Genomic DNA, 561,831 nt, shown 5'->3' with positions numbered 1-561,831 from the left:
GTTACATAAATAAAATCTTTAATAAAGAATATTAGATACAATAAATAAAATAATATAAAATACTTATTATACTTAATTTAATTTTATTTCAAAAAGGGGATTAAAACATCTAGATTAAATCTTAATAGGTTTAATAATAAAAGCTCTATACCTAAAGCCTAAGGTCTTAATAGGCTTATATTAATAAGGTTTATCTACATAATTAATAATACCTTTAACAATAGCTCTAATTATGATTAATAGAGTATATCTTAGCTAATTAAAGAGGTTAATATCTAATCTCTTCTTATAATAACTCTCCCCTCTATGTTTAACCTTTTAATTATGCTTATAATTCTTAACTACTTGAAGATATAGAAATTACTTCTATTATCCCTATGAGAAAAGGTTTAATTAATAACTAATTATTATAATTAATAAGTATAATTAATTAATTAATTAATTAATAATTAGCTAATTTATAAATAATATAAAAAAAGATTATAATAAGTACTTTTTATAGAGACCTCTAATTAAATAATTATAAGAATATAACTAATACTTATTAATAGTCTTCTTATATAATTAAGATAATATTAGTAAAGAAATTTATAAGCTTACTAAAGGTATAAAAAATACTTATAATAAGCTATAAGAGATAATCTTATAACGTGCATGATAAGCGAGCCAGTCAGACAAGCGAACCGGTTAAAAATCCCTTAACCTCTCCTCTTCTCCTTTGATTAGATGCTCCTTAACCAAGCAATATGCCATAATTAAATAACGAGGCAAATATCCTTCTTGCGCTTTAAGCCTATCAGAATGACCCAAAATTAAGCCTCTGATGGGCCGCAAAGATCTATTAAGTCCGTTATAGTACCCTCTTTGACCGAGAGAATGGCGTCCCTGCGCGATGCGATACTATACCTAACTCGCGGAAACTATCCGATCTAGAGGAATAGATTATAGTTCAATTTATTCTTAACCTAGATTCGCAAGGGTTTCCCCTGAGACTACGTGGTATTAAAGAAATAGCTAATTAACTACTTGCCGACCGCGACGCATTACCTGTTGGTAAGCGCTGGGCTTCTAACTTCGTCAAATGATACCTAGACCTTAAGATGCGTTTTTCTTGTAAATATAACTATGAGAGGGCTAAATGCGAAGATCTAACTCTTATTCATAGTTAGTTTACCCTCGTAGCGAATATAATCGCGAAATATAGTATTACCTTAGCTAATATCTATAACTTTAATAAGATTAGCTTTATAATAGGTATAATTATAAATAGAATAGTCATTATAGGCGCAGAAAGGCATAGAAACCTGAAATCAGTCTAGCCTAGAAATCAGGCATAGGCTATAGTTATCTAGGCTATTAATGCCGAAGGGTAGGCGATCTAGCCGTTTATTATAGTTGCGGGCTAATATCACCTCGCTAGCTAGTACCGGGAAAGTAACCTCCCGGGTAATTAGGCTATCGCTATAACTTAAAATAGCTAGACTAATAATAAGATAGGTCTCAAGTGACTAAAGCACTTTAATTAGCATATAAGCATCTAATTAAATAATCGCTATTGTCTTTTAATTCTTAATAGCTATAAAAGCCACTACTTAGTCGACTTTAAGATATATTATAAGGAAAATAAGATTATTACGCTTTATATACCGCCTTATTTATCTCATCTACTTTAGCCTCTTAACATTAGGTGCTTTAGGCTACTTAAAAAAGCCTATAGTTAAGAAATTAAGCATTTAATTAGATGCTCTATAACTTATGTTTCTAAGACTAAGTTCTTTCTAGCCTTTTATATTACCCACTAAGCTACTATAATAGAAAGTAATATTAAGGGGGGTTTTAGAGGGGCTAGGCTTATTCCTCTAGGCCTAGAAAGTATTATATTAAAGCTCGATATATAGCTATAGACTCTAATACCGGTTTAAGAGGAGGCTAGCCTCTTTGACCCTTAGGTCTCAAAGACCCCAAAGACTATTCTCGAGGCTAGCTCCTAGTCTAAATACCTAGAAAGATAAATCAAAAGGCACCAAAGTAGCTCCCTAGCATCTATTCTTAAGGCTTTTAAGTTATTTTCTAAAGGAAAAAAGGCAATAATATATTAAATAGCATTACTAAAATCTAAAAACTAGATCCTTTAATAGTTAAATAAGGTCCTTAGTAAGTGGCGCTAAGTAAAAAGAAGGCAGCTATAAAACGGAGGGAAGATAACTATAGATAAGGGAAGGGAAGCAATTAATTAGATGGGTATTAATCCGCAGGTAGCGGCCGAATTATCGAGAAGTTGTGGTTAAGGAAGGTTAGCGCGACCGAGGGAAAGGCGCTATAGAGTATGCGGCAAGACTAGACATAATGTAAGGACCTATCACGTAGTGATTAAGATATCTAGAGAAGAGTATAATAATTAATTTTAATTAATTAAATAATTTATTATATTTTTATAGCGATTTATATCTTAAGGGTTAAGAAAAGTAATTAGTTCGCTTGTCTAACTGGCTCGCTTATTATGCACGTTATAGAGCTATTTAAAGTATTAATTTAATTATATTACTTAGCGATCTAATATTAATTAAGCTTATAATCTTTAATTATAATTTTCTTAAGTAAAAAGAATTAATACCTTTATAAGATTTTATAATAAAAAGTACTTTTTATATTTTTAATAAATAAAAAAAACTTATTATATAATAAAAAATAAAATTTTTATAAAGTAATTATAAAATCTTAATTAAATTATATATATATATACTAATAATTAAGTAAGCTTAAGAGTAAATATCTCTCTTAAAAAGTTATAATATATTAAATAAATGAGGATAATAAATAAGCAAGTATAAGAAAAATCCCTTACTATATATCCTTTTTATTTAATTAATTAATTTATAAGTATTAAATATATTAGGCCTTAGTAATAAGGCTAGAATACTTCTAGTACTTTAAGCTATTTAAAATAACTTAAAATTAAGTCTCTAATAAGCTATTACTATTTATAAGGTCTATTATTAAACCCTATATCGCCAATAATAAGGCGTTAAATCCTAATTCATTCCCCCTAGGCTATATAATATTAAAGAAATAGCTAATTAATTACTTATTAATTATAATATATTACTAATTAATATATATTAAGCTTATTATTTTATTAAATAATACTTAGACCTTAAGATAACGTACTTGATAAGTAAGTGCAACAGATAAGCAAGTGAAACAGCATACTGTGCACTAAGAATTAACCTACCCTAGATAACCTAACTTTCTATATAAAATAGTAAGAAACTTATAAAAAGTATTCTTATAATACTAAATTTATAAATAATTTAAAAAGGATTTTTAGATATTTTTTAAAAAAATCTCTTTATAGAGAAATAGCTAAGTATATAGTGCGAATGTAATCTTTTTATGCTACCTTATAAGGAATTTAATTAGATTTTTTTAAAGATTAATATTTAATAATATATTATATAATAAGCATAATATTAAGTTTGTGTCTATTTCAAGCTATATTTTAATTTTTTAGGGTTTTTTTAATTTCGTCTTTTAAGGTAGAAATACCTCTGTTGCACTTGCTTGTCTGTTTCACTTACTTATCAAGTCCGTTATATTTCTTTTATAAATATAATTATTAGAGATTTAAATATAAAGATCTAATTATTATCTATAATTAGTTTTAGCTTATAATAAATATAATTATAAGATATAATATCTAATTAGATAATATCTATAACTTTAATAAAATTAATTTTCTTATAGATATAACTATAAGTATAATAATTATTTTAAGTATAAAAAGGTATTTAAAGCTAAAATTAATTAAGCCTAATAATTAAGAATAAATTATAATTATTTAAGTAATTAATATAAAAGGCTAAGTAATTTAATTATTTATTAATAATATAAGCTAATATTATTTTATTAATTAGTATAAAAAAATAACCTCTTAGGTAATTAAGCTATTATAATAACTTAAAATAGCTAGATTAATAATAATAAGATTAATCTTAAGTAGCTTAAATATTTTAAGTAATATATAATTAATTAATTAATTAATTAATTTTTATTATTTCTAAATCTTTAATAGTTATAAAAATTATACATTTATTAATTTTAAGAGATATTATAAAGAAAACAAGATTATTTAGCTTCATATATTATTTTAATTTTTTATTTTTTTTAACCCTTTAATATTAGCTATTTTAATATATTAAAATAAGCATATAATTAAGAAATAAAATAATTAATTAAATACTTTATAACTTATATTTTAAAACTTAAACTCTTTTTAGCCTTTTATATTATATATAAGGCTAATATAATAAAAAGAAATATTAAAGGGGCCTTTAAAGAAATTAATTTTATTTCTTTTAATTTAGAAATTATAGTCTTAAAGCTTAATATATAGCTATAGACTTTAATACTTATTAATAAGGGGGCTAAATCCTTTATTCCTTAGGTCTTAAAGACCCTAAAGATTATAATTAAGGCTAAATCTTAATTTAAATACCTTAAAAGATATATTAAAAGGTATTAAAATAACTCTCTAGAGTTAATCCTTAAAGCTTTATATTCCTTTATAAAAGAATAAAGGCTATTATATATAAGGTTACCTTATTAATTACTAAGGTTTAAGATTTTTAAGAGATAAATAAAATATTAAGCTAATACTAAAGTATAAAAAAGACTAAATTATAATAAAAAAGGGTAATAATAATAATAAAAGGTAAATAAATAATTAATTAAATAAATATTAATATATAAATAATAATAAAATTATTAAAAAGTAATAATTAAGAAAGGTTAATTAAATTAAATATTTAATATTATAATATTTATAGGGTTGTGATTTAGTCACTTTAGTCTTAGTCAGGCCCTTGACTAATCCACTTTAGTTTAGTCAGGCCCTTGACTAATTCACTTTAGTCTAGTCAGGCCCTTGATTAATTCACCTAACTTTAGTCTTAGTTAGACTAAGACTAAGACTAAGACTTTTTAGTCAGACTAAAAAGTCAAGCTTTAGTCACCTAATAAGATAGGGTAAAATCTAATTTTAATTCTAATTAGCTTAGCTTATTAAGAAAAATTACGTAATAATTACTTATAACTAGGTAATTAATGCCTTTATATAATAATAATTTTTTTTATTTTAATATCTTTTTCCTTAATATTAAATTTAATTATAAAGATATAAAAATCTATTTAGAGGAATTAAGGCCTTTATTATATTTTAATACTTGAAATCACTTATTTTAATTATAAGTAGCTTATAAAAAATCATTACGTAATAAAAGAGTCTATATTATAAGCTTATAAATAGCCTCTATCCTTTAAGAGAGTACTTATACTTATGGCTATTTTTATTAGTAAGCTATGATTTATTTAAAATGCCTATATCTCAAAGTGCCTAATTACGCCCTTTTAAGATCATAAGATTTAAAATAAATAATCATTAAGTAATAAAATAGGTATATATATAAAAAGACTACTATAAGAATAAGGATTATATAGAGAATAATTATAAGTCTTTGAGTATAGGGTAGTAAATTTATTACTAAAGAAAAACCTAAATATAGCTATCTTCGTCATTAGAAAGCTCATCTTTAATCTCAATAGCCTCTTTATCCCTGATTTCAGCCATTTCCTTGCCTTTTGGCTCCTTCCAAGCCTCTTCACTTTCACTTTTATTATCCATTAGCCCAATTAGGCTATCTCCATCCCAAATTTCCCAGCTTTCTAATAAAATAAGCTGCCTAATTAGGTTAGAGGAAATTCTATTCCTATTTCTGGTAATAATATTCCTAGAAATAGAGAAAATCCTCTCTATAGAAGTAGAAGTCGCCGGAATAGCTAAATAACGCCTAGCTAATATACTTAAAATAAGAAACCTATTAGAATTCGATTTCCACCAAATTAATAGGTTTTCCTATTAATAAGAATTAGTATAAATATATAAATAAGGGAAAAAGGTAAAAAAGGAATAAATAAGGGTTAGGGTTAGGCTTACTTCTCTTTTTACCCTATTTTCGTTTAAATAGGTATCGTATTCCTCAAATTCATCGATATCATCAGCATATAACTCATCGTCTAAGTCAACTTCCTCTAAAAGGCCACTATTAGGGCTTCGATAAGTAAATTCGCTATTTAACTCATCGATCGAGGGATTAGGCTCTAAATAGCCTTTTTCTACCTTAACCCTATAATTAAATTAGGGTTAGTATATTGAATTAATTAAATATAAGGGGAAAAAATGTACCTTTCGTATTCCCTTTTAAATAAGTCTTTTATATTATTATCTATATTAGGATAATAATATGAATTACCTAAAGGCTTAAAATCGGCTATTTTAAACCTAGGGTCTAATAGGGTTGCAAGGATATAAGCCCTATATATATATAATTAGTATATTTCTAATTTAAAAGGGAAAAAAGGAATAAATACTTACTTATAAGTAAAAAGAGAGGTATAATCTAATTTTCTAGGGAAATATTTTCCTAGTTTTTCTAGACCTTTAGAAATAGCCTAAAAATAGCTATAATAATATTCCTATAAATTAATTAGTAAATAATTAATAAAAAGGTATTAAAAAAAGGTTTATTTTTACTTACTTCTCCTTCTATCTTAGACCTTTCTAAAAAGTCCTCTTTAAGCTTTTTAAGGTCTTTATATAGGCTATATATATATAATAGCCCTCGGGGCATAGATATATAAACCTAACCTTAAAGCTTAATAGAGGCTTTTAAAAAGACCTTAAAAATAGATTCTAGGTCTTTTACAGCAGCCTAATCTAACTTATTAAAAGCAATAGCTCTTAATTCATCGGTAGAATCTACTTTAATAATATAATTAATAACCTCTTTAAAAATAAGGGTTATATAAATCATATTATAAGTAGAATTCCACCTAGTTGCATTATCTATAATTATCTTAATATAAATTATAAATAAAATAGGGTTAATATTACCTAATGGAATAGATTGCATATTAAAGTTAAAAGGTAACTTATTCTTCTCTTTTTCCCATTTAATACCTTCGAGAAATACCTTTTTTATATTACTATTATATTTAATAATAGTAATAATTCGCCGTAATTAAGAAATAAGGCCTATAAAATAATTAATAATAGACTAATAAAAAGAACCCTAATATAGCTTACTATTAAACCCTAGCGTAATAAATTTATTATCTTCGAAATCTCCTCTTATAGATAAATTATCTATATAAGAGGATAAAGAGGAAAAATCGGTATTAAGGTATTCCTTTAAAATATCTTATATAATAATATTAAGGATATAACTAATATAACAAATATTATAGTTAAATTCCTTTTTATAGCTATTTTAGGAAATAGCTTTAAAGGTATTTAAGAAATAATTATTATTCGCTATATTATCCCGGGTTATACTAAGAGAGAATTATAAGCATTAGCTATTTATTAAATATTAAGTAGATTTTTCTATTATTAGATAACGTACATGATAAGCGAGTGCACTAGACAAGCGAGTGCACTAAAAATCCCTTATCTAACATCATCACTATTTGATCAATTAATTCCTCATAACTAGATATGTCTCAATTAAATAAAGCAGCTAGATTACTTCTTGCACTTTAGGCCCTTTAAAATAACCTAGATTTAAAACTATGATAAACTGCAAGGCTCTACTAGGTTAACTACTATGCCTTACGTCGTCGGCACAATAGCATATAATCTTAACGCGATATTATCCCGAAATCACGCAAACTATTAGATCTAGAGGAATAGATTATTATTTAGTTTATTCTTAACCTAGATTCGCGAGGATTTCCCCCTCGGCTATATAGTGTGAAAGAAATAGCTGATTAATTGCTTGCCGACCGCGATGCGTCACTAGTTGGCGTGCGCTAGGCTTTAAACTTTATTAAGTGATACCTGGACCTTAAGATGCGTTTTTTTCGTAAATATAACTATTAGAGAGCTAAGTGCAAAGATCTAATTATTATTTGTAATTGGTTTTAGCTTATGGCGAATATAATCGTGAAGTATGGTATCTAATTAGATGATATCTATAACGTTAATGAGACTGGCTTTCTTATGGGTATGATTGCAAGCGGAATGGTCGTCATAGGCATAGAAAGGCGTGAAAAGCTAAAAGTAGTACAGCCTAGAAACCGGGAATAGATTATAGTCATTTAGGTGATTAATGCGGAAGGCTGGCTAATCCCGCCGTTTATCATCGGTGCGGGCTAATATTATCTCGCTAACTAGTACTGAGAAAGCAACCTCCCGGGCGATTAAGCTATTATAATGACCTAAAATAGCTAGACTAATAATAAGACTAGCCTCGAGTAGCTTAAGCATTTTAACCAGTGCATAACTAATTGATTAATTAGTGTCTATCGTCCCTTAATCCTTGATAGCCATGAAAGTTATTACTCTATCGAATTTAAGAGATATTATAAGGAGAATAAGATTATTAGGCTTTATATGCTACCTTATTCCTCTTATCTACTTTAGCCCCTTAACGTCAGGTGCTTTAGTGTGCTTAAGAGTACTTATGGTCGAGAAATAGAGCATCTAATTAGATGCTTTATAACCTATATTTTAAAGACTAAGTTCTTTCTGGCCTTCTATGCTATATTTTAAGCCACTATGACGGAATGAAATATTAAGGGGGCTTTTAGAGGAGCTAGGCTTATTTCTCTTAATGCGGAAAATGTGATCTTAAAGCTTAATATGTAGCTATATACGCTAACGCCGGTTAAGGAGGCAGCTAAACTATTAACCCCTTGGGCCTCAAGGACCCCAAAGACCGTGCTTGAGGCTGGATCTTAGTCTGAATACCTCGAAAGACGAATTAGAAGGCATTAGAGTAGCTCCCTAGAGTTAATTTTAGAAGCTCTATAGTCTTTTGCAAAGGGGATAAAGGTAGTTATGCATCGGGTTGCCTTATTGACCGCTGAGAATAAAGACCTTCGAGAGGTAAATAAGATACTAAGCCGGCGCCGGAGGGCAAAAAGAACCCGATTATAGAAAAGAGGGGTAATAATAGTAGAGGAAGGAAGGCAAGTAATTGATTAGATGGATATTGATGCGTAGGTAGTGGCCGAATCGTCGCGGAGTGGTGGTTAAGGGAGGTCGGCGCGACCGGGAGTTCGGCATTGTGGTGTCTGCGGCAAGCCCGGTTATAATGCAAGGACCTATTAGGTAGTAATTGAGATATCTGGGGAAGAGTATAGTGAGTAGTTTTAATTAATCTAATGGTTTATGGTGTTTTTATAGTGATTTCTATCTTTAAGGTAGAGATTTTTACTGCACTTACTTGTCTAGTATACTTGCTTATTATATATGTTAAATAGTTTTATATTTAAATAATAATAGTTACTCTTAGTAGATATTAAAAAAACTATGCTTACCTAAAAATATTATATAAAGTAATAGCTGGAAAATCCTTTAAGGCTTCTTTAAATTAGTTATAGATATATAACCCCGTATAAGCCTCTTTTAGCTTATTAAAGCCTATTTATTATTAGTAATTATATAAAGCTATATTAGGGTTATTTTACTTACTAATAACCTTATATTCATATATAAAATCAAAGAAAATATAGGCTAAAATAATGCCTAGGAAGGAATTCTGCCTATTAGAAGACTAAATATTAAAAATAAGGGAAAAAGTCCCTAGGCTTTGAATATTATCTTCTAATTGCGAATTAAGCCGGAATAAAGCAATTTTAAAGGTATCCTCTAAAAAGCTTTTAAAATTCCACCTATTAATAATAGGTGAATTACTATAGATTATTAATTAGCTTATTAAATAAAATTAGAAAAAAGGAAAAAATACTTATTATAATAGTATAATAACTCTTAGAATGATTTATTATTAATAACCTAAAAAGAGAGGTTATTTTTAAGCACGAAGTGTAAAACCTTCTCTAGGCAGGTTTACTGAGAAAAAATAGGCTTTAACCGTTTTTCTCTAATAGTTAGATTAAAAAAATCTTGCCTTGAAATAGGGCTACTTTCTAGCTCGTTTTCTATTATAAATAAAATTAGTATATAAAAAGGTATAGGGTAAATTTAATAACTTACTTTTTTTTGAGTTTTTTTGCTTTTATAGCTATAAGCAATAATAGGGTGCTTTTGCTTATAATGCTATGTAAAATTAGAGGTTTAAAAGCTAGCTATTTTTATAGTCTTTTTTTTTATATACCTAAAATAACGAAATTAATAAATAACCCTAATTATAATAAAAAAAAAAGACCCTTATATAGTATATTTAATAATTATTTCCCTTGGTTTACTTTTATCTATAGGTAAAAGTAACTAAGTGAAAAGACTATATTTAATAATATAAATTTTAGCCTTTTCAGGGGAAGGAAGATGAAAATAAGGGTTATTTTCTTTATCTCGTGGATGAAGGTAAAAAGAGGTTAAAAAATTGGATTGAATCGCATTAGAATTTGATAATTGAGACTAACTTTAGTCTTTAGACCCGAGATAGCTCGAAGATGCTATTGAAAAAGTAGGTTATTTAATATATTAGATAATATAGTATTGTAATAATAATAATAATAATAATAATAATAATAATAATAATAATAATAATAATAATAATAATAATAATAATAATAATAATAATAATAATAATAATAATAATAATAATAATAATAATAATAATAATAATAATAATAATAATAATAATAATAATAATAATAATAATAATAATAATAATAATAATAATAATAATAATAATAATAATAATAATAATAATAATAATAAAAAGAATCAAAATATAAGTCTTTAAAGTCTTTTTATATTAAAAAAATAAATTCTAAATTAAAAGAAGTAAATTAGAAATTAATAGTTAATTAGAAATTAAAAAATACATATTAGAAATTATAAGGAACCTTTTTAGCTAATTAGCTATAGAATTACTATAGAAATCAGTATAATAACCCTCCGTGATTATATAATTATATATTAAAATCAGTAACATATATAATAAGCGAGTGAAATAGACAAGCGAGTAAAATAAAAATCCCTTAACCTACATTATCTCTATTTAATCAATTGATTCCTAACCACCTAGTATGTCATAGTCAAATAAAGAAGCTAATATCCTTCTTGCTCTTCAAGCCCTTTAAAATAACCTAAAATTATCTCTCCGATGCGCCGCAAAGATCTATAAAGTTGGTCCTATGATGCTATGGCGCTGGCAGTAGGGCATTCTTTCTCTACGCGATACTATACCAAAGTCACGGAAACTATCTGATCTAGAGGAATAGATTAGTATTTAGTTTATTCTCGACCTAGATTCGCGAGGATTTCCCCCGTGACTGCGTGGTATTGAAGAAATGGCTAATTGATTGCTTGCCGACCGCGATGCGCTACCCATCGGTAAGCGCTGGGCTTCTAACTTCTTTAAGCGATACTAAGAGCTTAAGACGTGTTTTTTTTATAAATATAACTATTAGAGAGCCAAATGCGAAGATCTAGCTATTATTCGCGATTAGTTTAGGCTTATAGAGAATATAATCGCGAAGTATGGCATCTAATTAGAAGATATTTATAACTTTAATGAGATTAGCTTTATAATAGGCCTGATTTAGAGCGGGATAGTTGTTATAGGCGTAGAAAGGCGTGGAAGACCGAAATTAGTATAGCCTAGAGACCGGGAATGGGTTATAGTTATTTAGGCGATCAATGCGGAAGGCCGGGCTATCTAGCCGTTTATCATAGTTACGGGCTAATATCACCTCGCTAATTAATACTAAGAAAGCAACCTCCCGGGCGATTAGGCTATTGCGACGTCTTAAAATAGCTGGACTAATAACGAGATAGGTCTTAAGTGGCTAAAGCACTTTAATTAGCATATAACTAACCGATTAACTAGTCCCTATTATCTTTTAATCCTTGATGGCTACGAAAGTTACTACTTGGCCGACTTTGAGATATATTGCGAGGAGAATAATATTATTACGCTTTATATGCCGCCTTATTTATCTTATCTACTCTAGCCCCTTAATATTAGTTACTTTGGGCTACTTAAGAAGGCTTATAGTCGAGAAATAAAGTATTTAATTAGATACTCTATAACCTATATTTTAAAGACTAAATTCTTCCTAGCCTTCTACGCTGCATTTTAAGCTATTATAATAAAGAAAAATATTAAGGTAGCCTTTAAAGGGGCTAGGCTTGTTTCTTTTGACCTAGAAAGTGTGGTCTTAAAGCTTAATATATAGCTATGGACTCTAATGCCTACCGAGGAGGAGGCTAGCCCCTTTAACCCTTAGGTCTTAAAGACCCTAAAGACTATCCTTAAGGCCTAATCTTAGTTTAAATACCTTAAAAGAAGAATTAGAAGGCATAAAAGTAGCTCTCCTAAATTAATTCTAGAAGTATTAAAGTCTCTTTCTAAGGGAATAAAGGCGGTTATATATGAGATAGCATTAATAAGGGCTAAGATCTAAGACCTTTAATAGGTAAATAAGATATTAAGCTAGCGGCAGAGGGCAAAAAGGACCTACCTATAAAAAAGAGGGAAGATAACTCTAGATAAAGGAAGGCAAGTAATTAATTAGATGGATATTAGTATGTAGGTAGTGGCTAAATTATTGAGAAGTAGTGGTTAAGGAAGGTCGGCGCGACTAGGGGTTTAGCGCTATAGTATATACGGTAAGCCTAGTTATAATATAAGAATATATTAAGTAGTAATTAAGATATCTAGGGAAGAATATAGTAAGTAGTTTTAATTAATTAAATAGTTTATTATATTTTTATTATGATTTATATCTTATATCTTAGAGGTTAAGATTTTTAATCTATATACTTGTTTAATCTATATGCTTATTAAGTATGTTACTTAAAAGTTAGTTCTAGGACTAATATTATTTATACTCGGTCTAGGGTAAGACTAAGCTATCTTAGGTTTAGTCCCTAGGCTAAAGGGAGCGAGACTTGGTCCCCTCGGTCTAACTACTTAGTTATTATAATTCTACTAGGCTTCCCCGCCTAGCCTATGTCATAGCTGTGATACTACCTATTGGCACTAAACCCTAGCGATGGCGGGGGCTTATTTATATACGTTATAATATCTGGGGTTAGGTAAGGCATTTCTAGTAGAAACTCCTTAATATAATCTTCGTCTAATACCTCCCAGTGCTTATAGAATACCTCTATAATAGCCTCCCGTATCTTTAAGATAGCAGATAGGGTTATAGCGTATACTTCCCGTGCCGTATCTAATAGATACTTAGATCTCTATTGGGATTAAGCTATTGCCTTGAACTTTTCTACTGATAGATCTCCGAGGCGAGATATGTTATATATGTGCGTAAGTATAAATACCTTAGAATAGAAAATCAGGTGGGAACCGTCGGGGGTAGCTATCTCTTTAGCCGGTAGATTATTAGCATATAGGGCACCCACTTTAGCATTACAGTCAAAAAACACCCCGAACAGGTCCCGGTTAGGGTTAAAAGTGATGCGTCTTTGGGCTATCTATACTACGAGCTCCCAAATATTTTAAAACCCTACTAGTAAACTTGCTATTTTTCTACGCCCGACCTACCTAAACCTGGGTTTAGGTGTCCGTGCGCCCCCTCCCCTCCCTAAAGGCGGCTAATAGGCGGATAGGTACCCGTCCCTCTAAAATTAGACGGGCCCGTCCTTATTATTATATTCGGCATTGGCTCCTCCGTTATTAGACCTTCTATTTCCTCGTATTTAATGTATATAACTTGACTTATACCTAGTTTATATATCTATAAATTTAACTAGAAATATCTAAAACTTATGAGGCTTTAGGCGCCTTAAATTAGGAGCTTATTAAAATTATACTTTTATAGATTTAATATAAAGATAATTACTTACTTTATTCGCCGATAATTACCTCCCACCTAAGGGCGAATATGAATTATAGGATGCCTTATTCTAAGTGATTAATGATTAGGTAGCGATAAGGGGCTATATATTTATAACTAGAAGGTTAATTAAAAAGAAAATTAGTAGGTAAATAATTACGTATATGTGTGATCGTCGCTGTAATTATCTTATTATTTTAAGAGAGCGTAGGCGGAAAATAATAACTTAAATAATTAGTTGCGAATTCTTAGTATTAGGGAAAAAGTCTTAAGATAAGAGTCGCTGGGTTCTATAGCATTGTTCTAATAACCGGTTCTCATAGTATAACTATGAATTAAGTTAAGCTATGATTGCCTACCTAATACTTTAAATACTCTTTAAAGAAAACCTATCCTAATTGGCAAGCCTTATAAATACTAGTATTACTCTAAAAGAAATTAGAATATATATATATTAAAATATAGATATAATTGCAATATAGTAAGATATGTATAATTATATCGCAGATACTAGACGAGAAGTTTGCTAAGGATAAAATAGTATTAATATATTTACTAATTAATTATTTAAAGAAGGATACTAGAGCTAGTTCTAAACTAGTCCGGATAGTTAAGTTAAAGCTATTATATTTACTTACCCTGATTCCGTAGCCTACCTTTAATCCTACCTAGATATCTTTATATTAGAGTATACTTATAAAGTAAATAAATATAGAATATCGCTCTTTGATTTAATCGGGGTTAACTCCTATTAATGATCTTTTTATATTATATTTGCTTTCCTAAGTGGCGAATACGAATAGGATTATTATTAGGCTTTAGATTAGTTTAGATTACTATGTGAAAATCATAAGATTAGGTATCCTTTAGTCGTCTTAATAGATCGCTATATAGCCTATATAAATGCTAACGCTATATACTTTCTGGCATCTAATCCGCTTCTATGCCTTTAGTATGCTAATAAAGTAATTCTTTATTCTTATTAACCCCGGTTTATACGCTAATTCTAAGGGGGTAACTAGGGAATTAAAGCCTAGAAAGAGTTTTATAGCTACTAGCATTTAATTATTAAGTCATTAAACATAGAGATATTCTATAAATATATATTAAAGCTTAAGTAGAAGTATCTTCCTAACTATAGTGAAGAAGTAAGATATATTAAGATAAATTAGCTTAATTAATATAAAGAGAAGTTAGTAAAAGCTTAGGTTAATTAATATCTTTACTTTAATAATATTATTACTTTATAGGTTAAAGGCATCTATTAGCTACTTAAGAATTATCTACAAGTATTAATACTAGATCTATTTAAAGCTTAGAGGTTAATTAAATATATATTACTTAATTAACTTGCCGAGTTAAAGTCTAATTAAGCTAAATAATATATTTAGACGCCTATTAAACCCTCTAGGGTCTTGTATAGTGCTATAAGGGGTTGGGTATCTTATGAAGCTTTACGGAAGGTCAACTAATAGCAGAAGCTACTATTTAGTAAAGACCTTTTCCCCTCGCTGACCTATATAGGGTCTTTTATATAGTCTTAGGGCTTGCCTTGCGTTTATAAATTAGAGTATTTATTGGCTTAGGACTAGACTCTATAGCTCAAAGACTTCTACCCGTATTAATACCTATATCATAAAGATTCTCTATAACTACTCCTAGAACCTCGTCGGCGCATCGATCTAGTTATAGCTAGTTTATCTTTATTACTATTAAGCATTCGAAGAGAACTTAGTAATTTTAAAGTTATCGAAAACGTTAGAGCTATGAGAATGCCTCCTTTATATAGTAAATATTATATACTAGGTTATATAAGAACTTTAAAAGATTATCTATTAAGATATTTAGAACTAAGAGTATTACTAATTACTTTTTTGAAGCTATTAATAGCTTAACTATAATATTTACGGTAGATATTAGACCTCGTATTAAAGTAGCTACCTCTCCCTTTAATAATAATATTCAAGCGGATATAATAGTAGTCGGTTATTACCCCGGAAGAGTTTAAGTATAATGCGGCTTTGGAGCACTTACTATAATTAGCTATCGAATCGGAGCTAGCTATTTAAGAAGCTACTACTATCGAACTATCTGCGGAACTATTCTTTTAGCTACCTATAGAGCCTCTATCTCTATTATATATAATCTTTCCCTATAGGTAACTACCGCCTCTATTTTTTCAAAATATAGTTTTATCTCTGCCTCTTAGGTATAATAACCTATAGGTAATTCACTAAAGATATATTGCGTCTAGAGATACTTAGTATAAAGCCTAAGGGCGTAAGAAGTTTATAGGGAATTAATAATACTAAAAGGCAATAGGACTGCTCTTAAGATATTCTAAAGAAAGCTTTAAGTAGTATCTTAATTATAAGTAGATAGGGAAATACTATATTACCTCGATAGGCTTAAGAGAGTAGATTAAAGAAGAGATAATAGCTTACCTAGACTAGGATAAGGCAGAGATAGATCGTATTAAAGCCTAGGTAGCCTATGAGACGGAAAATAGGCGATTAATTACTAATAGAAGAGGCATAGGTAAGCTTTAGGATATAGCATAAGAAGATATTAATAAATAAGACGCCTTATATTCGGCCAGGGAGTAAGAAAAAAGTTATATTATAGTTCGGCTATAGTACTTCTTAAACCTATTAGGTATAATAAAATTTAATTCTACTAGGGGAAAAGTATAACTATATTTTAATAATTACTAAAGGGTATTACCTAAGAAGTTATATATAATGCGATGGAAGGTCTAATAATAGAGGAGCCGATGCCGAATATAGTAATAGGGACGGGCCCGTCTAATTTTAGAGGGATAGGTACCTGTCTGCCTATTAGCCGCCGGAAGAGGGCGCGGAAATGGATCCTTCGGAACTGACGTTCCTCGGGCATAAACCAATCCCTGATCTACCTCCTAGCCTGATACCTCTCCACCATCCTCGTCTGTAACAAACCACCCAACTCCAACAGGCTGCCTGCCCTTGTAATCTCCAGCACATTCACCTCCACAACAAGCCTCTTAGTAATCCAGTTCCTTAACTCAATACTGACCAAGCTGTCAATACCCAGATCCGCCATCGGCGTAAGCACATCAAAATCATCCTCAGACCTCAGCATGAAGCCAAACAGCGTCCGGCCCACATTCTGCGCAATGAAGCGCGTCGCCTCCTCTCCGCGCAGCACAGCCATGTTCACAGACGCAGCCTGCAAGAACCTCGTCAGCTCCTCGTCCGCCGGGTCCGCGCCCGCCGCCCCCGTCGTCGCCGCCGCCGACCAGCCCGCATCAGCCTCGAGGTTGCGGTAGACCAGCATGCGGGGGTCCTTGCGGAAGACGACGCGGTTGTTCGGCGCCAGGATCGGCAGCGTCGTGCGCAGGCCGAAGCCGACCTGCGAGTGCTGGACGAAGTGCGCAGGATCCGTCTGCGGCGTGGGGCCGGGGCGCATGAACATAAGCTCGGCGCAGTCGAGGAAGTCGCTCTCCTGGGAGACGTGGGATGCCGCAGCCTGGAGCTTCTCGAGCGCCTCCGGGTTGTCGGCGACCCAGCCGACGTCGCCCATGACGCCGATGTTGACGGTGGAGGCGGGCAGGCCGAGCGAGTGGCGGTAGCCGACGAAGGCGTCGATGAAGGCGTTGGAGGCGGAGTAGTTGGACTGGCCCCACTGTCCGAACATGCAGCCGAAGGAGCTGAAGAGGAAGAAGAATTCTAGCTTCTCGGAGAGGAGCGCCTTGTGCAGGTTCCATGCGCCCTCGACCTTGGGGCGGAAAGGCGCGTTCCACTCGTCGAAAGACATGTCCAGGAAGCTGTTATCCTGCAGGACCAAGGGCGCATGGAGCGCACCGGCGATCGGTCTGCCCGCGGCCTTGACGGCCCGCACGACGTCGTCGTAGTTGACGACGTCGCCTGACACTCTGGTGCTTGTGCAGTCCAGGGACTCCATCTCCTTGAAGAAGGCATCGTGTTCGGGCTTCTCAGCGGAGCGGGAGAGGAAGACAAAGTGGCGAGCGCCGCGCTCGGCAAGCCGGGTGCTGATGGATTTGCCGAGACCACCCAGACCTCCTGTGAGGAGGTAGGCGGCATCAGAGCGCGCGCGGAAGGGCTTGTGTGTGGCCTCGGATGACAGCTCGGTGTCGGCGCTGGCGGGCATGGAGATGACCATCTTGCCGATCTGCTGCGCCTTCTGCATCAGCCGGAAGGGGTCAGAGATCTGAGCTGCGTCAAAGATCTTCATGGGCAGAATGGGCTTGATACGGCCCTCCTTGGCTTGCTTCATCATGCGGTCCATGAGCCTGTGATATTGTGTTAGCAGCCTGACATGTTAAGACTAGGAATATCTCTCTTCTAACTCACCTAGCAATGGTATCTGGTCGCTGGTTCCTCATGGCACCCAAGTCAAAGCCGATGAAGGACCTGTTAGTCTCAAACGGCTCCATGGCAAGCTTGGCCTGCCCGATAAAGTCACGACGACCGATCTCGACAAAGGCGCCACCTTCAGCAACACACTTCCACGAAGCATGCAGCAGCTCACCCGACAGCGAGTTGAGAACCACATCGACACCGCGATTGTCCGTCATGGCCATCAGACCAGGCAAGAAGCTCGTGTCACGCGAGTTGAAGATGTGATCACGCGGAATGCCGCAGTGCTCCATGAGGTACTGCACCTTCTCGTCGCTGCCGACCGTGCAGTAGACCTCGCAGCCCACCATATTACACAGCTGAATCGCAGCGAGACCGACACCGCCAGCGGCCGCATGAATCAGGACCGTCATGCCCTTGGCTAGCTGAGCTGCGTCTAGCAAGCAGTACGACGCCGTGGCGTAGACGAGAGGCATGGTGGCGCCCTCTTCAAACGACATGTCGTCTGGCAATGTCGCACAGAGCTGCTCCAAGACATTGAGCGATGTGGAGAACGTGCCGCTCTCGCAGACGGCAACGCGGTCTCCGATGCGGTGCTTGGTGACGTCGCGGCCAACTGCTGTGACGACACCACTGCAGTCGTAGCCCATGCCGCGGGCGATCTTGACTGGCTCGGCGATGATGCCGATGGCGACCAGGACGTCCTTGAAGTTGAGGCCAACGGCGCGGACCTCGACACGCACCTCATCGGGAGCAAGCTCCTCGACGGGCAGGCGTTTCCAGTACAAAGCGTCGAGCAGACCTGGCCGCCAAGTGTCGAGCTTGAGGTATGTCTTTTGCTCCGGAGCAGAAACGGCTGTCTCAGTGCCGCTGCTGGGCGCGGGCTTCTTGAGCTCGGCGTCCATGTCGAGATAATGGTAGCGTCCCGCAAGAGTGGTTCCTGCTGAGTGTACCCACTCGGCCTCGCAAGTCGTGTCGATATCCGACTCCATGGCGTTCCTATCGCGGCGGCGGAACTCGCCCATCACACGCGCCACAGTCGGTGCATCGATCTTGAGGGAGCTGTCCTCCGTCTGACCACCCATCTCGAGAGTGGCAAAGTCCATACCGAGCTCGAGACGCAGGACTCTGGCCACGCCAATGACGGGCGCGTAGCGAGGGTCGGTGCAGCCGGCCTGGCTGGCACCCGTGACCCAGAGGAGGCCACATCGGCGCCCCTTGGCATGAGCGAGGAAAGCCTGGAAGCCGTGAAGGTCTGACTCGCTCAGGTCATGGAAGAAGGGCTTGTCGACGTCAAGCAGGGCGACAACGTCCTCGTCCATCCCAAGATCAAGAACCGCTTGTCCGAAAGGATGAACGACGACGGGATAGCCGGCACCCTGTAGCTGCTCGGACACGGCACGTACCTTCGGCTCAGACGACTCGCTGACCTGGCCAGGGGTAAGCAGCGTTACTCTCGGTCGCTTCGCATCCATCTCTTTGGGCGTCGTGACGATGTTGAGGCACAGACGACCATCGAAGAAGACAGTCTCAGCGCCGCAGAACCCAGCACTCGTGAGCTCCTTGTCCCACCGCTGTTCGTCCATGTACGGCTCATCTGGGCGGCCATCCTCGGCGCCGAGCCACCATCCCGGCAAGACGCCCATGATCATGTTGGGCCACTTGCTGACGGGAGACAGCTCTTGCAGGAAGAGCCGCCCACGAGGATGGCAAAGCTTGCGGACGTTCTTCAGCGTGTCGAGGATACGCTCTGTGGCGTGGAGGACGTTCGTGGCAATGATAAGATCATAGCTCTCCAGGTCGTTCTCGAAACCCTGCCCGGCCGGGTCCTGCGAGATGTCCAGCACGCGGTACTCGAGGCCCGGGAACTCCCGGAAACGCTCTTGCGCGGGTGGGAAAAATCCCGGCGAGATGTCGGTGTAGGTGTAGGAGAGATACATGCGCTCGCCATAGGCAGACTGCAGAAGTGGCAGAACCTTGGCCGTGGTGCCGCCCGTGCCGGCGCCGATCTCGAGCACTCGCAGGTTGGGCTTCTTGTGCGCGACAAGGTCAAAGAAGCTGCCCATCTCTGTGAGCTGCATGCCGTCGTAAACGTCGTGCAGCAGCTTGTTGTCCATCAGGATGTCGAGACCGTCGGTGGTGCCGTTCATGAGGCCCTCGATGTCCTTGACAATTCGACCAATCGCTTCAGCAGCCGCGCGTGTTTGACAGTCCATGAGCTGGACATATGTCTTGTCCATCACCTTGTTGCGGTAAGCGCTGTCGTTGCGAAGGATGTCCTTCTCTGAAGCATCGAACAGGGCCTCGAGTTGCGTCTCCGCGGCGAAGTTTGCCGTCCATTTCTGGAAGAGCGCCATGAAATCCTGAGCGGGTTTCATGTTTCGCGTACGCTCGGCCACCTCGATGGAGGTCAGCGCAAGGTACTGGTCAAGCAAGTGGAAGTCTTGGTCGGGCGGCAGATCGGGAGAGAACAGCATGTCGACATTGGCGAAGTTGATGTCAGGCTTCCATTCGAGGTGGACGGCGCCGTGGCGGAATCTGGCGCCGAGATTGCTTGAAGCATCGGCCTCAGTGGTGTTGTCCACCACGGTCAAGCGGAAGCCCTTGGCTTGAATGGCAATCTGTCCGTCACAGACGGCTGTCAGGTCACCGGTGTAGGCATTCCTCCTGCGCTCGGTAGCCTTCACGCGAATGGACATGTCTTTGATGGCAGACGGTCGGCAGTAGAGCTCGTCAATGTAAGTGGGCACAGCCATGGAGCCGAGATTCCTCGTCAGGCCGCCGCACAAGGCAAGCACGAGAGCCTGGGCCATGCAGTTCAGGGCGCCGGGATGAATCGGATAGTACGACTCGGCATCACGAACGTCGTTGGTGATGTTTGCCACAATCTCTGACGTCGACGGATCGGCCGTGATGTTGGCGAGGCTTTGGAAGCGCGGACCGTAGTCCAAACCCGAAGCGCGGAACTTGCGGTACCATCCCTTTTCAGAGACGGCCCTCTGCAGCGGTGACACGTCTGGCGCCGCGCCTGGCTGGAAGTCGGAGCCACCACGAACCTGACCGAAGATGTGCTTGATCCATGACCCGGCACCACCATCCGCGGCTTTCCGGAAGCTGGAGATGGTGAAGTTGTACCACGGGCTGTCAAGCGAATTTGTGAGTGCCACCCTTTCAAGCTGCGTCACGACCTCAATCTTAGAGTCGTGCTCCAATGCCAAAGCCACCTTGATATGGACGCGTTGGACCGAAAAGTCGTCCGCGCCCGTCAGCTGGCGAATCGCCTCGCCTGCCATGGCGATGTAGCCGACACCCGGAAGGACAACGTCGCCAAAGACCTCGTGGTCCCTGATCCATGGCACGCTCTCTAGGCGCAGGATGTTGCGCCAGGCCGGGCTGTGGTCGGTGCTCTCGATGATGCGGGAGCCGAGCAGCTCATGGTGGCGGAACTTCCGAGACCGGTAGTCCTTTGAGAGACGGCTCTCAGCCCAGAGTGACTCCTCGTAGTGCCACGGGTACAGGGGAAGGTCCGTGAGGAAGTCACCCTTGTCAACGATGGCGGAAAGATCGAGCGGCACGTGGAGGCTCCACAACTCGCCCATGGCCTGGAGGTAAGCCCTGCTACCGTCTTCGCCACGCTTCATGACGTTGACGTAGTCGGCCTGCGCACTCGCGGCTTGGAGAATCTGCCGGATAGGACCGGCAAGTGTCGAGTGCGGGCCGACTTCGACGAACGTCTTGGGCGACTTGGATGACGAGAGGACGCTGTTGACAGCCGTAGAGAAGCGGACGCGAGAAACAAGGTTGTCAATCCAGTACTGGGGTCCAAGATCCTCAGCGTTGCTGATGACTTCGCCCGTGACACTGGAGTGGAAAGGGACTGAGGGCGGCTGGGGCTCGATGCCCTGAGCCTTGAGAGAAGCCAGGTAGTGCGGCGCGCCGATGCGCATGTGGTGAGAATGATAGGCGCGATCGACCTTCAGCTCGCGGACAAGGACGCTCGGGTGTGCCTCGTTGATCCGGCTCATGACAATGTCGAGTGCGCTCTTGTCACCGGTGAGCGTGGTGCTGTCAGGGCTGTTCTCACAGCCGACCACGACACCCTTGGTGAGGTATGGCATTACCTGCTCTGACCCCAGGCCAATAGCAGCCATGCCGCCTTGGGTACCTTCAGCCACAAGTGCCTTCTCCACCCACGGCATCGCCTTGCCACGGTAGTAGGCAGCGAGGATGGCCTCGCGGGCGGTCAACGCGCCGCTGGCATACGCGCCGGCGATCTCACCGCTTGAATGGCCGACGACAGCGTCCGGCGTGAGGCCACTCTGGCGCAGCAGGTCCACCAGGGCGATCTGCAGTGCCGTGGTGCACGGCTGCGCGAACTCTGCCTGGGACAGACGGCTGGTCTTCTTGCCACGCACAAGTTCCTCCATCAGCGACCAAGTCGGCCCGTCATCTCCGAGCGCGGATAGGTATCCGTCCAGCTCTTTGATGCTCTCCCCGAAGCTCGGGTAGAGTTGGACGAGTTCCTTGCCCATCTGAGCCCACTGGGCACCCTGGCCGCTGAAAACAAAGACAAGCTTCGGCGGCTCACGAGGGGCGGAAGTCCGGGTTGAGAACTTGGCGCTCCAGTCGTCCACGCCATCGGCAACGGAAAAGGCGCGATGGTCGAAGGCATCGCGCTTCATGGCGAGTGAGTAGGCCACGTTGGTGAGTCGGTTCGGGTGAGCGACGTGGTATGCCTGCTGGTTCTCAATGATCTTCTTGAGTGCGTCCGCATGCTTTGCTGAGAACAGGAGCAGAGCGGGCTTCCAAGAGACTGTGGTCTTCTCGGCTGCGGATTCCTGGGCCATACCGGCGCCGAAAGAGTCCGCCGAGGCAAGAACAGCATGGGCATTGGATCCACCGACACCAAAGCTATTGATGCCAACGACTTCGTCGCGGTCTTTGGGCCACGGGGTAGACTCGAGCGGCACTGTGAGCTTGCGTGACTTGAATGGGACTATCGAATAAATTAGTCAATGTTCAATTTAGCAGGAGTGCTAGATCATCCAAGACGTACTGCTGGGATTCGGGGTCTTGAAGTTGAGATTGGCTGGGATGATCTTGTGCTCGAGGGCCAGCGTCATTTTGATGAGACTGGACATCGCTGAGGCACCCCCGCCGTGTCCAAGATTGGTTTTCACCTGCAATGAATCATCAGTACTCTGGAAACTCAGGTTGATGAGGAAAACGGTCCCAGAAACTCACCGATCCAATGTAGATCCCATGATCGCCAAAGACATTCGTGATGGCCTGAACCTCAATAGGATCGCCGACAGGTGTGCCAGTTCCGTGGCACTCCACCATGGCCGTCCTAGAAAAGTCGGTGATACCAGCCAGCTCGTGGGAGCGGCGCATCAGGGCCTCATGAGCGGCGGCCACGGGCGCCGACATCGTTGCAGCCCGTCCACCGGAGTTGAAGCATGTAGACCGGATCACGGACCGGACGGGTCGCCGTCGCGGATGGCATCGCTCAGCTTCTTGATATAGACAGCCGAGACTGCCTCGCCACGGGCATAGCCGTCGGCGTCGGCGTCAAACGTGTGGCAGTAGCCGCTCGGCGAGGCAACGCCCAGCTCCTGCATGGTGGCTGTCATGCGCGGGGAAAGGATGAGATTGCAGCCTCCAACAATAGCGCCTTCGCACTCTCCGGCGATGATAGCAGTGCATGCGTCGTGGAGCGCGATCATGGAGCTGGAACACGCGCTGCGGATGACGGTACTGTAAAGAATGTCAGCCAGTTTGGCAACCAACGATCCAGAGCCCTGAATCAGAATGTTGTCTGGCTTAACATCACGATGTGTGATGCGATTGGCGTGTATGTAGGTCAATGCACTACTGACATGGGTCAAGACGATAGGAATAGACTTTTGGTCAAGCTCCTTTGGTGATAGGCTCTGGGGAATGTACTCCATGATGAGCCATGGGGGATTCTTGTCATCTTCAGCCATGACCAGCTCAACAGCCTTGACAATGTGTGGCTGGGGACAACAGGATCAGACTTGAGTGACTCAACCTGGGCAGGTTGCTCACATGGTCTAGTTTGACAACATTGTCAAACTCCCTCCTCAAGTCCTCCCAGCGGCTTCTCACCTTGCCGAAATCATCACTGGCCTTAAAGTACGGTTCCTTGGCACCAAAGACTGAACCCGATTTCCGTTCTTTGACACGCATCACAGAAGCAGTCATACCTCTGGCTTCGACGCCTCCCTCATTCACATACACGGTGTTGTTTTTCCCATAACGGATGTTTGAGGTGACGGTCTCAGGCTGGCTGTTTAGTGGAGGAAAATACCTTGGTACAGCAGCAACGACTTCCTTGCTCCAGTTCAGTGCCTTTTTATTGTATCTTCTTTCTTCAGCAGCCGTCAGCTGTGGGCGCCATGCTCGGAAGCTAACAGCCCCAAGATCAAAGGTGACCATGCGGGATATTTCTATCGACTTTCCTCGCACAAGAGAGACTTGACGACCGTCATATACGAGGCGGATAGTGCTCGTGGCGGATAAGACGGTGAGCCTGGGTAGGCGAGTTTTTGGGTCCGTGTCAATGCGAAAATGCCGTCTACTGATGCCCGTCTGGTTGTCCTTGGCAAGCTGGACGTCACAGACGTCAGAGTCTGGGGATGAGCCCATCACCCAGCCTTCCGGGGAGAAGAGATGCTCTCCAAATGTCAGGTAGAGTATGTCGCCAATACATTCTTCTTTGGGCTTCTCTCCTTTCCAGCGCGTGCCATTTTTGGGGGGGATGAAGTGGTATCTCTTGTTTTCTCAGAGGGAGATAATGTCGTCGACGCCAGTAAAGTACCCAAGAAACAAGACGACGTTTGCGAGATCGGGAGTCTGGGTTCCGTCCATGGCGACAGCAGGATTTCAATGGTGCAAGACGGGAGGAAATCGTCCATCTAAATATGACGCCAGTTGAAAGCTTCAGCTCGAGTTCGCCCAAGTTCACAAAAAGACGAGCGGGGATATGGCCAATTAGAAGTGATGCTGACGCGCCGCTTTCTGTCATGACGGTTTAGCGCCGGGTCTCCTACTGCTCCGCAACTTGCGTTTCGACACACCGGCCTGCGTTGTGACTCTGCTCCTAGACCTCGTTCGAGCCGATACTGGATCATTCGGTAAAGATTGTGTGGTGTCGAGCTTGATCGGGCGGGGTGCTGGTGCTCTCTTGTTCAATCGGCGTTTCTTTCGTTCCGCTTCGTCCTTCCATCGTTCCATCAATTGGTATTCTTGTAGCTTGGACAGAGGTTCAAGCAACTCTTCTTCAGTCTTCCAGTAGTCTTGTGAGTCAATGGAGAGTTGAAGACGGGTTATCTCTTGGGTAGACGAGCCGAGATTTCGTAGGATGTCGTGGTAAAAGCCAATCATGTCCTGCCAACCCTCTGCTGTTGTGGGAGTGGCAGCACCTCGTGTGGACTGTTCGAGAGCCGTGCTGCAAAGCTTTTCAATCACTGCATCCTTGTAGTGTCTAGCTTCACGCTCCCAGTAGTCAGGCTCGTCGACGCGCGATCGATATCGTTCAAGTTGCTGGGGACGGAAATGCTTGTGTAATTGCTCGCAGGAATACTCATGGTTCTCCTCAAGCTCGTCGTCCCCGAATTTGGGTTCGGGAGTCGCTTCGTCTCGTTCTTTGACCACTTCTTCGAGGCCCTGGGTAAGATATATAGCAAAGTGTTGGTTGGGAAGTTCCTGGTGAAGGGGGGATTTTTCGGCCGAGGTGGGTGACGAGTTCATCGCGACGGTATTCCAGATACCCCTGGCGGTAACTCTCTAGTACCATAAGCCCTTCATCGAGGTCTGAATCGATTTCGTCGCGTTGTGGTGCTCTCAGGGTCCGCAATGTGTCGATGTAGGAGCAAGACGTGCACGCTGCTGGTGACGCGAGACGTTCTCGGCGCTACATTGTTGTTATTTTATCGCAGCTTGGTGCCACATTTCAGCAGCGCACAGCCACTGACACCGGCCACGGCTATTGTCAGGTCCTGCGGTCTCCGGCGGTGCAAAGGAGAAGCTAATAACGAGGCTCATAGTAAAGTCTATTTTTGACGGCGATAGTAGTGTCGTTGGGCCTTTCGCAAGGGTCTACAGCAATTACGGGTGGCATCTTCCTTCGTCAACCAGAAGCGCAATAAGCTCTTAACGCGCCCTCATTGATTCTGCCAGTGCCCCAGGTAGTGATCTAGCAGTGGGTGGGTATGCCACGCTCACCGACGACACCACTCGTAAGCGCAACGCATGCCATCGTTTCAGCGCAACCAGGGCCGTTGATTCAATGCAAATAACCCAGGTCGCTTGATGCTAATTCAAAGGATTCTAGGTCTTCCATTTAGCGCTGTGGACTGTGGACTTCCTCCACCGCTGGTGGTGCACGTATAACTTGCGATCCCTGTCGCAAATTTCAGTCTCGTTCTTCGTTTCCGGTGTAACAAATACCTTCATAGTACAAGCACTGCCGTAATTACACTTCTAGCCTCTAAAGATGTCGCATCAAGACCTATTGTCTCTACTTGATATAAAGGAGAAACGCTCTGGCCTGCTCAGAGGAGCCGAGTCTTCCTTTCTGTCATCAATCATCATGTTCATGACTTCGACTCCAATATGGAAGTGTCACAGTGGGTAGAAACCTCTTACAGATACCACTCAACCCATATTTCAGAAGTATTAAAGTGGTTTCCTGCTGATGAGAAAACAATGGAGGGCTTGTAGAAGAACCGCGATCTCATCCTCAGCCTTGCGCCTTTGGAGACTATCTGGAAACTTCACAGACTTGACCTTGAGTATAAGGAATTTAAGTCACTCTTTCACACAGAAAATGGAGGGAGAGCATCACAGTTCACTAGGTTGGAACTACACATGTAATGGAAGAGGTGCCTGTCTCTCAGCCCAGCCTGTCTTTCGCAAAAGTAGTAGGTCACTTTAAATAGCCCTAGAAAACTTAGCCATATCAGCGGGAGTCAACACCAAGGCCCGAGTGGAGATGTATGGCCATGAACAAGGCCTTCTTGCCGCGCAGCAAACACATATGTCTCATGGAAACGGCCTCGTGGCAAAGGCCTAGCTCTACCTAACCCCGAAGCAGCCATTGTATCTTGGAAACCAGTCTTCAGCGTATGCGAGGTTAGTCACCCAGAAATCAAATGACTCTAGGTCCTCAGGACGTCTGTGTTGTTAATCACGGCGTTTAGAGCTGTGCTAACCTGAACGAATTCTATCTTTGCCTCTAGTCTTGACGGAAAGAAGAAGGTGAAGGGATCTTCGCCAGGGAGCGAGGAGAAGCTTGAGGCTTTCGAAAAATGGTGAGGCGTTTCGGGCCAAGCCTAGTAGATTGGCCGGCTTCAAGTAGTCAAACAGGCTGAGCGAGGACAGTGGCAGGCATGGCACTGTCTGCGATAAGCGAGGCGCCTCTAGCCTCTACAGACTTGAGTCCTGCTCTGCTTGGATTAAGTAGTGGACCAAAAGTTCCTAGAAGTTCTCGATGAATCTCCTTTATCGGGCCGGAAAGATGAGGTTGCCCTCCGACAACCGTCCGATGTGGCGACTGTAAACCGCGAAGCTTTCCTCAGTGTTGGCAGTGACTGTAAACATGACCCTGCTTGTTACACTACGAAAAAGCATATTTATTTGGAGCTAGTATTGAACGTGTTCACGGGGACGGGTCATGTTGAGCGGTTGCTTACTATTACTAGGCGCTGCTTACCTTGGCGATGTCTATCAAAATGACTGTGAGAACCACAGGCCATGGCTGCGGCAGACTGCAGGTGAGAAGATTGGGATTAAGACACAAACTTATACAAAGTTAGACTTGCGTCACTTGGCCATGATACCACTTGGCTTTCAATGACGAGTCCACAGGAGAATACCAGACACAGCAACCGCAGATCCAGGTATTAATGCATGACATAATTCTAGCCTAATACCTTTGGTGGATAATACATATGCAGCCAGATCGAGTCCAAAGTTGCTTACACCGATCAGGGTCTACTACATATTTGAGGGCCAGTCGATGAACTCGTCGAGTGCTAGCTAACAAGGAAAATTTCATCCAGTATACTGGCAGTTGTTTGAACCGACAGCTGACTCCAGGTCCAAAGGCTCCAAAGTTTGATAGTTGTCACGTCCATCACGGCCTCACTCCTGCGGTTGCATGTGTGTTCACACATCAGTACATCCAACATAACTAATACAGATGACCAGCTAAGAGCATTACAACATTTAGAATCCTATTCTTCCCTCAGCTCATCAAAGGAACTGCACTACCAGGCTTACCCCTGTTCCGAAGCCGTCAACCAGAAGACTCTTTTCACAAACATCACGATCCTTGACACAAAGTTTGTGCAGCGAGGCATCTCGTCATTGCATCTGATGCCCTTTGACTGGTACAGGTCATTGACCATAAAGGACGCTTTCCCATGGTCAGCTTCGTCGAGAGCCTTGCCCACATCCAACCGCAAGATCATGTGGAAAAGCTCAGCAGATACGGCACCAAGCTCTCGTTCAACCTCGACTTCCTCAACTTCAACGCGTGCGGCATCTTTAAGGCACAGATCGGTCTCATCAATATAATCACACCGGGGGTTCCCCTGATTGCTTCCAATAGCGACTGTTTTTGGACGCTCTTGATTGATGAGTCGATACGTGTTCCCACCCAGCGTGTCTCATGCCCACCAGCTTGTCCAGTGAGGTGTAGATAATGGATTGGACTTTATGAGGATCCTCAGAGAGTTGAATAGCCCGACGGTCGGGATGATGTCCGCCGCCGTCGAGGTCTCCCACTTCAACGGGATCCCAGCCACTTTCCGGCCACTTTCCATGGCAGTTCACCCATCCTATACAAGCAAGCCGTCCATTTAAAGCTGGAAGGCTCCCTAACCATGCATAGAGACTCGATACCTACACAAGTTGATCAGCTAAATGAAATCATAGGCAATCCAGCATCCTGCATCCAATCCCTCACCGTCTGGTAGGAAGTGGCAGTAAGCCGAGTCGCACACGAGTACTTGCAAGGCACGGCCAGACTAACCGAGGTACTCGGTGCTTACTGCTAAGCGGCTTTACGCTGTCGGTATCCGTTATTGTGAGCACGATTCTGTCGGCGTTGTTCCGGACTTGTTCAATAGGTCATAGGAAAAGAAAGCCCAAGACGAGTTGACCGATATGACTAAAGCCCACCGGATCCATACCATAGCTCTGAGAGCCGCCTTTAGACTACCAGGCAAGTTTCAGAACCTAAGTAACCGCGGTGGCATGGTCCCCAGGAAGCGCCCCAACCTAATGCTTCTCAACACTGAGACTTTGGTTGACCTTCTGGCTAGGTTATCCAATCGAGATAGCGAGTTATGAGAGGTTAAAAGAGATAAAATGCAGGGCCGTACAACTATTCAGGCAAGTCAAAATCTAGGAACATGGAGCGCATCAATGCAAGTCAATTTTGACTTCTTACAAAATGAGCAACTAGCTGACGACCTCGGAACTGCTTACCTGCTAGCTTTGCTCTATGTTTCAGTTGAAAATGCCATTATCATCGCACTCTATAAATCTCGAGAAGAAACTGCAACACTATGACAAATTTAGATTGTATTTCCTATATGTATCTATCTAGGAAAAGAGACGATTGTTGACGAACCCGTCAGGGAGAGAAGCACGACGAGGCTTACACCATGAAATAAAAGCTCGGCTCAAACGAACTACTCCGAATGAACATTTCAGTAGGGCAATTATGTCGGCATTGATCTAACATCATGGATGTGGAGAAACATGTGTTCTATCCCATTACTGAAGTATCATGCGCCGGACACGAGATGTAACATAAACAATAAACAAGTATTTTGACACCGAAGGCAGTGTTTCATACCATTACAGCTTTCTTTTGCCTCTTTTCGCGGTCTTCGTTCCAGTCGTCCTTGATGGTCGCCCGTGTCAACCGGTATTTCCCTTGCTTGCATCTCGTTTCCCCCTTCATTGAACTAAGTGTCCTCCTCCTAAGTCTGTTCATCTCGTTTTGGAGCTCACACGCCAATCCCGTGAGGTAATGGGCTTTCTAGACATAACGGCCTATCTAAGGGTAAGAGGGCGACCAATTTAGTCCTCATGCGCCTGAACAGATGCGAGGTAAGGCGAGGTGAAGTGAGTGAAATAGTGCAACATAACAGATAAGTATGCACCGGACTATAGGGAGTAGTATTAACCTTTTCTTCCATTACCTCCTGCAGTGGCCCTAAATCGGCATTCTAGTGCTAAGATATCTTGGGCTCCTAACGATGTGATAGGCCTAGATCGGCCACCTATCGAGCATAAGACGATCTTCGGGCTTAATTAACCTATTAAGGGCCAGGCTATAACGTACATGATAAGCGAGTGCACCAGACAAGCGAGTGCACCAAAAATCCCTCATCTAACATTATCACTATTTGATCAATTAATTCCTCACAACTAGATATGTCTCAATTAAATAAAGAAGCTAGATTACTTCTTGCACTTCAGGCCCTTCAAAATAACCCAGATTTAAAACTACGACAAACTGCAAGGCTCTACCAGGTTAACTACTATGCCTTACGTCGTCGGCACAATAGCATACAATCTCAACGCGATACTATCCCGAAATCACGCAAACTATCAGATCTAGAGGAATAGATTATTATTTAGTTTATTCTTAACCTAGATTCGCGAGGATTTCCCCCTCGGCTACGTGGTATAAAAGAAATAGCTAATTAATTACTTGCCGACCACGACGCATCACTAGTTAGCGTGCACTAGGCTTCAAACTTCATCAAGCGACACCTAGACCTTAAGACGCATTTTTTTCGCAAATATAACTACCAGAGAGCTAAGTGCAAAGATCCAACTATTATCCGCGATTGGTTTCGGCTTATAGCGAACATAATCGCGAAGTACGGCATCTAATTAGATAATATCTATAATATTGACGAGACTGGCTTTCTTATGGGCATAATTATAAGCGGAATAATTATCATAGGCATAAAAAGGCATAAAAAGCCAAAAGCAGTATAGCCTAGAAACCAGGAATGGATTACAGTCATTCAGGCGATTAATGCGGAAGGCTAGCCAATCCCGCCGTTTATCATCGGTATAGGCTAATATTATCTCGCCAACTAGTACCGAGAAAGCAACCTCCCGGGCGATTGGGCTATTACAAGGACCCAAAATAGCTAGACCAATAACGAGACCGGTCTCGAGTGGCTTAAGCACTTTAACCAGTGCATAACCAATCAACCAATTAGTATCTATCGTCTCTTAATCCTCGATGGCCACGAAAGTTACCACTCTATCGAATTCAAGAGATATTATAAGGAGAATAAGATCATTAGGCTTTATATGCCACCTTATTCCTCTTATCTACTTTAGCCCCTTAACGTCAGGTGCTTTAGCGTGCTTAAGAGTACTTATAGTTAAGAAATAAAGCGTCTAATCAGATGCTCTATAACCTACGTTTCAAAGACTAAGTTCTTTCCGGCCTTCTACGCCGCATTTTAAGCCACTATGATAGAACGAAATATTAAGGGGGCTTTTAGAGGAGCTAGGCTTATTCCTCTTAATGCAGAAAATATGATCTTAAAGCTTGATATGTAGCTACATACGCCAACGCCGGTTGAGGAGGCAGCTGAACCGTCGACCCCTTGGGCCTCAAGGACCCCAAAGACCGTGCTTAAGGCTAGATCTCAGTCTGAATACCTCGAAAGACGAATTAGAAGGCATCAGAGTAGCTCCCCAGAGTCAATTTTAGAAGCTCTACAGTCTTTTGCAAAGGGGACAAAGGCAGTTATGCATCGGGTTGCCTTATTGACCGCTAAGAACAAAGACCTTCAAGAGGCAAATGAGATACTAAGCCGGCGCCGGAGGGCAAAAAGAACCCGATTATAGAAAATAGGGGTAATGATAGTAGAGGAAGGAAGGCAAGTAATTAATTAAATGGATGTTGATGCGTAGGTAGTGGCGGAATTATCGAGAAGTGGTGGTTAAGGAAGATCAGCGCGACCGGGGGTTTGGCATTATGGTATCTGCGGTAAGCCCGGTCATAATGCAAGAATATATTAGGTAGTAATTGAGATATCTAGGGAAGAGTATAGCGAGTAGTTTTAATTGATTAAATAGTTTATTATATTTTTATTGCGATTTCTAACTAGAAGGTTAAGAAAAGTGGCTAACTCGCTTGCCTAGCTAACTCGCTATATATATATGTTAATATATTATCTCCTTATTTATTTATTAATAATAAAGATATAAGATAATAAATAAAGCTTAAAGAAAAGATATAAAGAAAATAATTAATAGAAATAATCTTTTACTTAGCGGTTAGCTATATATAGACTTGCTTATTTTTCTTATATAATATTCTTATTCTAGGGTAGCTATCACATTATACTTAATTAAATTAAATATAAGCTAAGACTTTTAATATATCCCGCGCTAAATCGCTTTAAATTAAATATAAGCTAAGACTTAAATATAGGCTATCCTCTTATCTAACCTATTTTTCTTATTTTCTTTAAAATTCTATAATTAATTTTATAAAATAGCTAGCTAACCTAGGAAATATCCTATCATTATTAAATAATTTACTTTAAATACTGAGCCTAGAATAGTATTATATTTTTAGAAAAGTATACCCCGAATATAGCCATTAGTTCCCTAACTCTAAGACCTATATTAACACATAAGATAAGTGATAGGATGGTGGTTATCGGCAGTTCTGTTTTCGTGAGATTCTAGTTCCACTGATCCCTGTCGGGACTCGGATGTCCGAATAAGGTTCGGATTTCCGAGACCAATCTCCACGCGTACTGTAACATTGTAAGGTAGACACTCTGCCTAATCTCTTAGCGCCCTGTAGTGCAACCTGAGTTTCCTCTTATCACTGCAGCTTGTCAGCTTATCCGATCCCGTCTCGACCTGGAGGCGGCGAGGTACTTCTATGTTAGACTGATCCAGGTTTCATTTTTTTCTTCTGACTCGCCAAAGTTCTCTGATACGCAACTTTCTTGTTCTCCATCTCGCTCACAATCTGGCACCCATCTCGTCAAAATGGGGTTCACCGATCTGCTATCGGATGCCGGTCTCACTGGTATGTACTCCAACTGTGTGTGGTTGGCTTGCGAGTCCCGTCATCCAGCCTTACTCGAATGCAGTTCTCAACAACTGGTTGAGCACTCGCTCTTACATCACCAGGTGAGTTTGTTACAGCTTGGTCTCTTCGAGGTGCCCCTATCGGCACATTTCCGTCTCCCAGGATTGAGCGTGCACTCCGTGCTTCTCCTCGGACTTCAGACACACACGCTCAGCATGTTACCCAATTGGTGGACATTTCTTGTCAGCCTTGAGACCTGCAGATGATGCCCCCAATTTTTTTTTGGAGATTATTATCTTCACTCTGCTTCAGTTACTAGGCTTGACGTCATTGCTCTCTGAAACAATCCCTCAGTCGAAGCCATACCAACTTACTCGCCACATCGACAGCTATTCGCCCTCTCAGGCCGATGTCGCCGTCTTCAAGGCCTTGAGCGCCTCCCCTGAGGCCGCCAAGTATCCTCACGCAGCGCGCTGGTACAAGCACATCGCTAGCTACGATGCCGACTTCGCCACCCTTCCTGGTGACGCGGGTAAGTCGTACACGGTCTACGGTCCCGACGTCAGCGTCGCCACTTTGAATCCTGCCAAGGCTGCGGCTGCCGCGGAGGACGACGACGATGTCGACCTGTTCGGCAGCGATGATGACGAGGAGGAGGATGCCGAGGCCGCCCGCGTCCGCGAGGAGCGCCTAGCTGAGTACCGCAAGAAGAAGGAGTCCAAACCCAAGCCTGCCGCCAAGTCGGTGGTCATATTGGACGTCAAACCCTGGGGTACGTTGTAACCCGACATACATTCTCCAGGTTGACCTTTCTCCCACTGATTACCGCGTCGCAGATGATGAGACCGACATGGCTGCTCTCGAGTTCGCCGTGCGCGGCATCGAGAAGGACGGTCTGGTATGGGGCTCTTCCAAGTTGATGCCCGTTGGCTTCGACATCAAGAAGCTGCAGATCAGCCTCGTGATCGAGGATGAGAAGATCAGCCTGTCCGAACTTGAAGAGGAGATCCAGGAATTCGATGACTATGTCCAGTCCACGGATGTTGTCACCATGCAGAAGCTGTAACTCTGCTGCTGATGAGCCTTTCGAGGCTGTTATGATAGAAATGCGAATAAGCCTTACGCATCCCATAATAAGCCTTTGACTTCACATCGCATGAATTAAAAATGGTGATCAGCATGAAATTACACAGATGTCGATTGCATGTTTTTCCCGCAAAGCCATCAAACACTCGATATCTTATCGTACATAACTCGTCCCTTGCCGCAACTTCGCATCTCGGTAGTTAGTTCTCCCGCTCCTCCGTCGAGGATTTTGTTAGGTGAGGTTACACATACTTGCGAGGTCGTCGCAGCAAATGCGAGGAGCGAGCCTATGATTGTGGAGGTCGTTCTCAGCTGCACATCGGAAATCCGATCCCCCACAAACTGCTTTCCGAATCGGGCAACCGGGCTGTCCCCGAGTATCGGACCCTGCATCATGCTTACGGAACTCCTTCATGGCAATTCTTAATTGCTTCTTGAATCCGATCGCTATATGCGGGGCTGTATGACGTTGGTTGGCGGGGACTTACACACTTCTTCACCATCGTCACTGTCTCCTTCTGTCGTCCAACAGACGTCCCTCGATCAGCCATATCGCAATTGCCACACCTCCCCAGTCGCCACTCAAGATAGCAGCAATGTTTTCGTCCGAAGCGCCCAATCATGTCGTCGACCAAGCAAAGGCGCATCGATGCGCTCCCACCCAAGGAGGACGCGCTGGAGATGGAGGTTCTCGTCCTCGGAATGCCCCGGACAGGAAGCATCTGTAAGCTCTCCCCGCCATCCCTTGGCAAAACTTCGATTTCTAACAATCGGCCCACGAGCAGCCATGCGCCATGCCATGAGTAAGCTGGGCTACAAGGTCTTCCACGGGGGCGTTCTGGAGGCGGATCCCCAGAGATTCCCGTACTGGGAGGAAGCGCTCGTGGGGAAATACTTCGGCGGGAAGCCCTTTGGACGGCCCGAATTTGAAAAAGTGCTCGGCGAGTTCAACGCCTCAGTCAACTTCCCTGCGACTATGTGGGCCGAGGAACTGCTCGAGGCATATCCCAATGCGAAGGTGATTCTCACGACGAGAGACGTGGACAAGTGGCTGTTCTCGATGAAGCAATCCGTCGACGCAAGCTTCATCTGGTTCGCGATGACGTTCAACTGGCTCGCGCCGTTCGATCCCATCTGGGGACCCTGGTGGCGGTTTCACAAGCTGGGGCACAAGATCAGGCCGATTCAGGCGCCGAGGGGAGAGAGAATAGGGTTTCTGGAACACTATGAGTTGATGAAGGAGCTCGTGCCAAAAGAGAGGCTGTTGGAATACCGGGTTGGGGAGGGATGGGAGAGGCTTTGCACATTCCTTGATAAGCCGGTTCCCGCGGAGCCTTTTCCGCATGTCAACAATCTTGACTCGTTCCTCGCCGACAGGAACAAGCGGTGGTGGCATGCCTTCAATTGCATGCTGGTCCGCGTACTCCCGCCTACGGCTGTGGTTGTGGCGGCCGTTGCGGCTGCTTGGAAGTACCGCCCTATCCCGCTCAGCTTCTGAACAGGCCGGGTCTTATATTCGAGCCGCGACTTGTAATGTTCATTGAAACGCGGTTCGTATCGACAATATAATGTTTGGTTCAGCTTTCAGTACCTATTTGTGAAAACAGCTAGAATTATCTGTGCCTGTCAGCGTGTGCGATGGGTAGGGGCAGTCATGATCCACTGTCATTCCGCCTGGAATAATAGGTACCTAAGCAAGCCTGCAAGACATCTGAGCTCATCTCCTTGCTAGTTCCAGAACCTCGTGCCGCAGAGTCCAGCGAAACAGCTCCTGGGCGAACAATTCACAGCAGTATTGTGCGTGGTACCCGTGCCTCTTATAAACGGTGTTGACGAAGATTAGGTCGCCAGGCGGAAGATACAAATGTAGCTGTGCATTACCAGCATATCTAGACGATTATCCCAGTACGTACCCTGTATTAACTCATGAGAAAGAAGAGGAAGAAAGGAAGAAAGGAAGAGCGGGCGCAGTTACGGTGGTGGAGCCTCACCTCGCTTAACTACCATACTGACTATGCCTCCTCCCCTCCCCTCTCGCCAACCTGTCAAGTCTATCAGCGAAGAAATCCCCACTCTCCACACCACCCCTGTCACATAGGCCGCGGAAGGCGCTGTCCTCTTGCTCCCAGAGCGTCAACGGCGAGTCAAACTCTACAATCTGTCCCTGCTCAAGGACGCACACCCTGTCATACCCAACAATGGTCTTGAGCCGATGAGCAATGGTTAGCACGGTCCGCCCAGCGAAGACCTCCATGATGGCTCGTTGGATCCGAGCGTCTGTCTCGAGATCGACTGACGAGGTAGCCTCATCGCACAGGATGATGCGGTTGTTGCGGAGGAGCGCTCGTGCTATGCTCATCAGCTGCCGCTGGCCCTGTGAGAAGTTGGTACCGTGCTCCTCGACAGGGCTGTCGAGAGTGACGCGCCCGGCAGCGAGATTGTCGGCGTCTTTGTCACCGAGGCCGACCCGGCGCAGCACGTCCCAAAGCTCGGGGTCTCCGTATTGGTTGAAGGGGTCGAGGTTCGACCGGACGGTGCCACGGAAGAGGTTGGGGTCTTGCTGGACGATGGAGATGCGGGACCGGAGGTCATGAAGCGGCACTTGGGCGATGTTTATGCCGTCGATGGAGATGGACCCAGCTGAGAGCTCGACCAGCCGGAAGAGTGCAGTCGATATTGATGACTTGCCTGCACCAGTCCTCCCAACAATCGCGATTTTCTCGCCCCCGTGAATACTCATATTCAGGCCGTGCAGTACGAGTGGTAGTCCTGGCCGGTAACGCAGCTGCACGTTGATCATGTTTATCTTGCCCTTTGTTGGCCAGGTCTCTGGGACAGGCAAGATGCCTGGTGCCTGTGGTGATGACTCCTGAGGCAGTTCGGTCCCATATTCATGAAGCCGCTCTGTCGAGATCATGGCATTCTCGACCTCGGACATCTGGCGTGCGACGAGCTGCATCACCTGGGTGATGGCCAAGGAGTACGAGAGCACCAAGCCTGATTCGCTTGGGTGCACTGTGAACCGGAGCAGCACGACGATGAGCCCAACCGTCATCACCGCCAGTATGGCAACACAGTCGAGACGACAGGTCACCCACCGCTGGTTGCTTAAGGTTAACAGGTAAGCCGAGTCCATGTCGTCGATGGCATCGTGCACCGTCTTTCTTGCCTGGTCCTGTACTCCATATGCCCGAATCGTCGGGATGCCCGTGATGGACTCGCTGAAGCGGGCAAACATGACGCCACGGAGCGTGGCTTCATAGCGCTTGAGCTGTATTGCCGACGCCCGGTAGTATGCCATAGCATAAAGAAAGATGCCAATCAGCACTGGCACCGCGACCAGGAACCAGTGGACAAAGATGCCGAGCATGACCACGATGCTGGTGACAATAGCAATGGAGTACATGAACGTGCGGACTGAGTCCGGGAGCTGGTTGTCCATCACCTCAACATCTCGCGACAAGCGATTGAGAATACGGCCTCGCGGTTGCGTATCGTGGAAGGATAAAGGGGCCTGAACCACACGGGCGGTGGCGTGATCGACCATCTTCCGGGTGGCTCGTCCGGAGAGAACAGAGACCGATGCGCCAAAGGAAAAGAGCAATATGGCCTGGAGGAACCCGATGACGACGTAAAGTGCGATGTACGTGTTCTCGGCGAGGTTTAAGCGGTTCGAAGACCAGAACGCGACCCAGATACTCGTCAGGGCATTTGAGCTCTGGGCCAAAATGAGGAACAAGAGAGGAGCGATGCCATAGATGAGGCTTCCGGATGATCGCAGGTATGTCTTGATCATGGTCCAGGACAAGCTACCCACGGCCCTTTCCTCATCTTGTACGAGTGACCCGGGACTCAGAGCTGAAGGCTTGATTGAATCGCGAACTGGTAGTTCTTTCGGCGCTTGAGTTTCATCCGAGTTCTCGTCCTGCTGGGCCCGTGCCACCAAGTCTCGGAACTCGGGCTCCGTGGCCAATAGATCGGCGTAGGTCCCGAGAAGCTTGATCCGTCCATCCTCAAGCCACAGAACCCTGTCGCAACGGCTGAGAACGTGCAGTTGGTGTGTCGAGAGAATCCTCGTCTTGTGCCTGAGCATATCGCATATCGCATGCTTGAAGATGTGCTTCCCGACATGCGCATCGACCGCAGACAACGGGTCGTCCATGAGAATGATGTCGCTGTCCGAGTAGATCGCCCGCGCGAGGTTGACGCGCTGTTGTTGTCCGCCGCTCAAGTTGACACCACGCTCCCCAATCTCCGTCTGTTCGCCCGCTGGGAGGGCGTCGATGTCGATCCCGAGACTGCAAGCCTGGATGGCCTGTTCGTACATCATGGGATCCAACGGCTGCCCAAAGATGACGTTTGCCTTCAATGTGGCGTGCTGGATCCACGCTCGCTGGGGGCAATATGCTCTCGAAGATGCGCCGAGAGTGAGATGGCCGTCTATCTTGCGCATCTCACCGGCGAGAGCAGAGAGCAGCGACGATTTGCCGGAGCCGACGGAGCCCACAACAGCGAGAAGCTCGCCCCGCTTGATGGAGAGGTTGATGTTGTCGAGCGAGAAAGGCCTGGTCTGCTTCTCCGGATCTGCATACGCGTTGGGCGACTTTTCCCACACAAAGCTTGCATCCTCAAGGCTGATCGCCTCATCTGCTGTCTCGTCCCATCTGATCTCCTCCTTGTACTCCTCGGCCATGAAAAAGTCCTGCAGTCGTCCCACGGCGGTCCATGCATCTGCCAGCTGCCCGATGACGAGGGGGAGCATGTTGAACGGAACTCTCAGCGCCGTGAAGAGAGCTAAGGATGAGAACACGGGTGCTACCGCCAGTCTGTGACCTGTTTTGGAGTATACGATGAAGGATAGCATCGCTCCGAAGATGGGGAGCGCGATGGACACGGAATTGAGGGCATTGCGCATGGCGTTCAGCTTGGTAATCCCTATGACTTCCTCGCCGCGCAGACTCGCAAGTTTGTTCAGAAACGGTTCTTCACAAGCGTTATACTTGATGAAGCGCACCGATCCGAGCACTTCGTGCGTGAGCGAGATTCGGGCGTCAGTGACAGGGTTGATGGTTTTCCGGCGCGCAAGGAGGGACTTGAGGCCGAAAGTAAGCCCGGCGATTCCGAAGAAGAGCAGACCGAAGCCAGCAACTGCGGAATATGTGATGTTGACCAGGAGAAGTGCGAATGACAGGAGAATCTGGAGCGGGGCGGACCAAAGAAAGTGAAACATGCCCGCTGCCATGTCAACGCGTCCGGCGTCTGCCGACATCAATGTTGTGATGCGCCCGGCGGAGTAGCCTTCCGAATCTTCCTCGCTTGACGTCTTCATCTTCTTTTTTTTCTTCCTCTGTTTCGTAGTGGTGTCTGTCTCTGAGCATGAGGCAGCCAAAAGTCTGGGTCCCCCAACACGTGCCCTTTCCGATAGTTTCAAGCTTTTATCGAAGAGAGTGGCGACAAGTACAGCTCTTGCCTGAGCACCAACCATGAAGCCAGCGTAGATGAACTGATTTGTGCCGACGCTTTGGATGATCTGCATCCCCACGATGCCAAAGACCAGCCCCAGCCCAACTCCCACCGACTGGCCAGATCCATTGTACGCCTCTTCCACAAAGGCGAGGAGGAAGCGCAGGACAAAAGGAATCAGGGTTTGACAGATACACGCCACAAAAAGCCAGCTGCCGCCAATCCAGAACTCGCGCTTGAAGGTGTCGTGCAGGGCAGCCGCCAGAGGGTGTTTGCTCTTCTGCCTTACGCGCTCTCGGAAGGCGCCGTCGAAACGCATCTTGAGAATCTTGATGCTTCTTTCGGGGTTGACGAGCCAGAGGTCTGTCTTCTCCAGGGGTCTTCGATATCCGGCCGCCATGATGGGGGTCATCCAGCCGAAAGTCAGGCGGCCGAACAGGCTGGTCCTGTATTCCGGACATTGTGTGCGATGGTGTGGAACTTCCGGGACTGGTCCTCGTTGCAAAGGGTCGATGGGCTGGTACCAGGGCCGTTTGCCCGCACGAGGGTCTGAGGCGCCGTTGTCCATCGTGTCGTGCAATTCAGCCGTACAAAGACAGCATCATCGTCGATAGCTGCTTGAAGATTGTTAGTCGCCATTCCATTGTCTGTGCTGAGATTGTCAGCCGCAGGGAACGTCTCTCCTGCAGTGTTCGGAAAACCGAACTGGTGGACCAGCGTCCAGCAAGCTTACAGTGCCTCACACTGGGCAGTCCGCAGCAGTCGTCCCTGCGGCCAGGGAATCGCTGCACGTATTTTAGCCGGCGAAATCGGGGCTTGCTCTCGCCGACACTCCGTGGTTGCCTGTGGCCGAGTCTCAAGTAAGCGAGGAAAGCATCCAATTGATTTTGTGCGGGATATCCTCTACTGCCTTACGGCTCTTGGTCCTAAGCGGTCACCCGGTCTAAGAAAAAAATAGCATACTAAAATAGCCCCGCATACTAATATATATTAACTTCCACCTTATAATATACTCGCGATATCTTATTAACCTTATTATAATATACTAAAAAAGGCTAGATTATAAGGGGCTTTTAATTATTTATATACTAAAGGGATTCTTTTCTAAAAGATTAAACTTTTCTCTTTTTTTTTAAGTCCCCCTATGCTCTATATATCGCATTTTAGCTATACCTATAAGCTAAAAAAGATATAATAAATTAGATATTAAGAAGACCCGCGGGTAGCCTAAAAAGCTATCTAAAGGTGACCTTAATATTATAAAGGCTCTTTATAAAGATAAAGGCTTTAAAGCTAAGAGGCTATTATAGCCTAGTCTCGCTATAAAAGCTAATATTAATATTAATACTTTTACCTTTATAATCTAAAAGTTAATTATAACCCGCGACCTCTATAAGCGGCTTATTAAGAAAGTTAGCTTTAAGTCTAAAGATAAAATTAATTACTAGTATAATTATATTATTAATACCCTTAGACTTAGGCTAAAGCCCGAGGATTAATATAATATATTCTTCTTAGATAAGATATACTTTAACTATAATAATAAAGGCTAAGACCTTATAGCTAAGAAGCCTAGTATAAAAAATAAACCTTCTAATCTCTATGAGTAATAAGAGCTTAATAAGAAAGACCTTAAATAATTATATTATTAAGTAGCTATTAGCTATAATTTTAAAAGTAATCTTATCTAATATAAGGTACTTATTAATTATAATAATAAAATAATATAAGAAGTATATTATAAAAAGATTCTTAATGGGGTAATTAAGAAGTAAATTAATAAGAGCTATACCTTTATCCTTAAAGAAGATAATAATAGCGGCTATAGGCCTAATACTTAAAACCTTATATAGGCTTAGAAAGAGAAATATAGTTTAAATTATTTCTTTAATTACCTTAGTAGCCCTAATTTAAGCCCTATAGAGAATACCTAGTCTATATTAAAGTAATATATTAGAAAATATGCTTATTAGGATCCTAAGACCTTTGTAAGCCTTATATAAGAGGGTTAAGATAGCCTTATATAAGAGACTATTAATAAATAGATTAGATCAATCCTAAAGAAGCTCTATAATATAAAGGAATTATATAGGAAAATAACTAGCTAGTAGCTAACTAAATTAATATTTTAATTTGCCTTTAATTTAGTCATAAAATTAACCCTTTTAGCGATATTAATTAAGGGGGTAACCAGGGCCCGATTTTAGTATGCTATTTTTTTCTTAGACCACTAGCCACCTTGGGCACTAAGCTGAACAAGGGCCCACTTGGGCGGGGACGCGTGATCAACAGGCCCACAGGTTACTTTTCGAGATAAAAGGAAGGGCGTCTATGATTGCCCGGCAGTGCCACCCACCAGTTCCCACGGCATTTCCCGAGAATAGGTGCTAGGCCCCATGGGGCATAATAGAGCGCACCGCGCGCATAAGCCTCAAAATGTGACGGCCACGATCTGACACAGCTTCTGTCACTTACCACCCCGGAGACATGGAGTTTAAGAGAACTTCCTGATCCGGAGACAGTACGCCCCGCGCCCGCCGGACCCAAACCCTACCGAGCCCTACCGAACCCTACTAAACCTGCTGCAGGTGCTGGCCCGTCTCAGCGGCGGGCGTCTGGCGTGTAACACCTAGCGCTGACCTATTCTCGTAGAACGAACCAGTGAGTAATCTAAAGGACTATGCTTCTTGAAAAAGTTCTAAGATAAGCGTGCAGACGTGAACCTTAGACGGAGCCCACTTTCCAATGATAAGGCTCCAGGGCGGCACATATTGCTATATTTAGCTATCGCGAAGCCTCGGGCTCTGGCTGACCCTCCCATATCCCGGTATATTCCCTCTGTCTTATTACTTTCGTCTAGAGAACGAGATGACAGTGGGGTCTTGGCACAGGGTTGTACATGTCGCTAAATGACATAGGTATGACTTTGGGGGCGGCGGCGACATCGAAGCCGTTTGAGCCGCTGCGAGTGCTGGTGGCTGCTAGCGAGCGCCACGCTGCTGTGTCTGTCGCTCGAGTAGTGTGGCTCCTTGACTCCCTTGGCGACGCCTCGGACCGGGCCGGCGCCGTTGCCGGCTCCGGCATTTGCGCCCCGTCGAGGACGGACCATGTATTAATCACCGGCCGAGAAGCGTCCAGAATGCTTGTTGTCAAGGTGGAAATCTTGGCCTCGCCTTTGCGGTTGGTCATGTTCGATTTGGTGCTTCCTCTGGGCGCGGAAGGCCTGATCTGCAGCATGGTGTTACTTTGGCAATAAACTCGCGCCATCGTCTTCGGTCTCTGGCACCCTGGTCCCCGTCCCGCTGGATCTTCTTCGCTAACGCATATCGCGGCTATTCTTTTCCTTGGCACCTTTAGCAACACAGCATATCCCTGAGTCCCGAGATGCTCTCTACTACGGCCTCCTGCTTCGCCACCAGCGCCTGCGTTAACGCCTGCAGACCAAACTCGTCCTTCGTATTCCCTTCCCCATCTTCCATTGTGCCGGACGCGTCGGCGATATTCTCGGGCAGTGCCCGCTCCGTGAGCTGGATCACTTCATCGATCAGCCCCTCCGCCGCGCCCAGCGCCATGGAGATGGAGTGCATCTGCAGGGGTCTCAGCCGGTCATTGTTCTGCTCCTTGAGCAGCAGTGACCCGAGCCGCACAGGCGGGAACAAAAACGCGCACAGCGCGTTCCTGTTGGTCACCTGCGCGAGCATCCCCTGCAGCCGCCCTAGGAGATCGTGCAGCAGCGAGGCCAGGCGAAGGACGGTGCTAATGAGAAAGAGCGCGGTGGGCATGTCGCGCTCGCATGTCTGGTTGGGGTGGAGCAGCGAACGTAGGGCGAGTCCGAGCCGCAGGGCGGCTTCAACAGGTCCTTCGGGGAAGGCGGCAAATGTCGTGTCGCTGCTGCTGCTGGCCCGCCTGCTGATCTCGCCCGTAGGGCGGACATGTGTGTATCTCATCGGGGCCGCCAGGAACTGCAATAGGCTGTCTTGCTGTGAGAGCATTTGTGCGTGGAGGTCCATCAGAGCTTGCATGTATGATGCTGAGGGAAGTCTTGACAGTTCTGGAGACCGACTCTCGCTGCCGCTACCCCTTATCTTGTGCATCGTGCTTAGGCCGCTGGTTGATGTAACTCCATCTTGGAGCGTTTCTGAGAGGCCGGGGCGCATACTGTGGCTGGAGGCGCTGGGATTGCTTAATGTTGGCGCGAGAGATGTGTGCAGTGTAACGGCGCGCATCGAGTCCGGTCCAACGTCGTGGACAAGCGGTTCCCATAACAGGTCGGAGAGGCCGTCGCCGCTGGGGGCCATGGATACCGATATCAGGTCCAGAAGTGCGTTGGATGTGTCGGTGTTCATGTCATGTGTTTGTTGCTGATGCAAGTCGTGGGTCGTGTCAGTCGTCATGTTGTTTGATGACACTGCCGTCGCCGGAAGGCTCAGGGTGTCTTCTTCCATAGGCTTTGGTGTCGATGGCGGCCCGCTTGATCCTCGCCTTGCTTGCTGCTGGCCAACACGACCACCTCGACGAGATGGTCGAGGATGGCAATCGGAAATGCTGCGCGGGTGCAACGCCGACACCGCACCTCGCCGGGCGCCCTGCGACAGCGAACCTTTGAGGCATGACACCTCTCACAAGCTGGTAGTTGATCTTGAACGTCTGGACTGTTCTTGTCGTGGTTCATGATGCACTTTTCTGCTCAAGGTCCAGTGCCTAGTAGCGTCTGGACCTGATGAGATATGTTTCGTGGAGTCGGGCTAACGCTATAATCAGTATGGTTACCTCCTTGGGATACAATCTCAACACCAACAGGACAGGGGTGCCGGAAAATAAACCGTAGCTCGGCAGGCACTGGAGACAGTCAAAAGGTATCTTGTGACGTCTGAACCTGTGGGGGCTCAGAGGAGTGGTCGATTTATGTAAGTAAGTGGACTAGGTTGGCAACACTGAGCGATGCGTCACCAGTCGGGTGCAGTGTTCAGGGAATTGGAACATTAGATGCGTTGACTGTTGTTATTGATAGCTGAAGAGCTGTAAGGTAATGAGAGAGGTGAAGCGATGCTTATTATATAGTAGAGTGTGCTGTGACACTGGCCCTCGACTACGACCCTACATATTGAAGGATTATGCAGTCTGACACATTGCCAACGACCGCGAGAGCGACATAGCATCCGCCACGAGGCTCGGCCCCGAGAAAGCTCGCTGATTCTAAATCAAAAACCACTGTCTATTGTAAGCAAACACGAATAGGACCGTGCGTCGGGGGGAAAGTGTGTCTGCCCCAACATTCTGCAACGCATATATATCATAATTCCTATTCAACCACCACGTCAGATATAGAAACCTGTATTACAGTCCTATATGTAGTATTATTGAAGAGATTTTGAGAGGGGCTACCTAATGGTTTATTTTTTCTGGTATCTGACGTTGTTGTTAGTTTGGAATTGGTGGAATTGTATATTTTGATGTCAATTTTGGGGGTGATGCGGCAAATTCTGTAAATTATAAGCGACCGGAATATTGGTGTTTGGGTCAGGCTGAACCAGCGTTTTTTTATAAATTAAGTGCCAAGCTAAGGAAAATGGAAAGTGCTGATTCCAGCATACCCATGCATCGTTTCAGGCGCGGCACAGTGGGATGCGGGATGGGTGGTTAAAGTCCTGCGCATTGAATCTCTTTTTTGCGCCTCTCATGGACATATTACTCAGCTCAGATAAGCTCGGATTCCCGATGTCCTAGGATGGATCCCCGACTTTAGGAAATACTTGGAATTGTGGAGTATTCTCACCTTGCCGCGCATAGCGAAAATCGAGTAGGGACGTTTATCCGAACATTGATAGGACGACATAGGCGAGCTGACACTGTGTATGCCTTGGACTACCTAATCATGTAAGGTGACATAAGGGCACGGCAGCCGAGACCGGACAAAATAACACCACGGATCAAGGAATTGATGTCGACACTTTAAAGACACACGAAAAGTCCCGACTTGGGTGGATCACAAACAGTCATCCACAACGCCCCTACCACAACGTCATCGAGACGGACTTAGGAAATTACATCACACTCACAAGATTACACATGTTCGTCACCATGGCCGGACCCGGAGCATCGCCTGCCCCCTCGCCCGACCACCTCGACGCTCTCGCAGCCAAGCTTACCCAAGCAGCCAATGCCCTCCGCCAAAAGAGCACTTCTCCCAATGGCAACGGCGCGGCGAAGGAGAGCCTGAGCACCGCCGCCGAGGCGCAGAAGGCAGGCGTCGCGGCGCTGCGCGGCATGACGTCGCCCAAGGAGCGCTTCCTGGACCTGATGCTGATCCCCCCTGCCATGGGCGTGCTGCGTGTCTTCCTGCACTGGGGCGCGCTCGAGCGCATCCCGCGCGACTGCATCACGCCAATCTCGTACGCACAGCTCGCCGACGAGCTGGGAGCCGAAGTCGAGCTTGTCCGTGAGTTGATCAGCGAACTGGGGATGTACTAGCAGGACTCAAAGTTGACTCGTGCGTCGCAGGACGCCTTGCATGGGTGCTCGTCGCGGCGGGCTTCCTCAAGCAGATTGGAGATGACGAGGTGGTCAACACGCCGAACGCGGTGATGCTGATTGGAAACGTGACTTTGAGGGGGGTTTTGGACGTGGTTGCTGAGTGAGTCCCTTTGGATTCTCTACCTCGTGCGGCTCTCGTGCTAATCAACCTGAAGACAAGTGAGGGCGGCGATGGTCCCAAGTACTTCGAGCGCTACGGCCGGATCGAACCAACCCAGCAGCGCGGCAGCCCGTGGACATTTGCCCGGGGGCAGCCCGACAAGACCATCTGGGAGATCATATCGGCGGATCCGGAGGAGGTCGAGGTCTTCGCCAAGTCCGTGCGCGCCAGCTCTAGATTCTACCCCATGCTTAGCCCGTATGATTTCTCCTGGATCGTTGAGAAATCCGTCGAGGACCAGAGCCGGCCCCTAGTCGTCGATCTCGCGGGTAGTGACGGCGAGTCCTTGCTGTCAATCTTGCGGAACACACCCGGCTTGCCGGCTGAGCGGTGCGTGCTGCAGGACTTGCCGCATGTGCTGGAGGATAACGCGAAGATGCGGCAGGAGGAGGAGATCAAGGCGTTGCAGAAGGTGCCGATCGACATTTTCAAGGATGAGCCTGTCAAAGGTAAGCTTATATGGGATTACCTATATCAGACGCTACGAAATGAGACTGACATACCTTACTCTCATTAGGAGCCCTTGTCTACCGGATCCGCCGTACCTTGCACGACTATGCCGATGCGGACGTGCTTCAGGTACTACGGCTGATCCACAACTCCATGGCGTCTGACAGTCGGCTGTTGATCGTCGAGTGTATCATGACTAACCCGCCAACACCCATGGCCGCCGCCGTGGACTTGTTCATGTGTATTACCGCAGGAAAGGAGCGTACCATTGAGATGTTTGAAAACCTGGCTGCTGATGCCGGTCTGCGTATCACGAATGTTGTTCCTGGGGAAACTAGCGAGATGGGAGTGTTAGAGTGTATGAAGATATAAGGGTGGGTACCTAGAGGTTAGGTAGATAGATAGCAATTTGTTCTGATACCTTATCATCTAGTATGAGAGAAATGTTAGAGCATGTCTCTGGTGGTTGGACTTATGGCAGTAAAAGGTCACTGGTGATAAAAGCACAAGTACAAAACGACGGCATGATGATGTGTACGATTGTCCACATTGTGTGAAGATATTGTCTAACCTATGAAGATGAGTGAAGAAAAGCGCGGCGTGCTAAGAAGCGTCTCTCAAGAATAACAAACTATACCCGAGGGACGTCCGGGCCCCTCTAGTGTTCTCTCGGTGTCCAATGGCCTATGGTTAACATTATGTGCTCGCGATTGCATCTTTCTTCCCCTCATTTGCGTGCGTGACACTGGACAGGCAGTCAGGCAGAGATAGACACCAGGAGCTTGGCATAGCAGAGAAATCAACGTATACTATGTTACCTTATCACTGTCTCAGGAACCAAGTCGGGTCTGTAGAGATCCTGAAGCGACGAAGAATTGCTATTTACTACAAGTGACCATCTAGTCTTCTACCTTGATCAGGCCCACATCGCCGCGCTCCAGTATCGCCGAGAATCCATCAATAACCTGGCCTGTAAAGTCCACTAGGCCCTTGTTGTTCCGGTTTGTGTTGCGGTGCAACACACGATGGCTCATGCGCTTCAAGATGTCGACTTCCTCAGGCGTCATCTTCTGGAGCGTCTCGGGCGCCCTCTGCGCAGCCTGGACGACCTTCTCCGTCATCAACTTCTCCTGCTCGGGCGTGACTTCAAACGATTCAAGCGCGAAGTTGACCGACTCCACCGCCTTGTTCTGCACCGACGCATCTGACTCGTGAGTGTCGGCCACACCCTGGATGACGGGCTGAATGGCCTTGAAGGCGGTGTCGAAGCCGTCCTCGGAGTTGCTAGTGATGAGCTCTTCATGCTTGAGGCGCAGCTGGCGCTGCACTGCCATGACAATGAGGAGCAGGCGGGTGTAGTTCTCGGCGACCTTGGTGGCGTGCCATTTCGCAGCGGCGCCCTCATCCGCCTGTCCACGACGCGACGCCTGAATCGATACAGCGGCTGCGAGACCGTTGTTCAGAGCCAGGTGCACGCCTGACGAGAAGTACGGGTCGACGAACGCAGCGGCGTCGCCGGCGACGCGGAAGTACGGCCCCGCGTAGGCCGATGCGCTGTACGACCAGTCCGACGCTTGCTTGACATCGGCTACGATCTCTGCATTCGACAGCATCTCGCTGATCTGCGGCGCAAGCTTGAGATACTCGCGGTAGAACTCCTGGCCAGACAGCCCAAGCTCCTTCTTCTTGGCCAGGAAAAGGTCCTGGCGGGCCACAATGCCGACTGACAATGTGCCGTTGTGCAGCGGGATAGCCCAGACCCAGCCACTCGCGTCATCGAGGTTCTCGAAGAAGGGCGAGTTCTCGTTGTGCTTGCCAACGTTGAAGCGCTTCGCGCCCTTCCAGTAGGTCCACTGGGCGAGGTTCTTCAGGCCTTCGTTGAACTTGCGATTCTTCAGGTACTTTGTGCACATGATCCCGTTGCGTCCGCTGGCGTCGATAAGGTAGTCGAACTTGATGTTGCCCCTGGTTCCGTCTTTGCGCGACCAGTCGGCCGATACGGGACGGCCTGGGTTGGCCAGGTGCGAACCCTCGCCCATCTCGAAATCGGGGAGGGGCTCGAAGTTGATGCTGTCCACTTTCGTGCCATCGAATGTCTTGGCTCCGTTGTTCGCGGCGTGCTTGAACAACAGCTCGTCTGCCTCGGACCGGATGACGTTCCATGAGTGACCGCCGGGGCCGAGCGCCTCGGAGAAGTCGGTGACTGTGTGCGGTTCAACCATAATCAGCCATCTTGTCCTGCCTCCTCTCTGCAGTTCATGGAACAAAAACAGTCGCAGTTGGGGAAAACTAACACGCCTCCCTCTTGTCTGTGATCTTGAATGTGGCGCCGAATTTCTTTTCGAAGCCGTGCTTGTCGAAGGCCTCCTCGGCATCAATGAGGCGCAAGAGGAACCGTATCGCTGCCAGCATACTCTCACCGATGTGGTATCTTTAAATTTTGAAGATTAGTTCATCCCCTTGTCCTTGAATGATGTGGTGATTTGACGTACCTGGGGAACTTATCGGCATCGACAAGCACGACGTCGACGCCCTCGCGAGCGAGCACGCAGGCGGCGTACGATCCCGCCGGCCCGGCGCCCACAATGAGAACAGAAGTTTGCGAGGGAACAGACATAGTGATGGTCGTGTATTCAATGCTGCGGTGTGACAAAAATGCAAAATGGGTGTTGCATGCTCTACTGCCAACGGTGTTTCCATACATTTAAGTGTATGTAAGCCAAGGTGTCGACAACAGACAGCGAACCCGGCATCGGGGTCGTCCGCTGCCCATCTGCTCATCTCTCGGCTGTAGAGCTGATGTCCGTTTTCGAGATTCCGTGTTCCTGATTCGGACTTTCGAGCGACTGCCAGGCTGCGACCGGACGTCACCCCCTCTCGGATTACCGAGCTGACAGTGACCGCATATTTGGAACACCTCCGCAGAACCGAAGCAGGCTGGCTCTTTTACCATGCTACCTTCTACTCGAAGACGATTCCAACAGCAGTCCATGATTCAGGTTGACATAGATTGAACTCTAGCAGTTTGTCAAGTCACCGTTGCGCAACCCATCCAATCACACAATTACTACAGCGAGGGCAAGCAACACTCGCCAGCCATCGCCATGCAGTTGACTCTGACTCTACTGCCCGTGGCTCTTGCCGCGGCAGTGGCCTACTTCATCGCTTTCCAGGTGACAGTGTATCGAAGGCGCCGCTCCCATGGCTGCAAGCCGGCGCCCCATGCCATGGCATGGGATCCCATCTTTGGGCTGAAGCACGCCACCGCGCTGCACAAGGCCATTCGCAACCACTGCAACCTGGAGTACTTCGACAAAATGTTCAAGAGCTACGGCAACACTTTCGAAGTGGGTCTCCTGGGTAACCTCATGCACGTCACCTGCGACCCGGAGAACATCAAGGCCATCTTGGCAACCAAGTTTGCCGACTGGTAAGTCGTAACATTCTCTCCTCCTACGTGATGATGTCCACTAACGGGCATTTCCAGGGACATGGGCCCCCGTCGTCGCTGGGCGACCTTCGAGTTCGTCGGCGTCGGCATCTTCGCCGCCGACGGGCAGGACTGGGTGCACGCCCGCACCGCCGCCCGGCCTCAGCTCGCCCGGTCCTACTTCGCCGACACGGCCGTCTGGGAGAAGCACCTCCAGATCTGGTTCGAGTCCCTGCGCGGCCAGAACCCCCCTGGCTCGCTCGTCGAGCTCCAGGAGTGGACGCAGCGCTTCATGGTCGACGTCGGCACCGAGATGCTGTCCGGGCGTCCGCTCGACGTGCTCACCGAGGAGCGTGCCCACGTCGGCCGCCGCTTCTTGTGGGCGCTCGACAGGGCTAACACTATGATCTCGGAGCGTCTCCGTGCCGGTAAGATGTCCTTCCTTGTGCGCGATGGCCAGCTCCAGGAGGCGCGTCGCGTGCTCCATGAGGGCGTCGACCCCTTCGTTATGGAGGCTATTCGTGACCATAAGGAGGGATCTTACGTGGAGGATGACAACAAGTACACTGTTCCCCGCGCTTTGGCTGCCGAGGGCGTGCCGCTGGAGCAGATCCGTGATCACGTTCTCAACCTGCGTAAGTCTTTCTCCGGTGCATGCACCATTGGTCCTGGTCTCTGCCTTGTCATGATTGTGATACTAACGATGCACGAATCCAGTCCTGGCAGCGGTTGGCTCTGAGGCTTCCCTGATTAGCACACTCTTCTTCGTCATGGCCAGGTACCCTGAAGTGCAGGAGAAGCTCCGCCAGGAGATGTCCAATACACTGGAGGGAGACCGTATGCCCACCTACGATGACGTCAGGAACATGAAGTACCTGAACTGGGTCATCAAGGAGGTGCTTCGTGTGTATCCTCCCGTTCCCCAGAACCTTCGCGTGGCCAACAAGGACACCATCCTTCCCGTGGGCGGTGGTCCGGACGGACGATCTCCCGTCTTCATCCCCAAAGGCCACGAGTGCTCTTTCTCGTCCTACTCGCTTCATCGACGCGAAGACTTGTGGGGCAAGGATTCCCTTGACTTCAGGCCTGAGCGTTGGGAGAAGGAGAGGCCGACGTGGAGCTACATCCCGTTCAGTGGTGGTCCTCGCATCTGTCTCGGTAAGTAAATATTTTCTTCCACCCCTATGTTTCCCAAGGCGTGGGCAAAAGAAGGAATATTCGCTGACTTGAATGTGTTATGTGATATGTAGGCCAGCAACTTGCACTGGTCGGGGCTGGATACGTCCTCCTTCGCTTCATGCAGCAGTACCCGACGTTCAAGGGGCCTCAGCCAATCCAAGAGTGGGAGGAGAAGCTTAACATCACCTGCTTCGTCAACAACGGTGTGTGGGTAAACATAGGCTGAGTCACTTAACGGTACTTTATATTGGCAAAGGTGGTAAAGGTAGGGGAAAGGTTAAGCAGGTAAATTGAAAGGAGCTAGTATCTTTTTAATAAAGGGGGTGGCTTGTGTTTTATAGCCTGATGACGAATTTGAGTCAGTATGTGGCTTACGTAGAGAAAGAAGGGCCTATCCAGATATCGTTAGCCGCTCGCGTCGTTCCTTCTAGAAGGGTTCTACAAACATCACGTGATCGAAACTGCGGGGATTTATCTCCCATTTCGATCTGGCCAGCCCCACGAAGGAAACCCTTTCCTTCTCTCTTCAACTCGGCTGGTCACCGAGTTCGAGGAAGTTGTTTATTTATTTATCTAGAAACGCTAGGCTCTCTTCCCCGCCGAAACCACCTAATCGAGCCCAATTCTGCGAAGTAGCTTCTGGCCGTGTGATGTCAGTAGAGGCACACTCTGGCGTCATCACTCTGTTCAGGTATGTGCATAATATGTTGTGTACACGTATTCCGCATGTTACGTGTATCTTACATGTTCGCTGCCTAGTCCGAATCATCATCCACGGGGTGGCATCGCCGCAAAAAGGACATTTCTATCGCCATACCCGGCCCAAAAGCCACTGCCACCACATCATCCTTGCCTCCCTCAGCCTTCCTCAGTGTGTCCAAAACAATCAAAACCGTGGGGCTCGATGAGTTTCCGCGCGTCTTGTAGACGTGCTTGGTCGCAAACAGCTGCTCCTCGGTCAGGCCCATCGAATCCTGCACCCCTCTGATAATGGCCTTGCCGCCGGGATGCAGAGCCCAGTCAAGGTTGGCGGCTGTCGCATCCGAGAGCCTGACTCTGTCGCGAAACGCAGGCAGCATCTTCGAAAACATGGGTTTCACCGCCGCGGCTGCCGCCGTCGCCACCGTGCGTGTCAGGGTGATCCGATAGCCCGACGGAACAAGGTCCCAGCCCATCTCCTGCATTGAGTCTGGAATGGCCGCATTGTCCCAATCCATGAGCTGGAAGATAGGGCCTCGTCCGCTTTCTGGAAGTCCAGCATCGTTGCACAGTACAAATGCACCCGCACCGTCCGAGAAGAGAGCTGCCGCGATGCTGATATCCTCTGGGCTTGTGCTGGCCTCAGCATCAGCCAGTTCTTGCCTCGCATTGGTGGTGCACAGCTCGCACGCAAAAGCTAGGATCCGCGCTGGTTTGTGCTGTGCTGTTGCGGCGAGGGCGACCTGAGCAGCATTGCGCATGATGGACAGGCCGCCCGCGCATCCCACACCAGCGAGGAGTACGCGTTGTACCTCGGGCCCGAGACCAAGTCTGTTTGCCACAATCAAGTCGACGCCCGGGTTGCCATAGCAAGTCGTGGTGCAAGCGACGACATGAGTGATCTCGGACAAGTCACCACCCCATTCCTTCAGCGCCTTGCGACAGGCTCGCGCACACAGATCGACGCCCGCCTTGTACCAAATCGCATTCAGATCAGTGATTGTCGGCATTTCAGGACGATGTAGGAGGGGACTCGAGCTCATGTCCTGGACACTCGGTCGCTGGTCGATGCCGGAAGTTCGGTTGACTTGCAGCAACTTCTTGAGCCTGAACAATGACGTTGGGATGTCAGTCACTTCCAGATTACAATCATTCCTCTTTTGCCTTCATTCAGCTGAACATCTGGGCTTTGGTGGCAAGTGCATCTTACCCAGGTGCTTCGACGTCGTAGAAGCGCGTGGCCAGCTCTTCCAGCCGTTCAGGTCCACAAAGATAAGCCCCATACTGGTGACCTAGGCCCATGATCCAAAGTCCAGGGTGCGCACGTGGCGCGTGTGTACCGTTGGTTCCATTGCCGTTCGTGATGGCCATCTTGTTGTTGTGTCCAAGTCTGGTGCCGTGTGCGCTGCAGGTTATTGTGTTGTTCGCGGGGGTGGTACGCAGCTTTTCTCGACCGGACTGGCTTTCAACATGAAACTACCCAACCCCGCCCAACCTGATATCTACAGCAGGCATCGATTTAGAGACCCGGGTATCATCTTTGTCGCGCTTGATTCCCGGAACACCGATATGCGATCGGCTGTCAGCTACGGGCTCGGTGTCAGCACGCGGCTGAGTGATGTTAGGAGCCCCGAGACCTACCGTCTTATCTCGGTAATCCGACTTCAACCTCGCCCTAAGAATTCCGCTCCTGCGCAATAGGCACCCCACGTCGGTAGATGCCGGCTAAGTGGACAATGATACGGAATTCCTGACCGATCCTAGGATGGTGGGTAGGGGGTAGTCTTAGGTGAGATAATCAACTGATTCCCATCGTGACTTAAGCTCATAACTGGCCCATGATGAGCCCTTTTGACTCGAGTAAACATTGCAATCTATGAGCTTTATTAGGTCCGCAAGCGTCACGTCTCACCGAGGGACGCACAACTTAATTCAACATTACGGACCATACCCATCTTTGTATTATTTGCTGGTGTACTTTTGACGATCATCATGGAATTTTCTAGTCAGCCAAACGGCCACTCACGGTACACGAACGGCCACACCAACGGCCAATCGGAGTACACCAATGGCTACACCAATGGCCATACCAATGGACACACCAATGGGCGCACAAAAGGCTATGCCAATGGCCATCCCAGCGCTTCCATCGGGAAGCCTCTGTATGAGCCCATCGCCATTTGCGGCATGGGAATGAGACTCCCGGGCTCAATCAACGACTCCCAAGCCTTCTGGGACCTGTTGCAGAACAAGCGCAACGGACGATGCAAGGTGCCCAAGGAGCGTTACGACGTCGACACTTGGTTTGGCCCTGGAAAGTCCGGCCACGTCGCCTCCAAGTTTGGCTATTTCCTCGACCATGTCGACCTAGCCAAGATGGACACGTCCTTCTGGTCGGCGACCAAGGACGAGTGCGCTTCCATGGATCCGCAGCAACGACTCCTGCTCGAGGTTGCGTACGAGGCGTTGCAGACAGCCGGACAGAAGTCGTCAGAGCTGCGCGGTCGCAAGATCGGTGTCTTTGTCGGCAGCTTCGAGGGCGACTGGCTGGAGTTGGACCAGCGCGACGTCGAGAACTTCAGTCGCCATCGTCAGTCCGGCTCGGGCGACTACATGGCAGCAAACCGCATCCACTATGAATTCGGCTTTATGGGTCCCAGGTAAGATGACGACCGAGGTCTTTCCAAGCCACTGAAGCGTCATTGGCGAGTCCACGAGAGACTCAGCTGACTTTGGCACAGCGAGACACAACACACGTGAATACATGGACACCTTCACTGGGACCCGAATCTATATGGCACCTGAATTTCTCAACCGGCCATTGCGATATACCAATAAGGTCGACCTATTCTCCCTTGGCCTGGTTGCTTTGCAGTGTCTGACGAAGTGGGATCCCCAATCAGACAAAGCATGGGCCTCTGGACCTTTGGATCGCCATGAACACGAGCAGTGGATGCGTGATGTGGTCATTCCATGCGTTGCTGATGCACCGTCCTCGTTCAAACCATGGCTGACTGGGATGCTGCGCAGACGACCAAGACAGAGACGGTCGGCTGACAAGTCTTTGAGTTACTTGTGGCAAACTGGGAATGGTCTTGCACAAGTCGAGCCGAGCCTCGGGGAAGACATGGGGAAAGCTGGCCCCTCCGAAGGAACCCATGCTCAAGCACGCGAACAGATTGCGTCCAAGAGGAAGAAGCGGCCGGCCTCAACGTTGAGTGAAATCAGCTCTAGTCTTCGGCGGATTCGAGACCAACCAGCTCGACTCTCCCAAGCTAAATCTGCCAGCCGTTAACCTCAAGGTTCCTCGTTTGCAATGTCATCATCACCCTACTCGGCTCCCACGCCACGTGATGATAATGAAGGTTTTGATGAATCTGATGAACCTGATGAGTCTACGTACGAAGATGATACGAATCTTCAGGACGACTGGAGAGAAAGTGATGATGAGCCTGAGGATTTCACTTGAATGTCTTGCATTTCGACTAAATCATCACTCCCAGGAAGAAGTGGGCATTCTATTCTTCTCCTGTGATGGCTATCATCATGGATGCTCGTGCTATGAATGCAATGGAACTCTGGCACAAGGATCGATACTTGTTTCGGCCAAAGTCTCTAACGGAGAAGTTAACCCTAACCCTCCCTAGGCTGACCTTATGGGCGCTGCCCTCGCGCGGTCTCTGGGTCTGCATTCAACGCAGGTATATGCTCCTATAAGTAGAAACTTAGCTGCGGTCCTCAGTGTGTACCAGAATTCCAGACTGAAAAGAAGAGAGGAAGGGTTACTCCGCCGCCGGCCGAACATAACAAGGGCACGCATGCGGCGTGGCCTGGCGATCCGCGTCTTCATGTTGCGTGCTGCCTGATTACCACGAGTCACAGTCAGCGCCGGAAAATCCGAACGTGTATTGTCTCTGTCTATCTCTTTTCATCGGCCTCATGCGCTCCCCCATCATTAGTGCACCCTACACCATGTCGAATTCGCAGCCGTAGTTGAGCATGTCATCAGCAGCAACACCTGCACGAGCAACCTTGCAATGTCCCGCCTTGAAGTTCGTATGCGAAACTAACTATAGTAGGTGATGGAGGATATGGAGAGCCCTTGGCGCCGCTCAAACACTAGGTCGGCCTATATGTGTTCACTGGCCAGCTGATCATCTTTCCGGGTGTCTCATCCGCATGGAAAACGAGCAGGCCGTCGTCTTTGGCAGCTCTGGCAGCAAGACTGCTCCTCTGGGCTCGGCCGCGGCCCTCTTTCATAGTCACGAGCTTGGTTCTCTAGCTTATCGTTCTTTGTTTGGCATATTTAAAGCCGATTTTCCCGCGCAGAATTCCCTTAGTTAGCATCAACTTCCTCCCTAGCTTTCATCCTGGAAATTCCAATTTTTCCACCCCCTCTGTAGGGTTGTCCTAAACATCACGTTTTCTCCGTTAGGTTTTTTTTCCCCTAGTCTCACGCCTTAGACTTAGATGACAAAAAGAGGTGATTTCTCCGTAGAAAATTCCATGAGGGATTACAGTCTAAGAGAACACAAGACAAGGTTTGTTATAGTGTATCATCTCTAAATTGAGGGGGCTTTCCTTTACCTCGTCACCTTGTCTCTCCCAGGTTTAATACATATTTCGGCCAGCAAAACTATGCTCCCCGCCTCAATCTGTCACTTAGACGGGGCCATCGCACTCGTTCTGTAGAAAAGACCAATCTTAGACGGCTCATAAAAGTCCTCTATCTGCGCTTCCCAGCATCGCCTTTTAACCTAGGGAATAGGTTTCTGAACATGCTCCTCTCTGATTAAGTGGCAAAAGAGAAGCTGGTAACTCTTCCGGCGATGCCCCAAGATTAGTCAATCGAGGCCACCATGCGCTATTTACTGATATGCTTCGTCACCTTGCCCTGATCTGTATAGGGCACTGCTCCTTGCTTTATGATCCTGCAAAAGCCGATTACTCTGGTTGTCAAGTTGTAGCCAGCAAAAAGTCCATTTTTCCAATCAAAACTTCCCGGGTCTTGTCTAGCCTGGGGAACACTTGCACACCAAAACCCATTTTCTCCGTGAAACATCTTATACCAAAATTAACAATGTTTATCGGCGAATACATCAAGCCTCTTTTTCTTGAAGAGTTGGTTTTCTATCGAAGCCGCATTAAACATTGCTCTTCATTCTGTTGCTGCAGGTCTCGGTATGGTGTGTACGTGTATCTCTGGCCAAACTCGAACAGATGACATAGTAGCTTGTGCCGTGTCTAATGATTGCAATTGAATGCCAGTAATGTGTTTCTATTTCCTTTCGGGGCCACTATATTTTCTGTATATCAACTAGAGATAGGATAAGATAGACAGTGTGCAAAAGATGAGTTAAACTCAAGAGCCAAGCACAGACTCGAGGCTGTATGAATACTGCTCTCCGGTAGAGCCGAGAGGACTACTTGTGTCGATATGGGGCCATGATCCGTCCCAAAGGGATTAAGCCTGTAGCTTAGCTCATCCCCGTGCATCGGTACCGGGGCACAATGAGCCGTCGAAGCTGCTCGCAGCGCATCCTCGATGGCCTGACATCAGCCTGTTCTCTTTCCCAAGGTCCCCCACCCCATCCTCCGGATCTTTTACTCACTCGCTGGCTGCCGCATTGTATGCGGTTAAGTCAGCGTTTGTCCGTACGGGCGTTACACTTGGCCGGCGTAACTTCTCCTGGATCAACATGACCCGCATGGGCCATTCTGCCGACCTTGTCAAGTCAGTCAGCATATCAGATCAACAGGTATGGAAGGCAAAGGTACACCTCTTCAGCGAGTGGATTTCTGACTCACCCTAGCATAGCGGCCTGGACCGCCTTGCCCGACTCCTCGAGCCCCTTTGTTCACATCTGGAGCACGCCAGTCAGCCGGGTCAGAATATCTCGCAATAAGAATTTTCGGCGCTTGCTAGGTATTTAGTTGCAAGGTTTGGCTTTGGTAACATAAACTCTGCATTTGGTCAGAACCTTGAGTCTCTTGCCATCCAAAGACGCAGTGTTATCGCCCCTTTCGGCCACCTTGTCGCCTGGTAAGTAATTGGGTGATGCAGCGTACAGATACTACCTCAAAATTCCTTTTAGGTATGATAGAGATGGCCTTCCTATCATCAGCGGTCTCAAGAACGCCGTGAGAGCAAGGTATTCCCTACTATTCATCGAGAGACCGCCGTTGTCACTGGTTTAGTTATGATGAGCATAATGACGAAATTTTGGATGAAAGGATACTCACTGTCAGCATAGCCATCCGGCAAGGGTATCTTAGAGAGTAGGGAGTCCCCTTGCTCACCTGGAGCAGAGCCGCGGCTTCACTTCCATCTTGTGAGAGTGTGGTGTAGGGTATGGGTAGCAGAGAAAGGTGCTCGCAAGAGTTTCGGTCGATATGCTGAGAATAATATGGAATCCTGGCAAATGATTGGGGATGAATCTTTATACTTAGTTATGCTTTCGTTGTCTGTGTGGTCCATTCAAGGTGGGCTGCCAAGAACTTGTCGTCTCGCAAACGGTGTTGGTTGCTTACTCAGGGCTCTCAGTGACCACCGGAACAAGTCCAAGGGCCGATAATAGCATCATGTCAGCCGCCACAGTGGCATTCTCGGAACAGGTGAGGCTACAGATGGGAGAAGCCAGGAGAAGGAGCATAGCCAAGTGATCCGTCCAACCAGCCCAGATGAGGCAAGGTTTGAGGAATTTCCAAGCTTGATACACGGGTCGAGACTCAGATCTATGAGATTCAGTTGATCTAGCTGCGTTAAGGGGCGTCCACATAGGAATAAGAGAGATAACTACCCAAGGCACGAGTGTCTATTAACTAGGTATAAGACTCACTTTTATCGGGCTGTTATCGGGGAGACCCTCCATCTTGCTTGTTATGACTTCGGTCCGTAACAAATTCCAAGATTTCTCCACCAGTTTTATATCTGAGCTTCAAGTCATTGACCTCGCAAGGTGTCGGGTACGTTACGCGACGAGTCATTACACGACACCGACGCGTTTTTCGGGTATGTTTCGGCTAACTGTTGAACAGCCCCGTTGCCCAAGGAAATTTCACAAACCCAAAGAAAAGCGAGTGCATAAACTGTGCATCAACATCCCCCTTTTGTCTCAGGATAATTCCGCCATGACCAGGGTCTTAGTCATTGAACTAAAGTCGCGCTTTGTGCAGGCAAGAGCCTGCACTAACAATAACAAGCAGCAAATGCTTGCCTGTCCTCTGGGCACTGTTTCAACCGTGGAGCAGCACAGGTGGTAGATTAAAGCCCAGCACTCTATATTTGATTGGGCAATGCCGTTTTCCCGGAGAGAGTCGATGTATCTTTTTCACTGGAACCGGTGCTGCACTTGTTCCTTGACTCTCAAGACCTTGTATCATGCTCCATGCTGCGTTCCTGTGATGGTTGGCTTATAAGGTGGTCAAGCACTTTAACATTTGGGGTCACGATAACCCACGACGTCATGTGTCTACCCCGAGACCCTTCCAATGCCAAATCCCGATGTTTCAATATATATATATATGTTTTCGGAAGATAGATGCCTTCACTCAAGATGATTTCCAGCACGCATACCTACCACATATCTTGACATCTGATAATCCCGGGTTTTCTGAACATGATTCCGACGGAGCAACCACTTCCCGTAGCTCTGTAGGGTAGCCCACAAACATCCCGTATTTTCCGACAAGAATAACCCAACCAAGCCAATTTTTTTTACGTATGCGGTTCTCGGCCTGAAATTCCTTCTTTCCAATGCAAATTTTATACCTTTGAAACAGAAACGAGGCGAATGCGAAGATCAAAGGCCTATTCACACTCTAAGCCATTTCTTGAAGTATGCATGCATCTCAGTGGTGGAACTCGAAAATTAAATCATGCGTCATGAAATAAAAAGGGAATTAATTATCCCAGCATGATGGAGAAAGTTTAAGTATATTTCGCTCTTTGACTTCCTGTTTGTCCTTTAAAGGAGTATTTAGATATTAGTAATATCGGTCCGTTTCTAGTTTTGTGCATGCAATGTCATTTGCCAGATAAGCCACACAGCTTGCGTTTATTTGAAGTTCAATCATCTTTTTGATGAAGCGAAAGTTGAGTTAATAAGGCCATTCGGCAATTTGAATTGAACTCATTGAATTGAATTGGTGGCGGTTAGGGGGGTCATGGGCGTCCTCTAGAACTCACTTTTGTCTTTGCCCCAAAAACACCCAAAAACTATCACTGGAGGCATCACCGAACTTATTTCTCGGATAGAAATAAGTCAACTAATCCGCCATATGTGATTGAGCTTTTAAATTCAAGATATACTGGATTGGTTTGGTTTGGTCTGGTTGCGATTCAATTGAGCGAAGCCCCGTCTCGCAGCTTGGCCCCTTTGACACAGAGCCAAACCCTCCAGCAACGGCCAGAACGTTCTGTCACACACGTTCACCTGGCTCAGTTCTCCCACCAGGGGCTCGGCTTCGACTATTTTGTCAAACACACTTCGTGTAAACTGGTCGAGCATGGCCATAATGGCCCCGATGGATGGTTATGGCTTACGTGAGAGTCCTCGAGGATGTCCCCTGTCTGGTTGGCTATGACAAGCCAGGTGGACTAAGCCAGACAGACGACGACACATGGTGACTGTAATGTTTGAGGTCTTTGATTTCGGTACTTGCCAGAATTCAGAAGCTCGGAGGTTCTGTCATGCCAGCTTTCGTCTCGATCATGAAATTAGACAGTGCGGATGCACCCGATATAGACTGAAGGGTGGCTAGTATTTGCTATTACTTTGAGACAGGAGACTTCCACTCGTAGATAGTGCTATGGAGGGCAAGTCTACCGAGACTTTCTAGATCTAACTGATCCCAATGCCGACAAAAATGAAGGCGAGCAAGAGCGCAATACAAGACGTGCATCTGCCATGATGTTGTCAATCTGTTCTTTGTTGTAGTTGTAGCCCGGCCCTCGATGGTTAGCTGAGCCCAAATATCGCCATGATGTTGTCTTGCGGGTGACTTGAACAAGTTAAGAATTAGATATTGTGTGAGAAGTGATGGTTCATTCTTTTCTCTCTGGATGCCATATCTCTATCACACAATCATTCTTCGTGCCCTCTTCTTTCGTAAGGTGATTATTTGTTGTCGTCTTCCCTACATAGCCCTAGAGTATTTTTGGGCAGTTTGCATCGAGGATTGAATCTCTACTAGTTTTGGCACCAAAAGTCAAATTTTCACTTAGTAGGGCTGACATGAGGAGCATTTATCCCATGTTGCCGCCAATGCATCTTCTGACGGTGAATTTGTATGGTGTCAACGGGATGGCCTGCCGTCGTGCAGAGGATCCTATACAACGCGAATATTCCCAGGGCCAGCCTATAACCAAAGTCAAGGCGAATCGCCGGCCACTCTAATGTCAACACCGGCATTCGTCCGATGTAAAAACACCATGTTGTGCCCAGATGTCTGTAAAGAAACTCTCTTTCCCTAGCAAGCATCTGCAGGTGCATGAGATAAGCATCCATGGCTAACCATCAAGAGCCAAAGAGGCTCTCCAGACAGGCCCAGAAAACTGCAAAAGAACTGCGATACGTTAGAATAGCGCCAGCAGCCATGAACACCGAATGACGAGGAGGAAGAGGGCACAAAGGCGGTTGACGCCCCGCGCCGGCAACAGGCAGCTTTTTCTAAACTCTTGGTGAAAAACAAAACATGTTGGATGGTAGTAGCCAAAGAAAGTCAACCCACTATGATATGGCTCTTAGCTACTCGTATGAGGCCACAGTAAACTAAACCACCAATTCGCAGCGGCAGGGAACGGCCGTCGGACCTTTCTACTGGAAACAGGCTTAGTCAATGCGACTCTCCTCGCTTTGATGGCAAGCATAATCATCTACCGGCTCCCGACCACGTCGCTGTCGAGGATTCATCACAGTATCCAGAAATACATAGTCTGTCGCCGCATTCCCGTTCCCAACTTGAATAGTCTTCCTCTTGAAAGCGGCCAAAACGATGGCCCTCCTCAGCCGCCACGCCCTCCAGTCCGGACGGCCTCCCTTTTGGCCGGACTAATTGCCGCCTTCTCTAACCTAGGAGTCGCTCAGTGTTTTTGCCGAACGTTACCTCTTATCTTGCATAATAGCTATCTTCAATAGCATCTAAAATGCTCCCCGTCTACAGGAAATCTCCTGCAGTATCTGGAATGGCTCCTTTCTGCAAATATTCATCGACATCTTGTAACTAGTCCTCCTAGTGGTTTGGTATTCGCTGCTGCGGTTCTTCTGAGTGGGATGCTTGGCGTCCCTTTTCCCGTTGTTATTTGTTGCACGGTTGTATGCTGCGTCACGTTTTATATCTGGGTTGTCCACATGCTCCGTGTTGCCGTTCACAGAAGGCTGCCTAGACGACATCCTGAAGGCCCGACCGAAGTGGTGGAAAAACAGTGCAATACGATTACAACACCTATTCTCCGTCTAAATCATGGCTCTTATGTCTGTCATTTAGATTGTGGAAAAGGACGTATCGTGTGCGATCTCTGCCCATTCCACCAGTGGCCACAAGAATCTAAGCCGTGCCATGCGTCCGACATATTCAGTTCTGGAGCTGCCAATCAGGAGTGAGGATACAACACCGCTCCCGAGGCCTCTGTTGAGCCCAGCCCCTTATCGTGACATTCTTGGAGCCTTATGAACACTGATGGGATAGGATAAAAGCTAGGAACTCTAAGGCTCTCGACACCACCACCAACGAAGCCACCACTCCTATTCTCAGACACCTCTACCTGCTTACCTACTCCTTCTCGCTCTTCGCGCTAGTGTTGAATCAAACGAAGCGCCTAGCATCATCACTCGGGTGGAATGGCCCCGACGAGAGCCCTGTTCAGCAGCTCTCCGCAAGGCGAGTGACGTGGACTAGGTCTAGAGCGAGGTGAGCAAAGCTGAGCCCAGATCTGGGATATGGTCTAGCCACAACCGCATTCCCTCGAAGTCTTGGAGAAGGCAGTCCGCGAGTGGTACGGCGATATTAGCCAGCTCACCAAGATGTGACACGTCAACGAACGTCGATACCGTTCAGCCTCGGGTCCAGGTAATCCAAGTATACCTATGTCACTTCAACGACGCCCGCTGACGAGGACAATACGGGTGCCAGGGCAGGGGGTATCTAAGAGAGGGACTATAAGGAATCATTGCATTGAATTGACGTGTTCTAATGAATAACAAGAACAACTCGAGACTGCTCTTCGGAGCGGTTACACTGGGGAAGCGCGCAGGAGACACATATATCTGCTCCCTGAGCTCCTCTCAGTCTCTATCTACTTAACCACCTCCGTTGTTCCACCTGACGCACTGAATGCGACGACCGTCATCACCTCTTCTGTCAAGGTTCACGCAGGGGTGACTTTCATCATTGTTCCAACTTCCCAGCAAGTCGTCAGTGCAAGAACCGCCGTTTCCAGTCTTTCCTCCGCAGTAGAACCACGGTCCAGATGCGAAGTAGACAGAATGGCTAGTGTCGTCCATGGTGACATCAACGTTGAAGTTGCTCTCATGCTTGTAAGAAGCGGTTCTTTGCGCACTGCAAGGAAAAGGAAGCAGAGGTCAGCACGTGGACGATACTAAAGCTGGATGTGAAAGTAGGCGGGCGCTCAGATCAAGGCTTACTAGTCGCCGCTTGAGAACTCGTTCGCTTTACGATTGGCGCGAGGTGAAATCGCTGAGGCAGAGACTGCCGTGGCAGTACCGAAAGCCAAAATGGTACTCAGAAGAAAGCCGGCATGCATTGTGATGATTGTCAGAGATTTTCAAGTATTGTGAGACTTTTTCAAAGTAATGTTGGGTTTTGAAGTCTTTGTAAAGAATGGTGAATGACAGAGATGCTTGCTGAGCTGGAGCGCATGACCTATTTATACCTTTTGCTGAGAGGAAAAGGCCAGGCATACCATGTCAATAAACATACTACATGAGATCCTGTGTATGGCTTTGTCCCATAGATCTCCGCAGGATCATGAATGCTGTTCTCGCAGGAATGGATCCACGGCGCGTAGGCCAGCTGGAAACCTGGCTGAAAGAAAGCAATGACGTGGTTGAACAACGGCACAGATGATCCTCTGTGGGGGCTGAATCCTTTGGACTCGCGACTTACCTGGAAAGCTGACGCGACTGATTTGAGAGGTGGATGGTTCATAGAGTATCTGCATCGAAGGTAAAGGCCCTTTCGCATCCATCCCGCGGAAAGGAAATGATGCAATAACCGGCCTTGTTTCAGCCCCAGAATGCCTTTGGTAGTAGTATAGTTGGGTCCTCAGGGAGTGCTGGTTCATTTGGGAGCTGTTGCTCTGATGCAGGATGACATCTTCACATTATGGCCTAGGCCCAGACATGTTTGCTCTGCCCTCAACGTAGCCTGCATAGACCTATTTAAAGGCACAATTGTCACCGATACTCCTAGGAATGCAAGGTCACCACCTCCCAGCTCTACTCCAGAACCCTCCGAGACGGTGCTATAAACGTTGCCTTCCTGAGCGTACCCATCAGCGCCCCCCTTTATCCACCCAGATACCATTATGTCAGTCCAGTTGCCAACTGTGGCTATGTATCTATACTCTTGAAAATGGATATTTATTATGGCCCCCCGTTGGGCCAAGTCCGGTCTTGATGAGCTGGTTGGCAATAGATTATGGCAGGTTTCAAGCTTCACTAGCAGCGACATTCACTACACAATAACCAGCGCCCTCTCTATTGACGGTTAAATCTTTTGCTGCAAGGCGTGTTTGAGTCTCTTCTCCGTCATTGTGAGTATTGCTATCGTAGCTGTTCTCGACCATAGATTTCGGCATTTAGTTACAAGCCATCTTTACGCATCTCGCAAGGGAGAGGCTTGAAAGATGATAGGCCCTCACAAAACAAAGTCTTAACGAATACCACGAGGTTGATTTCTACCCTCGTTCTCTGTCGCAGCTCTCTCGCCTTCCTCTGCTTAACTGAAACCCCACTAGCCCTTCCATACCATGATATGAAGATTATACAGCATTCCCAGCTTTACGAGATTGATTCACAGCAGTCGAATTCTCGACCTCGCATGAAGATCAAACCTAAGAAAGACAAAAGTCTCGGAGAATTGACCTCTATGTCGCCTGAACACCGCGTCGGCCGGTTCTGTAGCAATCAGCGCCTGCCATAGCAATTTCACCAAGCCCCTTGCCCTGGTGACTGTCCTCTTTCGCTAATAAAGCACTCTACGAGTCGAGGGCTACCTTAGCTAAAGGGAGTGAGGCTCACGAACGCCTGTGTAGAAAGCTAGGGGTTAATAGAGGTAGCCAATGCTTCCTCTCGATGCACGGAGATGTGTGGTTTCATTCCAGATTTTTGCCGTATAGATGCCAATCTAGCTCACGACATCTTCTCTGTGTCCTTGCCCTTAATCGCACCTTGACGAAGCAATGATCCCGTTGATATCTGTTGCTGCTCTATAGACGACGCCACGCTCCATAGGCAGTACTATCCGGGCCGCCTGACCCTTTTCTCGGGCAAATGGTTTAATATGCCCCATAAGCTAAAGGGCTTATGGTGGCCCATCGCAAGCTAGAGTAGGCCTCAGCCTCAACCTCTCCTCACGAAAGACATGCTGTCCTTGCCTCTTTCATCGGTGCGCATTGGAGATCAACTCCCTTTGATTTCTAATACCGCGAGGGTTTCCCCAACAGTTGGGATCACATGTTCCTACCTTGCTTTGACTCAATGGGGGATGTAATGGCCTGTAGGGCGACGGATGCAGAGATTCCGACCTTTTTACAAGGGCAAGGGCTGCCAGAAGCCGCTAGATTGTCCCGGTCTTAGGCAAACTTGCTACTCCTTCTTTTGTAGTCCAGTGACCTCCCTCGGTCAAAACTCTATCGCTTTGTTGGGCTCTTCCGCCACTCCAATCACAGCATGACTTCCCATTTTCCCAATACAAAGGGCCAGGTGGGATACAATTGGTTGCATATGCCTGCAGAATGATTTCTCCTGGACTATTCCTTAATGCCGCTCTGTGTCAGTCACCCTTCCCGCCACTAGTCCCTTGCAGTTTCTTTGTTCTGGCGTGTTGGCATAGAGGGTTATTGCAGGCCACGACCAGACGGGTCCGAGGCAACGTCTATGGGGCTAGTTGTTATCCTCTCTACTATCCATCGGCTGGAAGTCCCTCGAATCTAACCTACGGGTCAAGCCATGGGTGTCGACACCCCAGGTCCCTAGAGGTGACAGAGACCCGACTTCGGCGTAATCTCATACTGTACCTAGGCGTTCGCTCGGCCCCGCATCTGGCCCAGGACTCTGAGATACTCCCTGCTGCTGCCGAGACTATGTCTACCATTCCATCCGCGGTTCCATACCGGTCGCCCAAAGCAGCCTCCTAAGCGTTTAATCCAGTCCTACTGAAAGAGCTTTGCACTGCTGAAAGGTCGGATGAAGTGGTGCCCTCGTTTTCCATTTTGTCAGAGATAAAAGCCCACGACGTAGCACCATAGGCTTGACCATCTTTCTTTAGTCCCTCAGCATGCAGGCTTGGCTTCACAATTGTCATCCTATGATGAACTCGTCTCTTCTGGTCCAGTGCCTCGTGTTAATGAGTGACTTCAGCTTGCCTTGGCTTCAACTCCTGCTAGACTCTCCTTCATACAAGACAACAGGCTAGCCCGTACTCATAGTATTGCTAAGTGCCTCCGAAACTTGCTGGGCCCTCCTCTCGGGATAATCTTCAATCTGGCTATTCTCTGGCACATACGACCATACCCACTGGAGAACTCGGGATCCCGTCCGCTCTCCCATAGATAAGCCAGTGAGGGGCGGATTAGTAGTTGGGTCGGTGACGACCAGCGAATCCCCGCTGTTGTATGTTTTTTGCTCTTCTTGTTCTTTGCTCTCGCCCAAGGCTTTGCCAGTTGTCTATAGTGGAGTGATTTTCGCAAGAGATTCTAGGCATGCTTTTTTGTCTCTTGGATAATGATCAGGGTTTGGCTTCATGAAGTCGTTGACATGTCGCAGGGGGGAGGATCGGCGACTGAAATGTCGACCTATCAGATCCTTGTATCAGTTGGCGAGTTCCTGCCCCTGGTGCATCCTATGTCTGATCTGGTTCTCTGATCGCCTCCATGAGAGGGTGTAGTGCTCCGCGAGATCGATGCCTGCCATGGCGGGGAGCCGCTTGACAAATCACTTAGGACTCTAGGGCTGGCTGATAAGAAAGGGTTGACCAAAGTAAACCGAAGTTGGGCACTACTTTCGGAGAGTCAAACACCAATGGCAGCCCTTGAGCTTTGGCAAAGAAGCTCCAATCGAGTCGATGCAGCCGCTCTGGGGCTTTCTTATGCTCCATTCCCACGTGACTGGCCTGGCCTTGATCATGGTTACCCATTACGACTCCTACTTGGGTACAAATAGGAGAACGGCACTGGACGCCTATACTCGACGATTTAAACTACAAAAGCAGCCCATTCTAACCTATTGCCAAGTCTACCGCGTAGTGTCTTCCTCTCAAGTCCTGCATGGCCCGATCCACCGTCTGCATGTGGCCCCGGTTGTGGGTATCTGGATTGCCTTCTCTTCGGGTGTCGGCCAACTAAGAAAACGCTAGGCCGCATTATAATCACTTAATTCCTGTTCTTTAGGGGTCTAGCATTATGTCTGGGTAGCTTTGTAGATATGTGGAGGATGAGGAAGCGGCCCGGCAGGACGACGACTGCTGCCGCGCATCATATGAAGGAACATGTAGAACTACCTAAAGTCTCGGCAGGGTCATGGAGGAAGTATGGCCACGGTGGAATCAAGGGCGGACAGACATAAACTGGCGAAACAGTACTCTGGCGAATGCTCAACATAATCTCAGGTTGAGGGACGAACTTCTGAACAGAGACTGCCTACTTGGAAGCAGGCACGCGTATCTACGACTGCCGGTGTGACGCACTGACCATGACGACACCACAAGGTACGAGCAGGGTATGTGAGTATTATTTGCTCAAAATGAAAGGCATGGTTTCCTTCAGCACCAGATCATACCCAACCCACCCAGGGTTCCATGGCCACCATGCACTCATTAAAAACCCTGGCAAACGTTGTTCTCGATATATGAGTGACTCTCACTCTCGCCCATATCCTCAACGGTAGTTTCATGCCAGTGAGCCAGACACTGCCTGACACGCCGTTCCAGCTTGACCGAACCTACACCAACAAAATCGTCCTTCCCTCAACGCGTATAATAATGTCTAAGAAGGCCCGCTCGATACTTACTTTCCTCTCTGTAGCACCTTTGAATATCCTGTTGATAGGTCACAGTTGTGATCTGCGCGCTGCCTGGGACATGACGGGCCCCGTCAAGCCTTTCTAGTCTCTCCTCGTAGTTCCTTGTGGTGTCATTGTGAGCCATGGGCGCACTTTCCGAAGCAGTCTCAGCCTATGTGATGATGTTAAGCAACGAAGCCGGCAGATCGTTGCTTCTGTCGTTGACCAGCCACCGTAGCCCTTTCAGAACGTTTGTGTGTTTATTGATATATTACGGGGCGTGAGTACTCCGAGCCGACTCAAGGTGTACAAGTCTGACATCTCTTGGCTCAGCGATTCCAGGGCATCTCTCGATTTGCCACAGATGGTTTACGACAGCGCGACTTCACCTAGATGAACATTACCGCTCCCAGTTCGGAGGTGGCTGGCGTGCAGGAGGAGTCGTATCAGGTGGTCGCCTCGAGACCGGGCTTCGGGTTCTTGATGGTCAGACTCGATTCTGTCCCTATTGTTTTCGACCTTTTGCATTCAAAAGACCCCTTGGATTCATTTGGAGCCTCGAGCCGTCCTGTTGTTGTCACCCTTTTCCTCGATTTAATTGACGGCATCTCTGGGGTGCTCTAGACCAAGCTGGGGGTGGGGGCTATCTTTTTTGACGGACCCTTCAGCTTTTAGACGTAGGAACTCGATCAATTCAGACAAGGCGGCGATAACATTGGGCTTGCAGAGTTTCTCAATGACCTCAGGGACTTTCTCTACCCTGTTTCGCGTTAATTTTGCAGGAGGGCAACATTCAAGAAGGTTTCAAGGTAACTTGCTGGACGCATGGCGGAGTATGCAGAAGGGTGTCACAATACGTTTGGTCTTGGATCATGGTGTTGGGGGTAAAGGTTACGAATAATTAGTGCTTGAAGAAACACTCGAGACTAAGGTATGATATATATGAGCCTTTATAAATTTGTAGTCGAGGTGAAAAAGAACCGTGTTTGCTAGCAAGATGCGCTAATTGAAATGATTAACGCCGTTTTGCAGAATGAAGAGTTAAAGCTTGTGTTAGTGACGAAGGCAGCAAGACAGCCGTGTCTGCATTGTTATGTGAGCTACATGATTCATGCAGAGAAGTGCGGATTTAGGTGTGAATGCCTCTCTGAGAGACGAAATCGCCTGATAGCTGAAAATATTGTGATGATTAAGATACCAAAGCTGGCAGCAGCGGTACCTTTTGAAATGTATCTTTCACTTCTACTGCAGTTGACAGTGCCACAGAGATGCACTGATATGACAAAAGATTGTACTGAACGCTACCATCCAGGACCACCTAATGCATAGCCCCACCTAATGCATCACCAAAATTTCGATTCTCCCATATAAAATGTAAATTTTAGTGCACGCAAAAATAGACTATCATATTAATAAAAATCGAAGCTAGTAAAATATCTCTCTATAAAATTGATTAAACTTTACTCTCTGCGTGGTTTTTTGACCTCTTGACCACTGCGTGTGCGCTGGCAGTGCTTTATTACGACCATGAAGTCCTCACTTTCGTCCTCTGACCTGACACCCACCTCAATCACCGACTCGACCTCCTCATCCATATCCACCTCTATTTCTGCCTCCTTTAAGTTAGGAAGAGCTTCTCCAGCCGCTAGAGCCTCCGCCAGAGCCATGAATCGTCGATTCAGGTTTAGTACCGCCTTTCTTTTCTTCCCTCGCCGCAGCTGGGATACCTGCTCCTCGAGGCCAGTGATCCGCGCATTCTGAACGGCCACCTTCATCTCTAAAGCTTCTAGCCCCTTTGCGATCTTACTATACTTCCGCCTAGTCGGACGACTTCGGTATTTGGCCAAATCTCTCACCTGCCGGCTCGTTTTCGGCGTATCATCTGAGTACAACTAAGGAGGGCTCGGCGTCTTGAACCATTCCACCACCTTTTCTTTATCCGGTTAAATTTCGGATATACTAGAGCTTTGCGACGATTTATTAGCCAATTTCCAATAAATCTCTAGCCAGATAGGATAACCTCCTTCCTCATGCCCGCCTCTTTGGCTTTCACATATACCCGAATAAAATTAACTTTATCAACCAGCGCAGAATCAATTAAACTAGCCAGCTTTTAGAGTTCTTTCTAATACGCGCCTTTGATAATATTAAAAATTCTATTATTTAATAACGTATATGCATAGCTTGCGTGACAAACAAGCATGCGTGACAGCATACTGTATTACTAAAATCCCACTTACCCTAGACCTCTTAACTTTTTTTATAAAATAGGTAGAAACCTAAAAAGAGTATTTTTATAAATCTAATCTTTTAAGAAACCTTATAATAATTTTTTTAGATTTTTTAAAAAAGTCCTTTATAGAGAAATAATTAAATATATAATATAAATATACTTTTTTTATATTACCCTATAAGAAGTATTATAAGATTTTTTTAAAAAATATATAAAATAATATATTATATAATAAGTCTAATATTAAAACTTTAATATATATAATAAGCTTATATCTTAGATAAGTATATATCTTAAAAATCTTTACTTTTTATAATAGAAATTACTATAAAAATATAATAAATTATTTAATTAATTAAAATTACTTATTATATTTTTCCCTAGATATCTTAATTATTACCTAATAGGTCCTTATATTATATCTAGGCTTATTATAAATACTATAATACTAAACTCTTAGTCGCATTAACCTTCCTTAATTACTACTTCTCGACAATTTAGCCACTACCTACGCATTAATATCTATTTAATTAATTACTTACCTTCTTTCCTCTATTATTATTACCCCTCTTTTCTATAGTTAGGTCCTTTTTGCCCTCTAGCGCTAACTTAGTATCTCATTCGCCTATTTAAGGTCTTTAACCCTAGCCTCGAGTAAGGCAAGCTTATATATAATTATCTTTGTTCCCTTAGAAGAAGACTATATAGCTTCTAGAATTAACTCTAGAGAGCTACTTTTATGCCTTATAACTCGTGTCTTAAGGTATTTAGACTAAGATTGGGCCTTAAGCATGGTCTTTGGGGTCTTTAAGACCTAAGGGGTCGAGGGTTTAGCTACTTCCTTAGCCGGCGTTAGAGTCTATAGCTGCATATTAAGCTTCAAGACCATACTTTCCGGGTCTAGAGAAATAAGCCTGGCTCCTTTAAAGGCTACTTTGATATTCTTTTCTATTATTATAGCTTAAAATATAGCATAAAAGGCCGGGAAGAACTTAGTCTTTGAAACGTAGGTTATAGAGTATCTAATTAGATGCTTTATTTCTTAACTATAGGTATTCTTAAGTACGCTAAAGCACCTAATATTAAGGGGCTAAAGTAAATAAGATAAATGAGGCGGTATATAAAGCCTGATGATCTTGTTCTCCTCGTAATATCTCTTAAATTTGATAGAGTGGTGACTTTCGTGGCTATCGAGGATTAGAAGATGATAGCGACTATTTGTTTGCTTAGCTATGCACCGATCAAAGTACTTTAGCCACTCGAGCCCGGTCTCGTTATTGGTCTAGCTATTTTAGGTCATCGTAATAGCCTAATCGCCCGGGAGGTTGCTTTCTTAGTACTGTAACGGTCTAGCTGAGTATATTGATAACTAGCTAAATGACTCTAATAAGTATCCTAAAGCTAAGAAAGAAAGAAAAAGAAAGTAAAAAAGGAGAAGCGAAAAGAGCCCCTTTTAGCTATTGAGCTTATGTGGGTCTTGGTCGAGAGTGTAAGCCGAGACCCCCACGGGCTCAGCCTATTATAATACCCCCCTTCTTCCCTCTTCCAGGGGGAGGTTTAGATCTTATCTTGCTATGCTAAGCCTCATAGCGTGCTAAGGCTACTATATTAACTATTTAATCAAGTGGTTCCTATATTGGCTTTATATAGCCCGTCTATTTCACTAGGGCTTTCTATTACTTATATACCTTCTTAACTTATAAGACCTCCTTAACTTTATATTCCTCGCTATTATCTGTTAGTATAGCAGGCGGCCGATAATTATTAGACCGCTAGGAAGGCAATAGGTTATCTATAGCTAGCTATAAGAGGGAAATATAAAATATATTATAGATCCCTAGGGGGGTATTAAGGCGGTAAGTATATAATCTAATAGTCTTAAGGATAGTATACTTAGCTAAGAGCTAATTAAACTTCCTAGAGGGTTAGTCTAAATATATATAATAGAATTATAATTATACCTTATCTCCTAGTTTAAACTAATTAGATAGTTACTATTAGGTATTTATATTTTCCTCTTATCGCTCTTACGCTAAGGCTATCGCGGCCTATGCCTATTTAGTAGCTTCTTTTAGTCTCTAGATAATAGACTTAGCCTAAGCTACTAGTGACTTCCCATCCGGTCAGAGCTATTTATTAATCTCAATAGGTTCCAGGTTATAGCTATATATAAGGAAGAATAGACTTAGTCCTGTAGATATTGCTAGATAGTTATTAATAGCCATTGCTGCTATAGGCAGGAGTTTGTCTTAGTTATCCTATGCATAGGTAGCGAAGATATAGATATATCTTTTAACCTCCTGATTAGCCCTCTCTATAACTCTATCGGTCTTAGAGTGCTAGGCTATTAATAGCCTCTATTAGATGCGGAGTAGCTTATATAGCCTCTTTTATATTTAGCTTATAAATTAGGTCCCTCTATCTATTATAATTCCCCTAGGGATACTATAGTATTAGATAAAGCACTATAATAGGGTCTTAGTAATAGCACTAGTTATAATCTCTTTTATAGGTTTAAGGATAATACTCTTTAAGAGATAATTTATAATAACTATGAGGTTTATAGAACTATTTAATTAAGTCAGTGGGAGATCTATAATAAAGTTAATAGATATCTCTAATTATATCTAGTCTAGGATTAAAAGCAGCTTTAAGAGGCTATAGTGTTTCTCTCTCTAGATAGTACTCTAGCTATAAGTATTATAATTCTATATAAATTACTATATATCTAAGTTAAGCCCTGGCTAATAAAACTATCTACTAATAAGGGACTTTAATATATCCCGTCCTAGGTGACTAGTAAGCGCTAAATTATGCGTGTCTTAGATAATCCTTATGCGGAGTAGCTTATAGCTTAGGACTTATATCTGCTTATGCTAATAGAGCTATTCTCCCTTATTAATTAAGTATTTAAATAGTATAATAGGGAGTCCCTATTATAAAGGTAGCTACCTTTCGCCTTATTATATAGCCTTATAGATTAGCTAGTATTAATTATATTATTATAATCCTTAGTCTTATAGTTATTATAGTTAATTATTAGTAAAAGGGTTCTTAATTTATTTATCTTAGTTTACTTCTTAATCTCTAGGTTAGTTTATATTACCCTTTAAAATATAGCCTATTTTTCCCCTTATAATTAGATACTTCTTATCTTTCTTTTCGCTTAGCTATAAGAGCTATAAGTACTAGCCTCTAATCTAGTTATTCTCGTGATCCTCTAGCATATCTTACTCTTATCATAAGAGGGCATCTAAGATAATAGCCTCTTTACTAGGTTAGAATTAAATTATAAAGTTAAACCGCGATAATATCTCTACCTAGTAGACCTACCTTTTACTAAGCTATTACTTCTTTATAAAGTATTAGAGGTTAAGATAATCTATGAGAATTAAGAAGAAGGCTATATTTTTTAATTTTATATCTTAGTATTTTAAATAGTAAATAATTATAAGTAGCTCTTTATTATAGATTAAATAATTATATTTAATAAGTAGGTTTTTCTTTAAGAAAAAAGCTATTAGCTAGAGGACTTTATCTTTTTTTACTTATAAAAGGGTACCCCTAGTAATATATCTAAAAGAGTTAGTTTTAAGGATTATCTCTTAGTTAGGGTCTTATTAGGCTAATATAGGTATGCTAATAAGAAGCGCTTTAAGCTTCTTAAAGGCTATTTAGTAATTATTTAACTAAATAAATATAGCCTCTTTCTTTATTAGGGCTATGAGAGGTAATATAATAAAAGAGAACCTTGGGATAAACTACTAATAATAGTTTATAAAGCCTAAGAACCTTCTAACTTCCTTAACTAAATAGGGCTACTCTTATAATTAAATTACCTTTACCTTCTCTAGGTTAACTTAAATTCCTCGCCTAGCTTTAATAATAAATCTAAGGTATTTAATACTTATAGTCTTAAATTTATATTTATTAATATTAATTTATAGGCCTACCTCTTATAACCTCTAGAGGACTAGCTTTACTTTCTTCCTATAGTTAGCTAAGGACCTATCTAAGTAGATAAGGATATTATTAATATAGACTAAGTAAAACTTATCTAAATAGTCTTATAATATATAATTAATATATTATTAGAAGGTTACTAGGGCGCTTATAAGGCTAAATAGTATAACTAGCTATTTATAAAGGCTATACTAGGTATAAAACGCTATTTTCTATTTATCTCCCTCTTATACCTATACCTTATGGAAGGCAGTAATTATATCTAGCTTAGTTAATTACTTTGCCTTAAATAAGGACCTTAAAGTCTCTTTAATAAGCGGTAATAGGTATTAGTCCTTCTTAGTAATCGCATTAAGACCTTAGTAATCTATATAGAACTATAAGCTGCCCCCTGGCTTTTATATAAAGAGGATAAGGGCTAAGGCAAGGGAGCTACTAGTATATATAAATCCCTTATTAAGTAACTCTATTAGGGTTTTTCTAAGAATAATTAATTCCTCGCGAGATATTTTATATAAGGGGCCCTAAGGGAGCTCTTTCTCTCTTCTATTAAGCCCTTATTCTAATAAGATCTTATAGTTAATACTAGGTTAATATAATAGCAATTAATTAGTAAGCTTTTAATTAAATACTCTTAAGAACTTATAATAATACTTAGAGAGCTTTTCCCTTAAATCTAATCTCTTCTTCGGTATAAGGGCCTTTTTAATATCTAAGAGGCTTATAGAAAATACCCTTAGGCTATTATATTTTCTCTTTTATTTCTTAGCGTATTAAACTAAACTTATAAAGACTATGCTAATTAGGCCTAGTAAATTAGGTTATTAAAAGCTCTTAAGGTCTTACTTATTTACCTAGTAGTTATATAAGCCTATATATAGTTATCCTCTTATAGGCTAAATAATAATATTCTTTTTATTTATCTAGGCTTATCTAAGAATAATTTTATCTTCTTAGCCTATTATAATATAAAAAAAGACTTATTTCTTATAGTAGCTATTAATATCTATATCTATATATATTATATACTTAATAGCACCTAGCGAGGATATATTTACCTACTTAAGTATTTATAAGATAATAGGAATACGCGGTAGGCATAGCTTATAGGTAAGGGCATCAGTGATTATTCCATAGCATAGATATCTACTATTAATAAGGGCTATTAAGTAATATTCTTAATTAATCCCTATATTAATATAGAAAGGTTAACTATCTATTTAATCCTCTAGCTCCTCTTACTTAGCTTAAGCCTATTAGTGCTCTTAATAGCGATTTTAGTTAGGAGCTACTCGTTTTCTAATTCCTCCGCTAAGGCTACCTCGCTTAGGCTACTAGCTTTATCTTTATCGCTTAGGTCTTAGTCTCTCTTCTTCCTTAGCTTGCTCCCTATAGCCCTAGTTTTACATTTAGGCTTCCTTGCCTCTTCTAAGTCTTATTAGCTTCTTTAGTATTAAGTATAATAAGCGATAATATAGCTAACCTCGCCGCATTAATAGCATTTCTGCCTATCTAGGAGCTTTAATTTATATCTCTTAACCTTCGTGGGTTTCTAATCTATTTAATTAGATGCCTCCTTTAACGGCGGTGACCTCTATCTAGGTCATTCCTAGTTAGGGCTTAGGCCTCGTCGCTACTCCTGCTAGTTACCTAGCTTCTAGTTATAGAAGCGGAGCTCTTCTAAGTTAGCCCTAAGGCTTTATAGCGCGTTAATAAAGGAGGGATATATCTTTAGTAAACTAAGCTAGCCTATAAGGTAGGAATAGAGCTCTTAGTTAATTATATGCTTAAGGGCATTAATCCGCACTAAGTCTACCTAGCTAGCTCCTCTGCTATTTATAAGCTCCCTTTTAAACTTAGGGAGAAAAGATATAAAGCTCTCCTTATCTCCTTATCTTATTATCTCTAGCTAGCTAAGAGCTTACTACTTAATATTTAGGTCCCTATAGTAGCTAGCTAAGTATATTATAAATTCGCTTAGCTTAAATTATTAATTTAAGCCTCCTTTTTTAAAGAAAGCTATTACTATTACTTATAGTATTTTAGCTAATCTAGAGTAGATATAAGCGAATTAATTTAATAATTCGCTAAGGGTAAGGTTATTAATATATAGTTTATTTTATATTTTAAGTTACTAAGCCTAGAACTTCTATTAAGTTTTATTAAATTATAAGGGGTCTAAGAGGATTAATTTCTTCTTTATTAATAGTTATTCTAGCAAGGAGCTTTATTAAGGTTTAAGTCTAGCTATATTTAGGGGCTCTAGCGATTATAGCATTAGAGCTAATATTATAATCGCTGATTAGATAGCGCGAATCTAATTCCTTATCTCCTCGCGGTTGGTTTCTTATTCAGCGCGTAGGGCTTATAATTCCTCTAATATTTATATTATTATCTATATTATTATCTAAGAGGCTTAGCTAGGGGAGCCCCCGTCTTAGTTAAGAGCTTTTATCGTAGAAGCTACTTATATTAATCGTTTATATTAGTTTATCTCATTAGGCAGGGTTAATTAATTAAATACTTATCCCTTTAGGGGATCTTCTATTAGTCACTCTAGTAATAAGGTCTTAGGGGGGGGAACTTCTACTACTCATAATTTACATAAGGTCTTCGCAGGGATATACTTAGCTCGACCGCTATATAGGCAAGAGCCTTTTACTACTCGTAATTAGCACGAGGTCTTCATAGAGATATATATATAGCTCGACCGCCACATAGGTAAGAGCCTTTTACTCTTCTAGGCTTAGTCACATAGAAAGCCGAGCAGGGACTAGACTAATTAACCTAATTAATTAGTCTTCTTATTAAAAGATAGAGCTTTAGGATAATATAATGGTCTAGCTGAGTATATTAATAACTAGCTAAATGACTCTAATAAGTATCCTAAAGCTAAGGAAGAAAGGAAAAGAAAGTAAAAAAGGAGAAGCGAAAAGAGCCCCTTTTAGCTGTTGAGCTTATATGGGTCTTGGTCGAGAGTGCAAGCCGAGACCCCCACGGGCTCAGCCCGTTACAGTACTAGTTGGTGAGGTAATATTGGCCTATACTAATAATAAACGGCGGGATCGCTTAGCCATTTATATTAATCGCCTAAATAATTATAATCCATTCTTAGTTTCTAGGCTATACTAATTTTAGCTTTCTATGCTTATCTATACCTATAATAATTATTCTACTCTAAATTATACCTATTATAAAGCTAGTCTTATTAATATTATAAATATTATTTAATTAGATATTATACTTCGTGATTATATTTACTATAAGCGTAAATTAGTTATAAATAATAGTTAGATCTTTATACTTAGCTCTCTAGTAATTATATTTCTAAAAAAAATATATCTTAAGGTCTAGGTGCTACTTAATAAAGTTAAAAGCCTAGCGCTTGCCGATAGGTAGTGAGTCGCGGTTAGCGAGCAAACTATTAGTTATTTCTTTAATACCGCATAATTACGGGGGAAATCCTCGTGAATCTAGGTTAAGGATAAACTAAATAATAATCTATTACTCTAGATTAAATAGTTTATATAATTTAGGAATTTAATTATATTGAGATTTTATGCCTTTTTAGCGGCGACTTAGCTTTTTAAGGTAGATATTATAAATTAATATAGCGCATTAAATATATAATTTTAAGTTATTTTAAAGCGCTTAAAGGGTAAGAAGTATATTACCCTTATTATTAAATTTAGATATATTTAGTAGTTAAGAATTAATTTATTAAATAGAAGAGAGAGAAATTAAGGGATTTTTGGGATATATATTTATCTAGGATATAAGCTTATTATATATGTTATCTATTTTAAGCTTTATTTTAAATTTTAAGAGCTTTTTTAATTTCTTTTTATAAGGTATAAATACCTATGTCATGCATGCTTGTTTGTCACGCAAGCTATACATATACGTTAGTTATAAACTATGAAAACAATATGCCAGTAGGTAATAGCAGTAGATATTATTCAGAAAGCACATAGCCATCTACTTATCCTAGATGCTCATTAGTGATCTTGTAGCGGAAGACTTTGCGATAAAAACCTTAAAAGACTCACCTATGCATGGCTTCTACAACCATTAAGGATAATAAGCCTCGCATCTAATGCCTCACGAGGCTCCATTTGAGGTAGATAGACGTCTTTTAACTACTCGAGAGCTATATGGTTATCGGCCTAGCCGTTAGGCGATGTGATATAGTACTAGTCGGCTATCAATTTAAACTCGTCTAGAAACCACTATTTTTATAGCTCCTTTCCTTTAAAGATAATCCCCGGTTTTAAAGCGCGGCTAGTTGCGGTAATGGCCTCGATAAATGAGGTCCACCTGCGCGACTGGGAGCCCTTTAATATCGCCTTCTTCTTCGGGTCAGAGCTCCCGATTACGAGGCTATCTAAGCCTTATGGGCAACCAATTAGTTATAACCTATAAAAACACGCAGAGGAGTTATAGATAACCTACCGAAACCGGCCATTATGCCACCCTCGTCTACATAAACCTTTGGGCAAGCACTAGACCACGAGATTTATTAAACGTTACTCATAACTATTTACTAAGCTTGGAAAATATCAGGAAGCCGCCAGATTTAACGGGTTTACGCCGAAGGCAGTTAATTGGTACTTCAATATCCGGGAGAACGAGTATAGTTAGATTAAGCCCGAGAACATAGTTAATTATCGCCTTATTGTTAAAGGATAGCCTCGACACACGCGCGGAGCTGGCTATGAGAGGGGGCATAGCCTAGAGACTCTTGCCGCAGCACCCAACAAAGGAGTGTGTCCTCTTGGCTCTTTGAAATACGCAGGTGGGCCTAGATGCATTCATTCCTACTTACTTAACCGGAAAGTCGTCTCGAAATAGTCCACTAAGGTACTCCATGTTTCTAGGCCGCCTCAGTCTACGATAGGCCTCTATTAGTAACATCAAATATAGCCTTAGCTATATCATCTTCAGTATAAACATGCCGAACCATTATAGCAGGAGTTCCACCGCGTAAACTAGGCGATATGCCTACTTAAGTATATATAGTTACACAGGGTAGATAAGTTAAAAATGACAATTTTTCAAAGGGCTAAAGAACTAAGCCACGCCGCGAAACAAGAAAAAACAAATCTAATATTAAGTTTCCACGGAAAAAGCAATATAGTATATATCTTACTTCGTCAGTAACTTTACTCCAGAGCGAATACAATATTATTAAAAATTTAGATTTTGTATGGGAGGACCGAAATTTTAGTGATGCATTAGGTGGGGCTATGCATTAGGTGGTCCTGGATGGTATTCATCATGATCCTGCCACAAGATGACCACAAGAGTCGAGTCATAAAACCGTTGTTCGGGGCGGCCTTGCTTCCGGGCGGTGGGAATCTCTGGAATTAGCAACGGGTCTTTGCAAGTTCTGGGTAGTAAGAGGGGATGTGGACAATGCTATTACAGAAGAGGATATTAGCCTAGAGCTTTTGGTTACGGCTCTATTCTTTTAGTGTGACTATGATCAACATACACTGACATGTCTCCTAATGCTCTATTCGATCTCCTGAGAATGCGAACATCGTTTCCTGCGACTCGGGTCTTGCCACTTGTAGTCCCCCTACTTCTGCTATTGCAGCAGAAGGTTTAAAAACGACCATTATGTTAACATTGGGTCATGTTATTATAATGTGTTGAAGATCTGTTCTTTATTATAGTTACAGTTCGATCCTTGATGGGTTAACTGAGCCCGAAGATCGTAGTCTCCCTAAATGAAGATGTCAGTACCTAGGTGATATTTTTAGTCCTAGTACAATATCACTTTTTATATATCATTTTAGCAGACAAGTGTCACTCTTAGGGACATACACACACTGCATTCTTTATTGTTGACGGCTGAGCCTTCTAGAGAGACACAGAGAACAGCTAGGCAGAGCGTGCGAAGATTTACGAAGTTCTGATCCCGCCGGATCAAAGCCCGGTATATTGTTCAAAGCCAGATAGCATCCTCTCTATCCCGCAGGATGGAAGTAATGCAACACGTTTAACTTGAAGACTCACGTGAATGCGATGGCAGCTGATCCAGCAACTAGGTCGCACCTGGTTTATTTCGCGGGGGGTTACCCCCCGTGAAGTTGTACTGTTGCCAGTTGAGGCATCGGTTGGCTAGACTCTCGGTCATTCCTACGTTCTCTACCAGAGGCTCGTCTCTCTATCAGTTTCAACTAGTGCTACAGGAGTCACTGCGTCGCTCGTGCTCAAGTGAAAGATACCTTTTTACCTGTGTCTGGTATCGCTTGGTATCTCAAGACGACAGCACGCAGTTCAGATTCTCCATGCGTCTGGGTCGAGGAGCTTTTTTCAGGATGTATTAGAGAACTGATGGAGACAGCAGGCCATTAAAAGACAAACAGTCCTCACACGTACTAAATCAAGGTTAGACTTCGTGACCGTTGTGTGTCCTCCATATTCGATAGTTTGGGCTCTCCCATCTTTGCCTTCTGGTCAGTCCATCTCACTTAACGGCACCACCCTCGTAAGGGGCTCAAGTCACAATACTGCTCTAGCTCGCTATGGGCTGCATGCGAAATTTAGCCTCATTAGTTGTCAACTTTGCACTCACTACCATCTCATAGCTAATCCGACGGCGATTGATAACGGCGACGCCCGAGGCTATAATTTGACGTCGGTACCCATTGTGTTTAAAGATGATATGTGCGCCAACTAACAAGTTTGGCAATTCGCCGAGATATCGCATTTAAGCTCTAACTAAGCCCATACTCCTCCACCACCTAAACCTTTGCATCTTAGTCACGACTAAAACCTTCCTCCTCGACAGCTTAAGTCACTCCTATGACTCAACGACTTAAAAACCTTAATCCCCTCCCCGTTAACTTATGCCAAAAAGAAGCCCCGGCAACGTATCCTCCATAACCTATCCTCCGACATCCCCGCTTCATATATATCCTCTCAGCGGCTTTAACGTCGCAACCAGCTCCAGCAGGCTATCGACCTAGCCCGTGTTTGATATATTATTTTCCTTTAAGCACTATTCGCTAGAACTTATAACATAGTATTATATCGATCTAATAGATTAAGAGCTATTCTATATTTCGTATAATCTAGCTTATTTCTTAATTATTAAGAGGGCAAGGAAGAGAGTAGCGGTCCTTATAGGTAGCAATAATAGCAATAATAGCAGTAGCGGTAATATTATTAAAGTTATACCGCCGATTAACTATAGTTCTTATAGGTATTATATTTAAAGATAACGTATATGATAAGCTTATGTCCCAGATAAGTATGTGTCCCAAAAATCCCTCAATCTCTCTCTCTTCTATTTGATCAATTGATTCTTAACTACTAAATATATCTGAATTTAATAGCGAGGGTAATATACTTCTTGCCCTTTAAGCGCTTTAAAATAACCTAAAATTATATATCTAACGCGCTGCATTAATCTATAATATCTGCCCTAAAAAGCTAGGTCGCCGCTAGAAAGGCATATAATCTCGACGCAATTAGATTCTTAAATTATATAAATTATTTAATCTAGAGTAATAGATTATTATTTAGTTTATTCTTAACTTAGATTTATAAGGATTTCCCCCGCGATTATATAGTATTAAAGAAATAACTAATAGTTTACTCGCTAACCGCGACTCGCTACCTATTAGTAAGCGCTAGGCTTTTAACTTTATTAAGTAGCATCTAGACCTTAAGATATATTTTTTTTAAAAATATAACTACTAGAGAGCTAAGTATAAAGATCTAATTATTATTTATAACTAGTTTATACTTATAGTAAATATAATTATGAAATATAATATCTAATTAAATAATATTTATAATATTAATAAGACTAGTTTTATAATAAGTATAATTTAGAGTGAAATAGTTATTATAGGTATAAATAAGTATAGAAAGCTAAAATTAGTATAGCCTAGAAACTAAGAATAGATTATAGTTATTTAGGCAATTAATATAGATAGCTAAGCGATCCCGCTATTTATTATTAGTGCGGGCTAATATTACCTCGCTAACTAGTACTAAGAAAGTAACCTCCCGGGCGATTAGGCTATTATAATAACCTAAAATAGCTAGACTAATAATGAGACCGGGCTCGAGTGGCTAAAGCACTTTGATTAGTATATAGCTAAGTAAATAAATAGTCGCTATTATCTTTTAATCCTTAATAGCTATGAAAGTTATTACTCTATTAAATTTAAGAGATATTATAAGGAGAATAAGATTATTAGGCTTTATATGCTGCCTTATTTGTCTTATCTACTTTAGCCCCTTGATATTAGGTGCTTTAGCGTACTTAAGAATGCCTATGATCGAGAAATAAAGTATTTAATTAGATGCTTTATAACCTATATTTTAAAGACTAAGTTCTTCCCGGCTTTTTATATTATATTTTAAGCTATAATAATAGAAAAGAATATTAAAGTAGCCTTTAGAGGAGCCAGGCTTATTTCTCTAGACCTAGAAAGTATAGTCTCGAAGCTTAATATATAGCTATGGACTTTAACGCCGGCTAAGGAGGTAACTAAACCCTTAACCCCTTAGGTCTTAAAGACCCCAAAGACTATGCTTAAGGCTTAATCTTAGTCTAAATACCTTAAGATATAAGTTATAAGGCATAAAAGTAGCTCTCTAGAGTTAATTTTAGAAGCTATATAGTCTTTTTCTAAGGGAATAAAAATAGTTATATATAAGCTTGCCTTACTTAAGGCTAGGGTTAAAGACCTTGAATAGGCAAATGAGATACTAAGTCAGCGCTAGAGGGCAAAAAGGACCTAATTATAGAAAAGAGGGGTAATAATAATAGAGGAAGGAAGATAGGTAATTAATTAAATAGATATTAATGCATAGGTAGTGGCTAAATCGTTGAGAAGTAATAGTTAAGGAAGGTTAGCGCGACTAAGAGTTTAGCATTATAGTATCTATAGTAAGCCTAGATATAATATAAAGACCTATTAGGTAGTAATTAAGATATCTAGGGAAGAGTATAGTAAATAGTTTTAATTAATTAAATAGTTTATTATGTTTTTATAGTAATTTCTATTATAGAGGGCAAAGATTTTTAGTATTATAGGCGAACCCGTGAGGAAGGTTATTTCCCCCTGGAAAAACTTGTGATGATTGTATAGGTCCTAAGGGGATAAACCGGTCGTACTGGTTTATATTAGTAGTGAATTAGGTCGCGTACTCTAAGAGTAGGTATATAAGTTATATCTAGTAATATACTTAAGGGTATTAAGTATAACTAAGTTATATTAATAGCTAAGGTAGCTAGTATATAAGAAAGTGCTAATAAGTATATGCTATATACTTTAGGGGTCCTAAGTGATTATTATATCTAGTAGTATAGTTATAGTAATTATAGTAGTAATTACTTATAATTATAAAGTAATTATAGTAATTACTTATAGTATCATAAGTGATTATTTCTTAATTAGAGGGTTTTAGTAGGTATCTTTTTTGCTTATATAATAAGTATTTTATTAGGTCGTAATATAATATCTCCCCTTTATTAGTTTTATCCCTAAGGCCTATAAAGTTAGTCTTTTAAAATTTTCCATAATTTATTAGAACCTTTTTCCTTAAATATTTCTTATAATACTAATAGTATACTAAAAGTAAAATCTTAGTCTACTATGTATTGCTATTATTTATTTAAACTTATTAAAGAGATAGGTTTTAAAGTTATGCCTTGCTTATATTATGCTTAGAAGTAGTTATAGTATAAGATGCTTAAGGGTATGTCTTATTGTTTTAAGTATGTTCGCTAGGGTTATTCTTATGATGGTTTAGGTATATTAGTTTCTGCTGGTATATGTAGTTTTATTTTTCCTTTTCTTACTAACTTTTAATAGTATCTTATCTTATAGCTAAGAAGTATTACTTAGAGCTTAAGGAGAAAAAGGCTAAAGAGGAGTTAATTGCCTAATAGTAATAGATAAATAAGAGGCTTTCTTAGTTAATATGTCTTTATCATTAAAAGAAATAGATCTATAAGCGGGGTATTAAGATAGTACGTCGGGGCCTAAATTCTTTAGATAAGTTAGATAAGTTAGATCGCCGGGAGGCTAAGGCTATGGTTAATGCCTAGGCTTTTAGAGCAATTAATATTATTAATTAGTTAATAATCCTTAATTTAGATATTAGTTTTTCTTTTAGTATTATTAATAGAAATTTTATAAGAGGCATTATAAATTAATAAGGTATTCTAGGGGTTTTTATATATTCTCTAAGTCTAAATAGTTTTTTTATTTAATAAAATATATTATTTTATTATTAATTTTATTTATATTAAGGATAGCTTTTATAATATATTCTTTTAGTTTATTAATTTTTATTTCTAGTTTATTTTTAATTTTAATTTAGATAGTATTTTATACTAACTTAAATAATAAGATATAAAAGATTAAATAAAGCTTAACCTTAGGTAATAAGTTTAGTTTATAGTTATATTTTAAAAATTTTTATTTAATTTTATAAGGTCTAATATATTTATAATTAAGTTTTTTATTTTATTATTTTATTTTAATATTTTTTATTACGAGGTAAATTATATTTCCCTCTAAGAAGGTTAGTCCCTTAATTCTTTTATTATTAGCATATATTATTATTTAATTTTAAATAAATTTAAGTTTTATTTATATCTCTTTATATAGGTTTTTTAATTAGTTACTAGTAAGGATTGCTTTAGGGTTAATAATAGTATCTCGGGATTGCTTATAGATATTTAGGGTAAATCTAAAATTAGTAACATACATAATAAGCTTATGTCCCAGACAAGTATATGTCCCAAAAATCTTTACTCTTCATATTAGAAATCGCTATAAAAACACTATAAACTATTCGATTAATTAAAACTACTTACTATACTCTTCCCTAGACGTCTCAATTACTACCTGACAGGTTCTTGCATTATAACTAGGCTTGCCGCAGACACCACAATGCCGAACCCCCGGTCGCGCCGACCTCCCTTGACCACCACTCCGCGACGATTCGGCCACTACCTGCGCATCAATATCTATTTGATCAATTGCCTGCCTTCCTTCCTTTACTGTCATTACCCCTCTTTTCTATAGTCTAGTCCTTTTTGCCCTCCGGCGCCGGCTTAGTATCTCATTTGCCTGTTTAAGATCTTTGACCCTGGCCTCGAGTAAGGCAACCTTATGCATAACTATCTTTATTCCCTTAGAAGAAGACCGTATAGCTTCTAGAATTAACTCTGGGGAGCTACTTTTATGCCTTTTAACTCGTGTCTCGAGGTATTCTAACTGAGATTGAGCCTTAAGCACGGTCTTTGGGGTCTTTGAGACCCAAGGGGTCAAGGGTTCAGCTACCTCCTCGGCAGGCGTTGGAGTCCGTAGCTGCACATTAAGCTTCGAGACCACACTTTCCGGGTTAAGAGGAATAAGCCTAGCTCCTCTGAAGGCTGACTTGATATTTTTTTCCGTCATGGTGGCCTGAAATGCGGCGTGGAAGGCCGGAAAGAACTCGGTCTTTGAAACGTGGGTTATAGAGCATCTGATCAGATGCTCTATTTCTTGACCGTAAGCGCTCTTGAGCACGCTGAAGCACCCGACGTCAAGGGGCTGAAGTAGATGAGATGAATGAGGCGGCATATAGAGCGTGATGATGTTGTTATCCTGGCAATATCTCTTAAAATTGATAGAATGATGACTTTCGTGGCTATCGAGGATCAAGAGACGATAGGAACTAATTGATTGATTGGTTGTACACCGGTCAAAGTGCTTTAGCCACTCTAGACCAGTCTCGTTATCTGTCTAGCCATTTTGGGTCGTCGCAATAGCCCAATCGCCCGGGAGGTTGCTTTCTCGGTACTAGTTGGCGAGGTGATATTGGCCCGCACCGATGATAAACGGCGGGATCGCCCAGCCTTCTGTATTGATCGCTTGGATAACTGTAATCCATTCCCGGTTTCTAGGCTGCACTAATTTTGGCTTTCTACGCCTATCTGTGCCTGTGACGACCATTCCGCTTTGAATTATGCCTATCATAAAGCTAGTCTCGTCAAAGTTGTAGATATCTTCTAATTGGATGCCATACTTCGCGATCGTGTTCGCCATAAGCGTAAACTAGTCACGGATAATAGCTGGATCCTCGCACTTGGCTCTCTGGTAGTCGTATTTCCGAAAAAAACGCGTCTTAAGGTCTGGGTGCCGCTTGATGAAGTTGGAAGCCCAGCGCTTGCCGACGGGTAGCGCGTCGCGGTCGGCGAGCAATCGGTTGGCCATTTCTTCAATACCACGCAGTCGCGGGGGAAATCCTCGCGAATCTAGGTCGAGAATGAACTGAATAATGATCTGTTTCTCTAGATTAGATAGTTTACGTGATTTAGGAATCCAATCGCGTCGAGATTGCATGCCTTTCTGGCGGCGACCTAGCTTTTTAGGGCAGACATTATAGATTGATGCAGCGCGTCGGATGCGTAATTTTGGGTTATTTTGAAGCGCTTGAAGGGCAAGAAGTATATTACCCTCGCTATTGAATTCAGACATATTTAGTGGTTGAGAATTAATTGATCAAATGGAAGAGAGAGAGATTGAGGGATTTTTGGGACACATACTTGTCTGGGATATAAGCTTATCATGTACGTTATATATTAATATAATTTTTATGCTTTTATTAATTACTATATTATAAGCTAGCTAAGCAGCTAGTAGCTTTTTAACCTAGTTGGTTTATTTATAGTTAATATAGTAATAAAGCTATTATTTTAGTATTTAGTTTATATATTTTATTTATTTATTAGTCTCCTTATAACGTACTTGATAAGCATGTGTCTCAGATAAGTATGTGTCTCAAGTATACTGTGCACTAAAAGTACAGATTTCTAAGCTTAATAAAAATAGCTTTAAGATAGCTACAAACTTAAAAAAAGCTGTTTTAGGTATTTAACTATTATATTAACTATATATAATTTTAATAGACTTTTAGAAAAGCTTCTTTATAGAGAAATAGCTTATTACACAGTATAAATAGACTTTTTAAATACTAGCTTACTAAGATTTTTCTAAAAATATATAAAAATTATTATAAGTAGCTTATTATATAAAATAACTAAAGTTTTAATTCTAGCTATTTTAGGCTTAGCTTGGTTTTATAAGAGCTTTTTTAAAATTGCGATTTAAGGTGTAAATGTTAATGGGACATATGCTTGTCTGGGACATAAGCTTATCATGCACGTTAGTATATTATAGAGAGTTTATAATTAATTCCTAAATATCTTATAAGGCTTTATTAGAATTTTAATGCAAATAAGGGTCCTCTATTTATAATAATTTCAAGTAGTATTTTATATATCTTAGTAATATAGAAGTAAAAGAGGTAAGTAAATTCTTTAGCTATTATTAACTCTCTATAAGGTATAAAATAGGAAAATTTCGTGAGTTTATTTATAATAATAAGAATACTATTATAGAGGTTTTTAATAACTAGTTCTTTTAATAGGGGTAACTTAGTAATAAAATCTATAGTAATTAAATCCTATAACGTACTTGATAAGCATGTGTCTCAGATAAGCATGTGTCTCAAGTATACTGTGCACTAAAAGTACAGATTTCTAAGCTTAATAAAAATAGCTTTAAGATAGCTATAAACTTAAAAAAAGCTGTTTTAGGTATTTAACTATTATATTAATTATATATAATTTTAATAGACTTTTAGAAAAGCTTCTTTATAGAGAAATAGCTTATTACACAGTGTAAATAGACTTTTTAAATACTAGCTTACTAAGATTTTTCTAAAAATATATAAAAATTATTATAAGTAGCTTATTATATAAAATAACTAAAGTTTTAATTCTAGCTATTTTAGGCTTAGCTTGGTTTTATAAGAGCTTTTTTAAAATTGCGATTTAAGGTATAAATATTAATGGGACATATGCTTGTCTGGGACATAAGCTTATCATGCACGTTAGTTATTATATAATTAGGAGTAGTTATAGTTTTCTATATGGTTTATAGCGTTATGCCTTGGTTTTTACGCAAAGGTTATATTAATTAGTAATTATTAAGATAATTTTCTTTATATTAAGAAATATAAATATTATCTTAACTTATTCTAGGGTTTTATTAATTCCTTAGTATCTATATAGTAGGTAGCTATAGATTTCGCGTATGAGATTATATTATAGTTCTTTTAGTACTTATTGCTTATTTATTTTCTTATTATCTAAGAGGTATTTATTATATTCTAGGATTTTTATAAATAATAAATTACCTTATTTTACTATATAAGTTATTATAATAATTTAGTAAGGTATTAGCCTATTATCTTATTTAATATTATTAATTACTTTTTATTATATAAGGTATCTTTCTTATATAAACTATAAAAGTTATTCCTTTATCTTAATCCTTCTAGTATCTAAGTCAGGTTATTAGCTAAGGGCATTAGCCTTGCTATTCTTTATTTCTTTAACGTGGATAATAATATAGTTAAATTCTAAGAGGTATTTAATATATTATAATTATTATCCACTAAGTTCTTATATCTTTGCGAAGTAGGTAATATTCTTATAGTTTATATATACCTTAATCTAGTATTAGCTTCTTAGGAGATAATACCTAAATTTTTTAAAAGCGTTAATAATCACGAGGAATTCCTTATTATAGACAAGGTAGTTAAGTTTTACTCTATATAGCTTATAGGAGTAGAATACGATAGGGTATAAGAGTCTTTTATTATCTTATTATCTAATCTAAGCGCCTAGGGCGAAGTCTAAGGCATTGGTTTCTAGTTTAATTAGTCGAGATAGGTTAAATATCTTAAGTATTAGTTTACTTAGGATAAGTTCCTTAATTTAATTAAAGGCGTCTTTAGCTTAGTTCCTAAATATAAAGGTTTTATCTTTCTTTATAAGTTTTATTAATAATATAGCTATTTATTTAAAAGCTTTAAAAAATTTATAGTAATAATTAATAAATCTAAGGAAGGCTTATACCTCCTTAATATTAGTTAGTTCTTTTTAGTCTTTTACCGCTAAGACCTTCTTAGGGTTTATATATATCTTATTATAAGAGATAATATATCTAAGGAATTCTACCTCTAAAGCATAAAACTTACTTTTCTCGGGTTCTATTAATAACTTAGCGTCTTATAGTATTTATAGTACCTTATAGATATATTTTATATATTTTTTTTCTATTCTAGAGAAGATAAGAATATTATCTAGGTAATATATAATAAATATATCTAGATATTCTTATAATATATTATTAATTATTTATTAAAATACTATAAGTATATTAATAAGTCTAAAAGGCATAATAAGGTATTTAAATAATTTATACTTAGTATAAAAAGCGGTTTTTTATATATATCCTTCTTTAATCTAAATAAGGTTATAGGCTCCTTTAAGGTTAAGTACTATAAAATACTTTATTTTAAAAAGCTAATCTTTTAACTCGCTAATAAGAGGTAGCGGTATATAATCCTTAACTATAATAGCATTAAGTATTTTAAAATTAATATAAAATTAGAGCTTTTTATTTTTCTTTAAAATAAATATAATAAGGTATCTAATAAATAACTTACTTTCCCTAATATATCTTTTTTATATTATATCTTTAATATATTTTTTTAATACTAGTAGTTATGCTTTATTAAGTAGGTAAAGTTTATTAAAGCTAGGTTACTTCTTATTAATAAACTTAATTTCTAGGTTATAATATATATATTTAGGTAGACCTATTTTAAGTTTTTTTATAAAGAGTTTCTTATAAATATAATATTATAATAAGATATTTTTAAGTTACTTTTTTTTCTTTTAGGTTAACCTATAATTTCCTTTATAATACTAGATCTTTTTTAAGTTCTTAAAATTATTATATAACTTATATAATTATTCTTTATTATTATTATTTCTATTTTCTTTTATATTTATATCTTATTCCTATGGGTAAAGAGGTATTTTATATTTGCCTTTACCTAACTTCTCTAATTTCTTTAATAAAAGTTTAAGATCTTATATTATATCCTAAGTTGTCTTTTAGTATAAGAGGTATCTTATTAGTAAAAGAGAGTATTTAGCTAGTTCTCTAATTAAAATATAAGTTAAATTATTATAACTATAAGTACCTAAGTATAAGATTATATTACTTATTTAATATAATATTAAATAAAATCCCTTAGTTTTTTTTTAATAAAAACTTTAAAGTAATTAATCTTATTATTAATAATATTATTATTATAATTAAAAGGGGTTCTTTCTAGGTTAATAATTAAATAAGGTATTTATTTATATTTTTATAATAGCTTAAGCTTATTTACTATTATTAGGTTAAAATAGTTTTACTTAGCTTTATTATCTACTAGAGCATTTAATTATTCTCCCTTAACTTATACTTTTAGTTCTAGGTATTATTACTATTATACTCTATTAATAGAGTAAAGGGCCTTCTGGGGTAGTATATTCCTATGTTTATTTACTTATTGCCTTATATTAGATAGGATATCTAGTTTTTTAATATTACTAGGGCGTGGCCAAGGTAATTGAATTTATACTTACTATCTACGCAGGCGTTATAGTTATGGTCGTTCTTTAAGCTATCTTATTATTGCTGGTAGCTTTCTTTTATTGCTCTATCTTTTATATACTTAGCGTCGCTTAGTTCTTTATATTTTTTATCTTTATTATAAGTGCGTCCTTGCTCCTATGGTTTAAGATAGATCTTATTAAGGTCTCCCCTTTAAATATAGTTTATATATTCTTATAGGACTTTATCGGTAGGTTTATAGTCCCTTCTGAGATATAGTTAGATCCCTTTATATTATTCTCTATTTATCTTATTACCTTAGTGGGTAAGGAAATTAAATCTTTTTATAGCTATGCGTTTAATACATTTATGCATAGCCTAGACCTGTTGTCTATATTATAGGTATATTTCTTCGTAGCATAGGGTTACCTCCGTATTAGGGCAGCTCCTATCTAGTCCTTCTTCCTACTTAGTTATAGCTTACTATATAGTAATAGTAAACTATTATTTAAGGCTAATAATCCCTTCTCTTATTAGGCAGAATTACAAGGTTATAATATTAATTCCTTTATGCTATTTTTTTATATAGTATTAGAAGGTTTTATAGGCTAAGTAGGGCTTAGTATTTAATTACTATAGCTAGACTAGGAAATAATTATTTTCCCTTTTATTTATAATATATATACTATATTAATAGTCCTTATATAATACCTAGGAGATCTCTTTATATTATAGGTATATTAATATAGTACGGGGGTTATCTTATATATTAAGTTATGGTTCTGGTTGCCGGGGGTTTAGGGTAACCTTTATATAATAAGCGCGGATATAAATATCTTCCGCATTATCTATATTTTAATATTCTCTAGCTAGTTAGATATATTGCTATATCTTATCTAGCTATTAGCGCTGGTTAGTCTTGGGGTTAATAAGGATCTTATAGTTCTCTTCCTAAAGTATAGCATAAGGGTCGCGTCGGTAATATTAAGCTTATGCGGCTTTAAGTTCTAATTATACTTATACTCCCGAGGAGTATTAGCTCTAATTAATAAGTTTATAATGCCTATTTAGTTAAGTAATAATAATAATTTTTTAGTCTTTAAGGAAGGTCTTAGCCTTACTACTTAGCTCTAGTAAAAGACTTTATATATTAGGGTTAGTAAGTTATAATTACTTAGCTTTTAGAATCTTAGGTAGTTTATAGCTATATTTCTTTATTATATTATTAATTATATAGTTACTTTTTATTTTCTTTTTTATTAAGTAAATAGCGGTATAAGGCATAGTAGCTTCTCTTAGCTTAAGTCTGCTTTTATTATAGCCTTATTATACTATCCCTAGAGTCCTAGTAGTATAGATAGCTATCTAAGGTCTATTATCTTAATTAGTAATATTTAGTTATTTCTTACCTTTAGGAAGTTATTAATTATTTCTTAGCTTATAATATCTTTCTTAGATATCTTATTATTTTTTCTTATATTTATTAGCCTTATAGCCCCTTTTATAATAATAGTAATATTTAATATTTCTTAAGCCTTACTAAGTAGCTCTTAGCTCTATTTATCTTAGATAGGTATTATATAAAGTTCTTCCTCGTAGTTATTATTAATTCCCGTGGGGGTTCTTATATTAATAATATTAGTTTAAGAAATAAGGGTTTAAGTTTACCTCTCTAGGTTTATTTTATTTTATTATTTTTTCCTTATATCTTTTATATTATTATTTATTAATCTTAATAGCTATTATAATATACTTATTAAGGTTATTAAGCTAATTTACTTTATATAATTTATCCTTAACTTCTAACTTTAATCCTTAATAAAATACTTTTATAAGGGATTTATTATTAAACTTTATTTTTAAGGCTAGCTATCTAAATAAAGCTATATATATAATATATAACCTATTCTAAGTAAGGGTAAATAATTATATAGCTGCTTATTATTTCTTATTTATAAGTCTAAATATATCTTTTAAGGTAGCTTTAAAATTATCCTAATCTATATAGATATTAATAATATCCTAGTCTTAGTTTACTTCTTTATAGGAGAGAAAGTCCCTAAGGATAAGTTTTATCTAGGCGGCTGTGGTTCTTTCTATGAGTTATCTTATGAATAAAGCTCTAGCTTTAGCGCTTATAAGTTTAGTTAGAAAGAGTTTAAAGTATCCTTTATAGTAGGTTAAGAATAGAATAACGTCCTTTGCGTCTCTATAGAAAAGTGCTAGCTTTAGTGGTTTAATAGCTTTTCTAATATCCCGTATAGGCATAGGGTTAATTACTAGTGGTAGCGGTGGTAGTAGTGTGGCTTATTGCTACTATATTTGTCCCCTAAGCTGGTTGATTATGGCATGAAGCTGGTGAATTTTAGTAATTATCTCTGCGGTGCTGGGGGGTGTATTGTATGTAGGCGGCTGGCTTTGGTTATTGCCTGGAGTGCTAAGGGTATTGTTGTTAGATATGTTTGTGATAGTATGGTATTACTTAGGGTGACGCTAGTGATCTACTGAATAAGAGCTATTAATGTGTGATGATTATATAGGTCCTAAGGGGATAAACCGGTTGTATTAGTTTATATTAGTAGTAAATTAGGTCGCGTACTCTAAGAGTGGGTATGTAAGTTATATCTAGTAATATACTTAAGGGTATTAAGTATAACTAAGTTATATTAATAGTTGAGGTAGCTAGTATATAAGAAAGTGCTAATGAGCGTGTGCTATATACTTCGGGGGTCCTAAGTGATTACTATGTCTGGTGGTGTAGTTATAGTGATTATGGTAGTGATTACTTGTGATCGTGAAGTGATTATGGTGATCGCTTATGGTGTCGTGAGTGATTATTTCTTGATTGGAGGGTTTTAGTGGGTATCTTTTCTGCTCACGTGACGAGTGTTTTGTCAGGTCGTGATAAAACCAAGACCAGAGAAATCCTTCTCCATAGCCCCGCTGCGAGCCCTGCATAAAACCCGCAGCGAAGTTATAGCTAGTTCTTTTCCTTTTCTCTCCCTTCCTTAGTCTTAGATATTTAATTAACCAGTTTACCTTAGCTGTATAAGCTCCGGTCCGACCCTAGCATTTAGGATATATACTTATTAGGGATATAAGCTTATTATATATATTATAATATTAAGAGATTATAACTTAAAAAAATAAAAAAATAAATAATTCTTTTATTTCTTATATAAAAGTTAAAATAATTAAAATACCTATAAAAAGCTAATATATATAATAAGTAAGTTAGCTAGGTAAGTAAGTTAGTTATTATTTCTTACCTTAAAGATTAAAAATTATAATAAAAATACTATAAATTATTTAATTAATTAAAATTACTTACTATATTCTTTCCTAGATATCTTAATAATTACTTAATAAGTCCTTATATTATAGCTAGGCTTACTATAGATACTATAATGCTAAATACTTAGTCGCGCTGACTTTCTTTAACTACTACTCCTCGATGATTTAGCCACTACCTATGCATTTATATCTATTTAATTAATTACTTGCCTTCCTTCCTCTACTATTATTACCTCTCTTCTCTAAAGTTAGGTTCTTTTTGCCCTCTAGCGCTGGCTTAATATCTTATTTGCCTATCGAAGGTTTTTAACCTCTGCCCTTAATAATGCTATCTTATATATATTTCCCTTTATTACCTTCATAAGAGACTTTATAGCCTTTATAATTAACTCTAGGGAGCTACTTTAATGCCTTTTGATTTATCTTTCGAGGTATTTAGACTAAGATCCGGCCTTAAGCATAGTCTTTGGGGTCCTTAAGACCCAAGGGGTAGAGGGTTTAACCCCCTCCTCGGCAGGCATTGGAGTCCATAGCTACATATTAAGCTTTGAGACCATAGTTTCTAGGTCAAGGGGAACAAGGCCAGCTCCTTTAAAAGCCCCCTGATATTTCTTTCCGTCATAGTGGCCTCGTGTGCTGCGTGGAAGGCCGGAAAGAACTTAGTCTTTAAAACGTAGGTTATAGAGCATTTGATTAATCGCTTTATTTCTCGACCATAAGCTCGCTTTAGCACGCTAAAGCACCCGACGTCAAGGGGCTAGAGTAGATGAGAGGAATGAGGTGGCATATAAAGCCGGATGATCTTCTTTTCCTCATAATATCTCTTAAATTCAATCGACTAGTGACTTTCGTGGCTATCGAGGATTAAGAGACAATAGGAACCAATTGATCGATTGGTTATACACCGGTCAAAGTGCTTTAGCCACTCGAGACTAGTCTCGTTATCAGTCTAGCCATTTTAGGTCATCGTAATAGCCTAATCGCCCGGGAGGTTACTTTCTTAGTACTAGTTAGCGAGGTAATATTAGCCCGTACCGATGATAAACGGCGGGATCAACTAGCCTTCTACATTGATCGCTTAAATAACCGTAATCCATTCCTGGTTTCTAGGTTATACTAATTTTAGCTTTTCATGCCTTTCTATGCCTATAACTACTATTCCGCTTATAATTATACCTATAAGAAAGCTAATCTCATTAAAGTTTTAAATATTATCTAATTAAATACTATACTTCGCGATTATATTCGCTATAAGCCGAAACTAATCGCAAATAATAATTAGGTCTTCGCACTTAGCTCTCTAGTAGTTATATTTCTAAAAAAAAACACATCTTAAGCTCTAGGTATCGCTTAACAAAGTTTAAAGCCCAATGCACGCTAACTAGTGACGCATCGCGGTCAACAAGCAATTAATCAGCTATTTCTTTCACACTACGTAGCCAGGGGGGAAATCCTCGCGAATCTAGGTCGAGAATAAACTAAATAAGGATTTATTCCTCTAGATCTAATAGTTTGCGTGACTTAGGGATAGTATCAAGTCGAGCTTGAATGCCATTCTGTCGCCGATGTAGCCTATGCTCAGAGACCCGGTAGGTCCCTGCAGCGCGTCGGATGCTTAGCTTAGGGTTATTTTGAAGGGCCTGAAGGGCAAGAAGGGTTTTAGCCTCTATATTCGAGTCTGACATATTTGGTGGTCGGGAATCAATTGATCAAATGGAAAGTTAGATGTAAGAGGGAAAAGTGCAACGCTCACTTGTCTGCGACGCTCGCTTATCATGTACGTTATAAAGGATAAATTATAGAGGATATATTACTAAGGCTTAAGGAGGGGATTAAGATTTTTAAGTTATTAAGTTATAAAAGTAACTTAAAGAAGAGGAAGGTTTTAATTATAAAGATATAAACATTTAAGTAGTAGTTATTAAGGTAAGTTAACCAATAAGGAGTATAAGCTTAGTTAGAGCTTAAATATAATATCTCGGCGAATTACTAAATTTATCTAATTAGCGCATATATTATCTTTGAACATAATGGGTTCCACCCTCGGTACCCGTTCCTAACGGTTCAATCCCGTCACTTCAGATCTTACCGAAAAGTTGGGCAACTTCAAACTATACTTGGTGTGTGCCATACGCGCAACCTTGGTCTAGCTCGCCGAGCTATATGCAGGCCCTCAGCCAAAGAGATTCGTCAAATACTGCCTCCAGTATATCGCCGCAGCAAGACAATCTCACGCACTTGATAATCTCGAAGTGATGGTGCTACTCATCTTATACAGCCTGTGATCTCCCTTTAGCCCAAGCACATGGGATTTAATCGGACTTGCCATGCGCAAATGCATTGATCTTCGGCTGCATCGAAAGTCACATTACCATGGCTTAGCTGCTGACGATGCCGAGAGACAATGCATTCTGTTTTGGAGTGTGTACTCCCTCGAGCGTGGCGTATCCATAGCACTGAGCAGGCCATTCAGTGTCGCCGACAGGGATATTGACCCAACTCCACCATCAGAGACAGGTGGCCTTGCCTACGATATTGGACTTACGGCCCAGCCAAGCAGCGATAACATAGGCTCAGACAGGAATGTTCTCAGGAAGTCATTGTCTAAGCTCTGGATTAAAGTCATGCAGATGGTGCGCTTGCACTCCCGCATCAAGACAGAGGTGTACTCTCGCGACGAACCCCAGGAGACTCTGTTCCTACAGGTCGAGCCATTGTTCGCTTCGCTGGAACATTGGAAATTCTCGCTGCCATACTTTCCGGAGGCGGACGCGGACTTTCTCAATCTGCAATACTTCACAGCAATTTCGCTCCTCCAAAGGCCTTTCCTTGGAACTTTTCGACCTGGCGTGCCTCTTATCAAGCGGTGTTTAGAGCCAGACCTTCCATCTCCTCAAGAGGCCTCACTACCATTCCTCTTACGCTCACTCATTTGTATCTTCACAGTGCGTCTTTTTGAGTGGTGTGACTATCTGGTAAGGCCTTTTGCTAGCTATAACACCCGTTGCGTACTAAACATTTGCCAGCTACTGCCTCTCTATAGATCCACGGCTGTTCTCCGTTGCCGTTGTTAACTATTTAAGAGCTGTTCTTCAACAATGTTCGTCATGACCGAGCGAACCCCCGGCCTGAAAAAGCATAGAGACGTGCTTGAGGCGCTCATCAACCGCACGATGGAATTCGCCGGTACAGCGCATCTTGAGCCCGAGAACGGCAGCCCAACCATGAGGCCTAGCATCCAGCATGACTTCCTTTCGGCCGGTGTGACCTTCCCCATGGCAAACAGATACGACACGTGGAATTGGGACGGTGATCCTGAGGCGCTCTGGGTGAGAGATCCTGAAGCATTGACCCCCATCGACAGAGATGACTGGTTCGGACTGGAAAGCACAGATGTTGTTGCTGATCAGATTAGCAATTCCTGGACGGGTCCGAACATGCCAAGAGCACCTTTACCAGAGGTGAACAGTGGCCTGGAGACTTGAAGACCTTGTAAATTGCGATAGACCGCGAATACACAAAGGGCCTTTTATGTTGAATAAGAGTCAAATACAATTGCATTTCAATCTCTACATGGGTTACCTACCTATCTACAGATTGGCATGCTTCTCGATGACTAGGACATAGCGATAACGAGCCTTCCCAGCTTCCATGTCAACCACCGTCTGGTTTGCGTCCTTGAGCGGCCTCTTTTCCACCCATGGCTTCATGTTGTTTTGAGCTGCTAGCTCGAGCATTTCTCGAATCTCTCCCTGAGACCCAATGCCACTGGCACCGAGCTTGATTCCAGTGGCGAGTAGAGTGAATACATTCACAGGGGGGAGCTCGCCAGCATCAGGGGCACCGCCAGCAGATGTCAATTTTCAGTGTTTGCCCAATGAAGGCCAGGGGGCGGAGGCCTCGGAGCAACTCAACAAAGATAATACAGCCTTAACACAACAAAAGCTTATACCTAAGCCTCAACAATACAGTAATAAGTCGATGACGCTTACAACTATAATAAATGACGCTATGATAGCCTCAACAAAGGTTCTTCTAAGATCCTTGTTACGAGTGATGTTGAGGAAGCACGTGCGTTGACCCAAGTGTTTACGGAAAAAGAGGTACACCCATATTCAGTCACGGGCACTGCAAGGTTTCTTATGCGAATGAACGAAGTTACTACGTAAATAAATTACTAGCAGTGATTGCAAATCCGTGTTGGGGTGTCTTCAGCTTTCGGCCATTGCAATCCTGGCTGGTGATCCTGATCAAGGATCCAGGTTGGCTAGATTCGTGGAGGCACGAGCCATCATAACGTACAACGCGCTTGCTTTTTGACTAATAAAGGTTATTTAGAGTGTAGTATTCTAGGAGTGTGTCTTACTTTTTTGGTTAGTAATGCCATTCACGCTATGCATCGGGTATGGCCTTAGTAGTGTGAGAAAATCTGCGTTTGGCGAGTGCCTTTGAAGCCAAGTCTTCTTCTTCCATTCGTCAGCTGTGACGGTTTGCATTCGTGGCTTCTCATCATCCCCCAGGTATGAGTAAGGCTTCATTCCTCTGCTGTTGTTCTCAGGTATCGCGACGTCCAGCTGTACCGCTGCCAAGTATCTAGCTCAGTCTCAAGAGCAGCCAGTCTGCACTCCTCACAATCCGGGCGTCTTTACGGCTTTAACTCTAACTGTTTTACTAAAGCTTATTATAACAGAAAGTTGAGTGCTGCAGTTGCAGAACTCAAACCATTAATAAAGCCGAGGTCCAAGAAAGAAATTGTGATGACTCGCTAAGAGGCTTTAAGGTTTGTTTGAAACATATAAAACACCTAGTCCCTCAGATTCTCGCAGTTCCATCTCTCGTTTTCTTACACACCTGTCAGATCAAAGTTTCTCCTTGCACGAATTCACCCTTATCGCTATCTGATTTTCAACACGCGCAAAATGGACGTCTTTTCTAAGATGCCATCATTGGTACTTACCCATGTCTTCGCTCAAATTCAGTCCGAAAGAGATATTATGCAACTTATACGAGCATCGCCAGAAGCACTTCGACACTACGTTCAGTACCGTCGGAGTATCATGCGACATAGAATTGCTGAGATTCTTGCTATTGACTGTCATGGCAGTATTATCCAAGATGCTCAAGCAGTCATTCACTTTCCCCCTATCGACACTAACTCGCCCGAATCCACGACATCTATGCTCGCCATTACCCGATGTCTCGGCTCATGGAAAGACCGTCATTTTCCGGAGTATTCAAGGCAGTACGACGCCGAAAACATTTCCAGACTTTACCGCTTCTTCTCTCGGCTAGCCACATTCATCGAAGATTATCTTGCAAAGTCCTTGGATCCATTTCCTGCCCGAGCTTGTATGGCACTCCCGGAAATTTCGTCAATCGTCCCTAGAATGCATTTCAAAGGTCGAGATGTTGATGTCGAGCCTGTGGCTTTTGGTGCCATGAGGGAATCTGAGAGGCGTCGCCTCCTGCAGGCTTTCGTGAGGTACGAGCTCCTTTGTAAGGTCTACCACCCGAAAGTATGGCCCTACTTGGAGGGAACTACATATTCGGATATCGTCACCAGCTCACATGAAAGGCTCAGTCTCAAAGACTATGAGGCACTCTATTGTGTTCACGAATATCTGAAGAGCCTCTATGGTGCTGTTTTTGCTCAATGCCAGGACTCCTGGTTTCCAGATCGGCCGACTTGTTCAGAATTCAATGTTGCCACTGTCAACCAAACAGTCGAGGTCGAGCCTGAGACCCTTGCCTCTTGCAAACACTACGGACTGCTCTTCCCTGACAATGTCTACTTCGACATGCAGCAGTACTCATGCGGCTTAATGAATGGGATGATGAGAGACATCCTTCCTTGCCTTGGATTTGACCTGCTCAGCTCTGTAATTATATCGCTGGCAACGGATGGCACAAATGGTCAATACCTCAGGAAGTGGTTCGATGCTCTTTCGTACCAATATTCTACGGATTGTACTCCTTGGACATCAAATCCCCACTTCGTTGGGCGTCACAAATCCCTAAGTGTTGATGATACGGATATCTGGGATTGGCAAATGCGGATGGAGTGTTACATCGATTCGTTCAGGTTCATACCTGGCGTCATGTATTCGCCTCTTCCAGACATCGATATTGAGCAGCAGATCCGACAATTTCGCATCCATAATATCCAGCTCAAGATTTTCCGTCAACGAGCCTGGGTATTCTTCGATGATTCAAGAATGTCCACTATCCCAAGCCCCCTTCTTCCGTCATGGAACGAGCTTGTGAGTGAAGAGGAGTCGACTAAAAATATAGTAGCCCTAGCCCATCAACGAGATAGGCGGAGGTCACAGAAGTGGCAAGATTACTGGTCTGGACGGACCCTGAATCATCCATTCGAGCAGCACGAGGAAGATACTGATACCAGAGAACTGGTTGCTAATGTGACGGGTAACCGGCGTAATGTCCCGCGTTTCTTTGAAAAGCCATAACGTGGTGACACGGTGACGTGCTATGGGCATTAACAGGGTTAGACTAGCATGTCGGGCCGGGCCCAGGAGTTCGATCGCACCATTTCGCATTATCATCTTTGGAAGCGATCACAGACGGGCTTTAGTTATTGGGGTTAGGGTTAGAAATACAAAGGCTACCCCTTTTCCTGGTCTGTGACATCGCATTGTTCACAGTAGACTTTGATATGAATAGATACTTGGTTTAATTAAGCCCCTGCGCAAAATCAACTAATGGCTCTACTACTGCCCAAGTATACTTTAAGCACTGCTCAATAGCTCATGTTCCCGACTGTTTAGCATCTCCACTGTTCGTTCCTAGGCTCCTCCCGTAGTTATCGCCAGGTAAGTCTGGTTGCAGAAGGCAACCGCCCAAAAGAAACCTAGCAAATACTGGTTCTAGTTTTCTTTCCGGGTCACTATTGTGGGAGCGAGAATAGATGTCTTATGTTGAATTAATTTGAAGCTGACTATCCTTTCGATACCCCTCCAAGATGTCCCAGCCAAAGATCATACCTCCTTCAAGCCTCTGAAAGCCGTGCTCCCTAATGCATCTAGCTATAATATGGGAAGACCTCCCGTATGTAGCCAACGATTATGGACATGTTACATGCAGCAGGGGTCCGCTTTACAGGGAGATCGACTGAGGCGGTGGGCAGGTCAAAGATTAAGAGGCGTATAATTAGCAGTGTCTCTTCATCGAGTGTTGGTACCCGAGATTATTGTATGAAATATCTGAAAATATCTCCCGGTTCTACTTAGATTCCATGCATCTCTTAGACGGGATATTGATATTGGGCGGTTATTATTGGTTGTATGAGCCCTCAGTCGGCTTGTTTGCCTGGACACCGCCAGCACCGCCTCTCCTCGCGGGAGAATGGAAAAGGCGAAGCCAAAGTTGTTTACACAGCCGTTCACCCCCCTGAGCGCACCTATGTGCTCCTCGATCGATCGATTGGCTCTTCCAATCGCCAACTGCAATGCGTGTTTGCTGCTATTCCTGGGGTCACGACACCACTCGGGAGTCACTCACGGATCAGACTGCTTGTTGAAGGCACCTTCACTGGGACTCAGAAACAAACGACCTAAACTCACGCAGTACAAACCTTAAAGCAAGCTTGGTACGAGCAAGCTAGCTCTCTTGGGCTTGGGGGGTACCTGCTTCCACAGGGCGACGGTGAAAGTACTTGGTAACATCCAGTCGTGTACACTCAAGTATACCAGCAACGTACTGGAGGCATTCTCGCTCAGGTAGAAGGGTCCTCAGGTAGCCCACGGGCCTTTGCACCGCTTGAATACTAGAAATCAGTGTCGACTAGCATGGAGGGCACATAAGATGCTCCTCGACTGTTAGTACAAGAAGAGATCACTAGAGGCAAAGAGCCACAAGAGTGAGGGCTTCCAAATTTGTTTGATATTTTAGTCGAACTAAGGGTACAGAAACAGGAGAACTGCTAAGTGCCCGGCTGCTGCTGTGACCATTGCTTCAAGATCTGTGGGGTCACGTGCCGTGACGTGGTTCCTCTGCCATGCCACGCCGCTGAGTGCACCAATCGCGAGCAAGGCTGCGCCATCTGTCAAGACTACAGCGACGACAATAGTGACAGTACCGATAACCTGGAGTATATCCTGAATTATAGTGAAACTTTGAGACTGCTCAGTGTGATAGTTGTTGATAGATAACTATGTATTGGTGTAGGTCAGAGCCTGATGAGACGCGTCCAGACCAAGAGTCATCCAGCTTTGCGATTCATTGAATGCGGTCACAATCCCATAGAACTCATCAAGAACTATCGTTGAGGTCTTTGCATATTTCTTGATGACAGAATTCTGAACTGCGATTTGCAGATCTATCCGGTATGGTTGATACACCTTTTGTAGATGCACCAACACTTTACCCGCGGCCTCAAAGAAGCCTTGGAGCACCCCCTGGCGCCCAAACACTCAGCAAAACGGAAACGCCCCACCCGCCAGGGAGACTTTGAAATTGCCATAATCTGTGCCCTCACAATCGAGGCCGACGCCATTGAGGCCCTGTTCGATGAGCACTGGGATGACGACTTGCCCTGCTACGGTAAAGCAACCGGCGATTCCAACGCCTACACCACCGGCTCGATCGGACCCCACAACGTCGTACTGATCCACATGCCAGGCATGGGTAAGGCGAACGCTGCATCCGTTGCGGCTAACTGCCGTGGGAGCTTCCCTGATATCAAGCTAGCCCTTGTCGTGGGCGTGTGTGGCATAGTCCCTTTTGCGCCTGATAGTAATGAGGAGATCGTCTTAGGTGACGTAATTGTTAGCGACGGTATCGTCCAATACGACCTTGGGCGGCAACATCTCGATTGGTTCGAGCGTAAGGATACGCTTCTAGACTCACTAGGGCAGCCAAATCCCGAGATACGTGCCCTTCTAGCGAAACTTAGGGGCATCAGAGGTCGCGAGACGCTACTCAACCACATGAGCAACTATCTTGATGAGCTCCGAAAAGAGACCAAGTTGAAAGCAGAGTACCCAGGTACACAAAATGACAAGCTCTTTGGGGCAGCGTGCCACCATGATGGCGGTAGCATGGTGTGTCAGATGAGCGAATGCAGAGCTCAGCCAGTGTCCCGCCATCGACTTGCTCAAGGTGCACCACAGCCTGCGGTTCACTTCGGCCTCATCGCGTCAGGAGACACAGTCATGAAGTCCGGGAAGGAACGAGACGCGATATCACAGCGAGATAATATTATTGGCTTTGAAATGGAGGGTGCTGGAGTGTGGGATATATTCCCCTGCGTTGTCATCAAGGGTGGTTGCGATTACGCAGATAGTCGTAAGACGAAAGTCTTTTAGCGATACGTAGCAGCGACGGCAGCATCCTGCACAAAGGCGTTTTTGAATCATTGGGTGCCATCAATAAGAGACTAGAAATGAAATTTTTACTTGAACGCATCACACATGCAGATGGCAATCCGCTTGCCTTAAAGGGATGTGCTATAGCTATAGACGCGCTGTGCCCCAATACTCATATCAAACTATTAGAACTGAGGTTCCAGCGTGAGTTCAAAGTAAAAAGGTTGGTGAAAACGGAACGGAAACGATCTGTGTGGTAGAGAAATGGAAATGCAACAGAGCGAGTAGAATCCCGGATTTTTCTCTCTTCTGTGGAACAAGTTATCGTGATTTAGAATAGGTATCCAATCAAGTGATGTTTGGCAAGGTCGCTGACATCAAGCAAGTCTCAGCTGACCCTGGACCAGCGTTACCGCCATAACCTGATGGGATTGGCTACGTCCGAAGTTTTCGGGCACGGATCATATGGAACTGGTAGCATGCCGAAGTGTGAAACAGGGACAAGACGCTCTCCAAGCATTTTGTCCTCGAGAAAAGGCCTCAGACGACTCTAGTCATCACCACACTCGGCTTTATCTAGTTCTGAAGTTGAAATAAGCCCATGAGCGTTTTTCAGACACCTTATTTACGCACACCTTGACAACTCTGATCTCAATGTCCACTGAAATCTGAACGCAATATCCATGTCCTGTCATGCCAAATCTAGGATGTTTTGGGATCTGTACGGTAAACATGTACGGCGGCCACGGCAACCAGCAAGTAATGTTGATGAGAACCCTTGAACTTGCTCTTCGCCATACATATTATGTGCAAGGCTGATTGAACCGGCAAAACCGAGTTTTTCTCCAGTTTTCCCTTGTTACCCCTGTATAAATATCGAATAATAAGTGCACAGCTCTTCGTAGTGAGAGTGCGAGGCCATCGGTTATCTCCCTAGACATGAACCATAGCCGCAAACTGGCAATGGATCCACCATATGCGAATTACGAAGTACTTGATCATTTTGGTGCATCTTCAGTTGACCCGTTATACAAACAAACATACTTGCCCCGTCGGCTTTCTTGTGCTTTATCAGAAGGTACATTAGCTATGCTGTATCCTCAGATGTAGATTTGCCATTCGCAACGCGATAGATCACGCCTTGCTTCTAGGGCTCGTGGTTGAAGCCCAGTGCCTGACGTGAGAACTTGGGTCGAAGACCGTTTCTGAGAGTCATACAAGATTGACCTCAACATAGAAACAATCAAAGGGTCACTCCGAGACAGTAATTACAAGATTAACGTCTATTGTTTAGGGTTAGAGTAATAAATAACGCCGTGAATAACCCAGAGCTTCAAAGTAAAGCCATTGAGTATTCTTTTCAATAACGCATAAGATACCTACTATCAAGGAGGTATTCTTCTGAGTTAATTAGCTACTGCGGCGTTTTCCCTTTTTATTACTATGGAGTTTTGATTTGTAGGAGAAATAGCATTCTTGCCTAGGGTGACATGGCCGATAAGAAAGTCAGCTCAAGTTAGGGCCGCGGGTACTGCTGTCAGAGGACTCGCTCTGTGTGCCCCGTTAAGGCGAGTTTGAGACATGCAACGGAGAGGAGGTTGCAGAGATGCACAACCGTATTTGAGGAGATCATTACAATCACCAACCGATTTCCACTTATCTCAGGCACGACCAACATTTGACGATCTCTCCAAGATGTCCCACAACGATGACCAAGATTCCGATAACGACAAATATATTGACGAGCTCCTCGAGACTACAGTGGTCGATGCTAGTACAAACAGCAGGACTGCTCGCAAGATTTTCTCCTCTGTTGCTGTCAAGGAAATGGCCAGGAGAACTCCGGGCAGTACTGCAACCACTCCCGCCCTCGACCTCAGTACTGGGACTACAACATATACTGCTGTTTCCTCGTCCAATCAGACCACCAATGATCTCACACGTCAGAAGAACCCAGAAAGTAGGCCTTGGAAGGTCTCCCCCGCCACCACACACAACGGCTTCACTCGCAACTCTATTCTATTCTCGTCGACAACGTAGCCATCACCTATATGAGCTCGAAGAATCACGGCATGGTCTTCGTTTTCCCTTGCTTCCCTTTCCAATTGGATACATAATGCGCAAGTATAGAAAAGTCTCAATATTTCGCTAGGGTGTCGTTATTGCCTCGCCTAAAAACCCAGACATCCAATCCCGAAAATCCTTTTCCACCCACTTCGCCACAACTGCGAGAGCTGCTCGGAGCTGGTACATGCCCAGGATGGTAGAAGTGTCTCCAATCCTCATAGACTGGTCGAGTAGCAACTGTAGAGTGGTGAGTTAGATACTTTGACAATTGACGGTGACTCACCATCTCATGGCCATTATCCACGGCGAACAAGACTTGCCAGACGTTGCCGTACACCTGAAAGACAGGGACAGTGATGAGTTTTCGACGAGTGGTTATGGCCCGTAGACGTTCCTGCCATGCTGCTGTCCAGATAGCTAGCTGGACATGGCTGCTGGCTACTGTGCCTGTTGACGCCTTGGTCTCGATAAAGACTGGGGCTGGTCGTGTTCTCAAGGCTTCGTACGCTGTCTGGTTGATTGTCCGATGTTTCTGTTGGACAAGCAATGAATCGATTTTGGACTGCAGGTCATCGTCAGGCAAAAAAAGTAGGGCATAGTCGACCATCTTATGAACCGATGTCCTCACAGGCTCGACGGAAGATGCATCGCTGACGAGACTAGACTGGCTTGAAGCGGCGCTGGATGAAACAGACCCAGTTGCCCAGTCATCATTCGTCACTGGTTGAAAGTCCTTGACGATCTGTGCATTCGTGATGGTCTCGGCCTTGACCGAAGAAAATGAGGATAGAGCGAGCTTGAGCATGGGATAGTGTACGTGGCCGTTCCATGCTGACTCGCCCTTGTTGAAATTGGTAGCATCCTTGGCCTCGTGTAGAATATCCGTCATCGTAGTGTGCTCCCTACCCAATAACTCATCGTCAGCCCCCAAGTCCTCGGGCTGCCACATGAATGGCAAAACCCCGGCATTGGTGATGCCAGCCGTGCCCATGATTTCCTTCAGCCCAGAGGGTAAGATCGCAGACTTGCACGACACGGCGAAGAGCTCATTGTATAGTCCAATGTCCTCTTCGGGCAACTCAGTCATCATGTCTGCTGGGTTAAAGACGCGAATTGGCCGCTTAAGCTGTGCAAGACTGGCGGTGGTTGGGTATCGTTTCGAAGGAGAGGTACGCCTCCTCTTCTTGGGCGATGATGGGGAGAAGACGCTGCTGCTTCGAAGGGTGGCGACGAAGGAGGAGACGTCGGTGGTAATAGCATGTTGTTGTTGCTGTTGTAGTTCCTCGGCGGCTCGAGGTCGAGGAGTCACATCAGGATCAATAAGCACGCCGGACCGCCTCTCCGGGCTCGCCATGGCGCTGTGTTTCCGCTTGGGCTGGAGTATTTGGGTTGGGGATACGTCGGCTGTCTCCTCGACTAGATCGCTGATCCAAGCTTCAATTGCGAGATTGTGCATGCTGTTGTCTTGACATGCTCGAGAACAAAAGCAGCTTTTTAGGCTTAAGGCCTTACCTCGCGATGGGGTTGGGTTGCGTGTGGTTGTGTTGAGTGTGTTGGTATCTGGTGGGGCTTTATGTTGACATCAGTTGCTGGGCAACGATCCCTCCACTAACTGATGAAAGACCCCACCATGACTCGACCCCTTGGCATAATGAACCAATAAGAGAGAACCTCTGATCTGTACGTGTCTACGGAGTAATTCTAATTACTTCTTTGATCAGAATCATTCATCTCCCTGTCGACTAGTGATAATAACCTCTTCTCTGCCCAACATTAAAAACCATGACAGTTTTACCAAGGGATGCTCCAGCATCGTCTGCCATTTCCACGACGCGACCAATCGGCCCCTTCCCCGCCATCCACATTCTGAGCAAGTATCCCATCCCATGCCTCGCCTTCAGCCAACGTAACCCATACACGAGGCGGGGACGGGATGGACATGGCGCGAAGAACCCTTGTGGCCGTTCGCATTGTATGACTGAGCAGCTGTGGTCAAAGAGACGTACTGGCTGCACGTATAATGATTTTCTAGTACCAGCCTCTGTTGGACACAGTTCCACCCTTCACACCCTTCTCAACCTGCGTAGTACCATCCCGAGCATGTTGCCAGATTCAGTGAAAGACCTGACAACCATCCCCGAGAGAGGTGAAAACGTTCCATAGGATAGGAAGCATGCCAAAGATGTATATTCTGGGGTCCTCAATTCGTCTCTTAAGTAATCGAGCGTCCTAGCGACAAATTCAAACTCTAACAGTTAATCTGAGGCCGCAAAATACGATATGGTGATTTCATCCTCACTCTCATCTTTCAGTGACGGTTGCCTCGCACACAGGACGAAAGAACACATTGGTATTGATATCCTTGTTCCGGGTCAAACGCTCAAACTCCTCCACTGTCACTAATGTAACCCTAACCCTAGAGGGCCATGTTCGCAAAGTGCAGAACTCTAGCACTCTCAAGTACTTATGCATAGGAACGCTCAAATTGTCATTGAGGGTTGAAGTTACCGGTTCGATGATATCTATATAAGCCAACTTCTACTACACCATGAGGTCGAGAACAAAGTGTCCTAGGATTCACAACAAAGACATCGCCCTAGAATCAAGATGGTGCCAACCAAGTCAGCATTGCACCCAGAGCGAGTCGCTCATCACCCTTCATTTCTTCCCCCTCTTAACTACCAGCATAAGAAGACGTCACTCATCTACAAACAGAAAGTCGACCGTGCCAAGCTCTGCTACGATGTCCTCTCTACTAAGATTACGAAGTGTGGAACATAACAGACCACTATGCCATACGGCAAAAGTAGAAGATACCTTCTAACAGGTACCGTGGCAATTGGTCATTTTATGGTGCTCGACACGAAGGCTTAGCTTTATACAGGCTACATGAACATACCTGCCATAAGAAGCCGAGGAATAGCTTCACTGGCCTCATGACTGACGCCATGTTCGACAGCGAGGCGGACCTCAAGTGAGTACACCATCATTTCTTACGTCTACATAAAGTTCGATTCTATCAGACATGTCATGGTTCGAAGAAGAAACGTCCACGGGAAACAATGCGAAACAAGACAAGAGTATTTCGCACCAAGTACAAAGATATAGATCGTCGTTCATCAGCGCTGTCTCCAAAACATTTATGGCATGAATATGACCTGAATCTGCCGAATACGTATACATACCTTCCCTGGTCAACTCCAGTGGTCACGCAATGACAATCTGATGCGTCAAGTGTTCGGGAACCAAACACGAGTCGATCTGTAGGGGCATGTAATCGTGCCCCCAGCGAGGAATTGTCTGCGGCCTGCATGCGATATTATAGGACGAGGTTGGAGTTCGCTTGAGTGCGAGATGAGATTACGATGATTGTTTTAGATCGGCCCCAGTGTCTGCCGTGTTGAGCAATAAGGCGGCAGGCCTTATACATAGCTAAGTGCGATTGGGATGGATCTACTGCTGTGAAGTGGTGAATTCGTTGTCCACAAGCAAAGTTCAACAAGCCCAAGAGGATGAGAATGAAGCTGATGCCGGGGAGACATCTACTCAGCCGTTCATAACGCATATCTTAGGAAAGTTTTCACTAAGACTCATAGACCTATGCTAACTCTGACCCTATCCAGACCACTGATTTCATCCGTCAATCTCGTAGGCCCGATTAGTTCTGGCTCACAATAAACTTAACAGTAGCGCAGTTTCCATCCCCTCCTTCCCTGCTGATAGTATACGAAGTCGAATTGACACTGCAGGAATAAGAGTTGGACCCGTAGTACGGGTTATCGTATCCCAGCTCGACCTTAGTTCCATCACTGAATGTCCATGTCATCCAGCCCTCACATCCTGTCTGGAATCCGCAAGACTTCAAAGCCCATCTCCCCCATTTCCAAGGAGCGATTGTATCGGGTGCAAGTTGACTTCGCTCACCGTGGTCGACTCCAGAGTCTGACCAGGTCAATTCCTGGTCCGTGTTGTTCATGAACCAGACCGAGACGCCTCGGTCTGGGTTCATGGCCTCGATCCCATTCGTGAGCGCTGCTGCGTAGAATTTTTCCAAGGCGCTCATTGTTTGTGGCGTTTGTATTTCCAAGGGAGAAATTCAGGGTGATTGAAATAAAAAGACTAGCTTGTATGGGAGAGTTGCAAGAAGAAATCGTGGTAGATTAAAGGTCAGTTGGTGATGATTGAGTTCCATAGACAAAAGGAGACCTGGCTTATATAGATAAATTTGGCAGTATGTACTACTCATCCTCATGTACAGAGACTACAACTCTATCTTCTGACAGGTAAGGCCAATCTACCCACTGCTCTGGTAGCTCATTTTCCTGGAACTTGGAGGTCCAATGGGAATTGCGAAAACGATAGACAGCATGCACATGCATAAATTACGAGATATCTCAGGTTCTCGAATGAAATAGTTCGAAATCCTCGCCGCTATTGGGAAAATATCTAGATAGTTTGGCGATAGTCTGCATGCATCAGTGTTCGACTGCTCCAGACCTAGCGCCATGTCTTGCCTCAGCTGTCCACTTGAACAGCGCCATGATAAATTGGCGTTAGTGTCGGAAAAAACTGGCTGCTGAGCTGGGTGCTATGTAAAACACCTTGTTCGCTTAAACCAAGGATTTGGCTACTTGATTTTTGCGCCCTTGAGAGCTTTCCAACACGACTGTGAGAGACGTGGCAATGATCTGACCACGATGAACAACCCTTCCTCTTAGCAGCAGCGTGGGTAACGAAATGCTGGTCTTTTTCTCGGCTCTTCCATCCCCCTCCCCTGAGCTCGCGACCGCCAATATGGCTCGACTTCCATTGGTGGATTTCGCCGTTCCAATAAACGCCATCTTGGGCCGTAGCCTTTGTGCGTGGCCAGCGCCTTTCGGCTCAACGCGGCTCAGCGTGGCTGGGTTCTGCATGTCGCCAAATTCACGTCGCGAGGTCACAGCTCGAGACGGCGACTCAGGCGTGGAAGAGACACCCCTCGGTCTCGATAAAATAGTTTTAGCTCTTCTCCAAACTCTCTTCTGCCAGGGCCTAGGATAACTTGCATCCTGCCGGTTAACTTCGACACGACCCTACCTACAGCTGTCCGCTATGCTAAGCCACCTAAGCGTCGATACTCACCTCAATCCCAATGAGGTTGACCCAAGAAGACGGATCCCAACGATATTGCCTTCCATGGTTAAGCAATCTCTTGCCGTCACTGCTCCTTTATTTTAAAGCTCATTAATACAGCCTTCAATCGGCCGCCAACCCGTCCTTACTCTAACTCCTACCGCGACCTTTGTACCGAAGCTCCTGCGTAGCAATCGCCCAATTGAGCACATGTTTCCAATCAATCTCGCCTCGGGAAGGACAGGGAGGAAATGAGAAAAGTTCAGGCTGGAATCAAAACTTGGACAACCTGAATTATATGCAAAAAGAGCATCACTATGTCGCCGTCGATGCAGGGGGGAGGAGCTAGAAGAAACTCCGCTCCGAGCGCCAATTTCCCATCAATCGCAGAAGACACGACCTACACTTCTGCAAGAACCCAATTCATGGCGCTGCCCTCATGTTCTTCCACCTACGGCAATGTAGGGAGAGCATTCAATCAGGTGGCCAGGTCCTCGAGACCCTAGCGGTTGGCTTCAACCAAAATTTGGCAGATAAGAACAACGCTGTGGCTCGTGAAACCATTCAGAGATAAGTCGTTGGCATCTCGTATGATCTCCGTATGTATTTACAATCTAATGAGGGTTAAGGAGGTGGAACGAATGAACTTGCCATGTTGAAGGGGAGGTACGGTGTCTCACTGCTTTGGCCTTTGATGCTGTTATGTATGTAGAGTGTATTCTTTATTATTGTGCACGCTGGAGGCGCCATTGAAAACGAGGAAGAAGAACAGGGGATGAGGGCAGTATGAAATGCTCCTTGGTCGAGATATAGCATTTGGTAGAAAGCGCAATGCATTATGGCTCAGCCCGGAATCAAAACTTGTAGAATCGTAGACTGCACTCTAGGTCCCCCAAGCTCTTCACGAGTTAGAATAGCATTCAAAGGAGGAGTTCTAAGACGAGGATATCATGATCCAGTCCAGCATAGATGACTTAGGTCGTAATATATTCCTACTGAGACTAATATTCGCTCATACTCTGCAGTTTACTACCCGTCTTCCAGAGACCTAACGGGTGGTCGTTGCGCTCCTAATCGTAGTGGGTACATGTTTAGATCAGTCAACTGACAACCTGAAGAAGAGTACTTGGCGACATCTGGGTTCTCAGAGCTAATATAAGCTACTTTACTAATGCCCAAATGTTCCTTGCGGCGGAGCGCTTTGCCTTGACCAATAGTGAAGGAATCCCAAGAGATATCCACAGAGATAGTCGAGGTACACTTTGAAGCAATACAAAGAACTCCAGTGGAGCAAAGCCAAATCCCAACGTGTCTGGAGGCATTGGAAGAAAAGGGCCACGCAGATTATGGGGTGGATGGCTAAGTATTTACAGCGCCACCCAGTCTTCTGTCTCGGTTCCCTAGCCTGGCCAGCGATATTATAGAATTAGTATCATTATCTGCAAGGACAAGTCCGCGAGAGACCATCAGCTACAACAGCAAGAGAGCGAAAATAGTGGTAAATCTATCATGGTAATGAGACTTGGTACCGACGTCGATCTTCAGGCTTAGTTAACCCATCAAGGGCCGGGCTATAACTATAATAAAGAATAGATCTTAAATATAATATAATATTATAACCTAATATTAATATAATAGCCTATTTAAACTTCTATAATAATAGAAGAATTATACCTAGCTATATTATTATAAAAGGTCTAACGTACATGATAAGCAAGTTGGCCATGCAAGCAAGTTGGCCAAAAATCCCTCACCTAACATCTTCTCGATTTGATTAATTGATTCCTAATCACCCAGCATGTCATCTACGAATTATGAGGCTAGAATGCTTCTTGCCCTTCAGGCTTATCAAAATCAACTAAAACTTAGCTTCCGATAAGCTGTAAGAGCCTATAAGGTTAATCGCAATACTCTTATTAATCGCCATAAGGGGATCTAATCTCGACGCGATACTATCTAGAAATCACGCCGGCTATCTGATCTAGAGGAACAGATCATTATTTACTTTATTCTCGACCTAGATTCGCGAGGATTTCCCCCTTAGCTTTATAGTATTAAAGAAATAGCTAATTAATTACTTACCGACCGCGATGCGCTACTAGTTGGCATGTATTAGGCTTATAACTTTGTTAGATAATATCTAGAGCTTAAGATATATTTTTTTTTAGAAATATAATTACTAGAGAGCTAAGTATAAAGATCTAATTATTATTTATAAGTGGTTTTAGCTTATAGTAAATCTAATCGCGAAGTATAGTATTTAATTAGATAATATTTAAAACTTTAATAAGACTAGCTTTCTTATAGGTATAATTATAAGCGGAATAGTAATTATAGGTATAGAAAGGTATAAAAACCTAAAATTAATATAACCTAGAAACTAGGAATAGATTATAGTAATTTAAGTAATTAATATAGAAGGCTAGTTAATCCTGCTGTTTATTATTAGTATAAGCTAGTATTACCTCGCGAACTAGTATTAAGAAAGTAACCTCCCGGGCGATTAGGCTATTATAATAACCTAAAATAGCTAGACTAATAATAAAACTAGTTTTAAGTGGCTTAAATACTTTAACTAGCATATAACTAAGCAGATAAATAGTCGCTATTATCTCTTAATCCTTAATAGCTATAAAAGTTATTACTTAATTAAATTTGAGAGATATTACTAGGATAATAAGATTATCTAGCTTTATATGCCACCTTATTTATCTTATCTACTCTAGCCCCTCGATATTATATGCTTTAGTATACTTAAGAGGGCTTATAGTTAAGAAATTAAGTATTTAATTAGATGCTCTATAAACTATATTTTAAAGACTAAGTTCCTCCTGGCCTTTTATAACGCATTTTAGGCTACTATAACAGAAAAAAATATCAAGGTATCCTTTAAAGGAGCCAGGATTATTCCTCTTGACCTAGAAATTATAGTCTCAAAGCTTGATGTGTAGCTATGGACTCTAACGCCTGCCGAGGAGGAGGCTAAACCATTGAACCCTTGGGTTTTAAAGACCTTAAAGACTATGCTTAAGGCCTAATCTTAGTCTGAATACCTTGAGAGATAAATTAGAAGGCATTATAGTAGCTCCCCTGAGTTAATTATTAAGGCTATGAAGTCAATTACTAAGGCACTGAAGGGAAATATGCATGAGATAGCTCTAGTGAGGGCAGAGGTTTGAGAGCTTTGACTAGTAAATAAGATATTAAGCCGGCGCCGGAGGGCAAAAAGGACCCAACTATAGAAAAGAGGGGTAATAATAATAGAGGAAGGAAGGCAAGTAGTTGATTAAATGGATGTTGATGCGTAGGTAGTGGCTGAATCGTTGAGGAGTGGTGGTTAAGGGAGGTCGGCGCGACTAGGTGTTCGGCATTGTGGTGTCTGCGGTAAGCCTAGCCATAATGCAAGGACCTATTAGGTAGTTATTAAGACGTCTAGGGAAGAGTATAGTAAGTAGTTTTAACTAATTAGATAATTTATGGTATTTTTATTATGATTTTTAATCTTTAGGATAAGGAAAAGTAGCTAACTTGCTTATATAGCTAACTTGCTTATTATGTATATTACTTTTAATTATTATTTTATTTAGTTTTTATTTACTTATTAATAATAGTGGAATTTTTATAGGTTTTAATTATATTCTTTCGCCGACGCTTAAATTTTCAATGAATTTAAGACGCCTTAACCCTCGCCCTATAAGCAACATTGATCTGCTTGAGCTTGGCACTATAATTCCCTGTTAGCTGCCCTCACGAACCAACCTCTTCCCTGGACAGATATCTTAGACGATATTCGTTGCTGAAAGCGGGGTCTCTCTCCCTTAATCAAACCCCGGCTGTCAACTCATCGTATGGGCGGCTCGGGTGTTAAATAAGCCACTTTGCCTCTTGTAGGGCCAACACAAAGTCACCACCTTCTCACTATCCCTCTTAATTCGCACTCACCGCACTCATACTATTATACCGAATCGTCATGGAAGACTTTGGCCCCGTTCCTGAATCTTTACTTGATTTCTCACCTCCTCCGAACACTCCTCCCCATTTTCTCATACGTCATGAAGGCCAGAGATGGGTGCGCAGGACGCTCAGGGATCTGAACCAGCGGTCGCGCTGGCACGACCGCCCGTTCACCTGGGGCTTCACCATCTTCCGCACCGTCTACACGCCCGAGTCAGATGAGACGTTTCCTAGAGCTGTCGAGGAACTCAACCAGCTCGCACGCCAGTACGTCTTCGATGACCTGCGAAGCCGCCGCGGGCCTGGCCAAGAGCCTTTTGATCCTCGCCCCAATGAGGAACTTGCCCGACGATACTACTGTGATATCATACAAGATGCCGCGTCGTTAGATGGAGCAAGCCCAGATGAAGTGGGTAGACGCTTTGATGCCTGGGTCGCTGAGCATCATATGCAGCCACCACAATCCGTCATAAAAATGGGGCGATATTGCGTCTGTCTCATGCTAGACCAGCAGGGCATCGACCACTTCCTTCAGGTAAACAGCGCCAAAAGGTCCTTTGACCGCGCCCAGTATGATCTTTATGTAAAGGTCGTAACTAAGTTCTCGCACGAGAATGAAGAAGGGGAAGAGAGGCTCTGGATGCGAATTGGTATTCGCGGGCAGTTGTGGTCATTTGCTTTGGATTGGCCCGATATGGATATTACTGAAATGGGAGAAGAGGGCGAGACGGATAGGATTCGGAACTGGTATGGCTGGCGTCGTTGAGTTTTGCCTGCCTAAGGGGACGGATTGTTGGGTATGGTAGCGAAGAGGGTAGTTTTTGGCACAATTGCTAATTAGAGAACGTTTGCCTTCTAATAGTATTAAACGCCGTCTTGAGTACATAGACAAACAAGGCATTTCAAACATGTCAATGATGGTTAAGATGGCCTTTATTGAGAAGCGTCATGACAATCACCAACGCAGTTTTCAATACAATGACAACGTACACCCCTCGTAAAACACCACCAAGGTGATCCTGCCATGTTCACAATTCCCAAGTACATACCCTATATATCTAATGTACCTCATTTAACCCAGTCATATGTCGGTCCTGTACAGTAGGCCCGCTCAACAACAAGCTTCGCACTGCACTCTAAAAACTCCTTGCCGAGAGACGGATTAGCCGCCAACAATAGAGAGATGTGTATGCCGGTGCTCATGCAGATGGAAGCATAGGTGTCGCCCTCCTCAGTCACGTGCCATCGTCCGCACTGCGCCGTGGTATCTGGGGCAGCCGTCGCGTTGTTTGGGGGATTTACTGGGAACGCAGTGTAATCGCTGCTAGGATGCGGAGTGACAGTGTCGTCGCCAGCTCCGAATTGAGGCATCTCTCCATCTTGAGGTTCTGCGCAGAGGATCCAGCCAAAGGAATTTCCCCCAGAGTTTAGGTTGCTGCATTCGCGGTTAATCCAGGGATTGAATCTCCGCAAGCTGCCGGGACTCAAGCCCTCGTTCTTCTCGATGGCGGTGCAGTTACTCTTTTGTGAGTACTTGACGAGTCTGGCGCATGCGAGGGGGAGACAGAGCTCAGTGCCAGCAGGAATACTGCCGCAATTATGGATGGCCAAGTTGAGGTTGTACAAGGCAGGAGAAAGGTTGTTTTTCAAGGCAACCTTGTCGCAGGTACTTTTGCCTTTACTAGTGCGGTAAAAATTATCGGATATACAAAACGTGGATGGTTCGTCTTCTGGGACGGGATCAAGCGAAGGTGGAATGTCTGTTGGCCCTTGTTTGACGCATGTCTTATACACGAGCTTCAAATCATCCTGGTACCATTCGTCGTAGGCCAAGTATAAACTGCTCTGCATCATGGCGAGTTTCTTGATGTAACACTCGGAGCACACTTCAGAACAAGGCATCTCGTCGATTCTATCCACCTCGGTGAACTTATCAATGATGTCTATATGCACGCGTTAGGAGATGCTTCAGAAGCAAGCTTGTCATCTTGTCACTTACCATTGCAGTACTCTCCCGTCTTGTTATCCTTGACGCATGTCTCATTCACTCTAGCCCACATGCGTCCTCCCCGTGCCGTGGGCAGCTGCCGAGAAATGTTGTACCCATGGCACCATGCCTCGACGCCGTTAAACCAATCTGCGAGACACTTGCCACAGGACTTACCGCAGATAGACTCAGTAAGAGCCTCATTGTCCGGTGAGCCTCTGTACGATGGCTCTTGAAACCTTGTGATATATTGATTGCAGATGATCTTAGAGCTTAACGCCTTCTTCCACGCGTCGGGCACGTCGACGTTTCGCAGTCTATCTCCAGTGTATAGCTAGAATCCTGGAACCAGACGAGGTCCAGAAACCTCACTGGCTCCCTCGAGCCAGGCCAGTATAGACGACAGGTAGCCATTGATATTATCCTTGGCAAGTGTCGCGTTACCGTTATATGGCGAAACCATCTCGAGAGTGCCCTTGGTGCAGAGGTTATAGATCCACAAGCCATCGCTCTGCTGAACCTCGACTACGCGATCTTAACAATTGCCCTTTTCGACACATTTTTGATCATAGTCGGAGAACCACGAGTAAAGCCCTGTACCCAGTACGTAGATAGCAGAAGAATCTATGATGCGTAGCGCCCAAGAGCTATAGCAACCCACGCGATCAGTCTCACAGTCTTGAAAAGAGGGGTCGTCGGGGAAGTAGCCAATGCGGAAAGGCGAAGGGGCTCTAGGTACAGGCTAATAGTAAGGTGACTCGGTCTGGATCATGCCCATGAGGATGTTCTTAGCTCCAGTAAGCTGGTATTGGTACAGGGTGCTATGCTCGGATGAAGTTACCCATAGTCAAGCTCGCTGGCTCTCGATTAAGATGCCTCTTGCTGCGTACACACGTATCTGGGTATGTTTTGGATCGTCAATGTTGTGGTCTGCGGCCCATGCCCAGACCTTCTCAAGGTAGGCCGTCGAGCCCGAGGTCAAGTGAAGAAGCATGGATGCCGCTTTGCATTTGGGGTCAATAGAACCGGTGCTCTTTGCACAATCTGGGGTCTACAAGTTAGATCCAGCGGCGCCTCCAACCCGGAAATGGGAATCTGCATCGTGACGATTAGTTATTGTTTGCTGGTTGCTTGATATCCTGGAAAAAACTCACCCCATATTCCCATAGATCCTTTGGTCGCTTCTTGGGCGTTCCACTGCACGAGAATGGCTCCTGCTGTTGGTCCAGAGACAGTAAAGAGCATGTCTTGGATCTCAATAATGCCTGGCGCGTCTCCTGGCCGTCCAACCTGCACGGCGATGTGCGGATTACGCTCATCCTCAAACCTGGACCCGGTGGCCATGATCTGCGACCATGCCTAACCAATAATTCTAGAGCCCATGGGAACACGTAGTGTGTCCTTGATGATGTACACGCCATAGGGGAAGTAGACAATAGAAAATGTGTTAGCAGCCCCATCTAGGATCGAGTTGAGAATAGCAGTGTCGTCAGTCTTTCCATCGCCCTTGGCCCCAAGAGCCTTGACGTTCATGACCTTGTTATTGGGGACGTTGTAATACTTGGGCCGCCTTCTGGTGAAGAGGTTTGGCCTCATCTTGTCGTATGCTGTGCCTAAGAGCTCCTCTGTTCGGTTCATGGCAGGAATTCTTTCACCGTTGACGAACTTGCTGATCCCTTTGGCATCGGTAATCTTGCTAAATCCCCAACTATCTAGGTGAACCTCGTCGCCTCCTCTAAAAAGTACGCGATTCTTGGCTGAATCTGAGATGGCAGTCTTAATATTGAAGAAGCCGACGTTTTGGACGAGAAGAGAGGTTGCATTCTCGGCATGCAACGAAGTAACGATACCGTTCTGAGTATTTGCAATAATAGAATCGGCGATGATAAGAGAGTCAACAATTTGCCCTTTGCTATTCGGGCCGCCAGAGCCTCCAGTCACGACCAGACCAGACTCGCAGCTCTCGATGATAAAGTCCTGCATAGTCTATGCCCGGTCCCAGTGAGCCTGCACTGCGGTCTTGCAGTTGACAAAGACGAGATGGCTGGTGTTGAACTACTAGTTGCCAAAATAGGCTCCAAAGTTACCTCCCACAAAGGTGAGGTCGGCGAGGAACCCGCCTGAGCCGTTTTCCATGTATATTCCTTGCTGGGTATTGCTTGGGATGTCCGAGTTGTACTGCATGTAGAACTCAATGTTTTCGAGAGATGACGCCTATGCAACTTGCCAGTGGATGCTACAGAGGTAAGCCCCCGGGTCGGTTAAGCGGATATCTATCTTGAAGTTCTTGATACTCCGTAGGAAGTTGGCTGTGTTGAGATACCTGTGTTAGTTAGTTTTGTGTTCACTTGTACCAGAGTAATGTCAGGGGCACTTACTAACCCACGTCGTCTGCAACGTGCTTATTAGAAGTAAAGACGCCGAGTCCCACAAAGCTAGAGGCCGCCAGGATTGTTGGAACATTAATAGGCTGCATGCCATCAGTATTAGCTACTCATACCATTTCAGACTGGAGGAAGTCTTACATCACCAAGGAACTGCGTGTTATAGTACTAGATGATAGAGCTGCTGACGAGATACATGCCGGGAGGAAAGTAGACGACGGCTAGAGTGGTTATGCTCGAGTGACAAGTTTCGCCGCAACGCATCCCATCCGCGATTGCCTTATTGATAGCTGCTGGATCATCTGTCTTGCCGTCTCCCTTGACACCAAAGTCTTTGAAGTTTCGCCAGACCTTATAGTCGGGGGTTGCATAGGGGCTCTTGCCCGGGTGCTTCTGGTCGTCGATGATCCAGTATCCAGAAGCACGCTTCTCCTTGGGGCTATCGGCAAACTTGGACAGTAGTCCCTCTGGAGTCTTTCGGGGTTTGGGAGTATCCGTGTCAGCAGAGCCTTCCTCAGAATGCTTTTTGCGAGCGGCCTCGGCAGCTTAGCTATGGTTGCCTTTGGGTTCCTGGGGAGTGGACTCAGCGAGGACACGAGCCGCATGAGAGAGCTCGGTGGGGATGCGATACCCTAATGAAGAGTTATCATCGTCCCCAGCAGTATTGCGTCGAGAAAGGGAAGCAGGCTCTGACTTGTACCGAAGCAGGGCCGCCGGTTGTTCTGCCGTTACTTCCTTGAACTCGTGCTTGTTAAAGGCTAGATAGTTGATTCTGTCCTTGTTGACAACTGCAAGAGCCTTAAGAGTCTGATGAACCGTAGATTTGGCATCTTGAACTATCTCTGGGGCACTGCTACTGTGTGGACTATCGGCATTGCTAGAAGACGTCGCTGCAGCTAAGCCAAGAAGCGCAAGGAGAATCACGACGAGCCCCAATCTTGGGGGCAGCGCCATCGGACAGAGCATTTTGAAAACATAGATCTATCGAGAAAGTTAAGGTGAGAATTCCAAATAGTAAACGGTGAGTTAACATCCGAGATAGAGCCTTGAAGCACTGATGACTTGACTTGATAGTTGACAACAAGGGGCCCTGGCGAGGAGCGGAGACTTCGAAACACCATCACGTCAGGCCCACTATATTAATCTGAGACACTAGAGCTCGCCTCACTTTGATATACCAAAATGAGTCTAATTCATTCAAAACACTTAGACAGGGACGCAGGGGTATATATTTCGGAGGGATGCGGGCCGTGGGAATCTCCTGCGTGGGGCCATCTCAGGTCATATAGGGCGTGCTGGGATTCGGACCAGGAATCCCGGCTCTTAGTTACAACGATCGGACTGCGAGCCAAAAGGTTTTAATTTATGCCCTGCAAAAATTATGGCAGATGATGTCGACAAATTTTATTTTTTGCAAATACGAGGCTTATTGGTTCCAGCACCGAAGCTTGTTGGTTCCAACAGCAGTGTTGGTAGTTGTCCATGACATGTTGAAACGGTCCTCTGCAATCAATGGAAAAGGGATTAAAGACATGAGTGGTTACTCCTGAGCACGGAAGTATGAGAGTGATTGGAAGGAGCCGGAAATTGTCGACAGACAGGCCATTAGCAATCACTCTCTGACGTTGCCAAGACTGTTGGTCGATCAAGCAATGTTGGCTATGCGAGTCCATCTCTGGAAGCACGGCAGTTATTTTCGAAAGGCAACTGTATATCTATCTACCTTATTAGATCAGTCTCGAGATTCTATTGCCTACCAAACCCGTTTTCTTTCCGTGTCACCTTCAAAGGGCATCTTCACAATGGAGATGTTGTCACGCCTCAGCGTGAGGAACTTGTCGGTCTTTGTTTTATTTTTCCTTTCCTTGACTTTTCATCCCGCCTACGCAGAGGATACTCCAGGGTGTAGCAAAACCAAGCCTTGCGAGAATGGCTATTGCAGCAAGTACGGCTACTGTGGTTATAGCAAAGACTGCAAGTTTACCTCTACCCCTCAAATGAACGAGTACTAACGTAAATACCAAGTCTGTGAAAAAGAAGTCTGTGTCAACAACTGCGACTCAAAGTCTGAATGCGATCCTGGCGGCTTCGGAAAGGAGTTTTTCCAAAGGTCCAAGTGCCCCTTGAACGTGTGCTGCTCCAAGGATGGCTGGTGTGGCTTCACAGATGAGTATTGCGGCAAAAACAAGGTTAAGGCTCCCAGCTGTGACTCGTCCCAAAAGATCCAGAGGGTTGTTAGATACTATGAAGGCTGGGCTCCCAGATGGTCCTGCCACGCCTTCAAGCCAGAGCAGATCCCAAGTGGTGTCTACACTCACATCAACTTTGCCTTTGCCACCATCGACCCGTTGACCTTTTTAGTCCGACCTACATCGTCTGGAGATATGGCGTACTATAAGCGTCTCACCGCGTTGAAGGAACTGGATCCTGATCTCAAGGTCCTCATTGCTATTGGCGGATGGACCTTTAACGACCCTGGTCCAACCGCGACTACCTTTTCCGATATTTCAAGATCAGAGAAGAATCAACAGATGTTTATCAAGTCACTGATTAGTTTCATGACTGTCTATGGCTTTGGTGGCGTCGACCTCGACTAGGAATACCCCGTCACCAATGAGCGCAGCGGGCGCAAGGAGGATTACGCCAACTTTCCCAAGTTCATTGCCAATCTCAAAAAGGCTCTCAAGTCGAGCGGCCATGATGAGCTCTCTTTGACTCTGCCGGCGTCATACTGTAAGTTATACGGTATGTTCTTTCTGTGACTCTTCACTTACTATTTGGCTAGGGTATTTGCAATACTTTGACATTGTCAGGCTGGAGCCTCATGTCGACTTTTTCAACATGTAAGTTATGATGCGTATCAGCCCGCTGTCCATTAGTAGGATTGCTAACATAATCTGTAGGATGACCTATGACCTCCATGGAACCTGGGACAAGCCTATCAAGTCGATTGGGTCATATCTCAACGCCCACACCAACCTCACCGAGATTGAGGATACAATGACCCTTCTCCGGCGCAACAAGATGGATCCTGAAAAGATCGTTCTGGGCACAGGTTTCTACGGCCGGGCCTTTACGGCCTCCAGTCGGGATTGCCTTAAGCCTGGATGCCGCTACGAGTCTGGAGCACCGAGGCAAAAGTGCAGCAACGAAGTCAGCGTCATGATGAACTCTGAGATTATGGACGTCATCAAGAGGACAAACGCCAAACCCCAGCTCAAAAAGAAGGCTGCCGTCAAGACTCTCGTGTTTGACGATGACAATTGGGTTGCCTATAATGACGAGGAAACTCTCAAGATAAAGGTCGACTTTGCCAAGAAGCAGTGTCTAAGCGGCGTTATGGTCTAGGCTATATCTCAAGATGATGAAGACGGCACTGTTTCAAGGGCCATTAGCAAGGCAGCCGGTCGCAAGTTTTCTGAGTCTAGTATAGGAGGTCCTCAGCCGGTCACAGATAATGGTTTGGACGAGAAGAAGACCAAGCATGTCCAATGCAAATGGACCAACTGTGGACAGTGTAAGTATTGAACTCGATATGCTCATTCAACTACTGACCATTCCTAGTGTGCCCATCCGGTTGGATCCGCATGTTGCGCAAGGACGACAAAGCCCGCGAGAACGAGTACATGGTGGATGAAACCGGTTGCTTCGAGGGTGTTCATCAACTATGCTGCCCCCCAGAGGGAGACACCCCAACATGTGGCTAGTACACGCATCACAATGGCAAGTGTAAGCAGCAGTGCCCCGAGGACACATTTGAGATTGGATCTCTCAGCAAGCACTATCGCAGCAACTACCAGTCTGCGTGCTATTCGACTGGCAGTAGCAACACTAAGCTCTATGACCAGTGCTTCTGGACTGAAGGTCCTAAATGCGACAAGTTTGCCTATGCTCCCGACTTGGAAAAAGTGGCTTCATCTGCCACAGGTAGTGGAGGTGCTACTTGCGATGCTCATAACTGGGGCCCCGAGACACCGGATACCTTGCAGGAACGCAAGTACTGCTGCGAGAAAAAAGACGGGAATCAACGTTGGGGAGACTACAAGTGGTACGACAACGTCGGCCCTGGTGCTCCTGAAGACTATGACAGCTTCTGCCGTAGCGGCTGCCCCAACGATAGGGTCAGAGTGGCCATAGACACCTTCTAGAACACTGAAAAGGGCGGAGGTGCTGGCTGCCTCGGAGGGGCAAAGTCCAAGTGCTACCTCCCCAAGTCAACAACAATCACCAAACGCAAGTCTCCGCATGATTTTACTTTGAGGGATGCGCTGGCAGCATTTATCCAGCGTCCCATATGTGAGATTGACAAAGAAATTGGTGGTATTGGCTTGGGCGATGGCTAGTCGAAACGGTCTCTTGACTTTCAGGAAATGTCTGTGGGAAGATCTCACAATGTTCACCAACATGGCCATGGTAACCTCTTTAGACGCCAAAGCCCTCATCACGACCATTCCCACTCGGCAGCACTCCAGGAGAGCAATTGTCGTCACGGCCTTATGGATGATCCACGGACGCCACCATTGAAACAGCAGCTACAACCCATGGCGATGCGAAGACCCTACCAGCGAAAGAATAAGGCCTCTTTTTCATGAAATGTATAGAGAGGGGGTGGCGAGTTTGACGGGCATCAAGAACAAAGGTAGATTGCCCAGGTCTTGTTTTGTTGCAATCCCGCCTGCAATATCCTAGATGGCTAACTTGTCGTTTGAAGCACTCAAAGAAGCTATTCACGCCACGATTAGGCATCCGTATGCCGAACAAAACAGCCAAAAGGAGGCGAGGGTTTCCACGGCGCAAGCATTAGACATGCTCATTGGCAAATCAGAGCAACCCAGTAAGAAGGCAAGAGATTCGGGACACTGGCTATATATTGTAGATTTTCGTTCATCTTGAGATTGCACTAATTACAGGATCACCCAGTAGTTCCTTTAGCCATACTGTCACTGTCATTGGCTGATTCTCTTGCTCAACATTCCTCTAAGAGTAGGCCACTCAGAGAAACCTGAAGATCGCTTCCTTGCCCACAAGAAACACCAACGAATGCGTATTTCAGCCCATTGTCGACAGGATTAGGTCATGGTGCTATTACAGACACACCAGGGTGGAAGAGGTCGTTGCTGGATGAACACCGCAGGTATCATTGCCTGATGAGGTCGAGATCTAGCCTGGATGCGCACCAAACGCGACTTGGGAAGTGCGGTCAGAGTTACAGGAAGTCTAAAGATACTCCTCAGGAAGTATTAACGAAGCACCTATGGCCCGGAGAAGAAGAGCGATGGCCCAAATATGTGCTGGGAAGAACATCAAATAGAGCCTTTTGGGTTTTCAGATCGAGGCTCACGAAATTGCACGACGGTGGAAAAAAAGAAAGAATGAAAGACTCTTGAGGTTAGGTTGATGGTGGTTATCACTAAGTGGGTCGCTTGTTACAGCGGAAAAGATACAAGCCTAAGATTCATATGGACTTGATATAAAGAACAGTTCGTGAAGTCAAAGACACGGTGAGATAGGGTTGTAGAGCAATACGATAGTTGTGTATTCAGGAATCAACCGGCTTTGAAAACCAAGTGATTGAACGCAGCGCTGGTGCTATCTGTAATGGAAAAGAAGCATAGGAAGATATGGAGGAGGGGAATATGTTGACTGATATGTTGATGTCTGCAAAGTGTTAGTTGTCATTGTTAAAAGTATGAAGTTGGGAGGATCATGTTTGAAAAGCCATAAATGAATGGCCAAGTTGCATCGCAAGCATGAGGGAGGAGAAGATTAGGAGTTGAATGAGAGTCGAACTCAATAAACTCGAGCCAAATATTTTTATGCCCCCCAAACGAGACAAGGCTTCTAATAACTTGTTGAGAGTTCATTCGGCATTGGGTTTTGATGCCGTCATGTATTAATAACTGTGTCTGTTGCTATTGTGGCTGATGGCTTCTTGTCATCATTGCGGATAGTAATAATAATTGTTAGTTCATTTGAAGTCGCGCCTTATAGGAAAAGCCACGTCCTTTGTGTATTATTTTGCGTTGCAGACCTTCTGAGCCAGCTTCGTAGTCTAGGTACACTCCTTCAAGACCAATATTATGGCATGCCGACCTGAACGATGATGCTTCTCGATTGGGTTTTCATGCCGGCTGCGCTAAGAACTGTGTGCTTTGGTATGTGATCGATGGATTCTTTTCAAAGCATCACCAAGTCCACCTTGTCAACATGTATGACCATGCCTTGAGAACTCTGTTCAGTATTATCGAGTATCAGTCAGGTTCAGAATCCCTCAGTTGCGAGAGCCAGTCATCTGCCCAAAGAAGATGCTTGATGGCATTCCTCTCACCATTTTATCTCCAAACATATGAATGTATCATCTTTGCTCTCTTTTATCACAAACTTTATTTGACATTAACATACAAAGCCGGGAGCCGACTTCGTAGCACATCGACGATATAAGAGTTTTCTGAGGCCATGTCCCCACCGTTGAGGGGGCTGAGGCCGAATTCACGTTTCACGCTCACCTACCATGCCCCCTGGGCTCCTTGAGACTTATTTATTCTCGAGCCAGACAGCGTGGGGGAGAAGTCAAGGATCATGTTCCTTGATAACGTTCAGGCCGGTTGGTATCAAGTTTGATGGGTTCGATGATGAGAGAACTCATCACCACTTAAGCCCGATTGCTGTAGATCTATAGGTCTTTTTTTGTCTCACACAGCCCAATAACATTGCCTTTGTATGGAGTTTTCATTGGCTGCCTAACTTGTTCTGTAAATGACGCGAGCTTACTTTGCAGTCATCACTTCACGAGCGGATATCGAGCCGTGACTGGGCCTTCGTTGATGGGTAACTCTCCACAAAAACGTTTTCGCCAACCATAACCATGCGTGAAGAGGCGACATCAATCTACTTTCTGAGAATCCCCTATCATAAAGAGCACAAGGATCAGAATAAATTTCAAGTAGCTCCATCTCAGACAAGTTTTTCAAGTCAACAGTCCATCGTGATCATCTTCAACCCAGTCCTCAAGACGGAGAGGGCGTTGTCGCCGCGCAGGCTCAGCACCGATTAACTGGAACGAACACCTAGACGCGTGCAACTGTGAGTCTTCTGGGCCAACACCGTAGTGGGTGCGGCACAACACGTGGTAGACAGGGTGAAGAGGAAGGAGTCCCTCAAAGTTGATGGAAGAGGTGATGGTCACCTGAGGGTATGTACAGGTATTTCCTTGACTCGAAGGGTTATGATAAGGAAACCGCGAGCAATGAGAGAACCAATTCCAGGCCAACCACTGACACGTCTTGTTCAATAATTGTTGGCTTGAATGACATTCGGCGGAACGTAGGCATTTGAAATCCCCAACCCCGCTGTATAATACACCACGTGCAGTCTGACGGGGTATCTTTGTATCCTACAGAGGCACCTTAGTTATAAGGGCGGATATGCGCTCTCCATCGCTCCCAGTCCCTTGTCCGTCTACGTATTAGAGCTGAAACAACGCCATCAACTCGAGAATAGCTAGCATACTTGCTATCTTCCAAGCTTAAGAATCCCACCGGGTCACACAAAAGACAAAAGAGGGGGAGTTATTTAAACAGGAGGAGTTGTATACATGTCGATGTGTGTTATGTTCAAGCCGTAGTGGTATTAGTAAGGGACCATGGGACTACTTGGACATTGGTAGTGTGGGCTCGGCCATGGAGTGAGGCGGAGACAAGAGCCAACATCTGGGAGGATTGTCGCCACGGTCAAGCAGCAACTCAATACAATTACACAGACAAAGAAGCAAATGGAGCGATCATGCCAACTTGAGGGGGCACTGAATTATAACACCAGCGTGGACAACAAGGTCCAATAAAGGCAACACTCTTGCCAGACTCGCTCAACAACGCCCCGAATCCTCCGTACATTTTGCAAATCTCGCTAGATTCATCACCTTGCTTCCACCCGATGGCACGGCCCCTCGGCCACCCACTCCTTCGGCCGTGAGCCCCGTCATGCACGTATCGTATCGACGCAGCAAATTGGTGGCCAGTGGGTCTCCATACCCCTGAGACTTCATTTCCGTGCCCTTGATTCGCCATCGCGTAGCAAGGACCCTGACTGGCACCTTGCCGTGCGGGAGTGGCTGTGCTCTGGCTGCCTTAGCTAACCAAGGAGCCAACCAATTATTGCAAGGGCGTAGAACCCCGCTGACTCGGAACAATTTGCTGCGTCGAGACCGTGTCCGTTCGCTTGCCTGGGACACAACAATTTATGAGTCTTAAGCACGTTGATGGTTACACGAAAGAAAGATTTTCACCCGAGGTCTTTGGTCTCGCTCCTCTCTCCCATTCTTTCACTCCCTGCGCACGCCCACAACGTCACACGTGATCACACACCATAAGGGGTTTTGCCACACATCCGGGTACCTACCAGCCCTACGGATATGACGGCCCCGCCCATCCGGAGGCGCGTGACAGCCAAGTCCAAGGTCATTGGAGACCAGTGGCTCTCCTGGTCGAGGCCCCCCTTGCGCAGATCAACTCAGACCTGGAGGTAGCCATGAAAGAACCTCATGCATTGTCATTAACAGCATACTTGGCCCCCGAGCTGATTGTACCGTGCATTGTTCATGTGCTTAACCGAGGCAGCTGGGCAGCTGTTGATTTGATCAAGAACGATGGGAAGAGGCAACAGGACACGTGGCGTGCGTGCCGAATCAGAGCTGCCTGAAATTGGAACGTCTTTGCTAATTTGCCCGTCTAACAACTCGTCTAGACGTAAAAAATACCAGGGGCCTCCTGGACTCAGCCTCACACGCAGCCAATCATAACAATGTCCCCTTTTAGCACGCATCGAAAATCAGCAGACCGTGCCGAGGTCCGAAAATACGAGATTGCGCGCTAAGAAGGGCCCAGCGAGTGGTGCAATAGGAAACAGCGCACGCGATCCTTTGCGAGTCGAGACTCTTCAGCCTAAAACGTCTCATCTCAGAGTGTGGCAGAGGCCAGGTCTTTTTGACCGTTGCTCATCCTACTCACGGCATCTCGGATGATCGCGTGCTCCCGGATCTCGTATACTTAGGGGGGAAAAAAAGAGAGGGAAAAAAAAAAAAACGATTAATTACAGCCAGGGGCCCAGCGTCTCTCCACATCCCTTCTCCGCGTTTTTTTTTTTCTACGAAAGAGATCATGTTACATCAATCTTAGACCCTGAACTGAATCTTTCGAAAATTGTTTGTTTCACTCAGTGCAACGACGTCCGCTCTCTTTCATCTTTGTTCGCCTGGCCTTGACGGCCTCTTTTTCTTTTTTTTTTTCCTACCACCACCATGATCCAAACACCGGCATGGTTTTTGAGGCTTGGCTCTCGTCTCGCCAATCGCCAAGTTGTCTTTACCTTTGCTGCTTTGGCCATCCTTGAAGCAAAACTCGCACACATCCACAGCCATCGGTTTGCTGTCGCACCAAATCGATTACTATCTTATCTCGGCTCATTCTTTCTGCAAGACATACTTCTCCTAATTCTCATCAGACTCCTCCTTGATCATTGGGTACCGAGGGCCTCGCTACCATACTTCCTCAGCACTGCTGCGACTGGCGTGTTGATATTTTACAATGTCGCTCTTGCTACCGCATCCGTCTCCTTCTATCTAGTCTCTGGATCAGAAATCCATTGGCGAAATATCAACCTTGTTTCCGACCCCACATCCAGGGCCATCGTGCTCTCAGGCTTCGTCACCTTTACCCTCGTCGTGTCCGCCTCACTCTTCCTTAGCTGGCTGCTCCAGAACATTTGCTACAAAGTGTTTGGATGGGGTGCTGACATCTGCAACTTCCCCTTTGCTTTGGCGGGAAAGAGTTTGAGCCGCTTTTTGAGGAACAGAATTAGCTACGGCCGGATCCCCGAGCCCGATGCCGTTGATAGCTCGGATAACCGATACTCTGACGGAGACGACGATTCGAGTCACGACTCTTTCTTCGACCTTGAGAAGCCTCAGACGGCATATTCGCGACTCTCAGCAAGGATACACAATGCGTCCGGTATTTCTCTACCCCCATCCACCGTCAAGCGCATCGTACACAGCATACCATATGTCGCCTGGTCTCTATTTCTCCTTGCTTTGGCTGTCTTATCGCTTCAGAGACCAAGCGATCGATCCCTTGTCTTCCTCTCGTGGACAGCCGGACTCTTGCCGTTCATCGATTTTTCTTCCACCTCGCCACTCCTGGATCAACTGCCTTCTCATTACGGAGTGGGCATCCAACGTCAATGGGATGGACGATCGGCCCTCGGAGAACCGCCGATGCTCAGCTGGCTACCCAAGGGCGAACCCCTGGTTGGATTTGAGGATTGGTACACACCCCAAGAGATGCACTACAACTCAGCCGCGGACCCCTTGAAGATCTCCAACCTCGACCAACCCTTGCTAGAGTCTCTGCGCGACAAGTTACAAGATGTCCCGGTCCGTCATGTGGTTTTATTTCTACTCGAAAGTACCAGAAACGACGTGTTCCCCATCAAGAAACATGGGCCCATCTGGAACCGATTCCAGGACTCTTACCCCGATCATAAGATCCCTCAGGAATCCATGGAGAGGCTATCGACATTGATGCCTACCGCAAATTACATCACTGGCGACTATGATGATGGTTTCGAACACGACGAGAAGCCTAAGCGTGGCGGTCCCCGGTTTACGAATGCTCACACAACTGGTACCTATACACTTAAGAGCTTGGTCGGTACGATTTGCGGGTTAAATCCCCTCATTGCCGACTTCAATCTTGACTACAAGCGTCACATTTACCAGCCCTGTCTGCCACATATCTTCGAAGCTATGAACAAAGTCACGGACACAACCGAGTCGGGTTCTAAGTGGAAGTCCTACTTCTACCAAGCGGCGACCATTCATTACGACAATCACGATAAGCTCATGGCTGCCATTGGCTTTCCTGAGCAAAACACTATTGATCGGGATTGGCTCCGGAGCGAGAATGCTTCACACGGTGCTGTCAACCTCGAAGACATCAACTACTTCGCCTTTCAAGAGGATCCTCTTGAGGATTATATCCGTGACATCTTTGTCAATGCTGAGGAGACAAACGATCGGGTGTTTCTCACACATATCACAAGTACAAGTCATCATGGCTATGGTCTGCCTGTCAATGAAACATCTACTCCATTCGGCAAAAATGAGGCAGAGACACTATCTGATTATGTCAACGCTGAGGGGTATGATGATAGATGGATCCGCAAAGTTCTGGATCTACTGGATGAACGAGGGATCGCTAATGAGACGCTCGTAGTCTTCCTTGGAGATCATGGCGTCTCATTAGTCGAGAACGATAAAGCATCCCCTTATTATAACCCCAGCATAGGCGCCGATCATGTTCCCCTGGTACTTTCACATCCTCGACTTCCAGCATTCGATGTTCACGATGCTGTTTCGTCCATCCAGGTGCTACCTACAATTCTTGATCTTCTTCTCGAGACCGGGTCGCTCGACAACAGCAGCCGGCAAGTTGCAGAGGATATTGTTCAGAATTATGAAGGACAATCCCTCCTGCGACCGCAACAGCTGAGCGATCAAGGACTGTGGCAGTTTACTGTTGTCAATCCCGGGCGAGCTATGCTTGGCGTGCGTGACGCCCGACATCCCGAGCGCCACCTTGTTGTCCCTCTTATCGACAATGTAGAGTGGCGGTTGAGTAATATCACAGCCGATCCCTTGGAAAAGGATGGTGTACAAGCCTTTGACTTCATCTCATTTTTGCAAAGCGTGGAGGCGAAATTTGGCCCTGAGTGGGCTCAGTGGGCAGAAGAGGGTGCCTTCACTACCCGTTGGCACGTTCAGGATAATAGTAAGCGTTGGCGTTATGAGCGCAATCCGAAAGTTCAGGAGAAAAAGGATCAATGAAGAGCTTTTTGTTTTCGATATCATGTACAATACGGACTCTGAAGGTTGCATTCAATGGCGTTATACAGTTGTACGGCATGGTTTACTTGCTTTCATTTGGAACATGACTTAGCAATGCATTTGTTCATGATCAAGTATGACTTGCTGCCCAGCTCTCTTGAGTCTGTATGAAATGTTTTGTAGGCTCTAGTATCAATGGCGTATGCTCTGCTACCGCCGGATGCTGAATTACCATGAGATGCTGATTAAAAGAATGCCTGCGCAATTATGGGAGCATAGGTTGAAATGTGAAAATGTGAAAAACCCGTGATCCTTGAGAATGTGGAAGTACTCTACTCTTGTTATGTATCCTTGTTACAGGAATCTCAATGGAACTGGTCATGATCTCAAACTATATTGCGCAATTTGATCTTTCACCTGAAGGCCACAGGCAGTCATGGCTTTTTTTTATGATCTGCAATGACAAGTCAGTGAGAGACCGTCAGCCAGAACTGCAAAAGAACATAAACACTTAATACACGACGGTATTAAATCCCAAAACCGTACATGGCTTGCCAGGAAAGAAGCTTGAGGGCCCGTCGGCCCATGTCTATCAAAACCTTGTTATGATGACCGTGAGTTAATTACCTCGGATGCCTATGAAAGATGTTCAACTAATAATGTCTCGCCTTCTCAAAGGACTATAGGGTGAATTCCAGCCAAGAGCAGCTTTGTCTGATCGATGTATGGCTATGAATTTGTCAACAAAGACAACATACAGAGCCTATTTGCGTGGTCGAAGCAAGTTGCAGGTTTAAGTCATTGAAGAAAATTCTAACAACACAATACCTCAACATGATGCCTGCTACTTGCCGCTCTCGCTATCCTCTTGGAGGAGGGCGCGAAACTTGGCGCGGTCCCAGCCCCGCCCCTCACCGTCACCAGACCATCCGGCCTGCCCCATAAGAGCCACCAGCTCCGCGTGCTCGTCCTCTTCGGGGAGGTTGTCCCACTCGGAATTCATCCTCAGCGCTGAGACATTCCACTGGTCAATCCCGATCCACCTCAGCTCTCGAAACCTCTATTTACAGAGGGCGAAGAAGTCAGCAGGCTGGTACATGTTAACGCCAGAAAAGCTGTCCCACCACTTATTAGCCAGATCGTAGTTGAGCCAGCCCAGCGTGGCGTTGAGCTCCGGTTCGGGCTCGTCATGCTCCCTGTTCGGGTCGCCCCAGTAAACGTAGCCGTCTTCATTGTCAACAACGACGAAGTATCCGTTCCGGCCGGCGCTAGTGGCGATGAAGGCGCACGAGGGTGTCGAAGGGGGATCTCTGTTAGTGAACGGCTCAGGCTTCGTCTCGAGCCGGTCATTGCGGATCAAGGCGTGGATGTATTCGCTGCGCCAGTCGACAACACGGGTTTGGTCCATGATGAGCGGCGTGAAGGCAACCTGCAATGCGTCAAAGTCTGGGTATGGAAGTTGACAGAGCAGTTCCACAGCCTGGTCATTCTTCTGAAGACGGGTCAAGGTGCCGTGGTTGATGGACGGCCAGCCCCCTGCAAGTGCACGTTGCACGGTGACATCCCAGAACGTGCGAGAGCGGAACTCGTAGTAGTCAGTCAGTAGGCGAACGAATGAATCCTAATCAAACACCATGGCGACATGAAATGGGTCAAGACGTTGAGGTGGCAGGATGGGAGTGCAGCTCGAGAAGGAGGAAATGGTGCCTTTCAGGGGGCAATGGCAGTTGACCCAGTCCGGCCAATGCACAGGTGGTCCACTGCCACCATTTTGCAATCCCACGCTTTGCTCCAGGGGCTTTCAGGCCCTGTACCCTCAGGTCAAGGGTAACCAACGCTGAACACCTTGCGGTAGCGACTCCAGGGTGTTGGCAAGTAGGACATGATATCATGAGATGTCATTGCAGTTTATGCAGAGGCCAAATATATAGGTCGTACTGTAGGGGTTAGAATTACTATCAAGTTCTTCAACGGGAAGAAAGTTACCTACCTAATCAGGAGTATATCGCCATAAACCGTCAATTATTTCTCATTATCACTGATGTCGGCGTATTAATACCACTTTCTAACAGTTCCAATCCCCAAATCCCACGTGCAACTCCTTCGCCCCTTAGCATCGTACGACTCTCAAGGCCCTGCAACACATGCGTGTGTCTCAGACCAGAGATTGCTGCAATCCTACCCACCGGCAGGATTCCACTCCAATAGCTGTGCAAGAGTGATCTTATTGTAGTTCGAGATGCCCTGGCAGATCGTTGTGGTTCGAACCTCGTGGAACTTGGCGCACCCGTTGACCATTTCGACCTGGGTGGGTGTGGACGTGATAATACCCCCGACGGGTTTAGTTATGGTAGGAGTTAATGACGTTCCCCCAGTGACTCCAACACAAGCGTTGCTTCCTTCCTAGGCAAAGATTGGAGCAGGCTGAGTTGATGCCCGAATTCCATTTTTCTACGTTGGCCATTGTGATTCTGTTGTAATCTACGATGCCCTAGCACATAATGGTGCTCTTGATGATATGGAACTTGTCAAAGTTGGACGCTATGCCGGGCTCAATGGGTGTGGGTATTGAAATTCCGTTGTCAGGCTTGCTCGTCGTTGGCTGGACTGTGGCGGTCGGCTTAGGAGTCGATCCGATCTCGACAGCACAAGCATAAGCACCCAGACATAGGTTGATGGAGGCCTTGTCGACGTCAGGATTCTGTTTGAAGAAATCGACTAGCGCGAACTCGTTGTAACCGGAAACCCTAGCAGGTCGTCTTCTCCCCAATAATGTGTAACTTGTTGCAGTTACTGATTATGCCTGACTGCGTGTTCTGGGGCGTCTGGAATCCGTTTCCTGCCATTGTCGTTGTCGCTGTCCTGGCTGTGGTTGGTAGCTTGAAGTCAATTACCCTGATATATCCCTCGGCGGTATGGAAATTGGCGCAGTTATTGAAGATGCCGCGGTGGACCGGCTTAGGGGTCTTGATGCCGTTGCCAGCATCTGTAGTGGTTGACGGGGGAGCAGTGGTGGTGACCATGCTAGTGGTGAGATTACTGGTCGCAACCAAAGCGGTGCTTTCTTACATATAGCAGTCTCCTCGGCTGGGAGAATAAAACAAATTGCTACGGCAGCGGCCAGAGTTAGTCATCTCAGCATGAGGAGCACCATGACAGCAGCTCAAAGGCTCAAACGAAGAGGATAGGAGGGATGGAAATCAGGGGAGGGGATGCCGTGGGAGAGCTACGGTGGGTGATCTGCGCTATCATCCAAGCGCTAACTGGCTGGCTTATCCATCCCGGCCCTGGCAAGACTTGAAAACTTTTTAACTCGCAGTGGCGTTGATGCCTCGTGCTCAGACAAAATGTACCAAAGCTCAATCATGCGACAGCCATGGCGCACCAACGTGGAGAGTTTCCTCGTTTTATTATTGTCTAGACTACAATGATGGGCCAAAAAGAAACCATCAATCAAAATAGCAAAAGACATGACTATCAATACATGACGGCATCAAAAGCCAATACCATAAAACACCGCAACCTAGGAGTTCCTTCCTCTTCACTAATACAAAGACCTAATCTCCGAACATGCACAGCCAACTCATTTATCACCTTGCGGACCGTCACATTCTGTCCCTTGTCGTTGAAGATCACTATGGCAGCCTCTTTGGCGGGAACAAGACTATGACCGGTGGGTACCTTTTGCCTTTCAGCGTATGTTAATGGGGTTTGGGTGGCAGGCCAGTCATGGCAAACGTGTGACAAAAGAAATGGTTTACAGAGCTAGACTCGCATGGATATCCTCAAAACACCTCTTTGACTTTCATATGCCATCTATCTTCTCTTGCACTTCAGAGTATTGCTGCAACTGTCGAAATATCTCGGAGCCCGGAGATTCCAGGCATGTTCTCAGCGTAACATTATCAATATTGTGAAGCAAGGAACCCCGACAAAAAGGCGGCCAAATGTCATGCCACCCGTTGACGATACGATCTAGAGGGTGGAACAGTCTCCTGAAGTAGGTCACATCGTCTAGCACCAACAGGCAAATGAGCTCATCAATCGATTCAAACTCCTCAGCGAGCTGCATCTTCTGGCCGTCACCCCTGATCTTAGCGACCGTTGAGCGACCTGTTTGCGGAACTCTAAGAGGAGACCCATAATAAGCCATACTATTAAGATTGAGTTGAGTGGGAAACCTCCCGGACCATATCAGAGAAAGAGAGAGGGAGAAAGTAAGGTACGATGTAATACATCACACTGCGCTTTGCTGTTCCATGCATCAGACCTAGAGTGGCTGAATGCTCGTATGAGTCACTACCAAGATACGCCTTTCTCCATCACTTTGAAGCCCACCCAACATGTATCGATAGACCCTCCTCACACAAACACAGCCTGCAGACCCGTAACCCTGCTCTAGCACTTGGGCCTGGCCAGTATTCTTAGCGTGCCCAGGACCCTCTGTGCCCATAACCCTCTATAGCGACATAACAGCTATCCCTCCTCCAAAGGCTCACCTTCCTTGCGCAGCTCGGGCATACACGGTCCACGAGGCGCTCAATGACGATGGGATGACCGGGCCTCGACTCGATGTCCTCGTCGCGCCAGAGGCCGCCGAGGAGCTTTTTGGCGCTTTGCATTATTATTATATGCGATAATGACAAGAAGCCATCAGCCACAAGAGTAGATGACTTCTTGTCATTCTTGTAGATGATAATAATAATCGGTCAAAGACGCGACTGTTGCGACGACTCCACATTTTAGGAGGCAGAATTAAGGCGCCAGTTGAGTATCCTTGAAAATGTAGTATCGGCGAAATTTGTATGTACGTTTGTGGTAATGGCTATTTAAAGATGTAGAGAGGAGCGAGGAAACGACTGTACAACGTACTCAAGCAATGCAAAACGATGGGATATGGCATCGTTCAAGCTGGAACGGCCCTCTATGCTACGGTCGTAGTTGCACGGTTGCTTATAATAAAAGGACTTACTGATTTCATATGGTATTGCTGTGTTTTTGTATGTTCTGGCAAGGTCAATGTGCTGGCTGGCCCTAAAGGCTCCCACTGCCGACCATCTCTCTTCCCATGAGGCATTGTTTGGCGGATGGTCTGCCAGCAACTGTTACCTTCACGTTTTGTCCTTGCAACCTTTCGTCCCAATTTCTTTGAACAACGCTGGAATTTTAACAGAGGAGTCTTGGCGAAATCATGTTCTTATACCATGCTAGTCGTGTTGGTAGCTCGACGTGTTTATCAACCAAGTGTTTATGCTGGTAGATACTGGTGGACTATAGCCTCAATGATTCCAATGGTTCCGTATACCCTGTTTTACCGAAATGTATGAATAGATAGCAAGGCCCCGGAAAGACAATCGTCATTATCACCAGCAAGAGTGAGTAAGGCCGCCACCATGACGAGCTGGAAGGGAAGCTTTCCTAAGGCTAACCCCCTGACAACAACAACACTGACGATGACGGCCGTGAAAAAACCATCCCCGGAGAATTTGAAACTCTGACCGCGAGTTCGGGTTCGGATATTGTGGAATTGGTCATGCCTGCAAAAGTAGCCATCATCTGCCTTAACACAACAAAAGAAAAGCAGAAGAAAGAAATACGGGGGCTTGCATACGGGACCTGATTGAAAGGTGGTGGTGGCTATAAAGATGGACATTTTATAGCTGCTCTCGAAGATCATATCTGGCTCTCAGCAGTTCTTCCTAGCGTGTGAGGTCATAGCCAGATTCGATTTGGCTACCAACGTTTCGTGCACACCATCTTTGGGATACTCGAAGCATTTGCTACTTTCTATAAACCTCACTATCTTAAATTCATGCTAACTTGCGACCTAGCTTGGCAGCTGCATTGTGCACACTAGTATCCGTGATGATTTCGAACAATCATCTCCCGTCACCATCCTGGGATAACCCGTCGGCGCCATCTATCACTGTTAGGTCCACTGTTTCTGCCCAAGTCTTTAGTCAGGATCCCCCTTCAGAGCTCAAAGACGCAGATAAATATGCGTCGGTATGTCTTAGAAATCTAGTCTGTGGAAATTTAACCCAGATGGGAAACTGCACTTCATCAGAGCTAAAACACCCCATATACACCTTCCCACCTTTTCGTCAGTAATGAAAAGCCTCAGATGAACATACCAAAAAGGGAAAACCCCACGTTCACTCATAAAGCCCCTCTTCCCTCCAGCGACCAAAAGCCCCATCCCCAGTAATAGAATGCCCCATATCTGGCAACACTTGACTCTCCCCCTTAACCCCAGACACACTATTAATAAAATAATACGAAAGATTGGAGAAGCTGCTATAAATGTAATCACCTCGTACTCGGCCAGCCATTGTGCCTTCAACCGCCTTTGATGTGTTTTTCATCGAAAACCAATCATCTTGACGAGCTCCCCTCAACTCACTTCATCGTCTCTTGACGGCTTATTACAGAAGCACCATTATGATATCAAAAGGATTGCAGAATCAACCAAACGAGGAAAACCGCAATTGGCTCGTAACCCTTTTTACCACACTGTATTTGCCTTTCGTCGTGATTTCTAACAGAACGATCCAGCTTGGTCTCTGAAATCATCTCGAGGGTTGGATTATGGAACTGTCTGCCGCCGTATACTATAAGGGGGTCTTCCGCGGCCCAAAAATTTGTTATTTTCCCTTTTCGAACCCTGCCAGCGAGCCGGGAGAGAAACCACCAAGCCAAGATCTGTCCTCGTAGCGCCAATTCACGAGAAGCCAGAAGTCACAAAATCACCCCCCAGCATTTGGGAGCGTTTTGTCATCTTCTTATAGAAACATCCAGTGCTAGTGGAGGTATTACCAAACACTCATCCCTGGCTTTCTCCCTTGCATTGCATTTGCGCATTTTCAGGTGCCTTGGAGCGCATAAGCACGACTTACATCATGATTCACCCCCTCAGTGGCAGCCGGAGAGTTGCACGTTACTTGATGATATTGTCGTCTTGATACATTCCTTCACTCCATTTTTTTACAACCCATAGCAGTTGACGAGCAGGAGACACCTCTTGCAGCACATGTTGTCTGAACATACAACAAGTCTCTTGCAGAATCATGAGGAGGATTTATACCAGAATCCGCTCTTGTCCGCGTTGTTCGACTTGAAGATTTCGCGTTTGTTAAGATAGTCGAGGGACGCAAACAACCTGCAGCTAGGTACGACCATGTTTGTGATATTAATCATCATGCCTGTCCTTTTCTTGCGGCTCTTTATTGCATCCAGAATTCTTCAGTCTGTAATCCCTATGGGTATGATGTTCCGGGGCTATAACCAGGGTGATTCGTTAACCGCCATGAAATGAAGATCCGATCCGCGGTTGAGACAGCGCAAGCGATTGAGATCTGACCAGGTCATTGATTCAACCAGGCACGCCGCAGATCGAATCAACGAAGTCATGAGTTTCGGCATCAGCTCCATCATCCAGTTCACTTCTTGTTGGCGTTCCTTGTCTAAATCCAGTTGCTCACCATAGGTCGTGGACACTCAATGGAAGTAAGGGGGCTCCTACGAGTTATCATCACGTGTACTCGAAATACCTGGGTGAGAAATGCGACTCTTTATGCCGGATGGATTGCTGTTGATAGTCTTCAACGCCAAGCCGAAAATGATCCCATTATGAATGGATGAAAATCTCATTTGTGCTTGTTGCAAATAAACTCATCATTGTCATAGTTGAAGATATTGGAGACCGGTTGTGGTGCATGACGGAGTGATGGGTCATGTGGAAAGCTGTTACCCTAGGCAAAGCTGAAATTCGTACTAAAATGAACAAGGCAAGTAGAGCGCTACTAAGAATGTGAATAAGAATCTAAATCTAGATCCGGATCAGTTTCTTCCTGTTGCTTTGTAGGAAGGTGGATTGGCATCCAATATTAGGCATGAGGCATTCGATTCTGGAATCCTGATCGGCCCAGTATTATTGGGCAGCCCAGCTTTAATATTCTTGCCTAACCATATCTGACAGATTATTGATGGAATAAAATAACAAACAGTGCTCACCAAATCACTATTATTATCCTTTCCAATACGAGGCATCATAGGTCGGTGGAGGCCCGATTGTGGAAAGAAATGGTTCTCGTACGGATTGTCGGAGCAGTTAAATACCTTCTGAGAGGTGAATAACCTTTCGTAATGCAGCAAAGTGTGAGTCTTCTCCTGCGGGCAGCAGAAAGACTAAAAAAGGGCCACTTTTTTAGCATTGGGCTATAATTTTATGGTGTAATGACATTGTGTTTTTTCGAGATAGTTGAAGCTCGGTCCTTGACGGGATAACTCAGCCAGAAGACCTTTCGTTGATAGCCTGATACTTTTTAGTGGCTTATTCCCCCAGTTCGACTCTAATACCCTCCTTGATGAAATAGAGCTCAAATTGTACGTTAATATATCTCAGGTATGCAAGACGACTTGAGTTACCTATTCAATCTGTCCGGAGGTGAATCTTCGTGGACGATGAAGCTCTGTGGATGGTGAAGTCGTTGGCAGAGTGAATCCCTCGGTCCTTGCCTACCATCCCTAGCTATCGATAGCGAGACTTTGCCCGCTGTGCTAATTGCCTAAGAGCTGGGAGTGAGAGCCTCGGCTTTCTGGAAAAAGCGATAACACGCGGTGGGCCTGGCTGTTTCTAATCCTCTTCCATCTCCATTTCTGGGCATGCTAAATTTGTTTTACTTTCTCCCTTTTACTCATACCTAGTCGGAAGGTTGAAATGGTTTTTGGATGCCATCATAGGTTGCGGCAAGTTATCACGAAGCTCACATGTAGACACAGAATGAAATTCATTTGGTGGTATGCATACTTTTCAATTATTACATGGAAATGGAATGGCGTATCAACTATTGAGGGCTCCCTCACATGCGACGGGCCTCCTGGTGCCATAGACAACCGCTTCCCCATCAGCCAGTTTCACACTTAAATCACTTTTCTCCCGACCCCACACGATAAATGGGGGTTTTCGGGAGCATGCTTGAAAATCTCTGCCCTGGATGATACGAACTATGGCGGATTCCACTTGTGAGATCCTCTATTGATGTTTTTGAGGAGTGGACGGATTTCGAGTTCATCTTTTGGCTGTGCACGGGATCCCGGCGGCATCTGGCCAACGAAACCAGGCCGCGGAAGCATTTGCGGCCGCGTTAAAACCTCTTGAAGTCCCCAAAGATATACAGAAAATAGTGAGGTGGCAATTCAAGCCTGGATATGCGCAAGAACTACAAGTCTTCAAATCGAACGGCATGAAAAAACTTGAATGGCCTGAAATCCATACAACACAGGCCGTAGTGCAATGCTATTTCCTTTTTGTTCTATGGTGGATCTAAACTCAGCCCAATAAACGCCAGGCTGGGGATTGGCTCATGGGTGAGTATCACCACAATTCGCGTATGCCTCGCTACCATAAATGTATTGTGAATCCTTGACTACAATAGTATGGATCGACTTACGTCCTTTCTTCCCGAACCTTCAGCCAAACTCGTGTCCTCCACAAAGGGGGAGACAAGCCTTCATTTAGCGGGAGGCATGGTCTCCAAGCTAAGCCTGTCGCCCAAGTCTGGGCATTACATGTCTACATCAATCAGCTGCGGGATTCTTTTCCCCGCCCAAGTCCCCCCAATTTAACATCTGCTGTCGTTCGACCATTGGTGGTTCTCCCACAGAGCACTTGGTCCCAAACGTTTTGTCCGGCGTACATAGCGTTGGCCAATTAAGAAAGACTTAAACATCTCATTTTTGCCTCAGTCTCATTTCGTTCAGGATGATACCCGAACTCTGAACCTTCTTACCCATTTTTTCAGCGACACCGTGATTCTCTAACAATAGAGACAGTCTAGGAGCCCTCCCTTATCACATCTCAGGATGCTAAGGACAGAGGGTGAGCAGATAAAAATCATTATCAATTTAATCAATAACGGTGCCGCTAAGATAGACTGGTTGGCTTGGAACAGCGGACATAGTTCATACACTCTCGATATACTTTGAGCCCCCTGAATGTGAGGATACCTGCTGTTTGCTCTCCTAGCTAGAAACAGGCCAGAGGTCTGTAACACAGAATATTGATTTCTACTGATAATATTTGATCTGATATCATTAGACTTGCTCTTTTAGCAATGGAGCCATCCTTTGCCATTGTCGTTGGACGTCGATGCAGTTGATGCAGAAGGAAGTCACGTGCTATCGTGCCTTAGTCATCCCACCATGGTCATCAAACCATGGTCCATGGCTGTGGCGCAGTGCCAGGCTTCACGTGATGAGCCGGCCTTTGATTGGTGGCAAAACGCTGTCATCAACACGGCTCTGTGATTGGACAGAGCTAATTGCCAGAAGTCACTTTTTCTCGGTCGCCGAAACATCCCCTGAAGAGCGCTGTAATTATAGCGCTACCTTTCCACGAAACAAACATCAAGTTGGACACAGCGGTGTGAGAAATCCTCTCCTATTTTTAAACATCGAAGCTTCCAAATGAACTAGAAGAGTTGCTAGTGCGCATGTATGACAGTTGAAGGGTCTCATTCCTACATTCTATAGACGATGGTAGGAGTGGAGAGTGAGGTAAGGCAACGAATGAATCCAAGCCTGCATGGAAATGCAGGCTGCGGGATGCCGTCCATTGCGGCTTGATTCAGGTGTTGAGTTTGTCGACGTAATATGGGGCACTTGGAGAGACCACGAGACGGCGATAGAAAAAATCACGCCTGGTGTGGTAACTATGTCAATCAAATGGAACCAGGGTATTTGATGAGATAATCTGATTGACGCCGACGAAGTTGTTTGCAGCTATTCGTCTGAAGAATCCCATTTAGTTCACATCTGGTGTGCTGGTCACAGATGATGTCTGACTAAACAGCTTGACTCCCTCTCTCCCCAACTAACCAAAGACACAATTAGTGAATTTCACTTCGTTCTTCGGGATTCTTTTCTTTCATTACTGATGTCTCCAATAACAAAAAGCCTGGTTATCTATACAAGGCGGGCTTTAAACCCAATAGTGTCAAATGCCAGAGGTTATTATCATTGTTTGCAATGATGACAAGAAGCCATCAGCCACAACAGCAAAAAACACAGTCATTAATACATGACGGTATTGAAACTCAATAACGATAGCTTTCTTTTACGTCTCACTCCAGCCAGGTCTTGTGTTCATCTGGATACGGTACTCCCAACAAGTCTAACAGCCTTGCCTCAGAAGAAGATTTATTGCTAGCTCTCACGGCAGTCTTAAAACGATCGTATGATACCTTAGCACCACACACTTGGAACGCGCTTGTAATGATTCGAGGGCCAAAAGAGATGTACCGCAAGAATTTACCCTTCTTCGGATCAATTTGCAGCCTTAGGAACTTCCACCGCCCTGTGCCATGTTATCGACATTCTATCTTCTAGCTCAGTTAACTCATCAAGGGCCGGGCCTCAACTGTAATCGGCATTCAATCAGGTCTCCACCGCTTAGCTTGAGTTGGCATCAAGTCCCGTGTCAACCGAATTTACGTGAAAACCTGTGGGCAGAGTATTTTGTTCGAACACTCGAGAGATCGGTAGCTGGAACATGCCACCTGCCGAATGCAGCTGTTGGTAGTGGTTCAAGCTGTTCACTCTTCGATGCCAATACATGCCATTAATCCGCTCTTTGAATGAGCCCAACGTGTTTGAAATTTATTTCCAGAGCTTTGTAGACCAATCACGCCATGTTATCTGGTATGAGATGAAATTAGTTGAAATTGGATTAAAGGAACTACGTTGCGATATTCGTCGGGGATCCTCGGTTGGGCTCATTGTCTTTTGGTGACAGACGGACTTCTAGAATTCACTTCAATCTCCTCAGCTTACAACTAGGGAGCTCTTAAGCAACCAGATCATGTGTTGTTCGGCTCTATGCGCTTTCCAGGGACTGTTCTTAGCTCACGAAGCAAGATGTGGTCCATGACTACCTCCTCAGTAACTCCTTGTGAACATCTCGCAGCTCAATGACTACGTGGTTGATGAAATATGCTTAATACACTTAGAAAACTGACTGGAGACTTCAGAGAGTATTTTATAATGCTCCATCGCATCGGCAGAAGTTGCATGCTATCTCAAACGACGTCATTAGGCGATCGACACCAACGAGAAATCGGCCAAGTGATCGCCATAATATCGCATCTCATGAATGTCAAATCACGACGGATCTGTGACCAAGCCTTCGAAGTGACTCACTAACGACATCTTCATGGCTAGGCAAATATAGAAAGCCCATGAGCTGATCCTATGACGATAGGTCCTATGGTCCTGTTCCAGAAACCTTCCGTCAAAGCCATATCAGTAGCAGATGGTTCTTCCAGAATTTCTCAAGTGTGAGTTTCAAAAGATTAGAATAGTGTGTATGCGAAATTAACTACATGAACGTACTTGTGCGCTCAAAGATTCAGTTGCTTTAGCATTGCTCGAGCGTGTTGATCTCCCACTCTCATACTTTACCCAGAACGAGGCAACATGATGAATTATTGCTGCAACAGGGCGTTTATCATCTGCCTTAACTAGACCACCACGCTTAAGAATAACATCTCTACCTGTCAAGAAACGTGGCCTTCACATCGAGCCAGACTTATGGAGTTATCATGGTTTGTTAAATCGGCAGCTAACCCCTTCATCGACCATCACCAGCCAGCCCTATTACGATGCCTGACTGTTCTTGTGCAGCCCACAATCCCGGGTCGCCAATAACCAACGGCGTATATATACTGTGCTATATTCCAGAATGCTTCATCTTGGTTTGAAAGGCTCTTCACCCCTGTCAACTATCTTCAGCCGACAACACCAACCACGTCAGCACGGTAGTCTTCCAGGTCGACGTTTTGATAGCGCTCTCTCTCTCGAGTGGATACTGTTGTTTCGCCGTCATTGTGTTTAGCTGCATGCTTGATCTTACGGCTTGTAACCGTCTTTTGGGGACGTGGTTTAGAAGAAGAATGAAATCGGTTCTGTTGACATGATTCCGAACTCTCAAGCACATCTGCCTGTTTTCTTCAGTGTCACCCTTTCCCATTGTGGCCCAGCCAGCTCAGCTTTCGGGAGTCTTACGGTCTGAGCAACTCGTGTGTTGATCAATCCGGCTCTCTGCCCGGCCTCCTTTCTTCGCCCAGCAGACTTTTATCGCCAAATCGAATGCCTATGCAACATCAGGCAGTTCGTCGAGAGTCTACCACTTAGCATCGAATGGAGCAAATCTTGAACATTATACATACCATGGAGCCGTTTTCAACACCATCGAGTAAGGACCATAGGATGATGCCATTGATCACCAAGAGGGCGGTCAGCCTTGGCAGTTCCTAGGAACAATGTTGGAACTAATCCACCTTCAAGACATGTTAATTTACCACATACAGTCCGCGTAGAAACAGGGAACCACGGAGGCATCATTGAGTGCCCTTTTCTATTATTCGTAATGCTCATGATCCTACCGCCGTGTCTGATCACAATCGACAGTAAGAGATGTATCGTCGATCAAGGATCAAGGATTGCGGGAGAGTGATTCCGGAAGTCTACTCAGGCCATGGGATAGCTCGTAAGGACCAATAAAACCATAAGGACCTAATGGCGAGCCTTGTTGTGAAGCACTAGCCTCTATTGACAAACTCCACCATTCTCTACTATTGGTCTCTCTCCATATGGCTTCATCATGTTCGGGAACATAACCCAATATTGACGAACTAGGGCCAAAAGCCACAGCTTCTGGCTACAGAATCTTAAATGTCTTTGTCTTTGGCTATTCCTTGGGTTAAACAATAAACAAGACCCCGGGACACCCGCACCGGTCTCGAACATATTCAGCACTTCCTAACAATAACATTGTGACTACTCTCCTTTGTCTTATCTTCTGGCTTGTTCAGAGCTCATATTCTTAAATTCATGCGCTCAATGAGAAGGGCTGCGTCTACATCCGCACCTACTGTTCATGAATAAAGGAATGCTTCGCTAGCGAGCTTAAGCGACGCTATCAGCAGCCGCTCAAAATGATGGTCAGGAGGCAAAGTTGGACCGACAGGGCTATATAAGAGCTCATCATATCTCGGGGTCGATTTATACATCAAGTCAAAGAAGAGGAGGAGCTGTGTCCTGCCTGACTGGTTTTGTTAGTCGACGGGGCGACGGTAGCAGCAGTTGTGCGATCCTCCCCTTATTGAAAACTTCAATTGAACACCGAACAGCATGACTTGTCCAGAGGCTAACTCCCTAAATCGTCCAGGAGATCCGCTTTACACGGGAGAAGCGAAGAGATCCAGGCCGCTGCCACCAGGTAGTTCATATTTAACAAGAATGACACCAAAGATTTCAGTGTGATCCTTCATCTTGTGGCAGACAGAAATATGATTGAAACAACAACACCAAAACTCTCATTTAGTTGTATCTCCACAACCTTCAAAATCATTATGATGGCCCTGCGCATTGTCTCAGACGACGGACATATCCTACCACCAACCAGATTCGAAGTTACGTGCTCATGGTCCTACCACGGCATAACTGTGGGAAAGAAGCTCACAGAGCCTGTTCTTTTTACGTCCAAAAAGCTTGAAACGACCTATCCTTTAAACAGCTAGAATGCTAGGCGTCCAGGATGATAATGCAGGCCGCCAAGCAGTACCATAATGCAGGATAAAAAATTCTAGCATGAGCCGCTGAGTACCACAGAAAACCCGCGCTTTGGTGCTCATGTAAACCTATGAGACACCACCCACCAGAATACGATTCATAGTTACATCAAAAGAAGAGCAAGCCGTCGGGTGAACGTTGATTGCATTTACAGTCCCGCCTCTTCTGTCTAAAAGCAAGAGAGATTGCTGTCGGGATAAGGTCGGTATTGAGAGATCCCGGGACAACGCTCCGGAAAGAAGTCAGCCTCCATTCGTGGCAGGCTTTGATTTCCAAGGACTAGCTGCCAGCGTGCTGACCGAATCTCAGTTACAAGGCAACTAGGCGGCTCAAAACATCGCTTGCGTGAAGTCCTGAATGTCTTTGACCTGGGACTGGGTGGGGAGATAATATTCGAGTTTATGCCACCCCATATCGCCGGGATGTTCGAGATTCTAATATGATCTGTGATAATTTATAAATGCCTATGCGTGGAATATTTGCATAGTCTGGCTGGCCACCATTGTTTATTATGAGGTAGATAGTACCTCAGAGTTAAACCGCTCGCCTCTGCCACTATACCTGTAAAAAGCAGCTTCACACAAATACTGGCCTTGGGTAGAAAAGGTAACTCAAGCAGAGCGTAGTAAAGCCCAAACCTTCGGGATCACAGTCTCGATGGTCGTGTGTTTATCCCGTATGGCACTATGATTCGGCTATGAGAGTACCATAGACTATGGTGACACTATGGGTCATGGTCTTACTATAGTGCAGAAGTGGATATTATATTGTGGAACCATAGTCCATGGTGCAGGCATGACATATGATGTGACCACGGGCGATGGAAGGAATACCACAGTCCGGAATATAACTTTCGCTTGGGCCACGATATAGAAAATAAATATCATTAAGGGAAGTCTCAGTCGTGAATGAAAGACTATAAACGGCGTCTGAAACCGAGCATATTCTTAAATATTCACAAAACGGACGTTTATGATAGACTGTGTCTTGATGAGAGGGCCGCCTTTGACTGAATGGAGTCTCGACTGGCGTGATGGAATGGTAATAATGGCAGAGTTGCCTGAAAACCCGTCTTACTGGGCCAAGTTTCTCTTACTTTGCTAAGACTCTCGCCCATTATAAAGAGAGGAGGAATTATTGAACAAGAAGGGATGAACGGAAGATTTGACCTGCTTTTTCTCGCTCTGTACTATTATGCAGATGCATGTGAGATAATTACGCAGGGCCACTTAAGCCCTCAAGTATGTTCACTCACAGCCAAACCCAACGGGCGTGTCCGCCATGCTCGCTCAACTCCAATGATCAACCAACTCCAAAGCGTACATAGTTACGGGCAAAGTGTTCAGACATGCTGGTTACTGCCCCTGGCCATGACCTAGACATTCCGGCCCTCTCCAGCAATCTTCCGCTCAATCCAGTCCTTCATGTCGCCAAAGTCTTCCTCCATTGCCTCGATGGTACGGTCAAGACCAAACTTGAAGAACATGTTGGCCGTGGACGACAGATTCACCTTCTTCTTCATCTCGTCCAAGTCCCTAGAAAGATTTTCGGATTCCTGCTTTAGTCGAGCAGCGTTGTTGTCGGCCGTCTCAATAGACTTGCTGAGCTTTTCCAGACACTGAGTGCGGGCCGCGGTGTCCTTTTCAGCCTTCTCAAAATCTTCCTTGGAAGTTTTGATCTTTGCTTCCATCTTTTGGATCACCGCCGTCAAGTCATCACCAATGACCCCAGAGTGCGACTGTTGTAGACTCAGAAGCTGGGCTAGGGCAGCTGCTTCCTTCGTCTGGTCCTCCTTGGTCGCCTTGAGACGAGCTTCGGCTGATTTCTTGAGCCCCTGCTCGGTGACTTGTTGGCCTCGGGCACCCGACGCCTCTTCCATCGCCTCTTGGTATCGCATGTCTATCGAGTCCCACTGGACTCTCAAATTCTCCGAGAGGGTTGCAAAATGGGTAGCCTTCTTGCCCAGCCACGTGGTGAAGCTATCCATGATCTATTCGCGCCACGGGGTTAATGTGTGTTGATGACATGGAGAGAGCCACGAACCTGTCCATCTTCGGGGGTGGTTTTAAATCCGCATCCGGGCTGAAACTTGTTCAACTTGGTGATACCATTGAGTATCCTCTGGCGCTTTGCGGCTGACGGGGAAGTCACAGAAAGAGAATGCTTTCTGGTCATGGCCATACCAGAGTTGACCTGCTTCTCCATTGACTCAGCGGTACCGTTGTTGCCGATAGGTCGGATCGGGGTTTGGGGATCGAGGGTTTGATCATCAGCATTCTTTCCGACCTGTTTCCCAATGGGTTCATCGTGGGCGCCGACATGATGCTCCTCGTCGCCTTCCTCATGCTCCTGATGACCGTCAACGATCAGCCCAGCCTCAACACCGGGAGGAGATATCACAGATTTGTCACCCGACGACGTGTCATCCGCAGCTGTGTCCTCTCCAGGACTGGTATTTCCATCCTCGTTCTCATCCTTGTCGCTAGGCTCAGGCGACCCAGTTATGGCGCGATCGATCTTCTCAGCCACCCAAGTCTTGGTAGCTACGATGTCAACCTTCATGAGCTTGTTGACTCGATCGGCACGCTCGTGCAAACCCGCCAGGCGCTGAAGCTCGCCACGAACTTGGTTGATGGTGACGGTGCCGCGAGCGAGGTTGACCAGGGCTCTAAGGTCCTCGAGAAGGTTGATGCCCCAAGTTAGTGGCTCAAACCCTTCAGCGATGTCCCAAGGATATTTGCCGCATATGGATTTTATCTGCCCAGCCAAAGCGACGCCCTTCTTGGGAAGTCGGGCGAGCTCCTGGGCATTCACATCGTCCCCAGCAGTCTGCCTTCGCTTCTTCGGACCCGGCGTGGGCATGTTGGATCGGTCGGTCGGTGATGAACGGTTCGATCGGCTGGATGGTCGGAACGACTGTGGGGCAGGAGATGCGCGATCGGCGACAAGGAGAGTTGATGTATCATGAAGATGAAGATTCAATAATGGGATTGGTATGCGGCGCCGATGATCTTGCGACCGAGAGTCTAATGCGATGGTGAAGGAGAGAAGTGGGAGGCAGGCAGCAATTTGCGGGGGAATGGTAGTTAGGTAAACAAAGAAAAACAAGCAAACAAAGAACAAACGGCCACGGAAAAATACGAAATTCCGGGCGCTCTATCTCTGTGTAACATTCGCATTCACAGCGTTTGAGCGCCAGTAATTGAGGCGTAGATTGAAGGCATTTCGAACGATATTTCAACGTGTTTTCGTTGTCATGATTGAGGTCTCGCTCAAAGTGGACGGACCCATCCAAGGCCTTGACATAGTGGGTGACGTCCCCCGCATTTGGCCACCAACTAGCGGATTTAACTCATAGTGGCATGTTGATTGTTGGCCGTAATGGGAGATCTAATTGGCCTCAAATATCATTCTCTCAGTCCAGCGGTATTGATTTTCCTCCGTCATGATATTGCTCTTCTCCCTAGGTAATGCAGGTGATGACTCTCGCCTGACGCCAACCATGATCACACCCCTCCCCCCACATCAGTCGCTCGAACCATGGACCAAGGTGAGCAGGCACATATTTTATGGCACTCGTCCGTGGCGCCGACAGACTAGGCGGAGATGTAAATGCCTTCCTCCATTTTGGATTCCATGACTTCTTCATCCTTTGAATTGAGCTGCCGTGACAGCTCATGATATGGTCCCCTCATGAGGGGCTAAGTTCCAAGGTACGTGCTTATATGGTATGATGGACCAGCTCTTCTGCGGTTAGTATGGCTGTCACAAAAGCAGTGCAAAACAAAAATTGACGGCAGATCGATATTAGTTCAAGTCATTCTTCAAATATAACTTCGATCTCCTGGCTCAGTTAACCCATCAACTCAACAGACATTCATCACATGACCAGTCCTCCCCTCATGGCCGTGGGTCATGACGGGGCCACGCCTCGGATATATCAGGCTTTTCTCAAGCATTGGTGAAAAAGACAATACGCTAGAGAAAAGCAACTCAAACTTAACCTAGGGTTTCAATCTCACAAGTCAAACAAAGCGTGAGAGAGCAACCATTCTTCAATCATCTAGTCTCATCCCAGCATTCTTGACCACCCATCCATGAGATCGCTATTCAGCCCGATTCTAAGAGAACCAAGGGTCCTCAAAAAAGCTCTCGTAGGTCTCATGATATTGGAACTGGCCATGGCGGCGAGACATATAAATGACACGCTCGGCCGGCCACAAAGCCAACTCGGCGTTGTATTCTCTGATATAATCCTCAATTATCGACCGTAGTATGCTCAAGAATCGTGTTTCCTATGTTTCGCTATCAAAACGGCAAAACCATCTCTCGTTTATTCGTACCTATTGGCGTTTAACCCCTAACTCGGCCACCAGGACATGGCCAGCTCCCAACCCAGAGTTAGGGTGGGCGATATTCTTGGCTAGCAAGATACCGGTATTGACTTGAGGCTCGCTTGCGTCCCCAAAAAGCTCTCCTGGGTCGCTTGGGTCGACTCAGTTTGTTAGTTGCACTCAAGAATGAGCTTAAAGACTCTTGGTAATGACTCACAATCAAAGACTCGAACTTCATGCATCGTCTCAAGGTCTGCCAAATTAAATCTGGGCATATCCTCAATTCTATCCGAGCTAGCCTTGCTTGGATTCATGCGTCGCAACGCTTCCTAATCAAGGGACACGCCCATGGTTTTGTTGTTCACAGCCTCCACGAGCTTGTCAATGACCAATGCAGCTCCATTACTAGCAGCCGATCAAAGATCTGCCATGCTAATACCATCGGAGTCGGTTTCCTCTAAGGTCGAAGCGCGGGGGAAGGCCCGTCAGTTGGTCCCGTAGCCTCCAAGGGTCGGATCTTGGGGTGGGCCACAGATTTAACTCCGGGGATGGTAGCCCACCAATGTGCTGTAAGTCGGCATACCGCGCCATCTCGCCCCCCATGCCTGTCCCGTGAGCGGGGCAATTGTACTGGAGATACCGCTAAGGAATACCGTACGAGACCACCCAGGAGGACATGGAGTCTCCTTGGCCTGTAACATAAGAGTCCCAGCTCTTGAGGTTCATGTTGAAATGGGCGAAATAGAATAACAAAAAGCAAGCGTTATGATGGGCGGAGAACGTGACCGGGCAAATGAGTTGGTTGGAAAGCACACTCCTGACGCTGGGAAACGCTGCTTTGATGTATTCATCCCTGTGCTAAGGGATCTTTCTTGACCATAAAGTAGTGTCTGCCATAAATCACCAACAATCTTACTCTTTGATGATATATCATATCCCATTGGGTGCAGCGTCCGCAAAAGTTCGGGAGTCAGTCACCTGCAATCTCACAAAGGGTATTGCTCTTGACGTCGCGGCGGCCTGTTCTAAAGCCATCTTCCGACAGGGCCCAGGTGGTACTTTGCATACAGGCATCTTTCTCTCACCCGCTAGGAATGGGATAATGCATAGTAACAACTGAACAGTGGGCGGGGCAACGGAGTTAGGGTTTACTCATGATGAAAAATGATCGCCGTCTGGGCGACCGCGAAAAGGAGGAGACTGGTATTAAACGGGAGCTATATCGAGGCATATTGACAGTACTATAGTTTTCCAATAGTTCTAGGTGGCTGCTGCAGATAATACATGGCCGGAAATGATATGTCAACATTTGTCGTAATGGAAGAGAACATGGGACTTGTCTTTAAGATTGGTTGGACAACTCTTTGATCTAGAAGTCACCCCCTGTCTGCCACTGCTCTGAACAGACAAAGAACATCGAAGCGGACGCAAACGTAGGTCTGAACGCGTCATTTTTTCTTGGGCTTGATCATTTCGCTTCCTATTCAGGGAAAAAGAACCAATTTTAAACCTTTGTCCATCAGACATAAGAGGCAATAATCCGCAAACAGGGCCACGTCATCAGTAGATGTGAGGACTAGCAAAGCCGGGCTCATGATGTCGCCCTCTTGGCACTAATTCGGGGGCCAGGCGAGCTGCGTGACCGATGTCCGGGCCTCTGGGGCAGACCCGGGGCTGGGGCCGGGGCCGGGGAGAGGTGGGGCCATACTTATCTTATCTGTTCCCTGCGGCTGACTACTGTGGCATTCTTGGCTGTACCCCTGGTAAAACCACCGCTATCACGTGCCTCCTCACACGACCTCATGAGGGCTCGGACAAGATTGAGTGGCACCTTCACCTCCTATCATCGGGACTTCGAGTTCTGACAAGATCTCTGGGGTCTCAGTCAGCTTCCCGAGATGGCTACATTGCGACTGAACGGAATGATAGCAAGGAAAACTGGCCCAGAGCTATGGTGTTTACATAAGAGAGAGTACAATAACCGTAATATGCACCCCGTGGAAAAAGAAATAACAGGAAGAAGGTAAGTAAAAGAATTACTTTACTTTTAAAGAGTTTTTATATCTTATGAATGTTATTTATAATATGGCATTGCTAATTAAAAGCTTAACATATATAATAAGCAAGTAGGACAGTCAAGCAAGTGGGACAGAAATCTTATACCTCTAAGACTAAAACCGCAATAAAAATACGATAAGCTATTTAATTAATTAAAACTAATTGCTATACTCTTCCCTAGATATCTCAATCACTACCTGATATGTCCTTGCATTATGCCCGGACTTGCCGCAGATACTATAACGCCTAATACCCGGTCGCGCTGACCTTCCTTGACCACTACTCCGCGATAATTCTGCCACTACCTAAGTATCTATATCCATTTAATCAATTGCCTGCCTACCTTCCTTTACTATCATTACTCCTCTTTTCTAGAGTCGGGTCCTTTTTGCCCTCCGGCGCCGGCTTAGTATCTCATTTGCCTATTTAAGTTCTTTGACCCTAGCCTCGAGTAAGGCAACCTTATGCATAACTATCGTTATTCCCTTAGAAAAAGACCATATAGCTTCTAGAATTGACTCTGGGGAGCTACTTTTATGCCTTATAACTCGTCTCTTAAGGTATTCGGACTGAGATTGAGCCTTAAGCATAGTCTTTGGGGTCTTTGAGACCCAAGGGGTCGATAGTTTAGCCTCCTCCTTAGGCGGCGTTGGAGTCCGTAACTACATATTAAGCTTCGAGACTATACTTTCTGGGTTAAGAGGAATAAGCCTGGCCCCTCTGAAGGCTGACTTGATATTCTTTTCCGTCATGGTGGCCTGAAATGCGGCATAGAAGGCCAGAAAGAACTCGGTCTTTGAAACGTGGGTTATAAAGCATCTGATTAGATGCTCTATTTCTTGACCATAAGCCTTCTTTAGTAGCCCAAAGCACCCGACGTTAAGTGGCTAAAGCAGGTGAGAGGAATGAGGTGGCATACAAAGCCGGATGATCTTCTTCTCCTCGCAATATCTCTCGAATTCGATGGACTGGTGACTTTCATGGCCATCGAGGATCAGGAGATGATAGCGATTATTTAATCGCTTAGCTATGCACCGGTCAAAGTGCTTGAGCCACTTGAGACCGGTCTCGTTATCAGTCCAGCCATTTTAGGTCCTTACAATAGCCCAATCACCCGGGAGGTTGCTATCTTGGTACCAATTGGCGAGGTGATATTCGCCTGCGCTAATGATAAACGGCTGGATCGCCTGGCCTTCCGCATTGATCGCCTGGATGACTATAATCCATTCCCGGTTTCTAGGCTGCACTAATTTCGGCTTTGAACGCCTTTCTAAACCTATGACGACTATTCTGCTTGCAATTATGCCCATAAGAAAGCCAGTCTCATCAAAGTTATAGAGATCATCTAATCGGATCCTATACTTCGCGATTATATTCCCCACGAGGCGAAACTAATTACGGATAACCGTTAGATCTTCGCATTTAGCTCTCTAGTAGTCATATTTCCGAAAGAAACGCGTCTTAAGCTCTAGGTATCGCCTAACGAAGTTTAAAGCCCAACGCACGCTAACTAGTGACGCGTCGCGGTCGATAAGTAATTAATTAGCTATTTCTTTTATACCACGTAGCCGGGGGGGAAATCCTCGTGAATCTAGGTCGAGAATAAACTAAATAAGGATCTATTCCTCTAGATCTGATAGTTTGCGTGATTTAGGGATAATATCAAGTCGAGCTTAAATGCCATTCTGTCGCCGACGTAGCCTATGCTCAGAGACCCGGTAGGTCCCTGCAGCGCGTCGGATGTTTAGCTTAGGGTTATTTTGAAGGGCCTAAAGGGCAAGAAGGGTTCTAGCCTCTATATTCGAGTCTAACATATTTGGTGGTTGGGAATCAATTGATCAAATGGAAAGTTAGATATAAGAGGGAAAAGTGCGACGCTCACTTGTCTGCGACGCTCGCTTATTATGTACGTTATAGTAAGTGCAAAATATAGAACAGGAAGAGTAGTAATTACAATAGTAATAACCTAAATTAAGAGTAACATATATAATAAGCATGCGTCGCATGCAAGTATGCGTCGCACTTTTCTTATACCTTTAAGATAAAAATCATAATAAAAATACTATAAACTATTTCATTAATTAAAATTACTCGCTATACTCTTCCCTAGATATCTTAATTACTACCTAATATATTCTTGCATTATAACTAGGCTTACCGTAGATACTATAATACCGAACTCCCGGTCGCGCTAACCTCCCTTGACCACCACTCCTCGACGATTTAGCCATTACCTACGCATTAATATCCATTTGATTAATTACTTGCCTTCCTTCCTCTATTATTATTACCCCTCTTTTCTATAGTTAGGTCCTTTTTGCCCTCTGGCGCCGGCTTAGTATCTCATTTGCCTATTTAAGTTCTTTGACCCTAGCCTCGAGTAAGGCAACCTTATGTATAACTATTATTGTTCCCTTAGAAGAAGACTATATAGCTTCTAGAATTAACTCTAGGGAGCTACTTTTATGCCTTTTTACTTACCTCTCGAGGTAATCTAACTAAGATTAAGCCTTAAGTATAGTCTTTGGGGTCTTTAAGACCCAAGGGGTCGACGGTTTAGCTACCTCCTTAGGCGGCGTTAGAGTCTATAGCTACACATTAAGCTTCGAGACTATACTTTCTAGGTCAAGAGGAATAAGCCTGGCTCCTCTGAAGGCTAACTTGATATTTTTTTCTATTATAGTGGCCTAAAATGCAGCGTAGAAGGCCAGAAAGAACTCAGTCTTTAAAACATGGGTTATAGAGCATTTAATTAGAAGCTCTATTTCTTAACCATAAGTATTCTTAAGCACGCTAAAGCACCCGATATTAAGTGGCTAAAGTAGATGAGACGAATGAGGTGGTATATAAAGCCTGATAATCTTCTTCTCCTCGCAATATCTCTCGAATTCGATAGAGTAGTGACTTTCGTGGCCATCGAGGATTAGAAGACGATAGCGACTATTTGATCGCTTAGCTATGCACTAATCAAAGTGCTTAAGCCACTCGAGCCCGGTCTCGTTATCGGTCCAGCCATTTTAGGTCGTCGCAATAGCCTAATCGCCCGGGAGGTTACTTTCTCGGTACTAGTTGGCGAGGTGATATTGGCCCGCACCGATGATGAACGGCGGGATCGCTTAGCCATCCGCATTAATCGCCTGGATGACCGTAATCCATTCTCGGTTTCTAGGCTGCACTAATTTTGGCTTTCCACGCCTTTCTATGCCTATAATAATTATTCCGCTCTGAATCATGCCTATCATAAAGCTAGTCTTATTAACGTTATAGATATTATCTAATCAGATGCTATACTTCGCGATTATATTCGCTATAAGCATAAACTAGTTATAGATAATAGCTAGATCTTCGCACTTAGCTCTCTAGTAGTTATATTTCTAAAAAAAACGCATCTTAAGCTCTAGGTATTATCTAACGAAGTTATAAGCCCAACGCGTGCCGACTAGTGGCGCGTCGCGGTCGGCAAATAATTAATCAGCCATTTCTTTTATACTACGTAGTCAGGGGGGAAATCCTCGTGAGTCTAGGTCGAGAATGAAGTAAATAATAATCTATTCCTCAACATCAGATAGTCGACGCGATTAGGGGATCCAATCATATCGCGATTGAATGCTATTCTGCCGGCGACGTAGCCTATGCTCGGAGATCCTATAGAGGTTTGCAGCGCGTCGGATGCTTAGTTTTAGGTTATTCTGAAGTGCTTAAAGAGCAAGAAGAGTTTTAGCCTCAGTATTTAGGTCTAATATATTTAATAGTTAAAGAATTAATTAATTAAATGAAAAGTTAGGTATAGGAGGGAAAAGTGCGACGCATACTTGCATGCGACGCATGCTTATCATGTACGTTAGTTAATCAAACTTTTTAGATTATTATGTCTTCTATTTCAATATTCACGCAGTCTAGTCTAATAAGACTTACTAAACTTTCATCCGCCTTTAGATAATAAGTGGCATCCTTTGTGTATATTCTCTACTGTGTTGATCTTACTAGTTCTCCGAGATAGATATAATATTAACAAAAGGGATATAGCGCAGATAAAGCTTTTAGTAGCGCCGCCATGATAGAAACTCCCTCATTGCTCCAGAATATCACTAGAACCACCCAAGCTTTTCTATACAACTACCTTAAAAGTGTGGCATCGATTGGACCTCAGGCTTCTGGTATTAAGATGAGCTATGTACACGCGTTCGGGGAGTCAGGTAGGTCCGGTTGCCTGATTCTTAGCAATGATGAAAAAGAAGAGATCATAAGCCCGATTATTTCGGTCTACGCAGTGCAAAATTAAGGATAGATTCTTTAGATAGATTCTTTACACACGTGGAATCAATACCATAGACGCGGGCATTGTCAACACGGGGGAGCTTTGCAACGACGGAGAAAGTCTAGCGTAAAGCTTCAAGTCGAACAATGTTTACACCGGTCTTGTTCTACGGGAAGGGGATTGTTGACCACATCTACATACTCAACTGAGAGATAGTATACTCCCTCCAGTAAGAGATGCCTGCTATCAAGGCACCAGGTCCAGCTAGGCTCAATGTAGCGAGTGAAGCCAACCCCCCAACAACAGCCTGCCTTGTTCCCACATATCCGAGTGATCGCAATTCCCATGCAGTATATAGCGAGTATACAAGACCTGAAGCTGCACTGATGAAACCAATGTTCGCAGCAGCGGGCAATACTTGGGAGAGACCTGACTGGGTCCATCTTCTAAAGACATGCTCGGCCGCAGCGGATGCGAGTTTCGTGGCAACTGGAATAGCGACGCAGAGGGTGAAAGTAGTGCCGTAAGCGAGCTTGAGAGGAGCTATATCATCATTCTTGTAGAATTGAATCTCAGACTCGGTGGCAAAGTCAAGGGGCTTGTCGACCTTGTCTTGAGCATCCTCATGTGCAGTGGTCTTGTTTTTCGTGGCACGGACTGTACTAAGTCCTTTGGTAAAGGCCACACAAAGTAGTGGGAATGCTCGCCAAACATTACCGACATGGCTCCTGATCTCTGTATCTGGAATGGGTAATAGCCCTGCCACTGTTGGCGCGATGTAGCCGAGGGTGACAGCTGGAATGATGGACTGAGCAACGATGGGGTCGACTGGTCTGGCTGTGGTAGACTGGGTTGAGAAAAGGACAGATGAAAGGCAGAAGAGAGGAAGCACTGAGGTTGGTCCAGATATGGTGTATATGAGCGAGTAGGCCCTTGTCCTTTTTCACGTCAGTTACTGGACCACGCTCATATGATCAGAGGGATTCAAACCAAGATAGGGGGTTGAGGGAATTTCCATTTCGGGAACCCTCGATGAGCCACGTGGAGAGAGTCGGGATCAGATTGGAGACAAGGCTTTCCCTTGGGCCCTGTCCTGTCAACTTGACCAACATGCCTCCAGCGCCCCATTGCTGAAGGGTGCTGAAGATGACTCCTGTCCCAGCACCAATGTTGTTCTTTCCAAGGGCGATGCATACCAACGCCCCAAGGCTGCTGGATGCCAGCACCCATGGCACTCTGCTAAGGAGGCCACCCTTAATGGGCTTTGATGGCAGTTCGTCTTCAAACGGGACGAAGTGAGGTCGCTGTGGGACAGGAATACCTTCGATCCTAGGAGCGGCGGCGCAAATTGGGACCACGACGTCGGCAAAGGCGGTTGGGCCAAAAAGGGGAAGGATACGCTTCAGCAGCTGAGGGGCAAGTGGGAATCGCTGGCTAACCATCATTTGAAGCATGTGCGCTTGTTGAACCAGGCGCTTAGAACGTTCGTAACGGAGGGTATGAACTTCTGCGAGTGCGGTTTCGACTTGAGTAGCAGAGAGACCTTGAGGAGTCGACCTCAATTGCCGCACAAGAGCATTCACTAATAGAGCTGCGGACTCTATTGCCCCATTACCGCCTTGACCAGAAGCTGGATCGATCTAAGATAACGCGCTATTAGCCAAAGTGTAATGGGTGCATGCGTGCCAATATTTACCTTGTGAGCCGAATCGCCTATCGTGATGATACGCTTGTAGTGCCAGCGATCAAAGACGTATTCCTCAAGTGGAACTAGCGTCGACATAATTTTCTTATCGTAGAGGTCGCCAAAGGTCAAGTCCTCTGTGACAGGGTCATCGCGGCGCGCCCCTACCAGTACTTCTTCATCGGCCTTTGAGTATTTCGGAATATGCCGGCCATACTTTGTCTCGGGGAGACCGTCGAACAGGAACCAGTAGACACGATCTTTTGGAGCCGCTATGACCAGATAGGCGTGATCTTGCCCCAACACCATCTGTTGACTTCGGCTGCCGTAGCAAGAGGGCTTGTTCGAGATTCCAAATACACACCTAGTGGAGACCGGCACCTCTTGGTAATAACATGTCAACTATAAACAGACAGCATATGCAGCAATACGTATGTGAGTTTTCATCCTCGGAGAAGTACCCAGGGCTCTGTTCCTTTCCAAGACGCCACATTTCGTCCCTCACTGCGCTATGAATACCATCGGCACCCACAACAATGTCCCCCTCGTACATGGAACCATCCTGGGTATAGGCCTGAGCCCCTTCCTCGGTCAATTGAAGGCGAGAAACTCGTTTCTTGGTCAAGACTCGATCTTTGTGCTTGAGATTGTTGAACAAAACTTGAAGAAGCATCTGTCGGTCGATGAAGATTGAGGGATATCCGACTCTACCGTTGTGATTAGTCAAGTGGCCGGCGATAATTGCACCCAGAGATTGTTGCTACCTCTTCTCGAAATGGACTGATAAGCTGGTCTCGGAGCTGACAGTGAGCGGAACGCCGTCGGGTCCTCGCATGCTGCCAAGGGTGTAGCGGCACTCTCCCGCAATGTCAAGGATGGGCTCAAAGCACCCTAGTTGGTCGAGAATACGGAAGCCGTTGGGGAGGATGCCGATGCTGGCACCGACTTGGGGCGCTATATGTGGGTAGGCTTCGAGAAGGACGTAGTCTATATCGAATTGCTCCAGCATGTTGGCCACCGACAGGCCAGCAACACTGCCTCCCACGATGATGACTTTGAACCCCATGATTTTGAATGCGTCCAATGGTTGTTGGTAGGTAGTTTGATCAACATTGCCAATCAGCCTGCCAGAGGTCGGTATTATACCTAGCAAGTCGCAATATTACAAAGCGGCACTTGGCGGCTTCTCAAAATACCGGATTGCCTAAATTGGGCATGCTCCAATTTAGTTACAACGTTGAAATGCAAGGGGTTTGCACTAACTACCCCTGGTCAACATTAAGCTTCCATGCTTCCACGCCGAGACGGCATCGGAAGATATTTTCATCACCGATTGATACCCACATCCTTGTGGAGATAAGCCAAACCCTCCTTCAAGATCAACCATCCTTGGCGCAGTTGCCGCAAATCGCAATGTAGATCATTGGCCAGAATGGTTAGCAACCCTCACCACAGCCAGTTGACCACTCGCTACGGGACTGGACGCATCCCGTGTCGCCGACGACAGAAATGTTATCCTAATGCGTATCGGAGTCTGAAACGTGTCCGCGCCGGAAGACTAAGTGGCCTCGTGCTGCCAGGGGGTGGTCTCAGATGGACATGTGGCCATAAGTTATGCCCTATAATGATCTTCCCTACCGGATAAAAGTTTATCATGAAGTGATTTCTTCAAGTTCAGCATCTATTAATAGTTATATTGTTGATTATTAAGGGCAAGGGTTTTACTCGCAGACGTCCTTAAACACGATACATTGTTCATGTCACGATTTGGAAGTAAACACCAACTATCGCCTAACAGCCAGCTGTGGTCTCTATAATGAGCTACGAATTCTTACTTTGAAATATACTCTTCTGTCTTTTACCATATCTCTCGGGCCCAACATTCATTCACCACAGTAGCATGATCTATTACTTCTCATCTTAGCTTCCACTCATATCCCTAAACCTATATCATCAATACGCCACATAACGTCCCATTTGATCCATCATCAGGACTATATTGAAGTCACAATTTGCTTCCGACATCCTAGATTTGCTTCTTCCATCTCGCCAGTATCTTCCTGGCCGTGGCCGTTGCTGAAACCTCTTGATGGGGCTGTAACAGACACCTCTCTCATGTGCCCTTGATGACACTGCCAAAAGACAGCCATCAGCTAGTCAAAAGAAGAAGAAAGCACACAATTGTTGACACACAACTGCCTTGAAACCCATTTTCAAAGATGTGCCAACCCTATATCGCGTACCATGCGCTCCTTGCGATGGCATATCACTTCTGTATAGCTTCTGGTCAGCCAAGCCGCGGCCGTGGTTGCGAAGGGGGATTGTGGGAGTATTCTCTTTGCTGTTTCAATATCTTTTTTCTAGACGAGCCTGGCGTAGTTCTTTTGAGATGATGGAGGGCTATAGAGGAACCAGAAACTATGATCGAATGTTTCAGGTTAAGCGAAGTTCAGGCACACGGCACGTTGTCGGCACTATGAGAACTTCCCATAGTTCAGAACATATTTTGCCACTCACTTCTAATCAACAGCTCAAAATCTGCTGCAGGTGTTGGCTCTTTTCCTGCTAGGCTGGGTACTCCATGTTAGCTGTTGGTAGCCTGACAGCAGACCACCAGGGAGGCCAAATCTCAAATTGTTCTACCTGGGTAGTGAAACATGACCTGGCCATGCAAACCTCTACCAAAACCAAATACGGACAAGGACCAGATTTTATATGGCCAGTATATGTATTCATTTGAGGACAAAGCTGAGATGCGCTGGACAGCGGCAAAACCAATGCATTGGGACTCTGATTGGATCTTTAAACAACCCGCGAGCCGCTTCGTTCCTGTCCTAAAGGCGCAGATCCGTCGCCTGTCATTGAGTCCAATCTGAATCATCAGACTGTGTCGCCCTTGTCGCCCTTGGCTATCTGAGTTCGACAAGGTGCGTTCAGAGTCCTCTCTTAAGTCGACAGACCAACTGACACCAGGGAATAATAATCGACAACTAGGCAGAAGGTAACACCGGCTCGCTTTAAGGCAGCTCCGGGATAGCATTTCTATGGACCACGGGATTTGGAAAGCCCATGGGCTGACGCATTGTCCACAGCCCTCCAAGCTTCAGGGACAAGAAATCTCAAACAAAAGCGTAGAGCTGCGAGTGAGAAGGCACTTCCAAGACTACAGTCAGGCTCAAAATTGATGATATATGAGGGCCGGACACATGCCGTAATTAGGTAAATGCAGAAGACCATTCTTCCTAGTCTTTGATTTAGATTCTTGGTCTTCATAGAAGGTCACCCGATACCACCAACTGACGTATCGCTGGCCAGTTGGGAGGACCCCTCAGTTTCTGAACAGCTCCGTGACGTCATGTCCTCGGTCGATGACTGTCCTGTCTTCACAAACGAAATTGTTGACTGCTACCTAACTATGCAAGACCAAGTATAACTTAAGTAGTAGTTCTGTTCAGCGGCAGCAGAACATAACTGCCGAATTTCCCTCCGAAATGAATAACATGAGTTCCGTTGTTGCGTGTCGCGGATGTTTTCGTCCGTTGGGCAGCTACAAATTCAGGGTTCGATATGGTGCCACCCAGCAGTTTTAATGCTGGGCTTGTCCCTGGAGCAAAGGTTCCGTTATCGCTGGGAACATGCGCGCTGGCAACCCCGAGCCCCATATCCAAGGTCGATGGCGAGAAGGTTGTGGGCGAGATGGTGAGGACTATCTGTTCCCCCGGGTGGAACCGCAAGGCTGTTGGCCATAGACCAATATCAACAGGAACTATCTGGCCAGGGCTCAGTAAGTCCTCCCTCTCGTGCAGGAGGTATGGTTCAGCTGGTGTTGAGCGACTCATGTCTAGTGCCCTGCGGGAAACGCGGATATTGCCTCGCGCCACGGGCTCAGTGCTTTCCGCACTCCCTAAATGCGGGAAGGCGTTGTCATCTGCGTCTCTCTTCTCAACCTTGATGGCCAACTCCATATCGTCCGAGCCCTTGGCCCCTACCCAGAGTCGGACTCTGATGTAACCAATGATCTCAACCAGTTCTGGGACCTTGTAGGAGAATGTCACGCCAGTCGTGTTAGCTTCAATCTCATAGGAAACAGAACCCTGCCTGTGTGCCGGTTTCCCTGCAAGAGAGTTGTTGGGGTGGAGGAAAAAAGGCCGCGACTTCAATCCCGGCACAGGCCAATCCTTGACGACACGGTCCACGGTGTTAGTAGAACCTGGATTAAGAACCTGGGTTAAGAACCGAGATTCTGACCCGAGGTGTCTTCTCCCAGCCGTTCTGTTCACCGTTGAGGTATCTATCAAAAAACATGCGTAGCTCCTCCGTGTGTTCCTGCTGGTAAAAGTCCGGCCACTCGTGTGAGTTGCGTACTCGAAGCCACTTGTTCTTGGATAGAATATTGTGGAAACCGTCAAAGGTCCCGTGAGTATGCACCAGGTTCGTGTTGCTCGCCACAACGTATGCGGGAATAGTGATGTTGCTCAACTGCGGGGTCCAATTCTTCCAGTACTTGTTGTAAAATGTGCCGTTGAGGTACATCCTCGGAGAATCTTCCACATAGTTGTTGCCGGAGAAAGTGATGATGATGGCTTCCTCAAAGCCCAGGTTTCCGATGCCCAGCGAAGTGGCTGCTGCACGCACGATACTGTTGCCCCTTCCCATGGGGCGATTGCGGCCAGGTGTGGAGGCTTCGACGCTGCAATATGCCATTGGGGTATGGCGAGGAATGAATTTCCAGCCATGCCAATCTTCCCAGAACTCCATGGCTGAGCAGCTGCCCATTCGATGAAGCCGTATCCATCTTCAGCAAGTTGGCGACCCCAGTAGGGTATGTTACCCTTAGACGCATACGCGCCGCGGACGTCGGGATTAACGACTGCATATCCCTGGGAGACCCAGTAGGCCGGGTCAGGGGCTTCAAACTTCTGTAGCTCAGACACATGGGAAAGGGGGACATTGGATCGGTTCGTGAGGTCGTCGAGCCATTGCCCTCCCACCTGCTTCCCATATGGACTCCAGGCTACCACGGCTGGAACCCGTTGGTCCCCCACGGGTCGAAATACATCGGTATAGATTGTGATTCCATCTCGAAGGGTGACAGGAACATCCCGTTCAAACAGGATGTCACTGCTCAAGGGTTTGGCCCCCTCCCTGCGCACGGTACCCTTCCTGAGAATGACACTCTCTTGCTTGAATCCTGTGTAGCGAGCTCTTGGAGCATCGGTGGGTAGAAGGCGGCGCATATATACTGGATAGGCACCATCGCCATGGATGCGTATAGCACCTTGCACGACATCTGGCTCTGTGGGTTGGAGGAGGGAGACACCCAGGGCCAGGCCAGTGCTGCCTAAGACGGCGGGTAGGGTGATGGTAGAAGAAAAATTGGATAATTTCATTGCTCCTGTATTCGGAGGCTGTCTGCTCGAATGATGGTAGATGTTATTCAGAAGATTCATGCGAGTGAGTGGCAGCTTTAATAGTTCGAGGCCTTGCACGCCGTTCAGACTCTCCCATCTTTCTCTCAGTCTTTGTGTCGGAATGTCGGTCTCCTGAGTCAGTGCCGAGTTCTCATGGCAGTTGCTTAGCCCCTTCGACCAACAGGCTAGGAGATGTCAAATCTGGCTCAAACTCCGTCCCAATGCTCCAAAATTCCCATAACAAGACACAAGGTCAGACCACTGATCACAGAGTGGGTATCTTACCAACTCCTGGCCCTGCCATGGTCTAATCCCCGCTTAGTCACTTATGAACGTCGTTGACTTGAAGCATGAAATGTTGTTTTGGTGTGCTACTAAATTCGCTGCCTTATTCAGCTCTTTCTGTCAGGAACTTGTACCTAAACGAAGACGGGTGCTACTCTACCAGTTGCGCAGCCCTAGTGGTGTCATGATTGTCATCTCGGTCGCACCGATCGGGAGAAGCATGGGCTTGATAGCCTGGGTCCATGACTTGCCTAAGAATTCATGGAATAGTTATGACGATCCGGACCGAAGAACCTTGCGTAAAGGTACTGAATATGGCAGGTATCAGTCAGTGTGGCAACGCTTGGGGTTCATGCTATCCCTCCAATCTCTGCCACTCGGCGCGACTGTTGTAGTTTTATTTGACTATCTGCTGTCGTGGTTCGATCCACGTCATGTCTCGTTACATTCTTTTCATCAAGGCGGGTACGACGGGTTGCAATTCAATGCCGATTCACCTTTATGATCAAATGCACGGCCTTTGGGTTAACAACTCCTCCACCGCAGCGGAGTTCTAGATGTCTTTCGTCCAACCGTCTTACACCATACTGGCTCAATTTCGGATTCTGCTGCGGCAAGTACCGATTTTCGCGAGCAATGGCCGCCGCTGACATAACAGAACGGATCATGGTCGAAATCCGCCGACCCAGCACAGACGTGTCTCATGACTCGACTCTTGGCTTGTTCCAAAGGCATTAATCAGCCCTTTCAGGGCAGATAAACCAGCGATAGCCCATGACGACGAGAACGGGACTTTGTCGCCCTGGTTCTCAGATTTTCGAAACTTGTAAACAATCGTACTGGCCAGTAGAGAACCTACTGATCATCGCGATCCACTGGTCGTGTGGCATAGCTGGGCGGACTTTGACACAGCCTTGGGTCCATATGGTTCAGCCCAGCCCATTGAATCACCCCAAGCTCATTCTGGCGTAAGGGACAAAAGTTTCTTTGGACAAGTCTCAATGTAACGCCAATCTTCCCGGACGGACAGGGGTGGAAGCTCTAGCCAGGGTCGGAAAACTAGAACACGGTTCCAATGCTTGAGTGTATGGACAGCTAGACAAGTTATGGTTATGATAACGGATTTATTTCATTCGCAGAGATCTATCTGAACCAATCGTAAGCGCGTTTAACATCAATCTTTCCTGCTATCAAGCTTTCCAAATGTCATAGTGGCTACCCTGAAGTTTGCCCTATTCTAAACCCTGCTTCCCCAAGAATCAAAGGCAATAACGCCAGCCTGAGTCGACATGACAGTCTTCTGACTCAGTTATGCCATCGAGGGATGGCTTTCAACTATAATAAAGAGCACATTATCAATATATCATAGCATCATATCCAAATGCTAACACAGTGGTCCTTTCTACCTTTTAAATCATCGTTCGTCGGAGCTCCTATGGGCCTACTAGATAAATCAAGACTCTTAGAATTCTAACTCGAGCCATCACGAACAATCCATCACAACGCCCTAATTCCTAAAACTTATATATTCTTTCTGCTTCCTGAAGTTTCCTCCTGGTGTGCCAGCACTTGATAAAGCTCTCCGGTTTATCCCTTTGACACCTCACCAATGAGCTTTAGGTACAGGCGACACACATATCCAGAGCGTCCCATTATTACGCAAAGTATTGATACGATGATGATCTCTATCCTGTCAAAAGATGAAATGAAATTTACTCCTGTGAAAATGCTCCCTAGACTTCTCCGTTAAGACACAGTTTCAACGAGCCCTACCACAACTATGAAGTGCGAGGGGGGAAAATTCTCACGGCAACCAGCTAGGCACGTCCGGATTTCGTGGTTTCATCTTGGGCAACAAGCACAAAGTCCCAGTGGCACGCTGGTAGGTGAAACTCAACAAGATTCAACCTGTCAGCCGAGATGATAGATTCACTGTCGGAGCCATAAAAGGACCAGGCCAGCCCATCACTTCTTAACGCGTCTGTTTCGCCGGGTTGCTATCCTGCCGTGGTCATGTTATCAAGGTCCAAAACTGTTGTTGCTTTCATTGATTGCGACTCCAAAAGAAGTAATCAGTCACAACACCAAGGCCTCACGGCACAAAGAAGAGGATCGTGATTAAAGTAATAATTACAACTGTACATGTGTGAATGTCTATACTCAGCCGGCTTAAACGTACTCGGCACAAATGAGGTCGCCGCCCAGGTCCATGACCTCCCTAATCGTAGCGGTAGGTGCAATGCCAGCCATTCAAAGATTGTGGTTGAGTGTGGTAACGTTGCCACCGTCCCTATCATAGAGAAGAAAGGCATCACTTGGGTATTCCATGCCGTTCGATTCGAGGGGGCTGTTATAGGGGACGTTGCGTCCGCCTATGTCTGTGAGGCGGTTCTCCAAGTCGTCTTGCTGCCACTGCCACCAGAGACGGCCGTGGTAAGTATGGTGCAGGAAGAAGAGCGGGTCGCCAGGGCTCGCAATCTGATCAGCTATCTGTGCAAAGAATTGTCAGCTTCTCAACCATCTTCAAGAGTCCAGACCAAGGCTATCGAACGTACTATGCCCCCCACAGCAGCGTGCCCGGCGATGTGGGGTCTGAAGATGTAGCATTCGAAAGCATCCACGTAGTTGGTCGTATTCAGACACTCGTCGATGTACGCCTGCTGGCCATTCTGGAAACCATCCGGGCTAAATTTACGAGTCAGGCACTCGTTCACATTCTTCGAGGTCGCGTTGAGGTGTAGGGTGAGGTTTGCGAAGGGCCCGTCGTTGACGCAATTGTAGCCTTGCCCTCCAAATCCAGTGTCGGGGTCAAAGACGACGGATTCGTTGAGAGCCTCAAGGTCACCAACCTCATCCCAGCATGGCTGGCCTCCTTTGTAGCCGCACTCGGATTGCAGCAGGTACTCATGGACTCGCATGTAATAGCGATGCCAAGGCAGGAAAGCACCCTGCGATTGCGGTCAGAACTGGCTCGTCATCTAGGAGGTGCACGTCATGGAATTCACATACCACGTTATGGATGACATTGGCCTGAGCAATTTGTGCCCAGTCAAGCTCATCCCATCGGTTTACCGCACCCTCAACTCCAAGTTTGGCAGGCTTGGACATGAGGCAAAGCTCGGCGTCAAGGTAGGCAGTCTTTTCATTGTCGGTCAACGTGTGCCTGCCTGCTGTCAGTCGGCTCTAGACAAGGAGTTTCTGGCTTTGAACTCACCAAGCCTTTCGCTGCGCCTTAGTGGTGCAGGTAGTATTCCATACCGCTGCCGCGCTTGCATTTACAATAGCGAAAAGAGAGAGATAGGAACTTAAAGAAGGCATTTCTATCAAGTTGGTAAGCGAGTGGTGGGTGATAATGTAACGAGTGACGTGAGAAAACGAGTGTAAAAAAACACAAAGAAGGAACTAGAAACTCGATCAAATGTATAGTGCTGATGAAAAATCTGTCCTTGTTGTTCCTTTGGGTATTTAATGTCTAGACAAGAGGTCGCAACAATCCATACTAAGTCCCACCAGCGTGAAAGTTTGAGAAATTGGTTCCAGGCGCGTCAGCAAGGCCTGTATTACGTAGACGTAGTCCGACCAAAGTACTGAACTCCATAAATACGAGGGCTAGGCGAGTGTCTACTAACGGCATATAGACCAACGACCAACTCTTGGGCATGATTAGCTTCCTTTTTCCATCCGAGGCTTGCTTGGACGTTACATTGCACCCCAGGCTCTCGCTTACAGCCCAGCCGGCAGAAGCATTGAGGCTGAGAAAATGGTCAGGAAGCGTGAAATTCAAGCATATGGTGATTTCCGTCCCACTTTCGAGGTATCATCCGAACAATGTGAGCTAACCTCAGCTTTATTTTAGGTTTTATCAACCACACAGCCCCGTCCAAGAATATCAGCTCATGGATGTCCCTGACGAACCAAAACTCAATCCCACGAGCTTCCTATTACTGAGCGGACACTATCCATGCACTGGCCAGCAAGACAACTAACGTCATGCCCCCTACGACCGTGTGCACCCCACGACCGCCACGTCCGGGGGGCCTCACTTTTAATCTCTCCACCAAGCGTAATTCCGTGATTTCTCAATGAAAATAAATGCAATTTTAATTATGAAAGCTGGAACACATTCTCCATCTCCTCTTCACTATACTGCGCAATTTCCATCGCATCATTAATAATATTGGGTGCGTGAGAGCGCTCATAAGCCACGGCGGCATCTTCGGCTTGAGCGCTCGCGTACGCAATTTCCTCAATCCGAGCAAATCGCTCATTGGGATCCTTCTCAATAGTCTTCCGGCCTGTGCGCTTCTGTAACGATAGCTTTAGTCGTAGGCGCTCGTTTTCCTTCCTTAGAAGAACGTTCTGGCTGATAAACTGGTCTGTCATCTTGAGCACCTTCCGCTCGGCCATATGGGAACTGCGACCATCGCGATTTTGGTCACTTCTGCCCCGTTTTAGCAGGGAAGATACCTCTTGCGCATTCCTTGGTGTTTGCCAAAGGTCGTCTGATAGTTGGTTTTCTTGCGGGGGCGTTTTTGGAGGAGGAAATTCTGAGATTGGACTGTCGGCCCCGATGAGCTCCGACAATACAGTACCCGTGGCGCCTGAAAGTAGATGGCCATCGTCAATTGGAACAAGCGAGCCCATAGTCTTGCTGAGGCTTCCGTACCAGTCAATGTAGTCTCCGCGATTCAACGCGAAGGAGAAGCGAAGCTGGGTATTATTATTATCTACAATGATGACCTTGTCGGCAAGACCCGAGAAGACCTCTCTTGTGTCCGTCGACACGTCGCTGAATGTAATCCGTAAATGTGATGATCTCCCAGTTTCCAACAGAGGGAACCACATGGAGGCGTCCGAGATTGACATAATGGGTGCCGTAACCCGCAGGCGTGTTTCTGTAGAAGGTAGTATACTGGTAGTTTCCGTAGGTGACAATGGCATCCTCCTAGAAGCTAGTATCATTGATGATGACACCCCCTTGGAGGTCCGAGGCAAGATCCGATTAGGAAGTCTCCGTGATTATGAGAGAAAAAACGGCAGCCCAAAGGCCTAGACAGTAAAAAGAGAAGACGTTGGGGAGCATAGTGGCCGTTGGATCTGACGAATTCTTGATGGCTGGCGAGTTTGTGGCATGAAATAGGTGGATTTATATGCTAGTCTTCATCTTTGATATAACATCTGAGGACGAGATACAAGATATTGATGAGTTGCCTCGTGCCATCATTTGAAGATGATGAGTGTTCTCGGTCCATGCGTCCCCGAACAGAGCAAAGTGGCACTGATCCCTTCGCCCATCTTTCGGCCGAGCTACCCCACACTGTAGGACTGGATCGTGGGGAAAACATGGGGAAGATCTTGGCGGTGATGTGGATTTACATGACTGCAGCAGTCGCTGGAAGCGTCGGGTATATTCTGCGGATATATATCTCGGCTCTTAGGAGCTTGAGCATTTTCGCATGGAAGACAGCGATATTCCCACGAACAATCAACCTCTCACCATGAAAATCGACCGTGAATTTTCCTCCGACGGCAATATACCGAACCTAGTTTCCGGGCGTGGGTTGGAGGGGTCAGGGGCAGGCTTTCGTGGTGGTACTATGGTGCCCTGGGGCGCGGCAAACTGCGAGTCTTTTGACCCGAAAAAGATGGAAGCCATGTTATTCCTTCGCGGCAAGCTCTCGACCGCCTTGGCACGTCCGCATGGTGATGTCGTGCGGTGAGATATTACGAGAGGCTGGCTCGGCATCTGGCTCCATAACAGACAGAAAGAAGTTGGCAGCCACAGCACAAGCTGTTGCCTATTATCTATGGGAACTTGCCAACACGTGACACAGGCTGCTGCCGAGTGCCTTGCGGAGGGTCGTCACTCGTTAATGCATGTGTCGAGCCGATCCGGCTCCACGATGCTGAGGCACGGTACCAGGGCTTCCACCCCTCAGTCGCAACTCCATACTGATTGCTGAGTACCATGATATAATGGCGCCATAATTATCTCACGGGAAACGATTGCCATATCTAACCTTTGTCTGCTCTGTAGTTGCTGCTATTGATGAAGCTTTTCTCATTATCAAGGGAAAATGCAATAACATTGACCGTTTCGTCCAGAGTCTCCTGTCAGCTGAACGTTATGGGCTCGGGTTTAAGATTCTCCATTGTGGGGGCCAATGAGTCTAGGCTTGCTTGAGTTCCCAGCAATGACCCGACGGCTCATTAATTCAATCCCATGTAGCTTATTATACCGACGGGTGAGAATCGACCGACAGACACGGTTCACTAGATGCTGATCTTGCCACATGGATATCATAATGTAATTGCTACCAATCGCTCTTTGATTCTATTAGGCTCAAGGCTACGGGTAATTTCAAGCCAATGTTCAGTCCCCTTGATCAAGTACGCCCACCCTTCTTCCTGTTCTTCGAGACGCGACCTAAACAACGAGTAAAGAAGCCTCTTGATCATTCTTCCCCAAAAATCGACATTGATTTCCACATACATGGCACTATACTTCCCGGGTAGGACCATCGCACTGTCGCATCTCGCTCTCACAGCCAGCAACAAATACCTCCCCATCTCGGTCGCATCTAGTCGACTATACTCTCAGCGCCGCACTATACATCGTTGCTCTATCCATCAATCCCGTCATTCAAGTCATAAAATCAGTACGCCAAACATGGGATCAATTCAAACATCATCACCAACACACACCTGTCTCAATCCCCCCCCGCTGGTAATGGGAGGGGCAGGCTTTAGTTACCAGCTACACCCTGAGCCACAGTCCCTCCCAATCACCAAGATTCTTCTGCGCGCATTTGAGCTTGGTGTCCGTACCATCGACACCTCGCCTTACTATGAGCCCTCTGAGCAGCTTATGGGTGCAGCCCTCTCACACGCAGACATCCAGTCCAAGTATAAGCGTGGCGACTATGAGCTCATGACGAAGGTCGGCCGGATCAAGGAGAATGAATTCAACTACTCACCAGACTGGATCCGCAAATCAGTCGCTCGGTCTCTGGAGCGTTTCCAGACGACGTACTTGGATGTTGTATTCTGCCACGACGTCGAGTATGTATCCATCGATGAGGCCGTCACAGCCGTGGGCGTCCTCTTGGAACTCCAGCGCGCTCGCGTTATCCTCCGCGTTGGGATATCAGGATACGACATGGATGTCCTTGCAGAGGTTGCTAGCATGGTGCGACAACGTTATGGACACCCTGTCGATGTTGTCCAAACATGGGCACAGCTTACACTCCACAACACACAAGTCGAGACACGTGGCTTCGAGCTGTTCCGTGCTGCTGGTGTATATTCTGTCTATTGCTCAAGTCCGTTGGCTGTTGGTCTGTTGAGAACTGGCGGCATTCCCACGGGCTTGACGGGCGACTGGCACCCCGCGCCAGAAGGCTTGCGAGCGGCTGCGGCTGAAGCTGCCCAGTGGGTAGAAAGAAATGGAAACGGAGAATCTCTCTCGTCTATCGCGTTGCAATATGCAATCCTGAAAGCTAGACAAAGCTGCACAGCTTCTTTCACGGTATCCACAATTACAGGTATCAGCACGTTATCGGATCTGGAGCAAAACGTCGCTGCCGCTAAGAGAATACTAGAAGTGGCTCCTTTCACTTGTGGCGAAGCGTCCGAGAGCTTGCAGAGCTACAACCAGCTTGACCAGCAGACTCTGGAGCGCAACGGACCCCTGTTTGAGCGAGTTCGCTCGATCCTTGGAGAATGGATAGATTATGACTTCTCAGGCAGCAAAGCCAAGTCGATGAAAGAGGTTAGTCTCCCGAACAACACCAACAGTGCCAAGAAAGACGCTGTTCAAGCGAGTACGATGGAGAAGGATAGCTTGACACAACCCACAGCAATTCAGGCGGCAGGATAGAGTGATGGAAGGGGTTGTGTATTCAAGGACTAGCAGTGCACGCTTTAGAAATTATCGATATGTGATCCATTTATATAACTCTATTGTAAACAACTCGAAACTCGACAAAGTAGGCTCAGCTAACTTGTTCTGTGTTCTCAACAATGCTTCAAGCTACAATCAAGACTCGGTGAGTGAATAATGGCTTACTGACTCGTATTCTACTTGTTCTTTTATATCCTTCTGAGCATCATTTAACATGATTGGACTAAGGATAGAATCCCAACGTCAAGTTATTTATTTACGACCCTTACATATATACAACGTTCATCACTGCTGCCGAAATGAATGAATTGTGTGAATATATCTTGAGCCTAAAGGAACTCTATATCTGTATACTCACATTTTCCGCACCTATGGGGGGAAAACGAAACACGTCACATCTATAGCGCCTTAACTCGAGGTTGCTCAATCACCGTCCTTGCTTCCTCCGTCCTCCACCAACTTTTCTCCCCGCCTGGGTATTTGTATCTTTCCATACTCTCTGGAAGCATCTCCACGCTATAGCCAGGCTCCAGCGGAGTTACATAACAGCCATTTTCGATCCTCGAAGGATGATGGAAATGCTCATGTAGATGATCTACAAATTCGAGCACGCTCCTCTTACCGCTAATAGCGACATAATCAACCGTGCTCAAATGCTGGGTATACTCAGGCAGACCAACACCGCCTGAATGGGGCACGATAGGGACACCAAACTTGCACGCGAGCAGTAGAATGGCGAGGATCTCGTTGACACCCCCAACTCGGCATGCGTCAGGCTGAATCACGTCCACAGCACCCGCCTGAAGCAGTTGCTTGAACATGATACGGTTCTGGCACATTTCACCCGTGGCCACAGAGATTGGGCCATAGGGTGTGTTGGATAATCCCTTGCGGATCGCGGCGTGGCCCAGAATGTCGTCGGGAGACGTTGGCTCCTCAATGAACCATGGTTTGAACTCGGCCAAAGCTTGCATGTGCGTGATGGCCTCAGGAATAGACCAGACCTAGGCAGTCGGGAATAAGTAAAACATCTTCTCTATGTCATGATAATGAGCTGAACATACCTGGTTCGCATCCACCATGAGCACATTGCCCATATCATATCCTAGCACTTCCCGCGCAATCTTTAACCTCCTGTGGTCCTCTTCGAGATCTGTTCCAACCTTGAGCTTGAAATACTTGAAGCCCTGTTGTACGCTCTCTTGAAGTAATCTCTTCATCTTATCCTCACTATAGCCCAGCCATCCCGCGCTGGTCGTGTACGCTGGAACAGCTTGGTTCTTCAAAGCTTCCTGGATCCTCTGCTCCTTACCGTGTTGCGCAGCTCTGAGAATCTCAAGGGCGTCATCAGGGGTTAAAGCATCTGAAATATAGCGGAAATCGATACACCGCACGACTTCTTCCGGCGTCATATCCGCGATCACGCGCCAGACAGGCTTGCCTAGCCTCTTGGCCCACAAGTCCCAGATGGCATTAACCAAAGCGCCGAGGGCAAGGTGGATAACGCCCTTGTCTGGACCGACCCAGCGCAACTGAGAGTCAGAGGTCAAGTACCGCCAGGTCTTGCCCCAGTCGGCTGTAAGTTCAGAGAGATCCTTGCCCTCGATCAGAGGTGCAAGAAGGTCTATCGCACCACAGACAAGCTCATTGCCACGGCCAATCGTGAAGGTCTACGATGACCGTTAGACAGACATTCAAAAACCCCAAGGATGAGATTACTCACCATGCCATGGCCGGTAAGCCTAGGGTCATCTGTTTCAAGGACGCAAAAAGCGGCTGAGTAGTCTGGAGATAGATTCATACCGTCTGAGCCAGCCTTGTCTAGAGAAGTCTGCATGTCTCCCGTCAGTCAGTCTTCTCCATATACTTTGGAGCCAACGGAGCAGCCATACTCACAGGAAATCGCACATCGTGTGACTGGATACTCTTGATGACCACCATGCTGCTCTTTTGGCTGGAAATCACTGAGACTTGAGAAAGGAGATGTTGTATTGCAGAGTTTTTCACGGGAGGGCAATGATGGGTAAAGGATAAGCAGCGCTTGTTCGTTGATCAGCTCCCAATTATTGGTATTGTTTACCATTATATACATCAGCAATTCTTGAGTTCAATATTGTAATGTCGCGCCCATATCCACACTGGATCCCCTTCTGAGACCAAGTGGAACTAATAGGATCACATCCTGTATCAAGAGTGACGGTCAAAACACGATTGACCCAAGTTCTCGGGATACTGCGGTACAAAGAAACATTCCTTTTACCCGATGGTTTACTGTAAAGGTCGTCTCTCCTACTGTAATGACAAGATCGTTCAGCTCGTTTGCCACCTACCAGGATTCATTTCCCCTCATCCTTCCAGCGATGCCTGTCCTACCCGGGTATCAGTTGACTGATGATATTATTGCCGTCGGTTCATTAGGCAAGCCAATCACCATTCATTCTTGCTGTCCTCTTCCCCCGCCTTGAGTGATGCTAAGCCATTTGTAGAATGCCCCGGCGGATAATAACCGACTCTCCCAAGACGAAAATGGACTAGTCAAGTTGTCACGGGAATGTTTGCCACGTAATAAATAACCGATATCTTGATCACAATTACCCCACGGTTATTTGGCACATGTTTAGCTCCGCTCATTCATCAGGAGCTTCCCTGATTGCATGAGCACGAACCGAAATCCGATATCGCGAGGACCCTAATCAAAATGGATACGGGGTACAATGATGGGCACTCTCAGATCGGTGGGGACAATGGATTCTCAGAAACACAGGTCGTTCAATCATTCGGTGGTCGCAGGAGAACAAGACGCGCTTGCGACAGATGTAACGCGCTGAGGGTGCGTTGTGATGGGCAAAAGCCGTGGTAAGTGTTCTGGATACCTACTGAGATATGATGCCACAAAGCACTACTAATTGGGGAGCAATGGGCTGACATTGTGATGTTGTTCGTCGTGTAGTCATCGTTGTCAAGGTAAGCAACTCTCACCGTGTCTAATGGCTCAATGTCGAAGGATCTGGGCAGTGGAGGGATGGTACTATCTTGTCCTGCAATATCACAACGTTATCTCTCAAATCATGATTAATAACTCCCTGTCTTGACAGAATATGATCAGAGCTGCCACTATGCCCGCAGCATTGGCCGGCGTGGTCGCAAGCCGAGCTCTAGGAAAGCTACGCGGCAATCATCAGGCTCGAGAACCATCCGGCAACGGCCAGATGACCATGATACCCGGGATGGCGATGGTGATTCCTCCGAAGCCAACCATGAGCTGGAGCAAAACATACATCCGCAGCTGCGTCAACAACAGCAACAGGAGCAGCAGTTGCAAACACAACCAGGCGAGAACTTGCAAGCGACATCACGCGAGATTGCAAATCATGACCCAATAGCTGCTGCTCAAAATATCTTGGACGCAGACGAGGGTATCAGTCATTTGTATGCTTCGCGCGTGCCACAGGACGATTCTAGCCGGGCTACGAACAATCACAACTCTTTCTCATCACACACTGATGCGCCACCACCTCAGTCATTGGAAAGCACGACAACTACATTAGCTTCTGGCCAAGCATATCACGTGGATGGTAATCAGTCTGCTTTTCATGCTCTACCTGATCTCTGCCTTGCGACGGCACCCATCCCCAATATACTTGCATCGCCACAGGGCCCACGTGTTTCCGTATCATCTGCACACGGGCAGAACCGTTCAGGAGATCAAGGTGTCTGGTTTACAACTGCGCCATCACAAACGACAGCGCAATGCCGAGATACCAGTAGCACCCGGGAATGTCGTTACAAATGTCTCAAGCCCATTGTCCCCATGCTAGAAGGCATCATCGACGCTGATCTTGCATGCGAGCTGTTGGAGCTTTACTTTGTCGAGCCTGGTGGATCCTTGTTTCGATGTTCCTCGCCCTATGTCCTCGTTCACGTCCTGAGAAAAGAGTCTCTCCTCCGATCTACTAACCCTCGAAGATCTACACCAGCTCTGTTGGTCACGATGCTCTGGGTCAGCGCGCAAACAGTTGAGAGCTCATTGTTTCTGCTGCCTGGCCAAAAGTCGCGCGTTTGTGAGGGGTTGAGAAGGTTGATGATGGGGTTGATCCAGGATAGAGATCGTGACCTCTGGAATAGGACTACTGGTGAGGCATCTGTCACTATTTCATGGGTCTTGCTAAATATTTCGTGATCAGATGGGCCTCTGGTCAAGGACTTCAAGTTTCCTGCCTCGGCTGATGCCACCTTTGGTAGCTTGCATCAGACAAGTCCACACGACTACGATTATCAGTTCTCATCCACTTCAGCATCTCCACCTACGCCCCTTATAGATGATGTCCTCATGTTCGTCCTCCTTACCATCGTGGTTTCGGGCGGTGACTTTAAGACGGACTGTATCAGGTGGTGGAACAAGGCACTGCGTCTGTCCAACAACATGTGCCTAAACCGAGAAGACACCCCTGAAGACAAGCCGTCGGGAGCAGGATCAACCATGTGTACAGGGGGCAAGACGAACGCGCCATGCGTTTGTAGACCTTGTGAGGCTGCGCGTACGGGATTGTCAATACCGGAAATACAAGAAGAGCGTCGGCGGGTGTTTTGGCTGATCTTCTGTCTCGATCGACACCTGGCTCTTGCCTTCAATGCACCCCTACGCATTCTTGATGATGAGTGCCAATTGTACGCACCTCTGTCAGACCAGGCTTGGGAGTCACTGTCACCTTCAGGGAATCCTACAATCACAGGCGACAACCCCATAGCTGTTGATGACTCGCAACAGCAGCAACGGCATCCAGGACGCGGTTTCGGGGCTCCAACACGAGTTTCAGGAATCAGTTTCTTTGAGTACTTCTTACCCCTCATGACAATTCTAGGCGATGTTATCCAGCTGCACCGTCAGAAGTGCCATCCCAGATTTGGCAATATGCGGCAGTCGAGGAACAACACGAACGGGGTTATGGGAGAGCAGCAACATGATAACGAAGATGAACATAGCACGGCCACGGCTATGATTGAACAGATCATGGCTGATTGTGCGCAGAGCATTGCTGACTTGGCTGACTTGTATCAAGTCGATGCCCTTGACGGCGCGACGATCCCATCCAGTCAAGTCCGCACTCCAAGCACCGTAAATTCCTCCCAATACGACGAGACTTTTCAACTTGGGCACAACACCCGCAGAGATAACAACGACACTCGCCACCATTCCAATACCACTGCATATCACAGTCGGCGAGCACCGTCCAACCGCCAGCATGCACAGGCAGAGCTCGTCACCGCATACAGTACCTTCATCCTCCACGTCCTTCACGTTCTTCTGCACGGAAAATGGGATGCAGTCTCCATGTTGGATAACAAAGATGGATGGATCCCTTCTGTAGGGTTTATGAAGTGTGCTTCGCATGCTATAGCCGCGTCAGATGCCATGTCCCGTATCTTGGCCTGCGACCCAGAGCTATCCTTCATGCCATATCTATTTGGCATTTACTTGCTCCATGGAAGCTTTATTTTACTCTTATTTGCCGATCGTATGCCTCAACTTGGTCCCAACGCGGCTGTTGAGAAGGCGTGTGAGATTATTATACGGGCGCATGAGGTTTGTGTAGTCACGTTGAGCACGGAATTTCAGGTAAGATCCTGCGTTTCTTTTACACGAGCCCAGGGCCTTCTATTTCGTTACTGAGTATCTGCAAATAAATCTTTTGGCAGACACAGCTGAATGCTAATTTGGTCGTGACTCAAACAGAAACGCTTCCGCAAGGTTCTTCGCTCAACCTTATACAGCGTGCAGAGTCCCGGGACTTCTCATGTCGAGGAGAGCAAAGCACGCCGACGAGTACTCCTGTTATATAGGTGGAATAATGGGTCTACTGGTCTGGCATTGTAGGTACTACTTGTAGGATATAACGCAGATGTGACGGGTGTGTTTTAACAAGCGTTGCATATCTTTTTGTATTCCTGCATAGACAGAAAGGGGGGGTCGGGAAAGCCGCTAAGCTGAAAGAGGGCCATTTCTGTGAGAACAAGCTCACGATGAGCAGCGTGGACCATCCTTTGTTGAATAACATGTTGCGGCGCTCTAATGCTGTGTTTGAGGCCTCTAGTTTCCGGGAGCAAAGTTTTGCTCGTTGGCGGCGGTGTACAGCAAGACTTCTGGCAGCACTCTTGTCCCCTTTGCAATGCAGTTTCTCGACTTCCTCTGCTTCTACTTGATCTTCATTGCACAGTAAAATATTAATCGTAGGAAGGAAAGTTAGAAACTCGAGGGGCCCCGCGGGCCGTCGAATTTATAGTACCCTACAAGGAGAGCAACTCCTAGGTTACGGTGTTTTACGGTATTGGATTTTGATGCCGCCACGTATTGATAACTGTGTCTTTTGCTGTTGTGGCTGATGGCTTCTTGTCATCGTTGCAGACAATAATAATAATGGGTTAGACGTCTCACAATTCAAATCTATGTTTCTTCTGTCAAAAAGGGGCAAAGCACTGGCGACGAAACCTGCTATTCTGCGGCCGCCGGTGCTGCGAGGTGGTCAATTTCTCGAGCCTGAGCCTCAGCCTGTGCTAGGTTTGGGTATGGAGATAGCCTTATGTTGGAAGCAATAGTCAGTGTTTGGTGGCTTTATCCTCCTCCTGAGGTGGTTACGGTGACACCTGGGAAACAGGTGGCAAAAAGTGCAGGTGGCTGAAGCACCCCGATGGTCGCTGCTGGGCTTGCCTTTGCCCATTGACTTCTCCCTGAAACCTTGATATGGGGATGATTAATCACAGGAAAGCCTAAACCTCGGTTTTGACAAGATCTCTTTTCTTTTTATGCTACCGCATGACATAATTCTAGTAATAAGAACACCACGTGTAGCCCCAAGTACTTGTGGCGTTCTGGTCCCCAGGTATTCACCAAATACTAAGTTTGCGGATGAGCAAAACCCCACCAGTGCCCTCAACAACGTCACATGCGAGCCACGCCTAGAGGAGGAAGTTTCGTTCCACATGCATTCTCGGGGATAGATCAAATTAGGATTTTGCTGAGTCCATGTACCCTGCTTGATGACGTTGACAGCTGATTGGGGTAAATGTGGCTTGATAAACCGCAGCTGAAGGCTGACCATGCCGCCATGGTCTAAGGCGCTGCATTGTCACATTCTATCTGCCTTTTACATATGTGATATTAGGGTGAGCGCCTCAATTTCCTGCCTTGCTTTCAGCTGATAGCCCCTGCGTTTAGCTCAGTTATCGAGACAGTGTTTCACATCAAGGCTAGGCTTCGTCCCGTGCCGCGCCCCGTGGCTGGCTGGGCTAGTCACATGCCAAGGTACTTTGTTCTTGGTTAAGATTTGTTGACTATTTTGTGTAGCTACCAAGTCAAACGGGCCTTCTCCACTGATACCTCCATGAACCCTTAACCACAAAGATACTGTAACGACAGACTCTCTCACAGTAGTAGCGTTTGCCAACTCCTGCTGTGCTGCCAACGGTATGTTGTAACTACTCAGCATTCACATAGCATTGCACCCTGTCCTCAACTGCTATGTAACAAGTGTACTCACAAAGACTGGAATGGCTAATCGAAGAGGCCAGGAAAGTCGCCATACAGCAGGGGAAAGGTGTATCCGCGGCTGGCTGTGCAACCATTCAGCTGCGGTCCAGACCCCTCCCTACATTCCACCGACTAAACCGCGTCTCTGACAACTATTATGGCACCATACTGTTGAGATATCAGGTCATCGGGCCGTTTTTCTTCGTTGATAGACACGCGCAATGGCGATAGGTCGTTGAATTCATCTCTACGTCCCGCTTTATCTATATATACTCATAGCCCTTCCCTCCAACTGAGTGAGGTCAAACCAACCCATCACTCGATCTTCTGGCTCAGTTAACCCATCAAGGGCCGGCCTTCAACTATAACAAAGAACACATTGTCAACACATCATCAACCCATCACTCAATACATCCAAGTCCATCATCAATACAACACCACCACAAACACTCTCACACAATGGCCTCCCTTGTTCCCATCGCACCTGAAGGCATCTCGGCCCAGTATCATGGCCAGGGCCGGTACCTCGAGCTCAAGGCTGTGGGCGAAATCCCCGGCTTCTTCTTCACTCCATTCTTTGAGCGAGAGGTTTGGGCGGGTGGCCTGCGCTTTTCCATCAAGGCCTTCAGCGGTGGCGATGGCAAGACGCCCCCGAGCCAGAACGTGGATATCAGCTTCAAGCTGCCGATCCTTCTCCCCATCGACCACTTCAACAACAAGACGGTCCTAGTTGAGACGGCCTATGGTACTTCCGAGGTCAAAATCGAGTACATCGGGTGGCCCGAGCCCCCCCATGGTACCGAAGTCTCTGTCAACTCGAAGGCGGCCGATGGTGTCACTACGACCAGCGACCAAGCCAAGAAGATCGACACCATCACTACTGTGCTTCCCCCAATCAGATCCCTCCTTTCCGATGAGGGCACGTTGTCTATCACCGCGGTGATCCCCAAGGAGGCAAAGCCGCTGCTCGATATTGAGTTTAACAGCGACTTCCTCAAGCTGGTTACTTCGAGCGTTGGCGAGGGTTTGATCAAATGGGAGCTCAAGTGGGTTAAGCCTCCCGTCGGCAAAGACAACCCCCAGCTGGTCAACGTCATCACTACTACCAAGTGGGACATTACTGTTCCCATCCTGCCCCCGGTCAAGGAGATTACCAAGGTCATCCAGCCGTACATCGTTTATCGGGTTTGGCTTGTGACCGAGTAGAGGGTGACAGGTGCATGTCTGGCCTGTTCCCACACTCTTCCACATCGGATGCTTCGAGATGGGGGCCTACATCGTGCTCTAGTCGATCACTATCATTCTCCCTACACTTATTCTGATAACTCTTGCCTTGAGAAATTTGCCTCGTGCAATCAATAAATGAGCATTCACTGCCATTTGCCGCTATTGTTCAGTGATGATCTTGCCCACATATGACGACACACTGACACTCTCGTTGCGTGCTGGTCTTTTTACATCATTGCCAACTGGTGACATGTTCTGGATGAAATATCTGCCATCACGGTCAATGAGAAGCCGCTCGAGAAACCATGCTAGGTACTCAAGTAATCAATTTAGAGCGGGTAAAAACTGTAGTCCTGGGCATTAACCAGAGGTTAACCACGACGCCCTCAGCTTTCCGTAAGCGAGAGGTCCACAGCCCTACGAAACTGGGAGAATTCAACATAACTAATGGACTTCACCACATGTGCCAAAGCGACAAGCTGGACCGTCAGCAAACGCGATTCCCAGCTGCACAAGCAAAGGTAGAGACGCAAACCAAAAGGCAAGGAACAACGACCTGGAACGGGTGCTTTATGGGCTATACAACTGTCAAAGACCACATCAACGACATCATCAGTGGTCTTTTATAGCTCAGAGGAGGCATATCCAACTATTTCTACCAGTTTAATCCAATAACATCCAAGCATTGCAGCTCTAAGAGCTTGCTGCTATCGTGAGGCTTCCCTATTCCCACAATACTTGCGTCCTTTGCTCTTGAAAGCTCTATCTTACCTAACTTCTAGATGATGTGGAATGTGGCTTCCACGGAGACGTCAGTCAGCCATGGCATGTCATTGCTATGCCCGACTGAGCGGAGGATCACGTTTTATTGCCCTTATTCCGCTGCAATAAATTCCATCGCTAGAGGATTACTGACCGTTGACCAACCCCCGATCCTCGATCCTTGTCTCTAGTCGCGAGCTTATCGACTTGGCCTCCATTTGACAAGTTAGGTTAACAAGACAGATTTTGCTACGTCACATGCAGCTAAATCCCATAGTCAGATGCTAGAGATGCTTACTTGTCGTACCAGTCACCCCATTACGTTGGATGAGTGAGCCCACGGCGCGCTCGTTCGTCAGAGTCCCACCACACATTAGCCCAACACTTCGAGATTGTCGCAATACAGACTAACTTATCTGCTTCTCTGATGCCTGTTAGTATGGGCGCCTTCATTTTGAGTCATTTTTCGACATGTATTTATAAGTGTCCCCTTGCTTTTGTGGACAACCGCCTCTGTCGAGGACATCATAATAAGAAAAAGCAACTCCGTAATTCTCTTCGGCCAAGTCTGTTTGCCGGCGATAAGTCAATTGAGTCTCGGGCAGCTTTTTTCAGGGCTTCTTGTCTTCTTTTGTCTCATCCACAGGAAAGAGTAGATGCCAAAGACATGGGCCACTGGCTCAGGACTCCGGACTGTATTCGCCATGACGGTTGCTAGTACCTAGACGCTCGAATAGAAGCCACTGTTGCTGACTGGAACAAAATCCTTTTCCCGTTTGTTTGGTCGTGGCGTCTCTGGCATCTCCGATATTGCAACAGATGCTATGCTTGGCCGATGGTCATCTCATCGTTTTGATATCAAGCTGACCGAGTCATGGCCCGGAATTGAGCATGGTGCGCCCAGGTTGGCCACAAGCGTTCACTATTTCACAATCTCCTTAAAGATGTCCCCTGCCAAGGCTTGATGTACCTATCAAGTCACCTTCGTTCATCGACATGAGTTGCATCCTGTGGTATTGGTCAATATCTTCCTCCTTGTGGGCCGAGAACTGAATCATCAATGGCACCGCAACTGAATGAATGACGGAGGCGATGAAAGTAGAAATTATTTACGGCTTGAAGGCCGATGTTAATGATTCTCTTTGGTACCAGATAGTATATCATAGAAAAGCTAGCTTTCGCGCACGTGTAAATTTGCTGCCAGGTTGACCGCGAATTGGATTCATGTACTCTAAAGAATTCCATCGAGACCTGCCGTCAGGCAGAATGCTCTCTGGGTGGCCAACTCCGGCTCAGTCTCAACGCCAACGACCCTCTAAAACTCATCCACTGGTTCATAACATAACCTGAAATGGCCTATCTCTAAACTGCTTTGGAGTGTGCAGCTCGCAGAGCCCAGGCCACTCCGATTCCTCCTAATTGCCTATAAGCCGATGGATCGCGATGCCAGCGCATGGCCAAGAGATGCCAACCTTGTAGAGATAAGAGCCTCTTCCAGAAGGCCTAGAGTGACGGGATAAAGACTCGGCGGCTAGGACGACATGGGCTCGGTCGGACCAGAAGATGAATGGGGGCGAATGGTACCAGCTTAAGCACCTAAAGGAACTGTCGCCGTAGGCACAGAGATCCCAGAGGACCCAGAGGAACAGGACTCCAGTGTGGAAAGCGAGCAAACACTAGAGTGGATTTATCATGACATCAAGACATGTATCGCCCTCTAACGCATATATTGAGAGAGGACGAAGTGCTGACTGAACAACAATGTCATTCATGAGTTAATTGCGGCACATCACTGTCGTCGCTGAAATACAATAGCGGGAATTCCCTTGACCAAGATTTCGTGCTTGCATTCGCACCTTTGTCGATGACTCATTCTCCATCGGTATACTCTCGTCTTGAAGCCGTCACTCTAACCTCGGCCAGATGGCATAGTTGAGACTCCTATCATGAAATGGGGTTATCTCGTCCTGCCTGGTCACTTCGGTGAGCCTCTGTAATACGACTACCACTACGGTGATGGTAGATCTGATGATCCTGAAACGTAAAATAAGCCGGTTAACTCATGGCAATTCTGCCGCCTTCTGGGCACGCCTACGTTGCGACCATCGTTTCTAAGGGAAAGACAGGCCTGGGGACATGGAACGCTGGATATGTATCGCACGCTTGTCCTAGCTTTTCCAATTCCCTGTCAGTTCTCCTCGAGTGCCTACGTTAGAGTACTTAGCGTTTTAGGTACTTGCTTGCACATGTCCACGACCCGCTTCTCTAAAGGGCCATCCGGTAGTTCCAGTGACATCGCAGAAACGCAAGTCCCATGATGAAGGTCAGGAAATAGCCCAAAGATGGTGCTTTGAGGACATTGTCGTGCTCACAATAAAGGGCTATCTTCATTTTACTTCAGTATGAGTTCCCTTGAGGGTAATAATATCCTTTAACATATAATCCTGAGATCGGATATAAAGCCGGGGCATTGAGGTGGATAGGCAAGTCAGGGTTGTTCATCACCAACGACAATACTAGGCAGTAACTGGTTCTCTAGAAACCTTGCAGCTATTCTATACTAATTGATCCACCATTTGTATGGGATTTCTTCATCTGTGCTTTTCCTGACTTCGCCTGTGTCTTGACCACCTAGACCCTACCTCCCAACACCACAAGCAACCCTACGACGTACATGCACCGTACATGCACTCTATATGATCATTCGAATGTCTATGGCTAGGAATTCTACTAGTGATAAGCGTTGGAGGCTCGCTTCGCTTCACATTTGAGGTCTTGGACACTATTGCTAGGACCCAATGACAACCTAACTCGCGAAATGATCCAAACATAAACGAAAAGCTCCGTTCAAGAATTCAAATATATAAATGATATTAAATCCTCCGTTAGTCGGTGTCGAATGCGCCCAATGGCTATTATTGATGGTTTTTCTTTTCGGATTGATACCGCAATGGAGAAAGATCAGCATATGAGCCCTTTTAATACTAGTTTCCAATGCTGAAAATCGTTGCTTGTCGTGTTTTCGAGACTTCGAAGTTAGACGCATCTTGGAAGCATATCAGCCGACCATTGGCCGCGTCATATCCCGCTGAATTGACTTATGAAACTGTTATTCCCAGTCCTTTGATCGTCTACATACGAAGCCTCATAATATTTTCAGAATTTTCAGACCTCTGTTCCATGGGTTCCCGACTCGCAACCCCCATGAAGGCGATCATGATATACCAGTAGCAGGTGACCTATGCACCAGGCTCCCCAGGGAAGGTTTGATCAGAATATCTTCCCGCAGTTGCAAGAAAAGATGTCTGTTGGCATTGCATAAAGAGATTTCCGGAACTGACGAGCTGATGTGGCCGAGCCGTGTCTCAGCAAGCGACTATTGATTCATCCATGCAGGAGGTTGAGTAGGGTGGCGTTTGGTAAATAGTGAGCCTGCTTGCGCCAAGCTATTGACAAACGCCACTCACATTGACAAGCAAACTGTTTATTAGGCCAGCAACGGTTTCCGTCTAAGCCGATTTCATAAATCACTGAGTAAGATTGCACGCAGGCGCGGCTTGCACATCATACTCTGTGCAGTCTCAAGGTCTGCTGGACGCTTTACAGGGACCTGTGCAAAAGTGGTAATCGACAAACATCTAGAATCAGGGTATTTGGAGACCATTGCCAAGCAGCTCACGTGTTAAAATTCAAGGGTTCGGGCCCAGACAGGGGCAGGGTAGATGATAATGCAGACGATGTGAGCCAATTCTCCGTGACAAGGCTGATCACTTGCAAATCAACGACCACAATTTCATGGATTTGCCCAGTCTAGGCTGACGGCGACACAGAATTGGCCATGATGACATTCTACAACAGATGTTTGCTTGTAAAAGAGAACATCAGAGGCTGGCAATAATCATATGTTTCTATTATCCCTTTCCCAGCAGCAGTGTGGTGGACAAAAGGCGATATTGTGATGATAGCCCGGAGCACCTGAAGAGTATGGCTGTATGTTGATCAACAGAGTCTTTTCTTGATGAAAGTGGTGATGATTAAAATGGTGAAAATGACTATAAATACTCCGAATAACCAGTGAAATGCAGGGTTGTTGGTGCGGAAAGGAGGTCCAGGGGCGAAAAGTGATGTTTTGTGGTCATGATGATGATGAAGTTGCTCGCAGGCTGCAGTCGCGATGCATCATAACAAAGTGGAGATCACGTGGGTAGGGTCACGTGCATCTCTTCGCTCCCAGTCTTGCTTCTTCTTCGTCTAGGGTAGCCAAACAGGAATGCCTTCTGCAAAGCTCAAACATCAGGCTGATACCACCCAAGTCAACTTTCGTCTAGTGTGTAGTAAATTAGAAGATGGTATCTCCCCGGATCGTCACCAGTATAAATGGAGGATTAGTAAAATATTGGATCGGTTGGGCTTGTACTGAGGATCGGAAGTGTCCTGGGCTATGGCGGAGTTGTGGAGTGCGTTAAAGACAGGTGCTTCCATAACGTGACATCACCACTGAGATAAGTGATTCATTTGACGTAGGAAGCGATAACGACAGCGAAAAAGGTTCTCGGAGACATAAAGGATCCAGATGCACGAATTTATTTATATGTCTTTACCAAATAGAAGTGTTGTCTGCTATACGCTTGTGCTTCTTCATATCAGTGTGGCTTGGCTTAATGTGATTGTCCCTCAGCCACGCGTACGCTACTAAATCACTATCTGAAACATTAGAAGAATTGGCGAGAGAGCGTTAAGCTCTTATTGCACCTTTAGTGGGGAAGGTACCCGGCCCCGGCGCAATTAGGGAGATTGTGCACAGATAACAGAGGCCCCACCTGCGTCTGATTAGCTGCACATGAGTAAACATCCTTCCTGCTTCACCTTTATTCCTCAGGTTATTCTCGTCAACGGCCTTATTTTTGACGATTTACCACGCACGTTGCTGAAGTGAACAGCGTCTTGACTTGTTTTGTTTTCTTTTTCTCTCTGGCCTGCTCTTGCCGACCAACCCAAGGCGCCCTCCCACATCCGCGACGTCTGGGAACATCGAGCCCACCCCTGTCTCTGCGCTTGTCTAGTCAGCTGGGCTAGCTAGTCTGGTCGAAGCATTCCGATTGAAGGCACAATTCCAGGCGACTGCTCGAGAGATTGTCGCTGAGTCGATTTGCAAGGAGATAGCACAGCTTCAAATTGACTACCTCGAATAGCGCGCCGCCATGGCGCGTCATTCTGGGTCTGGCTACACTCTTCAGCCAGCCTCTTCGGGAACCATTTCTTCTCCCAGCTAGAGGTGGTCCGCCATTTTGACCGAAGTATCAAGGAACAGGAGTACCAAGTTAAAGTCGCGGCTCTTGTTGATGGTTTGCCTTCCAACTGAGGATCCATCGTTAACAGTCGCAAGGCGCAGCATTGCGACAATCGGCCTTTCCACTCTTATTTGATATGCTGACACTCGTCGATCCGGCCGACGGTGATATGACTGATAGCTTTATCTCGTATAAAGTGGTATCGCTAATCAGGGAGGCCCTCGTCGGAGGGTCGTCGGAGGGTCCGACGCCAAACTTCCGCCACATCGCGGGGAAGCGGGATTGTGCCTGGGGCTGTCCTTTGAAGATAGGAATCATATCTGTAACATAACTTGAACGCTACCTTGTTGCTTTGATCACCTATGTTCATCGCTATCGACTGGTGCACGCACATGTTTATCGAGCAGTGATATCGCCAAGTTCCTAGTCCCTCATGGATGTCAAGTTTGACCTGCGCCCAGAGCTTCTGGGCTATCGATGGGCCCAGCTCAGGGACCATGAGTACGCCGGGCCAATGTTGACGGCGCTCGCCGTGGTCCTGGTGACCTATGTGCTTTACAATGTACGTTTTCTCTGTCACCACCCCTATGGTTTGAGCCGGCCCTGATCTTTGCAGTTTTTGTACGCTACCGACATACCTCATATCAAGGGCCTACCAGAGATTCCTGGTGCCGTCCCGGTGCTGGGACACCTTCTCCAGCTTGGTGAAGATCATGCCAGTACATGCGAGAAGTGGTGGCGTCAGTATAACCACTCTGTTTTCCAGATCAAGCTTGGAAACACCAGGGCTGTCGTGGTCAACTCATTTGAGGACTGCAAGAAGATGCTTCTCGGCAACCAGAATGCCGTCATTGACCGTCCAAAGCTCTACACCTTTCATGGCGTCATCAGCAGCACTCAGGGCTTCACCATCGGGTCCTCTCCTTGGGACGACTCTTGCAGGAAGAAGCGCAAGGCAGCTGGCACCGCACTGGGAAGACCCGCTCTGAAGAACTACTATCCCATGTTTGACCTTGAGAGCTACTGCATCCTGAGGGATATGCAAAAAGACTCGAGAAATGGCGAGATTGAGATCGACGTCCGGCCTTATATCCAGCGGTACGCGCTCAACACCACCCTGACCCTCTGCTACGGCATCCGAATGGACGCTGTTTACGACGATTTGCTCCGCGAAATCCTGCACGTGGGATCCGCCATCTCACTGCTGCGAAGTGCGTCCGAAAACCTGCAAGACTACGTCCCCATCCTACGATACTTGCCCAATAACGAAAAGAATGCTCGGTCCAAGGAGCTTCGAGAACGACGTGACGCCTATTTGAACCTGCTTCTTGACAAGGTCCGTGACATGATCAAGAAAGGGACGGACAAGCCCTGCATCTCGGCCGCCATCCTGAAGGACCAGGAGACCAAGCTGACGGGCGTCGAGGTCTCATCTATCTGCCTGTCTCTGGTTTCGGGTGGATTCGAGACCATCCCGGGGACTCTGACTTCCTGCATCGGCTCGCTTTCGACAAAGGAGGGTCAGCTCTGGCAGGACCGGGCTTATGAGGACATCAAGCGCCACTACCCTGACGTACGGGATGCCTGGACCAAATGCTACGTGGAGGAAAAGATCCCATACATCAATGCCATCATCAAGGAAGCTGGTCGATACTACACCGTCAGCTCCATGAGTCTCCCTCGCAAGACAGTCACCGAAGTCAACTGGAATGGTGCAATCATCCCTCCCAAGACCATGATTCTCATCAATGCGCAGGCCGGCAACCATGGTAAGTTCGCTTGGACAATTCACCGAGCCACAACGAGTGAAGCTGACGCAGTTCCTTAGACGTTGATCATTTCGGGCCCGACGGTGGTAAGTTCAACCCTGAGAGATGGCTGAAGAGTCTGGATCCGCCCACCGAGGCAGAGAGTGTCGGGCTTGCTCATCTGAGCTTCGGAACTGGCTCTCGTGCCTGCTCCGGCCAATACATTGCATCTCGCCTTTTGTACGCGGCTCTAGTCCGGCTGCTGTCTTCATACAAGATTGTCGCCAGCGAGGAGATGCCACCCAATACCGATTACGTCGAGTACAACCAGTTCAAGACAGCACTGGTGGCGATCCCCCGTGAGTTCAAGGTGAAGCTCATTCCAAGGGAGACAGCCATGACGGCCGAATGTCTAAGCACGGCTGAAGAAAGGACAAAGGAGCACTATAAGGAGTAAGGAGAAGGAACGGAGGGATCTCGGCTGGATGACCATGGGGCCAAGACGAGAAAGGATTTGATAAGATGTGGGAAGGACTGCTGTGCTTGAGGTAGATCTAACTATAAACTGGATAAAAATAACTAGAAAAGAAGGACCTTCGAGCAGGAGATCTTCAGACTCTGTAGAACCGTGACAAATGCCTCAGTTGAATCATCGGCCTCCCCGACAGCCACAATCTCGGCAGCTCATACATAAACCCTGAGACCGCCCACCCCTCGACTACAACTTCTCGCCAACCAATTAATCTGCACCTTTTATATAATTAAGCCGCCCGTCACAAAATAATGGCCTCGCTCAACATCGCACAACTCTTTAGCGTCAAGAGCCATGTCGCAATTGTCACAGGTGCCAGCAGTGGGCTGGGTTTTATGATCAGCAAGGTGCGCTCTGTAACATACAGCACTTGTTTTGATTCTGTAGCAGCTTACCGGTGATGGCAGGGTCTCGTGGTGAATGGGGCTAGAGTTTATGTGGTGGCTCTACCCTCGGAGCCTATCCAAGAAAAGGTGGCCGAGCTTAACGAACTGGGTCAATCCTCGGGAGGAGTTGCATTTGGGCAAGTTACTCCTCGGTATATAAATATCAACATGCGACTTATCCATCTCTAGCGTACCATGCGACGTGTCGTCCAAACGGGATATCCAGGAGCTTGCGGACTACGTTAATCACCGGGAGAGCCACCTCGACATTCTCGTCTCAAATGCCGGTATCCGACGAGATCCCCCGGTTCAGTGTGACGTGCTGACGGCGCCTCTTCCGGAGCTACAGGGGTCCATGTGGTCGTCGGTAGACACAGACTGGGCCGACACGTTTTCTGTCAACACCACAGCGCACTACTTTCTCTCCGTAGCCCTACTGCCGTTGCTCTCTGCTGCATCGCAACTTGACCTAGGCAACAATCAGCTCGAAAGAAACCAAGGTCGCGGTGTCATTATCATAACGAGTTCCTGCGCTAGCATGCACAATGCTACAAATGTGGACCTCACAAGTTACGCTACGAGCAAAGCAGCTACTGACCATCTAGTCAGGCTGCTGGCAGCAAAGTTCAGCAGGTTCTATGTCCGAGTGACGGGCATCAACCCAGGATGTGCGTCTAACTAGCCCTTCGACGGATATCATGCCTGTAAAACCGACCCTTGCTAATCTGACCCAGTCGTTCCGAGCAACATGAACCCAGTCGGGCAAGAAGGAAACATGTTCAGTGCATTGTTTGACCAGGTCCCTGCAAAACGGGCAGGGAAAGAAGAAGACATTGCTGGCGCGGTGCTCTATCTCGCCAGCCGAGCTGGGGTAGGTTCTTACAACGCTGAGACTGAACATAGGGCGTGATGTTGACGGTTTACAGTCATACGTCGATGGAGTTTCGTTGTGTGTCGATGGGGGACGCATTCTGCTGGCTAATGGTCAAAGGTAGACCTCGCTCCGGTGTCAAGGACTAGCACTATCATTGATGTAGAAGTATAAACAATGCGAACCAAGTCGCATCCGATACATTACAGGTGACATGTTCGTTTACCATGTGCATGTTACCTACAATCTAGTGGAGAAGGACTCCTGGTTATGGTTTAGCAGGTCGGGCCCTCCTTGCCTGGCGTATCGGCCCTTCCGACGCCCTGCCAACCTTATCAATGGCCCCCTGAAGGCTATGATTGGGAGACCGTTACTATTATTCAGCTCAAAGCAACTTTCACTTAGGACTACAGAGTACAATTAGAGTATAGCTGGAGCATTATTTTGCCATTATCTTTCAGCCCGTTCAAGATGTCTATCGTATCACTTGCAGACACATCCCTGTGAGTTGTTCCCCAGCTTCAAGTACTAAGTAGATACCATTATCAATCAGGGGTCTTATGTCTCGATCCTTACACTGAGTTTTGGCCCCCTCCCTTGTCCCTCGCCTTCTCTCTCACGCAACTGGGCTAACGATTGAAGCCAGTGACTCAGATGCCACCCTCGACAAGATAGAAGAGCTTGCCAGTAGGCTTGGCATCCGACTTGGCCATGGCCAGGACGCTAAAGATTACTTGCTACTTTTACAGTCCTTCGAAGAAGTGATGAAGCAGGTTGACCAGATGCCGGATTACACTCACCCTGCTCTCCAGGCTCAGCCCGTCGTGGGGAGCCGTCAATTCTGGGAACCAACGGCCGAGGAGAACCCCTTTAATGCTTGGAGTCATCGATGCAGCCTCGCCTCAGCAAAGCCAGATAGCCAACTTCTTGGCGGCCTGACTGTTGCTGTCAAGGACAACATCTCAGTCGGTGGGCTGCCAACGACTCTCGGGACCTTTTCCTCCCTATTTTCTGATGACGGGACGTATCCGGTCTCGGAAATAGAATCTACGGTGGTCTCTAGAATCCTCAGGGCCGGCGCTGAAATCAAAGGGACATCTACTTGCGAGAGCTTCTGTGCATCTCCCTTGTCATTCACCTCAGCAATTGGCCCCGTCCACAATCCCCTTCTCCATGGGTATACCGCTGGTGGCAGCAGCAGTGGGTCCAGCGCTCTTGTTGCTGCACACGCCTTGGCCCGTGGCCGAGACGGAAGTTGGGGCAGCACGGCGCAGATAGCCATAGGAAGTGACCAGGCTGGATCAGTCCGTATACCTGCTTCCTTCAACGGCATCTACGGCCTGAAGCCTACGTTTGGCTTGGTGCCATACACTGGCGCGACGTCCATGTCACCAATGATCGATCATCTAGGACCTCTCGCATCTAGTCTCGACGACATTGCCGCGTTGCTCGAGGTTATGGCTGGGTACGATGGCTTCGATCCTCGGATGACGCCTGAATCACCTCTGTGCCATCAGGTCAAGAGATACTCTCGGATCTTGATAGACTTCCGAGAGACGCTGGGTGCAGTCCCTAGAGACTCTCCTCCACTACGAGTCGGTCTGTTGAGCGAATCCTTTCTTATGCCTGGTGTCGCCCCCGCAGTTCGAGACACAGTCCTTGAAGCTGCCGGTCTCTACTTCCGAGCTGCGGGTGCAACTGTCGTGGACGTATCAGTACCCATGCACCTTGACGGCCCTGTGATCTGGACAGCATCGACAAGGCCGTCCATGTCTGAATGGATGTGCAAGGGAAAGACGTCTGGGCACCTAACTCACCTGCCACCCCATATCAAGTTTAGATGGCCTCCTACCCAGGACACATACCAACTGCTGACTTTATCTAACCCTGCCGTCGTCAACATTATCCTCAGCGGGCAATTTGCAGAGACTGAACTTGAACCACTGCTGGAGGCAAAGGCTCATCGAAAGGTCTTTGAGCTTCGAGCAGCCTACGATCAGGCGTTGGAAGACGTCGACGTCCTCGTAGCCCCTTGTGCACCAAGTGTCGCAATGCCCCATCCCGACCTGTCTATGGGTGGAGAAGGGCGATCAAACATCCTGGAGAAACTATCCATAGCCATCGGCTTGACGAGCAACACGTGTCCGTTCAACGTAACAGGGCATCCCTCACTGAGCGTACCATGTGGGTTTTCCAGCCCTCAAGACCAGCCGGGGGTCCGACTGCCCATCGGCATGCAAATCATTGGACGACGCTGGAATGATGAGCAGGTGATTACGGCAGCGGCATTGTTTGAATGGGGCCGTGGCTTGAACTCAATGTAATTTGTTTGTTGTTTCTTCTACTCTAAATAGCATGGCCATCAAGACAGCTTTAATCCCATCCAACTCTCTTCTCAAAATACATGATAAATCAACCTTTCAAGAAATTATCTATTGTCTTATCCATCCATTCCCTGTCAACTGGGTTGGTTCCGATTCCCGCTAGATGCCCCCAGATGGAAGGTATCACGTTCAGTGTCGCGTCCTGGATCCAGCTCGACTCTTTTTGACTCGCCTCCCAACGGAAATATTGGTCCGTCTGGCAAGGCATCAGCAGCACGCGTGCCTTGATCTGAGCTAGAGCGGCTTGGAGCGAACTCGAGCCGCTCAGGACCGTAATATCGCCCCTCTGCCACATGCCCAACTGGGCAAGAAGATCATCAGGCCCCCAGGAATAGTAGCTAGTGACAGCCATACTCAAATCCCACGTCTTCTGTGTCTCGTAGCCCATAGATTTGTATTCCTCTTGCTCGAACCACTCGGCGCTGGTCAGCCAGGCCGAGTAGGCCTTTCCAAAAGCGCCAAGTCCTCGAAGCGGTGGCGAATCTGGTGAACGGGTCTTATCCATATAGTCACACGAGTTCACGAGAGCTGCTTTTGGACCCTCCAAGAATTGGTGATTATGCCGACTGGTTCTCGCAGAGGAACATATGACTATGGCGTTTGCAATGAACTCTGGGTGCATCATGGCCCAGTAGTACGTGCATTGCCCACCCATGGAGAATCCCAATACAACATCAAGAGACTGGATGCCGAGATGGTGAAGCAAGTCTCGCTGGACACGCACGCAGTCACGATAGTCGACGGATCCTGGAAATCCCTGCGTGTTGGATGGGCTTGACGACTCTCCATTTCCAAACAGGGCTACGACAATGATCCGATGGCTCTGCAAGGCGCCGTTGGAGAAGCTGAGTGTTGACTGTAGCCGTCCACGAAAACAAGTGATGATTAGGGCCGTTTTGTGAGCCTTTGGATTCAGGTCAAGGTAGGCCAGCCGCGTAGAAGCCAGCTGAGTCCCGTCCTCAAAGACAAAGCCTTTGATCTCAAAGTGTTGAACTTGAGGCTCTGGTTGGGCGGACATGGCGCTTGGATACTCTGCTGTGTTGTTGTGGCCTCGAATAACTTGACCTGGATCACCATTTATTGCACTGGGATTTATCTCTGTCGGAACGTCCGATCTTTGATTGGGGTTTATGCCTGGCTATGTAACCCTGCCCTCTAGTAAGAAAGGCACGAAAAGACCACACAAGCCTAAATAAGCTCCGACTAATAGCATAAAATCTTAGTAGGTGGTATAGAGTTCAAATAGCAATGGCTAGAAAGTGGTGCAACTTGGCAGAACGGGAGCTCTAGGTCGAGCACCTCTTGGGAGATCGGCAACGGTTCGGTCCAAGTTTACCCATGCATCTCCTGTGCCAATATGCCTTGTGTGAATGAGCCGGAGAGTCCGATACACCCTCGGTTGCTGCTTGTTGCAAAAAATAGGCCCTGGATTGGATATAATTATTAGATCCAAAGGTCAGAGCAAGCCAAATTCTAATCACCATCTTTCAGGAAGTCAAATCACGATACAAGCACCAACACATGGTCAAGATCGTGCTGCACCCTTACTCCCACCACGAGAACCTTGCATTTCCTTCAGCCCAACATGTCACCAAACGGACAAGCATTTCTTCTTGATCCAGACACCCCTGAGGGCCCTACAAGATATCCCCACGCACGCATTGCACCAGCCTCAAACCACCGGACTCTTTACATCTCTGGCATGGCGTGCCGCCGTCCGGATGGTACCTGGGAGGGAGTGACGGAGAACGCCGACGGAACACGCACTCTGGACATTCGCAAGCAGACGGCTGCCGTCCTCAAAAACATCGACGACATTATCAAGGGAGCTACGGAAGGCAAGGGGGGCATCCACAATGTCATTGACGCTGTGGTATATATCTTGGACATGGGGAATCATTACGCAGGTATGAATGAGGAATGGAACAAGGTATTTGCTTCTCGGGCCAGCGCACCAGCCCGGGCGACCATCGGGGTGAAGGAGTTGCCAGATCCGCGGCTGATTGTGGAGGTCAAAGCTGTCGCTGTAGTTGAGATTCAGAGTTCCCAGGGTCTACTTAATCGAGGTGAGGGTTCGGGTGTTGCTCGAGTACAGTGATGGCGATGGCTTGGTAGAGTCTTGACGCTTCCCGTCGTCTTCTTTGTGATATTGCCTTGTCCGCTTTCTTCCAGGGCGGAAAAGCCGACCATCCGTCAGTGGAACCTTTGGCCCAGGGTATACAGTAGCAATCTCTTCATGACAGGTCTGATTTGTTTATCTCCGATCTCCGGCCTGCCCTGACTCCTGGCAGAAGCTGTCCCCGTTTATTAGCAGCACTGTACCCCTAAAACGGCATCGCCTGGGAGTAGGCCCTTGAAACTCTCCACCAAATGATGAATCGAAGAATGACTATCTAACCAGATATTTATCTATATGTTGTCATCAATTCACCACGCGGTTCTCCGCAGTAACTTCAAGATTGCCACCAGTTCCGCCACCGGAGCAGAGCCATGTCGACATTAGGGTACGTAGTGGAAGAAGCAGTCTAGAGGGGCCTTGGTATTTCGGATCTAAACTAAAGCAAGCAGACCAAGCTTGCATGGGGTAATCTAGTTACAATAATACATCTAGGCAGTGAGAGTCCAGCAACAGGAGCTGATATCGAGATGTCGAGATCTGGGGATTGATCCGAACTTAGCCGGAAGGGGTGGGAATGCGGGGGGAAAAGAAAAACCACCGAGATAAGCTATCAGGGTTACCTCGACCCTGGCATCCAACTTCTATCTACAGTCTTTATCCGGCTCGCTCACCTGGAACACCCACAACCCCTCTTCTGGCTACCCCATCTCCCCTGCCGCGGCGCCATCGCAGTAAGATGCCGTCGCAAAGCGCTACGGGCCAGGCAAGAACCTCTTGCTCTCGATGCCATAAACGGAAGAAGAGATGCGATCGGGGCTTGCCACAATGCGAGAACTGTCGGCGAGCCTTTATCGCCTGCAGCTTCTTGAACGATGATCGGAATACTGCCTCGTATCCTATAGCGTAAGGAGTAACGTGCAATCATATGCTGGTGTGCCGACTGACCCTGGATGTCTGCAGCTACGTGCGCGAACTTGAGAATCGAGTCCAGGACCTGGAGAAGAATCTCTCCTACCTTCGACGCACATCGCCTCAGACGGGAGCAGGTGAACCCCCGTCGGAAAGTGCCGTGACACACGCAGCAACAGCCGCCCAAGTAGCCCCAAGCGCGGTTCCCATCGGAAGTGATGTCGCAGCTGCTCATGGGCAGGACTACGTGCAAGATCTGCCTCTCCAGGCCCAAGATGGGGAATGGAGTGGTCTGGCAATACCATCGGAAGACGCCATACTCCCGGCCCTTCCCAGTCCTCCGCAGACGTTGGACGGAGAACTAAAGCACCTTTCACTAGAAGCCACCGCCGAGCGACATCTGGGCTCTTCTTCTGGCCTCTCCTTCGCAAAGCTCACTCAGACAGTGCTCCGGAGGCTGACGCCGGATAGAGCCGACTTCGTCTTTGGCAACGATGGAGATCAAGACATGCTGGCACGCCTCAATATTGGCTCGCCGTCAGATCTCCTAAACTCGCCCATGTTTGACAATCTGGGAGTGTCCATGCCGTGCGACCCGGCGTGGGTCAACGACTTTGTCTTCAACGACATCACAGAGCCAGATCATCACCTGGCCAACCTGAGCATTCCAACAGACCAGTCACATATCAACAGCCTCGTCGACTTTTACTTTGCTCACTCGCACACTCTCTACCCTGTTGTTGATCGTGCCGAAGTCCTGTCAACTCTTAGCTGCGTCCGTGAAGAGCCGCAATCGTCTTGGGCCCAGTCGCCGCTGTGCTTGTTCAGGATATGGATGGTGCTGGCGATTGGGTCAACAGCATACTGCTCTATATCTCTGGCTGACGAGTCTGAGTCGATGCTGTACTATAACAAAGCCCTTACGTATTTTGAGTCAGCTCTTGGGCTTGGGGATATGGTAAGTTCTACTAAACCTCCCAGGCCCACATCAGACTCACCCTTTGTCTAGGCTGCTTTGGAAGTAATTATTTTACAGGTGTCCTACTCTTTCTTCAACCAGCTTGGGCCGAGTAAGCTAGTACCCTAATACAGCATACCAGAGTGGCTGACAAGATAGATACCTGGTTTCTCGTGGGAATGGCCACCCGGATCGCTCTCGGCATGGGCCTCCAATCGTCCTCATCTTGCGAGGGACTACCCTTCGACGTGATTGAGAAGCGCAAGCGAGTGTTTTTCTCACTCTATATGATGGATCGGTGAGTTTGAAATTGTGAGTTTTCAGGTGAGAAAATTCTCAACTCTGGGGTACTACAGCGTGGTTTCAACGGCCCTCGGTCGACCATTTGCAGTCCACGACGACGATATTGATATACTGGTATGTGAAAGATCGGAGACGTATCACCTTAGTATACTTGTTTGCGACCTTGCTCTGAGAAAACAACAGCCTTTCGCGCCAGTCGATGATGAAAATATAAAGCCGGATGGGATCCGGCCACAGACATCTCTCAACCCTTCAATCATGGCCATTCCTCTTCATATCCTGGCCCTGCGGAGGATCTCCAGCAAGATCAACAGACGAGTCTATTCCAACCCGGACACGCCTCGGCTGACACTTGCTGAACGAGAAGAGATCATCCGGTCTCTCCACAAGGAGCTAATCCAATGGCGTCGAGACATGCCGTTCCCTCTGCCCAAGGTCGATGCCCAGGTGCCACATCTGACGAGTACCTGGTACGATTTCAACTACTATACCCACCTTGCCATGCTCTATCGGCCAACACCCCTGTTCCCTACTCTCGATCAGACCCGGATCAAAACACTGGCAGAGGCAGCATCCTTGTCAATCCGGCATGCCTCTAGTATGCACCAGGAAGGCAGATTTGCATTCAACTGGCTAAACTTTCTCGCCTTATATACTTCTACGATCTCGCTTGTCTATTCCGTTACTGCACAGCCAGATGACCTCTGCAAGGTTCTGGAAGAGACAAGGGCAACCGACGACTTGCGCCTCTCGATCGAGCTGTTTGATACTCTGGGGATCAAGTTTGTAACGGCTAGGAAGATTAAGGCCATTTTCAGTAAGATTGTAGAGAAGTACGAGGATTATCCAACTACATAGTAATACATGGTGTATGCTCTTGCTAAATTTTGTACCATATGGATAGGCCTGGTCAGGCTTCAAGTTGTTTGACCAGGCGATAGATGTTGCCCTTCCAGGGACAACACGCTGGTTTACACGGGGAACTAGGGCAAGGGGAATGGAGGTGAAGGGGCTTGTTCAGCAGATGGATCCATAATGAGTGCCTTGTAAGCCGTCTAGGCCAACCCTCTTTGATAAGCAGTATCGTGACATCATGGCGCCCAGACTCTACAGCGGCGCTCCAGGATACCGTTCGCTGGAGTCACTCAAACCCCGCATTGGTGGACTCTGACAGCGCCGTTATCTGATACCCCAGTCAAGGACAGCCAGAGCGTCGGAGCGTCCGACGTACCCTTATCGCGTGGGTCTGTGTCCTGGACCACCGACTCATCACGGCATGGTGTTCACTCACTGGTATCGGGTAGTCACCGCATCTTGTCCGCAAAGGCGAATCGGAGCTGCAATTGGTGATTGTCATGCTGTGTTGCCCGTTGCGTTATCAACTTATCCCGCTGAGATGTTCCCCAGCACCACCAAACCTAGCCCCTAAAGTGTTAAACCTTCGATGGTTCCAACTCTGCCGGTAAAGTCCGAGTCAGGCCTCTCATCTTCAGGGCTCTGGGCGGCTAATGGTACTGTCTGGCACCGGTGAGATTTTAAGGTCCAGGACCCAAAACAAGACTGTGGGGAGATCCCTCCACACCTCGACATGGACTTTTATGTTAGCATGGGCTCGCGGCTTGGAGCCGACTTGACAATGATCTGGCAAGTTAACTCAAGATAAAACTTTCGTCTCGTGATAGGAGGCGCACATACTGTTAAATATCTGGGGCCTGTCTCGACAAGTATGGCATACTTTCTTTTCCTCAATAGAGCCAACTTCTTGAACCACTGAGGAGCCATAGCCAACCAGCTGTTTCCCATGTATATTTATAACCGCTTTCTTTGCCACTATGTTGTCTTGTGCATGGTGCAGTCAAACAGGGGTTCGTTCTGTCGTGTTTTGTAATGTCAACAACAGCGACTGAGAAAGAGACGCTGTTGGACGCTTTGATGGCCTCCTTGAAAGCGCTGATTGCACTTTGATTAAATAGGGCATGTGTTGAAGCTCTGGTAAAGTGATATGAATGGCAAAATACAATATAGGCATCATGCAGCATGCTGCCCTCCTGAAGAGCTACATAACGCTGACTGCTTCGTAGGGCTCGGCGTTATGCTATACTTTGCCTGGTGCCATCTCTATTATCATTAGCTGCTAGCCCGGCACCAACTCGAAGGCAGATGAGTGCTGTCTCTTCTCGTTGAGAAGTCAAAGGCGCATGGCTGCATATGGAGAAGATAGAGAGCACATAGTGTTATGGGAGCCCAATGCAAAGTTGCTTTGTGAAAAACCCCAGTTAGGATAATCATATACATTGCTACTGCTTCTAGCCAACTTGGTAACATCATGAAGCTGATTTCGGGGAAAAGGAAGCACCGGATTATCGATCCTTCAAATCAGCCCAAATCCCAGAACAGCTTTCCCTTCTTCAGACACTTGGGAAAAGCCGGTATATCCCTTGAGCTTGGACTCGTCCGTCTCTACACCCGTACAGTCTGGGGGCGGCCGGCCGGCGAGAGCAGCTTTGAGCTGCTCTTTGATATAGCGTTTGTTAATTAGAGTAGTCGGGCACGAGGCTACGTAGACCACACTGGCATCTTGATCACCGAGTTGGTCGGGATCCACAGCATGGCACATCTGGGCAGTGTTAGCTTCTCCATTCCACAGTGGGCAGCAGATCAGCCTGGTAATTCCCTACATCAGTATGCCACCAGACAGTGTCTCCTGGCTTGATGTCCGGAATATACGAAAGACATTCCTTCAAGCGTAGGTGGGGATGTGAGCTTGGGCTTAGCCGCTGGCTTTGTTCCTTGATGGTGCCTGGAAACCAGTTGGAATCCGGGTCAAAGGTCCATTTCTCGGCATCCATCACGTCTTCTTGGTTGGGTGGGGGAGCAAAGAAGGGCCTCAGCATGAGATAGGCCACGGTTGCCTTGACCTCCGGGTAGAGCAGCAGGGTGCCTTTTGTTGCGGATGTCTGCGTCAACGCCGTCCAGCCTTGGAACGAGCGGAAGACGACAGAGTGCGCCTGGGCCTTGAACAGGAACTGGTCAGCGTTCTTGCGGACGTCGAGATCATACGGATCATGCAGCTCCGGGTGGCCCGAGAGGATTTCGCTGTAAACTTGGCGATACTGCGGATCCGCCCAACGGCATAGACTGCCGGCGTCGATGTGCGGTCCGAGTCCCAGAAAGCTCTGCCCTGAAGGCCGGATCCGGGCTGCATCGGTGTAGCTCAGGGGCTCGGGTGATGTCTCGCCCGACTTGTCGTGGTAGAGAGAGTTGAGGGCCCTCTGGACCAGGATGTGATTGGGATGGGTGCGGACTGCCACCTGGGTTGGGGAGTTGTAGACCTTGATTATGACACGAGACTCTGACGGCCAGCCTGGGATGGCGCCCTCGTTGTCTGTGAGAAAGGCCTTGAGGTCCTGGTACCGGTCAGTTGCCTCCTCTTCGCCGAGAACGCCCCGGATCACGCAACAGCCGCTGGATTTCAAGATGGAACGCTGCTCGTCCGACAGGCCCTCACGGGAGATATCCGCCAGCTCCAGGACAGGGATGGCATCACTACCAAGCCTTGCCAGCCTCTCGGTGACGGCCTCGAGATCCTTGCAAACCCTCAACCAGCTCTGTCGCAACGCATCTTGTCCATACTGCGCAATCACCTGGGCCTTGGCTGTGGCAGAGAGGGCAAATGTGTCCTCGGAGACGGTTTTAGGAGGTGTCAGGAACTCGCTCCAGGCTGGCCAGTTGCTGACTTTTCCAGGCATTGTTATCGGATTGTCACTTTGGGCTGCAAACAAATGATGGGCAGGATTAACCTGGTGTAGGTCTAGACAAGTCACGGGAAGAAAGGGTGATAGATGAGGCGTCACTATCGTCTTGTCTATATCAGGTTAATATACCAAGAGACAACACCATGCCTACTTCACAAAGGATCGGCAAGGGGCGGAGGTGCCGATAAAATAAGCCCAATTCGATTGGTGTGGCTTAAACCACATCGGATTCACCGCCCCCGCCTTGTTGGATCCTGGTTGCGTTTTGATAGGATAGATATCCGAAATCTAGCCTCCCCAGGACAAACCTTACAATTCCTTTCTATGCTCCCTCAGAGTTGGATCGGTGGGAGAGGTGGGAGAGGGCTCTAGGCGGACTCGCCGATCTCTCTTCGGATAACCTGGGGAACAGGCGATATACCAGGATAATCTATCGGCCCCATCGATATCTTTCCCGATATCTTAGCCGATAAGACCCCTAGCTCGCTAGCGAGGTCATGAAGTGCACATTATAGCCTCGCAACGCGGGGATCGGGACTATAAGAAGCCAAGGCTGATCCATTGGTGGACCAGACATCAAAACTCCACTGGGAGACAGAACGTGGAACTGCAGACTGCTTGTGGAGAGACGTCTCAGTCACTTACATTCTCGTCCTCTCGACGCCGCCATTATGTTCGCCATCAGCAAGATGATGGCGCTCATCTGCCTCGTCGCAGCGCTGAACTGTGCAACCATCGGCTACGACGCAAGCATGATGTCCTCCCTTAACATCCTAGTTTGTACTCCCCTCCCTGTGACTTCATCGATGCTAACCCGTTGTCTCAGTCCGAGTTCCAGACGCAGTTTGACATAGACACAAACCTCAAGGGCCTGTTGACTGCCGCTCAAAACCTTGGGTCCATCGTCACCGGGTTCTTCGTCGGTGCCCTAGTAGACAAGTATGGCCGCAAGATGGGCATCCTCATATCCTCCTGCCTCGTGCTCGTGTCTTGCGTCTTGCATTCCACGGCGACCACCAAGGCGCAGCTCTTCATCGGACGCATCATCGTGGGTATCGCAAAGTCAGTGGACATCGCGTCCGTACCGACCTATCTGGTCGAGCTTGCGCCACCCACGCGTCGAGGTTTTGTCGCTGGCCTGTACTGGACATGCTGGCTTCTCGGTGCCATCATATCCTCCGCTGTCGGCTACGGAGCTCGCAGCATTGCGGGATCTTGGTCGTGGCGTCTCATCTGCATCTGCATGGCCGGCCCTGCCCTGTCCTGCATCATCTGCCTCTTCTTTATCCCAGAGTCTCCTCGATGGCTGATCGCCCACGGTCGGGAACAAGAAGGCCTCAGCGTTCTCGCCAGGTTCCACGGAAGGGGAGACGCATCGAATCCCTTGGTCACTTCGCAGTTCAGGGAGATCAAGGAGACGATTACGTTTGAGCAGGAGAACCGGTTTGAGTCTTACAGGGCCTGGTGGAAGGCTTTCATCGGGACCAAGGAAAACCTCTACCGGGGCTTCATTCTCATGACCCTGGGCGTATTCGAGCAGACCATCGGCTCGAGCATCATCACCTTTTACCTGGGCAGCGTCCTCGACCTGGCGGGCATCACATCGGAGAAGGAGCAGTTCGCCATCAACGTCAGTCAAAACTGCGTCGCCTTCCTGTCTGCCCTGGTTGGTATCTGCTTCATCGACCGGGTCGGCAGGGTTCCCATGCTGGTGGCTGGCACTACCTTCTGTGCCGCCGTTCTCGCCACCATGGCTGGCCTGACTGCACGGGAGACGGACAATTCTGTCGGCCGTAATGGCATCATTGCCATGGTGTACCTCTTCCAGATCGGATACTCGTCTACATGGACGCCCTTGTCGTTCTCTTACTGCGCCGAGATCCTCAACTTTACCATCAGGGCCAAGGGCATGGGGTGGGTTTCTTCTTCCTTGCTCTACTTGACATGTCACTAACGAGCTTAACTATATGTAGTATCTACAGCGTGTTTACTTCATCAGCCGGTTTCTTCAATCAATACGTGATCCCCATCGGTCTGAGTGGCATTGGATGGAGGTGAGAATTGCCATACAGTCTATATTACAGGTCGAGTCAGCAAAACTAACAACGTCCAGGTTTTACATCGTCGGTACTGTCTGGAATGTTTTTGTTGCCGTGGTCATCTTCTTCACCTACATGGAGACACGTGGTCTCACACTGGAACAGATCGACCAGCGTTTCAAGGGTGTCCCCCGTGACCAGCTTGTTGATATCACGCAGGTCTATTATGGAGTGAAGTCTATCACAGAGGGGGAGTTGGAGAGCAATGCAAAGCTGGAAAGCAATGCAAAGCAGGATGTGAAGGACTCTGTCGAGCCCTCGCAGGCTTGAGAACAAATAGGCCTGAGACAATGACGACGGCAATAAGCCCTGGCCATGAGTTTACTCATCATACAGTACCAAGCATACGCCTTTAGCTCAACGGCACAAACATCTCCGGTGGACTCGACATGTTCTAATAGATTAGCTAGCTTTGTGGATATTAACTCCTGGGCTTATGGCCCTTCGTGCACCTTTTTATGTAATTCACGTGAAAGTAACTACAGTCTTTTAGCTCAGTTATCCCATCAAGGGCCGGGCTTCAACCATGACAAAGAATGCATTTAACCTTACTCACAGCCTCATCTGTGGCTACTTTATCATGCATGTAATGATAGGTTTACGGCGATCCCTCTCAATACGTCTTCTACTCGGGGCGGGAAGCTTGCACAATAGTGCAAAGAGGAACTATATTTATCAACTCTGTAACTCAGGCCGGGGTATCTTGGGAGGAAATGTCCAACACATCTGAAAGAAGCATAGGCCAGTACTCGTCCATAATCCATCGTCTCAGCCGCCGCAACGCCAAAAGCAATGAGTAAATACCCATTGGCGAGTCAGTCCCGCCGATACGCTCTCCCGTCAACAGCAAAGACTTGCCACTGCTATCCACGATGCTGGCCACAAATTGCCAGTTGTGACCCTGCACGATGATGCCCGGGAGGAATTCGATAGATCGCAAGCATCCACGACGATTCTGCCTTAGGCTACGCCACTGGGCAGAGTGCCAAGTGCCTATCTGCAGCTCCGCATTATCACCCTCCACGCCAGGACGCTTAGTCTCAATGGATAGGACAACAGGGCGCGTGCAGAGGTCCCCCAGGTCAGTGACGGCGTGACGTCGGAGGCAGTAGCGCCAATGCTATGCGCCGGTATGACAATGTTTGCACCCTTGAGGAGACATGGATGTGGCCCCGGCAAAACCGCCGGGATTATTGGCATTGGCGGGCCCGAGTACTTTAGTACTTTTTTTGCGAAAGGCCTCGGGGCTGATCGTGTTATCGGAATGTCTCGTCGATTAGATAAGAGAGACGATGCCCTTGCCTTGGGGGCCGATCATTATATCGCTACCAGCGAAGACGCGGACTGGGCTAAAGTGAATGCTCGATCCCTCGATATCGTCATCTGCACTGTTTCGAGTTCTAAGATGCCACTGACTGACTATCTAGCACTCCTTAGAGTTGGTGGCATGTTTATCTAGGTCGGATCTCCTGATGATGGCAACTTGCCTGCAATCAGTGCCTGGACACTGTTTGACGAGGTTGGCGTTACTCGAAGTGTCATTGGATCAAATGTGTTCTTTATTATAGTTACAGCTAGCCTTGAAGGTTGAGCCAGAAGCCAGCCAGTGTCATTGGATCACCCGATGGCATCAAGGAAATGTTTGCTGTCGCCGCCGAAAGCAGATTCAGCCGTGGATCCAGACGAGGCCAATGAAGGAAGCCAACCACGCCATTGTGAACTTTGAGGAGGGCAAGCCAAGGTTTCGTTACGTGCTCGAAAATGAGAAGCACCTGGAGTGAAACTGTGAGGAGTATGAATATGGCCTGAGCTGCATCAAAAAGTACCTAAGATTGGGGAGATTAGAGAGTCTGCACACTGGATCGGGTAGATAAACCAAAAATCAACAATAGGCTAACCTCTTGACGTGTCATTATGATTTTAGGTGAGTATTATACCGCCCTGTAGGAAGAGAGGGGCTGAGTTCAAACTACCCCGTCGCTTTCAGAGTCCCGTGTAAAAGCGACATATTGCTGCTTTCCACCATTCGTGCTGAAGTGGCGAGCATGTCTTGGCAGACTGCCAGAGACCAAGAGGGTGATGATGATTCAGATATCCCGCTATCACTCCTTACTTTGTGCTACTACTTGTCTTTCTGATTCCCCATACTTCTGTTTTTATCGCCGCTTCGTCTCGCCCGCATTCTATGCATCGCTAAAGAGCCATGAGTCACGAAAGCTCCGGTCATCTGAAATCAGAGACATACGTAACATTAAGAGGTCATATGCCCCAAAGGCCTATGAATCATAATAGCTATAGCCATATTGAATCAGAGGCCCACGTAATCGAAAGAGGTCATATGCCAAAAGAACTATGAGTCATGAAGGCTCTGGTCATCTGAAGTCAAAGGCCGACGTAACGTGGAGGACCCGTGTGTTCTCAAAGCACTCCAAAGGTCAATTTCCCGCTCCTATAAAGACTCCTTTCTCCCCCCCTCCCCCCCTTATCTTCTTCTTTCCATCATCATCAACCACACAACCCATCGTGGGCCTTCTCGCTTTTCTTTTCCTCTTTTTTCTATCTTTGATATCCCTACACCTTTATCTTTCTTTCTCTTGCTAGCCTGCACTTCCAAGCAGTCTCCGCCTCTCACAAGGTGCAGGCTTGCTTTCCCTCTCACCTCCACCATCTCCTCTCACTATCACCGTCGTACCGTCACTGAGCGCCGATTGAGCTTTCGCAAATCACGTTTACCACTTCGACACTCAACAGAGCTCTCCACTTCTCCTCGTGTTCTCAACTTCTCTTCCCATCCCTCAGCAGGCAGCTCCTATCACCTTGGTATGTCTGATGCTTGCAACCCCAGAGCGTGTCCACATACTAATTGTTCAGCTCTTTTCAGGTCCTGAATCGAGTCGTTCACTTGTCCCCCAGACAGACTCCCATCCCGTCCGTCGCCGCGATGTCGAACAGTCCTTCCCACCAGCTTTCGAGCCCTGCCGGGCAAGCGAATTCGAACAAGGCACGCGCCATCATCATGACACGTGGCTGGGAATACCGAGATCAGCGATTCGCCTTTGGCAGAACGAATCCAGTGCCAGACAAGTATAAGCGCGATGGTGTGTTTCGTCTTCTCGAGAAAGATGAGGGGTTTCTTTTGGCAAAGGACCCCAAGAACGAATGGGGGCTTGGGGAGTTTCTACGAGAAGGCGTTCGAATCAAAGGTACGAAGAGACTTCATGGCAACGGAGCAAGCTTGCTAACATGTTCTCCAGTCATGGTGCCCATGAACCGGATCAGGGTCGGTGCCCCTGTGCGCTCCTTCGAAGACAAGCTGTCCGAAGGAGCGGCTATTGCTCCACTCCCAGTCGGGAGCATCGATGTCGGAGCCGGCACCTGTCTCGAAAGATACGTTCGCTCTTTTTGGGTCGGCATCAGACAACAAGCCAACGTTTTTCAACACCTCGGCATGAGAGACGAAAACACCCAGGCTGTTTTCTCTGATCAACTCTTCGTCAACAACGTGAACGTCGTCTTGAGTGGGTTCACTCCCCCCGCACGCAGTCTCCTAGAGCATGGACATTTCAGCGCATCAGATCTCGTTGGGTTGCGCAAACTCGAGGATGACTGGCCACCCAAAGATCTTTGGGCAGTCTATCTTCTGGTTTATACCCATCAAGACGACGCTCACGCCAATGTTGACGATCTAGCGATCTATGCTGGCCAGAGCACCTGGTTGCATAGACGTGCAGCCGCCCATCGCGAAGCCGTTGCACACAGCCAGTCAGCCCACTACGTGCTGGCAAGGCGATCCCCTCCCAATCATCGACACATGATTCCCATCATTCTTCTTGATCCTTCGGCTATTGGAGGAAATGCAAGAATCGTTCTTAATATGGCTGAACAGACAGCTATGTCGATGTTCAACGCCTATCACAAAGGACTCATCAAGTCTGATAACAGCCCGCCAGCATTTGCAGTGAGCAAGTCGCGTTATGCTCCCATCAAAGCTTCTCATGATACTGCTAGACAACTTAGTGGTTGGCCTCGACTCGTTTGTTCGGGGTGCAATGTGACCAGTCCTCTGTTTGGCTCATCCCTCCGAGACATATCACCTACTATCTACTGCTATCGTCACCGCGCAAACGACCCCGACTTCAAGCCTTTCACAACCTACCGATGCGCAATCAACATGCTTCCCAGTAGCGCCGGTGCCGTTTACCAATTTCTCTGGCGTCGTACCGATGGCGAGCAAGAAATGTTCCGATTCTACCTCAACCATACAGTGCTGGCCCTCCACAATCTCACGCCTCCCCTGACCGGCTATCTTGTATTTGAGGTGATGCAGAACGGTCAACCTCACCCTCGCCCGTGGATGCAAATGCCAAGCGTAGGCCCTTTCCAACAGTTTTCGCAGGCCAACTCTGTTGGAGTTCGGTTTGAGTTTCTCAGACGGGACCAGGGCAAATGGTTCTCCTGTTCAATTCCCATGGGGTCTATCAGAACGATCAGCTCGATGTGGAAAGAAGGCATTGAAGCACCAACCTTTGCCGAGGGTCGAGAGGCAGTGCTCAAGCCTTGGCGGAAGGCGATGACACTTATCCAGCTACTCGAGGGTATCACTTTTACTGGGCCGCTTAATGGATTTGAAAAGCGTGCCTTTATCGCCACTCGACAGGTTTTGGAGTTAGAAAACGACCACATCAACCAAAGGGCTCGCTGGGTATTACGTCGGGAGCAAAGCAGGCCTGCCCCTGCCAAGGCAACATGGGAGTATAACGTTGACTTAGTGATGAGAGAGTTCAACACCGAACATACCCTCATCACCCGTGATGGACCCCCAGACATCACTGAACCTTTTTGGAGCCCGACCGAGCATGACGTACAGCTGGCGAGAGGTCCCAAAAGAGCCTTTTGCGACGTCTGCAAGTTCAGCTACACACCGAGTAATCAAACTCGGTGTGAGCGCGATCCGAATCGCACCGATGTTTGGGTATGTAAGTGCTGTTCTCTGATGGGCAAGCCTTGCACCTTTACACCTCCATCGGTTTGCGAACGTCTTTGGGGTACAGAGAGGCCTTGGACCGAGCCCGAAAACTGGCAACGTGGCTACTCTCAGAATCCCACTGGTCCATTCAAGACTATGACATATAACCACCCTAAGACCGAGTGTTTCGAAGTTCCTGAGCCGTTTGGCGGCATGCTTGGCCTTCAGCTTGCGGATATTGAGGAGGAAGAATCTGATATGGCAGAGAGATGACAAGTTCAGCTGCATACCGCCATGTCCCATACGGATCTTGAAGACCCAAGCGTCTTTGAGTTGATCAGGTTGGTGGCTTTCTTGGTGTTTGAGAAGGATGATGGGAGAGAGGCTAGACCTTGGCGAAACTTGGGGGCAATGATCAAGTAGAAGTAGATTCATTGCTCAGAAATATAATTTGCTCACTCAACAAGCCAATCTTCTCCCTCCATTTCATTTATGTACTGAGAGGTTAGTGAGTGAACGTTGGTGAATGATGTATTTCTCGGCGCAACCAATTCAACTTACTTGCACTGTTTAACCAAACACATCACATTTCCCAAATATCGCCCCGTCCTACTCGTGTCTATTTCTCAGTATATTGGTTCGATGAATGTGTGCGTATAGCATTATTCATGGGCTCCTGGTGTGGCGCATGCCCGCCCGATCGCTCCTTCCTCAACACCAAGATGGCCACCCAGCACACAAAAGAATTTTCAAAATGGCAGGACCCCCTAGAACCTCTACATGAATCATAGCCCTCACCTTCGCCATGTCGCTGGAACCGTGGACAGTTCCAAGTGAAGTCAATTGGGCCGAGATGGAATGGCCTAACTCTGCTCCTCCTCCTCCGCCAAGTTCGCCGTCCCCGCCGCCCATCGAGAGACAAGAGGATGATGCCACCTCAGACCTCCTCTGTACGTTCTTCTTTCTCTCATCCCACTTGATTTTTTCGCATTCCTTTCTTGTAACTCATTATATTAACTACTATCAGCCTTACCAGACTCCCAAGCCGTTGCCACCATGTTACGCGGCATAAATGCCGAGGCAAGGAAGGCTCGGTATGGGCATTTTTATGCCCATCTCACCAATGTCACTGTGGATTGGGAGCTTCCTGGGGTTCATGTTTGTCGTGTTCTGGGTGCAGGATATAGTCCTACCCGCAGTTTCAGCACGCCCGGGAATCTACGTGCTCACTTGAAAGGCATGAAACATTGTAAGTTATGCCTCCCTCTTCTATATATTACTATTATTAACGGAGCTGTAGAAACATGATGCCTCCCTCCATGCTGACGAGGCACAATCTGCGCCTTCGTTGGTGGTGGGTGGGGAGCTAAACAAGCATGCGCCAAGGCAATTGGCAGAAAGACCACCCTCCCCAGCAGCAAAGAGGCGGCGAAAAGAAGCACCAGGCAGTGGAAGCACCTAATGGACTGGGCGGGCCGCACTCTACACAAGTCGTTGATGGCCTGTTCCGCATTGCTTCCTCTATCAGGCCGATAAAAGACGCAAAAGTCAATCATCTTGGATGGTGCTTCTTCGGGTCTGTATTCCGTGATGATCTGCGCGGCCTGAGACCATCGAAAGTCGACAGACCCATCACTCGTGAATTGACTTTTCCGGAAGACGCTTTGAAGGATCGGAGCATGAATTTCCCCATTCCATGACGTCTCACATTCTCGATTGACTTTACACTCCTCGGCGCGCTTCATTATTCCTTTTACCCAATCGAACGGTGGTAAAAAGCTAGCTGTCTCCTCGGTCTTGGATCGTGTGGCTTCGTCATGGTCGAAGGCGGATGGCGAGATTCTGGAACGGGGCGGCAACTATATAGTCGTCGAGGTTAGACAAGGCCAGAGTGGACAAAGAGATTCGGCGAGCAGATGTGCAACATCAAGACATCCATACCTTGTTCTCGAGGGACGCTGGCAGAATGCCCCGTCCTTCAGCAATATCGCGAAGCTCATTGAGCAGCTTATCAAGAGAGTCGGGGTATGTGTCGAGTATGAAACTACCAGTGTTGAACCCGGTATCGTTCATTTGGGCATTGCGAATCTGTCGCGAGGGCGATGTGCGACTGGATACTGATTTCGGCTTCTTCAGAACGGGTGCCGAGCGACTGGAAACACTCGACGCTAACGACGAGGTGCTGCGCGCGGTCGGGAAATGATGAGCCCATTCCTGAGGCTGGTTTTGTTGGAATCGACCGGGGCGTGGGGTGTTGTCATCGCCTGCTTCCTCTGATTGTGCCGAGTCGGTGCCGTCGTCATTGGGATCTCTCTGTCTCTTCTGAGGGGATGTCGGGGCCATGGCTGATTCGAGTCTCGTCGTCTCCGAGGCTGGCGGCGATGGAAGCTTGTGGGAGCCAGTGTTGAGCCTCCGTCGTTTGCGCGGTCGGCTTTGCTTCGTCTCGTTGGCTGAGCTATTCGGCAGGGAAAGGGAGGGGATTGTCTTTCAAGTCGGTAATGGATGAAAGCCAGCTAGCAACGGCGGCTTCAGTCGCGTACATTCTGTTTCTGACACTTGGTAAACCGCGTCATAAGCTGGCAGTTGCCGATTGTGTCGTGTCGTGTCGTGTCGTGTCGTCCCTTTTGAAGCGTTTGTTAATGCGACATTGCCTGAGACGGAGCGGGGATAATGGTTGTTGTGATTTGTCGCCCTGTCAACTGCTGTGGCGCTGTGAGACTCAGCATTTTGTGTGGCTGTCGTTTGATTACATTAGTGCGCGGTCCGGGTACAGGGTAGGTTCAACTTGGAGTCCACCTTGATAATTGAGACAAAGAGCGGGCTTGCAATTCACCCTCTGACGATAAGGTCGACAAGCTATTGCTACGGACAAGTCAACTCCCATCTTGTTGTTCAACCGCTATCATGCCGTGATCTGCGTTGCATCATGTCAAGCACGCGTTGCTCCACACCCACTCCTCCATACACCACCCGGTTGCTTGTGGGTTGTTCAAGCTATCGACAGGGTGATGACACGAGACCTCGATCCTCAAGAGCGAAAATACGGCTGCTTTGTTTCTAATGAAATGGTATGATTCATATCCAGGTAAGCCCAGCTTTTAGATATAGAGTGCATGCTAGAACCGACGGAGTGCGCCTAGTTGAGAAGAATTTTAGCACATGTCAGAGTCACGTCAGCGCGTTTGAATAACAGGCCTTCTTACGTGTGATCTTTCGTTCAATGCTTGAAGACCCTCATTTGTAGCTAGTCCATCAATGGTGCCCTTACGAAACGGTGCATAATATCGATTCCTTGTCGAACGCAGTTGACGACGCTCTATGATGCAAACCTGCCTCCATCTCAAAACAAAGACACAACATCTTCACCCCCCCTCAAGAAAATCTCAGCTACCAGCATTATCCGTCTTTGACAAGTCGAAATTTTTCTAGAGAGATCAATGATTTGCGGTGTTTCATAGCATTGGGTTGTAGTTAATACTGTCATGTGTATCATTATGTTCTTACCTAGTTATTGTGTCCGACGGAGACATCATTGAGACCAACAGAAAAAGAGCATCAAACATGAGTGAATCGGTAATCAAATGATTCTCGCGTTCCATCGTAGGTCGATAAAGTGGCTGCGAGCATGATATGTGAGCTGGTCTCGACTGACTGCTTTGAGGACTGCTATGCATCTTCAAAGTGAGACAAAAACCACTCCTTCGAAAGGAGAGTTTCAGATGCTCTTGACACATTTCCTACGGCCTAAGCCTCCTTCTTGTGTCTTCGGGTGCAAACCGCATCTTTATTAATTATGACAACACAGCTGGCGCTGCAGACATCCAAGTCTCAAGTCAAGCTGCCCTTTACTCATGAAGACGGCTACTGACGCTTGATAGGCGGCCTTGAAGGTCTCTTCATGGTGGCGAGATGATGTCCTCACGAGCTCTCCTGAGTTTTATTCAATGCCCTGAACCAACACTCTCGGATTGGACCGGCGTTGCAACTCTTCATCACTTATTACCAACGGTTTGGTCGCAATTGTTACCATCCCTCAACAGGGCAGGTGAAGGAAACACCGATATCGCACAAAATGTCCCTCACAGTAACCATGTTGACTATGTACCATCGCCAATGGACCAGGTCTTGATGTGATGTCGATTGGCAAACCAATCAGACCTTTGCAGTAAGTCCCACTCATTCTCCTAACATCTGATAAGCAAGGGTCTCGCCCACTAAACCTACAATCCTCCGGAAACAACCTCCCCTTGTAGCTCAGTAGCTCCTTGGCGGCCGATGCTAAAAGTCTCGTGGTACGAAGTATATTGCGCAGCTCTTCTGCTTCCGCCTTGAGGTAATTTCCGCAACATGCTGACAAGCATCCCAACTTGAGCAGGTGGTAGCCAGAATTAAATCATTCTGCAGAATCATGCATGGGATCACACCTGGCCCATGTCAATCACGATAGTTGATGGTTTTAGTCTTCGAGACTGTTATGAAGAGTCACATCCCACCGGATCCCTCATAAGAGTATCGGAATCTCGGTGTATGGCAAGCCCGTAGAGGACAAGGCGCAGGATTTTCTACACTAGAGAGCCACCGCATCTCGAGCCAACCCTTGTCTGCGTGAAGTCGTCATTCCAATGTCCGAGAGGGTAACTCTGCGTCTGGGAGCCCCTGACATCACACATCGGGTTGTGGGGGGTTGGACCGAGTTCGGACCACGCAACAGAGCTTTGGCTGGTCACCACGTGGTGCACTAGGTACATCATCCAGCTGCGTAGTTCGTCTTGGCAGGTTCGTGTTCCTGCAGAGACTCGGACTAGAGAAGTAAGGTTATCAATATCGGGATGAAATAACACTCAAACGGCCGGTTAAACCTGATCCTTCACTTGTTGGATGGGTCCCAACATCTGATTGAAGGAATCTTGCTTTCCACTGCAGCAAACTGCAGGGATGTTAAATTACGGCACTTGCTTTGTCTTGGACCCCTCACATCTAATCTTATCAAAAAGATCTTATCTGATCATGCCCATTGCATTTCTTGCTGGTTGTAGAAGTCGGAGGGCCCTGTTCCATCTTGCTGGCTCTCTATAAAAAGCAGCGTCAAGTTCGGTATGTTTCATCAGAACGCTCGTCACACCCTTTTCTCTACGGCCGTTTGTTCTCTTTACCCTCCCACCGGCATCGCCTCCGTGTGGGACGTGTCAAGATGACATTCATCAGGTCGTTCTTCTTTTTGGCCCCGCTCCTCTTCCTTTCCAACCTCGCTGTTGGGGACGACGTTGAGACCTTGTTGGGCACTCCCAGCCCCATATCCGCCGAGACTACCAGATTCATTGTCGAGTTTTCTAGTGCTGCCAATTTCAAGAGAGATGAGGGTGATTCTGTGTGTCCCACCTCCCTTCTAGGCGACTCGCGTGATGGATGAGACCTTTACTTACAGCTATGTCATATAGGGCGCGTCTGAATTTTATTCGGTTCTGCAAGACTCGGGTCAAGATGTCACTCCATCACTCGTCTTTGACTCGGAAGTCTTTCGAGGTGTTTCGTTCGATGTAAAGAACGCTACCAACAACACCCTTGCCGAGATTGAAGCTCTTCCAGAGGTTGCCAAGATTTGGCCTGCAGCATTCTTCCACTTGCCGGTTGAAGGGTCTGCTGTTGTTGCTGACAGTGATTCGCTACTAAAATACCCTGCTTGGAGTGTTCACAACGACACCAATGTGGCTGCCATGCACCAGGCTGGTCACTTTGGTGAAGATGTTGTTATTGCAATCGTTGATTCGGGCATTGACTATACCAATCCCGCTTTCGGTGGCGGATTTGGTCCAGGCTATCGAGTCGAGGCAGGCTATGATCTTGTCGGGGATGACTATGTGGCTGGGGGTGAGTACAAGCCCGACGATGACCCCATGGACTGCCTGGACCATGGAACTCATGTTGCTGGAATTGCTGTGAGTGGGGACTCGTACCTCCCCGGTGTGGCACCCAAAGCCCGTCTTCGTGCTTACAAGGTGTTCGGCTGTGGTGACGGCACCTACGAGGACACCATCGTGGCTGCGTTTCTCAAAGCATACGAAGACGGTGCTGATGTGATCAATGCTTCTCTTGGTTCAAACAGGGGGTTTCCGGACAGTCCAACAGCCATTATCGCATCCTCGATTGCAGCAGCCGGGGTTCTGATCGTCTTTGCTGCCGGTAACAGCGGCTCCACGGGCCCTTTCTACACTAGTAGTGGCGGCAATGGCGTTGGAAGTCTTGCAGTTGGCAGTGTTCAAGCCGAGGATTGGGTTGCCTACCAGTTCACAGCTACTTCTTCCAGCGGAGAGACCCGGGACATTGTAAGTGACAACTCTTGCTGACATTGATAGTAGTTAACAGTCATGTGAATAACATAGGCTTATCTCAGCGACACCTTGAAGCAGTTCAACTTGAACGGCACTTTCGCGGCTTTCACTCGTCCCGACGTTCGAGAGGAAACTGCATGTACCTGGGATCAGCTTACGGGGCCCAAGGACTCTGTAACGGTCATTCCGTAAGTGAGATGTGATCTATAGATAGGTCTCATGGGCACTGATGAATACAAAATATAGCAAGGGCACCTGCGCGTGGCAAATCCAGGACTCGAATGTCATAGGCAAGACCAACAGCATCCTGTATATCCAGACAGAGTCAGGGGACTGGGAACGTCCAGATCGCGCTGTTTACAGAGAGGATCAACCTCAGAACTGTGAGTATGGAGAGCTGGCCCCAGAACTGATGTGACTGACAGACTCTTCAACACAGCTGCTGTTATCCTGTACCAAGACGGTGACTAGATTATGAGCCAGGCTGAGGCTGGCTACGATGTCACATTTTAATTCATTCACAATAACCAGGCCATCTCTATCCCTCGGTCTGGCTTTGCAGGTGGAAGAATCAATGATTTCAGCTCTTGGGGGCCCACTCTTGATGCCAGGATGAAGCCTGAAATCTCAGTCCCTGGTGGCTCCATCCTGTCTACCTGGCCGGTGTCTTCGGGGTCATGGGCAACCTACTCGGGCACTAGCATGGCAAGCCCCTACATTGCTGGAGTCGGAGCTCTTTTCTTCGGTTCCCGGGGTGGACGCTCTGCTCTGGGCCCCAAAGCTGCCCAGATCGCTGTGGAGCGTATCATCGCGAGCGGAAGACTGGTCCAACACAACGATGGAACCAGTAACCCTGCGTCTGTTGTTAGACAGGGGGCAGGAATTGTGGACGCGGCCTCCGTCATTCTGTCTGGCACCTCTGTCAGTCCGGCAAACTTGAACCTCAACGACACGGTTCACTTCAACCCGTCTCACGAAGTAGTTCTCACCAACTCCAACGACGAGACGGTCACATACCAAGTGACTCATGAGGCGGGCATCACCATACGCACCAAAGGAAACAGGGATGCCTGGGTCTCCAATGAGCCTTCGTACTCCAGTGATGAGGGTGAAGCGGCCACAGTTTCGCTCTCTGATGATACCATCACCCTCGGTGCCGGCGAATCTGTTACTCTCCGCCTTGAATTTGTCGAACCTGCGACCGTGAGCCCCAGTTATCTCCCTGTCTACGGTGGCCGCATCCTTTTCGGGGGTTCGAACAGCGAGGTTGTTTCTGTCACCTACATGGGTAAGTCAGCATCTGAGCCACTACCTTAGCATCTGGGGATTACTGATCCTAATGTACAACAGGTATCAAAGGAAGTATATACGCAAGTGACACTTGGTAGATGGGTCGAGGGGTTCCCATGTGGCTCAGTGGCTATGGTGGTTTGATGGAAGAGGGCCACGAGTACTCATTGGAGACCGGCTCCGGTGTGTTCCAGCCCTATTTCAACATCCTGTGGTCCACTCTCGAGATTGGATTTGACGTAAGATTTGGGTTTCTGACTTGTTGAGAACCTGCAGCTGACCGACCCTGACAGTATGTGACCAAGGATTGGGAGCCTAGTGACTGGGTCTATCCTCCTGTTGCGGGTGAGAACAACTGGACCGGCTCGGTTCGGACTCGGGCCAGCGGTATCAATGATGAGATTATCAACTTCCCCCTGGTAAACTATCCTCGGGTCTCTGGGGCCTTCTATGTGGCATCTCAGGGCGACTTCGCCAACGGCTCGTCGATTCCCGATGGCGAGTATCGGCTCCTTGGCCGAGCAATCCGTACCTTTGGAGACATGAACAACCTCGAGGACTGGCAGTACGCGCTTTCACCGTGGTTCTCCGTCAAACGTGACATCCAGCCCACGGACACGACAAGCTCGGAAGTCGCAAGTTCTACCACCCTTGCGAGTAGCACCACCTCGGATGCTACGACTGCTTCCGAGGCACCTGTATGCACGGCCGGTGCTCCTCGTGCAGTGTCTCTGGCAGCATATATTGGACATGCTGGGGACGGCTACAAGCTTTATCTCTATTCGGACTTCATGGCCGCAGATCTCAGTGGTGAGCAGTCACCTCTGAGCTGGGGGCTTACAGAGGGCGGCCATCTCCAGTCCAAGTCTCTGACCACCGGCGCAGATATCTTTGCCGCTGTCCACATCAACACCAACAGCTTGGTGTACATGTATCCTGCGTCACGCATCACAGGAGCATGGTCACATCTTGAGTGCCGCGTTACCACTGAGGGCACACTGAGCTGTGTGTCTGGCGAGAAGGACAGGTTCTACATCTGCGATCTCGACACAGGTGTCGTGCGCCACGGCCCATCTATCGTGGACGGCTGCACAGCTATGACATTCAAGGTCGAGGACCTTCCGGATCCTTGCGCCACTACTTCTGTCTCTTCAGTCACTCCTGATACGCCTACAACCACCACTGGCAGTGTTTCAGCCTCGACCACAGAATCCTCTGCTGAGACTACGTCGACGGCTTCATTCGTCAGCTCCATCACGACATTGAATTCATCCACTACCAGCACAGCTACCGCCACCAGCGAGGTCACCACGTCGACAGAGGACATGATAACATCTCAGACTACTTCCGTTTCTTGGGAAAGCGAAGGGTCGACGGATTGTACATACACCGACTCTATATCGACGACTAGCATTTTGTCTGATTGGAGCTCGACGTCTTTAGACTTGACCATCATTACGGAATCCAGCATTACCTCTTCTGAACTAAGCACTGCTTGGGATACTAATGCCTACACCTTCGAGTCAAGTGCTTCTTCCGGATCGAGCCCTGCTACATCTGACTCAAGCACTGCTTGGTATTTCAGTGCTTCCACTTCAGGGCTCGGCACTACTTCTACCTTGTCCTCGGGATCGATAATTATCTCTGAATCGACAACTACCTTGGAGCTAAGCACAGCAACGGAATCAAGTGCTGCCATTGCATCCACCGGCGACAGCAGGACATCCGAGAGCTCTTTCATGAATACAGCCTCTCAGAGCGCCGCTGTATCGGTTACGGGGGACCCAGAGTCTTCGTCTCATACAACAGCCATTCCGACCTCGACAACAGTAGAGACGAGCTCATCTCTGGAGACAAGCACAAAGCAGTCTTCCACCGAATCAAACAGTTCTATTTCTTCCAAATATTCAAACATCCCTTCTTCATCTCCTGGTATCACACTGTCTGAAACTAGCTCAGGCGTTCAGACCCGTACACGGCCCCCTTTGAGCCTGTCCTCCGTCGGAGCCGGCACTTACAGTACTCGGACCCAACACTTGACAACGTCGACAATCTTTACCACCAACATCTTTACTATTACGGCATGTCCCTCAAGTGTGAAGAACTGCCCTACGTCCGACTACACGATGATGATCACCACCGAGATTATCGCTATCAGTACGACAGTTTGTCCGCTTTCGTCGACCGACGGCATCTCTCGGATTGCTTCAGAAACGAAACACCTCGACAGTGCTGGTGGGTTGAGCACCCCAACCACTTCCAAGGCCCCGCTTGTCACTGTCGCCGGATGTCCTCGCAGCATGTCCCACTGCCACGAGTCATCCAAAGCAATTGAGATTCCTTACGCGGCTACTGTGGAAAGTGAACAAGATCCCAGCACACACGTGGCGAGGGTCTCATCGCACGAATGGGACACCGATTCCACTAGGTCGGCCATGCCTATCCCACCAGCTGACTCCAAGGTCTACGCTTCGATTCCTACAGGGAGCCCCCTCGCTTCTCTATGGGGGCTTTGCAAAGTTCTGCACCTGGACATGATGGAAGCAGCCAGCGTCCCAATGGTGGACAACAGCCCACCAATGATGGTAGTGCAAGGCCTTCCACTCCTCATACAAAGGGTGTAGCGGTTCAGTCGAGCGATGAGTCAACCTTGAGAGTTTCTGGTACTGGTACTAGTGCTACCACCGGTCCTGGTTCTACTCAACTGGAAACAAGCCAAGGGCCTACAGCTGTTAGTAACAGTACACACCGGCAGAGGTTTAATAGTTTCGTGGTTGGTGCTACTTGTATTCTTTCTGTCTTTAATCTTATATTATAGTTGTCATTCTTTCTATACTTGTATTAATACATAAAGAGGGTAAGGTAGTAATCTTAATAAACTTTTATTTTAGTATTTTTACTAACGTACTTGATAAGCGAGTGAGCCACTCAAGCGAGTAAGCCACTCAAGCGAGTGAGCCACTTTGAAATTTCTTAGTATTTATACCTTATTTTAAGATTCTTAAAATAAATTCTTAAAAATTTAATTTAAGCTTATATAAGCAATAACTTTTTATTAAGATTAATTAAAAAATCTAAATTGTATCTTTAATTTTTTTAGACTTTTTAAAAAATTATATAATAGATTATTTAAGAATTTCTTATTTGCATTTTTTTTTTTTAGTATAACAATCGTGTGTTTCCCAAGGGATAAACCGGTCGTGCTAGGTTTATATTAGCAGAGAGTGCTAGGCATAGTCTGAGTAATAGGTTATAAGTCACGTCTGGTAATATGCTCAAAGGTATTAAGTATAACTAAGTTATATTAATAGCTAAGGTAGCTAGTATATAAGAAAGTATAATAAGTATATTCTATATACTTAATCTGGCTCATGGTTTATGAGTTAGGGCTCACGGTGAGTCGTGATCTAGATCGTGAGTCCCGTTCTAAGGCTCATAATATATACCCCCTTGGGGCATGAGTCGCGGGGTAGTTAGTGGGTATAGTGGGTCGCATGTGATCCCGGCGGTTATTATAACTAGTGCCGTGATATGATATCCCCTTTCTATTGGTTTTATCCTTAAGACTACTTCTTGCGACTATATCCTAAGGTGCGTTAACCTAGTCCTATAATTATTCTTTCGTCCTTGCTAACGCTATGTCAGATTCTAAGGCCATGCGCAACCGAAAAGCCCAAGCTCTTTTTATCGAGAATACTAGTTTCTTAATTATGCCTTGTGGTTATTATAAACCGCGATAGCTAAAATGCTAGGCAAAAGAGGGCCATAAGCATTATGCTTAATATACTCGACGTGGTTAGAAGTATGATGGTCGTGGTGTTACTTTTTTTTCTAGTATATTCTCGTTTTTGTCTTTCCCTATAATGCTTTTTGATTCCCGAGGTAGCTGATCGCTTAGTATAGGAAAAACGCCGTCTGGAGCAAGAGGAAGAAGTAGCGGAGTTAGAGTTGATTTCTTTATAGTAGCAGGTGAATGAGCGGCTTAGTCGTTTAATGCGTCTTTGTCGTTAGAAGCGTTAGTTAGTCGAGCGTGGAGTAGAGATGCTTCGTCGGAATGTTAAGACGCTAGATGAGTTGGAGGCCGTAGAAAATGCGGAATCCTTCGCAGTGGCTAAGGCGTAGCTGGCTGGTGCCGTGGATGTTATTAACTGGGATGACCTCTTTGCGCCTATTATTACTAATGAAAGTCTTTTAATAGTCGCTATGCACTAGTGAGGTATTCTAGGGGTTCTTATATATTTTCTGAGTCTAGGTAATTTTTCTATTTAATGAAATATATTATTTTTCTATTAATCTTATCTATATCGAGGATAGCTTTTATAATATATTCTTCTAGTTTATTAACTTCTATATTAGGTTTATTACTAGTTTTTACTTAGATAATATCTTATATTAATTTAAGTAATAAAATATAAAAGATTAGATAGAGCTTAACCTTAGGTAATAAGTCTAATTTATAGTTATATTTTAAGATTTTTTATTTAATTCTATAAGGTTTAATATATTTATAGTTAAGTTTCTTATTTTATTATTTTATTATAATATTTTTTATTATAAGGTAGATTATATCTCCCTCTAAGAAGATTAGTCCCTTAATCTATTTTTTATTAGCATAGCTTATTATTTTATTTCTAATAAATTTAAGTTTTATATATATTTCTTTATATAGGTTTTATAGCTAGTCACTAATAAGGATTGCTTTAGGGTTAATAATAATATCTCGGGATTACTAATATATATCTAGTATAAATCTAAAATTAATATAAGCTAGTATAATCTTTATGCTCTTATTTATAGCTATATTATAAGCTAGCTATGCGGCTAGTAGCTTTTTAACCTAGTTAGTTTATTTATAGTTAATATAGCATTAGAGGTATTATTTTAGTATTTAATTTATGCGTTTTATTTATTTATTTATTTCCTTATAGTATATAATAGAGAGTTTATAGTTAATTCCTAAGTATCCCGTGAGGCTTTACTAGAATTTTAATATAAATAGCAGTCCTCGGTTTATAATAATCTCGAGTAGTAATCTATATATTTTAGTAATATAAAAATAGAAAAGATAAGTGAATTCTTTAGCTATTATGGATTTTCTATAGGGTATAAAGTAAGAAAATTTCGTGAATTTATTTATAATAATAAGAATGCTATTATAGAAGTTTCTAGTAGCTAGTTCTTCTAATAGGGGTAGTTTAGTAATAAAGTCTATAGTAATTAAGTCTTATAATTATTATATAACTAGGAGTAATTATAGCTTTCTATATAGTTTATAGTATTATGCCTTAGTTTTTACGCAAAGGTTATATTAATTAGTGATAATTAAAATAATTTTCTTTATATTAAGAAAAATAAATATTATTTTAATTTATTCTAGGGTTTTATTAATTCCTTAGTATTTATATAATAAGTATTTATATATTTCATATATAAGATTATATTATAATTCTTATAGTATTTATTATTTATTTATTTTTTTATTATTTAAGAGGTATTTATTATATTCTAGGATTTTTATAAGTAATAAATTACCTTATTTTATTATATAAGTTATTATAATAATTTATTATATAAGGTATCTTTCTTATATAAACTATAAGAGTTATTCCTTTATCTTAGTTTTTCTTATATCTAGGTTAAGGCATTAACTAATAATATTAGCTTTATTATTTTTTATTTCTTTAATATAAATAATAATATAATTAAATTCTAAGAGGTATTTAATATATTAGAGTTATTATCCACTAAGTTTTTATATTTTTGCGAAGTAAGTAATATTCTTATAGTCTATATATACCTTAATCTAATATTAGCTTTTTAAGAGGTAATACCTAAATTCTTTAAAGGTATTAATAATTGCGAGGAATTCTTTATTATAAATAAGGTAATTTAGTTCTACTTTATATAGCTTATAGGAGTAGAATATAATTAGGTATAAGAGTCTTTTATTATCTTATTATCTAATCTATGCGCCTAGGGTAAAATCTAAGGCATTAGTTTTAAGTTTAATTAGTTAAGATAGGTTAAATATCTTAAGCACTGGTTCGCTTAAGATAAGTTTCTTAATTTTATTAAAGGCATTTTTAGCTTAGTTTTTAAATATAAAGGTTTTATCTCTCTTCGTGAGTTCTATTAATAGTATAGCTATCTATCTAAAAGCTTTAAGGAATTTATAGTAATAATTAGTAAATCTAAGGAAGGCTTATACTTCCTTAATATTAGTTAGTTCTTTTTAGCCCTTAATTACTAAAACCTTCTTAGGGTCTATTTATATCTTATTATAAGAGATAATATATCTAAGGAATTCTACTTCTAAGGCATAAAATTTACTTTTCTTAAGTTCTATTAATAACTTAGCGTTTTATAATAACGTACATGTATAGCGAGCCGGATAGCAAGCGAACCAGACACTTTTTTTAACCTTTAAGATAGAAATTACCATAAAAACATAACAAACTATTTAATTAATTGAAATTACTTGCTATACTCTTCCCTAGATGTCTTAATCACTACCTGATATGTTCTTATATTATGACCGGGCTTGCCGCAGACACCATAATGCCAAACCCCCGGTCGCGCTAACCTCCCTTGATTACTACTTCTCGACGATTCTGCCACTACCTATGCATCCACATCCATCTGATTAATTGCTTGCCTTCCTTCCTCTACTGTTATTACCCCTCTTTTCTATAGTCGGGTCTTTTTTGCCCTCCGGCGCCGGCTTAGTATCTTATTTGCCTATTTAAGTTCTTTAACCCTAGCCTTAAGTAAAGCAACCTTATGCATAACTATCTTTATTCCCTTAGAAGAAGACCATATAGCTTCTAGAATTAACTCTGGGGAGCTACTTTTGTGCCTTATAACTCGTCTCTCGAGGTAATCTGACTGAGATTGAGCCTTAAGCACGGTCTTTGGGGTCTTTAAAACCCAAGGGGTCAATAGTTTAGCCACCTCCTTAGCTGGTATTGGAGTCCGTAGCTGCATATTAAGCTTCGAGACGATACTTTCCGGGTCAAGAGGAATAAGCCTGGCCCCTCTGAAGGCTAACTTAATATTCTTTTCTGTTATAGTGGCCTAAAATGCGGCGTAGAAGGCCGGAAAGAACTTAGTCTTTGAAACGTAAGTTATAGAGCATCTAATTAGATGCTCTATTTCTTGGCCGTAAGCGTTCTTAAGCACGCTAAAGCACCCAACGTCAAGGGGCTGAAGTATATGAGATGAATGAGGTGGCATATAAAGCCTAATGATCTTTTTCTCCTTATAATATCTCTCGAATTTGATTAAGTAGTGACTTTCGTGGCCATTAAGGATTAGAAGATGATAGCGACTATTTGATCGCTTAGCTATGCACCGGTCAAAGTGCTTAAGCCACTCGAGACCGGTCTCGTTATCGGTCCAGCCATTTTGGGTCGTTGTAATAGCCCAATCGCCCGGGAGGTTACTATCCCGGTACTAGTTGGCGAGGTGATATTGGCCGGCACCGATGATGAACGGCGCGATCGCTTGGCTATCCGCATTGATCGCCTGAATGACTGTAATCCATTCCTGGTTTCTGGGCTGCACTGATTTTGGCTTTCCACGCCTATCTATGCCTATGACGACCATTCCGCTCTGAATTATGCCCATCATAAAGCCAGTCTCATCAATATTATAGAAATTATCTGATTGGATGCTATACTTCGCGATTATATTTGCTATAAGCGTAAACTAATTATAGATAATAGCTGGATCTTTGCACTTGGCTCTCTGGTAGTTGTACTTCCGAAAAAAATGCGTCTTGAGGTCTAGGTATCGCCTAACGAAGTTTGAAGCCCAATGCGCGCTAACTGGTGGCGCGTCGCGGTCGGCAAGTAATTGATCAGCTATTTCCTTTATACCACGAAGCCGGGGGGGAAATCCTCGCGAATCTAGGTCGAGAATAAAGTGAATAAGGATCTGTTCCTCTAGATTAGATAGTCGGCGTGAATTAGGAATAGTATTGACTCGGGCTTGGATGCCATTATATCGGTCAAACAGTGTTGAATGCTTGACTTGGTAGAGCTTTGCGGCACCTCTAAGACTTAGTTTTGGTGTATTTTGATGGGCTTGAAGTGCAAGAAGGATTCTAGCCTCTTTATTAGACTGTGATATGCTGGGTGGTTAAGAATCAATTGATTAAATAGAGATAATATAGGTTGAGGGATTTTTTGTCCGGTTTGCTTGCTGTCTGGCTCGCTATACATGTACGTTATTTATAGTACCTTATAGATATATTTTATATATTTTTCTTCTATTTTAAAGAAAATAAGGATATTATCTAGGTAATATATAATAAATATATCTAGATATTCTTATAATATATTATTAATTATTTATTAAAATATAATAAGTATATTAATAAGTCTAAAAGGCATAATAAGGTACTTAAATAATTTATACTTAATATAAAAAGCGGTTTTTTATTTATATCTTTCTTTAATCTAAATAAGGTTATAGGCTCCTTTAAGGTCAAGTGCTATAAAATACTTTATATTAAAAAGCTAATCCTTTAACTTACTAATAAGAGGTAATAATATATAATTCTTAATTATAATAATATTAAGTATTTTAAAATTAATATAAAGTTAGAGCTTTTTATTTTTCTTTAAAATAAATATAATAAGATATCTAATAAATAACTTACTTTCCCTAATATATCCTTTCTATATTATATCTTTAATATATTCCTTTAATACTAGTAGTTATACTATATTAAGTAGGTAGAGTTTACTAAAGCTAGGTTACTTTCTATTAATAAACTTAATTTCTAGGTTATAATATATATACTTAGATAGGCCTATTTTAAGTTCTTTCACGAAGAGTTTCTTATAGATATAATACTGCGATGGGATATTCTTAAGTCACTCTTTTTCTTCCGGGTTATCTTATAGTTTCTTTTATAGAGCTAGGTCCTTTTTGAGTTTATAAAACTATTATATAACTTATATAATTATTCTTTATCGCTATTGTTTTTATCCTTTTTGATATTTATATCTTATTCCTATAGGTAAAGAGGTATCTCATATTTGCCTTTGCCTAACTTCTTTAATTTCTTTAGTAGAAGTTTAAAATCTTATATTATATTTTAAGTTATTATTTATTATAGAAGGTATCTTATTATTAAAAGAAAATACTTAATTAATCTTTTAGTTAAAATATAAATTAAATTATTATAACTATAAATACCTAAGTATAAGATTATATTATTTATTTAATATAATATTAAATAAAATACCTTAGTTTTTTCTTTTAATAAAAACTTTAAGGTAATTAATCTCGCTATTAATAATACTATTATTATAATTAAAAGGGGTTCTTTCTAGGTTAATAACTAAGTAAGGCATTTATTTATATCTCTATAGTAGCTTAAGTCTATTTACTATTATTAAGTCAAAGTAGTTTTACTTAGCTTTATTATCTATTAAAGTATTTAATTATTCTCCTCTGACTTATACTTTTAGTTCTAGGTATTATCGCTTATATACTCCGGTGGTAGAGTAGAGGGCCTTCTAGGGTAATATATTCCCTTATTTATCTACTTATTGCCCTATATTAGATAGGGTATTTAGTTTTTTAATATTACTAGAGCATAGTTAATATAATTAAATTTATACTTACTATTTATATAGGCATCGTAATTATATATATTATTTTAGCTATATAGCTAGTCCTAGTATTACTATCCTTATTTAACTCCTAGGTTTTTTTTATTTTCTTAGCTAATTATTTTTTATTAGTCCTTAATCTTATAAGTAATTTATTTCTTTTCTTAAGTAGCATAATAGAGTTTTAAAGAATATTACGTATTTATAATACTAATAGATTTATATTAATGTATTACCTTATACCCTTCTATTTTATATTATAAATAGGGTTTATTATTTAGTTAATATAATAATAAGATAAAGAAGTAATCTTATCCTTATTTTTCTTCTTAATAGGTTTTATACTAGTAGTATTAATATAATATCTAAGAGATATTAATATACTCCTAATATATTAGATATATCTTTATATTATCTCATAGATTAAAAGGTATTTTTAAATATTAAGGGTTTTTAGCTAATTCTTAGTAATAAGCTTAAATATAAATTTCTTATTTATCTATTATTTTTATATATTCTCATACAGTCTAGATATACCTTTCCCTTAGGCTATTTTAATACCTATTATTATTTTTATTATATAATTAGGGGTAGTTTTTCTCTTCTTATAGTTCTTTATTACTCTTCTAGGGCTTCTTAAAGCGCTCTTAGCATAGTTCTCTTTATAGTTTTTAAGCCTTATACTTAAACTTAGTTTAATTAATATTACTACTACTTATTTTAATAATCTAATTATTATATAATAATTTACTATATTAGTTTATTTTTTATTATTTATAGATTTTATTATATTCCTATGATACCTTAATTTAGTATTAAGGGCATAAGGTATAGTTATACCGCGCGGGGTTATCTTATTAGTAGTCCCTTTAGTGGACTATAGCGGGCACTAGAAGTTATTCCTTTTTTTTATATCTTATAATTTATTTCTTATAATTAAATCCTTTTGCGGTGGCCTCTTAGAAGTTAGTTTATTTATTTAAGGGTTATTATGCTAAAGGGGATATTATAGGTTTTTTAGTTTTAGGTTTAGCGCGTCTAGTCACGGCGATAGTATGCTATGGCATTAGGTTGCCTAGTTATTATCTTCCCTTATTAGGCTCTAAGAGTAATTTCTATCTTATATATTTTATAATATGCGAGCGGTTAGTTTTTTAGGGTTTAATTAGTTTATAGAGTTATTTTTTTATAATATTATTAATTATATAGTTACCTTTTGCTTATTTTTCTAAGAGGTATACTTAGCTATATAGCATATCTAGCTTATCTAATTAGATACTAGTTTTATTATATCTTTATCGAGTTATTCTAAGTATTTTAATAGTGCAGATAGCTATCTAAGGTTTAGTATCTACCTAGGTGGATCTTACCTATTTCTTACCTTCTAGGAGGGGCTATTATAGCTTAGGTTAATAGCGCCCTTCCTTTATATCTCGCTACTTCTTTTAATATTTATTTACCTTATAGCCCTTCTTATAGTAATAGTAATATTTAATATCCTTACTATCTTTTTAAGCTACTCTAAGTTCTATAAGTCCCGCATAGGTTTTATAAGAGGTATTACCCTTAGTTTATTTTTATCTTTAAGATTAATTAATATTATTCTTATTACCTTAGATTTATCTTTTATTAGACTTCTTTATATATTATTTAAATTATTAATTATTAATCTTAATAATTATATTAATATAATCCTAGAGGTTATTAGGTTTTTTTATTTTATAGAGTTTATCTTTAATTTTATCCTTAAGTCTTTTATAGAAAGTAATCTAAAGGGCACTTATTCCCTAATTAAGAAATAAGGTAATTTATATAAATTTAGTTATATAAGTTAAGGCAGCCTTTATTTATTATAAGTTCTTAAGTTTCTATATAGCTTATTATTCTTTATTAATAGTTTTAAAGTTATATCTAATTATATCTTTAAAGTTCTTATACTTAGTGAAAAAGAGTTATATTTCCTTAGTAGGTTTATTCCTGAGAAAATCACATAGCTTAGGTTTAAACTAAGTAAATATATTACCCATAAGGCATTTACTAGCATATAAGACCTTACTTTTAGTACTAATTATCTTAGTAAGAAAATACTATTAATATACTCTAAGGGATATAAGGAATATCTTAATATAGGTAGCTTACCTATTAAATAGCTCTAAGTCCTTAGGTTTAATAATCTTATTAATATCTTTATAGGTAGTATTAATAGCGATATACTTAAATATTAGATTACTAAGATTATAAACCTATTATTATACTAGGTTATTTTACTAAGCTTAGAGTATAATAAGTTAATTAATCTAATTCTATTATTTATTAATTATCTACTAGTATTATTATTATTATTATTTTATAGCTTAGCGGAAATATTCTTATATATTATTTATAGATGCCTTTATACTAGCTAATTATTCCTAAGTAATCCTAGCGTTATTATATGCGCCGTCTAGGAGGTTATTATGCTAGGTGCTTAGGTGGTTATACCTATTTCTGAGCTTACGGACCTTATCCTCGTGTAAGGCCGGGACGATATATTCTTCGCTATTGTTATCTATATCCATCGGGATATTAGGTTCCTCTGGTTTAGTCGCGGGCTATCCCTGTTAGGGGGTGATAGGTAGCTTGCTGCGAGGGGTAGAAGGAGATCTAGTATTAGGTGCTATGGTAATAGTATTGCTCAGAGTATGCAGTGCACTACTAAATAAGAGCTATTAATATGTAATAATCGTATATTTCCTAAGGGATAAACTAGTCGTGCTGGGTTTATATTAGCAGAGAGTACTAGGCATAGTCTAAGCAATAAGTTATAAGTCACGTCTAGTAATATACTTAAAGGTATTAAGTATAACTAAGTTATATTAATAGCTAAGGTAGCTAGTATATAAGAAAGTGTAATAAATGTGTTTTATATACTTAATCTGGCTTACGGTTCGTGAGTCAAGGCTCACGGTGAGTCGTGATCTAGATCGTGAGTCCCGTTCTGAGGCTCATGGTATGTACCCCCTTGGGGCGTGAGTCGCGGGGTGGTTAGTGGGTATAGTGGGTCGCATGTGATCCCGGCGGTTGTTATAACTAGTGCCGTGACATTTAGTTTTTTAGTTTTTAAAAATTAAAAGAACTTATTAAAAATCTAGAAAAATTAAAGCCTTATGACTATTTTAGTTAAATATATAAAAATGCTCCTCTTAAGCTTATAGCTATTTTATAGCAGTTTTTATAAATTTAAGATTTGTATTTTTTAAGTGCACAGTATAGGTGGCTCACTCGCTTGAGTGGCTCACTCGCTTATCAAGTACGTTACTTACAAAAAAGATTACCACGACTCTTGCGCCTATTTAGAGTGGCAATGTCAGATTTTGTCACCTAGGACTCTCTGAAATGAAATCACTTACGCAAATACTCGCCAAAGCTTTTCGCAAGTTCATCTAGTTTGTAGGACGAGCTGATTCCATCTTCGAGAGCTCCCTTAGCCAGGAAGTGCACACAACGGAGGTTGGATGGGGTGTCATCTAGCTTGATGTCAAAGACCCTCTACACGAACCAAGCCACACAAACTGTCAAGCTCTTCAACAGATGCGACTTATGATTCGAAACTCCATGCAGTCATGCTGTCCACATAGCCCGCTGAGATCATAGCCACCAATAGCTCTTACCAATACATCCAAGGTCTCGGCCTTTTCTGCTTGAGCGAAAATACGGAACATCTACGTCGCGAGGGCTTGACTTGCTGCATCCGACCAGGGCGTGCCATACTCAGCATGTTGTATTTTGGCGCTGTCACGGCAATTCGTACACACTATGGGTGATGCCCCATCATAAGGGTGCAGTAAGCCCAAGTCGCCTTCTGGGGTTGCCACTCTCTAATTTGTCTAGCTTCGGTAAGCATCCTGGTTCCATCGAGACGAATCAGATAGCGAAATAGAGTGTGTGCAGTGCTACATTGACGTGTCGTGGACTCGTTTGCGATATCCATTGGCAAGGTTGGGTGCGCCTCGGACAGCAGCTCCAAGGCATCACACGCTGCGATCTAACCAATCGGTAACTACCAAGCAATCCGAGTCCGTCTGCCCTTTTGTGTGTATGCACGTCATCCAACCTGCGCTGGTTATTGTGTGGTATACTATTGGCACGGGTAGTTATGGTTGATTGGCAATCATACCACCTCAATTGGCCGTGATGACGAACCCCTGGCCTGAAGGGCGCGTCTTTAATTAAGGATCGCGGGGTCTCTACCCGTTGGAGTTAGGCAGGTGCCATTGTTGCTGACTAAAGATGGTTTCCTCGCGAAAGATCGGAACGGAGTTGACCGATGGCCTTGTTTAGAATGGCTCCTCCGGCTTATTCTCGCGGCACCTAGTTCCAAGGAAGAGACTCCCTGCCAATGCCAATGTCACCCAAAGCACAACTTCTCAATCTTTTCCCATGCTTCAAGCATTATCTACCACCGCTCCTGTGATGTGTCACTGTGAGATGGAGGAAATCTCATTGAGCCGGTATGGCCTCGCCTAGACGAGATCTGAGGTGCTTGGACAATTTGAAAAGTCCCGAGATTCGGTAGATGCAATCATGCAAGCAAGGAGTAGGGTAGCATGAATGAATCAGCAGATGTTCTACACGGAGGGTACTCAGGGCAGTTGAGAAACCTGCCCATAACCCCACAAAGCCACGCCATTTATCCCCCAGCCTGGCAGGTCCTGTCACCAGACTCTGACGCTCATCGTACGAATCTCGCGACGACCAGATCCGGCCCCCTTCCACGACTGAGGACCATGGCTTGTGGTCTGACTTGGAGCGACCTCACCACTACGGGACGGACCGGCCAAGATGAGCAAGAGATTGAAATAGCACAGAAGAGGGATGCGCGCCAAATGATATAAGAGAATGTCCTATTCATCCTTTCCGGACTCTCATTCAGATCATCATCTCCTTCACTCACCTACATTACGAAACCCCGACTTGATTGAGTCTCATTCACTCATAACAATATAAACACAACTACAACGCAAACTTCACAACCTCTAACCTTCATCATGACCACCAACTCGTTCGGCGGAGCTCTTCCTCCATTCGATTTCCCGCCCCAGCCAGCCCCCGTTATCTCTCGCATGGCTCGCGTCTCAAAAGCCCTTCCCATTGTGTTGATCACTACCGCAATAGCTGGTAAGTCTTCTCATCTCAAACTCCCGCACACCTAAGTCTCTATGCTAACATTGTTCTCTAGCTGTCGCCTTCAAGGCCACTCAGGAAGCACAAAAGCCTCGCTCCCCCATCGCTGCCTCCATGGCGTCCGGACGCCCTTCAGCAGCCCCCAGCTTGGTACTTCGAGGGCACGGTGACGTTGACAAACAAAGCATCGGCGTGGCGACTAAGTCAAACAACTCGGGCACTTGAAAATGCAGAGCAAATTCGATCGTCAAACTGGGCACATGGAAGCGAGTTAGGGATCTTATTTGAATTTCCGAGTTGTAGGGCCGGCCCCTGTACATCTCAATTTAATCATAGAATACCTTTTTCGATCTCTTCTCGTGACTATGCTTAATAGTTCTGAATAAATGGCATCTGATCCTGCTCATATTAAGAAAGGGCGCCATGATGCCAAAATTCCTCTCAGGCATTATTCGCATCGTGCATCCACGTTGTCTCAGCTTCTTGATCAGCATAACCATGTGCATCATGAAATGGTAAACCTCTCAGGGAATATTTAATTACTCTAAGCCTCTGCATGAGAAGTTACACCTGGCTACCAAGCACTGCTGCAGGCCAAGGATGCGAGAAGTCGCCAAGCCCCTCGTCACGGCCTGGTGTCGAATTACTGACACTAGACTTTATTCTAAAATAAGATGCATCACTACATAGCCCGAGACAGAGTGCGGATGAGTCTCTGTATCAGTTCATATGTGCCACAGCTGTCACGGTCTGAGTCTTAGAACTCAGCTGCAGGCGGACCTTGGCTGGGGATGCGACACTACCCTACAGAGTTGAGTCGCACAGTTGTGACACAACAAAACAACTACAACTGGCTGTCAAATTAATCTAAAAACTAGGCCTGTTGATCCTATTCATTGGTTTCAACTTCCACCATGCGATAAAGTTCTTGCTAATACCTTGACTAACTAGTGAACAGAATTGACTTCTGGGAGATGCTTAACTTACTCAATCGAGCGTTCTGCACATGGCAAATGGTCAAATATATGCGTTTTCCATGCACGCCTGTGAGAGTTTCGACCGCTGTATTGCGATCATAACACCTTTGAAGTGGAGAAAGTTGATTTATTTTGGGACTGGGAGCAGAGGGAATATGGTAAAAATCTACACGAAAGGAGGACATTTGAAAGATGCTAATGTCGTGACGAATCAGTGGACAGCGCCCAGGCCACAGCAACAAATGACCGGAGCACGGCCTCACAATCTTCCGGCACTAAAATCCGGAGTGGTGATGTAATCTCTTTTGGCGCATCCACCAGGCAAGGTCATGTTTCATTCCTCAAAATGACATCAGCATCAAGACTGCTTCTGGTTGTGCTGGTGTGCCTCCTCTTCGCTGGGCGCGCGTCCGCCTTTGGAGCTGGAGAGGTCGCTGGCGCTAGCGAATTCAATGGCTATGTGTGGCGGCACGGCGACATCGTAGAGGCACTTCGTTACCTCCCGGCCAGTTTCGTCACACATTATCGCTTCTCAACCCTCGAACGACGACAAATCTACTTTGGCAACTGGCTTCGCGACTTTTCTCAAATTATCGACACGACGGGTCTTGAAAATGTCCCCGAGCCGGTGCTTCGGGCCATTGTGAGCATCCTAGGCTTTCTCGAATTCGGCTTCGCGACCGACGAGTTTGAGGTGACGCGCGAACGGCTGGGATGTTACAAGCATGTGGAACACATTGACAATCCCAAGGGTTATCCAGAAAACGCGAAGGAGGTCGATGAGAGATTGAGAGGGCCGTTGGATCCGCGGGAGCTGGAGTTTGACCCAAAGACCGGCATGAAGAATTATATTGCCAACTCAGGCAAGGGCTGGGACACCTCTGCCGACTACGTGACGAGACAACTCCGCGAGTGCATCAGACTGGGTCGAGAAACAAATGCAAAATCCAAGAAGGAGGCCTTTATCCACCTCGGCGCTGCGCTACACACACTCGAGGACTTCTCCGCGCACAGCAACTTCACTGAACTCTGTCTGCACGAGCTTGGCGAGTATGACGTCTTTGCATTTGTTGGCGATGTATGCCGTGTCAAGACACCAGGATGGAGAGGTCGAATGGTACCGCCCATTGTGACTGGAACCTTTGGCATGCTTGACATCTTCCACAGTCTCCTAGGCGAGGCCGATGATATGGCCGTGCTACAATGCAAGGGATCACTACAGAACCTAGAGAATGTACGAAAACATGCCGCGGCGTTCTACATATGCTGACCGACCACAGGAGATGAATATCGGAGAAATCGCATTCCAGCATCTGTACGACTTGCTCAAAGCTGCCATTCAGGCATTGAGCAAATTGGCGGCCAATGCCACTATCAGTGACCCAATTCTAAAACAACTGGAGACTGTCGGTGTGCTTTTCCAAAAGGCTGAGGAATCTGCCAAGGCAGACAAGGAAAGTCAGACTGCCAAGAGTAGTCTCGACGCCGACCAACTCTGGCAGTCGATTGAGCCTATCTTCTACCTTCACGATCGCATCAAGAAATGGATACAGGAGCGCACTGAGCAACACGACGCCGAACCGCTTTCGGAAGAGTCAAGCACGCAACTGGGCAAGTACACGGATCAGCTCGTCTTCAAGTACCTCTCCCTCATGATTGAGAGCTCCATCATGCAGTTGCGCAATGCTCTGAAGGCTGCCAAGGAACGGGTCGATGCGGAAGCTGCAAAGTCCACTTCGGCTGAGATATATGAAGACGGGAATGCATCTGACCCTAGTCACTCGGACATCTCAAAAGACCACTTCAGCAACGTTCTCAACCAGCCAGCAGGCCTCGTGTCGACAGTCACCACCAATTGGACGACACAGCAAGTTGTCAAGTGTTGGGACGACCCTTTTAGAGACGAAGGAGAAACCATTCGCCAGATTTTGACCATTTTGCATCATCCCGCCTTTCCCGGTCGAAAGAAGACACCAATCCAAAAACACATGTTCAACGCCGTGCAGGAGTGGTGGCATCACAATACAGCCGAGGAAAAGAACAAGCTCCGGGGGATGCTGACAAAAGAGAGCGTCAGAGGCCGCCAACATGAGAATCATTCACTGACGTTGAAGGACCTGGAGGGGAAGAAGAAAGGCGTTGCTGTATTTCCTGGTTCAAGGCCTAAGCTCAGACAGAAGCCGGCGAAGCCATCCCCGCTGACATGGGCTATCGTTGAAGCCAAAAGCGACGCGAAGTGGATGTTTGGCGCCGTTAAAAGAGGTGTGAGGGACCCTGTTGCAGCCGTCTCTTTCGTCATAGGTGGATTATACATACTCTTTGCCCAGGCCATTTTGGCCGTGCTTGGCAGCTTTGGCAGGCCAACTAAACCGTCGCGAGCATGAGGCAAGATCACCACGGTCTTAGATAAACGCGATTTAGCATATAATCAATATACCAAGGCTCTTTCTGGTATATTTCATGACGTGCGACTGTATACAATACTAACTTGTCTGGCTAAAATCTTCACACAGCTCAGTGGATGTTAATCGACATACGCTAAAGCCCCGATATGTCTTCTATGTCTCTGACCCTGTGGAGGGGTGCACTGGAGCTCATGAATTCCCTTGCCGCTGTGCGTCCTTTGTGGAAATCCTACCCAAAGGCCATCTAACAGTCTTCGACTTCAAGTGGAGGAGTGCTTGCCCACTAACCAGAGATGCCTGCCTGGGAAAGAGTTTCCAGTTGTCAGTTCTACCAGACTCCCAGAGTTCCCACCATCCTTTCTCAGGCGGGTTCTCAATCTCTTTGATGAAAATCTCCATGTCTCTGGCCAGGGCCTGGAGCGTCTAGAACTGGGCGTTGCTATGGGTCTCGATCTCCTGGATAAAGTTGTTGTTCAGCTTTTGATACGGCTTGGCATTCTTCTCCGCTTTCTCAACGTCCTCCGCTAGTTCATAGGCCTTCTCTGATCTCATGATCTGAGCTTCTTTGTGACATGCCATCATGATGTTGGGGAGGTTATCGGATTCCGAGGTGAAGATGACTTGTTGGAACTTGAGTTTGGGGAATTTGGTGAAAGCATGGGGCTGTTCGACGCCAATCTAGCCGGATATGGAAGAAACGGCAGTCCAGATGGCACTAGATAAGAAGCTGAAGGTTGAGGGTATTATGTAATATAAGAGCAGCATGAGTACCAGAACACCTATTACCATACCGCAAAAGTACTTGACCAGTCTATTTCTGAAGAGAAAGCAGAGAACTCTCTCAAGGACTCTCGAGGAGAAGCAATATACCGTGGCCAGGGCCCAGAGCAGGCCGTTGATCACACCTTTCTGCAGCAGATTTTGTTCATCATGGCCTCTATCACCTTTATCTTGTCTATTTATATCTGGTTTCGGCCGTGGGCTCTCGTCGCTAGTCTCGGCTCGAGGGGGTGGAGTTTTCGAGAAAGTCTGGCCGCCTGTGGATGGTTGTCGCCGATGGCGGTCGCTGGGGGAGGAGATCATGGTGGCGTTGCGTCTACTTGCCAGAGAAATACTGCCGCGAACTCGGCGGGTTATCCTCCCAGATATCATCAAAGTTATAATCATCCTTCATGGTGACTTAATGAAGGGGAATGAAGGTCGATACAATGGGCAAAATGGATAGGCAGACTGCACGCACATACAATGAACTAATGAAGGAAGAGCAGAGTGCTGAGGAGACTATTTAAACGACTTCAAGCGATAATATGGCAATGGGCCGTTTGCCTGCCAACCTGGATCTCGGCGAGAGGTGAAAACAATTCGACGTTTCATCGCTTTGATGTGTCTCAGCCTGATTACCGTTTCGGCGTTTTTTTTGTCGCAACTGAAACCGCCATCTTCTGTGCCAAACTTCATGTTGTGAAAGAAGGTGGCTGTACGGCTGTGCAACGGAATATCATATGTCATATTTCCCAGGAAATAAGGGGGTCAGCTGAGCTCTCCATCCCCCATCCAACAACGGAGATGCGAAAATGAGACTTTCTGATGTAATTTGAATGGAAATCGGAGCTATGAAATGGATCAAATTCCTGTTTCTATATAGAGGGAATTTACAAAGGAGATAATTCATCTCTCATTGTCTTTGAAAGACTTGCCGTCAGCGCTCAAAAGGGGCGATATAAGCTCTACCAGCTGCATGAAGTTTGGGCCCTCATCATGAATTATCTTGAGTAATTTTGAGCGCGTGATACCACGGTCAAATCGTACGTTCTTTTTTTTTTTCGTTTTGTAGGTTCAAATAGAAGTGCTGAAGCTGACGGAGCTTCATCAGGTCGCTTGGTATGTTCTCTTCTTGCTTCTTGCCCTTTGGGGGCTTTGCCGCTGCTCAGGCGTCATGCTCGTTGGAAGTCATGGGGCGGATCGAGATGGTGGTAGGGGGATGGTATAGCACAACTGGATGAGATGAAGAAAAGGAAAGGTTTGTAAATACGGTTGGAGAGGATATAGGGGGTATATGTCTGGCCGATATATTGTTGATGGGTTCTGCCATCTCGTGGGAGAGCATGTACAACTGTATACCGTTGACAAAGAAAAGAGTCCGTCTTCAAAATACGCCAGCATTCTTTTATTGCCGTCCAGTGATGCAGCTACTTCACCTAGCAGCTGTTCAGATGATCAATGTCCTGGCTCAGGTAAGCCATCAAGGGCCGGGCTTCAACTAAAATAAAGAACACATTGACAATAAATCATATCATCATATCCCAATGCTAACACAGTGGCATCTTGCACAGTCGAGGGGAAGCTCTACTTGTAGTCGAATTCCTCGCGCCGCTCAAGCCCTCCTGCCACGAGGCAGCTCTCTGTTGTGTGAACTCACTGTGCTCACTTCTCTTGTAATTCAGCAACTATTTGGTGATGATAAATCATTTCCCCCTCAGCAACCTGTTTTGGGGACAGAGTCCATGTGTTCGTCGATACATAGAGACTTGATTTCATCACTGCGTCCTCCCCATCACTCGCGGGCATTGTGGGGAGCGGGGACTCCGTTGACAGTCTTTGGATCAGATGGGCGTTTTGTCACCTTGATCTCGGCCAATTGCCACTCATCATTGCTAGCTTTGCGCACAATGAACTCGTCTGGTGATCCCTTCGACAGACATGCCCTGACCTATGGGTAGAAGTACTCTCATCACATAACCCGCAAAGCAAACCAAACTAATAATACACCAACGCAAGACCTCAGCTCTTTCAGATCACCCAGCGCGAGGAACGGGAGTTTTGCTTCAATCTCATTCCACGGGGTCTCCGTGAACCCTCAACGGCCTCGAAGACGACGCAGAGTCGATCAAGCTAATGATGAAAAAGAAAAGTAAAAAAAACCACCTACGATATTTCTTAATCGAAAGAGGCGGTGGTATGGCCCATGTGTGTAAAACGAAGCGCAACAAGACGCAACCCTGCAGTTCATCATGGTCGCTCCCCATGGACCGAGAGAGTGATCAAATTCTAGACCTTCGCAGCTAGAGCGAGCCATGGCTTCTAACCGGCCAGTCGCTGGCTTCCGGCTATTCGGGGTTCTTTGATTGATGCCAAATGGCGCCATAGGCAAAAGAACCAGCTCGATGGGCATGTTGGCCATGTTGCCTGCCAAGCCTGGCTAGGGTGATTGCAGATCTCGATAACAGATCCCGGCGCCATATGGGATGGGGAGTTTCCCCCGGGCTGAGAACGTCCCATAGGTGGAGCTGGCGCCGGCTTAACCGGCACGCTAATCTCCAACTACCCGTTGGCTCAGACATTTGCCGTCTATCATATCTGAGATCAGGGTCCAATGAATCAAAGGATCTTTTGCAACGTCGTCGGAGGCTACATGAGGCTCACTGCTTGACTGTATCAGTACGACTTGTCTGCCTAGAGACCTTTTCCCCAGAGGAACTTCTTCAGGGGTGGGATGGCTTGCGTGCCGATCTTCCGACTCTATGCTCTGTACGGAATTTTTGCATATGGCCTAAATAGGAAGCTGTATTGTTGCTGCACTGTAATGGATATCACGACCGAACGACGACGAGGGTGCTGTGCTCACATGTTAATGACATGGGCGATTGGGCACTGGTCTCATGGCATCTTTTTCACCAAGTGAGTGTGTAGTAGCTAAGCCGTCATTCAGGCCAGCAAATTGAAGGCGAGGTCGAAGTGTTATTTTATGGCGACTTGACTTCAACCGCCCTTCATTTTGGCTTTTGATATAAGAGAATCCCTAGAAAGTCACTGCTGTATTCCCTAAGCCCGGCATGATAAGCTTGTCCGATCTTGCTGTTGGCACACTTGTATGGTTTGAAGTGTAGACTTATGTGACAGAGCTCTGCCTTTCGACCCACTGCCTGAAAAATTAGGGCTATGATGATATCGACTGTTCCAGGCACTCACGGTCCAGTTTTAGAGCTGGCCGCAAGATATTTTGGAGCCTGGACCTATTATAACTCCCCTAATCCATTCGAGTTGGTTCGCCGAGAGACCGCGTTTGACTTGATGATACGAAAAGTCAGCTGTCCACTCACAACCATGAACCATGTGCTGGGGGAAAAAGCTACGGTGTTCCTACCCAACCCTCACAATATCGCTCGTAGCTGATGTTTGTCTCGACCGGCCAGCTACGAAATAGACTCTTCTGCTCCCAACAGAAGACGATAAGGGTAAAATTGAAGTAAACACGCCTGATTGTTACATGGGCGTCAGGTAGATAATAAGAAGTCGAGCCTGATGTCATAAATCACTTCAAGGCAATAGAGCAAACAAGACTTGATCACAACATTGCTGCTTGTTCGTGGGATATCCATAGGTCTCGGGTGAGTAACAGCACAGAAAGGGCCAGGCTGAAATGCACACACAAGGAGCACGCATCAGCTTGGTTTGTTTCAACTGGCGGGCAAGAGACATACTTTGAGAATAGTGCGTCGTATCTACAACTTCGCGCCATGCTCTTCCCCCGGCACTTTCATGCGATGAAACCCAGCTGAACATGATGGTGCTCCAATCAACTGCCAGAGTTCATCTAGTCTGTTATCACCATCTCCACTCCCACATCCACGCTTCAGCATGGGTGTTAGTTTAAGTCATAGCGCCATTTTAAAAACGGCTTTTTAAAGAGGGAAATGGTAATACAACCGACGCGAGTAGAGAACTTCTGACAGTTCCCAAATAGGGAGGAGCATTCACCCTGGATAGACTTACTGCTAACGTGGTGCGTTTGAACAACCTCACCTGCCTTTCCACGCGAGTAAAGAGACCAGTCACCGGAAGAACGGCACTCGAGCATCACGCAACGAGGTGATGGTAGTTGATAGAATATCTGAGCAATTTCAAAGACATGATGCCGTGTTGCCGAAAAGGAGGGCATATGGAATGAGTATATATATGAGATGTTTGCCAAGAAAAATACACTCAGCTCAGCATCGACAGCATCGACAGCAACACAGACATCCACTTGCCTTCCTCAACTCAACATCCACGTCTCTACTACCCTACTTATCCCTTAAACTCAACTTCCATCAAGATGAAGTTCAGCCTCTTCCTCGCTGCTGCCAGCATTGTTGCCGCTGCTCCTGGCACCAAGCTCGTTCCACGCGACACTTCTCCCCTTGTTCCTCGCTCTTCTGCCCGCCGAGCCAGATACAGCTCGTCTCCTAACCAGAGGCTCTGGTCTCTTGACTCTTCCAAGGCCTCGAATGACGACTACTCGGGCAACTGGGCTGGTGCTGTCAAGATCGGCAAAGGCTACAACCACGTCCAGGGCACCATCACTGTCCCAGAGGTCAGTGGTGCCGACGGCGCAGCTGCTTCTGCTTGGGTTGGTATCGATGGTGATACTTGCCAGACGGCGATCCTGCAGACTGGAATCTCCTTCTACGCCGATGGCACCTTTGACGCGTGGTATGAGTGGATTCCTGACTACGCCTACTCCTTCAGCAACTTCGGTGTCAGCGTAGGCGACAAGATCAGGATGACGGTTGATGCGTCTTCCAAGACCAAGGGCATCGCCACGCTCGAGAACTTGACGACAAACCAAAAGGTCACGCACTCCTTCAGCAGCACCCCTTCCACGCTCTGCGAGACCAATGCCGAGTGGATTGTCGAGGCCTTCCAGGAGAATGGCAGCCAGGTCACTCTCGCCGACTTTGGCACTGTTACTTTTACCGGTGCGACCGTGTCTGGCTCTAGCGGCTCGACTGGCCCACAGGGCGCCGACATTATCGATATTTCCCCCGATGAGGGCCAAACGGTTCTTGCCAAGGGATCTGTTAGCGGTACCTCTGTCACCGTCAAGTATGTTGGCAACTGAAGTACCTTCAAGGATCTAAATCAAAGGAGAGAAGGCGTGAGTGAAGGGAGGGGGACGTAGTAAGGAGAGTTATGGATGAGATGTGGGATGGTGGGGAGGAGGGGGAGGGTGAAGGGACTCGGTGGCTCTGTTGATAGCTACTCTACAGGTTGAGTCTCGCTACACTATAGACAAATCCCATGTAGTTAGCGGTACTCTGGGCATTTATAATCGACAGCCATTTATTCCATCTTCATTGTTGACATGTGTGATTAATGATTCAGATACCTATCCATATCCATAGTCTCTATTACAAACTCAGATCAGTCTCACCCTATCTGCTTAACGCTATAAGAGTTAACTTATATATTTACTAGTTATAAAATTTCATATTTAACTTATATAACTCTCATCCTATCCTTGAGAGAATTACATAGCTGGTTAAGACTAGAACTAACTACCTATAACTAGTTATAACCCTTCGTGACCAGTTATAACCCTTTACAACTAATAATTACTAATTACAGCTAGTTATAACTAGATCTCACTCGTTATAATTAGATATTCATTAGGCCATTAAGTTTAGGCCAGACGCTGAACCACCGAAAAGAGTCTCTCCCATCCAAGTTTAACGAGTGTCCCAGGTACTGACTTGATCTATTGTTCCGCTATCTTCATATGAGTTGTCGCCGCGAACGCCGAGTTTTTTTTAGCAATAAGATGGTCCAAGCCCTGAGCGCGCATGCCGCCAATAGCAAATGTGACTGCTTATCGATGGCTTGGCATGAGACGTGCTTGACGAACAATGCGTGTACTTGCAAACAAGCGTGCCAGGCTTCTCACAATGCCAAGGCCTTGTGTGACTCGTCATCAAGTCTGTTGCCTTTGGCCAATCGCTTAAGACAGTAGACTTGACACTGAAGAATTAAGATGGTGCATTGGCTTTTGGAAGCTCGCCTTCGATTGGGGCAATTATTTCTATGCCAGTTTTTCCAAATTTTGTCTTCGACCTTCGGTCTTCTAGCTCAACTATCCCATCAAGGCCCTGGCTTTAACTATAACAACGAATGCATTAAATATCAGAGCCTACGGGATATACATGTCAAGAATCAACATGGGATGGAACAATGCTTAGGGAGTGATACAAGCTGTGGTCGCGTAAGGAAGACTTTAACATATAAAGAAATAGGGAGTGGGTGGATTATCCAAGGTCCCTGCGCCATGAAATTTTTTGAGATGCCCACTGGTTCATAACAGCGTGCTGGTCATCAAACCAAGGTCTAGAGGCAAGATTAAACGCCGAGATGAGAGAACAAGGGTGGGAGAGACTGTGTATTCGGTCGGTGGTTGGCAGAATAGGAGAGTTCAGCCATTCCTGTCACATTCCTCATGGTCTTATTGTCGGAAGAAATTCGGCTGTGGCATATTGTTGAGCCCTTGAGATACTCTCGGCGCTTGTAGAGACTTGAGACTGTCGTTATATACTGTAACGTAGGGCGTGACAAACAAACAGGTGGAAGTGATAAGAAGAATTTGATATGAGGGCATGATTTTGCGCCAGGGCATAGCTGCGAGGCCCAAGATCAGCGTCTATGAAAGTTTTGGAAGTGCTTGGTATATGTATTGCATTGTCTGTGTTGCCAAGAAAATAAGAACAACTGCTGTTGAGCCGATCACTGCGATATTGATGCGTCGGTTGTGGAATGCGTCTCAATCAGAACTAGACCATGTTGCCAAGTTAGTGTCAAGAAACAGCCATCTATGAAAGACATGTAGTGTTACATGTTGGGAGTACAGAGCTGATCTAGGATCGAGGCGACTCAGAAATTTAGGTATGGCCTGGGATCTGATGCCCTGGGATTAAGAGCTCTGGAACTAAAGGCCCAGGATAGATGGAAGGCGCCGGAATTAGGGACGACCAGGAATGCAGAAACAACTGAGAATCAAAGCCGGGGAAAAATTCCGAGGCGACCTGAAGTCTAGAAATGGCCCACAACTCAGAAACCTGGTATGTAGGCACGAACCGGAATTGGGAGGTGAACTAGAATCTAGAGACTCCAGAAACCTAGGGCTGAGAGCTCCAGAATCCACGAAAAGCAGAGATCACGTGAAATCCCGAGACAGACCGGAATTGAGGGATTTAAGACCTAGAGGCAATCCGGGATTTAGGGATGGTCCAGAATCCAAAGTCGCAACCGTGTGATGACAACGCATCGTTGTGCAGTAAGTATTGTCGTATGAGGGTAGCGAATGGGGACCCTGGGCGACAACTTGTAGACGTCTGAAGCCATAGGCAGCGGGAGACAGATTCAAGTTCTGAAATGGGAATTCAGCATGGTCAGCCCCTGCCAAGCCAATGAGCATGAATCTTGCACTTTCATTGCAGGAGAAGCGTGCATGGTCATTATCTCAGAGGATCAAATTCATCCAAGCAACGCCAACGGGTGCACTGGGCTGCTAGAGACGGGCAATGTCAAATATAAAGCCAAAGCTGATTAACACAGTAACTAGGTCAGTCGGTATAAAGGCATTGAATGAATTTAATATAGAGTCGGAATCGCCGCGATGGTAATTAAGTTGGGTTTCCCAGCTGCTGAGAGGCATTCACTCGGTCTGTAAGTGGTAGCAGCTGATTTCAATTGGCTCCAAGATCTCTGATGCCACACGTAAAACCACACTGGAGATCCGGAATCGACATGCATGGAGTCGCTTTGCATCCTCCACGGCGTATGATTGGTTACGGCTTGGGGCTTGATGAATTCCTGTCTTGACACATTGTTCTCGACACGTTGTGATGACCTGGCAGGCGGAATGACTTGAGTTGAACAGGCCGCATTCCACAGCAGCAAGCCTATGAACTAAGAGTGAAAGAGCATAATTCTGCCACAAAGAGAAGGGGTTAACATGAACCAGCGTTATGACATATGAGAGCAAAAAGTCTTTAATCCGCCAGGCTATGGTTTAAAACCCTACCTAGCCCTTCCTAGCATCTGGCCAACCTGGCATCGCGATGGAATAATGAGATAATGAAACCTACTCTTCATACAAAACCATTTAATGCCATCTGCCCCGATCCCTAAAGAGGTACCCTCGGCCGTCCAGTCCACATGGAGATGTTTGACCAGTCCTGGACCATGATTGGCCTAAACTTCAAGGCCGTAAGAAATCAAAAACCAGGACTTGTGAAAGAACTACTGGCCAAAAGTATCTGCTGTAGCCCAGGCATTCGGCCCATATGCTGCTGCCCGCTGCGGGATAATCACCGACATCGCTTCGCGATCCACCACCGTTACTCTGCCTTTCAGTGCTGGCTATGCGGCCGTAAAGGCCACGCTTGTATGCACAAACGGGTGCATTCAACTTGAGCTTGATATGGATAGTTTTGACAACTTGCGTTTTCCTCACTGCTGGGCGAGGGACCGTCCTAAAGGGAAGCTACTATGACTGTGAGCAGGACATTGTGTACGTTGTGAGCATGAGTGATCATGTGCGTGAGCAGGGATTGTACGACTTGAAAGTAGACTTCCTCAAGGGGTTGCCAAATGATGGAGGCATGATGCCAGATGCAGGAATATAGAAGTTGTGGAGAGAGTAGGCGCACGGTCTGCTCAAATTAGATAGCAAACATGTCTTGCCAAGCTGCAAAGATTGCAAGTATCCATGATACAAACGTATTGTTAGGAGACGATGATCGATCGGTGTAAACTGTATAGTTTTCCTTCCACAGGCTCAACCCTGCGGTGGGGAATGTGAGCACGCCTTGACTGCATATGATTCTGACTTGGGATGTAACACTGCCTACGGATGGGGGGACTATTTTCCCGGCTCCTCAGCATAAAAGACAAGTGGTGGTGCCGTGTAAGGTACGGTTGACGAATGTTGCAACTATCCCTGTACGGCCTTAGCCCATTTGAGAATCGCATCGCTTATCTTCTTGGACTCATCTATGTATTGCATGTGTCCAACGCTACCAATACTAGCCAGGCGGGACCCCCTTATCCTTGCGGTCATCTGCTGGTTCAAGCTCAAGGGACTAGCCATGCTATTCCGTGAGGCCAATGTCAAAGTCGGTACATTGATGTCCTCCAAGTGGCCTGTAACATTCACATTCCCGACAAAAAAAAATCACTGCAAAATGCTGCCCCCTCCACGCCGTGTTTGGCTAACATTTCATCATACTAATTTTGTTAATCAGGCAGAAAATCTGCCCATCTCATCGGTGCTTTTTGCGTTTGGATCGGAGCTCAACCTGGATACTGGCCGCGACCTCTGCCATCCAACAAGACACATTTTACGCATTGCCTCAGCTTGACTAGAATACAGCTGGGATACCATCGTTTTGAGTACACCACTATTGCTGTTAGCGGAGCCTCGATCTCTCACTCCCCTTGCACAAGTGGCTTACTTCAGTACCAGTGGCAATGACATGAGGATTGGAGACTTCAACTGGCTGCGTTGTTTGGCCGCCAAGGGAATGCTCATAATACCGCTGTGCTCTCTCCAGTTCAGTGCACTGGACGGCTGGTCACCCTATCGATAAATTCTACCATCTCATCTACCAGTGTGTCAAGGGTGTGTCGGAAGCCAGAGACATTGAATCTCCAACTTCTTCCCTATCCGCGAAGATCGCGACGTATAAATCTCGCTTGTCGGCATATCAAAGGCACCAAGGGAAATGTTAACTCTGTATGTCTCAGGACCCTTGGCTGGAAGACAATAATATCACTCTCATCGTGAGTCCACGGGTCCATGGAGTCTTCAACTTATAGTAATAACCCTAACCCTAAAAGTCTCCTAGAGAGACACAGGACCAGGCAAAGGAGGCTACACCGTAATTCCCGTTGGCCAATTGCCAGGCGAAAGGCTCACTCAAGACCATCATGTCTTACTGAGAGGGCAATATGACCGACCAAGACAAGAGCCGGGCTCAGTGCTGTAGAGGACTTGCTTCTTTTAACACACTGATCCGGTGATACGACCAGCTTTCATGCCTGCGGTCTCATTTGAAAAGGCCAAATTGTCTCGGCTGAGCGGGGTGGAATCAGGTCAGTCAAATCAAGACAAGGTCTTGTTGGGTCGCCTGACGACATGACGGCATCCCTGTCGAGAACTGCTCTAACCATTGGTGAAGGGGCCGCTGAGCCACACTCTGGTCTTACGAAACTGCATCGCCACGCAACTGAAACGAGCCTTGGAGATGAGTCATAATTCTCGATACAGTCAGGAGACCCACCCATGCTCTGTGAAATTGTGCTTGTCTATTTAGAGGCACCTGTGCGAAAACCCAAGACCTGAGCCTGTCTTTACCACAAGCAACAACAATGGCAGCAATCAGTTTCCTCCAACTTCCAACCGAACTTACCGAGCAGATCTGTAGCTGGGTCGATCCAGGCGATCTCCTGCATGTGCGCCAAACATGCCGTGAGCTCAACGAAAGAACTTTTCTTCTCTTCACGCAGCGCTTTTTCGAGTCTCGCTGCGTCATGATCCTCCCAGAAAGCCTGAAAAACCTACACCAGATATTACAACACCCCATGCTCAGCAAAGCCGTCCGCACACTGGAAATATCAACCTTGTACTTCGTGCCCCCTGATGAGCTCCAACCACTCCTGGGACACGAGCAAGACGAAGGAGGCAGCTGGTACCGTACACCAGCTGTCGTGGCCTATCAAGCCTACCACTCGGCTCAGCAAGAACTCCTAAAAGGCGACATAAATATCCCACCCCTGACAGATGCCTTGAAAGGATTCACAAACTGCACCAGCATCGGCACAGTTGACCTGCACACTCGTCTCCCTTGGGGTTTCAAGGCCCTCACACGACGCCTCGAAATCTGCTTTCCAACAAGAGCGGGTGGCCCTGGCCAGGGACTAGAGCTGGAGAGCTTCATCAACTCTCAAAATGTCACGCAGACGAGCCAGGAGAGCGGCCCTGGAGTGCTCGGCCTCATCCTCAGCGTTGTTATGGGGTTAGCCATGGATTTTCACGTTCCGGTCCGGCATCTGAACATCTTCTCCCAAGGCGACCCCGATAGTGCCTGCCACGTCCTCTCTGAATATCACTCATCAGAGCTGTCCAACGTCAACCGACTCGATTTCGTGCTTGTGTCGCCCAGTTGCACGTGCTGGGCACACGATGGGGGCAAGGCATGGAAGGATAGCGTGAAGCTCATAGCTGCGTGTCCCGAGCTTACGCACCTGCAGGTCTTCATGACGCACAGGCTCCGGTTCGCAAGTCTTTCCTACATTCACGCCCCGAAACTCACGACATTTGAGCTACATTGTATGGAGTGCAGGGACGCAGACATAATCGACTTCTTCCGCCGTCACCGAGAAACGCTTCGGTCCGTCAAAATGACCTTTTGTATGCTTCAGGCGGTCAATCTCAGGGTGAGATGGACTTCGGACGGCACTGATCCGAACTTTGAAGCGTGGAGTCAAGTACTAATTGTTTTGCGAGACGAGACGAACGTTGAAGAATTGCATCTAACGGAGATTCATTCTTCATATGGGGGCCATGGTCCATGGAGGGCGAACAGTAAAGAAGGCATTACTCGCGTTATTGGCGAGATGGCTGAAAGTTTGGCTTTAAAGTTACAGGCATGGCCATAGGGTGCAGGGGATTAACTAATTAGCATAGTATATAGAGCTTTTTTGCGTGCTGGCTGTGTTCACTTCCCGCGGTGACCCGTGCTCCTTGCTTCTGTATCACCTACATATTCGATCAGTTTAGAATATATCACGGCTCCAACAATGCTCCGGGTCTCTTCTACATTCCTCGTTCTGCAACGCAGCAAGCCGACCCTTGCTCTCATTTCATTTCGTACCACAACCCGGGTCCCGACCAGCGACCGTTCTGTCACAGCCCATACGCAAAGTATAACACGTACTGTCTCATGCACACGACAGTGTTCTCAGGCATGAGGTAGCCCTAGTGCTCGATATCTGCTTTCATGTGGTGGGCAGTTCAAACACTTAAAATAGGCCTGAACGGAGGACCTCCCTGCCAATGGCAGGCATATATGTAAAATGGGCATCGTCCTTGAGCGTGGATAATCACTCGTCGCTAGTTACACGCGATAATTCCTCGTTTACTGGATCCTAGACCTGCAGGTGTGCTAGAGGGTGCAGGATGGCACTATTGGGGCTAGGCGACCTTGTCTCGGAGCCCGTCTCGGTCATTATGAAATTCGTCTACCAGTTTCTGTTTCTCAAGTGTACGAGCCTCCTCAAAGCACCATCTGGAGTCGTTGGAAATGCCCCGGGGTTATAGTGTTCAAAGAGAGCAAAAAGCTCATTCAAGTCTGCTATTCTATTTGAGAGCCACTTGTAGGCTATTTAAATATACACCCATCTGTCGCTTTGTCTCTCATACACTCGAGTTGCATCTGGCGCCACCATGAAAACCGCGATAGGTTTCCCAGTGGTTGTAGAGAATCAGAGACATGAGCGCTGTGCTTAACAGCTTGGGCAAGGTTGCTGAGGATGCCTACGTGGAACGGACGTAATCGTAGTTCTGCCCGGAAGACATCATCGTCAAAACAACTTCATACAACGAAGTCAAGCCAGCGTGAATGATTCATCCATAAAGGTACTCGAGGTCCATATGTTCTCAGAAGCACGAGTAAATTCATCTACTGACGAACGTACATGTAAGCTCTCTTGTGTTTCATCATCGGTCGCCAAATGGTTGACGAGCTGCTGGGCCTCGAACTGCTCCCTGGGCTTGGACGTGCTATATGCCTTTGGTGTAAAAGCCAGTGCATAGTAGCTCGAGGATGACTTCATCATCATTTTCATCATGGTCCTCGTTATTGTTATCATCATCCTCTTCACCAACGCCTTTGTTGCCGTTTCATATCATCTTTTGCGGTCCTTAGATACTGCAATACGTACGTCTTTCCTTTGTCACTACCTCCCGGTGGAGGTAAGAGAAGATGGATTTTGTCTGACAAAATACCCAAGAGTGCAAGCAGCGGTATCTTTCCAGATGTGACGTTTGACTGCTTGTCAAGGATTTTGAGGACGCGGGAAGGGTCACTCATGAAACCGCAGCATTCCTGGTCCAGCTGAACGGTGAGGGGATCACCGAACAACGAGGCCCAGCGTTTTAGTTCTCGATACACATCTCTTGCCAAGGAGAAGGTGCAGAAGAGACATTGATGTAAAGCTTCAGCGATCGTTGGTAAGTTCAGCAACGTGGGTAGCAAATTGGGTTTTGTCGCCCTTTAGCTTCCCACTGTATCAAAAGCTGCTGCATCTATCTGTTGATGTAAACAAAACGTCGAATCGTCTGGCATGTGCACATTAGTCAGTTGCTTGTTCTCATTTGAGAAGTCCCGGTGTCCGGTTCGTGTTGAAACTGGATTGTTCAGTCATTTCATGTAAGGATCACTCATCGAAACTCTTGATCTCAGGCAACACGAAGCCACCACTTTTTAATATCACCTGCTCCCCCGACTTAATTCTTACCATGCTGCCAGATTCTCTTTCATGCGACCGGGCTCATACAAAGCCTGGAAGCTGCCATTCGCAACGGAGTTGAGGGCGTGTCTCAATCGCCACCACAATTTCCACACGACTACCCTACACGCCTCATGTTCCCAAACGGAGCCGACAATCAATGCCCCAGGTTTCTAGCAGTCACACCTCAGCGGCAATAACAGCCAGAAGCTTATTCACGTTATCAACGAATGTGTAACATGCATCCGTAATAACCCCAGGTCTCGGTTCCAACGGCCCCTGATCACCCCTCTCTTTGCCACGCGAGAGCGTCAGGATGGTTGTCGTCAGCCCCCATCGACCTTCCTAAAGTGGCCATTCGGGAGCCAATAACGGAAGCTCACCACTCAATCCTTGCACTCTGGAACCTTGGCGGGCGAATAGCGTAGCGCCAAGGATGTCAAAATCTTGGCTTGTCGATTGACTTGGGTTGAGTGGATCAGATAATCACGCAGCTGAGCGCCGAGAGGTCCGTCCTACGACCAGATATGGACTAGTCAAGACGTGATCGAGGGGTGTTTTGACGCAGGGGGCTCGCGTACTGACCACTAGTTCACGGGTGAATGGCCCAAACTGGCTGATGCCCCTATCAGAGCCTGTGACACACTAGAAAAGAGCCGCGGCTGTTCCGCCCCCCTTCATTTTATCTCGAGGGAATTCCCGCTGTCAGACAAAAGGACCGACGATCGTTTCTCCCTTGACGATGCGGCTCATGGTACCAAAATCCATCAACTAACTGTTTTTCAAGCTCTTCGAGTCTAAGGCTTTGGCGTCTTGGCAGCCACTCTTTCAAACACTGTTTACAATTCCTTCTTTTCTTTTTCCAAGCCACGGGCGAAGATAAAAACCTTTGGTTCCAGATGTCACATGACAAATCGCCAAAGACCACCGACATCACGGTCGAGGTGGCCCTCACACGCGATGTCGAGATTATCGAGATGAAAAACATGGCATCATCGCCGGCACGGGCCAAGGAGAACAACATGACATGGGCCATTTCTGCGCCGAAATCGGACGAGCCCAAGGAGCAGGGCGAATGGTACGATGGATTTCGACGCGCCGACCGCCGAAAGATGAAGAGGCAGTGGGACCAAGGATATCGACCTGAGCAGAAACCAACGATTCCGGGAGACCGACACTATGATATCCGTGCTGCGAATGCAAGGACGGCGACATCAGCGTTGGCGAGGGAGTTGAAGGGGCGACATTTGCAGATGATTGCGTTTGGAGGCACCATTGGTGAGACACTTCTCCTTCGGGAACGACTTGTGGTTCTCAATTAACTATCGATCGGGATGTTAACATGCTTCTTGAAAGGAACCGGTCTCTTCGTCACTTCTGGCAGCGCTATTCATGCGGGTGGCCCTGGCAGCGTGCTTCTCTCCTACATCGTCATCGGAATGCTGCAGTACTGCACAATGCAGTCTTTGGCTGAATTGAGTGTCATCTTTCCGATTGCGGGCTCATTCTCTGCCTTTTCAACAAGATTCTTGGATCCTTCCTGGGGGTTTGCCATGGGATGGAAGTGAGTCTGTTCCTCCGAGTGCTTGAGGAAAACCTCTTCGGTGCAGCAGCTTTGATACCTTGAGTACTAACTGAACCAGCTACTGCCTTCAATGGCTCTTCACACTTCCTCTCGAGATCATCGCTGGCGCTTTTACCATTGGCTACTGGAACGAGCACCTTAGCCAGTCGATTTTTGTCGGAATATTCCTCGTCGCCATTATCGTAATTAATCTTTTCGGAGTTAAAGCCTATGGCGAGGCGGAATTCATCTTTTCAATAATCAAAATCACTGCCATAGTCGGTTTTATGTAAGCCATTCCTCTTCTCTTTCGAGACCGAGACGCATATCAGAGAATATCAACAACTAACCCATATCTAGTCTCCTTGCCATTGTCATCAACATTGGTGGAGAGCCAACAAGTGGTTATATCGGCGGCCGCTATTGGATGGACCCGGGACTCTTCAACAACGGGTTCAAAGGCTTCTGTTCAGTGCTTGTCACATCATGCTTCTCGTTCACCGGCACCGAATTGATCGGATTAGCAGCGGCAGAAACTGTCAACCCTCGAAAGTCAATCCCGAGCGCTATCAAACAGGTATTCTGGCGCATCACGATCTTCTATATCGTCTCGCTGTTGCTCGTCAGTCTGCTCGTGGCATATGACGACCCTCGAATCACCAGCGGAATCAGCATCGCAGATGCATCTGCGAGTCCTTTCGTAGTGGCGATTGAGACTGCCGGAACTACCGTCTTGCCTAGCGTTATGAACGCGGTTATCTTGATAGCCGTGATAAGTGTGGGCAACTCGGCTGTTTTTGGTTCGTCTCGAACTCTGGCCGCTCTCGCCGATCAGTCGCATGCCCCAGCCATCTTCGCCTATGTGGACAAGCAAGGTCGCCCATTAGTGGCTATCATTTTCTCTTGCGCCGTCGGGTTATTGGCTTTCCTAGCTGAAGTCAAGGCTCACGGTGTTGTGTTTGACTGGCTGCTATCTGTCAGTTCCCTTGCAACGCTCTTCACGTGGGGAAGCATTTGTCTTACGCATATCCGCTTCCGCAACGCTTGGACACATGCCTCACACACTCTGGAACAGTTGCCGTTCAGGGCACGATCCGGCACAACTGGCGCATGGTTCGCCCTGGCTGGTTATGCTCTTATCCTTGTTTCACAGGTGTGGATGGCTTTCTCCCCCATAGATGCTGACAAGAACTCGACCACGGCAGACGTTGTGCAAAACGTCTTTCTCCAAGCCATGGCCATTCCGATTGTCGTAGTCTTTTATCTCGGCCACAAGATCTGGTACCGTACGGGTTTTGTGTCTCTGGACGAGATAGATATAACGACAGGGCGGAGATACTATCGTGTTCATCTAATGAGCGACCAAGAACGGGAGGCTCGGATGGCATGGCCGTTATGGAAGAAGATCTATTGGTATTTTTGCTGAAAGGAACACCGACTACTTTGCTCTTATTTTAATGAATCAGAATCTTCCTTGTGCGTCTGTCTCTATGGAGCGCAATCATCTTGGCTACTTGTGACTGGTTTAGGATCTATGGCGAGCGTTTTCCCAGGGTGCTCACTACCCAAGATGGCAGTGAAATGATTACCTGGAGCCCGTTTCTAGTCGACTACGCGACTAGTGAAGCTCACAACACAACCACGTTTCCCGATGTGATCTTTCCGCTCCAACATACATCTGTCTTCTCGATACTGACAATCATATATCCGGGATAGATTACTCATTCAGGGTGCCAGGGAGGCTAAGCTAGTAAATATCTGCGAGTGCCCATTTAAGACGTCGGTTCAACGTATGGTTTGTCTGAACCCACCATTATTCCTCAAAGATTTCCTCATCTTCATCATACTCTTCATCACCCACCTCGGCCTCTTGATACTGCTGATATTCCGAAATCAGGTCATTCATATTGGATTCAGCCTCAGTGAATTCCATCTCGTCCATCCCCTCCCCTGTATACCAATGAAGGAACGCCTTTCTCCTAAACATGAGTGCAAATTGGCTCCCGATGCGCTTGAAAAGCTCCTGTATAGCCGTCGAGTTGCCGACAAAGGTCGAAGAGAGGTTCAACCCGGAGGGCGGAACAGAGCAAAGGGCCGTTTGGATGTTATTTGGGATCCACTCAACGAAATACGACGAGTTTCTGTTTTGGATCTGTCCGATTTGATCTTCGACTTCCTTCATGCCGACCTTTCCTCGGCTTATGATTCTATTAGCATAAACAAGGGTTCTTGAAGGTGTGTTCACTTACAAAATAGCCGAGCAAGTCAGGAAGCGGCCGTTCCGATAGTCCGACGCAGACATGGCGTTTTTCGGGTCAAAGAGTTGTTGCGTGAGCTCTGGGATGGTGATGGCTCTGAATGACCGGCTGCTAAGACTCGTGAGGGGGGCAAATCCCACTGTGAAGAAGTGGAGGCGAGGAAAAGGGACCATATTCACGGCCAGCTTCCGCAAATCCGAGTTCAACTGGCCCGGGAACCGAAGGCAGGTCGTGAGGCCGGACATAACCGCTGAGATCAGGTGGTTCAGGTCCCCATAGCTCGGATCACTAAGCTTAAGTGTTCTCTTGCAGATGTCGTAAAGAGCCTCGTTATCAATGCAAAATGTCTCATCCGAGTTCTCAACGAGCTGGTGGAGAGACAAGGTAGCGTTATATGGTTCCACAACCACCTCGGAGACCCGCGGCGAGGGCAAGATAGAAAATGTTGCCATCATCCTATCTGGAAATTCCTCGCGCACTTTTGATATCAAGAGAGTGCCCATCCCGGCTCCCGTCCCGCCGCCGAGGGAGTGCGTGATCTGAAACCCCTGCAGGCAGTCGCAGGCTTCAGTCTCACGGCGGACGACGTCGAGGACTTGGTCAATGAGTTCGGCTCCTTCAGTATAGTGGCCCTTGGCCCAATTGTTTCCGGCGCCAGACTGGCCAAAGATGAAGTTATCAGGACGGAAGAGCTTGCCGTTGGGGCCGGCACGGATTGCGTCCATTGTACCCGGTTCTAGGTCCACGAGGACTGCGCGGGGGACGTATTTACGACCGGCTGCCTAGGGGAGGGGTGTTAGGGGAGATTTATATGGGAAGAGATAACTTACTTCGCTAAAGTAGACTGGCAAACGGTCGGACTGGACGTCGGTCGTACCACGAAACCTTCTAGAGTCAGCAACACAGTAGAGCCATGTTTCGGGGTTCACTTACACGCCGTCGCTGTCAAGACCGTGTTCGTTATGAAGGGTTTGCCTGTATCGAGTCAACTTGGCCATACAACTTGAACAAGCCGGACAAATAATACCAAAAGGCAGACCCAACTTGGTTGCCCTGAAAAAGTTAGCAAGTGGTAGTGTAGTGCTGTGTTTATGGAACCCACGCATTGGCCTGTCTGTAGATGAATCTTGGATTGTTAGCGGAATAATCATGGCAGCTAGAACCCAAGCTCTAGAAGGTTGAGCAACTCACGATCTCACGCATTGTCGCCGCTCAGAAGCTATGAAGCACTGGTAAAGAGCACAAGATACCTGAAAGTTGGCCAGACTATAGCTTTTATTGTAGACAAGTCTTATTGATCACCGCCGGACATGGCGGATTAACTATCGGCCCACTTTTTAAATCTCCGCCGACGGCGGCGGAAGACTCAACATCACCATCAGTGCATCACCGACTCTTCTCCCCCCTTTCCCTAAGGCACAACCTCATCCGCCGCGATCGGAAACCATCGGACACAGACTTGGTCTTACCCCCCTGACAGTCCCTTTCCAGTCACTGCCGTCATGTCTTCCACTGCGGGCAAGAGCCACATCCCCCCTTCGACCTATGCACCACCACCCAAGCGTCGGAACATCCGAAAAGGCACCCGCAGCTGCTGGGAGTGCAAGCGGCGCAAAGCCCGCTGCACGTTTGAGAATGCATCTGACACAGTATGCATTGGCTGCAGACGCCGGGGCTCAACTTGCGTGAGCCAGGAGTATCCCGAGGAGACATCGCAGGCCCGCCAGTCCAGCGAACGGAGGCGGGAACACTTTGCAAGGATAGGGAAGATGGTGGTACAAATAGTGAGAGAAGAGGCCATGGCTGAGCCTAGCCCTGATGTGGTCGATGATTGGAAGGCAGAGAGTGAAGCCGAGCCCGGGGCTGAAAGGCTTGATGGAGAACTTGGAGCCCACGGCGGAGTTCGGCATGCCGCCGCACATATTACGGCTCAGGTACGCCAATATCCAATATCCCATCAAGGGAAACTGACTTACAGAGAATAAGTCCTCACAGGAACGTATTAATACGCTGTTACCACATTCAGGTCTTGATATTCCGACTACCAGACCCATTGATGACTCTGGGCAACCGGCCAAAGTTACCTCTTCCGAGGCCCTCCCGACGCCCAGAGACGTTGTTGGCGTCAGTCAGTCAATGGACCGCACATCCGGATACTTTATGAATATCATGATCTTGCCTTACAGCGAGCTCCAGCCCTACAACTTCTGCATGGAAGTCCCAGACCTTCACGCCCCAGAAGTACACCCAATTCTCAAGGCCAAAAGAATGTTGGCATTGGCAACCAATATCCAGAGTCTTCAACCAAAGTCTGAAAAAGTATCGTGTCAACTGTCAGCACCGCCAGCGACACTTGTCCAGCAACTCATGAAAGCAGCTACACGTGTTGGGACGAGGACATGCCCCGCTGTCTTTGTCGAAGAGCTCGAATGCCTCATGCTTGAAGCTGTTCTGCTCGCCAACGGCGGTCATCTGCAGCGCTCCTGGCTTGTCTTTCGCCGGCTGGTAGCTGACGCACAGCTGATGGGTATTCATCGACGTCAGCATTCGGCAAAAGCCCTCGATCCCCACAACAATCTTGACACCAGATTCTTTTGGTTCCGAATCCTGTACACAGAAAGACTCCTCTGCTTGCTCCTTGGCCTTCCTCAGGCTAGCACAGACTGCACAATGGGCGACGAGACGGCATTGCTGGTGGAAGAACATCCTGTTGGCCGCCTAGAGCGCATGCATTGCGTCATCGCCTCAAAGCTGCTCCAACGGAACGACATGGAGACAAACTATGATCAAGAGACAAGAAACGTTGACCAACAAATACAACGGGCAGCGCAGTCGATGCCACCTCGATGGTGGTTGATGCCGAACTTGGCTGGAATCTCGGACGATGCTCAGGGCTTTGGAGAGACGATAAGGCTGACGAACCAACTATTTCACCACTTTCTAATTATTCAGCTTCACTTACCATATATGCTTCGTTCGACTGCCAGCTCTAAGCAGAGGGATAGCACGACGACCTGCGTGAACTCTAGTCGCGAGGTGATGGTGCGGTTCATTAGCTTTCGCAGTATCCAGAGCGTGGCCTTTTATTGCCGAGCCATTGACTTCTTTGCCCTTATAGCATCGATGACCCTTCTGCTGGCGCATATCGACAGTCACCAGAACAATGAAGGGGAGAGTCTCGCTCATCAGCGGCCTAGTGATCGAGCTCTCATCGAGCAGGCGATGGAGTATATGGATGACTTCAATAAATCCTCTCAGGACATTCTCTCCAAGAGAAGCGCTGAAGTGATTCGGAATTTATTGGAGGTTGAGAACCAAGCATTCAGCAAGCATGGGTCTGCAGGTGAGGCGCAGAGAGACACCCACAACAGACACTCAAGGGACGGGCATGGGCTGCAACTCAACATTCCAAACGTGGGGACGGTGCACATCTCATGTGATACTATCGCAAGATACGATGAGCCACCAAAAGGATCTAGTGATGACACATTGACGACATCATCGAAGGAGAATCGCACCGACCTGATCATGCTGAGCGAATTCAGTGGCCCCGAAGAACCAACGGTCCAGATCGCCGAACCGCGCGAGGTAAAGGATCAGCGTGAAGCTGCAGACTCGACCAACAGCTTTACAGAACCATTCCACCCGATTTGCGAGGAAGGGATAGAATTGTGGTTACATGGACCAGATAATCTCTTTCAAGGTATTGACCTGGCTCATTTTGACCTAGCTTAATACATAGTTATTGCTATTACAAAAAGAATAGCTCTAGAATAGAAAGATAACATTTACGATTTACTACCCGTAAAACTCGTACCGTACACGTCCATTGGACTTAAAGACGCGCAATACAGGCGGTCCGAGCAGTCTGCTTGCGCGGCTTTTAACCCTCTCTGTGCCAATAGTGTGTGAAGGACAGATAAGCTTCCGACAATTCCGGACTGGCTATTCTTAGAATTCTCTCCCTGAGCTGTTGGATTAGCAAAGGGAAAGTAGTCTTGCTCGGTCTCACGAGGGTCTCGGTCTCGGTCTCGGTCTCGCGCCCCTACCACCCTAAACACTTGAACGAGATGATGCTCGGGAGTAGGGAAGTCAACAAAAGTCTCATTTTTGACTTATTAAGTCAAAATGGACGAAAAGCTTAACAATTACACTAAGATGGGTGTTTATGGGAATCCTTCCATACCAACCAACCCTCCTCTACCGCCCTTCAACACATGCGTCCTGTTCACACACACACAAACCCCATTGATCTTCACCATGTCTGGACTACCACACGCACATGATAATCCGTACGAGGAGCATTACAGCGATCATTACGCCCGAAAAGAGGGTGCTGACCGTTTCGACCAAGACACCTCTTATGTACGAGAGGGATATTATCGTCACGATTCCACATCTAATTATGATTTCCAGTAAGTGCGACCTGGCGTTGAGAGTGGCGGTAGAGTTAATAAGAGAAAGTAGTGATGGTTTTGAAACTGACGGCAATCATTCGTACCGTGAGACGCCTGCTCGTTATAGTGACCATGATTCGGGCTCTTATTTCTGGCAGGACGGGCAAACCCACCCGTATGGCCGTGGCGAGAACAACGGCTGGAACGATGACTACGGATTAAGAGACGACGCGGGCCAATACTCAGCAACATCGTCCGAAGTCTTCTTTGGCGCCGATGACCCGGCCGCATACGACAGAGAAGATATCGACTACCCGCCCGTGGTGCACCCATCACCAGACCCGTATCCTGCTTGGGCTTCTGACGCTCGACAGCCACTGACTCCCGAGGAAATTGAGGAAATCTTTCTCCAATTGACCGGCAAGTTTGATTTTCAACGGGAGAGCATGCAAAACATGTTCGACCACCTTATGATACTGCTTGATTCCAGAGCCTCACGGATGCCGGCGGAAAAGGCACTCGTTTCTCTGCATGCAGACTACATTGGTGGTCGCAACGCCAATTATCGAACATGGTATTTTGCCGCATATTTCGACCTTGAGGCTGAAGACGGAACCTCGAGCCCTGGAAATACCATATACGCAGATGGGCACACCGACAGTGCAGGCGTCGAAAACCCAGAAGAAGCACAAGGAGGAGATGATTTTCAGCTCGCCGAAGAGCGTTGGCAAAGACGAATGCAGAACATGTCACCCCAGGAGCGCGTCCGCCAGCTTGCCCTCTATCTCCTTTGTTGGGGAGAAGCAAACCAAGTTCGGTTCATGCCGGAATGCCTGTGTTTCATTTTCAAATGCGCCGAGGATTTCCTTGCCGCACAGTCAAGCAACGATACTCATGCCGAAGATCTGTCCTTTCTCGACCACGTCATCACTCCTATCTACCGCTTCCTTCGAGATCAAGGCTATGAGATCCACGATGGAGTCTACGTCCGCCGTGAGCGAGATCATGACAAGGTCGTGGGTTACGATGATTGTAACCAGTTATTTTGGTATCCTGAGGGAATGCGTCGTATTGTTCTCAACGACAAGACTAAACTCATCGATATTCCTACCTCGCAGCGCCTGGCCCGATTCAAGGATATCAACTGGGGCAAGTCATTCTTCAAAACATATAAAGAATCACGGTCATTGCTACACCTACTTGTCAATTTCAACCGCATCTGGATCATCCATTTGACCATCTTTTGGTTTTACACTGCTTTCAACGTTCCGACTCTGATTGTTGGCCCAAGCTACGAGCAGCAGGTGAACCAATCACCCACTAATGCCAAAAAGCTCTCTGCTGTCGGGTTTGGCGGTGCCATCGCGCCTTTTCTGCAACTCGTTGCCACAATCGCTGAGTGGATGTATGTCCCGCGACGATGGCCTGGGGCAGAACCCATTGGCGTAAAGATGGTCTTGCTGCTGGTTGCCCTTATCTTAAATGTCGCCCCTAGTGTCAAGATATTCTTCTTTCCTGGCCCGAAGAAGCTTGATGATTATCTTGCCATGGGCCACGTTGCTCTCGCCACACAGCTCTTTGCCTTCCTCGCAATCATGCCCTCTGGAAACCTGTTTGGCAGCTTCTTCAAGAAGAAGTCCCGTCGTGCCACAGCAAGTGAAGTATTCACAGCGAAATACCCATCACTTCACGGGAACAACAGAGTGTTTTCATACCTGTTCTGGACACTTGTCTTTGGTGCCAAGTTCGGCGAGTCCTATGTCTTTCTCGCACTCTCCTTCCGAGATCCAGTACGGTATCTGTCCATCATGAACGTGAACAGCTGCCAGGGAGACAGACTTTTCGGAGCAATTCTATGCAGACAACAGCCGACAATACTCCTCGTTCTCATGATGATGACGGACCTGATTTTCTTCTTCCTCGATACATACCTCTGGTACGTTCTGGTTAACACCGTCTGTTCGATACTGAGGTCATTCTACATTGGCTCCTCAATCTGGACTCCCTGGCGGAACATCTTTTATCGGCTACCCAAGCGAATCTATTCCAAGATTCTTGCCACAGGAGAGATGGAGATCAAATATAAACCAAAAGTCCTTGTGTCCCAGGTGTGGAATGCGATCATTATCTCAATGTATCGCGAGCATCTATTATCGATCGAGCATGTCCAAAAGCTCCTATATCACCAAGTGCCATCAGACGAGATCGGGAAGAGAACGTTGCGAGCTCCCACGTTTTTCGTTGCCCAAGGTGACCATTGGTTTGACAGTCAATACTTTCCCAAGAATGGCGAAGCTGAACGTCGGATTTCCTTCTTTGCCCAATCTCTCTCCACGCCTATCCCTGAGCCTATGGCCGTCGATAGTATGCCTACCTTTACGGTCATGATCCCGCATTATTCTGAAAAGATCTTATTCTCACTGCGAGAAATCATTCGCGAAGAGGATCAATACTCGCGTCTGACAATGCTTGAATATTTGAAACAGCTACATCCTCACGAATGGTCTTGTTTCGTTAGAGACACAAAGGCTCTTGCTGGCGAAGATGAGTCCCCTCATGACTCTGGTTCGGAAGCGACTGGTCAGAACCAAATGGACCGCAAAGTTCAAGATCTTCCTTTCTACTTCATTGGATTCAAATCCTCGGCTCCAGAATACGCACTGAGAACCCGCATCTGGGCTTCACTTCGGTCTCAAACCCTCTATCGAACGGTTTCAGGGTTCATGAATTACGCTCGGGCCCTCAAGTTGCTGTATCGGGTAGAGAACCCGGAGGTGGTACAGCTCTTCAGACAGCATCCCGAGAAGCTTGAACTTGAGCTTGAACGGATGGCGAGGCGTAAGTTTCGCATGGTAGTGGCAATGCAAAGGTATGCCAAATTCAAGAAAGAAGAGCAAGAAAATGTCGAATTCTTGTTACGAGCCTATCCAGATCTCCAGATTGCGTATCTTGATGAAGAGGCTCCTGATGAGGGCGGTGAGCCTCGTGTCTATTCGTCCCTCATCGACGGACACTCCGAGGTGTTGGAAAATGGCTTGAGGCGCCCGAAGTTCAGGATCCAACTCTCAGGCAATCCCATCTTGGGCGATGGCAAATCTGATAACCAGAACCATGCACTCATTTTCTATCGCGGCGAGTATATTCAGCTCATTGATGCGAATCAAGACAACTACTTAGAGGAATGCCTCAAGATACGGGGCGTCCTTGCGGAATTTGACGAAATGAATATTGTCTCTGGCTATGGCGATGATCCCAAGGACAACTCTTCTGAGCCAATTGCCATTCTGGGTACGCGAGAGTACATCTTTTCTGAGAATGTTGGAATCCTGGGCGACATCGCTGCCGGCAAGGAGCAAACCTTTGGCACTCTTTTTGCTCGTACCTTGGCCCAGCTGGGAGGAAAGCTTCACTATGGCCACCCAGACTTCCTTAACGGAATCTTCATGACAACTCGCGGCGGCGTCTCCAAGGCTCAAAAAGGCCTTCATCTCAATGAGGACATCTATGCCGGGATGAATGCCATCATGCGAGGCGGCCGTATCAAGCATTGTGAATTTTATCAATGCGGAAAAGGCAGAGATCTCGGGTTTGGCTCCATTCTCAACTTCGTCACCAAGATCGGAACAGGCATGGGCGAGCAAATGCTCTCAAGGGAATATTTTTACCTTGGAACAAAGCTTCCGCTTGACCGATTCTTATCCTTCTACTACGCTCATCCTGGATTTCACATCAACAACATGTTCATCATGGCTTCGGTCTACATGTTCCTCATCAGCCTCCTAAACCTCGGCTCACTTCGACACGAAACTATTAGTTGCGACTATAATCGGGATGTTCCAATCACGGACCCGTTGTTTCCTACCGGTTGTGTCAATACTGACGCTCTGATGGATTGGGTCTACCGCTCCATCCTTTCTATATTCTTTGTGTTCCTCATGTCATTTATCCCCTTGACCGTGCAAGGACTGATGGAGTCTGATCCCTGGAGAGCGGCCTTGCGATTTATCAAACACGTCGCCTCATTGTCTCCATTCTTCGAGGTATTTGTGTGTCAGGTATATGCCAACTCTGTTCAACAGAATCTCTCATTCGGAGGGGCCAGGTATATCGGAACAGGTCGAGGGTTTGCTACGGCGCGTATCCCGTTCAGTGTCCTCTACGCACGATTTGCTGGTCCATCCCTCTACTTCGGTGGCCGGTTGCTTCTCCTTCTTTTATTTGCAACGCTCACCGTTTGGCAAGCCGGGTTAACTTGGTTCTGGGTAACCACTTTTGGCCTAATCTTTTCACCTTTTCTCTATAACCCTCATCAGTTTGCATGGGACGACTTTTTCATCGACTATCGCGAATTTATTCGATGGCTCTTTCGAGGGCATGCTCGTTTCCATGGCTCGTCATGGATCACCTACTGCCGCCTGGCACGTACTCGGATTACCGGTTTCAAGAAGAAGAAGCTTGGAGATCCATCTTCTTGGCTTTCTGGGGATGCCTCGCGCGCTTCACTAGGCTCAGTACTCTTTGGTGAGATTTTCCTCCCGCTGCTGTCGGTCATCATGACCACGCTTCCATATCTCTACATCAACGCGCAGACCGGCGTGCTTGCGAAGAACAACCGTGGCGAAACGGTTGAGCCTACAGATTCTCTCATTCGCCTTCTGATCATTGCATTTGCACCAATGGCCATCAACTCTGCTACCTTGGCCGTAATGCTAAGTCTGAGTTGTCTCACGGGACCGCTGCTCAGTCTTTGTTGTAAGCAATTCGGCAAAGTGCTGGCTTCCATCACATATGGAATCTCTGTCATTGCACTGATTATTTCCTTTGAGGCAATGCTCTTCTTGGAAGGGTTCAACTTTACCAGAGCCCTTGCTGGCATGATTGCCGTCGTTTCTTTGCAGATCCTACTCTGCAAGATCATCATCTCGACGACACTGACCAGGGAGTTCAAAACCGCTTCGTCCAGTACTGCCTTCTGGACAGGACATTGGTACTCGCTGGGTCGCCATTCTATCACAGCACCATTCCGAGAGATCGTCTGCAAGATTACAGAGTTGAGTATGTTCTCTGCTGATTTTCTGTTTGGGCATTTGCTTCTTTCCGCAATGTTGCCAGTTCTTCTCATCCCGAAGATTGACAAAGTGCACACGGCAATGCTGTTTTGGCTTCTTCCAAGGTCAGTTTGTATTTCGCCTTATCTGAATGGCGTTGAGGCTAACATTCTATCATAGTAAACAGATACGAGAGCCAATCTACTCCATGAAGCAGTCAAAGCTCAGGCGACGTCGGGTGGTCAGGTTTGCAGTTGTTTACTTTACCATGCTGCTTGTGGCTGTGGGATTGATCCTCGCACCTCTGCTTACGGGCAAGTACATTCCCTCTACTGTGTCTGATATTTTTGCAGACTTGGCAGGATTTCATTTACTGCAGCCATCTGGCCAGGATCGTGATGATACAAATGGGACGCAACAGACCGGGACGGGAATGCCTGGCTATACTGGAGCAGGTTTGGAATCTTCTACTTCAAGGTCTGGAGGTATAGCAGCTACCACTCAGTAGCATGCTTTAGTAGTTTCTCCTTACCAATTCGATCATACCCATGGGGGTTTCCACCAACGTTTCATCTAAGCTACCATAATACTAAAGTCAGTGCCAATCTCCGGTCCATGGTCAACTCAATTGTTTTGTCTCCTTCTCACGAACCACTGCTTCAAGTTCAGCCTTGTACAAGAGGCAAACCTTCAAGCCGAACCAAGTCACGGGGTACTCTTTCTTCCAACCGGGAAGCATTTCATAATTTTGACATCTTTTGTCTCTCCAGAGCTTAGAATGATGGTGGAGGGCTAGAAACTGCATCTATGTCTCGCATCTGACAGTCTCCGCTACTTTAAGCACTATTCGCTTCTTGACTCTGCTGGCAGCTAGACTGTTCGTTGAGAGAAGTGCTACGCCCCCGTAGCGATTCAACTATATAGTATTGCACTGAGAGTACCGAACTTTTGACGAGCCGAGCAGATTGACGATCTGTTCAGCTACAGCTGTATGAACAGAACGTTTATTCTTTATCCTGATTGAGTCTGTAGCGGACATGGTTTTAAGGTTAAGTTATGTCTCGCAACCCTTACTTTTTTAAAGAGTAAAGTTACTAGTTATATACGCTCTGACTTGTTTTATTATATCTACGATTTTTCTTTTTTCTAAGTAAGAAAGTAATTGTTGAATAAGAGGAGCGATTGCGATCGTGCTGAAAACTAGTGGCGCGCCCTGTTTTTTGGCGCAGTTGAATTGTTCAACAGTAATCATACCTTTATAATAACCTAATAGTAAGGGGAAGGAGAAGTATATAAATGCTTTATTATTAAATATATAACGTGCATAATAAGCATGCGCCGCATCCAAGTATGCACCGCACTATACTGTATAGGCAAAACTAGCAAAACCTTTAATTTGTAAAACTAGCTATAAAATAGCTAAAATTCTAAATAAAATATTTTTAGCTATTTAACTAAAAACAAAACTATATGGTATTTTTTTAAGATTTTTGAAAATTACCCTTTATATATAAATAGCAATTTATACAGTGTGAATAGGTTTTTTCTATACTAGCTTAGTAATAAATTTTTTTAAAAATCTAGAAAAATTATTATAGCTTTTATATTATATAATAAGCCTAATCCATTAGTTTTAGTCTATTGGAGCCTAAATAAAATTTTATAGAATTTTTTTAATACTTAATTTTAAGATAAAAATACAAGTGCGGCGCATACTTATTATATATGTTAACTTACTTTATAGTAAAAATATAATTTAGTTATTTTTATTTTATATAACATACTTGATATGCGAGCGCCGCAGTCAAGTGAGCGCCGCACCTAAACTGTGCACTAAAATTTAAATATTTTAACCTTAATAAAAACTGCATTAAAATAGCTAAAAACTTAAAAAGTAAGGTTTTAGCTATCTAACCTATAAATAAACTATATATGATTTTTTTAGATTTTTAAAAAATTTACTTTATAGAGAAATAGCTAAATATACAGTGCAAATATACTTTTTCTTACATATATAATAAGTAATTTTTTAAAAGTCTATAAAAATTAAGGTAGGTTTTATTATAAAGGAATAGCTTAACTTTAAAATTATATCTTATTTAGGCAAAATTTAAATTTCTTAGAATTTTTAAAGGAATTTTCTTTTTTAATAGGATTTATACTATAGGGTAAAAGTGCGGCGCTCACTTGTCTGCGGCGCTCGCTTATCATGTACGTTAAACTTATATTAATTAAATAAATAACATATATGATAAGCAAGTTGGCTATGCAAGCAAGTTAGCCACTTTTCTTAACCTATCTAATTAAAATCACGATTAAAATACCATAAACCATCTAATTAATTAAAACTACTCACTATATTCTTCCTTAAACGTCTCAATTACTACCTAATAGGTCCTTGCATTATGGCCGGGCTTACCGCAGATACTGTTAGATATGGCCATGTACAATATGATTAGTCAGAGCCGGCAAAAGGTCGCTAAAGTCTCGGCGAATCCCCGGACCTTGAGCTGCCTTTGTGGGCAGCCCCTGTGGCAATTGGGAACGAGGAACAATGGAGAACACACAATTCTGGCTTGACCTGTTGAACAATTCAACTGCGCCAAAAAACAGGGCGCGCCACTAGTTTTCGGCACGATCGCAATTGCTCCTCTTATTCAACATGACCCTACTTTCCGACAATAATATAAGAACGTATCAGATAGTTATTGAGATATCTGGGGAAGAGTATAGTAACTGTCAAATGTAACGATGTATTATATTGTTGTTCTCTGTGTGTTTCTCGGCGAAGCCTCGCAAAGGGGAAGGCGCATTTCTGCGACTTCCCAATTGAGCCTAGTGTCATCACATGACACCCTTCAAGGCATGTTGCAGGCTGTCACATTTAACAGTAACGTACATGTATAGCTTGCGTGACAAACAAGCATGCGTGACATAGGTATTTATACCTTATGTTGGATAGCGTACGGCATATTCGATCAGAACGATATGAAACAACACGATGTGGAGCCAAAAGTGATGATGTTCTTCCTTCATCCTCCTCCCGGCCCCCTCTTTTCTCAAGAGGGGGTTTTCTAGTCATCTGACTAAGGCTAGGATATCTGTGTACCAGGGGTTTATGCAAATTCGGGGCATATGCCGCCACACGAGGGGTCAATCCAACACCTTATAAAAAGAAATTAAAAAAGTTCTTAAAATTTAAGATAAAGCTTAAAATAGATAAAGTTTTAATATTAGACTTATTATAACGTATATAATAAGCATGCGACGCATCTAAGTATGCGACGCACCTATACTGTGTACTAAATCTTAATATTCTTAAGCTTAATAAAAGCCGCAATAAAATAGCTATAGGCTTAAAAAAGTATTTTAATAAACTTAACTCTTAAATAAATTATAGATAATTTTTTAGAATTTCTAAAAAAGTCTCTTAATAGAAAAAAAAGCTATTTATATAGTGTAGATAATTCTTTTTCTAAACTACCTTATAAGAGATTTTTTTTTAAAAAGTTTTAAAAAATCATAGTAGGTTTTTTATAGCTTAATTAATTTAACTCTAAGTTATTAGCTAGTTAAATTTTAAGCTAAATTTCTTAGAATTTTTAAGGCTATTTTAAAATTTAGTATAAATCCCACTATAGGGTAAAATGCGTCGCATACTTAGATGCGTCGCATGCTTATTATATATATTATAACGTGTTTGATAAGCAAGTACAACAGACAAGCAAGTACAACAAAAATCCTAACCTTCGTACTAGAGATCGCAATAAAAATACCACAAACCATTTGATCAATTAAAACTACTCACTATACTCTTCCCCAGACGTCTCAATCACTACCTGACAGGTCCTTGCATTATGCCCGGGCTTGCCGCAGACACCATAGCGCCGAATACCCGGCCCGACCGACCTTCCTCGACCACCACTTCTCGACAATTTCGCAACTACCTGCGCATCCACATCCATCTGATCAATTGCTTGCCTTCCTTCCTCTACTATTATTACCCCTCTTCGCTATAGTCTAGTCCTTTTTGCCCTCCGGCGCCGGCTTAGTATCTCATTCGCCTCTCGAAGGTCCTTAACCTCGGCCCTTAATAATGCATTCTTATGTATTATTGCCTTTGTTCCCTTTGTAAGAGACTTTAAGGCTCTTAGAATTAACTCTGGGGAGCTACTCTTATGCCTTCTAATTCGTCTCTCGAGGTATTCAGACTGAGATCCAGCCTCAAGCACGGTCTTCGGGGTCTTTGAGACCCAAGGGGTCGAGGGGCTAGCTACCTCTTCAACCGGCGTTGGAGTCCGTAGCTACACATCAAGCTTTAAGATCACATTTTCAGGGTCAAGGGGAACAAGGCCGGCTCCTTTAAAAGCCCCCCTAATATTTCTTTCCGTCATAGTGGCCTCATGTGCTACGTAGAAGGCCAGAAAGAACTCGGTCTTTAAAACGTGGGTAATAGAGCATCTAATCAGATGCTCTATTTCTCGACTATAAGCCTTCTTTAGTAGCCCAAAGCACCCAACGTCAAGTAGCTGAAGCAGGTAAGAGGAATGAGGTGGCATACAAAGCCGGATGATCTTCTTCTCCTCGCAATATCTCTCGAATTCGATGGACTAGTGACTTTCGTGGCCATCGAGGATTAAGAGATAATAGCGACTATTTAATCGCTTGGCTATATACCAGTCAAAGTGCTTTAGCCACTTAAGACCGGTCTTATTATCAATCTAGCTATTTTAGGTCGTCGCAATAGCCTAATCGCCCGGGAGGTTACTTTCTCGGTACTAGTTAGCGAGGTGATATTAGCCCGCACCGATGATAAACGGCTAGATCGCCTGGCCTTCCGCATTGATCGCTTAAATGACTATAATCCATTCCCGGTTTCTAGGCTATATTGATTTCGGCTTTGAACGTCTTTCTAAGCCTATAATAACCATTCCGCTTGCAATTATGCCCATAAGAAAGCTAGTCTCATCAAAGTTATAAATATCATCTAATCAGATGCTATACTTCGCGATTATATTCCCCACGAGGCAAAACTAGTTATAGATAACTATTAGATCTTTATATTTGGCTCTCTAGTAGTCATATTTCTAAAAGAAACGCGTCTTAAGCTCTAGGTATCGCCTAATGAAGTTTAAAGCCTAACGCACGCTAATTAGTGACACGTCGCGGTCGGCAAGCAATTAATTAGCCATTTCTTTTATACCACGAAGCCTAGGGGGGAATCCTCGCGAATCTAGATTAAGAATGAAGTGAATAAGGATCTCTTCCTCTAGATCGGATAGCTTGCGCGATTTCTGGATAGTATCGCGTCGAGATTGGATGCCTTGCTGTCAGCGATATAAGGTCCAATAACGGACCTTATAGATAGTAGCAGCACGTCGGAGACTTAATTTTAGGTTATTTTGAATAGCTTAAAGTGCTAGAAGTATTCTAGCCTTATTACTAGGGCCTGATATATTAGGTGGTTGTAAATTAATTAATTAAATAGAAAGATGTAAGGTAAGGGATTTTTATTGCACTTGCTTATCTGTTGCACTTGCTTATCAAACACGTTAGTATATTATTTTATATATTTTTTTAGAAAAATCTTATAATACTCCTTATAGGGTAGTATAAAAAAAGTATATTTGCACTATATATTTAATTATTTCTTTATAAAGGGCTTTTTTAAAAAATCTAAAAAAATTATTATAAGATTTCTCAAAAGGTTAGGTTTATAAAAATACTCTTTTTAGGTTTCTAACTATTTTATAGAAAAAGTTAAGAGGTCTAGGGTAAGTGGGATTTTAGTAATACAGTATGCTATCACGCATGCTTGTTTGTCACGCAAGCTATGCATATACGTTAAGTAGTTTTAATTAATTAAATAATTTATTATGTTTTTTTTGCGATTTATATCTTAGAGGTTGAGATATTTGATCGGCATGCTTATCTGATCGGCATGCTTATTAAGTATGTTATATCTAGTTTACTTTATTAATTAAACTTTTCTTAGCTAGTTATTAAAAATATATAGCTATTCTTAGATCTATTACATAAGGCTTAATCTAATAAACTCTATTTTTCCCTTTTAGGCCGTGATATAGCCTTCTTAACTAGGCCTAGCCCACCTAACTAACCAGAGATCACCAGGCTAGCTATTAAAGGCACGTGACCACCCTCAGAGCTATTATACAGAGCCCAATCTGACAAATATCTTCCCTGCTTTTCCGCACCTTAACTATTATATCTTACTCTACTACTCTCCCAAATACAGGCTATTCACACTCCAGCCGCCCAACATGAACAATTACACCACAACCATAAACGGCATAATCGTGACCGATACTAGCGTATCTCTACCCCTCCCACCCGTTCAAAGTGCTAGCATCTCCATCTAACTAGCGGAATCTAGATCCCAGCACCAAAGTATTAGATGAAATCTTTTAACGACATGGGGCGAGGGTTCGGGTTACGTTTGGTGAGGAGTTGAAAGAGGTCTACCTTTACCTCTTCGCTTATAGATAATAGGGATATTCTCACTCTTTTGTCTTTGATACAAGCTTCTTGTTTGTGCCTAGAGCTATATTTTGTAAGAGACTATACATCCCTAGAAGCGGGAAGTCCTCGATGGACTAATTTAGCGCGTAGGCAACTCCGACCCCGCGAACGTTTTATCACTGGATGGCCGCAAGCGTCACCCACATGGCGCTCCGACCGGGACTAAGACTCGGCAAATCGCCATTCTTAGTCATAAAGGGCTGCGTTGGCGAGAGATCATATACCACAGGACTGCCGGCTACTGAAAGGGGTTGTTCTGGATTTACCAAATACACGGACAATTCATTCCCATATTCACACCGCCAGCCGTCCGCTATGTCTCGAACCACTACCGCCCTTGTCGTGCCAGAACTCAACGGCCAATTCGAACTTCAGGAAATATCGCTAGATGCGCTTCAGTCTGATGAAGCTCTCGTCCAAGTCCATGCGTTTGGCGTGTGTCACACTGACATCTCGTGTGCCAAGGGCAAGCTACCATGCGGCCCGAACGCTGTACTCGGCCACGAAGGTAGGCAATGGCCTCACCCACATACATGGTCCACGGCGCAGGCTTGTTAACAACTCAATCTTGGAATAGGTGCCGGTGTAGTTCTTGACGTTGGCTCCGCTATCACCTCGGTCATGAAAGGAGACAAGGTGCTGATGTCCTTTTCCCACTGCGAGTCATGCCCATGGTGTGTATCAGGCCAGCCGGCGTACTGTTGTAACTTCAACAACCGAAACTTTGGTGGCAAGCGTCCTGACGGATCATCGGCCATGTTTTCAACCGCAGCAGGTCAGAAAAAAAACCTTTTCAGCTCCTTTTTTGGGCAGAGCTCCTTTGCCAGGCACACGGTGGTACACCAGTCTTGCCTAGTCAGGGTTGCGCCCGAGACTCCCCTGAATCTTTTTGCTCCATTGGGCTGCGGCATTCAGACGGGCGTGGGTGCAGTCCTGAACACTCTCCGAGTCAAACCTGGCAGCTCGGTAGCTGTTTTTGGCGTGGGCGCTGTTGGCATGGCGGCAGTAATGGCAGCTAAGTTCTGCCAGGCCAAGACTATCATCGTCATTGATCTACATCCTGGTCGACTAGAGCTCGCCACGCAACTCGGCGCCACTCACAGCATTCTTGGCTCAGACCAGCGCGTCGTCGACAAGATTCAAGAAATCTGCCCTCCAGTTGGTGTCGACTATGCTGTTGACTGTACCGGCGTCCCAGCCGTCGTTGAGAAGATGGTGGCAGCCCTGGGAACGAAAGGGAGGGCGGCGACCGTCGGTGCGCCAGGCAGCAACTCTCACGCCAAGATGGACATTATGAGCCACCTGACTTATGGTAAGGAATACGTGGGCTGTTCTGAAGGCGATAGCAATCCATCTAAGGTAAGTCTAAACATGGCGTTAAAGCCCCTGTGCTTATCTGTGTAACGATGGTGGTCTAACGGATAGGATACAGTTCATCCCTTACCTGATCGATTTGCACTCTCAGGGACTCTTACCTCTTGAAAGGCTGATCACCTATTACAGCATCCAAGATTATGAGAAAGCCATTGCTGATGTAGTTGGTGGACTGGCCATCAAGGCAGTGATTCTGTGGAATGAAAAACCTATCGAACTATAAGCAAGTGTACGCTAGATCTTAGGTAGAGACACTTGTCTTCTTATCGCAGAGATATGTTCCCCACCTGGAAAAAATAGCCTCCAATTCAAATACTAACGGAGAATCCCCTCTTCTCCATGGCGTTTTACTGAATACACAAGTTGTATCCCCGGAACCCTCTGACTGCCGCGGCTTCTTCTTGATATTTCAATCACACTATTCTGAGTTATTATAAAATAAACTTGGTCCTTGATCATATTGTTACAGCTTCTTTGCTAGTGCGGCCCTGAGAAGAGATTCCAAGAAAAGGAGCGATAGTATTGCGACGATCTTACAAACTAACTATGCATACAAGATATATCAATTTCTCATACTAACGGGAAGCTTCTCTAATGGCGTTTCCAACCACTGCATCGTCGCAGGGTCAAGGAACTGACTTCGAGCATCTTCCCAATCCTGCATGGCCTTTGCTTTCTTCGCCTCGGATCGCGGTGTAATTTTGGCCGGGAACTCCTCAGGCATGCACACGAATCCCTGGGTCAGCTTATCTGGGTCAGGCAGGATGGGCTCACCGGCCTCATCCAGAGCTGGTTCGATGTTGAAGGCCCAAAGCATGCGCGAGATGCCGAGGAACAAGCTGCGCTCGGCAACATGAATACCAGGACATATGCGTCGGCCGGAACCGAAGGTGAACTGATCGCGCTTGGTGGGGTCGCCGCTTGAGGCTGAGTCGCCCAGGCTGAGGGTGTCAGATCGATATCGTTCGGGGTTGAATCGACGGGGCTCTGGATGACGATCCTCATCCATGTGGATGGACCATACATTGTTGAGAACGCCAGCACCCTTGGGAATCAAGAAGCCGTTATAAATGTCATCCTGCGTCACAGCGTGAGGAACGGCACCGAGGATGGTTGTTGGCATCCAGCGGAGTGTCTCCTTCATGCACATGCGCACATATTGAAGGCGGTCCTGGTCATCAATAGACGGAAGGCGGTCATCACCAACAACATCATCTATCTCTTGTTGGGCCGCCTTCTGGACATCGGGGTACAAAAGCATCGCCTGCACCCAGGCGTAGAGCGTGTTGGACGTGGTATCAGACCCAGCCTCAAGCAACGTACCCGAGATGTAGGCGGCTTGCTGGTCGGAAAAGCCATGTTTCTTCTGTGCCTCTGCCAGACCTATGCAGAAGCATGGCTTGATGGTACCGTTCGCAAATTCCTCCTTGGCCTTGAGCCAATGGCTCAAATAGAGAGCCTTCTCTTTCTGGTGTAGGTCCCTAGCTTTCTGCTGCAAGGGCAGAAAGAACTCTGGGAGTTTCCGCAGCATTGGGAAGGAGTCGAGGAGAGCAGCAACACCAGTCTGGTTGAGGTCTGCGAACTTGGAGAAGCCTTCAAAAAGCTGGATCAACTTTTTGTCATTGTTCATGGGTGTCCGCCAGCCAAACACCATGGTCGTTGTGAGAGAATTGGAATACCGTCGAATGTTGTCTAGGAACTGTTCTGGTTGGACAACCATGTCATGAAGCATTTGCTTGTTCTCTAGAACCTGGTACGGCACATACTCCTTTGATACTTGTGAATTTAAAAGCCCATGTACCATTTTGCGGAACTAGTTTCCACTTGTAAGTAGCCGCACATCGGGGTAGCGGATGCCTCCCATATAACTTACCGATCTCCAAGTTGGACCATAACCCTAAACACCCAGGTTCTATGTTAGCGCCACTCTTCGCGAAGGACGACGACAGGCAGGTGGTAAGAATATAGCAACGAACCATCATAAGCAGTCGAAGATCACCACTGGCTAACTTCTGACCAACGTACATCTCCTGCCGGTGCGAGTACAGACTGCTCCTGCGGTCAAGCAGATCCTTGACTGCCTGATCACTCGACAGCACCACAAGGGTCTGTGTACCCAGTATCAGGCTGTACACCGGTCCGTACTGCTTTGCCCACTTCTGGAGCTGCAGGTGGATGTCCCGTTTTGGCATCTGAGAATCATCAGTGTCCAGTATTTTGCGAAGGGGAAAGGCATTTGCCGAGTGTTACTAGATGGATATTTCCGAGAATAGGAAGAGTGGGCGGGCCCGGGGGAAAGTTCTTTGGTCTTCTTCCAACAAACAACAACCGCACGAAGGCGGCCGCGAAGAGCAGAAACAACAACTTGATTGTGTGTGTGTTAAGCATGGTGGCATTGAATGGGACAAGGAGAAAATGGTCAGGCCAGTTACATGGAGAGATGGCCTGGACCGAGAAGCAAGTCTATTATAGACCAAGCAAGCGTGGGGTCTTTGATTTGAAGCGCTTCATTGCCGATATACTTGTCGGAGTTGATGTGGGATACCTCCGCATTCCCACATCGCTTTCTCCGCCGCTAGCATCCTTGGTCCTGGTAGTCACCACTCTAGCTAGCGCCTAATGTAACTGTACATTTTGGAACTCTGTGATTAGGTCATTGACCTGACGCATGCTTGTCTGGTCGATAACTGCAAGTATCGGCTCGGCTGATGTGCCGCTGCCACTGCCACTGTCGCCGAGAATGGCCGTCCCCATTCCCCACCGCATGTCTGAAGTGCTCGAGATGCGATCTACCACGACCGTTGCTAGAAGCCAAAACTCGGGGGAGTGGCGCATGAACCCGATTCGCTTCCACATATTGATCCCTGGAGAGCAGTTCTCTTTCCTTACCATCGCATGCGGTGGACTGCACGAAAGTTGGTCCGTATATATTTCCCATACCGACTTCCAAATCGTGAGAGCGTTGCGGATCGTTGTGCAATCTTCAGTAGCGAAGGCATTTTGCCTTAGGAATAATAGAGAGTGGAAGGCTATTACGAAGGCATTAATGGGGCAAAGCATAATAACTGTGTTCAAAGCCCTTACCGGAAACAATTGTGAACAGATTAAGAGGTCCGAGATCCGCAAACTGCACCCGAATATTCGGCTCAATGTTGTTGTTGCAAAAGATGTTCACGGCATCGCGGACGGTCATGTTAGTCAAGGCGGACCGCCGAAGCCAAACCTGAAGTTGTTGAGCACACTCGTCAGCAGTGGCAGCCTGAAATAGAGCCTCTGGCCAAGCCATGTGCATGGCCATTTCTTGGATGACCATCCTAGGGGGCAAATTGTTGAATATAACAAACGCATTGTCAAGTAGGAAGATCCAGAGGAAGATTCTGTAGGCCGCGGTTTGTGAGTCAGCGACACAACCCTGAGTTTCTCGGACAAGTTAGGCTCACCGTATGAGTTGTTCCCTTGACACAAAGTCTTTCCAATCAAACTCGTACTGGCTCACCATACTGTAGTCTGCATGTCTAGCAGACATGATGCCAATATCTCGTGCCACCTGTAGTACGTGTCAATCCCCACGCGAAATTCAGGAAGGGTACATATTACCGACACAACAGTGCTGAAACGATATCGGCGAATTCGTCTCTTGCTAGCATCTGTCCCCTCCCAGTTCTGATAAAGGCATACCATGTATGCTGCCTGCAAAGCCTCGATTTCGCGCATGTTGCGACTTGGGGTCCAAGGAGTAGTATCATCAGTAAATCGGCAATCACTGCAGAAATCTTCATCAGTGAAGACCATTTCCTCAATGCAGTTGTACCATTGCTTTGCCTGCTCAACATCAAGAACATCCGGTGAGACGGAGGCTCCTGTGAGATGTCAGCCAAGCATCCTATCACGGCAAGAGAAGTTGAACAGATAGAATAGATGTTTTCTCACCAATCAGAATCATGGCCGCAACAAGCGCTGGCTTAGCATTGGCTGGGTCAAAAGATGGTCGGTGAACAAAATTGACATTTGGATGCCATATTTCCCAATATAGGGCCAGGAACTTTCTGATGTTGTTTGGCGAAAAAAACTGCAGGCACCGCTGCTCTAAACCAGGAGACCACTGCAGCGTGACGGAGCTGTTCCTGGGCTTCTTTGTGATAATATCCTTGACTCGAAGGAGGATCTCGTAGGTTTTCAGGGCCATGTTGTCTTGGAGCCTTGGGGTGTGGAGCGCAGTTGGGCTTGTTGATGCCGGATCAGGATTTGTCACTGGTTGTCCAATGGTTGGTTTCATCAAAGCTTGCAAGAATACCGAGACAACTTGGTGGCGCTCCATTTCAGTTCCGCAGTCAAATGATTCAACCAGCCCAGTCCTACTAGTAAAGTTGTCTAGGAAGTGGAACGAGTAGTCGTTCGGCTCAGGCAAGTCTGGTGGCAACGTATCGGCCGCCAAGTTCAGGAAGTTGACCCAATTTTCGTTGTTGGCATGGTCATAGGCGAAAAGGTCAGAGGCGGAAAGAGAGCTGCCGAGATATGCGAAGGGTAAGGTATCGCCCAAGGCGAAGGGAGGCAGCACAGGAGGCGCCACAGGAGGCATCATAGGATCGGCGTCAGGCAGGGCCATGTTTTGACTGCCCCCAGGGCTGTTGTCCAGGTCCAGCGAGCATCCAGCTTGGCCAGGCATGGTCCCCACCTGCTCGGTCAGGTGGGAGGAGATGCACTCGAGGGACTTGCGGCGGCAGTTACTGCATGGTAGGCCGCCAGTGCAGGCCTTCTTCTGCCTGACGCAGGAGTCACAAGCCCGACGCCGGCGCGACGCGACAGTGGCCTTGCCAGTAAGAGCCTCGCGGCCCAGGCAAGTCAGAGCATGGCGGCGGAGCACGTCAGCGCGTTGATAGGAGCTGCCACACCATGAACACGGGAACGGTCTCGCGATGCTGTGGGTGGTGACATGGCGGGCGAGGTGGCCGCTCCGCTTGTACCGCTTGTGGCATATCAGGCACGAATACGCCGGCTTTGCATTGCGCTCGCCGTCGGACATTGCTGCGGGACAGGGGCTTGAATTGCGGGATGCTTGGTGGGTTTGCATCAGCTAAGCAGAAGGAGCAGGTATGGAGAAGTCGGACTGTCGTGGGACCAGCCAGGCGGGCTTGGTCACGCTTATACGCGGGGCCACGTGCGCTCCTACACTCAACTTTCCCCGCATTCGCACAATCGATCTTGCGGGGTGCATCGCCACGATCGACATGCGGCACGGGGCACTGGTCGGACTTAATGTGGGTGAGCCCACCGCGATTTTCTAGCACTAGAGTAGTCTGCTCCGTACAGATTCCGTCCGCAAACATTTCCATAGCACCTGGACAACCAGAACCAACCTTGGTTTCACCATGCTCAAGTATAACAGATGCATTTCGCCTCGGCAGGTTCTCGTCCTCGCCTGGTCAGGTCTCCAAGCAACAGAACTTGGCCCCTGAATCTCGTTCACCGACCCGCACCACAACAACCCATCATGATTGTTGATTCCTTTCTCTCGTATCTTTTCCTGTACCCTCCGGCCTCGACCCTGCTGTTCATCTCGGCCACTGTCTTTATCAGGACGGCAGCCTACTCCTACTTCTTCCATCCTTATGCAGACATCCCAGGTCCCTTCTGGGCCAAGGTGTCTCGACTCTGGCTAGCCCGTCAGGTTGTTCGAGGTGACATCGATAAGACCCAGAGGGCCCTGCACCAGAACTACGGTGCGTACGCACAAAAACTTCGGTGCGTACGCATAACAACTTCGAGCTATTCCGCCGTTTCGGGGTGCCCGCCTCTTCGCCTTTGCTCACTGACTCTCCGAGTCGTAGGTCCCATCGTCCGCGTCGCGCCCAACGAACTATCCATCTCTGACCCCACCGCGCTCAAAGTCATCTACGCTGTCAATTCCGGATTCAGCAAGACGGATTTCTATCTGCCTTTTGCAGCCCATCTGTCCCAAAATGAAGACTTCTTTACCCAGCAGGACGAGAAGCATCATGCCCCTCGCTGCCGGGTCGTCAACAACTTGTACTCACTCAGCAGTATCCTAGAGTCAGAGCAATACATCGATACCTGCACTGTGACCTTCATGTCTCGCCTGGATGAGTTTGATTCATCCTGTAGGCCATGGACCTGGGACTATGGCTTCAGATGTATGCCTTTGATGTCATCGGTGAACTATTCTACGGACATTAGTTCGGGTTTATGGAGAACCGTCACGACTACGGCAGGTACATCGAGTCGCTGGACGCGTTGCTACCGGCTGTTGCTGTTGCTTGCGTTCTACCGTCTTATGTGCGCCCCTTGCAAGTCTTGGGTCATCTCTTTCCTCCGCTTCACAGGGCACTCAAATGTTATGACAACATTGTGCGCGCCGCGAAACAAGCGGTGCGTGACCGCCAAGCACAGGTGGAAAAGAATGCTGAGAGGTAGGTTATCTTCTAGGGTTTAGTCCATTATTCCGACCAAGGACGCCGTTTACTGACTGGTAAGTCGAATATCCGATCTCTTGGACAAGTTGTTCAACGTCGCGGCTACTGAAGATGACTTCTCTCTAGCTGACGTAACTACCAAGGCTTGGGTTTCATTGTTTGCAGGATCTAACACGACTGCCATCGCGATGCGCTCCATCTTGTACAATATAATTAAGAACCCGGAGGTGAACAAAAAGGTCACGGCAGAGATCGACGACGCTGCATCTAAGAGCAGACTTAGCACCCCGGTCAAGTACCCTGAGGCTATCCGGCTGCCGTACTTTGTTGCTTGCTGCAGGGAGGGTTTCCGTGTCCATCCAAGCGTTGGCATGTCCATGCCACGACATGTTCCACCTTCTGGTGCAACTATTGCCGGCCGGTATTTCAAAGGGGGGAGCCGTGTCGGCATGAGCGCCAATGTCCTACATTTTGACAAAGACATCTTTGGTGAGGATGCCGACAGCTACAATCCAGACTGATGGCTGCCGCCTGGTGCGGACCTTATGGAATGGTATATGATGCATTTCGGTGCTAGACTACGTACCTATGTTGGGAAGAATGCATGTTTTGTTATTTGCTTATGCCATAGTCGTGGCCTTTAACTAATATATATTAACATACATAATAAGCAAGCATCACAGACAAGTAAGCATCGCACTTTTCCCTCTTATATCTAACTTTCCATTTAATTAATTAATTCTTAACCACTAAATATATTAGACTTAAATATTAAGGCTAGAACCCTTCTTGCCCTTTAGGCCCTTTAAAATAACCCTGAGCTAAGCATCCAACACGCTATAGGGACCTACCGGGTCTCTAAGCATAGGCTGCATCGGCGATAGAATAGCATTTAAGCTCGACTTAATACTATCCCTAAATCACGCAAACTATTAGATCTAGAGGAATAAATCCTTATTTAGTTTATTCTCGACCTAGATTCGCGAGGATTTCCCCCCCGGCTTCATAGTATGAAAGAAATAGCTAATTAATTACTTACCGACCGCGACGCATCACTAGTCGGCACGCGCTGGGCTTTAAACTTCATCAAGCGACACCTAGAGCTTAAGACGCGTTTTTTTAGGAAATATAACTACTAGAGAGCCAAATGCAAAGATCTAACGGTTATCCGTAACTAGTTTCGCCTCGTGGGGAACATAATCGCGAAGTATGGCATCCGATTAGATGATCTCTATAACTTTGATGAGACTGGCTTTCTTATAGGTATGATTGCAAGCGGAATAGTCGTCACAGGTTCAGAAAGGCGTTCAAAGCCGAAATCAGTGCAGCCTGGAAACCGGGAATAGATTACAGTCATCCAGGCGATCAATGCAAAAGGCCAGGCGATCCAGCCGTTTATCATTAGCGCGGGCCACTATTACCTCGCCAATTGGTACCAAGATAGCAACCTCCCGGGCGATTAGGCTATTGCAACGATCCAAAATGGCTAGACCGATAACGAGACTGGTCTTAAGTGGCTTAAGCACTTTGACCGGTACATAGCCAAGCGATCAAATAGTCGCTATTATCTTCTAATCCTTAATGGCCATAAAAGTCACCACTTTATTAAATTCGAGAGATATTACGAGGAGAAGAAGATCATCCGGCTTTATATGCCACCTTATTTATCTCATCTACTCTAGCCCCTTGATATTGGGTGCTTTGGTGTGCTAAAGAAGGCTTATGTTACATGCCCCAGTCACATAGGTCCCCCACGTGACGAATCTAGCTCTATAATGGCCAGATCTAGCAGCTTTTAGATAGAATCAACTTAGTTTTAGATTACCTCTTATGTGCCTTCTTTGCATTGCGACTTATGTTTGTTTTAACCTTCTAGCTGCTAGAAACAGCTCTCATCTCACCGCTTTCAGTAATACTTAGGCCTCTTACTCCCCTAAGAGGACTATAACAGCTTATAGTTAAGAAATAGAGCATTTAATCAGATGCTATATTACCTATATTTCAAAGACCGAGTTCTTTCTAGCCTTCTATATAGCATATAAGGCCACTATGATAGAAAGAAATATTAGGGGGGCTTTTAAAGGAGCTAGCCTTATTTCCCTTAACCTAGAAACTATAGTCTCAAAGCTTAATATATAGCTATAGACGCTAACGCCGGTTAAGGAGGGGGCTAAACCCTCTACCCATTGGGTCTCAAGGACCCCAAAGACCATGCTTAAGGCCAGATCTCAGTCTAAATACCTAGAAAGACAAATTAGAAGGCATTAAAGTAGCTCCCTAGAGTTAATCCTTAAAGCTCTATAGTCTCTTACAAAAGGAACAAAGGCTATTATATATAAGGTTGCCTTATTAATGGCTAAGGTTAAAGATCTTCGAGAGGCAAATAAGATATTAAGCCAGCGCCGGAGGGCAAAAAGGACTAGGCTACAGAAAAGAGGGGTTATAATAATAGAGGAGGGAAGGCAGGTAATTAATCAGATGGATATTAATGCGTAGGTAGTAGCGGAATTATCGAGAAGTGGTGGTCGAGGAAGGTCGGTTAGACCGGGCGTTCGGCGCTGTGGTATCTGCGGTAAGCCCGGCTATAATGCAAGGACCTATCAGATAGTGATTGAGACGTCTGGGGAAGAGTATAGTGAGTAGTTTTAATTAATTAAATAGGTTATGGTGTTTTTATTGCGATTTCTAATCTTAAGGGTAAAGAAAAGTGCGACGCTCACTTGTCTGCGACGCTCGCTTATTATATACATTATATACGCGGTATATAACTTAGTCTAGTTAAGGGTAAATAGCTATATGGCTGCCTATTATTCTTTATTTATAAGTTTAAATATGTCTTTTAGTGTGGCTTTAAAATTATCCTAATCGGCGTAGATGTTAATGGTGTCCTGGTCTTGGTCTGCTTCCTTATGGGAAAGGAAATCCCTGGTGATGGGTTCTATCTAAGTGGCTATGGTGCCTTCTATAAGTTATCCTATGAATAAGGCCCTTGCCTTAGCGCCCGCGAGTTTAGTTAGAAAGAGTTTAAAGTATCCCTTGTAGCGGGTTAAGAATAGAATAATGTTCTTTGCGTCTCTATTGAAAGGCGCTGGTTTGGGTGGTTTAATTACTTCTCTAATGTCCCTGGTGGGCATGGGGTTGATCACTAGTGGTGGCGGCGATGGTACGGCCTATTATTACTGTATTTATCCCCTGAGTTGGTTGATTATGGCGCGGAGCTGATGGATTTCAGTGACCATCTCCGCAGTGCTGGGGAGTATATTATATGTAGTTTAACTGTGGAGGAACAACAACACAACACACAGACCACCCACAGCCAATTGAGGCTGCGAGGGCTGCTTAATAAGCAGTTGAAAAAGAGGTAAATTAGAAGGTAAAGATGAAAAGGATGGCTAGCTAAGAGCTGCGGCGGAAGATGCCTCTTTTGATCAAGTGGTCACGTGTTCAAGCACGTGACTAACAGGCTCGCCCGAGCCCCAATTCAGTAGGCGGCTGGCCTTAACTAGTGCTTGGGGTGCTGGGGGTATTATTGCTGGATATATTGGCGATAGTATAGTATTACTCAGGGTGACGCTAATGATCCACTAAATAAGAGCTATTAATATATGACGATTATATAAGTCCTAAGGGGATAAACTGGTTATACTAATTTATATTTAGTAGTGAATTAAGTCGCATACTCTAAAAGTAGGTATATATAAGTCATGTCTAGTAATATACTTAAAGGTATTAAGTATAACTAAGTTATATTAATAGCTAAGGTAGCTTCTATATAAGAAAGTATAATAACGTATATATATAGCGAGCCGGACAGCAAGCGAACCGGATACTAATACTATGCACTTAAAAATAGCTAACCTTAAATTTCTTAAAACTATTATAAAATAGCTAAGAGCTTAAAAAGAGTATTTTCTTAAATCTAATAAAAAAAGCTATAAGTTTATAGTTTTTTTTATATTTTTAAAAAAAAAATTTAATTTTAAAAAAATAAAAAATTAATAAAAATAATATAAATAAGAAATTCCTAAATAACTTACTTATTAACTTTTTTAAAAATCTAAAAAAATTAATTATAAGTTTTAAGTTTTTTTTTTAATTTTATCTAAGTCTTTTAGCTTATAAAGCCTAAAATGAGATTTTTAAGGATTTTTTTAAGGATTTTTATAATTAGGTGAGATTTACACTGTAGAGTAAAAGTGTCCGGTTCGCTTGCTGTCCGGCTCGCTATATATGTACGTTAAGTATATTTTATATACTTAATGGTATACCTAGGAGCGCTTAGAGCGATAAGAGCGTTAGTATTATAAGCCGTCGCTCCTCCTGTGATTCGTTCATAGTGGCTGACTTATTACCCTTGTATCTTCTAGCGTTCTTGGTGACGTAGAGGGCGTTCTGCCGTTGTTTACCGCCCATCGCGGCCTAGGCCGTGACAAGTAATGCCATTCTCTCGATGAAAGAGAGTACTATGATGGACTTTATAGAGCTCTGCAGCGCGTCGGAGACTTATTTTTAGGTTATTTCGATAGGCAAGAAGGGCAAGAAGGATTCTAGCCTCATTATTTGCCTGTGACATACTAGGTAGTTAAGAATCAATTGATTAAATAGAGAGGATATAGGATGAGGGATTTTTATCCGGCATACTTGTCTGTCCGGCATGCTTATCATGTACGTTATAGAAAAATAAAATATATAATATAATTCTAGCTTAGCCCTACTTTCTAATAAAATGCACCACTAATGGCGCAATTCTCGTGATAGATTGCGCCGCTAGTCATAACTTCGCCCACTGAAAAAAACCACCACCAACACAGTAGCCTTTTATCCAACACCAGCAAAAACCCTGTTAGACATCAACATGACTCTCTCCAAGCGATCCTGGCTGCAAGGCTTGCCCAAAGCCGAGCTTCACCTCCATCTCGAAGGCACCGTCACGCCCGAGACCCTCGTCACATTATCACAACGCCATGACTCCACACCGCTCACTCTGCAGCAGGCCCGCGACCTATACGCCTACAGAGACTTTGTACACTTTCTACATACATTCCGGCTGGTCCTCGACCGCCTTCAGACACCAGAAGACTATGCCCTGATCGTCAAAGAGATGATGCGGAACCTGTATGATCAGGGCGTTGTCCACGCCGAGGTCTACATTTCATGGGGGAACATCCTGCATCGGAAGCCTCACCTTGTCATTGAAGATGTGATGGCTGCAGTCGAGGTTGCGAGGAGTGAAGTTTTCTGCGACCTTGGAGGTCCGTCTATTTTTTGGACTGCAGATGCAAATCGGGCCTGGAGTGTTAAAGAGGCTGGCCAAGTGTTTGGGCTGGCGGCCAAGCTCAAGGAGCGCTTCCCTACTATCGTTGGAATCGGTCTTGGCGGTGATGAAGCCGGTGGACCTGTTGAATGGTTTGAGAGAGTCTACGCTGACGCCAAGATGGCGGGCCTACGGCTCACCGCTCATGTGGGAGAGGCCACCGGCCCTAGGCGGGGTCCATCGCAGATCCGCGCTGCACTGAAGATGGGAGTAGAGAGAATCGGGCACGGCTTGGCTGCACAGCATGATGAGAGTCTCATGCACTTGCTCTCCAAGCAGCATATTCCAGTGGAGATTAATATCACCTCCAATATCTTGACTGGTTGTTGCCCGTCGGCTGAGGCTCACCCCCTGCCGAAGTACCTGGAGAACGGTATGCTCTGTGTGCTCAACTCAGATGATCCAGCTATGTTTGGCTCTACATGCCTAGATGAGTACGTCTTAGCTAGCGATGTGTTCTCCCTTGATCTTGAGGCGATGCGGGGGTTAGCTAGGAATTCAATCATGGCGAGTTTTCTACCGGAAGAGATAAAGAACCAGCTTCTATTAAGAATTGATGCTTATAGAAGATTCGAGGAACGTTCAATGTAGGTCAAGATTAGAAAATAAGAAATAGACAATATAGAGACGAGCCTACGCATATTTACTACCTTAGTAGCGCCTTGTAAAGTGGTAGTTGACAGTTATGCCCATGCTCAAGGTAACTCCTACTGCTCCAACATGCGTCAATTTCGATGCTAAGATACGTGCCGCGCGGCGCAACTGGCTAGAACTTCTCCATAAGTGCTCATGCTTTGGGGAATACGCCATCTGCCCCATCAAACGTGATAAAAATAGCATCCTGAATGCGATTGGCCATGCCCAGTTCACCTCTCCCAGGAGACTTGCCGTGGATGGCTATGAATTCGGCATATGCCAGGGATATATACCGTGAGGAAACCAGAAGACAGACCTTGGTGGACGTGAATTTTGACTAGGCTATGGGGTGGATGTTATGAATTAGGGGATATTCCTTGGACGCGCGTCATATCCCATTCGCATTCATTTGGTTGCTATTCCACTCGTCCGTCCTTCATCTGTGGACCCAGAAGCCTGAACAGGGAACCAAGAGTGGTAATGAATGCAAGGCCAGCGAAGAGAAAGGAATTAAAATCAATAGTGGAGATGCCAGGCCCAACGAGATGGCTCACAAGGGCGTGCAGATCGGCCTGTGAATGAAGGCAGCAAAGTATCTCAAGCCAGCTACTGTACGTTAAAAGGGCTCTTTCCTCGGGACATCATTGGCATCGACGGGGCCGCTTGCCTGACACATCGTCGCGCAGGCCCTGTCAATGTCTCTGTCCTCCCGATCTTGAGAATTTCTCCAATAACATCCCTCCTCATTCTTGGCATATGCAAAGACTGTTTGCAAACTATGCTGATAAATCCTCCTTTCTCAATAGGCCACGTCTAGGTCGCACGTGGTTTAATCTGTGTTCCAAGGATGAGAGGCTTCGGCTTACCTATGTCCTCGCCGGTGACGAGATCCCGAGTTACGTTGTCACAGGTTGCATACAACGATGCCCACTGCTTCTAATTCTCATCCCCTAGCCGCCACATACTCTAGGGAAGTCGCCATTAGAGTCTCCGCAGAAGCATCCACATTACAGCGACTCCAACAGCCCACGCATCTACCGTCACAATAAGCATGATATCGCCGTGGATCCAGCTATGAGAATGGAGAAGCTCCATGACTTCCAACAAAGATATTATCAAAGGCCACTGGCTTAGCATTGGGATATAATGCTATGATATGTTGACGGTCTTCTGGCTCAGTTAACCCATCAAGGGCCGGGCTTCAACTATAACAAAGAACACATAGCAGCTTCCCTTGATATGCCTGCACTTAAGGCTCTTCACTCTAGGTTCGGGTCTGTCAAACCGGCACTATTTAAGGGTAGGATGAAGCACATGCCGGCACCTGGGCATAGTGTATTCGTCTCTTCTCAGAGGTTTGCCTTCTGGGAGTTGAGTTACCTTTTAGATGCCATTCAAGACCATCCAAGCGTGGCTGGACTGAAGTGACTTATTCCGGAGTGGTGCGTCGGTATGAAGCTGCGGAAAAGCCGAGCGATGACGGCGTGGATAAAAATATGGGCGTGGATGATCTCGAAGATTTGGATAAAGCGTTTGAGAAGGATTCTTACCATGTAGTTCCGTACTCTAAGGAACGAGTCTTAAGATATCACATGGATGATGAAATGGAGGAAAGCGATGAAGCCGAGGGCGACGAGGGCGAAGAAGAATACAATGAGAGAACAGTGGCTAGGACAACAAGAAAGAAGAGGAATCGGATGAAGGTAACAAGGAGGAAAATAACGATGAGAACAACAAGGACGAGGTGAAGAAGGAAATCGTGTCCAATATACCGATACGGGCTGTTGCTAAGAAGCATGTCAAGCAAAGATAGGTGTCTGATAGACACATCAAGCACTTTGCCAGGAACTCTCTTGTCGTTAATATGGACAATAGTTGGACGAGTTATCTGCCACAATTATGATGCGTAGTACTATGCTTTCCGTGTAATTCTCACTGTCTCATATTGTGCGTACAACCGAAAGAAAAATAAGCCTAGAAGGGTTTCTTGTCCTCCATGGAGCGGATCCCCATTGATATGAGATTACTCATCGCCTTTTGGCCCATACGCAGCTCAGTGCTATTCTCTTGGCTGTTAACCCCTGTGTGCATGGGTTCCATGCTACATTCGCCAATAATCAACATGTCATCTACCAAGGATGGAACGGTACCGGCAGAATGCATAATGCCGACAACATTACCCCGCCCCAAGGTCGCGGTGCTTCAACTCTTCTTTCTTGGGCATCTGTCGAGTCATTTCCTTCCCTAATCAACGCCTCGTCTCTTATCTACCTACTGAATATCGTCTATCATGTACTAGAATACTCAAGCCGTCATTGAGCCAGACACTCACGACGACGGCGATTCGGTACTCACCCAGGACGCTATTCCATCTACGGCGTCGCTCACGGCTTCTATTCTGGAGTACCGGACCATCCACGGGCGCACTTTTCACAGTCAACGGGGTCCAGGAAATGCCGAGTACTGGGCACCCAACGATGATCAGCACAACACTAGCATGGACATCCAGCATCATGTCTGGACCCTGCTTCTTGACGGGAAGCTCCATCTTGCGCCGCTCCCTGAGCGAGTTGGCAAAGTTCTCGACGTTGGTACTGGGACTGGCATCTGGGCCATTGACTTTGCCGATGAAAATCCAGAGGCGGTTGTAGTTGGCGTCGACTTGTCACCTACTCAGCTGGACTGGGTCCCGCCCAACTGCAGGTTCGAGATTGATGATGTATCTCTCCGCTGGACGTGGCCGGAAAATGAGTTCGACTTTGTGTATCTTCGGACCATGTTTGGCAGCTTCAAGGACTGGCAGCACGTCTTTAACGAAGCCTACCGGGTCTGCAGACCCGGCGGATACGTCGAAGATTTCGAGGCGAGCTCTGACCTCATATCTGACGATGGGACTGTCACGCGTGACAACGGTACCGCTCTTGGACAATGGGGAAAGCTGTTCCATGAGGCCGGCTGGAAGGCGGGCCGTAGTATGGCTATTTTTTAAGAAGATACGCAGATCAAGTGTATGAAGGAAGCAGGATTTGTGGACATTGTGGTTAAAGATACCAAGTGTCCGTTGGGCCAATGGCCAAAAGACCCACGGCAAAAGGAAATTGGGTCTTATGACCAAGCTGCTGTTGAAGAAGGCCTAGAAGGTAGGCAGAGGTCTAATCATATGCATTCTATTGAGCTCGGTGCTGATTATTTTTGGTCCAGGCTACGTCGTTTATATGTTTACCGATATCCTGGGCTGGTCCATGGACGAGGTTCAGCTATATCTGTCTAAGGTTCGGAAGGAGTTAAGGGATAAGAGGCATCATACATACTTTTGGACTCGAACTGTATATGGCAGGAAGCCCGCTGTAGGAGAGACTTCAGGACAGTAAGGCTTATAAAGGTTGCATCTCAAGTCTAATGCAACTCGAGGTGGCTTTGACAGAGAAGGGACGTGAGAAGAACAAATAAAGGTTATTGAAGCCAACTGAGAAAGAAAGCGAAGGATGAAGGCAAAGATTGTTCAACAAGGGTTGTTCCGAGTCCTTCACTCGAACTCCACTAATGCACGATCCAAGGCACACCAGGCCGAAGACGAAATATGTTATTTGTGTTAAAGTCCGTGCGATGGTTAACAACCACAAGTACCAAAAATTGAGCGACTGGCAACCTCTAGCAACCTTGAGCTTAGTAGTACTAGCTGGCAGGTTCAAAAGTTATCTACGGGTGTTGGAACTTTTGGTGTGGAGCTGGCTTGTCTCTAACAGGTACCTGCTAAGGAGTAAACAGGGGAAGAAGATGACAGAGGGAAGAGAACCAACCAGTTGGCGATGCCCAATGTGCCGTTTGCCGCTTGAAAGGCTCATCGTGAAGATGCCGAGAGATTGCGTCGCTTTCGTGTCCCTGATTGGCGAGAAAGTGGTGTCCTATCTCGCGTGCCTAGCCAGGGGGCTCAAACAAGATGAGGCAGTGGTACACTGTGAGAGGCACTTAGGATCCTCTCAATGCCTAAAATGACGAGTGGTCGCAGAGACCTGCAGCGGGGTCGCCGAGATAAAGGAGGGCATCGCCTAACGATGCGGTCTCGTCATCGTCATCAGCTGGATCGTTGATCCAGTGGTGTATACAGCGTTGTTACATCCATAATCCAGTTGGCAATCAAACCGTTCATCTGAGTATTTTCCTTCTGCTTATCCTTCATGCGATCATGGATAGTCTTTTGGCACTTCTGCTCGACTAGCTTGATGCTTCATTATTGTCTTTGTTATTGCGGTTCATGCCGACGGATATAACGTTGTTCATCACAGCCATACCTATGATCAAGTTGGTCTCAGAATGGTTCCCTTGCCTTTGTCTCTTATGAACGGGTTAAGAGGACGGCGCATGGGAATTGACAACTACTATCCTCATTAGTTGCTTGCTGCTCCTACGTAAGCTTGAATAAGGGTCCAAAATCTAGTTCCTAGCAGTTGATGTATTTGACATCAAAACTTTTGTTTAACGTGTGGCGATAGAGGCTTCCGGGGAAAACAGGCCGGCTGTTAGCGTAGTTCAAACACCACGATGAAATTCCTACCATTATTCATGGTCATACAACCTGTCATCAGTAAGGGAATCGGCCGCAAATATAACGAGACTCAGGAATAAAATTAGTGAGGATCTAAGCTATCATTAACTTTTGACGCGTGGAGGATCTATCAGTACCCTGCCCGTTGAGCGCAACGTACCTTTTTTATGTTGCCGCCATTTTCACATACTCTTCTGGATAGTAATTGGAAAAGGCTACAAATCTTGTATAAATAGTGAATGGTTGCCTTGAGGCAGACAGACGTTGTAATTGACGAGGCAACCGGTTTCAATGATAGATGTCTCTGGGGCATACAAAGCGCCCCCTGGATCCGTAATGTGTCTTAAGAAGAGAATTTATGCCAAAAAAACTGACTGGTTCCGTGGTGAGCGTTCATTTGGCCTCTGTGATTAACAACCCGTAACCAGAGCTCTCGCAATCTTACTCAAGACGGGGCTATAGAGTCCACATTCGGCTTTATACTCTTTCTCTTGAATAAAAGACATTAAATTGTGGTCAGGATTGTCAACAGGGGGTTTTGCCAGCTTCTCCAAACAATCCGTTGCTAAGAGGACTCTTATTGCTTCCTACTTTAAGTGCTATCGATGGGATGCCGAGTTGATCGTCACTCACCATCTCCGCTTCGCCTGTGGGCAATTCCACCATGGCTCCCAACCAAAAGCTTTCTTCTAACCTCATTGGGTCGAGGTTCCTTACATTCTAATACATGGGCATCCTTGCTGCCAGCGCTGTCCCCTCGATTGATTTTTGAACCATGGTGAGGGCGATATGCATAGGAAAGAGCTGATTTGGCGCGCTTCTCGAATAAAAGGATGACTTCAAAAGTATTTAAGAGTATGTGAGGAAAAAGTGTACGTGGCGGCTACTTCAGCACATCCACTTAGTTATCAACCATCCTTTTGCATGTCTCAGGTCATATATTATCTGACCAGAAGTAATACCGATGGCGCCTGGACATGTCATGAAGCCTAGAGAAAAGTCAACAGCACTGAATCCCATTGAAGTGTTGGATGTATTAATTGTTACGGCTAGAGAGGGATTAAACTACAGAGAATTGTATTCTTTCTTTTTGAGCCCTTAAACCCACGCTAGGCACCTATGACTTCTCCTGCAACACGGTCGTGATCAGCCCCTGGATCTAGAGGCCACCCACTAACTTTCTGGCTCTTCTTCATAGGGCCATCCCACCGCACCCAGAAGAGCCCGTAGAATTAGTGAATCCTGATTGTAGATGGCCATGTGTTAATGAAAATGATATTTATTATCGTGGCTCATAGCTTCGTTGAGAGGCGTTGCTGAGATTAAGGAAATAATGGCGATCCTATTAGTTCTCGTGGCAGTTCACGATCTCGGAAAGAGTTCGGTGGTAGCCTCAGAGGCCCGTGATTTATTCGTGACGTTAGTATGGATAACGAGTTGGTGGCGCTGTAGTACCTCTCATTTATCCCAACGTATACAGTCTGATATCAAGTTGACTTGGCGTCATATCAGTCAAACAGAGAACCTCTGTGACTTATCAAAGGTCAATATATAGATCTTATCCCGCAGATTAACGTCGATTGGCTGAAGTAGATGCTGTCGGAAAGCCTCACCCCAAACACAGAAGGTCTGTTGCACAGCAGATGTAGCCGGCACTTTGTTCTTTATGTGCTCAAACAGTGAATTCGTTTGCATCATGGACCCTTAGCTAACAGCCGTGAGCACTATGGCATATTTACTTCACCATGTCCGACTGGCTTTTGTTCCTCGGCGATCTTATTCGCGAGAGGTCGGAGAGAAGGGATACTCAACACATAGGACTACGCGATGTGCTCCCAATGCCGTGTATGAATAGATTGCAGCAGGCACTTTGACTTATTGCCTAGCTGTCAGGCCCTCTCTATTCCTATTAAACCCTCTCCTTTTGTTGGTTTCATAACCGTGATGAGCGTCAAGATGGGGTATGACCTGCTTCGGCTGCGACCCGCTAACTATCACTCCCGACGATCTGTCTACTGAACGTGAGACCGCATTTTCACATCTATCTAACTTACCACATCGCTCTTCAGGTATCTTTCGAGGAGCTAGTGACCAAGTCAGCTTCCATCATCATCTATGAGGCGCATCGAGCTGTTGATGTTGCCATTCTAATTCTATCCCTCATGGCTCGGACTGATGGCCTTGGAGGCGGAATTGGCACCCCCATTCCATGATTTCCTTCGCATCTCGCCGCGCCAGCTGACCGATACAAGAGTTTGGCGCTAACACGGAGAAATGATATCATCCACGGCAGCAACTGTGTTCATCTATTTCATACAGTGTCATATGAATCAAGAATAGTTCCCGTGGGACAGACATTGCGTCATGCTAGACCAAATGTTGTCATATTCGAAGCTATCCGAGCGCCACTATGGGCGATCTCGCGTTCATCACTTGAGTATCTATTGGAAATAATAGACGATATCACTCGCAATGCTTGCCACGTCTGTCTGAGAAGCCAGAGCGCATTAAATTCTGCCACCCGACTGCTCTAAGTTCCCGTTCCTCGCAGTGCAGTGTGTATGCTCGAAGCGGCAATAACTATGGAAACTGATAGTGGTGGGGTCATGACCTCATGAATGTGTTATTGGCTTTGTTACTGTGGCTGAGGCCCTCTCATTTGGAGAAGTCATTGATAAGAAACAAAGTCCCCCAGGGGAGATGCCCTGTATGTCGCTGTTTTAGGGTTACCTCTCTGCAACCTGCTTATCAGGAAGATTATCATTGCCCACAAACTCGGCAACAGCCCCGAGATAATACCTAGCCGCATGAGAACCCTGATGATACATCACTTTTCAGCGCATAACGCACCCTGAATTCTCAAAACAAAAATCCCTCAAATGCTGCCAATTCCTGTGAATGCTTCCAAGGCCTTCTGAGTGAGTACCTTTCGATCAGTTAACCGGCGCGCCACCGATTAATCATTTCCAACAACTGTCGGGCAGTTGTTCTGCCACCGAGCTATTCGACATGATAAACCAGAGTCCAGCAACTCTTGGGCCCGATGAGCGGTCAAGTGATCGAAAAGAAGCATATGTAGACACTACTTGTGACCCGTCCGGCGCCGAGTCATTGACAACATATTCGTTCACTTTGTCTCCTGAAGATCAACTGATAGATCCAATCATTGAGGCGAAGGCGCGTAGGAAGTGAGTGTCCAAGACCCCAGAACGAATCAAGTGTCAGATTACTAACGTAAGACTAGAATCGACTTCTCCGTGCTCCTACTATTGGTGTTAGGATTTCTCGTCTTCCAGCTGGACCGTATGAACTTGGCAAGCGCGTTGACTGGCGGCTTTGCCGAGGATATCAAAGTCAACCAGGCGGCAATTAATATGGGGAACCAGCTTATGTTTGCTGCTGTTGTTGTCTTCGAAATCCCATGCAACATGGCCCTCCAGCGCGTAGGTTGCATTTTGTATTGTTACCTGGTCTCTCTCCTGATTAACAAAACAGTTTGGTCCCCGTAAGTGGATGTCGGGCCAGGTATTCATGTTCGGCCTTGTTGCGATGATGCAGACTTTTGTCCGCAACCGAACAGGATTCTTGGTTAGCCGGGTCATGCTGGGGCTTGCAGAGTCAGGCTACACCCCTGGAGCCATGTATATACTGTCTCTATGGTATAAACGTCGCGAACTAGCCAAAAGAGTGTCTATTTTCTTCTTTGGCATGTTTGGTGGGAATGCAATCAGCCCCTTGTTGGCTACTGGTATCCTCAAACTTGATGGCTCGAGAGGCATGGCTGGTTGGCAATGGCTCTTCTTAGGTATGGGCTCGATCTTATTGACTATCTTCCGTAATACTAATTCACAGCACAGTGGAGGGCTTATTGACTGTTTTTGTCTCGTCGTTACTACTGTTGTTTCTTCCAGAGAGCCCATATACCCCGCAGCCGCTGTTTGGTCCAGGTCTGGTACGCTGGTCGAGCGCCGAAAAGGACATACTACAGCAGAGAGTTGATGCATCGGCACGCATAAATCCAAATAATAAGTCTATCAGACTAGGTACTGTCCTGAAAACTGTGCTACAGTATCGTCGGTGGCCACACTATCTTTCTACCCTCGCTGTCTTCTCGACCTTTTCTCCTCTGTCAACTTATTCACCTTCTATCATCATGTAAGTAGTTACTGGATCAAAGCTTGATATTGCACTAGAGCTCGGCCCTCTGTCTTCAATATAGCGGCTAACGGCTGATTGAAGGTCGCTCGGCTTTGACCGTATTGCCGCCAATGCTCTGGCTGCTGTTGGAGCATTGTTGGCCCTTCCTGTTGTGTTTTTCTTCGGGTACCTTAGCGACCGAACCAACAAACGCGGAGCCACTGTGATTTTGGCACAGGTATGCTACTTGATTGTCCTCATTGTGACTAGGCAAGTACATCCTACATCAGGAAAGTGGTCGCGATGGGGTCTTTGGACCGCTGTGAACAGTGTAGCTGTTGGCTACCATCCCGTCCACAACTCGTGGACGCAGCTTAATTGCCATGACACAGGCGAGCGAAGTATAGCATTGGCGTACGTTGATCTATGAAGACCGCAGAAGCAGTCACCCCTAATGAGATATTTAGGATGTGGGTGATGTCTGCGACAACCGGCATGATGATAGGAACTCAATATTTCCAGGCAGAAGATAGGCCCTTGTGAGTCTATTGAGCCAAACACATCAACAGAGCATTTAGAAGCTGACGATACTATCTTGAAGCTATCACGTTGGTCTTCGCACGATGATAATCATGGTGGCCATCGGGATCTTTTCCGCCATTGTCCAGCTTTTTGTCTATGTGGCACATAATCGGCGGGTTGTGAGAGGAAAGTACCGGAATGGAGATGAAAGAAAGAACGTGTTGTTCACGCCGTAGGAGGTCAGAACACCCCTGAGTTCGGGGAAGCAGAACAACCAATCGTAAAGGCGAAGTAGCAGTTTATGCCAACACTGAGATCTCCTTGGTGTCTACTTGGTTAGAGCTGGTCATTAAAAGATTGGCATCTTATCGTTGGGACGGTGGTCTACCTGTTACATGCCATACTATATTCTAGTCAGAGGCTATTACACTTATGAAGCAAGTGGGGATCTATATGACGAAAGAAAAGTTCGGCCGTAACTGAGGGAATTTTCCCCAGGGCTAGATCAATTATGTTGGGCCTATTTGGGACGCAGATTATTCGTCATTCTTCATTTATTACACCAGTACATTTCTTGGCAAGTCCTGCTTCGATGAGCACCGCTTGGACACAATCAATCCAAAGAACTTGAGATTGAGCCCGGAATCTTTAGTGACAGGGTAGCCACTGTTAGACGTTTCCCTGCGTTTTGATTCCTTCGAGTATGTTCTCTCTCTTCGCTCCCCTGAATCATCTAGGGTAGTCAGGATGAGCCACCTAAGCACTCAGTTCAATCAGGCCTCGATTGCCATTGGAATTGGCTGAACCCGATATAAACGCCACAGTCTAGTCTCCTACATGACTTAGACCATGGTAATTGTAGAGGGTCTCACCTTTCCGATGACTAATGAATGGGATGAGCCATTTCCATCGCGTGAATGTGGTGAGCGCAAACTGCGATTTTGAGCTTAACGGGCTGACTAGAACTTAAGTCGCTTACAAGACCTTCCCAATCTCCTATAAAGTCTTTGACAAAGAGTGCCAGCTCGAGACGTATGAAGCCTCGATTTAGTTTTATGTTATGTGCTATTGGTGTACAATTACGACTTCTGGTCAGCCTGGTCTCAATCCCAGTGGCGGCTCTTCGAATCTCTTCTCAAGCAGCTGAGTCAAGTTTCCTCAATAAATGGATGGCATGTCGAGGTCTATGGAGGTTCACCGAGCTGCCCGCTGATGGAGAGCTAGAATCATCTCTAGTAGCAAAGTCTGTGCATGGACAACTATTGAAGTCTCTAAGTTGGTTGGCATGCCATCCATAGTTGACAATTTTGCTACAAGTGATATTTATACAGACCAAAGAGTCAGAAGACCCAGTGATTTAGAACACGATGCATTTCAAGGTTGGCAGCCTTAAGGCTATAACTCTGGCGCTTGAGTAGATTGTTCAAGGTTGTTCATACGTGCCCTCTGGGCGGTGAGGTTCGAGGACTGCTGTATACTTCCGACACCAATAGGTTTGACATGAGGGCTCATGAAGTGTATACACTGCAATTCAGCGGCCGTGCGGCAAATTAAATTACACGAGAAATAAAGGCGCTCCAGGCGATTGAAGGATATCAAGATCCAGACTTGGCACATGTTACTTGGACTTGGCGTAGCATCCAATGCGGCTCGAGTCGACCACAATGTCATCGTACCAGACAGTGTTGGACTCTCCACCATATGACTCCCAGCCGAAGTAGACGGCGGAGACCTTGGGCTTAATGTTGCCCCTCTTCCACTGGCCGTTAAAGTCGCTCGCGGTGTTCGGCTTGCTCGTAAGACCGCTGACAGATTTGCCACCCACCCAGGTCTCGACAGTGCCGTCAGTGCCGAGATGATACTCAATGCATTGCCAAGTGTTGGCCTTGAGGGTCGCCGAGGCGGCAATGCCTTGAGGGGAGAGATCGGGCAGGGTGGCGTCGTCGGACTCGTGGTTGTACATGAGGATCTTGCTCTGTCCACCGATGCGGAGGTGCTTTCCAGCAGCCTGAGCAGAGTCAGGCATGGTGATGAAGGTGACGTGGGCGTCGGTGATGGCCTTGGAGGGCTTACTAGTGGGTGTCAGTGTCGAGTCTTCCAGACAGAGTAATATCCAAACTCACATCCACGCTCTGACGTAGACCTCACCGTCCGGAACCGCTGTGGTGCCGAAAAATTTGTGTCCACAATAACCGCCAGCGCCATCAACTCTGATTGAGTTCTTACCGCTGCGAGCCTTGCTCGTGCTGTCGAGAGTGACCTTGCCGCCCTGGTCGCAGTCCGGCGCGTAGGTCGGCCATGCGACCTTGTCCCATCCGCTCTCAAAGCTCTCGCGGACCTGCGCGAGGGAGGGAGTCGCAATGGACAGTGCGAGAAGGGCGGTTTGGAGAAGCATCTTTGTTGTCGAGTGATGGATATCTAGCCAAGAGAAGCACGCTCAAGGAAGAGGAGTTGGACCAGTATTTATGCGAATTCCAACGTCTACAAAATTAATTTTGCCGTTCTAGGGTCTGAAACATGACATTTCTCCGGCCGAGATACCCGAACCGACCGCTACCGTCAATACATGGACCCTGATTAATAAAACCTGAAACCAACTCACACTGCCATTTCGGCTGCGTTTTGCTGCCAATGAGAACAATGACCCAGCCGCCATAAAAAGACTACAGTTAGCCAGTGCCGCGAAGGGAAAGTGCTGTGACTTGCTACAGGGGTACAACACCCTTTCGTCCTCTTAATGTGAGACGAGGGGCTCCCAGGAGTTCCGGCCCGCTTGACAGGTGCCCAGAAGCAGGCTAAGCGCAAGGTATACCGAAAAGTAACGAACCCTTGCCTAGCGAGTTATTGATGTTGATTTTAGGCCGCGTTTGCCCATTAGCGAAGACGGTGAAGCGGACAGATTGGGGCACTAAGCTGCTGCTAGGGAGCATTGAATCTTGACACTGAACTCGACATCGTTTGGCAGTCTCTGGACTGGACTGCTTTGGTCAGGCTGCCGAGCCGAGTTTCCGAGACCGGTGATGATTTCTCCCATCAAGCGAAAGTATCAGTTTCGCCACACTCCAATAACAAATAGCTACTATAGGAAGAGTCACTCTCCTGTGGACTGCTTTACCAGATCATAGAGCACATGATCTAATACTGCCATTAGCGAAAGGCCATAGAGCCGCAATGTGGTCTCGACAAGAGGGATACTCCGCTGTTCCCGACGATGCAAAACCCCGGGCCCTGGCCGGATGTGCAAAGGTTTTGGTACGAGGTACTGGAAACGCACACTGCGGGAGCTGTTACGTTTGGAAAGTATCAGTTGGTCGTGATTCCAGCGTTTAGTGGTCTTCACTGTTTCCATCAAGGCGCATTCGAAAGAGTCATTCTGCCACCGTAATAAAGAAGAGAGTTATCAACACTCAAGAATATGAGAATTTAATACCTCAAAGGATAATAAACTGTTTTTGACGTCCCTCGAAGTTCTATTGGAAGGTTCGCACGGCATCGGCCTGTAAGATCTGAGCTGCTTTCGCTGGGGTTGCTACTTGTCAAGGTAAACTATTCCGATAAACAGCAGGAAACGGTCTATGGAGATCGCCCTTGAAGCCGGTACCTTCTGCTGTGGCTAAAGGCCTCTTGCGGACTTGTCGTTTCATATAATAATAATAAAAAGCCGGTGGCTTGTCCCTCAACACTACTGTTTGAAGCATGGGGCTGGGACATTGGTTCAGGTGGGGAAGCCCATTTGCGTTCGAACCTCAACTTCACATAGAGGGGAGTGGTTACGAAGCTATCCAATTTCTACACCACAAGTTTTGTTTCAGGCCCTCGTAGATATAGGTTGGGGCTGATTCTACCTGGGGATAGCAATGGTCTCGCTGGGGTGCCAAGTGCACGTTCGAGCGAGGACTGCTAATATTGAGGTCTGCAATCACAACCTCGGCTGTATATAATGGAGCACACCAGGACTAGAAGACTGTTGAATCGTTAGTTAGCAGTGCCCAAGAGTACACTTTGACTATTCTACGCAAAAAGATTTGGCGAGGGACACCCCCCGGCGGGCTCAGGTCTGCACTGGTGGATCTAACATCAAGATACTTCGCACCTTTTGATCTGAGTGTCCCTTGAGCCAGGATTTACCACCGAGAGCAAAATCTTCTGGACTGAAGAAGTAGTCCCACTGCTGTTCGCAACAGCTAGAACACGGAGGTGGAGGGATGCACTGTCTCAGTGTCTGTATAAAAGAGACTCTGGAAGTCTCGTACTCAATCTACGAGGGTTATGCGTGTATGAATACCGGGCTAGGGGTGAAAGAAGGATCTTGTTAATACGATAAGGAGGTAAGATTGCAAAATGTCTCTTTGTTTACAATTCAAGAAGTGTTGATAATAACTTGAGAGTTGAATCGAGGAGAAGGACAGAGACAACACCTGAATCATAACCCATTGCATGTCGAAACTTACTACTGATGTGTTCTTTATTATAGTTGAACCCCGGCCCTTGATGATTTAACTGAGCCAGAAGATCGAGACTTACTACATCAACAATGAAGGACCGCTCACGACTGACGAGCTCACGCAAAAGTTTTGTTGCAAAGAACCACCAAATCGAAACCACACAAAGCTGTTTTTAAACATCTTCCTATTCATAACCGCTATGTGTCCCGGCTCGACTCCTACGAGATCACCTTTTGCCAGATTTAATCCTTGTCATTCCATTCCAACAAATGGCCCCAAAGGGTTATGCAGGTGAGTTTTCGGATCAGAATCAAGTACCAGCTACGTTACTCACAGAGACTATAATAGCTAACACTATATCATGATTTTCGATGCCTCTCCCAGCTTTGAGGAATCTAAGGTAGCCGATAACGCAAAATGTTTGCTGGGTTTTGATGATATCATGTATTGAGAAATTTAACACAAAGCGACCAAGGGAGTTCTCAAAGATCTGGTTTGAGGCAACTGTCCAGGATTCCTCTGATCAATGCCGTATCCCCTAGACCATAAGGTGATCTTGGTGAGAGATGTACTCGATGACGGCGTGGTTGAGTTCCTACCCACGGCCTACGGCCCCGACATGGCACTAGGCTGGGTCGAATGCCGGGAAAGAGCATGGCCTACGAAGCACTCCAAGTCTTTTCAAAGTGTGAATAGTCGAGGCTAGAACAAGTTTTATTTCATGGGTCGGAGTGATTGGAATAACGCTGTAACTTAAAAGACCCTATAAACTACACACACTTTCAGAAGAACCGGTGTAATATTGATAACCTCAGGGGGTGAAACTAAGACATGTTGGTTCAAGTCTGTTGGGGGTAAAGAACCCATCCCATTTCTAACTGTCCAGCGTTCTAAGATACAAGATAAGATTAAATACCCAATTAATGACAAGTAATAAGACTCTCGTCCCGGTTGTAGCAATCATCCCGAGACAATAATACAGTGCCAACTTTCCGCATAACGAAGGGGTTATAAACCTCAATGACAACCGAATATCGTACCATAATCCATGCCCGCCACCATACCCAGGATCCAGGAGTGAAAGAGCGGCTTGCACACAGATCACAGTAGCTGGAAACCACTCCAGTAAAACGGCCATCCCAACTGGGCCAATAATCGCAGCGAACAAAGCCAATACCCACGTCGAGTTTATTTCGGAAGTTGCTTCATCGGTTTGTTGTGGGATGACGCCCGGGTCTTGGGCGGTCTGTCTGAAAGGTAGGGCAGCGGGCGAGATGATCAGTAGTTCTACTGCCTCGCACGCTAGTAATGTGCTGACATAGTAGCCCCAGGAAGCGAAACTAACGGAGCGAACAGAATGGGCCAGGTTTTGCAGGGAGGAGCGATTCCCTCGGACAATTGCCCACGTACGCAAGAGTTTCAATGGGGCGCAAAATACGATGGCGATGATGGTTTTGGCGAAATGTCCAAGATACCGATCGAGAAAGGTGATCAGGACTTCTCGGAATACTTGTTCAATGACCCAGACACAGAATGGCTTGAAAGGAAATATGAATGCGGTGAAAAAGTTGGGCGAGTCGTTAGGGAGCTTATCGGACCCGGTTGAGTTTGCAAGAGCCGAGTTGCGGGCAATTGTGAGGACTGGGAAAAGGTAAAAGTAAGGATAGGAGACCTAGGTTTTCTGTGAGTATCTTTCTCTGATGGGGCTGTGGCACATACCACCCACTGAGCGGCATTCCTAGCATATACCCAGAGGTCTAGACCTGTTGCGGCCTGTGCATCCATTTCGAGTGATTTCGTGGACTTTGTGGTTTGTGATCTAAGCTTGGACGGAATCAATGCCCGTGGATGGGGATGGAGCGATGTTTAAGTACTGAGCATTGGTGAAAAGCCTGCTTGAAGAGTGTTGGTCGTGAAGTCGGCGATTTCCAGATGCGGCATTCCATTTCCATCCGTGCAAAACAAACAGGGATTCCGTAACGTGCCAAAGGTCCCCTAAATTCAGTTACGTTCTTACCTGTCATGAGCCTATTGGTGCGTTGGTAAGAATGCTCAGCCTTGAAGGATTCATCTCGAACAGGCTGAACCGTGCGTAACTGCACCATTATGGTAAGCTCCGAGGTGTGAGATATATGGGGCATTTCATTGCTGCCTTATCTTGGATCCCGTGGCCTACCAACTGTTGTACTGGTTGTTGTTCTCATTGCAAATCTTCACGCACTGGATGCGGCTTCAAACAGTATTCTCGTTGAAGGCATAGTCATCATCTAAAATATGATGCGCTTTGTTCAACGAAGGAAGAAATTAGGGGTCGAGAATATAGTGGCCTGGCCAAAATTAATTCAGTGGCAAATATATTCCTCTCAGCGGGCTGCCTCAGATTCTTTGATCTCTAGTTCTCACAGTGAATAGACGCCGTACCACCGAAGACACGGCTCTTTGTGTAGTACAGGAAGCAAATGATGCATCCTGGCAGAGTAGCTCGGCTAATGGCTTCTCACCCAGGGATAATCGGAAAGGCCAGCTCGATTGGAAAGTTGGTTGACTGCTCTAAGGAGAGCCTCACATTTAGGCCTTGATATCGGTCGATGCTTACACTTTCGAGCTTGTTGTCTCCCCTTATAAATTTTCACTTGGCTTATTCCGTTCTTGAACGTCGGGTTTATCTCCGTCGCCTCTCGATCGTGCTGTAGATAAGTTAAACATGGCTCGCCTAGGCCCATGGACCACTTCCTGGGCTGCATAGCTTACCGACTTAGACCAGGCAAACTCAGCCACAGACTGTGATGTCGCTACCGGGAGGCCATGGATTCAAGTAACAGTGGTCATATGGACTCGCAGTTTGGCAGCGGCCGAGAAAAGGTATGCCGTTACATTTCAAGTAGGCGTAGAGATTAGATGACGGAATGGAAAGGGAGCTGTCGATTGCTTCATAAAGAGAGTTCAGCAAGTAAGAATGGTAATAGAATGTGGTTCGGTGATGGACGATTACAGCTAAGGCTACCACCTCGCAACCCCTGGCGTCCTGGGTTCCAGAACATGGCAGGATTCGGGGAATGGCCATGTTGGATTTGGTATCCCCTAAGATCCAAAGCCTTTCAGTAAGATACTACTGTACTGTTGGCACTGTTGAGATGTTACCGGGCACCGGGAACGAGCTCAGTTTATGCCCATCAGAGTTCTACTGGTCAAAAGGCTTAGCTTCAACTAGCAGTCACACATTAGCCTCTAATAGCACGATCAATTAGGATAAGGGGCGTATTAGAGGCCCAGTCATTATAACCCCTCAGTACAACCACTGAGTCTGAGACTAGGAACTAACAGTAGATCTGTCTTGTTGAGTAGTGTATGACGAGGTGCGACTTTCGGAGTATGCCGAAATGGAATTATGCTAGCGAACCCAGCGCGTAAGTGATGTCGGCCGGACTCACTGCCTCGTTTTCGCAAGATGTTAATCAGCCATCCCAGCAGGCCTTGGCGAGGCCGTACTATGTCGACACTACATCTTTAAAAGATTTCCACAGGACTTGAACAATAGGATAGCGCTGGCGCTAGCAGAGATTGGGCGCCCAAGCGGAGAACCCGTCGTTGAATCCCTAGGCAAACTAGTGAGTGATCAACATGCTGCTCAACCCGGTCTGCTGCTAAAAACCCTATTTATCGGCTTCGGTGAGGTAGGCATGTTAAGACTAGCTTCAGAACCACATTTGAAATATACTGTTGGTCTGTTTAAAGAACCTGGTTATGTCCATGGCTGGAGGTTGGAAGGGATCGTATGGTCGTCCTCGTTCCGACCATGCACACAATCAGCATCTAGTATCACAAGTTCAGTTTAATACGCAGACGCAGCGTTGGGTATACTACCCTCGAGGAAACCCCCAAAAGATGTTCTGGCAAAGCTGGGTCCAGAGCCAGACTATCTTGAAGCCCCGGCTAAGTGCAGCAATTTTGGCACCCTATGATGCCTCGAGCTGGCTTACCATCAGGCCGGACACTGGTACATTGACAAGTTTCTTGGCTCCTCTACTCGTTAACTTGACGTCTAGATCAATATACCGCCCTGAATATTCACCTTTGACGATAGCCAAATGCGGTGTGGTACAAACTGTTCAAACGGCCAGGTACCTAACGAGCAAAATCTGTCACTTTTGGCTTTGGTATGACAGTTATTGTTTATGTCACAGTGTTTGTATTGGTGTTGATGCTGTCATGCATTAATAACCGTCTCCTCTGCTGTTGTGGCTAACGGCTTCTTGTCATCATAGCAGATAATAAAGAAGACGATAACAATGGCAGTAATTGTGTACGACAGCGATGCACCCACTTCAGCTGGAGTTTCGATTGGTCCCTCGCGAAGGTGGAAGTGAGGTAGATCACCAAACATGACACGTAGAGTTGGTGATCCCAATGACGTCTTCAAAAGAAGACATAGGCATAATATTAAAAAACGCAGTGGTGTACTAATTTTTGTTATCATCAATGATGACTCCACAAGGGGTCATCAGCCACAACAGCAATAGATACAGTTATCCATACAGGGCAGCATTAAAACACAATGTTCCTTGACTGGTAAGATGTGCTTAGCTTTCGACATCTATAAAGCCGCAGCATCGCATCCCGGCTCACAGACAGGGTATCTCGTACACGTCCTATCTTTAGGTCGTGGTTGACATGGGGTAGAGCGGTCAAATGATATAGGGTCGTGTCAACTACCTACTTGTACATAACTAAGCCCATGAAAAACACGAAACTTCCCTCCGAAAGGCGCCGAATCAAAATCAGTTGTCAGTAGAAGATTTAAAACCCATACACAGGATCCCAAGGACAGACGTTTCCACCACTTTAGCTGTGGTTTATCCAGGAGCCGCGGAGCGGTCTGCAATTTCTATCATATCTAATCTCGGTGTCTTAAACTTCCAGTGATGGCAAAGTGATTAATGGCCCCTATGCTCCCAGGAAATCCCAAGACTTTAAGTTAGGCTCTGTTGTACGGGGCTTGTGACTAGCCTTTCAACTAAACAATCCCTCTGCACTTTGTTTTCTACCTCATTAAGCTACGCTCAACCACTTCTAATACCTAAGGTAAGACCATTGGGCCATTTCGTAGAAGTGTTCAATCAATGTGTGCTTTATTATAGTTGAAGCCCGGCCCTTGATGGGTTAACTGAGCCTGAAGATCGTAGAAGTGTTCAAAGGCTATATACTTCATTGACCAGAAGACGAGTTAGTTGGCTGAAGTAAAGGCTGTGTCCGTGGCGACCAGGCTTCCTGACTCGGCCACTGCAATTGTAGCTGATGTATCACCACTTGTTGTTGACGCTGTTCTCCGTAAGGTTGGCGTGTCTCTGTAAAATGGACTGTATGTTCCTGAGGCCACATCAGGTCTCTCCTGACCTGTAGAGGTGGAGTCGTGAGTTGCAGCCAATGTAGGAAGTGCCGGTGTGTCTGTGTAAAAGGGTCCATATGTTCCAGAGGCTACATCCGGTTCCTCCAGGTTACCCGAAGTGAGATCACCTGTCGTCGTTGTGGAAAGTGCCGATGTATCAGTGAGAAGGGGCCCATATGTTCCCAAGGCTATATCGAGTCCGTCATGGCTGTCTGAGGTGAACGAAATGCGCCCTGTGTTAGACGTGTTGGTAAAGAAGCTTCTGAGCGTCCCAGAGGTCCCCTCTGAGCCCGTTTTGTTATCTATATCAGGCTTATTTGTCCCCAACGACGACGGGATAGCTGGTGTGTTTGTGTAAAGAGGTCCGAATGTTCCAGACGCTATCTCAGGGCCAGCCTGGCCATTTGAAGTGGGCGAGTCACCCAGCTCACCCGCATGAATCATGCTTGTGAAAAACGTCGTCTGGGTGTTTCTCCGATCATCCTTGTCAACTATCATGATATTAGAATGTCATGGTCGGGTGAGGGAATACAACGTACATGTAGGTATGGAGGGCTGAACTCGTGAGCGAACAGGAGCCAAATATGTCGACAGGTAGGTAATGCACTGGACCCTGTGATTCTCTTGGATTAACTTGGCATCTTCACTTTGCGGATTGGCGCTGGCGGCATTGATGCCTCCAAGCCAAGCAACGGCCAAAACAAAAATCTTCATGATGGCGACTCAACAAACAGAAAGAGGGGACAGAAAAGAAGGGTTTCATATAGCATACGAGCCTATGTTTTGGCATATGCAACACTCTCAGGCGCTCCCTCCTTTTTGGATGGTCAGATGGCCGGTTTCTCTCTGTCTCAAAGGGAGAATACAAAACCTGGTTCGGCGGGAACAGTCTTTTACTGGGTAAGGCAGTCTGAGACATTTTGCATGACTACGCCAATCACCGACAGCCATGTCAGGGCCTTGAGCGTTTGGATTGCGGCGATAGAATTTGGAATTCAATAATGAGGCTTGGCAAGGAATGGCGGTGCCTTGGTTGGAACGGAAAGTCCATTGAATTTTGAGACAACACTGATCTCATAATTAGCTAGTCAACCACTCAATGCACTCCTCTTACATGCTCTTCTTTGACAAAGGGATCTGTCTTACATGATAAAGTGAAGGAACGCATTGTCTCTCCTCAATAACAAACAAGTTCCTGCTACCTGTCCATCAGACGAGTTGCACCCTCGCATAACAACATTTCAATGACTTTGCAGCGCGCACGAACAAGATTCATCTTGCCGTTCACCTGCGCCGTCATAGAATGATACTTTGCCATTATTAATTCAACGCTGGCTCATCATAATCGTCGTTCGAAGCCCAGAGTGGTCAAACTAATCATAGAGTAGCCTGCTGCACCATCTACGTTTTCATCCAGGGCCATGTTGGAGAATATGCACCCTGCAACCCTCCTACACTCTTCTAGGGTAATACCAGGAAAGCTTGTTTGCGGAATGGTCGGCTAGGCTAGCATTCCATGAGCACGTTCGTGGTATGAGATGCTAGGATCATCGGTTCTTCCCACTCACTGGCTCGGGCCTTCTCAGCTCAGAACGTGCAGTAGTGCCTGGGTGCCGCACCAACAATCAGCCAACCTTCCATTGCCTGTATGTGGTGAAATTGGAGTCACAGAGGTCATTCTAGGCTTTAAGTATCACTAGCTGACAATATTCCAAGCTTCTCCGCCAGGCCCTCTGTGCAATCGTGTTATATTTCTCGGCGTAGCCGATCTAACTTCCCCTATTTGACCGAACACGATACAATATTACCCAATACGGCCCACTAGAACATCAATCTCATTCAGTAATTATCCTTTACGGTCGCCAACATCGGCATGCTATCATCTAGCCGTCTCTTCGGCTGAGCTGGAAAAGGTTGAGTGATCCAACGACAGCCGAAAGGCCATTCCAGAAATGCTGTTGATGCATCTCAGTTCCTAATGCCTTTCCATTCGCACTACATGTTGTTTGTTCGACAGTATTGTTGCATGAAATCTGAGTTTAAAGTCCGGCTCCAAGCCTTTGCCACCTTTTCATGTTCTCATCCTCTTTCACCCGTTGTTCAGCTCTCATACAGATCTCTAGAACTCTAGAACGAGTTGCACCAGATTCCCTCACTCTCTCGTTTGTCCACAAAACAAACGCGATGCAGGTAGACAGGCTGTGGGCTTGCTCCCACAAAGTCTCACTTCTTTCTCTTATTCCTAAAATAGCCATTGATCAATTGCCTACCTATGCACAGAATCCTTCCTTTCATAGGTCTTATCAGCCATGTTGGCGGCGTAGATCTGAATCATGTAGCACTTGTTCCAGTTGCCTATAGAAAGTTACCAGATTGGTGTCCAGATGGCATGAGGCCAGCCCTAACTCTAGGTTCCGTTTCCTAGCTTTCAACTTGCCGCTGTCTCGAGTGAGTACGAAGGTCATAGCAGCTTGGCTTACCTGAACCAGGCCCGCTATCTTTTCTATCCAGGTTTTTCTTCGAGAAGGGAGCCAAGTCTGATACCTCTTCCATTTTGAAAAGAAACGCGGCCGACTATCGATATTTTAGCATGTCAAGAACTTTTCTATCGACATCGTCTCCTTAATCATCTGCGGCCCTAGCTTCCGATCTAGCTCGTAGCCACCAAGATTCTTTCCCTTCTTATTCAGCGCCTCGGGCATGAGACCTCGAATCTTCTTCTTTTATATATAAAGTCTACAAAGTAAGCATGTCAATGTGTCTAGGGATCGTCTAACCAAACCGAGGGTCCGTTGAGAACCTTGTCGAACTTCTGGCACCAAATTAGTACATTTTCCACCAACATGTGAACTAAATCTAAGACGAGCGATACTCACAGCCACAAATACATACTTAGCCAACTTCCCAGTTGTTCCCTGATGACCAGTATCCAACTGCAGAGTGCAAATGGAATTCTCCCACAGCCGGTCATAGAAGCCCCTTCCCAAAGATACTCCAGGCATGCTCCTGCACATATCTCACAAAGTCCTCACTACTCCTGACATATGACGCTACCCTGTTGTGGGATATCTAATGCCAAGCATGGGGAACACAGAAATATTCTGAAGCTGCAAGGAGGTACCAGTAAGATCACCAGGCTCTTCTACACGTCCGAGGGCAAGAACAACATACTTGACAAGAAACTACTTCCAATTGCGTCCTCCAGGTTATGTTACGCTTCATCAATGCACGAGGAAACTGTGAGTTGATCAAGCTCTCAGACTGGAGATCGGTTATGCTCTCGAACTAAAGATGGCTCTCAGTCGATGGAAACGACAGGTGACCTTCAATAGGCCATGATGGGTTCGGCTGGAGATTTGGAACTGCATCACTGCTTGTTTATTTCATGATCAGGTGCTAAACTATTGGCGAGATTCATAAGCTTGGTATAAGGCTCAAAATGAGCCAATATCAAGCCCTTGATGAAGCTTGTTATCGGATCCAGAGCATCTTCTGGTGGAACGTGGGCCACGTCCGATTCAAGTTTTCCAACAACTTCCGAGTCTTTGTACACTATGAAGATGTCCTAAGATCCTACAGCCTGGGCCGGATTAACAGAACATCAACAGTTGCAGTAGATGAGATCGGTGGCTCTTGTGATAGTTTTCCGACCCGACACCTGACAAAGCATTTTCAATATCGCACGAATTTTTCCAGTGCCAGCAGTGTCCAACGTAATAGCAATTGGCTTTGTGAGGAACCCAATCCCAATAGTGGTTGTCGTCCCCTGGTTGGACAAGTCAAGGAGGAGTTTCATGGACCGTTCTACAAAACGGTCTATCAGGTGTTTCTCATCGGTCTGGAACATGGCCAGTCGTTTGTTCTCCTCTAATTCGCTACTTGGTTGCTTCTGAGGAAGGGTCGCTCTCAGATGTGAGCCAGCATTTAGCCTCTAGTCTTCTAGGTTGTAACTTTGCACTTTTGAGTCTCAGAGAGCACGGGTATAGCTACCATTGACTTTACAAGTTATAACAATGCGGCTCTAGAGCTAGGTTCAAGCCTTAAGCCAGATCAGCATGGATTGGCAACTGGAGGAAATCCGAGACTGCTCAAGATTATCGAGTCACTTGGTAGTAAGAGTAGCTAACGCGTAGCTGGTTGGCGTGGCGGCTAACTTCCAGTCCGTACTCAAGTGGTGACATGATTTCCTGGGGGGAATAATCGTATCTGCCTTAGGGTAACTACCCAGGTAAAAGCTTGCACTCTGTAGGTACAGTACTTACCACGACGCTGAACCAAATACTGCTCAAAATCAATTTCAAGTTGAATTTTGAATTCAGCCGCAAAGCTTACATTCAAGCAAAAACAAAATTTCCAGTTACTTTCATTTATCTCTTTGAAGAACGGGTGTTCAACCTGTACCGTCTTCCACATTCACACACAAAATGAGACAATCATCAACTTGGGCCATGATCACCAAAGACCTCAACGCTCATGTCAAAACTATCAAAAGCAACGCATCCTCCGTTGCATAACGCACCACACCCTTGATAACCTCTTATAACCTTCAGCCATCTGCAAATCTTTTACCCGAGGGTCATCGGATTTTGGTCCCATTGCCAAGCGGACGTTATCGAAGCCCCTGAAGAGTGGAGACTCATCTGAAACGATCTAAACCAAACACAGTAATCATAAGCTCGGCTACATGCCCACTGATAAGAACATCCCTGTGGGGAAACACCTCTCTTATCGGGAACTCCTCTCGGTGACTTGAGGATAACTCGTCGGCGCAGTGGACCTCATAACTACATATTATTGGAACTGAATCACTCAGGATGGGGTTGCAAGCTATTGATCTGGGCTTGAGCTCATGAACCACCCACATAGCCGCTTGCTCTACCTGAACTGCGCCTCCATCTTTAAATAATCAAGCGTGCAACCAACGGCGCGATATTACATCAGACCAGGTTTTGGCCCCCACCATGACCGCGACTCACACTTTATCCACCCATCTTTCAAAGGCTCTGGTTGCGTCATGGAACGAAAGCCGCTCTCCAAAACCGCTGTCGCCTATGGCTGGACCACCCTCGACTACACCATTGACATTCAAGACATCAACACCTTTGCCAAAGGAAGAGAGGGTCAAGAGCACTGCATTAATGGCATGGAACAAATCCTAGGCCCGAATACTGGCAGGCCATAGAAATATCGATTGGCATGGGGCTGGGAAGACACATTGTTAGTGGAGAAATCAGGTTCAAAGGATACAGGCTCAAAAGCTCAGCTTTTTGTAACGCGAATAAGTGACATTCTATTATCCCGGCCAGTTGCTATTCATCTAATGTAAGAATGAAGTGCTCTGATTTGGAAATAGTCTTGTGGGATCTATTGAAGAACTTCCTTTTCACGGTAACCTGTGGCCTACTCCCTATACGGGCGAGAAATGACCCCCTAGCCGTGAATAATCTTTCATGAGGCAGCAAGGTATGAGTCTGCTGCTGCTAGTAACAGAAAGACTTAAAAAAGGCCACTGTGTTAGCATTGGGATATGATGCTATGATGTGTTGATGTTGTGTTTTTTTCATATAGTTGAAGCCCGGCCCTTGATAGGATAACTGAGCCAGAAGACCGACCCCCGAACCGTCCCCGAGGCCTCAGCTCTCAGTCCGTTCTTCTCCTCCATGTAACGAACACCTGCCAACCGTCTCGAGCTCACCCTCAGTCGACTTCCAACCCTCCTGGTCCTCCTTCTCCATTCTCACGAGGGACAGATCCATCAGCAATGCAACAGCAGACAGAGCCGCCCCAAACCACAACGCGGACCGGAATCCCAACACCTCGCTTGAGTGACGCTTGGCTATGTTGGCCTCGACCGTTCCGGCAAAGCCCAACCCTAAGCTATTGCCGTAGAGATTGAGCGTTCCGATGAGGCTGCCCGCCAGTCCTTGCTCCTTTTTGCTGACACTGTTGCTGGCAATGACTTGGGCGGCGACATAGACGAAATCGGGGCAGAAACTGCCGAACAAGGTAGAAGGGAAAACTTGGGCCCAGTATGATTGCTGTTCCGGCATGGTGGCCAATAGAAGTGTCGCAGTTAGCGACGTGAGGCATCCTATGGCCAGAATCCATTGTGCCTCAAGTCGCGGGATCAGCCATGCAGCCAAAATCACGGCGAACGAGGCCCCGAGCCCATATGGAATCCAGCCAACAGCGACTTCAAGGACAGACCACTCTCGGATTAGTTGCTGCCAAGCAACCATATACCAGAGTGTAATGCCCACTGCCATGTAAATGAATAGAACCACGATAGTAAGGGCCTTAAAGCTTTTCCCACGAAAGATAGAGGGGGGCATAATAGGTTCCTCAGCCCATCTGCTTTCCCAGAAAAAGAAGAACACCATGAGGATCAAAGAAAGAATGAGCATGACAATAACATATGGAGTCTCCCATCCATATGCCGGAGCTTGACTTGACATTTTGTTAGCAAGATGTCACATGAGAGAGCAAGAGAGAGGGGAGAAGAGAGCAACAATGGAAAGAAAATTCTCACTTCCATGCCAGGGAGAACAACAAGAGCCCTCCCAGACCGACAATGATGCCGACATAGTCAATTTTTCCACCTTTGTCGACAGGTGTCTCAGAAGGCAAAACGATGACGAGCCCCCCGAAACAGGCAGCCCCGATGCAAGCCCTAACAACGCTTCAGCCAGGGCACGTGGTTCAAAGATGTGCTCATGACCTACACTGAGACAAAATGCCATTTCCATTCAGAATACTGAAGAAAAGCGCCCATCATCAGAGCACCAATCCCGGCTCCGACAGGGGGGGATGCCGCGAATGTGGCCAGAGTAAAGTTGCGCACCTTGCCAGGGGGAACCATAATTGTCAGAGTTGCCACGGCGTTGGGCATCAAAATACCACCGCCCACGCCTGTGAGAGCACGGATGGCCACAAATGAGCTATACGTGGTACAGAATGCGTTGGCAACTGAAAAGGCGACAATGACGACGCCGCCGAGAACCAATAGCTTTTGGTGACCGTAAACAGCCCCGAGACGGCCGCTGATGAGAACAAAAGCGCTTTGCGTGAGGCTGAAGGCATGGAATCAGTTCTGGTAAGTAGTGTTGTCAGGCTATGAACGTACGAGTAGGCTGCCGCCATCCAGTTTGCCTTTCCTGGGCCTACGGGCTGTCCCAGAATCTTGCTGAGCTCGAAACCACCCGCAACAGTCGAGAACATGGAGATAAACTGGCATTCCGTCAATAAAAACTCGGAGACAATCTGAAACCAAGTTGAAACCAACTTACTTGGGTCAAATTGCAGATTAGAATCAGAATCGTGATTAAATACCGCTTGGCTTTGCCCAGAGTGACCGTTGATTCGACCTGTAACAGCCCTGGTAGCTGCTCCAACGTTTCCGCAGTTTCTACCTGATTGATGACAGCAGAGGTGTTCGTAGGCTGATTAGGCGGCCTCATTTTGACGTGTGTTCGATGGCGATGGTGCCGTGTGAGTGTGAGGTTTCTTGGGCGCGGCTATCTGACAACGCAGACCACCTTCTCTTTGAATAAACATTTCCCCGAGAAAGTCAATGGAAAAATGAAGGGGGCTAAGTGGAAGGGCGTCACGCAAAAACCAGCGTGTCGCTGAATGCAGTTATCTTTAGCGAGCTTTGTATTACCCAATGCGGAAATCTGTCCCTAGGAAAGAAGCTGCCCTCTAGGTAGTGGCTGAAATGCATTCCTCAACCCGCGCCGGGCCGTTGTGGACTGCCTTCCCTCGTAACTAGACATTACACCGCCATGATTCATAACAGCGCCTTTTTCTGTTGTGCCTGATGCCTCTTTTGGAAACGTCATTGGCGACAAGAAGAAGACGCCGGCATGACATGTCACGTTCGCAGGCCATATTGAAGCCGCCTTCTTCGGGTATAATGACCCGCGAAACACCCCTTAAGGGCGAGCTCTCCAGCGTTGCAATCGCTGTTATCGGTATTGGGTCTTGATACCGTCATGTAATTATGACTGTGTCTTTAGGTATTGTGGCTGATGGCTTCTTGTCATCATTGCAGACAATGATAATGGCTGTTACTGACGTGAGTCACTGCCTCCCGATCATTGTCTTGCAGGATGTCGGTAGAGCCTGGGATGCATAAAGGTCCAGTCAGAAAGGTAAGGGCAGCGAGATGGTTAGTAGCTTGAATATAAGCACCGGGAACTTTCTTTCCCCCCAAGAGACCCCAAAGAGAAACCAGTTCTGCCCCGGAGCAGTAAGAAATTGGATGTGCCTGCGCATCTCAGGGAACTTGATATACGCGGGAGGCCACCCAAGGAGTCAGAAATATGTAACCACATTCTCATATCTAGTCTAATGCGAGGTCTCTGAGACCTTCTTGTCTTCTACATTGCTTAGATTTAGCGGCTAGTGGTTGCTGGACCCTTCACATATCAAGCTCCAGTCACAATGAGCGACTGATTCTTGTCGTGTCCACTAGATCCTGCGGAATCCTTTCCCTTGGATGCTTGCTCATCAGCCTCGAGATCCACATTCATCCCAATGATAACGTCATTTGTTTTCACCAAGCTCTCATCGTTGACCGGTGGCTTAAAGAGTTTGCGGCCTTCAGTTACCCACGCCAAACCCATGACGATAGAAAAGCCCCCCATGACCAGAACCGTGTAGTTCATGTTCAAGCTCGTCACAGGGTGGGATTGCGGCAACTGTGTGTCTTGTGAGTTCGTTGCCTTACTTCTCAGGGAAGCACTTACCGCTGAGACAATAACCACCAGGATGCTGTAACCGACCGAGACCACGTAGATAGGCTTGCTAAAGGCGCCATAGTTCCAGTGGTTATTTGCTGGTAATAACTTCCCTTCGGTCACCAGAAGGACCAGGGAGGGGAAGCCTAGCATTGCTGCGTTAGCCGACATCCAGTGGTCAGATGGATCGAGGTGGAGCCGTACCAAAGCTGATGATCATGCAAGTAGCTTGAGCTCCGACCAGTGCATTGAAGGCGGCATTCGAAAACAAATATCTAAGCTGAGATAAGCACGGCGCTGAGACAATTTCCCTGAGTGTTAGACACTTACATGACTCCAACCAGAGCGACAATGAGGGATGGCAAATTGATGGACCACAAGGGGAGGTGTGATCCTGGACTTAGCTCGGTAAGCCTGGCTTATGTTAGTCAGGTTATGGACCAAGGGACCGGATGCACCGACTTTGCGTTCCAGATCAGACCTCCATCTCTGGCAAAGGCGTAACCTTGTCGGCTCATAGTCACAGCGCTCCCGAGGGCTGAGGTGCCGTTGTTGATAAGTAGAGTGATGCAAAATACCATTGCAGCAGCATCGCTTCCTGTTGCTAATCTGATAAGCTCCAAGACGGGTATTCTGGGCCTTTTGTAAGCAAAAATCCCATCTTGTAATCTCAGGCATACACCTACCCTGTCTTGGTCTGCACAACCAGGTCCATGTCGGTGATGGAGAAGCCGAGAACTAGAATCCACACTACGCCGATGACAGCCTGTGATATGATGACAATAAGCATGACCCGTGGGAGGTGCCTCTTGGGCTGCGGAATCTCCTCTGCCAAGTGGGCAGGGCCGTCAAGACCCATCAGGGTTGAGAAGCTGCTGAACAAGCCAAGTAAAATGGCAAAGGAGGTGGATGAGTATCTGGACCTCTAATTAGAGACGTCTGATGGTGGCTCTCGGATGTTTCAGACTTACCCAGTCGAATTGTGCGTTTCAACAAAGACAAAGCTGGGACTGGCTTTTGGCGCCTTGACCAGAAGTGCAATTGTGTAAGCAATGAATCCAAATGCTGTGACGTAGCCTTCACAGGTCAGCGTTCAGATGAAGAATGGGTGGATACAGTGGTAACCTACAGCCGAGTATCTCCAAGGTTGGGATGCCCTTGAGACCCCACAGATTGATCAACCAACACGTGGCGACAATGGCCAAGTAGACGAGGAACAGCTGCCATCGCGTTGACACGTCAAAATCAGGACGGCAGAGATTCACAAGTCCTAGAGTGAGATTGGCAACGATCGCACAGCAGCCGGCGTGTGTAAAGATCCAGCCGAGCCAGTTGAGCCAGCCAAGGGGGTAGGCTATCTGACGTCTATATTTGTCTGGCACGAGGAAGCATGCGTAGTGATAAGCACCCCCTATTTTTTTTATGGCTTGTTAGCTATGTCTAGACCATCTAAAGCCGTCGCCATTTTGTCATACCAGCAGTAGAGAATCTCGAAGCACATTGTGCGAATGTGAGAATGATGCATATAACGGCCAAACAGGAGCCGATGCTGAGCGTGAAGGAGTCAGGAGTCTACCCAGAGTACCAGAGGGTCTAGTGAGGGAACGTACAAGCCATAGAGGATCGCCGGAATACCGCCTGCGGAGAGGCCAAAGAAGATGATGAATGACATGCCGCCAAACACGTTGAGCGTAAGCCATCCCAGACTGATGGCGCTCCAAAGCCCAAAAGACTGGTGCAGACCCTCGGTTTCATGTTTTTGTGAAGCCATGGCCATGTTGTAGGGAGTATATCAAACAGGATTAGGAGTGATCTTTGGATATGTTGAGCCTATCCAAATCGCTAGACTTGTGCGACTCTCTTGCTTTTAACATGATCCTAACCCATCGATTCAGACAGAGTGGTAAGTGTCCAGATGATGTTTTCGATAGGAGGGCGCATCGACCAGCTCATCGCAGGCCGTTAATCTTGACATGGCGCCCTGGAAGGCGTCGATAGCAACTAAGAGATAACGGAAAATAGTTTAAAGCGTAGGCGATAGGGTGCAAGCCTTTATCATGAGGTGGTGCGCAGATAAGAGATAACAAAAGTCATACTAAACCACACAAAGAAGTAATGTTTAGCTAGGAAAACAGGACCAAGTTTGGTATGGTCCGCCTCTTTTCGCATTTACGGTGTTTGAATCTCTTTTGCAGACTCGTTCTTGGCCCCCAGTGGGCGACAGGACGCTGAACCCAAGGATGGAACACCAGACCCGACGCCCGCAACGGAAATAATGGACCCGGTTGCCGAGTCAATGGTTCTGGTTGAATGCCTGACACCGTCCAAGTCAGTACCTATCCAAGACAATCAACAGTTCCATGTTATGGGCATAAGGTTGAGCCAGCACCGAGCAGGCCATAAGTTGTGCTATTGTTGTGATACTGTACGAACGCTATCGCTTATCTTGTTAGCGAGATGTTGATTACTTCAGCTCCGTGCTGATTTGCCCACGGATAATGCCGCCGATCAAGCGGATATCCTTCCCCGCGTCAAGCCCACTCTTCACTCACACACACTCCATGGCCATTGTAACAAGCATCATTGCAAGATACCTCTAGAGACCATGGGAACAAAACGCTCCAGGAGTGGTTCGTAATCGCATCTGATCCCACTGGCCCCCTGTCGAGCCTAGACTGATCCCTTCTCCTGACTAGGTTGCTGGACATGCCGTAAGCGCCATCAGAAATGCGACGAGACGAAGCCGGCATGCTTAAATTGCCGCATCCGAGGTGCTGAATGTGGAGGCTACGGCATCCGTCTCGCCGAGTTCACTGTTCGTGGCGATGGCCAAATGGTGTCTAGGGTGTTGAGAGGAGGCCCTCGACAAGCAAAGGACCAGGACTGCAATCCGAACAAGAGACCCAAGCATCGAGAATCAGAGGCAGGCGATGTGGAATGTGCTTCAAATGCGACACAAGACATCAGTCATCGAAGCACGCCAATCAACGATAGCTCAGTTCCATCGAGTAGTCCTGAGCTTGACTTGAACAGCCCGCCGCCCCCTAGCCCGAAAGCAAGCTTGGAATCGAATTTGATGGTGGCCAGGGACGAGGATTTGGCCCAGATTGCTGACCATACCTCAGCTCCTAGTCATCACTCCATCACAAGTCTCTCTCCAGCACAGAGTGATGGAAATCAGATCAATCGCGATGCTCAAGAGTCGCCTACTGGCGCTCCTCAAGTCACACAAGACGCGGAAGCCCCGTGGCAGAGCCAAGGTGACCCGGACCCGTATGATGATGCAGTCTTGGATCTTTCTGGTGATGGATCCCACGTACCATCCCTTGATCTCGAGGCGGTGATCGGGTCGTTGGCTGTGCATGTTGATCCACTGGACCACTTCATTGATGACGCTGTACTTGACTTTGGGCTAAATCCCATGGAAGATGACCAAGAAGAAGGAGAGTTAGAGGTCAATGACACCGACGAGCCACAGACGGCAGATCAAATCTTATCACGGTTCAGCGGCAGCTCATCTCTGCCACCCTCGCCAAGCGACCCTTTCGAACAATATCTATTCTGCCATTGTAAGACAACCCCTTTCCCCAACGTCAAAGAGTCAGGCCAACAAGCCGGATGCAAGACATGGAAAATCTGTCCATGTGTCTTTACCCTATCAGGCCAGATCTCAACCCATACCGTGAGATATATGGTGCCCTCGCCGCTCGATCTTCTCCGCTTCGAAGCACGATAATGTTCGCCTCAGCCTTCCATCTAGCAAACCTCGGAAGGCTACCCAAGTTTGCAATTCAGCCATACCGCAAAGCCATGAGAGAGGCATTCCGAAAAGCCCTGGCCGCGGAAAATGACATCGAGGGACTCGCCGCTACGGCTCTGCTCTCGGTAGTCTTTGACGTATGGAAGCGCAACACGCACCCCCCGATACACATCCCTTCTGGTTCGTGTCTAACAAGGACAGGTTATTGGGACTGGCTTAGATGCCTGGAGCTCGAAACTTGTCGGTTGTAGGCGACTGCTGGAGAGTGCCATTCTCAGGTCAAATGGGACCGTGGGCGCATCCCTACAATGCATGATCGTCCAATACAACTGGGCTGCCGTTATGAGCCGTACACTACTCAGGGACGTCAAGCCAAAGGATGTAATTGACGAGCTGAGTACCGTTGTTCGTGGTTAGTATCTTTCGTAGTATCGGTTCTTTCGAGTTTTCACGCTGACTTGCATGTCTGACAGCATCTAATCTTCAGCTGGCTGACGATGAACGTTCCCAGGGGGCCAAGAGCCAATCGCTCTGGTGGCATAATCTCCCCGACCATACCATGCACTTGATGCTCCGTGAGGCAACAGATCTTGCCTCCCAGATCCATCACTTGAAGTCATCCTGCAGTCCAGTAGACGAAATCCTGCAACTGATGCCGCAAGTTGGCGACCTCGTGGAGCGCTTGAAAAATTGGGATCCAGACGTTTCAATGGTAGATCTCGAGTACGCAGATTCTGTCGACCACTTCAACGCCATCTGGCAGCAGGGCATGCTCTGTTTCGTCTATCATGAGATCTATGCTCTCAAGTCTGAGGACATGCGTATTCAAAGATGCGTAGACGCGGCCATTGAACCATTGAAGAAGCTTTCTTGGCTACAAGCTTGTCTTTTCCCCTTATTTATGCTCTCTGTACATGCCCAGACGCATGAGGCGCGGTCGGCGGCCGAGAATGCACTTACCAAGATGCATTCATCGCTGGCATTTCAGACACCATTTTCGATGCTGCTCTCCCTCAAGAACATCTGGGAGTTCTCTGACTCACATGGGGCTGGCAACTCCAAGTGGAGGGACTTGGTGAAGAATCTGTCAATTGAGCTAAACATCTTGCTGTGATATGGGTCATCGCAGTTAAAGAAGTTTTAATTTGATCATCTAACGTCAGACATGGGCTGCAGCAACAACAGCCTGAAAGGACCTGGTGTAGGAACACTGTTCAGATGTTGGCACGATCAATCAATACAACTACCGGATAGCACTCAAGATATTGTGTCATTCAAAAAGTGGTACTTGTGAGAAAGTTCGTATACTGTTTTTGAAGTTCACACCCTGCACCATCTCCACATATCTAGGCAACCTTGACGACCTGCTTTCCCCCAAAGTCGCCATATCCGAATGGATCACTCTTGCTTCCGAGGAGTGAGATAGGATCTTTCATGTCCACGTGACCGCAGTTGGGATGACTGACTGAGTATCCCAGAAGCGCCTGAACCTCGGGATCGAAGGTCTTGATAGTGTCATGTTCGATCGCCAGATATTGGTTCTCATCAGCTCTGAGGGAGCCGCGGGTCATGTGGCACGAGTAGATGATTCTTCGCTCGGGGGGGGTTGTCTTGTTCTCGCCTGCACCGTGCCAGATGCTTCCAATTATAAAGACGGCATCACCTTTGCTCATTTCGCAGGTCGAGCAGAGGGACCTATCGGCAGGGCCTTTGATGGCAGCTTCGGGCCATTTGTGAGATCCAACGATGACTTGAGTCGCGCCATTCACAAAGTTGGTGTCCTGTGGTTCACATGTCAGTCTGTTGTTCAGAGCGACAGTCAAACATTGGTGATTCTTACCACTCCAGCAACCAAAAGTCCAAGCAGTGAGCTTTCGCCACTGCCCTCAAGATGATCAAAATGCTGTGCCATGTCATCTCGGTGAAGCTGCTGGGCAGTCGAGGGAGAGCCGCGACTGAAGGCTTCAGAAACAGCCAAGACGGGGTTTGAGACGCAGGTGTATCTCTTTCCGTCGCGGTACACGTTGCTGAGTAGATATCTCTTAGCACAATTGCTCTTGAAGACGAGACAAGTGGCAAAGACTTACGATTCCTCCTTAAGAAGGGCTTTGGCAACCTCCCTGAAGGTTGGGTGGTTGATGGCCTTGTGGGCAAAGGTTGGCGATTTCCCTGCAAAGCCGCTGGAAGTAGGTCAGCTAATGGCATCTCTACTTATGAACTGATAGTCAGATACCTCAACGGGGGGTCGCCGGCGTCAAAGAGCTTGCCCTGGTAGGTTCCAAGCTTTCCCCAGTAGGGTTGAGCTTCCTCGTGGATCTTGTCGATGGTCTCGGGGCTGAGAAAGTTCTTGATGATGATCCCGCCATCCCCTTTGATGACTTCAACGATATCTTGAATGGGTGCTGAGGCATCAAGCTCGACGACCTCAGGATTGTGGGCCTGGTGAGGGGGGTTGGGCATCTTGTGGGATGTGGTAGAGGTAAAAAGGAAGATGGTCTCAGAGATTGGAATGGGATGGTTTGGATTCAAAGCCATTCCTTCTTGATGGAATTATCATGGTTATTTATCAATCTTTCTGGCTTTCCAGAGCGCACACAGGCTAGGTGATACTAGTCTTGGTTTGGCGTGGGAGTGATGCGTGAATCGTATTGCAAGCCTAAGCCCAAAACGTCGCTGATAGCCTCGGAACCGATAACTCGAATTAGTCGAGTTTACCGCGCATAGAGCTACGCCAACGGCCTGATACACAGAGTGTTCGACAAACAGCATGCCAATACGAAGGGTCGCTCGGTAAGATAAATATAGCATCGCTTGACGAGATTGCCCAGCTCAACCAGCCTTACCCTCGATTCTTAACTGCCATCTGCGTTAAGAAACCCAACAAACCCAGCTGTGTCTACCTCTTTTATGACTATTCCTTGATATACTTTTCCTTCCTTCATCATGTCACAAGTCAAGCACTTCAGTGCCAGCGCCAGTGCCAGCGAGGTCTTTCAACATCTGAAGGCTGACGGCGTTGTCGTGATCGAGGGTGTGGCAACTCGTCAAAGCATCGACGCTGCCTTGGCCGAAATTGGCCAAACTTCTAGTGGTCCAACCTTTGGACTCGCCGCCAGGAGTCCCACCTTTGCCCAAGAACTCCTCATGAGCCCGTTGTTCCTTGATATCGCGGACCGCGTTCTCACGGATACCTGTATCATCTACTACGAGAAGGAGAGGACGGTGTCCACATCGACTCCTCAGGTCTCTCAGACATCCATCATCACGGCTGAGCCGGGCTCCGCTCCATGGGGGCTCCGCAGACAAGATCAGTGCCATCACATCACCCATCCTGCCAAGCGCGAGGCCGATGTGGGTATTCTATATGCGGCCACCGATATGACGACTGAGAATGGAGCTATTCGTGTGGTTGTTGGCTCAAACCACTGGACCGATGATCGCGATCCACTCCAGGAAGACGAGACTCTAGTTGAGCTTCGAAAGGGCGATGCTATCATATGGTAAGTAAAATCCCTTGTAAATTTCCCATGACTCCTTCCAGGCAAGGAAGCTGACTGGGTTATCATTAGCTTGGGGTCAGTCTACTACGGACAGGCGCCCAACAAGACGGACAAGACAAGCGTACTGCTCAGCGCATTCTCCACGCCTGGATATCGCCGTCAGGAAGAGAACCAGTACCTTGCCGTTCCTTGGGAGGTGGCAGAGAAATATCCCACCAAGGTGCAGAAGTTTCTTGGTTACTCTGTCAGCCGTCCTTATGGAGGAGCCGTAGAGCACATGGAGCCTTTGGATTTCCTCAAGGTCAAGGGTGACTGGACAAAGTACATTCCAGTGGACCTCATCTAGTGTCAATTGATGGTCTCCAGCACGGGGCCCGGATCGAGATTGAGTTTACGGTTGCAAATGGTATCATATGGAGCAGTGTAAAATTGGTCTGTGGATCCAAGAAAACAGCGCTACACGGACTGTACACCCGTTTTGGCTCGACGCACGATCAGATTCAATCAGTGATAGGTTCAAACATCACTATTATAAGAATGTTCCAAGCCAATCTACCCATTACTGTTCGAAAATCTTGACGTAGACTGCATTCATGTCGGGACAATTAAGTCTGAGTTTTGTGATCGACTATGACCTCCATGAAGATAGCCAGGATGAAGGTCCGGTCCTCACTCAGGGGTGTGTTCCAGGGGTCGCGTGCTGAGAGCCAACTCAGCCTGTGGTCATAAGTTGGCCAAGGCACCCAGCCGAGAAATAGAAATCCGCACGGAGAAGAGAAAGGGGGTCGGTCACTGTGATTGGCATCTCCCTCTCGGAAAACTCGCCTGTTTCTTGGTTCGCCTGAGAGCTGACGAAGGTATTGCTTGGCTGAGCCCAGAATGTTCCTGCTTCTGTCCATCCAAAAACAATGGGGTTGCGTCAATGCTCTCACCTGCGTTCATTCTCTTTTCGCGCAGGCTAGATCTGAGGAATGTTGGACAAGTGCAGGCATACTCGTCATGTTCGTGCTGCGGGTGAAGAATCCTCATGCAAAGTTACGTTGGCCTTAGTGCCTAATGTCAATTAGCGAGAAAGGTCGCTATGAGGGGGCAAGTTGGAGGGGAGGGCCCCAAACCTCGTCGACGTAGCGATTCTGAATGATTCGAATTCTGGCTCAAGATTGATGGAAGTTCGAAGCCGTTGTTGATGCCACACTCTTAGGCTTCTGGGGATAGAGACATCAGACGGCAGGTTTCCACTGTCTATGCAAGATTGAGAGGCTGGTGCTAGAAGGACAACTGATCGAAGTCAGATATACATAGACGTCCAGTGTCAAACGTAGCTTCAAGCTTTTTGCTTCACCTAAAAAGCATGGGCAATTGACATGCTAGAGCTAGAATCAGGGGAGACAAGCTTGTTGTCTCTCTGGATGACGGTAGCATCTCACAAGTCGTCAGCCACAATCACAGGGAACACAGTCATGGGCAGAAGGCAGTAAACTCAACTCCATGGAACACCATGATATTTAAGCGATATGAAAACGGAGAGGTAAATTTAATCTGACCAGCAGTCAATGAGGCGTGTCTTGTCCCGTATTGGTCGTCTCTCTATGCATGCCTCACGTCAGAGTCCCTTGGAATCCCCCATCGACGTTAATAAGTCACTGGAGAGTAATTTCTTCGCAGGCATGCCCGCCTTGCTCCAGCTTTCAGGTGAAAACTCAGATCCTCCAGGCTGGACAACCGTCGAGGGAGTCCCGTTCGCGAGCGAAGCAATGGGCTAATGTCTTGGTCCCAGAAATTTGGAGGATGGGACGGGCTACCCGAGAGCGCAAACCGGACGTCTCGGAGGATGCCATCAGGGCACGAGATACTGGACACAAATGAACAGATACCTCTGGCATGAGAGGAAATAGATTGTTTACTTTATCGTTTACTAGAGATGACAATATTAACTTGAATGTGGTTGTGAAATGGGATAATACCCTGACCTTCAATTTAAATACCCGCACCGTTTTCTCTGAACCAGTGGACGCTTCGCAGAGCCAGAAGGTACAGTAGAGTGTCTCAACGACCCATAGCACAGACGAATCAGCCAAGCTCTCTGGTTGAGATCCTTCCAAAGGTGGACACGTATGAGAAGATAGCCCAATGAGCCAGTGGGAGTTGAGACAGCGAGCGCGACTGTGACGGCGAGAAGGTCATGCCTCATTACTATGCCGCGATTCAGGGTCTCAGAGGGTAGGTCACGAAATTACCTGTAAAGGAACTACACCCCGGGTCAACCATCGTGCTCCCGTCCACAATCGTTCAGGAGTCCCGTTGCCTCGCGGTGATCCACCGTTTTCCATCCATCATCAAATAAATATATAACCAACATCCTCTCAAAGTACGCCGGTGGACTACTTCCAGGCGCGTCGCAACACCAAACGGCGTCAACCCCGGTACTTAGGCCCGGTGCCGGCTAGGTGTCGACCCGATGTCGGCCCTGTCAGTAGATTGCAATGGAAGCTAGCGGCTGCTCCCTAGCGCTCGCGTTCAGGTCACGGTTCGACCACTGAAGGGCGGGGTTTGACGCCACCAGTGCCGCGCGCTTTCTTCAACATCCAATTACTGGCAATGGGCTAACGACCAGGCTCGCGTCTTCTCGGCGGCAAGGTGGCTGGGACATCTCGCCCAAGTACTTCTCCCCCCGGTCGTTGTCTCAGGCAACGGAGATTGGCACTGGCCCTGAGACATGTACACGGTGCGTGGGCGACCAGCCGTGTCTCTCTCTCATCGGCACTGTATGCGTAAGTTAACGCCACCAGGTCAAGCATTCTGTTTGTCCATGTCTGAGAACAGTCACCTGTGGCTGCGAATCTCGGCTGGCGACTATGTCAGCTCACGGGCTGCTCTACGCGGCAGTCTCGTCCTGACTTCACCGAAGGATCGCAGCATTCATCACCACAAACACGCATTGTCACAAGAGACATGCATAATACAGTTCAGACACACCGACCCTCGGCGGCAACACATCGCAACTTTGCATTTGGCGCGACCGGCGTCCCTACGTGCCGTGGTGACGCGTCAAGCCTCGTTAGGCTGGGTACTCTGCATAACGGCAGCTCAGCCTGCATAGATCCTGCACAGTGACGCTCTGCCACCATCTTCATGGAGTCGACTTGCGGGCATGGCTTGTTGTCGTTGTTGTTCTCTTGTCCAGCCACCGAGCACAGATCGGCCTCTCAATAGCATCTCGTTGGGTAGTTAAATGCCCCTGCACTCCTTGACAATCCAAGGGTGTTGAGGCATCCAAGTGCCTTGCACGTCATCGGCGCCTCAACTGAGTTCCCCTACGCTAACATCTGCACCGCTCCGAGCTTCGATTCGAGTCTTTCTTTCTTGTTTGGTCCCCTCCAGGATTTGCAAGACTCGGAGACGCATGTGCGCGCAAACGCAGCACGCAGCAATGAGTTAGTCAGTGAAAAGGGTCGGTCAGCATTCAGCACACGCAATCGAGAAGTGGCTTTCTTTTTGGAATGACTCTTGAACAGAGACAAAGGCCATTGCCAGTCACTCCAATCCCTGCACTTGACCCAACCCCTGCGATCGAGTGTACTGTATAGTCCTCAGCACCAGCTGCTCTTCAACCTCACTAGCACTCTATCTCACGATACTTTCACCTATTCTTTGAGCCTAGCTCCCTTCCTGGCCCGCACCAGCTGTGCTGAAAGTACACTTGGGTCAGACCTCTTCATCACCAAGGACGGTATACAGTATGCCTGTCAAACCTGGTTTGCCCATGGTGCCACTTGTCGTCGCTCGTCGCGGCCGCCAGCCGATATGTACAGACAAGCAAAATTCTGCAACACCCACCATGCATGCTACAGCCATATCCTACAACAGCCCGAACGCCAATTCACCCGCGTAACAAATTGACGACACGAAGGCGGCAAGCAGCCAGGAGTAACCGAAAGATGGCATGCCCATGGGTCAGATTCTTCACGTCTTCCGCAGCTGGACTCGTTTCAACCAACTACTGAATCCATCGTTCAACTCAGCTCACGAAAGTCGGTCAACAGTGAGTGAAACTCATCCAGGCTGCTAGAATTGACTATTGACTCCAATGGTCGTTGACAGATCTGATCCACCAGGTCCTCTATCGAATCCAAGAGTCCCTTGGCTGACTCTAATCCTCCATGTCCATCGAATTTATCCAGATTCAGATCCAAATTCCCCTCACAGCTCCTTGCAAATCTCTCTCCAGCCTCTTTCTCCATTGGCCTCGATCTTGGGCAACACTTCTTTGGTGTATATGATCCGCGTTGTATCGTTCAAGAGCACCATAGCAGCCGCTGAGAATGTGTCTCTCCAGTCCCGCATATTCCCGTCGTGCTTATCCGTCACTTTGGCCCACGCATCAGTTATGGCTCGTCGGGCGGCGCGATGGTTCTCGTTGTAGGGGTATGCGCATTTATCGGATGGGTACAAAGGCTTCTCGGTATGGTCGAGACGAAGGACCGAATAAATAGTCACAGGCGTATCGGGAGATGAGGGTTGAAGCCGAGCAACCGCATTGTCCTGAAGTTCATTGTCTGATCTGACAATGGATGGTCTTGTCATCTGGACAATGAACGCCTCATCATCCACCATATCTCCTGCTTGCGTGGCATTCCTCGTCGTAGATGATTCGAACCCACCCCCGTCCGGCGTCCCTCCATCTCTTAGCCGCCGTTGCAGCAACAATATTCCGGATCAGTGCCTTGAGAACTTCATCGGGCACAGCCTCTCCCTTCTGGCGTCTTTCTTGATTTCCTGAGCGTGCGAGCATTGTCTGCTCAGTCCACCTCAAGAACGTCTTGACCCGACCATGTCATCTTCTTCATCAGCACAGTCGGACGTTTCGACAACCCCATTCAGATGCCATTCCAGCGAGTCCAGCTGCACTGTCCTTCACGTCTTCTTCCCAACCAGAGATGCCGAATGGACATCACCTTTGTCCCTTCCAAGTTGTTTCATCTCCGTCCTATCATCCAAGCGAGTTGTCGGTTCACCACCACGTCTGAACTCTCAACGAACTTGCGCCCTAACATCGAGCCTTCACTCATGTGCTCCATCGCAGTGCCTGGGCAGGTTTGAGTGAGGATGGACCATGACCCTTGAACTACTCCTTATCGCATCTCCCGACGACTAGTCGAAAGACCCGAGGACCGAGTGTCTATTCTCACGCCCTCGCTTGATGCCGGATCAAGATCCAGCGACAATTCTTGACATCCAAGACAATCAACACCTTGCGAACTATTTTTGCCCCTTCCTCTGACGCTTGACCGCGATCATGACTCACAACGGAGGCTCCCCAGTCGTCGTCGGTTTCTGTGCCTAGTCCGCGAGAATCTTTGATATCATTCCGTCCTCACCCTTTGATGCCAGATCTAACATTCTCGACCAACTCAACCAACTCAACCAACTTTCCTTTGTGTCCATCCTGTCAGCTCCCAGACAAGACTGACCGACCCCTCCATTCAACTTTGTCCCTCTCCGAGTCCCCTCCTGATCCTGTTCTTCCCACCTCATGGGCTGGCCACCCGCGTGTTATGAGGATCAGGATGAACTTTCAGGATGGTGCGACAAGGAGATCGTGACAAAGAGTGTCTTGTGGACGCGTCGTGTCGCTTGTTTGGGCAGCAGTTCCATGTACTTGCGGGAGGTTGCTGTCTCGCGTTGCGTCCTCCAGATGCCCTGGTGTCGTCAAGTCGGGCATGTGCCGAGGAGATCCAGTGTGGCGTCTAGGATGAGATATGACCGAGCGCATGCAGCCTCACCGCCAGGGGGGGTTCCTGTATTCTCATCACATCCTCCTGTGGCCTGTGTTTTGGGTTGTTGAGTGGTCCGGCCAGCCATTTGACGACCCGAGACCAGCGCCGTAGGTTGCGATGTGACAAGCGTTGATCATGTAAGTTCCTCTTGTCATGCTGTCCTCATGACCTTCGTCGAGAGTATCGAGTTAGTCTAGCCAACCGTCCGATAACTCGATGTTGTTGTCATGAGTGACGCCTTGACGGGAGGAAATGGGGGTTTTCTGATCAAAATACAGGGGGAACCTATGCCAAAATCTAGCGGAAGTTGTGCCAAAATTTCAAGATGAAATGCGATCCTTATAGAGAGTATAACGTGAAATTGCTGAAAGTGAGGCCATCTCTATCTCCATTTTCTTCGCTGTGATGTAGCCCTCAACCTAATCTCATGACTGGGTTGTTATCCGTTGATTCTCTAGTATTACAGTATATTTCTGTCAAGTTGGTTTGACTCCCAATGGGTCATTTTTCTGGGTCAGTGTGGACTTAGCGTTTGTCAAACAGACTGGCATCTCGGCCTGATGAGAATAATCAACCCTAACAAGAATATCTGGCCTGGTTCTCTGATAGTAATTACTCAACGTGGCCGAATTGTAGGTGAGAAATTACATAACAAGACCGCGTATGCCATGGTAAGTAAAACCAATCACACGACGTTGGAGCAAGATCAGTACATATGCCTCACTCTGCCAGAAACAAGGATAAGCGGATAGTTTCCGCCATCGCCATCGACAAGCGAAATGGCTATCTTGTAAAGAATCTCATGCAGGACTCCGGCAGATCTACGGCTGATCTACGGCTCAGTTCGACCTATTGGAGTCCTCAAGAGAGGCGGGACCAGACTTCAATTCGGGCCGATCGTATTGTGTGGCTAGCTGCTATGTGTTCTAGCTCCTATATAAGCATAAGGTAATAAAGCTATTCCTCTCTAAGCCTAAATACCGCCCACAAACCCCAGACTACCCCGGATTATGTCTCTGCAATGCTGCCACTTTCACCCCTGTAGGCCCACGGGAGGCCAACGTTCGGACTTGGGACACATTTCTAGTCAAGCTTCATAGGCTTGCCTGTGGCAACATGTTATGTCGACCGCTGCATATGGCAACTTTAAGCCCTCATTCCTTGCCGGGGCCACCCGTTTGTCTGTGCTCTGCAGAACGGATCACTTAGAGTCTGGGGAAATAATGCTAAATCGTGAAGGAGTGGGGACGGGCATCAAGCTCAAATTGATCATCGATCACGCGCTCCTAGAGTCCTAGCCCAGCATGATTGGATTGAAGTGCGCAATTTGAGGAGGGAAAATGGCCAAGATGCGGCGCAGTAAGCCCGGCATAGCCGTCGGCAGCTGCGCCGTCACACCATGAGTGTCTAAGAGGACGGCAATGGATCCAATCTGGCAAACGGCAGGAGTTGTTGGATGGTTATTAGTATCCCCGAGTCATGTATATTAAGATCAGGGTCCAAAAGAATCTAGTATAAATTGCGATAATCCCGCCTCTCTTCGACTCCAGTTGGCAGACTCCCCTAAGCCGTGCTGTGACTACTCTCGCACCCACAACATCTTTCTGAAAACACACACCTAGCAACAAGCCAATTGATGACAATGGCCAAAGACAACGCAGGCGAAAAGTCTGCAAAGGCAAATGCGGTTGGTGAAGAACTAGCTGCTGTCTTGCCCAACGACGGGCCATGGTATAAGCAGAAACATCTCATCAAGCTCAACTTTTGCATTCTTTCGCTCATCATGTTTTCTTCATCTAACGGATACGATGGGAGCTTGATGAATGGGTTGTTGGCCCTGCCCCAGTGGCATGGCTTCATGGATAGTCCAACGGGTGCGTGGTTGGGATTCATCAACGCGATCTACTCGCTCGGCAGTGTCATCGTCTACCCCACCGCGGCATGGATCTGCAACAAATACGGTCGAAAGCTCGGCATCTGGATTGGATATTCCTTCCTCGTTCTTGGAACCGCCTTGCAGACGGCAGCTAATGGCGACGTTGCCTTTGTTTTGGCTCGATTGTTCCTGGGCTCTGCCTCGGGATTCTTCCTTTCGGTGCCGCTCCTCATCGCCGAGAATGCCTACCCTCCTCAACGCGGCGTTGCCTCCAGTCTGTACAACTGTGGCTGGTACGTAGGCTCTGTTGTTGCGGCATGGACGACTTTCGCCACAAGAAACATGGATCACTGGTCCTGGAGGATCCCATCTCTGCTCCAGATTGCCATTCCTCTCGCCGCATTGCCGGGCTTCCTCATGATTGACGAGTCCCCTCGATGGCTCGTATCTGTCGATAGGGTAGAAGAAGCACGGAGGATCCTTGCCAAGATTCATACCGGAGGAGACATGAATGCGCCGCTCATCGCATTTGAGATGACCGAAATCGAGGCGACACTCAGGGCCGAAAAGGAAGCCAGTGACTCCACCTCGTGGTCTGATCTATATAGCACTCCTGGTAACAGGCACCGTCTATTCATCAGCGTCAGCCTAGGAATATTTGCACAGTGGAGTGGTAATGGGGTCGTCAGCTATTATTTGGCTATGGTCTTGGTATATTGCCCCTGGACTGGCCATCTTCAACGACTCGGATCCGCAGGATAGGTGCTGACAAGGTATTTAATAGGAAACCGTGGGAATCAAATCTGTCACAGACCAGACCTTGATTTCAGCATGCCTCCAACTTTGGAACCTCATCTGGGCCTCTACCGCTGCGGCACTCGTTGACAAAGTTGGCCGCCGGGCTTTATTTCTGGCTTCTGTAAGTCAAGATTCCCCAGCTCAGCCCTGTTGAATGTCGCTAACTCCACTTGATAGGGAACCATCATGTTGATCTCCTATATCATCATCACGGGCCTTTCGGCAGGATTTGCTGCGACCCAGAATTCTTCGACGGGTATCGCCGTTATCCCTTTTCTTTTTGTGTATGTCAAATCAAAGAATACCCCTTCTCAAACGCACTCCTCTCTTTCAACTACTCACGCGGGATCAACAGCTACTTCTTTGGATATGACATCGCCCTCACTCCACTTCTGGTTGCCTATCCTGTCGAGATTTGGCCTTACAGCCTGCGTGCCAAGGGGCTCTCAGTTACTTTCCTGACTACGCTCGCCGCTGTCTTCTTCAACATATTCGTCAACCCCATTGCGCTTGACGCCATTCAGTGGAAGTACTACTTCGTGTTCATCATTGTCTTGGTGGCAATGCTCATGACGGTCTGGTTTTACTACCCCGAAACTCGAGGTCATACTCTAGAGAACATGGCCTGGATTTTTGATGGGGATAGAGCAGCTGCTATCGTTACCATGGCGGAGGATGCGATCAAGATGAGTAACATGACTCATCTTGAGAACGTGGAGAGTGCGGACGGGCCAAAGGCCAGATGAATGATGGCAACACGACACGCTTCGAGGAAGGGCAAGTCTGAGTAGCAGCACACCTTCAACCGCTCAGACCAGTGAGCGCAGGATTCAAGCTAGAACGACAGTGACAATTTCCAGTTGGAAAGCTAAAAGTCTTTATGACTGACCCAATGGAATTTGTCTGAACTGGTTTATCATGATAAGATAAGATAGGTAGCAAATGCATCAAGTATTCAGAGTCAGTGGAAAGCGGCAACAGCTTCGGATTTTTACTTGGCATGGGTAGTCCTTACACCGCAAAGTCCTTCCGCTGGATTCTGACCCAGAGGAGTCTCGAACTCCTGTGGGTCGCCGTTGGAGCGGAATGCGGGGGCGGATCAAAATATCGGCTCGTCACTCGGCACTTGGTCTGCTATAAACCCTGGGATGCATCATGCCTTCATTGGGTTAGTCTAGCGCATGTCGAGCCAAGGGCCGTCTGATCCTCTCTTGGGAGCCAGCGTATGGCGGCGCGTCAGTGGCACGTGGCATCCCTAACGTGCGACTCACAAGACAGCCAATACAGGGAGCAATCTGCTCGGTTGTCAAGCAATATGACAAAGGTTGCGAGAAGACGCACAAAGCGCAACAGGCTATTCGACTCTAGCTACCTCGACAATCTCTTGGGCAGTAAGCTAAAAGCTCCTCGAATGCCCAAAGACTGATGACGGGGCCCTGTCAGGTTAAGCATAGGGTAAGCAAGCTCCTGTCCCCAAAAAGACAGTACCTAGCGTCCTGTCGCGAGGAAAGAAGGTGGTGATACCTTTAATCTTATTTGTAATTCAGTCTGAAATTGCTATTGCGAGTCAAATCAGACTCAAGACATATATCTTTAAATTAAGCATCAAAAACCGTGCTGAACTGATTCCAGCACTGAATTCAGCCATTCATGGTGGCGACATCCTGGCTCCGTCTCTGGTATGTTCCGTCTCGAACTTGAACACGAGGGTCGATACTCTTCTGGATGCTAAAGCTCACCATATTTGACATCAATATCAAATCTTGTTGGCCCACCTGAAACTCCCTAATATTGAACATTCTTCTAAGCCAGGAGAGACAAGGTGCTATTGACAACATTTCCTAAGCAGGACACGCCCGGCGCCCATCAACCGAGAGGTTCTAGTGCTCCCTTGTTACTGATCTCGTCCACTGGAACCTCCCTGACCAAACTCTTCCACTCCGGCAAGGCGGCCGCCTCGACCCAGTTCCCGTGGATCTGCGCCTTCACGTGCAGCGGAAGCTGTGCAATGGCGATGGGCTTCTCAAAGTCCCTCGTATCTAAGATGACCAGCTCACTGCGGCCGGCGGCCCGCCGTTCAACCATGGCCACGATCCATCCGTCGCCCTCGGCGGCGTCAGACGCACGGGGGACAAAGGCGGGCTCCTGCACCAGGGAGTCGTCGCCGGCATAGAACCAGCGCGTCTGTCCCGTCTTGTGGCTGTGCATGGCCAACCCGTTGAGGCCGTGAAAGATGTTTGCCGAGCCGTCCGAGTTCTCCGGGATGAAGACGTTGAGGAAGACAAACTCGTGGTCGTGCGTGAGGAAGCGCTCGTCAATGCGCGGGAACTCGGAGGGTACGTCGAGCACGACGAGGGGGTCCGGGACCACTGACCCGCTCGGCTGGTTGAGGTCGATCTCCCACCGGACAAAGTCGGCCTTCGCATCCTTTGCCGGCATCCTGCCGTCGTCTGGGGGGAAGAACGGGAAGGCGTTGTCGTGGACGCGGGAAGACTCAAAGTAGAGCTTGCCATCCTGGTCCTCCCACGCACCCGCAGTGTGGATGGGCATGCAGTTCCTCCACGAGTAAACCCTGTGCTCTCCCTTCTTCCAGCCTTCAGGCAGGGGTGTTGACTTGCGCCTCGGAGCAGCGATGAATGTGGCGGGGAGATTGTAGTCCCACGCCCAGTGCTGCTTCTTGGCCTTCAACCGGGTCATGTTTGCCTCGAAAGGCCATAAGACCAGGATGATCCAATTGGGCGTCAGGGCACAGTCGTGGATGAAGGCACACCACGGTGCCTGGATCCACTGCTCATCGCGCTTCTTGCCGTCTCTGTCGAGAGCATAGATGATAATGTCCCGTGTGGCGAGTCCTTTGGCCTCGTACCCAAAGACGACGAGCTCGTCCGTGAAGGGATCGACCTTGGGGTGGGCTGTGAAGGTTTTGGACTTGACCTGGCCTTCGAACGGGTCGTAGCCTCTCGTCTCGAGAGTGTCCGGGTCAATGGCATAGGGTAGAGCGACTTCCTTTAACGCCAACAGGTGATTCGCCCAATAGACGAGGTTCGTGTTGGCTGTGGAATCAACAGCTGCTCGCACGCACGGGTGATGCGTGAAAGGGTTGCGATATAGGCCAAAGAGGGCCTTGTTGGCCTTCCGCTCGAGCTTATAGCGCTCGGTCTCGACGTACTTGATCTTCATGTCAACTCGCCCATCGCGGATTCTGAAGGCCGAGATGTTCCCATCTCCGTCAATAGGGACGTTGTTGGGATCGGGAGGCACAAAAGGGTCACACATGACCCGGTAGAAGGTGCCGTTGATTTCCGAAGGAATCTCGCCGAGGACGACGAGGTCGCTGACTTCTCCTTCGATGCGACAGGGGAGGTTTGAACCGGCCAGGTCGAGGGCCATAGGCCATTTCGCCTTGAGCCTTTCATACTGGAACGTGGCAGTCATTGTGGTGTTGACAAACTCGATATTTTTCAGTATTTTATTAGATCAGAGTATCCTATTATTCATAGTCCAAAATCGAGATCCAGCTGCCTTAAATACCTTCAAAGCCAGACCTAAAAGACATGCTATGTGATGCCGGTGCTGAAAGAGGATGGAGACACCACATGAAAGCTACTTATCAATCTTTGCGCCCGGATTGGCTAGAAGCGTCTCGGTGGGACGGGCAAATCCCACCCCCTCCCTACCTGATGACGATGCATGTGGCAGGGCGCCACCACGCGGGGAAATGGAGATTCAAACAAGACTCCGAGATTTGACTGGGTCAAGATGCCATGACTAAACCAAGATCTTTATCCCCCTCATGCCTCGCCGTGATGGAGAATGAGAACAGGAGACGTTATGTCTGTCAAGTTTGCCCAAGAAGCTACACGCAAGTGGGACACCTTCGTCGCCATGAACGAAGCCGTAAGTAAGACTCTAGAGTTTTCCCGGTGAATTGAATCAGAAAAGGTACTGTTTGCTTACTCATCCCTCACTCTTTCCAGACAAGGACGAGGAACCCGACCTCAAGTGCCCGTTCTGCCATGGAAAGTTCACTCGATCGTGAGTGCGGCTAGGCCCAAGTCGTCCGTCAAAGAAATAGGGATTCCTTTCTAACCCAGAGACAAACGCCTTCAGAGATGCTGTCCGCCGACATTCCAAGACGTGCTGCCACGCGCATGGAAGGCCGCTCCCCGTGACGTCTAAACCAGGCCGCAGGTACCACGCCTGCGACTGCTGTGCCCGGTCCAGGATAGGCTGTGACGGCCGGCTCCCATGTTCTTCTTGCTGGGCTCGCAAGCAGCTCTGCACGTACAACCGGGTGTCAGAGAGCCTGCCCACTGGCAGCAGAGTCAACGGGTCCCCAACCCTTCCGGATGTTGCCCTGGAATCCGGCCGGCGGGGGCACGCGGACCTTGATCCTCGGGCAGACATTGGTCTGACGGTATGCGCTGTCGAGATCAAGTTCCCACACGACTCTACACACGGGAAATCGTCCCAAGTTACCACCGTGGTTTTCCTACTGCACTATACTAATCCGCGGAATGACAACATCCAAGATTACTTCATGTCGCCTTCCTCGCTGTCAGACAAGGCGGCTGTGGTCGAGAGCGACGGGGCCATGATTCAGGACCAAGACAGAGGCATGCTCCAGCCCTGGATCCCTACGCAAGCCGGCATGGGAGGGGCCTCGACCGAAGGAATCAGCGACCTGGAACTCGTTTGCGAAGTCGACTTCTGGGTAGCGGACCGGCTGGATAATCACCGCGAGTGGCTACCGCATTACGGGACAAATCCCGACAGCAGCCTAGACCAGCTACAGATAAACCTGTGCAGCATCTCCTCAGCATTGTGCGCAACCAGTAAAGGTCAACTCTCATTCACCGCTTATTCCATGCTCGTCGAGGCAACCGACTTCATCTTTGCACCGCAGAGGGCCCGCACGTATGTCGAATCCTACTTTGACAACTGGCACCCGCACTGTCCGATGCTGCACCCTGCGTCTTTTGACTTTGCACACGCCTTCCCGCCTCTCTCTGCGGCCGTAATTCTTATGGGGGCCTCTTTCTCATCTAAGAAGGCTGCCATGGCGGCCCAGGTCTGCCTGGACGCCGCAGAGGAGTACATTTTTGGCCACCAGAACTTTCTACAGCTTGTCGATCCGGCTTGTGGGGAGAAGCCGCTCCTAGATGCCACACCTCTCCAGGCGGCGTTCATTCTTGTCCTGTTGCAACACTGGAATAACCACGGTACGGCTTGGAGGAAGATCCGCCAGTACAGGTACCCCGATATTGTTCGGGCAGCGCGGAACATGGGCCTCCCATCACTTAGACACCGGGGCTGTCTGCATGGTGAGGCATCGGATGTAGCTAGAGGTGAGAGCTGGGGGGCCTTTATCAAGACAGAGGAGTCCATCAGGTGAGTTGGAATTATTTTTCATTCTTAGCCTTTATCAGCCTGCCCTTGGCGACCTTGCCTCTGACTAGAAAACATCCCGCAGGCTCATGAACTACATCTTCCTCGTCGATTCTTCTCAGGCCATCTTTCACCGGACTCGCCCTTTTCTTGCACTGTCTGAGTTAACTGGCTCGTTCCCGTGCTCTGAGCACTTATTTGCCCACCGGTCCACCGACTCTCAAACTCTCCACAACCCGAGAGAGTTTTCTGGCGAGATGACGTCTATAGTGGACGGTGTTGCTCTCCTTATGCGGGAAGTCTGGACAAGTGATATCCCATCTCGATTTGGACAACTCAGTTACCTGGATTTGTTCATTCTAGTATCTGGTTCGTATTGCAAATCTTGGCTGTTCCAAAACCAACACCCTGCTCTCAGGGCTTCGCATTCTACCAGCTAATCTTTCAGCGCAGGGCTGCATGAGATCATCTTCAGCAGCTATACCGACTGTTCCCTTCGGGGGACCAAGACTGCCCTGCGCCGAGCCCTCGACAGATGGAAATACCTGTGGAATTCTAATATCGAGAAAATGGGGGATCTAGAGAATATTGGCTATGGATTCTTCAGTAAAGCCGATGAGTTTTGGTGGCTAGCAACCGTGCTTCTTCAAGAGAATAGCCCTTTGCTAAGAAATGGGGGGGAGGGATCTGCAGATAGCGATTACATGGAAAGCATGCATGTTTTTTTGAGGAAGTTTGATGAACTCAGCATTGAGTCGTCATAATAAGAAAATCGACTGAAGGTGCTGGGTCGGCACCATGCATCATCTGTCCTGTTGAGGAGCCTAAAAGCCTTATAGGGATCTAAGTATCCTATTTGTTTTCACTCTTGCTCCTCAGCTGGTGTGCTTCTTTAAGGTTGCTCTATCCGCTGGCTTCTCAAAACCATTGTTGTCAGTCTCATCGTCTTCAACGCCCTCATGTTTGCAAGCGAAAGCATCCATCGAAGCTTCTGCCACATTGCGCCGCAGGTAGCCACTCCGCTACTGGCCACGGCCCTCACCGACATGGCCATGTGCGTGGTGTCAACTCAGGACGCCCCCTCGATGAACAGTGACAACACGCTTGACGGATTCGTGGCCATGATCCCCCCTGTTTGGGACTTCCTCTCCAAAACAGCGACATGACGGTCAGAGAGTTCCCCGAAGGGAAAGTGGGCATGTATATCAAGGAAGACTTTGAGACCTTCAACGCCAGATTCAGAGATGCCACGAGAGAGATGCAGGTCTTGGAGGATGAGCTCACTGAGAAGCAGAAGCATCACTGGAATGTCATCAACGACTTCATCTCCAAGTTTAACAATTTTCCGTCGAACGCCGTATGCTACCGGTTTCTGGACCCGAAGGTATACGACGCCAAGGCGCACTGTTCGCACCTCATTTCTATACTTGAGGACGCACAGAACCACACTCGCCAATATCTCGACTGACAAGACGACGGGTAGCTATGCCAAGCTGTTCAACTTCGAGGTGCTGGCCATCCACGAGGGCGTCTGTGAAACTTTTATGGGGACCTCTGGCGTGCCTGGGTTATCGGTCGTATATGACGATGTCATCAATTACTGGACGGTAGGGACCAAGACGAGTGACTTGATGACGAATCAGCTGGCGAAGCGTAGAAGGATGCTGGAAAAGGATGAGCAATGGCTGAGGGGGAGGATCGACTCCGCGAGACGAAGAGCAGAGGAGCTGGGGCTGGGCAGAGGAAAGGAGAGGTAGGAGTTGTGGGACAGCCAAATCGAATGGACTGATGGAAATAATAAGAATGTGGCGAAAGACTGGAAGTGGAAGCTGAAGATATACTTTGTGGAGGAAGTAGTTGATATGGACTGATCTGGCCTTCCAAAGCAAAGATCTCTCGCCACCGGAGTTCTTCTGCCTTCCCGATGGCGGTAGATATTGGTTTATTTGGCAGTATACTTTGTGGTCTCGGACTTGCTTTAGAGGTTGTGTCAATGATAGCGTTACTTATCCACCGTCTAAACCGCCTTCCAGCAATTGCGCCCTCCTCATTCAATAAGACAGGCTTGCCCATTACTCTAACAACCACTGTCGACTATGGAATGCGTAGAGGTGTGAAGACTAAGACAGAAGCGGAGAAATGCTTAAACATAGTGAATTCATGGGACATCCTTTGCCTTGTTCAATAGCCTGCATCGTCAACCCCAAGTGAAATCCCTAGGCATCATTCAACAAAGGCCATCAAGGCACCGGCCAAGCATTCACAGCATCTAGGCACTCCCGTCTCAAATTTCACATGACATGGATGATTTCTTTTATTACAAGTCCCCAGTCATGATCTCCTTTCCTCCCCATTTCTTCCTTACACACCATCTGTGATTGATATCCAGCTTTGCATCGCCGGATGCCAAGGGCACCTCTCTCTCTGGAGCGACTATTATCCTATGGATACTCACTCATAGAGATAGTGATGGCAGCTCTATAGGCGTCTCATTACGAGAGACTTTTCTCTTTGAACAGCCTTGCCACTCCCGGCATAATATCGCTTGGTAATATGTCCACCTTTGCATCGCGAGATATCATTGTGGTCCCCCCTAGCTGAGATCTCCCTTACGGCGATACCAGCTTTGGTGTCTTTCTCTGGCAGCTCTGCTACTTCGCCAGCTATGGCATCTCTATCTCTCTCTGGGCAGCCTTGTCCCCTTTCGTCAGTGGGCGTCTCTCTCTCTCTCTCTCTCACACACACACACACACACACGGCTCTGGAATCTCTTTTTTGCAACTTTTTAGCTATCATCAGCTTTGATGGGAGATGGAGATATTGGAGTATGATCGTAACCCTAAGTGATCTTACCGGTGATCTGAGCGACTTTGTGAGGAAAGGAGGCTAGCTCTAGGGTAGGTCCATACTCCATGGGGGACAGAAGAGTCTGCTTCCAGGCATCAGTCTCCATTGTCCCGATTATTCTCTGCCATTGTCATTTTTCTTTGCCTCCACATTCACCAACTCCTTCTCACTGGGAGCATAAAGCAAGCAGTCCATGATATCAGCGAAAGCCTAGGTTGAGAATGGATATGGAACAGAGAAGAATGCGGGATGCTTTGATGTTAATTTCCGATAGCTTATCCCAATGTTATAGGCTGCAAATGGCAATCTGACATTGCATGTGCTGGCAAGTAGGTGTCCTTGTCTTTCTGTCTAAGTTATGCATGCCTTATCGCCTATGTTAATCATGCCTACGAGGAGGGTTTATAGCGACGTTTCAATCTCGCCGGATGGAAAACACGGCATCTTAGGTATTTCTGTCTAGATAGCATAATCCCCATCTAGCGGTATTGAAGCAAAACGTGAACTCGTGACTGCGAGCAGCCAGGTTGGTCATGGCAATAAATGTGTAGAACAAACAGGTATCGACGCCGTAAGTCTTTTTACGCGAGTTTGTAGCTGCGCATCTGTTGATATGTTCATGGCACTGATATTTATGTTCGTCTTAGTAGCCGAGACCCCAGGTTCTACACTTCACGACACATGGATGATCAACCTGTCGTGGTGGCTTCGGCACGGGGTGGGATTGTCGAGATAGGACATGACTCCATTTTAGCATGGACTGAAGCTGGGTTACCGCGTTGGTCTGTTTTGAAAGACGCTGTGATGCCGCTTTGGTCGATCTTGGCCTCCCGCTTGGTTTATCTAGGAATATTCGGTGGTGTTCCCATAGTCTTCCACAAGCTGAAAGACAAATGGCAGTCTCAGGTGGCACGATTATTCATATGTTCAAGAGGCGAAGTGTCCTTGAGAATAGGGATGTTCATGCGGCGCATATTGAACGTGAAGCATCCGGTGAGCAATGCGAGGATTGTAGCACGTCCGAAGGCTATATATGACTTGAAGATATTTCCGGATGCATGCGATAAGAGTATGAGAAGATGAGGGATAGATTGAGGCGGATATCCTTTTAGAGTTTTTCTTGAGAAAATAAACAGCCCTTTGGGATGAGGTGGCACCGTGGCAGGTGATAGCGACTGCAATGTTTCGCACAGTTGACCATTAATGGGGCCGGAGTTTGACAGAAATTCCGGGTATATGATGGCAGGCACCGAACCGATCAGGCCGGCAACTAGAGGCGTTCAGTGAAAGAACCCTCACTACCTAGATGCTCGGACCGACCGCATCCCAACGGCGCTTCTAACACTCGCTGACGGCTCAACTAAAGCCTTGTCTAGCGTCTCTAGAATAGAGTAATGGGGTTGAGCTATCAATCGAACTCATGTACAAGGGGCCAACGGAGTTGCTGCACGAATCCGGATATCCTTTCGAAGCACTAAGATCCGGCGATGACAGAGAGAACTATAGTGACCAGTCCAATCCGTTTCTCAGAGGGATTGACAAATTATCCAGCATAGTATAAAATAGCATGTTCCCTTAGTTAATGGTAGCTTTCAATGAAGCCTTGTGCCATTAAATACCAACGAACGACGGTTCTCACAGTTGACGATCTAAGCAACTGGAACACGGACAACGGGCGCAACCTCACCTTCATCGCCAACCCGGCCTCCACATGCACGACAGGGTGTGATGTTTGACGAGTCCCACCGAGCTGTCTCCCTCAAGAATCGCATTTGGATATCATTATCGGATGCTGTAGCTCGTGTGGCCAACTATGCGCTGCCAAAATTTCCGTGATGGGGACCCCAAGAGTCCTACTTGACCCCAACGGCACAGATGAATATAATGACCTCAATTAATTCATTCACCACCATCGGTATATTCCAGTGTATTCGTGTAATTATATGGCATGGCTGACGCTCCCTCAGCGCTTGACCCTTTTCCTGAAATTATAAGGCTGTGAGATTCCTGAAGTGTTTGATGCAGAAGCACATCCAACCACCCATTTCTCGAGGATGCTTAAGTATCGGGGACCGACGTTTGGGGTGTTCAATGCACTACTAGCCTTCTATTGTTGCTTCTCGGCGTAGTATTCAACATCTTTTTTTACCATCGTGCGCAAGACTCGCGGTGTTTTCGACCATCATCAACCTCGTGCCCATCCAGCAGTAGGTACCAGCCAGGCATGGAAAAGCTAAGTATGGCGCCATGAAGTCTCTCACTGCGAGACTGACCCGACTAAGAGCGAACGCCGCTAAGCCTCTCGGAATGACAGGCGCGGCCAGGTTACTTGACAATACCAACGCAGGGCCACCTCGGACACAATGGCTGCGGCGGTTAGCGATGAAGCTGACATCATAGCCACATGCGCGGGATATGCGATCAGAAGGCCGGTTCAGGTAGCTTATTTCCTTGTATCATTCTAGCTGCAACTTGCCTGCAACAAATAATCTACCAATCCAGTCAGGATCAAGGCTTTCGACACTTGTTACTCCTTTAGATCAGGAGCTGCTATAAACAGATCACGATCCTCCAACAGTAATGGAAACTGCAGTGCGCAGAAATTTTGACCAGCTGTCGAGGTTCAGTTCTCCCCCAAGAACCTTCCAAATGAATCGGTCCATGTCTTGCAGCCTACATTTCTCACCATTCGGCGCCCAAACAATGGTGTAGACCCTCATCGTGTTGTACTCTCTCTTCTCGATGAGTATCTTGTCCTCATTGCGTTCCACAAAGGTCCTAATGGAGGACCCTTCGAACCCTCCCCAAGGCCCCGCAGTAATGAAATTCTTGTCTCCCAAGGCCTCTTTAAAGTCGTCCGGCGGAAGCATGCGCTCGGGAGCCTTCTGCTCTAGCGCGGTATAAGCTCCATCTGGCGTGGGAAGCTGAACCTTGAGAAGGACATAGTTTGCTTTGATGGGAGTAATGTGAGCCAGCACCTTATTGATAGTGGCGGTGTTGGTAGTGATGCGATAAACGATGGAGCCATCCTCACTCCATGAGCCGTAGTACACGAACGTGTCGTCCTTAAAGCCGCCATCGAGCAACCATAGCTGCTTGTGTGGCGATTCTGAAGGAGAGTGTAGAAAGTCCCAGAAACCGCCCATTCTGGAATGCGCAAAGACACGTAGTGTCGACCGACTGCTAGAAATCGAGGTGTCGTCTGTTGGACTTCGGATGGTTTGGCGAATACTGTAGGGATACAGGTTCGTAGAGTGTCAGGGTGGGTTAGGTTAAATAGACGAGGGAGAAGACGTTCAGCAATTGCTCTGGCCATCTGCTAGAGTGGCCACTTGAGAACAATAATTAGGCGGCCTTGCTGCCTCGCGAGGCGGTTTTGCGCAGGTCAAACGCCTTGGACAATATAGTTAGGGGCTGAACGCCATGCTTGCCTGATTGGACATGATCAGAAACGATGCAAGCCTCTCCGTTCGCACACGGAGTTTCCACCTTGTACAGAATAATAGCTCAGTTCAATGCCCAAAGTCAAGCCATGGATTGTGGTTAACAATAATGGGCGGCGGTTACGCCTCCAGGCAACATCCGCGGCAAGGTTTTTATGTCGTGATCCTTGATGGTGTGGTCAGCAGCTGACTACTCCCCAGATTTATCAGGCCATACCGAACACCTTGGCATTGGTGGTATTAGGCTTTGGCTAGCACGGGCCCTCCAGCCTTGGTTTTACAGTACAGGGCAGTGCCCCATGATGTGCCTTCGTCGCGTGCCAATGTTGTAACGAGATGTATCACGCAATGGCTGTTAAGCTGAACCTACTACGTAGTGACAATAACCAATGCGAGCTTAGCGTACACGTTCCATATCATGGGCTGGTGAAGTAGAAGCTTCACCCATGATCTGATGGAGTCGTGTGACCATGAGCCGAGGTTTCCGAATCGGCTATAATAGGGTTTCATCTTGGCCAACAGCGTCTTGGTCTTGGCCGATAATTTTGCAACCACTGCCAACATCATCTTTCAAGAATCTTTCAAGACACAAATTCCATCATGTCCAATTACTCTGATCTTCTGTATCATACCACGCTGACCGTCATTGACTACCATGAGGACCCCTCAGGAGCCAAGCACTCGGCCTATGTCCTCGCAACACATGCTAGCATTGAGGCGGCCAAAACCTTTGCCCGAGACGCTCTACATCTCCTCAAGTATGAGCCTGATGACTTTGAGGAGTACTCCGTCTATTCAAGCTCTCACGAGTGGAAGCATGGTGATGGGGTAGTTGTCTATGCTCGTGCACCCGCCGGGCAGGTCTTCCAAATTGGAGTCCGTACAACGCCGAACAATGAGTCTCTCTTGGCGAACCCCAACGGCACCGTGGTTCTTCCCAAGGGTGCAGAGGTTTTACACTATGTGGTGCAGACTACGGTCGACTACAACAAGGACCGAACTGGCTGCGCGCAAGAAGTCGACATCCAAGGGTCATATGTCCTTCGTGCCGATGCTCTTGCTGCCGCTAAAGCGTGCCTTGCACAGGAAAACTTCGTCGAGTACGATTTGCGGGACGAGTTCAAGGACGAATGGCCGTTTGGCGAGGATGTCGTTGTCCATGCTGTATCTGAGACCGGCCAGAACTACACTGTAGCTGTGACAACAGTTCCAGGAGCACACAGGAGGCACAGCAAGAAGAACTAACTAGTATGATTGTGACTGAAGACTGTTAATTATTGCGATCGGGGCTGGGGAATTGACGGAATGATATCAGGGGACACGGAGGTTTGAGATTGCAGCTAATCGTGGATCTGTCTTTTAACAATCACTACTTTCAACTAAATAGTATAACACAGTGAGCGTATCTAAAAATTTCTTTTTTTCGTATTATTAAAAGACTATAATAACGTTATAATTCAAGTATCAAGGCAAAGCACTTTCGTAGTCAGCAGTGATCTGAGTAACAAGATTGAGGCGGAGATAGCCGATAAAGCAGACAAGCAAGTCGTTTGACGGTTTGCTAAATACTCGGTCCATTTATGACGACTTAGAATGATGAACAAGTTAGATAGCTCTCACTCCGTGGCTGATGGTGAGGTGGATGGCTTAGTCAGGTTCATCAGGCGCACTACTGTCTTGCGGTAGCGCCCGGCCAGTCTGTCCATAACCCTTATGGCCTCGAAGAAAATGAATGGGGCGAGCTGCTGGCTGAAACAATCGTGGACTCGGAACCAGGATCGGCCGATGCCCGGATCGGTCGTGATCTGGATATGAGCGGAAACGCCATTGTAGTTCCCAATAGCCACCATCAACACTGAAAAACCGAATAGAATCCGGGATTTAGGCAGGGCTATCCCACGTCCTGCAGCCAACAGTTTCAGGATGCAAAGCGAAGGTATTGACTGGTATGCCTCGGCCATGAGTTCACCCAAGACAGTGATAATTGGAAGCAATATTAGAGAACGGACCAGGACATCCCCGGACGACTTGATCAGCGAGCTGACACAAGCCCAGATGAATATTGGCAGTGGAGACTGGTCCGCGATGAGATAGAGATAGTTCGGTACTTATCATGACGTTTTTAATGATCATAGAAGTTGTATCGACAGGTGTCCGCTGGCGAAGCAGCGGGCAATATGTAGGATATGTCACTAACTGCACAAAGCATGCAGCCTGGAGAATGTTCTGTCTTCTGGCTCAGTTATCCCATCAAGGGCCGGGCTTCAACTATAACCAAGAACACAATAATTATCAGGTTACAGGTGGCGATCGAAGCGCCTCAGCATGGCAAACATGGATCCCAGCTCACGCATGTGGAGGTTAAAGTAGGTAGCATGACAGATGGAGGTCCATTCCTTGCGCATTACATCTCTTGTCGAACAACAACCTATGAGGCGATGAAGGTGCATATAGATACAAGGTGCTCGAGTCTTTACAGCCTCCCGTAGGCACTATCAACACATCATAACATCGCATTAATCGATGGACAGAGCCTCCTGCTTGACCAGCAAATTTAATGAACCGCCTCATTATTCCGACTAGACTAGCTTAGTGTCTACGAGAGATTTGACCCGCAGTGTGATGTTGAGACCTACAACATAACACCCCAAGTTCCCAAAAAAGAGTCGACCACCACCGAGCCACGAATCCTTCAACAACCCTTTGACAAGCAAGGGGAAGCAACCGAGAAGTTCACAAGATGTTTACATGCGGATTATAAGCTGGAGGGCAAAAAGGATGGTTCCGCCCGGGATCGAACCGGGGACCTTCTCGGTGTTAACGAGATGCCATAACCAACTAGACCACGGAACCCGTTGGTTGATGACGTCAACAGATGCGTTTGCTGCTCAAGTGTAGGCTAAGCTTGAGTGGAGGAGGTGAAAAGGGAGGAGCGTGGGGTCTGGTGAGAGTTGCGGAGGAGGGGAAAAAGAGCCGTTACCTCGTTACGGTCTTGTCTTTGCGTCTGGCTTTGAACCTCGCTGAAGATAATATGCAGGATTGCCACCTGATTGTCCGCTTCAAATACTCTTCCTCCAAAGCCCTGAAATTCAAGTATTTTTCTGCTTCACTGGGGCCGAGAGAGAGTCCTTGACGGGACGGAGGACGCGTTCGAGTTCCGAGTAGCGACCCAGATTCAGTCTCCGAGGAAATTAAATTCAGTGTCTCTCGCTGGATGGACAGCTGCCGTGGTTTTAGTCCTAGTCTAGTCTCATCGCCAGCAGACTTGGGGTTTTGCCTGATAGAGATTATATCTTCGGTTCAGGATCATCAATACACTACTACAGCGTCCGCTTTAGTTTGACTGGGTTTGGTGCTGATAGTCTCATGCTGGCTGTTAGGGTCTGGCCTGGGAGGAGTCCCAAAACGAAGAATCCCACCAGAATGGTTTGCCAGACTGGTCGCAGTTGTGTATGACTGCAACCACTATTGGCCGCCTGGTCGGCGTCAGATGCTGTCGAGGTCATATTGGAGTTTCTGATAGTGTAGGTTTAGGCAGGAGGAGGTTACTCTGGCAGTACGATGGAGCGCAAGATGGGCGTAATTGGTGCGGCTTATATTTTCGCACCTGAACTGCACGGATCTTACTGCTACTGGAAGGCGTAAATAGCTGCTCAACCCCTTTCTACTGTCTTGGTGCATTGCCAAAATAATAAAGAGTCAGGTGGGGGGGGTTGAGCATGTAACCCTCTGTGCCAATCATTCCACTCAGATGTCCTGGGCAGAAGGTTTCCCCACAACTCGTCTTCTCGCACATCACCATAGATCTATCCAAGCCGCTTGTTGAAAAGTCAAGGCAGAGTTCTCGGACATACCTGATAGGACAGGTCTTGGTGGTTGCTGGACTATTCACGCACGGCGTGAAATCACCTCTAGCTGGCGAGAGAGCATCGGGATGGAAGTTCCCAGCAGTATCGTTGAATAAATAAGACAAGGTTTTTCCTTCACGTCGTGCATATTCCGTACTCCGCTTGATATCCGACTTGATGCTTCCTCTAAGGTTCAAAACAGCGCCCCTTCGTTCATGCATCCAGTATGTGACATCCGGGTTGATCTTTCTGTCACGTCTCGAAGAAGACACACCTTGTCAAGCATGCGCGCGGGACATTTGACTCCTATCCAAACACTCGGGTGGTTGCTTATTATACGGGGACCCCACGACGCTATCGTAGGCCACTCAGAGCTGCTTGTTCCGGCGCATCAAGCGATCGACTCCCCGACTTTCCCGTACTATTGTCCTCGACTAAGGTGGTGTCCGCTGACACATTTTAGCATCTCTGATAAGTGCGCCACGAAGATTATGACTCTCTGGAGTGAATTACATGAGAGTTTCACGACAATGTGGAGGGCTTGGGAGGCCTTGAGCTAACAATCGGTCAGACAAAAGGAATAAGGAGAGATCCAACCACCAGCGCGGGCATTCCCTCCCTCTCCTTCATCGTCCTTGATTCCAGTGCGCGAGCTTACGACGCTCAAGTCGGTGCTGTTTCAACGGCTGTGATAAGCGTATGCGGCTTCTGGGCCAACTTGGTCGCCAGAGAATATTCTGAAGTGCTTTTACGCATTTGTTCCGATATAGGATTTGAAGCTGATAACCATTGACTATTGTGTCCATTTGTTGTGTCTTTCGTTTACCTTATCCTAGAACTTTGTCTCTGAACGAGTGAAGTCAAGAATCGGTCGTGCTGACGGTTGGGTGGGCTCAGAGCAAAGCGACATAGGGGAGAGGAACGACGTCGCATCTGCATCTCTCATCTCTGTGTTTTGACTTTGAGGAACTAACTTCTCAGCATCTTTCTCCTCTCCATCGATCTTTCCGGGCCTTTGCTGCACCGGCGCTTCAATGTAGGACCACCAGTTCATTCGCCGTTGGTATAACCCACAGTCAGATTTCGTTGCCAAACGCCATGCAAGATTTGCAGTCTCACTTGTGCTCTCTCCGCATCAATAACTTACTGCTTTCGATATCTAACGATTGGTCCATACTCGAGCTTAGTACAGCAGTCGTGAACTACTCCCGGCTAAATCCAATTTCTCGACTCACTCCTAGTCTTTTGGCTTGCTTTCAGTTCCTTCAAGACCATCAACTACTGGTCGAGTCGGATATTGTGGATTATCATCCGTTACTGGTAGAGCCCGGCACTCCGGAGTCTTTCCTGGCTCTGAGTTACTTGCCAGTGTGATACTTATGGTTCAAAAAATCTCTGATGAGCGTGCAAAGTGTGCGGGCTCTCCTTAAAAGAAGGAGGACCACTATCGGGAAAGACTAAGTCAGCGAGCATCTTACCCATCAACAAAGCTAGAGCCTCAACTCCAACCAATGCGGCAGCCCCGGCTGGTATCTGTGGTCAATAAACCAAAACACGAAGCCGCTGAGGAACCCGGCGATGTTGATGTCAAGCAGTGGCATGGGAATTCACAGCAGTGCTGGGATCTTCTTTCACTGGTTTCGGCTCCAACCGAGAGCAAATGGGCCTGAAGGGAGCCCAAGATGGCCGAGCGTTCTTGTCAATTTGGACATTGCGAGAGTATGTGCCATAGGGACGTGGATAGAATCATCTACTCCAGGTCCAGACCTAACCAGGGACATGTTTCCTCCACCAGATTGCGACACTGAGCAAATTACAATTCTGTTACCGCTCAGCACTATTTTCATAGCCCAAGGCCACTTCAGTCAATGCAGCGCAATTGAGGTTCAATTCAGTTTCGAGACTTGTTTTGCAACCAGCCTCGAGGACCGAGGTAGCTTCAAACATATCCCGTCATGAACATTAATCTGGCTTGATCTTTTGTCACTAGATTCCTAAACACCGTCCCTAACACTGTGATGCCAATAATAGTGCTAAATATATTTACTAAGCCCCTCTTTGCTCTTTATAGCGCGAACAAGATCCGCGGCGGCCACTGGAGCGCTTCCCGTAGCCTGCATGAGGCAATGTCGGCCACTCAAACCATGTTGCTTCCGCCAATCGCCTTCCCTATTCCATTCTGTCTCCCTGCGACGTCGAGCTTGACGACATCTGTTGCAGACGGAGCGAGTCGGGGATAATCCCAGACCAGTAGGATGGCGGCGGTGAAAGCAAATGTCGCAACGGTGGTATTGCACAGTGGATATCATTTTCCTAGGAGCCATATGTCCTATTGCGGAACACAGACACCTCCCGTGCCCTTTCTGTGGTATAGGAGAAACAATACTAGTTTGCTCTTAAAATGGCGCCTTGCTTCTGGTAGAGTCCCGCCTACAAAAAGGGATAGAAGCAAGAGACACATGGCGCCCCAAAAGTTTCTTCTCAATACAATCGGTGGCCTCCCATGTAGTCGTTAGCTTTGGGTCTCGAGATGTGACTATCCCTCACTTCCAACTCTAAGAAGCTGTGGCATCTGACTTCTACATTAAATCCGGGGTCCAAGTGTCCAAACCTCATCATGTTAATTAAGTATCAAAAAGTCCATCAGAAATCTCAGAAGCGCCCCGAGAGCCTTAATTTAGACATAGATCATAAAAGAGAAGGCGACGAGTCTTTGCTCTTAAGCACTGGCGCTCTTCCTAGCTCCAAGTGGAAGGAAGGTCTTCAATGCTGCGAACCAGAGACGGAGACCCTCATACCAATCAAGATATCCCGCATCGAGCTATAAAGTGCTGTTTTCTCTCAGCTTCCGAAGCCCTTTACTGGTGTTTTCTGCTTTTCCTCCTATGGGCTTCTTGACTTGGCCAGAAATTCGTGATGCAGGCCTTCACCCCGCGGTAGGACACCTCAATCTCTTTTTTGGTAGAGCCTTTGAGTCTACGCTAAGCTCCGGCGGTCGATCTTACAATCTCATTCGCCCTCTCGTCAAGATCTCCCTGTTCCAACTCGGTTGGATCACCTCACAAATTTCTGGACCAAGTACCATCGGCACAGCATCTCTTCTCCTCTGACACTCTCGTAGTAGCATCAAGCATCTCACTAAGACACTATCTGCCCAACATACACTGCAGGTCTTCTACTTTGGCGTCTATAAACCGAAAGTTGGATCTGACCTGTCCAGGGTTCAATCTGACAGATGTCTTCTGTTGATTGCATGCATCAGAACACGAAAGCAAGTAAAGTAACAGCTACCAACTCCCAAGAAAATGGCTTGCTCCTCTCTAGGGCGATATTAACCTCAAGCCTGGGCGGCCTGCTCACCTTGTTCGATCGGCTGTGCCCGGGTGAACAGCAGTGTCGATACATCGATCCGCCCTATCCACATTCTCCGATGACTGGCTAAGTGCCAAGAGTAAGAATAGTTGTTTCTACTACTTAACTCGGGTCCCTTAGCTTAGGGTCACACGTGGCCACTAGGTCTGCAGAAATTGCTCTCAAACCTTTGACACATCCGAAGCTAAAGATCTATTTCTCTTTGTTCTCAGTTGCGATGTACTTGACAGATAAGGAGCAGGTCCCATGATGTGGACTTGACTCCCGACAGCTGGGCAATCCATTCCCTGTATCGACAGGGTGGCGTTCATGAAGTTATCCCTCCCACTATTCTAGGGCATATCCAGGACCAGCTTGACTTCCTTATGCTAATTCAAGAACTCTTCACGATAGCATAAGGGGCCAGCACCGATGCAGTAGTTCCCTCGCTACTTTTGCTCACCGAATCGAAATTAACTGTTACCCTCAGGGGCTTTGATTGTGCCTGAAATTTCCTTCAATGACTGACCGGTCAGGGGTGTGCCGCTGAATTTGAACAGCCTACCAAGATCACTTTCAGCGTTCCTTCATCTCCTTCCTGCTTGGCTGGAGACATACTTCTCGATGTTGGAACTGGGTCCCCTCCAGCCACACAGCTTAAGGTCCTAAAATCAAGGTTTATCAAGGATGGCTGGTTCGTTCGTTTCAAATGTGCCGATATGGCTCTTATCTAAGGGAGAAAGAATTAGCACGACGCCGTTAGTGTCACGGAAAGATTAAGTGGACGTAACGGAGTGCATAGACTCGACATAACATTCGCCGAGCCCACACCCCCTGACAACATCACCACCATGCCCATGCTAAGGTTATTGGTGGTCTGCGATCCTACGATACTTGAAGCTATACCATAGATCGCACACCATTTGTTGGCAACTTTGTTCTGCCTTGAGCTGGACTCTTTCCTAGTCAGAGCCAGAACGGAGTTCCAGGTAAGCGGGCGTATCCTCTGCACACGGAAGGGAAACGACCCAGCCATAGCTACTTTTCGCAAGCGCCTACTTCGATCAACGATTTCTGTCAATGGCAAGCCTATCTCGTCCATAACAGGGACTGCTTCCGCCAGATGAACGCTGGATCCCAAATGGAAGGGTGCTGCTGACTTGGACTCCTAGTCTAGTAGCAGGTTTGGCGCCCAGGGGTATATCTCTACCGCCCAGATCCTCCGTTCATTTGCGTTGCACAGGCAGGTAATCTGGTACTTTGATGCTGCCTTTGTCGCCACGTTAATTGATTCGCCAATTTTTTGGTGGTTGGAAAAGAGCCAAGGAGGACAAGTCAGCAAACGGCCAACGACGCAGTCTGCTGAACAGGAAAGTTACGGAGCTACTTTAATTTGAGAAGGTAATGAGAGCGACCAAAGGTAGCTCTCTAATAGAAGGCTGAATAATGGCTCTGATTGGTCTGGCTCACACACCAGTTTTAGGCCTCACCAGGTTCCGGGTAGGCTACAAAGAAGAACTCAACACTGCAAATCTTCAGACGATTGTGGCCCCGGGTGTCGACAACCGTCCTCTTTGCCGGAAAAGTTTCCAGCACTAGACATGAATTCAAGAATCGGCCGACTGTTACTTGCGACGTCGAACTCTTTATCGTAAGCATCGACATCATAGAGACTAAGGTGATCATACTGAAGCGAGAGGTTGCCTCGCAAAGCGCCCACCTGGTCTACATATACATAGCTCCTCAAAAAAAAAGCAGCCAAATTCATTAAAATTACTCCCACCGCTCTTAAATTTTGCAAGGCTCAAGAGAAAAACGCGAAAAACACATGGCTCATGTATTGATTTGGATTGCGATGACGCAGTCTGAGATCGAGTCAATTGGTGATCGCAGCGCCTGAGGCGCCTGAGGCTGTGCTATGCACTCCATTTCTACTGGTCCGCTCTCTGAGCACCTTGGGCGCTCGAGGCGCAGAGTTTTTTTCTTCATATCCATTGGCTCGTTTTGCGGGGCCTGAGGCGGCGGATCATTTTCAAGTTAATTGGTCGATTGGTGCCTAGCGCCGAAGGCGCTCATGTGGGTTGAAGAAATCACCGCCGCTCTCCCCATACAATTTTGGTGCTAGTGCCGGCGGTGTTTTTTTTCAACCCGCCTGGCGCTGTCTCAGGCTGTCACGTGCTCCTGCAGGTACAAGGGCCCACTGGCGGATTCATTTCACTCTCGCGGAATTGAAACGCTGCTATTCCAGTATGATTCTTTCCATCGCGCAAGATCGATCGAGTGTGATTTGTCTGAGTCTGTTTGTTCAACCAATCGAATACACAGACAATTCGCCTCACGAGTTGAGCTCTGCGCCATGCTCGAGTAGCCAGGGGACGCATCTGAGGTAGCCACCGCGCGTGCAAACATCAGAGGCGAGGTATCTTGGGGGCCTCGCACGTTGAAGTCGGCACCTAGTTCGGCCAGGTACCGCGCATATCCTGGACTTCCGTTTTTCGCCGCCTTGGTTAGCGGAGTGGCTCCCTCGTCCCTGGCTTGGGTGTCGGCGCCTTGCTCGACGAGGAGTTTCACGATCACCATGTTGACTGGCTCATGGCTGCAAGCTTCGATCAGAAGGTGCCTTGCTTCCGCTCCTCTCTCCAACAATACGCGGACAACCGCTTCACGGTCGTTGGTGATAGCGGCGACGAGGTGCTCATTCATCATCTCCTGCGCGTGTGCCTCGTCTTTCATGTCCTTAATGAAATCCAGCAAGCAAGGAGCTGTCTTGGCCCGGCCGCCGATGACAGGCCGCTTTAGGCAGTCACTAATGTTGATGGGGGTGGATGCCGTCCTTCGAGCAGTGTCCAAAAACGCCTCAATGACCTCGAAGTGTCCCAGGAGGAAGGCCTGGGCGAACGCGTGATTCTTGTTACAATCTTTTCCCAAGACATCGACCCCGTGCTGATCTAGTGCCTTGAGGACTGACGCGCCACTTGGTGAGGTGAACGAGGATCTCGGAGTGACCTTATGTGGCGGCTACGATGAGGGCATCTCTAAGAGCGGTATCCGATTTCCACGACTCGCTATCCTTGAGGACCGGAATCCGTTCAACGATTCCCCTGGAGCCCACGTAGGTTCCCTGAACAAGTGCTATCGACACATCGACAGAAGACGCCTCCTCCACTGTGTTGTCGAGCCAATCTTTGAGGAGGTTGACGTCCTCAAGCGCAGCCACAAACGGCAGTGCTAGGTGGAAGCGCTGCTCGGGCCGACCTGTCGTGCTCCTGCGTGGGCAAAGTTGGAGTGACTTCCTAGGACGGCTTCCAACCTAACAGTCGGGCAATCGCAGGATCTAATTTACCAAAGTGCTGAGGTATATTAAGTTCAGTCGCCTTAGTTGGCTAGGTACAATCTTTCTGCGACCTCATATCTGGTTGAGACGCGGGTTCGGGGCGGCTTGCTGTCGGCTCTGTTTCCTCCAGTTCGAGGCCTGCTAATTTTCCAGAGATATCGTCCAGCACTGACTGCTCATCGTCCAAACTATTTCGGCCTTGACTGAAAGCGCAGGTTCCCTCGCCACGGTAGTTAGTGTTGTTTGCGTTTGACCGGTAGGGGTGGCGTCGACGGGCGAGACGTGATTGTCTGCTTGAACGCTGTGGCATCGTGCTGATCTCTGCCAAGCTCCAGAGTATGTGCATCAGTAGTATTCCTGGCATAAGTAGAGTCAAGAACTCTTGCGGTGGTTGTGTCTCTCTTGATGAGTTTCTGTAGGAAGATTGACAGGAGGAAGAGGAAAACTGGATTAAAAAGGAAGCCCGGCACTCAAGTCATATTGAAAGAGTTTACTGTAGATGCAACTATTATATATAATAAATAACACGGCCTTCAAAAAGCCTTCTAGCTGTTCGAGACACAGCACAACTAGCTACCTCCTCATCCCCCCTTCTGACTACTTCTACTGAGATAGTTCCCTTGCTATGCTCAATCAAGACATGTCTTGCGTAATAATCCATCTCTTGGACTCCCATAATATCATGGGGTGGTGTACGCTCTGGCGTTGGCGGCAAGGGCTCGTCAGAACTTTCTCGTGCTGCCAAGTCAGCCGCGATAGTTCCTTTGATGCTGACCGCGGCCCCCAAGCATACCGCACCCGTGAGCTGAAGGCTTGTATGAGGGAGCCCCATCGAGTAAGATAGCACACGAATGTCGGGGTTCTTGGTATCCTTGTCCGTACGGCATGCAGGAGATCGAAGGAGAGCGATCTTGGGTGTACCCCGAGTCTGCGCCGCCGCTTTGAGGCTAGGGGCCAGGCCCATCGCAACCGCACCGTGGAGACGGATCGACTCTACCAGATGGTGCCGGGCTTCCGGGGACGGTAGAGTGCTAAGGATAGTTGAGATGGAAGACGAGTCCACGAGCACGAACGGATTTGCCGCGTCTATGAGGGTCACCCGAACGCTAAACGGCTCAAGGTAAGCGATGGCGGGACAGGATGAGATGCTCAGGGTTTGCTGTCTCTGGCCCGATGGGAACAGGCTCCCTGTCATGCTTCCGGCAGGGTCGACAAAGGAGCACTTGACCTCACTACCGGGTGACTTCACCCCCGGGATCGTGTAGTTGCCGTCTTCATTGTATTGACCCGTCTCGTCGAGCTCGAGAGTCTCGACGACAATACGCTCGGTGTTGGTGTTGAATATTCTGACATGGATCTGACCATGGTTAGAAAAAGAGGTGATGGATTTAAACAAACTGATGACACACCTCTGTCTGCCCTGGCTGCGGTTTCACCAGGCCTTCTTGAACAGAAAATGGACCAACTCCAGAGCTCATGTTGCCGCAGGTACCGGAGAAATCGACAGATTCCTTTCCGACCGCGACCTGAACAAAGGTGAAGTCGACGTCGGTGTCTGGCCTTGTCGATGGTGACACGACGGCTACTTTTGACGTTGTTGATGTTCCACCGCCTACACCATCCACCTGGCGGGGGTCATTGTTGCGAGAGCCCAAAGCTGAGATCAGATGGGACGGCCATTCGGTTTGTTTTTTTGGTAGGTCGCTCCGGTGTAGAAAAAGGCCCTTGGAGGTGCCAGCGCGCATAAGGACACATGGGAGACTGTGTCTGACGAGGCGTGGCCCTTGCTCGCGGTCTAGCCGAGGAGCCATGTTGATAGTATCATGTAGAAGTATGTATGTGGTTGCAAGGTGGAATAGTCGTTATCTCGCCAAGCACCATGGGAACGTGCCATGTGCCATATTTAAGTCCACGCCACCACAGCAAGGTCTACCGAGGAGACCATGCCTGGGATATGATGGGAAACTTGTTCCTTCATTCCCCATATTCCTCATAGAAACGAGGATGGTTGATCCCAGGGTGCAACCAAGGAAGCTGACTGACCCACAACAACGGGAAGACGGCGGGAACAACGGGCAGAGTTGGAGTGAGGATGACGGGAACACGGGAACAAGGCGGAAATGGGACGGGAGCAGAAACAATCGTCAAATAGGAACGGGGCTCGCCTCCCATCAAGGAAATTCGGCCGTAGATGAGCCATTAAACCCAAAGAGCGGGTCTTCCAGCAACGACGTCTCGTAGTTGGTTGACCAAAAGGCATGTTGCCACTGAGAACCCGTGTCGACTCCTCCTCCTACTCCAGTAGCCCCCCCAACTGCGAGATGGTTCAAGCCGTCCGTCGTGGGGAGGTTTGCCGGGCCGGGAACGAGCGGTAGAGGAGGCCTCGAAGGCTGGTTCAAGTTGTTTGTGAGGCTATCAGTCAAGTTGAGGTCATTTTCCCGCAAGAAACTCTGAATGATGGCGTCAATGTCGATCCAGTCAGACTCTGGTGGTGTCGGCCTGGCTGATTGTGTGCTTTGGATCGGGGACTTGTGCATGTTGCTATCGCCGCGTAGAAACTCATAAACGGGCTGCGATCGGGCTCGCTGCTGTGGTTCCCTTTGAAGTGTGCTCGACTCAACCTCGAGCGCATCCTCGTTGACCATAACCTCGTACTTGTTCATTAGCCTATGTATGATGGCAGCCGCCTTTTGCACGGCCGAGTTTGTCTCCTGGTTCTCCTTGAAGACGGCTAAGCATGTCATGAGATTGGCATAAGCTGTCGAGTTCGTGCCGTTCTTTGCAGCAATGCGACAGTGGATAGTGGCCGCTACGTAGGTCGCGTATGAGATCAGGTATGGCGCTCGCCGTACGGAAAAGGCACGATGGTACGCACGTAGGAGGCTGCAGATGCTGGAAGCTGCCGAGGCACACTTGATGAGGGAATCGACTGAGATGGAGCGGAATGTGTTGTATAGGTGGCCGTCAGCCACGAAGGGACGGTGTAGAAGAATCACAAGTACGTTGTACATGGCGCTATCAAGTATTAGTCCGACCATCTTGTGAGGCAAGGCTATGTCTGGGGCGGCTAACTGACTGGAGACTCAGGACATGAGGTGGAGGTACTACTTCGCTCACGACATGGGCTTGAAGGTAGTTGGGCAGCGAAGTCTGCCATTCGTTCAGCTTGAGCTGAAGCTTGTCCAGCATGCTTGACAACTCGGCCGGGCTCTGGTCCGAGGTTCGTTCAGTATAGATGCAGCTCAGGATATCGCTCATTGCGATGGACAACTTGCAGAGAGACGTAAAGGTCGAGATGCTATAGGCCGGTGAGCCGGGATAGTCGCGTGTCGTCTGGGTAGAGTAGGCGAATGGTTGCCAGGACTCGAGTTCTTCGTACGTGTCGAGGAATTTGATTGGAACCATGGCGTCGGCCTCTTTCAGGGTTACCGGTCTGCCCTGATAAAGGCTTTGGATCTTGTCCACAACTGCTCTTGTGTTAGAGCCTTATCCACGGTGACCAAGCAGGGATTTCATACCAAATGCACCCCAGAAGACTCTTCGGCGAATCTCGAGGTCCTCGTCAGAGAAGGGATGTGAGTGTGTCAGATTCACGTGCAGGCCCAGATCGATGAGCATGCGAAATGCCAACCCGGCGTATAACCACGCCGCGCTTCTCTCATCACCCAGGGCGAACAGGGAATTTGTCATGACCAGCAAGGCCTGGATCGTTGTGATGTCGCTCCGATCCAGAGAGCCCCCGAGCAACTCACGTACCCTCTCACGGTACTTCCAGCCCGCGGTGCGGACATCGCTGGGGTCTTTACGGACTTGAAGCCTCGGGCTGAACTTGGAGGATCCGAAGTAGATGGCGTTAAGAAGAAGCTTGGAGAAGTAAGGGCCGTTGCAGGCCATGTCTCTCATGAAGGCCGGCCGATAGGTGATGAGAAACGAGTGGTGTTGTCGGTTCCAGTGCAGCGAGAGGAGATGCATGCCTAGGTCTGGATCAACACCGTCAAAGTCGAGCTTGCCCTGTCGAAGGTTGATCTCTTCCAGTTGGCCTGAGATACACATGAGCTTCTACCCGTCGTCACATCACTACGACTCACGTTGTCTCGCAGCTTCGGCCATCAGGCCACGCTCTACCCACTGGTCCGGCATTCGGGGACGAGCATCTTGCCCGACAGGACGGTCCTGGACGTTGTCCTCGAATAGGGTACTTGTGCGGCCATGATAGCTTGACTTGCCGTTTGCCAGCACAAGGACACGAGCGACGCGGCTGGTGGAAGCTGCAGCATCCCATGGCCCGTCATCATCCACGACTCCATCACCACTTCTCTGTTGAGCATGTCCAGTCACTGTGCCAGGGGGCTCGGCACCATGGCCATTGCCGCTCGATGACGCGGCTAGGCTGGGCGGCCGGACCCGGTCGGCCGAGTCGGTGCGATGACGGTTGCTACGGCGCTTCATGCGCTGGTGTCGTTCCCGCCCGGCCTCCTTGACGACGTCGGGGACTGGCTCATAGACACACTCCTTGTCATGGGTCTGGCAATTGGCGCACGAGGGGCGCTGACCGTTGCACTTGATCTGCCAGCAATCAGTATCGCCACGGGAAGCAGGGCCGGCCAGGGTTTGCCACGACCTTTCTCTTACGACAAAATGTGCATGCCTCGACCGCCCGTCGACGGGAACGGACAGATGCCGGTGGCAGGGCGGCCGAACGGTTCTCAGGGGCCATTTCCCGTTGCTGGTTGTGCGAACAAGGACGTTGTAGAGGGCGAAAGGGGGAGAAAGCGAAGAGAAGAGGGCGAGAGGACGGGCGGGAAGAGTTGCTCCCCGGTGCTATACCTATAGCGGGTAAAGACTAGTTTAACCTCCTTGTCTAAATTAGTCTAGCCTTCCCGTCTTCAGTTCCCGTCTGGAAGACTCCAAGGGAACAAGATGACATGAATGCAACGCAAGTGCAGCTGGATAGTGTTAGATCATTTCGATAAAACAACTTTTAATCCGCTTCTTCTTTTCCATCTTTGCTAAACAACATCTCGCATTGGCCTCCAAGCAAGCAAGTCATGGCTGCAGTCACAAAATCCGATATGACCTAGGCATCACTGCTCAAGCAACACACGCCGCCATCAACGACGACGACAAAACGAAAGCAATTCGTTACTCCTGGGGTGTCGCTGGCTGCGGGAACTGTTGCAGGAGGCATAGAAGCCACCATCACAGTAAGTAAAGGCCCCTCACTCTTCCCCTCAGCCTCCTCCACCTGACGTGTCACCTACTTACCAAGGCCACTCATTATTCTAGTATCCCTTTGAATTCGCTAAGATGCTGGCGCAGCTCAGCTCTAGGCATGCCGCTGGTAGCTCAGTCAAGGTCTCTCGCTCCCCATTTGCCCTCATTTCTCGAACCGTTCGAAATGGTGGCTTCGGGGCCATCTACGCCGGCTGCACGTCCTTGATTGTCGTGAGTCATACATACAGAGCCCGAGTTTCTGCAGCCGTACCGTGGATTAATTATGTCGTCTTGATTAGGCCACCGCGTGCAAGGCTGGCGTGCGCTTCCTCTCCTTTGGCGCCATCAAGAACCAGCTCGCAGACTCCGACGGCAAACTGTCGCCTGGGTATGCTATCCTTGCCGGCATGATTGCGGGAGCTGTCGAGAGCGTCACTGTGGTGACACCAACTGAGCGCATCAAGACTGCTCTGTGAGTCGATTATCTCTCTTTGTTGCCCGGACCAGTCTGACAACATGATTACACAGAATAGATGATGCCACATCTGGTAACTGACGGCTCAACAACGGACTCCAAGCTCTACGCGTCACTATCACTGAGAGAGGCATCCAGGAACTTTACCGCGGCCTGCTTTGCACCAAGGTGAAGCAGCCGGCCACCTCGGGTGTGCGCATGGGATCTTACAACATTCTCAAGGATCTCGTGCCTTCAGATAAGAAAGGTCCAGTCGTCACGTTTGGGATCGGGCAGCGGCCAGTATCATCACCGTCTACGCGACGCAGCCCTTTGACACCATCAAGACGAGAACCCAGTGTGCTAAAGGTGCCACAACAGTAGAGGCTTTCCGGCAGGTGCTTCGAGATGGAGGGATCAGTGGGTCCTGGAGCGGCAGTTCCATGATCTTGGGACGGCTGATCCTTAGTGGTGGCATTGTATTCACGGCGTACGAGAATGCGGCCTCGTTGCTTATAAGTCTGTATAGATAGCTCGTAGCGCTTGCTTTGTCAAGGTAGAATGCCGTTGCAAACAATGCTCGTTGCCTTTGCTGCTTGTCTCCTGGCGTAGCTCTTTGACTCCTGAGCCAACATTTATGTAGGCCGCAAGTTGCGCTGCTAGTCTTGCCTACGCCAGTACGTCACCTCTCGGACCCCAATCTGATCCCGAGGATACTTCCCACTGCAATCTGAGATAGAGTATGAACGCCTCTCCGTTTTCTTGCATTCAACTGGAGTCACGCACCCCTGAGACTCGCCTGGCCATGATGGGAGCCCTTGTTCCCGCGGGAGTGAGACCTTGCCACCCTAACCACCCCCGCGAAGATCGTCTGTCAAGCTGGAACCCAGGTCTCAGGGCTCTCCGCATCTTGGTCATGCCCCATGGGGCTAGCCCGTTGGCAGAGAGGGGACGTCGGGGGACATCCTCAACGAACGGCCAAGGCTTGCCTTCGCCTGGATAGATCTCCAGTATATAAACTGTAGCAAGCCCTTCCTGGCCTTTTTGCTACAGGGACTTGACATTCGCACTCAGTCACTTCTTCAACTTCAGTCTTGAAACGTGAACCAGTCCATCGCCGCCATGTCTGACCACAAGACTTCGGTTCAGCCCCATGACGGCGACCATGGAGACCATGTTTCCGATGAGAAGGCCCAGGAGGCGCAATGCATCGAGAATGTCACCATCAGGGACGGTCACATTGCACCTGGGGAAATACAGGCGCGGTTCGAGCTCCTCCGCCACCTCTCGGCCGACCAGATGGAGACCCTCAACAAGAGCGTCCGCAGCAAGAGCGACTGGCACATGATGCCCTGGGTCACACTCATGTTTCTGATGAAGTGAGTTTTGCCCTCTCGCGCCCAAGAACAAGGCTGTATTGTTGGGAACGTGGCATTCCGCGCAATGGCGCAGTTATCTCTTCACCGGGGAAAGAGACAAGTGCACCGATCCACTGCCGCTTTTGGTTTTGGTGGGAACCCTCCTCGAATACGCCATTGACGGCTTGTTTAACTGCTTGCAGCCACAACACCCCCATCGTAGGGGTCAAGTCTTACAAGCAGGGCGGATATGATGAGCACACGCTAGATAGGTACCTAATTACAGGTAGCTGATCTTGCCCTGGCGGGGATACATATGGATTAGACCTTCGGTGGTGCTCAATCAACAGACGAATGTGAGAGGTGAGAAACCCTAAAGCCAAGAATGCTTTTATCCAACTAGGCGGGTCTAGGAGTAGGCAAGACGCAATTACCTCTAAGGAAGATACATAAGAAATCGTGGTAGGGCAGTGTAAGGGAGGAACTATCGACTCGGCAGCAAGGGAGACCGGATTGTGAATCATTGGCCGTGGTGCGGAGGTATCTTGCCTTAGTTTGAGGTGACACGGAAGGTTGCAGCAATGACTGGCTGAAAGCTTGTCGATTGCTCTACACACTCCGTCAGGATCAGGTCGTCGTACGGCAGACCGGCTCACCCCGTGCATCTCGCTTAGAGCCGACAGGATGATCTGCGTTATCTATTCGCCCTCGGAGGGAAAATCAGAGTGCTGCATTGCAGGCGTTGGCTGTGACCAACCTTGCTCTTTTGTCTCACAGCATTACCGGAAATGTACTGAACTAGTATTGCCTAATGTTCAGACAGCATTTGCCGTTGTGGATAATTATTGTGGACCACACCCTGCGGAGGAATGAGGCAAGATAGTCCCAATACTTCAGTTGTGGCTGGCTGATGCCCTCCCTCAAAGCTGTCCCCATGTAGCCAGTATGATTCTTGATTGTCCCTAAAATGCCTGTATCAGGACGTATAATCTCACATCGAGGGGAGCCAAAACGATCCAGCGAATCTTTGCTTCACATCTAGTTGGAGGCAACCCACCCAAGTACGAAATCGACAAGTCCTGCACAGCATGCAGCCCACAAAAGATCTCCTTCAGCTTGTACTAAATTGGGGAGTGGGCTTTTCATTTCTTCTTTTTTGGTTCCTTTTCGGGGACCGGTTATAAAAGGCATGTGATAAGGGACTCCATATGGCCCAGGCAGGTGAAATGAGATTATTGTAAGGTAACAAGTTTTTGTTCCCGGGCAGAATCAGTTCTAAATACCACACCAACAACCGCGCTTCGCGTGGCCAATCTTTCGAGTCGATACGGTATTCGCAATCGCCAGCATGTGACTTCTTGACTTGGTTATGTGACAGTGTGGCCTTGGCGCTCAAGTGTATGGGTCGTAAGACAAAATGTGCTGTGCCGGCAGAGGCAGCATCCGGTGTGCTTAGGAGATCTTCTACATGCCGCTGATGAACCAATGTACTCTGCATTGTTTTCTCTCATGAGAATGGCCACTTGTAAGTCATGACCTCAATGAAATGTGCGTATTAGTGGTATAGTGCATTAGTGACGGACGAAAAGAGAAGCGCCTGCATCATCTCACAAGCAAGTTGTAAGCCAAAAGGCCTCAAAGCTGAGACCTGCAGAAGCCGGCTCGCTCTGCCGTCTGCCGTCTGCCGTTTCCCGTCTGAACCTTGTAGGTAGTTTAGGTAGTCAACCTCTTCTTGGTAACAAGTGCCAAGTAAAGCGGGGTAATGGGCCATATATGGTAAATGCAAGACACGGCCCGTTCCGGATGTGGTTTGTAGTGCAGTGTATAGTTTAGGTTGACGGAAAGATCTTCATGATGTGCGCTGTCACTGGCAACTCATTGGTAGGGGATGAGCTGAAATACATGCATGTGTTGAGGTAATTTTTTTTCTACAACTTGATATGTGATTATCAAATTTGGCCTGGCTGAGAGCTGGGATACATCTGGCGTTTTACGTTGTAATCATGACGGAGCTTCTGCGTAGATCACGATCGTGGAACAAGCCATAGATAGTGTTGTAGGCCAAACTCGCACAGATGGTACCCGTGAATTGATATAAGACGCGGGTTTAAATACAGTGACTGAATGCTGTTGGAAATCAACCCAACAAACTCAACTAAGCAACTGCAGTTTCTGTCATAAAGCATTACCATTATTCATTCTGACGCCAGTCGCCATGGCTCCCAACCAATCCAACCTCACTGACCCAAAGTACGGCTATGACTTTGTGGTCTCCACCACCCAGGAAAGTATCAACTCCGGCCTGGTTCAATACCTCCAAAACACTGGAAGTAAACAGCCGTTCACTTACCTCTGTTTCCTGGCGGACGAGAATGGAGACCCTACTGACGAGAAGTCTCTCGACGAGATTCTGGAGTTGAGTGGGGGTATCAACCCTTTTGACATCCCTGACGGTACAGACTGGAAGGACGAACGCATCCAGAAGCTGTATCAGGCCCGTCTGGTCTGTGCTATCAGAATGCGGACTGGCATTCCACCAGGCTGCATCGTAAATGTTCCAAACAAGGGACCGCAGTTACAGTTGCCTGAACCAATCGTCACTTTGGGTAAAACCTCTGAGGCTGTTCTCTTCAACATGTACTGCTCCGAGGTGGCCATCATCAAAAACAATGTCCCAAGCGGTAAGTCGTGAGAGGTCTTCTACCGCGAACATCACCAGACATGTACCACTTACCCAGAACGAGCTTTGCTGACACCAAGATTCTGAACATAGGATGGGGATCAAAAGGATCATGGAACTGGTTCAAACAACCGTCAGGGAAGCCGTGGTATGTCAAAACGCAAACCAACCTTCTCAACTCAGCTCTGGACAAGAATCTCGACACTCCATACTTCGATGCTCACCCAGAGGAGCGTGAAGCGCTCAAACGCAAGTTGGAAAACATTTCGGGAACCGCGTTCAGCCTGCAACAGCTCCTGTTCAACCTCCAGAGCGCCGTCGCACAGACAGCCCCAACGTTTGTCGGTGTTACAGACGAAACTGCTTCATACCTGTTGGGCAAATCCTTCATCAATATTTGGTCCAAGATCGCGAAAGAACATGGTCTACCACTCATTGGAGTCACTGCTGTGGCTCAACACCCAGACGGATCGCCACTTCGATTGACTGCTCTTGAGCGCTGGGTTAGTCCGGTTGTTGATCCTACAACTGGAGAGAAGATCAAGGATCCATCTGCGCTTCAGTTATCTGCGACGACACTCAACTACCTCTGCGCAACAGATGGACATCCGCTGCCAGGAGCCTCATCATTCAATTGGAACTGGGTCGAGCCACAAGACGTTGCTCAAACCAGCGGTGTTATCTCCATCAAGCGGAGCACCATGGCGCAATACTTGGCTAACGAAATCCTCCCCTTGGCTCGGAAGTCTTGTATCAAGCCTTATGCGTCTGTAACAGCGAACAATGTTGTTGGCAGTGTCACGTACAACTGGGGCTTTACCAATGGACAGAACCCAACAGTCAAAGTCACGGATTCTGGCCCTATTGTTGCCACGTTGGACTACAGCGCTTCAGACTCAAGCTGGGACAAAATGGCTGCCACTTACGGCGAGCTGAAACTCACTTCAACTTATTCTTGCAGCATTGTATTTGGCGATTATGACATGACCAAATTTCCTCCTGTCTACATAGGTGGCAATACCTTCAACGTCATCCAGAACCTCAAGGTTTACGTCTATGTCCAGTGGGCAGCCACGGGCAGGGATGCCTGGGTTATCGACAAGACTCTCACAGACGAGTATGTCGTTTCTGTTGATGAGATTGGTGGCCTGACCTCTTCACCCACGGGAAAATCGACTGTCACTGATAACTCGAAACCAATCGATGTTGGCGTCATCGTCAACTGGTTCACCGGTGTCAAGGACTTGCTCGAAGCCGTCAAGAATAAGAGCTCGGAATTCTTGAATACTTCTATCGAAACTATTCCCTTCAACCAGATCAAGAACTTTGTGTTTCCCGGGGCCCACGTTTTCTCTTACAAGACCGCATCTTTCTCTAATTTCTCGGATCTCGCATGTCTGATCACGTATGTGAACCCAACAGACAACCAATGGCAACGCAAGGACCTCACGCCTCATCGCCGGATCGAAGGTCCTCCCAAAGTCATCGAACTTGATGAGGTGCCACCTCTTGCTGCATTTGTCATGGAACTCCGGGCCGAGGAGCTCAGCCGCTTGGTGAAAGAGGGCATGGCCAAGAAGTCAGGATTGGAAATTGAGGGTCCACCTGACGTAAAGGGGCGCTTCACTGTCGACAAGGTCGAGAAAGGCAAGGAGGATCCCGAAATCGAGGGTAGGTCTACCTCCCCCGAGCACCACGAATCTTCCGGCGTCGAACTCAAGTCGAAGCAACCTGAAGAACGAGCAGTCGTCACAAGCAATACAGAGCTGATGCTCAACTACGTACAGGGAGAGCTAGTTAAGCCCCAGGGCAAGTTTCGGGCTCTCCAGGCCGCAGATGGAACCGCGTTACTCTTCGCCATTGACTCCTCGGGCGTCTTCAACGTCATTGAAGAGACCGTGGCGCAGACGCAGACCGGCTGGAGGGCCATCGACATGTCATCCAAGATTATCAACGAGAAGTTCTCATCTGGTGCAAAGGCCACGCAGTTCGATGTAGGCCAGAGTGTCATGAACGAGAACACCATAAGCTTGGCCATGTCAGTCCGTTCCAATGGTTCCGATACTTTATTCCTTTCACTTCTCAATTCACCTTCTTCAACTTCTGACTGGATCTCCAACCCCTATTGGAGGTCCCTTCCTTTCGATGCGGAGAATCGACCGAGCTCGATTCAAATCACCAACATTTACATTTCTGAGACCGATCAGCAACAGCAGTATATCATGGTCGACATCCTGCGTGATCCCGAGTCCGAACTCAAGGCTACATCCCGCTACGTTGTCGACCCCTTCTCTACGTCGGGAGTTTACTGGACGCCTCGGACCCTGCCCTTTGAGGTTGAGGAGGGTACCTACCAAAGCTGTCTGGGTCGTGTCTCAGGTGGCTTTGTAGACGGTATTTACACGGCCGGTGCCGTTAAAGGCGTTGCTCAACTGTCCTACGTGCCCCTTTTCAATCTTTCAGGCAGCGCTCCCCCTATGCCAACTCGTCTGCCTCTCCCCAACAGGACATTGGCAACAGCAATCGCCTCAGCTCGCTATGATGACGACAACTCGTCCTGGTATGGCACCACCGATCTTTACGCTGTCGGTAATTCCACACTCTACCGATGGAATCCTGATCAGCAGCTGGACGACAACACCGTGGGAACAGCGCTGCTGACCAACCCTGTGTTTGCTGGCACTGACACTCTGATTGCGCTTATGCGTGGCAAGATAACCACCATCTTCGGCAAGAATGCCAGCAATGTCGTCTACTACACATCGTGCCACATCGATCACCTTGCGGACCCAGCGTCTTGGAGTGCTCCGGTCCCTGTACTCCGCGGCATCGAGCGCATCACCTCATTCATCAACCTCAAAGACGGTGGGAACACAGTCTTTGCAGCAGGGGGCAGCAAGATCCAGAAGCTCACCCAAGCGACTAATACCGACTCCAAGCTCTGGCATGCTCAACCCATTATGCTCGAGGCGGCCCCTGAGAGCAAGCCTATGTCGTTCAACTCGTATACTACTACGATCAATGTCAAGGGACAAAATGGTCTGCCCTTGACGAAATCTGAAATTGTTCTTACAACAAAGGCGCATACCCCGGTTTACATCGATGGACTTTACTATATCCTATCAACCATTCCGGTGACTGTCCCCGTCAACGAATCTGGACAAGTGATCGTCATTCAGGCAACTGACAGCATCGTTGGGGCTACCATCTATGTGAGGCTGGGATATGCTGAGTATACCATCAGCCCCATGGCCAATTCGTTTAAGAAACTGGCCAAACTCTCCGACAAGAATGCTCTGAAGAGTGCGCAGATTCGGACAGATACTATTGCTGGTGGTGTCGTGGGAGAGTCCAAGACCGATTCGTTGGTTTCATCTTCAGTAGGCGACACAGACCTCAAGGCGACTGCGGACAGTATCAAGTTGTTGACTGATGCTTACAACAAGCATCAAACTGAGGCTCAAAAGTCACCGCTCCGTATGGTAGCTCCAGTCACTTCAAATTTGGTGATCTCGCAAGGTAGCGTAACATACGGCCTTGGTGATTACATCGCTATAGCAGCTGGTGACTTGTTCAATTGGCTGAAGACGGGAGTTGAAAAGGTCATCAATGTCATCAAGAACGCTGTCACGGGTGTGTGGGAGTTCATCGTCAAGATTGGCAAGGACATTTATCGTGCTGTTCTTGACACAGTGGATGCTGTCGTCGGGGCCATCCAATGGGTCTTCGACAAGATCAAGACGGGGATCGAGAAGCTCATTCGATATATTGAGTTCTTGTTTGAATGGGACGATATCCGCCGTACCAAGCAGGTCACGCATAACTTGGTCAAGTACTATCTCTTTGAGATGGTAGCTAGCATCGAGACGGCCAAAGATGCATTTGACGACTGCATGGATGGTGCGGAGAAAGCAGTGGCTGAATGGTCTGGTATCAAGGACTGGTCAGCACTGGGCGATTCGGCTTCGAAGCCACCTTCAGGAAATGCAGCCGATGCTACCAGAGACCAAACATCCGGTTCCCAAATGTTGGCAGGCCATTTCAGGAATCAGGCCGACAGAATCACGATACGAAAGGGAATGCCTGAAGCGAGCTTGGTACAAAGCTTGGTTGATGAAATGATGGCAGCAATGGAGTCACAAGGGATGGTCTTTACACGGACCTTTCAGCAGCTCAAGGACCTTGCCCAAGATTTCCTGAAGCTCAGCCTTGCAGATATCCTCAAGCGCCTTGTTGGGATTCTTGTTGAATCTGTCCTGGGCACAACTAAAGTTGTCGTCGATGCCATGTTGGATGTCTTGTACAGGCTCGCTGGGACTGTTGTTGAGGTCCTGGACACTACCATCCACATCCCCATTATATCCGACATTCTCAACGCGATCGGAATTCCCGATATTTCTTTCCTTGATCTATTCACTTGGATTGGCGCAGCAGGAATCACAATCGTTTTCAAGATCGCTCGTGGTGAAGCCCCATTCCCAGACAATGCTTCAACTCGCGCTTTGATCGATGCCCAAGATTGGCCTTCATTTTCGGCAGTCTTGAAGCAGCCAGTCTCCGTGTCATCTGACGAGAAAGACAAGGGAGCTTTTGACTTGGGGATATCAAAGGACATCGGACAACTCATCTACAGCGCGGGCCACGCCCTTGCCGGTTTCGTTGCTTTCACAGGAAACTTCCTGTTTTTTGCTGAGGCTATGGATGTCAGTCCTACCAATGTATTTGGCATGCCTTCAGCCATCATGGGTGTGATCGGTGCTCTCGCAGCGGGGGGTGCAGACTTCCTCGTTGCCAAGATGCCCATTGAGAACAAGGCCGTTTCTACCCTTCGCACCATCACCACTGTCACTACCGTCATATCAAAGGTCATCTTCTCCGGCCCGGGTCAGAAATACCTCACGGGGGGCAAACTCTCATTCATGAAGGTAGATGACAACAGAAAGGTCGGGGCTGTATTCAACACTGTCTTGGTGTTCCCTGCCCTTTTCTGCACTTGCTACCACTTCTACGAACTCTCGAACAAGCCCGTGAGCAAGGAACGGTCGTTGGCCATCATTGGAGAGACGTCAAGTATGGTGCAATATGTTGGGCGAGTGTCGTATTGTGTTGCCATCTTTGATCCTGAGCCAACAACGAGGCTCATACCAGCCAGCGTTATGGCAGGATGCAATGTTGTTATGTTTGGTTTGGAGACGGCAGGTGCTTTGGTGTTTTAAATTCCTTTATTAAGAGAATATCTTCTTTTATATAGTAAGTAGGACATCCCCTTGTCAAAGTCCCTCTTAAATCCCACTTTGATGTCGGGCGCCCACCGTCCTCCTCCGTCCTCCTGTCCTACCATGCGAAGCAGGTCCTGCCCCAAGGCGTCAGAGAGAAACTCTTTATAGCAGCTACTATTTCCACTATATTTTGCCGTGCATATGACCTTGCCCTTGTCTAGCGGTGCATGTTCAGGGGTCAAGAGAGATGTTGGAAGCCGTAGTTGACGAAAAGAAAGTCACCATCTCTCTCAACTATGTAGTAGCCTAGATAGCCTGTGAATCCGTTCCGCCTGTTTTGCCTGTTCTGGTAACTCTCTTCAATCCGGTCATCGGGAAATAGGAGATAACTCGCCCAGTTCTTTGTCTCTATATCAATAATTCACCCACTCCATGATCTACGCAGGAGCCTGGGTAGTCAGTGAAGGAAGTCCTTCTGCCTACTCTGCTGGTCATGCTTCTCCTTTGCCGGTTTCTATTAGATCTTTCTTAGTCATCTTCCTCTATTTCCTCCGTTCCCTCCGGGACGATGCCTTGGTCCTCCACGATCCCCTCTTATGAGACCGCTCTTATGAGAGACAACCACAATTGAGCCCGCCATTGGCGATACGCGATGATCACGGCGTTTTTCGCAAGCTCCATCTACCAAGGGTCTGCAGGTCTGCAAACCTCGCTCTCATGAGTGCGTTTTGGCGAGCACACTCTAATGAGTTCCGCTCTCTGGAGTCTGCTTTGAAGATATTCGCTCTTAAGAGTTTCGGTCTCACGAGCCCATCTCTTATGAATATCTCTCTAATGAGCCCGCCCTTATGAGTCCACTCTGATAAGTTTCGCTATACGTAGGTGTCCCGCTCTCACGAGTCTACTCCGAGCTCGCTCCTCAGCGGCTCGTGCCCACACGCTAGCCAATTTTCTTGTGCTTTGTAATCCTTCCTAATAAAGAAGAAATCGCATGCTTGCCTTACCGGGATGGGGGGCAAAGGCCGTCACTTCTAAGGGCGCCTTTTCTCTTTCGGAGATTCCCTGAGCCATCGCTTTTCGGCTACTGACTAATTGGGCCCAAGCAGCGGAATTATTCCCACATACCCAGGATTTAAGCCTCAGTCGCCCTTGGCTACAGGGTAGGAGGCTTCATCCAGGTTCGTCAACCCTCTTGTTCGATGTCTGGCTTGTAGAACTCTTCATTATCAACGGGAACCTCGTCGTCTCGACTGTGCTTGTTGAAGGCTGAGTGGTGGCCAGTGGGATCGCATGAACACAGGCCCGTAATGAAGATGCTGCGAGAATGGAGGGGATATGAAGAATGGCTCAGAATAAGGGTAAAAGACTAAGCTCTTGAGTATGTGAGAGGGTTGCTTACAACACGAATGGGGAAATGAAGGACCAGGACTCCTGCAGAAGCAATTTTGTCGAAATAAAGAATTATAGATATGACAGATTATGTAGAACGAGCGGTGACGATAGCCGCATGGGGACAGGCCCTAGGCTTCAGCCCAAGCATCGTCCATGCCTCCAATGACGTCTTTGGGATTAACGTTCATTCAAGCAAGCATTATTCATCGCAGCTTTCTACCCCGTTTGTCCCGGATCAAGCGAGTTTCATTCTCTCTCTTTTCCTCATGTCTGGCTTATTTGTCACGACCTCATTCTCATCTCCATCTCGCGTGTCATTTAGCTCACACCAAAAAGCCTAGCTCCTCACACACTACTACGAAAGTTGACTGGTATACACTTGGCAGCTTGCTCGTGGGGGAGGAGAGAATTTTCATCTGAGGCGTTCGTGCAGTAGCAAGAAATCATTTTTCAGGACGCTGTCTTTGTCGAACGAGCAGGCAGTCGCTCTTAGTCACAGGCAAAAAAGACAGCGGCTGATCCTTTCCCCAAACATCGGGCCCGTGCCATTTGCAGCCCGTAAGCATCGCGAGATAGTTTACCCGACAATGGAGAGGGTCCCCTCATCTGTCCGAGTGACATCTCCGTTAGTCAAGCTCAAATATCACTGACAAAGGACCTCCCCAGCCTGTGTAGTCGTCTCTGTCGGTTGAATGAATACTGGAAGCACACGCACACCACGAATCATGACGCCTTTGAAACCCCGCATTCTTTTCTTTAACCCCGTGCGCCATGCGTTGGCCGCATACGAGGCCCTCTCTGCCGTTGCAGCGCCAGAGGTGGTGACAAGCAAGTCTCGGGCAGAGCTTTTTGCAGACCTAAAGGGTCGGTATAGAGATATCAGGGCCATCTATCGGACTTCTGCCAGCGGAGCGGTAAGAGCTAAGAATCCATCGTGTGCGGCCAGGACCTGAATAATCTTGGGACAGATTGCTGGAAACTTCGACAAGGAGCTCATTGACCATCTACCATCATCGCTCAAGTATATCTGCCATACCGGTGCCGGATACGACCAAATTGATATAAATGCTTGTACTCAGCGCAACATTACCGTCACATATGCTCCGGACCCCGTTACTGACGCCACTGCGGACTTGACGATCTTCCTCCTTCTGGGTGCTGTTAGACGACTTAATCCGTCTCTGAAATCACTCCGGGAGGGCAAATTTAAGCAAGGGATCGACGTCGGCCATGACCCCAAAGGGAAAACATTGGGAATTCTTGGCATGGGTCGGATTGGACGGGCAGTTAAGCATAGAGCGGCACCATTCGGTCTAAAGGTTATCTACCATAACCGCAAACCGCTGTCAGCTGACCTTGCTGCCGGCTGTCCATACGTATCGTTTGACGAGTTGCTGAGGACGAGCGATATCATATCGATCCATATCCCGCTTTCGGCCGCAACTCATCACTTGATCGGTGAGGCCGAGATTGCCAAGATGAAGCCAGGCGTGGTCATCGTGAATACAGCCCGCGGGGCGATTATCGACGAGGCAGCGATGGCGGCCGGGCTGGAAGACGGCCGCATCGCCGCTGTTGGTCTTGATGTTTACGAAAAGGAGCCAGAAATCAATGAACGGCTAATCAAGAATGACCGAGCGATATTGGTACCCCATTTGGGTACGCACACCGTCGAGACATTGACCGAGATGGAGTCTCTAGCTATGGAAAACGCCAGGCGAGGAGTGTGCGGGGAGGAACTGCTGACGATTGTCCCTGAGCAATTGGCCTAGGGCTCGTCATCATAGCGGTTAGACGTGAATGTGGAATAGTTGCTATGAATGAAGCAGCCATATCGCACAGAAATACGCACGCCAATTCACACTTGTTCCCTGACCCTGTGTTCGGATCCATTGTGAACTATAGAGAAATACTAAAAAGATTGGTAACTTCTTCAAGACAGCGGACGCCCCAGGGCATGACTTCAGCGCCGTTTTTTCGGTTGTTTGTCGAGATTCGTTGAGTCGAGAAACCCTTGGGATCCTCTGCTCTGCCATTCTTTCAAACATAGAGAACGAAACTGCCTCTTCATTTCATCCTCCGAACCTGGGGCGCTCAAACAATTAATCGGCGGCCAAATAGTAGAGCCGGGATAGTTCCTCCATCTCCCGCTGCGGTCAAATATTCACCCGCCCCCAAGCGAATGACCTCTAACACTTCCGCCTTCTCTGTCTCGGAGCAGCCACAGGAATCAGGTGAATACCGGTCCCGATATTCTGTTGCATGCATGCGCAGCACGGCTTTTTGACGCTTTTAGAATTGTCCATGTCAATCTTATAAAGCTCGGCAGTCCACAGAGATTGAGTCGAGCAAGCTCTGAGCTGTGAGCTCAATAAACACAACACAATAACAGCTAACTCCCTCCGCATTTTTTTTTTCTGTGTTCGAGATGGTCAAAGTCGCTGTGCTGGGCGCCTCAGGACAGATTGGACAGCCGCTAAGCCTGCTGCTCAAGTCTGTACGCCCCGCCCTCTCCACCTCTCTCCCCTTCCCGCAACAGAGTGCAATCTAATGTGCTCTTCTCCCTAGTCCCCTCTCGTCACTGATTTGAGGCTGTATGATGTCGTCCATGCAGTTGGCGTGGCGACCGACTTGAGTCACATTGACACGCCCTCGACTGTTAAGGGGTATCTACCGGACAATGATGGTCTCCTTCATGCATTGACGGGCGCCGAGTTTGTCATAATCTCAGCTGGTAGTTATTCCTTTATCCAACAAAAATTAGAAGGCTGATTCAGGGCAGGAATTGCGAGAAAACCCGGCATGACACGTGATGGTGAGATGGAACAGACTTCAATATGTTCTGACCTGGCTAACTAGAAACTAGATCTCTTCAAGATCAATGCTGGAATTATCGCCAACCTGGTGGCTGGGGCTGCAAGCTATTGCCCCAAGGCTTTCGTTTCTATCATCACCAACCCGGTCAACAGCACGCTCCCGATAGCAGTCGAGGTTCTCAAAAAGCATGGCGTTTTTGATCCCACCCGGCTCTTCGGTGTAACCACGCTAGACGTTGTTCGTGGATCAAAGTTTGTTACAGATATCCTCGGTAATATCAACCCCCAGGAGCTCAAGGTTCCAGTAGTGGGCGGCCACTCCGGCGCAACCATCCTGCCCTTGATTAGCCAATCTCAACCTCCGGTGGAACTAAGCCAGACACAAATTGAGGCCATTACATACAGTGAGTATCACCATGGGATAGAATGACTATAGCTAACCACTCAACCAAGGGGTTCAATTTGGCGGCGACGAGATCGTAAAGGCGAAAGCTGGCGCCGGGTCTGCAACAACGTGTATGGCCTACGCTGGATTCCGGTGGGATCCTCCTATTTCTATCCAAATGCCACTCCTTACTAACAATGGAAACACAGTTTCGCCCAGGCTATCATTAAGGCCTCTCAAGGCCAATCAGGGGTAGTAGAGCCCGCGTATGTTTATCTTCCTGGTATTCCCGGAGGGGAGGCGATTGCTGATGAGCTTGGCGTCGATTATTTTGCTCTTCCGGTCAGCTTTGGGCCTAACGGTGCCACATCTGTTCATCCAGTTGGGTCGTTGTCAGACTACGAGGCCGGCCTTCTGAAGATTGCGGTGGGAGAACTAAGAGGAAACGTGAGAAAGGGTGTAGAATTTGTGCAGTCTAGTCCATGAGGTGGCCTAATGTTGGGGTATGTGGGTCTGTTATTCCAAGTTGGACCCCTCCCTGCTTGGCGGAAAATGGTTCCAAATGACCGCTGCCAGCTCGCGATTTTATCCTTTCAGGTCAGAACCGGCTGTGAGGTGGAAATCCTGTGCTGGTTGGTCAAGTGAGTTAGAGTAGATAGGATGACAGGGGAATGCCGTAGAGGGAAAAGGTTATGCATGTCATGGCTGAAGCTCATTATAGGCCTAAGGCGATCTCTTCGACGTGTCGTGCTAAAGTACACACAACCTACTTTCTTCTGCGGAGACGACCTACTCCCTCCATCTACACACCCTAATGCTACTATTGAATTAGCCAGATATAGACAGCAACTGCAATCGACCACTATTCGCACAAACATTCTGGAAGACGATTCACTGGGCACAGGCGATTCACCAAGATCAGACTAGCCTAGCAGCTAGTTCTATAAACTATTTACACTACCCAAAGGATAAAACGGACGCAGGTTATGATTGATCCTGACTGTGCAATATGACACGCCCCAACCTCCATGGCGAGTGACTGCTAAGTCAAGGCCTTTGAACGGGATGTAAAGAAAGGAGAGAACAAGATCATGCGGCCGATTTATGACTCTGCGAGAGCATGGGTAAAGAGCCATGCAGAAGGCTTTGTACTCGAAAACTTCAGAACGCGCATGGAAGAAAACCTCAAGAAACCAGTCGCCACAGAAAAAGAGGGAGATCAGAAGGATTCAGCTAGCACCGAGCCCAGGTCAGTCTCAAAGGTGGACACCAATGATGTTCGAGTACGACTTCGGTCTTGTGGAATTAGCGCTCCCGGCTGATGAGGAGCCCCAGGTCAGAGATCCACCGTTTAACCCGACAGGCATCAGAGCTCGGCCACCAGACCTGTGATCAGGTATAGAGTCTGGTTGGGCCTCAAAGGTACCCTCTTAAGGGGCCCCTAGGGTTAACCATTTCGTAAATGACCTTTCCTTCTTTTATCATATTAGGCTCTGCCTTCCAGCATCACCACCAGGGGCTAGCGACTGACATCGGTCTGATAGATGAATAGGTAGAGGTACCAATCAGTTTCGGTAAAGACATGCTGGCTAGTGTATTCCTGCTGTTTATTTCGCGTGAGTTTCTCCAGAAGTCCGGGTTCTTCCCTATCTAGTCGAGGCCTCCGCTGTGGTCGATGGCTCTCCGTATCTACGCATAACAAGAAATAGTGCAGAGAATGGATCATGTTACGGGATTGCATGCTCCGTGGTTGTTGCCAGCCTACCTTGAACTCTTCGGACATTTAAACCTCCGACCAACGGTACCCACCCTATGCCGAGATCGTCGTGCGGGGCCGAGTCGAGGTCAGCCCCTCATCCGCGGCAAAACTCTTGACCGAGCTTCATCATTCCCTTCGCTTCATCTGTCCGCTCGCAACTCCGACAGACGCTCGCACGATCAGCCGGCAGCCACAATGACAGAACGACCCATGAAGAATCAGGGCCCGAAGCATATCCGGACCAGCGGGGCGTGCAAGGCCTGCAGGTCTAGGAAGCAAAAGGTACGCGCTTTGGCATGTCGAAACTGCTGGCGAAGCAGCCACTAAACGGAGTGTGCAGTGCAGTGGAGATCGGTTCGTCCTGTTCAATTACAGTGGACTTTGAATGCATTTGGCTCATCTCCACAGCCCTCAGTGTGTTCGATGCCGCATCAACGACGTTCAGTGTCAATGGCCTCAGCCACAGAAGCGGTAGGCTGCAGCGTCTGGTATGGAAATTACCAGGGAATTTGGCTAACCATGGATCCATAGCGGTCCTCCAAAACATTACACCGCGATTATTGAGAAGCGCTTGATCGAGACTGAAGCCATTCTACTCGCTCTGATGTCGCAAGTATCAGATGAACAACTCATGTCTGCCTACGACCATCTACAGCAAGACAGGCAGCCAAGTGCGAACCTCGACGAGCCCTCTGATGCCGGAAACAGACATGGACTGACCCGGAAAGACAAATTTGGGCCCGTGTATTGGAGCAACTACCCCCTCAACTCGGCTCAAGATACCAGACGCTGGTGGGCCGACCGGATGTCGACTGCCGCGAATGAGGCCCCATCCAGGCAATATGAGGTCATTGGCCATGCGTTGATAGAAACGAACGTCACCAGTGAGCATGGGAAGACTACGCTTCAAGAGGCAGATGCCTCAGAATTTAGGTCGAATGAGCTGAGTCCTGGTGTTGAGTCTCCGATCGCTCCCCGGCTGTCTGTCACGCAGCAAGATGATTGTGATGCCACAGTCGATGAAAGCTCGAGGGCAGAGCCTACCTTGTCAATACATCAAGAAGCAGGGACAAGCCAGTCTCAAATGATGCATCTAGAGCAAACACCAATACGGAGTACTGGATATCAAAATTCCAGAGACGTTGGAGGGTATGAGAGTGCCTACCTATGGTAAAGGGGACCATGAGACACGAGTAGGGGGATATTGTATGTTTACGTCAAAGATGATTAATCTGCAATGATTAATCTGCAATGATGTTTCTTGTTTCTAATTCAGAGTCAGTCGATGCTCTAATTAATTCAGTCATCATGATAATTCAGTTTTGACACGGATCTCAGCCAGGATCCCTCCGATCACCGGCTGTACCTTGTGATATCGCTACTGTAGCCCCATATAAAACTGCCAAAGGACCATGTGCGAGAAATCAACTGTCATTTTCGTACATGGTTTTGTCACCCATGTGGTAATGTGCGACCGCATATACGCGGCCGGCCCCGGAGCAGCCCGGACCAGTTCCCCACACTTTTCAACTGCCGTCTTCTCATCTCAATCTTCAATTCTCATAGCCCCAAAGCCATTGAATACTCATCGGCCAATCCCCTCCGCGGCCACCCGCAATGACTCCCGAGATTGGAAGCCTCCGAGCCCTCAAGAACGGCGACAGCCAATACGTCGGCAGCTCCTCAGGCGTCTACTTCATCAACACCGTCCGCAGGGCATTCGCCACCACCCCGGATGCAGAATCAGAAGAGAGGCAGCACGCCAGCGAAAATGGAGAACATCTACTCAATGACCCGTCACCAGAGGACTGCATCGTCGGCGGAGATGAGCAGGCCGGTCGCAACATGGTGGATGCTGGAGCATCAGGCGAAGCCGGCATTACCCAAACGAACGATCAACGCCAACCAGCAGCTGCAAGCCCATCCTTTGATTTGAGCAAACTCCCTGACTACGCCATAGCCAGGCAACTAGTCTTGACATATTTCCGCATCTGGCATCCCCTCGTTCCCTTCCTCCATGGACCAGAATGCCTCTCCCAGCTAGACGCCCTCTACCACGACACATCTACCACACCTCTCAGCCGTCTCGTCACCTTCAAATGCATCTTCAACATCGCTTGCCTCGAGAGTGACAATATCCCTGACTTATCCTCCATCTCCATCCGCTCGGCTTCTGATCTCCTCCCCACGCTAGGCCTTCTCGCTCTCCGGTGCGACATCCCTTCAATCCAAGCCCTGCTTGCCGCTCAGGTCTACTTCATATCCACAATGTCCCTCCGGCACGCGTCATCTGTCGGTGGGCTAATCTCAAGATCCATCTTTCAGACGGGCATGCACCGTTGTCCGTTCCGGTACTGGCACTTGTCCCCTGAAGACCGAGATATGCGGAAACGCATCTTCTGGAGTTTTTACGTACTTGACCGGTTTCTGAGCCAGTCCCTGGGGCATCCGAATGGGATACAGGATTCTGATATCGATGTTTGTGCGCCTGGTCATCGAGACTTGCATGAACCCGTTGCGCAGTCAGTGCTTTCACCGTCGAGTGCGGCTGCAGCGGATAATCTGATTCTTCACTTGCCGGCCAACCACCCCGACAGACGTCTAGCATCTCCACGACTGCGAGCCCAGAGCAGAGATCCCTCGCCTGAGGAGAGTGCAGACCTAGGGCGGAACCCAAGTGAGAGTCCAAGCGGGCCATCGAGGAGAACAGCGGCCATTCTCCAGCACCGCCGAGAAACCCAGTCCGTTTTGGAAAACCATGTGCGGTACTCCCAGCTAGTAGGAAGGTTACTCGAGATATTCCACAAGTCTATACCAGATAGAAGAGCCGACGATCAGACTGTCCTCTTCCTAAAAGCAGACCTGTCAGCATGGGGAAACGGTTTGACGCAACCACGCCTCGATCCAAGAACTAAACAAGAAAATCCAGAGCTTACACCAGAACCTACAGTCTTCCCTTTTGTTTTGTATCATTACTGCGTCCTCCTTCTCAATAGGCCTACACTGTCCCTTGATACCTCGAGCGCCGAATTCAGGGCCGGCTTGCAGGTATGCATCGGAGCTGCGAGCAGTATCATCGAGACAGTTGGGAAGTACTCGGACCTTGGGGGACCGTTATTCTGGCCCGGATATATGACGGCTGTCTGGATGAGTGGCCTCATTTTGGCTCTTGCCACATGGCTCCAGTCATACAGTCCAGCCAAGGCCATATCGTATGTATTTCTCTTTATTATTCCTATCTAGCTGACTCTCGAAGTGGGATATCGTCCGCCTTGGGTCTCCTGACTGCCATGACCAATCGCTGGCGCATGGCAAAGGATTGTAAAGAGGTCTTGTCCATGTTATTGAGGAGCATTGAGGTAAAGACCAGAGAGCGGAAGCGCTTTCGACCAGAAGGAGACGTTGAATCCGGTTACTCAAGCAGACCTGCTCATAGTGGTCGGTCGTCGAGCATTGGACCTGGTTCAACAAAGCGACGTGCAACAAATAGTCCCAGAACGCGTCTCCGCTCTGAAGCCCAACCCCCACCACAACTTCCATCCAGGGCCCTTAGAGGATCATCAAACGCCCGTAATCCATCAACAGCGCACAGCCCCTTCCCAAGGTCAAGCCTACGCAATGGCCCTGATACTCGGCACGACAACTTCCCAAGAAACGACCACTACAACCCAGACACGCCAAGCCACGATCCAAACGACTACCAGTCAGCCACAGGTCTATATGATTCCTTTCAATTCGACGCCTTAACATCCCTCCCGGATTTAAGCATGCCAAATAGTGAACGAGTCTTGGGGCCCTACCATGCACCCATCCCCACGACTTTCCCAGACAGACGCCAGAACTTTGATCAGAATTTAGGCCAGTTTGACGGGGCAGATATGATATTTGACATGTTTGATGGAGCTACGTGGGGGTCTCTGATCGATATGGTTAACGATGCGGGAATGTCTAAGCATATAGAATAGATAATTTTCAGAGTCACTCTTGTTTCTGAATTGAAATGCCCTCGAAGCGCCAACTCGGACACCACGATGACGCTGTTAACGCAAACGCAAAACGCCGACACTTGGAGCCATTTTCGAATCTCACATCTCCGGGACTCTATGACAGCATACATGCTCCTGTTGCGCCCGGAAGCAGGCAGTCCAGGAATGGGAACGACATTGGTGGGGTGGTGATGCGAAGCCAGCCACATAACGGCAATCTGGTGCTACGACGGATGGCACAGAATCAATTGAGGATTGTTCCACCCCCTGCGGGAAGACACACGATATCTGTCTTCAGAGGTTGAAATTCAAGAAAGTGGAAAGCGCGTGGCCTCTCTATTGTATTCTTGGTATTTCAATAGCTGTCAACTGTGGCACAACTTCCCAGATGAGGACGACGACGACGACGACGACGACGACGACGATGAGGATGAGGATGAGGATGAGGATGAGGATGATGAGGACGACAGTGACGAAGACGGACAAAACAACAGAAGTGATAAAACGTCGGGGCCACAAGCACCGACGAATTTGGCGGAGATGGTGGAGATACGACGGCTTTTCACAATAGTGCTGCATGCTCCTCAAGACTGGGAGCAGCTGATGCCGGTCTTCCTTGAGGCGGGTGGCAATGGATCGTGGAACAATTTCAACGACATCACTGGCGAAGGGATTTTCAATCCATTTTGGTCGGCTTTCGTTGTTATGAATCTTGCTACTGCCTACCGAATCATCGCAGAGGAGATTCGAGACTACGCACCAATAGCCGAGCCCGAAGCCGTAAAGGGCGTGCGGTCCCTATTTCAATTCATTTTGATAGCTGACGACCAGAACAACTTCTACGCACCCAGGCCTGACAAGCAGGAAGAGCTCGGAACTATGCTTCGACAAGTCATGGAGGACGGACCTGGATTCTCCGAGCAGCAACTTTCACCCTTTATCGCACGTGGGATGCCTGCCGCGGGCAAGGACGCCGAGGAGGTCCTGGAATATCTAATCAATGAGCTGGGTCATGTAGATGGGCTGCCAATACATCACTGGACGCCGAGCTGGATTGTATGCGATCTGTAAGGGGCGGTTTTTTTTGGAAGCGTGAACCTTGACTGATGGGTTCTGGTGATCTGGCAGCAGATGCCGTGTTGGTCTGAGCCGGTGGAAGGAAATAGGGATTGTCAGAAAGTACGTGTATTCGGTCCGTTGGTTGAATTAGTGTATTCGTGTTGTTTTCGTGTTTTCGTTGAGGATTTGCCCCTGAAGGGCTTGCTTTTAATTTGAAGATCTTAACCCACATGCGACACGCAAATAATCAGGTTCGGGGGAGCCTTTGGAGAGCTCACCTGGCGTCTCCAACAGACAGCGCCGTCTTCATTGACATGGTATGCTCAAAACAAATTGTGTTCTTTTTTATAGTTCAAGCCCGGCCCTCGATAGGATAACTGAGCCAGAAGACCGACACGCCACAAGTGTCTCAATAGTTGTTTTGCCAGGTGTCTTCGCGAGAGCCGATCAAGGGGAATGCGATACTCAGCCTCGTCTGACCGGATAAGCCCAGTACAGAATGCTTAGCAACCGCAAGATGCCAGTCGATGATATTGAGAGTTCAGGGATCACCTTGACCGAGTATCACATCGATAGAGTCCGGCCCTCACGGTGAACCCGGCCTCGCCCCGGCCTAGCCCCGCTCCGGGCCCGCTCTGTGCCGGGTGGCTGGTCGCTAGCGCGGGCTCCGTTCTACCGGTCCGGCCGGCCCGGAGGCTGTCATGAGCCTCCCAAACAGGAAATATCTGGGCTGCCAATTGGGCTGCGGAGGCCGACGGAAGCCGGCGGAAGCCCGAAGCATCGGCCTGAGAGAGCAATGTAAGGAAAGGGAAAACGCATACAAAGCAAGTAGGGCAAGAATCAAGACCGTCACATCTCATTACCTACCTGCACGCAGCTCCATAGCAGCTTGACCTCCTCACTCTCTTCTACAACCTTTGCCACTGACAGAGGCAGACTGCTTGCGATGGAAATCTAGCAGCCAGCCCCCCCGTCAACCATGCTTCACCATGCCTTAGGCCACTACAGCGTCGAAATTGATAGAAGTATGACCGCATGCTTCAAGAGCCATATTGTTAAGCCGTTGCGATAAAAATGAAAGGTACCTCTCAACAGGTGCTGCATACAAGCTGGGTTATATCATTAGCCACAAGCCCTCTGGGGTCGAAACATAAGCCGCTGCGTCCCCATCGGCGTCTCGGGTCAAGTAAGCTTGGGTAGCTAACCCGATCGAAGCTTGACGCCTAAGATCAAGGCTTTGATGGTTGGCTTGGTCCATTATGTGTCCCATATGCTTTATAGCGATTACTACCTTATTGATATGGGCCCGGGTGAAGTGATTTGATCCTGAGCCTGACGCCGGGATCATACTAGTGACGGCATAAATGAAGACGGCTTTCACAATACATGTCCGCGGATATTGATCCAGAGATTTGGGGCAACCTATTTCAGCACTTTTAGGAAGAATGAGGCCTCTCCTTGAACTGAGAAACACCACCGTTCAAAGTTCCTGAAGCATATTAGCTGGCTTCATCTTGCCTCCCTTCAAGAGGGCAAAAAGAGTGGATAACAGTGGAGTTTAACCACCTGAATTTGGACGAACAGGGAATCGAACCCTGGACCACTCCCAGAGGTGGCGAGGATCTTTCTGAAGAAACTTGCTAAGGGAGTATTATACCACTAAACCATTCGCCCGGGTGATGTGCGGTATATGATGGGCGAGCCACCACAGCTGGATGAACGGCGAGGACGCACAATGCGTACAAATCCCCATGCCAATCTGCCTCTATGAAGTGACTCAGGTAGGCCTAGACCTTCAAGTATTCGAGGACTTCCTAGTAGGATTTCCCATAAGGATACGAAAATGCCGTACGGTATTGGTTTTTGATACCTTCATATTTTATTGACTGTGTTTTTTGCTGTTGTGGCTGACGGCTTCTTGTCATCATTGCGTTGTCATCATTGCGGACAATAATGATACGAAAATGCCGTGGAAATAAGGTGAGGGCATATCCTCGGCCAACTGTATCCCACTGTGACTTACAGAGTTAGCAAAGAGCATCTCTCAAACCAAGGCGTGGGTCAGAAGTGGACAGAGGAAGTCGCCATTGAAATGGTCCATACGAGATTTCACTATGCTTGGGCACCATTCCCAGCGCTTAGACCTTGAGGGGAACTAAGTCAATATATTTCCCTACGGTGATAAGTTTGCACAATTGTCTCCTGACCATCTAAATGTGTTCCAAGACATCGTGTACATAAAACACGACTCCTTTCAGACGTGTTGAATCGTAACTGAAGACTTATAACGGCGAGTGTCTAAGAAGAGGCATTGTGTTCAAAGTTGATGTGTGCTAACCAAAGTTTGGTAATTCGCCGAGATGTTGTATTTAAGCTCTATCCGACATGTTCCTCCCTGTACTCTTGTTGACTTACTTTAATGGCGATAACTTAAACCCTTCCCCCTTTATGTTGAGAATAAACAGGTTAATTCTATATAAACTTGTTCAGAATCTGTGCAGGAACCTTAGTCATGACGGCCACTTTGGTTGCAGGAGCACGTCACCAAATGGGGTATCAGTATTAATGGTCTTCTAGCTCAGTTATTCCATCAAGGGCCGGGTTTCAATTATACCAAAAACACAATAGCTTCATTCCTCCTGTTTCCGTCGCGAATGGCAACATCCCTGCGCTTCGATATGACCCTGCCACAAAACTCGAAACCCATGAATAAAGAGGTCAAAGGCCAGGACCGGAAGAGAATACTCCGGGACCTCGATAAAAATTGATGTGGCTACAGTTGGTTGCTACAGGCTTACTCCCCGACTGATAACGTGTTTATAGCGATCTGGCAAGGGGCGTGAGGGTACGGGCCAACTCCCGATCATACAGAGGAAATATCAAGACCATCCTTTGTGCCAAAGGTAACCACCAAGCGGCCTCCCGTGTCTCAGGGTGGGCATTGGCACCTGCACCCCGGATCCGAGTGGATTGTCTGGCGAGAAGAAATTTAAGGAGAAGAATCCCAGCTTTAGCAGGATTTATTAAAGTGTAACATATATAATAAGCATGCGTCGCATCCAAGTATGCGTCGCACTTTTCCTAGACCCTTAACATAGAGATCGCAATAAAAATACAATAAACTATTTAATTATTTAAAATTAGTTACTATACTCTTCCCCAGATATCTCAATCACTACCTGACAGGTCCTTGCATTATGCCCGGGCTTACCGCAGACACCACAATGCCAAACACCCAGTCGCGCCGACCTTCCTTGACCACCACTTCTCGACGATTCAGCCACTACCTGCGCATTAATATCTATCTGATCAATTGCTTGCCTTCCTTCCTCTACTGTCATTACCCCTCTTTTCTATAGTCTAGTCCTTTTTGCCCTCCGGCGCCGGCTTAATATCTCATTTGCCTCTCAAAGGTCTTAGACCTGGGCCCTTACTAAAGCCATCTCATGCATAACTGCCTTTATTCCCTTCGCAAGAGACTTTAAAGCTCCTAGAATTAACTCTGGGGAGCTACTTTTATGCCTTTTAATTCGTCTCTCAAGGTATTCAGACTAAGATTAAGCCTTAAGCACGGTCTTTAGGGTCTTTAAAACCCAAGGGGTCAACGGTTTAGCTTCCTCCTCGGCAGGCATTGGAGTCCGTAGCTACACATCAAGCTTTAAGACTACCCTTTCTAGGTCAAGAGGAACAAGCCTAGCCCCTCTAAAGGCTGCCTTAATATTCTTTTCCGTTATTATGGCCTAAAATATAGCATAAAAGGCCAGAAAGAACCTAGTCTTTGAAACGTGGGTTATAGAGCATCTGATTAGATGCTCTATTTCTCGACCATAAGTATTTTTTAGTACGCTAAAGTACCTAATATTAAGGGGCTAAAGTAGATAAGATGAATAAGGAGGTATATAAAGCCTAATAATCTTATTCTCCTCGTAATATCTCTCGAATTTAATAGAGTAATGACTTTTATAGCTATTAAGGATTAAAAGATAATAGCGACTATTTGATCGCTTGGCTATATACCGATCAAAGTGCTTGAGCCACTTGAGACCGGTCTCGTTATTAGTCTAGCCATTTTGGGTCATCGCAATAGCCTAATCGCCCGGGAGGTTGCTTTCTTAGTACTAGTTAGCGAGGTAATATTAGCCCGCATCAATAATAAACAGCAGGATTGCTTAGCTATCCGCATTAATCGCCTAAATAACTATAATCTATTCTCGGTTTCTAGACTATACTGATTTTAGCTTTCCACGCTTATCTATGCCTATAATAACTATTCCGCTCTAAATTATACCTATTATAAAGCTAGTCTTATTAATATTATAAATATTATCTAATTAGATATTATACTTTGCGATTATATTTGCTATAAGCGTAAACTAGTTATATATAATAATTAGGTCTTTGCACTTAGCTCTCTAGTAATTATATCTCCAAAAAAAACACATCTTAAGCTCTAGGTATCGCTTAATAAAGTTTAATGCCTAGCGCACGCCGACTAGTAATGCGTCACAGTCGGTAAGTAATTAATTAGCTATTTCTTTTATACCACATAGTCAGGGGGAAAATCCTCGCGAATCTAGGTCGAGAATAAACTAAATAATAATCTATTCCTCTAGATCAAATAGGCGACGCGATTAGGGGATCCAATCGCATCGCGATTAAATACCATTCTGACGGCGACGTAGGTGATGCTCAGAGATCTTATAGGCCTTTATAGCGCGTCGGATGCTTAGCTTTGGGTTATTTTAAAGGGCCTAAAGGGCAAGAAGGGTTCTAGCCTTAGTATCTAGGTCTAATATATTAAGTGGTAGAGAATCAATTGATTAAATGAAAAGTTAGATATAGGAGGGAAAAGTGCGACGCATGCTTATCATGTACGTTAATAAATTTATTATATTTATTTATTAGCGTACTCTTTTATGAAAAACCTATCAGAGTTACTAATAAATTTGCCGCCCAGCTAGGATAGGCATTATATGATACTAGCAGTTTTACTTACTTCCAGCTACTCGCCGACCTCTGACATACACATGAGCCATATTCCGATCATCACCCGTCATAATAAACTTCTCAAACACCCTTCTCGGTGAGTCCTGGGTATCTTGCGGGGCCATGGCCGACTGCAGTCCCATCGTTGTCGTCACCCAGACAGCGTCAAGTTCCTTACCAACCTCAAGGCTGCCTATTCTTTCCTCTAGACAGAGGACCCTCGCACCACCCATTGTCGCGAGGTAGAATGCTTCGTCTAGTGACAGTGCCTTATCCCCACCCTTGGACAAGGCCTCTTGTGCATTTGATGCTATCATGGCCTGGCGTATGACAGCAAGCATCTGGGATGCCCATCCACCACCGCTATCCGTCCCCAGACCGATCTTGATGCCGCGGCGCAAAAAGTCCCTTATCGGCGCGACCATGAAGCCTCCTCCAACCGTCATGTTAGCAATGGGGCAATGCGCGACGCCGCACTGTAGCGCCTTGATCCGCTCCTTTTCGTAGTCGTTCATAATGGTACAGTGGGCTAGGATAGCTCTGCGGTTAAGCAACCCGTAGCTTTCGTATAGGTCCGCCTCGCTCCCGCCAAACTCTGGGAAAAGCGCCTTAGTTGCGTCTATCTCCTGTTGAGCTTCGTTGAAATGTGTCTGCATTGCCAAGGTATCGTCGCCCCGAATCATATCGCCCAGACCCTTGAGTAGCTCAGGTGTGCAGCAGATGGCAAATCTGGGCGTCACAACAGGTGTTACTAGAGCATCCTCATTCCCATCCAAGGCTCGGATATGGCGGATGCACTCTTCGGTCTCACGAAGGGATGCAGATGCATCCTCTTCACAGATGTAGTCTGGTGCATTCCTGTCCATGTTGCATTTCCCCACCAAGGCGCGCTGGCCCTTTTTATGGCATATTTTCGCTAGGATTCGTGTTGCTTCTGCATGTCGCGACCCATAGTATGATGCCGTAGTGATTCCGTGACGTAAAAAGTCCTCAACAGTATACTCATACATGCTAGATGCGTAGTCATGGTCGGCAAAGCGTGCCTCAAAGGGAAAAGTGACGTCGTTGAGCCAATCCAGGATGTGAAGACCTTGGCCGAGACCGCGCATCGGCCATTGAGGAGCGTGGTTGTGTATGTCAACGAAGCCTGGAATCAAAAAGTCTCCAAATGGGAGTTTATGGAGCTTGGCTGCCGGAGGGATGGCATCTTGTGGTATCTCATCGGTGCACTTATACAGGCCAGTGATACGACCGTCGTGGACTATGAGTGTCGCATTCTGCGAGATTTCTAGATTTTCGGGATCGAGGGAGTGAATGATTGTCCCCTGGAAGACCAGAGTTGAGGACATTGTGAAGGGCGTAGGCGGAAGTCAATGCTGTTCAACTTGAAGTAAAGCTGAATATTCCACTATTATATTGATGGCCTTGACATCGGCATGTGCCGACGCTACCTTCGTCGGATGCCGGCGGTAGTCGGTCTTATCTGCCCACCCAATTAGATCACCGACCATCCTCGGGTGAGTTCGGCCGGGTTGAACCCCGGATTTTATTATCTTCACGTATCCTTGCCCACTAACTGCTCAATCTTAGAGAACTCAGTCATGGGCAGCACCGGGATACCCCTTCGCACGACGCAGCGTGCACCCCGCAGCTGCTTGTCGTGTGCCTCTCGCAAGGTAAAGTGCGACAAGTCGGTGCCATGCTCGCGCTGTATCAAGCGGGGACAAGCCGACGCTTGTGTGAGGGAGATGGTCATCATACGCGGCGAGGTGACAACGTATGTAGCCAAGGCCAATTAAGTGGTTGAGCTTGGCTAATCTTTTAATTTCACTGCGTCTAGGTGGCAAGATGGTCCTCATGTGCTCACTTATGAGGAACTAAGCCGTGAGAATCAGCGATTACGTCGAGAGGTTAGTGTCTTAAGAGCTGAGAGAGGAGAGCTTCCTCAGAGCAACCCAAGGCCAGTAACACTCGGAAGTATCAAAGAATCCCAGTACAGTAACGGCCCCGAAGAACAACTCTGGCAGAATATTTCCACGACTCCAGAGACACGCGCCAGTGCAGCCATCTTGCACTGGGAAGACATTATCATACCAAGCCCTGCTTGCGGCGACCGGTTGATTGCCTACGACAGGACCTGGCACTCGTGGGTGCACTATGCACTCGAGTATCCGCACTTTAGTCATGAGTGCACCGTGTTTATGGGGACCATGCAAGAGAATTCATCACTCGACAAAGCTGATGCTTCATGGATGGCAGTCTATTTCAGCGTTCTGAGTGTAAGACCTCCTGTGTCTATCTATATAATTTACGCTATAAGGTTGAGAAGCTAATGAATATCAGACAGCGCTTCTGATGATGGATGACGCTGAAGCGGAGAACCTGCCACTCCCAGATGGTGAGCACCTCTGGCTCCAGATCCATACGTCTACTAACTCGTCTTCCACCGCCGGTAGGCATCAATCACCAAGAAGCCTCAACGAACTGGTATCACGCTGCCATATTTTGCCTGCACAAGGCCGACTTCATGCGGATACCCAGCATACGCTCTGTCCAAGCTATAGCAATTCTGGGCATTTCCTTCAACAACAGAGGAGACTCGGAACTAGGGGAACATCTTTGGAGTTCTGCAATACGCATTGCTCAGAGGATTGGCCTAGACCAGGGCTACTCTGAGATGGCTTCATCATGCTTGAGCGCAGAAGGACAACATCGACTGTGGTGGACGCTTGTTATATGTGATTGGTAGGCCTACAACCGTTGAAATATCCTCTATTCTATCCCATTCCTGATAGATGATTAGGTTAATCCTGCCGTATCGACCACCAAGGGTTCATGATACTGATTTTGACGTTCCGCTACCGTCAGCCACATCCACAGACGAAGAGGAGAACGTCACCCACCCGGTTCACTACCACATCTTTATGGCAAGGACATCCACAATTTTCTACTACTTCCGCCAGGCTATTCGGTCTGGTCCAGCGTCTTTGGCTGAGATGGCCCAAGTTGTTAGGAAGGCAGATGAAGAGCTAGCAGAGATCATAGATACCCTGCCGGTACATTTGCGGCCTGACGCCGATGAAAGCGACGAGATAAGGCGGCTTGAACAGGCCCAACCTTGGATCAAGTGGCAACGTTTCGACCTCACCCTCGTGTTGCTGCATCTCCGCCTCCAAATTAACTGTACGCTTCAGGAACAGTGGCTTTCATACCCAGGCCAGTATGACTGGGCGAGAACAATCAGCGTTAGATCCGCCATGAGCATCGTTTGGATAAACCGTAACTGGGATCAGCCTATATCAATGCGGAAGCAATGGTACGTTTGCAATCCCATTGACTAACAAATGCTCAATATTAAGTAGGGCGCTTTCATACCACATCTTCGCATCTGCTCTAGCGTTACTCTCTGAATGCCGAAGCGACTCATGTACCGAGGACGAGGAGTATACCGAGACGATACAAGGCGCTGTTGAATTACTAGAAAAGATCAAGGAGCACAGCGCGGTGGCCTACCATGCAGCCAGGATATTACGAGAGAATATGGTTAAAGGCAATCAAACGGACGGTAGTTTGGACTAGATGTATGAAATATGAAATTGGATATACAGAATCCAGTCAAGGGTTACGCAGTGCCCAGAAGGTGAAAGCCAAATGCTCGACGTGCCTCATCTCCGAGTCCTCCCAGGCCAACGTATCCTTTCATTGCAGTTTCATCTAGATCATCATTACCCTCCGCATAGTCTGGAGCCGGGCGTCCTCCCAAAATAGCGGCCAGTTGTCTCTTGACGTATACTTCGTTCACAGGGGTCGTAGGGCATGCGGCAATGAATGTGACCGATGCGTTGTTTTGACCTAGGTGCTCGGTATCTACGGCATGACACATCTTATAAAGGATCAGCGACAAAAGTAGAGGGTGGGGATTAGAAAGACATACATCGCAATGCCACCATACGGTGTCGCCTGGGTTTATCTGGGGCATGTACACCATGCATTCCTCCAGTCTAAGATGAGGATGCGACGCCCGGCTCAGTCGCTGACTGTCAGGCTTTGTTGTTCCGGGAAACCAGCCGGTCGAATCGTCCAGCGTCCACTTCTCAGCGTCCATGATGTACGCCAGATCTTGGGGCGGAATGAAGAACGGTCGTAGTAGCACGTACGCAATCGCAGTCTTGACGTTAGGGTACACCATGATAGTACCCTCTCTCGGGGCTGTGGGTGTAAGAGCCGTCCATCCCTGAAACGTGCGTATGACGGTCGAGTGTGCCATGCCCTTGTAGAGCTCTTGGTCTGCGTTTTTACGTACGCCAAGGTCATATGGGTCGTGGTTGTCTGGTTCACCGGAGAAGATGCTGTCATAGACTTTGCGGTAGGTCGGGTCCGCCCAGCGGCAGAGACTCCCTGCATCTATATGAGGGCCTAAGCCAAGAAATGGCTGTCCCGGAGCGCGGTCGCGAACGCCGTCAAGGTACACAAGAGGTTCTGGGGATGTCTCGTTGGTCGAGTCGTGCCATAGTTCGTTTAGCTTGCGCTGGAGCTTGAGGTGGTTCGGGTGCGAACGTAGGGCATTCTGAGTAGGAGAGTTGTATAGGACAAGCATCGATGGGCTTTCTGCCGGCCAAGCCTTGATGGAGTCTTTGTTGTCTGCAACGTATTGCTTCAAGTCGCTGTAAAGGCATGTCGTCTCAGTTGCTGGAACGGTTCCCCGGCAGACAAAAGCGCCAATTCGCTTGATTTCCTGCTCTTGAACAGCCGTGAAGCCATCATCGAGGACTTGGGAGGTCTCAAACGTAGGAATGATTGTATTTCCCTTGTCTGCAATCTCATCGGTGATGGCCTCGAGTTCCTTGCACACTTTGATCCAGCTCTTGCGGAGGGCTTCGGCGCCGTATTCTGCGATGATGGCCTTTTTGATAGCCAAAAACTCTGGGTCCTTGACTGATGCAGCGTCTTCGCTGGTGTACTCTGCCCATGCGGGCCACTCTCGAATAGAAGTGGGCATGCTGACGGGCTTGCGCTTGTAACTCAAACTGATTATGGTCCTGGAGCAAATAGAGTCGGTGTAGTCCTGACTCATGCCCAAGGACTCGTATCAACGGCCTAAAATACCCGAGATCTTATGTTACGTGGAGAGGCTGTACAAGGTAAACTAGTGGGCGAGCTCGCCCGAGCTCACCCGAGCTCACCCAAGCCTCGCCAGGGTCTGTGGGGGTTCCCCAGAGATCTACTCCGGATGCGGATAAGCATCTGCCAGATAAGACTCTATCTCTACCCCAGAGATAATAACGCCCCTTGTAGCCAATAGCCGATAAGAAATTACAGATAGGAACAGTCATGCTTGCGAAGTATAAGATACTTCTAATAACTCTGCTTCTAGTATTCGGATCCCCGCAGGCTGCAAAAGACCAACTCCTAAGTCTCTAGTTCTACCATTAACTCTTCTTCCGCCAAGTTCAGTTACCGCCAACACTGCGAGGATGGGCTTTGGGCGAAAACATGTCTCCAGGCTGGTGCCTGCGGACCATAGGGTTTTAATGCCCCTGCTACTCGCTGTCACTATTGTCAATTCGGCAGTAAGTCAGCCGAACTACTATATAATCTCTTGCTAATGACTGTCAAGACCCTCGGATATGATTCGTCTGTCATGAATGGGTTGTTGATCTTGCCCTCTTACTCAGAGTACTTCCATCTCAACACCGCTACCGAGGGTCTCAACAATGCTGCCATGTGGATAGGAGGCATCTTTGGTGCTTTTCTCATGCAGCCTGTCCCAGACTACTTTGGTCGTCGACGTGCCATCTACGTCGCCTCAGCCGTCAGTGTTGTCGGCATTATCCTGCAAGCTGCCTCCCAGAATATTCCCATGTTTGTCATTGCGAGGTTTATCGTCGGTGTCGGCTCTGCAATTAGCAATGGAGCTGCACCTACGCTGCTCGGTGAGCTGCTTCCGCCTCACCGACGTGCGCGCGTTCTGGGACTCTTCTTTTCCTGCTACTACGTTGGCAGCCTTGCTTCGGCTATTGTTAATTACGGCAGTCAGAACATCCAGAGCACTTGGGCATGGCGGTTGCCTTCTCTACTTCAGTTCGTTCCCAGCGCGCTGGCTGTCCTCATTGTTCCGTTTGTGCCGGAGTCTCCTCGCTGGCTGATTGCACACGACCGGAACCAGGAGGCACTCGAAGTTTTGATCATCATGCAAGGCAAGAACAATGTGGACTTGCAGAAAGCAGAGGAGCACCTACGCGAGGTCAGAGCCACTATTGTCCGTGAGGCGGCGGAGTATCCTCGCAATCCATGGAGAGAGATTGTTGCAACCAAGGCGAACAGGCGGAGACTTGCAATTCTTTGCAGCTTCGGTCCTATGATCAACATGTTTGGCAATTTTATCATCTCGTGAGTAAGGACTTTTAATGCGACGTGCCTTGGTCGCTGACCATTATGTCCAGTTTCTACCTGACAAAAATACTCAGCCAAGCAGGCATTACAAATCCGGTCACCCAAACACAAGTACAGGTCATCATTAACTGCTGGTCTTTTGCTGTAGCCATTTTTGGCAGTTTCATGCTCGACGTCCTTGGTCGCAGAATCCAGACGTTTATCGGTGTCGGCGGTATGACAGCAACGCTGCTGTTGATCGGCGGTCTTATCAAACGTGAGTCCTTTCATCCGGTTGGTCAAATATGGCCCTGACAGCCGTCCATAGGGTATGGCGAGAGCACCAATACCTCGGGAATTTATGGCACCATTGCTGTCATTTTTGTCTTTCAGGGCTTCTACGCCTTCTCCATCACGCCCATGACAAGTCTGTACCCAACAGAGGTGTCGCCCTTCAAGCTCCGTGCTACAGGCATTGCTATCTTCCGCATGCTCGATTCTGGATTTGGGTAAGTTGTGACTATTTAACAAGTCTCAAATTCCTGACATAAGTTGACGAATGCCTCAAGCCTTCTCGCCTCCTTCGCCATGGCCTATGCTATGGCTGATCTGGGCTGGAAGTTTTATTTCATCAACGCATCCTGGAACTTTGCGTTCCTCATTATTGCTTACTTTACCTTTGTTGAGACCAAGGGGTTAGAGCTTGAAGAGATCAACAAGATATTTGAAGGCTCTGCGATACTGAATGGTGTCATTGAGGATGCTGCCTCGCAAAAGACTGATACTGGGATTCGCAAAAACGAAAGTATCACAGATAACGCGTAAGAGGTGTGCTATTTAGAGGTAGGTGTTAGTCGTCACATGAGGGGGATAGTTACCTAACCCTAGATACTTCGTAGTTAATTAAACGCGCTAATATCCTAGTACTAGCCTAGGTACAGGAAATAAAGGTCGAGAGATAAGCCTTAAGTCCCAGAAAGCTAGGAAGACAGAATTTCAAGACTGGATTAAACAAGATATCTATTATACAAGAAAAGGAGAGCGCTCTCGGTGGTTCTCTAACTTTTCTCAAGACAACAAAAACAGAATTCAAGGCAAAGCGAGATGCAAACGTAGGGCGCGGCACGATACAGTGATGGTTATCTAATATTGTCCCAAGCGAAAGGCCTGGGCTTTGCCAGTCTGTTGGTGTAATGGCCATCATGGAATTGACAAATAGCAGCTAGGCCGGACGCGCGATGCGCGCGCATGTATCCCGGTTTCATTGTACGTTTTGAGATAAAGAAGATTATGGGATAAGAAAGAAGTCTCAGACACGGATGCTTGTAATTTGGCTCAAACCCTGGGGGCGGGGGTCCCGAGCATAATCGGTCTTCCATCCCCACGGGTGGGTGCCCTGTTGATAAAAGCAACACCACAGATGCATATATGCCCCTAGAAATGGTGAATCTGGTGTTGCACGTACTCATGTGGTATACCTGGCCTTGGCCACGTTTCTGCAAACAATTTGAGGCCGTGATTACTAGGTAGGCTCAGCCTTTTGTTCTTGTATCACTCTCATTTCGACCTGTCGGCGCTCAAGGGTATTTTCTACAAACTCAGTTATTCGAGAATAGAACAGTCTCTGGACTTCGCTTTACCTCTCTTTCTCTCTATATCTCTCTGTCTTTCTTCTTTTCTCTGCCTCTTTTATTTCTTCTCACTGAAGTCACCATTATTCCAGCCCTTCTCCCCTCATCCAAAAAACAACCCCATATACGTCCAGTTGTCCCGGGCCATGATGGCTATTTTCTGCCCAACCTTGGTCACTTAACCCCAATTCTTTTTGATCAGAACCACACAGAGTCCTAACCTCGATACGACGAGGCGTCTCACTCGACAAGCCACAGCCATGACCTAAATTGATGACAAGAATCGAGCGCTCACAACCGAGTCAAAATCGACCAAGAATCGCCCAAAACCAAAGAACGAGGCAACTTGTTGACCCACATTGATGTGCCTACTACGTTCCTTGATGTTGTCCCACTCGCTTTGATCACCTACCCTCCCAAGAGACTTAGTGTGCTCCAGAATATGACCGCTAGTCAAGACGACGACGACAACATCTACGACGATGAAATCGATTTCAAACCCCTCCTGCAATGCGAGCACCGGTTGCAGATATAGAACAGCGAAGTTGCGAACAAACGAGTGTCTGTGGGCAGATGGCTACAGCCCGCCACAAGAAACACAGGAAGGTTGATGCAAGTCTTGAGGTTCTCAGGCAGATCTTTCTAGTACATTGTTCATGCACTTCTCACCTTTTCTGGGGGATCTTGAGTTGGTAAGATGTCTGGAGGTTGGCGTTTGTTCTTTTTGCCCCTTTCTTCCATATATTGGTGTTGGAATGAGTAGCGGGATGCCCGACCATGAATTCCTCTGCCGAATATCACACTCCGCGAGCACGCATCGCTACAAGCGTCTTCCCCCCCAAGCCAAAGAAGGAGTTTTCAACATTAGTCTCGCATTTTCGAGCTATGGAATTCACCCAGAATAGCACGGCAATTGCCGAGACAATTACGCTCAACAGAAAACTTGCACGACTGCAGGCCATAGAACAGTGCTACAGGGGGGGAATATTGGGCTCTCAGATACCTCCGTGGATTCATACCCACCATCTCAATCAAAGGTAGTTTCATTGTCATTCAATCCGTCGTCCTTATGCTTTTTAGTGTGCTAAAGCAATTTTCAGAAGAAGCTTTTGTTCAGAAACGCTAATTGCGAAGGCGTCCGTTATATCCTTGAAAGACATGTCACAGATTCTTTGAGCCCCGTTTCATGACGACTTGACCTTATACATCATGAATTGCTCTCGTATTCGAAGGATGTGAAAATCGGCGAATCGCCCCAGGTAAGTCTACTTTTGAAGCATTGCATTTTACTCAAAGCAATCTCTATCAGTCGAAAAGACAATGAATGATGGGACTGGTCATTTATGCGGCTTACCGCAAGAGGTTCAATCCCACAACGAGAACCCCTGTGCGAACGGTCCACATCTGCTAGATCCGCAACATTTCACCAGCGTATAGTGGTGTGACGTGACACCCCTCCATCTCAAACGCACTACCAAGCTAAGAGTGAGGAATTACATCAACTTGACGGCTGGGATAACGACACCTATATCCCTGCTGTCAAGTCTGCGGTTAGTCCCCTTCATATAAATGATACTACTATAGCTACAGCTAAAGTAAGCAACAGCGGAGCGAGTCTTCATTTTATTGTTCAGGCTGTACAATAAAGTGTGACTAAGAGATTTACTAGCCGCTCGAGCATTCATAATAGCATAAGCCGATTATGCCGTCTCATCGTTGTTGCCTCATGTATCAAAAGCCGGATTGCCGTCTACGTCGCTATTCAAGTAGAGAGATGGGCAGTGTAGAATCAGTTATTTTGTGGTGGGCTCTGCCGATGGCATGATAACTACTTGCTCGGACGCTACTAGAGACTGAGTGGGTGGGTGTAACTGGGATGGCTTTCTGGATTAAATGCTCACTTGTGCCTCGAGTTCGCCATGTTCACCCGCTGAGGACATGACCTTTTGTTTACATATATAAGAGCAACTATTTACAGGCGGGCAGTGATACCTAGTAAGTAAATAGCTAATTGCGGCTCTCTTTCTTGCCCTTCTTAGTCTAACTTGTAAAAGCTTACTGCCATACCACTAACGAAGATTCAATAACAGCCGAGTGTGCCGTCTCACGTATTGTTACGCTATTTAATGGCCAAAATCAGCGGCGTCATTGGTCAAATGGAGTATAGGGTAGGTAACTGTAAGCCAGAGATCGCATGCACTTGGCCATGGGAAACAGAGCGACAGAATGAGAAGTACCTCCTTCACCTTTCGGACGCGTAAGATAAAAATCATCGAACCAGGACAGTGTAAACTTTGGCAGCGAATTCATTGATTTTGTTTTCCCCTCGCATGTTGGGCGCGTTCGTTGAGATAGGCAACCAGGGCGCGCTGCCTTCCTTATTTAGTTAGTGCCGGAGACGCAACAACAATAGACCGGGGTTCCGCCCTGGGTTTCTCGGCCAACCAACCATTGCGAACTAACAATATTAACAACCCAACTGAACAGGTATTCCCAGCGAATCGAGTATTTCAAAGGACACGCCGGGAATGGCATCTGAACTACATACGGCAAACAACCGGTGGTTGGAGGATCTTCCTCAGCCGGACGATCGATTTCTCATCGACGAGCTCCAGCCGCCAGCCAAAAAGCGAAAGATCCATTCCTAAAGCATTCACCTCCCATCTCCTGATAGTGATATACTCGCTCTTGTTTAAGCGAGCCAATCACAGTCTACCTAGCTCTTATCATTCTTGCTTATCTTATCTCGTTTATTATTCGCAAATCTCATGCATTTTAAGATCTCGCCCATAACCACCTGATTACATTCATATATACAGCTATTAATATTAATACAGAGAGTTTCTCTTATTTAATAGTAGCGCAGTAAGTTGCAAGTTATACGATATCGCTTTTAATAGCCTTAGATAAGAAATGGTTGCGTGCAAAAAAGATCTTTAAGGAACCCATAAGACTCTTAAGTGGAGCCACTGGCGATTGCACCCTTCAGACCGTGGTTATTCTCCTTCATCTGGACCTGCACCCGCCCTAACCCTATCCCTTTGTGACATACCTCCGTAACAGGAACTATTCCGGTTCACATGGCACTTATTATCCCGCTCTTCGCATTTATTTGGAGTATTTGGGTTCTTTACCTTCTTCCAGGCTCCAAATGGTGGCTCTCTCTAGGAAGAAACCTCATGGGGAGACAGCCTCGCCTCCGTGACCCTAGAGGATGACTCGTTCTCGATAAACAGACTAGCTAAAGAGTGTCGATCATTACCGATCTATCACCCAATATGGGACTATCACCATCACCAGCAGCGGGACTGAGAGTTCAAGTCCCCTTGAGAAGTTACTGATGGGTGCCCGTCCAGGCAGGAACTACTGCCCAGGATACCTCTGTATTACTAACAAGGGGCGCCCAATAGTCGGTATGTCAAGCGACTCACTCTTGGAGGGCAACAGGCCTCTGTTCTCACCCAAAATGTCCATGGACGCAGCGGTGAATTCCTGGGAATTAGATGATGGGGTCGGTAAGGCTGCTCTCTTTGGGATTTGTGTAGTAAGTCTCCGAAGAGATTATAATGAGGTAAACCTTTTGTGGCCGTTTAAAGCCATGAAAGGGGACGCCTCGAAGGTGATTCTGCCCGGCGTGATACCCGGTTCCCTGGGTTCGTTATTAGTAGGACCATGGTCACCCGAGCGTTGCTGGACATTGAAAGTTGAAGGGATCTTAGGGTTAGATTCAGGTACCCATTAAAGGTGTTTACAAAGTTGCTGATTCAGGCGTGTGTGTTGAATAAATATGCAGGCTCGCTGCGCTTGAGGACGAGAAGATAGTCACTGTTGCTACTGAACTCGAATAGAACTTTTGACCCCCGTCCCAATTATTCCCCTCTAAGTACCCGGGCTTATCACGAAGGACCGGCGTTAATGAGCCTGGCTATCATCCAGCGCCTCTAAGATCGATCAAATTCGGCCGCGGACGCGAGAGACTGGAGAGGCTGACATAAATAAGTCTGGGAATATTGCGAAATAGGGAATTAAAATGAACTTAGTCGCACTAGCCTCGGAAGGTGTCTTGGATAGAAACAGTTCTAATATGATGGGCTCATCGACGAGTGTATCTAAGCTGATTGTCAAGGTGCTGTTAGTGTAGAAGCCCAGCTGGAGACCATCATCCAATGCCACAAGAGTTTAGGTCAAAGGAGGGTTTCTGCAAACTCGCTATATCAAAGAAGGGAAGAATGGATTTCGTTGTCATCCGAGAAGCCAGAGTGTTGTGTGTCGGAGTCTCCCGCTTCCAAATTCAACCGTCCCCTACTCAACCTAATGTTGACTAATGATGGAGGAGCTCAATTCAAGGCCACTGCTGCAATTGCAAGGGCTCGAGTGGAAGGCGTTACTACCAGTCGAGCTGCGACATACCCGATTGTTCCCTTGAGCTTGACTAAAGATAGCCGCGAGCGAGGCAGAGACCACAGCCATTTCCCTAGCTTCTGTATCTACCACTACCTTTAAGTCCTCATGTAATGTATAGACGCCAGAAATCTCGTTACAGAGTTTGCTGGCAGCTTGCTAGTCTTGCTTCTGCCATTCTGTGGCGAGTCCACTTCTAATCCACGTTCTCAAGTGCAACTTTGCCCACACCTGGATACTTCATTCCGAGTTCCCCAACAGTTCGGGCACTTCTGTTCATCGGTATCTTCGGTCGAGGATCGTACGAGGGCATAAAAGCGGGAGAAACCTTGCCTGCTGCCTTGAATCACGGTTTACCATTCATGGGCCTCGGTAATATGTTCGGACTAGCAGAAACGCAAGCTGTCAGGCATGTATGCTGTGATCCATCGTAGGGTTAGGTCGCACTGGAGCGTGCCTGCTAAGTATCATGTCAGTGCTGTGATGCTGTTCTGTGACCCGCGTGTCTTTCCTTATGGAACTCGGCGATCTGAGCACCAGTTGGTCGTGTTTCTGAACTCTCGGCTCATCGCAGATTCAAAGTAAAGCCTTTATTCATTATCCAGGATAATCAAGTAGATTGGCGGAGTCCTTCAAATTGTTCCGTCCAGAGCCCTAGTCGTTTCCGCAAAGGCAGTCCCAGTCCTGCGAACTCTTGGCCATACCGTATCGAATTACACAACACCTAACCTGACAGCTGGTACTCAATCTGAATCTTTGATTACTCTAACAAACTGCGTGTGTCTTTCCCATCTTTCCTTGAAGAGAATGGGTCTCGTTCTGTTCCCTGTTAGTGGTTTCTGACTTGACGCAGATCCAATAGTCACGTCCATGGAGGAAGACTGACCTTGTATTCGGGATGAGCACCATCACTCTTGCCCAGAGCTGTCAGGTGCTTATTGATATATGCTTCAAATCTCTTGGAGCTCTCCTTATCCATGTCTTCGAGAAGCCGACAACAAAGGGCAATGTCACTTATCAGCGAGTCACACCGGGCCCGTGTAAAGTCCTCCCTCACAACAATCCTCAACATCTTGACCCCAGACTTGGGAGCCATCGTGTACGCTGGAACCACCCATCCTCGAGTTCGAAGATGATGAGCAAGAGCAAATTCATCGTAATGCCTGCCCTTCTCATCACTGCCGTCGTCCTCGGGTGTACGGAAGCGGAAGGCAACAAGTGGCAGGCCTGCCCCGTTGCGCTCTGACATGATGATGAAGCCCTGCTTCTCAATGGCGTCGGCGAGGTAGTCGGAATTACGGGTGAGATTGCTCATGATACTATGGTAACCGTGCCTACCGAGGCGGATGAGTTGGTAATACTGGCCGATGACCTGGCATGCGCTTTTGGAGAAGTTGAGGGTGAAGGACGACTGATTGGCACCAAGATAGTTGATATTAAAGACGAGTTCTTGGGGAAGATACTCGGGAGCCCGCCAGATAACCCAACCGACGCCTGGGTAAACAAGGCCATACTATTGAACAGGTTAACAGAAATAACAGGCATGGATGGAATAAATGATAGTACCTTGTGGCCAGACACGTTGATGGACACAACCTTTTCACACCGGAAATCCCATTCTAGCTCGGGTACGACAAACGGAGCAACGAAGCCGCCGCTTGCGGCATCAACGTGAATAGGCACGTCGACTTTGCGGTCGATAAGAAGGTCATTCAGCGCCTTGACGTCTTCGTACTGGCCGGTGTAAGTCGTGCCAAGGATGGCACAAATACCGATGGTATTCTCATCGCAAAGGTCAACAGCTTGTTCGGGATCAATAACGTAGCGATCAGGGTCGCAGTAGATGAACCTTTCTTCGACCTCGAAATAACGCATCGCCTTCTCCCAGACGACCTGCACAGCCGACGACATGATCATGTTGGGTTTGTCGACAGATTTTCCCTCAGCCAGGCGACGCGTCTTCCAGCGCTTCTTCATTGCGAGCACGGCGAGCATGATGGCTTCAGACGAGCCGACAGTAGAGGTGCCCACAGAAACGCCAGCCGGGGCATGGAAAAGGTTTCCGATGATGCTGACGCAGCGGTTTTGGATATCAGCGGATTGGGGATATTCTTCATAGTCGATGAAGTTTTTGGAAAAGGATTCCGTCATTAGCTTCTCAACTTCATCTTCCTGTGATGATACCATGCTGGTTAATGTGTCTGATGGGATGGGCAGATATGGAGATGGACTGAGTTACCATGTAAGTGGTGACAAAGGACGCCAAGCTTTGAACCAGTCAGCGAAGTTGCAACAGGCATACCAAGCAAATAACTATATACTTGAGGGCCGGATTATTATCCAGGCTGAGTTCATCCTTGATCAGGCGATACGCGATGTCGCGCGGCATCTCACTATTGGGTAACTGGTGGCGCGGCAGCTCCATGCACGCGAACCGCGAGCCATAGTCGCTTGTCGTGAAGGTATCCTCCTCGTCGGCGGAGAGCTCGGCACGAGGCGCCTTGCCTGGCTGAGTTTTGTGGGAGTGAACAGTGGAGAGATGAGACATGTTTACTGTTGACGGCCGCTGGTGCCTGTCTGGGGAGTGAGTAGTTGCTCGTCAAGAGGTGCACTTGATGATATAGATGGGCTCGGGAACTTCGGTGGATCCTGCCGGTGATAATCCATGACGTACAAATGCGTCAAGGCGTAATTCCGTCACCGTTACGTCGTGATGGCTGATTTGAGTTTGCGGTAGTGATACTGTACGTCGGCAGGTCGGCAAGTACAGTACAGTAACAAGTGGCTATGTCAGGGCTGAAGCTGCAAAAAGTGCATCAGAGGCTTGGATGGCTTTAAAAATATTTCCCAGTTGCTAGAGGCAAGCTGATCCATGGCCGAGTCAGGCCAGTCAACGTCAGTTGGGAAAAATAACACGATTGATGGGAAACAGAGTTAACGCCGAGGTCCAAGTTTGACTCTAGTAGCCGCTGGAGAAGTGCGCTTCACTCAATGACTAAGCTTTTACAGTACACCAGATAAATATCAATGGCTAGCACTGTGCAGCGGTCTTCGCCGATAAATGGGGCACGAAACTGGGCAGTGACATCATTCACACGTAGCACGTAGTGTGCGATGATAACCTCTTTCAAGAACATATGATACTTTTGGAAGGAAATACTTCACGCAGTAGGCGAACATAGCCGCAATAAAGTCGTGTTTATAGAAAGATTTAAATGGCGTCAAGCACAGTTGTCGCTCCGTAAACATGGCATTCCCATAAGGCAGGGGTTAAAAAAATTTAGTAGTTACCTAGGAATATTATTCATATGCTTCCTGATCCAAACCAAGCGGGTAAAAGTGCCGTTCAGTTATCAAGGAGCAACAAGTGATGCTGCAATGATCTAGAGGTCGGTAGGTCAAGCTTTTTAACGCATGAGGGAAACTGCGGCATACCGCTTGCCACAGACGGCTAGTATTACCAAAAGAGTGGAATAGAAAGAGCCATTAGTTATACTGGCATCATTTCTTACAATACTTCGCCTTGCGGACTGCCAAGACGAGTGCCAGCCACGATAAGTCTAACAATATTTGCTAGCTATAAGAGGGGGTTAGAAATCTTTACCGAGATAATTCTAGTTAAGGAAGTAAGTGCCGTGTCAAAGGGATTCTATTTCGCGGCCCTTTACAGCATTGGGTTTACACGCTGTCAGATATTAACTACTGTCTTCTTTGATATTGTCCCTGATACCTTCTGATGGAGACGCCACTGACATCAATAACCACAGCTGCCCTTCACAGCGGTTGATTGCCAGGTTGGCTTTCCTGCAGGAGAATCGGGTGTCTTTTACAAAAGGGGCTTCGAGACAGATGACAGCACCATGGCGTGTTGGGTGCCACCTTCAGCCATGGCGTCAACTACTGTAGCTATCCATGCAAAGACGACAGGAATACATGCTCTGGCAATGGGGATGGGTCTGGTGGAGACTTCACCTCCAGTCAAGTGGGTTTATCAGCAATTCTTTTGCAATGTATTCCCGGCATCAAGCTAGATTTTACGAACACCAACTGCAATTGTCGGTAAAAGATGCAAGACGTAGCCTGAGCAACTCTAGGGCCCTTGCGCAGACTGGAAGCTCACATGTCTAAATTTCTCAAAAACCATGATGGCCATTTTCCCGTCGAATTAGCTTCAACAGATAACTAGCTTTGAACAGAAGGAATCACTTACATGTTCGAGATAATTGGGTACGAATTTCGGCTGTTGATCCATATGGATAGTCTTACACACATGTGGCCCATCTGCTAGTAGAGCGAAGCCGAGGTCTTTCTTTAGTAATTCATAGCAATCATCATATTCAGCAGGTTTCCAACACAATGGCTCAGACTCGCAAGAGATAATTTGAGGAGTAGAATCCACGACGACGTGTGGGGTTGCTATTTCACTCCTACAATGTCAAGTGATTTGGTACTAATTATCCCCCTTCTCATCTACATCCGCCTTGCCTTGCTGCCCGACATGCTCTACTGTAGCCTCTACCTTCTCAGTCATCAGCTCCTTGACACCCTTAAGGCAAGCAACAGCAACAAGAGCCAAGACAGCAAATGGGATAACGCTTGACCAAGCCAATCGATACGCATGCGCATATTGCCATCTGCTCTCCGATATGGCAGCATTCCATACCGCACTGTTGGCGCCCTCGACGTCACTGGACCCGATTTCGCCTGTGGCCAGGGCCTGCAGCAAGGCCGGCACACTCTTTTCCGGCAACCCTGCAGTCACGGCCGCCTTGCCTACGGCAGGAGCGTAATGTGAGGTTAGTCGTCCGTTTATGATTGCATCAAGAACAGCAGATCCAAATGCTCCGCCAATTGCGCGAATGGAAAAGGCAAGTCCGGTGGCCGTGGACAAGTATGCGTGCGGAGCGGTGAACTGAACGCAAGCGACCAACAGCGTTAAAGGTCCTGACTGTCCGATGCCCATGAGGACATTGAGAACGTGTTGGACGGTGTTCCATGATGGTCGGATGGCAGCGTAGCAACTTGATCTATTGGGGTGTTGTTAGAGCAGTCAGGGGGGAGTGTGGATATGGACCTGATACTTACACAGCGATGAAGAAAGTAAAGGACATAATGAGAGGAGACTTGAGATCCTTAAACTTGGTGGCATAGAGCATGATAGGAATCGAAAGACCGAGATTCACCAGCGTGAAGCCGAGGATCCTGACCGAAATTTGCCATGGGTCTGTCTCGAAGCCCAAGTGAAGGATGATCTGTGGCACTATAGAGTTGACAGCCGAGTAAAAGACCCAGCCCTCCACTCCAAAAGCGAAAACAGAGAGGGCAAAGTTTGCGTTTTGTTGGAAGAAGATATGGGCCACAAGGCCGTCTGATCTTCCCTTCCATTCTGAAGAGAGACAGCAACGTCAACATCAACCCAAGGCGGTAGAGTCTTCAGGTAGGTACATACCGTATAAACCAAAGAGGACAAACAAGGCTAGACCAGCAACGAGCGGGCCAATTACGTGGGCATCGGACCACGGATAGGTACCTCCTGCCCAGTTCAGGGCTAGCAGCATGAGCGATACACTGCCGATGTAGAGGACGGACCCAATAGGGTCGCACGCCCACAGGCACTCCTTGATAGACATCCGAGGATATTCGGTTCGCTTGGGTGGCCAGTAAAAGATGAACAGTGCCAAGGAGGTGGCCCCGTGAAATGCAGCCTGCATCCAAAAGATGTACCTCCATCCAGATGCGTTGGCATTTGTGACAGCCCCGGCTCCCAAAGAGCCGATGCTACAGATGATATCATTAGGATTGAAAAAACCATGACTTGTGGCAGAGAAAGACTCACATGCTGCCTACAGCGCCGCCGATAAAAGCCAGTCCATTTGCAATTGGTCGATACTTGAGAGGGAGGATTTCCGAAGGGATGGCCTGAACGATGGAAATCGTGGATAGCGTCGTTCCAATCAGGATACCGCCTCCGATGAGCACGCTCATAGAAGTTGCCTTGGCCGACATGACAGCTCCGGCAAAGGCGATGAGAGGCGGAACTGAGGCGAGATACTTGCGGTCAAGGACATCGGAAAGGCGCCCGACAATAGGTGAAAGTACGCTTTGCATCAACAAAGGACCCTGCACCAGCCGTTAGAGGGTAACCCCAGAGGGAATCAATCAGAGGAGGTGGTACTTGGATAATCCATCCGGCGACAGCCCCGTCACCCAGGTCACGGATGATGAATGCGATCACTGATCCAGCTGCAACCACGACAAACACCTGGGCCATGATGCTGGGCATTTCTTTGTTAAAACCAAGAAAGGATTAGAGGGAGCGAGGCCAGAAAGACTCACGCAAAGCAGGTACAAAAGACCACAACCTTTTTTATTGTTAGCTCAATACCCATTGGACGACGCGTGGCTGGAACCGTTGCTTACCCATGATCTCCAGCCTAGCTTGATATGGTAGGCATCCTCAACAGCAGCCTCCTGAATCGGGGTGACGTCGAGTTCCTTTCGATGCGGCTGCGAGGGCGGTGCCTCGTCAATGTTGACAGAGGGCTTGTCGTCAGCAGAGTTCATTTTTTTTCGCGTTTATATTGATCCACTGTCATGGCAGGTCAGTGCCAAGGCAGCACGCCGCTGAGTCGCATATCCTTTATACATTTTCAGTCGGCCATCGAGGCTTGTCAGGGGCTTTGACATACCCGAGGCAACAGGAAATTACCCCTCCCGCTATTGCATCTCGCTTGGCGTGACCAGGGACAGATGCGAGCTCGGGTTGGCTGAAGTCGTTGAATGGCTTCTGGCCCTTGCCGCTTTGAGTCTGGGGAAACCTCAGCTGGGGATCGGCAGTTGTACCAGGTAGATAGCGCGGGGAACCTTCTGTTGCAGCGCCATTGGTTGCTCTAATTCACATGGCACTTTCAACACGTGGCCCACCAACGCTTCTGGTGCTTCCACGTGGGGGTGGGGTGTTCGTTCTGTCGCGTGATGCCTTGAGATATTCGGACGTGACAGCCCATCTCAGGACAACCCATAGTTCTTGCCCAGTCCTGGCCAGGTCAAAATCACTGCATCGGCCTAACCATGATACTGCCCGCTTATAGCTAGAGCATGCGGTGATGATGGCCGGCTCGGACTTTTTTTGTGCAACAGAGATCCGTGGTTGCGTGACATGCTATCGTTTAAAGGAAGCACAAGGCATTGGTGCAAACCGCTAGGCCCGTGGATGATGAAATGATCTAGCGGTGATATGATGAACTCGGCGCTGGGAATGCTTTGGTCTAGCCGTGACAGGGACAGCTCTGGGACATCCTCGACACTTGCTACCATAACCTTGACGGTGACATAACGGCTCTGTTGAGTGTCGCGACACAGCCACACCGTGCCATAGCCACCGTAGCCAGGCTTGTGCAGGGTGCGATACCGATCAGACAGGTCAAGATACTCATCAAGGTGCACGGGATGGTAGCCGCCTTGCTTATACCCATGAAGCCCCTCAACGTCCTCTTCCAGGCAGTTAATTATGTGCCTTGAGGAGTTGCCCAGGGATGGCGGTGCCGAGCGGGAGGGCGATTCTGGGGTAGGGTTTCAAGATGGCTTGCCCTCTCATGCTGGGGCGAGCTGTTGGGAGTTGGAAGGCCGCTGCCAGTGTCGGGCATGGTCAAGATGGTCGGGGCGTCTTGAGGGCCTTCAGATGGGTCAAGGTTGTGCGAAAGTTGCAGAAAAGTCCGAAGAGAGGGAGGAGATGGTGAAGATGCCTCGGAAGGATGCGAGGCGTTGCAGGTGAGGTGAGCTGCACAGCAGTGATGAAGGAGGGTGATTATCGCAGGAGATTATGCTGTGAAATGTAGAATGATTCCTGTCGGCCGAGGCAGGGAGAGGAGGTGAGAGGGATCGCCGGTTGCATGAGAAAAAGAGGAGATGCAGGAGAGTTACACCATAGTTACAGTGAATGCCGACAAGGAGCGTCTCTAATGTGGGGCTGGCGGCGCACAAAGCTATTGTCAATAGCGATTCGGCTGGCCTAACACTCTAACTAGTAGCCCCTATCCCATTCGAGAGCAGACTGATTGACCACCATCACTCAGTCCTGGTATACTTGCAGTTCTGTCTCCAAATAGGCCCGTACCGAAGAATCAGCAGGGGGATCAAGGTAAGAGTTAAGCTGAGAGTTCCAAAGCTAGTAAATCCCCAACCGTAGCCGATATTTTCAATCAGAAGTGCCGTCAAGAGCGGTAAGAATGCACCCGCCAAGCACCTTATGACGATGACTCCAGTCAAAGCGGAAGCTGTGTACAAGCCGCAGGCGTCCACGACATATGCCATTATCGGGAGGAAGGCCAGCATTAGAGACACGCGGATCCACACAACTGACAGCATGAAGAGGCTCAGCGGCAGCCTATACTCTGCACACCAACCATACAAGATTACAGCTGGGGCTAGAGTGAAGGAGCCAATGATGCTTATCGGCAGACGGTATTCAGGTAGGCCGATCCCATTATTGGCCACTCGCAGCTTGATGTAGATATGATCCACGGACACGTTGCAGAGGAGGATTCCGATGAGGGAGCCCAGAGCTTGGAGAGATAAGTTAGCTAAATTGCACGTAGTTATTCGATGGCTGTTTCCTGTCTTACCGTTTGCAAAAAAGGAGCATCCTGTCGCAGCTGGTGAGAGACCATATAAGTCTTGAAGAATGCTCGGGAGCGTCACAGCTACAAGGTAGAAGTAGGAAAACACGACAGAGCCGAATAACGATAAGGCTGCTAAGACACCAGAGCTGAAGAGCACCGCGGCAGGACGCATCATGGATGTTCTCAATCCGGCACGGTCCCTGTCTAAGCCCAAGCTCTTGGTCAACTCACCGACGGTGGACGCGGTCTCGGCTCTATTGACCAGGCTTGCTCCCCTTCGCCGAAGAATCGTCACCTTGTAAGTCTCCCGAAAGGAAATCAGGTGAAGTAACTCGCAGAAGCTTGCTAAAGCAACGCTTACCCAGAGCACAGAACGCCAGCCCAGACTCTGTGATGTAACACCACTGAAGGCGGGTCCCACGGCGCCGCCGACCAGGGGGGCAAGCATCATCAGACTCATTGCTGTTCCTCTCTGTTCTGGCGCAAACATGTCGCCGACAATGGCCGGACTCAAGACGTTGGTCGCCACCGCCATACCTGTCAGCGCACGCGAGGTGATGAGAACAACCGTGGTCTGCGAGACGGCCGAGAGCATCGTCGCCATGGCCAGTAGTATGGTGCAGATATTTATCAGGGGCCAGCGGCCGAACATCTCGGACAGCGGTGCAATGAGAAGGGGACCTGCAGCCTCGCCCAATTCCCATATGGTGACCAGAGTGACAGCAGCAGACTTGGTTCCCCTTCCTCCGCTGAGTTCATCGACAATGCGGCTGGCAACTGGGACAACCGAGATGCAGTTGAATGTTCTTGTCGTCATATCAGCTCGATACCAAAAGTAATACTGCACAGGCGTTGCATCAATTGTCAGATTAGGCACATTGTACTTACACCATGAAGCTGGTCAAGGCTAACATGGCCACGATTCTCCATTTCAAGGGAGCTGGCCAGTCAAGCGGGTTATCGGGGTCACCATCTGGATCAAATTCGATCGTTCCAAGAGAGTCTTTGTTCAGAGGGTCGCGTCGTACCCTATCTACCCCAACAAGGAGAGGAGTAGTCTCGTCCGGGGCCGGTGAAGCCATGATGCCTTGGATTGTTGGACAAATCTTTTTGCCTACCTTCTCGGCCTTGTCTTAAGTTGGAGAGGGAGAAATAGCGTGTCCATGGACATTCGATGACCAGGCCTTGCCCCGGAGGTGCTGGCTAACCTACCAGCCCGGATTCCCAAGTCAGCTTGTTCCCGTCCGGTGTCATCCCGTCCCGTGGTGACTGTTTATCCATATCCAAGACATAGCGGCGGGGCCAATGAGAATTGTCGTTATCGGTCCGATGGAATGCCGGCGACGCAACTTGTCAGACGTGTCTCACACTGGGTAAGGAGGGAGATAGATCGCCACTTGAGTGCAACACACGCAAAGAGATATCGAGTGAACGAGCCTGTGACGCAATCTTGGACCAGGGAAAGTGGCATGGAGCGGGTCGAAACTGGTCAAGACCAGGAAACCTGACGTCGATGAGGAACTGCTCGAAATTGATATCTTGCAGGCACTTAACCACTCGTCACGGCAAGAGGGAGACGGGCAGAGCCTGGCAGATAGTTCTGGGCAATTCAAGTGCTTCTGAGATGGCTGGGGTGGCATTTCAGCCCGACATCCGACCTATGAGAGCCGAATCGATATGGGGAGTGGTAATATTGCTGGCTGGTCTAGCGACTCTCCTGTCTCATTTAGAGCCAATTCCTCTTCTCTCATTATATTTTCCTTGTCTCGTTCTCTCTGCTACTTTCGTCTTGCATTGTTGGAAAGTAGAAAGGTCAAGTTGACAGGATAGGATGGAGGGTCGGTGCCGATCCCTGTACACGGGACCGAAACCCAGCACGGCTGCGATCCTGCGACATGGTGCTGAGACACGGGAAATGAAAGATGCTCAGCTTCGCACTCATCTCAATACTGCTGTTATTAAATCGTCTCTATCGCATCAAATACATTTGCATGACGAACTGGGCAGCAACCTGGCTATCCGGACAACCCGAAAAGACTGCCGTGTGGCTTGAATTACCATGAGTCGCTCAGTACGCATGTGTCGTGCAGCAGCAGCGGCTTATCGTATTGCTCACTATCACCACAGGGTTGAACAACTCTGAGACACGCAGCAAGTATCAACCCACCCGAATGAACCAAAGGATCAAGCCCCACGGGCCAGGGGGGAATTCGTGCAGTAGCTCTATGATCCAGCTAGGTACACTCACGACAGCAGTCACACAAGAACAGTCACTCAGCGTGAGGAAATAAGAAAAGAAGGAAAGAGGCAGCAAATCGCTCATGATGGAAACAGTGATATTCCTTCATTTAATTGATTGTGCAACATGGCATGCCTCCTGTAACCCTCACCAGCCCGTTCCGCGCGCCAAGTGTGATGTAATGATTCATAAGACGCCTCTCGAACAGTCAATCGAGTCTCATGCATATTGTGGTAGCACTTGAGGCGTATGAACCTACTCTTGACCATTTAGGAAGCCCGCAGTGTGAATTGAGGTAGATTGTTGGGTGGTGTAAACTATTTCACCACAAGCTTCCAATTTTTTAGGATCAGAATCCACATGTCATTCGCTTTGAAGAGACACTTTTGTATTATATAAATCTGAAGGCGGCGGTGTCTGGTGGCTGTTGTTTCGAGTGTATATATGGTCGTAGTTGGGCATATCATGGTAGTGGTGTGCACCAGAGAAGCGCGAGTGGAACATACCTCTTCGTTGCCCCTTGGTTCCCACTATTGAGTTTTATCTCTATTTAATTATACATTTATAGTCCACTTGATACGACGGCAATGATTAACGGCTGAAGAATTACTAAATATAAACCCAAGGAAGATGCAGACCTTCACCTGGTCGAGTATCCACATGCCCCGAGTTTTGGAAAGATTGGCTAACAACTAAAAATCCCGCTGACATCTGGCACCCCGAGATGCTTACTAGCTGGGACTTGATGCAGCATACGTAAAACCCAACGACTCGGCCAAAGTCCCAGCATAGGGAGGGAATGGCTTACTATAATACTTCAGCCGTGTACCATCAAGCACCAGCAGACCAAGAAATTGCTGGAAAGCGTTTTGAATGAGGATGCCCAGGAGAGTTGGAGTGCCTGGAACTGCGAATAATGGCTCAACGATCCTTGGCGTTTCCTTGGGGGGTACGAGAGTCTTCCTTGCTAAACAGGAGCGAAGTTAGCAGAGCAATCATCACACACAATCAGAGTTTGCTGCTGGCGAATAGAAGCAGCAGCTCAACTATGGAAACTTCACCTAACAACCTCATTCAAAACATCAACATTAGTGAGTATAGAACATCAAGTAGCACGTCGCGATTCGACATATCTACCACTAGATACAGACGAGATGTCGGTTGAGCAGAGGATCAAGGCCTAGCTACAAGAGACTACACCAACTTGCGAATCAACCACCACTCATCTAGCCAACGATATCCAGCCTTTCCGAAAGCGACGCCGCTTAAACCCTCTAACCCCCAAGACATCGTGGAGTCGCGATAGTGGCCACCACAGCATGTGCCTCAGCTCGTAGCTATGGGAGTCCTGGGAAGCGCATTAAGTGACTTGTTACTGACCATAAAGCACACGACAAGCTAATAAAGGGTCACATGAGAGGGCTGGACTGCATTGCGGCATTCCTGCTATTGGATGGATACTCATTAACGAGAAGTCAAACGAGCAGTACCACCATTGTATACCTTGGTACTAAGCCTGGACTGGCTTCCTGAGACTGTCATTAATTGTGGCGTGTTCAATCCGGCTTCGCTGATGGCTACCTGCACGATTTGCCACACAGGGCTGGTTTACACAATAATGCCCTCTCGCCTCTTGCGAGCTAGCTGGATGGCGGGCGCAATCCTTAGATTCTCGCACTAATAGATAGTGCTCCGCCTGACTGGGCACGCACGAATGCGCCTCTTAGCTTCGTCCAGCCATCGGGTGTCATTGCTGAGCTGGGTCCAGGAAACATGCCTGTGGCAGAGATTGTAATCATTGTAATCTAGGCGATAACAGCGAGTTGATAAGAATGCTGGTACGGAGCGGAGCGGCTGTGGCGGAAAAGCTATTGATGAAGGGCTCCTGATGAGGTGACGGGCCGAGATCCGTCCGTCTCCATTTCAGCGCGGAGTCGGGAATCGAGATCCCTTCCGGAAATCGGCTGTGTAGGATTCGAGGTCCTCAACTAGGGGGCTACTAGTGTGGCGAACCGAACTCGGGATAAGTCTAGAAAAACAAGACAGTTCCCCCACCTGAATCAAGGCATATGCACTTTGCCTACAGCACCTAGGGATTATCTTATCTTGTCAAACTTTGTTCATACTATCCCGTCATGACTCAAACATCCTCAGCAGATGCAAAGGGCCATCAGTCGACCAAAGAGATGGATGGGATCGAGGCTGGCATTGGCAACCCTGCCAACGACGTGGCCGAGGGCAAGGTCCAAGACATCATTCTCGACACAATCAGCGCCGCTGATGGCCAGTACACTGAGGCAGACTACAAGAGGGTTCTTTGGAAGATTGATCTCGTTCTCCTGCCCCTGATGTGGCTCTGCTATGGCACCCAGCAGGCGGACAAGACGTCCATCTCCACTCAGGCAACCTTCGGCATGCGAGAGGACACTGGGTTAGTCGGCCAGCAATTCTCATGTGAGTGATGCCCAGAGCCGCATATCGGTCCCTGCCTGCTGCGTGTGGCGGATTGCCGAGACTGACTTGTCAAATTTCAGGGCTAAGCACTATCTTTTACATCATGTACCTTGTTGGCGAAGCTCCCGGAAACTACCTGATGCAGCGCTTCAGCCTCAACAAGACTTTGTTCATCTGCATGTTCTGCTGGGGAGTCATTGTTCTCTGTATTGGCTTCACGCACAATTTCGCCCAGCTCATGGCGCTCCGAGCCCTTCAGGGCCTCTTCGAGTGCACCATCTCCCCAGCGTTCCTCCTCATCACGGCCTCCTTCTACGTCAGCCGGGAGCACACGATGCGATCCATCATCTGGGGCACTTCGAACAGCGGAATGGACATCCTCACACAGCTCGTCATGTATGGAATTGGGAAGGCTGCCAAGGCAAACCCCAGCAGCTTTGGTCCGTGGAGATACATCAGCATTTTCTTGGGTTCTTGGACGATCATCATGTCTTTCTGTTCGCTGCTAGTGTTGGGAACGCCCAATGAGGTTCGCTGGCTGTCAAAAGAGGAGAAGCGCATCGCAGCCGCCAGAGTCGTCAGCAACCAGACCGGTACCAGCAGAGAGCAGCAGAAGGAATGGCGTTGGGGCCAGGTCTGGATCACATTCAAGGATCCGCAAACCTACTTCTTCTTCTTTACTGTCATCGTCAACTCCCTTCCCAACGGCGGAACCACAGCCTTTGGTAACCTGGTCTATGTGTCCTTTGGCTTTACCAACCTCGAGACCCTCGTCAAGGGCACCATTCCTCAGAATATCGTCACGATTGCTTGGTTTCTGTTCGTTGGCTTCCTGACGCTGAAGAAGCCGAATCTCCGCTGTGAGTGCTACCATTTTTCTTTTTTCAAGTTGGCCTGTGAATGGTAAACTGACGTGAATTTGTAGTTATCCTTATGGTCGTCTCGACCATTCCTGCCTTTGTCGGCATGCTGGCCCTGGGACTACTGCCCAAGGATGGCATGTTGTGGACTCGATGGGGTCTTTACCTCATGACTGTGACTGGTCGCTTGCCTGGTCTTTTGATCTGGACCTTGCTCCCGTCCAACGTGGCCGGCAGAACCAAGAAGTCGGTGACTGGAGCCGTAATGTTTATTGCGTACTGCATCGGCAACGCCATTGGCGCCCAGACCTTCCAAGCCAAGTGGGCGCCCCGATACGTCCCCTCTATGATTATCTGTGGAGTCATGTATGCCTTGGAATGCGTCTTGTTCATTTTGTGGAGGTTCTACTGTGAGTGCCCTGAACCTACAAATTCCGTCGCGTTTCCTGATAAATGAACAGATATTGTGCAGAACCGTCGCAGGACTAAGCTGGTCGAAGAGATGGGGTTGACACCTGAAGAGTCTGCACACCAGGGACAAATCAACGGAGAAATGGACGTGACAGACTGGGAGAATATTCATTTCAGGTACAGTATGTAAGAGGGAGACAGTGAAAGCGTCGATACGGAGAACCAAGGATTGGAATCGCGAGGTAGGACCAGTCCTGGTTAAGTTGCCGGGTTGTGTAGAGTGGGCGTGGTGGATATCAGTTCAACAATCATCAAGGTGCGGCGCGTTGTCACGAGATTGCCAACCTTTTTGTCGAGATTTATTACGATAGAAACATTGCAGAGTGAAAAAAATGAGCAATATCACTGCCATCTCAGGTGTGCCCGAAGTCTCTGAAACTCTCTATTGGGGTAATATATCGTCAAGGTCCTCACGTCACTTCTGCCTTAGGAGTACGTTACGCAATTACAAGGTCTTAAAAACGTGGTTTAATCACAATTGTGTCTTTTGCTGTTGTGGCTGATGGCTTCTCGTTACTATTGCAAATAGTAATGAATTAAAAAAAGAAAGAAAATGGTTTAATTACCCTAGAGGTCCTCGCGCACTGAGGAGATAAGGAGTTCAGCCCCTAGCCTTCTGCAGCGTTTTTGACTAAGAGGAGATAAGCAGATGGTGGTCTCCGTCTCCGGAAAGGAATTCAGAGAGGGGCTTTCTATCCATGACTCGATCGTGGCTCTTGGTCGCAGTCAGACTGACTCGACCGCGTTCATATCCTTATCTTGGTCAAAGGGCTCAAAGAAAGGATACAGTGTGGGGCTGATCCTTCACAAGATAAGGGCGCCTGGGGCATACAAAATACTAGCGCCCAGAACCTCCTCTTTGAACCTTGCCCAGCGGCTGGTTCTCTTCCGACGCTATATCCGGTACCCGACCGCCCGCCGAGGCGCCCCACGTCTGTCTCTACAATCCAGGCTCTCCGGCCGGATGCCGGAAGAGATCCGGCCGCGTCGGTATAAAATCATTTCGAGGTTTGTGGTTGGTTACCAGGCACCAATCAAGCCTGGATCTTCCTTGACGAGCTCCCCTCCATTATCAACATGACAGCTCAAGCAATCCGCGCCGCCCGTGTGCTTCCCAGCAGTTCGTCGCAGCTGATCCAGGATGGAGTTGTCCTTGTCCAAGGTGACCGGATCAAGCTGGTCGGGCAGTGGGCGACCCTGGAAAAGGACCTTGAAGGTGTGCCTGTTAGAGATTTGGGCGACGTCACTCTTATGCCCGGTTTGTTCGATTGCCATGTTGGTCACGCCTTTGCTGTCGGCCCCAGATTCACACACTGACAATGATTCGCAGGTCCATCTTCAGCTTGACCCCAGCGGAATAAACACCAGCACTGTGGTTTCCGCTACAGATGAGGAGCTCATCCCATTCATGGCAGTCAACGCCTCACGGCTGCTAGATGCGGGCGTCACCACCGCCCGCGACCTGGCATCTCGTGGAATGACGGCTATCCTTCTTCGAGACAAGATCAAGAAGGGCGAAGTTATCGGCCCTAGACTTCAGTGCGCAAACGCACCCCTTACGGTCGAGAAGGGTCATGCCCATGCCATGGGTGGTGTTTGTCGTGGTGTTGAAGGGGTACGTGCAGAAGTTCGGAAACGACATGCCGAAGGTGCGGACCTGATCAAGGTCATGGCGACTGGAGGTTTCATGACAGCAGGCTCTCACCCCTCCAAAGCCTGCTTCTCTCTAGAGGAAATGACTGCCATTGCCGATGAGGCGAGGCGACTTGGCATGCCCGTCACCACTCATGCCACAGGCACCGAAGGAATCGAGAGAGCAGCCGATGCAAGGTTCAGCTCGATAGAGCACTGCGCCTGGATCACGGAGAGTGGAAACGCAACATTTGACAAAAGGGTAGCTCAGAAGTTGCTTGACAACAAGTTGGCTGTCTGTCCTACGGTTAGTTTACCTCCCCTCAACCCCGTATAGCTCTAACCTGCTTTGAGTAGATGAACACAGCCTGTGTTGAACACGACTACTTCTGTCCTTGGGATAAAAGAGAGGTTATTGTATCCAACCTCAGGTCCTTGCGTGATATGGGAATAAGGATAATGGTCGGAACAGATGCTGGCATCGGATTCTGCCCTTTCGAACGCTATGCCGATGGACTCACGGTTCTCGCAGATGCGGGCTACACGCCACGGGAGATCATCGCGGCGGCAACTGACATCGCGGCCAAGGAGTGTGGACTGAGCGAGGAGACTGGTAAGCTGGAACCTGGGTACGCTGCAGACCTAGCGGCCTTTTCTGGGAACCCGCTTGAGGACATCAGAGCCTTCGCAGAACCAAGATTCGTCATGGCATGCGGAAGAGAGCACAAGAAACTTAGGCCAATCCCTCCGATGGGTGATGTTTCGGAGGCCAAGAACATGACGTTGCAGGTTCTTCGCCGGGGTGCGGGCTTGCAAACCCAAGCATAGTATAGTGGTAGATTATAAGTATGACCCATAGATCTTCTATGCACAATGGTCTCCTCTCCCACGCGTCATTATTAGAAACTCTTCAAAGAGCGGGGCCAATACCACGATCGCAGGCCAGCAAAAACTTAGCATGGACTCGGGACTTAACTTGGCCTTCGTGTGCGCCCCCAGGCTGTTAACCTCTTTGCGGTTATCCTCAACTCCTACAGTTTGATGCCACCCGAGCTGACACTTATTGCGTCGAAGTCGTCTGCAGAGATACTGCAGCCTAAAACCTTTTGTTTAAGTTGTAAACTTTAGAGTGAATCAGCGCTCCTAGTTCGATCAGGACCTCTTCGCACATCGGAATGCCGGGCGAACGTCACGGTTGGCGCTCTCCATGGCCTGCCGATTAGTCCTGCAACACTGTGCAGCACACCCAAGGCGTGTATGCATTATCATTCTCTGGCGCCAATCCCCAGCTCCTGTGAAGCAGACCTCACTGTCGGGTGGCTGACCGCAATAAGTCACCAGGCCAATGTCTGTGCTTGCTGCGTGAAAAGACGCTAGAATGCCCGACAAATGACGGTCAAGCATTACCAGCCGACGGATGTCTCGGCGCAAAAGCCCGTCTCGGCGTCTAGGGGAGCGCGGAGTTCAATAGTGCAGCAAGATTGGGAACAGCTGGCCTTGGCTCAACTGCCGGGCGAAGGAGAACGGTAGTGGTCCGGTAGCATTAATAAGCGACGGCGTACGGTCCGCTCGGCAGATCCTAGTGGATCCTCCTGTCAACGGTGTCGTGCTCTTCCGTAGCCCATGTCCGTCGGCTCCCACGGACCGGCCTGCCTCCGAGTAACTCTGGGGCCATAACATAAGTCTCAAACCACAGGCAATTAATAATCAGACTGAGGGTCTAACGATAGGGCAATTGAGCCTCAAACTCCGACGGGGTTTGAGGCTCAATGGTCTGGAAGGGGGAGGCGACACAGTATAAGAGCTGAGGTACACCTAACCCCCGGTCATCATAAGTTGCTTCACCACGCAACCAGATACGTCGGATTTTCAAGCAGTCTTGCATTAACCACCTCGCCCACCACCCTCCATATACGACCCGCCCCCTTACGAATACGATGTCCGAAGAAACCCTCCCACAGAGATGGGTTGCTGCCTGGTCCGCCGACGATCCGGCCGCCTTTGCCCATTTGTTCGCCCCTAATGCTATCTACATCGACTACGGTTCCCAGCTGCACAGAACCCGAATGGACAACCACCACAAATCATGGCGCAAGGCCATCCCCAATTTCACGGCGGTGCTTGACCCGTCCACGCCCATTTGGTGGGCCAAAAGCGACATTGTGGACGGGAAAGCCAGGACGAGCTGCGCGTTCAGAGTCATCATGAACGGAACATTTTTGGGGTCCCTCCCTCTGAAGTCGGCGACGGGAAAGGACTGGCACATGGTGGCAATGGTCAGCATGGAGATCGAAGATGGGTTGATTGTGAGGCTGGGGGAATTCTACCGGGACTCCTTCGAGAAGGGTGTGCCCGAAGATCAGTTTCTCAGAGACGTGTAAATCGCCAGCCGGCGGAGCCGGCGGAGACAAACCGACCTAAGAGTAATTATTATAAGAAAAGTAAAAAAAAAGATATGGAGACCAACCGACTTTACAACGTCCTGGGCAATCATCTTCGGTTTTTCAAGTCAGGTTACATAGTCTCGCTTGCCGACTTCGGTTTGATCGGCTGGGTCGATTTCGCAGGTTTGGCAGGGGTTGACATCGACCGGCTTCCAGCTTTGAAAGGGTGGGAGGAGCGGTTCAGCGAGGCATGAAAGCACCGTAGCCACTCGACATTAAGGAGGCCTTGAAGGATGAGGGCAAACTCGACGCCCTAATAACTATAGTTATGAAGTTCACCGACGACCAAAATGATGCGATACACGATGAGCTTCACAGGGATGTTTGATATAGCAGTATTTCTGGTTTATGAAAGCAAATAAACTAACGCCCGTGCGTTTACCATCGCCAGTAACGTTTCAACAACGAGAGAGTCATGTATAAAATTTGAGGATTTCTTCTAAGCATGCACACCCGTCTCGCAAGCCAGAATTTCTAGCATCAAATGACTCAGTTCAAGCAGTGAGGTGCAACGAAGGGTTTCCAAATCAACAAAGGCCCCTGATGGAGTTGGCAGGTTGAGTAGGTGACTACTTCCGGGGACGATAAATACGTCGGCGAACACGAATAGGATTTTCAATTCGAAACATCTCAGCATGAATATCCAACTGTCATAGAGAAAACAAGGCAGGTCATATCTCCGCTTCAAAATATTAAGAAGCGGGCCCCAAGCGTCTCTAAGAGGCATAGAATCGCAGCGATTAGATATCACTTAACGTACATGATAAGCGAGTCGGAAATACAAGCGAGTCGGAAAAAAATCCCTTAATGCCCCTTCTTTTCATTTGATTAATTATTTCTTAACTACTAAATATGTCATAGTTAAGTAAAGAGATAAATATTATCCTTGCCCTTTAGGCTCTTTGAAAGAACCCGAAATTATGTATTTACCCTACTGCAAAGATATATAAGGTCTCGCCTAGTACCCTCTATGACTGATATCATGGCAAACCTTCTCGAGGCGATATTATCCCTAATTCACGTAAACTATCCGATCTAGAGGAATAGATTATTATTGACTATATTCTTGACCTAGACTCTCGAGGGTTTCCCCCGCGACTTCGTGGTGTTGAAGAAATGGCTAACTGATTGCTTGCCGACCGCGACGTATCACCTGTTGGTAAGCGCTGGGCTTTTAACTTCGTTAAGCGATACTAAGAGCTTAAGATGTATTTTTATCATAGATATAACTATTAAAGAGCGAAATGCGAAGATCTGACTACTATTTGGAAGTGGTTCTCACTTATAGAGAATATAATCGCGAAATATGGTATTACCCTTGCTAATATCTATAACTTTGACGAGACTAGCTTTATGATGGGTATTATTATAAGCGGAATGGTCGTCACAGGCGTAGAAAGACGTGGAAGGCCGAAATTAGTCTAGCCTAGAAATCGGGAATGGGTTATAGTTATCTAGGCTATTAATGCGGAAGGCTAGGCGATCTAGCCGTTCATCGTGGTTGCGGGCTAATATCACCTTGCCAGCTAGTACCAAGAAAGCAATCTCCCGGGCGATTGGGCGATCGCTACGACTAAAAATGGCCGGACTGACAATGATACGGGCCTTAAGTGGATTAAGCACTTTGATTAGCATATAAAGACCTGATTAAATGGTCGCCATCGCCTTCTAATCCTTGATAGCTATGAAAGCTACTACTCGGTTGATTTTGAGATATATTGCGAGGAGAATAATATTATTACGCTTTATATGCTGCCTCACTCGTCGTACCTGCTCTAGCCTCTTAACGTCGGGTGCTTTGGGCCTCTTAAGAAGGCATACGGTTAGCAAATAGAGCATCTGATTAGATACTCTATAACCCACGTTTCGAAGACTGAGTTCTTTCTGGCCTTTTACGCTGCATTTTAAGCCTTAATGATAAAAGTTAATATTTAGGGAGGTTTTAGAGGAGCCGGACTTGTCCCTATAGACCTAGAAAATGTACTTTTAAAGCTTGATGTGTAACTATGGACTCTAATACCGGTCGACGAAGAGGCTAGCCTCCCTGACCCTTAGGTCTTAAAGACCCCAAAGACGGTCCTTGAGGCTAGCTCTTAGTCTGAATTTCTGAAAAGACGAGTTAAAAGGCACTAAAGTAGCTCTCTGATATCTATTCTTAATGCGATTGAGTTATTTTCGAAGGGAATGAAGGCAATTATATATGAGATGGCTTTAATGAAGTCTGAGATCTAGATCCTTCGATAGGCGAACGAGACCCTTAGTAGGCGGCGGAGAGAAAAAAGAGCATGCCTCTGTAATGGAGGAAAGATGACTCTAGATGAGGGTAGGGAAGTAATTGATTAGATGGGTGTTAATATGCAGGGAGTGGCTGAATCGTTGAGAAGTGGTGGTTAAGGAGGGTCGGCGCGAGCGAAGGATACCCGTTGTGGAATATGCGGCAAGTGTTACGACCCAACAGGTCTTACATCACGTGGGAAGAAGGACCCACAATTCACTGGAAGAAGCCGGCCTATCACAGCTTCACTCACCTCCCCGATCGTAAGCCTCACGATCTCGAACGTGAGCCTCACGACCCCCAACGTGAGCCTCACGATCTCTAGCGTAAGCCTCACATACACAAACATAAGCCAGCTAGGACGACTTAGTATATAAAATATACCTATTATACCTTCTTATATACTATACTACCTTAGCTATTAATATAACTTAGTTATACTTAATACCCTTAAGTATATTACTAGATATAACTTATATACCCCTCTTTAAAGTATGCAACTTAATCTACTACTAATATAAATTAATATAACTAGTTTATCCCCTTAGGACTTATATAATTATTATATATTAATAGCTCTTATTTAGTAAATTATTAGCATTACCCTAAGTAATACTATACTACCGCAAAATATATTTAATAATAATACTCCTAGCACCCCAGGCAATAGCTAAGGCTAACTACCTACATATAATATACCCCCTAGCACCGCGGAAATAATCACCGAGATCCATTAGCTCCGCGCTATAATTAATTAACTTAGGGGATAAATACAATAGCAATAGGCCGCGCCACCATTACCGCCACCACCAGTAGTTAACCCCATACCTACACGGGATATTAGAGAAGTAATTAAACCACTAAAGCTAGCACCCTTTAATAGGGACGCAAGGGACATTATTCCATTCCTAACCCGCTGCAAGGGATACTTTAAACTATTCCCAACTAAGCTTACAAGCTCTAAGGCCAGGGCCTTATTCATAAGATAACTCATAGAAGGCACCATAGCCGCCTAGATAGAACCTATCCTCAGGGACTTCCTCTCGCACGAAGAAGTAAACTAAGACTAAGATACTATTAATATCTACGCAGATTAGAATAACTTTAAAGCCGCCCTAAAGGACATATTTAAACTTATAAATAAGAAATAATAAGTAGCCGCATAATTATTTACCCTCACCTAAACTAGGTTATACGCCGCATATATAGCCCTATTTAGATAACTAGCCTTAAAGATAGAATTTAATAATAAATCCCTTAATATATATAATAAGCGAGTTGGCCAGGCAAGCAAGTTGGCTAAAAATCCCTTACCTAATATCTTCTCGATTTAATCAATTAATTCTTAACCACCTAGCATATTATCTATTAATTATAAGGCTAAAATGCTTCTTACCCTTTAGGCTTATTAAAATTAACTAAAACTTAGCTTCTAATAGGCTATAAAGATCTATAAGGTTAATCACAATACTCTTATTAATCGCCATAAAGGGATTTAATCTCGACGCGATATTATTAATAAATCGCGTCGACTATCTGATCTAGAGGAATAAATTATTATTTAGTTTATTCTCGACCTAGATTTACGAGGATTTCCCCCTTAGCTTTATGGTATTAAAGAAATAGCTAATTAATTACTTACTGACCACGACGCGCCGCTAATTAGCACGCATTGGGCTTTAAACTTCATTAAGTAATACCCAGAGATTAAGATATATTTTTTTCATAAATATAATTACTAGAGAGCTAAATATAAAGATCTAGTTATTATTTATAATTAGTTTATATTTATAGCGAATATAATTATAAAGTATAATATCTAATTAGATAATATTTATAATATTAATAAGACTAGCTTTATAATAAGTATAATTTAGAGCGGAATAGTTATTATAGGCATAGAAAGGCGTAGAAAGCCAAAATCAGTATAGCCTAGAAACTAAGAATAGATTATAGTTATTTAGGCGATTAACGCGAATAGCTAAGTAATCCCGCCGTTTATTATTAATGCGGGCTAATATTACCTCGCTAACTAGTACCGGGATAGTAACCTCCCGGGCGATTAGGCTATTATAACGACCCAAAATGGCTAGACCGATAATAAGACCAGCCTCGAGTGGCTTAAGCACTTTGATCGGTGCATAGCTAAGCGATCAAATAGTCGCTATTATCTTCTAATCCTTAATAGCTATAAAAGTTATTACTTAATCGAATTTAAGAGATATTATAAGGAGAAGAAGATTATCAGGCTTTATATGCCACCTTATTCATCTCATCTACTTTAGCCCCTTAATATTAGATACTTTAGCGTACTTAAGAACGCTTATAGCCGAGAAATAAAGCTTCTAATTAGATACTCTATAACCTATGTTTTAAAGACTAAGTTCTTCCCGGCCTTCTACGCCGCATTTTAGGCCACTATGACGGAAAAGAATATCAAGTTAGCCTTTAGAGGGGCTAGCCTTGTTCCTCTTGACCCAGAAAGTATAGTCTCGAAGCTTAATATGTAACTACGGACTCCAATACCGGCTAAGGAGGTGGCTAAACCATTAACCCCTTGGGTTTCAAAGACCCCAAAGACCATACTTAAGGCTTAATCTTAGTCTAAATACCTCAAGAGACGAGTTATAAGGCATAAAAGTAGCTCCCTAGAGTCAATTCTAGAAGCTATATAGTCTTCTTCTAAGGGAATAAAGATAATTATATATAAGGTTAACTTATTAAAGGCTAGGGTTAAAGACCTTAAATAGGCGAATAAGATACTAAGTCAGCGCCGGAGGGCAAAAAGAACCTAGCTATAAAAAAGAGGGGTTATAACGGTAGAGGAAGAAAGGCAGGCAATTGATCAAATGGATATTAATGCATAGGTAATAGCGGAATCATCGAGAAGTAGTGGTCAAGGAAGGTCAGCGCGACCGGGGGTTTAGCATTATGGTATCTGCGGCAAGCCCGGTTATAATGCAAGAATATATTAGGTAGTAATTAAGATATCTAGGGAAGAGTATAGCGAGTAGTTTTAATTAATTAAATAGTTTATTATATTTTTATTATAATTTCTAACTAGAAGGTTAAGAAAAGTAGCTAACTCGCTTGCCTGGCTAACTTGCTTATTATATATATTATAGAAGTATTTTATAGAGGACTAAAATTAGAAGTTAAGGATAAGCTATATAAGGTAGATTAACTTAATAACCTAAATAAGTATATTATAATAGCTATTAAGATTAATAAATAATAATATAAAAGATATAAGAAAAAGATAATAGAGAGAAATAAACTAAGAGGGGCTAATTTTAACCCTTATTTTCTTAATTAATATTATTAATAAGGAAACCCCCGTGGGAACTAGTAGCAACCGCGAGGAGGAACTTTATATAGTACCTACCTAGGACTAATAGAGTTAAGAGCTACTTAATAAAGCTTAAAGAATATTAAATGCTACTATTACTATAAGAAAGGCCATAAGGCTAATAAATATAAGAAAAAGTAAAAGGATATCTAGGAAGGACGCTATAAGCTAAAGAACCCCTAGTGACTTCCAGAAGGTAAGAAGTAATTAAACACGACTAACTAAGATAATAGCCCTTAGACAGCTATCCGCACTATTACTAGAACCTTAGGAATAGCACGATAGGGATATAATAAAACTAGACTTTAACTAGGAGAAGTTACTATGCCCTACTTAGCCGCCTACCTAACGGAGAAAAAAGCGGAAAATAACTACGTAATTAATAATATAATAAAAGAATGACTATATGAGCCGCCAAAGATCCTAAAGGTCTAATAATTAAACCTAACTAATTCTAATATATAGAGCCCACTACTAGAACCTAATACTAAGGTAAAACCCCCTGTAAAGGGCTAAAAAACCATCGCTATAACCTAACCGAATAGGCACTATAAACCTATCAATCGGGACTAATACTCCTCGGGAGTAAGAGCATAGCTGGAATTTAACCTTAGTTAGATTTAATGGCATAGGCGAGATAGATATATATTACTCTGGGAAGATAACTATAAAATCTAGGTTAAAGAAGCCACGGGCCTATAATACTAGACTAACCTAAATGCCTAATATATCTACCTCGCTAGAGAATAATAAAATATAAATAACGCAGAAGATATCTATATTAGAGTATACTATAAGGAAATTACTATAAACCCCTAATAACTAAAACTATAAATTAATATATAAAATAATCCCCGCATTATATTAATATACCCCTAATATAAAGAAATCTCATAGATCTCATATAAAAACCACCGCTATAGCATATATATCGCAGATAAATAATAAAATAATTACTTTCTAGTCTAATTATAGTAACTAAATAATAGACCCTACCTAGCTTATAAAACCTATTAGTATAAAGTTAATTAATAGTTTAACGGAATAGGTATTACTATGCTATGCTTCTACCCTATAAAAGAAGGAGCTATTAGCTTAGAACGATAGGTTATTATCGCTATATAGAGGACTATAATAGAATAGCAAGAAGAACTAAAAGGAAGCTACCCCAACGCAGAAGTAACCCTATGCTATAAAGAAATATACCCACGACATAGACAACAAGTCCTAGCCACACATAAACGCATTAAACACATAGCTATAGAAAGATTTAACTTCCTTACCCATCGAGGCAATAAAATAGATAGAGAATAGTATAAAGGAATCTAATTATACCTCAGAAGGGATCATAGACCCACCAATAAGGTCCTATAGGAATACGCAGATTATATTAGAAGGGGAGACCTTAATAAGGTCTACCCCAAACCATAGGAATAAAAATATACCTATAATAAGGAAGAATATAAAAAACTAAGCAATGCCTAGTACGCAGAAGATAGAGCTATAAAAGAAGGCTATTAATAATAGTAAGATAGCCTAAAGGATAACTATAACTATAACGCCTACGCAGATAGCAAGTATAAATTTAACCATACTAGCTATGCCTTAGTAATATTAAAAAACTAGATACCCTATCTAATATAGGGCAACGGGTAGATAAATAAGGGAATATATTACCCTAGAAGGCCTTTTACTTTACTACTAGAGTATATAAGTGATAATGCCTAGAAATAAAAGTATAAGTTAAGGGAGAATAATTAAATACTTTAATAAATAGTAAAGCTAAGTAAAACTACTTTAACTTAATAATAGTGAATAGGCTTAAGCTATTATAAAGGTATAAATAAACCCCTTATTTAGTTATTAACCTAGAGGGAACCTCTTTTAATTATAATAATAGAGTTATTAACTATGAGATTAATTACCTTAAGGTTTTTATTAAAGGAAAGAACTAAGGGATATTATTTAATATTATATTAAATAAATAATATAATCTTATACTTAGGTACCTATAGTTATAATAATTTAACCTATATTTTAACTAAAGAATTAGCTAAGTATTCTTTTTTAATAATAAGGCACCCCCTATGATAAATAATAACTTAGGATATAATATAAGATCTTAAACTTCTACCGAAGATATTAGAGAAGCTAGGCAGAGGTAAATATAAGATACCTCTTTACCTATAGAGATAAAATATAAATATAGAAGAGAATAAAAATAATAATAATAAAAAATAATTATATAAATTATATAATAACTCTATGAACTTAAGAAGGACCTTAAACTATAAAAAAAACTATAAGATAACTCATAAGAGGAAGAAAAATAACTTAAAAATATATTATAGTAATATTAAATCTATAAGAAACTCTTCGCGAAAGAACTTAAGATAGGTCTATCTAAATATATATACTATAACCTAGAAATTAAGTTTATTAATAGGAAATAACCTAGCTTTAATAAACTCTACTTACTTAATAAAGCATAACTACTAGTATTAAAGAAATATATTAAAGATATAATATAGAAAGGATATATTAAGGAAAATAAGTTATTTATTAGATACCCTATTATATTTATCTTAAAAAAAAATAAAAAGCTCTAGCTTTATATTAACTTTAAAATACTTAATGCTATTATAATTAAAGATTATATATCACTGCCTCTTATTAGTGAGTTAAAGGATTATTTTTTTAGAATAAAGTACTTTATAATACTTAACCTTAAGGGAGCCTATAACCTTATTTAAATTAAGGAAGGATATAAATAGAAAACCGCTTTTTATACTAAGTATAGACTATTTAAGTACCTTATTATGCCTTTTAAACTTATTAATATACCTATTATATTTTAATAAATAATTAATAATATACTATGGGAATATTTAGATATATTTATTATATATTACCTAGATAATATCCTTATTTTCTTTAAAATAAAAAGAAATATATATAAAATATATCTATAAGGTATTATAAATACTATAAAATGCTAAGTTACTAGTAAAACTAGAGAAAAGTAAATTCTATGCCTTAGAAGTAGAATTTCTTAGATATATTATTTCTTATAATAAGATATAAATAGACCCTAAGAAGGTCTTAGCGGTTAAGGACTAAAAAGAACTAATAAATATTAAGGAAGTATAAGCCTTCCTTAGATTTACTAATTACTACCATAAGTTCCTTAAAGCTTTTAGATAGATAGCTGCACTATTAATAGAACTCATAAAAAAGGATAAAACCTTTATATTTAGGAATAAGGCTAAATACGCCTTTGATAGGATTAAAAGACTTATCTTAAGCGAACTAGTGCTTAAGATGTTTAACCCTTCTTGATTAATTAAACTCGAAACTAATACCTTAGATTTCGCCTTAGGCGCTTAGATTAGATAATAAGACCATAAAGGACTTTTATACCTAATCGCATTTTACTCCTATAAACTATATAGAGTAGAACTTAATTACCCTATCTATAATAAGGAATTCCTCGTAATTATTAATACCTTTAAAGAATTTAGGTATTATCTTTTAGGAAGTAAATATTAGATTAAGGTATATATAGATTATAAGAATATTACTTATTTCGCTAAAATATAATAACTTAGTAGATAATAACTCTAGTATGCTAAATATCTCTTAGAATTTGACTATATTATTATCTATATTAAAGGAAGGGAGAATAAAAGAGCTAATGCTATTAGTTAATGCCCTGACTTAGATATAAAAAAGACTAAGACTAAAGGGTAACTACTATATTATACGCTGGAAGGATAGCTATAATAAAAAACTATTATATAAATTATTAAAGCTATACTATTACCTAAATACCTTATACTTATTAGGAAAAATAAATAATTAGGAATAGACTTCGCCGAGTATATACTAGGCTACCAACAAAGGAATAACAGAGTATAGACCTATAAAGGAAAAATCTCTATCCCTGACGAAGCATTCTAACCTATTTTTAATTACTATTACTACTAGGTTACCCGCTATAGCAACCTAGAGATAACCACTTAAGCTATAAGATAATACTATAATAACTATGACCTAGATAGCAGGATATAAGGAAGGATATACCGATATTAGAAATACCATAAAAACACACCACTATGCACCGCTAGCACTAAGGAACCTATTAAACTAACACCATTACTAGAACATATCTAACTCATTAAAAGATATAAGAAATAAAACATTAATAATATTAACTACGCGCAGGGATATTAATATAACGAAGATAGACTCTTAACCTACTAAGAAATAATTATTATCCCTAATTAAGCCTTTAAAACTATCTTTAATTACTATCACAATAAATCCCCGCATAATAGAAATTATAATCTAACCTAGAGACTAATAAATTACCTCTATAATAGCTACTAGCTCGAGAAAAAAATAAAATAATAGGTATAATAATATATAAAATACTACTTAGCGATAAAACCTATTATCTATAAATAAAGTAAAATTACTAGTACCTTATATTAAATTATTAGAGTAACCTATATAGTAAAATAAGGTAATTTACTCTTTATAAAGATCCTAGAGTATAATAAATACCTATTAGATAATAAAAAAAAAACTAATAAGTAATAAGTACTAAAAAAATTATAATATAACCTTATATATAAAATTCATAGCTATTTATTATATAGATATTAAGGAATTAATAAAACCCTAAAATAAGTTAAGATAATATTTATATTTCTTAATATAAAGAAAATTATTTTAATAATTACTAGTTAATATAACCTTTACGCGAAAACCAAGGCATAATGCTATAAACCATATAGAAAACTATAACTACTCCTAGTTTTATAATAACTATAAGACTTAATTACTATAAACTTTATTACTAAACTACCCCTATTAAAAGAACTAGCTACTAAAAACTTCTATAATAGCATTCTTATTATTATAAATAGATTTATAAAATTCTCTTACTTTATACCCTATAGAGAGTTAATAATAGCTAAAGAATTTACTTATTTCTTCTATTTTTATATTATAAAAATATATAAACTACTACTCGAGATTATTATAGACCGAGAACTACTATTTGCATTAAAATTCTAGCAAAGCCTTATAGGATATTTAGGTATTAACTATAAACTCTCCACCGCATATTATAAAGAGACTAATAGATAAATAAAATAAATAAACTAAATACTAGAATAATACCTTTATTACTATATTAACTATAAATAAACTAATTAGGTTAAAAAGCTACTAGTTACTTAGCTAGCCTATAATATAGTAATTAATAAAAGCACTAAGGTTATACTAATATATATTAATTTTAGGTTTATATTAGATATTTACTAATAATCTAAAGACGCTATTATTAACCCTAAGGTAATCCTTATTAGCGACTAGCTATAAAACCTATATAAGGAAATAAAAATAAAACTTAAATTTATTAAAAATAAAATAATAATATATACTAATAAAAAAAGAATTAAGAGACTAATCTTTTTAGAGGGAGATATAATTTATCTCGCGATAAAAAATATTAAAATAAAATAATAAAATAAAAAACTTAATTATAAATATATTAGATTATATAAAATTAAATAAAAAATCTTAAAATATAATTATAAACTAGACTTATTACCTAAGGTTAAGCTTTATTTAATCTTTTATATTTTACTATTTAAATTAATATAAGATATTATCTAAGTAAAAATAAATAAAAAACTAAATATAAAAGTTAATAAACTAAAAGAATATATTATAAAAGCTATCCTTAATATAAGTAAAATTAATAATAAAATAATATATTTTATTAAATAAAAAAACTACCTTAATTTAAAAAATATATAAAAACCCTTAGAATACCTTACTAATATATAATGCCTCTTAAAGAACTTTTATTAATAATAAGTAAAATAATATTATTAAACTCCTCGCCTAACCCTAGCAAAGACTAATTCGCCCCATTAGGAATGCCTAATACTTAGAAGTCTTATATTATATGCCTCTCATAAGAATTAAGCGCCGGGATAAGGTTATCCTCTGCCTCTAGCTCTATTATACCCCGCTTAAATAAATTATTACTCTACTCCTTCACTTTCTTCTTTATTATCTAAATCCTTTATAAATAAGCCATAGCTATTATAAGAGAGGATTAAAGCTCCACTAGCTAATTATAGAGGAAGAAGATCTTATTACCTGCTTTATCCTCCTCGCGATTTAATCTCCCTTACTAATTAATTAACTTATTTACTATTTTAAAATTAGCTATAAAATACTAGAAACCTAAGATATATAAACGCGACGACGCAATATAGATATTATCGCAAGGATAACCCCGCCTCGTATATTACTTATATTTCGCTAAATAACTAAAACTATCTATCTTATAGATAAGCTTTTACTTAAAATAATAAATATAAGGCATATTAGCGGCGATAGAGTTTTAAGAAAAATATTATAATAAAGCTTATTAATTAGAGGTACTAGACTTACGCGATTTTTTAACTCTTCCTGATATTATATTAGCAACGCGAAATAATTATAGGAGGAAGTTAGGGACTAACTAATTAAAAAAACCCAGGCCTAAAGAACTAGTCTCGAGGATAAGGACTAACAAAAGGGGGGAGATCGTGTTACGACCTAATAGGTCTTATATTACATGGGAAGAAGGACCTATAATTCACTAGAAGAAGCCGGCCTATCATAGCTTCACTCACCTCCCCGAATATAAGCCTTACGATCTCGAATGGAAGCCTCACGACCCCTAACGTGAGCCTCACGATCTCTAGCGTGAGCCTTACATACACAAATATAAGCTAGCTAGGACGACTTAGTATATAGAATATACCTATTATACCTTCTTATATACTATGCTACCTCAGCTATTAATATAACTTAGTTATACTTAATACCCTTAAGTATATTACTAGACGTGACTTATATACCCCTCTTTAGAGTATGCGACTTAATCTACTACTAATATAAACTAGTATGACTGGTTTATCCCCTTAGGACTTATATAATCGTTATAGCAAGACCGGCCATAATAAAAGAATATATTAAATAGTTATTGTGATATCTAGGGAAGAGTATAGTAATTAGTTTTAATTAATTTAATACTTTATTATATTTTTATTTTATATTTTATATTAAAGGTCTTAATATTTTTCTAACTCGCTTGTATTTCTAACTCGCTTATTATATAACGTATATATATAGTAAGTGGATTAGGTAAGTAAATAGATTAATTTGCCCTATAAATAGATTTATACCTAATATTAAATTAATATAAAAATTTCTAAGAAAATTAAGCTAAGCCTAAAATAAATAAAAATTAAAAGTTTAAATATATTATATAATAAGCTAATATATATATATAGCTTATATAATAAATAAGCATATATAATAGCATATTATATTATTAAAATCCCACTTACCTTAGACCTCTTAACTTTTTCTATAAAATAGCTAGAAACTTAAAAAGAGTATTTTTATATATTTAATCTTTTAAGAAACCTTATATAACGGGCTGAGCCCGTGGGGGTCTCGGCTTGCACTCTCGACCAAGACCCACATAAGCTCAACAGCTAAAAGGGGCTCTTTTCGCTTCTCCTTTTTTACTTTCTTTTCCTTTCTTCCTTAGCTTTAAGATACTCATTAGAGTCATTCAGCTAGTTATTAATATACTCAGCTAGACTATTATATTATCCTAAAGCTCCGTCCTTTAATAAGAAGACTAATTAATTAGGTCAATTAGTCTAGTCCCTACTTGGCTTTCTATGTAATTAAGCCCGGAAAAGCAGAAGGCTCCTACCTATATGGCGGTCGAGCTATATATATACCTCTACGAAGACCTCGTGCTAATCACGAGTAATAGAAGGCTCCTGCCTATATAGCGGTCAAGCTAAGTATATCCCTGCGAAGACCTCGTGTAAATCACGAGTAGCAGAAGTTCCCCCCCCTAAGACCTCGCTACCGGAGCGATTAGTAGAAGATCCCCCAAAGGGATAAGCATTTGATCAATCGACCCTGCCTAATGAGACGAACCAATACGAATGATCAATATAAGCAGCTTCCACGATAGAAGCTCTTAACCAAGACGGGGGCTCCCCTAGCTAAGCCTCCTAGATAATAATGTAAATAATAATATAAATATTAAAGGAACTGCGAGCCCTACGCGCTAAACGAGAAACCAACCGCGAGGAGACAAGGAATTAGATTCGCGCCATCCAGTCGGCGATTATAATACCAGCTCTAACGCCGCAACCGCTAGAGCCCCTAAATACAGCTAAACCTAAACTTCAACGAAGCTCCTCGCTAGAATAACTATTAATAAAGAGGAAACTAATCCTCCTAGACCCCCTATGATTTAATAGAACTTAATAGAAATTCTAGGCCTAGTAACTTAAAATATAAAGTAAACTACGTATTAATAACCCTGCCCTTAGCGAATTATTAAATTAATTCGCCTATATCTACTCTAAACTAGCTAAAATACCATAAGTAATAGTAATAGCCTTCTTTAAAAAAGGAGGCTTAAATTAGTAATTTAAGCTAAGCGAATTTATAATATACTTAGCTAGCTACTATAGGGACCTAAATATTAAGCAGCGAGCTCTTAGCCGGCTAGAGACGATAAGATAAGGAGATAAGGAGAGCTTTATATTCTTTCTCCCTAAGTTTAAGAAGAAGCTTATAGATAGCGGAGGAGCTAACTAGGTAGACTCAGTATAAATTAACGCCCTTAAGCATATAATTAACTAAGAGCTCTATTCCTACCTTACAGGCTAGCTTAGTTTACCGAAGATATATCCCTCCTTTATTAATGCGCTATAGAGCCTTAGGGCCAACTTAGAAGAGCTCCGCTTCTATAACCAAAAGCTAGGCAACCAGCAGGAGCAGCGACGAGGCCTAAGCCCTAACTAGGAATAACCTAGATAGAGGTCACCGCCGTCAAAGGAGGCATCTAATCATATAGATTAGAAACCCACGAAGGTTAAGAGATATAAATCGAAGCTCCTAGATAGGCAGAAATACTATTAATATAGCGAGGTTAGCTATATTATTACTTATTATACTTAACACTAAAGAAGCTAATAAGACTTAGAAGAGGCAAGGAAGCCTAAGTGTAAAACTAGGGCTATAAGGAGTAAGCTAAGAAAGAAAAGGGACTAAGACCTAAGCAATAAAGATAAAGCTAATAGCCTAAGCGAGGTAGCCTCGGCGGAGGAATTAGAAAATAAGTAGCTCTTAACTAAAATCGCTATTAGGAGCACTAATAGGCTTAAGCTAAGTAAGAGAAGCTAGAGGATTAAATAGATAGTTAACCTTTTTATATTAATATAGGGATTAATTAAGAATATTACTTAATAGCCCTTATTAATAATAGATATCTATGCTATGAAATAATCGCTAATGCCCTTACCTATAAGCTATGCCTGCCGTGTATTCCTATTATCCTATAAATACTTAAGCAGGTAAACATATCCTCGCTAGGTGCTATTAGGCACATAATATATATAGATATAGATATTAATAGCTACTATAAGAAATAAGTCTTTTTTTATATTATAATAGGCTAGGGAAATAAAATTATCCTTAGATAAACCTAGATAGATAAAGAGGATATTATTATTTAGCCTATAAGAGGATAATTATATATAGGCTTATATAACTACTAAGTAAATAAGCGAGACCCTAAGAGCTTTTAATAACCTAATCTACTAGGCCTAATTAGCATAGTCTTTATAAGTCTAGTTTAATGCGCTAAGAAATAAAAAGGAAAATATAATAGCCTAAGAGTATTTTCTATAAGCCTCCTAGATATTAAAAAGGCCCTCGCACTAAAGAAGAGATTAGATCTAAGGGAAAAGCTCCCTAAGTATTACTATAAGTTCTTAAGAGCATTTAATTAAAAGCTTATTAATTAATTACTACTATATTAACCTAGTATTAACTATAAGATCTTATTAAAATAAGGGCCTAATAAAAGAGAGAAAGAGCCCCCTTAGGGCCCTCTATATAAAATATCTCGCGAGGAATTAATTATTCTTAGAAGAACCCTAATAGAGTTACTTAATAAGGGATTTATATATGCTAGTAGCTCCCCTGCCTTAGCCCCTATCCTCTTTATATAGAAGCCAGGGGGCGGCTTATAGTTTTATATAGATTACTAAGGTCTTAATATAATTATTAAGAAGGACTAATACTTATTATTACTTATTAAAGAGACTTTAAGGTCCCTATCTAAGGCAAAGTGGTTAACTAAGCTAGATATAATTACTGCCTTTTATAAGGTATAGGTATAAGAGGGAAATAAATAGAAAATAGCATTTTATACCTAGTATAGCCTTTATAAATAGCTAGTTATACTATTTAGCCTTATAGGCGCCCTAGTGACCTTCTAATAATATATTAACTATATACTATAAGACTACTTAGATAAGTTTTGCTCGGCCTATATTAATAATATCCTTATCTACTTAGATAGGTCCCTAGCTAACTATAGGAAGAAAGTAAAGCTAGTCCTCTAGAGGTTATAAGAGGCAGGCCTATAGATTAATATTAATAAATACGAATTTAAGACTATAAGCATTAAATACTTTAGATTTATTATTAAAGCTAGGCGAGGAATTTAAGTTAACCTAGAGAAGGTAAAGGCAATCTAACTATAAGAGCGGCCCTATTTAGTTAAGGAAATTAGAAGGTTTTTAGGCTTTATAAATTATTATTAATAGTTTATCCCGAGGTTCTCCTTTATTATATTACCTCTTATAGCCCTAATAAAGAAAAAGGCTATATTTATTTAGTTAAATAATTACTAAATAGCCTTTAAGGAGCTTAAAGCACTCCTTATTAGCGCACCTATATTAGCCTAATAAGACCCCGACTAAGAGATAATCCTTAAGACTAACTCTTTTAGATATATTACTAGGGATACCCTTTTATAAATAAAAGAAAATAAAATCCTCTAATTAATAGCTTTCTTCTTAAAAAAGAACTTACTTATTAAATATAATTATCTAATCTATAATAAAGAGCTACTTATAATTATCTATTATTTAAAATACTAAGATATAAAATTAAGAAATATAGCTTTCTTCCTAATCCTTATAGATTACCTTAACCTCTAATACTTTATAAAGAAATAATAGCTTAGTAAAAGGTAAGTCCACTAAGTAGAGATATTATCGCGGTTTAACTTTATAATTTAATTCTGACCTAGCAAAGAGGCTATTATCCTAGATGCCCTCTCATAACGAGAGCAAGATATACCAGAGGATCACGAGGATAACCAGATTAGAGGCCAGTACCTATAGCTCTTATAGCTAAGTGAAAGGAAAGATAAGAAGTATCTAATCATAAGGGGAAAAGCAGGCTATATTTCAAAGGGTGATATAGATTAACCCGGAGATTAAGAAGTAAACTAAGATAGATAAATTAAGAACCTTTTTGCTAATAATTAACTATAATAACTATAAGACTAAGGATTATAGTAATATAACTAATATTAGCTAATCTATAAGGCTATATAATAAGGCAAAAGGCAACTACCTTTATAGTAGGGACTCCCTATTATGCTATCTAAATGCTTAATTAATAAGGGAGAATAGCTCTATTAGCATAAGCAGATATAAGTCCCGAGCTATAAGCCGCTCTATACGAGGATTATCTAAGACACGCACGATTCAGCGCTTACTAGTCACCTAGGATAAGATATATTAAAGTCCCTTATTAGTAGATAGTTTTATTAGCTAGGACTTAACTTAGATATATAATAATTTATGCGGAATTATAATACTTATAGCTAGAGCACTATCTAGAGAGAGAAACGCTATAGCCTCTTAAAGCTACTCCTAATCCTAGATTAGATCTAATTAGAGATATTTATTAACTTTATTATAGACCTCCTACCTACTTAATTAAATAATTTTATAAACCTTATAGTTATTATAGACTATCTCTTAAAGAGTATTATCCTTAAACCTATAAAGGAGATTATAATTAGTACTATTACTAAGACCTTATTATAGTGCTTCGTCTAATATTATAGTATCCCTAGGGGAATTATAATAAATAGAGGGACCTAATTTATAAGCTAAATATAGAAGAGGCTATATAAGCTACTCTGCATCTAACGAAGGCTATTAATAGCCTGGCACCCCAAGACTAATAGAGCTATAGAGAGGGCTAATTAGGAGGTTAAGAGATATATCTATATCTTCGCTACCTATGCACAGGATGACTGGGACGAACTCCTGCCTACAGCAGCAGTGGCTATCAACAACCGTCTAGCAACATCTATAGGACTAAGTCCGTTCTTCCTCACGCACGGCTATAACCTAGAACCTATCGAGATCAATAAACGGCTCTAACCGGATAGGAAGTCGCCGGTAGCTTAGGCTAAGTCTATCATCTAAAGACTAAAAGAAGCTGCTAAATAGGCGTAGGCCGCGATAGCCTCAGCGCAAGAGCAACAAGAGGAGAACGCAAATACCCGACGGCAACTATCTAATTAATTTAAACCAGGAGATAAGGTATAGCTATAACTCCATTATATATATTTAGACTAACCCTCTAGGAAGTTTAATTAGCTCTTAGCTAAGTATACCGTCCTTAAGACTATTAGATTATATACTTACCGCCTTAATACCCCCCCAGGGATCTATAATATATTTTATATTTCCCTCTTATGGCTAGCTGCGGATAACCCATTGCCTTCCCAGCGGTCTAATAACTATTAGTTGCCTATTATACTAATAGATAATAGCGAGGAATATAAAATTAAGGAGATCTTATAAGTTAAGAAGGTATATAAGTAATAAAAAGCCCTAGTGAAATAGATAGGCTACGTAAAGCTAATATGGGAACTACTTGATTAAATGATTAATATAGCAGCTTTAGCACGCTATGAGGCTTAGCATAGCAGGATAGGATCTGAACCTCCCCCTAGAAGAGGAGAGGAGGGGGGTATTATAATGGGCTAAGCCCATAGGGGTCTCGGCTTACACTCTCGACTAAGACCCACATAAGCTTAACAGCTAAAAGGGGCTCTTTTTGCTTCTCCTTTTTTACTTTCTTTTCCTTTCTTCCTTAGCTTTAGGATACTTATTAGAGTCGTTTAGCTAGTTGTTAATATACTTAGCTGGACCGTTATACCTTATAATAATTTTTTTAGATTTTTTAAAAAAGCACTTTATAAAGAAATAATTAAATATATAATATAAATATATTTTTTTTATACTACTTTATAAAAAATATTATAAGATTTTTCTAAAAAATATATAAAATAATATATTATATAATAAGTCTAATATTAAAACTTTATTTATTTTAAGCTTTACCTTAAATTTTAAGAGCTTTTTTAATTTTTTTTTATAAGATATAAATACCTATATTATATATACTTATTTATTATATAATATATATAATAAGCAAGTTAGCCAGGCAAGCGAGTTGGCTAAAAATCCCTCACCTAACATCTTCTCGATTTAATTAATTAATTCTTAACCACCTAGCATATCATCTACTAATTATAAGGCTAAAATGCTTCTTACCCTTTAGGCTTATTAAAATTAACTAAAACTTAGCTTCTAATAGGCTATAAAGATCTATAAGGTTAATCACAATACTCTTATTAATCGCCATAAAGGGATCCAATCTTAACGCGATACTATTAATAAATCATATTAATTATCTAATCTAGAGGAATAAATTATTATTTAATTCATTCTCGACCTAGATTCATAAGGATTTCCCCCTCGGCTTTATAGTATTAAAGAAATAGCTAATTAATTACTTATTAACCGCGACGCGCCGCTAATTAGCACGCATTAAGCTTTAAACTTCATTAAGCGACACCCAGAGATTAAGATATATTTTTTTCATAAATACGACTACTAGAGAGCTAAGTGCAAAGATCTAGTTATTATCTATAACTAGTTTATATTTATAGCGAATATAATTATAAAGTATAATAACGTACTTGATAAGCATGTGTCTCAGATAAGCATGTGTCTCAAGTATACTGTGCACTAAAAGTATAGATTTCTAAGCTTAATAAAAATAGCTTTAAGATAGCTATAAACTTAAAAAAAGCTGTTTTAGGTATTTAACTATTATATTAATTATATATAATTTTAATAGACTTTTAGAAAAGCTTCTTTATAGAGAAATAGCTTATTACACAGTGTAAATAGACTTTTTAAATACTAGCTTACTAAGATTTTTCTAAAAATATATAAAAATTATTATAAGTAGCTTATTATATAAAATAACTAAAGTTTTAATTCTAGCTATTTTAGGCTTAGCTTGGTTTTATAAGAGCTTTTTTAAAATTGCGATTTAAGGTATAAATATTAATGGGACATATGCTTGTCTGGGACATAAGCTTATCATGCACGTTATCTAATTAAATAATATTTATAATATTAATAAGATTAGCTTTATAATAGGCATAATTTAGAGTAGAATAGTTATCATAGGCATAGAAAGGCGTGGAAAGCTAAAATTAGTATAGCCTAGAAACCGAGAATGGATTATAGTTATTTAGGCGATTAACGCAGATAACTAAGCGATCCCGCTATTTATCATCAGTGCAGGCCAATATTACCTCGCCAACTAGTACTGGGATAGCAACCTCCCGGGCGATTAGGCTATTATAACGACCCAAAATGGCTAGACCGATAATAAGACCGGCCTCGAGTGGCTTAAGCACTTTGATCAGTGCATAGCCAAGCGATCAAATAGTCGCTATTATCTTTTAATTCTTAATAGCTATAAAAGTCACCACTTAATTGAATTTAAGAGATATTATAAGGAAAAAAAAATTATTAGGCTTTATATACCACCTCATTCATCTTATCTACTTTAGCCCCTTAATATTAGATACTTTAGCATACTTAAGAACGCTTATAGCTAAGAAATAAAGCTTCTAATTAGATACTCTATAACCTATGTTTCAAAGACTAAGTTCTTCCTAGCCTTCTACGCCGCATTTTAGGCCACTATGACGGAAAAGAATATTAAGTCAGCCTTCAAAAGGGCTAGCCTTATTCCTCTTGACCCGGAAAGTATAGTCTCGAAGCTTAATATATAGCTATGGACTCTAATACCGGCTAAGGAGGTAGCTAAACTATTAACCCCTTGGGTTTTAAAGACCCTAAAGACTATACTTAAGGCTTAATCTTAGTCCAAATACCTCGAGAGACGAGTTATAAGGCATAAAAGTAGCTCCCTAGAGTTAATTCTAGAAGCTATACGGTCTTCTTCTAAGGGAATAAAGATAGTTATGCATAAGGTTGCCTTATTAAAGGCTAGGGTCAAAGACCTTAAATAGGCGAATGAGATACTAAGTCAGCGCCAGAGGGTAAAAAGAACCTAGCTATAGAAAAGAGGGGTTATAACGGTAGAGGAAGGAAGGCAGGCAATTAATTAAATAGATATTAATACGTAGGTAGTGGCGGAATTATTAAGAAGTAGTAGTTAAGGAAGGTTAGCGTGACCGGGGGTTTAGTATTATAGTGTCTGCGGCAAGCTCGGTTATAATATAAGAATATATTAGGTAATAATTAAGATATCTAGGGAAGAATATAGCAAGTAGTTTTAATTAATTAAATAGTTTATTATATTTTTATTGCGATTTTTAACTAAAAGGTTAAGAAAAATAACTAACTTACTTGCCTAGCTAACTCGCTTATTATATATATTAAGCTATATATATATATTATAATATATTATTTTATATATTTTTTTAAAAATCTTATAATACTTCTTATAAGGTAGTATAAAAAAATATATTTATATTATATATTTAATTATTTTTTTATAAAGGGCTTTTTAAAAAGTTTAAAAAATTATTATAAGGTTTTTTTAAAAAATTAAATTTATAAAAATACTTTTTTTAAGTTTCTAGCTATTTTATAAAAAAAATTAAGAGGTCTAAGATAAGTAGGATTTTAGTAATATAATATATTATTATATATACTTATTTATTATACAAGCTATACATAATATATATAATAAGCGAGCGCTATAAATAAGTAAGCGCTGCACTTTTCTTAACCCTCTTTAGTAAGATTATAATAAAAACATAATAAATTAATTAATTAATTAAAATTACTTACTATACTCTTCCCCGGAGGTCTTAATTACTACTTAATATATTCTAGCATTATAACTAGGCTTACCATATACTCTATAGTGCTAAACTCCCGGTCGCGCCGACCTTCCTTAACCACCACTTCTCGACGATTTAGCTACTACCTACGCATTAATATCTATCTAATTAATTACTTACCTTCTTTCCTCTACTATTATTACCTCTCTCTTTTATAGCTAGGTTCTTTTTGCCCTTTAGCGCTAACTTAGTATCTTATTTGCCTATTAAAGATCCTATACCTTAGCCCTTAATAATACCATCTCATATATAATTACCTTTATTCCCTTAGAAAGATACTTTAATGCCTTAAGAATTAACTCTAGGGAGCTACTTTAATATCTTCTAATTTATCTTTTAAGGTATTTAGACTAAGATTTAGCCTTAAGTACTATCCTTAGGGTCTTTAAAGCCCAAGGGGTTAAGGGCCTAGCCTCCTCCTTAACCGGCGTTAGAGTCCATAGCTATATATTAAGCTTTAAGACTATACTTTCTGGGTTAAGAGGGATAAGTCTAGCCCCTTTAAAAGCAGACCTAATATTTTATTCTATTATAGTAGCTTAATAAGCGGCATAGAAGGCCGGGAAGAACTTAGTCTTAGAAATATAGGTAATAAAGCATTTAATTAGATGCTTTATTTCTCGACTATAAGCCTTTTTAAGCAAGCTAAAGTACTTAATATTAAGAGGCTAAAGTAAATAAGATAAATAAGGCGGTATATAAAGCATAATAATCTTATTTTCCTCATAATATCTCTTAAAGTTAATAGAGTAGTAACTTTTATAGCTATTAAGGACTAAAAGACAATAGCGATTATTTAATCGCTTAATTATATACCGGTCAAAGTGCTTTAGCCACTCGAGACCGATCTCGTTATTAGTCTAGCCATTTTAGGAGGTTATAATAATCCAATCGCCCGGGAGGTTACTTTCTCTATACTAGTTAGCGAGGTGATATTGGCCCGCACCTATGATAAACGGCTAAATCGCTTGGCCCTCCGCATTAATCGCCTAAATCACTATAATCCATTCCCGGCTTCTAGGCTATATTGATTTTGGTCGACCACGCCTTTCTGCGCCAATAATAACCATTCCGCTTATAATCATACCCATAAGGAAGCCAGTCTCATCAAAGTTCCAGATATCATCTAATTAGATGCCATACTTCGCGATTATATTCGCCACGAGCCAAAACCACTTCCGGATTTCCTCTAGATCTTCGCACTTAGCCCTCTAGTAGTCATATTTACGAAAAAAACGCGTCTTTAGCTTTTCTTATCGCCTGACGAAGTTAGAAGCCTAGCGCTTGCCGACGGGTAGCACGTCGCGGTCAACAAGCAGTCAATTAGCCATTACTTTAATAGCACGCAATCGCAGGGGAAAACCTCGCGCATCTAGGTCGAGAATGAATTGAACTATGATCTATTCCTCTAGATCAGATAATCGGCGTGAATTTGGGATAGTATCGCGTCGGGATTGAATGCCCTGCTAGCGGCGACGTAGCCGCCGCTCATTAATCTTATACATCCCTGCAGCGCTTCAGATGCTTAGTTTTAGGTTATTTTGAAGGGCTTAAAGGGCAAGAAGCGTTCTAGCCTCAGTATTTAGGTCTAATATATTTAGTGGTTAATAATCAATTGATCAAATGAAAAGTTAGGTATAGGAGGGAAAAGTGCGGCGCTCGCTTGTCTGCGGCGCTCGCTTATCATGTACGTTATATGTTATAATAAAGTAATTTACTAATAAATACTTTATAATATAAAGTAAGTAATAATTAAGCGGTAACTTATAAGTTACGATTTAATAAATAAGTTAAGAAAGAGTGCCTAAAATAACGAAATAGAATCAGATCGAGCGTATGGCACTATTGCTAATATGGCTTCCATCGTTTTACAATGTATACAGAAAGCCTCCGCTCTATTCAAAGGACCTCCCAGAGAGTAGATCGAGTTAGAGCTGTCTAGTGACGGCCTCCGCGGGCAGCGAAGGCCGAAATAGTGAGACCCATGGGGTTACCCTTAATAGAAGCCCAACGGAGAATGGATTAGCATTCTGACGGAGGAGTAGACTTTTATACCAACGGAGATGCGCCGTGTCCGTTCCACCAAATGGAAAACTCGGGTCCCGACTCTAGACCGAGGTCCATCGTATTAGCCTTCGAGGCATTTTATTCCGGATTAGCAGGGCATATTTGGCGTATATCCGTAGGACTTAAATATTAATCCCGGGTTTGGACTTTTTGTAGCCACATAGACTTAAGCTCTACTGCCATCTTCTAAACAGGCTTATCGTTAATAGATCCTAAGGCGAATCTAGAAAGGGAGTTAAGTTAATAGCTTCGCAAGAAGGCGTATATTTGTTGGACTGGGCCCTGTACGCAACAAGCTCACATGGAAACCGAAGGCCCAAATTAGCCTAATTAGGCAAGAAGGAGGGCGTGTATCGTGAGTGGCGATGACCTTAGACAGTCAGATTAAACCCAATAAGAACAACAACACAATTGTAGTCATCTTGGTGCCACACGTGCTTTCCGATGCTAATAAGCTAGGGAGTATGCCGGTCCATCTCGTATAGAAGTGCCGAGCCGGACGAACTAGGTCCGCCGGAGACTAGTAAATGCTCGATCGGACCGCCGCGAAGACCGAGGCCGTCGACTTCACAGCTAGTATTCGGATGGCAGCGCAAAGACTTGAACAGCTCAGACTGTATAAAAAGTCGAGCCTACGACCTAGAGCGAAGAAATCACAAGCTGCAACCACTTTACTGTTATACAAGCAAACGCCATCATAATGGTTCCTCCCGCTCATTTCGTGGACGTCATTATTGTCGGTGCTGGCCTCAGCGGCCTTCGTGCAGCGACTGAGCTCCACTCAGCTGGACTCTCTTACGTTGTTCTCGAAGCAGAGGATCGTGTTGGAGGAAAGACACTTTCTGTTCCTGCAAGCTCCAACGGAACCGGTCTGGTCGACATGGGGGCTGCCTGGATCAACGATAGTAATCAGTCTGAGATATTTGCCTTGGCTGAGGAGTTTGACTTTGATCTTATTGTGCAGAGGGCTGAAGGTGACTCTCTCTTCCAGGATGAGGAAGGTAAAGTCACGCCGATTGAATACGGGTTGCCTGGTGCTGTAAGTGTATCGCTTCTGAAGCTGGGCATTGCTGATCTGATTACATAGCTTACGGACGAGCAACTCAAAGAGGCCCAAGCTCTCATGGCCAAGCTATCGGAGTATGTCGACCGATCTGATCTTCAGAACCCTCATCTTGGCCCTGATGCCAAGCGCCTCGACTCTTTGACCGCCTTGGAGTTCGCCGAGAAAGAATTCGGGACTGATTTCTCTAAGATATTAGTCACTACTTTGACTAGGGCGATTCTTGGTGTGGATGCAGACGAACTCAGTGCACTATACCTGATTGACTACGTCAAGAGTGGTACTGGGTTAGGGAATATATCGTCGGATCTGAAGGACGGAGGCCAATATCTACGAAACCGCCAGGGTAAGTTCTGACACGACTATAAGCAACTAAGCTGACGGTATACCCAGGCAATCAACACTTCTCAACGAAGCTGGCTGAAAAGCTCAGAAAGGGCAGCGTCAAGCTTTCCACACCTGTCGCTCGTATTGCACAATCCTCGAACGGATGCACAGTAGAGACCCGCAACAGACAACGGTTCTACTCCAAAAAGGTCATCGTCTCGGTCCCGACATCCCTATACCCTCTCATCGAGTTTCAACCCCAACTCTCGCGAGATAAGAGAGAACTTGCCAAGTCTACTAAGCTGGGCTACTATTCCAAGACTGTGCTTGTGTTTGACAGCCCCTGGTGGCGTGACGCTGGTCTATCTGGCGTTTTTACTTCTCCCAGCGGTCCTATTGTGTTTACTCGAGATACTTGCGTCCCCGAGGATGAGCAGTATAGCATCACCTGCTTTCATGTTGGTGGACCTGGACGAAAATGGTCCGCCTTGTCTGCCCAGGAACGACAAGACGCTGTCTTGAAGCAGTTTAATGCCGCATTTAGCAGCGTCGTTGATCATATTCCCAAACCTATCAGCATTGTCGAGAAGGAATGGACGAAGGACCACTGGTTCCAGGGTGCCCCCAGCCCTGTTATGTTGCCTGGTACTATGACGGGAGCGGGAATGTCTATTCGTACTCCTTTTCAGAATATTCACTTTATCGGTACTGAGACGGCTTTTGTTTGGAAGGGATATATGGAGGGAGCTGTTCGGTCTGGTGACCGGGGTGCCAAGGAGGTGATCAAAGCGCTAGGCAAGCGGACATATAGTCTTTGACTTGACTATTACTGAAGTCTGTATTGACGTCTCTGTTTCATTCTTTATATGTATTTTAGATAAGAGCTGACTTATATACCGAATGATATATATACCCAAATATACTTGAGGTGCCCAGAACAACGCGGTCAACCACCAGACTTGGCCATAGAAGACGGGCGCGGTATACTGGGGCTTAGTCGCCAGTGTTGCCATGTATAGATGATAATCTTAATACTTAATTGTATATGAAATATGCAGCCGCCTCCCTCAACAAGCTTTGAAAGAAAAATCCAGCTTGACGTCAAATGTTTCGCTCCCAGGCCAGGATGGTGGACCATGTTGCTCAGGCGGATTCGAGAGTGCTGGTTGTCGAGAGGCCATGAACCTGTGAATCCGTATAGCAGCAGAGATCCACGAGGCTACACGGGCGAAATACGAAGAGGCGATGGCGAACCCGAGGTGGAGAGGCTCTTGACACTTCGGCGCTGGCAGAGCTGGGCATTTGTACGTCGGCGGACATTTTTGAGGCGACACTGGGAAACCACAGAGTGTCGAGTGGGAGTGGGAGTCGCCTAGGGAGGTCGTCGGCGGTGCGGAGGAATAATTTCCTAGACGTGGAGCGCAACATACAAGACCTGACCGTGTCGAGGTCTGAATAGGAGAGGGTCGAACTGGAGGCTTTCGGGAAGACTACAGACCCAGCCGTCAATCGGCTGCTGAGAAGCCTATCGCTGTACGGCTACCGTCAGACGATGTCGAGGGAGAGCCAGTTGACCATGCGGCGGAGTTTGGTACGGGGTCCCCGCGATCTGGTTCACTCTTAACCCGAACGATATCACAAATCCGATAAAGGTCAAACTAGTGACATACCGGACCCGCGAGACTAGTGAAGCTGAGGAATTTCTGACCAGCCTGGATCAGGCATACAAGAGGGCTCGATTCGCGATATCAGACTCCCTCAATTCGACCACCTTCTTCCATAGATAAATTTCCATATTCTTTTAATATTACGCGAGGGTTAGGAAAGATTTGATATTCGGGCAATTCAGCTAACCGTTTAACTTCTAATTGGTGGCCGATGACCTGGAGGTTGAACGTCGCGAAAGAACAGCGATACTTAATTTCTTCCACCGCTATACCAACAAACTACGGCCTGTTGTATACTTTTTCAGGGCTTCTGTGATTGGAACCGCTTCTTTCAGGTAGCTTCCCCAACATTGTGACTCCTGTCCATTGCTTGTGCAGGAAGACTCATGGCATGAGAAACGAGCCATACAAGGCCGTCCCCTTCGTCACGCAATTGAGTCTCCGTCGCCGTGGCTATTCATGCCCGTGTTTTGAACGTAGCCAAGTCATCGGCCTAATTGGAACCGAACAGCTCGGCTGGCCCTGAGCAGGACCAATCGGGAGATAAAGGTACAACGAGCTCCCTGGCGGCGTTGTCGAGGGCCGAAAACCGAAGACCGAAGACCGAAGCAGGGGAGCTGGGCTGATGGGTCACCAGGAGGACCGAGCACTGAGCGCCATAGACCGAGCGGAGAAGGAGAGTCGGAATAATCGAATCCGTCGACGGAACTAATACTCGAAATAAGTGTGTACCACTTAGTAGTCGATGGGAATTAAGGCCAGTTAAAAGACATCAGTTGTAACAACATGAAGAGACAATGAAGGTTGGTTTTTGCTTCCACATTCAACTGTATTCCTGACCGAGTCAACCCTCGCTGAACCTCAAGCCAAAATAGAGACCCGTGTTCGCTGATACAATGGCTGAGCATGCGGCCTACACTCGCTTCGCCTGCATCGGCGCTGGTTTCTCCGGAATTGGGCTTGGGGTGCAGCTGATGCGATGGTACAACTAGGACGATATATGTTTTTTCGAACGGCACGGAGAGCTTGGCGGCACCTGGTGGATCAGCAAGTATCCTGGTAAGTCAAGCTTGAGAAACACGCCCTAGCACTGGTCCCTAATGCCAGCTCAAAGGTTGCGCCTGTGACGTTCCCAGCGCCTTGTATAGCTATTCATTTGAGCCGAACCCGGGCTGGAGCCGACTCCTGGCAGACAGCAGTGAACTCCACCAGTTTCTTCGGAATGTCGCCGACAAGTATGGCTTGATTAATAAGATGACCTTCCGGGCTGACGTCAAGAGGTGCGAGTGGATCGAAGAGCGTGCCCGTTGGAGGTTGACCGTCCTGGACCTCGAAACAGGAACTGAATTCTTCCATGAGTGTCAGTTCCTCTTCTCCGGGGCAGGTCTGTTGGTGAACCCACGCGGGTTTGATGTTCCCGGCGCTGAGAGCTTTCCCGGGCCCATCATCCACTCCGCCCGCTGGGATAACGATCTGGACTTGGCCGGTAAGAGTGTCGTCCTGTTCGGTAACGGCTGCACCGCCGTTCAGATTGTACCCAATATTCTCGGCAAGACAAAACACCTCACCCAGATCGTCCGCTCCAAGCACTGGATCCTTCCGTCTTTCGACCGGGCCATCGGACCGGTGGCTCAGTGGATGCTTCGATATGTTCCGGGGGCCAACTTCGTCCTGCGCCCCGTCGTCTACCTCTTCACGGAAAGCGAGGCCAAGCCATTCTCCATGACCGAATCGGGGCGGAGATTTCGGGAACGGTGGCAGAAGGTTTCCGAAACCTACATCAGGGAGACTGCGCCGGCTAAATACCACGATCTGTTGATCCCAGACTTTGAGATTGGCTGCAAGCGCCGCATCTTCGACTCGGGCTACGTGGAAAGCCTCCACTCGGAGAACCTGATGCTGACCGACGACAAGGTTGTTCAAATCCTGTCGGACGGAGTGCGCACGGAGAGAGGCTTTGTTGAAGCGAACGTGATCGTGCTGGCGAGCGGTTTCGAGACCAACCATTTCCTGAGTGGCGTGGAACTGGTTGGCAGGGGGGCAAGACCGCCACGGAACACTGGGATGAATTTGGAGGTCCAGAAGCCTATAATACCACCGCACTCAGTGGATTCCCAAACTTTTTCATGATGTACGGTAAGTGGCAGGTAGCCTTCCAGCATGGCAGTCTCATGCGAGACGAATCGAGCCTCAACCTGTTTTTCTGACACTGACAATAGGGCCGAACTCCGGCACTGGTCACACATCGACCATCATTAACATTGAAAATGCCATCAACTTCGCGCTGCGGGCCATCAAACCCGTCATAGATGGCCAAGCAAGCATTGTCAACGTCAAGCGAGGCGCCGAGGAATGGTATTCCGACCGAGTCCAGCAGAAGTCAAGAGCAACCGTCTGGTACTCTGGATGCGTCAGCTGGTATTTCAAGACAACCAAGAACGGACAGAAGTGGAACTCCATGATCAATCCCCTTTCTCAGGTGCAGTTCTGGTTTCAGAGCTTGTTTCCCACCTGGGGCCACTGGGAATATTCGGTACGTCATTGGGCGCCCAAAGAACTTATACTTGGAGATGACTAAATAAGTAAAGGGGCGAATCCAGCCCAGACGCGGACGCTTCGGGCAGTGCTTGGGAACTCTAGCCAGCCTCGCGGTGGGGCTCTACGTTGGTCGTCTGCTCTACCAGTCTTCATATACCCAGCCCTGCACCAGGGCTTTTCTGGCCCAACTTTCATCGAGGCTTCCAACGTTGGAGTCACTGAGGAGTGTATTATCCGTCAAGTAGCTGACTACCACTACTTGAATATGAATGAGAATTGTAAAGCTTTCAAATACAGCACGATTATCTATTTGATCCAAGGTCACATGTAGTTGGTTGAATCTTTCAATTGCAAGAGCTCTGCTACCCCTGAACTCTCCCTGTTTCAGATCTCACGTTCCGTCATTAGTGCCATGGGCATCTGATGTCCCGAAATTTGATTGGGCCCAAGCAGCAGGGGTTTGCGCGGGGCTGCAATGGCAGCAGCCCCGAGGCAGGTAATAACATTTATTCTCGGGTCCCGCGGGCCTCCGTTGTTTTGGAGACTATGCTTAAGATGGAGAACCCCATGCTTGCGTCCCCTCCCGTGCCGAATCCATCAATGTCAGAATGTCGACAAACCAAGTAGAAACGGTGGTGAGAATCAACAAAACTTGCGATCAATGCAGGAATCGTAAAGTTCGATGTATAAGTATGACTCCAGCCTGTCCACCAACTTCTCTCTCTCTCTCCTGCTCCTCACCCTGACACGCCATCTGTGTTTGCAGTCCCGGATGCGCCGCGCGGCACAACTCCAACATGTGTCTCCTGTGCCGTAAGACATCTTCAGCAACACAGATTTTTGAGGATTGGTGTGGTCTGACGATCTATTTGTTAAGAGACGAGATGATTCTTGCCACTTCAGCCGTTTCAGACGCAAAGTCCAGGTGAAAGGTTTTCACAACTCCTAGACATCCTACCTACTCCAAGGTCATATACCGCTAATATACGGCCAGTTGCCGAGTCCTTTTCGGGAGCCTCATGCGCACAGCCTCCTCGAGCGCTCCCCAGCGAGGCATACATCGATCGCATACTGCAGTCTGGCCCTCAGGATCTTCTTCTTTGCCACGAGCCGTTTGTAGTAAAGGTGAGCAATGGTAAGTAGCCCTAGCGTTAACCATTTTCACTGATCACGCGTTCCTACTCAAACCAGGCGCCTGATAAACAAGGTGGGCTTTACTCTCAGGGCCTGCACGCACGTTAGGATGCTCACAGACTTGTAGTTCCGAGCTCCGGCTTCGCCTTTTTCTCTGAACAGCGAGTCAATTCGCTCATGGACAGGTTGAAGACGCCTCGACTCCGGGATCTCATTGAAACCCTGGATGATCTCGTCGCGGAGCGGCTCAGTGTCAAGAACAATTCTCGCTGGAAGCCCATCCACTTTAGGGAGCCAACGCACACCGCACCACTCTCGTCGGAAGAAGTGCACTTATTCGTTCAAGATGAGCTTCAGATAACCCCCCCTGGCCTGCCCTTCTGGCTAGCACGGCGACTCCAACAAGACTAAACATAACAAAAGCATACTTCACACGGGTTCACCCTCTTCATCCGTTCCTCGATAGGCAACAGTTCCAAGATCAGGTTTCGAGCCCCGGCCTCAACCAGCTTCTCATAGACAACCCGGCATTTTCTGCACTCTATCATGCTGTAATGGCATTGGGAAGCCAGTATTGTCAAGAGGGCAGTTTCGAGCCTGGGGTTGGCAAGGCCTGGGAACTGTTCCAGGTGTCCCTGGGACACATGGCGGACCTCATTGCTCCAAGGGAGTCGTTTGAAAGTCTCCAGGTATGCCATCTCCATAGGTGCAGGCACGCTTGTTTGATCTCATTGCTGAAAACCTCCACCTGTGTAACTAGGCGTTGACTGCCATGGTAAGCTCTACCTAATATAGGTAAATGTCTGTCTTATAGATCCTAACAAGAATACCCACAGTCCATATTCGCGAACAATGTCTGCTGTATCCAACTCGAAGCCAGGCTAGTTTCTCAGGCCGCACGGATAGCAGAGAGCCTCCGGTATCACAAGTCCTCCCACGCTCAACCTATCCACCTAAAAACCTTTTGGGTCATCTACGCAATTGAAAAGCAGATCAGCTTCCAAAACCGGATAAATTCGGTGCGACAGCCTTCTATTGACATGACTCTTCCAACCCCAGCTGACTAGGGATTGCAGATAATCTCCGATGACGACATCGGCTGCATGGTTCCTGCGACTCCGGAATCGCATTTCGGGGAATTCAACTGGTTCTTGTCAACAATCCGCTTTGGACGGCTGTTGACCATTGCGTACCAGTCCCTGTTCTCGTTGAGCGCCTCGCTGCGATCCGTTGAGTCATATCTCGCTGCCATTCACCATGTCCGTAACTTGCTGGAGCAGTGGAGGCTATCAATCCCCGTCGAGTACCAGCCTGGTGGCTCCACGCGTTTTGGAAACGTGTTCGATCCCAATGAGACACTGGTTGCCCTCCAGACGCACTTCTCATATTACCATCTTGTTATTGGTCTCGAGCGGCTGACCCTCCATCTTGATAAGGAGGAAGGCCCAAGGAAACAGGACAGCATGCTGAGATTGATGAAATCAGCTAAATCCATCGTTGAACTGACTCGATTCATCGATTTGGAGCCTCACGTGCCCTTATTGTGAGTCTGAACCACCTGAAGCATACCTACCCAAAGTATTGACGCTTTGATTCAGCATAAACTGCCTAGTCCCGGTATCAGCTCTATTCATTCTCTTTGATTTTGTGATTCATAACCCCAACCACCGTGAAACTAGGGCCAATTTGTCGCTGCTAGATTCTATTTCTGGCTACTTTAGCCTTGTGGAGTGCGCCTCAAAGGGAGGATTTCCAGCTGGCATCCTCTCTGGATTCTCCAGTATTGCCAGGGAGTACTTCTGCCAGGTCAATGAAGGGCGGCCTGCTGATACCCGGAAGCAAAGAGAGCCCGCCAATTCAGGGGGTAACGCGTCTATTCCGGACCAACATGACACGGAGGGATTTAATATCGCGTCTGAGGCAGATACCATTTTTGTGGTAAGAGAGCCAATCATTCGGTGTGTGTCGGGTGACTAGTGTATATATCTAACTTTGGCTCCAGGAGAATCCGACTCAATCAGAGCCTTTAGGGGGCACTCGAGACTTCTCAAGCGGCTGTATAGAAGAGTTAAGCAGTTCACATTCCTTGAACTACCCTACCCCTTCTTTTTTCGATACGGCTGCCGAAGCTCCGATGCTAGGCTCAGGAGATTTAAGGGCCTTGTTTGGCTGGGTGTTTCCTGACTCTGATATGAACGATGTTGAATTTGAAGTAACAAACTAGAATGGCGATTAAATAATTCAAGCCCGACACTTATGCCTTACGTTAACGTAGAAATGCCTTTCGGTACGAAAGGTCTTCTTAAGCTCTGGGGTTTTTCACCCTCAAAGAATCCCCTTGGCGAAATTACCGGATTAAGTGATTACCATTTGGAAGCGCAAACGCACATCTTGTTGGGCCGGACGAATACCACACCCAGGTCCCTCCAATGGCCCCTATCCTCCCACGCTCATTTGGCACATGCAGATGAACTCCGAATTCACCCCTCCTCGGGATTGAGGGTAAAGAAGTCTTCTTTTGGAGGGTTTTGCCTTGAGGAACGAAGTGACAAAACGTTTTATGCCGGCAAACTGGGCCCCTTTCTCCAGCATCGACGCACTCGATCAGCCGCTGCCGGTATGCCGCTTGGCCTTCCCCGAACACGTCACTGAGGAGAGCGCTCAGGTGTAATCAAGGGATTGGAATCCTCTCTGGAAGTCGACTACATCTCTAAGCGCCCCAGACAAGCAATTTGACATTCACTTATTGGTTTGATTTACTTTCTCCATCTCAGACAAAGAATTTCATTTCATCTGACCTTGTCTCATCCTCACCGACTTAGACCTTGTTAAAAAAAAAAGACAGCACGCTAAGGCCTGTGTAACCGCGAATCTGCATCCTCATGCAGCTTTGAGACCTCCTGTCTCCGGATTAACGGTCTGCCTTCCGTAGAACGTGTACCCAATTTTCTCGGTTTGTTGCCGTATATAACTTAAGACCCAATCCGGAGCTCCTCGCTACACGGTTCGTATCGTGTCAGTGTGAGACACTTTGGAGTGGCAGTCATGGAAAACTAACCATGGCAGTCAAGGGCCGGACGACCCATGGCAAATAGATTGTCTTGCCTCGGCCGCTGTGGAGGGCATTCTTGATAGCCTCGGCCACAGAATCGGCTTCGAGCACCGGGAAGATAAACTTAGACTGCTTGGTGTCTCCGGACATGATGGGAGTACGCGCAAAGCTGAGTATGACAAGCGACGTACGTACCTTTGGCGCCCTGTACGCATATTTCAGCTCTAGTTGAAGACTCTTGAAGCCCCATCCAAGCATTAGTATACAAGACCCAGTATATTCACGGGTGGGTGGTTCGAAATCTCACCTCATGCAGCGCAACGATGCCGGATTTCGTCGCCGAATAGTCTGCAGCCTTTGCGGGAGGGATGAAGGCACTCAGTGAGCTGATGTTAACGACATGCCCGTGGTTGTTTTTGACCATGTCGGGGAGAAATTCCTTGAGGATGAGCATTGGTGCAGTCAAGTTTGTCTTGGTCGTGATTTCAATGTCGGAATATTCAGCTTTAATTATCGATTTGCCCCGGATTAAACCAGCATTGTTCACAAGGACTGTGGGATGGCCAACTTCGTCTCTGATGCGCTGGGAGAGCTCCTTGATGGCTGCAGAGTCACTCAGGTCGCACTGGTAGTAGAAGACTTGAGTCCCCTTCGGGGGCTTCCATGACAAAGGAGCGAAGTCGATGATGATGATCCGGGTCCTTGGGTTCTTTGCCAAGAGCTGCTGTGCGAGGCTGGCGCCAATGCCTCCGCTGCCACCTGTCAGAAGAACCAGTTCCTGATCCCAGTTCCAACCACGATCTGTTGTCCAATTGTTGGCGTAACCATCAGTGAGGACACTATTTAGGGTTGCTAAGGAGCCTGCACATGCGAGCGTGGCCATGATGAGTCTTAGTAATGGCTTGTTCTGGGTGACGTAGTCAGGAAGATGACCTGCGACGGACGATGGCGTGCGGATGAGGGCTCCAGCGATCGGGATTGTCAGGAGGGGATTGAAGACCGCTTTGTTTAGCAGTCGAGCAATGGTGTCAACAGTGAACCCTTCACGGTAAGAAGCCATGTTTGTTTGTATGTAGGTTCTGTAAGAAGAGATCGAATAATGAACTGGCCTGAGTTGCAGGTTCTCAACAGGCGGATTTGATGGGTAGCTTGTTCGGTGCGATAAAACCCAACGGTATGCACGCTGGTTTAATACAAGCTACAGAAATGCTTGGGCCAGTAATACTGTTTTACGTTGACTCCGGCGTATAATTAAATAGGATGCAATATTACTCTCCGTCTCCTGTGTTGGTAAGCGTGATGACGAGCGTGATGATGAGGTAGCTAATCTTGAGAATCGACAAGATAAAGCTTTTGAACTTCATGACATTTTAATTGAAACTATTCATACTATTCAGTCTTTACTTCACCTTCCCTCTTCTCTTTTTCACCGATCACTGTAGCGACCAGATGGCTGATCATGCCTCCCATCACCGCTAAGATTAACCTTGCCTCGTCACTTAATCAGAGTCTGTATACTGAGCATCCAGACCCAACCACCCAACAACCCGGCACCGAAATGGATGTATCAACAAGGGGCACCATACCGAGACAAGAAACGTTGTGGGAACACTGAAATAGCCGGCGGTGTTTCTATTCCCCCGATTCCCCCGGGTATCCCGAACCTCGGTGTTGGGGGGCCGAGCTCTCGGGTGGCCCTAGTGTTTACGAGGCATAATCCAGGAATTGAGGGTGGGGGGACTATCTATTATTACATTCATACTCAAGGAACATTCAAGTTCTTACCTGTGCGCTATCTCCCGGATTCCATCAACATTGGCTTAATCTTGTTGCTAATTCCACTCGTCATAGTTGACTTCCTTCCACCTGCCCGAGTGGGAGCCCCTCCCAAGCAACGAAAACAAATAGCCAATATGGCCATTTTTCGCATTACGGGCATGATTGACTTGGCCATTCGGATTATGTTCTTCGGTAGGCTCTTCTCAAAATCGCCGCTCACAGAAACACCATTGACATACCACAATCAGATCAGTGCCACCCAAGACAATTTTTGGCTTTCTATGGGGTCTGCCCTCTGCTCTTCATAGAGGTGTGCCTGTTAAGTTCTTCGTCACTTGCACGGTCCTTAGGGCTCTCCTGGGTACTTTGTACCCTCTTCAGATCCAAGCCTTGTTTCCGTCATCGGTTGCGGCGTACAATCGATGGATCGGCACCAAACTGGCCCAGGAGAAGATGGCTGGTCGGATATCCTCCAAGAAACGGCTGCGGAACGATATCCATGCTCTTCCTGGCACGTCTGCCTCCATATTGTGGATTGGGGATCGGAAAAGCGCTAGGAAGTTTGTCCTCTTCTTCCACGGAGGTGGTTACACTATGCCGCTTACTCCGGGTCACCTGGAGTGGTGCTGGGAGGCATACATCACCGGCGGCCCGGGGCAAGATGCCGATGTGGCCGTTGCTGTGCTTCAGTATACCCTGGTACCCCATGGAAAGCAACCTACTCAAATTCACGAAGCGGCTGTTGCCCTGTCTTATCTCTGGCAGATTGGAGTGTGGCCGGGAGATCTTCTCATCGGAGGTGACTCAGCTGGAGCCCACTTGACAATCCAGCTCCTCAGACACCTCATAGAGCCTCATCCAAAAGTTCCGCCAGTCAATCTGGAGGGTCACCTAGCTGGAGTCTTTCTAGTGTCACCATTAGTCAGTGCAAAGTAATCGTTCCGATCCTTCACTGAGAACGACTGCATTGACATGCTCTCACCCCGAGCCTCGGCGAATGTCCTGGCTGAACTACTACGTGGAAGCCCCAGTGGTGGGTGTGAATCAGACAACATCAACCAGATATTTGCAACACCTCTAGATGTGGACATGACTTGGCTTAGTTCTCTGCACGCCATCACGAAATCTATCTATTTGACTGCTGGAGAGCAGGAGATATTACGAGACCAGATAGTAGCCTTCGCTGAAGCAGTTCGCCGGAGGAACTCTACACTCTCAATCCTTATTGACGTTCCGGAAACAGAGGCCCATGATTTTATTGTATTAGAAGGTCAAATGGAACGACCTGGAGATGCGACAATGAGAATGCAGGAGTGGGCTCGTGAATGGTTGGCTCCGTAGGTTAGATAGACTGGGTATTGTGATGAGAGATGACTTCAACGGAAAATGATTCCTTTCCATAACCCTTGCGAGAGATAGTAAGAGGCGCGACAGCATGCCAGTATTCAACATATTGCTTCGGTATCACTATAACCTATGAGAGGGTTAGAACCGCCCTGCAGGACGCATAGGAATGGCAGGATCAGTCCATCATTCTTGAACCGTACGAGGAACGCGACATAGAAGAACCTACACTGTCATCCAGTCAATTTACCACAGTTTCTTTACAAGGACGCTACATGTGTTACAATAGACTGAATATCACTCGCCAGCCTCTCTCCAAGACTGGCATCAACGACCCCGTCCTGCCAGCTGATATCAATGGTCAACTCCCGGCCTTTGACAGCAACGGGGCAAATGTGAAAGAATGCACCAGGAACCTCGGCACTCAGCTAGAACTCGGCTCTATCGATTCCCCAGTCCATCTCGTGGCCCACTGCGTGGGTTAATTCGTACCCGCCGTCGATTACGCCAAGATTCGTGACAAGCCATCCTGCTGTTCTGGGCTTTTTAACCTGTTGTTTTTGATGCGCCCGTCAGTCCCGGACTAATCTCATCAGGCCAACAATGCTATTTTCCAAGCCCGAGTCCAACTGCTGTTTGATCTCTCGTCGGACTTGGGCTGCAGTGGACCATATGAGATCCATCAAATCCGAGCCCCAGTCGGGCCAGCACCTAGTTGCTCGTCGCACAGACGCTACCAGGGAAGCATTGAATTCGTGGGATGTCTGTGAAACGTAGTTGGCCACAGTTCTGTTGGGCACAAGCCAGGGGTAACCCTCTGGTCTGCAAGGTAGAAAGGGTCGCGTGCTTATCGGTGTGAGTCCTGTGAAAGCCGCTGCGTCCTTTTCGGGCAGACGGTGAGCGAGGGAAACGACAGTCAGCGCATGCACAAGACCGGTCAGTGTGGTCCCGTGTTTTCGGCCGGCAGAAAGAACGAGCTGCAGAATATCGTTCCCGATGCTGATTGCGCGAAGGTGCGTTCGGTATGGCAAGGTGCGGATTGGCGCCCAGGTTGCATATGTACGAGCCTGGTGACCTTTAAGCGGCATGAACTCCTCCCACATCATGACAGTAGGATACTTTAGAGTGATGGGGAACTTGGCGACTTCCTCCTGTGGTGGTGGAAATGTCTCTGCAGTGGCAGTCGTTTCAAATTGGTAATTCTCTACAGCAGGAGATTGGTCATGGCTGCGAGTCAAGTTGAGATTATGGAGGAGATCCTCGTGGAAGATCCTGCCGCTCATCCCATCGGCATTTGCATGGTTCCACGTGAACATTACGTCCATGCATCTTTCCGCTCTATACTTCAAAATGGCCACTCTCCAGCCTGGTTGAGTGTCGAGATTGGGGAATCTGGTGTCGAGCTGAGCTTGCAAAACCTTTCCATGGAGGGCACCGTAATCACCCGACAGGTCTGCGTCGTGCCATTCGACGTGTCGACGGAGGTTGATCCTATGAAGCTCAGCCCACACAGGCTTCTTGGAAGCTTCTCCAACGAGGCCAACTTGCAAAGCGGGATGCAATAGGACAGCCTTGGCTATGGCTCCTTCGAAAAGCACCTCCAGCTCTGAACTCAAAGAGGAGACGGTGTCGGGGATGACATATCTGCAGGTCACAATGTTGCTGCAGTACATGCGTAGTTGATGCAGAGCTGATTGGTATCCTTCACTGGATAAATGTTAGTATCATGTCCAACGGGATGCTAGGGTAAGAACACTGACTTGTCGCCGAGTGGCCGAATGACTCTGGGGATTGCCTCATCGGGATTGGGAGTCTTGGGCATCGTAACAAGTTTTAGGACTAGATGATTCGGTGCGTGGCAGGCGAGTCATAGACTAACAGGTAGGGAGTGGCCCTGGTGGTAGTTGGCGCAACATATATGGAGTATCAATACTGGCCGATTTCGTCTGCACTTAGCTCGGATGAATTGGGTGATGAAATGGAGATTCTGGTTGGTGTATAAGAGGTTGCTTTTGCGGGGCGTCATGGACTTTGATAGATTGATAGTCGGCGATGGACTCACATTAAGCAAACGGGGCTGAAGGAACTACTTGAGCAAAACCGCGACCGACCTGCGGGCTTGGGGAACTGATGAGGCGAGCTAGCTGTATGTTAAGACTTAGTTCGTGATGTTCTTTAGGCGAGCAGCTCACTGGTTAATCTACCATGATATTCCCACCTTTGTTGGCCCAGGGAAAACAAGTAATTACTCGCAATGTGCCGCGCAATTTCTTGACGTGTAAGGGGGATCAATTTACCACTATTCTGATAGCTGCTGCGCGTCTTGTGCTACCAGACCGCATTGCTAGAGTTACAACGACTACAACCACAGTAGTCTCAACACGAGACCCGTCACTAGTGTTTCTCCCGCCATCCTTGTCTAAAGAAAGAAGAGAGAAAACTGAAAGCGATCAAAGTCTCTGTGATGCCCGTTTCTGGTACTGTTCAAACAATCGTGTCAGAACCTGGGCGTCTTTCAAGATATCAGTGTTCTCGGGCCGTGAACGTGTGTTGACGCGGTCTTTAATGCTGGCTAAAGCCTCAAAAGAGAAGCTGGCAATCCTAGTCGCGATGCGATCGATGTGACTTTTCAACTCGGCAGTCCAAAGCTTGATTGATCCAGCCGATTCTCTCAGCCGTGTCAGCGTCGACGTCTTCTCCAGTGACCAAATACTGAAGGGCTCGACCACGCCCAAGGAGCCGAACCAGGTAGTCGATACCCCCCGCGCCAGGAACAATACCGACCGTCACTTCTGGCTGTCCAATTTTGGTCTTGGTTCTATCTGCAAACCGCATGTCGCAGGCAAGCAGGAACTCGCTGCCGATTCCACGGGCAACACCAGCAATCTCGGCAATGAAGATAATCGGAGACTTGGAGATTTTGAAGAGGATATTGTCGAATAGCTTCTGCGGCTGGACCTGAGCGTTGGGAGCTTCTGCGACTGATGGTTAACACTCGCTACCAGAGAAGATTAAGCAAGGGCACTTACCTGGACCAGTTGGTCTGAGGTCATAGTGGGCAATGAAGTAGTCGGGATTGCCACTAGAAAAGATGACAACCTTGGTTTCTTCATTCCCTTCCAAAGCATCGAGGACCTCAGCCAGGTCTTCTGTTATCTTCCAGTCCCACAGGTTTGAGGCCCCATGATGAATAGTGATACGCAAAGCACCTTTCCCACTTGATGAAGTGCTCAGAGTGTTGTAACGAGGCTGTTCAATACGCGATTGATACGTATGTATGTGAATCAAACCGAATATGATAACTCACCATTTTCGTAATGTCTTGAGATATTATCCTTTTCAGGGAGTGTTGGTGTATAAATCGGAAGAAGAGGTGCTTTAGCTCTGTGGGCCGAGGCCATGCTTATATAGCTACTCAAACCTTTGGCACAAACGACGAGTACACTGAACCAAAAGCCATTGAAGCCAGCCCAAATAGCGTGATTCGTAATTCCAGTCGCTTAGTTCGGCACTTTCATGATGCACTTGAACAAACCAGTATCCCACCCCGACCGAACACAGGCAGATTTCATATCAAGTTCCTCCGACTCCGAGGATGGGACTAAGCAGCAAAGGCGGTAGGCTCGACCAGCGCGGGTTCCAGGCTGAAAACTAATTCGGCGCCGAGTAGGATTAGATTCGCAATTAACGAGCCGATTGCTGACGCCTTGCTTGACCAACATAGTTGAATTAAACAATGGCCCACTTGGAACCTCAGTTCCCTTGTGGCCTAGATTCGATATGGCCTCAGCCTCAAAACCTTAATACTCTCTGTCCCGAACATCCCGGCCATTACGCGGGGCTGCCCCGGCTGTCGTGTTAGCGTCCTGCCATGTGAGAAGCCGGACAAGAGGGCGTTGAACGGGCCTTTCATGCAATGACCACACTTCATTGTCTACTGGAGAAGCTTCTTACCGACCTAGCGAAACCGAGGGCTTCAAGGCCACCATTGCCAAGAGAGATGAGCCGGCGAGGGCAGAAGAGTATCTGAACGCCTTGCAGAGTCAGCCTTCTTCCACTCAGGGGCCTATTCATACGCTAGGATAGGTCCATATTCGCCAGTTCACTTGCAAAAGAAAGCGTTATCAAGGTTGTATGAGTGGATTGGTTTACTACGGAGTACCAAGTTCGAATTTTGAGGATTAAATCCATCATGATACCACTCCCTCCCTTCACAAGCCTTTCATAAACGACTAGTACGGTCGGTGCAACTTGTCCCAGTTATAGACCCAACAATGTCTCGAAGCTCTGGCATGCGCTTAGCATACACGCCTCGAGGATTCGTGCTGTGCTTTCTGCACAAGTGTGCCGCTGCAGCCGTAGCGATGGCATGTTGCGCCCCGTTGCCCATAAATTTGGTACTGGACGAGGCCACGTGGGTCACGCTGATATGCTTTCCCGCCATCATCAAGTTATTGATGTTGGTAGAGTAGAGACAGCGGAACGGAATATCATAGTCTTTTCCATCACGCTCGTCCCATTCCCAATCCTTCAGCCGGAAATCGTACTTGTCATCGCCTGGGTAATGAAGACAAAATGCGCCTCCGTTCTTGACCACAGCATCGGGGAACGGCTTGTGAGAGCGAATGTCGTTTTCACTGAGGACGTAGTCGCCCTTGTACCGACGGAACTCCCCTTGGGCGGCCACAAACGCAATCCAGTCAAGGTGAAGATTGGCATACTTCTCGGGCTCGAGAGCCTTGACATTGGAAAAGGTGCCATAGATGGCCCGCAGTAGATGGTCGCGAATGTGTTCGCCCTGTGTATAGGGGTCAAGATGTTGACCATACTCCCAGAAATGGGTCATAGGGCGAGTCATTCGCCTACGAGTCGGCTGGTGGGTTGCCTGACTTGTAGACACTGAAGGACCTTCTCCGTTCTCGATGCCCGGTTTGACGAGTTGGCCTCCGAGGTTTGCATAGTCTTTGGCTACTTCGGTTGCCCACGGCAAAGGTGGACATGGCACTGGTGAGTCACCCATACAAGTGCGGAAGAAGACGGTGTTTCCATGATGAATATGACTCTTTTCTGCTGGGGCCAGCCCTTCTCGGTATTCATCTCGCGATTCCTCACCAAACTGGGTTTCTGCCCGAGAATACTGTCCAAACAGAGCCCTGCCAGAGCAATCGATAAAGACGGGTGCTGTAAGACGGACCTCGCACCCACTTCGAGCATCACGGGCGTCGACAGAGACAATGTTGAAGTCTTTCACGTCGGCTGCAAAAACCGTGTGTTCAGTAAGTAGGGTTACATTTGGCTCCCTGTCGAGCAACTGCTTTGCGCCGAGGTCACCAGCAGCGTCCCGCTGGCAGATTTCGTCGACAAGAGGGCCAGTAACACCTCGTGGTCGGAGCCCAATCTCAATACTCGCGTTGCCGCCTAAAAACGGTCGATCTTGGATAAGGGCCACCCGCTCCCCTTTTCGGGCTGCTGTAAGTGCAGCAGCAATGCCTGTGACACCTCCCCCGACTACTACGACATCGAACGTTCCGCCATCAGCTGGCTCATCTGGTAGGCCGCGGAGTTGGCGCCGCCATGCCCGTGATGCTTCGTCCGTTCCATTGGGCGGAACTGTATCGTCGGTGCAAAGGAATATGGCATCGCAGCGTCCGTTAAATCCAGTTAAATCATGCAACACGACGCTCACGTGGCCCACCGGCAGTTCGATCTGGCCCCCGAGCTGCCAAGACCAGTCCTGATCATTGGCACCAAACTCGGTGTCAAGCGTCGTGTCGTTGATCTTTATGGTAAACCTGCCCGGGTGGTATTTTGGAACCCAGTCCTTGGCACGAACCCAAATTTTATAATCGCCAGCGGTGGCAATCTGGATTTCTGTTGTTGCGTCTGCAACTGGACGACCTTGACCGTGGGCCATGAGGTACGGCGAGCCCATCTCAAGGTCGAACTGCGAGTCTAGAACCCATCCGCCAAAGTGAGTGAAGGACTCGGCCTCGACGAGAATTCTTGAGGGTGATGGTGGCCCCATGATGTGAGCTGGATGAGTTCTTAATGCTGGTAAATAGGGAATCGATACAGTGATGTGTCCTTTGTTATAGTTGAAGCCTGGCCCTTGATGAGATAACTGCCCCAGACGATAGAATCGATATAGACTTGGCCACCATTAAGGACCGAACATGGCTTTGAGTCGAGATTTGTCAGCTTGGGTTTCTCCCACTTGCTTGCAACACCTCGGCTGACCCCGCTATGTGTTCTGGCGACCTCGGCACATCTATCCAGCCTGGTGAGGCCACTGCAGATCGGCAACACAATGAAGCAGTCTTGGCCAAGAGCCTAGGTTTGTCCAGGGCACACCACTTGGGTCCATGTTGAGTCGTGGCAAGTGGCTGACGGAACATTCTGAGACCTCTTCGCAGCACAGGCACTCACTAAACCAAGAGCAACGTTTCGCGAGCTGGAAACATTGGCCAGATTCCAGGTCAAGAACTGCTTCTCTAAAAAAAGGAATAGCATGGCCAGTTCTATGAAGACGGGTGGAATGCCCGTCGAAGGCGGCATCCAATGTGGGTCGGGTGTGAGCGCACTGGAGGAAAAGGCTATTTATGGAGATGGAGGAGACCAAGGAAGAAGCCTGGCAGATTATTTCTGCTATTCGACATCTTCCTCCATGATTGGCGCCATCTTTCAGATCGGAGAGTATTGTCATTTTTAATAATAGACAGATTCACTGCCAACATGGCCATGTCAGGGCCGCGCCATGCCAGCTGCCGACCTCCCTCTATTATCTCTCCACACCAAGTCATTTTAATGACTCTTCACTAAACCGAGTTCCTCATAGAATTGCATGAGGCAAACTGCTCTATCCTAACACCTTCTCTTGATTCCTGCCTTTACTGCCCCTCTGTCGTCATCCAAGATTGGCTCTCTCTCTTCCTTGGCCTCCTTGATCTCCTCTTCGATCCTTGCCTTCTCATACTCCAGGTCAATGAGTTTCGCATCCAGCTTCTGGCGTTTTATCTACACATCCTCTGGAAGGCCAAGCGAGCAGTCGTCTGCTTCCAGGGCTACAATTTGGGGGTCGTCCAGCATAGAGGCCTCCTCTATGTCACTGGTAACAGTCGTATCGTCACCGAAATCGCCCGCCCTGTCTTCGGGAAGGCTTGGACTTGGCGGCAAAAAGGCCCCGGCATCGCTGTTCTCCTCCGCTTCTGGTAGTTGTCCGAGATCCTCCCCTTCTTCGATCTCGAAGTCGTTTTCATCGGCTATAGCCATCTTCTCAGGGTCATCAAAGATGTCGTCGACCCATAACTCCATGGCACCTCTTTCCATGTCGGCATATTGCCACGAGGTGGGGTAGGGTTCCCCACAGAGCCTGGGTTACGTTTCGGAACGGGATTAGCTAATATTCCGGCACCATGAGTGCCATCGCGACAATCGCATCGAGTTGTAATCCAGTCAACACACACTTGTCAGATAATCATGACCATGAAGCGACCAAGGCTCGATGAGGCTCACTCGAACACGTTGCATCCACCATCCAATTCACAACCGAGAATCTCGAGAAAGGTTCGCGCCTGTGAGTGCAGAAGACGTTGCTGTCCCTTTGGATCGGCCAATTCCTGCGAGCTGACAACGATGGCACCTCAGGTGAACATTGTCAAAATCGAAAGATCAAGTGTGAAAGTCTACCTGGCCAGGATCAATGCGCGCGATGTGCGCGCCTTGGGCTGGCATGCGTCATCAACAAAAGCCTGCAAACCCTCCTTGATGACGAGAACGAGTGGAAGAAGGGGATAGAGACGCAGGTTCAAGAGCTACAGAAGGCAATTGCTCAAGTCCAGCACGTTTTAAATCTACCACGACTAGATAATCCTAACTTTTCAACCTCCGGCGGTGCGACCACGGGTGGTCACAGTGAGCCGTTGCGACTGCCGCCTCCGAGACCAGAAGCCCGATCAGAGGCCAACCCTAACTCCTCGTCTGTAAGACCTGGCGATGTCACAGCCATGACGAGGCAGAATTCTGCAGATGGAGCGCCCCAGGGTCGACATGAGGAGGTCATTCTCAACACTCCAATGGCAAGCCTCTATGAGGTGACCAAGCTGCGAAACATCCGTAGCAACCCCGGCGTCTTGTCCACCGGTGGGACGCAGCAATCAGATTTCATCTCACAAGGAAAACTCGGACTCCAGGACGCCAAGGCTCTCTTCTCCACGTTTCGCGAGACCCTCAACGCGTATCTCTGGGGTGGTCTCGCCTTGGTTCACACTACCCTCGAGGCAGCCCGGGCCTCATCTACGATTCTAACGGCTGCTGTTCTGACCGTGACTGCACTGCACATTCATGACGGTGCTGCCGCGTTTGACATCTGCTATCCCATATTTCTTGAGCTCACGAGCCACTCGGTCTTTGCTCGATACCACACTCTCGACGACGTCAGAGGTCTCTGCATCGGCGCATTCTGGCTCTCCGATGTCAGCTGGAAGTTATCTGGCCTCGCTGTCCGTATCGCCATCGAGTTGAATCTCCATCAATTCACCACCGAATCCCTCAAGAACGCCACACCCCAGGAGTTCGAGAAGGCCAGACTATGGTACCTCCTATATGTTTGCGATCACCATTTCAGCATCGCATACGGCCGGCCTCCGATGATAAACGAGAGTGGCATAATCACCAGTCATGAGAGTGCTCTCCTAGCACCAATGGCAACAACTTCTGACCTGCGACTTCACAGCCAAGTCAGTGTTTTCAGCATACTCAGTCGAATATCGCAAACATTTGGCTCGGAACGCTCCAAGATGATCAACGACAGCGAGTTTGGGTCTCTTCGCCAGTATGATCTTGAACTGGGCCTTTGGCGAGATCATTGGGAGCAGCTGCTGGGTAAGTGACTCGATCCATCGCTCGGCCTCCTTGGATCTAACAGCTCTCTAGTCCCGGATCAGCATGTGTCCCAATATCCTTCCAGAGGAGTTGTTCTGCACTATCATTTCGCCAGGCTACAACTCTTCTCAGTATGTCTCCGTGGATTAAAGCCATCCGAGGAGTACACCATGTCAACTGAACGACGAGACTTTATCAACAACGCCATCCAGAGCGGCTTTTCGGCCTTGAACCTTATCCTCGACGATCCAGACATGCGAAAGGCCGTATTAGGAATGCCTCTGTATCTCCTCACAACGATCACGTATGCGTGCCTTTTCCTCATCAAGCTGCAATCCCAATGGACTCCAGCTCAGCTCAACATTAACACTATGGACGTCGTCAATGTTGTGGAGAGAACAACGACCCTGCTGCACAATACGCATCACTGTGAACGACACGTAATCCACTATGTGAAAACGGGCCTCAGCAGCATGTTGAAGACACTCAAGGAGTATTCTGTGCCGGATGGGGAGGATCAAAGCTTTCAGGACGCAGGAATGCAATGGCTCGAGGATATGGCCTGGGATGGAGAGGACTGGAAGGCTTGGTTTAATGGGGATGCGCTAGATCCACCAAGCAGTATTCTCGACTTGTTAAATTACCAGATGACGCTATGAAAGCCTGATACGATTATCTTGTTGCATCTTTGACAACTGAGTCGCTAGTTGGCGGCTGTAACGCAGCGAGACTGAATCTAGAGAGTATCGCAGTCACTGATATTTCCATGAAGGTCTCACTGCTTAAAGGAAATCGTGCTCCTATCGTGACATCATGAGTTGGAGCATTTTCGTCAGTTAGTGCATGACAAAGTCGACAGCCAAGCCATTGCCAACCATTCAGTCAGGTTATCTTATCATTATCAGTATATTTTTATGGCTGCCGCCGCAGAAGGTTATGCTAGGTTACTGTGTTTTACGGCATTGGGCTTCAGACCCGTCATGTGTTCATCCTTGTATTCCTTGTCACTGTGGTTGATGGCGTCTTTTCGAGACGTCACCAAGATCAACAACCATAATCAGCATCCCAGCTTAGTGCGCCTCTTCTTCAGCAGAAGCCGCAAGCTCCCTCTCTACCTCAGTGCCTTTCCAGTCAACCATCTTGTCCAGGATGGGAATCAAAACAGCGAGAACCATGCCTGCCCCCAAAAAGCCAGCCGTAACACCAAAGCCAAGGTGGTATGCCGGAGAGTCCTTCCTAGGCCAGATGCGGCTTCCGTAGACACTCGAAAAGTTTCCAAAGGCGTTCACCATGGCCAAGACAATCGCGCGCTTCTCCGGAGGCAGAGAGATGATACCGCTAGTCCAGGATAGAATGAGGGGTAGCGCAGTCCAGATGCCAGCCGCGACGAAGCAGATCATGACGTAACGGACAATGGGCGTCTGGACGGCGGTACAGACAACGCTGCATGTAAAGCCAAGAGCCAGCGCGCCAGTGATGTGCCATCGACGCTCGAGAGTGCGGTCAGAGTTCCAGGCGGTGATGTTGAGACAAACTGAGGCAACGGCGTAGATGGGAACCGTCATGTACTGAGCGGTGACGGTATCATAGCCAAGCGTGACAGTAATGGTCGGGATGAAGTACGAGATGGTGCCAGCACCAACATCGAGCATAAAAAGGACAATGAACAGATATGTTCGCGGATCCGACGCGGCGGCAATGAAGGCTTGCCAGTGAGTAAGACGCTGGTGGCTCTGACCTCCTGCGGCGATACCATCATGGATAATGCGGATCCTTGCAAGCTTGCGTTCGGCAGGCGTCAGCCGCTTCGATGTCGCGGGGTAGTCGAGGAGGACGAAGAAGGCAATCAAAGCAACGCCGACAGTGGCCACCCCTTCAACGATGAAGAGCCATCGCCAGCCAGCTATGCCGTGCGCGTCGTGGAGGTTCGAGGTGATGGCGCCAGCCAAGATGCCGCCGAAGGCACCTGATAGGACTGCGGCGGTGTAGAAGATGGCAAAGCGCTTCCCTGGATTTAAAGGTCAGCTAATGAATGGCATAGACTCAGTCATCTCGGATGTAACGTACCCAACTCAGCCCGTGTGTACCAGCAGCTCAGCAGATACAGGACACCTGGGAAGAAACCGGCTTCGACGCAGCCCAGGATGAATCTGAAGGCAAGGAGGGCACCATAGCTTTTTGAAATGGACATGAGGGCGCTCAGGGCTCCCCAAACGAGCATTATGCCAGGGAGGAAGATGGACGGTCGACTGCGGCTGAGGACCATGTTGGAGGGAACCTCGCAGATGAGATATCCGAAGAAGAATATGGAAAGGACCCAAGCGTAGTCGTCGTCCGTAAGGTCAAGGTCGTCCTGCATGCCGGCGATCTTGGCATTTCCCTAGATAGTCGCGTCAACTCATTAGTTGATAACCATCGGGATGCCCCATACTCACAATGTTGGTTCGGTCGACGTAGTTCAAAATGTACATGATCCAAAGCATCGGCATCAGGAACATGTCGATCTTCCTGACGAGCTTCTTCTCTTCTGTGGTGTGGGGAACATAGTTGCGTAGCTCCTGCTGGAGCTCGTTGTCGGCCTGCTGCGCCCCGTCCTCCTTCATATTAACAGATGACACTTTGTCGAGTGAGTTGGTCATTTTGCTAGTTGACGCAGCCGCGATCTGAAGGAGAGAGAAGAAGCGTTGGAGATATAGGGGGTGGCAGAAAAGAGAAGACTTCGAGACAGCAGCGACCCTAAATATAGTGCAAAGCTTCACCAAGGGCAAGGCTCCGCATAAATCTCAATCCGGGGTTGCGGTTGCCCATGGGGTAGGCGAGATGATGGGGAACCTTGCGGGGGGGGAACAGGGGCTTCCAAGTATGAGGCATGATTGGATAGCTGCAAAACGGACCTTGCTTAGCGCTGGCTACCATTGAGACACAACATGGCGCTTTCCCTTGAAAGGAAAGAGAGCGGAGGGAACACCGCGGACTTCTGTCCGTTCGAGGAGCCGAGTAAGGCCATTCATCGGCAGGGGGCTCGGCTATGACCGAGAGAGGACAAACCCAACAACTATTTCTGCGCCGAATAATCTGGAGCATCTTCTGGTCAGCATTGCTTTCTCTACTCTCCCAAACTCCTTCCATCCCCGGTCTTTCCTCTGTTATCCAACACATCCCACACCACACCATCATGAGCCCTGTCCAAGTTGGCTTCGTCGGCCTCGGGGCCATGGGCCTGGGAATGGCATGCAATCTTCTGAAGAAGAAGAAGAAGGAGTACTTGGTTAAAGGGTATGATATCTTCCCACCAAGTGCTGCAAAATTTGCGGCTCAGGGCGGTCACACATCTCAGACACCAAAACAAGCTGCCGAGGAGAGCCAATTTCTCATCGTCATGGCTGCCAACGTACAGCAAGTAGAAGAGATTCTCTTCCACCAAGGAGATGGAGCCCTTGGAGGTTGGTGATGAAGCTTCAGGAGAAAAATCGGTTGTTGACAGTCACAGGCCTGCCGACTGGCGCCATAATCCTCATCTGCTCAACAATACCACCAACATTCTACGACTCAATTACCACTCGGTTATCGGAAGCCGGTAGACCAGACGTGCTTCTAGTAGACTGCCCCGTCTCTGGCGGAACGAAGCGCGCTGCTGAGGGAACCTTGACCATCTTCGCCTCAGGAAGCCCCGAGAGTTTGAAGCGATCAGACCAGCTGCTACAATCAATGTCCGAGACGCTGAGCACCATTGAAGGCGGTATCGGGGCTGCAAGTAAGATCAAAATGGTCAACCAGCTCCTTGTGGGCATTCACATCGCCGTCGCGGCCGAAGCCATGGGCCTCGCCGCAATGGCCGGCCTCGACACCCGAGAGGTCTACAAAATCATCACCACTGCTGCCGGCAACTCTTGGGCATTTGAGAACCGTGTGCCGCATATGCTTGATGGGGACTGGAACCCTCTGTCCGCTCTCGATATTTTTGTCAAAGACATGGCAGGTTCACACACGTCGAAGCCGTTTTGATCAAATGACTGACGCTGCGCAGGGTATTGTCGTGTCAACGGCTCGGACGCTTCAGTTCCCTCTCCCCCTTGCGTCAACAGCTGAGCAGCTATACATCTCAGGCTCCGGCCAGGGCTACGGGACTGAAGATGATGCCGGACTCGTCCGTGTCTTCTTGCCCAAGTCACCAGATGCCGTCAAGACACAAGCATCACAAACGGTGGATCGCGAGGTTCTCACCCCTAGCACCACGCCGCTTGAGATCTCGACCATTGGAGTGATTGGGTTGGGAGCGATGGGACAAGGCATGGCCTCATCACTAGTCCGTGCCGGGTTCAAGGTGCGCGGCTATGATGTCTTCAGCCCGGCTGTTGACAAGTTTGCCGCAAACGGAGAAGAGGCCATTCCCACTGCATCGCCTGCCGAGGCAGCTAAAGGAGCCGACGTCCTTGTCCTGATGGTTCAGAATGCGCAACAGGCCGAGGACGTTCTTTTCGGATCTGGTGCAGCAGCCGAATCTCTCCTAGATAACTCGATCGTGGTACTTTGCTCGACCGTCCCTCCTTCTTTTGCTCGCAGACTTGAGCTTCGATTGAGCGCGCTCGAGCGTGGGATCAGACTTATTGATGCGCCTGTCAGCGGCGGTGTTGCTAGGGCTGCGGACGGGACACTTGCGGCAAGTTTTCTGTGACATGGTAGACCTACCTGCTTGGGCTAACTGAGACGTACAGATTATGGTCTCCGGAGATGATGCAACCATCGACAATATCAACGGACCCCTTGCTGCCATGACGGGCCTGCCCGAAAATCTTCACAGATTACAGGGAGGCGTTGGCGCTGCATCGTCTGTCAAGATGATCAACCAACTCCTTGCAGGAAGTCACATCGCCGCGGCCGCAGAAGCTATGGCATTCGCAGCCCGCCTCGGTCTTGACACAAGACGAGTCTTTGAACTTCTTGGCCATGCAGCAGCCTGGAGCTGGATGTTGGAGAACAGAGTTCCTCAGATGCTTGATGCAGACTGGACACCGCACTCTGCCTTGGCCATCTTCGTCAAGGACCTCTGGATCGTACTGGACGAGGCGAAGCGGCTAGGATACTTTGCGCCTATGTCTTGTGCTGCTCATAATCTGTACCTATCTGGAGCAGCGCATGGGTGGGCAAAGGAGTCTGACGCTGGCATTGTCAGGCTGTGGGAGCTGACAGGCATCTCCGTTGCGTCCAGCACCAGAGGCGAGGAGAAATTGGAAGACGGTCCTCCAGGGCGGCTGCCGGCGCTGGAGACGATCAACGCGCTCCCGCCAGCTCTCTCTGACAGCGTCATCGAAACTATCCAGAGCGTTGTCCACGAAGGCCAAGTCCCTGTGCTTGTCGTGCTTGACGACGACCCGACAGGAACGCAGACGTGCCACGACATCAATGTCCTCACAGTATGGGATGTTGACACGCTTCAACAGGAGTTCAGCCTCAACCCTACGGGCTTCTTCATCTTGACCAACTCGCGAGCCCTTCCCTCCGTCGAAGCCAGAGCTCTGGTGACTGAGATATGCCAGAATGTCAGGATCGCTGCCGAGAAATCACAGAAGGCGTTCGAAGTTGTGCTTCGTGGGGACTCTACTCTCCGTGGACACTTGCCTGAGGAGCCAGAAGCTGCAGAAGAAGCTCTCGGTTGCTTCGATGGATGGATTGTTGCTCCATTCTTCTTCCAAGGAGGGCGGTATACTATTGACGATGTCCACTACATCAGAGAAGATGGCATGCTGGTGCCCGTGAACCAGACACCTTTTGCCCAAGATGCAACGTTTGGATACAAAAGCGCCAACTTGCGTCAGTACGTCATGGAGAAGTGCGGTGGTCGTTTCGACGAGTCTTGCTTTATCTCAATCACACTTGAGGATATCCGTCTGGGAGGTCCTGCAGCGGTAGCCAAGAAACTACTCTCCGTCGAGACTAGCTCCAACCGCATCTTCATTGTCAACGCAGCAGCCGAGTCAGACATGCATGCCTTCGTGGCGGGTCTGTTGGACGCCGAGAAGAGAGGAAGGCGATACCTCTACCGTACCGCAGCAGCCTTTGTCTCGTCGCGGCTGGGGATAAAGAGCATCCAGCCGCTAACTCTCAAAGACCTCGGTGTATTGACAGACACCCCAAACTCACCGGGCGGCCTAATCGTCGCTGGGTCTTATGTACCAAAGACCACGGCGCAGCTGGAAGTTCTGAGAGAGCGGAGGGGGGACAAGATTACTGTGCTAGAGTTAGACGTTGGAGAGCTAATTACTTCCACAGAGGTGGCAGATGCTATAGTCAAGGCTGCGGCCGAGCAAGCATCGGCCAAGATCGCCGAAGGTCACGACGTCCTGGTGATGACTTCAAGGTCTCTGATCAAAGGCATCGACGCTCTTGGCTCCCTCCGCATTGGATCACAGGTCGCAAAAGCCCTGGTGCAATTCGTAGAGGCCATCGACGTGAGACCACGATACCTGATAGCCAAGGGGGGCATCACTTCCTCGGATGCAGCGACAAAGGGCTTAAAGATGAGACGGGCAAAGATTGTTGGCCAAGCTGCTCCGGGGGTCCCGCTGTGGAGGTGTGATGAGGAAACAAGCCGGCATCGAGGGGTTCCGTATGTTGTTTTCCCTGGGAATGTAGGCACCGATGAGACGTTAGCAGATGTCGTAGAGGCGTGGTCAGCGGTTAGGTCTATCTGAGAGTAACATTATTAGAAAGTAGAGCTATTTTTATAAATGTCCTTTAGGTAAATGTTTTTTAGTATTGGGGTTAGACTTAGGTTTATGTTTTAATAAGTATTAAACCACCGAGAATCCCCCCAACATAAATCTTTAGAGCCGTGCCAGTACTTCTGTTTTCGGCGGCGAACATATTTGTGCCCATCATTCCACTCAGCATAACCGGCGGGGCCCACGCAGGGACGACCTACATGGCATGGCATGGCATCATAACCATCGAAACCATTGACAGTCAAGACGGAAATTGCAGATCGAAATGGCAATGCCATCGTCGATTGTATCCTATCGGCACAAAACCTTAAATTATATATGCTCAGGCGAGACTCAATGCAGCAGGACGAAGAGATGCTAACCTTTCTAACGCCAGACCTCCACGCTAACAGCCAATCAGACTTAATCATTTCTTTGCAAAATGAGCAAGGTAAACTTTTGTGTCAACTGTCCTAGAGCAACAGCGATAGATAAGCTACAATCTACCAGGGGAATACAACGGAATCAGTGTGGGCTCCCCGTTCCAAGTCCACGGTTATGGACATGACGAGAACGGGCGCCGCTGATATGGTACAAATATACCCAAGAGAACTCAAACTCACCTTGCGAAATCTCACTGCAAAACCTGCTACGTCGAGACACCTAGGACTGGGAGGTGTTGCCGAGACAGATACACAGTTCGGGCTCGACAATACAATTAGTTGGTTTCTCTTAATATACTCAGGGGGCGAGAGCCCTCAGCCTCGTATGCGTCACGCAGAACTTCCCGTCCAACGCCTCTAGCTAAGAATATATAAAGGACAGCTCGTGTATGTACGCCAAACCAGGAAGTTCTAATATAGGACTCGACCCCCCGGGTTAAGTTCGCCCTTGGGGCCCGTTTCACCAAGGCAAAGGCTGGCCAGCCATGGAGTGTTCCGTCCATCCTGACCCAGGATTTAAGGAAGCCTTAGGTTTCCCGGCGAAACTGACCGGTATAGGCATCGGCTCCCGTGGTTGGGATTCTACGGCCTCAGAAAAGAAGCACTTACCGACATCCCCGTTTATAGCAAGCCAAACAAAAAGATACTTCCTTGTCGGCTCAGAACTCTTTGGGAACCATTTCACACCGATACCCCATCAAATACAACTATGTACAGCTCTCGGGTGGACTGGAGGGCTTACAGCTGTGACAACTTGGAAATTATTGTCTGGGGCTCTTCCAACCATGTGGTCACGTCCGTGAAAAATACAGATGACTTAACCACAAAATCCCTGGCCTTTGAGGTGTTAATACAAAAGACCTACAGATAGGCCGTCGTGATTAGCCAGGGAAGAGATGGGCCGGGGCTTGAGTCGACCAACGCCATCGATGTCACGGATCAGATCTCAACCATCAGAAAGTACTGTCAAAGGCTTCCCAAGATCGGGCTTAAGTCCCAGATCGACACTTTATCACTAAAAGACCAGCTACTATCGTCTCAAACAACAGACCACGACCCTCTTCGGGCTCTCACAGCCGCATGGAATATCCATCACGTCAACAAGAGGTTCGCTTAGCCTAATTAACGCGTGACAAAGATGATAACGTCATCACCAAGTGCTACTCAGAAGTGCGATTGTTTGCCGCCGCTTTTGAGCATTGTGAGGTGCACCTACGGAACTATGAACATCACAGGCCTATGGGCAGGCAACAGTCCCTCCTAATATCTAATCTTGAAAACACAACGTTCATTGTGTTATTCTATGAGTACTCTACTTCAATCTTAAACTCATCATCCTTATCATCAATTAGAGTAATTTTAATACCCCATCCGGACACTTCATAAGATTTTGTGCCACTCACAGACAGAGTTGCATCATTCATGGGTTCCCACCCACTGACTTCGCTACCGCAACTGTCTGATCCAGGCGTGGCATCAAGAACGCGAATCGGCCCCTCTCCTGTTGCGCGGGTAGTGTCGATCGTATATAAGAGGACACCAGGGGCACAGATCTTTTCATCTGCACCCTTGGTGGTGCGAGCTTCAGCAACAAGAGCAGATGTCTTGTTAACTGCTACCACCACAGCCTTGGTACCCCCCTGAGTCTCTAGCGGTGTGAGAGTATGTCTGGTAGTACCATGTTCGAGAATACAGTCGACATCCTCGTCGGCCAACCATCCCAGCCTCCACTTATCCCAGGCGAAGAAATCGGGGGCAATTCCTCCGACGTTGCCCATGATACTATAGCCGCCTACGTATTCGCCAGTAGGAAAGTTGATATCCAGGGGGTATAAGTCGGGTAGACACATGGAGTGGCCAGTTTCGTGGTTGAGTGCCTTGTAGCCCCAGGAGTTATATGGATCAACGCCGAAGGTAATGGCCCTGTTGGATACGAAGGTATTGTTTCTTGTGAAGGCGCCGAAGGACGAGGCCAATGAGCGAGTCATCCATGCCGCATTGCGTGTAGGTACAACGTAGAGGATATCTGTCACAGGAGGCGGTGGATTCTCGCCGTTGTTCATGTATGCGTCCAAAGCGTCCTCGATGTAGGCGTATTGTTGCTGGTTACTTAAACCCGAGTCCCAACCGTATGACTCTGCGGAGTTCGGCATGCGGTAAAACTTGGAAGTATCGGCGGTGATGTTGAGGTCAAGCTGGCCATGGCTGATTTCCTGGAACCACTTGTTTGCGTCGGGAACCAACAGATCGTACGCGTCTTGAGGAGATTCTCCTTCGAGGGCCTCTGCGTCAGAAAAGTCGACAAAGATCATACGACCCTGGATTGTACCCTTGCTATGAACACAGTCGCTCATAAAACCATGTCCAACGCTCAACCATGCGAAGTCATGTCTGGGTAGTTTGCATGTCGGAACCCAAGGAGTGTCATCTTCGGGGATGGTTCCGTTGGTAGATCCGGTCCCGTTCGTAGGCGCGCTCGGATCGAATGGGCGTGTCTGGTTGGTAGGCTGAGTCTGATTGTTTGCTGACAATTGACAAACTCGAGTTGACGCTGCAGCGGGCAATACCAGCGACAGCAGAGAAGCCTTGGATAACATGATGGGCGTCTCTGAAACTCGGAATGCTCAATGTTCTCGAAATTCGATGTTGGATTTCCATGCCGTCTTATATGGACCATCTTGATATTTCAATGTCGCCAACGGACGCTAGGTTCGGCAGTTGGTACCCTAATTGTGCTAGTTTATCTTGGCAACGTCAAGAAAAAAGGAGCTTTAAAATCATCAGGACGCGGGATACGAAGGTTTGAAACCGTAACTTCAAGGAAACCCCTGCTTAGCTCGCTCAAACAGGAAGAATTATTTTAGGAAATGGAGAACTGACGGCGAGTCCGACGATTCCGCGCACGTGAGGTACCATCGAACAATGCGACTCTAAAAGGATATAGCATAAGAGAGCGCTCACCTACCAAGCTTTAATATCGCGGCATTATGTGTCAACTATGACCGATGGTATGGCTATGTTTTGTTTGATAGGCTTAGAGTCAAGGGCGCGTTTCCGCCCAGCCGCGCCCAGCAACCAGGTCCCCTGCGAAGTGGAAGTTATTTACTCAGCCAGTGCCAGGGGTCCCCCTTATGGAGCTCTGCTGAACCGGAAGCTTAGCTGCGGATTATTCTCTAAGGCCTAGACCTTGTGTTCGGTAGGGCAAGAGCTACACTCGATCGAACGCCATATACGTCTCGGTGTTGGCTGAATATGTTTTCGAAAGATGCCTTCTGGCCGCATGGATTTCGGGCCATACCAAGCTTCAAGAGATACCTGGCGACATGGAAAAGACCTATCTGCTTTATCTTTCGTGCTCTGCAATACCCGGCCGCCTTGGAGAAACGACATGATCTATGTCCGCCTATGATCCCCCAAAGTCCTCACAGTGGATGTCAATTCTGGGATTTGAATCAGCCCAGCAATCGTTCACTGTCTCCTTGACTCTGTCCATCAATGACTTTGGCCCGCATACGCAAATAAGGATTTGCTCATGACTTCCCATATTGAACATCGCGTTTTGAACCACAGCCTGGGGATTCATCCTCTCGTATACGACACTCGCCTTGAGGTCAGGTTGGCTATCCCCGCTTGCAGTACTGGTCAGAAGTGGCTGTGCCTCACTATTCTCTGACTTGACGCCAAATTCGGCAAATTCTGGGAATGTCACCAGGCCGTCACTGCCAATGGGACCTGGCTCCTCTTTCGTGATGTGCAAGAACATATTGACCGTTGAATCGGCACTTGCGAGGTCCCGAAGGCTGTCACCAAACCAGGCCAAATGTTCTAAATAATTGGTTACCAACAATGTGTGTGCAGGCAATTGGTGAGACATACCTGTGTGCTTGACAGCCCACACAAAGTCAATGGGCTGCAATATTAACCCTCCAGTGCGGTGCAGAATACGGTTCATGAAACCGAACGTAAACGCCGCGCCGCTCCCTCCGGCAATGAAAACCAATTTATCATAAACTATCGTATCTGGCAATGCGCCGTATGGCCCATCCAATGAAGCCCAGATTGCTCGACCTGGCTGCTTCATTGCAAACTCACCAAGAGCTTCAGTAAAGCCTTGCTGTGACTTTATCACGAGCTCCAAGCCTGAAGGCCCGTTGCTGACAATTGTGAAAGGATGCAATTGGAAGAATCGTACGCGTGGAATCCATAGATAGCAATGTGATCCTGGTATGGCGCCTTCAATGGATGGCTTTTTAAGAAGCAGCCGAGTTCCACCGCCTGGGAGAGGATAACAAAGAGCCTGGTTGTTGACGATATTCCATGATAGACGTGATGTTCGTAGGGTGCGATCTATAGCCCATAAGCCGGCAGTAAAAAGCATCACAATGGGGAGCTTTTTGGCCCAGAGCGGTCTGTGCAGTACAGCCAGGATGATGGTCATCACAAAGCCAGCGATGTGACCGATGAAAAACATCTCATAGTGACGATATCGGTAAAGACCTGTCAGTAGGAGAATAATCATGGCGATGCCGGCGCCGATTCCTGACAGGTCGGATGCCTCGAGAAGCTTGGCCAATCGGCCCTGGCGACTGAGGAAGATGGTGTAAAGGATGGCGTGTAAAACAATGAGCAAGACTGCTACGTAACCTACAACTCGATGAAGAACATTTAGGCTAGCGTGTGAGACCGATGAAACAAGGGCCAGCGGCGTGTTCTTCATTCCAAAAAAGACGCACAAGGCCATGTTTGCAGATGCCATCCTGAGCAGAAGGTCAGTAAACGAGACAGCCACGCGTGATGTTGAGAGCAATCACCATCCGTATCTAGAGGCAAAGTGGTTGACTGCGTGGCTAGCAAACAAAGTCGAGCAGAGAAAAGTGTTGGCCGCTAGGAAGACGCCGACCAACGTGACAAGGCCGAGAGACGGCCGGCCGAACCATTCCCATGCTGAGCTCAGTTGGGGTTTGCTGCCATCTGTCAGTACACTTCTTCTTTTTGTGGCAGTCCGGACATTGCTCTTACCGACAAGCGAGGACAGAGGCTCGTCGTGTAGCCTCTTGAGCCTTTTTGACCGCTGACCGCTGTTTTTGTGGCGCCCTTTTGCTTGAGGAATGCCACCGATGGGCCGAAATAACGAAAATGAAGAGGCCGCAGAGGAGGAGGGCATATACTGTTAACGTTTCCTTATTTTTCTGCTGCTTGGAGGGTGGTGGCCTGGTTGCAGATGCCATGGTTGAGCTCGGTGTATCGGCAATATTGGGAGCAAACAACCGAGGTCACGAGAGGTCAGGGGAGGGTGACAGGAAATAAGTCATGAGTCGGAGATTGATATGATTTGATTGATAAGATAAAGCGGGCCCTCACATGGCATGGCTTGGTTGGTGGAGAACAAGGCTCCTAGCGCGATGCTCGTTTCTCACAGTGAGAGAAAAAATATTGCGCAAACCCCGGACGACAGGATCAGCCCCGACCTCAATTAGTCACTGTGAAGAAAGCGACTGTAACGACGATGGCGCTAGTCGACTCGTAAATGTGGGTGTGGTGGTGGTAAAAGGGACTCGGAGTTGGGTGTGTCGATACCATCCTCACCCTCCCTGATCCAGGAGCGGAAAGGAACTGCGTCGATGATATTCAAGGTCAATCACGTTATGAGACAAAGATAATCGATGTTTGGATTGTGTTCTATTGACTGGGCCCATATATAGAAGCCAAAATTTACAGTGCAGGACAATTCTACCTGGTCCTATGCTAACCTATCCTCCGTAGAACTTTGCATTACAGTAGCAGTTGATCAGTGATGCATATTCACGTCCTCGATACCCAGAATAACGATCCAGTTTGCCAATGCAATCACAGCAAGCGTCCACAGCGGCAACCCAACGAAGTTGTTGCTCAGTCCCCAGCCGAGAACTGCGCCACCCATCGTCGGTCCAATGATCCGGGCAGCGCTTGACGTACTCTGAGCCATGCCGTGTACAGTTCCTAGAGTATCGGGTGTCGGTGCACAATCGTTCACCAGCATCACAGTTGCTGGGTTGACGAATGTACGAGACAAGACCTGCATCGACAACACGGCCGATAGGCACATCCACACAAGGGCCGAGTTGTTCGCAGGCAGCAAGACCAGGTAGGGCACCAGGACATAGGCTACGATTCCAAGCGGCAGAAAGTAGCGGTACGAGTTCTTGACCCCTAGGCGGCCAATGAGCCTTGGATAGAGGAACAACTGTAGTGGTATGCCGATCATGCCAATTGTGGTGTTGGCGAATCCCATCTTCTTGCTCGAGAGCCCAAGACCACCACCGAATCGGAACGGGAGGTGGAAATCGTGTCCGTCCGCTTGGGGTGCTGGAAGAAGACTAAAGAACATGGAGTTGAATGATGAAACGTGTAGTGACTGGAGGAAGCGCTGCGCCATGTTGAGGCAGACCTTCCTGGTCAATATAGCGCGGAAGGACGACTTTTGTTTGGGCTCCGGCTCAAGCTCCGGTACCCCCTCGATTTCGTCTTCCAGAAGACGTGAGGTTTGTGTTGGCAAATAGTCATCTTGGATAGCCTCATTTTCATAGCCCGACTTCTTGCGTCTCATGATCGTAGCCATGATTGACTTTCCCAGCGCGCGGCCGAGATCCCGCCGACGGTGCAGTTGCGGATGTGTCTCATCGAGGCCCAAGATAATCCCAAGTGCTGCTGCTCCAAGGGTGATGGCGAAGAACAAGTTGGGGAGGGCGTAAGGAAAGCTTCTCATCCACCGGACACCATCTACGCCTCCAAGGAAGGAGCCTGGGCCAAAGAGGCTCGACAAGGCATGAATTGGGTCTGCGAGGAAACCGCTTAGAAGTGGCCCAATGATGACACCGACGTTGAAGCACATGGGGAGAAGGAGAAAGGCGCGAGCTTGGTGACTGTGAATCATCAGCATAGGATCTTGCCGCCGATTGTTCTCATCATCGACACTTACCGCTTGTCGACAACAATCTCAGATATCATAGTCCTTAGGACGCCAACATTCCCGTTTAATGCACCGGCCAAGCACCGAAAGAAGAAGGCCGTGTGCAAAGACTTTGCGAATCCCATCCCCAGGGCCGATATGGCCGTACCAGAGAGTCCGATGAGCAACACACGCTTGCGCCCAAGTCGAGGGTCGTCAGCAGCACGCCCCCACCACATAGACGTGAGGCATTGTGCAGCGGCAAAAGCAGCAGTGAGGTAACCAGCTTGCCTGGCAATCTCAGAGGCGTCCAGGCTCGGGTCGAACCATCGCAGCTGGTAGAAGAGGTACGACGTCAGGGACCGCTCGCTGATGGGCTCTGCCAAGCGAGCGAAGAGGATGACGGCCAGCTGACCCTTCTTGGGAATTGAGGCCCATGAGATATCCTGATCGCTCACTGGGGGAGCCGGGAGAGTCACGTACTGCGCCGGCGGGTCCTGCTGGAGAAGGGGCGTCTCTTCCGATGTCGCCCTTCGCTCGTCGGGCTTGTTGGCACTTGAGTGGTTCCTGGTCGCCGAGCCCATTGGATCGATCAGACAATTCGCAGGAGTTGGAATAGAAGAAACAAAGTTGTCTGCGGGGGGAAAAAAATGTAAGAGATGGTGAGCAATGCAGAGCCGGGATGAACTTGAGTAGAGGTGGGTGGGTGGGGGGTGCCCGGAATATATCCACTCCCTGTTCACGACTAACGAGTGCGTGCACTACTATGTATTAGCGAGGGAACCCATCCATTGCCTCAGAAAAATCCCTCCCCCTCCACTTCACACCAAGCTGGTTAATTGCGCGTCTACAGACCAGAATTAAGCTCTGGGAACCAATCCCGGCAGCTTGGCAGCGGCCATGCGAGAGTATCGCACCGTTTACAGACACCTTCGGCCAGGATCAGCTCACAGACAAGGGAACTACCTTGCCAAAGGATCACCGTTGCTGCAAGTTCAGAGGCATGATTGTGGATCGTCCTACTCCACAAGTAGGAAGGTTGTGTCTCACACCGACCCGCTTCCTACCTACCGACCGGCGTCGTGGCGACCTTGATCTCATCAGATAAGATATAAATCTGCCATCGCCGCCTCAACGACAACCTCAGTAGCAACGTCCTCCCATGACTTCTTCCACTTCTTTCTCCTCCCCATCCCCCTCCTCCTTGCCGCTTAGCCAGTCCCCAACCTCGCAACTCTGTCACCATGGCTACTGAGAAAGCCAACCCTGACCCCCAGCAGGTCGCTGACAATGCGGTCGCGACGCCCCAACGCTCCGCGTCTGAGGACAAGGAGAAGGGCGTCATGGACGTCACTTGCCCTCTTCCAGATGAGCCCGAGAAACCTGGCGAGTTCCCGTTGTCCTGGAAGATCACTGCTCTTGTCTGCGGCCTGATGCTGTCCTGGGGCTCGTCCTTCTCGGAAAATACCCTTGGGCCTCTGAAGAAGACTCTCATCAGGGAATTAGACATCACCAATGCTCAGGTAGGTAGTTATATATGCCATCTATGTCCTGAAACTATCCCAAACTGACACTTTCTCCTCAGTATGGCGCCATTTCTTCGGCCACCTCATTCGTAAACAGCATTCTTCCCATTTTGGGTGGATATGGTCTCGATCACTATGGTGTTGAGTGGTAAAGAACTTTGCTCCTATTAGGCATCCCAGGGTTGCAATATCGATCTTCTACTGACAGACATACTTGCTCACGATTAGGGGTTCGTTGGTCTGCTCAGTCGCCATCTTCCTAGGCGCCGTCGTTTCAGCGGCTGGTTCCAACCAAGACTCTTTCGGCCTCGTCATGGGAGGTCGAATTATCATGGGCTTTGGTAGTACCGTCATTGAGACTTGTACATCCAAGGTTAGTCCATCGTAGTAATAACCTAAGAGTAGAAACTAGTTATTAATAGTAATTTCCATGGTCTCGATAGTTGAGTCGCCGTCAAGGCTCAACGCCGACATCATCACCCAGACCCGAGGATCAACTGAACAGCTGGCTGGATACACATCAGCGCTGCAGCAAGTTATTCCTGTTGTCTGCGCTCCCATTATCGGTACTTTCTTCGACTTCTTCAGCTACAGAATGGCGTTTGTGAGTGTCACATCGGTCATCTGGATCTTGGTTTGCTGCCTCATTGGTTTTACCAAGGTCAACGCTCTTGGTGCCATGATCATCGCCTCCGTGGCATCGACAATGAATACCCTTCCCTTTCTAGCATCCATTCCCCTCATGGTTCCAAGCCAGCTTGAACTGGGTCTTGTTTTTGGCATATGGAAGGCTTTCAACAACAGCGGTAGTGTTATAGTTGATATGATTGCTGGCCGGCTACAGGACCTCACCTTAGGGCAAACCTATGAGCGCGACGTCGGCTTCTTCGTGGCTGTCAAGGGACTCGAGTTTTGCCTAGGACTCTTCTATGGCGTCCTCGATAGAAGGTATGTTGCCGAGAAACTGAAATAGGGTTCACTAGCAAACACTTACTAATGAGTTCCTCTGTAGATATCTTGCGGGTATTCTTACGATGAGTGAGAAGAAGCGGTTGGTGGTTGAAAAGGCAGGCGAACTCGGAACACCTGTCGGACGGAAACCTGCCAAGCCCTTCACGTTTGTTGGCACTGCGCTCCTATGCAGCATGATCATTATCTCTTGGGTCTTGTTTATCCGTTACTCGATTTAAAAGGCAGGTTGAGGGTTAGCCGGTTCTGGGGCCGTGGCTTGTTCTGGGGCCATGGCTTTGTGCTGTAAAGCCGATTGAAGATTGTGGACGATCTCGGATGCCTTTGGGCGTTGCTCGGGCTCGAAATTGAGCATGTTAGTGACCATGCCTAAGATTGACGCGAGAAGTGCTCGAGAGCTCTCCAGATAGTCGTTGGTTTGATCTTCCATCATCACTAGAGTTGTGGCGATACTGTCCGGCGTCTTTCTTCCGTCATGGAAGGAAGTCCTCGGCATGTGAGGCATTTCATCGGTGGTTTGGGGTCGCTCCTCATAACTCGCCCGTTTGAAGAGCTCGATTCTAGGGTGTCCGAAAACTACCCATAGCAACGCTTCACTGCAAACGCAGCCTAAAGACCAGATATAAACTGCCTGCGTGATGCCTGGAACTTCAGAAGGGGTCTTGTCCGTGGATGCCTCGCCCCGCCGCGTGGTTTCCAGGGATCCTGCCAGAAGTTCTATTTCAGTAGGGTCTTGCATAAGGGTAATGAATTAACGCTTATCATATACCATGTTTCCATGGCTATCCCAATCAATTATCTCTTCCTTTCCAGCTTTCTTACACTCCAAGTAGCTGAGTCCAAAGTCGGCGAGCTTGAAGTGAATATCATACGATTCCCCAGATGTGCGACTTGCGAAAGAACATTGCTGGGCTTGATATCTTAATGCCATCTGAAGACTCATGGGTTAGTCGGTTTGTACCCTCATATCTATCGACATTCTCTTACCCCCATATCCGTTCGCCATCCTGGACAGGGATTTGGTGAAGAAACGACAAAGCCTCTGCCAGCGCCGAAAAGGCGACCCAAAAGCCATGGACATCTTTTTCAGTTACTGGAGCCGAGGTTGACTTCCAATACTGCTCGAGATCCCCTCGATCTATATACTCTAGGATGATGCTCTACGTCGGCGGGCAGCTGATGTAGCCGTAGAATTCAATGAGACCGGAAGGTCGGTGATTGGCAGCTTGAAGATGCGCGAATTCCCTCATCTCGGCCTCAAAGAAAACCTCGGAGCTGATAGTGTTGAATGTTTTCAAGGCATACACTTTGCCGCTGGCACTGCTCTCGCGGTTGATCTGGCTCTACTCACGACGGATCAGCCACCTTGCAAGTTTTATGGTCGAACAACTAAAAAGGAGGTAGCATTAGTACCAAGTGCTTCTCCTGTGACACTTTGCTGAGGCTCGAAGCCCGGATGAAAGCGGACCTTTTCGAGGACTGCACAACAGCCCTCACTAACATGCATTCGCTCAGGGATTGGGAAGATTTCCTGTGGCGAAACCTCAAAAATATAACTCTCGTTCCTGAGCCAAGTTCGAGACACACAGAATGCCCACTGAATCTGTTGAAATGACCTCCAAATTCCATCATCATTGCGTGGAAAATACTTCGGGCGAGTCTTGAAAGGGAGGCTGGAGGCGGAAAGGGAGACATGGGGGAGAAACACCCTGATGAGGGCTCCTCGATTCAATATCAGAAGCATTAGAAAGATGCCCCGTCGTTTACCTACCGATATGCGGTCGCTATTGATACTGCTAGAGTGACCGGGGGTAACCGCGGCGATGAGTTTCTTGGTAACGTCAGGAGTATCGCAATAGAAGGACTCAAGAGCCGGACTGTCGATGAACCAGACTTCACGAAGTGCGCCGTTGGACTGATGCTTAATCCCTTGAAGAAGTAAACCGATGACCCAGTCTTGTAGCTGATCTTGAAAGTCTGGGTCGCTGGGAAGCAGTAGTTCTGGGGTGCGGGAAAGGAGAGATTGGTGATCGCTATCAGCTTCAGCGTCAGGCTTGGTGTCTTTGAACTTGGACAACTTGCGGAGCCTCCAATCTCAGGATATGAGTGCGTCCATAGAGAAAATTCTCGAGGCATGTTGAAGAAGGCTGCAGCGCCGAATCTCGACAGAAAAGCCAAGCCGGCAGAGATGCGATGATACCGCAGTTAGCTCCTCTAGGAGGGCGAATTTGACCGCCTCAGTCAAATCCCCAATGTTTTGCAGAGCCGACTTGACGTGTGCGTCCCCTAGAGCTATGAAAAGGGAGGCGAAGCCGATTGAATGGAACTGGGATTTTCTCTACCAGAACCAATCAATATTTCCATGGGCGATCACATCCTTGGGCTCTCCAATGCTGATTTTCCTCTCCACGTCTTGAGACACGAGAAACTGACATGTAGAGATTGGGCAGAATTCGGCGGGGGAGCTTTGGGATAGGCTGCCTCCAATGAAACTTCGCTTGCGAATGACTTTGTCAACGGCAATTCCGACATGGCATGGCTGAGCTCCATGTGTCTGCACCTGCTCAGCCCATGCATCTGCCGAAAATTCTGGAGACAAGCTTGGTGGATCGTTGCTAAATAGAGTAAGATCAAGAGCCTTGCAGTCGGAGGCAAATGAAGACTCAGAGAGGTTCTTGAGACATGTTACCCAAGTTGCTCTCTGGTTTCGACCCGGAACTAACAGTGCATTTTAAGCGAGGACAGCAAGAAGCCTTTGACGCGGATTCCTGGGGGGACCAGAAGGGGCGGAGGGGTTGTTGACAGAGTCAAGATCCTTAATCCACGTTACCCGGTTTACTCCCCTATCCAGTGTATCTGTCGCAGAGACTTCGCAAAGAAGGCCATTACTGGTAGGACGATCGAAGCCAGCCTCGAAGAGACAGAAGTTGGAGGAGATGCCGTTAAGCAGGGAGAAGAAAGATAGTCGGTAGAGGCGGTCACTAATCAAGATTGCGGTCAGAATGGTTCAGGACGTCACGTCTGAAAGGGCGTGTTTGAGGGAACTTCGTATGCGATCAGGTAAATACCACTAACATGGACAGTTTCCTAGAAGATCTCTCTAGGGTTGGCATAATCACATTAACGAGAACTTCCTTCACTGCATGGGCGACTCAATCTTGAAGGGAAAAGGCGAATGGGTCTGGAAGAGCGTCCGCTACCAGGCGTGTGATCTCAGTGCCAAGCAAGGCTCTGGCTTTTCCCCCAGCAAGGGCATCACTTCCAGCCCTGAATGGCTGGGTATTGAGAGTCGCAAGTACTGACAGAAGTCATCCAATTGAATTTTGAGAATGTCCTGGCGACGAAGGCACACAAGGTCTCGTTTCGGGATAGTACGGGAGTCAAATGAGGTGAAGATAAGTTTCGAGAAGTCGGTGAGATATGATTACATGTGCTCTTCGGAAGAACATGTACCGAAGTCTTCGCCCGCTCGAACCCAACGAAAATGGTTCGACAGGTGATGGGGCCTCAACAGAAGGAAAGAGAGTAGACGACGAGATGGGACCATACGCAGCATGAGAACAAGCTGAATAGTATCTTCAGCAAGCCCAAAATGATGTAGAGTGGTTCGCAACGCTTCACGTGTTGGCTGAGCCACACTGCTTGGATGGAGACAAAGATCCTGTCTAATACTCAAGCTAGGAAAGCAAAGCCAGAACGGGCATCTGGGACATCTGAGAGCTGAAAGAGAGGGCTTTTACCTCCCCTAACTCCTCTCCTTGGCAACCAGAGCCAACCCAGGACTGCGTGCAATGAGCACCCTGCACGTGTTGGCTCCTTTCAACGAGGACGGAAGAGAGTGCCAACATCATGAAGTTTGCACGTATGACAGCCACTTCATGCAGGCTGACCACCTCTGCGATTAAGGTCTCCGAGAGGAGAAGTCATCAGATGAGCAATGCAGGCTTACCACCGCCCAGAACGACAACCCCAAGGCCGACATTCGCAACAGCAATCCCGCTCAAAGACTTGAGTTCGTTTTGACGTTCCACTCCTTCCAAGAACTCCTCTCTGTTCGGCAAACAAATCCATAGATGACCTCTACCTTTTCTCCAGCACCTCAGATCATAGTCGAGTACTCGATCATCATCAACAATGTCAGAATCAAAGCGCGCGATTCTATTCGATCGTGTCTACCAGTCTACGATTTATACAACTGATGACTCGCGGCACTTTAAGGGGCATCAGTCGTCACTTCTAACCTCAAGGCTGCTGCCCATCGCAGACCCGCGTGAAGGTAACATCATCGAAAGCAATAGTAAGTTGATCAAACTCCCCAAAACAAGTTATACCGAACGACAGCTCAGTCTCGGCCACAATTTCACCACCGCTCGACCAGGTCTGGCTGTCTGGCATCCAAGCGTTGATTTCATAAGGGTCGGTCGAGGGAAGAGATTGCTCTCCAACCTTGGGCTGAATAGTGCACGAAAAACCAGAACCGCCGTTAACCCACGAAGCTGCGTGGTAGAAGTAGGTCAATCTGTAGTTGCCATCAAGGTTATTCAAGGTCTGCGCAAAGTCGGCACTCCCAAAGCCGTTGAAGAAGTTGACGATCCTAGTACACCGTGTCAGCAGACAGCTCCTCTCTGTGCTTGGAAATCGATTAAACGTACCAGGCATGGCTACCGGAATTTGGGTTGTTGGTGGTTGTGGAGCCACTGCCCGTCCAGGGAGCACCGTTGTTGTCGTCGAAGCTTGGGTTTACAACAACCTGAGTCTCCACGCAGGACGGCGCTTCGGACGTCGTCGAAGTCTCCAGAATAGTAGATGAAGTCTCTGTAGTAGTCGTCGATAATGTCTCCGCCAGAGTGGTAGTCGTCTCAGACAAAGACCTCGATGAGGTTTCGGCAAGGTCCGTAGATGAGGTTTCCGCCGTGGCCACGGACGAGGTCTCAGTGAGGCTCATGACGGTAGTGGGTCGACAAGGACCGGCATTGGCGCCAAGGACGCCGATGGCGACGACGGCCAAAGTGAAGAGGGAATAGCGAGCCATTCCGGAAAGGTAACGATGTAAAAAGTCGAAAGTAACTAAAACGAGTGAAAGTGGCCAGAGACAGCTAAGAGAAGCAAGTGTGACAGGTTGCGAAGATGGAAATTTTTATAATTTCGTTGTTAACGCGAAGCCTTCGCCTTAGATATCAAACGATTCCCTGAAGAGAGCTGGCTATGATGAAAATAGCTAGCGTGCGCTGAACTATTGCTCACTAGTGCGTACCAAGACCAATAGTTTGCTGTACTATTGGGAGGGCGAAATTAGTTACCAGGATAGCAGCACTAACCGAGCCAATAGTAGAACAAAATGGATGGCAGACGATTTCCAGGTCCCTTTTTCCATTATTCCGAGCTCAGCACGCTCCCTGTCAAGCTTTTGATGAAGCCACCCAGGCCCTTAAAACGGAGGGAGCATGGCCAGCTTTCTTCATGATCGGCCAACTCACGGCATAGGTCTATCTGCAGGGCGCAACAGTGAGTGCTACCACACGCATATACAATTTAAACTTGTTCCTACGCAAGTCCGTGGCCACAACCGATTCCGTGGCTAACGACCGAGCAGATCCTTCTAGGGTTGTAGAAGAGGTTAAGAATTGTTAGCAACAAAACTGCCCAACCGAAGACTTGCAGTTTCGCAACGTCAGCGAGTCTGTGTGGTTTTGTTCTAAATCAGAGACAGGCTTTGTAAAAGGAATTGATGTATTCTCACATGGTGATTATCCCGGATCGGGCATGCGTTGAAGCCATCGGGGCATGATTAGGAAAAGGAGACAAAGGAAAGATTACAACTGATAGTGAAACAAAGAGACGATAAGAAACGAAGCGTTCCTATTATATCTCGAATACTTGACCATTAGCAGACTATAGAGCATTAAGCTTAAGGTCACGAGCCGCACCTCGGGTAAGCTAAATTTCATCAGATTACATTTCGACCCCTCTCAAGGACTTCCCTATGCAGCGGCAAATAGATAGATTGGATTAAGAACGTTCTATCTCACACTTGGCGCCTTTTGCCCACTGGATCCCCGCCACCATATAGAGACGCTTGAAATGACGAGAGAGAATACTAGGACTCTATCCAACTCACCACGTTGGCGTCTTTGAGAGCCTTCTTCCCACAGGCGTCGTCGAAGGGCATGATCTCACCATGCAACTCCTCAAAATTCCAACCCTCCGCCCACTTCTGGGTTGCCTTTGCATTCGCGGAAAGCCCAAGTAACTCTCCAAGTAAGCTTGCCCAGCCGTTGAAGCGGCCTTCGAGCTCCTCAGAGTGCATGAGCTTTGGGTTGGAAAAACTCTTGTCGACCTGGATATCCTCTGGAATGAGACTGTCGGACCATGTGATCTTGGCGCTTCTGGGATCACTTGGGTCGGACAGAATCTGACCCAGTCGGAGAAGGCCATTTGGCTGGTAACTGACCAACCGAATTTCCAAGACTTGGGAGTGTTTGTCATTGTGAATAGGTGGCTGGATGGAACAAGACACCGAAGTAATTGTCTGCAAAAGGCTTGAAATGTTTTACTGTGACAAAAGCAAGAGCATGCAGACAGAGTGCAAGTCCCCCACTAACCAGTCAGGGTAACCGCCAGCCTGATTTCTCAGACGCATTCTCAGAGCCGACAAATCCCTCGTCAGGGTCTAGCTGATTCCCACTCTCCTCCCTTCCCCTAGACCTCGATGATCTTATCATTCGCCACGAGAGACAATGCCGTTGAAGAATCTCACCGACATCGAGCTGCTACGCCAAACTGCTCTAATCTTGGGAGACGCCCTTGCCCAGAAGCAAAAGCGTGGAATTAGAGTTGAAGCAATTAGTTGCCAGCTCCACCTTGTTACTCTCCATCTCGATGATCTGGTTGAGACTAGGACGAGAAGAGACTGCTGGGATGAGCTCAAAGGAGTGATTCCGTTAAAATCCGTCAACGATATAATCTCAGATGACGCTTTGCTGGCCATAGAGAGGAAGGTGGAACTGAACCATGTGAGCTTGAAATCCTCTAGTCATTGAACTGTCTTCAAATTCGACTAATATGAAAACAGGCTTGACTCATTGATATATCTTTTTGGCTCCAGATGACTGAGTGAAGACTAGAGCATGGACAATATTTCACTTTTCTGCCACCAGGGAGCCCACGAGGGCTTCCTCAAGATCAACATGAGGAAGCCATTCGTGACAATCACTCGGGGGAAACCACAGATGCCATCCCAAGAATATTACGAGAGACAAAGACAAGAACAGGATGGCGCACAACACCATCACCCCCAGATGCTCAGATTGGCTATTATGCTGATGGAACTCAGGCTTGGAGATCGCTTAGCAGCAATTTATGGGTCAAGCAGGAGACTCGAAGATGCTCTACATGACTCTCACCCCAACTCTCTCTGGAAGTTTGCCCAGAATCTGCTTCAAGTGTGCCAGAAACGGTACTCTCCGAGATCTTGTATACTAAAGATAGCGGAGAGGTGCATTCAACGTGAGCCGTACCTGTGCCTTCCTGGAACGGATGCCGAGTTTGATAGCTACTCGGATCCCGACTTGCTCGACCAGATGCAACACCATATTATCGCGCCGTTGGAAAGGCATGTCCTCGAGGAAGCAAGATATGATCCCAAATGCACTAATCACACTACTATCGGTTCACTCACATGTGAGGAACCTGAAGATCCCATCGTTTCGCCTGGGCCGCTATCGCCTTCTATCTTCCGAGGGCTCCGTGCGGAATCTTTCACGTCCTTCGATTATGCACAAAGGACACTGTCCAAGGGCGATGACGAGGGAGTAAAATACAAGTTAGAGGATTTTGCAGGGTCACAGCCTCAGCAGGAGTCTAAATCGATGAGCTTAGCCTGAAGGTCTACGCCGGAGCGGTGTTACCAAGGTACGGTTCATTAATTATGGCCCGAGTCGCATCCCAATACGAAAGGTTCTCAAACGGCTTCAAGGCCACATCGAGTAGCCATTCGTGGATACGGGCGTTCCAACAGGGTTCGGGGAGGTTAAGCTGGATAGCTTCTCAAGTTCGCTCACACACCAGCCTAAGTTCCTACAGTTCATCGAAAGCATTCCACGGGTTGGCCCCATGCTCCTTTGCCCATGACTCGGCGTCATAAAAGGTATGGTTATCGAAGGCTTTCTCCAACGGGCCACGGTCGGCTGTAATGGCATAGTGCACTTAACACGGAACAATGTTCCGCAGCTCTAATGCCTCCTTAGGTCTTTCAAAGAGTGGCAGAACATCCGGTGTGAGTTGGTCCAGCCTCTTTAAGACGATATGCTTAATGTGCTTCTCTGCGAGTGCAAGGTCGGTCATATCTCTAACAGGGCTGCGCCGGCTTAACTTTTTACTCGGAGTTACCGGAGGCATAGATACAGCCGGCGCTGATTAAGTCACCCACGCATTGCCATCATCATCGCCCGTTCCAACTAAATATTCTGATCGAGTATCGGTTATTAGTCGCAAGGGGAAGACGCTTTCGGCGCCGAGGTAGATAGGGATTGGTCCACGCGGCGTCTCTTTGTTAGGGATTCCGGTCGCGATATATCTCTCAGATCAACAGGGAAAGGAAGGCCTTCACTGAAAGGCGGCGACATGAAGCTAGTAGTCTCGTGGGGTCGCTTGCGTTTGGTCGATATCGTCGGCTCCGGCAAAAATAACAATAGAGATGAGGGCTCGAGGAAAGGGGAAAATTGGGAGGCTTCGGCTATCCAGGCCTCTATTTGAGCATAATCCATATTCAGAAAACAAAACACGGAATTATAAGGCTACGAGGCTGCAGATTCCATTGCTCGTTGATCTTGATGATGAGGTACGCGACTTGGAGGGCGCCGTTGGATTTGTGACGTCGCGTGGGGCAACCCGTAGCCCCGCCCGCGGCAAAAGTTCGGTACATTCATGGTGGGAAAAGCACCAAATTACTTATTTCTTGCTGTGAAGTCAGAAAATAAAAAAAAATAAAAATAAAAATAAAAATAAAAAAGGTTCTAAAACAGCATAGCAAAGGAGGCAGGGCCTACAGGAATTTCATCGCCTTGTCATGATTGATCAGTGCGGTAACTTGTGGTACTGTATGTGGATGGCAGGAGAAATGCTTCAGCGAATCAGAGTGGACTCATGGTGACCCACCACAGTGAGTGGAACAGCTGGGACACGATGATTCCTTCAAGACATGACAGACGCGTCGATCGTGATCAAGAGCGCTTTCTCGCGATGAGCACTATTTCATGTGTAAATGAACTGGTAGAGAGAGAGAAAGGCGAAAAAGAAAAAGAAAAAGAAAAAAAAGAGAGAGAGAGAGGAAGTGTTGCTCTGACTAACCTTACTAGCGCAAATGAATTAACACGACTGCGGCTTGCGGGCAAACATAGTACAATCATCCAAGGGTACATATTTTCCGCTACGCACACAGCGCTTCACCCAAAAGCAAAGCTCAAAAAGCGTTTCTCTCCAGATTAATCTGGTTTCATAATCATAGCTCGCTGTTTTCCTTTACGCACGCGCCTTGAATGGTATAGCTGAGGATCCGAGGTTTGCTCAAGGCTATAGGGTAAAGCTAACCTGTGTTGTTGCTTCGGGACATCAAGAGAGGTTATGTCAAATACGCATCTTCTCATAGCTCCCTCTCCATAGTATAAGAAGCACGGATAGCAGTCAGTAGTCGTCAATTGAGAATGAGGCGATAGGCTAACTCTTAAACTTACGCGTGCTCACAACTCGATTTTTCGCACCAGCTCAATGGTGTTTTTTTCTCACAAAAGCCACAAGTCAGGAAGCTCAGCAATCGTTCCGCGCCCCCACAAGCATACGTGACTACGCGTAACACCGCGATTTGTGCTGCTTCATGGGAACGACGCGTCTTTATTTTCGTTTCCAACGTTTCCACCAGGAGGCACCTATCTTGGCTGCAATTGGTCATGCTTTCGCTTTACTGTTTCTGGCCTAGCCTACTGTTTCGCACACCATCATCCTGCCGGATGTAAGATCTGTTAGATAGCGTACGGCATATTCGATCAGAACGATATAAAACAACACGATATGGAGCCAAAAGTGATGATGTTATTGCTTAATCTTCCTCTTGGCCCCTCTCGAGAGAAGAGGGGGTTTTCTAGTCATCTGACTAAGGCTAGGATATCTATGTACCAGGGGTTTATGCAAATTCGGGGCAGATGCCGCCACATGAGGGGTCGATCCAACACACCCCCCCAGCTGAAGCCGGGTAGGTTGAAGCTGCCGATATCAATAGGATGACCCCGGACCCTCTAGCTCTTCCTTCAGCTCCTGCCACCTCCGTTGCCCTAGCCGGTCTGAGATGTCAACCAGACCTAGCTGCTGTACGGACCATTGGAAGGTTAGGTTGCTGACTGTCTTCGTGAGCCCATCTGCGATCATTTGGTCGGTTGGTATGTAGTCCACCTGGATCCTGTTCCTCTGAGCTTCCTGCCTCAGCCAGTGGTTATGTATATCGATATGTCGTAGCTTAGTTTGTAGCTTATTAATGTCTTTGTGGATGAGCCGGATGGTCTACTAGTTATCACATTAGATGTGAATCTTTTCCTCTTCCAGCTGGATCCCTAGCTCTTTAACTAGCCGGGTAATGAACATAGCTTCTTTAGCTGCTTGAGATAGTGCTAGTAGCTCGGCCTCGGTCGTTGAGGTCATAACCGTAGATTGCTTATTGGCCCTCCATCCGATCGTTCCTCCAAATAGTCTCATGACATAGGCTTAGGAGCTTTTCCGGTCTTCTAGGTTATCTATGAAAGAGGCGTCGCTGGCCATAAGGAAATAATTATCTTGGCCGAATTGAAGGGCCAGGTTGTTGGTCTTCTTGAGATATAGAAGGACCCTATCGGCAGCTTGATGATGCTCAGGCCCTGGGTTCGAGTTAAACCTCGCTAGCTAGGATATAGCAAAAGCCATATCCGGCCAGGTTATCATAGCTGCATATAGGATCGATCTAATCTTCTGTTAGTATTATCTTATCAAAGGGATCAAGGCCAGGGTATTTAATCAAATAAGGTCTTCCCTTTTCATAGGGGTATTATACCGCTAATCTAGGTCTTCCATAAGGTTAGCTATCTTGTCTAGATATGCAGATTAGGATAACCAGATAAGTCCTTTTATTTAGTCTTAAATAACCTTAATTCTAAGGAACTATTAAAGATCCTATCTGCCTATTAGGTTATATTAACCTTTAAGATTTATAATAATCTTTTATATATCTTAATATTTATTTCTTTAGTAGGCAAAGATAATATTATCTATATAAAAGAAAATAATAATCCTATTCTTTATTATATAGTAAGACTTATGCTAAACTAGCTTAAAGCCTAGGTCTTAGAGTATAGCTATAAGTTCTTTCTGCTATAAGAGAGGTAATTCCCGCAGCCTATATAGAGCTTTCTAGATAAGTAAGATCTTTCCTGCCTTTCTATATCCAGGGGGCTTTCTCATTAAAATCTTCTTATTTAGCCTCGCATTAATAAAGGCATTAACTATATCATATTATATAAGGTCTAGGTTAAACCAGGCAGCAATTACTATTAGGGTCTAGAATAACCTTCTAGCTAAAGTCATAGCATAGGTCTCTTCGTCTAACCCTTTTAGCTACTAGTCTCCTTAAATAACTAGCTAGGCCTTATATTTAATAAATCTGCCGTACTTATTAAGCTTATAGATATAAACCTATATATAGTTAAGGGTCTATTTGCCTAGAGTTTAAGGGTTATCCCAATTAATCTCAATCTATAACTCTATTTCCCTATAACTCTACAAGTGGTCTCATTTAGCCTATTTAAATTAGGCCCCTATTAGGTGACCTTATAGATCCTAATAGTGCCGAGGCAGCTATGGCAGCTAACTATGATAAATAGACCTTAGTTTCTTTAATAGCTATTATAGCTTAGCTTTATTAATAATTTCCCTATTAAGGGTTCCAATCAGGCTAGCTAGTCTTCCGGCATTAAAGGTAGCCTTCTAGACATCAGACTATTTAAACCTAGGGTCCCTTTTATTACTAGGGCCCTTTAGATCTTACCTACCCAGTAGATCTAAGCTATCTTAGATCATTATCGCCAGAAGGGCAGCTGGCAGCAGAGACATAGGAGTCAAGTAGGCACGATCATAGGTGCCAAGGGATCTAAATTAACTATCTTAAATAGCATTACCTTCCTTAGGCTTTCCTTAATTACCTTCCTTAATTCTAGGTGCTTATACTATAATAAAGTCTAGATTAATATCTTTAGTTAAATCCCTTAGGCCTAGGTTATTACCCTAGTCCCTTAGATCATAATCTTAATTATTATCCTAGTTAGGATTAATCTTATTAACTTAATCCCTTAGGCCGAGAATATTACCTTAGTCCCTTAGATCGCGGTTTAGAGTATTATCTAGATCGATCTTATTAGCCTGACCCCTTAGGCTAAGGATATCGCCTTAATCCCTTAGGTCTAGGTCTAGAGCATCGTCCTAATCCTCATAGTGGTTAGCATTCTATATTTTACTGCTAGTTACTATTTTAGCTATTAATTAATCCGGTTAAGCCTCTTCCACTTAGTTTAATAGCTAGTCTAATTCCTCCCTACTGATTCGCAATAGGTTGTCTTTTAGCTAGTTAATATCTCTATTAAATTATTTATCTTTATTAAAGATAATATCTCTCATAGATATAACTTTCCTAGTAGCTAGGTTCCAGATCCGATAGATATTAGTTAACTAATAGCCCACGAGGTAGCCGATCTAGGCGCGGGGATTTAGTTATTGCCGCTTATTGCGGCCCTTCAGAGCGTCTTAGGTTATTATAAATGCCTTAGATCCATAGGTTTGTAGGTAACCTAGATAGGGGACCTTGCGTTCCTAGCCGTAACTATCTCGCTAGGCTATTGCTATGTGGAACTATGTGTATAGGGTATCCCAGTTGTTAATTCTTCGAGGCGTCTAGTTATATAGATAAACAGCAGCTTAATAGATCTTAACTTAAAAGAAGTAAGGAAATTAAGCTCTAGCTCATAGGGCCCTAGCCCTAATTATAATAACCTTGCCGGATAGCTTAGCCCCGCTATTTTAAGCAGGTATATCTATGGCTATTAACTCCACGATAATATTTATCCCTCTAAGGAATCTAAACACTAGTTGAGGCCAGTCTTTAGACTTCCCTAGGATTTCTCTATTATACTTAATAGCCTAAGGCTTTAGCTAATACTACCTAGCTAGATAACCTAAGAAGTCTTTAATAACTAGGACTAGCTCTTTATATTACCGAGTCTTTAAATAATAATCCTAGATATAACTAGAATAATAGTCTATTATTAATATTAGGCTAGCCCTTCCTTTTAGATCTTTATCTAGGTCGTGGAAGTTAATAGCTAGCCTTAGACCGGGTCTAGCTAGAAGGTCTCGCGGCAAGCGGCTAATCTGCCGGGTTATCTTAGAAGTGCCATAGTTATTACATTTAATAGTTATAATCCCTTTGATCCGGACCCCTGTGACCTTATTAACTAGCCTTTCTAGGGCTTAAGGCCCCGGATAACTAAGCCGTAAATGCCAATAGCGGGCATCTTGTTTAGTTACCTTAGGTTGGGTTAATGAGTTAAATCGATTGCATTGGGTAGGAAATGCGGCTTCTAGCTAATCTAATAGAATATCTTTAATAATAAATTAATTATAATAATTAGCTAAGTAGCAAAAGATCAATCCGGTTATTATATAGAGGCAGTTAAAGTTAGGGCGAGTATCCCACTAATAGCCCTGCCGTTATAGCCACCGTAAGGATATGAGATTATAAGGGAAGTTAGGGCAAAAGGCTATATTAAATAGAGATATTAGCCTTAGGCCCTTAGTCCCCTTAGTCAGGATATTAACCTAACCATAGCCTAAGACTAGGATATTATATTCTCTAGCGATTAAGATATTATTTACCTATATATATTAATATCCTTTAAACCGGTTAATTTAATTAAATATATAGATTATAGCCCTGGAGTCTAAGATAGCTAACTTCTATAGGGGATACTAGGCAGTAAGAAAAGCGGCATTAACTATACCTATTAGGCTAGAATAGCGCCCTATAATATATCCTAGTTAATCTAACTCTATTAGTCTAGGTAACTCCTTAAGAGCTTTAACTTTATCCTTTAGTCCTTAATTAAAAAGTTAATATTTAACTCTATCTCTAATCACTAGGTTCTCTTTAAACTAGGTAAGAGCCTTTAATAGAAAGAGGTAATAGTAGTCAGAGAGGCTATAATAAAGGCCCCCGTAGGCCTCATAGCTTAAGTTAGTATTTCTTTAATCCCAGGCTTACTTAGACTTCGTCCTTTTTAACTAAGAGACGGGTTGTTTAGACTTACGTTTCTTAGAGGTCCATTTTAGCTAAGAGGGCCCGGCAGATCCGGAAGATCTAGCCGGCTGTTGGCCTTCTTGACCTAAATCCTATTCCTGATCCGATTGATCAGTCGGATCCGGATCCTGCCCATAGGTCGGGCCAAAGGCCCCTCTTTTAACCCGGGCTGGGGCCGTCTTGGTTAGCTGCAGCAGGCCCTTCCGGCTAACCTCTGCTCGTAGGTTCTTAGCGATATCTCAGATAGATAGGGTCTTTGCCTCTAGCTTATCCTAATAGATGCCATGATAGATCGAGACCCAATTTCCGTAGCTTGGCTAAATAACCTTGCATAGGTCATCAAACCATACATTCGGGTTATCTAGGCCTCTAATGCCTTTAGCCTAGGCCTGGTGGGTTACTTACTCCTAGTCTATTAGCCAGCGAGGGAAGTCCTTAGCTACCTTCGGCATTAAGGCTAAGGTCTTCTAATATTTAACTCGGGCCTCAACCTACTATTCAATTATTATAGCCCCAACGCTATCTCAAAGGTTAATATACCAGCTCCTAAGATCCTATTCAGGATCAAAGGCACTAATAATCAGCCCCATAGCCACGGTTTCCATCATCCAATCCTTCATCTTATCAATCCGGCTTTATTCCTATTCAAACTCTCGATAGTCTTAGTCATAGTCCTTGCGTTCAGACTAGAAGGAAGCCTTATCTTTAGCAGTCAATTCACTGATATATTGAGCCTGCTGGGTTAGATCGGTTGATTCGGGCGTATAGGTCGGGGCGAGGGTCTAACTGGACCCTCGGGTCTGCAGGGGTCGTTCGAGCTCGACCCGCTGTGGAGGGATTCTTCGATAATAGGTGCTAACTAGCGGTCTGATTGGGCGCGGCATCGGCTGATCAGATGTATCTGGGTTAACAAGCTGCCAGATACGGGCTGAATTTGCCTTTAATTTAAATGCCTTATCCTAATTTCCCTAATCATTAAAGGTCTCAAGATAGACCTTCCGGGTGGATGCGTTATTTTCGGTAGACATCATGATCTTCATATATGATTAAATCGGCAATATATATCATAGCGCAGATAGCTTCTTTAAGCAAATAAGACTCTTAATTATTAAATAATATACGGCATATTCGATCAGAATAATATAAAACAACACGATATAGAGCTAAAAGTAATAATATTATTGCTTAATCTTCCTCCCGGCCCCTCTCAAGAGAAAAGGGGGTTTTCTAGTCATCTGACTAAGGCTAGGATATCTATGTACCAGGGGTTTATGCAAATTCGGGGCAGATGCCGCCACATGAGGGGTCGATCCAACAAGATCTTAATAAGGAAAATTAACCGGAATACCGGGCTTTAACTGCCGAGACTATTTTAAGTTCAGTTTTAAGCGATAAACTTAAACTGTAACATATACTCAGCTTATGTATGTGTGTTTTTCAACCTCAATCTCCTCCCAAAAGCTAGATCAGGGCATGACAATAGAAACAGCACTTATTGTATATACTATCTTGAATAAACAAAGTTCTATCAATTGGTCAGTTGCCACCAACTGCCATGCCCGAGATCCTGACACGCTCGTGCAAGGAGCAAAGGCGAGTTATCATGTTGGAATTGAAGTATCTGTGCCTGGGGAATAAAACACATTGGCCTAGACCCTCAACTCAACCCTCAGTGGGAGTTCAAGTGACGTTATCTGTCTTCTGGGGCCTCATAGGCACGCCTCGAGCACGCAAAGGCATGGGGATTATGCATGACAGCCCTTCATGAGACCCCGAGCCGTCTTCATCACCTAGCCACCAGGGTTCGTCTGTAGACTACCACTTGGGTTCCAGGGGAACTTTGGAATCTGAATCTCCCCGACAAAGCTGCTCAAGTCGGGTGCCACTTTGTTCATATCAAATGCACAGGTCGGCTGCTTCGTCCCGAACGTCTTGGCATCGGTGACGATGGAATGCTCGTTGTAGGAAAGCCGGGCTTGATGAATGGTGCGTCGCGACACGTCGCCGGCAAAGTAGTTTTGCGGTGCAATGAACATCGATGATACAGCTGTCGTCATCACCGTGTTTGGTAGATCGGCAGTGTTGGGGAGATGGTGCATGCCTAGGTTGAAGTACCTCGAAAAGGGGAAAAGAAAAAAGAGAGTTAGCTGTGCTGTGACAACTATAGTGGCGCAAGTACTTACAGAACGATGTCCTCTTGGTCTAGACTCTCCCCGTTGAAGAACTCGTCAAAGTTCACGGCTGGGTGATGCGGATCGTGGCTGTTGAAGGCGTATGCACTCTTTGGTTCGGTGTCGTGGTGCTGAAGGGCGTAGAGGTTATGATTGGCCCAATTGGCGGATTGACCGAGGGCTGAGGATGACTGAACCGTCAGGTGGGCAGTACTACCACTGTCTGTAGACATCCTCCGTTAGCAATGTTAGGGCGCGTGTGTGAGGGAGGTTGGCACACTTGGGAAAATGTGGTAGCCGGGTGCCTCTCCAAAACTATTCAGCTTATCCTTATTGACAACGGCGTATGCAGCAGCTCCGTTCTTGGCCCAGGTAATTTTGCTGTCGTCTTCGCTGGTGATGTAGGAGCGGTTGACCTTCATGGTGTTGATAGGCTGACCATCAGACCACGGGTAGCTGATGATGGTCAATAACTTGCTCGTAGAGGGGACGGAGGGGATCATACACTTGGGTAGTTGGCACAAACTCAGTTTTCAACAGACTGTTTTTTCTGCCCTTGATGTCCAGATCGAGCTTGAAATTGATGACATGGTCATGCATGGACCCTGACAAGTTGTCGTGAATATGAAAGCCATAATCACCGTCTCCTGACCAAAAGGCACCCTGAATGTAGCCTGAGGCCCGAACGGTGACGGCGATGGAGCCGTCGTAGTGGAAAGAATACTCGAAGAGATAGTCGTAGTTCCCTACCGTCGAGACGCTACGGATAGTAAAAACAATGTTTTTACTCGCAGACACATGGGTTGATGTTAAATGACGCTGAATAGGAAAGCCAGTGTCGTATTCAAAGAGGCACAGACTGTTGGGGTGCACATGAGTAGTTTCGCTGATGTAAAACGTCGTGTTGAGATAGGTGGCATGGGACGGGCAGTCGAAACCGTCGACCAGATTCCATTGGCTGGTGCCAATGCCGTATGAGGAATCGAGATATGCTGATGAGGCATGTAGCGGGTCCTGCGAAGCGTAGTGCGCAAGCGCCTCCTGGAGACCAAGCTCATAGATCAGACGCTCGCCCTTGTATCGGATATCGTGAAGCTGCAACCCCGTCTCCTTTTGGTTGGAGACGAAGAAGCTGAAGTCCACTGTTTCGCCTTGTTAGCCGCGTGTATGCAAGATAACGACATCAAATGCACCTACTCCATTCAACGTAGTTCTGCTCTCTGTCGACCCCGAACCGTGGGCCCTCTGGCTGTACAGAAATGGGAGGGTACAGATGATCGCGCGGCAGCTTCTCGCCTTGCTGGTCAGTAGAGGTCCATGATCCATCCACGTTTGGTCCTGGTCTTCTAGTTAAGGTCTCGACGCCTTTGCGAAAGGCGGCAGTGGTTGGCCAATAGTTGCCGTCGTAGTACCAGCCAACTACCCTCCACTTGGAAGGATCTCGGCCCGTTATATCGGCTTTGAATTGCAAAGAAGTTGGTAATATGGTCTCGGAAAAGAATTCGCCGGTGTGAGCAGAGTAGAACTCGTTCCACTGGTAGATCCTGTCGCCGCTATGAGTCAGAGGATCACTACCTGCAATCAACAGTTTGTCGTCATCTGCGCCGGTTGCGGTCTATTTATGCCATCAGCTAAAAGTTTCTTGGATGCACGTAGGGAAGATGTACTAACACCGTTGAGAAGTCGCTTGGTGATGTCTTGAATTTCAGCTCCGACCTTCAGATTGAAAGCAGCGATGGCATCACCATCAGCGTTGTACACGTTGATTCGGCCGCGGCCAGATGTGAATATGTAGTTGAGCTCCTCGTACCGGGTCGAGCCCTTCTTGACGGGTAGAGGGCCAACCATGTACTCCTGAATGTAGGGTTGCAGCTGCGAGTTAAACTGCAAGGTTGCTCTCGCATACCGGGCTGGAGCAGGGCCGCGTCCCTCGAGATATGCCAATGCATCGGTCTTGTTCGGCTGCAACAGGTCCAGAGTCACAATGACGTTGTCCCAACTACATACCATCAGTTGAAAGGTATCGGCATAGTGATATATAAGAAGTAGGGATAAGTCACTGGGGAGGTCATTTCAGGGGTAATGCGAAAAGACAAAACTTACGAGGTCGAGTTAACCACAGCAGTCAGGTTGAGTTCCTTCTGCTGATGGAGGTAAGCAGTAACTTGAGCATATTCATGATCTGTGAGGCCCTGGAAGATGTTCTTGCTTGGCGCCGTAATGGTGACTTCTTTACCGGAGCTGCATCCCTGCCGCTTCGAAGGACGACGGAGGGAATGTGACCGTGCTGCTGGGCCAGGGATGGATGGGCGAGCCAAGACCCCGCTCAGGAAAGTCAGCAGACAGAGCCTCAAGCAAACGATGAGAAGCATGGCTGCTCGTGTTTGGAAACATGCGTGAATACACCAGGCCGTGGACGCGATGGGATGGTATGGGCAACCTAAAATAGAGGAGTACGGGCAGTCGACGGGTTTCGGACTCTGAAGACCGGCTTCCATAGGGATTCTTTTCCGTACTACCTGCTGCAACACGGGAAGCGCGGCACGGCACGGCGCGGAAGGGGCGGCGACAAGGAGAATCGAGGATACCATGTAAACTGATACGTCACGTCAGCCAGCCACCTACACAACCAACTGCATCAACTAGGCACGGAAGCTACCTTCCCGCGCATTAGAGAGCGGAGCAAGCGGCAAAAACATAGTCTCAACGCACTAAACCGGGAAAAAGAGTCGAGGTAGATCGAAATCAGATCATCCGATCGACAACACATGGCACTTACCGAAAGCCCAACACAGGGGCCATTTGCAAGGTCCACTTAGGGATGGGTCGCCTTGGAAATGAGTCTGCAGGACTTGGATCCACCCCTGCGAGCATCTGGGATCGACACAGACGCGCATCTAGTGAGTATCATCGGGTGTGGGGGAGTGGCACTGCTCGTTTCCCTCGCGAAAGTCAGAAAAAAGCAGCACAATCTGTGATGTTCAAATAGCGCCCTACTAGACGGGCTTCATGACCGCCAACGGGGCTTGAGATGAGGTAGAGGGACCTGCATTATGATATCGAGAGAGTAAATGTTGATCTTTTACTGCACGGGGTGGATTATATGGCACCACCACTTTGCCACTGATTCTAGCTTGTGCCAAATCTTCAGGCGCCTAGCTCGAGCAATCACGCTCTAATTATCTTGTACGGTGCAGGCTATAAATCGTACTCGCCCTGGAACAAAAGCAGGGAAGCTTCAAGGGGCATCTTAGATGAGCTGTATTGCACAGTACAATCATTCCTCCACAGGTAACTGGTAATCTGACTTCTAACTATTCTGACAATGTTTCTCCCTCTTCTTCTTCTCTTTCTTCCTTCTTCTTTTCCACAGCCAGTTTTTCGTACAGAGCAGCAAAAGCCGAGGCCTCAGGCCCCTTTTCCAAAAGCTTTCGCGGAGGTCCAAACTCTTGCAGCTCGCCTGCATCGAGAACAGCTACCATATCGAAGTCATCCAGAGCCGACGCAAGCTTATGAACAATGGCAATTACTGTGCGATTCTCAAACCGCTCACGCAGGACACGCTGGACGAGCTCATCGACGTGCGAGTCCACGCTGGTTACGGTGTTAGTATCTGGTGCATGAATAGGGGGTAGATGGAGGGCGTGACACTGTACCTGCTTGTGGCTTCATCAAGAACGACGACGGGCGATGGGCGCAGGATGGCGCGCGAAATGCAAAAGAGCTGCCTTTGGCCATGTGAGAGGTGTAGCTCCTCGATGAGCACATCAAGCCCGCCCTTTTCGACTACAATGTCCCACAGGTCTACAGCTCTCAGTGCATCTTCAATTGCAGCATCCGTGAGTCCAGAAGAAGGGTCCGCATTCAAACGTACGCTGCCTCCCTCGATGAGGAACGCATCTTGCGGCACAGCGACTAGCCGGGTGCGAACTTGCTCACGGGGCAGCGTGCTAATGTCAAGCTCGTCTATAGTTATGCGGCCACCGTGGAGGTCTACCATGCGGAAAAGGCATGAGACCATGGAACTCTTACCACTGCGAGGGCATATGGGTTAGCTAGAGAGGTCTGACAAGAGGAACATGTTGGAAGGGCCTTACCTTCCAGTCCGTCCGCAGATGCCAATTTTTTGCCCTGCCTCGATCGACATGGATATGTTCTTCAGGACATGTTCAGACTGCCTGCAAACGGGCGGGTTAGCAAGTGACTGTATGATGGCGAAAAAACGTTGACGTACCTGTATCCGGCCGAGACATTGTCGAACACGATGGTTCCCTTGGACGGCCACATGGGCGGCGGCTGTTCCTTTTCCTGCGGTTCGTGTTCTGAAACGGTGTGGGATGTGAAGGATTTGATCCTAGAGATTGCACCGATTTGAGTCTCCAAGTTTGTCCAGAAGGTCATCAAGAGCTTGAGATGCTGGCTAAACTGGATGATGTTGACCAGTGCCACTCCGATCAACCCCGTCGGCAGCACGCCTCTGAGCTGGGTAACGAGGACCATGACCAGCACAGCGATAAAGGCCACAAACATGTCGAGGACAAAGGTCAGCCACCGCTGGACCGCGTAGAGAAGATAGAAAGGCTTCTGCGACCGGTCCAGCAACTCGTGGTGCTTCTTCTCAAGGGCACCGCGCCACCCAAACGCGCGCAGTGTTACCAGTCCAGTGACGGACTCAGTGAACAGGGCGTAGAGCGGGCTCTTTGCCTCAAGATCCATAAACCGGAGCTGGCGAGATGTCCGTAGGTACGTGTGCTGGACCACCCACAGCGCCGCGAACAAAAAGGGGAATGCAACGGCCGTATAATACGAACCAGCGGCGATTAGTGCCATCTCGGCGATGCACAGCACGAACGTAGCAAAGGTGTTGAGCGCCGAGAGGGGCAAGTCCATGTCGATGAGCTGGAGATCTTGGCTGAAGCGGTTGATGGTGACGCCAGCGTCGGTCGCGGCGAAGAAGGACATTGGCGCGTTGAGCACTGTCTTGAGCAGGCTCTGGTGGAAGTTGTTACCCGACAGCGGTACCATGGTGACGATCATCTGCCAGGTGCTCACGACTAGGAAGATAATGGCCAGTCCACCCAGCATGGCGTAGATGCCTAGGTAGTAGCCGAGCCGTGTAAATGGGTCCTTGGCATTGGCGGCTGCCCACCAGTTGAGCCAGATGGTGGGGAAGGATTGGCTGAAGATGAAGGCGCAGATGGCGGCGACAAAGATCAAGGTTGGGATCCAGCCAATGGCGCGGATGTAATATGTGTAGATTGCCACGTCCCCAGTGCGACGACCGGCCTCGTCTTCGAGGTCCTCGAGATGGGCGTCTTCCGAATTCACCAGGGCACCAGCCGATGCCTCGGTAGGAGCAGAAGCCGCATCGGAGGCTTGCTCATATGTCCAGTCTGCCGAGGATACAAGGGAGCGAGACACGTAGCCGCCAGACTCGGTCAGCTTGTCCAAGTTCCCCTGCTCGCAGCCTATGCCGGTTCCATCGATACTAAGGATGTGGTCTGCGTAGGGAACTCGCGTACCGCGTGAAGAGGCGATGATGACGGTTGCCTTGAGCTGCCGCAGGATGCCATGAGTGCCAAGGAGATTGTGAAATACGGCGTTCTCAGTGTGCGCATCCAATCCGCTGAAGACGTCATCCAGGACAATGACATCTTTCTGCGCGTACACAGCTCTTGCCAGACTGATTCTTTGACTCTGGCCTCCGCTGAGAACAATGCCCTTGCTCCCTATCGTGGTGAGATCTCCCCTGGGGAGTTGGGAGAGATCTTGTCTCAACGCACAAGCATCCAGCACCTGCTGGTACCAGCGCTCATCTGCTGGTGAGAAAGCGATGATGCTATCTCGCACGGTACCGTTCATGTGCCACGGGGTCTGGTCGCAGTAGGCAATTTCGGAGCTCGATACTTGGACGGACCCGGCCATGATACCAACCTCTCCAAGAAATGCCTTGAGAAGAGTCGATTTGCCACTGCCGACCGGCCCAACGAGAAGCGTGAACTTGCCCAGGGGGACTTGGACATCGATGCCGCTCAAGATGGGCTTTTTGGTGGTGTCGTATCCAAAAGAGCCAGCCTTGACGATGACAGCGTTGCCATTCAACGAACCATTTGACATTGCACCTTTCAGTAGCTTGGGCTCTTCTTCAGGTGAAGAGCAGTTCTTCTCGGGTTCACTGCCTGAAGACCTGGAGCCCAAGGAGTCGTCGCCTTCGATGCCATCCTGAATGACTCTATCGTCGACGCGGACGTCTGTGCTGAGGAAAGACTGGATGCGCACAAAGCTTCCGATGGAACCCATCAGAGAGGATAATGACGTAACAAACGAGGTCAGGGGATCCTGCAGGAGTGCAAACAGAGACAAAGACGTAAACATGCGGTTTGTGTCCAAGTTACTGCCTGCCCCCCGTGACTGGGCAAGCACGCTGTACGCCGTGAAGGTTAGAATGGGGGCGAAGATAGGAGCAAGGTAGGCTACAGGTGCCACAGTTAGCGAGGTCTCTTGAGAGCCGAGCTCTTGACATGTGAAGCGATTGCTACTCACCCAAGACCATATTCCAGATCAGCAACCTGCGGAATTTGCCCGAGATGTGCATCTCCTCGTTCCGCATGGCCTGAATACGTGTGCCGAGCACGTCGGTCAGGCCACACATTTTGACCCCCTTCATGGCCCCCAGCATCTGAGATGTTGCGGCAATTCTCTTTTCGATGGCCTCGAGCCACATAGCTTGTCGAGCCATGACGAAGCTGACGGCAATAACAGACCCGATGATGGAGACTAAATGTATGCCGAGTTAGCAGATGGATCGTTCGTTCCAGCCTGAACTTACAAATTGCGGCTCCGACAGGAATGAGGCACACAACACCGAGCTGACGTTCCAACAGGTAGACTGCCACGGCAATCTCAACTAAGTTGGCCCAGACGTCGTGAGCAGTGCGCCATCCCGTGTCAATCCTCTCAATATCAGCGCTCATCAGTGTCAGGGCTGCGGTAGGGTCGGCAGCCGTGATGTCGATATCTGTAGCCTTGTCATACAGCATCGTGATGAGCTGACCGCGTGCCATGGTGATGGCGCGATAGGTCAGGTGCTGGTACTGACCAGTCGTCACCTGTGATGTCAAGCGTCAGTGAGGTGCTGCTATGGCTCGTCTGTAGGGAAGAACGTACTCCTATGCCGACGTAGACAATGAACCAGGCGCCTATGAGGCCGTAACCCTGGTTCATGTCATCAGAGTCGCTATCCTTTTCGGCCCACGCCAGTGTCGTTGAGATGAGGAAGGGCTGGCAAAAGGTGAAGCCGATGAAGCACAGACGGGGGAAAATGATGGACAGAATAGGCCCCTTCAGTGTCCTGAGAACGACCAAGATCAAACCGCGGCCCTCTTTTTTAGATGCTATGCGACTGTTAGTATCCTGCAGGGTGCGTGCATGTGCAATGCTGGAGGTAGGACGACACACATTTAGCCCAGGCAGTCTGTACTAGGCCCTGCAGATACGAAGACTTGAAATGCTTTGCAAGAGGGAACAGAGACTCAATCTCCAATTTCTTTGAGTAGCCAGCCCGGAACAGAGGGAGCTGCCACCAAAAGACCCATTGGGAGAAGACGCCGCTCGTCACCTCGGGAGGCAATGCGCGGTACTGGGGACGTAAGAATCCGCGCTTCTCGATCGCCTCGACAACCAGCATGGCAATCTTTATCACCGTCGCGACAAGGGCGGCAATGGCCGGGGACCGATTGTAGCCCTGGAGCCATAGTGTTCGGGTTCGCGTAGCGTCAAAGAGGACCGAGAGGAGTAGGAAGAGGTTGAGCACCGTCGATGGCCGATACGAGTAGACATGCTCGACATAGGACAGGCCCAACAGGCCAATGGATGCGACAAACGATAAGGCGGCGGTCGGCAAAGAGGCTTTGGTGATGACGGCTGAAGATTGAGTCAACAAGACGAGAAAGCCGATTTGCGATGCGGTGAGGAAAAGGCACAAGATCTAACAATTGTTAGAATACGAGTCACGGGAAACATCAGAGAGGTCGACTTGCAAGTTTGCAGTACAGCCAGTAGCTGGTTTCAACCTTTACCGTGTTCTTGCGCAGGAGGTAGACAGCTCGACAAGGAGCTGCGAGGAGTAACAAGGCATTGATGGGCACAACAAGTATCGACTCCTCAAAGAGCAGCGTCAGATCGAAGCCGCCTCTGCAGCCAGCCGCATGTGGCCCGAAAGAGTCGTCGTTGCACAACGCTGAGGCCATGGCGGTCGCGGATGGGACTTGTTTCCCAACCTGCCCAGAGACCCGAGGGCAATGAGCGCAATTGAAAGTTCAACGGAGCTGCAAACGGACAGACGGCCATCTGTATCCTGCCTCGAGGGAAGCAAAGTGGCCGAAGGAACACAAAAAAAAAAAAAAAAAAAAAAAAAAAAGAAGGAAAACAAAAAAAGACACGTCAGACATGGTTCGGACATGGTTCAGACAGACAGGATATTGTGGTGTGGAGTGGCCCGCTTGGCGCGACATGATATGAGCAAGGCGGGTCGAAAAGAGCGCCTCACTAAAATTGTACGGTGCCAGTAGTTATGGAGAGATCAACGGTGATTCATTCTGATCAGATAGTTATGGGGCCGGGACGGGCCGGGACGGGCCGGAACAGGCACGATAGATCACATTAACTCAGCTCGACGTCCAACTGCCGTGCCAAGACATGGTGCCAGCTGGGCTAATGCGGGACGTTGGAGGTTGTGGACTCACGTGGCGCGCCTCATCCTTGTTTTATGTCGATCTTGGTAGTATCGGTAGATCCGTCACCTGGGCAGGGGTTGACCAATGGATGAAGACAGCGTGCAAAAAAACCTGGATGACCACGAGGTGCTGAAGAAAACATGGGGCACCGAAGGAACCCCGTCTAGATGCCAACGCAAGAAGGACTAGTCATTTAGTTTGAAACTGCGAGAGAAGTAATAGTAATAACTTGATAGAATAATAAAATAACTATGTGAATATGTGGTTTCTTGAGTTAGCCTTTTAGTTTGCCCCTGGTTCGGCTATCAGGTTAATCCTTGTGTGCCGTCCTAACTTGGCATCTTAAGATCTTTTTTCGGCTGCGTGATGGCGTGCTAGTCGAAGGGCTGTGTGGAGCTATTTCTTCTCTCCTTGTTGTTGGTACGTGATCGAGTCAGTTTCGCTAGTGAAAGACTCGGACAAGCCAAGAATTTGACGGGGCGTCCCACAAAGACTCGTATTTCTCCCCCCGGTCTCCTACCCCTGTGTCACCCCTGTATTTTCTGGAATTGTTGGATCGTGGCCTCCCATACGCTGCCCCGTGCATACGAATGCTACACTCTCGGCTGATCCCCGCCACCATCCCGAGAAGAGAGTAAGATCGTCATTGCCCAGGCGCCTGGTGTTGGTTGTCTGGTCTTGTCAGGAATAACCGAGAGAGGCACAGACGCTCAGGGACCAAAATGGACTGGAAAAAGTCAGCGATGTCATATTTCTCTCTACCCTAGCATTCGGTTGATATTTAAAAAGAAATCTCATAGTAGTAATTAAAGCCCTAGATCTTCTCCGGTTTTATTCCCGCTTAAGTAGTTATCATCATGTTAGGCCTATTACCGTATAAGGGTACCCAGGGGATTAGGTAAGCGAGTTACGCAACCCCTCTGTTCATCACAGAGGGGGCATCACAACCTGTAACTGCGTCACTGCTGTAACCGCCTTGCGCACCGTAATTGCCTCATTTCTCCACCAAATAAAGTCCAAGTTCAATAAAAGTATAATCAATAGATAGCGCTTTATCTAGTCAATTGATTCTGACAATTTGAACTTTCTTGAAGCTATTCCCACATTGTTATGTGTAAGTGAATGTGATGCCTAGTCTCGGGCCCGCGACGGCGGCACGGGAATTGTCATCCCGGCCACCACAATGCACGCCTCGACCCTCTCGTCATCCGAGTAGTTATTAGGCACGCGATCATAGCCGAATCCGCCCCAATCTTCTCGGCGTGATAGATCCTCTTCTTGATCGCTATTTTCAGGCGAATAATCCCCTCCTCCGGCCGCCAAAGCGGCTTGTGTGAATCCCTCGATCTGTGTGTTCATGATGACCTCAACATCGTCACAATCCTCCTCCTCGTTGCCGGGCAAAAGCGGCGTCAAGTCTCCGGATGATACCGAGAGCACATCTTCATATATGTTATCTAGCTGACCTCGCAAGGCTGCAGCCTTGTCAAGGTCGGCCAAATAGTCGGCGGCCTCGGGAATAGCTTCAAGAACATGCCGGCCCCAAATTCGATGCTGGAAGTCCCGGTTTTCCTCGTCAGCTTCAATCCAAAGGTGCCGACGGTTCTGGAGGACATTATTCTGCTGCCGAGTCAGTCTCTTTGACTCTAGTCTTTGCTCCTCTCGGTCTCGTGCTTCAACCATACACTTTAACTCTCCTACAGTAAAAGCTCCATCTTTTACGCCCTTAATTTGGCGTCGACTTCGTGTGCGGCGTCCCTCGAGTCGTATATGTTCCTTCTGTAAAGTGAGGGTATTCTCATGTGACTTTTGCGTGATAATGGTGAGATCAACACACGCTTCAGCGTGCCGGATAACTTTCCTCGTTGGTGTATCAAGGAGGGATATAGACCTTTGGACAGAGCGATCAGAGAGTTGCTTTTTGACTCTCCTCGGGGTCACCTTATCCCTGTTTAATTTGACTGGGAATAGCGGCTTTTCTCGCTCTTCAGCGTGCCGGCGGAGCGGACCTAGGATAACTTCTGGGTTAATAGGGAAGATGCCTGACTTCTCAAACCCAACGTATATATGACAGGCCTTAAAGGCGGCTGCATACATACGATTCCACTGGTTAAGAAAGTCAAATCGAGAGATCTGCATACCGCCGGCCATCATGAAGTTTCTAAGAGCGCATTTCTGTTCATTTTTAAGGTGTTGATAGACGCCAACGTCAAGAGGTTGCAGACGATGACTCAGGTGACTTGGGAGGCGGTACGGGATGATATCAAACATCCCACAATACCATAGAAATTCAGGATCCTCATGAGCGGAAAAGGAGTCCATCAGCAGGAGCCGATACGAGGTCGGAGCCTTCTTGACTTGGTAACGAGGTTTGAGCGCATATTCCTCGTCAAACTGGGACTTTGTGATAGTCGTTGGGTAGCCAAACCACTCCTCAATAGAGGATCCGGCGAAGGTCTCGCTGGCGGCAAAGGAACAGCGGTTAAAGTGTTGCAGCCACTGGACAGCTCGATGAGAGTTATTAAAACCCGTATCAGTGAATGTGAGGACAACCCGGTCGTCAATATCAGCCCGCGTATATTCCTCTAATAACGTCTTCGCCGTGAGTATTAGGAACGAAGGAATTGACCTCCCAGCTGCACTGACGGCATCAACAGACGTCAAAGACTCCTTATTCCCGGGCTGAAAGACAGTCGTCCGTGTGTTTCGTTTCATCCGAGTAGAAAAGAGCTTAAGGCTACCATTTACCCACCCAATTTGTAAGGGGGTCTCGTCAAAGTTCCAAAGATCGCACTTTTGGATACCAAGGGTGCTCATCAGGGCGTCGAATTCCGTGAACCAATTGTCGATGTGTTGTATATCTGTCTCGGCGGCGGCACGGGTGACTTCCTGAACCTTTGGGGACTTATATTGAAGCTCTGGATGACGCTTTTTAAACCTCCGTACCCACGATACTGATACAGGAGGCTGTGGGTTGTCAAATCGGTGTCCCCGAAGGAAACTGGCGTAGTTACGGATGGAGGCTTCTGACACAGCAAAAGCGCTCCTTTCAACTGAGCGGATAAAGGTCACCAAAGCCCGTTCGACGGCCCAGTCAGCGCCGACGGAGACCCTCCTTTGGAATCAGAAGGCAGCGGTCTCCCAGCTTTCAATAGATATATATATTTCTTAGTCAGGGCGGCATTTGCGTGGTGAAGCGCGGCGGTGTCATTGATACTATATTTGCCTGGGGAGGGGTTCGCCCGAGTTGTCGGTGGCGTAGATGCCCCGGATAGATACGCATGCGCCGCGCGCGCCGCAGCAGCGCTTTCTTTGGCTGAAAATCGAGGCATATTTAATTCCAATTGAAAATAAAGTCGATCTTTAATTTGAAGCTATTCGGACTTCAATTCGTGGAGAAATGAGGTAATTACGGTGCGCAAGGCGGTTACAGCAGTGACGCAGTTACAGGTTGTGATGCCCCCTCTGTGATGAACAGAGGGGCGGCCTATTATTAGTCAGCCCCCTGGGTATGTCTGATTACCTAGTCTAGTGTTTTCTTGTTTGTCCATGGCCAAGACTGCGCATTTCGCCAACCAACATGATGTGGGGCAGTATCGATTATTTCTGAACACCGAGGATTCCGCGGCGTTGCATTGGTGGCTGATCCATTTGAAATGTGAGTGTAATTAGTTTCTGCATGCAGCTGTAAAATGTATACTGTTTCCTCCATTGCTGCTAGCCGAGGTGATGGGTGTGATGCTTTCAAAAGTCTTAGGTATTATGACATATCCTATTAGTTTGCTTTGATCTGTTTTTTGCTATCTAATGGGAATAAAGTTAAAAAAAAAAAAAAAAAAAGGTCCGCCGTTTACATTCAACAGCTGCAAGTCTCCCAGCTTGTAGGCGCTCTTCTGAGCGGCATGCATCCTAACCGAGGATCTCAACGGATACCCTATTCAGATGTCATGTAACTGCTCAGTTTCATGACCCCATCGTCAGATCATCCAGTGTGATTGTGTCATCTAGCTGGTGATCAAGCCATCACTTGGAACCAAAGAAATTGTCAGCAGTGTGAATAATCTATTTTCTTCATCACTGGGATCCCGATAGCTATCCAATACCGGGCCTGTTATCTCATTCTCGTGTTCAGCCTAGTCGTCATTTCAAACTCCGGTGGGTTAGCTCCGTTCTCCTGATGTCCGGGTAAAGAGAAAACTTACCTACCTCGCAGTGGCAATTCCATGCAGCTCATCATCGATCCGAACTTTTGTACCGGCATATTTCCCCACAGGCCTACAGACGAGACTACGGATGGAGAAGATCCAGAGCTGAAGCGCCGGAGTGTGCATGGCCTCAACCTGGCTGTAGTTGTCATTGGTGTGCGTGTGGACCGAGTGGGCAATGGGTGGAGATAAATAGGTTGTTTTCCAGCTGAATCCAGGATCTATCTGCCTTGAATTCCCATCAGGGACCAGCATAGTTGTTGTCTCCCGAGTCAGTGCATCCACCTACATCATGACAATGCGCACAATGTTGCTCCTGCCTTGAAGGTCAACCCCCTGGTCGGACGTGGCTTGCTTACACCCACGCGCTCCCCTTTCAGGGAATAAGGAGTTCCCGCCTTGCTTTGAGCCTTGTTCGTAGCTAGGTGAATTATATCTGCTTCATGATCCATCCCAGTAGCCATACGTACGCTTGCCCATGAGGTCTATGGTTCCTTCGACGCAGAAGCCTCAGACTCTGCTTCATGTTAATCAACTGTTTCATCTACCCCCCTCAACACACACTATATGCACACAATATCGCCAAACCCTTTCAAGACATTCCAAACAATGGAGCCACCTGCTTGCGGTTGTATCCAGGTGTCTGGTCGATCAATGCAAGATTTGGAGCCCAGCATCTTCCCGGCATTCGACGTGGGTGAGAAGAACGAATCCGATCTCCCGGGTTTCACCAGTCGGTTGAGATCCAGTGTACCCGGGGATCTGCCTCAGACGTGCAGTGTTCTATGCACAGCATGGGGAGTTCTTCTCGGATGTTTCACTGGACTTGACACTGTCTATTATGGCTTCGATTGCGACCATAGCATCACCACAACCTCGGGACGTGGACATGATACTACGCCAACTGCACAATTGAATGTGCCCGCCAATCAGAGTGTTCAAAGCATCCTCGCCGGCGGCTTTTGCACACTGCTGTTCCTACCAGAGACCAAGGCACAAACGTTGTTCAACACCTCACTTTCCATCCTTAACCTTGCCCGCAAGCCGAGCAATGATAATGATGAAAGTCGAGCGAGGAGTCAGGATTCTGTTTCATGGTGCAAGATCCGCATGTCCGTGGACCCTACCACTCTCGACACCATCCTGTCGTGGGACCCCGCCTTCATGACCCGAGAACAGGCGGCGAACATCAGCAACACTTATGACAAGATTGTCAGTGAAATGATCAACCACCCGGAGACTCTGATATCAAACCTCGACTGGTTTGGTGACCGAAACGAGCGGCAAGTCCTGGAGTGGAACAGCAACCCAAAGAGCAATGTGCAGGAGTGCATACACCAAGCCGTGTCCAAGCATGGAGCATTGCGACCCGATGCAGAGGCGGTTTGCGCTTGGGACGGGAGTTTTACATACTCCCAACTTCTATCTCTATCCGATCGCCTCGCTTGTCGCTTACAAGCCTCAGGCGTCGGGCCCGAGATCTTTGTGCCGATTTGCTTCAACAAGTCCAAGTGGACTGTCGTTGCAATGCTGGCCGTGCTTAAGGCAGGCGGAATCTTTGTGCCTCTTGATCCTACACACCCATTACCGCGCCTACAGTCACTGGCACGCAAGGTGCAAGCCCAAACTATCTTGTGTTCTCCCCAGCACCAAGCCATGCTTGAGAGTGTGGCGGCCGAGTTAATCCCCGTCGACGACCAACTATTCATGCAGCTGGCCGATCACGACGGCAGCGAGGTCGACTGTGGCTCATGGAGCAACGGCGCTTACATGATTTTCACAAGCGGCACTACGGGCGAGCCCAAGGGTGCATTGATTCAGCATGGGGCCCTCTTGTCGAGCGCCCTTGCTCATGGGCCTGCCATGATGATGGATTCCAACACGCGATCACTACAGTTCGCCGCGTCTACTTTTGATGTGAGCATCACCGAGATCCTCACGTGCTTGGTTCTGGGTGGCTGTGTCTGCATACCCAGCGAGGATGCCCGGCTAAACGCCATCGAGGAAGCCATCACACAGCTCCGGGCCAACTGGGCGCTGTTGACGCCAACCTTTGTCAAATTCATAGACCCTGCCAAGGTGCCGTCTCTCTGCACGCTTGTTACAGGTGGTGAAGCCATGACGCAAGCTGTCATTGACTCGTGGTCTCACATCAACCTCATCAACTGCTATGGCCCTGCAGAGACGTCTGTTGTCTCGCACGTACACCGAGGTATGAGGAAAGGCAAGAACCCGTTGAATATCGGCCATCAGGTCGGCATTCATTGCTGGGTTGTTGACCGGTACAACCACGACCGACTGATGCCCGTTGGGGCGGTCGGAGAGTTGGCCATCGAAGGTCACACGCTTGCACGGGAGTACTACAAGGAGCCCGAGAAGACGAGCGAGGCTTTCATTGTTGATCCCGCGTGGACACGCAACCAACCCCGGCAGAGCGGTCACAGGCGCATGTACAAGACGGGCGATCTCGTCAAGTACAACCATGATGGCACCCTTCATATCGCCGGGCGCAAAGGCTCTCAGATCAAGTTTCACGGACAACGCATAGAGCTGGGTGAGATTGAGCACCATCTCAACGCCAGTGCTAGTATAAAGCACGGCATGGTCGTCCTAGCCAAGGAAGGTTTCTGCAAAGGCCGACTCCTGGCCATTGTTCAGCTCAGCGATGCTTTGAACCAGGACCTAGTGCCCAAGGGCCAGCCTTACAAGTTGATTGATGGTCAACTCGAGGACACTGCGCGAGTCAAAATCGCTGAGGCAAAGCATCTTCTCGCCGAAAGGCTGCCACCGTACATGATCCCTTCCATGTGGCTCGCCGTCGAGTTCATCCCTCGTCTTCAGTCGGGAAAGCTTGACCGCAAGCAGACTGCGAAGTGGGTTGATGACATGAACGAGGCTCTGTACCGACAACTCAACCCCGTCACGGCCACCGGGTCCTCAGAGGACGTTGAGTTTTCTAGCAAGACCGAGTCGGAGCTACACAAGATCTGGATGCACGTTCTGAACCTCAAAGTGGAACAGCTTAGCCTTGGGCAGTCCTTTCTGAGCGTTGGCGGCGACTCCATCTCGGCGATGCAAGTGATGAGCGAGTGCAGGAAACGTGACCTCGGCCTTACCGTCTCGCAAATCATTGCTTGCAAATCAATCAGAGCGCTGGCACTGCAAGTCAAGGATATCAATAGGTCATCGTTCCACCTGGAGACTCTGGAACAGCCGTTCGAGCTCTCGCCCATACAGAAGCTCTACTTTGCTAGACCCAACCACGCCCAAGGTCACTACAACCAGAGCTTTCTCCTCCGCACAAGCCAGCGCATTCTTGAGTCAGATATGCGCAAGGCCATGGAGACCATTATATCGAGACACTCGATGCTCCGTGCCAGGTTCAGCCAGGACGCTACCGGTGAATGGAAGCAGCGAGTCACCAACGAGGTTGCGTCCTCGTATCGGTTGCGTACCCTAACTCTGGCTTCGAGTGAGGAAGTTGGCAGCTCCCTCGTTGACAGCCAGACTTGCCTTGAGGTTACAACTGGTCCACTGATTGCTGCTGACCTCATTGATATAAATGGGGAAGAAGAGCTCTTGTTCGTGGTCGCGCATCATTTGGTCATTGACCTTGTCTCCTGGAGGATCATTCTCCAGGAGCTAGAAGAGCTGCTGCTACGGCCTGAAGTGGTCCCTGGTACAGATCGCCCGTTGCCTTTCCAGGTCTGGTGCAAGATGCAGTTGGAACATGCCGAGACCCAGACACCGGAGCAAGCTTTGCCAATCCACGGCATCCCTGACGGGAACGCCGAGTACTGGGGAATGGTGGACACACCCAATGTCTATGGGCAGATGGCCCGTGAAGGCTTCGAAATTGGACCTCGACAAACATCTCTCCTCCTTTCAAAATGCCATGAGTCGTTGCGCACCGAGATTCCCGACGTTCTCTTAGCAGCCATGATCTTCTCTTTTGGCCAGACATTTACGGACCGCCCGATTCCGGCCGTGTTCGCTGAAGGACACGGTCGGGAACCCTGGGACACTTCCATCGACCTGTCCAACGTGGTTGGATGGTTCACAACCATTTACCCCGTATTTGCTGGAGCGGAGGCGCAATCCAGTCTCGTTGACACGGCGAAGCTGGTCAAAGATGCACGGCGCAAAGTTCCTGACAGTGGGAGGCCTTACTTTGCGAGCCGGTGGCTGACAAAAGCCGGCGATGACACCTTTTCCCGTCACTGGCCGCTCGAGATTACCTTCAACTACCTTGGCCAATATCAACAACTGGAGCGCGAGGGTGCTCTTTTTACCCCTGTGAGCGATATCGCTGGCGAGGTCAAGGGTGCCACCGACGGTGCAGACGTTGGCCCGTTAACAGCTTGCATTTCCCTTTTCGAGGTTTCTGCTGTCATCATCAAGGGTTCTCTCCGGTTCTCGTTTGTCTTCAATCAAAACATGAACCACCAGCCCGAGATCCGCCAGTGGATTGCTTCTTGCCAACAGAGTCTCGGCACCCTGATTGAATCTCTGAGCGTCATTCCCCCTGAGCCTACGCTGAGCGACTTCCCACTCCTCTCTCTGACCTATGACCGCCTTCGATTACTGAAGGAAGAAAAGCTCCCTGAGGCTGGAGTTGAATCCATGGATCTAGTTGAAGATGCCTACCCTTGCTCTCCTATGCAATCAGGACTCTTGATCAGCACGACAAAGAACAGCGCCTTTTACGCCGCTTACACGCTCCATGAGGTCAAGAGCAGAAGCGGTCTGCCTGTGGACGTCACCAAACTTGCCAATGCTTGGAAACGCTTGATTGAGTACCACCCCATGCTCAGGACCATCTTCGTTGAGAGCGTGGCCCAGCAAGACTCACTCTACGATCAGGTAGTTCTCAAGAAAGTCGACTTTCCGCTCATTGTGTCAGAGAAAGATACAAAAGAGGACGCACTGGCCGCTCTGAGCGCCCCGCCTCTGCACCAAAGAGACAACTCTCAACTGTTGCATCACTTTGAGGTTTGCACAATCAAGAGCGGTGAAGTCTTTTGCAGACTTGACATTAGCCACGTAATCATGGATGGTACCTCTTTGTCAATTCTCTTCCGGGATCTCGCCATGGCATACGAGGGGAGCTGTGGATCCGGTGAAGGTCCGCTGTACCGCAACTACATCAAACATCTCCAAGGCCAGGCCATTCAGCCCGGCATCGACTACTGGAAGTCGTACTTGGCGGGTGTTGAGCCGTGCCACTTTCCTGTTCTCGACGACGGCAATGTTGCGGAATCAAAGGACTTGAGATACCTTAGGGTCAAGTTTGGCGAGTTGGCGGAGTTGCAGAGCTTGTGTGACGATCGGGGAGTCACCATTGTCAACGCTATTTACGCCGCCTGGGCATTGACGCTGAGTCTTTATACCGCCTCGGCAGAGGTCTGCTTCGGCTATCTCACGTCTGCTCGTGACTTGCAGCTCCAGGGCATCCGTGATGTTGTCGGGCCCGTCATCAACATTGTGCCATGCCGCGTCAACGTTGGTACGTCTACCACTCTGGGGGATGTTATGAGCCTCGTGCAGAGAGACTACCTGGATAGCCTGGATTACCGACACACTCCCTTGGCCGAAGTCCAGCACGCACTGCAGCTCTCCGACGTCGCTCTGTTCAACACAGCCGTGTCGTACAGAAAGCTGCTTCCTACCCTGCAGAACCCTCCGGACCTTGTATTTGAGGAATGTCGCCCTACGTATGATCCCGACGAGTACAACGTGTCCGTCAACATCGAGGCAGGCGAGGACGACATGGCCATTGACCTGATGTACTGGTCAGATACCTTGTCAGACGGACAGGCCGCGAATGTTGCCAGCACTTTCACCAAGGCGCTCAGCAATGTGCTTCATCATTGCAACCGCCCTGTTGCTCAGCTCGATCACATCGGTCCCTGGCACCGCCAGCAGCTCTGCGAGTGGAATAAGGAGATGCCCGAAGCCGTTGAAAGCTGCCTCCACGACTTGTTCAAGCAGCAGGCAATGTCGCGCCCTGACGCTCCCGCGGTTGCTTCGTGGGACATGGATTTCACCTATGCTGAGCTTGATGACGCCTCTACCAAGCTTGCCCGTCACATCATCTCCTTGGGTGTTGGCTTGGAAGACTTTGTGCTCGTCTGCTTCGACAAGTCTGCTTTCGCCATAGTGGCCATGCTGGCCATCTTGAAGGCTGGTGGCGCATGCGTGCCCCTGGATCCAGCGCATCCGGATACTGCGTTGCGACTTCGCGCCGAGGACACAGGCGCGTCTGTTGCTCTCGTGTCCCCTTCCGTGGTGTCCAGGATCAGTACCATGGTCAAGACAACAGTAGCTGTAGACGCCCAGCTGCTCCAGGCCATCTTCATGACACAGGAGGACCTTTTCCTTCCCCAAGTCACACCCCACAACGCCTGTTTCGTCATTTACACCTCCGGTAGTACCGGCAGACCCAAGGGCGTGGTGTTGGAGCATAGGGGGATTGCCACCAATGCTGCGTACTCGGGCCCCAGGCTGGGTTATGAGCAAGACTCAAGGGTGCTGCAGTTTGCCTCTCACACCTTTGACAACAGTCTTGCCGAGATATTCACTACACTCACACATGGAGGCTGTGTATGCGTACCTTCGGACCACGAGAGGTTAAATGATTTGGCCGGTGCCATCAACCGCTACGAAGTCACCTTGGCCGATATCACCCCTACCGTCGCTTGCTTTCTCCACCCGTCCGACGTCCGGACCTTGAAGACGTTGGCGTTGGGCGGTGAAGCTGTGACTGCCAAGTGCGTTGACATCTGGCGCGACTTTGTGTCTCTGCAATGTTGCTACGGGCCTTCGGAATGCTCCGTCAACTCGACCTACAGTGGCGATATTGCCAAGCCAGGTAGAGCCACGAACATCGGCCGCGCCATCGGCAGTGTCGCTTGGGTTGTCGATGCTAGCGATCACAAGTCTCTGGTTCCCATAGGGTGCGTAGGAGAGCTTCTTATAGACGGCCCTATCGTCTCTCGAGGCTACCTGAACCTGCCCGAGAGGATGGCACAATCCTTTATTCCTCCACCTGCCTGCGTGGAAGGGATACTTCAAGGCGTCAACCTGGATCGTAAGCTTTACAAGACCGGCGACCTGGTATGCTGCAACTCCGACGGTACTCTTACGTACTTGGGGCGAAAAGATACCCAGGTAAAGCTCAACGGTCAGCGCATCGAGCTTGGGGAGATTGAATACCACCTGGAAAAGCACCTTCCCGAGACCTGGTTGTCTGCTGTGGAGCTCATCGTGTCTCAGGGCAGGAAATCTCTGGCTTGTTTTGTCTGTGCCGATGCAGATGCCTCTCTCCCCGACACTAGCCACGAAAGCATCATACAGGACATAGACGATGCATTTAGAGCTCTCGCCAAAGCCTTAGAGGGGCATCTGTCTATAGTCGTTCCCGCTTACATGGTTCCATCCGTGTGGCTGCCCATCCGCAAGATGCCACTCACTGCGTCTGGGAAGTTGGACCGGCGCAGCCTCCGACTACTGGCGCAGGCGGTGCCGACATCGCTGATGAGCTCTTACAAGCTTGTCTCCAAGTCTGGAAGGGCCCCATCAAGCGAGGCAGAGAAGCAATTGGCCGGCATGTGGGCTCATGTGCTTAACATTGATGTGGCGTCCATCGGCGTCGAAGATCATTTCTTCAGGCTTGGAGGCGACTCGATCAACGCGATGAGACTTGTGACACTCGCACGGCAGTCTGACATCAACTTGACTGTGGCTAGCATCTTCCAGAAGGCGACCTTGCTGGATATGGCCAACTCGGCATTCCCCATGTCCAAGGCTACGGTCACGGCCGTCCCCCCGTTCTCGCTGTTACCCAACGTGACCTCGATGGATGTGTTGCAGCGAGAGGTTGCAGCCTTTGCTCGCATCAACATCGATGCCGTTCAGGACATTTACCCTTGTACCGCGACACAAGAGGGTCTTATGGCGCTCTCAACTAGAGACCCTGGGGCATATGTTGCCCAGCTCGTCTATCGCCTCCCAGACAACATAGATACCGCCAAGTTCAAGAGGGCTTGTCATCTCGTTGTCCAAGCTGAGCCCACACTACGAACAAGGATCGTCCATACCGAGGATACCGGATCTGTGCAGGTTGTGCTGTCCGAGGATGCCCCCCAATGGTCTACGGTCTCCAGCTTGTCCGATGCGGAACACTCTCGGTGCCAGATTCCACTCCACAACGGTGGGAGATTGACCGACTACAACCTCGTTGCCGATGGTTCCACCGGAGTCTTTTTTGTCTGGACTATTCATCACTCGCTCTACGACGGTTGGTGTCTACCTCTGATCCTAGACAAGATCAAGCGATGCTATCAGGAGGCTCCTCCAAGCCCGGCACAACTCAGCGGCCCCTCGTATTCCAACTTCATCCGGTATCTTGCCCATATTGACTTGAATCAGGCAAGCGAGTTCTGGAAGTCCCATCTATCCAACGTCTCAGCCCAGCACTTCCCACGTCTGCCCAGCCCTGACTACAAGGCAAGCGCTAGCAGTCTGATGATTCACAAAGCAGACCTGATCCGACAGTCTGGATCCGAGATCACTACTGCTACGAGGATCCGCTCAGCTTGGGCTCTAACGGTTTCCATCTACTCGGCCACAGACGACGTTGTCTTCTGGGAAACCCTCACGGGACGTGATGCCCCTGTCCCCGGGATCGAGGAAATGGTGGGGGTGACGTTGGCGACTGTACCGATGCGCATGGTGCTAGAACAGTCGACAACCGTTGCTGAGCTTCTCGGTTACGTTCAAGCTCAGTCAGCAGCGGTGAGAATGCACCAACATACCGGCATTCAGTATATCAGGCGTATCAACGCCGACACGGCCCTTGCATGTGGCGCGCAGAACCTCGTGGCCATCAATCATGGGTCGCGAGAGTCAACCGATTCCTTCTGGGACGAGCAGACCAATGAGATGGCTGGCACCAACTTCTACTCATACCCCCTCATGCTCTCGTGCCACATTGGAGATGGCGAGCTTGAGACTGTTGTCCATTTTGACCCGGACGTCATCTCAGCATCGCAGATGCAACGCGTCATGGACCAGTTCGCCTTGATGTTGCAATCCGTCTCATCTTCTGAACTGATGAGCGAAAAGGTGGAAGACCTGTCCATTTTGACCCCCAATGACCTTCAGACACTGCAAGATATGAACCGTGCAACAACACCACTCGTGGACCGACTCATACACCATGTCATTCAGGATCAGGGTAATGCCCAAGCCCAAGACAAGCCGGCCATTCACGCATGGGACCAAACGCTCACATATGCAGAACTGGACTCTCAATCTACCAGCCTTGCATGTGTCCTGGTCGAGAACGGCGTTGGTGTGAATTCCATTGTTCCATTCTGCATGGAGAAATCGTCCCTTGTCGTCGTCTCCATCTTGGCCATCCTCAAATCGGGTGCTGCCTTTGTCCCACTGGACCCGGCACATCCAGATGCCCGAATCAATGACATCCTTGCTGATGTTGATGCTACTGTTGTCCTCTGCTCCCCCCAGTACGCTGAGCGCCTGGAGAATCTCGGAACAAAGGCAGTCCAGGTCTCACGGGCCTTTATTCATGGCATCCCACCGCGCCAACAGTCGGCTGTTTCCGTGTCTACCAATAGCCCGGCCTATGTCATCTTTACTTCTGGCACAACTGGAAAGCCCAAGGGAACCATTGTAGGCCACTCGGCCTTTTGCACTGGTGCGACTGCGCATGGTCTTGCCATGGGCATGGACGAGTCATCTCGAGTTTTGCAATTTGCTTCGTACACTTTCGATGCTAGCATTATGGAGACATTGACGACTCTTATCCATGGCGGCACGGTCTGTGTGCCAAGTGACGAGGAACGCATGGGTGATATTGCGGGGGCCATCAGCCGTATGCACGTCAATTGGGCTTTATTGACGCCCTCGGTCGCTCAGCTGATTCAACCGTCCCTCGTCCCTGAGCTCAGGACACTAGTCTTGGGCGGTGAGGCCATGTCGTCAGCTCACATCTCTTCTTGGGCGTCATCTGTTCAGTTGATGAACGCCTACGGGCCTAGTGAGACTTCTGTCGTTGCTGCCGTCAACCCGGCCGTCACGCTTTCATCTGGCCCTTCTAATATCGGGCGTGCGGTGGGAGGTCTTTGCTGGATCGTCGATGCGACCAACCATGACAGACTGGTCCCTATCGGCGCAGTTGGTGAGCTCATGGTAGAGGGCCCAATCCTAGCTCAGGGCTACCTCAAGAGCCCCCAGAAGAGTGCGGAATCCTTTATCACCAACCCAAGGTGGTGCTGCAAATTCCCCAATGCACCTCTAGGCCCTGAACGCAGATTTTACAAGACTGGAGATCTCGTCAAACTCGACGAGGATGGATGTATTCTCTTCCAAGGCCGCAAGGACAACCAAGTCAAGGTCAACGGCCAGAGGCTCGAATTGTCTGAAGTTGAGCACCATCTCAGCGAAGACCCTGCCATCCAGTATGGCCTGGCGGCTGTTCCATCATCTGGCCACCTCAAGGGGCGCCTAGTCGCTATCCTGTCTCTGCAGTCACTTGCTGGCACCAAACAAGAGATGGTGGGAGATGAAGACATGCAGATCGTCGGACAGTATGCTTCCCCGCATTTGACAGGTATCCGCGAGCGTCTAGCAAGACACCTGGCGGCTTGGATGATTCCATCCTCGTGGATCGTCGTGAACCGAATTTGTCTCCTCCCGTCCGGCAAGCTTGATCGCAGGCGCGCGGTGGACTGGGTCGAGAAGATGGCTCACGAGCAACACCAGCTGGTTCTCAACGCACAGGAAAAGGCATCTGCTTTAGGCAGAGAAGCATCAGAGGTTGAGGTAAAGCTTAGGGCTGCCTGGGCTAAGGTTCTTAACCTCGAGGTGGACATGGTGCCATTCAAGCAGTCGTTCCTCCATCTGGGAGGCGACTCCATCTCCGCAATGCAGTTGATGGCCGTCTGTCGGTCTTTCAACATGAGTATCTCAGTTGGCCAAATCATGCAGAGCAAGTCCATCGTTGAGCTTGCATCTCATGTCACCACCGTCAAGGACGTTGTGCATGACCAGGAGCGGGAGAATGAGTCTTTTGACTTGTCGCCCATTCAGAAAGTGTACTTTGAGTGTATGGGTACTCAGTCTACTCATTTCAACCAGAGCATGCTTTTAAGAACTAGGCGAACCATCACTTCCCGAGAGCTGTCAACAGCGTTGGACACCATCGTCAAGACACATAGCATGCTGCGTGCTCGGTTCTCACAAGACAATGGCACCTGGTCTCAGCGCATAACTGACAACGTCACTGGCTCGTACACCCTCCGATCACATGCGAACGTTGACCAAGGTCGTCTCTCTGCATTGATCGAAGAGAGCCAGAAATGCCTGGACATTGTCGAGGGACCTCTCTTCGCCGCCGACATTTTTGAGGTAGAGGGAACCGACAACCAAGCGGTTTCATTTGTCGCTCACCACCTCGTTGTCGACGTGGTTTCCTGGAATATCATCCTGCAAGATCTGGAGGGACTTTTGTCACCAGCCACCTACAACCCTGCCAAGCCACTCTCATTCCAGACTTGGAGCCATCTCCAAAGCGAGCAAGCTCAAGTAACGACACTACAGAGTGTATTCCATGATATCCCGATGCCTCATCAAGATCTCTCGTACTGGGGAATGCAAGGCGTACCGAACCTTCACGGCGACTCAATCACCGAAACCATGGAGATTGCCGTCGACGACTCACTTCAACTCTTGGGTCCTTGCCACGAGGCCCTCCAAACCGACGTTGTCGATGTCTTACTAGCCTCGCTATTGGCGTCTTTCCGCCAAATCTTCCCAGACCGCCCTTCAGTTCCATCAATATTCAACGAGGGTCATGGAAGAGAGCCTTTGAGTGACGAGCTGGACCTATCACGCACCGTTGGATGGTTTACCACCCTTTGCCCCGTCTACCTCCCCGAGTCCTTGCCTCCTGAGCCAGACTTTCTCGATATTATGCGCTGGGTAAGGGACTTTAGGCGAAAGCTCCCCGGCAAGGGCCGTCCTTACTTTGCTCACAACATGCTATCTCCGGAAAGCCAGGCGCATACCCGGGAGTGGCCTGTGGAAGTGGCTTTCAACTTTCTTGGCCAGACACAGCAGACTGGGTCTGAAGAGTCAGTGTTCAGGCCCCTTGAGGGAGGCATGTTGGACTCTGTGAGTTCGGAAACCGACATTGGGGCCAATGTCCCACGCCTCGCACTCATTGAGATCTCAGCCTCCTTCTCTGGCAGCAGATTGAGCTTCAGCTTCTCTCTCAATCGTCACATGGATCGCCAGCCAGGTATCCGAAACTGGATCGGGGCCTGCAAGGACTACATCCACAAGGCTGTTAAACAGCTGGCCCAAGTCAGACATGAACAGCCAACTGCCGACCTGTCGCTGCTTCCCTTGGCTTTCGGGAGCGACTCCCGGATCGAGAGAAGGCTTACCGAACTGGACATTGCCCATCTTGGCGACGTCGAAGCCGCATACCCATGCTCTCCAGCTCAGCAGGGTATCCTCTTCGCCCAGATAAAAGACCCCGAGTACTACTCGTACTCGGTCACGTTTTCGGTGAATTGCGCGCAACCGGGCCATGACGTAGACGTGCAACGCCTAGCAGATGCATGGGGACATGTGGTACAACGGCATTCCACTCTTCGAACCGTGTTTGTGGACAACTTACTACAGGAGGGCGCGATGGACCAAGTTGTTCTCAGAAAACATCTTCCCAACGTGTCCATCTTTGAATGCTCCGACAATGAGCAAGCCGAAACACTTGACCAACGTTCACGGCTGGGTCTTGCCACCAACCAGCCACCTCACCGTCTCAACATTTCAAAGACTTCAGCAGGAACGGTCCTCTGCGTCCTGGAAATGAGCCATGCTATCGCCGATGGAACTTCGATGCCAATTCTGTTCCGTGATCTGGCTTTGGCGTACGAGGGTATCTTGGCCGCAACCACTCTTTCTGTCTACAGCGACTACGTTGCTTTCTTGCAACGAAGCCGGAGCTCTCGCAACGTGGATTACTGGAAGGACTACCTGACCGGATTCGATCCTTGTCATTTACCGTCCCTGACTGATGGAGCCACAGAGCCCAAGGTTCTACGAGCGCTCGACTGGGGCATCTCCCATGCAGCCAACCTTCAGGCATTCTGCATCGAGAGAGGTGTCACGCTATCCAACATACTCCAGCTAGCCTGGGCACTGGTGCTTCAGGCATACACGGGCCTTGACGACGTAGGGTATGGGTGCTTGGTTGCTGGGCGGGACATCCCTGTCTGCGACATTGACAAGGCAGTCGGCGTGTTCATCAACATGTTCGTGTGCCGAGTGCGTCTCGACCCCTCTACTAGCCTCGGTGATGTCATCAAGACTGTCCGGGAAGACTTTGCGGCAGCGATGAACCATGGGCAAGTCTCGCTTGCTGACTTACAACACGCGATGGGCATATCCAATGAACCTCTCTTCAACACTGCCTACTCATTCCAGAGAAGGTCCGTCTCCAAGTCCATGGCGACAGGTCCCATCTCGTTCGACGTCAGTGACGCCCAAGATCCTAACGAGTACGACCTGACCGTCAACGTCGAAGTTTGGGATTCGAACGTAGAACTGCAGCTGTGTTACTGGACAGACAAGATTTCCGATTTACATGCCAGGAACATTGTTTCTACATTTGACCAGATTCTGACTTCAATTGTGTCGTGCGACTTGGAGATGCCTATAGGACAACTCAATATGCTCAGCAGCCACTGTTCGCAGCAGCTGGCGTCGTGGAACAATGCCGAGCCTGAGTTCCTGGACAAGTGCGTGCATCACGTCTTCGAGCACAACGCTCAACAGCGACCCAGCGAGACACTGGCTATCCAGGCATGGGATGCAAGCTTTACATACCTCGAGCTTGATGCGGCAGCCACAAAGCTTGCTCAGCACTTGGTATCTCTTGGGGTCAAACCCGAGAAATACGTCCCCCTTTGCTTCGAGAAGTCAGCATGGACAGTCGTCGCCACCATGGCGGTCCTCAAGGCCGGCGGCGCTTTTGTCCCCCTGGACCCTACACATCCGCCTGAGCGCGTCAACTTCCTCGTCCGCAACGTGGATGCTGAGCTGATCCTCTGCTCACCTTCCTTGACACACAAGTTTGAAGGTCTGGGTATTCCGACCTTTGCTGTCGGCCCGGAGACCGTATCGCTGCTACCTGATGTGCCGGTTGGCTCGCTTCGAACCCAGGTCGGACCCAACAACCCGGCTTACATTATCTTCACCTCTGGTACTACTGGCTTGCCTAAGGGCACAATCATCGAGCACGGGGCCTTTACCACTGGAGCCACGGCGCATGCCAAGGCTATCAAGATGACCTCGGCATCTCGTGTCCTACAGTTCGCGTCGCACACGTTTGATGCCAGCGTCATGGAGATGCTGTCCACCTTGATAGTAGGCGGTTGCATCTGTATCCCCAGCGACCAGGAGCGCATGAACGACCTGGCCGCTGTCATTACCAGGTTGAACGTCAACTGGACCCTGCTCACACCATCCGTGGCAAGTGTGCTCCGACCGGACAGCGTGCCTACTCTCAAAGTCCTTGTCACAGGCGGAGAAGCAATGCCGAGTGACCATATCACCAAGTGGGCAAACCATGCGGCTCTTGTCAACGCCTATGGACCTAGCGAGACGTCCGTCATAGCCACAACAAGCACCAAAGTTGACCATGACGGCAACATCCTGAATTGGGAACCTGCCACGATCGGGCATGCTGTCGGGTCTCGCTGCTGGGTCGTCGATCCGTGTAACCATAATCGTCTCATGCCTATAGGGAGCATTGGAGAGCTACTCGTGGAAGGGCCCATTGTGGCAAGAGGCTACCTGGGCAACGAAACTAAGACGAGAGATGCATTCATCGAGCATCCGCCATGGCGCACAGGCATCAAGCTCGCTGGTGACCGAACATATGCCATGTACAAGACTGGTGATCTGGTCGCGTACAACTCAGATGGCTCTTTGAGCTATAGATCCCGCAAAGACACTCAGATAAAGCTCAACGGACAACGTATTGAGCTCGGCGAGATCGAACATCACGTCAAGGCCAACTTGCCAGCCAATGTTCAGTCAGCTGTGGACTTGGTGGTTCCCCAGAGCCAGACATCAACCAAGGTATTGGCTGTGTTCTTCACAGGCGGCGACGAAGAGGTCGAGGATGCAATGTCTCGAGAGACGGAAGCGCTTCTCCTACCCATGTCAAGAACTTCTGCGAAACTCGGCCGGTCGCTCAAGACGGCACTCGGGGGTGCTCTACCATCACATATGGTGCCAACCGCTTATATCCCGGTGGTCAAGATGCCCTGGACCTTGGCCGGCAAGCTGGATCGCAGTAAGCTCAAGGCCATTGTTCAGTCTATACCGCCTATACAGATGGCCCCCTACAAGCTCGCCGGGGTCAGGCAAGAGCGAGCTCCTGTCACATCGATGCAGCGCAAACTGCAGAAAGTCTGGGGCAAGATTTTGAGCATCAATTCCGACAGAATCAGCAGAGACGACAACTTCTTCAGACTCGGCGGTGATTCCGTTGGCGCCATGAAGCTTGTCGCCGCCGCCAGGATGGAGGATGTCGTACTCACAGTCATGAACATCTTCAAGAATCCCATCTTGTCGCACATGGCAACATCATGCAAGCGCGCCAATGATGCTCCCATCACTGTCGTGAAGCGTCTGTCGCTACTGCGAGACGTTGCGTCTTCCTCTGCTCTCCTCGACGAGCTCGCAGAACGCTGTAGCATCCAGAGAAGCCAGATCCAGGATGTGTACCCGTGCAGCTCCCTTCAAGAGGGTCTTGTGGCTTCATCTATTCAGCAGCCAGGCGCATACGTCGCCAAAAATGTCTTTGAGCTGCCTCCCAGTATCGACGTTGACCGTCTCAAGCTCGCATGGCAAAAGACTGTTGACCAAGTCGACATCCTGAGATCGCGAATCGTCAACACTCAATCCCTCAAGTCCTACCAAATTGTCTTGGAGCCTCATGAAATCGAGTGGGACCACTACAGCAACCTTGAATCTGCTATTGGCAAGACCCGATCGGTTCCAGAACACAACGGCGGTGCCCTAGCCCGGTACGCAACTGTCAGCCCGGCTGATTCTGACTCCCACTACTTTGTGTGGACCGTGCATCATGCGCTATACGATGCCTGGAGTATGCCTTCTTTGCTCAAGTTGGTTTCGCAATGTTACTACGGAGATGATGCTGAAAGCCTCGCTCCGGCTGTTCCCTTTGCCAACTTTGTCAAGTACTTGGCCGACATCAATGTACAAGCCTCGGATGAGTTCTGGAAGGCTAGGCTGCAAGGCATTTCTACTGCATCTCATTTCCCAACCATGCCCCCTACGACAGGCATTGAACCATCTACTGCATCGCGGAAGCATACGATTCAGTACAAGAGAGAGGGTCTTGGTGTTGACGTAACGATTCCGACGATCGTTCGAGCAGCATGGGCTCTTGTCCTGGGGTCTCAAACCGGTTCAGATGACATCGTCTTTGGCGAGACCTTGTCGGGACGTGATGTTGCTCTTGACCGTGTGGAAGATATCATGGGCCCCACCTTGACCACCATACCTTCAAGGGTTCAGATCGATCGAGCCGCTACTGTTGGTGACTTCCTGAGGACGCTCCATGAGCAGGCAATCGAGGTCATTCCTCATCAGCATGCTGGTCTCCAACACATCAAGCGCCTTGGGGGCGCCATGGCAGCTGCCTGCGACTTCAGGAACCTGCTGGTCATCCAATCTACCGACGAAACAACAAGCCAACAGGACTTGCTGCAGCCACTGCAAAGCGATATGGAGCAGGCAAACTTCTTCACATACCCGCTGGTCGTTGAGTGTTTTATCGAGCCTCACAACCTGGGCTTGGTGATTCACCATGACGAGGCTGTTGTAACAAGCTGGCAAGTAGAGCGCGTCGCTCATCAGCTCGAATCTCTGGTAGAACAACTCATCCGTCTGTCGCGAGAGCCTACCCGCAAGGTCATGGAACTTCGACTCTACAGCCAAGAAGATGTTCAGATGATCAATGAGTGGAACCGCCCAACTTATGAGCCTGTCGAAGAAACCATTCCCAGCTTGTTCTGGCAGTCAGCCACGATGCAGCCCGATGCCACCATCATCCGTGCTTGGGACGGCCATCTCAGCTACGATGCTGTCTCACAGTACGCCGTCCGCCTCGCCAAGCTACTCATACAGAAGGGGGTACGAGCTGAAACGCTGATTCCATGCTGTATGGACAAGTCTCTCTGGACGACGGTCGCAATGCTTGCTGTGATACTCGCTGGTGGTGCTATCGTTGGGCTGGACCCTGCGCATCCCCCGGCTCGGCACGCGGAAATCACTCGCGACTGCGCGGCCCATCTTGTTCTGTGCTCACCACAGTATCAAGACCGTTTCAATGGCCTCGTCGAATCTGTCGTTCTGGTCAACGCCGACTTGTTCACTGCCGACCTATCGTCCCCGCAAGACCTGCCAACCGTTACAAATCGAGATGCCGCATTCGTCATTTACACCTCTGGCAGCACCGGAAAGCCAAAGGGCATTGTGATTGACCATGGCTCATTTTGTGCAAGCGCCAAGGCCTTCATGCAATGCATGAATCTTACCCCAACGTCGAGTGTCTTTCACTTTACGTCTTATGCGTTCGACATTGCAATGGGAGAGACGTTTGGCGCCCTGACCAGCGGTGCTTGCCTCTGCATTCCCAGCGAGGAGATGAGGCTGACAGACCTGCCGGGCGCCATGAACACCCTCGGAGCCACTTGGACCTTCTTGACGCCCTCGGTCGCCAACATTCAGGATCCCTCCAAGTTCAAGACACTTCGAACACTCGTCTGTGGAGGAGAAGCGATGACCCCCGAGACCATTAGTACCTGGGCAGACAAAGTCGAGTTGATGAACGGCTACGGGCCAGCCGAGTGTACAATTTTTGCCGTTGCCAATGCAGACGTCTCCGTTACCAGGGACCACACTCAAATCGGTCGCGCTATGTCTGGCGGCCACACGTGGGTTGTCGATCCCAGAGACCACAACTGCCTCGTGCCCGTGGGCTGTGTGGGTGAACTGCTCATCAGCGGTCCTATCGTGTCTCGTGGCTACTTGAACGACAGCACAAGGACGGCTGAGTCGTTTGTCGAAAACCCTGCGTGGATGCACAACTTCATTAATGAGGGGCATCATCCGCGATCGCTGCGTCTCTACAAGACGGGTGACCTGGTCAAGTATTGTTCTGATGGAACATTGGTTTATATGGGCCGGAAGGATCACCAGGTCAAACTCAATGGCCAGCGCATGGAACTAGGCGAGATTGAAGCTCGTCTAGAGTCTGACTCGCGCATTCGCCATGCCCTCGTCTCTCTGCCCAAGTCTGGGGTCCTCAAGGGCCGTCTGGTGGCGATCGTTTCTCTCGAGCAACTTGTATCTGACAAGTCATGCCTTGAATCATCAGAGCTTGTTCCTTTATCTGCTTCCACGGTGGAACACGCTCGAACACAGATCTCCGCGTTTCAAAACCATCTTTCCGACAACCTCCCACCTTACATGATACCATCGGTTTGGTTTGTGGTTGAAGCTATTCCCCTCTTACTGTCTGGCAAGCTCGATAGGGCCAGTGCTCAGGCATGGCTCATCAACATGAATTCGGAGATGTGTAGCATGGCGCTCAGTTCAGAATGCAGTGAAGACGTTGTGGACTCCGAAATAACGTCCGTTGCACGTCAACTCAGACGTATCTGGGCATCAGTTCTCAATATTGCTGACGAGACGATGCCGATGAACCGCTCCCTTATCAGCCTTGGTGGAGACTCCATCATGGCTATTCAGATCACCACTCGCTGCCGGGACCAATCCTTGAGATTATCCATGCAGCAGATCATGAAGGCCAAGTCTATCAGTGAGTTAGCCACGCTCATCGAGACGGAAGACCAACAAACACGGAATGACGCCCCCGAATATGAAGAGGAAACCGATGAAGCAGTTGAGTTGTCGCCAATCCAGCAATTCTTCTTCAACAACAGCTCCGACAAGGACCTCGGAGACCGCTTCAACCAAAGCCAACTCTTGTCGATCAGAGACCTCGTCGATGAAACCCGATTCAAGCAGGCTGTTGACGCACTCGTGCACCGACACCCAATGCTTCGCGCGCGCTTCAAGAGATCTCCCGATAGACTGTGGACCCAGCACATTGAGTCGGATATTGCAACTTCCTACAGCTTCCGCTCCCACAAGTCCGTTGCGAGGACCGACATGATTTCATCCATCGCCACTAGCCAAAGGGATGTTCACATTTCCGGTCCGGTTTTCGTCGTCGATCTCTTTGAGCAGCCTGATGGCTCTCAAGTGGTTTCGCTCGTGGCTCACCATCTGGTAGTCGATATCGTTTCCTGGATCAATCTCATCCAGGACCTCGAGACATTCCTCTCAACTACTTCTCCAGTACTCCCCAAACCCTTCTCGTTCCGGAAATGGCATGCAGCGCAGGTTGAACATGCTAAATCTCTCGAGAGACATGGAGACAGCTTGCTGCCATTCCCTGTGCGGCCTGCTGATTTGGACTTCTGGGGCATGTCAAGCACCTCCAACACCTATGGGGATGTTATCCAGAAATCCTTTGTCCTGTCAGATGCCGATATCACATCTTTGGTACTGAGAGACTCGCACACGGCACTCAAGACAGAACCTCTTGATTTGTTCATCTCGGCTCTGCTCAAATCATTCGGACAAACCTTTGAAGAGCGAGAGCTTCCGACCCTGTTCAACGAAGGTCACGGCCGTGAGCCTTGGGACGATACCATCGACCTTGCCCAGACCGTCGGATGGTTCACCTCACTCTGTCCCGTTCATGTGTCTCGACACAACATTGACCCTGAGGATATCGTCGACTGTGTTCGCAAGGTCAAAGACGTGCGTCGCAGTATCCCAAGCAACGGTCGTCCGTACTTTGCCCGCTGCTACCTGACCGAGTCAGGGAAGCCCCATCGCAGCAACCATGAGCCCATGGAGGTTTTGCTAAACTTCCTTGGCCGTACTCAACAAACAAGCCAGGGAAATTCTCTTTTTGACTCGGCAGATTTATCCATGATCGAGGAAGAACTAGCGGCCACTTCCGACGTTGCACCCGAGACGCACCGTACAGCTTTGTTCGAGGTTTCCATATCCATTGTTGACCAAGGCGTCAGCTTCACCTTCATGTACAACCAGCACATGCTCCACCAAGATCGCATCGAGAAATGGGTGTCCAAATGTGAGGAGGTACTCATCGACACTGCAAGAAGGCTCAGCGAGGCCACGCCTACTCCCACGCTGAGCGACTTCCCTCTCATGCCTATCAGCTACACGGAGCTGAAGGAACTCATGACCAGGTCTCTTCCTGCTGCTCACGTCCGCTTCGATGAGGTAGAGGATATGTATCCCTGCTCGCCCATGCAGACAGGCATACTACTCAGTCAGCTCCTGGATCCATCGCAGTATCTGTTCCATACTGTCCTTGAAGTAACTTGTCCTAGCGGTTCGACGATTGATACCGCGAAGTTGTCCGAAGCTTGTCACCAAGTCATTGACCGCCACCCTGCACTTCGAACTGTCTTTGTTGACAGCGTCTACCGAGGTGGCTTCTTCGACCAGGTCGTGTTAAAGGCTCCCAGATCTCGAATCACTGTCATCGAATGTCGAGAAATCGATGTTATGGCAAGATTGAACGCCAGATCCCTCGAGAAGACCAACAAGAAGCACGATGGCCCGATGCTTCCCTATCAAATCACCATCTGCCAGACACCCCAGGGTAAAGTGTTCATCAAAGTCGAAATGAACCACGCTGTCACAGACGGTGCTTCCACGTCGGTCATGCTGCGTGACATCTCAACAGCATACATCAACAGCCTGCCTTCGACCGAGGCCCCTTCCTACAAGGAATACATCCAGTACATCTCCAACCAGTCTACTGAGTCGAGTCTCAGGTTTTGGAGCAACTACCTCTCCGGAGCGCAATTCACCGGATTTCCAACAATCAATCCCGATATCACAGCTATCCGCAGCCTGGGCTCTGTCGCGGTCGAATTTGATCGATTTTCCGAGCTGCAATCCCTTGGCCGCGAAAACGGAGTGACGCTCTCAAACATGATCATAGCTGCATGGGCTCTGATACTTCGGAGCTACACCAAATCCTTGGATGCCACCTTCGGACTGCTCGCATCTGGTCGTGATGCCCCTATTGATGGCATTGGCGACATTGTTGGTCCTCTAATCAATATGCTGGTGTTCCGCTTTCAGTTCGCTCCGGGCATGCTACTCAAGAGACTGTTCCTCGAAGCTCAAGAAGATTACATGGCCAGTCTACCGCACCAGCACTTTTCTCTCGCTCGCCTCAGCAATGCCATGGGACAAGGGAAACGAGGCTTTTTCAACACTGCCATATCCATCCAAAACGCCGGTTCACCGAGTGACTCAGATCTCAACACACTCACATACGAGTCAGTCGAGGCGTTTGATCCAAGCGAATACGCCGTTACCCTCAATGCCAACACCACTCGCGGCGATGAAGGCATCGTCTTCCGGTACTGGACGGATGTTCTTTCAGATTCGCAAGCCGAGGACCTTGCCATCACAATGTCCGAGTTGCTGAGTGATTTCATCGATCACTATGAGAGCGATCTATCCCATTTGCGGATCTTCCAGGATCCGCAGCTACCTACCAGTGGGCGCACGCACACAGATGAGGTTGACCACTGGGCATTTCAACGTGGCAATTCCAAATGCGAAGACACAGTCCACAACTCGACAAGCAGCGAGTCTTCGACAGATCTCAGTGCAGAAGTTTTCTCGTCACCCAACCCCTCTCATCCCTCTACCCGTGACCGGGACCATGTTCACCACAAGCTGTTGGCATTGTGGAGAGACTCTTTGGGCCTTGGAAGTGCTGAAATCTCATACGATGACAGCTTTTTCGGACTTGGAGGTGACTCCATTATCGCCATGTCAATGGTGGGCAATGCTAGAGAGCTAGAACTCCCACTCACCGTGGCCGACATTTTCAACAATCCCAGCTTCGGGTCAATGCTCGATTGTCTCCTGGATCGATCATACAAGGATTACGACACGGCGTCGAGTAATGACAAGTCGTACCTCTCAGACTCCAAGAACGAGGGACCAACCGATGCTGAACAAGTCTACCAACCCTTCTCCATGCTTGGCCAAGAGGATGCTGAGCAATTCGTCCGAGATCATGTCTGCACTGTTGCAGGTGTGTCCCGAGCCAGCATCATAGACGTCCTCCCAACAACCGACTTTCAGACCCAGGCCATCGCGGGTAGCCTACTGGACTCGCGATGGATGCTCAATTACTTCTACTTGGATTCTTCAGGGCCGCTTGACGTTGGACTACTGAGAGAAAGCATCACAAACGTCGTGACCTGTTACGACGTGTTGCGCACCGTCTTCGTCCCCCACCAGGAGAGATACTTGCAGGTTATCCTTCGTCACGTCCAACCCCAGCTAACTGTCCACGACGTCGACGACATCGAGCTATTCACATCGGAACTTGAATCCAGCCATCGGGACGAAGTTCTGCGCCCTGAACAGTCCGCCCTCCGATTCCTCGTGGCGCGACTCAAATCGTCGGTACGACACCGGATTTTCATCAGGATATCTCATGCGCAGTATGACGGCGTCTGCTTCCCAGCCATTCTTGAAGCATTGAAAGCTTGCTATGAGGGAGAACCTATCTTTCCCACACCTTCGTATGCAGCCTACATCCGCGGGGCCTTGGGCAAGATCAATCCAGGCCACTACGCGTACTGGAAAGCTCTCTTGAAGAATTCCACTCCGACACATGTTATCCAACGACAAAACACATCTCTGCACACTACTCCTACACAAGTCTTGAAAAGGGTTGTTTCCACACCCTCGCTCGCGTCTTTCAACGTCACCACCGCTACTGTCGTCAAGGCCGCCTGGTCAACAGTGTTGACAAAGGTCACGGGCAAGACCGATGTTGTCTTTGGCCACCTCATCAGCGGACGCAACGTAAGCAGCGTGCCCGGCATTGAAGCTATCGTTGGCCCTTGCTTGAATGTGGTCCCTGTACGCGTTTGTCACCAACCTTCTTGGACCGTACTGGATCTTCTTCAACACATCCAAAAACAGCAGGTGGACAACATGCCGTACGAATCACTCGGTTCCAGGGAGATCATTGACAAGTGCACCGACTGGAATGATGACGGAGCAAACGGCTTTTCCACTATTGTGCAACATCAAAGCATGCCTCAGATAGGTGCTCTGGAAATCGGGGGGAACACGTACCATGTTGGTGCAATGGCCTCACAAGAAGATGCGGCTGATTTCAGCGTCGTTACTACGCCACAAGACACGAACAGCACAGAGGTCTGCTTGCTGTATTCTCGAGACGGAGCTGTGGACGCGGCCTTAGCAGAGGACATGTTTGACTCTCTCTGCAGCAACATTACAGCATTTTCCGAGAACCTGGACACTTTTGTTGGAGTTTCTTGATGCGGGTTTTTATCAAATGGAGGATCTCTTTTGTTATTTATTGTCTTTTTTTTTTTCCTTAGTAACTCACAGTTTTTGTTAACTACGACTTCTCATTTGCAATGATGAGATTTGTCGAGACCTTTTTTTGTCGTGTGTTTTCTTCCTCTCAGCTGTAGTCTCCTGTCTTGTAGTCCTTAGTGGTGTTGTGTTTATGTCTACCGAAAAATTATACTACGACGATTACCACGCAACACGCGGGACACGCGGAGCACGCGGGTTCCGGATAAAATTCCAGGATTCAGTTATATCCAACAGGCTTCCCCTAGCCCCGAGGGAAATCCTTTTTAGACTGAGCTCTTGCTCCTTGGATAATTCTCATCAATTCGATGATCTCAACTCTGATCCCTGTGAAGCCAGTTGTCTCACGCGACGGGAATTCAGCAGAGTTCGCCTTCCGAAGCTAAATGTTCCTTCATATCCGAGTCAACCCAACAGTGGGCGGAGGCAAAAGCCAGGTAGAATGACTCCGCCTCGGGCGAGATACGGATGCGAATCGCAGCAAGGAGCCCACGGAGTCCGCGCGACCCGGAGCCCCAAAACACGTTTCCCGCTCAGGGTCATGGACACTGACTCCGAAAGTGCCGTGATTGGCTGGAGTAGGCTCTCCGTTAGATCCGGGGATTAAAGAATAGGTTCTACTAGAAACAAGGAGCAGAGCCAACGGTGAATGATATTTTACTTAGAAAGCCCTTTGGAGAATGCGAAGACTCTTTTCGTGTCTACCTTTCATTTTCGACACACCCCTCCTTTTCTGCATCTACTACCTTTAGCCATGGGGTCTTGTAGCTTACCGATCTTACGATATAGTTGTCGCAATGTTCATCGGGCTGTGCTCAGCCAAAACGCTCGATTATTATCTACCACAAAGGACCTCACGCCCAAGTCCCGTCCGACAATCTTTGACGAGGAAACTGATGTGCTGATCGTCGGCTCTGGAGCCGGTGCCTTGACGGCAAGCCTGCGAGCTACTACTCTCGGCTTGCGCAACATCGTCATTGAGAAAGAAGAGACTATTGGCGGTGCATCAGTCATATCGGGCGGAGGACTTTGGATCCCCTGCAACCCTGTATCCAAGGCGGCTGGTATTGAAGACTTGGAGCAAGATGCTCTGAAATACTTCGAGCAAGCCGTAGGTGACGTGGGGCCAGCTTCTTCTCTAACAAAGAGACAAGCCTATCTCACCTCTGGACCCAAGATGGTCGAGTTCCTCCAGCAGCAAGGCTTTCGTTTTCATTTCAGCAAAGGATACCCTGACTATTATCCACCCATAGAGGGAGCAATGGGTAAAGGCGGTGGCAGAACGATCGAGTCCAGAGCTTTCAATGCCAAGAAGCTCGGGGCATGGGAGTCGAAATTGCCGCCTTCCAGGATTCCTGCAGCCATCTATACGAATGATGCAGCGGTATTCTCACGCCTTACGTCTTCGATAGGCGCATTTGTATACGCAACTCGGAGAATGCTTCCGCTCATCGCCAAAGCACTTGTTGGCCAGAGGTTGACAAGCATGGGACGCGGCTTGGTGGCACAGCTTCTCTATCTCAACTTGAAGAAAGGAGGGGGGGATATTCGCTTGAAAACACGGCTCTCAAAACTGGTCCAGGGGCCAATGGGCGAGGTGATAGGGGCGGAGGTCAGAACCTCCAAGGGCCTCATGACCATTGGAGCGACCCGGGGCGTGATACTTGCTGCTGGAGGATTTGCTCACAACCGAACAATGCGACAACAGTTCATGCCAAAGCCAGTTAGCACAGAGTGGACCAACTCTCCCAAGGGAGACACGGGCGATGCTATTCAAGAGGGCATGCGACTTGGTGCAGCAACAGCTCTCATGGATGATGCCTGGTGGGGACCAACTATCATGGACCCTGTCACTGGTATGCCGAATTTTGCTCTTTTTGAGCGGGCGCGACCCCATTGCTTCATTGTGGACTCTTCCGGTTCTCGGTTTATGAATGAGGCTCAGTCATATACCGATGCTGGTCATGATCAATACGCTAGAAACGAGAAGGTCAAGGCCATCCCCGCTTGGCTGATAATGGACTCGAATCACAGGAACAAATACATGCTTGGTGGCCTATTCGCCAGAGTGAAACCGTCAAAAGAGGCCTTAGCCAGTGGAAGGATCTTTTGTGCCGCGACCATCGACGAGTTGGCGAGACAAATCGGGGTGGACCCTGAAGGCCTGGCCAAGACTACCAAGAGATTCAATCACATGTCTCGAGAGGGGATTGGCAAAGACTTTGGCAAAGGGAACTACGCATATGATCAATTTTTTGGTGATCCTAGCGCCGGAGTCAATCCCAATCTTGCTCCCGTCAAAAAGGCGCCGTACTACGCCATCAAGATTTGGCCTGGAGACTTGGGAACAAAAGGTGGGCTCCTGACCGATGAGTTCCAGCGTGTTTTGGACAAGAATTCTCGCGTGATTTTTGGATTATATGCTATCGGCAACACAGCTGCGAGCATAATGGGACGGACGTATCTGGGAGCGGGATCAACACTGGGACCGGCGATGACACATGGTTATATCGCAGCTAGCCATTTGAGCGGTATGCGGTAGAAGCATCATTGCATGAGCATATTGTGTATGTAGTAATATTGTTTTATTTGCTGCGATTATTAAACCGGGATTTTAAAGGAGGTCATGTGCAGCATTGATGAATCATATAGTCAGGACTACCCTATACCTTGAATTTCCGTAGCTACTCGGTCTATATTTAGGCGAGCTAGAAATAAGATCGTTTTTCCCATATAGGCATGTCAACTCGTAGAAAGAGCTATGTAAGATTAGGGACCTTGATTCAGTCCCTCATGAGCAAGCCCCCCAACTGTAAGCGTTATGTGTTACTGAACAGTGTCAATACGGTCATCGTGGCGTCTGCCAGAGGAGAACTGAGCCACCCTGTCTACATGATAATAACGTCACTAGCATAAACAACTACATGTCCCAAGGAACCAAGGTCACAAACCGTCGCCATTTGGTCGCAACGGAATCATCCCACACTCCAGGCACCGAAGATGGCTCGTAGCGACACCCGGGCCCCAACACCGGCGGTGAAGTGGCGTGGAAACTTTAAACGAGGTGATTTTGGGCTTGTGATCAGACCGGTCAAACCAACATGCATTTCCTTAATTTATTGTCATGGTTGATTGACTGACCGAGAGCTGTTGGTTGAAGGTTTTTCAGCAGAGGCAACAAGGAGGCACACCGTTGTCGGTGCGATGAGTGTGGGTCCGGCTCGGGGAAAAATCTGTGCCCAAGGTACCTACGTTGGTTGGCAGCGGGACCTCGTTTGAGCTCGAGGACGAATGAGGCATATCGTATGACGAGGGCGTGTGCGTGGGCGTCGAAGTGCAGGAAGCAAGCAACCCCCTTTCGGCCGCCAACGGAGCCTGGGAGAGAGTGCCGACTGGACTCGGATCGTCGGCGCCAGCGCGCTATGGCACCGACATGTTCCTGTCTGGTCTGGTAGAGCTGCCCAGATTGATGGAAGAAGTCACTGCTGGTCTCCCCACACAGTTGTGGTGCCAGTATGGAGTAACTTTTTCTCTCTTTCTTTTAAGGGTCTATTTACAGTTATGTCGAGATTACGTGGGGCATTAGTGGCAGATCTTTGCACATCCTTTGGGTCTCGAACACCACCGTATCTGACTCAAGACATCGATTAGAGCCGGTGGGTTTATCTACCCCTGTCCAAGTCTGTTTATTGGTCTGCTGCAAGCCAGAGCCATATTGTTAGAGGCCTAACTGCGGGAGAGCTCTGGAATGGCTAATTGGGCACTGCAGAAGAGAGGCCAGCAAGGGTGGCAAAACCCACAGGCTCCAATCAATGCATTGAGTCGATACGGTGCTGTGCATGGGTTGGGTTGTTCTCACATGGGGAAATGACATCAAAGATCCTGCTTTGCAAGGGGCTTCGGGAAGGATTTCCGTCCCAGGGTAAGGCCCTTGTTATACGATACCCTAAACAAACCCCGAGCGGCACTGCCCCGGCGTCCCATTTTTATCCGCGACGATAGCATTACCAACAGAAGAGAAGAAGTGACATTTCTGAGACGGTCCGTGAGCCATTTCTGTTGAGGGGGCATGTGGCCTTGCCGCCGAATTATATATCTACTCGACAGGTCAACTCTCAGTAGGTACTCAGGAGAAGACAAGGTGGACTCTTCATTGCGGATCAAGAGCCAATCTCTCAGACAGGAAACTTCGAGATGGGTGCGTGGCTGGTCCCACTGCCAGGCATGAGTTACGACCGAGGTTTGACCAGGATAAAAGCCAACAGGGTAATTTATCGGGAGTCGCTGCTCAGCCAGAAAAAGCTTCGTCGGCCATTGGCCGCTGATGACCAGCAACTGTTGGTTGTTGGTTGTCTGCACAAAATGGCCGAGCCAACAGTTGCGACGTGTCCCAGCCGTGCTTTCAAGTCTGGACCGTCGTCTGCGGTGGGCCGAGGCAGAGGCAGCTTTTTTCCTCCCCCTTTGATTGCTTTTCGTTAACCAGGCCGTGGCGCAAGGCATCCGCTCGTGAATTTGACTTTGACTGCTCCTGTTGACCTCAGACGTCTGATTATAACAAAGGAATGTTTCGTGATAATCACCTGCAGACTTGGCAGGGCTGAGGCAGAGAAGAAACAGGCCAGGCATCCGACAGGTAGTTATAGATCAACAACAGTCACCGATCTCAACCCGGAGATTGTCGCCCAATTTTTCACCCGTCGCCCGTTGATTGGCAGGATGGGGGGTGACAGAGAGGCCCAGCATGGCTTACCTCGGCCCAGGCTGCCTCGCCCACAACGATCATGGTCCTAGGCCCATACCACCCAATCATGGTTGCAGAGGATGAGATGATCGGTCTCAAATTAATGTATCAGAGGCTGCAAGCCGTAGACTATCTGCACCCCTTCGTCCCGCACCAAGGATTTGGGTGATCCAAGACGGTGATCAACACATGCAGAAACGTCAAGCACCGCGGAGCCCCTGGCTCTGGTCGTTGAAAGCGTTTTTTTGACATGCTTCCGGGATGAGCTGCGACGCGAGGGTGCTACCTACAGCATGTACAGCACGGTAGCTACTCCATACAGCCACCAACTTTACTCTGTTCGTGGACGCTGGGACAGCTATATGTGCTGGATGGGGCGCCACGGTTGCTCTTGGGCGTTGTTTCCAGCCTGTTGTTTGTGCTCCCTCTGCCATGCGAAATTTTGCTCTGACCCTTGACTAAATATCTTTTGGCGCAGTTATTCCATCGAGAGCTGGGCTCCTTGACTTATTGCATCCCCTTCATACATGGCCTCACACATTGCACTTCTGGGCACGGTCCGGCCGTGGTCCAGATTTTGCTTCAATGGCTCAAAGCTGAGATGGTCTCGAAGAGGATGTCTGCTGCTCTTCATTCTATTCTCCGTCACCTTGACTCTATATCACCTGGTACACATTATTCCCCCTACCCTCCTGCCTCCTTCATCGTCATTGAGAGTTAACCACCACACGAGCAGATGCTTTTCGACCGAATTTGGCACCCTCGATCACCAATACTGCTCGACTCTTCTTCTCTAGAGTCTGAAATACTCCCTGCTGGGGAACGGAAATTCGTCATTATTCTCCCTGTCGATGACTCCAGCCATGACCTCTGTAAGGTCGTCAGCAGTATTATCGCCTTGGGTTACCCCCCGCCTATTCTTGTTAACTGGAAGCGAGACTTTCATACCAATACTGATGGGATTGGTCCGTCGCAGCTGGCCAAGATCACAGGTACCCTCAGCTATCTGGAGTGGGCAATGAGCCAAGACGCACCTGAGAGGCTGGGCGATAGCGATCTGGTTCTAATGCTAGACGGCCATGATATCTGGATGCAATTACCTCCGAGCGTCCTTCTTTACCGATACTTCAAAACCAATCAACAAGCCAACAAGCGACTCATCGATAGTTACGGCTTCAACAAGGGCGTACTGCAGACGATTATTATCTCGGCCCAGAAGGGTTGCGTCGCCCCACGCGATACCATCTCCAACCTTTACTGCCAGGATCTACCTGAGAGTCCTCTCCCCCCCAACGTCTTCGGCTTCTTTACGGACTATAAGATCGGGAGGTGGAAATATATGCGGCCTAAGTTTGTCAATAGCGGCAGCTTTATGGGCCCCATAGGCGATATGCGTCGGTACTTTCAGCGCGTGAAGGATAAGATGGATAGAGATCTTGATGAGATTTCATCAAGTGAGGACCTCGGTGGTGATCAGGGCATCTTTGCTGAGGTATTTGGTGAGCAGGAGCTATGGCGACAACACATCAGTGGGACCGAGGCGGCGGTTATACCGTCACCAAGCGAACTTGAGTACCACCTTGGTCTTGACTACACACAAGAGCTCTTCTACCCGACCTGCTACTCGGAGGAAGATGGCTACTTTGTGCCTGTAGACAACCCGAGCGCCATAGAGAGAGAGTCAAGCAAAGCGGGTGTCTCGCCACCGAGGATATGGGGTATTCCCACAGACATCTACAGGGAGGCCGATAACCCGCTCGCCAAGCTATCCGACGCGTCCAAGAAGGACCTCACCTGGGGTGAAGTGCCGCTATACATTGACTTCTGGACGACAGCGATTCCCGTAGCGATACACCATAACGCCTGGAGGAATGGTCTTAAAAACCGCCGAATAACATGGTGGGATAAAACGTGGTACTTCCCATATCTACGGGATCTGCTCAAGGTGCAGATGCAGGCCAACGGCACAATAGAGCCCCTCGCCACGCTCGGTGCCAAGAACGGAAGCCTTCAGATCTGGCCGTACGGCGAGGGAGAACCCAAGGCGTCCCTACTGTTCAGTAGGAACAAGGAGACGAAGAGGTGGCAGCTGCAGCCGGCAGACTGGGATACGGTCTGTAGAAGCAACAACAACGCGACGACCGATGCCGAGGCTGAGGCTCACTGGTATGATGAGGTTTTCCGGGATGGCAAGGGGTCATTTTAGGGGCTTGTGCATTTTATTGAGGGTTGGTTGATTCATAGCGCCGCGGTCCATGGCCAGATTAGACATCATGATTATCCTGATGCTCGTTGAAACTTTGAGTTCAGCACTTGCACGTCATGAGCTTAGTCATGGCTACAATCCGCAAACTACCTATGGGAATGGGATGAAATACAACAGTAGTATGGAGCCAGGATCGTGTAGAGCCTGACTTGTCTGCCATGGAGGAGACTGCTGAAACTCACATCTCTCTCTGGCAGACCAGCCACAAAAACAGGCCCCCGTCGATGTGGTCAATCAGGGGAGCTCTTAACTGCAAGTGGTGGGATGCTATCCCATCAACCAACGACTCTCCGGCGGGGGGGAGGCGAACAAAAGAACCCTCAAGGGCAGGGGCTCCGGCGGAGCGAATGGAAAAGAAAATCCCTCAGGGGCAGGCCCCCCCGGCTGTTGCATGTTGTCTCTTCGTAGACACCTTTTGGCGGGACGACCCTCGCATGAGCTAATGTGCACCTCTGCGGACCAGACGGGTGTCTGGAGTATTGAGGCTGGTAAGTTATTCGAATTGACCGCTTGCAACTCTCCACCCGTTGTTGAAACTCAAACTCCATAAGCTGTAAGTGTTGTGCTTCAGTGAACAGTCTCGCAATACGGTCATCTGGGCGTCTGCTAGAGTAGAACTGAGCCACCTTGTCTACATGGTAATAACCGGCTCCGTGTTGCTGCGGAATGTTGGCACTTGGATGGGGGGTGCGGGCAAACTCCAAGTGTTGGTTGTTGATAGACTCAGGAATCCATGCTGGAACTGTTAGTTCTGTATGTATTCGAATGTCCCGTGAATGAGAGTCACCGGTTGGTTGCAAGCCCACTTGGCGAGCGAGGGGGGTTGCCTGTCTAACCTTCTGCGGGTGCAGAAGCCGAAGCTGAGGTGTCTCAGGGCGTTAGGAATCATCAGTTCATGGCGAAGCTGCTCGCTCTTGAGACGAGTATAAGGGAGGGCTGGTCTCGCTGCAAGGGGTTTGCTTCTCTTCTTCACCCACAAGACTCTAGAGCTCTAGACTCTCCAGACTGTCAACCAAGTCTTGACTCCAAAATCCACATTTTTCTACCATCAAAAATGGTCTCCTTCAAGGCTTTCTGCTCTGCCCTGGCCTTCCAGGCCCTCGCCGTGTCCGCCGCGCCGGCCGAGGAGGTTCCCAAGTTTACTCCTCCCAACAAGCTCCAGGCTCAGGCCTCCATCTTCTACTGCTCCAACATCCGTTGGAACGGCGAGTGCAGAGCCGTCGGTGTTCCCTTGGACACGTGCCGTAAGTCCGCCTGGTCATTTCTGTTTGTGTGTTGGCTGCTGAGTACTTTAAACAGACAACCTCCCCAAGGCATGGAACGACCGCATCAGCTCCATCAAGAACCAAGCAAAGAGCGCGTATAAGTGTACCTGGTACATGTAAGTTGACCTGTTTCCATGTGTCTAGATGTTGCTGACATGGACATAGCGGCTACAACTGCAACGGCAAGTCGTACTCCAACCAGGAGGATGCTAACCTGGCTGACGGCGATGGCGCCTTCAACGACTCTATCAGCAGCTATTCTTGCCGACGTAAGTAAGCGGCATTCGATGTTTTCGCCATGGCGAATGAAAGAGTCAAGCGCGAATGCCCTGCTGGAGCCTTGCGGTTTAGGTAGCCGTGTACATAGACAAACCTGATTACACTTCTCATTAACACGCTATACATAATCCCCCTGTCCTCTTATGATGCCAATGGTCTTTTATTAGCGCCACGTTAAAGCCTAACCTGAGGTTTATGGCATTTCTTGATAGCACGCACACACCACTGGAGCTATGTTTCCCTCTGACCATGACCAAAGGATAAGGTGCGGCCTTCCACCTGTCTTTGAGCTCAGTAGCATCCCCATGAAGCTCCTAAGTGTCAATCTCGGCCTGTGCGACATACCGAGCCGCGGCATCCCCCCAGTGACAGCCTCCACTTGCGCACGTTGTGAGAATTAAACATGCACGGAGCTCCGAGCTCTGGCTCACAGTAGACCTTCTTGGATCAAGCCACCAGCTTGTGGTTGCAGCCGTTACTGCCTGGTCCTGATAATTGAGAGCTTAGCTTGTCCATTCCACGTCATACACAATCTGAGGTGGCTTAAGTCACTGGGAAGATTCGGTTGATAACCTTATAGCAAGGACGAATTTACTGTTCGTCCTCTCTTCACCGGCACGAGGTATAGGGTATAAAAACACTTGGCACCGGACCGAGTTGAGGATCCAATGCAGCGAGTCTGAGCGAGGAGTGTATTTACCCCAGGGCAAACGTTATGAGAGCGCCGAGGCTGACACCATCTTTTTATTGATAGTTCCTCCATCACCTGACCAGCCCGTCGGCCCTCAAATCTCATCAACTCAGAGGATGAGCTGTGAAGCTATTGAACATGCCCACGAGCATCAGCCAGTTCGACACCTTGTTTTTTATTACACACGTCTGTACACACGTCCTGTAATTAAGCCATAGTTCCATTTTACGATGTGATGTTTTCCCTTTCATTTCAGGCAATACTGGCTGTAGAGTTCCACGATCCTGGTCTTCTGCCATTATGCCCTCAACCCTCGGGTTCTGCGTGGAACTAAAAATAGCTTAGTGCACAGTACCTACTGGCCCTCTGAGATGAGTTCCCCAGTTCGAACATGAGGGTTAGTCATGTCGCCAAAATTAGACCCTAGACTTCTCGAAAAATAGCACACGCGCCCAAAATAATATCATGTTAGATAATCAACTATATTTATAAGTTCACCTTACATATGTTGTCCCTCTCATTTTAAAAATCAGACGTTCTCTTTTTATTATCCATAAAATAGGACCTTCTAATCCCCCCCTAAACTTCTCCATCAATGTTCTTTTTCTTCAAATCCTTTCATTCTAAGACCTGAAACCAATTCAATAGCTGCCATCATGTCAAGCACCGCCTCTACTGCGACCGCCACCAGCACCTTGGCCTGCAAGAACCTGTACGATACTCCCAACAAAGATGCCACCTGCGGTTTATCCTACAGCAAGAAGCACATCCAGATCATGAAGGAATGCTGCGGCGACGCCCAGATTGTCAGCTACTTCGATAACTGTGGTCTCTATTGCGTCGCCCTTGGTCAGACCACCGCTGAGCTGCAGAAGTGCATGTGGGATCAGGGCGCTGCTTGGGGGGCCCCTTTTTGCTCCAACACGAAGGGTACTTCCCTCACTGCCGACCCCAAGATTCCTGCGACTGCCAAGGCTACTGTTATCTCGAACAACAAGGACAACGACGACGATGACGATGACGACGATGGGGATAAGGACAGCGACAGCTCCGGTACCAAGTCTGCTTCGAGCGCCGATTCTACCAACACCGACAACGCTGCTCTTACAGTGGCCCCTCCGTCCATTAGCAAGATGGGTCTCGCTATTGGCGCCTTGATGTTATCCTCTCTTACTCTGGGAGCTTTCCAGATTTGAGGCCTTGTTTGTTCTTGGCTTATTGTTCTTATTAACTTCATTGAGAGTTTAACTCTTGTTACTCATATATAGACTCTATTACGGTTTCTTAGTTTTGGAATTGACATTTATACCTTAGTGGACTCGATACATATAAAAGAGCCCGATTCCTCTTCAGATTTACTTTAGGAGTGAGAAATACTTTTACTATCTCTCTAACCGGAATCGGACGCGTTGATCTTGGAAAAGTCTCACTTGTTGGATATGATGAGGCTGTTCGCGGCCGAACATTCATTCCAATTGTCCAACGACAGGACGTGAGACACGTAAACCTCGTAGGCTGCCGGCGTGGACTTTCTAGTTTTTGTCTTCCTGGATGTCATGCTCAACAAGACGCAACTGCAGGCAGGGTCGGCTGCATTAAGTTGGAGGAGTGTATTTCTACCCTAAAATTCACGTTTAATGGTTAATCAATAAAGGCTGTTAGAAGGCGAGAGTTGCGGCGTAGGCCGAAGTTGAGCTGAAATAAAGTGGAAATATATTCCGATGAATATCAGGGTCAAACCTTCAAGTTCTTTACAATTGTCTGCTATTTTAATAAGGATAACCATGCAGGCGGCCATGCCGCCTCATTTCGTTAATATCTTTCAATTCATACATCACTTCTATCTTAATACAAAGTTTAAGCCTAGATAAGCCTCCATCTCCAGCTCTTCCTCTCTGAGATGCCCCCGATCCTGCTGCGCCTACAGTGGTTGGGCCGTAAGGCCAGTAGCCCGCATCAACCTTTTCTTATTCACCCTCACAGTCCTGTCAGCCAGTAGCCCCAACTCCCCAAGAATCCGGACCAAGTCAACAGCTGAAGTGACAGTCCCAGGTTAGTATGCTCAAGGAATAGTGAGTGTGTCCGGTACTACTTCCCACGCAAGTCATCGAAGTCGCGGAATGTCGCAGGGGACCTAACAATCTCCTCGCCCGTCGTTGTGTTTACGAGCGGTGCGATAGCTGCCTTTTCGTCGACTTTGCCGTTGTTTTCTAATCGAATTATGTTGTTGCGGTCACTATGGAGAAGTTGTAGTTCGGGGAATGCTTAGGTTGTATTGCAAAGAGTACTCACAAGTTCGTGATCCGGCGGCCCAGATCATCCAAGTCCCGTGTAACGTCGCCAACATGACGCTTAACGTCTCCCGCTTCACGTTTGACATTGCTGATCTGGGCAGATAGCTGGTCCATCTGAGTCCTCAGCCCATTGATGGCATCCAAAAGCGCGGTGCCAGACTCGATGGCAGAAATATTACGGCAGTGTTGAAACTCATGGGTAAAACCGTGGAGATGCTGTGTCATGTGGTCAAAGTTGGATACCTGGAGCTGCTAGGACTGTGCTCCGCTCATGACGGAGACCTTAAGTGCACGCAATAGTTACATAGTATGTACAGTGAAAAATAATAGTCTAGCCAAAATGGTTGCGCTGAGGGTCGATGTGTGTCCGTGTAGAATGATCGTTGTTAAGTGGAAATATTAAAAACAAAGACGCGTCGCGTTGTCCCCATAACAACAGGGGCAAAACACGGTGTTACGCGGAGTCACGTGATGCTGTGGGGGGTCGCGGAAAGATTTGCCGAGAGCTTTAGGTAAACATCTAAATACCTAAACAAAAGTAAGAATAAGAATAGAAGTACGGAGTAAAGAGTTCTTATTAATATTAATAGTTATTTTTATTATGATCCCATCGATTTTCAATCGATAGGCACTTGACCATGATCTCGTTCCCTCAGAGAGTGGGTCGTGAGGTCATTGGCCGTGCCCACGAGTGTCGGCCAGTTGGACACCATCACCCTCCGCCGAGCCGCAACGGAGAATCGCTTCTTTTGACGGAATGCATAGCTTTCTGGAGGGTTTATAGGCAAAGGCTGTTGACAAGGATCACGCAAAGACTGCTTAGTGCCCATCTCTCGTTCAGAACAGCACTCTTGGCCTGGGCAATTGCTGAACATTTTGGCCGTGTCTCTGGGCTTGTCTGTGGCTAGAGGCCGACACCAAGCATTGGACTCCAAGACGACAAGAAACACAGGAGAATCATATCAAGGAGAGTTAAATGGAATAAATAAACGTTCCACCATAGCAAAAACTACAGTATTGCCCAACAAGAAACACACATGAAGTAGTCACGCTGACGTTACAGCCTACAATTCACAATTTGGTTGCCGCCCTTCAGATTGAATAACAAAAACGGGCACTCATCACCCTGCATCCATGCCAGATCTTTACTGTAAGTACTGTTGTTCAAAAGGAGTGTCGTATGTAGCACTGTGAAATTGCCAAACCACAAATGAAATCGTACCAAATCACAGAACAAAAGCAACAGCAGCAGCGACGCCAGCCATGGCAACAGCATGCTCGACACCTTTAGGATGACCGGCTGCCCCATTGGTAATCTGGACAGGCTCATTGTCGGGGGCAGTAAGAGAGCCAGTAGCAGTAGGGGTAACTGACACAACTTTGGTTCTGCAACGCTCCCGCTCTCCGTCATCGGTCCAGTCCGAATCACAGTCGGTGAGGTAGTCCGGGTTATCAGTATCGGTGTCTTCAGTTGGAATACTTGCAGCCGCAGAGACGGTGGTGTCCGGGGCCTGAACTCTGGTCAAGGCCTTGGTTGGAGTGGCGCCCAGGGTCTTGGTTCTGGTCTTGCAGCGCTCGTGCTCGCCATCATCAGTCCAGTCTGAGTCGCAGTCTGTCAGATAGTCTGGATTATCGGTGTCGTCATCGCGAGATCGAGCAGTGGTGGCGGGGACAACAGTGGAAGAAGGGATCTTCTTCGTAGCAGTAATAGTGGGAGCGATCTTCGTCTTGGTCTTGCATCGCTCATGCTCTCCGTCATCGGTCCAGTCCGAGTCACAGTCGGTCTCCCAGTCAGGATTGTTGGTGTCGTGTCCATGGCCAAGAGACATTGTAGTCGGCTGAGAAGTATTTACCCTGGTCGTAGCAGCCGGCGCTGGGCTCTGAGTAGTGTGGGCACGAGGAGGCCTAGAGCATTGCTCATTGTCGGGGAACTCGTCACAGCTGGTGTAGTGGCCATCATCGTCGGTCCAGTGCTGCTCTTGGGGAGTCGGAGCCGGAGCCGGAGCCGGAGCCGGAACAGGGGCAGGCTGCTCATCGTCCGTGGTATCGTCATCGTCAGTCCAGTCATCATCGCGGCGAAACTGACGCTGGCGACGTCTGATACGGCGGTTGCGAGTGCCCAGGGCTCGACCCTTGCGGCGGGAGCTTGCTGAGCTGTCACCATTGGCGCGGGCGGCGAGACCATTAGTGTCAACTGCCGCTACCTCGCGGACAGGATGAATGCCCTCGGGGACAGGGCCGGCGCTGGAGAGAACCCCGAGGGAGAGGAGAACAAGAGGTGTAGTCTTCATTGTTTGAGGAGGAGGTTGTCAAGTTAGAGAGTAGCGAAGGTTGGTTGAAAAAGTTGCTTAGAAGTTGTTGGTGGTTCCAAGAATGCTTGAGATGTTTGGTTGTTTGATTCTGTGATCAAGGACAGCCATCCAAGTAGAACTTATACTTTTCTAATCTTGCTCTGCATGCACCTGATGGTTGACTCTGTCTCGTGGCAAACCGCTGGCCATCGCCATGAGTCTGGTAGCTGAACTCCAACGACGTCAACATTAGCATTGGAAGTCCGCAATTTGCAAGCCAAGAGAAAGCCACTCCAAGATACGAGAATCCTGCTATGCGTTGTTCAAGATAAGTGACGCGTCGCCGCTTTGATCAGGTTCTCCCACCTGGTCATTTGCAAGGCTCAACCAGGACCAGTCCCTAAAGCTCAGCCTCTCCCTTGGCAAGATATCGGTAGAAGGCGGTTTAAAGCAGGAATGAGGAGCGTCAAAATATAGGCTCTACCCATAAATGATGTCCGTGGCTTGCTGTCATCCAGTCCCCTGGGTGGATAGTTTGCTGCTCAGCCACTCATATTGGACTGTTTCGAAGGTTTGTGGTTGCTGGGAATGAAGACACGTTAAGCTATCTCATGATTTTCTGCGCCGCAATTAGTTTCCCGTCTAGTGCGTGTGATTGCTTGATGGTGTGATGGATGTTATTTTTGTTTTAATGGCATTCATTGACCCATCTGGATGGGCTCCATACCTTCCTCCAGTTGTCCTTTGGATTGTCAATGGAATGGATGTTATTCAACAGTGTTAATACTTGATAACCCTGTCGCTTGGACTCTGTAGACGTACATTGCCTTTGGCTCTTCCACCTCTTCACAACTGAGTTGTTCTATTAATTTCACTGGATGCCGAGTCAAGCATCCGGGATTATTCAACGGACCATCTACCAAGTTGCATCACTCCGGGTTAGGGGCAACAAGGTGCGAGACATTTACCAATTATCGCAGCACGTGTCTTTGTTCAGCTGTCGGGAGCCAAATCATGGGCTGAAGTGGCACGTGAGAGTCGCTTCAAGCCTTGGTCTTGGCCTGATCTTGGCACGATCTTGGCACGATCTTGGCACGATCTTGGCACGATCTTGGCACGAGCTCAACCGGTTTCCGCTCAGTGAAACCACCAACTAGGGAGCAGTGCGATGAGGCTGAAACGCTTGGCTCGGCTCTTTCAGAACTGGCCTTATCTATTTTTAAAAGAGTGCTCCGACTGCATCCTACGATGCTAAGAGCTGGTCTGTCCCGCTGCGCACTCGTCAGCACTTACGCGGCCCCTTGGCAAAGGGGCTGGTTCCGTGGGTCAGGAGTAACTATCCAAGTCAGCGGCAAATCAGTAATTAGTAATGCCTTTCGGGTTATTAGTGGTGCCTTCCAGGTCTAGGATAGCGTATGTGTGCAGGTGCGTCGGCGGATCTCGGTGACATTGTCCTTGGTATTAAAAATCTGTATTAGAAAGTACTAAGAAAGCAGTTTTATATTTTATAGAGAATTACTTATATTACTACGCCTGTGCAGTAGAGCCACATTGTAGTTGATCATGATGATACTTCTAAATCAACCCACCAGGCCCCAGGATAAGTAAACATGTGTTGTCCTATATTAGCATTAAAACCCAGTGCCGCGAAACAGCGCAACTGATAACAATCTTCTGTAGTTGCTACGAGGTTGCGCGAGACTCTGCTTACATATAACATGTCTCAGCTGTGCGTGATCCCGATATCTGTCTTTATCTTGCGTCTTGCGAGTGGGAAATTCTCAGGCCGTCCTTGGGCCAACGACGAAAACATTAGGACAAAGAGACTGAAGCGCTCCAACATTGAGCCAAGGAGCATAACGAGACGAATATCGTGATGCGGAGAGAGATCCTTTGCCTGAGAGGAGACTTCACGTTGATCATGAGACTTGTCACCGCAGGTTATACCCGTGGAGATGGCAAGGTCTAGGTTAGGTGTCTCACAATTGAGATTATCATAACTTCGTTTCCAACAAGAATGAGATTGCCAAGGCTCATGGATATATCATAAAGCTAATCATTTTTTGAACTATGCTAAGGTTTTTTCTCTAGTTGATCTGAGAAACTCCCACCAAGATCTGCGGCCACACTTGCACTGAACGCAGGCGCCACCGCTCCACTTAGAGGAACACTGATATTTAACTCCTGCATGTCGGATAGGGGTTGATATAGGAAACAATACGCAATGTTCCGCCGGGCTGGAGAGAGCAACCAATATAGGTGTGAAGGCCAAGACAGCCAGCAAGAGCCTCAAAACCACTAGTACAACAGTTAGTTGTGCAATGTTAATAGGGGACATGTCGTATTTAACTTGCAATGTACTTCGCAGGCACTCCAAGTAGAGCTCTCCGTAAGACGGCACGTTCTGACATCCTTGTCGTTTCCTGGCCTCCTCAGATAAAAATCCCGTCAAAGTCTTAGCAATATGCTGGTCATTTTTGGCATAATGACGGACAGGGATATAGACCTTGACCTTGGGTATCTCGTTATGTCGGCGAAATTCGACATTATAAAGAATACCAGCGGTTCTATGGCCATTATACGGGAGAGGGGTGTCATTAGCGACATTAGCTGTGCCAAGCAGGGCATTCCACAATCGCCTTAACTTTTGCATGCCCTCCTCAAAGTCTGGGCTAGGGCAAGGCAAACGTCCTCCCAGGGACATCGTGTCTTGGACTGCCTGGAAGTCCGTCCTTCTGTCTCGAAAGTAGATCTTGAGTCTGGAACTTGCGCTGGGAACCAGGTCCAGCGCCACCATGTCTATTTCGAACCCCAAGTCTAAGTGTGTGTCCACGTAGTCGACAAAGGTGTCGAAAGAGCCAAGATTTCCCGATCTCCACCCAGGGGCCGACTTGATGGCATCTGAGATGACCGCCAACTCAGACTGATTGGTTGTGTATGCCACTGCGCCAGGGAAGAAGTAGACTTTGTTTATGATGCCCCCCTTTTTTAGGTCAAAGGCCCAGAACATTCTTGACGGGTGATCTTCTGGGCCACCCTTGGCATATCTTCTGTTTGGGAAGGCAGACTGAAAGTGGTCGAATAAGATGGTGTCAATGTTTGGAAATGCCTGGGTTAAGCTTTGCTCGAAGTCTGCCGAAGCTCTATCGTTATTTGGGTCTGCTGGTGTGCCGGCGTAAAGCCCAATAGGCTCGATGGAATAGCGAATTGTGGGCTGTTCTATTCCCGTATGAAAGTCCCAGCTTAGTTCGATGGGGGTATGGTTGTCCGTCATAAAACTATTCCAGCGCGGCAGCCCGGAGATAGGTGAGACTCCTAGGTATGGTATAACCATTTTGGCGAAGTGATGAAGCATGTTGACTTGGTCTTCATGGGTGTAACCAGCTTTCGCCAGGAACTCAGCTAAAGCATGCCCGACTGTCAGGTACCAGTACTGTTGATGAGGGTCAAAGATACCCTGGGCTGCCGCTTTGGCCAGTGGCCATGGCTTGACTTGTTCTGGGACGCTGCTGATAGGGGCCATGTTGCGCTGTGAAAACCTGCGGGAATCGTAACTGATGTGGGTTACCTTCCTCTATACGCAACAAACGTCACTCTTATACTATTACAACCTCAGCAAGGAAGAATAACAAGAATACTACGTGGGACAGGACACGGCATTGCCGTCCGTCCCTTGGAGCGTCCATGTTTTCGTCCTTCTACCATTGCCAAGACAACTCGGGCAAGCCGATGTGGGCTGAAGAAAGGTGTCATTCAAACAGGGAATAAGCGGGACAGCGCGGATGCCCATTTGCGGCATAATACGATTTGGTGATATTATCAGGCTTGCTCTTTCAACAAGAGCCCCCACACGCATCAACTTTCACAGTGAGGAATTTGGGTTAGACTCAGCAAGCATTTCCAACTTTATCACTACCCTTCATGCATGACTAAGTAAGGAATATGAAGCCATTTCTCCAGTCAGTCCTCCAAGTCCTGCTGTTCCTCTGGAACATGCCGCTTTGCAATGACATTTCCCTTGTGCTGTCTATCGACACCCAACCACAGCAAATCCGGCCTGCTGTAATGCCCAACAATGTCTAGGAACCCACGGGTAGCCACAACCTTGGTGAGGTCAAGATCGGCGTATACGATGCCTTCCTTTCCTGGACTCCCTTCAAGAGGATTGGTCAATCGTCGGCCATCAGGTCCGATTACGCAACTATGGCCGCCACCAGGCTGGCGGCAAGAGAGGCCTTCCTGCGTCTTCATGGTTTCGATTCCTCTGGCTCCACATACTGAAGTGCTATGAAGCACGTAGGCTGAGCTTTCGATCGCATAAGTTTGAGAAAGGGCTTGACACCCATCAGCCGTCATACTCCATAGGCCCGGGTGGTCCACCCCAGTCGATGGATCAACAGGAGGCCACATCGAGATGTGTATAGCCTCTCCTTGGGAGATGCTATGATATTTCAATAGCGGCTGTGTGTGCTCCCAGCAGGCAAGGCATCCAACCCTGATCTTGCCATAGTCTGGTCCAAAGTCAATCTCAACGACGTTGTTGAGGACGAGCTCAGCATCGGACCCGTCACCGAAGAGGGTTCGCTCCATGTGAGTGGGCTTGATCTTCCGTCGATGCATTAAAACCTCGCCCTGAGGAGACAAAATCGCCTGGGAGATGTAGATGCTGTGAGTTCGACTTTGTTCTGAAAACCCGAGCACGATGGCAATAGAGCACTCCTTGGCAGTGGCCTTCAGCAAGTCCATTGCTTCGGAGTTCAAAGAGAGTGAGTTATAGATGTATCGAGTCTGAAGATCGAAGTCGACCGGCCGCGCCCTATCACGAGCCATGAATGTTAATCACGGGCAGAGTAAAAATTAGTGACTGCTTACCAGATCCATGCGGGATAGCCAGGGAGCCAGCATTCGGGGAACGCGATGAGTTTGGCTCCATGTTCTGCAGCTTCCCTAACAAGAGCGACTGCTTTTTCGACCGAAGCGGCCAAATCAAGGTAGACAGGCTCTACCTGGGTGACGGCAACTCGAATTGGCGTGGACATGCTACTGGCTGTGTTGATGGACACTGTTGTCATATCGAGATCTGGCACTGGACGCGTCGCGGTCTATATACAGCAGGCCGAGAGCAGATCTGTAGAAGAGGTGCCATCCGTTAGGAGCGTTCACCGGATTACCAAACCATCAGCGCTTCAAGAGACACGCGTATCTGATGAGAAATCGACGCAACTGATACGTTTGGCAGATGACCGTTTGGGCAGGTTGCGGCCGGTGATAGCTCACGTATCTAAAGTTGCAAATTTGAAACGAAGTCAGGCGGGACTGACTACCTTACCTGGTGATGGAGAGCATCCCGATTCGGCAAATGGTAACCCTCTTTCCGTGTCCTTCATTTCCATGTTGTGGGAACTCGTGTCTCGACTCGTATTTTGCTGAGTTCGCAATCATTGTGCGCAACTAGCCCCTGCATAGATGTCCCCTGCCCTGTCACCATCTCATTGCCGGGCATGTTTCCGGTACCCCGTGGCTCGGACTATGAGACCACATCTGTCGGCTTGGCGCTTTACGCGAGCATATTCCCGAGCAGATCATTGACGTATCCTATTCGTCTACCAGTACGGTTACATCCAGTGGATCACAACCCCGAAAGTTAAATCGCCAATGGCCATGAATATCATGCGAGTTTGTGCATCAACACGGGCAAACTTTATATTGTGGCTCCCTTGAGAGCTTGGCTGCGGCCATAACCGTTGTACCAACTGCAAGCAAACGGTGGCACTCTCAGGGGTTGTAACCATTTACAAACGGTCCCTTCATACATGTGATCAGCTGAAAGGGAAGGCCGAAAATGTATCTTGAAACTCCAATTCTCGGGCATAACACCCATTGTATACACATGGGAAGACTTCTATGCAACCCCTCCCCCCCTTCTGGCAAGAGGAAACCATTGATGATTGTTGAAATCGGCCCAGCCATCGAGAAAAAAAGAAATAGAGCCAGTGTCCTGCCCTGCTTGATTGTTTGATTGTGCTGTCTCCATCGAGAATCCCCCCTCCGCTTCAAACATGGCTCTTGCTGGTCAAATTGCTGAAATATGGATTCTCTACGTGCTTGGCGTCCTCATGATAGCGGCGCGCATCTTCTGCCGTACCAAGATGGTTGGGTACAGAAACTACGAGTGGGATGATTATCTGGTCATAGGTGTTGCAGTAAGCTTTGAACCATTCCTTTGTCCCAAACTCGATTTCTGATGTTGCAATATCTGCAGTTCATGTGGACAGCAGCGCCCGTCATTGGCCACGTTTTTGTCCAAGTTGCTGAAGGACGACACACCTCGGACCTAACCTTTGAGGAGCGAAAGAATATGAGCGAATCCGAGCGTAAAGATTGGGCTTTTGGGTCTCAAATCTTTCTTCTGGGCCTCACTGGATATTTTTTTATCCTTTGGACGCTCAAGTTCAACATGCTCTGCTTCTATCACCGAGTCGTCCGTGACTTGTGGACCGAGATATTTATCAAGCCACTGATGGTGCTTGTGGCTTTGTCAGGAGTTGCAATCATTCTCACCATTGCTCTTACATGTCGTCCCTTTCATCATCTCTGGCAGGTTTGGCCTGATCCAGGACGTACGGTCAAATTCATTCCTGTGACTTTGTGTCCTATACTAATACTACTCTTCGCAGGTCAATGTGAACCACAGAACTTAGTCTTCTTTGTCGTCATATTAACTTTTAATCTTGTGACGGATATTTGCGTCATGCTTGTCCCTCTCCCAGTATGTTGCTCAAACACCTTACTCAAAGCCCTCCAACTCATAACATGGTTGCTTGCAGGTACTCAGGGGAATTCAGATCAACCGCTGGAAGAAATTTGGGCTGTACTTCCTGTTCAGCCTGGGCTTCTTTTGCATGTTCGCCGCAATCCTTCGATTCGTGCTAATCTTTAATGTGAGTGCAACTATCGATCACGCTGTCGTGAAACGCTCATTAACATCTGCGGTACAGCTAAACCAGCGCGGCGTCTCGGCACTATGGTCGATGCGTGAGGATTGCGTCGGCATCTTCGTTGGTCAGGCGCCTATGGTGACGCCGATGTTCAAACGCCGCTTCTGGTCCCAAGCTAGCTACGCCACCTCCAGTGCCGGCTTCTCCAACGGCCACACCCGGGATTATTACCGCCAGAACCGAGACGAGGGCCATGAACTGGGATCAAGGGCTGCCGTCGGGAGTGCGAAGCCACGTGAGCCACGCTCAACGGGTAGACTGGGGTCGAGATCGGATAGCCAAGAGGAAATCGTGAGGAAACCTATGGGTTCTGAAACACCACCGAGGCATCCGAAGTTCCTTAGTGGCATTCTGGTGCATCAGCGTATTGATGTTGAGGGGTTGGAGGGGACGTACAGGCATACTGATCCCCGTTGGTAGGGTGAAAGAAGTTTGGCTCATCATGTATACTCGAAATGCAAAGTTGTCATGCGTGTCGAGATCGTCGTGGAAATAGGCCCCTGAAGCAAGTTACAATAGCATGACAGGCCATGTTTGAGTGACCACTAGCATAATCAGCATAGGCAGCCAAGTCTGATTGATCGAATTCACACTTCGGCTCGCTCTACACGCGTTGTACTGTTGCTACACGCAGGTGGTCTCATGCATGTACCTTCTCGTTGCAGAGCTTTCGATGTGATGTGACTCGCGGATATCATTCCACAACTTTTTGCGGCTTCAGAACCAGGGTTTAGAGTTTTGCAGCCCTTGAGCCGCAGGGTCCATCTTTCTTACACCAATAGCAGAAAGAGAAAAACTCCTGCAATGCAACTCCAAGTGACGGTGGGCGTGCGTTGGTTTGAGAAGTACCAGGGTATCCTCCAGAGCCGCTGCAACCATGTTGTGGCGGGTAAAGCTCAACGGGACCTTTGCGACGGGGTTGCCGAACGCAGACGAATGTCTTTTTGGAATGTGGTATCGTAAGTCCCTGTCTTTATTAGCTGTCTTTTTTAACTCGAATGAGATCACTGAGCAGGTTGTTTCACAACTGGCTGTCTTAAACTAATTCAAGGAATTGTAGCAGCAGATGCCAAGGCATGTGATGACGTATGATATCCGGTTCTAGCTGAGCCAAGAGCCAAGATTCGAGACCCTTGCTCGTAATGGTCCGATTCTGCGTTGGCGCATGCGCAATGGTTCGATGCATTCAATCTTAATCCGCCAACCGATACCAGATCTACGGCAGTTGTTTGGAGTCTCTGATTGTGTACAAGTGTCTTGTAGATAAGATGAAAGCCTCTTGAGCAGCAAAGCCACTTGCTAGCAGCCTCACCTACCGCGGTCAGTCCCATCATCTACTCATCAGTTATTGCGCAACATGGACCCGCTTCGAAAGGACGCCATTCACCATGAACGTTTCGTCAAGATCATTTGTGTCGGCGCGGGGTTTTCTGGTCTGTGTCTGGCATACAAGTTGAGACGATCTTTCCAGAACTATGCCCTAACTGTAGACACCTTTGCAAAAATATGATGAGTGTTTGAGTGCTGATCAAGAATTCTAGATTTACGAAAAGAACGACGGTGTTGGGGGAACGTGGTTTGAAAACACATACCCCGGCTGTGCGTGTGATGTTCCTTCACACAACTACACCTATTCATTTGAGCCCAAAGCGGACTTCTCGGGAGTCCTGGCCAGCTTTGACGAAATCAAAGACTACCTGGAGACGTTTGCTGGCAAGCACGACCTGCTACGTCACATCCGAACCTCACACCAGGTCTTGGAGACCTCATGGGATCCACTGAAAGGTCAATGGATGGTTTCTTCTGCTGACTTACGGTCTGGAGAAACAGTGCATGACTGGTGTCACCTGTTGGTTCATGCTGCAGGCTACCTGAACAAGCCTATGTGGCCTAAGGCCCCGGGTATCGAGACGTTTCGAGGGCCGAAGCTTCATAGTGCGCAATGGGACGGCAACGTCTCACTTGCAGGCAAAAACGTTCTCTTAGTAGGGTCGGGCGCATCTAGTGCCCAGATCCTCCCTGCCATCCAGCCAATCGTCAACAGCGTGAAGGTTTTTGTCCGAACGCCACGATGGTCGTTGCCATCTGTGAGCTCCAAACAGGGTAAATTTTCTTCAGAAGAAAGGCAGAGGCTCGTCAACGATCCATACGCCGTACTGAATCTCCGACTAGAGAATGAGAGGACCTTGAACAGCTTCTTTAGTGAGTACACGGGCCTGTACCATGTTGTACTGGAGAAAGAATAACACCTTATAGCCATGTACATGAAAGGCACAGTTTTGCAATCCCAGGCAAGGCAACACTTGGAGGCTGAGATGAAGAAGATCATTCCAGACTCGGAGTTGCAAGGGAAGCTAGTGCCCGACTTTGCTGTTGGATGCAAGCGAATTTTACCATCAGGGGACCAGTTCCTACATGTCAGTCGTAACCCTACGTCAAAACTGTTCTCATTCATGGTCAATATGTAAACTGATTAAGCGCTACAGGCAATCAATGAGGGTAATGTGGAGGTTGTCTATTCAGGAGTCAGATGCTTCACTGAAACCGGCTGCATCAGTGCTGATGAGCAGTCTCATCAGGGTGATGTGCTTATCTGTGCTACTGGATTCGACACGTCGTTTATCCCTCGTTATCCCATACTCTTCAACGGACACAACCTCAAGGACGATTGGAGTGCCTCCATCACTGGCTACATGGGCGTTGGAATATCTGAATGTCCAAACTCATTCACTCTCGCTGGACCTTGGACTCCAATCTCCAACGGCCCAGTCATTATTGCTCTTGAATCGCAGGCTGAATTCATTTGCGCCTTTATTGACAAGTATCAGACAGAACCTGGAATTCATAGCATGAGGCTGAAAGCCGCCGCATGCTATGATTTCAAGGCGTACGTGGCCCAAGCCACAAAGAGGATGGTCTGGTCAGACGATTGCCACAACTCTCATAACATTCATGCCAACTGGGGTCAAGCTTCCATCACGTGGCCTGGATCGACTCTTCATTACCTGGAGGCTTTGCGTGAGCCTCGCTTTGAGGATTATGAGTTCGACTTTTGTGGCAATCGATTTTCCTGGATGGGCAACGGCTTGTCACAAACAGAGTGGGACCCAACAGCTGAGTTGGCCTACTATATTCGAAATAGCGACGATGGAAGGCACCTGAGCAGAGGCGCAAGGACAAAGTCGATTTCAAAGAGTGGGACACAGCCTGAGAGGGAACTTCACCGGCAGGCAAGGCTGCGTACTGCTTAGGTCTAGAAACACTCTTGTATACCGGTGATTAAAAGCTATTGAAAAAGCAGGTGGCTTCGCCTGAAGCGTGCGGAATCGTGCAAGATCTATCTAGGCCATCATGAAGTCGTATTGTACCAACCCAAATTTGCTTATCATCTCGAAGGGAGAATTCGTGGTTATACAAGCTCCTCTTCGAATTTTTCTCCAAAAACAGCATCGCGCGCCGAGCTTTGCACGAAATATATGGCGCCATGATACCAGGACTGGTGTGTTGCCTCCGGGCTCTGCGAAGTTGGGTAGTCACTCCAGCCACCAGAGAGTCTGGCTTGGCCTTTGAGTTACGTGTCCCTACTTTTGAGGATACTGGCATGGATTGGAAACCCTGGTGATTCGGCGATCTTGTGAGATTTCCATGATACTATCCGCTGTACTCGATTATCACGTCTCCAAAACTCAACACCCAAATCGGAACTGTTCCTGATATAGTCTGATGCCGGGATGAAGCCAAAGTCGGCAGACCCAGACAACTAGTCCAGCTCCAGCTGCGGAGACAACACCGTTTGTCTTGATTTCTAGCAACTCTGAGAAACATTCTATCCCTAGGTTGCCACAACAGAGCGATATCAAAGAATGCCTTGGCAGAGCTAACACAAAGCAGCCTGTAAAAGCTGGGCTTGGTGAGAATGCCACTCCTGCGAAGGCATCAGGGGTGTTTTCTAGGTAGTTAAAGGATCTCGTGTTGTAGTCACCAACGATACTATGGAGTCTATATAGATCCGGAATCGGAGGTTCAAACATAAATCGGCGGCAGGAGGCTTCAGAATCGTCTTGCTCAAGATCACGCAACGATTCAATATGTTTGCCCATGATAAAGGCTGCACATTCCCACCGTATTGAATCACCATCGAAGGCCAGCCGCCTCCTCGAGAAGAGATTCTCTTAGTAGGTGCAACCCCTGTTCCAAATATCCACACCTCTCGGTGGACTTTGCTATCTTCACGATCAGGATATGTGGTTGATGCAGACGTTCCGGATTAATTAAGTGAGATAATTTGAGACACAAAAGGGGGGTTTTTCAGGGTCCTGGAACGACTGAAAAGGAGATTGTGTTGGTACCAAATAGGTGCGGGTTGCCTTTGTGTACAATCCTCCTGACTTCAACTGCTGTAGACTATCGATAAGATACAGGCAAAGTCTTCGGCGAATTTGGGCTGCAGTTCTCGTGGACGTCTTATTAGGCAGGCTTTCAACGGAATGCTTGTTATTGGCCAACCGTCACTCTTCGGAATCGGATTTTCTTAACCCGGCTGCCTCGGCTTTGCTTAGCACTCTATCATTGCTAACGGGATTCGACCATGAGATAAGCTAAAATCTTACTGACTCACCTATTGCTTCCTTCCCTATAATTAGTATTAGTTGGAGACCCATAGCCCATGATACCTCTGTTGTCTGCTGAAATAATACCTAAATCTCTCTTTAAGCCTTGTTTTTTTTTTCTATACTCACTAGAATGGATCAAGCTTTCGTCTTGGTTTTCCGAAAGACTGGGCAATCAGACTATCTGGTAGTTAACTCGGGTGCCATTTTAGCAAATTTGAATCTTCTAAAGCGTTAGAATAAGCAGCTTTAACCGCCAAAAAAAAAGTGCATAACAACCCTGGATACAAATGGCGAGTTTCTAAACCTGTCAGGAAAAATAAGGTTCGCGGGGCGATGCTCAAGATTACATTGTCACGCAAGACCGGAGAAAAATCACAAAGGTCAAATGATTAGATCTCAGGCAGCCGCTCCATCTTCATACTCACTACAGCAAGACCTAGACTGCTCTGATCTTGAATTATTTTCTGATTAAAGAGTCTTGTTAGCCAAAAGGTGGGGTCATCTCCAGTGCGTCACCGAACCAATCTTGGGGCTCCGATGTATACCAGTACATGCCTGGCTACGATAAATCGGATTTTAGGTCAATATTTAGGACACTATCACTATAGGGTGTCACAGATCAGAGATGCATAACACTCCAACGCATGAAATATTCCATTCCAGATCGTGACTTGCCAAGCCCCAGTTTGGTCCTCTCTGGCCGGTGAAGAAGCCAGTGGATAAGCTTTATATATACAACTTCGCTTATAAAGTCTCTTACCGGCGTGGCTATGATTTTTTAAATCTATTTTTATTAAGAAACATTTGGTCAAGACCTGTGGCTGCACTTATAATACATGCTAACCTAGACCCGAAACGCACCACTAATACACATGGAGTAAAAAGATCAATAATATCGCTAAATGAGATACATATTTAGAGGTTCATTGATAAGGAAATAATCGCTAGTTCATCAACACATGAACAAACCATCCGTCAACTGTCGATAACTGTATCTTTTGATGTTCCGGTTAATGGTCGCTATTGGAGACGCCATTGATGACGACGACGAAAACATCACCAATCCTCAACTGAGATGAGCACGAAACACTGCCGCAACCGTACGGCTTCCTATTTGGGCCAGTACAAAAGTCCAAATACCCCAGAAAGACCATAAACCGGGAAATCGGCACCCAAACCCAACGTCACGTTGCAGCATTGCTTCACCTTGACAGAAGTTCCTGGGGGCGAGGGTCCACAGCCGATAAGTCGAACCCATAACTAACTACTGATAATGCAAAGCTGGAAATGGGGTTCCAGTGCCCCCGACCGTGCATTCAGTCCCATGATGTATTAAACTAGGATAATCGATGCAATGAGGGCACATTTGAGCTTGGGCCTGGGAGTTGGAGGTTTAAACCTCAATAAATGGCCTTCACAATTGCAATCTTTCTGACAACTGGTTGCTATTTTCCTCGCCATCAATCACGCCCCTGAAAGAGACAATCACCCAAAATGGCAGCTCAGCAGGCATCGCGTTAGTTCGTCGAGATTCTAGTCTTGCTTTAGAGGCGGGAAGGATCATCCGGCACTCGGCATGCCGGCTAAGTCGGCGCCGGTTCCACCCAGGTCTAGTTGACAGGCCGGGGCAAACTTCCCAACACACCATAGCGCCGGGGTCTGTTATCTAGCCATACCCATCGACCTAGCCAGGCTTGGCAGGCCAAATCGCCAACTCGAGCCAAGGTCCTTTTGTTTTCGGGAAGAAGTGATGGCATGTCGCACCATCAGGTTTATTGCTAGAGCATGTCACTAGGCTGTAGCTATTGGGGAACCCCAGACATCCGGAAATATGTAAGTGATTACAGACCATCGCTTGACTCTGAGCTCCTCGGGTTTGATCACCCCTCGATCGGCAGGGTCAAGGTGATAAGGACTGGAGCTGGATGAACAAACTTGCCATGGCGAGAAACGATGATGATCCACCGTTAAGAACGATTGGCCACATTGCTCTGGAACTTATTTACATCCATCGGTCCTTTTGACAGCACCATCGCGTCTTCCGATCGAGAAGCATCGTGTTGCCACTTGACACTATCCTCGTACTGATAGCGTGCCGTCAACCCGGAACTTTTGAAGGGTCAAGATCGTAAATGATCATCAGGTTCTGTAGAATCACTAGTCTGACCTTTGGTCATGGCCGAGATCCGAGTGTCCTTCCAGAACGTTGTGGTGATTGCTTTATTTAAGCAAGCGTGATTCTTCTTCATGGCTTCATAGGGGTCACGAACAGTCACACCTCATTCCTTGTCTCAGATTTCCCGATTCCAACATGTCAACCGACGCGGAAAAAATATACGGCGCAATGGAGAACTCATCATCCAACGAGGATGGGCCCCGAGTGGGCGACAACAAGGCAGTTCTCATCAACGAAGAGGGGCTCACTGACCTAGAGACTGTATCCACAGGCAGTGTCAAGCCTCTTGAGACCGCTGAAGATATCGTCACACATGTCATCCAAGTTGATGATGATCCTTCGATGAACCCATGGACAGCTCGCATGTTTATTGTCGGTATGTCAATGCTCACTCATGTCGACTGTCAAACACAGGTGAACTAACAATACAAGGCATTGGATTGTCTGCCTTTGGAGGCGTTTTGCAGGAAATCATGTACTTCAAGCCCCAGGTCGTATACGTGTCTGTCATGTTCTTGACAGTCCTCGCCGAGACGCTCGGAACGGGTCTAGCACATATCATCCCCAGAAAGGGAGCCATCGGACGCTTTCTCAACCCACACCCCTGGAACCGAAAGGAACATACTGCCGCCGTTCTCATGGCATCGGCTGCGTCCGTCTCGGCCCTGTCGACTGAGGCTTTGTCAGTGCAGAAGTTGTGGTATGGAGGTTACCCCAACCAGGCCGCAGGCATCTTTATTACCCTCTCTTCCCAACTAATCGGGTATGGGATCGCGGGTATGATGAGGACTGTTCTCCTCTACCCGACCAAGATGTTGTATCCTGCCAACCTTCCCATTACGACAGTTATGGAGACCCTACACAAGCCCAAGTCAGAGACCAGAAAAAGATTTCAAGTCTTTTGGATCATTTTTGTGGCCATTTTCGCCTGGGAATGGTTCCCCGAGGTATGATCATCCGTTCAAACTTGTGTTGATAGAGGTTAACGAGGCATAGTATATCTTCCCGCTCCTCTCGGCTGTGTCCATCTTCTGCCTCATCGATCGAAACAACCTTGTGTTCACAAACCTCTTCGGCGGCTCACAGGGTAATGAGGGTATGGGTTTTTTGAGTGTTTGCTTCGATTGGAATTATATCGCCGGCTTCGGATCACCCCTATGGATGCCACTGCAGACTCTGTTCAACAGCTTCATCGGCTATCTTGGAGGCATCGCCATTTCCATGGGTCTCTACTACAGCAACATTTGGAGAGCCAAGGATTTCCCTTTCATGTCGCAACTGCTCTACGATGGAAGTTCCAACACAACCAGTTCCAACCCATACAACGAAACTGCCATCATGAATCCCGACTTCACCGTGAACAACAAGGCAGTCGATGAGGCAGGTCTCCCGTACCTGACGGCAACATATGTCAACTATCTCATCACCTCGAACGCCGGACTGACTGCTACTTTGGTACACATGCTCCTCTGGAACTATGCTGAAGTCAGCTTGGGATGGGCATGGATCACCGTTGCCAACCTCAAGAAGTTGCTACGCCCCGACAACTACTATTTCTGGAGACAGACTGGCAGTCGTACCGAGGAAGAAAAGTCCAAGCTTCGGGATGACCCGACCATCGATCCTCACTACAAACTCATGCTGGATTACGACGAAGTTCCAAACAGCTGGTACTTCCTCATTTTTGCTGCCAGTTTCATCATCGGCCTTGTGTGCTTGTACGTTATGAAGTCTACACTTCCATGGTGGGGCTTCATTCTGGCCACTATCTTGTTGGCTATCTTCCTAGTCTTCTTTGGTGCCCAGTATGCCATCACTGGGTTTGGTTTCAACCTTCAGCCTATCTTCCAGATGCTTGCAGGCTACATGTTTCCGGGTCGCCCTTTGGGTAAGTTGCATACTAGATTTTTGTTGATTGCGTCTAACTTCATCTTAGCAAACATGTACTTCACATCCTATACCTATAACGCTCTCACGCAGGGCTTCCTTCTGCTTCGCGATCTTAAGCTCGCCCAACAAAATAAGCTATCTCCCAAGGCCACTTTCACTACACAGGTCATTGGTTGCATTCTTGGAGCTCTTCTTAACTATGTGATGATGATCAGGTACCTCTTGTCATCCTGCTCCACGCTCGGCCCATGCTGACCTTTATTAGTATCGTCGACAACCAATCCCCCATTCTCAAGTCAGCTGAAGGAACCAACATCTGGTCCGGCGCCCAGATTCAACAGTTCAATACCCTGGCCATCGCTTGGTCCATCGCCCCGAAGATGTTTTCCATCGGAGCTCGTTACCAATGGGTCACGATCGCCTTCTTCATCGGTTTCCTCGCCCCGTTGCCATTCTACATCATGCATCGGCTTTTCCCCAAGTCAAAGATCTGGCCATACTTGAACTCTTCTATTATCCTCTGGTATCTCGGTTACCTCTTTGTCGGACTCAATGCTTCTATCACAAGCTACTACATTTTGGGTGCTTTTGGTCAATTCTATCTTCGACGATACCGGCCAAAGGCGTTTGTCAAGTGGAATTATCTTGTTTCTGCGGCGCTAGATGGCGGTACTCAGGTCATGGTCTTCATCGCTACTTTCGCGGTTTTTGGTGGTTCTGGGAAGTCGGTGCCATTCCCTGAATGGGCGGGAAACAAGCCGAATAACTTGGACTATTGCGCTTATAGCGGTTAGGACTAAGCAGGTGTAGGATCTACACGCCAGTCTCAACCTCGTTATGAGTACATATTGGCTACGTGTTGCTTGTGGTGGCCTAGAGAATTATCTGTGGACATCAAAAGCTTGGCTGGATCTCGTTAACGCTTTATGACGTGTGCTGCGCGTTATTTTTACACCCATAGCGAAGCCTCTACTGGCTGCTCATCATGGGTACTCAATTCAACCTGCCGAAAGATCGTATTAGATTGATCACCATGTTTTTGAAACTGCAAGTAGAACTGACTGGCAAAGAGAGATGCCAGAAGCTGATTCTCATTCTTTTGATGGCTCGGAAAACTTTGTCAGCCAAGTGATGGGATAGGAGGCATGCCTGCGAACTTTTCTGAACGGTAGATTGTCTGTTCGCGCATGCTCTAGACCTTCCTCGGCGCCATGGGGTTTAAAATTCGAGTATAAATGTTGAAACCCATGCCGTGGAAAGTCTCTGTTGGTCAATGTTGCTGAATATTGGAAGCTTCTGAGCAGAACGGCCTTCGCACTAGCTAGGTCTGAATTTGAGCACGGGGAACCGCCGTCTCGATTGCTTCAAACTCCCACCTCTCAAAGCCCTGAGCTATCCTCCATTGTGGGAGTCCTGGCCCCCTGCCTCTCCTCTACTCCAGACAAAAAATTTTTCGTTCTCTCGTAGCGGGTACTTCACAGAGGGTGGCCTGTCTTGTTCGGCGCGAAAGGGTACCAACTTAGATCTGGGAACACAGGTCGATGTAACTAATTAAAATCTGAACTTTGCCATCAGGGAAGCAAGTATCCGCTCGTTAAAGAGCCTTGGAGCCTCTATTTTCTCAAGTGGCAAGACACTGAAGTGCGTGATGGTCGCAGCTTGGCAACCTCATTGATAAAAAGAACATGTGATGTTGTTGTTACTGAGCGCTCCTTGGGGAAACTAACTGTGAGGGCTTTAATGGGATGCCAAAAATAAAACATCGTGACCAAGACCAGCTTTGTCCTCATTTAAAACACATCACACCCGATCCGGTCCTAAGGTCATCACTTGTTATTTCCGTCGTGATAGCAAGGCTCTCTACCTTGTGCGCGGTAGCGACGTTCATGCGTTCAATGCCGACGCGAGTTGGGCCGATATTGCTGGCTTCGCTTCAGGCGTGTTCTGATTCCTGGGCACTGTGGGGAACCCGAGAACGAAGACAAGCACAAGACTTCATCTTCACAACCTTCCCATCCGATCCCGTTTAAAACTTTAAGAAATATAAAAGTATTTTTTTTAGCGATAACGTACATAATAAGCGAGCGCCGCAGACAAGTAAGCGCCGCACTTTTCCCTCCTACATCTAACTTTTCATTTAATCAATTAATTCCTAACCACCAAATATATCAGGCTCGATTATTAAGGCTAGAACCCTTCTTGCCCTTCAGGCCCTTCAAAATAACCCAAAACTAAGCATCCGACGCGCCGCAAATACCTATATAGTCAACGAGCGACGACTACATTAGCGACGGAATAGCATTCAATCTCGACTCGATACTATCCCTAAATCACGCAAGCTATCTAACCTAGAGGAAGAGATCCTTATTTACTTTATTCTCGACCTAGATTCGTGAGGATTCCCTCCCTAGCTACGTGGTATAAAAGAAATAGCTAATTAATTACTTACTAACCGCGACGCGCCACTAATTAGCATATGCTAGGCTTTAAACTTTATTAAGTAATACCTAGACCTTAAGATATATTTCTTTTAGAAATATAACTATTAGAGAGCTAAGTATAAAAATCTAATTATTATCTATAATTAGTTTTAGCTTATAGCAAATATAATCGCGAAGTATAGCATTTAATTAGATAATATCTATAACTTTAATAAGATTAGCTTTCTTATAGGTATAATTATAAGCGGAATAATTATTATAGGCTTAGAAAGGCATTTAAAGCCGAAATTAGTATAGCCTAGAAACTAGGAATGGATTATAGTCATTTAAGTGATCAATGCGGAAGGCTAGGCGATCCCGCTGTTTATTATTAGTGCGGGCTAATATTACCTCGCTAACTAGTATTAAGAAAGTAACCTCTTGGGCGATTAGGCTATTATGATGACTTAAAATAGCTAGACTAATAATGAGACTAGTCTTAAGTAGCTTAAGCACTTTAACCGGTGTATAATTAATTAATTAATTAGTTCTTATTATCTCTTAATCCTTAATAGCTATAAAAGTTATTAGTTTATTAAATTTAAGAAATATTATAAGAAAAAAAAAATTATCTAGCTTTATATACTACTTTATTCCTCTTATTTACTCTAGCCCTTTAATATTAGGTGCTTTAAGCTATTAAAAAAAGCCTATAGTTAAGAAATAAAATATTTAATTAGATACTTTATAACTTATATTTTAAAAACTAAGTTCTTTCTAGCCTTCTATGCTATATATAAGGTTATTATAATAGAAAGAAATATTAAGGGGGCTTTTAAAGGAGCTAGCCTTATTCCCCTTGACCTAGAAAGTATAGTCTTAAAGCTTAATATATAGCTATGGACTCCAATGCCTGCTAAGGAGGGGGTTAAACCCTTGACCCCTTGGGTCTCAAGGACCTCAAAGACTATGCTTAAGGCTAGATCTTAGTCTATATACCTTGAAAGATGAATTAGAAGGCATTATAGTAGCTCCCTAGAGTTAATTATAAAGGCTATAAAGTCTCTTATAAAGGTAATAAAGGGAAATATATATAAGATAGTATTATTAAGGGCAGAGGTTAAAGACCTTTAAGAGGTAAATAAGATACTAAGCTAATACTAAAGAGTAAAAAGGACTAAATTATAAAAAAGAGGGGTTATAATAATAAAGGAAGGAAGGCAGGTAATTAATTAAATAGATATAAATGCTTAGGTAGCAGCGGAATTATTAAGGAGTAGTAGTTAAGAAAGGTTAGCTTAACCGGGAGTTTAGTATTATAGTATTTATAGTAAGCCTAGCTATAATATAAGGACCTATTAAATAGTAATTAAGATATCTAGGGAAGAGTATAATAAGTAGTTTTAATTAATTAAATAATTTATAGTATTTTTATTATAAAATCTTATAAAGAGGTAAAGAAAAATATAATACTTATTTATTTATAATACTTACTTATTATATAATATATATAATAAGTAAGCGCTATAAATAAGTAAGCGCTATACTTTTCTTAACTCTCTTTAATAAGATTATAATAAAAATATAATAAATTAATTAATTAATTAAAATTACTTATTATACTCTTCCCTAGAGGTCTTAATTACTACTTAATATATTTTAGTATTATAACTAGGCTTATTATATATTTTATAATATTAAACTCTTAGTTATATTAATTTTTTTTAATTATTACTTCTTAATAATTTAGCTATTACTTATATATTAATATTTATCTAATTAATTACTTACTTTCCTTTCTTTATTATTATTACCCCTCTCTTTTATAGCTAGGTTCTTTTTACTCTTTAGCGCTAGCTTAGTATCTTATTTACTTATTAAAAATCCTATACCTTAGCCCTTAATAATACTATCTTATATATAATTACCTTTATTCTCTTAGAAAGATACTTTAATGCCTTAAGAATTAACTCTAGGGAGCTATTTTAATATCTTTTAATTTATCTTTAAAGGTATTTAAACTAAGATTTAGTCTTAAGTACTATCCTTAAGGTCTTTAAAGCCTAAGGGGTTAAGGGCCTAGCCTCCTCCTTAACTAGCGTTAAAGTTTATAGCTATATATTAAGCTTTAAGACTATACTTTCTAGGTTAAGAGAGATAAGTCTAGCCCCTTTAAAAGTAAACTTAATATTTTATTTTATTATAATAACTTAATAAGTAATATAAAAGGCTAAGAAGAACTTAGTCTTAAAAATATAAGTAATAAAATATTTAATTAAATATTTTATTTCTTAATTATAAGCCTTTTTAAGTAAGTTAAAATACTTAATATTAAGAGGTTAAAGTAAATAAGATAAATAAAATAATATATAAAGTATAATAATTTTATTTTCTTTATAATATCTCTTAAAATTAATAAAATAATAACTTTTATAGCTATTAAGGACTAGAAGATAATAGTAATTATTTAATTACTTAATTATATAATATACTTAATAAGTATAAAAGTCCTTAAAATAAAGGTCTTTTATAAATATAATTCTAAAAAAATAGGCTTATAAGATATAAGCCTAGGACTTTATTATCTTATATTATAGCTTATGCGCTATCTTATAATTTGCTTACCTAAGCTATATATGCTTAGATAAGTAAGATATTAAGGAGTTATAATAATGCCCCTTTTAGGTCATATTACCCTTTTAGGAAGGGTCACGTGACTTCGGACTCAGGGCTCTTATATAGCCCGATAAAGCTAATAAAGCCGTGCCTTTCTATTAGGTATTTTCCACCCGGTTTTAAAACTCTTAGTTTAAAACCTTTAAGGGTTTTAACTTCTTCTAACTATAGCCTGGCTTTTAGTTATCTATTTCTAATGAAACTAATAGGGTTTTAAAGCCTGGAATTAGAACTATCTAATAGTATAACTTCTATCCGAGTCGGGCTAATAGATTCCAATTTATTAGCTATATAAGCTATAAACCCTCTCTTAGAAATAGCTAAAAAGATCCTTAACTAATACAAGCAATAAGACTACTAATTAGAAGCTAGCCTTTTACTATATACTCTTATTTATCTTTTAACCCACTTTTATCAGCCTATAATTCCTTATCTAGCTAATTAGCTCTTTATAAGGACTAAATCTACTACCTATTCTCCTCCTATTTTAATTACCTACCCTACACCTTATTTAGACCTTATAGTCTATATTTTTTAGTCTTTTATAATAAGCATATAGATTAAATAAGTATGCGGATTAAAAATCCCCTATCTTATAATATTTCCATTTAATTAATTAATTCTTAACCACCTAATATGCTATAGTTAAATAGAGAGGCTAATATCCTTTTTATGCTCTAGGCCTATTAAAATAACCTAAAATTAAGTCTTTAATGCGCCGCAAAGGTCTATAAAATCTCTTATACTACTCCCTATTACCAATAGCATAGCATATCTATGCATTGCGATTAAATCCCTAAATTATATAAACTATCTAATCTAAAAAAATAAATTATTATCTAATTTATTCTCGACCTAGATTTACGAGGATTTCCCCTGCGACTATATAATATTAAAGAAATAGCTAATTAATTACTCGCTGACTATAACGCGCTACCTATTAGCAAGCGCTAAGCTAGAAACTTCATTAAGTGATACCTAGAGCTTAAAATGTATTTTTTTCGTAAATATAACTATTAGAGGGCTAAATGCAAAGATCTAACTATTATTCATAATTAGTTTAGGCTTATTAAGAATATAATCGCGAAGTATAATATCTAATTAAAAGATATCTATAACTTTAATAAGACTAACTTTATAATAGGCCTAATTTAAAGCGGGATAGTCATTATAGGCGCAGAAAGGCATAAAAGACTAAAATTAATGCAGCCTAGAGACTAGGAATAAGTTATAGTCATTTAGGCGATCAATGCGGAAGGCCAGGCTATCTAGCTGTTTATTATAGTTACGGGCCAATATCACCTCGCCAATTAGTACTAAGAAAGCAACCTCCCGGGCGATTAGGCTATTGCGACGTCTCAAAATAGCTAGACCGATAACGAGATAGGTCTCGAGTGGCTAAAGCACTTCAATCAGCACATAACTAACTAATTAATTAATCCCTATTATCTTTTAATCCTCGATAGCTACGAAAGTTACCACTTGGCCGACTTTGAGATATATTACGAGGAGAATAATATTATTACGCTCTATATACCGCCTTATTTATCTTATCTATTCTAGCCCCTTAATATTAATTGCTTTAAGCTACTTAAGAAGGCTTATAGTTAAGAAATAAAGCATCTAATTAAATGCTCTATAACTTATATTTTAAAGACTAAATTCTTCCTAGCCTTTTATATTATATTTTAAGCTATTATAATAAAGAAAAATATTAAGGTAGTCTTTAAAGGGGCTAGGCTTATTCTTTTTAACCTAGAAAGTATAGTCTTAAAGCTTAATATATAGCTATAGACTCTAATACTTACTGAGGAGGAGGCTAGCCCCTTTAACCCTTAGGTCTTAAAGACCCTAAAGATTATCCTTAAGGCTTAATCTTAGTCTAAATACCTTAAAAAAAGAATTAAAAGGCATAAAAGTAGCTCTTTTAAATTAATTTTAAAAGTATTAAAGTCTCTTTTTAAAGGAATAAAAGTAATTATATATAAGATAGTATTAATAAGGGCTAAGATCTAAGCCTTTTAATAAGTAAATAAGGCATTAAGTTAATAGCAAAGAGCAAAAAGGACTTACTTATAAAAAAAAGGGAAAATAACTCTAGATAAAAAAAGATAAGTAATTAATTAAATAGATATTAGTATACAGGTAGTAGCTAAATTATTAAGAAGTAATAATTAAGGAAGGTTAGCGTGACTAAGGGTTTAGCGCTATAGTATATATAATAAGCCTAGTTATAATATAAGAATATATTAGGTAGTAATTAAGATATCTAGGGAAGAATATAATAAGTAGTTTTAATTAATTAAATTGTTTATTATATTTTTATTATAATTTATATCTTAGAGGTTAAGATTTTTAATTTATATACTTATTTAATCTATATACTTATTAAGTATGTTATTAGTTAAAGTGCTTTAGCTACTTAAGACTAGTCTTATTATTAATCTAGTTATTTTAAGAGGTTATAATAATTTAATTATTTAAGAAGTTATTTTTTTTATATTAA

General features: G+C 47.2%; 112 protein-coding genes and 3 non-coding genes across 115 annotated transcripts; 62 read left to right on the top strand and 53 right to left on the bottom strand.

Moving 5' to 3' along the window:
* Positions 1-16,737: 16,737 nt before the first annotated feature.
* Positions 16,738-23,615, bottom strand: LRP88_02253 (uncharacterized protein; the record flags this gene model as incomplete). Its single annotated transcript, XM_083238920.1, has 4 exons — positions 16,738-18,118; positions 18,180-23,181; positions 23,242-23,365; positions 23,430-23,615. 4 exons carry the CDS (start codon positions 23,613-23,615, stop codon positions 16,738-16,740), a joined length of 6,693 nt encoding a protein of 2,230 aa, XP_083105515.1.
* A 41-nt stretch (positions 23,616-23,656) lies between these two features.
* LRP88_02252 (uncharacterized protein) lies at positions 23,657-24,395 on the bottom strand (the record flags this gene model as incomplete). The annotated part of the gene is made up of 2 exons (XM_083238919.1): positions 23,657-24,202; positions 24,255-24,395. 2 exons carry the CDS (start codon positions 24,393-24,395, stop codon positions 23,657-23,659), a joined length of 687 nt encoding a protein of 228 aa, XP_083105514.1.
* Positions 24,396-25,229: 834 nt separating this feature from the next.
* LRP88_02251 (uncharacterized protein) lies at positions 25,230-25,958 on the bottom strand (the record flags this gene model as incomplete). The annotated part of the gene is made up of 1 exon (XM_083238918.1): positions 25,230-25,958. The coding sequence occupies one exon, from the start codon at positions 25,956-25,958 to the stop codon at positions 25,230-25,232; it is 729 nt and encodes a 242-aa protein (XP_083105513.1).
* Positions 25,959-33,263: 7,305 nt separating this feature from the next.
* Positions 33,264-34,372, top strand: LRP88_02250 (elongation factor 1-beta/delta; the record flags this gene model as incomplete). Its single annotated transcript, XM_083238917.1, has 3 exons — positions 33,264-33,303; positions 33,626-34,078; positions 34,143-34,372. 3 exons carry the CDS (start codon positions 33,264-33,266, stop codon positions 34,370-34,372), a joined length of 723 nt encoding a protein of 240 aa, XP_083105512.1.
* Positions 34,373-35,013: 641 nt separating this feature from the next.
* On the top strand, positions 35,014-35,890 carry LRP88_02249 (sulfotransferase family protein; the record flags this gene model as incomplete). Its single annotated transcript, XM_083238916.1, has 2 exons — positions 35,014-35,116; positions 35,178-35,890. The coding sequence occupies 2 exons, from the start codon at positions 35,014-35,016 to the stop codon at positions 35,888-35,890; spliced, it is 816 nt and encodes a 271-aa protein (XP_083105511.1).
* Positions 35,891-36,388: 498 nt separating this feature from the next.
* LRP88_02248 (uncharacterized protein) lies at positions 36,389-40,423 on the bottom strand (the record flags this gene model as incomplete). Its single annotated transcript, XM_083238915.1, has 1 exon — positions 36,389-40,423. One exon carries the CDS (start codon positions 40,421-40,423, stop codon positions 36,389-36,391), a length of 4,035 nt encoding a protein of 1,344 aa, XP_083105510.1.
* Positions 40,424-42,711: 2,288 nt separating this feature from the next.
* LRP88_02247 (uncharacterized protein) lies at positions 42,712-44,249 on the bottom strand (the record flags this gene model as incomplete). The annotated part of the gene is made up of 2 exons (XM_083238914.1): positions 42,712-43,083; positions 43,251-44,249. The coding sequence occupies 2 exons, from the start codon at positions 44,247-44,249 to the stop codon at positions 42,712-42,714; spliced, it is 1,371 nt and encodes a 456-aa protein (XP_083105509.1).
* Positions 44,250-45,936: 1,687 nt separating this feature from the next.
* On the top strand, positions 45,937-47,371 carry LRP88_02246 (uncharacterized protein; the record flags this gene model as incomplete). The annotated part of the gene is made up of 5 exons (XM_083238913.1): positions 45,937-46,294; positions 46,357-46,489; positions 46,545-46,563; positions 46,611-46,998; positions 47,067-47,371. 5 exons carry the CDS (start codon positions 45,937-45,939, stop codon positions 47,369-47,371), a joined length of 1,203 nt encoding a protein of 400 aa, XP_083105508.1.
* Positions 47,372-47,898: 527 nt separating this feature from the next.
* On the bottom strand, positions 47,899-49,616 carry LRP88_02245 (NAD(P)/FAD-dependent oxidoreductase; the record flags this gene model as incomplete). Its single annotated transcript, XM_083238912.1, has 3 exons — positions 47,899-49,202; positions 49,294-49,430; positions 49,492-49,616. 3 exons carry the CDS (start codon positions 49,614-49,616, stop codon positions 47,899-47,901), a joined length of 1,566 nt encoding a protein of 521 aa, XP_083105507.1.
* Positions 49,617-50,103: 487 nt separating this feature from the next.
* On the top strand, positions 50,104-51,834 carry LRP88_02244 (cytochrome P450; the record flags this gene model as incomplete). The annotated part of the gene is made up of 4 exons (XM_083238911.1): positions 50,104-50,429; positions 50,487-51,064; positions 51,147-51,587; positions 51,680-51,834. The coding sequence occupies 4 exons, from the start codon at positions 50,104-50,106 to the stop codon at positions 51,832-51,834; spliced, it is 1,500 nt and encodes a 499-aa protein (XP_083105506.1).
* Positions 51,835-52,363: 529 nt separating this feature from the next.
* On the bottom strand, positions 52,364-53,678 carry LRP88_02243 (uncharacterized protein; the record flags this gene model as incomplete). Its single annotated transcript, XM_083238910.1, has 2 exons — positions 52,364-53,414; positions 53,518-53,678. 2 exons carry the CDS (start codon positions 53,676-53,678, stop codon positions 52,364-52,366), a joined length of 1,212 nt encoding a protein of 403 aa, XP_083105505.1.
* A 99-nt stretch (positions 53,679-53,777) lies between these two features.
* Positions 53,778-54,971, top strand: LRP88_02242 (beta-ketoacyl [acyl carrier protein] synthase domain-containing protein; the record flags this gene model as incomplete). The annotated part of the gene is made up of 2 exons (XM_083238909.1): positions 53,778-53,960; positions 54,318-54,971. The coding sequence occupies 2 exons, from the start codon at positions 53,778-53,780 to the stop codon at positions 54,969-54,971; spliced, it is 837 nt and encodes a 278-aa protein (XP_083105504.1).
* Positions 54,972-63,607: 8,636 nt separating this feature from the next.
* LRP88_02241 (uncharacterized protein) lies at positions 63,608-64,071 on the bottom strand (the record flags this gene model as incomplete). The annotated part of the gene is made up of 2 exons (XM_083238908.1): positions 63,608-63,866; positions 63,953-64,071. The coding sequence occupies 2 exons, from the start codon at positions 64,069-64,071 to the stop codon at positions 63,608-63,610; spliced, it is 378 nt and encodes a 125-aa protein (XP_083105503.1).
* Positions 64,072-67,051: 2,980 nt separating this feature from the next.
* LRP88_02240 lies at positions 67,052-67,167 on the top strand. Its single transcript, XR_014475145.1, has one exon. It is a non-coding gene; the product is annotated as a 5S ribosomal RNA (ribosomal RNA).
* A 30,459-nt stretch (positions 67,168-97,626) lies between these two features.
* LRP88_02239 (uncharacterized protein) lies at positions 97,627-98,004 on the top strand (the record flags this gene model as incomplete). Its single annotated transcript, XM_083238907.1, has 1 exon — positions 97,627-98,004. The coding sequence occupies one exon, from the start codon at positions 97,627-97,629 to the stop codon at positions 98,002-98,004; it is 378 nt and encodes a 125-aa protein (XP_083105502.1).
* Positions 98,005-99,438: 1,434 nt separating this feature from the next.
* On the top strand, positions 99,439-100,301 carry LRP88_02238 (uncharacterized protein; the record flags this gene model as incomplete). The annotated part of the gene is made up of 2 exons (XM_083238906.1): positions 99,439-100,207; positions 100,261-100,301. 2 exons carry the CDS (start codon positions 99,439-99,441, stop codon positions 100,299-100,301), a joined length of 810 nt encoding a protein of 269 aa, XP_083105501.1.
* A 2,584-nt stretch (positions 100,302-102,885) lies between these two features.
* Positions 102,886-103,842, top strand: LRP88_02237 (5'-methylthioadenosine/S-adenosylhomocysteine nucleosidase family protein; the record flags this gene model as incomplete). Its single annotated transcript, XM_083238905.1, has 1 exon — positions 102,886-103,842. The coding sequence occupies one exon, from the start codon at positions 102,886-102,888 to the stop codon at positions 103,840-103,842; it is 957 nt and encodes a 318-aa protein (XP_083105500.1).
* A 1,695-nt stretch (positions 103,843-105,537) lies between these two features.
* LRP88_02236 (uncharacterized protein) lies at positions 105,538-105,882 on the top strand (the record flags this gene model as incomplete). Its single annotated transcript, XM_083238904.1, has 1 exon — positions 105,538-105,882. The coding sequence occupies one exon, from the start codon at positions 105,538-105,540 to the stop codon at positions 105,880-105,882; it is 345 nt and encodes a 114-aa protein (XP_083105499.1).
* Positions 105,883-105,979: 97 nt separating this feature from the next.
* Positions 105,980-107,263, bottom strand: LRP88_02235 (uncharacterized protein; the record flags this gene model as incomplete). The annotated part of the gene is made up of 2 exons (XM_083238903.1): positions 105,980-106,131; positions 106,183-107,263. The coding sequence occupies 2 exons, from the start codon at positions 107,261-107,263 to the stop codon at positions 105,980-105,982; spliced, it is 1,233 nt and encodes a 410-aa protein (XP_083105498.1).
* A 2,304-nt stretch (positions 107,264-109,567) lies between these two features.
* On the bottom strand, positions 109,568-109,972 carry LRP88_02234 (uncharacterized protein; the record flags this gene model as incomplete). Its single annotated transcript, XM_083238902.1, has 1 exon — positions 109,568-109,972. The coding sequence occupies one exon, from the start codon at positions 109,970-109,972 to the stop codon at positions 109,568-109,570; it is 405 nt and encodes a 134-aa protein (XP_083105497.1).
* A 5,019-nt stretch (positions 109,973-114,991) lies between these two features.
* LRP88_02233 (uncharacterized protein) lies at positions 114,992-115,741 on the top strand (the record flags this gene model as incomplete). The annotated part of the gene is made up of 1 exon (XM_083238901.1): positions 114,992-115,741. The coding sequence occupies one exon, from the start codon at positions 114,992-114,994 to the stop codon at positions 115,739-115,741; it is 750 nt and encodes a 249-aa protein (XP_083105496.1).
* A 302-nt stretch (positions 115,742-116,043) lies between these two features.
* LRP88_02232 (uncharacterized protein) lies at positions 116,044-120,312 on the bottom strand (the record flags this gene model as incomplete). The annotated part of the gene is made up of 10 exons (XM_083238900.1): positions 116,044-116,918; positions 116,975-117,283; positions 117,335-117,487; positions 117,857-118,006; positions 118,117-118,309; positions 118,379-118,948; positions 119,257-119,285; positions 119,345-119,432; positions 119,536-119,891; positions 119,943-120,312. 10 exons carry the CDS (start codon positions 120,310-120,312, stop codon positions 116,044-116,046), a joined length of 3,093 nt encoding a protein of 1,030 aa, XP_083105495.1.
* A 963-nt stretch (positions 120,313-121,275) lies between these two features.
* On the top strand, positions 121,276-123,494 carry LRP88_02231 (uncharacterized protein; the record flags this gene model as incomplete). The annotated part of the gene is made up of 8 exons (XM_083238899.1): positions 121,276-121,324; positions 121,372-121,888; positions 121,970-122,079; positions 122,132-122,189; positions 122,250-122,688; positions 122,746-122,863; positions 122,911-122,975; positions 123,054-123,494. The coding sequence occupies 8 exons, from the start codon at positions 121,276-121,278 to the stop codon at positions 123,492-123,494; spliced, it is 1,797 nt and encodes a 598-aa protein (XP_083105494.1).
* Positions 123,495-128,641: 5,147 nt separating this feature from the next.
* LRP88_02230 (alkaline-phosphatase-like protein) lies at positions 128,642-131,227 on the top strand (the record flags this gene model as incomplete). The annotated part of the gene is made up of 1 exon (XM_083238898.1): positions 128,642-131,227. One exon carries the CDS (start codon positions 128,642-128,644, stop codon positions 131,225-131,227), a length of 2,586 nt encoding a protein of 861 aa, XP_083105493.1.
* Positions 131,228-132,071: 844 nt separating this feature from the next.
* LRP88_02229 (uncharacterized protein) lies at positions 132,072-133,525 on the bottom strand (the record flags this gene model as incomplete). Its single annotated transcript, XM_083238897.1, has 3 exons — positions 132,072-132,238; positions 132,296-132,848; positions 133,496-133,525. The coding sequence occupies 3 exons, from the start codon at positions 133,523-133,525 to the stop codon at positions 132,072-132,074; spliced, it is 750 nt and encodes a 249-aa protein (XP_083105492.1).
* Positions 133,526-133,718: 193 nt separating this feature from the next.
* On the bottom strand, positions 133,719-134,250 carry LRP88_02228 (uncharacterized protein; the record flags this gene model as incomplete). Its single annotated transcript, XM_083238896.1, has 2 exons — positions 133,719-133,928; positions 134,122-134,250. 2 exons carry the CDS (start codon positions 134,248-134,250, stop codon positions 133,719-133,721), a joined length of 339 nt encoding a protein of 112 aa, XP_083105491.1.
* Positions 134,251-147,233: 12,983 nt separating this feature from the next.
* On the bottom strand, positions 147,234-148,720 carry LRP88_02227 (uncharacterized protein; the record flags this gene model as incomplete). The annotated part of the gene is made up of 2 exons (XM_083238895.1): positions 147,234-147,848; positions 147,902-148,720. The coding sequence occupies 2 exons, from the start codon at positions 148,718-148,720 to the stop codon at positions 147,234-147,236; spliced, it is 1,434 nt and encodes a 477-aa protein (XP_083105490.1).
* A 7,981-nt stretch (positions 148,721-156,701) lies between these two features.
* Positions 156,702-159,258, bottom strand: LRP88_02226 (FAD-dependent oxidoreductase; the record flags this gene model as incomplete). Its single annotated transcript, XM_083238894.1, has 5 exons — positions 156,702-157,446; positions 157,499-158,148; positions 158,205-158,556; positions 158,624-158,899; positions 158,957-159,258. 5 exons carry the CDS (start codon positions 159,256-159,258, stop codon positions 156,702-156,704), a joined length of 2,325 nt encoding a protein of 774 aa, XP_083105489.1.
* Positions 159,259-162,407: 3,149 nt separating this feature from the next.
* LRP88_02225 (uncharacterized protein) lies at positions 162,408-163,582 on the bottom strand (the record flags this gene model as incomplete). The annotated part of the gene is made up of 2 exons (XM_083238893.1): positions 162,408-162,817; positions 163,024-163,582. 2 exons carry the CDS (start codon positions 163,580-163,582, stop codon positions 162,408-162,410), a joined length of 969 nt encoding a protein of 322 aa, XP_083105488.1.
* A 2,556-nt stretch (positions 163,583-166,138) lies between these two features.
* On the bottom strand, positions 166,139-167,206 carry LRP88_02224 (tyrosinase family protein; the record flags this gene model as incomplete). Its single annotated transcript, XM_083238892.1, has 4 exons — positions 166,139-166,378; positions 166,444-166,836; positions 166,898-167,051; positions 167,103-167,206. The coding sequence occupies 4 exons, from the start codon at positions 167,204-167,206 to the stop codon at positions 166,139-166,141; spliced, it is 891 nt and encodes a 296-aa protein (XP_083105487.1).
* Positions 167,207-167,992: 786 nt separating this feature from the next.
* On the bottom strand, positions 167,993-168,295 carry LRP88_02223 (uncharacterized protein; the record flags this gene model as incomplete). The annotated part of the gene is made up of 1 exon (XM_083238891.1): positions 167,993-168,295. One exon carries the CDS (start codon positions 168,293-168,295, stop codon positions 167,993-167,995), a length of 303 nt encoding a protein of 100 aa, XP_083105486.1.
* Positions 168,296-170,618: 2,323 nt separating this feature from the next.
* On the top strand, positions 170,619-171,767 carry LRP88_02222 (Aldo/keto reductase family-domain-containing protein; the record flags this gene model as incomplete). Its single annotated transcript, XM_083238890.1, has 1 exon — positions 170,619-171,767. The coding sequence occupies one exon, from the start codon at positions 170,619-170,621 to the stop codon at positions 171,765-171,767; it is 1,149 nt and encodes a 382-aa protein (XP_083105485.1).
* Positions 171,768-172,189: 422 nt separating this feature from the next.
* Positions 172,190-173,732, bottom strand: LRP88_02221 (enolase C-terminal domain-like protein; the record flags this gene model as incomplete). Its single annotated transcript, XM_083238889.1, has 4 exons — positions 172,190-172,795; positions 172,856-173,461; positions 173,515-173,622; positions 173,688-173,732. The coding sequence occupies 4 exons, from the start codon at positions 173,730-173,732 to the stop codon at positions 172,190-172,192; spliced, it is 1,365 nt and encodes a 454-aa protein (XP_083105484.1).
* Positions 173,733-179,775: 6,043 nt separating this feature from the next.
* On the top strand, positions 179,776-180,522 carry LRP88_02220 (uncharacterized protein; the record flags this gene model as incomplete). The annotated part of the gene is made up of 1 exon (XM_083238888.1): positions 179,776-180,522. The coding sequence occupies one exon, from the start codon at positions 179,776-179,778 to the stop codon at positions 180,520-180,522; it is 747 nt and encodes a 248-aa protein (XP_083105483.1).
* A 6,507-nt stretch (positions 180,523-187,029) lies between these two features.
* LRP88_02219 (cytochrome P450) lies at positions 187,030-188,801 on the top strand (the record flags this gene model as incomplete). The annotated part of the gene is made up of 3 exons (XM_083238887.1): positions 187,030-187,158; positions 187,213-188,365; positions 188,425-188,801. The coding sequence occupies 3 exons, from the start codon at positions 187,030-187,032 to the stop codon at positions 188,799-188,801; spliced, it is 1,659 nt and encodes a 552-aa protein (XP_083105482.1).
* A 1,803-nt stretch (positions 188,802-190,604) lies between these two features.
* Positions 190,605-192,457, top strand: LRP88_02218 (uncharacterized protein; the record flags this gene model as incomplete). The annotated part of the gene is made up of 2 exons (XM_083238886.1): positions 190,605-190,636; positions 190,780-192,457. The coding sequence occupies 2 exons, from the start codon at positions 190,605-190,607 to the stop codon at positions 192,455-192,457; spliced, it is 1,710 nt and encodes a 569-aa protein (XP_083105481.1).
* Positions 192,458-192,545: 88 nt separating this feature from the next.
* On the bottom strand, positions 192,546-193,535 carry LRP88_02217 (uncharacterized protein; the record flags this gene model as incomplete). Its single annotated transcript, XM_083238885.1, has 1 exon — positions 192,546-193,535. The coding sequence occupies one exon, from the start codon at positions 193,533-193,535 to the stop codon at positions 192,546-192,548; it is 990 nt and encodes a 329-aa protein (XP_083105480.1).
* A 567-nt stretch (positions 193,536-194,102) lies between these two features.
* On the top strand, positions 194,103-197,664 carry LRP88_02216 (uncharacterized protein; the record flags this gene model as incomplete). Its single annotated transcript, XM_083238884.1, has 6 exons — positions 194,103-194,611; positions 195,597-196,503; positions 196,555-196,615; positions 196,663-196,801; positions 196,860-196,920; positions 196,990-197,664. The coding sequence occupies 6 exons, from the start codon at positions 194,103-194,105 to the stop codon at positions 197,662-197,664; spliced, it is 2,352 nt and encodes a 783-aa protein (XP_083105479.1).
* A 1,769-nt stretch (positions 197,665-199,433) lies between these two features.
* LRP88_02215 (uncharacterized protein) lies at positions 199,434-200,555 on the bottom strand (the record flags this gene model as incomplete). Its single annotated transcript, XM_083238883.1, has 1 exon — positions 199,434-200,555. One exon carries the CDS (start codon positions 200,553-200,555, stop codon positions 199,434-199,436), a length of 1,122 nt encoding a protein of 373 aa, XP_083105478.1.
* A 677-nt stretch (positions 200,556-201,232) lies between these two features.
* LRP88_02214 (uncharacterized protein) lies at positions 201,233-202,930 on the top strand (the record flags this gene model as incomplete). The annotated part of the gene is made up of 4 exons (XM_083238882.1): positions 201,233-201,337; positions 201,388-202,475; positions 202,535-202,615; positions 202,675-202,930. The coding sequence occupies 4 exons, from the start codon at positions 201,233-201,235 to the stop codon at positions 202,928-202,930; spliced, it is 1,530 nt and encodes a 509-aa protein (XP_083105477.1).
* Positions 202,931-205,601: 2,671 nt separating this feature from the next.
* Positions 205,602-207,899, top strand: LRP88_02213 (uncharacterized protein; the record flags this gene model as incomplete). Its single annotated transcript, XM_083238881.1, has 2 exons — positions 205,602-205,863; positions 205,915-207,899. 2 exons carry the CDS (start codon positions 205,602-205,604, stop codon positions 207,897-207,899), a joined length of 2,247 nt encoding a protein of 748 aa, XP_083105476.1.
* A 1,653-nt stretch (positions 207,900-209,552) lies between these two features.
* On the bottom strand, positions 209,553-209,969 carry LRP88_02212 (uncharacterized protein; the record flags this gene model as incomplete). The annotated part of the gene is made up of 1 exon (XM_083238880.1): positions 209,553-209,969. The coding sequence occupies one exon, from the start codon at positions 209,967-209,969 to the stop codon at positions 209,553-209,555; it is 417 nt and encodes a 138-aa protein (XP_083105475.1).
* Positions 209,970-212,817: 2,848 nt separating this feature from the next.
* On the top strand, positions 212,818-214,426 carry LRP88_02211 (uncharacterized protein; the record flags this gene model as incomplete). Its single annotated transcript, XM_083238879.1, has 5 exons — positions 212,818-212,994; positions 213,065-213,949; positions 214,007-214,143; positions 214,202-214,338; positions 214,395-214,426. The coding sequence occupies 5 exons, from the start codon at positions 212,818-212,820 to the stop codon at positions 214,424-214,426; spliced, it is 1,368 nt and encodes a 455-aa protein (XP_083105474.1).
* A 141-nt stretch (positions 214,427-214,567) lies between these two features.
* Positions 214,568-217,869, top strand: LRP88_02210 (uncharacterized protein; the record flags this gene model as incomplete). Its single annotated transcript, XM_083238878.1, has 3 exons — positions 214,568-215,243; positions 215,354-215,484; positions 215,539-217,869. 3 exons carry the CDS (start codon positions 214,568-214,570, stop codon positions 217,867-217,869), a joined length of 3,138 nt encoding a protein of 1,045 aa, XP_083105473.1.
* A 12,026-nt stretch (positions 217,870-229,895) lies between these two features.
* On the top strand, positions 229,896-230,256 carry LRP88_02209 (uncharacterized protein; the record flags this gene model as incomplete). The annotated part of the gene is made up of 2 exons (XM_083238877.1): positions 229,896-230,025; positions 230,087-230,256. 2 exons carry the CDS (start codon positions 229,896-229,898, stop codon positions 230,254-230,256), a joined length of 300 nt encoding a protein of 99 aa, XP_083105472.1.
* Positions 230,257-231,354: 1,098 nt separating this feature from the next.
* Positions 231,355-233,392, top strand: LRP88_02208 (heterokaryon incompatibility Het-C; the record flags this gene model as incomplete). Its single annotated transcript, XM_083238876.1, has 2 exons — positions 231,355-232,242; positions 232,292-233,392. 2 exons carry the CDS (start codon positions 231,355-231,357, stop codon positions 233,390-233,392), a joined length of 1,989 nt encoding a protein of 662 aa, XP_083105471.1.
* A 5,116-nt stretch (positions 233,393-238,508) lies between these two features.
* LRP88_02207 (peptidase A4 family-domain-containing protein) lies at positions 238,509-239,294 on the top strand (the record flags this gene model as incomplete). The annotated part of the gene is made up of 1 exon (XM_083238875.1): positions 238,509-239,294. One exon carries the CDS (start codon positions 238,509-238,511, stop codon positions 239,292-239,294), a length of 786 nt encoding a protein of 261 aa, XP_083105470.1.
* A 5,300-nt stretch (positions 239,295-244,594) lies between these two features.
* Positions 244,595-245,582, top strand: LRP88_02206 (F-box protein; the record flags this gene model as incomplete). The annotated part of the gene is made up of 2 exons (XM_083238874.1): positions 244,595-245,499; positions 245,549-245,582. 2 exons carry the CDS (start codon positions 244,595-244,597, stop codon positions 245,580-245,582), a joined length of 939 nt encoding a protein of 312 aa, XP_083105469.1.
* A 3,052-nt stretch (positions 245,583-248,634) lies between these two features.
* On the top strand, positions 248,635-250,725 carry LRP88_02205 (amino acid permease-domain-containing protein; the record flags this gene model as incomplete). The annotated part of the gene is made up of 4 exons (XM_083238873.1): positions 248,635-249,013; positions 249,092-249,299; positions 249,379-249,588; positions 249,660-250,725. 4 exons carry the CDS (start codon positions 248,635-248,637, stop codon positions 250,723-250,725), a joined length of 1,863 nt encoding a protein of 620 aa, XP_083105468.1.
* Positions 250,726-251,112: 387 nt separating this feature from the next.
* On the bottom strand, positions 251,113-252,555 carry LRP88_02204 (tubulin beta chain; the record flags this gene model as incomplete). The annotated part of the gene is made up of 4 exons (XM_083238872.1): positions 251,113-251,497; positions 251,549-252,339; positions 252,388-252,442; positions 252,491-252,555. 4 exons carry the CDS (start codon positions 252,553-252,555, stop codon positions 251,113-251,115), a joined length of 1,296 nt encoding a protein of 431 aa, XP_083105467.1.
* A 504-nt stretch (positions 252,556-253,059) lies between these two features.
* On the top strand, positions 253,060-255,292 carry LRP88_02203 (uncharacterized protein; the record flags this gene model as incomplete). The annotated part of the gene is made up of 2 exons (XM_083238871.1): positions 253,060-253,491; positions 253,544-255,292. 2 exons carry the CDS (start codon positions 253,060-253,062, stop codon positions 255,290-255,292), a joined length of 2,181 nt encoding a protein of 726 aa, XP_083105466.1.
* Positions 255,293-255,817: 525 nt separating this feature from the next.
* Positions 255,818-261,510, top strand: LRP88_02202 (1,3-beta-glucan synthase; the record flags this gene model as incomplete). The annotated part of the gene is made up of 4 exons (XM_083238870.1): positions 255,818-255,922; positions 256,113-261,009; positions 261,067-261,127; positions 261,183-261,510. 4 exons carry the CDS (start codon positions 255,818-255,820, stop codon positions 261,508-261,510), a joined length of 5,391 nt encoding a protein of 1,796 aa, XP_083105465.1.
* Positions 261,511-267,857: 6,347 nt separating this feature from the next.
* On the top strand, positions 267,858-269,139 carry LRP88_02201 (NAD(P)-dependent alcohol dehydrogenase; the record flags this gene model as incomplete). The annotated part of the gene is made up of 3 exons (XM_083238869.1): positions 267,858-268,050; positions 268,120-268,901; positions 268,975-269,139. The coding sequence occupies 3 exons, from the start codon at positions 267,858-267,860 to the stop codon at positions 269,137-269,139; spliced, it is 1,140 nt and encodes a 379-aa protein (XP_083105464.1).
* Positions 269,140-269,478: 339 nt separating this feature from the next.
* On the bottom strand, positions 269,479-273,939 carry LRP88_02200 (uncharacterized protein; the record flags this gene model as incomplete). Its single annotated transcript, XM_083238868.1, has 7 exons — positions 269,479-270,729; positions 270,893-271,108; positions 271,548-271,780; positions 272,001-272,293; positions 272,357-272,463; positions 272,595-272,776; positions 272,847-273,939. The coding sequence occupies 7 exons, from the start codon at positions 273,937-273,939 to the stop codon at positions 269,479-269,481; spliced, it is 3,375 nt and encodes a 1,124-aa protein (XP_083105463.1).
* Positions 273,940-274,407: 468 nt separating this feature from the next.
* LRP88_02199 (uncharacterized protein) lies at positions 274,408-275,868 on the top strand (the record flags this gene model as incomplete). The annotated part of the gene is made up of 3 exons (XM_083238867.1): positions 274,408-274,636; positions 274,745-275,035; positions 275,474-275,868. The coding sequence occupies 3 exons, from the start codon at positions 274,408-274,410 to the stop codon at positions 275,866-275,868; spliced, it is 915 nt and encodes a 304-aa protein (XP_083105462.1).
* A 4,334-nt stretch (positions 275,869-280,202) lies between these two features.
* On the top strand, positions 280,203-281,155 carry LRP88_02198 (adenosine deaminase family protein; the record flags this gene model as incomplete). The annotated part of the gene is made up of 2 exons (XM_083238866.1): positions 280,203-281,095; positions 281,152-281,155. 2 exons carry the CDS (start codon positions 280,203-280,205, stop codon positions 281,153-281,155), a joined length of 897 nt encoding a protein of 298 aa, XP_083105461.1.
* A 2,264-nt stretch (positions 281,156-283,419) lies between these two features.
* Positions 283,420-284,286, top strand: LRP88_02197 (class I SAM-dependent methyltransferase; the record flags this gene model as incomplete). The annotated part of the gene is made up of 2 exons (XM_083238865.1): positions 283,420-283,494; positions 283,597-284,286. 2 exons carry the CDS (start codon positions 283,420-283,422, stop codon positions 284,284-284,286), a joined length of 765 nt encoding a protein of 254 aa, XP_083105460.1.
* Positions 284,287-288,852: 4,566 nt separating this feature from the next.
* Positions 288,853-290,738, top strand: LRP88_02196 (uncharacterized protein; the record flags this gene model as incomplete). Its single annotated transcript, XM_083238864.1, has 7 exons — positions 288,853-289,031; positions 289,088-289,286; positions 289,339-289,648; positions 289,701-289,998; positions 290,083-290,394; positions 290,448-290,519; positions 290,582-290,738. 7 exons carry the CDS (start codon positions 288,853-288,855, stop codon positions 290,736-290,738), a joined length of 1,527 nt encoding a protein of 508 aa, XP_083105459.1.
* Positions 290,739-292,120: 1,382 nt separating this feature from the next.
* Positions 292,121-292,897, bottom strand: LRP88_02195 (uncharacterized protein; the record flags this gene model as incomplete). Its single annotated transcript, XM_083238863.1, has 2 exons — positions 292,121-292,574; positions 292,626-292,897. The coding sequence occupies 2 exons, from the start codon at positions 292,895-292,897 to the stop codon at positions 292,121-292,123; spliced, it is 726 nt and encodes a 241-aa protein (XP_083105458.1).
* A 13,069-nt stretch (positions 292,898-305,966) lies between these two features.
* LRP88_02194 (major facilitator superfamily-domain-containing protein) lies at positions 305,967-307,790 on the bottom strand (the record flags this gene model as incomplete). The annotated part of the gene is made up of 5 exons (XM_083238862.1): positions 305,967-306,780; positions 306,863-307,003; positions 307,056-307,403; positions 307,457-307,560; positions 307,620-307,790. The coding sequence occupies 5 exons, from the start codon at positions 307,788-307,790 to the stop codon at positions 305,967-305,969; spliced, it is 1,578 nt and encodes a 525-aa protein (XP_083105457.1).
* Positions 307,791-308,759: 969 nt separating this feature from the next.
* Positions 308,760-310,848, bottom strand: LRP88_02193 (amino acid/polyamine transporter I; the record flags this gene model as incomplete). The annotated part of the gene is made up of 9 exons (XM_083238861.1): positions 308,760-309,032; positions 309,081-309,217; positions 309,276-309,346; positions 309,402-309,485; positions 309,534-309,704; positions 309,758-309,988; positions 310,043-310,148; positions 310,201-310,436; positions 310,682-310,848. The coding sequence occupies 9 exons, from the start codon at positions 310,846-310,848 to the stop codon at positions 308,760-308,762; spliced, it is 1,476 nt and encodes a 491-aa protein (XP_083105456.1).
* A 3,329-nt stretch (positions 310,849-314,177) lies between these two features.
* Positions 314,178-315,291, bottom strand: LRP88_02192 (phytanoyl-CoA dioxygenase family protein; the record flags this gene model as incomplete). Its single annotated transcript, XM_083238860.1, has 4 exons — positions 314,178-314,612; positions 314,672-314,858; positions 314,919-315,011; positions 315,065-315,291. 4 exons carry the CDS (start codon positions 315,289-315,291, stop codon positions 314,178-314,180), a joined length of 942 nt encoding a protein of 313 aa, XP_083105455.1.
* Positions 315,292-315,774: 483 nt separating this feature from the next.
* LRP88_02191 (uncharacterized protein) lies at positions 315,775-316,677 on the top strand (the record flags this gene model as incomplete). Its single annotated transcript, XM_083238859.1, has 2 exons — positions 315,775-316,331; positions 316,401-316,677. The coding sequence occupies 2 exons, from the start codon at positions 315,775-315,777 to the stop codon at positions 316,675-316,677; spliced, it is 834 nt and encodes a 277-aa protein (XP_083105454.1).
* A 7,073-nt stretch (positions 316,678-323,750) lies between these two features.
* LRP88_02190 (uncharacterized protein) lies at positions 323,751-325,528 on the top strand (the record flags this gene model as incomplete). The annotated part of the gene is made up of 4 exons (XM_083238858.1): positions 323,751-324,695; positions 324,769-324,903; positions 324,960-325,066; positions 325,138-325,528. The coding sequence occupies 4 exons, from the start codon at positions 323,751-323,753 to the stop codon at positions 325,526-325,528; spliced, it is 1,578 nt and encodes a 525-aa protein (XP_083105453.1).
* Positions 325,529-326,648: 1,120 nt separating this feature from the next.
* Positions 326,649-328,217, bottom strand: LRP88_02189 (carotenoid oxygenase; the record flags this gene model as incomplete). Its single annotated transcript, XM_083238857.1, has 1 exon — positions 326,649-328,217. The coding sequence occupies one exon, from the start codon at positions 328,215-328,217 to the stop codon at positions 326,649-326,651; it is 1,569 nt and encodes a 522-aa protein (XP_083105452.1).
* A 378-nt stretch (positions 328,218-328,595) lies between these two features.
* On the top strand, positions 328,596-331,638 carry LRP88_02188 (Zn(II)2Cys6 transcription factor; the record flags this gene model as incomplete). Its single annotated transcript, XM_083238856.1, has 5 exons — positions 328,596-328,683; positions 328,760-328,817; positions 328,974-330,173; positions 331,108-331,285; positions 331,348-331,638. 5 exons carry the CDS (start codon positions 328,596-328,598, stop codon positions 331,636-331,638), a joined length of 1,815 nt encoding a protein of 604 aa, XP_083105451.1.
* A 3,940-nt stretch (positions 331,639-335,578) lies between these two features.
* On the bottom strand, positions 335,579-336,163 carry LRP88_02187 (uncharacterized protein; the record flags this gene model as incomplete). Its single annotated transcript, XM_083238855.1, has 1 exon — positions 335,579-336,163. The coding sequence occupies one exon, from the start codon at positions 336,161-336,163 to the stop codon at positions 335,579-335,581; it is 585 nt and encodes a 194-aa protein (XP_083105450.1).
* An 897-nt stretch (positions 336,164-337,060) lies between these two features.
* LRP88_02186 (uncharacterized protein) lies at positions 337,061-337,705 on the top strand (the record flags this gene model as incomplete). The annotated part of the gene is made up of 1 exon (XM_083238854.1): positions 337,061-337,705. The coding sequence occupies one exon, from the start codon at positions 337,061-337,063 to the stop codon at positions 337,703-337,705; it is 645 nt and encodes a 214-aa protein (XP_083105449.1).
* Positions 337,706-339,239: 1,534 nt separating this feature from the next.
* On the bottom strand, positions 339,240-339,313 carry LRP88_02185. The gene has a single exon. It is a non-coding gene; the product is annotated as a tRNA-Val (tRNA).
* Positions 339,314-345,873: 6,560 nt separating this feature from the next.
* On the bottom strand, positions 345,874-348,632 carry LRP88_02184 (uncharacterized protein; the record flags this gene model as incomplete). Its single annotated transcript, XM_083238853.1, has 4 exons — positions 345,874-346,548; positions 347,787-348,350; positions 348,403-348,553; positions 348,610-348,632. 4 exons carry the CDS (start codon positions 348,630-348,632, stop codon positions 345,874-345,876), a joined length of 1,413 nt encoding a protein of 470 aa, XP_083105448.1.
* A 532-nt stretch (positions 348,633-349,164) lies between these two features.
* On the bottom strand, positions 349,165-351,710 carry LRP88_02183 (transcription factor domain-containing protein; the record flags this gene model as incomplete). Its single annotated transcript, XM_083238852.1, has 5 exons — positions 349,165-350,008; positions 350,070-350,460; positions 350,512-351,033; positions 351,082-351,559; positions 351,669-351,710. The coding sequence occupies 5 exons, from the start codon at positions 351,708-351,710 to the stop codon at positions 349,165-349,167; spliced, it is 2,277 nt and encodes a 758-aa protein (XP_083105447.1).
* A 590-nt stretch (positions 351,711-352,300) lies between these two features.
* Positions 352,301-352,763, top strand: LRP88_02182 (uncharacterized protein; the record flags this gene model as incomplete). Its single annotated transcript, XM_083238851.1, has 3 exons — positions 352,301-352,438; positions 352,507-352,679; positions 352,736-352,763. The coding sequence occupies 3 exons, from the start codon at positions 352,301-352,303 to the stop codon at positions 352,761-352,763; spliced, it is 339 nt and encodes a 112-aa protein (XP_083105446.1).
* Positions 352,764-353,783: 1,020 nt separating this feature from the next.
* LRP88_02181 (uncharacterized protein) lies at positions 353,784-354,044 on the top strand (the record flags this gene model as incomplete). Its single annotated transcript, XM_083238850.1, has 1 exon — positions 353,784-354,044. One exon carries the CDS (start codon positions 353,784-353,786, stop codon positions 354,042-354,044), a length of 261 nt encoding a protein of 86 aa, XP_083105445.1.
* Positions 354,045-356,234: 2,190 nt separating this feature from the next.
* On the top strand, positions 356,235-361,915 carry LRP88_02180 (uncharacterized protein; the record flags this gene model as incomplete). Its single annotated transcript, XM_083238849.1, has 2 exons — positions 356,235-356,700; positions 356,793-361,915. The coding sequence occupies 2 exons, from the start codon at positions 356,235-356,237 to the stop codon at positions 361,913-361,915; spliced, it is 5,589 nt and encodes a 1,862-aa protein (XP_083105444.1).
* Positions 361,916-364,035: 2,120 nt separating this feature from the next.
* LRP88_02179 (2-hydroxyacid dehydrogenase UNK4.10) lies at positions 364,036-365,082 on the top strand (the record flags this gene model as incomplete). Its single annotated transcript, XM_083238848.1, has 2 exons — positions 364,036-364,224; positions 364,279-365,082. 2 exons carry the CDS (start codon positions 364,036-364,038, stop codon positions 365,080-365,082), a joined length of 993 nt encoding a protein of 330 aa, XP_083105443.1.
* Positions 365,083-366,112: 1,030 nt separating this feature from the next.
* On the top strand, positions 366,113-366,997 carry LRP88_02178 (uncharacterized protein; the record flags this gene model as incomplete). Its single annotated transcript, XM_083238847.1, has 4 exons — positions 366,113-366,125; positions 366,177-366,530; positions 366,580-366,664; positions 366,721-366,997. 4 exons carry the CDS (start codon positions 366,113-366,115, stop codon positions 366,995-366,997), a joined length of 729 nt encoding a protein of 242 aa, XP_083105442.1.
* A 2,890-nt stretch (positions 366,998-369,887) lies between these two features.
* LRP88_02177 (fungal specific transcription factor domain-containing protein) lies at positions 369,888-370,701 on the top strand (the record flags this gene model as incomplete). The annotated part of the gene is made up of 2 exons (XM_083238846.1): positions 369,888-370,540; positions 370,596-370,701. The coding sequence occupies 2 exons, from the start codon at positions 369,888-369,890 to the stop codon at positions 370,699-370,701; spliced, it is 759 nt and encodes a 252-aa protein (XP_083105441.1).
* Positions 370,702-372,625: 1,924 nt separating this feature from the next.
* Positions 372,626-373,327, top strand: LRP88_02176 (uncharacterized protein; the record flags this gene model as incomplete). The annotated part of the gene is made up of 1 exon (XM_083238845.1): positions 372,626-373,327. The coding sequence occupies one exon, from the start codon at positions 372,626-372,628 to the stop codon at positions 373,325-373,327; it is 702 nt and encodes a 233-aa protein (XP_083105440.1).
* A 1,561-nt stretch (positions 373,328-374,888) lies between these two features.
* Positions 374,889-374,989, bottom strand: LRP88_02175. Its single transcript has one exon. It is a non-coding gene; the product is annotated as a tRNA-Ala (tRNA).
* Positions 374,990-378,303: 3,314 nt separating this feature from the next.
* On the bottom strand, positions 378,304-379,650 carry LRP88_02174 (uncharacterized protein; the record flags this gene model as incomplete). The annotated part of the gene is made up of 1 exon (XM_083238844.1): positions 378,304-379,650. The coding sequence occupies one exon, from the start codon at positions 379,648-379,650 to the stop codon at positions 378,304-378,306; it is 1,347 nt and encodes a 448-aa protein (XP_083105439.1).
* A 2,273-nt stretch (positions 379,651-381,923) lies between these two features.
* On the bottom strand, positions 381,924-383,300 carry LRP88_02173 (uncharacterized protein; the record flags this gene model as incomplete). Its single annotated transcript, XM_083238843.1, has 2 exons — positions 381,924-382,184; positions 382,236-383,300. The coding sequence occupies 2 exons, from the start codon at positions 383,298-383,300 to the stop codon at positions 381,924-381,926; spliced, it is 1,326 nt and encodes a 441-aa protein (XP_083105438.1).
* A 475-nt stretch (positions 383,301-383,775) lies between these two features.
* Positions 383,776-385,498, top strand: LRP88_02172 (general substrate transporter; the record flags this gene model as incomplete). Its single annotated transcript, XM_083238842.1, has 5 exons — positions 383,776-383,826; positions 383,877-384,691; positions 384,745-384,908; positions 385,002-385,182; positions 385,243-385,498. The coding sequence occupies 5 exons, from the start codon at positions 383,776-383,778 to the stop codon at positions 385,496-385,498; spliced, it is 1,467 nt and encodes a 488-aa protein (XP_083105437.1).
* Positions 385,499-391,470: 5,972 nt separating this feature from the next.
* Positions 391,471-393,253, bottom strand: LRP88_02171 (uncharacterized protein; the record flags this gene model as incomplete). The annotated part of the gene is made up of 5 exons (XM_083238841.1): positions 391,471-391,524; positions 391,592-392,218; positions 392,272-392,877; positions 392,945-392,972; positions 393,027-393,253. The coding sequence occupies 5 exons, from the start codon at positions 393,251-393,253 to the stop codon at positions 391,471-391,473; spliced, it is 1,542 nt and encodes a 513-aa protein (XP_083105436.1).
* Positions 393,254-395,155: 1,902 nt separating this feature from the next.
* On the bottom strand, positions 395,156-397,269 carry LRP88_02170 (trichothecene efflux pump; the record flags this gene model as incomplete). The annotated part of the gene is made up of 7 exons (XM_083238840.1): positions 395,156-395,732; positions 395,791-396,091; positions 396,155-396,483; positions 396,542-396,825; positions 396,881-396,980; positions 397,042-397,067; positions 397,126-397,269. 7 exons carry the CDS (start codon positions 397,267-397,269, stop codon positions 395,156-395,158), a joined length of 1,761 nt encoding a protein of 586 aa, XP_083105435.1.
* A 1,503-nt stretch (positions 397,270-398,772) lies between these two features.
* On the bottom strand, positions 398,773-400,408 carry LRP88_02169 (uncharacterized protein; the record flags this gene model as incomplete). The annotated part of the gene is made up of 4 exons (XM_083238839.1): positions 398,773-399,269; positions 399,330-399,630; positions 399,688-400,132; positions 400,215-400,408. The coding sequence occupies 4 exons, from the start codon at positions 400,406-400,408 to the stop codon at positions 398,773-398,775; spliced, it is 1,437 nt and encodes a 478-aa protein (XP_083105434.1).
* A 3,292-nt stretch (positions 400,409-403,700) lies between these two features.
* LRP88_02168 (uncharacterized protein) lies at positions 403,701-405,480 on the top strand (the record flags this gene model as incomplete). Its single annotated transcript, XM_083238838.1, has 4 exons — positions 403,701-404,019; positions 404,100-404,879; positions 404,945-405,289; positions 405,341-405,480. The coding sequence occupies 4 exons, from the start codon at positions 403,701-403,703 to the stop codon at positions 405,478-405,480; spliced, it is 1,584 nt and encodes a 527-aa protein (XP_083105433.1).
* A 947-nt stretch (positions 405,481-406,427) lies between these two features.
* LRP88_02167 (amidohydrolase family protein) lies at positions 406,428-407,810 on the top strand (the record flags this gene model as incomplete). Its single annotated transcript, XM_083238837.1, has 3 exons — positions 406,428-406,625; positions 406,681-407,289; positions 407,340-407,810. The coding sequence occupies 3 exons, from the start codon at positions 406,428-406,430 to the stop codon at positions 407,808-407,810; spliced, it is 1,278 nt and encodes a 425-aa protein (XP_083105432.1).
* A 1,109-nt stretch (positions 407,811-408,919) lies between these two features.
* On the top strand, positions 408,920-409,363 carry LRP88_02166 (nuclear transport factor 2 family protein; the record flags this gene model as incomplete). Its single annotated transcript, XM_083238836.1, has 1 exon — positions 408,920-409,363. One exon carries the CDS (start codon positions 408,920-408,922, stop codon positions 409,361-409,363), a length of 444 nt encoding a protein of 147 aa, XP_083105431.1.
* A 24,613-nt stretch (positions 409,364-433,976) lies between these two features.
* Positions 433,977-435,484, top strand: LRP88_02165 (flavin monoamine oxidase family protein; the record flags this gene model as incomplete). The annotated part of the gene is made up of 3 exons (XM_083238835.1): positions 433,977-434,315; positions 434,364-434,685; positions 434,733-435,484. The coding sequence occupies 3 exons, from the start codon at positions 433,977-433,979 to the stop codon at positions 435,482-435,484; spliced, it is 1,413 nt and encodes a 470-aa protein (XP_083105430.1).
* Positions 435,485-437,587: 2,103 nt separating this feature from the next.
* Positions 437,588-441,552, top strand: LRP88_02164 (uncharacterized protein; the record flags this gene model as incomplete). Its single annotated transcript, XM_083238834.1, has 7 exons — positions 437,588-438,310; positions 438,370-438,469; positions 438,553-438,866; positions 439,280-439,367; positions 439,866-440,006; positions 440,429-440,694; positions 441,082-441,552. The coding sequence occupies 7 exons, from the start codon at positions 437,588-437,590 to the stop codon at positions 441,550-441,552; spliced, it is 2,103 nt and encodes a 700-aa protein (XP_083105429.1).
* A 1,785-nt stretch (positions 441,553-443,337) lies between these two features.
* Positions 443,338-444,117, bottom strand: LRP88_02163 (uncharacterized protein; the record flags this gene model as incomplete). Its single annotated transcript, XM_083238833.1, has 1 exon — positions 443,338-444,117. The coding sequence occupies one exon, from the start codon at positions 444,115-444,117 to the stop codon at positions 443,338-443,340; it is 780 nt and encodes a 259-aa protein (XP_083105428.1).
* A 2,635-nt stretch (positions 444,118-446,752) lies between these two features.
* LRP88_02162 (uncharacterized protein) lies at positions 446,753-448,002 on the bottom strand (the record flags this gene model as incomplete). Its single annotated transcript, XM_083238832.1, has 2 exons — positions 446,753-447,887; positions 447,941-448,002. The coding sequence occupies 2 exons, from the start codon at positions 448,000-448,002 to the stop codon at positions 446,753-446,755; spliced, it is 1,197 nt and encodes a 398-aa protein (XP_083105427.1).
* Positions 448,003-448,781: 779 nt separating this feature from the next.
* LRP88_02161 (enoyl-CoA hydratase/isomerase family protein) lies at positions 448,782-449,490 on the bottom strand (the record flags this gene model as incomplete). The annotated part of the gene is made up of 3 exons (XM_083238831.1): positions 448,782-449,155; positions 449,210-449,429; positions 449,488-449,490. 3 exons carry the CDS (start codon positions 449,488-449,490, stop codon positions 448,782-448,784), a joined length of 597 nt encoding a protein of 198 aa, XP_083105426.1.
* Positions 449,491-450,402: 912 nt separating this feature from the next.
* On the bottom strand, positions 450,403-452,205 carry LRP88_02160 (uncharacterized protein; the record flags this gene model as incomplete). The annotated part of the gene is made up of 1 exon (XM_083238830.1): positions 450,403-452,205. The coding sequence occupies one exon, from the start codon at positions 452,203-452,205 to the stop codon at positions 450,403-450,405; it is 1,803 nt and encodes a 600-aa protein (XP_083105425.1).
* Positions 452,206-453,194: 989 nt separating this feature from the next.
* Positions 453,195-453,491, bottom strand: LRP88_02159 (uncharacterized protein; the record flags this gene model as incomplete). The annotated part of the gene is made up of 1 exon (XM_083238829.1): positions 453,195-453,491. One exon carries the CDS (start codon positions 453,489-453,491, stop codon positions 453,195-453,197), a length of 297 nt encoding a protein of 98 aa, XP_083105424.1.
* Positions 453,492-454,183: 692 nt separating this feature from the next.
* LRP88_02158 (fungal specific transcription factor domain-containing protein) lies at positions 454,184-455,719 on the top strand (the record flags this gene model as incomplete). The annotated part of the gene is made up of 2 exons (XM_083238828.1): positions 454,184-455,060; positions 455,112-455,719. 2 exons carry the CDS (start codon positions 454,184-454,186, stop codon positions 455,717-455,719), a joined length of 1,485 nt encoding a protein of 494 aa, XP_083105423.1.
* A 411-nt stretch (positions 455,720-456,130) lies between these two features.
* On the bottom strand, positions 456,131-457,699 carry LRP88_02157 (major facilitator superfamily domain-containing protein; the record flags this gene model as incomplete). The annotated part of the gene is made up of 3 exons (XM_083238827.1): positions 456,131-457,068; positions 457,128-457,440; positions 457,496-457,699. 3 exons carry the CDS (start codon positions 457,697-457,699, stop codon positions 456,131-456,133), a joined length of 1,455 nt encoding a protein of 484 aa, XP_083105422.1.
* Positions 457,700-458,235: 536 nt separating this feature from the next.
* On the top strand, positions 458,236-462,188 carry LRP88_02156 (uncharacterized protein; the record flags this gene model as incomplete). The annotated part of the gene is made up of 5 exons (XM_083238826.1): positions 458,236-458,503; positions 458,551-459,023; positions 459,088-459,585; positions 459,776-461,617; positions 462,183-462,188. 5 exons carry the CDS (start codon positions 458,236-458,238, stop codon positions 462,186-462,188), a joined length of 3,087 nt encoding a protein of 1,028 aa, XP_083105421.1.
* A 1,317-nt stretch (positions 462,189-463,505) lies between these two features.
* On the bottom strand, positions 463,506-464,801 carry LRP88_02155 (uncharacterized protein; the record flags this gene model as incomplete). Its single annotated transcript, XM_083238825.1, has 1 exon — positions 463,506-464,801. One exon carries the CDS (start codon positions 464,799-464,801, stop codon positions 463,506-463,508), a length of 1,296 nt encoding a protein of 431 aa, XP_083105420.1.
* Positions 464,802-467,992: 3,191 nt separating this feature from the next.
* LRP88_02154 (major facilitator superfamily domain-containing protein) lies at positions 467,993-469,716 on the bottom strand (the record flags this gene model as incomplete). Its single annotated transcript, XM_083238824.1, has 2 exons — positions 467,993-469,106; positions 469,163-469,716. The coding sequence occupies 2 exons, from the start codon at positions 469,714-469,716 to the stop codon at positions 467,993-467,995; spliced, it is 1,668 nt and encodes a 555-aa protein (XP_083105419.1).
* A 660-nt stretch (positions 469,717-470,376) lies between these two features.
* Positions 470,377-471,848, top strand: LRP88_02153 (uncharacterized protein; the record flags this gene model as incomplete). Its single annotated transcript, XM_083238823.1, has 5 exons — positions 470,377-470,655; positions 470,718-470,806; positions 470,887-471,020; positions 471,102-471,606; positions 471,671-471,848. The coding sequence occupies 5 exons, from the start codon at positions 470,377-470,379 to the stop codon at positions 471,846-471,848; spliced, it is 1,185 nt and encodes a 394-aa protein (XP_083105418.1).
* Positions 471,849-475,869: 4,021 nt separating this feature from the next.
* On the bottom strand, positions 475,870-476,659 carry LRP88_02152 (uncharacterized protein; the record flags this gene model as incomplete). Its single annotated transcript, XM_083238822.1, has 2 exons — positions 475,870-476,221; positions 476,280-476,659. 2 exons carry the CDS (start codon positions 476,657-476,659, stop codon positions 475,870-475,872), a joined length of 732 nt encoding a protein of 243 aa, XP_083105417.1.
* An 11,123-nt stretch (positions 476,660-487,782) lies between these two features.
* LRP88_02151 (copper amine oxidase) lies at positions 487,783-490,535 on the bottom strand (the record flags this gene model as incomplete). The annotated part of the gene is made up of 8 exons (XM_083238821.1): positions 487,783-488,107; positions 488,176-488,386; positions 488,444-488,619; positions 488,671-488,688; positions 488,816-489,305; positions 489,361-489,778; positions 489,835-490,162; positions 490,267-490,535. The coding sequence occupies 8 exons, from the start codon at positions 490,533-490,535 to the stop codon at positions 487,783-487,785; spliced, it is 2,235 nt and encodes a 744-aa protein (XP_083105416.1).
* Positions 490,536-491,477: 942 nt separating this feature from the next.
* LRP88_02150 (P-loop containing nucleoside triphosphate hydrolase protein) lies at positions 491,478-496,412 on the bottom strand (the record flags this gene model as incomplete). Its single annotated transcript, XM_083238820.1, has 9 exons — positions 491,478-491,757; positions 491,820-492,197; positions 492,261-492,337; positions 492,394-494,636; positions 494,707-494,940; positions 494,993-495,272; positions 495,331-495,514; positions 495,615-496,086; positions 496,199-496,412. 9 exons carry the CDS (start codon positions 496,410-496,412, stop codon positions 491,478-491,480), a joined length of 4,362 nt encoding a protein of 1,453 aa, XP_083105415.1.
* A 1,617-nt stretch (positions 496,413-498,029) lies between these two features.
* On the bottom strand, positions 498,030-498,581 carry LRP88_02149 (uncharacterized protein; the record flags this gene model as incomplete). Its single annotated transcript, XM_083238819.1, has 1 exon — positions 498,030-498,581. The coding sequence occupies one exon, from the start codon at positions 498,579-498,581 to the stop codon at positions 498,030-498,032; it is 552 nt and encodes a 183-aa protein (XP_083105414.1).
* A 3,131-nt stretch (positions 498,582-501,712) lies between these two features.
* On the top strand, positions 501,713-524,665 carry LRP88_02148 (uncharacterized protein; the record flags this gene model as incomplete). Its single annotated transcript, XM_083238818.1, has 3 exons — positions 501,713-513,700; positions 513,818-524,245; positions 524,306-524,665. 3 exons carry the CDS (start codon positions 501,713-501,715, stop codon positions 524,663-524,665), a joined length of 22,776 nt encoding a protein of 7,591 aa, XP_083105413.1.
* A 1,756-nt stretch (positions 524,666-526,421) lies between these two features.
* Positions 526,422-527,267, top strand: LRP88_02147 (uncharacterized protein; the record flags this gene model as incomplete). The annotated part of the gene is made up of 1 exon (XM_083238817.1): positions 526,422-527,267. One exon carries the CDS (start codon positions 526,422-526,424, stop codon positions 527,265-527,267), a length of 846 nt encoding a protein of 281 aa, XP_083105412.1.
* A 2,974-nt stretch (positions 527,268-530,241) lies between these two features.
* Positions 530,242-531,672, top strand: LRP88_02146 (glycosyltransferase domain-containing protein; the record flags this gene model as incomplete). The annotated part of the gene is made up of 1 exon (XM_083238816.1): positions 530,242-531,672. The coding sequence occupies one exon, from the start codon at positions 530,242-530,244 to the stop codon at positions 531,670-531,672; it is 1,431 nt and encodes a 476-aa protein (XP_083105411.1).
* Positions 531,673-532,786: 1,114 nt separating this feature from the next.
* LRP88_02145 (uncharacterized protein) lies at positions 532,787-533,274 on the top strand (the record flags this gene model as incomplete). Its single annotated transcript, XM_083238815.1, has 3 exons — positions 532,787-532,976; positions 533,032-533,113; positions 533,163-533,274. 3 exons carry the CDS (start codon positions 532,787-532,789, stop codon positions 533,272-533,274), a joined length of 384 nt encoding a protein of 127 aa, XP_083105410.1.
* A 1,349-nt stretch (positions 533,275-534,623) lies between these two features.
* LRP88_02144 (uncharacterized protein) lies at positions 534,624-535,163 on the top strand (the record flags this gene model as incomplete). Its single annotated transcript, XM_083238814.1, has 1 exon — positions 534,624-535,163. The coding sequence occupies one exon, from the start codon at positions 534,624-534,626 to the stop codon at positions 535,161-535,163; it is 540 nt and encodes a 179-aa protein (XP_083105409.1).
* Positions 535,164-537,487: 2,324 nt separating this feature from the next.
* LRP88_02143 (uncharacterized protein) lies at positions 537,488-538,552 on the bottom strand (the record flags this gene model as incomplete). Its single annotated transcript, XM_083238813.1, has 1 exon — positions 537,488-538,552. One exon carries the CDS (start codon positions 538,550-538,552, stop codon positions 537,488-537,490), a length of 1,065 nt encoding a protein of 354 aa, XP_083105408.1.
* A 3,960-nt stretch (positions 538,553-542,512) lies between these two features.
* Positions 542,513-543,298, bottom strand: LRP88_02142 (uncharacterized protein; the record flags this gene model as incomplete). Its single annotated transcript, XM_083238812.1, has 1 exon — positions 542,513-543,298. One exon carries the CDS (start codon positions 543,296-543,298, stop codon positions 542,513-542,515), a length of 786 nt encoding a protein of 261 aa, XP_083105407.1.
* Positions 543,299-544,611: 1,313 nt separating this feature from the next.
* On the top strand, positions 544,612-545,970 carry LRP88_02141 (uncharacterized protein; the record flags this gene model as incomplete). The annotated part of the gene is made up of 5 exons (XM_083238811.1): positions 544,612-544,755; positions 544,815-545,172; positions 545,230-545,321; positions 545,380-545,493; positions 545,551-545,970. 5 exons carry the CDS (start codon positions 544,612-544,614, stop codon positions 545,968-545,970), a joined length of 1,128 nt encoding a protein of 375 aa, XP_083105406.1.
* A 937-nt stretch (positions 545,971-546,907) lies between these two features.
* On the top strand, positions 546,908-548,801 carry LRP88_02140 (flavin-containing monooxygenase; the record flags this gene model as incomplete). Its single annotated transcript, XM_083238810.1, has 4 exons — positions 546,908-547,036; positions 547,092-547,752; positions 547,807-547,967; positions 548,037-548,801. 4 exons carry the CDS (start codon positions 546,908-546,910, stop codon positions 548,799-548,801), a joined length of 1,716 nt encoding a protein of 571 aa, XP_083105405.1.
* A 3,673-nt stretch (positions 548,802-552,474) lies between these two features.
* On the top strand, positions 552,475-555,023 carry LRP88_02139 (OPT oligopeptide transporter protein-domain-containing protein; the record flags this gene model as incomplete). Its single annotated transcript, XM_083238809.1, has 5 exons — positions 552,475-552,715; positions 552,772-553,286; positions 553,336-554,227; positions 554,276-554,444; positions 554,495-555,023. 5 exons carry the CDS (start codon positions 552,475-552,477, stop codon positions 555,021-555,023), a joined length of 2,346 nt encoding a protein of 781 aa, XP_083105404.1.
* Between the last annotated feature and the right edge of the window lie 6,808 nt (positions 555,024-561,831).

Source organism: Fusarium phalaenopsidis, assembly GCF_050370095.1.
Source record: "Fusarium phalaenopsidis strain FUZ10S chromosome Unknown contig_32284, whole genome shotgun sequence".
Lineage (NCBI taxonomy): Eukaryota > Fungi > Ascomycota > Sordariomycetes > Hypocreales > Nectriaceae > Fusarium > Fusarium phalaenopsidis.
Note: the sequence above shows the minus strand (reverse complement) of the source record. Positions and strands in the feature narration are given on the sequence as shown.